At 52.2% G+C, this 521,445-nt stretch overlaps 24 protein-coding genes and 3 long non-coding RNA genes across 40 annotated transcripts; 17 read left to right on the top strand and 10 right to left on the bottom strand.

Annotated features, from left to right (window-relative positions):
• Positions 1–63,106: 63,106 nt before the first annotated feature.
• Positions 63,107–233,435, top strand: KAZN (kazrin, periplakin interacting protein). 5 transcript variants are annotated; one of them, XM_037379799.1, is made up of 9 exons: positions 63,107–63,264; positions 144,479–144,656; positions 220,589–220,780; positions 228,826–228,962; positions 229,365–229,535; positions 229,917–230,106; positions 230,305–230,435; positions 230,731–230,781; positions 231,361–233,435. In XM_037379799.1, the coding sequence occupies exons 1-9, from the start codon at positions 63,229–63,231 to the stop codon at positions 231,526–231,528; spliced, it is 1,254 nt and encodes a 417-aa protein (XP_037235696.1). In that variant the 5' UTR covers positions 63,107–63,228; the 3' UTR covers positions 231,529–233,435. The 5 variants fall into 5 exon arrangements, with proteins under 5 accessions (XP_037235696.1, XP_037235697.1, XP_037235700.1 ...); XM_037379800.1 differs by lacking the exon at positions 63,107–63,264 and adding an exon at positions 143,186–143,297; XM_037379803.1 differs by lacking the exons at positions 63,107–63,264; positions 144,479–144,656 and adding an exon at positions 213,955–214,061.
• On the bottom strand, positions 210,858–213,616 carry LOC119144419. Of its 2 annotated transcripts, none has more exons than XR_005103122.1 (2): positions 212,368–213,616; positions 210,858–211,468 (listed from the first exon to the last, which is right to left on the bottom strand). It is a non-coding gene; the product is annotated as an uncharacterized LOC119144419 (long non-coding RNA). The 2 variants fall into 2 exon arrangements; XR_005103123.1 differs by having other exon boundaries at positions 210,858–211,404.
• Positions 233,436–241,593: 8,158 nt separating the features above from the next.
• On the top strand, positions 241,594–253,295 carry TMEM51 (transmembrane protein 51). Its single transcript, XM_037381835.1, has 3 exons — positions 241,594–241,679; positions 250,857–251,314; positions 252,694–253,295. The coding sequence occupies exons 2-3, from the start codon at positions 250,974–250,976 to the stop codon at positions 253,100–253,102; spliced, it is 750 nt and encodes a 249-aa protein (XP_037237732.1). The 5' UTR covers positions 241,594–241,679; positions 250,857–250,973; the 3' UTR covers positions 253,103–253,295.
• Positions 253,296–256,176: 2,881 nt separating this feature from the next.
• FHAD1 (forkhead associated phosphopeptide binding domain 1) lies at positions 256,177–278,419 on the top strand. The gene is made up of 27 exons (XM_037380060.1): positions 256,177–256,312; positions 256,494–256,703; positions 258,788–259,061; positions 260,215–260,303; positions 260,593–260,907; positions 262,327–262,450; positions 263,214–263,344; positions 264,745–264,810; positions 265,204–265,308; positions 265,752–265,859; positions 267,195–267,269; positions 267,627–267,779; positions 268,166–268,361; positions 269,243–269,313; positions 269,636–269,773; positions 271,144–271,251; positions 271,465–271,554; positions 271,744–271,969; positions 272,454–272,535; positions 272,926–273,032; positions 273,785–273,944; positions 274,247–274,355; positions 275,423–275,558; positions 276,419–276,540; positions 276,899–276,982; positions 277,748–277,968; positions 278,404–278,419. The coding sequence occupies exons 1-27, from the start codon at positions 256,217–256,219 to the stop codon at positions 278,417–278,419; spliced, it is 3,612 nt and encodes a 1,203-aa protein (XP_037235957.1). The 5' UTR covers positions 256,177–256,216.
• A 3,682-nt stretch (positions 278,420–282,101) lies between these two features.
• On the top strand, positions 282,102–286,946 carry EFHD2 (EF-hand domain family member D2). The gene is made up of 4 exons (XM_037382155.1): positions 282,102–282,229; positions 285,432–285,579; positions 285,717–285,851; positions 285,991–286,946. Exons 1-4 carry the CDS (start codon positions 282,210–282,212, stop codon positions 286,123–286,125), a joined length of 438 nt encoding a protein of 145 aa, XP_037238052.1. The 5' UTR covers positions 282,102–282,209; the 3' UTR covers positions 286,126–286,946.
• A 639-nt stretch (positions 286,947–287,585) lies between these two features.
• On the top strand, positions 287,586–289,623 carry LOC119144559 (chymotrypsin-C-like). Its single transcript, XM_037380059.1, has 8 exons — positions 287,586–287,736; positions 287,826–287,941; positions 288,035–288,132; positions 288,216–288,341; positions 288,425–288,561; positions 288,632–288,777; positions 288,881–289,180; positions 289,567–289,623. Exons 1-8 carry the CDS (start codon positions 287,586–287,588, stop codon positions 289,621–289,623), a joined length of 1,131 nt encoding a protein of 376 aa, XP_037235956.1.
• Positions 289,624–291,776: 2,153 nt separating this feature from the next.
• CASP9 (caspase 9) lies at positions 291,777–300,041 on the bottom strand. 2 transcript variants are annotated; one of them, XM_037382152.1, is made up of 10 exons: positions 299,886–300,041; positions 298,689–298,908; positions 298,081–298,128; positions 297,840–297,874; positions 296,728–296,910; positions 295,901–295,990; positions 295,075–295,222; positions 293,819–293,998; positions 293,515–293,624; positions 291,777–292,337 (listed from the first exon to the last, which is right to left on the bottom strand). In XM_037382152.1, the coding sequence occupies exons 1-10, from the start codon at positions 300,015–300,017 to the stop codon at positions 292,245–292,247; spliced, it is 1,239 nt and encodes a 412-aa protein (XP_037238049.1). In that variant the 5' UTR covers positions 300,018–300,041; the 3' UTR covers positions 291,777–292,244. The 2 variants fall into 2 exon arrangements, with proteins under 2 accessions (XP_037238049.1, XP_037238050.1); XM_037382153.1 differs by lacking the exon at positions 298,081–298,128 and having other exon boundaries at positions 299,886–300,040.
• Positions 300,042–300,097: 56 nt separating this feature from the next.
• Positions 300,098–311,348, top strand: DNAJC16 (DnaJ heat shock protein family (Hsp40) member C16). 2 transcript variants are annotated; one of them, XM_037382150.1, is made up of 14 exons: positions 300,098–300,374; positions 301,224–301,290; positions 302,225–302,555; positions 303,410–303,594; positions 304,496–304,600; positions 305,207–305,365; positions 305,745–305,875; positions 306,093–306,276; positions 306,472–306,654; positions 306,900–306,976; positions 307,459–307,539; positions 307,645–307,743; positions 308,204–308,371; positions 308,772–311,348. In XM_037382150.1, exons 1-14 carry the CDS (start codon positions 300,205–300,207, stop codon positions 309,166–309,168), a joined length of 2,337 nt encoding a protein of 778 aa, XP_037238047.1. In that variant the 5' UTR covers positions 300,098–300,204; the 3' UTR covers positions 309,169–311,348. The 2 variants fall into 2 exon arrangements, with proteins under 2 accessions (XP_037238047.1, XP_037238046.1); XM_037382149.1 differs by having other exon boundaries at positions 308,201–308,371.
• Positions 311,349–312,327: 979 nt separating this feature from the next.
• Positions 312,328–315,797, bottom strand: AGMAT (agmatinase). Its single transcript, XM_037382154.1, has 7 exons — positions 315,408–315,797; positions 315,057–315,259; positions 314,243–314,291; positions 313,932–314,127; positions 313,437–313,616; positions 313,098–313,182; positions 312,328–312,989 (listed from the first exon to the last, which is right to left on the bottom strand). Exons 1-7 carry the CDS (start codon positions 315,743–315,745, stop codon positions 312,877–312,879), a joined length of 1,164 nt encoding a protein of 387 aa, XP_037238051.1. The 5' UTR covers positions 315,746–315,797; the 3' UTR covers positions 312,328–312,876.
• Positions 315,798–317,415: 1,618 nt separating this feature from the next.
• On the bottom strand, positions 317,416–328,017 carry PINK1 (PTEN induced kinase 1). The gene is made up of 8 exons (XM_037382151.1): positions 327,691–328,017; positions 325,553–325,864; positions 324,461–324,564; positions 322,254–322,436; positions 321,205–321,368; positions 320,031–320,158; positions 319,168–319,404; positions 317,416–318,761 (listed from the first exon to the last, which is right to left on the bottom strand). Exons 1-8 carry the CDS (start codon positions 328,000–328,002, stop codon positions 318,501–318,503), a joined length of 1,701 nt encoding a protein of 566 aa, XP_037238048.1. The 5' UTR covers positions 328,003–328,017; the 3' UTR covers positions 317,416–318,500.
• A 1,148-nt stretch (positions 328,018–329,165) lies between these two features.
• CDA (cytidine deaminase) lies at positions 329,166–332,010 on the bottom strand. Its single transcript, XM_037382005.1, is given in 5 exon segments — positions 329,166–330,010; positions 330,668–330,725; positions 330,984–331,095; positions 331,648–331,818; positions 331,821–332,010. Coding segments are annotated over 5 exon segments (597 nt in total). The 5' UTR covers positions 331,963–332,010; the 3' UTR covers positions 329,166–329,896.
• A 2,381-nt stretch (positions 332,011–334,391) lies between these two features.
• FAM43B (family with sequence similarity 43 member B) lies at positions 334,392–335,787 on the top strand. The gene has a single exon (XM_037380937.1). The coding sequence runs from the start codon at positions 334,672–334,674 to the stop codon at positions 335,569–335,571; it is 900 nt and encodes a 299-aa protein (XP_037236834.1). The 5' UTR covers positions 334,392–334,671; the 3' UTR covers positions 335,572–335,787.
• Positions 335,788–337,070: 1,283 nt separating this feature from the next.
• MUL1 (mitochondrial E3 ubiquitin protein ligase 1) lies at positions 337,071–340,457 on the top strand. Its single transcript, XM_037381815.1, has 4 exons — positions 337,071–337,225; positions 337,324–337,411; positions 337,685–337,805; positions 339,103–340,457. Exons 1-4 carry the CDS (start codon positions 337,106–337,108, stop codon positions 339,830–339,832), a joined length of 1,059 nt encoding a protein of 352 aa, XP_037237712.1. The 5' UTR covers positions 337,071–337,105; the 3' UTR covers positions 339,833–340,457.
• Positions 340,458–343,137: 2,680 nt separating this feature from the next.
• CAMK2N1 (calcium/calmodulin dependent protein kinase II inhibitor 1) lies at positions 343,138–345,656 on the top strand. The gene is made up of 2 exons (XM_037381960.1): positions 343,138–343,465; positions 344,347–345,656. Exons 1-2 carry the CDS (start codon positions 343,306–343,308, stop codon positions 344,415–344,417), a joined length of 231 nt encoding a protein of 76 aa, XP_037237857.1. The 5' UTR covers positions 343,138–343,305; the 3' UTR covers positions 344,418–345,656.
• Positions 345,657–359,662: 14,006 nt separating this feature from the next.
• Positions 359,663–381,013, bottom strand: VWA5B1 (von Willebrand factor A domain containing 5B1). The gene is made up of 21 exons (XM_037380058.1): positions 380,875–381,013; positions 380,413–380,574; positions 379,860–380,082; positions 379,530–379,675; positions 379,111–379,242; positions 378,729–378,853; positions 375,733–375,909; positions 371,475–371,585; positions 371,191–371,393; positions 369,576–369,690; positions 367,857–368,042; positions 367,408–367,603; positions 366,205–366,392; positions 363,912–364,134; positions 363,419–363,736; positions 362,732–362,869; positions 362,281–362,406; positions 361,696–361,770; positions 361,239–361,308; positions 360,896–361,019; positions 359,663–360,677 (listed from the first exon to the last, which is right to left on the bottom strand). Exons 1-21 carry the CDS (start codon positions 381,011–381,013, stop codon positions 359,919–359,921), a joined length of 3,936 nt encoding a protein of 1,311 aa, XP_037235955.1. The 3' UTR covers positions 359,663–359,918.
• Positions 381,014–391,508: 10,495 nt separating this feature from the next.
• LOC119144467 (ATP-dependent RNA helicase DDX19B) lies at positions 391,509–403,148 on the top strand. 2 transcript variants are annotated; one of them, XM_037379933.1, is made up of 12 exons: positions 391,509–391,664; positions 392,859–392,907; positions 393,355–393,408; positions 394,221–394,356; positions 396,696–396,788; positions 397,467–397,569; positions 398,319–398,433; positions 398,613–398,790; positions 399,231–399,468; positions 400,525–400,687; positions 401,472–401,663; positions 402,084–403,148. In XM_037379933.1, the coding sequence occupies exons 1-12, from the start codon at positions 391,608–391,610 to the stop codon at positions 402,143–402,145; spliced, it is 1,440 nt and encodes a 479-aa protein (XP_037235830.1). In that variant the 5' UTR covers positions 391,509–391,607; the 3' UTR covers positions 402,146–403,148. The 2 variants fall into 2 exon arrangements, with proteins under 2 accessions (XP_037235830.1, XP_037235831.1); XM_037379934.1 differs by lacking the exons at positions 391,509–391,664; positions 392,859–392,907; positions 393,355–393,408 and adding an exon at positions 393,509–393,738.
• A 659-nt stretch (positions 403,149–403,807) lies between these two features.
• UBXN10 (UBX domain protein 10) lies at positions 403,808–409,416 on the bottom strand. Its single transcript, XM_037379935.1, has 2 exons — positions 409,329–409,416; positions 403,808–407,196 (listed from the first exon to the last, which is right to left on the bottom strand). Exon 2 carries the CDS (start codon positions 407,179–407,181, stop codon positions 406,300–406,302), a length of 882 nt encoding a protein of 293 aa, XP_037235832.1. The 5' UTR covers positions 407,182–407,196; positions 409,329–409,416; the 3' UTR covers positions 403,808–406,299.
• Positions 409,417–409,900: 484 nt separating this feature from the next.
• Positions 409,901–411,930, top strand: LOC119144466. The gene is made up of 2 exons (XR_005103136.1): positions 409,901–410,729; positions 411,542–411,930. It is a non-coding gene; the product is annotated as an uncharacterized LOC119144466 (long non-coding RNA).
• A 1,078-nt stretch (positions 411,931–413,008) lies between these two features.
• Positions 413,009–414,528, top strand: LOC119145319 (phospholipase A2, membrane associated-like). The gene is made up of 4 exons (XM_037381707.1): positions 413,009–413,045; positions 413,560–413,704; positions 413,947–414,053; positions 414,383–414,528. Exons 1-4 carry the CDS (start codon positions 413,009–413,011, stop codon positions 414,526–414,528), a joined length of 435 nt encoding a protein of 144 aa, XP_037237604.1.
• A 1,466-nt stretch (positions 414,529–415,994) lies between these two features.
• Positions 415,995–417,445, top strand: LOC119144556 (basic phospholipase A2 Cdr-13-like). The gene is made up of 5 exons (XM_037380057.1): positions 415,995–416,131; positions 416,528–416,579; positions 416,867–417,012; positions 417,135–417,241; positions 417,321–417,445. The coding sequence occupies exons 1-5, from the start codon at positions 415,995–415,997 to the stop codon at positions 417,443–417,445; spliced, it is 567 nt and encodes a 188-aa protein (XP_037235954.1).
• Positions 417,446–417,826: 381 nt separating this feature from the next.
• Positions 417,827–419,789, top strand: LOC119145229 (basic phospholipase A2 A-like). The gene is made up of 5 exons (XM_037381507.1): positions 417,827–417,890; positions 418,228–418,284; positions 418,456–418,585; positions 419,061–419,167; positions 419,306–419,789. Exons 2-5 carry the CDS (start codon positions 418,245–418,247, stop codon positions 419,428–419,430), a joined length of 402 nt encoding a protein of 133 aa, XP_037237404.1. The 5' UTR covers positions 417,827–417,890; positions 418,228–418,244; the 3' UTR covers positions 419,431–419,789.
• A 4,226-nt stretch (positions 419,790–424,015) lies between these two features.
• OTUD3 (OTU deubiquitinase 3) lies at positions 424,016–439,392 on the bottom strand. Of its 4 annotated transcripts, XR_005103101.1 has the most exons (10): positions 435,910–436,104; positions 435,094–435,242; positions 434,212–434,324; positions 431,036–431,158; positions 430,196–430,321; positions 429,529–429,625; positions 429,064–429,245; positions 428,525–428,724; positions 428,289–428,437; positions 424,016–425,311 (listed from the first exon to the last, which is right to left on the bottom strand). XR_005103101.1 is itself a non-coding variant. In XM_037379636.1 (9 exons), exons 1-8 carry the CDS (start codon positions 436,077–436,079, stop codon positions 428,548–428,550), a joined length of 1,137 nt encoding a protein of 378 aa, XP_037235533.1. In that variant the 5' UTR covers positions 436,080–436,104; the 3' UTR covers positions 426,063–428,437; positions 428,525–428,547. The 4 variants fall into 4 exon arrangements, 3 of the variants coding, with proteins under 3 accessions (XP_037235533.1, XP_037235534.1, XP_037235532.1); XM_037379636.1 differs by lacking the exon at positions 424,016–425,311 and having other exon boundaries at positions 426,063–428,437; XM_037379637.1 differs by lacking the exons at positions 424,016–425,311; positions 428,289–428,437; positions 435,910–436,104 and adding an exon at positions 439,238–439,392 and having other exon boundaries at positions 428,476–428,724.
• Positions 436,131–439,206, top strand: LOC119144367. The gene is made up of 2 exons (XR_005103102.1): positions 436,131–436,219; positions 439,132–439,206. It is a non-coding gene; the product is annotated as an uncharacterized LOC119144367 (long non-coding RNA).
• A 118-nt stretch (positions 439,393–439,510) lies between the features above and the next one.
• RNF186 (ring finger protein 186) lies at positions 439,511–441,744 on the top strand. Its single transcript, XM_037379638.1, has one exon. The coding sequence runs from the start codon at positions 439,944–439,946 to the stop codon at positions 440,862–440,864; it is 921 nt and encodes a 306-aa protein (XP_037235535.1). The 5' UTR covers positions 439,511–439,943; the 3' UTR covers positions 440,865–441,744.
• Positions 441,745–445,730: 3,986 nt separating this feature from the next.
• On the top strand, positions 445,731–486,969 carry TMCO4 (transmembrane and coiled-coil domains 4). Of its 2 annotated transcripts, none has more exons than XM_037379633.1 (14): positions 445,731–445,810; positions 449,381–449,565; positions 449,988–450,162; positions 454,774–454,801; positions 456,770–456,902; positions 460,540–460,637; positions 461,316–461,459; positions 461,980–462,099; positions 464,116–464,280; positions 464,832–464,968; positions 466,477–466,561; positions 470,337–470,454; positions 473,419–473,536; positions 486,208–486,969. In XM_037379633.1, exons 2-14 carry the CDS (start codon positions 449,387–449,389, stop codon positions 486,538–486,540), a joined length of 1,833 nt encoding a protein of 610 aa, XP_037235530.1. In that variant the 5' UTR covers positions 445,731–445,810; positions 449,381–449,386; the 3' UTR covers positions 486,541–486,969. The 2 variants fall into 2 exon arrangements, with proteins under 2 accessions (XP_037235530.1, XP_037235529.1); XM_037379632.1 differs by having other exon boundaries at positions 445,792–445,831.
• A 1,933-nt stretch (positions 486,970–488,902) lies between these two features.
• On the bottom strand, positions 488,903–493,235 carry HTR6 (5-hydroxytryptamine receptor 6). The gene is made up of 3 exons (XM_037379634.1): positions 492,427–493,235; positions 490,645–490,803; positions 488,903–490,378 (listed from the first exon to the last, which is right to left on the bottom strand). Exons 1-3 carry the CDS (start codon positions 493,207–493,209, stop codon positions 489,983–489,985), a joined length of 1,338 nt encoding a protein of 445 aa, XP_037235531.1. The 5' UTR covers positions 493,210–493,235; the 3' UTR covers positions 488,903–489,982.
• A 4,543-nt stretch (positions 493,236–497,778) lies between these two features.
• On the bottom strand, positions 497,779–510,722 carry LOC119145320 (neuroblastoma suppressor of tumorigenicity 1). Of its 2 annotated transcripts, none has more exons than XM_037381708.1 (4): positions 510,554–510,722; positions 500,377–500,571; positions 500,048–500,159; positions 497,779–499,199 (listed from the first exon to the last, which is right to left on the bottom strand). In XM_037381708.1, the coding sequence occupies exons 1-4, from the start codon at positions 510,574–510,576 to the stop codon at positions 498,945–498,947; spliced, it is 585 nt and encodes a 194-aa protein (XP_037237605.1). In that variant the 5' UTR covers positions 510,577–510,722; the 3' UTR covers positions 497,779–498,944. The 2 variants fall into 2 exon arrangements, with proteins under 2 accessions (XP_037237605.1, XP_037237606.1); XM_037381709.1 differs by lacking the exon at positions 510,554–510,722 and adding an exon at positions 504,164–504,187.
• Between the last annotated feature and the right edge of the window lie 10,723 nt (positions 510,723–521,445).

The following is a 521,445-nucleotide window of genomic DNA, read 5'->3' as shown; positions in this document are numbered from 1 at the left end:
ACGCGAGCCCTTTGTAGTTTGGGTTCTCAATTCAAAGCCAAAGCTCTCGCTGAAGCGTTGCAGAAGCAGCACGGTACAACAAACTCCACGGGCTGCTGTCCTCTGTCGGGAGGGGAAGGTTTGAGCAGGGCCTGAAGCGGGAGGGGTTTTGCTTCCTAGAAATGGTCCCCGTTTCATTCATCCCCGTGGAAGGCCATGCTCCACCACAACACCCTGAGGGGAGGCGGGTGCCTTGTCCAGGATGTTTGCAGGGGCATCGCTGGGGGTCGGTGGGCAGCCGTTGGTCACTGGGGCATTAATCCAGCCACAGTCTTTAAAATCAGTAGCAGATTAAACAAACAGGTTTGGGAACAGCTGAAGTTTAGGTCTTGATATTGATTTCATGTAGGCTAAAAATGGCTCTTGTGCCCCAGAAAATCCAAACATTCTTTATGCATTATAAATCTGACCTGTTAGTAAAAATCCCACTGCTGTCCCCGTTGCGCATGGCTGCCCTGTGCACAGTGCTCCAGCCCACCTGGGGTTCGTTAACAGGTTCCGTTAAGTTTTGAGTGATCAGATTTTGCTGAACTGTCATTCTTTCCCTGCATGAGAATCTTCTGAAATACTCTTAAAGATAGCTCAACGGCCGCACAGCTTTGGCTGCGTACTAAAATAGCTGCGTAGCTACGTACTGGCATTCTTCTGTCTGAGCTGACACTTGAAGCAGCAGTAATTACTCCTGTTTGTAAGAGCTGTGGCTTTGCTGGGAGAAGACTACCTTCAAAAACAGGTAAGGAGAAAAACTTGCTCATACCGAAGCTCCTGCCTTCCTACACTGTGCGTACCGCGGTGCCTGCAGCTGCCAGGGCCAGAGGATGCAGGCAGCTGAATCCCCTCCAGGCCTCAGCTGGGAAAACTGGTTGGGCTGCGCCACCTTTGACACCCGTGCCGATGTAGAGTCCTTCAAGGCGATATGACACACTGAGTGCGGAGTGTCGCGTGTGCGCAAGGAAAAGCCACTTTGTGGACATGGAGGACACTGGCACGTCACGCCTGAGTGCGCCAGCAGTCTGTCACTTCACATGTGAGATGGGTCCATGGTGGAGGAACAGTAGGAGCAGGAATGTGCGTCAAGCACCCACTGAGCATCGTCCTCCAGGATCAGGAGCGACACAGCTTTGCCCTGCTGGGTCGCTGGCTCATGCTGTGGGGCTGAGGTCGGCCCGTGGCAGCTGCGGGTGCTGGGCGAAGCGCGGGGCGATGCCCGCAGCCCCATCCCGCATGGGCACCAGGGGCTGGCGCCGGGTGCGAAGGGCCTTCTCTTGGGCTGGGGGGGTGTCTCTCAGCCCGGGAGCTGCAGGGCAGTGCGCTCTGCCCCGCTGCACAAGAACAATCACCGTTTGTTCTGCAGGGAAGAGGAGGAGGGGGATTGACAGGTGCCTGGGGGTTGGGAGGGCTCCAAGCTGTGCTGCATTTGCTCTAGGGCTTGCTTTGCAGCTGCCTAGGAAGGGGAAGAGGCAGTTGTTAAAGATTAGAGTGCTCTGGAAATACCATCTTAGCTATAAGATGCTAATGCAAATAGCCACCCCCACCCCCCCCTTTCCTGCTCCACTAAGTTTTGAGTCACCCTGACCTCAGCAGGGCTTCTCAGGGCTGATTCTCTTTCTGTTAAATTTTTTTGCCCTCGCTTTGCCAGTGCCTGTGCAGCGGCTTTGCAGGGAACCAGGCGCGAGGGTGTTATCTCCAGCGCTGGGGAACGGGTGGTTCGGGGACCAGCATCACAGCAGCAAATGGTACCATGAACCATATCGCTGCTGTGGAACTGGCATCCCTGGACCGTATCGCTGCTGTGGAACTGGCATCCCGTCCTCTGCACGAGGGAGTAACTCTGTCATACCTTGGATCTTCCAAAAGCCAGAGGACTTAACCGACAGGCTCCCTGAGCTGCTTGCGTGGGTTTCTCTATTAAGTGCAGCAGTTAAGGCTTACCTAGGATATATTGATTTAGGAACGCATCTTAATTTAACTTTGAGAAGTGAAATATCCAGACTATTTCCTTTAGTACCCTGTCCTAGTAAATAATGTCTGTATCTTCTCTTTGTGCCTGGCACTGGCTGATTAGAGTCCTTTCATAGTTGGTATTTCTTTTCTACAAGGATATTTATACATTAATTAAGCCATACCTCAGCCTTTTGTTAAACTACCCAAAGAATTCTCTGAAGTCTTTTAGAGTAGGACTTTTCCTCTCTGCACCACTTACATAATTTTCTTCTGTGGCATTCAAACATTTATTTTTTAAGAAAGAATAAAACCCAACCAAACAAAATACTCTTTCAGCCAAGAATTGATGGAGATGTGATCTGAAGGAAGGGGGAAATATGTTTGATTGCTGTCCCTGATGCCAAGCCTTAAGTGTATTGCTTCAGTTCCTTCTGAGTTCTACAATATATTTTCCTTGCATGACACAGGCATCAGAATTGCATAAACATTCCAGAACTGATCTTGGTAGTGGTGTCTGTGGAGGAATAATTGCATCCATACTTCCCCTTGCATCCAGCCAACGATTTTGCTAGCCCTCCTTGTGCTAGTACAGTGCCTCTGCTGGAAGCAAATGCAAAAATCCTTAAAATTCTTACCTGGGGGGGTGTGTGTGTGCCTTTTTTTGTTTGTGTGTGTATGTGTGTATCCAGTCTCTGCCTTGTAACAGCAAAACACTGACTTTTGACACACAAGAAATGAGTTCTCACTTGTTACCATTTGTTGCTGATGACATCTCGGTAAGGATAATATCTGAATTTTTCTATGTTCTTTCCTGAGTCCTCCTCCATTCCAGAGTCCTCCGCTGCTAAGAATGTTGCTGTGAATAACCCCCATTTCTTGCACAGGGTATTTCTAGAGATGTTAAATATCACTGTAATTGTGAATGAAAAAAACTGTGAATGAAAAAAAACGCCTTCCCCTTCCCACACAACTAAATGCCACTTTTTATACTGGCTTTTTCTGACATTTTGCATAGGTTTGGAACATGCTCTTGTGGGCTTCACATACCAGCCGGCTCTGCCCGACTGACAGTTTGCTCTGGGCAGCTGGGCACGATCAGAGAGCAACTGGCAACAGGGTCAGTGGAAGGTACAGGGAAATCTCTGTACCTCATGAAGGGTTATTTCTTAGGAGCAAAACGTACTGAGCTAAACTGCAGCATCCCTTGGGCTGCTGGCCAGGGTAAGGTCTGGCAGGGGCGTGCACTCCGGCACCGCTGCTCTGCTCCCAGCATCTCGCTGCCAGAGAAGGCATTCCACCCGAGCAGGTACGCGAGTCCCCAGCCCGCCAAACAAGCGGGCTCCTTCCCTTTCTGGTTTTTAGGGACATGTACTGGCTTGGTGTCGTGGCTGCAAGCTGTGACGGTGCTGTTCAGCGAAGCGTGGCCGCTCGTCGTGTTGTGTAAGCGCTGCGGTGCCCCACATAGAGCCGTCAAACCCTGTGGAGAGCGGGGGGGGGGTGGTGGGGGGGTGGTGAGCCCGCTGCCCCCAGCACTGCCGCTGCAAGGCACGCTCCAGAAAACCCAGAGCAAACGGGCTGTAACACTTTCCCACTTTCTCTATTCCTGCTCTGGGAAGCTTGCTTATACCCGGGGCACCCGTGCTGCCAGGGACAGTCCTTAGCATCTGCAGAGTACAGATGTTCTCAGACTTTTGGGTGGGCTTTTTTGCTTTTCAAGAACCTTCAGTGCGCACTCTCCTAACACATAATGGAATAGGGGAGAAGGAAAAATGTATCTGTGAATTGCTCTGCAACACTAACCCCCCGAAATCTTGAAGAGCTAGAGCAGTTTTGTTAAGGAAATAGGGGAACGGGACTTGCAGGTAGCGTCTTGCATAATGTTTTTTTTTTAAGTTATGCTTTAATATTTCAGGGCTATGCGGCAGATTTTGCAGACAAGTTGCCAAACAGCTCTGGGAGGGTTTCCTGACACACGCTCAGTGTGGGGGAGGAGGAAGGAGACTGATATTGCCAGTGGGGAGTAAGAAAACTGCTGAGCCATACAAAGGGAAGTAGGAGAGAAAACCATGTTTATCTGGTCAAGGAGTGTTTGCGTGATTATAACCCTGATGGGTATATAACTGCATGAACAGTGTCTGCCCTGGGCCTGGAGGGAAGATACCAGAGAAACGTGTACCCAGGCTCAGAGATGTAAATATGACCCTCCTGGCATAACACGGGGTCTCTGGGTGCACCACGGCCCCTGTGGTGCCTTCATACGCCACGAATGGCACCCGAGCAGGGGCACGGAAGAGGCTCACGGCATCACTCGACTCAGCCAGGAGCTGTGGGGACTCTGTGCGCCCATCACCTACGAAGCAGGTGAGCAGTCGGGAACCATGGAGGGAAGTTATCCCGAGACCAGCAGCACAGCCTGGACGTATTGCGATGGCTGCTGGCAGCTCAGCCATGAGTGTGGCAGGTCCGGGCTGGTGACTCTGTCAGGATGGATCCGTGACAAAGTGCCAGACATTCCGCCTGACAGCACTTTGCAAATTCCTGCCTGGCAAGCAGTTGGCAAACGATGGCATGATGCTGGTGCGGAGGGGGACCCTGCTGTGGGAAAGCATTAGTTGACCTGGTGGCAGATCCTGACTGCCCTCCGCCGAGTGTCAACAATTCTGCCAGCGGTGCTAAACCGGGGAGGCTGCAAACACTGCCGACAGCGCGGCTCCTTGTGACACCCCATCAAGGATGGCGACCCTGTCCACACCTCCTCTGCCCCGAAAGCTCCCATCAGCAGCTGCAACGGCCCTCGCGACCAAGTATGGGAACAGGATGATACGGACAGTGGCTCCAGTGACACTGAGAACCCTTTTCACCCAGGTCCTATAGATCCTGAAAGGGAACCAGACCTTTTTTCCTCCACCCTAATGAGCTGATTGTGTTTTCAGGGAGGATGGGAGGGGGTCTAAGGGATCGGTGGCAGGAATGCAAGCGAGAACACTTAGACGAGGGGATCTGGCAGTTGTGATGGCATGTCCAGTGTTTTATCCACCAAATCAGCCTCCAGAGTGGCAGCTGATGCGCTATGAAGCTCTTAAAGAGTTTAAAAAAGCAGTGAGGCAAGGGGGAATTCATAGTACATTTGCCATGTCCCTTCTTGGAGCGGTGGCAGAGTCTTATAAACTCGCACGGCATGACTGGGGGTCACTGCTTCGCATGGTGCTCACCCCAACGCAGTATGTGATGTGGTCGCCTGATTTTCATGAACTATGCATAATGGTCTGGATTGAAAACCTTAATTGGGGGATTGCTGCTACCTGTGAGCTCTGATGGACCTTCTTTGCACAATAAAGGCTCTGTGATTGCACCGCAGCCCCAGTCTGTGCCTTCATACGCCACAGATCAGCAGTACGTGTTGCACAAGGTGATGCTGGAGGTAGAACCGGCTCTACTCCCTTGGCTCCTCACTTACCCCTTCCCACCCAACTAAGTGCCGCTCTTTTTATACTGGCTTTTTCTGACACTTTGCATAGGTTTGGAATGTGTTCTTGTGGGCTTCACATACCAGCCGGCTCTGCCCGACTGACAGTTTGCTCTGGGCAGCTGGGCACGATCAGAGAGCAGCAGGGTCAGGTAGGGAGAGAACAGCCACAGCAATAAATACCTGAATGCTGGAGACATATGGACTGAATGGCCCAATTTTTGCTTTCCTCCACGCAATAGATGAGCACGTCAAATTAAATCTCCATCTTCTTGTAAGGACAGAAATTGTTCCTGTGCCTTTAGCAAAGTAAACATGCAAAGATGTCTCTTGTTTGTTTGGACTGTACTCTGCCATAGCTGATCTGAGCCTAAACCCATTTAAATCACAGAACAGTTTGGACTGGAAGGGACCTTTAAAGGTCACCTAGTCCCACCCCTGCAGCAAGCAGGGACATCTTCAGCTTGATCAGGTTGCTCAGACCCTGTCCAGCTTGACCTTGAATGTTTCCAGGGATGGGGCACCTACCACCTCTCCGGGCAACCTGTGCCGGTGTTTCACCACCCTCATCACAATAAATTTCTTCCTTATATCTAGTCTAAATTTACCCTCTTGGTTTAAAGCCATTACCCCTTGTCCTATCACAACAGGCTCTGCTAAAATCTCTGTCCCCGTATTTCCTACAAGCCCCTTTATGTACTGGGAGGTGCCCCAAGGCCCCCCCGGCGCCGTCTCTCCCCCAGGCTGAGCAGCCCCAGCCCCCTCAGCCTGGCTCCGCAGCAGGGGGGCTCCAGCCCCCGGTCACTGTGTGGCCGCCTCTGGCCACGCTCCAGCAGCTCCGTGTCCTTCTCATACCGGGGACCCACCAACACCCCCAAGTCCTCCTCCGCAGGGCTGCTCTCGATCCCTTCAGCCCCAGACGTATTGACACCGGGGGTTGCCATGACCGGGGTGCAGGACCCTGCACTTGGCTTTGTTGAACCTCATGAGGTTCACATGCGCCTGCTCCTCCAGGCCCCTCTGATGGCTCCCGTCCCCCAGGTGTGCCGGCCGTGCCGCTCAGCTGGGTGGGGGCTGCAGAGGTGCTAAGGGCTCCATCCCGCCGTGCAGGTGATGGAGATCACCGTTATTGGAGGGGGAGGCCATCGCAGCTGTGGAAGTGCTAAATCTGCCCGTTTCTTCAGACCAGCAGATCCACGATGAAGCTGGGCTGTCTGGGCGCGCTGGGTGCCGAGCGCAGGTGGCCTCAGCCCCCAGCACTCCCGTTGTCGCAGGTGTCCTTGGGCAGGTCACCTCACCCCAGCTGGCGGCAGGACGGGGCTGAGAACAGCCCCCCCTCACCGGGGTCTCGATGCTCTGGGCATTCTGCAGCTGCAGCCCGGCAGCCCCCCGCGTTCCCTGCTGCCCCCCCCGCAGTGGGCAGAGCCGGTCCGGGCTCCCGCAGCTCCCCCCCGCTGGCGGAGGGGGTTGCACGGTGAGGGGGACCCTGTGCCGGGCTCGTGGCCGTTGGTGACCCCCCGGCCCCTGCCACCCCCCGGCGGGGAGTCCCGGCCGGTACCGCCGCGGAGCTCCGGGAGCCGCCGGGGCGGGCAGGGACGCTGCAGCCGGGCTCGGGGTGTTCTCCAGCGGCGCTCCGGCCCCCTCCCCCTCCCGGCTGGCGGGGGGAGGGGCGGTGAGGCAGGACTGAAGCGGGGGGGAGCGCCCAGGGCCGGCCGAGCCCCGCGCCCCGGCTGCGGGCGGTGGCGGCGCTGCAGGCACCGGGTACCGGGCTGCCTCCGCCATCGGCTCCGCCGCCCGCCCGAGGTGCGGCCTGGCGCGGCGGCCCCCGGGGAGGCGCAGACCCCGCCGCCCCCAGCGCCCCCGGGCCGGGGGGAGGGCTCGGCATCCCCGTCCCGCCCCTGCCTGCGGGGGGGGGGCCGGCCGCTGCGGGGGGCGCTGGGCTCCCCGAGGGGAGGAGGGGGCTCCCGGCTCCGCTGCCGCCATGGCGGGACCCCCCGCGGCGCCCCGGCCTCGCGCCCCCGCCCCCGCCTGAGCCCCCAGCCCCGCCTGCGCGCGCCGCCCCCCCCCCCCCCCACACACACACCGGGCGCAGGGCCGGGACGCGGCGGCAGCCCCGGTGCGGCGGGGCCGGTGGGGCGCTGTCCCCGGCCGGGGGTCCCCGGGCTCGGTGGGGCTCGGTGGGGCCCCGGGCTCCTGCAGCCGTGGGCGCTGCCCCATGACCAACGGCCGGGACCCGCAGCGAGCCATGGACCCCGCGCCGGCCGCCCCCGGCCCCGCCACCTTCTCGCCGGTGTTCGGGCAGCAGTGCCAGCTCATGGAGGCAGGTAAGGGGGAACGGGCCGGGGCAGCCTCCTCGCCCCGGGCTGCAACGTCCTTCACCCCTCCCCTCCTCTCCCCCCTCCCTGCCTCGTTTCCCAAGTTCTTCCCAAACCTGGTGTTTTCCCAGGGGAAAGTTGGAGTGGTCCCTGCTGCGGGTGCCACCTGCCTCCACGTTCACCCTCACCACTTCAGAGCTTTGTGTCTGAATAATTACAGCCCACGAGGCCAGGGTTGGGGTGGTGGCACGGCTTGGGGTTAACGTGGACTGGAACGAGCCGCGCTTTGCCTGGTAGCGGCTGTTACCGTTACATGGAGACGTGTCCGCGACGGGTACAGCGATTTTTCCAATGTCAAAATAATGATGTTCAAACTGGGGGTCGATTTGCTGTTTTGGAGGGTGACTTGCAGTACAGGGCATCCTAGGAGGGCAGATCTCTGCTTCGGTGCTCAGTCCTATGAAGGACAACGTGTTGGGGTTTTTCCCTTTGCTTTTTCTGGCTGTTTGTGCTACTACCTAGAAGCTCTGTTCCTTTTCCTGGTTGTTTTCTGGCATCTGTAATGTCTCTCCAGATGGGCCTGATTATCTGTTGTCTGTGCCTTTTGGATATTAAGGAGGGAGCGTGCAATGTGACTAATCCCAAATTTTTGCCTCTTGCTTTTCTTACGTGTTGGGCACAGGTGCCCTGAAGCACAGGGCGTGCAGGTGCCCCAGAGCTTTGCACCAGCATCCTCCAGCATGCCCCAGTTCCTAAGACTAACAGGTTGGCATAGTGAATTTTACAGGGCAGGATTTGCTCTCTTTTTTTCCTATCCCTCTTTCTAGGTAGCTCTGGGAATGGATGTAGTTAGTAGTTATTTACTTACAGCTGTGGAGAAAGCCCGGCTGTTTGCAATGATGCCCTAACAACACTGCTCTGAATTTCTGGGGCTCGTTTTACTCAGGCCTACTGGTACGTTCTTCTTACTGTTAGTGACGGTGCATGTATCTTAATAAACATGTTCTCGGGAGTGTCCCAGCCTCTCCTTTCTCCTCTTTTTTTCTCCATTCTCCCCAACCAATTCTGTAACAAGTGATGTTTGGATTGGAGTGTTTCTGTTTACATGGTGAGATCCAAAATACTACATACCAGGGTTTTGCTGCAGGTCCGTGTGACTCGCACTGTGCCTCTCGCAGTACTTGCACAGGTTAAGCTAGGAGGATGACTCATTAGCTGACAACTACTCGGTTAATCAAGGCTTCGGTCATGCTGCTGCCTCCAAGGAAATGTCAGGCAGTTTCTCAGGAGGGTTTGGTGCTAGCCTTTTGTATTATAGGGCCTGGGATCAGTCCAAAGGTTGTGGATCCACTGTGTCAGATCTTACACAAAGAAGAGATGCGTGACGATGCTTGCATGGGACCAGGGCTGTTTGTTTTCCAAATTAGTAAGACCAAGAAGGTGGGAAAACACGATTTCTCATTTTAGTTTGGTTTGCTTTTCCTTTCCCTTTCTTACAGGGAAATGCCAGAGAGGAAACCTGTGAATCTTGGGCTTTTGAATCCCACCTCAGTAACTCAGCCATCAGATTTTCTACCTTCTGGTGGACCATTTTGGTAGGATTTTCTAAATGTCTTCTCAGGCATGTGCAGCCTCCAGGTACAAGGCACAATGCAATGTAGGGATGGCTGCCACGCACGCCGCTGACGTTCAAAGCAAATAAGTAGATGATGTGCGTGTGATCTACGCCTACGTGAGCTTTCTAGCCTTATGGCAATAACAACATCTGCTTGGCATACCTGAGGGCAGAACTTCAGCTGATGTGCTTGGGGATGCGTCTGTGTTCATAGGGCCTTGAGTGAACTTGGCTGCCCAAGCTGCCACCGTGCTGCGGGGTCTCCGTGCGGGCAGCAAGGATGCGCAGGGGGAGCGGGAGTGGGGGCAGGGTAGGATCTGCTCTGGTTATCTACTTGTGTCCTGTGCCACCACAGATGACCTTCGGGGTAGAGCCGTAAAGGGACCCTACGTTGTGTAGGGCTGTGCAGGCGCCTTTACAGACCATAAACCCAGACCTTGCCCTGGGCTCTCCTGCAGCAACGGCATCTGAGGAGCTCCGTGGAGGCAGGGTCTGGCCTCTGCATCCACATCTCACAGGCAAGGCCCAGTGCCACGTCACTGTCCTTGGTGACATTAGGGCTTTTTCAGTAACGCTGGGATGTGCTCGAATGATGAAGGTCCTGGCCTTAATTAAATGTCAGACTATGTGCCTGGAGAAATGCTGAACTCTAAATAAATGACAGACTTGACAGCACAACTTGCATGTAGCACCTGGAAAGACCTCGTGTTTTCTGTAGCTTTTGCCTTTGCTGTAAGGACTCTCTTTCCTCCAAAGCCCCCGCAAGAAGAGCTTGCGCGTCCACTTGCAGAATATCCCTTAGGTTTTGTGTAGCAGCATCTGCCCTCGAAGGAAGGAGCGAGTGTGCGTGGTACCTGGCCGCAAAGGGGTGTGTGTGTGTGTCCCCAGTGCTGCTCTGCAGTAGCCTGCTCGGCAAAACAATTACTGAAAGTCTTGACAGTGAACTTGTCTCCTGCCAGCTGCAAGTCCTCCCGTTTGATGGAAGACTTGAAAAGTTTTGTGTGCAGCTGATTCTGCATAATTGGCTGATTATTCATGCATAGTTCTTGTAGATTTGCATAATATCCTAGGATGTACTATGGTAATCACAATATTAGTCTGAAGAGTATGTTGTCATGTGGGAACCCTGCTCCAAAGCTGTTTTGCCCTTTGCACAAGTACTTGATCTTTATTTAACCTCTGAAGCACGGTTTACTTGTACGTTACGTAGGATGCTCTTTTGGAAATTGGTTTTCCATCTTCCTATTCCACCCTACTGCACTGTTGCCGCTTACCTTGCCGAATTTACTGTGCCTCAGAACGTTTGTTTGCTGGGATGCCTCCTGTGCAATTACCTGGGGGGTTTATTTGCACTGAGCGTAGGGAATAGCACCAGTTGGAGGACTGCAACTGGCTTAACTCCCTGCTTTGGGGGTTTGCCGGCGAGACTGCTGTTTCCCAAGGCAGCAAATCCTTGCTGTTATAGGCGCTAAATTTGCCAGATGCCCCAAAGACCTGTCGGTGTCGCCTTTCGAGAGAGTGTAATTCCAAAAGAGGGACTGTAATTCCTGTCTGGGATTGCTGACAGAATAAGGCTTTCATTCCATGGGCAAGCCAGGCAGGTGGATTGGTTTTTCACCTGGTCCAGCCCTAACTGCACGGCTGGTGACCCCTCAGAGGAGTGATGGAGAGAGAGGCCCTCTCCACAGCCTGGCCCTAAATCTTCCCGAGCTCCTCTGAAAGTCCTGGGAGCCGGGCAGCGCTGCAGGATCTTTCCTGTTTGAAGCATGAAATTGGGTCTGGCGCAGATTCAGGCTATAATTTCTGCTAATACCGAAATGAAAGGCTCTAGTTTTCTTTCCATTTGACAGTTTCTGAATTAAAAAAAAGTAAAAAATATTGCCTGTCAGATTTATGATTGGCTCTACCCAACCTAAAAATGTGCAAGGCTACAGTTTTGAAGGGTATTTCTGCACTGCCCTCCCACGAAGGACTGAGTATATGGAGCGAGACCTGATCTCAGGCAGAGCTAAGAGCTCACTTGAAGAATCAGGGTTAGCAGAGAAACCACTTTATATACGGGCAAATTCCAAGCAACTTATTTGGCATAACACAGTTTTCTGGACTCACCACTGTGTATTATTCTCTGACTTACTGCTGCATTAGATTAATTGTCATTTCCCATTAATTCTTTGGCTCACAGATGCTGCTGATTTGTTAGGCTCCCGATTGTTTTTTATACCTTGCCAGTTAGTTTTCCATTGGTTATGAAATAAGGAACTCAAGATGTGACCAGAATGAACAAGAAAGCTTAAGTAATTTGAAAATCATCCAGACTTTGAAATGTTGCTCTGAAACTCTTACGTATTGTCTTTCAATTACATCATATTATCTAGTAAGTGTATTGTGTATCCCGCTCTGGTTGCTCCACGAGTGGGTGCAGGTTTGGTTTGGCTACCAGGTAGAATGTGAAGGACATGATGCAAAGTTCGTAGGAGTTCTTCGGTGGAGATTAACGTGGCTCAAAGCTTTTGTCTTTTTCCTTTAGATTGGTGGTTTAGCTCTTGATCCAGTCCCTTTTGAGAGGAATGTGAGGCAAGGGAGTTGTGGCACTACTTACGCTATATACTTGTCCTGCAGTGTGAAATCCCTGCAATCTCGTCTGGTCTAGCATCTTGGGGGAGGAGCAACCTAGAATCCCTCTGTGTGGTGCCCGAATATGGTTTTTAAACAAATTGAATAGCCTTTAAAACAATCTGTTATGTGCCCTCTGATCTGGGTGAAGATTTCCTTGGGAGCTGGGCTCCTTGGTGCAGAGAGTGCCAGTGTGAATGTTGCATCTCCATAAAAATGTGCCTTGAACTGAGGACCAAACCTAGAGCTCTGATGAATTATAGGTTGTGTTTGTGTATCTGTTTGGTGATATCTTGCTGCTCTAAAGTTTTCTTTCTTTTTTTTTTTCTTTTCTGTGAAGCACAATTTGAGCAAAACTTTATCTTAATAATGCAGTGCATTATTATAGTGTATATAATAATAACAGAGTGATGCTTCCTCTAGCACCTTCTGTGCAACAAGAAGGTGCTTCTCCGAGTAGGGAAATGGGAGGGGAAGAAGCAAACTTGACCTGGAGCAGCACTGGGACAGAACTGCTGGTGGTGGTGGGAAGCAAGGGCCCCCATGGCACATGCTGGGCAGCACCTCCCCCACCTCAAGCCGTGAGAGCCTGAGGAGCAAACCGTCTCCCGGGGCCCGAGCCTCACTCTTCTCCCAAGCCCTTCCCCAGTTTTCCTTTCCCTGCGGATGCTGTACTTGCATCTCCCTTGGGGAAGCCGCTCCCCCTCCCCTGGCAGCTTTGCACCGGGAAGGTGCCGGTAGCAAAGGGGGTTTCCACATCAGGGAGAGCGTGGGCAGGGCTGGGCGGGACAGCAAGTGCCGCGGAGGGTGGCAGAGGTGCTGCTGTTCATCCTGATGCTCCAGCTGAGCAGCCGTTTGGCCCTTAGTGCTGTTCGTATTATATTTATTTTATTTTATTTTTTTTTTTACTGGAGAACGCAGCCAATTTTCCTTGAAGAGATTTGAACGTCGAGCATTCCTGATGGAACTGCTGACAGCATCAGGTGCTGTAGATGCACCAATTTGCTTTTAAGCGCTTCCAGGGCATTGAGCTGCCAGGAGTGCGGCCTGACGGTGCAGGAGGGAGAGACTCACCCAGCAGACAGATTTCCCAGCACACGAGTCTGGTCGGAGGGAAACCCAGCACCGACAGCTTGATGAAGAGGCAGGGTCACGGCAGAGCAGGGGCATCTTTTAAAAATAACCCCACAGACGAGCGCTGGCCTGTGACTTACCCCCTTTCCACGGGGCCGTTTCTCTGCCTGGTAACTCCTCTGCAGCCACGTCTTTTGTTAAGAAAACCACTAACGCTGAGCTACAGTGCGCACCAGGCAGTCGGGGAAGATCTAGGGGACAATCTCAGCTCCTCGAAAGACGCAGCAGGACATCTCCGACCTGTCGGAATGAGGCTGAAGAGACAGGCGTTTACCCTCTCCTCTCTCATATTTTTGTCTTTTAGTCCCTTGTGCATTATTCCATGGTTTAGTTAAAACACCAGCCAAACAGGGTCTGGTTTCAAACTTTTCACCTGGGGCTGAACTGGAGCAGTAGCAATACAATTCCACCTCCTTCCCAAAAGCTGGGGCAGGCAGTGCCTGTCAGGCACCTGGGGAGCTGTGCCCCTCTTGTCTTTTCTGCCACATCTGTATGGTGGAAGGTGATTTAACGGGTTTGCATCACGGCTGCGATCCCTTCTGGCCCTGGGTTTCCTTTAGCACAACACTTGAGCGAGCTCCAGCTTCGGCTGTGAGAGCGTTTGAGCAAAGCTTTTGTGACAGCTCTTCTTTCCTCCCATGGACAACAAGGGAAAACAGTCAGCATAAAATTTGCTTGGATCGGTGGGTTTGAGACCACGCGGCATCAGGGCTGGAAGCCTGTTCCGTGGTACTTAGCGCATTAGGTTTCCTACGTGCATTAGTCAGTGATAAATTTTTCATGGTAACAAGTTGTTTCATTTGCTCTCCCAAGAGAAGATGGTGTGTGTGTGTGTATAAAAGAACTTTGTTTCCAAAGATGATTACAACAGTCTTGGTTAATTAGTGAGCCACAGGTCTGTGCATGAGCAGATTTCCAAGTTTTGGGGGAATGAGAACTAGGAGCAGTGTCCCATGAGTGGAGCGAGGTGAGTTCAGGGATCAGATCCCCAAGAGCCTGGTCCTCCTGGGCGGCAGAGTGGTGATGCTCGGTGCAGGTACCAGAAGCCGTTAGGCTGCTGGCCAGCCCTGCAGCACCTGGAATAGAAAATTATTTACTGCAGCATTACAAAATTAAGGCCTGACTGTTATTTTGTTGGCATTTCATGGTGGGGTGGGAATGTTGCTTTTTTTCCTTTTACTAAATTTGCCTGCTCTTGACTATTTCTGTTCCCTTGGGGTGGACCCATCGTCCGGGCTTACGTCCTGGTGTTACAGCAGGCTCTGGCAGCTTGAAGGCAGCCGGTGTAAATCCCGGTGCTCATCGCTGTGGTGCTTGAGGACGTGTGGATGAGATCTCTGACAACTTTCCCTGTGTGATACTGTCATGCTAAATAACCTTGTGTGCATTGGTGTAGAAAGAGGTGTCACATTTTTATCAAAACCAAACTCCGTTTTTCTGAGATGACAAGAAATGTATCAGAAACAAACTATTCCAAAAGCCCTTTGAGTTTTGTGTTTTAGCGGAGGACAAGATAATCTGATCCTCTCTGGGGCCAGTGTTGGCACGAGGAGGAAAAGTCATTTACCTCTCCCCAGAAAAGCACTAAGTCAAAGTCCTCCTTGACAGATGATGTGCTCCTGCTTCAGCTGAATAGATTAAGGGGCCACAGAAATGAAATGGGAAGATCACTAATATTTTTCTTTTCCACCCAGTGGAATGAGCTGTTACTGGAGATAAAAAAAAAAAAAAAAAAAAAAAAAAAAGTTACATTTATCGCTCCCTTTGCTTTGTTGGGTAACACTGTGCTCCCCAGGAGGAAAACGGCAATCTGTACCTTGTGGATGGAGTTTGCTTGCTGTTTGTGCCTTTTATTGCTTTACAAGGTTCTCCTTTTCATCACACAAATGCTGTGCTGTTGCTGCTTGCTGGGGAAGCCGCGGGTGACCCCAGGGTGCTGCACGGGGCAGGGGCATGAAAGACAGCAACTAGCTAATGCCCTAGCAATATGAATGTGAAGTGTGTGAGAATCAAAGGAGAGGGCATGTGTGAGCAGAGCAGGGTGTAGCAGGCTGGGGGGGGTTATCTGTCAGTGGGTTTCCTAGTTTGGAGCTTTTCAGACTTGAAAAGCTCGTGGGAATTGCAGTGTGTGGCTGGGGTGGGGATGGGGTCTCTTCCAGCAGAGCGTAGCTGTTTCTAATGGCCAAACAGTGGATCGTGTCCTGCGGGTGATGGATTGTGCCCGCTTGGAAGAGGGGAGAAACCCAGCGTTTTCCAAAAGTGGGAACGTAGCGTGTCTGGGTATTAAAGAAGTGGGGAAAGCTGGACTGGAAGCACAGCTAAATCCCTGTTTCCAATGATGGATCCAGTGCTGTGCTCCCCAGAGTGGTTCTCAGGACCTCTGGGATCCTGTCGCACAGGTAGCAGCGGCCAGGGGCTGAGCACGGTGCCCAGCCCTGTGGGTCCATGTCACCCCTGCCCATGGCCAGGTGACTCCTCTGTCACCCCTGCCCATGGGAGAGCCCCCGGTGCTGGGTGAGCCCCTGCAGCCATGATCAACCTGCCTAAAACCAGCCCAGAATAGCCACAGGAGGGGGGGCAGTGGCCACGGGCATCCTGAGCGGTATGGATGGTTATGTACCTACACCTATATATATCACACACAGCCGGGGGGTGGTGGTGGTGGTGGTGTTTCTTTAAACTACGAGGAAAAGCTTTTCCAAAACCTTAGGACTGCCGTATGCCATTAAGTGTCTGCCAAAAAACCCAACACCCAACAACAGAAACCAGAAAAGAAATACTGAAAGTATTTTTCTTTGCATAAATGAAATATAAATTGTTCCCCATCATCTCAATAGAGAGACTCAGTTATTACAGCCTCTGTATACTAACTGCTCGCTAGCTGATTTGCTCCTGATTAAATTATGGGTAGTGTTCATCTGTGCTCCTGACGGACAAATTTGGTTTTGTCAATTAATGTTCATAAATAGCCAAGTATAAGGGTATAATAATTCCTTCAAATTGAAAGCAACCGTCATATTTTTATGACAGCAAAATAATGAACTGAAAACATGCGTATGATAAGATTTGCGACTATGAACATGAATTAGTTATCCTTTCTTTCTTTGGGGGTCTTTCAGGCAAATTTGATGCCTGTGCATTGTTGAAAGAAAGTGGAATGGAAGACTTTAAGCAAGATATTTGCCTTTACCATGGCTTTATCCTGTTTTATGGTAGGTGGGTATTTTTGAGGATAGTGTAAATGGATATTTTGCTTAAATTCTGTTATGAAACAATGAAGGTATTTTACTAGAACATACTAGGCCATCAACATTTCAATGGGGAAAGCAGCTAAAGGTTGAGGTATTGCCTCTGTGCTTTATCATCCTGGCTAATATAGTGGCTGCGATGACGAAATTAAAAAAGTTTGAGCTTTTTCCAAACAAAAACATTCTGACAGAGCCAAAATGCAGTACCCCTGAAACATCGAGATGTTATCCTGGCTTTGAATGAAATAAGATACACGAAGTCGTGCGAGATGGGGAAGCTGTGGTTGAATTCTATTAGTTCCAGGCATGAAAGCGCGGGTTGCCAAACCTCTGCGTAAGGAGAAGACGGGTTGGCGTAGAGAGACCGGTGGTTTTCCTGCCGGAGAGAAAGAGCACTGCTGTGTCCCCAGGGCGAGGGGTTACACATGAAGCATATTGTATTTTTGCAATATTGTTCTGTAAGACTGGATCCAAAAACCAGTTTTCAACAGCTCCCAGTAAAGCAGCTAGGGGTGGTGACCTTGAAGAAAATTGCTGACAGCCTGGTTAATTATACATATCGTTCATCTCGGTACGAGCTCTGCATTAGTGCCTGCCAGTTGGGCTTGGCTGCCTGTTGTGCTGAGGGTAAGTTCCAGTAATTAAATGTATTTGTATTTGTACTATTCCTTTTTTTCCTGATTACCCAATTACTTGAGTGATGCAATTCTGCTACATGATCTCCTGTGCACATGCTTAACATTCACCGGCGGCTCTCGGTGCAGTGATCCACGCTGGATCCCGGTTACAGGGACCGAATGCCCCTGTTCCTGCTGCCTGCAGCAGGCGTGTTCGGTTCTGTGGGGCCATTCACCGAGGGGCTGGAACTGCTGCCCTCAATGGTTAAAAAAGCAAAGAAGTGAAATTTCAGGGGGTGTCTGTAATGGCTTGGCAAAGTAAAAGGCATCTGATGCTCTGAGCGTATGCAGAGATGGCAGCAGAATGAAGCTTCGTTCTCCTTGCAGCATCTTTCTGCAGGGATAAAAATAGTTCCTGCCTCTTGCTGGAGCGGTTCAGGTTCCCTTACAGAGGTGCCTGGTGGAGCTCGGTTTGGCAGAAGGGGGGAGGCACGCATGCCTGCTGCGCTTGCGGGCTTCTGCCCTGCTCCTGTAACGTTCTCCACCTGTCCCACACCTCCAGTGGGTGGAATTAATTTTTGCTCGCTGCTGCTCCAGAGCCCAATTACGTGGTGTTTCCTCTGATGCCTGGTCCCCACGTAGCTGTACCCAAGGGGCTGGGATCTACAGGCAGCAGCTCCGCGGTTTGCCGGAGCAGAGGAAGGCAGGACAAATCCTGCACGCCCCTCCAACCTTGCCTAAACCTCCCAAGGTGGTGCTTGCTGGGATTGCTCCGATACGTGGCGGATCCCAGGGTTTTAATGGGCTGTGTTGAATATTCCAGGCTGCTCTGACCAGCCTCTAGCGCAAAGGCCTCGTGTTTCCGTGACAAACAGCACTTGTATCCCCAGCTGGCAGCGTGCGCATCATTTCTATAGGCTTTAGGTAAGGGTTTAACGCTTTTGGGCATGGACCGCGAGCTTTGCGGGCAGGTGCGGTGCAAAGGTACTTCAGTTCCTTTAAATGAACTGGAAATAGTAAGAGTTACCTGGCTGGGGTGTCACGGAGCCCTGGGTAGGTTCATTTTTATTCTTATTTCCCAGCTGCTGCAGGTGGAGCTCGCGGCAGCTGAGCTGGCTCAGGCATTTACCCTGCCCCAGCATGCAGGCTGGCATCCAGAGGACTTGCAGTTCGTCCGCAAAGCTGCCTGCTAATCTGGAGGTAGCAAAGTCTTCTGGACGTTTCCTGGGGATATTCCTTCCAGGAACTGTTAGAGGGTTTCCAGCCTCACAGGGTATTGCAATAGCAGTAGGGAATTGCCTTCCCTTCCCTGCGGTGCCCGGGGTCTCAGCACGGCGTGCGGGAAGGGCTCTGCTGTGTCGGGGAAGATGCCAATTGCACGTCAAACAGCAGGTTAAACCAATGGGTCATTTTTATGATTGCAAAGAAACTGGGCTTCCTTTTTCTTTCACCCGCAGGCAGGTAACGATGGCAAAGGACCCTGAAAAATAGCGCTGTCCATGACTTTTTCAAAAATCTCACGAAATAATCTAGCCCCTCTCTGGGATGTGGCTTGCCATCGCTCTGTGCATGGCTGTGGCTGGTACCCGCAACCTGAATCCTGTTTTTCCTAGAGAAGCTGGTATTTTCTTAACTAAATGTCCTTTTTGCTGCAGTGCTGACCCCCGGTGTCTCCTGCAGGGTGGGGGGAAAAGCTCCTGAGCAGCTCTGGAGCCTGCGTTCCTAGTAAGTGCCTGGTTTTAAATAAAATAAATCTGGGGCAAAAAATAAAGCTCATTTCTTGGAATGTATTCTGAGAGATAGCACAAATGTTCTCAAAGAAACAAAACCTCCTTTTTTTTTCTTTTTCTTTTTTTTTTTTTTTTTCTTCTTTTTCAATATGCAGCTTGGGGAGTGTATTTCCCATGGCCTGTTGCAGAGCTGAGAGCAGTTTGTTTTTCACAAGCTAATCTTTCAATTTGTGGTGTGTGTTCATATGCCAATAACATACTGACTGGAAAACCATTGAGCCATGAGAACAAGTTCCTATGGATCTCGGGGTACTGGTACGGGCAGCCCCGGCTGAGTTGGGCGGAGGGGTGGTGGTGGTGGAGGAGGAAAAAGACTTTTTGGGCTTCGATCTGGGTTTCCAACATTGTCTAGAAATAGATGCAATTTCTTATGTGAAAACTGAGATTTTCTTGCTCCCTGCCCCCTCAAGAACCAGGGCTTTAGTAAATAACGTGGTAAGTACAGCAAATGCATCAAGAGCTATACGTGTCAGCTACCTGAATTGGTAAGCTAGGATTTGGTTTCTGTAAGCAGCAAAATGCTGCTTTTGCAGATACAATAAAGCTTTTAACTTCAAGGCAAACCGTAAATGAACTGGAAGGGTAATTAAACATTCATAGTTGGTTAAATTGGATTTGCTCCTGTAATGATTTATACACATGTGGGACCCCCAGAAAAGGCATTTCTCCATGAAGTTCTGCATTTTTATTTAAAAATTTATATTCCTTGGGATCGGAGGTGGCCAAAATGCATGCTGCCATTTCCTGAGGGGCTTTGTACCCTTTGATATCGATTGTTGCCTATGTGGAAAAACCCAAAGCAACGTAATCTCCAGCTTTGATGGCAAAGTACACACAGGAAAGTTTAAAATACAAACAAAATTCTCAAAAATCTTAATTGCATGAGTCCAGTTGCTTCTAATGCTAATTATCCTCCTGGTCTGGAGCATCTAGAGCTCTGATAGTTCAGTTTGTGCACATTGATGTTTATCCACATAAAACCACAAATGCAGGCTGGAGCTGCTGCTTTGCCTTCGAAGTAGAACAGGGGTTTTTTTGGTTGTTTTTTCTTTTTTTTCCCCCTTCCCTTTTAGCTGTTGTAACCCAGCTGGCCCCAGTTACCTGGGGATGCCCCAGTGCTGTTTGACATGCTCTGGGGAAGTTCCCTGTGGAGAGAGGGATTTGGATGTCTGGAACTATCGCGGAGCTTGGTAACGTTCCACTCCAGGCTTGCTTGCTCGTTGTCCGAATTAGGGAGCCCTGGTGTACGGCTGATGCTTCCCCTCCTCCCCTCCTCTTTCCCTTGAGGAGTGCATTTTGTAATAAGTTTAAAATGATTAATGAGAGTGTGATTGTAACCGTTTCTTTTTAGAAAGGCTGAGTAGCAGTTGCTCGGCTTTGGTACTTGGGCATGTGATCTTAAACAGGGATTGTCAGTGTTCTGGTTTGGCTGTTGTCGTTCCTTTCCTTGGGCGTTTGTTACAGCTGCCGGTCCGTGGCACAATCTGCTTTTGTGGCTGTCGGTGCAGGGTCGGCAGGTCGGCGATGGGAAGGATTTCCTCGGGTTTCATCTGCGGGCTTTGGGCGTCTCGAAGGGACAAACACCCTCATCTGGCTAACGCCGCTTTCCTTCGGGTTTGCACCAAAGTTTTTGATTTCTACCGTGCCTGGGAACAGGCCAGGAGAGGGAGGCAGAGCACGCTGCAAAGCAGGGCTCCTTGGACTCCCAGTCCCATTTGTCTGAGTTTATAGATGCAAAAATGGTTTGTGCTGCCCCAAGCGCAAAGCACCGGGGCCGCCCCGTGTGCCCTCGCTGGGCTCAGGCTGGTGGCAACGGGTGGTCCTCCTGGTTTGCAGCATCGGGTGAAGCTGTCCTGTGCCCCGGGTCACCTCTCATCCCTTCCTCCAGCCCATGCCACCGGCTGTGCGGCTCTTGTGGACAAACGCTCCTTTGTGGGGGGCTGGGGGTCACCCCTGAACCGCGCAGGGGCTTGTTGCCCTGCGCCAACGCGTCTGGCACGTCCTAGGGTGAAACCTAACTCTGTGAGATGGTAGCTGCTTCAGGTTGGCTAATCTGTCCAGATTTAGGTTCGTTTCAGGGTAATTAGGTTAATTTAATGTAATTTGGTGATTACAAGCGGTGGCATTTGGTTTATCAAATAGGCAACACTCCGTATAAATCAGATGTGCCCTGAGAATTCAAGCCCAAGAAGTGCTCAGCTGTGTGAATCATGCGGTGATCTCACCTCCAGTAAAAAAACCAGCTAAACGAAAAGAAATAAAAATTGGAAAATCAGAGCTTTTGTGGCTTTTTCGATTGTGAGAATTTTCCTGATTTTGTGTGTTGACACCGCCCAAACTGAATAGCAAAATGTAAACAGAAAACTGAGTCTTTTCCTAGCAAGAAGTCTGCTCTCTGCCATTTTGCTGGGGGAAAAAAAAGGCATTTCCATGAAATAAAAAAACCCAACCATTCTCTTACAAGAGTCACATCAAGCGTCTCTCATGCTTCTGGGGATGATTCCAAATTCATCAATGAGTTTTCATATAATTGTGCCCCGTGTAAAAACTTTTATCTGAGGTCCCAGGGAACCTTGAATTCTTTCGGACGCATCATTGCCTTCAGCTCAGCCTCATGTCGGAGGGGTCGGGCTCAGGCTGCCCTGGGGCATGTGCCCGGTGCTCATTGCAGGGTTTTGCATGATGCGTGTTTGGGATCGATGCTAGGGCAGCGTGAGCAAGAAGATGACAAAAGTCTTTGTGTCATGGCTAAGTGCAAGGAAAGTGGAAATACTGTGTGGTATTGCTCGCAGTACCCCAAGGAAGCACTGAGGAGTTACCCAGGGCAGAAATAACTCACCCTAAAATCGTTGCGTGGTTGAAGCTCAGGGCAAGATGCACACAGGACTTCTTGCCAGACAAGAGATTTTAGCCAAGTAAAGTTCTGGTGAACAATTACTGTTGTAATTCAGTGGTAATCCTGTTGGGGAATTGCTCTCGATAACTCTTATATTATTGATTAGCTCAGCTAACATGAGGGATTAATAAATATTGCAACACTCTTGATGAAATGTTGTTTATTCCCATTTTACACATGGCATACCTGAGGCAGGAAGGTTTTTCCTCAGTTTTGGTAGGGACAGAGGTGCTGTTTGGCTTTTTGGCCGCAGCCACCAGTTCCTACCGGTGGCTCAACTGGGAGCTCCATCACCCGCCCTTTGCCAGCTCGGAGTGCGGCGCCTGCTGTGGGTTCTCATCCGTTGTACCATGCCCTCCGCCCTGGAGGTGCTCAGGCGCTCGGCTAGCTGCGATAGCACCTTCCTCAACTTCTTCTTTATTTATTTATTTTTGTTTCTTTGGTTTTTGGGTGTGGCTGGTGGTTGGTGTATGGGGTTTTTTTTGTTTTTTTTTTAATTATTTATTTATTTTGAGGGGAGGAAAAAAGGATTAGGGAATTGGGGAAAATGTGAATCTTGTGGGGGGAGAGGCTTTGGTGGTTTCTGGGTCTGGACTGGTGATGGGTGTAACTGAAGCCCTCGGAGAAGCGGAGGTGCTGCGGCGGTGTGCGGGGGTGCTGGGCTCCCCCCATGCCCCGCGAGCCGGCCGGCGCTGCTCAGACCTGCTGGGTTTGGCTTTGCCCGCGCACGGCCAAGGCCAGGCTGTGCCCTCCGTGAGCAGCCTGAGAATTAGTGACAACGCTCGCTGCCGGGAAATGCTCCCTGTACCGCTTCCCGCTTACCTTACCTGGCGTATCCCCCTTTGCAAGTCCAAACCGTCAGTGCCCCGGCGCATCGCCCAGGTGATGATCTCCGTGGCTGGGTGGTCTGCGCAGCCCCCTGGTCCCCGAGACCTGCTGGCGTTCACGGCGCCCCGGCTGAGAGCGGAGGGCCAAGGCGGTGGGGGCACAACCCCGTCGGCCCCCCCGTTCCCATCGGAGCCCATGCCATGACAGACCACGGCATGAAGGGGGGTGGGGGTGCTCCTTGGGAGTCACCCTGCACGCCGCCTGCAGCCCCCCAGGTGCCGGGGCGGTGCGGTAGGGGCGGCTCACAGTGTTAGTGCTGCGACGTGGAATGAAACGAGTCCCCGGCAAGGCTCTTCCCTGCGGGGCATTTGCGTGTGTCTTTGAGACGTTTTCAGAGTTCCTGCCGCGGTGCCGTTATTTCCTTTAATAAACAGTAACGAGCGTACAATGAAAAAGAAGTTACTGGGGTTGGGGCATTACAGCACAGAGTAACGCACTTGAAGGAGCGTGTTTGCCGTGTTTCCTAGGGCTGGTGTGGTTAATAAATAGATGAATAATTAAGTAAACTTATACATAAATAAATGCTGTCTGTGGGCATGTGACCAAATTGGACAGACCTTACGTAAAGGCGTACATGAGCCCTTGGAAGAAATCTCGAATCTTTATGGAAGAGCGAGACTCTCTGAGCAAGTATTAGCTGTTTTCCTTGCTGAATTCCCAATGAACTTTACTAGGTTTTCTTCCTTCTTTGTATTTGTTTTACAATTTTCCTCTTTTTTTTTTTTTTTTTTAATATTTAATCTATAAATATCCTTTATTGTTTTACTGCTCACGTTTCACCCCTCCAGCTCATCACGTATGGTGTGTTTTATGTCTTTCCGTACAGTGCTTTAAGCTTTGCTGTGTTCTTCTACATGGTATTATTCCACATACAAAATGATGTAGAGAGTTGCAAAACTTGATGGAATTAAATATGTAAAGCTGTAAAGCTCACTGTGATTCAGGGGAAATGAAGGGTTACAAAACTTGAGGTTCTCAGAGTTGTTGGTTTGTTTGGTTATTTTAGCCTGGATTTTTTTTTTTTCTCTAGCTTTGCATCCAATTTTTTTATTTGGTTTTTATAAGCTTATGTTTTTCTTCATATTAAAAACTCCCTTAAGGTGGATGAATGGAAGTGTTATTGCAGATGTGTTTCACTGTGTGCAAGACTGAGTTATTGGGTAAGGATCTGGTCCTTGAAGATCCTGAAAGTATTTTAGCAGATCTGGTTCCCCGTTGCTGCTCAGGTTGTAAATGAGCAACGAGCGGAGCGATGGAGCCATCCCCTCTGTTGTTATGGGAACACCACTGGTGGGGTGCCAGGAAGGCGGTGGAGATGTTATTTGTTGAATGACATGTGAAATCAGAGCTCTGGAAGGAGCAGCTCCTTCCTCTGTAGAGGAATTTACCCTCTTGCTTTTCCACGATGCTCTGGAAACAAGCTGCCTGGCAATACAGCGGGCTTGGCGTGGGATCTGTAAAAAACGTGCTCTGCGTCCCGGCGGTATTGCTGTGTGCCCCTCTGCATTCCGCTACCTGCGGGTGTGCGTCCCCATCCTTTTCTACACCATTGCGGTACCCCAGCGGTAGCGCTCAAGGCGGGGGAGCCCCATGTTTGCAGCTCTCCCGAGCGCCTTATTGCACTTTTCCGGAATTCCCAGGTGCTTTGGTGCTGAGGTTCCAAACAGGGTCCGTGGCACTAAGCTACATCTATTTCACGCTGTAGTAAAGGAGGCTGTGCAAGTGTTTAATACACACCACCCTGCTTTTTGAGGCGCGTGTCCTCGTTGAGGCAAGAATCAAAAAGACAAGGCGAAGGCTTGAGGGGCGTTTCGGGGTCAGGCGGTGCAGACAAGCTGGCTCCGGCGCAGCTGCGCTTTGCAGCCATAAATATTCAGAGATGAGCGAGTAAAAATCCTCGCCCATGGGTGGAGAGGCACTCGCTTCTGGATCTGCACAAACCGCAGCGCTTCCCTCTTTACCCGGCCAAGGCAGCCCAGCAGATGCTGCTCGTCCTTGGCCGTGGCCGCTCTGGCACCGGAGTCCAGTGCTTGTGGAGGTCTCTGGCAGTGACCGTGCAGCTCTGGGGCTTGTAATGTTTGGAGGCTACTTCAGTATAAATTCACTTCAGGCTATTTTGGGTGGAGGATATGCACGCTGGGCAGTACAAGAGTTGATTTAAAATGCTTTTTCCTACTTTAAGCCAAGGCAAAGCCTTCTACATTTTGGAGCCTGTTCAAGCATGGAGTTCTGAGCTGCAGCAAAGTGTTTCATTTCATTACTTTTCGCTCCATCTTTCTTCCTAAAAATGTCTAAACCACACATAACATTAGAAATGCTTGAATGCGTTAACAGTAAAACTGCAGAAAGTTTGGCGCCGTGTCTGACTGGGAGTTCAGATGGGGTTTGCTATGTGACTCCTGATCCGTCCTCCCAAGTAGCACATGTGAAGAAGAAGGTGGGGACGGTACTACCAGGAGTTAGCGCTGATGTAATGATCTGCCTACGCAATCTGCAGCATGGAGGTTTCTAGACAGTATTGAACCTCATGTTTTAAAGAACAGAACCAGGAAAATTGAAGGCTTTTTTTTTTTTCTTTTCCAAAAAAATTGAGTTGCATCTAGTTACCGTGTCTTATTTTCAGAAGCGCTGAAGATGCAAAAGTCTTCCTGATGCTCCTGGAAATGGTGTGCCTGTAGGCACTGCTGTGCTCAGCAGCTGGACAAAGGGGGTGCAGTTTGGGGCCCACGGGGTGGGTGGGACCCCTACCCCCCCCCCCCCCCCCCCCCCAGCTCATGACAAACAAGGGGGATTATGCTGTTGCATGCTTCCTCCCACCCCCCCAAGACACACATTTTGTCTTCCAGGGTTGTTGGTTTTGGCTTAATTCACTAGGTCATTTCATATAACTACAAGAAAAATCAATAAAGCAACTAGCCCTCCCACTTTTTCTTTAAATACCATCATTTCACGGTTGTTCCGTTTCACTTTTTCATCCTCCTCTTCCCTGCTCTTACCTACCCGGGGATTAGAAGCTGCTGCTCATTAATACCGAGTGTTCGTTTGGTAATGCCACAGGCTCCCAGCGTGCTGGGAGACACCCACGAATGAAAGGAAATCCAACCCCACATTTTTGTCATTTCTAGTTTCTCCAGAGGGAAAAAAAACCCTGAAATATTGCAAGAAAGAAAGGTGAAGGTGTATTTTGCCAGCTGAAAAGCTACAGATAATTTTGCTAACTTGGAATTTTCTTCTTGTTTGCTTTTCTTTTCTTTTTTTTTTTACGCACATGTGGACTTCCCACCCCCCCCCCCCCCCCCCAGTTCTGTATATCACCAGTAGGAACATACTGGGCATGATGACAGTAGTAGCTTTGTAAAAGGCATAGTTATGATAGGGAGTAAGAAGGATCTGGAATAATTACCTGTGCCTTATTTTCCAATCAAAAATAAACACTCTTCAATCTAACCTTTTAGCCCCCCTGGAGGGACTTTATAAATGTGCTCATGCCTTGGTTTTAGAAGGGAACAAACGAGACGCCAATTAATAAAAATCAGTATTGTAATATTTCAGATAACTGGGTTTGTCCTTTGCTGTTCAAGATGCAAACGCCTGTTGCTCTGCTCAAAAGCTTATCAAAAGGAATTCCCTTCATGTAGAGGAGAAATTATTCCATGTGGTAATGTAATGGCAAAACAGAAACTTCAGATATCCCAGTAAAAAATCATTACAGAAAAAAAATGAGAGTTTGAAGATTCCTCGTTGCAAATCTCATTGACTTTTGCTTCTTGGGGAAGATGCAGTAGTCTCTTTTCTTTGTCCCCCCGTTCTGTAAGAGCACCCAATTTTTAGGGGCTGTTTAGTAATTCTGGGTTGCAGAGGAGCAGGTGTAAAGCAGTCTGAATAACATCTGCGTGAGTACGGATGAAAGCATGATGACCATTATGGTATGGCTTTCAAACACGGTTGGCTCTCAAAGCAGAGCTGTAACTCGCCAAACTGCTACCTAGAAGGGCACGTCCTTCTGCAGAAGTTGGTAAGGTTTGAGGGGCGCTGAGCTGGGGGTTTACCAACAAAAGCTGCTTTTTTAAACTGTTGGGCAGCACAGGCAGCTGTGGGTGAGCGAGCTGGGGCTCTTTGTAATCAACGTGATGGATAAACCAGGAATCCCCTCCACCCCCACCCTTGTCCGAGGAGCTTTGAGCATCGAGACCTTTCTGTCCAACTTGGAAGTCAGAATAAAGTGTTTCTGGGATCAGCGATTTCAACTTGGAAACTCAGCAGGTCTTATCTGAAGGCTGGGGAGCATATATGCAAAAATGGTGATCTAACCCCGATTCCATTTCCCAATTTATCTGTACTTCTACTACTGTAGTAGGAGTATTTGCACTACCAGAGGCACTTCTGTCTGTTATCAGATCTTTCTACATCCAAGCTAATAGATTAACTGCAAAAGGAAAAAATATTGGAGAGGAAGATAAAGGAAGTGTTTCTAATATTAATCCTTGAAAAATAACCAGACTTATTTCTTTCTGTATTTATCAGGTAATCCTTTAGATCTGATGTTTGTACGTCAGAGGTGTTTATGTATTTTACACAATGCTTTGAGACCGGTGGAAATAAAAAGCAGCGTAATTACCCTCGGCCTTTTATCTTTCCATGGAATCATCCCTCAAGAATGCAGGGATGGGGCAGGGGAGCCTTGGTGCAGTGGGTGATCACGGTCTTAGCAGAAACGATGCCAGCTGCAAATCAGCAGCACTTCTGGTAGTAAACCACTGGTAGCGGGGCCTGTGTTGATGGTAGCGCCCACAGGTCAAGCGCATTGCTGAATATTCCAGTGAGCTCTGAAAATATCCAAAAGATCAGTGTTGTAAAGTGGTGGGGGAGGCCAAAGAATAACGTCTGCTTTAAGTGCAAAATACAAGTCAGCCTTAATTACAAATTTCTGATGAATGCCGCTGTATTTGGATGTGTCAGTAATTAATGAGCGAGTGCGGCATGAGGAAGGAATTTCCTTTTAAAACCATATCTTGAGCGAATGCTGGTGCTTTTTAAGGGGGGAAGGAAAGGACCAGGTTTACGATGCAACTGGAATTTGCAAAGCGAAGCAGTGGGTTTAGTGGGCAGTTACTGCACGTGGCGTTTCACCCGCTCCAGTTTGTTGTTATTGCTGATGCTGGAGGAGCAGCTGAGTGAGTGGGACCCGTCATTGCGTGGGGAATATTCCCATGTCAATAAGATCCCGGTGGAATGTCACATCCACTTAATGGTGTTTAAAGGGGAAAGGAAACTACTCGGACTTGCGCCTGTGAGACAGGTCAGAACATCAATTTAGCTCTGTCTGAAACCAATTGAAAGTACAGTGCGAGTTTGTCGCTTCAGGATTTTTTTAAAATTTCATTTTTAATGGGTTTGTTGAGGGACAGAATGCTGGTAGTGTTGAATTCTTATGCCATCACTTTATTTTCCAAGAGCCTCAGGGTTAGAACCCAGGTGTGGCTGTGTTCAGTGAGAGTTTTAGCGGAGAATTCAGTGGGAAGCTTTTTGCATTATCTCTTGGTTATAATTTTGTGGAATTTTTCTCTCTAGAAATCTTACACATCCTTGTATTAAGTCAAATTTAATCAAACCTACAGAAAAATACCATCCAAGAACAACAGGTCGGTGTCTTTAGTGTGGTTCATTTGCAGAAGTGCTGAGAACTTTGTAGCAGTACTTGAGGTTGCTTGTGGTTGTGCCCTGGAAATCGGTTAATGTTCAGTGTCATGTGAAATCCTTCCCGAATGCTGGTCCTGATAGTCTTGGACAAGTGGGATGTTTTCCAAATATTTCAGAAAATAATGTTTCTTTTCCGTTTTACCTCTGCCTTGATGTACCTCACTGTTCTGTAGGTAAAATAGAGATGCTTGTATTGTCCCACCTTACAGTTTGGTGACAAAGTTAATGTTTTTGTGTTTATTTCATCTTCTTGTGTGTAACTTTGAGACTTATAAAGGGGAAGAACAACGCGGCAGTAGCACTATATGCCTTATCTGTGATACATATGGATCTTTCTGTTGCATAAACCTTTTTAATAGCTCCTCTCCAGTGCGAGAATCTGGAAAACCTGTGTTTGTGCTCGGCGCGTGGCGGGGCAGCAGCTGTGTCCTGCCCGGCGCTGGCTGACCCGGGCTTGGGGGCCTTGGGGGTGCTCGGCTGACAGGGTTGGATCCTAAAGCTGCCGGGGGCTTTGCTGGGTTTGCGGGGGGGGTTTGTGGCATGGCCCCCCGAGCTCTGCCCGCGGAGGAGCAGTGGGTAACGCAGCAGCTCTGCTCGCTGATAAACCCGCAGTGTTTGCACCCAGTCAGCTCGCTTTGCTCTCCTCTTCTTTAGCATTATGCGGCTGTTGCTTGAGCAAGGGGTAAATGCAACAAGTTGTTACTTCAAAAAAAACCCCACAACACCCTCTCCTTCGCTTGCCCCCAGTGGGAAGGCAGACTGTGTGTGCCTCCCTGCAGCGCATGCTCTTGTGTCAGCACATCGCCCATCCGCACAAATCGTGGGAAAAATCTTCTCTGGGTGGTTGCTAACTCCTGGTGTGCTTTTTGCAGGGGTAAAAAGATAATTCGGTGGGTCTGGTCTTGCGGTCAATCCCTTTTTGCCTGCTTGTTGTGGATACATCCAAGAAGGCTTGCTCGGCAAGGTGTCCTGCTCCGCAGCCAGTGCCGTCCCCTGGGCTTGCAAAACCCCAGCAACAGCCTGAGGGGCTGTGGTCCCATGGCTCTCTGCACACCCCTGGGCAGGACGTTTTGCTGTTTAGTTAGCAACAAATGTGCTTTTCTCATCTTGACCTCAAGGCAAAACTACTGCAATTTTCCTTCGGGACTGAGTGCTATGCACCTGACCTGTCGGTATTTGGAAATAGTTGTTCACTAGTCAGCAAAGGCAGTGGAAGAAGTGCTTTAAGGGTTAACGACATCTTCCCACCTTACTTTTATGGCAGAACTGGCTCAGCTTTTGGAAGGAATAAATGGTCTTAAATGTGGGAGAGCTGCAAAGGTGGTGTGTTTACCAAGGGAGGGGAGGTAGCTGTGCAAGAGGTTTGCAGGTCGCTGGGTGGGAGCAGCGCAGCCCTCTGGAGCCCAGTTTGTCGCTGCCTCGCCACGTTCCTGCTCATCGGAGCTGGTGCCGTGTTGTCCAGAATGCGTAACATGCCATACCATGAAGTTCTGGTTTCATCTGAGGCAGAAAGCAGCTAGAAGTGCATGCACAAATGCTGCTGTGATGAGTGTAACAGGAGAACAAGAACGTAAAGTATTGCGCAGTTTTTCAGGGGGATTTGGACGGGAATACGTGGGCAACGCTCACTCAGTTGCTTTGGTGCAGAAGAGCGCGGGGCCGATATCGACGTTGCACCAAGTGCCATCCTTAAAGCTCGGTAGCTGGATCACTTGTCTTAATTGTCATCATTCCTAAAATGCATCCTGAGGAAGCGTAGCCAAGTCAGGCTGGCACCGTCAGGGTGCTCTGTAACCCAGCGTAAGTGAAGCCATAGGAAAAGAAAGTGGGTCCCCCTGAACCCCTCTGCATTTGCCTTTGAGCTGGTGTCGAAAGTGCCGAGGCAGCAGGGTTCTTCGTGTTCTGAGGTGGAGTGGCCTGAAGATTTGGGAAGAAATGGGTGAGTGTCTAAATAATAAATGACACCAGGAAGAACAGCGCAGGAGAGGTGTTGAAACAACACCTGTTAATGTTGTAGAGTAAGTTACGCGCGAGATGCATTGTCAAGAAATGCAAATATTATCAAACTGATACAACAGTCGAAGTGGCGAAGTGCTCCTTCGGTGAGAGCAGTGCTGCTACAGCGACACCGATGTTGTAGCAATTTACCAAGCAATGAAATGAAAGTAATTTATTATAATTTTACAGTATTTTTTTCAAATGGAATGAAAGGCTTTATTGCCTCCAGTTTAGTCCATTTCACTCTTAATATTATTGATTTTACTGTATATTTTTCTTACTTTTTAGAACCATCTTATGAACTTGGCACAAGTTTTAAATTTTAATGCCATTGACAACATAAAAGCCAAGTTTTTCTTAAAACTTATTACGGTAATTACATTTCCCTGCTGGAGGCTAATGTGTATATTACATGGAAGAACACTTTCTGTAGCTGGGGAGCCAGTATAAAGGGACAGTCAAAAACCAACAACAACAACAACAACCCAACAAAAAAACCCCCACAAAACCCCCAAAACAACAACAACAACAAAAAAAACAAAACCCAAGAAAGAAACCAACCCCAAAAGGAAAAGTTATGAGCGCGCTTTAAATCTTTGGTGTCAGGTAATTTTTTTATGTTTGAAGGACTTGAGACTAGTATGTGCCTTCCAGTGCGCTTTTTTTTTTTTTTTTTAATTTCCCCTCACTTCTGGTGATGAGAAATTTCTCCTGGAGATGCTTATCTCAGGCCTAACTTTTCTCAGAAGAGTAGCTGAGCTGTTGTAATTCCTAATCCTGGTGTATACTTTACGTATAATGCAAAAAAATCAGCCCAGGCAGAACAAGTGCAATGTTTGAAAAACTCTGTGGGCTATGAAATTGGATGTAGTAGCAAGTATCACCCAAATTATTTTTTTCTTTTTATTTTTTTTTTTAGAAACTGTTTCCTCAGCATCTCCCTAGGGGTGGCAGAGTTCAGGAGAAATAAATTCATCAACCACCTTCTGCTGCTCTGGGTGCAGGGAGCATTTCAAAGGAAGTGATTGGGGGGGGTCCTGGGGAGGTCCATGTCCATCCCCCCCTGCAGATACATCTCACTACCCGGGGAGGTGGACGGGGACATCTCTAGAATGGGTGAAAATGGGTCATAGAAAGGCAGGGAGGGAGCAGGGGGCTTGTTTGGGGGTCCTGGGGGGGCGGAGATGGGCATGGCTGAAGCAGCGTGGCAGTCGCAAGTGTAGGCAGGAGGAAAAAGAAATAATAGAGTAGGGTTAATGCTTGTCCTTCTGCCTTGCAGTGAGGGACAAGGGCAGAATGAGATGATAACGATGCGTGAATAATTACAGTGACAAAACACCTGCCTGCCAGTGGGAAGTAGTGAATGAATTCCTGCCTGGCGGTTTTGAAGCCCACGTACCTCGTTAAAGCATAGCCGAGTTCAGGGAATCGGAGTCAGGATGATGAATGGTTGGACCTTGCTGAATTAAGGAGGAAGAGGAATAAAGTAATGCACGTTGTGTATGAACACAGCACCAAACAAATACATTCTGTCTCGCAGATGATGTGAAGGTAAGCGGTGCTCGGGGGAGCAGGGCAGCTCGGTGCCTCTCCGTTCCCCTCGGTGCAGAGCCTGGCTGCCGTTAGAGGGTGGTCCTTCGGGGAAGAAGAAGAAGAAACTTCTTTCCCCATATTAACTGGAGGGACCCCCCCAGGTTCAGTTCGCAGCTGCAGTGAATATGAAATGAATTCTCCAAAGAGGGGGCTGGCAGCCCGGTGCTGGTGGGACCTGCAGGGCACGAGGGAAGGATCTGCACTTGGGCTGGCTCAGCTCCGCGATCTAAACGCCGTTTCCCTGTACTTGGGGCTTGCTCTAGAAAGGCAAAAGGCTCCTGTTAGTGCCTGCCTAAAACTAGTGCATCCACAGCAACCAAGGGGGGCGAGAGTGTCGGTCACAACCAAAGTGCGGCACGCTCGGGGTCCCTCGGGAAAGCGGTTTGGCCATGTTCAGGCTCGTGTCTTACCATTTATATAAACGCAAAGGGAATTTTTAAGGAAGGGACCAAGTTTAGTTGCTCACTGACATCCCAGTTTGCTGCTTACTAAGAATAAGAGCTCTGCCTCTGTGTGTTCATCTTGCAGCAACCAGAAATTTGCTGCCAGCAGCTCAGGGCATCCTCTCAGCAGAAAAGCATCAGTCTGGAGGGATGCAGACGTGTGCCCTGCTGGGGGCTTGGAAAGAAAATATCCAAAGGTGGCATTGTAACGTCTCCTCAGGAAAAGGTAAATGAATGAATTGCAACTAAGCATTAAGCTTACGTAAATATTCTTTGGATCCAGAGGTCAAATCCTGCCCTGCAGCCTCAGCCTGCTATTTTTCTATGGAGATAAACAGAGATGGTTCAGGGGACACTTTTAAAAGACAACTTGCCAAGTGCAGCCTGGGTGCTTAAGGACCCAGAGGCACTCCCCACCCCTCTAGTGTCCAAATTTATTTTCTTTTCTTGACCACTGTTACATGTAGGCTGCTTGTTTTCTGACCTTCATCCCTCAGTGCTGTTTCAGAGGCCCAAACACATATAATTGGTTCAAAAAATGCCACCACCTGTATCTCTGTGTTACCAGGAGGGGAAGGTCTACTCAGTTCTTGTGTATTGATGTATTGATGGGTTTTAGGTTTCCTCTTTTTCCCGGTTCTGACTTGAACTGGGTTGGAAGCTTGTGTCGGGCAGAACAAGCTGCACTGGGTGGGCAGTGGCGCAGGGATGTCACGGGACTCCAGGATCTGTGTTACATCCCCCCTCGATCTTGCACCTTCTGTTTCACTTGGGCAAACTTTTTAAGCCACCCTGTGGCTCAGTGCCTGACATATAAAATGACATACAAAGAACACAGTATCTGCCATTAGGAAGCAGTATCTCCATGCAGCCTTCTTTGAAAAATAATAATAATAATATGCGAGCTTGTCTGTAGCAGGATTTCTCATCTTTTTGCAACAGCGCTGCAAAACCGAAATCCATAAACAATTATAGCAATGACTGCCAGGTTTTTGCTTTTTGGTGCCTTTTTTCTCTTTCCTATTAGTGGAGTCATTTTAAGGAGGACCTTTGAACCTCAGCACAAGATGTGGTTGGCCTTGGAGCGGCAGTGAGTGCAGTCACCTCTGTCTGCAGGGGTGGGTTGCTGATGGGCTGTGGGTGGGCTCTGGTGCTCACTGCTGATTCAATGCAGTGCTGAGTTGGTTTTGCAATTGCCCACATCAGCACCTGCCTTTCCAGATTTAGTTCAGGTTTCACTGCAATGCCCTCCTAGCTCAGAGGAAGGAAATTAGTCTTCGTATCTGTTCCTAATGTCTTCAATTTTATCGCAATATTTTCGGTCCTGTTGGTGCAGTTGTCATCACTCTGGTGGATTAAAACCAAACCCACATCATCCCAAGTATGTTTGTCTTGTTTCTAATAAATATGTTGCTATGGGAACTTGATGTTGCTCTAGCTGTTGTGCCAGATGCACCAGCTATCTGTCCCTAGACTAGTTTTTTTCTAATAAATTAATTGCATTTAAATTAAACATATGAAGTTATTTCACGTCAATTAATTTGAACGTTAAGCTGGGTATTTGCAGAGTTTCTCTCTTCTTACTCACCTCGCAACATTAATTAACTCCTCCAGATACTGTAGTCCATCACATAAAGCTGTGGTCTTTCCCAGCTATCTGCAGTTGGAATGCTCGCTGCCTGCATGGGAAGTAATCAGTGTCCAAAATAATTGCTTTTCGCAAGTCTGTAGTCAGCTGTCTTGTCAGATATTTAAGCTGTAATGAAACAGTTTCAGTTTCCAGGAAAAAATATTCAGCCGAGATGTACTGTAATTGCAGGTGGAGGGCGAAGCTGATAATGGAACTGTTTTTGTTCAGCACATCATGTTGTCGTTTGTTGGAGCTGTTCGGAGGCATTTCCTCCAGCGCTGGCACCGTCGTGCTGCTCTCCTCGCACTTCTGCGGCGGGAGGAGGAGGTTTGGGTTCCTCCAGCACCGCTGCCGTGCATCCAGGCAGTAAAAGGCGGAGAAGAATTCCTGCTTGGGGCAGGGTGGGTGAAGCACATCCTTTGGCACAGGGGCAGGCAGATGATGCAGGATTGCTTTGCGCTTCGCTCGTGCACATTCAGCCGGCGGTGGGGACTTGTGAAAAGGCTTACATTTCAACTGGTCGCTTACAAAGCCTATAAATAAGATTATCCAGGAATTGTTTCTAAATCTAAGCTTTCTGAGAGTTCAGCAGCAAACGAACCCATTGTGTAGATTTTGCACCGTACGGTAGGAAGCTTCCTCCTAAAATTCAGCATCCCTGGAGCAGACTTTGCTGTGGGTGCCCGTGCCCAACGTTAGCCTAAAGAAAGCAAAGAGGAAAAGAGGGGGAGTGTGTGTAGCAGACTGAAATGTTTTTTATACAACTTTCTGATCTGTGGTCATAAGCTGTAGAGAAACTGGCTGATAAATTAGTAGCCCACAGGGAAATCTTATTTACAAGGAAGGCAACAGAAACACATTAATGTATCTCTATTAGCCTTATTTAGACCATATGCTTCCTGCATAGTGGGAAACTGCACAGCCCCTGCAGTAAAACAGCGGTGGGTATGTGCTGAGTTACAAACTCTCCGAATTTGCATTCTCTCTTAGACCTCTTCAGCTGCTGTAATTTTTTGCTGCAGTGAAAAGTAGGCTGTTAATCGGCAAGCGAGGGGAAGCGGGGTTTTCTGTCTCCTCCAGGGTTTCATTGGGTAACAAAATTATGGAGAGAGTGGCGGGGAGAACGCTGGTTTTACAGAGGGGTGTGTGTGCAAATTTGAGTTTGTAATCTTCTGTGAGAATGACGGCAGGGAGATGTTTCTGGTTGCTCTCAGTAAGAGATGACTTCCAGCCTCCTCGTCCCCTGAGAGCTGCCCCCCAGAATGACACGAGCCATGGTGCAGCCTGGCACACGCCGTGTTTAGGGGGGTTTGCTGCAGGTTGCAGGACGACCCCTGCCAGAGCTGAGAGATGCTGTCCTGTGCCTGCAGAAGGGCATGGCTGTGCCTCACACGTGGCTGGGAGGGAGGGCGGTTGCTCTGGTGGAGGGTATCATTTGCTGATGATACCACTCATAAACTTGCTTTGTTCTTGTCTGATTGAAACATGCGTTTTCTTTCTTATTACTTATCTTTGACTTGGGTTTTGATAGGCTTTTGGGGTCTAGTTGCCATCGAAATCACAGTAACTCAAAAATTAATAGCCAACTCTATGCTTTCAAACCCTTCATTAAAAAGTTTACCAGCACTTTTGGATTAAGCTGTAGTTCCTGGGGTTTTTTTAATGCACACACGCATTTTTCTGCTTACGTTTATTTAAATTGAGTGTAGCCTAATGAAAAGGAATTAAGAAGTTGATTACCAAAATTTTGAATTTTGTTTCCTATCTGGCTCTTCCTATCCCATGTGTGTTTCCCTTTGCAAACTGTTTTGCTGGGTCCAGGCTGGTGCAATCCAGTTTTTCGCTGAATATGGTGAACCTGAGTTATAGTGGCAGCGGTTTCGTTGCCAAACTTCCTTTGGCACCTTCGAAGCCTTATTTGTTTATTTACTTTTGAAAAGGAATGGAAGTCCAGGCACCATGGTGATTTCTTGCTCTGTTGTTGAGTCTGAATTTTTAATTGAAATGTAAAGCCTAAGCAAACGGGCGGTTGACTCCCAGCTAACCTTGCTGGCTGGTTGTGGCTGGAGACCGACAGCATTCCTGTTCTGTTCCTTGCTACCCATGAAACAAACTGGGAGAAGCACGTGGAGTGAATCTTGAGGGCTGTATGAATGCCAGGCACAAAGATGCTCCCGCTTAGATTGTACTACTTTGATTACTCAACTGAGTTATTAGAGACGTGAAGAACAGCCATTTAAATGTAAATCCATTCTCCTTCTGTTACAGATAAATGTGCTTTGCCTTGAATTTGTAAGCAGAATACATCACTTTGATATACTGACTGGGACTGAATGAAGCTAGTCGATAGACCGAGGGAAGGGTGCGGATGGCTTTAAAGCAAACGGAACAGGGGAGTCCATCAGTTAGTTTCAATTTTGATTTTAATGGACTTTCTCTGGTGCTCGGTTAAGCATCCAGATGTTTGCAGATGTTGTTTTTTTTTCCCCAACAACAGGCGTTTCTTGGCATGTAATAAATTATAAATGGGGTGTGCACATCTTCTGTATCCCAGAAATAATTTTTTAGTGTTTGCCCTGCAGCAGCATTGATGTGCCGGTGGGTCAGAGCGGCGCCAGGTGCGAGGCACGTGTGTTGGTTGTCGACCTCGGGGCCAGCGGCAGGATGAGTTCAAAAGTCTGAAAAAGGGAAAGAAAATCAAACCGGTGGTTCAGTGTCCTGGTGTGCTGCTTGGGACTCTTCTAGAAGGCAGGTGACCAGAGCTGGGTGCTCCTGGAGGTGACTGGTCTGGTGATGCTCGTCTTCCCAGGCATCTCCTGAACGAGGGACGCTTGGGCTGAACCAGGTTCCTGCTCTGGCTGGGTGGATGGCTCCGCTGCCAGGAGCGGAGGAGTTGGGAGAACCTCGTCCTGCGAGACCCAAGGGTCCAAGGTGTGGGAAGGCAACCCTTCCCGCAGAGGTTCTCCTCAAATCCTCAAAGGCTCTTCAGGCTGTGGCTGTGCTTGCTGACGCCAAGGACATCCCCTTCGCTGTCTGTTAGAGGAAGCTCTGGAAGAAGCCTTAATTTCAGGAGCTCAGCAGACTTGCAGCGCTTGGAACGCCTCATCCAGCCGCCAAGGGGAACACGCACGCCCCAGAGGAACAGTTGGGGTGGTGGTGGTGGGGTTCCCGATGGGGGGGCGGTGGGGTGGGGGAGGTGTGTTCCCGATGGGGGCTGGGGGGGGGTCCGTTGGGGCGGTGGGGTGTTCTGTCGTGACGGTGTCCCACGGGTGAAGACCTGGGTTGGGAGCGGGGGAGCTGCCTGCAGGGCCGGGCTCCCACCCCTCCCGCCCCCCATCCCAAGGACACGTGTACCCCCGGCTGGCTCCCCGTAACGCGCCCTGCCAGGGGCTCCCCGTGTGCCGCTGAGCAAAGCGCTTGTTCGCCTCCAGATCCGTGGTGCGGCGCAGCTCCCGCACCCCTGCCTTCGCTTCCCTGCGACAGGCGCTCTGGAGGGGGCAACTCTGTAAAACTCTGCATTTTACACTGCAAACCGGGGCCGTGTTCTCACAAACAAATGCAAAAGTACAGCCAGAACCAGGGAAACAAATGGCAGATTTTCTCCTTGGTAGCCTCTAAGAGGTTTCCTGTTTTCTTTATCCTGGACTACTCGTGTTGTAACTGTAGATGCAACCATCCTTGCTAAAAGAGGAATTTTAGTATTCCTTCCGTTGTTGGATGCTATTAATTGGATGCTTGATTCTTTCGAATGTCACAGTCATCTGTGGAATGAAACAGATTTAAAATCTAATAGTAATTGCTGAATAAATGCATCTGCCAACTGTAGAGCTTCTCAACTATTGCTCACTGTAACTGTAATTAGCCAGTTAAAGCCATCAGACATCTGTGTGGTGAGAGATTAGGTCTGTCCTACTGCTTTCATTTCCTCTGCGAGGAGTGGGAGGGTTAATGAAACAGTGCTCATCTTGGGAGCATATTTTCAGTAATTGTGGTGACCAGATTTTTGTAGTGATGGCTGCATTAAACATGCACTGGGGGAAAAAAAAAAAAGGTAATATTACAGACGGCTCTGTTGCGATTAGTTCAGGTGGTGGGAACAGCTTCTGGTTGTGTTCTGTGTGAGGAGTCCTGTACAAGCTAGGATTAAAAGTTTTCTTGCAATGGACCGCTTTTGCCATAGTGCTTTAAAATGCTCATTGCAGTTGTTTGGGGTTTTTAATGTTTATTTCTCTGTTTGTTTTCCACGCTACCCTCAGCATCTGAGATTGGCTGTGAAAACCACAGGCTGGGAGCTAGAGGAGCAGAGCCCTGCTGGCAAATAAGTTATAAATGGGGGGTACCTGTCTTATATATCCCAGAAATATCCTTGCAAAACCTGACAATTGGTTTTGGAAACTGCAAGTGCTGCTTTTATTACTTATAAATGCCAAGGAAGAAATGAAATTGCTTTTTGTGCTGTATCCCTCCAACCTGGGGAAGTGTCTGTTGAAGTCTCTGGAGGAGAGAGCTTTGTTTAATCCTCTTAAAATTGGTGCAAGCGTTCCAGGTCGCGCTGTCGTTAGAGCTCCGTTTGTCCTTGGCTCTCCTCTCGCGCTCTGCGGAGGGGGGAGATGGCTGATTTTTCTGCCACGTGTTGCGTTATTCTGGATGGCTGTGGTGATGGTTGTGATGGTTGTGAGCAGACTCCAGTGTCACGGGGTGCCCTGGGGAACCAGCACTCGTCCCAAGTGCTGCTTGGCCCGAAGGATACGGGGCAGCAATCTGATGCTCCTGGCATTACTGGGAAGGCAAAGGCTTACAGGCATAGCCTCGAATCGTTCAGGTTGGAAAAGACCATTAAGCTCATGGGGTCCAACCATTAACCCAGCACTGCCAAGCCCACCACTAAACCATGTCCCGAAGTGCCACATCCACACGTCTTTTAAACACCCCCAGGGACGGGGATGCCACCACTTCCTAGGGCAGCGTGTTCCAGGGCTTGGCAACTCAAATTCCTACACCCCAGTTCTAATGCCCCAGCCACAAAATCACCTTTTTGCTGATAAAATGCAAGAGAACACCTGCTGCAGTGCCTGAGACGGAGCTGCCTTGGGGTTTGCTTGGGTTTTGTTGTTGGTTTTAAGCTCATTTTTGAGTAGTTGTACTGGAGACTTGATCTTGCCTCTGTGAATTACGTACTCTTGGACCTGTTTCCATACTTTTCTGATTACTTGTTTGACAGAAGGGATAATTAAAAATTACGAGGCTGGAGATGCAGTGGGGACAGTGGGACAGAGGAAGCTATTTTCTTAGAGGTTGTGCTAGAAATCAAAGTCTCCTGCACTTTGGGCAAAACTGCATCTGGCAGAAAGAAAATGGGACAGTTAACTTGATGAGGATTTATGTCTGGTGGGTTTCTGTGGCTTTATATACTGCCTACCATGGAATCAGAGTTATTAAAGCTAGATGACTGATGCATCTATGCAGACCGAGGAGTGACCCTGAAACTTTGCTAAGCTTTGAAAACCTTAGGTTCGTTTATTTAGATTTTCTTGCTCTGTCTCTAAAACTAGAATGGTAAAAAAGGAGTTTAAGGCTCACTTGAGAAAGTGAGAAAGTCAGTGAAGGGCAGGAGCCCTCAGAAGAGACAGGGTCGTTGTGAATATAATGTTTCTACAAGTGAGACTTCACTAATAGGTTACATTTTCTGGAAATCTGTTAGAGACGGGGCTTTGTACATTCACCTGCCATTTTGGATGCTTATCTGACTGCGCCACACCTTGCGTTTTGGTGATTGCTACTTGATATTTCATCTTAAACTGATGATATGTGAGCTAAATGGTTTCTGAATATGAGCGGTTGCTGTAAGAGGTCCTTTGAACGGATGAGGTACGGTGTTGATGAGCTGTGCATTACCTGCATCACTGCTGGTTTTCCCAATGCGAGCGCCTGGGGGAGGCCAGATGTTGAACAGTAACGGACTCACGTCCTGAGGGTTCGTAAGCTCTTGAATTTGCACGAGGCTTTGGGTTTTAAAGACGTAAGATAGAACAGACCTTCGACAGCCACATGCTTTAGTCTTCAGCCAGTAAAAAACTTGACTTAGCTTTGGTCAGGGGTGCCATGCACTAGGGTTGCGCTATCCCGTGTCTTGCAGCAGTACTTCTCTTTCCTGTATGAATTATTCCTCCCTGATACATCAGTATGCAGATCCCCACCCCCCCACCCCCAACTTTTTTTTTTTTAATGCACTTTGGAACTTGCAGCATTCAAGTGGGCACGAAGTAAGGGAAGAAATGAACTCATTTATCCCTTGTTTCCAGTTAGGTTTGCATGCAAAGTGGCATGTGCGTTGACGTGGCGCTGGAGAGCGATGCTCTGCTGGGTCAACGATGGCCCGTTAAGTAGCCCCGAGATACCCTCTAAGGCTAGTAACAGCCTCTAAGTAATAACATGGATCAGTCTGCCGGGTCAAAAGCTATTTATTGTCAGAAACCGTGGTGTTACGGCATGCTTTCAGATGCGTCACCTCTCCATACTGTTTTCTAAACACAGAGAAGCGTGAGTTTACTCAAACTGGTATCAACATTTAATTTTTAATGGACTAATTAAGCTGACCACTGCAGAAACTCGGAGGTCAAGTGGAGTTTTGGCTTGTATCGGTTAATTTGGGTTTTCAGTAGGATGCTGAGAAAGTGTTGCCGTCAGGATCACACTATTCCCTTTAGTGTCTCATGTATTTAAACTTCTACTCGGTACTATAAATACCCCCTTGTTTCCCAAAAATTTTCCAAGGGATAGAAAGCTTAAGTCTTTAAACAGATATAGTAATACGCAAACATGTAATTAAGATCCTAATCAAATACATACAGTTATTTTATTTTGCAAGCTTGGCGATCTAGTAGAATAAAAACCACAATTGAATGCAAGTCAAAGGTAATGTAATCCCCCTCTGTGGTTCTGCCAATTGGAATTTTAAATTCCACACCAGAATATATGAATATAAGTCTCTTTTGCAAAGTGCTGTGATGTCAGAATGTGCCATCTGTAACGAGATGCTCATCAGATTTGGCTGTATAATTTGTGCCCTTAATTTATTGGGCGATGAGACTCTTAATACGTATCTCATATGTCTCCAAAGGTTTTATATGGCTGCCAGCCTGAAAAATATTGATACTGTAAGGATTTAACAAACAAACAAAAAATCAAAAACTCTGAGAGACTAAATCAATACAAAAGAAACATTTGGGTTGTGTCGACTCATTGGGCAAGGCAGAGAAATACAGCTCCGGAGAAATCAATGCACCGAAGGCTTTTGCGGGATGGGCATTTAGAAACACCTTCTTCTTCCCAGCTGGCGTTTCCAAGGCTCAAAAAAACCGCACGGATGGGCTGCGGTGGTGGGCGAGTGTCGGCGATGCAGCTGCCTTGACCCATCACAGCAAACCCCTTTTTCCAGTGTTTTCCCAACTTCTTAACGCTTTTAAGCCCTGGGAACAGACTGTCTCAGATGAGTGTGGTCCTGCGGTACGAGGTTGCTCGCATGCCAGGTGAATTAATGATACGCGGTTGTGATTATGTGGATATAGAAAAATTCTGAAGGCAGCAAAATGTCTTGAGAAGGAGGGGTGGTGAAAAGGTCATGGAGAACAGAACACAACCTACGTAATTTATCCCAAACATCCACAGGATGGGGCAGAGATGGGTTTTGGGTACAAACCTGTAAATAACAGCCCTGTAATTGACTCATGGAACCATCATCTGTACAATTAACGCTTTTCCACTGCTGTTGGACATGCATTTCTTCGATCTATGCTGTGTTCATAATTTTAAATCTATAATTTTTAATCGCAAATCTATGCGGCTGAAGAGATTTAAACTTCCTCAGGTCGGACACCGCCAGCGCACACGGTATTTCTGTCTGATTTAAAAGTTACAGGATCTTAGACCCTGAAAGTGGCATGTTGCCTGCCAGACGTGAGCCAAATAAAAAGCTGAAGCTGCCTTCGTTTTCCATGGGTCTGTATGGATTCCTGTAACTAGCTAATAATCTCTGTGACCGTGAAGATTTTGGAGATCTGCTGACGGTGAGCTCCTGGAGGCTGGCTGCAAAGGCGTAGGTGTTTGGTTGGTTTTGGGTTTTTTTTTCCTGTGGACTCTGGAGCTGATCCCATTGGGGAAATCCCTGAAACTTGTAAATCAGACAAAGAAAAATGCATAATTATTTCCTAGGATACATTGTCATGCACTGCACAGAGAGGCTGTTGGGTATTGCTGTTCTGCTTCTGCATCTTTACCTCCCGTGCCTGTCCAACATCCATATTTCCATGAAAATTCATGGTGGATGGAAAAACTTCTAATCTCCCGACCACACCGAGTAGCTGGAAGGGAGCAGAGAATTAAGATGCACGATGCTCTGCTCTGAGAGACAGACCATAAATCACAGCCTGTGGAATATTGCATGTTAATGCACTGCCTAACCCTCGTGCTCCGTGTGCCGCCCTGCAGCGGAGCCCACCGGGGCTCAGGGGTGAAGTCACTTGTGAGGGATGAAGCTGTAAAAAGGTGTCAGTCCTTTGGTGTGTTGGTTGGAAAAAAAAATAACAAAAAAAAAAAAAAAGGAAAGAAACAAGATTCTGGGCATCTGCTTGCTCTCACTTTTAGAGGAGGTATTTAGGAATCTGAAGTGGGTTTCGTTCCTGCTGCTCTCTAATGAATGTAATTTACGGCAGGAGACGGAGAAATGCTTGTGAGAAAAATGAGCAGAAAGTGTGACTCGGCAGAGCTCTGAGCAAACTCACTGAACTTTGCAAGGAAAATATTAGCTCAGCGATGGGCTCAGGCACTGAAAAATCCCTATAGTCATGTAACACAGTCAAGAAAAACACCCTTCTGAATAGAAATGGGTGTTATAGCAACATAAAAGGCCAGATTCACAGTTTCCACAAAAAATGACACAGGAATGTTGCAAAGGAGCAGCACAAAGTTTCCACAAACTTTAATTTTTCTCTGATTTGCTCTTTACTTGTCGCTTTAACAGATGCTGCGTAGCCCACCGTTAGGACAGACTAAGTGGGGAAGGGGCTGCGCGGAGCTGAGCACGCTGGTTTCTTGCGGTTTGCGGCGGCTCGCAGCTGAGTGTTGGTGCTCCCCGTGCAGGGTGATCCCCAGCTGAGCATCCTGCACGTGGGGCAGGCTGCCCCCGGGGAGCTGCTGGGCGATTCCCCTGGGGGGCTGCCCTTGCTTGTCCCTTCGACTCCATCCATAAACCGTTAGGAAGCGGATCCCACCTCTGTGTGAATTCCTGCTGTTTCACCACCCCCTGTGAGCTCTGGTGTTTTCTCTGTGCCTGAAGTATTCTCCAGGATCTGACAGTTTTGTTTCTTTTATTTCTGAGGGGTCAAGTGCATGTTAGGAATAAATCAGAGAAGGGAAAAAAATACCCAACCTCAAAAGCCCAACAATGCAGAGAGAAGTGGCGCTGCCTGCGACTGCCAGCGCTTCTTGCTGTCCTGTAAAGGAATTCTTTGCAAGAGGCAGGGAGATGGAGGAGTTGTTCCTGATCCGTCATTCCAAAGGCCGGAGCATCGTCTGCAGGGAGGGAGCAGGTGAGCTCCGACCTCCAGAGCAGCTTCGATCTACCGCAGGCTCAGACATAAATATCTCCACAAGCGCCGAATACTGCACAAATAAAGGAGAAACATGGACTTCAGAGCTGCTTGCTTTTGTGCTGAGGATACTTTACGTACTTAAATGTGGAATAATTCAGTCCTATTTACTCCAGAGTGATAGTGGAGTGAGCTTCTCCCTAGACACCAAAGGCTGTCATTCAAGAGAATGGCGGTGCGGGCGGTTTACATGTATATGTACATGTACAAATACTTGTAGTATTTGCTCTGGGTATATTAATGACCTCTAAATGTTATATACCGAGTGATGTCCTTTTGCTAGCCACCTGTGCTATCAAGAGTCCAAACTTCAGCTGGAGCCAGGGACCACCTGCTAGAACCCTGCACAGCACCCTCTTTCCCAGCTGGATTTCCAGCAGAAACCTCTCCCCTCGCGTTTGGGAAAGAGCCGTACGGTCCAGCACGCTGCCGCAGGCGGTTTGCTGAGCTTAAGCCTCAATGGGTTCTCCCCTCTTCTTTCAGGGGGGTAAAACTGTGCCTTGCCTTTCGCTTTCTGCCCAGAACCGCTGCTCAGTTCCACCTGCACTCGCTTATTTTATTTTTGTTGAAATTTAATGATCAAAGCGTAAAGTTACAAAAAGGCACCTCCCCCCTTAAAGACTCTTGCATGAGTAATTCACGTCTGTGTGCGTGTGTACAGCATCCCACGTTTGGGACTTGGTGGATGAAGAGGTCATCCCTTGGCCTATCCAAATGTTAATTCCGAGCTGAATTTCTTTCCTTTGTTTTTTTTCTTCCCTCCAGGTTGGCAGCCCTTTATTTAAAATGAAAACGCTGCTAATTCTCTTTAATTTCTTACGCATAAAAATGCATCAATGATATGGCAATTTTACGCTGCTTGAGCTTCTTGGACCTCAAAAGGTGTAGGAGTTAGTTTGAGTTTTATTTGCTTGAAATTATAATGTAATATTCCACACTTTGCAACCCTGCTATGCATTCTGGAAAATCATAACCTACCAGCTGAGTAATATGCGACCTCTGAGTTTACACCAGTTTAACCAGGAGGAGTATTTCACCTTTTTTTCTTTTTCCCCTCCCCTCATCTCAATACCACTTGGAAGCCACATAATTAATTAAGCCATGTGAGAGCTGATGTATCTGCAGTGAAACCAAATATACTGAACATGCCAGAAATAGGTTATACTGAGTGTAAAAGGAACCTGATTTTGGCTAAGCCTGTTGTAGCGCTTTTTGTGAATTCATGACAACTCATGTTGTTTGGGTTTTTTTGGTTTGTTTGGTTTTTTTTAACTCATTTGAGGCAACTTCAGAAGATGTAGTTGGAAGCAGAAGGAAGCCACGTTCTCAGATTTCCAGCCAAAAGGGTGCTCTTCTCCTCCCTTTTCATCTCCTGTTTATTATTTTACCCCATCAAAGGAGGAAAAAAAAAAAAAAAAAAAGTCAGATACTTCTGTTAGAGGCAAAGCCATGTGTAGGAGTAGCGAAAGGAAAACAGGCTGGAGGCTTGCTCAAGAAAGGAGAAATCTCATTGTTCCCTCCTTATCACCAGAAAGCAATAGCCACATGAAATGGAGCTGGGTTAACGGAGTAATTAATTCCTCTGTCTGAAACTCCGTGTCATCTCTGCATGTGATTAGGGGAGGGCAGGGATGAAAGAGTTTGTCTCTTGAGCTGCTTCTCTGTTTTATTTCTTAAGGTTATTGTGACAACATCCTCCTCCCGTGTCTGCTCAGGGCTGTTGCAGACCCCCCCTCCCCCAGACCTTCCTCCCGCAGGTGACAGTCAGACGCGTGTCTGGGCACGTCTGGGCTTGGGCGAAGCCAGAACAAGCCCCTCACCCACTGGGTGGGTGCCAGACCCCCAGCAGTGTGAATGGGATGGTGGGTTTCCTCTTTGCCCCCCTTTCAAAGCAGAGAAGGCTTACCTTGGCCCAGACCTGCGGGGGGAAAGCCCGTGGGCTCGGGTAGCCCCCCTCTGCCGGGCGGTGGGCAGGCGCGGGGGCTGCCGGCGGGCAGGGGGGCTTCGGTGCCGGAGTGCGGCGGCGCTTCGCCTGGTTCAGTTACACACCTATGGGTGGCCAAACCCACGTGCATGAAAGGAAGAAGCAGTACGTTCTGTACTGCATCTTTATAATATATAGCTATATAGTCATATTTTTCTTAATGATCTCATTTGAACGTTCTTTTTCTTGTGATAATTTAGACCTTGGAAATAACTGGCATAAGGAACATCTGTGGTTCTGTCAAGTATTCCTACTTCTTGTTTCCAAAGCGTCGGGTACCTTCAAGACATGGCCAGGGCATGCACCACTACGAGCCTGTGTGCTAAGCCAGGATTGTTAGTTTTTATTATAACCAGCATTATTCCTACAAAAATGCCCCAGTTCCAACCCGCCCTCACCGTGCTCCCCCAACCCAAAAAGCCCCGTGCGATATTTTTTTTTTTTTTTTACGGCATGTTCCCTGCCTTAGCTGCTGCATCTGGGTTGTGCTGCCTGTTACGTGCTCAGCACACACAGACTTTGCAAAATGGGGATCGCTAAGTTTTGCTTTTCCCAGTGTTTCTCAAACCATTTAAGACCTCGTGTAAGGTCAGCGAGAGCTGTGAACTCTTCACACGATGTTCTGAATAACTTCACATTTGCCCTTTGGATTCATTTGCACTAATCAGTCTCTCTCCTGTTCTCACGGGGTGAGTCACCACCTGCTTCCCCATCTCACGTTTGGAGCTTGCATAGCATGTTGATTATGACCCGGTTTGGGTAATTTGTCCTCGTAATGAATCATTTATCACTATGCAGAACTATCAGCAAAACACCTAAATGTGCTTTAAAATGCTGTACTTACAAAGAATTAAAATAAGCGCTTGCTCATATGGTCTGGAGGTGGGGAAAGGTGGGTTCTAATCATACTTCTCCCTTACAGATGTTACTGACAAATGTTCCCACCTTACAGCGTTTTGCAAAAAGCAACAATTGGAGATAAATAAATTCGATAAGCAGAATCAAATAACAGCAGCGTGTCATTCCTGATTAGATTTGACATTGTGCTAACATCTATCTTCCAGCAGCTGTGTTGCATTGACGCAAGTATTTCCTGCTGGAATCTGGCTCTAAATTATAAAACTGCCCAAACCATACAAAAACATTAATTTCATTCAAAGATCATTGATTCGCCAGAGAACAACGGAGAGAACCTCAGTATTTGGTGAATACCTTTGAAGCACTCTTTATTTGTTTCTTTTGCAGCCAAATGCAGAAGCGGTATGAAATGGAATTGCTTCAATCTGAAAGCTGCTCCACATGGGGAATAGTGCTGCAGCCAGTACAGCTGGGTTTTCACATATATATGTGTAAATATACACACACACACACACATATGGAGTGATATATATATATATATATATTTGCACCTTTACCAGTCGAGTTGTGATGGTGAAAAATTCTACCTGGTCCAAGCAAAGTTCTTCTGTAGTTATTACTAAAAATCTCCCGTACATTTTTATTTAAACCACGTTGGAAACTGAATCTTGCCTAAATAGGTTGGGGAAAGTCTTAATGTGTTGACAAGTTGACTCTGCGTACTGGTAAATACTTGGTTTAATTTGCATTTGTGAGAAATTTTTCCCATTCAGACTGCAGCCATGAGAGCTGCGGTTTGGGGTTAGAGTTTCAGGACAAGACTTTTACACCTTATTAGCGCTGCAGTAAGGGGGGGATACTACAGAGCAGTAAGGGGGAGTTGGGGGGGAAAAGCCATTAAAACCATATTTGTCAGCTTCCAGAGATGCTAATGAACAGAAACATAATGACATATTAGCAGCTTGAGATCCTCTCCTTTTCCAAGGAAAATTTTACTCTCGCATTCTTTTTTCATCTGGGTATGGAAATGCACACTAACGAGGGCTCTTCTCAGGCCATGAGCTATTTTGAGGGGTTAAGATGTGGCAAAAAAGGCGTTATGTGTGTAGCTGCTCCTTTATTTCGTTCAACATATAAATAAAAGCCATTAGACAGCAACAAGAGGAGGCTGTTGTTAAAGCCGAAAAATGGAGGTCTTACACCTAAATGTTATTTTTTGGGGGTGGTGGGAACGCTGTGTCATGTCACACAGGGATGAAGAACCACAAGGATGTGTCTGATAGTCTCCTCGCTGCCAACATTTCTGAGGCCGAGGAGCAATTCTGGGGGGAGGGAGGCTGTTTTTGCTTTTCATTAGCCTAATCTCGTCTGAGTTTAATAGCGAGAACATGATAAACTTCATGTTCTTTTCATTAAAGAAACCGGTATCTATTCTCCCCTAGTCCAACGCATGCTATCTGCTGGCATTATTAAAGGGTTTATCATTTTGACTCCTCATGCAAATCACAAAGGGGTTAGAGGGATTTGATCCGCAGCTGAAGAACTGATGAGGTGAATGCAGTGGACCCGTGCACCGTAATTGGCATCTAAATATGCTTTAGACAGATGGTGCTGTAGATTGTACAAGCAAATTACTTCTTGGCCACGGCTACTTCTCTTCTGTGTATTGTGTCATAGATTGAAATCTACCCTTTATTCTTGTAAGAATACCAGTGGAAGTATTTTGAAGTGTAATTTTAAGTTCTTTACTTCTAGAGGTATTAATACATAAAATGAATCAAAATCACAGTAGGCATACGTTTATCAGATGGTTTTGTTTCACAGTAGAAGAGCAGGGTCTGTAATGCTGTCCGAGTATGACACACGATACAGGCTTCCCCTCTGTACCAGCGGAAGAGCAAGGGTTCAGCAAACTGCTGAAAATTTATGCAAATAGACAATCTGAAACGAGCTGACCTTTTCAAGCGAGGGAACTTTTTCAACCGAGGGAACTTTCCAGTGCCCTGGTACAGCCTATAAAGGTACTTATCTTGCCTTTTTCTCACATTGACTTCATAACCTCTGATGATAACTTAATCATCAGCGGCAAAAGGGCCCTTCTAATGAGAGATGGGAAGATACGTGTAGTCTGAGTAGATGGTGAAAATGTGACGTTTAAAATCCTGCACAGAGGTGACCCGTGTGTGTTCGTGCTCTGTGCGTAAGCGTGGGGCTGCCAGCTCCGTGCATTCACTGTGATGGTGCAAACAGCATCCGTCTCCTGCCTCTCTGAGGGTGTCTTAAAACCATCTCTGAAATGTGGTTAAATACAGACTTTGACTCCCGCTGTGGCATTTGCAGTCTCTGCTCAGCTGCATTGAAGGTGTAGCTTTCCAAAACCGAAGCGGAGCCGCTCAAACCATTGCATGTTTCCTAGAGATGCGCTCTGAGAAAATAAAGAGCTACTTCGGGGTGAAGTAAAGTCCCAGTTGCTGTCAGCCACAATCAGAATAGAAATATTGCAAATGGGGGTTGAGAGGGAAGAGGAGGAGCCTCCTGGCCACCTCGTCCGCTCCTGCCGTCGTTGGGTCTGCTGTGCCACCAGTAAATCAGGAGTAACACCGATGAAATGAGTCAACAGAGTCCCACAAATAAGCAGCCCTTTGCACGGGGAAAATCAAACTGTTATAAAACGTGAATCACTCCTTGCCCTCTGATTCTCTTTCTGTGTTTTTCTGTTGTGTTTTATGAGCTGCTTTTCGATTGCCTTCTTGACCAAAGCAATCCCCTCGCAGAATTGCAAGAGCAATTTCTACAGCTGAGGCTTTTGTAGAGACCCGCCAGGCAGCTGACCGTAACTGATGCACGAGCCAGCGGCGAGCCCGTCACCCCAAATGCAGGTCCTCTCTGGTCGTTGCTTTGCAACGTCCCCTGTTATTTCCCCCTTTCTCAGGCTGAACAAAACGCGTAGCTCAGGCTGTCAATAAGCGCCTGAATTTTTTTCTAGCTCAGGATTTACTTGCGGAGGAATTTGGAGTTAATGGACCCATAGGCGATGCTGTTGCTAAGAGACCCTGGCCTGCCTCTGTCAATCCTCCTGCGTGGATGGAAGCGCTGGGCTCAGGCTCTGCGGCTCGGCCGAGGAGGGTGCGCTGCTGCAGTGCCCGTGACAAAATCCAACGGGAAGGCAATGCCACCGCTTTTCTAACCGCCTTACTTCTTGGTTTCTGAAGTCACACAACTCCTGCCTGCCCTCACCCCGTGCCTGCCCTGTGAATGTATTTACTGCCCAGGGTTTACTGTGCTGCGGCTGTTCACGGCGGTGAGCGTATTGCCGGTCTTGCACGTCTTGTAGCTAGGGGATGTCGTAACCCGGCTAGAGACAGAAGGCCAAGTTAAAAGCATAACCCATCCGTTTCACAGGGGTAACATGCGGTTTTCTTGTTGCCATGGCAAACCTGGAGAGAAGAGCCGAGCGAGCGGCTCAGGTGAGGGAACGCCGCCTCGGCAGGGAGGCAGAAGGATGGCTTTGGGGTCTGTCTTCTTGAGGGGGTGCAGAAATCCATGGGAGTGGAGCCAGAGGCTCGTGCCGCAGTAGTTTTCTCGGGCCACTGCTGCCTGTTGGCCTGAGATTCTTAGGGAGAGCCCGGGAAACCTGCGCTTGGAGGCTTTGTGAGACTTTGCTGGGAGGGATGGGTTTGTCCTGGTCTCCGCTCTGGGTCTGCTGTCTGACAGGTCCTCCGGCTCTCCCTTCCCATCCGTTATTTCTGACATGTAGGTGGAAGGGAAATGCTGGAAGCTGGAGGAGTTGGGGGGTTCAAAAGACCAGGCGTGCTTTTTGTGCTAGGCTTTCCCAGCGCTTTTCCCTTCCCCAAGGTCTGGATCCTGCCCCGGCCAGGCTGGCTTGAACCTGCAGCTAGCGCAAGGCACCGAGGAGGAGCACTGCAGAGGGGACATGCGTCCTTCTGCTTCGTGCCGGCATAGATAGGGGTGAAGCCCACCATGAAGTGACTCTGGTGAGAGCAGAGGTGGCCTCTGTGCAGCTGGAGCTATTCGGGAGGTTGCTTCTGATTTACACAAGTCCGAGCACACAATATTTTCCATTGCTGTTGAACTCTGGCGGGTTTGGTGCTGCTCACAGCCCATCTGTAAGAAATGGAGTAAATAAACCTCTTGCACTGTGTGGTCTTGGCTCACCCTCTGCATCTTCTAAGGACACCCTAAATATGACACCAAAATTAGTTTATGGAGCCGTGTTATCATTTTCCTCTCTTTCTGTCTTTTTGGTCATAATTAACAGGGACACTTTCTGTCAGTCAAGTGTCAAAATGAAATGCTTTCCCTTCATCCATCAAAATGCTTTGTGCCGAAGAGAATGGCTGTTCCCTTAGGCAGCTGCCAGGAGAGAGCACAGTCATGGGCCGGGTTATTAACAGGGTGAATTAACGTTTAATGTTAACGCTGCTGTTTAAGCAGCCTTAGGAAGATGAAAGATTCTCCGAAACTCAAAGTCAACCTTACTGGCAGCTGGAAGAGACTGTCGCGCAAGGAAGGGCAGTTGGAGCTGCTTGGCATCCAGACGCTGTAGGATGTGGGGCTCGGCCGCAGGGGCTCAGCAGGGTGCAGGGGCAGCAAGTAAAGGGGGCTCATTCTGGAGCATCTCCCACCCACCAGGGGCTGGGCACCCAGAGCCACTGCCCTCCTGGACCCGTGCCTTCGGAAGCAGTTAAGCTCCGTCCCCAAACGCGAGTGGGATGCCAGTGTGCCACCGATGCTCCGAGACTCAGGAGCCAAAGAACCGTGGGTGTGACTGAAAGGAAAACGAGTCCCTGGGTCACTTCAGGGCTTTTGAACGTTTTAATCAAAACCTTTTCTATTTACCTAATATTCTGCGTTACGGAGGAGAGGAAGGCGTTTCCATCTCTCTCCTGCTCTGGGCTGCTGCAGTGACCTCCCCTCTGCAGCGCCTGGCTGTGGTCCCAGTTCCTCACCAGGCTGGGCGCAGGGAGACCCCAGCCCCAGGACTGCACAGTGCTGCACCCCCAGTTTCATACTGGGAACAGTTACTCCTCTTGCCCTTTATTAAAGTTTAATTTCATCGCCTTGCCAAACAATCTTGCCACAAAGGCAGCAGATGGAAGTGAGGAGAGGAGGTTAATGCAATATATGTTATCCCCGTCTACAGGGATATTTGTTTCTTTCCGGCTGAAAGAAATGCCACCGGTGAATGTTTACAAATGCAGTGTGAGTAATTTAGATCTAAAATGTGAGGTCAGCCGTGAAGTCAAGGTTCAAAGCTAAATCACAAAACCTAGGGAAGTGAAAACAAAGAAGGCATTGTTTTCTGCAGTTAGGGAAACTTAGAAGCAAATCATTCCCCCCACCACCGGTCATCAACGAGAAAAACGCACTTCGTCTTACATGAAAAAAAAGTTATAAGATGCTCTCTCCCTACTGAAAATCCCAGACTTCAATAGAGCTAAAAGCATCTTAGCAGGAGCATCTGGAAAACCTAATAAATAAAAAATAATGATTCAAAGTGAGAAAAAACATCTGAATACTACGTGATTAGTATTGAACGCCTTACTTGTTCTTTTTTGCTGGAAATGGTCGTGCTGAGGAAGAGTGAAAACAGCATCACTGAAAAGAAATGGGAAGTGCCCATGAAATGCCGTTAAAATGCCATCCCAAACACAAGAGGAGGATGTGCTCGAACATCCTCGAGGCTCGCACATTTTCTAAACAAAACCTCACAACCGACATGCCTTTGAAAATTGGAGGGTTCCAGTGGAAAAAAACCAAAATAGAACAGTTTGACACATTTCTTGCCATCCCTTTTTACCTCTGACCATGTCAGGAGCTATTCCAAAATTCCTGGTTGGGTGAGATGAGGAAAGGCATAGCGATTTGCCCGTGATCTGGGTAGCGGCTCCCGAGGCATCCCTAACTCACTCCCAAGTACGCGGGAGCTTCAAGTGCCCGTACACTGCCGTGAAGCACGAGCCTCCCGTGAACTTGTGTCATGGCACTTGTTGCAAAGGAGCATGGATAAAGTAGCTAGCTTCCCTGCAGTTTGTGTTTCCCATTGATTATTTTAAAATAATAAATTATCTTTAAAGACAATGCAATTTATTATTTTTAAAGACGATGAAGTCCTATTTTCTGGAAAGTTAAGCCGGTCAGTTTTTCTGACTGCTTGGGGGAAAGGCCGGTGCACTGTTACACTGAAGAAATAGAAACATGAAAGATTTTTCTAAAACCACTGCTTGAGTTGTTCTTGCTTGTGGGGAAAGCTAGGTCTGAAGCTGTGAATACAGACATAGTTGATCACAGGGTAATAATCTTTAAAAAGAATACTCTTTTTCTGCATTTTATAGACCTAGTTAACAGAAATAACAAGTTTAAATACTGGTCTGAAAAATCCGCTTTATTTTAGGAGGAGTTTATTCAGTTCTGTGCCCATAAAACTAAATGACACGCTGAAGAAGCGTCTTGAATGTGAAGCTTTTGCTCGAAAGATAAAATCGTGTCAGGGTTATTAATGCTGAATACAGACTCATTTTAACTTCAATTGAATGAATATATTTCTAGATGCTTATTTTTATTCCACAACACCAGGGTTGGTGATACTGGATGTAATGGCACAAGCCAGAATTGGGCAGTAATTGACACAGTAATGTCAAAATTATGTCTATTACAAGTAAGCCAAAATATCCATGGCATTGGATGTCTGCAGATGACATTATCCCATGAGCTGAATAGTTTAAATGAATAAAAAAAGCTCTGGATTTCTCTGTCTGCAAAATGAGGTAATGCCACTGCTGCACATCATGGATTAATGGGCCTTGAATGAGGAGGAAATGCAGCAGTAAAACAATTAAAAGGCAGGAACTGACAGCGTGTGGCTCCGCTGGCAGTATCGGTGCAGATGTAGCATCTGGTGTGGTCCTCAGTGTCACCTTTATCTGCAGAGGGAACCAACCCTCCCCCCTCCCCCCCCCCCGGCTCACCCAGACAGCTGGGTTTGTGCGAGTGCTTGATAAAACTTGACCTTCTGATCCGCTGTACTCAGCGGAGGTTTATCAACCTGGATGCTTCCAGTGTTTGAATTTTAGCTTTTTATAATGCTCTGCCGGTACAGGGGCTTGTTAGCCTGGAGCTGCTAAGCCCAGTGTTTTGTTAGCGTCGCATCTTGCGGTGTTAAGCAGCAGAGCTGCTCAAGGAGGCAGCTCCCAAGGAAATTTAAGTAATTGCTTTAACAGCATCCTCCATCCCATCTTTCTGCTACAAACAGCAGACAGACATGTCCAAGGAGAGATTTGCGGGTTGCTAGTTTTCATGACTTTATTGCAGGTCTCCGTTGACTTTTTTCTTACGTGACAAATCTGTTGGTGGTTTGGTTTATTTTATTATTATTTTTTTTAAGTTTCTAACATATCTGGTTAAGAGAAGTGCAGTCTTAAGGGTGAAAGGAAGATCTCAAGAGCTGATGTGAACAAATGTGGTTTATTTAGTTTTTACATCTTGTTTTTCAACCCAGTTTCAGGATTTCTGGTGACCCTTTCTGATTATTGCAACCCCAGCAGATTGGCAAGATGATACTAATTAGTCTCCCAATACTCACAACAACACGTAACTCTTTGAGAGCTTTTCTCTTTTCCAGGTGTTTGGTGGGAAGCAAACCAAACCTAGTTGTCTTCTAATAATTTCATTCAAACCCCAGAAAAACCTGTGATTCGTTCCGTTCCTTTCAGGTGGTGTTTTCTTCCACCTTTGGCATTGAGGTGCACCAGGAGCTGCTTGTGAAACCAGAACAATTCCCATGTGTAGGTGAATAGTAAGGAAAGGCCAGACGAGTCCCTCGCCAGTGGTAGCATCTCACCCTTGTGGTTTAGAACGTTTCCATGGGCTACAGAACCTGTGTTTACAGATGGAAATCTGAGGTGCTGAGGGTTGAGGTGACCCATCCAAGATCCTGGAGCCAATTTTGGGCAAAGTAGGATCCAGTCTTCTTGTACCCCATCCAAAACCCAGCAGCATCATACATGCAAGCACAGCTGGGCATCCCTCCTCTGAAGGCAGCTGTTAGCAGCTGGATATCTGGCCCATGACATCTTTGTGTTGGCATATGTCACTTTTGTGTAAATAAGGAGCTATGGCTTATGGAATATAAGAGCTGCACAATTAGCTAAAGAGGTAGCAAATAAATGGGTGCCCAACAGAAACAAGACAGCTGTAAAACTGGGTGCCACCATGCCTCGTCCGTCTTGGAAAAGGTGTTCTGATTCTTGGCAAATTTAAATAGTTGCTCTTCCCAAAGTTAGATATACTGGCTTGGCGTTGTGCCTTCTGTATTTCTCAGAGTTTGATGTTGGCCCTGGCCTGGCAGTTGGTAGCTCTCTGGGGCATTAAGCATCTCAAATATTTCTGTAAATGACACTAGTCCAGCCATAAAGGTCGGAGTCCCGACTGCTGGAGGAGCCATGGGCTCTTTTGGCTCCAGGCGCTACTGACAGCAGCAGGACCCCGTCGCTGGCTGCTTATTCTGTCCTCGGACTCTCCATCGTAAGCATAAGCATGGCAGAGGAATTTTTTCTCATTGGGTTTTCTTTTAGGGTGAGTGGTAATGTTATTGATTAATTAATACACCTTGGGGGAACAGGCAAGCTCTTAGGCATGGGGTCGCCCCTTCGGCTCGCCGGTATTCTTGTAGCTGCAGTAAGGCTGTCACCCAAGGAGAGGCATGTTGGTAATTTAATAAATGACCCCCGGCAGCACTTCAGCTGGAGTAAACGCTGAGCTTTTCCATTTTTACAGTTTTGGCCAAACTCTCATTAACTTCAGTGTGCTGCTCTGAGGTGTTCGCTGGGACTGAGATGAAGAAACTGAGGCAAAGGAGAAAAACCCCTTTCCAAGGGCTGATAACAAACCCTCAGAAAGTCAGAGCAAAGTCCAGCAGCTCCTCTTTCCCTGCTCAGCCCAGGTCTCTCTTGGATACACAATCTCTGGATTTTTTGAGCAGCAGGTGGTTTCTCTAAGGAGAATATGGACATCTCTCCTTGCAGCAGGGTTCTGAAACTCCCATCCTTTTCCTGCTGTCTGCTAATGTGCTTCCCGGTGGAGGCGGAGTGTAACAAGAAATAAAAAAAAAATATGTTTCTGTGTTGCTGGCTTCAAAATATATCCATTTTTTTAAGGACAGTTTTAAATTGGCATTTTAACTGAAATAGTTAAAAATCCAAATTTGAAAGAAGCTTCTGCACCATTAAAAAAAAAAAAAAAAGGTGGCAATGAAAAACTTTAATAATATAAGAGCTGCCACGGCTCTGCAGAGCTCCACTTCTTGATGTCATTTTTCACTTCCCAAAAGGCCAGATTTGTAAGGAGAAACTAATAAGCTGAAAAAATGACCAGCTTCGTTTCTGAGCATGTTTTCCTCTGGAACTGTAGGGGCATTTTATTGGCCTGATGGCTTTCTCTAGCATCTGGGAAGCTCTGAATGCAGCTCTTTGCCAGTTACACACAAAACATTTACAGCTCAAAGAGGCCAGCTCGTTAGTAATTACTGTAATGAGTTCTTCACAGTGTTTCTCTGAAAGGTGATTGAGCCCCTAATGCAGACACCAGATATTTTTTCTTCGGTTAATGGCGTGGTAAATTATTCCTGCGAGGGGGCTCGTTGAATGCCTCCTTTTAAACAAGTTAAAGACCATAAAGGAAAGAAAAAGCCCTGGGTCTCCTCTCACGGGTGATGGGAGAAAATATTTACGGAGTGGTTCAGATCGAGCTGTCCCCACTGTTTCTGCAGGCAGGTGTGGGTGTAAGGTTGCGTCGTGCAAGGCGGCTGCGTCGTGCAAGGCGGCTGCGTCGTGCAAGGCGGCTGTGTCGTGCAAACAAGCGAACGGCTGGGGCACGTGCTGCAAGGTGCGATTTCCAGCTGGAAAGACGCAGGACACCTTGGGGAAAGGCAGACGGGCTGGGTTTGCTCGGGCAGAGCTGGTGCCTTCTGATCCCGACGGAGGTGGGCTTCGCCGCCCGGCCCATCCGCTTCGTGTCTCGTTGGGAGCGAGAGGTGCTGGAGCAGTGTGGTACCGGTGTGAGGGAGTGGGGAATGATTTTCATCAGCCTGGCTTTTACAAAGGGAGATCTCATCGACGGCTAAGTGAATAAATTAATTGATGTGTCCAAATGCAATTAGCAAATGCTACAGTGGGAAAGGCTTCCTAATCAGAATCATCAATCAGGCAGAAATGAGCTGGTGGCAGTCTTGCATGTCCTTTTTTTTTTTTTTTTTTTTTTTTTTTTTTGACCCAGCAGAACAGCCATTGGCCAACTTCGGTGATATAAATCAGTGTGGCATTATTTACAGGTTAGCTCTACAAACGTCCCGTTTTAATACATTGTATGTGTCTACATGCCATAACCCTCAACTGCCTCCAATTTCTGAGCTTGCACCCGCAGGGCTGGATGTTGGTCCCAAAGTCAGGACCTGAAGCTTTCATAAGGACACTCCTAATTCCTCTCCAAACCCGTGCAGCAAGAAGCAGCCATTGCTGGGCAAGGAGGGAGCATTTGGGAATCAGTTGTGATTTCGAGGAAGGGGAAAGCACACCGCTCATCTGTGTGCGGGTGGTCTCTCTGTGCCTTTAATGCCCCAGATGTGGGGGTTGCCCAGGTGTCAGAAGGGGAAGCCTTGTGCTCGGTGGTCTCAGGTACGTGTGGTGGTCTCACCTGGCTCATGGCTGAGAGCATCTTGCAAGGGTTGTGGCCAGCCAGCTGGGGAAATGAAACCTCAGAGCAGCAACAGCCTGGATTCTCCTCTTACAGCTTTGGTGAGCATCCTTGCTGCGAGCGGGATCGTTATTCCTGGGGCTGAAGTGGCACAGAAGGTTATTATTTGATTATAAAAAAATACCTAAAAATGTCGTCAAATCATCTAAGCAAAGCAGTTTTAACTGCTCTTCCAAGAGAGGTGCCAGCTGGGACTCGCAACGTGGGCGATGCTGCAATCCTGTGCTGAAAGGCAACCGGGTGCTCCGGCAGCCCCGCGGGTTACGGAGACCTGTGGCTGGCTGCTGGGATGCTGTGGGGGGAGCTCCTCCAGGAAAGGCCTGAGGTGCTTTGAGTATTTTTTTTATCTCTCTGCAAAAGCAGCACCCGTAGATGGCATTTGAGAAGCTGCTTGGTAATATTAAGGGATAATGAATTGCACAGTTGGCCCCCACGCATCATTGCATTTTGCCGGACGGTCAGAAAGGCTCATTAGCAGGCGAGGTTTCCCTGCAGCCCCTGGCTCTGAAGACTGCTCCGTGCTCCGCTGGGATGGATTTTCAAAGGATCTGTGCACACAGGGTGGCTTTTTGGCTTTTTTCTTCACGGCAGCACATCTCCGGTCGCGGTGGCAAGTGCTGACTGCTTCACAGAGAAGTCCAACCTCAGTGTCTGCTCTGATTTTTTGCAGCAGAGTCAGTGGCGGAGCCCAGGAATCCTTGTACCGTGTCCCCTGATAAAAACATGATAGTGTCCATCCTCTTTCATTCAGTCACTCCTGCTAGCGGGAATTAATTTTAGACTCTGCTGGATTTTGTCAGTAGATCTCAGGATATATTATCTATGGTTTATTTTATTTAGTACTCATCTGGGCAGTAGCTGGAGTGTATAAAATGGGGTCTCCTGCAACAGCGTTATTGCTGCAGCCTCTTCCCTGAAGTAGTCAGTGGCGTCTGTATATTTTTTCCCCTCATCCCTGACAGAAAGCAATTTCCCTTCTCCCCTGCACATCCTTCAGGCTCCGGTGATTCACACCCCGAAGTGCCCTGCAAAAAACCTTGCCTTGTTGACCTGGTCTTGCTTTTGGGGGTGGCAAATGGTCCTGCCCTGAGTTCCCCCCCCCCAGCACATCGGCTCTGATAGCAGTGAAAAGCACCACTTCTGAAATGCATCGTTTTCTCTCTCCTTGAAGGTGATGTCAAAGCACTAATGGAGGGTTGTTATGGTTTCTTTGCCTCTTGAAATTGTTCCTTGCAGTGAGGAAATGGTGAAATTGGAATGGGAAAAGCTGGGAAGCCAAGGGGGCTTTGATAGCTGTAACTTTTACTTAGCTGGTTGTCTCGCTTGCAGCATTACCAATGTGTTATCAACCTGAAGCCAAGAGGACTGATAAGGCAAGGGAAAATTGTTGCCTTTTTTTTTTTTTTTCTAGGGGATCAAGAAGTGTCTTTTAATCTGAGCTGAACATAACTGTGTGTGTATCTGAGGTCCATTTTTTTTTTCTTTTTATAAGCCTTACACGTTTACAAAGGAATTGCTGGGTTTAGCTGAAGTGTTGCTCGGCAGAAATGTTTAAGGCTTAATGTTGAGAGGGATAGAGGTTTGCCTCATTATCCTTAGATTTTATCGCTTAAATTTTTAGTGGGCACAAGGTGGGAAGGTCCTCGTGATTTACATGAGAAACACCAAATATCTTCTCTTAGGAGAAGGGCTCTTTGGCAGTTGCATTGCAGACTGACACAGGACACCCAGAAAACCAGAAATCGTTTGGGATTTTTTAGGCTTCCTTTGTTTTTACTTTGCGTGTAGTCCAGAGGTTCAGAAATGCGAGTTTTGCTTTCATGAGGAAGGCTTAGATGATTTTATATTCAAATACAGTTTCCGTTATCTGCATGGAAAAAGATTTGTTTTGCTGAGCAGAGTTTAAACATAGCACTATGACAGATGCTTACAAAAATCAGTGCAAGTCAAATACTGGTCTGCTTTTTCCACATTCTTACTGGGAAATATTTCTGCTGATTTCTTTGGCATCTCTCTAAACTTAACAGAATTACAAATGAGAGACTCATTTGCCCCCCGGAGTTTAATGTGCCACATATTGCTCAAACAACGCTGAACTTCCCAAAGGGTGAGAGAAGAAATACCAGAGAATATAGAGTTATCGCTTCAGATAAGGAGGTTAGCATAACTTAGGATAATACCATTTTGTTTTGAAATACTTTAAAATCATAAAGGCTGGGACAACTGCCCTGTGTACCAGTTCCTACTCGGGGTCAGTGTGAACCTGGGAGGCAGCCAGTGGCTCGAGGAACGTAACTGGTAGGCATCTGTACCACCAGGAGCAGGTGTGGGCTTACAGCTCAAGCCAGGACTTTGGAGTACAAAAAACCCGATCCGTCCTCAATTCTTTCTTGGTCAGAAGGGCTGGGATGAATCCATACCCGTGTGTTAGCACTGGGAAGATGGCTTTCAGGGCTGACGTGTCTGATAGAGATGCTCGTGCAGCCCAGGAGCGATGGGCAGAGCAGTGCTGCTGCTCCCTGCGTGCAGCGGCGTACGCGCCCTGTCCTGCATGAGAAACCTGCAGCTCCCCGTGGCTTTTGAGTGCTGGTGGCGTGAGGACGTATGGCGGTCAGATGTTTGCTTCATGGTGGCTTGGGGAAACTTAGCTCCACGTGGTTTCCATTGCACCGCTGTGCCGTGCTGCTCCCCAAAGCCCGGTGTTGCCACGGAGCATCGCTGGGATAGCACCGGCTTCATGTGCATGACCGTGAGAAGGGTGTTTGGTTTGCAGGCATGATGCTGACCTGGGTTATGATGTACAGTGGTGTGTCACCTACCTAAGCCTCACCCATCGGTAAAAGTTTTACATAGCCAAGACAGATGTAAGCTTTTGCTTGCAGCCCATCAAATTTTTGGTGAAACTGTTTCTGGGAAGTGATACAATGCTGGAGAAATGCTTGTTTGCTTGCAAATGGAGGGATGCTGAACCCTGATTTTCTTCCTTTCAAGAAATAAATTTCTTTAAGGTGTCAAAAGCTCTGCATGGTTTTTAGTTCCTCACTTCCATTTCATTAGAAAAAAAAATAATTATAAAAAATCACATCAGCACCACACTGCTGGAATGAATCCTTCTGCCTGACTTGCAGAGATTTATAATCGAAATGCTGAGAGATCATTTTTTATAACGGGATGAACAAAGCCATAGTAATGGGCCTTGGAAAAGAGAAAGTGCTTAAACTTATGGGAAATAGATACAGAGACTTTCCAGGGGACTGTGGGCAGAAAACTGAAGACGTTGGCCCTGGTACTAGTGCAGGACATGTGCGTTGTCAGAATACACATGGGATGGGACCAGAAACCAAGGGGCGACGCGCGGACCTCCCCGAACGATTTGCATGCCCCCACTGCAGTTGCATCACTTGTTTGCAACACATGGCTGCCCCCCGAATCCCGTCCTGCCTCCCCCTCTGCCCACGGGGCATGCCTCAGCAGGCAGAGCTGGGCTGATGAAGAAATATATTTGTAACTGGGGGGGGGGGGCGAGTGTGGGAGGAAAACGCAGCCGTGAGGCGCGTGGCCACGGTGGCTGTGGTGCAGAGGGCAGTGGCAGCAGGTGCATCTCCCATGTCTTTCTGGTAAGGACCAGGACCGAGCGCTATGGAAGGCACCCCTGCTGTTGCACATGATCGATATGATAAACTGGGTTGTGTGTAACACTGGAAAAAGTTCCCAAGTGTGTTCGTGGTTGTGTGTTACTTGAAACCTCACAGCAGGAGAAGCGTGAGCATCCAGCTTGGTATGCCGAGCGCCCCGGCGAAAGGCTTGTCGCAGTGCCGGTTTGCCATACTGTGAAGGTGCCAAGGGTGCAGGACTCAGTTTGATGCAGAGGGAACAAGCCTCGTTTTGTTCAGTGGAATGATTTGCAAAAGCTGAAATCTTGGCATTCGAGTGGCTCAGAGCTGCAGCGGCGAGCGCGGTGCATTGGCACGGCCCCCCGCGCCCCTGCGGCTGCTGGAAGCTGGAGCTGGTGCAGTCAGTCGCTCCAAAGCCCTTACCTTATTGTGATTTATGGCGTGATTCAAAACGGACCCATCCATCGTGGGGAGCCTCAAATACCTTTCCTATTAGCATGAGCACCCGGAGTCTGGGGGGTCCTCCCAGTCCCCTCAGGCTCTCCACGAGGCTTTGTAAGGCACAGTGATTTGTGCTTTGTGATTTTTTTCCCTTTTTTTCCCCCCTTTAAATCAAAAACCCAAACACCTTCAGTAAGGAGGATTCTGTCCTTTCATTCCTGCATTTTGGAGACACACCTGTTGTTTGTTACGGACCTTTTGTCTGAGGAGGATCTGCTCTGTAATGAGTACGCTTTCTGGCTAATCTTTTCTGCTTTGGATTTTGCAGTGAGATTTTCTTTGGACAGAAGTAGGTTGAGTAGATATTTCAGTGGCCTCGTGTTCTTAAAATCAGTTTGCAGAGAGTCCCAAATAGCACATTGCCTTGCTCCTAAACAGCCCGAGCCATCGGGGTTGGCCACGTGCGGCACGGCGATGTGGCACTCCGAGCTCCTCAAAGGGTTGCACTGGGTGAACCACCGGCAGACAGAAAAGATGCTGAAGGATTATTTGAGCCTCATTTATGTAATGAGTACATTAAATACAGTGTAAATGAACACGCCAAACCTGCGCTGGTTTAAAAGCGAATTGCACTGCAGACTTTTCAAATCTGTAGAAACGCAATGCTTTTCGTTGGGCAGAAATACATTTTGCCGTTAGTTGCTGTGTTGCAGCCTGTGTCAACTGCAGCATCATAAAGTGTGTGACATTGCTGGGGGACTTGTGAGAGCCATGGAGGTTCTGGATTCTGGTGTGCATGACTGGGGGGCAGAACCCCACATATAATACCCGGGGTTTGACCTTACAAAGGAGAACTTAAAAGATTAGCAGCATTTCAAATGCTGACAATCATGAAGAAAGAAAATGAGCAATATTTTAGCTATCGGTCTTGTGCTCTCCTACCGTAGCTAATAAAAAGCCAGTTTTTCCAGCTTCTGCCCTTCATGTTGTCTGACGTTCTGAGTCCCAGCACATCGTGGGGAGCAGGTCTCTGGGCTGGGAGTCAGGAGACAAATTTTGTCTGGCAATGACCTGTTGTTTGACCTTGGGCAATTTGCTTTCTTCACAGCTATAGGGTACTGCTGTTTGGGTTTGCCATATGCTGTGAGGGGAGATAAGGCTTACGGCTTGCTTAACAGAAAGGATCTTCAGTTCCAACTGAATTTTATGAATGCTAATACGGGACAAATTTATGAAAAGTCGTATTTGTAACTGTTCTTCTGTTTCACAGTGTTTCAGTGCATCTTGTTCCCATCCATATATTGCCCTGGCTACTGCTGGGAAGTAACCTCCAACCTTAGATGAGTCACCTGTAGATGCATGTGTATCTATTGGTTATTTACCATTTTCGATCCTTGTAGCAATAGCTCAGTACTTTTGTAATACTCATGTCCATTGCGGCGTGCATTTACTATTGAAAATACGATTTTGGTGCTGCAAACCCTTATCACATGGGGAAAATTGACTGGCTGTGGATTGACTGGGGGAGCGGTGAGACTGCAGTGTTTAGATTTTAACTGAATCTAGTTGATCTCTGGAAGTAATAAAAAATGATCACTATAGTGTTAATTTAGACCGCATTGCCTTGTTGCTGTTGGCTGCAGTTCTCCATCGATATATGACTTTACAGTGGTCACTAGTCTTCATCATGCCTTTTGCTGGCACTCTCAGGAGAGAGGCCAAGGGAGGTGATGGGGACCAGTTTCCTGCTGTGCTTTTCAAAAGCAGATTGCACTCCATAGCTCATCTCAAACTGAGCAAAGGGTGTCATCTCCCTTCAGTGTGGTTTCATGCCCATTTTGCTTTCCCTCTCTGTCTCTGCAGCTGTGGAGTCGCTCCATTCCCTGAATGACCAGATCTCCCATTTTATCATCAACAAATCAAAAACGCTGGACGAAGAGGAAGATGCCTTTCTGCCCAGCGAGAAGGAATCTCTGAAAAATGCCATGATGCTGATGAGGCACCTCCTAATGGATGCGCAGGTAGGAAATCGATAAACTCCCATCTGCTAGGACACAAGGCTCATTGCACAGATCTGGAGGCGGTATGTCATTTTTATTGGCGGCTTTTGCAGTGGAAAGCATTAGTCCCTGACACTTGTTTAAAACTGACTTTGGCTTCCGAAACCTGCAGGTGTGGGCAGGCCATCACGGCGTGCCGGGCGTGCAGCTTGTGATGGCCTGGGTGGAAAATCGCTCTGGAGTTTCAAGAGAAAATGCAGCGATATACCCGCTGATGGCAATCCAGTGTCAGCCCTAGCAAAAGAAAATTGTTTTGCCACTGAGCATCTGTGCTGAATGCTGGTTTTAGAAGTGCCAGACGCGTAAGTGAGCTTTGCTTTAGCCATGCTCTAAAATGCCAGTTAAAAGTCATGAAACGATGTGCAGATGTTTCTTTGTGCCTTTGGTGCTTTGACATAAAATCTCTCCCTCTGTAGGTTTGCTGTGTTACAGTGTGCTTCCTTCATCCTATAAAAAAAAGCCCCTTTGAAATATTCAGAATATTTTTTTTTTATATATATTCCCTTTTGGTCTTTATTTGTAAAGCCTGGACGGAAAACGGCAGCTTGTGTCAGAGGGTTGTTTTGAAAACAGGGCGGTCTCCTCTCCCTTCTCTGCTGGGAAGCCCTAAAATCTGGCGGAGCAGGTCTGAGACTGTCCTGAGCACCCCCGAGCTCTGCAGGGGCTGCACACAGCCCGGGCTCCGCGCTTCAACCTCTCTCACAGGGTTTTATTTTTGTTTTCCTCAACATCTATTGGCACGTCCCCTATTGCAGTTTGTGCCTGTTGCCTCTTAGAAGCCGAACACGGAAATAAGAGAGGAGGAAATTATTCCTGTAGGGGTTTAGCAAAATAATCTTCTTTGGGGCTTTTCCCGATGGCTGTCCCTGCTGGGCCCCGCTGTGCTGGTGCTGGCGGTGCTGCTGGTACGTGCCGTGCTGCCGGCATTTCCCAGGTGCCTGGATGGAGAAAAAACCCACGCGTTTTTGTGGTTTAGTCTCCTGTTCTCCCATGTGGAGTCTGGTGGTTGCCTTACCTGCTTCTCTCGCCTTCAGAGCCTTTGGTCCCCATTACTGTGGGTAGTAGGACCTTGTTGCATGTGGCCTGGGAATCCCTGCTGTTAGTGATGTATGTATTTTAACGTTGAGTATTTTTGCACGGGGAGTCAGTGCAGGCTTTGGGGGCTGTGGAGTGCGCAGTGAGCAAACGGTTATTGCTGGGCTCAGGATTTTGTTTCTATGACTGTGGTGTTCATGTCACTTTAGTAGGTCTTTAGCCAAGTCACCTCCATTTACTCCAAACCAATGGATGGAGCGCTGCCGCAATGCCGTGGGGAATGTGGAGGGTTGGATTGTGCGTTTGGATTTCCTCCTGTGGCCTGTGCTGCAGCTGGGAATCACTTTAAGGAGTCAGGCGTGAGGGCAGGCAGATGTTTACTGCATCTGCATGTTGCAGTTTAAAATGCATATGGGGCAAAAAGGTACCTATTATAATCCCCTTGTGCAGGAATATGGTTTTTTAGCACCAGAGCTTTGCTTTGCTACTTATCAGCTGTCCTGAATGCATATTAAGTGGTGCCTGTGATAGAGTGACTGATTAAGGAAATGCTAATAGCAATGGGGAAATGTCACACACTCCTGCATCCTTGTGATGCACCCACGTCTCTTACCAGAAAGGACAGGGCAGTTTCTTCGCCTGGGTTTTTCAGGATGACAAGGTGGGAAGCGGTGAGTGGTAAGCAAAAGGATGGAACTGAACAGCTCACAATGTCAAGTACAAAAAAACCCCAATAAAATAAATGCTCTGAGGAATGAAAGAAACACAAGGCTGGCAGCAAGCTACCTAAAGAGGAATATTGTTGCCAGTGTGTGCATACAAAGTACATACTAACCCTGACTGCATAGTGCCCTATGGCTCTAATTACACAGGAGGAAAAAATATCACCAATGCAATTATTTCCTTTCCCTCACCTGATCTCATTTCTTCCCAGCTAGTGTTTTTTACAGGAAAATGGAGCCCTGCAGCTCTAAGAATGATTGTGCAAGGTTCTGTACGAAGATAAGCTGAAATCCAGTGCTTGGCTCTTTGGCTCCCTTTCCTCCTCTCTTAATGTGGACCCGATTTTCGCTGGTCAATAATCTGAGGAGAGAACATCTGGCTTGGAATTTTGGGTAGAAATTAGGTGGGCTGCCAACCCCCCCAGAATCGAGTGATCAAAGGGGCCAGTTAATGGGCATTTCTCACTTCTCTGACACTGCTAATCTGCTTTGAAAACACAGCCTGTGGGGATGATGTCTCACACTTGCTGCCTTTCTGGTGTGGAGAGAAATTGGACAAATTTTTGTAACTCTGCCAGGACACCAGCAGGCCAGGAGATGTGGCTGAAGAAAAGTCTTCGGATCCACTACAGATCTAACTTTGATCCCGAGTAATTTTTTTCTGACTTAAGATGAATCACGAAACCAATCAAACATAGTTCTCCACTTTGGAAAATGCTGTGAACGTTTTTAGACCAGGCTGCCTCGGGGACCATGTGCATCTGGCTGTGAAGTTGCCAGTCCCTGCCCTCAGCAATGCATCGCCGAGAGGACCCGCTAACGGATGCCTGTCAGCGTGGAGAAGAGGGACCACAGCCCAGAGGCACTGGGGAGTTTGTTTGGGGTTTCACAGCCAGATTTACTGATAATCAGAATGTGGACTGCATGCTCCTGAGCGTCATCCCACTCCCTTTGTTGGACCGTATTTATTTCTCCCTTGGCTTCTAGGAAGAGCCTATTTTCCCCATCTGTTTTCCCATCAATTTACTTTTCACTGATTTTCATGGCTCAGGTTTTGCAGTAGTGGTGTACACACGACTGTGACAGTAGTGACTGTGGCTTTATAGGAGAAATTTGCCATGCTGGAGGTCACTTGTTGACAAACACAGACTAGAGAAACAGCTCTTGAATGGGAGGGAAAAAAAATCCCATATGTGACAGGGCTTTCTCCATGGAGAATGGGACGTTGCCTCACGTATTTTGCATCCTGCTTACAGAAACATCAGTGATGTCAACTGAAGTAGCATTGGCAGGATGGGTGCTGGGACCTGTGCCGAGGGCTGGCCAAGAGGTGGGTGCTGACAGAGAGTCATAGAGTCACAGAACTGACTGGCTTGGAAAAGACCTTTAAGATCATCAAATCCAGCCGTTAACCTGGCACCGTTAACAAGCCACCGCTAAAGAATGTCCCCAGGCGCCACATCCGTGTGTCTTTTAAGCGCCCCGGGGGTGGTGACCCCCCCAGCTCCCTGACAGCCGGTCCCAGCGCTTGACAGCCCTTTCGGTGAAGATGTTTTTCCTAATGCCCAACCTGACCCTCCCCTGGTGCAAGCTGAGGCCGTTCCCTCTTGTCCTGTCGCTTGTCACCTGGGAGCAGAGCCCGACCCCCCCTCGCTACCCGCTCCCGTCAGGCAGCTGCAGGGAGCGAGAGGGTCCCCCTGAGCCCCCTTCTCTGCAGGCTGAACCCCCCCAGCTCCCCACCGGAGAGGTGCCCCAGCCCCGCTGCCCGGCTCTGGACACGCTCCAGCACCCGACGTCCCTCCTGCGGCGAGGGGCCAGAGCTGAGCCTGGCACGTGCGCTGCAGCCTCGGCAGCGCCGAGCACAGGGGGACGGTCACTGCCCCCGTCCTGCTGGCTGCACCGTTTCGGACACAAGCTGGCATGTCAGCGGTATTAAACTGCATGTGGGGATAGGTAATAAGCTGTGTGGAGTCTCTCAGCAATAGGCTGTCAGCTCAAATTCTGCCCAGGGAAGACAGTGATTTAATGAAAGTCATTACAATCTGCAGGGATCTCTTGACCCCGGTGGTCTCCATCCATTTACACACCCCGGATAGGATTTCCTCAGCATGAAAATACCTTGTGGGAGGGATTGCTTGCTGACCTGCATGCTCGCTGCTGGGCTGGCAGAGCTCTGGAAAGGGAGCATCACCCTCCCTCTGAGTGAGGGTTGGAGCTTTCCATCCAGATTGCTCATTTCTTGTATTTGTTTCAGCTGTGCAGCAGCTTCCTGACATCAGTCTGGAGGTATAAAGGCATCACGTTCCCCTAAACGGTGCTTAGCAAGTCATCATCTGCAGAGCTGGCTGGGAAGGGGGGGAGAAATCCGAGAGGAAATTGAAATAGTGTTGTATGAACTAAAAGGTGTACTTAAATAATGCGGGTGCATAAAAGCAGACAGAAAGAAAAGGTGCATTTATTCCGTGTGACATGTTCCATCCTCTACGTAGTATAGGAATGAATAAACAATTTAATTTCTGCCAGACAGCCCCGTGCAAGGTGTTATCGTGGGGATATGGCAGCCTATGATAGATTGTCATTGTTGTCAATCATTTCTGGCAGTCCTATTATGCTCGGAAAGGATGTTTGCTCTATGCATGTTGTTTTATAATCCTCCAAGGTGGAATTTTATAGCTTAGTGTGGTTTTTCCTCAGACGTTTCCCTAAGCAGGATTTATTGCTTCTGAGACACACGTGATGCGAATCCATTACTCCTCCAAACTTTAAATCTCCCCCCCAGCTTTACCAAAATTACTTTTTTGTTTTGTTTTGTTTCACTTGACTTTCTAATTGCTGTTGTGAGAGCCTTGGCTGGCGTGGAGCAGAAGAGAGATCATAACATTGAAGGGCTGAGTCATACACGGCAGCTCTGATCCAGCAGTTTGCTGAAGCGATTTGTAAATCGAGTCGGAAAGGTGCACGCGGGCGCTAGCGTCAGCCTCAGATGCAGGGTCATGTTCTGAACGCAGGGTTATGAAGGAACACATGTAATTTTTCTGGGTGCCTGACCTTAAAAGCCAAGCTTTCAGGAAGTTCAGTGCATTTAGTTACTCCCTTAAAGTGTTTAATTGACTTCGAGTGGATTTTAGGTTCTTTGGGAGAAATACCTTCTTTTCATGCAGTTCTTTCCCAGCAGCACTGGGATTGTTGTCGGGGCCCCCTTAGGTGCTGGTACAGAAGGGATGAATGGACAGAGAGAGAATCCTTTGGTCTGGGCTGGACTTCTCAAATGCAGTCGTACCGCAAGGGATGGCTTAAGAGCACGATGAGCTTAGTAACCTTGTGGGACACCTGGGTTCTGTTTAATTGGATTTCAGTTGTTGACTAAGTGTGAGAGCGTGGGGGTGTAGAGCTACACAATTGCTTCCCTGCTGAGGGGTTTGTTTCTTTCTTAGGTAAAGGCAGAAAATAAGCCTAGTGGTACTTCTAGCCTAAGTTGCTAACAAAATAGTATGGTGGTTGCCCCAAAATCACAGGGGAAAGAACCCTTCCATTTACATTTAGAAGCTGGGGGGTTTTTTTCTTCTTTTGTTTAAAATCCAGTGTTCTAGCACTTCACTCTGAATCAAATGGCTCCAGCTGTCATTACCTAGTGGGACAAACCTTTAGCGAGTGTCTACAAAGACAGGTCTGTAGATATTGCTGGAAGTTGGTACCAGTTTGGGTAGAGGATTTTGCCCTGTTTTTCTTCGGAAAATATTTGAGTATTTGAGTTGGCACCACCGTAAGCCCTTTAAGTTTGACACTGAGATCCTGTAAATGAATCATTTCAGGTGAGAGTCTTTCAGCCTTTGAAAAAAGGGAAAACCCACTTGGCATGACTTACTTTTAGCCTTTCAGCATCCCACCGGCTGTTTAGATTTGGTTTTTTATATGAGCCTCTATTCCTTTTGTCACCTGGAAATAAGTACTAATTTCTTGAGCTCTTTTACCTGATCATCTTCTCTTCAGCAGTCTCTGTTGTCTTTCTGAGGCAGGCTGTTGCTGAGACGGCTGTGATAACAGCTGCAGAACTAGTAGCAAAATAGTGCTATTTCATCAGCTGACCTTTAAAAGTAATTCTTATGTTCTGCGGAGGTCTGTTGTACAAAACCAACCATGTTGCTGCAATATTTTGCTTGCTAGTTAAACACTTAGCACCATCTGCTTTTCAGACTTCTAGCAGACTGAGCTTCAGTAGCCAAACCCCAGGACCTTTACTTTCACGTGAGTGGGTCATATTAGTATTAACAGGAAGAAAAGGGAAGGGAGGATTTGCTGTTTGTTCCAATAAACTTAGATCTTGCGACTTCTGAAAGCGTCCTCGCCACACTTATTTGTTTTGGAGGATGCAGGAATAGATACAGTGCTAATTCTTTGTTACGGAATGTTACCAAAATGCATTTGTAAATTGGCGTTCATGTGTGTCAGCATTCGCATCTCGTAAGCTGGTTTGGCTTGGAAAAAAGCTTCAGTTAAAATCAGGATGTTTTTAGGGGAAAGCCTGGAAAAAAGCCTTGCTGCTGCACACGGGTTTTTTTACATGAATCTTGCCATCCCATTTCCATAAGGAGAAATCTTTTTAGCCACTTCCAAGCCAGCAGCTTGGAATCATCTTCTAATGATCCCTCTAGGTCTAGCCTGAAAGGGAGCACAAAAGGCTCTGGTTTCTCTTGAAGGATGAGAAGATAAAACACCGAACCTAGCCAGCTTCGTCAAGGGCTGTGTTGTGTCTAATGACATCATTAGTGTGTGCTAACAGGAGCCCGGTTTGCGGTGCCTGTCCCCAGACGTGTAGCTGACAACCCGCTGCCTCTCTTCATGGCCGGGGAGAGGAAGAATTGATTTGTGGACTGCCTCTGGTAGCTCAGCCTGTTTGGAGAATGATGTGTTCCGTAATGAGGGCAGATCAAAGATACCCTGGAAATAGGTGTGCTGGAACGTGTGTGTTGCTGTCTGTCTGCGCATCGTTAGTCACCCCCAGGCGGTGGGTCTCAGTCGGAGCGGTGGTCCTCCTCCGTGTCCCGCCTTGGGTGCATTGATTACTCACCACCCGCTTTCAGCCACCTGTAGTTTACTGATTCATACGAGGAGGGGGGTAGGCTGATGTTCTCCATCCTTCACTCGTAGTGTAAAGGAATGATGCCGTTGAGTTGGTACTGAGTTAAGTGACAGAGGAGATTTCCTTACTGCGTGTAAACGGAGGAGAAGACGGACTTGGCGCAACCTCTGATGCACGGCTGAAGGGACCAAAAGCCCTTTGTGGTTCCAACCGGTCTGTCTCAGGTGGGTGCAGCCAGTGAAGTAAAAGCTAATCCAGCTGTGAAGATAGTTTTTCTCCTAGTATTTAAATTCAATTTACTTCCAGATCTTTAAATCTGGAAAATTTGCCTTGCAGCACATCCATGCGGATCTTACATTTTAGGCAAGGTGGCCGTGGTGGATTCAGGGTCTGCTTTAGCCTGTACTTGTTGTAATTCCATGTCTTGACCTGTCCATCCTCCACCCCACGTCCCACGGCAGCGTCACCCCCTGCCACCGATGGGACCCTCGGCTGCCGCGGGAGGGCCAGCCTTGTCCCACACGTTCCTCCGTCTGACGCCAGCGTGGGTGTTCAGCCCAGTGCCTGGTGCCGGGTATGAGGAGCTGTTGCTGTATGTTTTTCGGTGTTATACCTTGCAGGGTCGCCATCCCAGGGTCACTGTGGTCATTCAGCTACTGCTGTGCCCTGGCCAGCCCCCGCTCCCCTCCTCCCCTGGTCTGGAGAGAAAAAGCCATCTTAAATATTTTAAATCCTTATCCGTACCAGCTGTGACCGTCTGTGCCATGAAGAGAATCTAAATTCAGCTGGTTCCTCGTGCGCAGATGCTCGGTGCTGCTGAGGCTCTGCCGTCCCTCCTCGCCGTGCCGTGGTGCAGCTCTCGGCGTGCTTTGCTGCGCTGCTGCCGATGCGCTGGGGGCACGGGAAGGAGCAGTCCCAAGGCAGGGAGGAGACGGGGCTGGGCATGGGGGTAGCCGGGGGGACAGCTTAAACATCTGCTTCTGGAAATGCAGCAGGGCTTAGGAGGGGAGAGAAAACTGTCATAGTGGGGGAGAGAGCTGAGCTGGGGCCGTGCAGAAGGTAGATTCTATTGCCTAGCATTGCTGCAACGAAATATTTAAATCACTAAGTAATGGGGCTGGAAAACAACATTCCATTCACTACCACTTGAGTCCTCTAGGACTGGAGCTGGTGGTATCATGTTGGGTACAGGCTGGTTCAACACAGCGGCATGGGCTCGGTTCTGATTTCATTCTCGCTCTTTCTTGCTTTGCTCTCCTTTCGTACTGGAAAATGCTCATTGTTCGGAGTTAGGTTGGATATTGTGGTTGAAAGGTCAGAAATGCTTTCAATATTTGCAACCCTGCAATAGCAAGACGACTCAAAAAAAAATATCATGTGTATAAGTAGGAGAGCATAACCTCGTGTTTAAAGGGTGCAGGAGTGAGATTCTCAACATGTCTGTTGTTCATTTAATTGCTTATAAATTAGTGCTGACTTTTTTGTTTTCATTACGGTGTGGAGGTCAGCAGGAGAGAATGGTCATACCAGTGGAGAGGTCCAAGTTGGATGTTGTATATCAGCAGCTCGGCACTGTGCTTCAGGGAGATAAATGCATATATGCATGCTGTGCACACGCACATATATGCATCTATATGCTGTGCTGCCGTTCAGTGAGAGCTGGGCAGGCTGGAGAGCTGGGCACAGAGGAACCTTGTGAAGTTCAACCAAAGCAAGCGTGAGGTCCTTCTGCTGGGGAGGGACAGCTGAGCTGCTGGAGGCAGCTCTGTGGGGAAGGACCTGGGAGTGCTGGTGAGCAGGAGGTTGCCCATGGGCCAGCAGTGTGCCCGGGTGGCCAAGACGGCCAGTGGCACCCTGGGGTGCATGAGGAGGAGCATGGCCAGCAGGGTGAGGGAGGTGGTCCTCCCCCTCTGCTCTGCCCTGGTGAGGCTACATCAGGAGTGCTGGGTCCAGGTCTGGGCTCCCCCGTTCAAGAGGGACAGGGAACCACTAGAGAGGGTCCGGCGGAGGCTACGGGGATGAGGAGGGGACTGGAGCATCTCCCTGAGGAGGAAAGGCTGCGAGAGCTGGGCTGTTCAGCCTGGAGAAGAGAAGGCTGAGAGAGGATCTTGACCAGTGTCTACAAATCTCTTGAGAGCGAGCACCAAGGGGCCGGGGCCGGGCTCTTTTCAGTGGTGCAGCCAGGGGCAGCGGGCACAAACTGCAGCACAGGAGGTTCCATCTGGATGTGAGGAAAAACTTCTGTACTGTGAGGGTGATGGAGCGCTGGGATGGGCTGCCCAGAGAGGTTCAAAACCTGGCTGGACATGAGACTGTGCAACCTGCTGTAGGAGAACCTGCTTCAGCAGGGGCTTGGGCTGGATGATCTCCAGGGGGCCCTTCCAGCCCTGCCCGTGCGGTGATTCTGTGTGTATATAGCAGCTGAGAAACAAGAGAGACGCCTTTCTTTAAGCCAGAGGGGAGGCAAGACTGATTAAAAGAGAAAACGCAAAAGGAAGCCAAGGTCTGGAGGCAGATCCCTGCGGGCAGTAAATACTGCAAATGGAGCTCATACCCAGAGAACACCAACATTCCAGTTTCTCCGATTCCTTCACTCACAAAATGCCCTTGCACCCCTGAGCAGGTGGTCCGGGATGGAGCGGTTCAGATGCAGAGTCCTGTTGAATGCTGAAGAAAAGAAGATGGCAATTTTGTGTCACTTAAAACATGATGTATATTCATGAGTGGGGGGTGTGCGTGTAAAAGCTCTGCAAGCTTTAATTAGAGTTCATGAGAGATAAATGAAAAGTATCTTCATAAATGCAGGAGAAGCAATTAGGGGAGACCAGAGTGTATCTGCTATCACAGCAGTTTATCAGCATTGCAGATTTTCAGTTAATAAGAAAAGAAAACCCCAATTGTGCAGCCAACAAATGAAACAAAATCCCGGTGAGCTTCACTCTGCGCTTGGGAAGCATCTTCTGCACGAGTCGAGGATGTGAAGACTCGGGAAAATGTGTTTTATTCCCTCCGAATGCTCGGTGTGCTTTCTCCTGCCTGAAGAGCCTCTTGCTCCATTTCTAGTTCACAAACAAGCAAAACCCCCTGCTAAGCCCCTGCGCAAGCTGCGCCAGTGCTGTGCCGCTGGAGTAACCCACCGGGAAGGCCGAGAGCTCCATCATGGAGCAGTTAGTTCTCCTGAGTCAGCTGCAAACCTTCCTTCCGACCTGGGAGCTCAGAGGTCAGCAAAGTCGAGCCCGGCTGGGAGGTGTGAGCCAGCCAAACTTACGTTTGTATTTTTGTCTCGGAAAGGCTAATAAATACTTGATGGCTCTCCGAGATAGAGCAAGTGTTTGTGTCCTTTCCCCATGTATCAACAGTTGCTTCAAGGGCTTGCTTGATAAAAATTAAGCTATTTCTCTGAATTCACGCCTGGGATGCTGGACAGGGAGCTCATTTTGCAAGCAGAAGCTGTCTGGTTTTTGAAAGCAAATTCAAACGGAAGAGCCGGTTTCTGAAAGAGAATGCTGGTCTGCTATTCCTGCTGAAAAGAGGCAAAAATATTCGAAACAGCCATGCGAGTTAACCCTGGCAGCAGATCTTGTCCAGATGTTGTAATCCTTTATACTTTAACTCCTTCTAGGCTGTAGGCTAAGCTGCTTTCCAGTGAAAGCATCCATGTTAAATAGGCTCTGTCTGGTTTCGTTTGCACAGAGCTTTGGCAAACTGCAGATTTGCTCTGGACTCAAATTTTCCGAGCAAGGAGATGGATTCACTGGTTGCAAGACCTTGTCATCACTTAAGATCTGCTCTCCCTATCGGGCAAAGGTGTCTTTTATCCATTGTGTAAATTTAAGGATGTGATTTAATTCCCATTTTCCTCATTTATCTGTGAGTTGGGAGTAATATTTGCCTACTTCACAGTGATCGTGTGAGGCTCTTCATCTATTAATGTGTAAAAGCTCTGAGATCCTTAGGATGCAAATTGCTTTAAAAGATGCTGTTAATAATAAATATCAAGTAATGCACCTTGGTACCTCTTAGCAATAATTGGTGCTATCATTTCTGCCCAACTCTTCCCTGAATTAAAAGGCTTTGAGTGGGACTGGAACCACGAATGGGATTGGGACCAATTAACATGTAATCATATGTCAGTTTTTATATCCTTGACTCTCCTGTCATGGGACTCTCGGGAAAATCTCCATGGATTTTGTTGGTGCGATGTCAGAATCCAGCCCCAGACCTGTTTGTGTGATAATTGCTGGATAGCTTGTCTTCTTCTGGTAACTTGGTCGCTTAGTGATTAAGCTAAAAGCAAAACTACGCTAGTTTAAGATTAACACAGATGGAATTAGCCACTCCTTCTGCGAGCTAAATGTTACATGAAAATTTTCATTATAAGGGAACTGCAATCTTTTTTTTTTTTTCCTTTTGATATTTGAATTAACTATTTTGTTGACATGCTGATAGTTTTTGACCTGCTTTTTGTGCTTAACCTCCACTCTGGTGGTAGAGTCTGGCTCTTGTGGAAAAGCAATGATTTGCTGCTCACTCACCCAACTCAAACCTTCATTAGATTTCAAGCACGCAGCGCTTACTCTTCTGTAGAGTAAGTGGAGGCTCTGAATATCTGTCCCACATAATTTCTTTATGTGAGCTCTTTATTTATCTCATCTTTCAAGGATATGAATGCTATTTCTGTTGAAGGGGAAAGCATCGAAGCCTGGCATGACAGAGGGGATGGAGTCAGGAGGAAGGACCATGGGAACGAAAACCCATTTAATGCATAAGAAAGTTGGTGCCCAGTAAGGTGGGAATTGATGGCAAGGCATTTCCTCGTTAGCAGCAGCCCCGGCTCCCCCTCTCACCCATTGCGGAGTGTGAATCGTGCGCACGAAGCGCACTGTGAACATTGCTGGTGCCACATGGGGGAGATGTTGAAGAAGAGCTGGATCACTCCACTCCAGCACACCGGCTGCCCAGGGCAGAGCAGCCCGAGGTGCTTAGGAGCCTAATTCCTCTGAATTCCCCACCCCGCCATACCATAAGTATTTAAAGACCTTGTATTAGAAGTGTCTGTGGCAAGCCAGTGGAAAACTGTCCTTCTTGGCTTGAGAGCGCACGCAACGTCTCCTCCCAGTTGCTGGAGGTGCTTTGGTAAGCGAGACCACGAAGTGATGGAGCAGGGCAGGACCTCGAGTGACACAGTCGGAGCGCTGCAGCCCTTCGTGCTGATGCTGTGCCTTGTCTGAGTGGCGTTGCATCCCTGCCGGCGTGCCTGGTGGGCTGTGGTTTGGGAGGGGGGATTCGGAGGGGTGAAGGGATGCTGGCCGGTCAGGGAGGTCAGCAGGATTTCTTGCTGCTGTCTCCTGATAGGCAAAAAGTAATGATAGGGGCACACGAGTGGCTTGTGATTTACTTAGGCCCACTGGCCATCTTCCTTGTTTCTTCTTAAAATAACGCTTTTCACATCACCTGTGAATTAGTGGTTAATGCTTATTTCTGCGTGAGAAATCTCCATAAAAATGGCTATAAGGAAAGAGAAGATATGTACCATGTGAAAACCAAAAAAGTAAGGTTTTCTTTTTGAAATACTTTTCCAGTACCCATTTTTTTCTGCAGTGGTTGAAAAAGCTATTTGCTCTAGGACTGTGATGTATTTTATAGTATTCTAGCAGCTGGGTTAACAGGTAGAAGCGAGTACATTTGTAAAGGGGGTGAGTTGTGAACGCAGGGCTGGGTAGCCTGGGGGAAGTCAAGATATTCTTATTTCTCAGCTTAAAAAGAGCGAGCTACAAATGTACTGCTCATCCCCCCAAAGCAGGGAGTGCTGCCCCCTTTGAAAAGTGCTTCAGCTGACTTAGGGGGGGCTGCGGCTCCTCTTTCAAGCACGACCTTCCCTTGCTGGCCGCAGACTGCCGGAGGCTGGGAGAATACAGCAACTTTTTTCCTCTCTGTCTTTCTGCATAGAGGAATTCAAAATCACTGCATGATGTGTGCTCCAATTAATATTCCCCAATTGTTTCCATTTCCCTTCCAAATGATGTCAGTCTCCATTATTTTTTTTTGCATAATGGTAGTAAAAGCAACGTCTGTTTTTCTGAAATATTTTATCTCTCATTTTTGTGTTCGCAGTAATCTCATTCTTTTTCTTTTTCTTTTTATCCATCTGGTTTTGACTTACATTGCAAAAGACCTAAAATTAAATAGAGAAAACTGTCTTAATCTATTGCTACTCAGTTTGTACATTATTAATAATGAAGGCAGTGTAATTAGGCTGCAGAATGCACAGTGAACACTACATTAAGATGTCCTTAACTAACATCTGTGACTGATGCTTGTCTTATATTGGCACAAGCCACCAAGATTTTACATGAAAACAGTATTTGTGTCTGGCATTGCTTTTGCAGAATACAGTGACTTCATTTTTCGCTAGCCGCCTGTTAAGAGAAAGCATGAAATCCATAGCGATGAATGCTCAGCTCTATTTAAGTCATATTTGAGGTGCAGATCCTGGGCTCAGCATCGTCGTTGCTTTGCCGGTAAGTTGTTTCTCTTGCACCCTCGGTCGTTGAGCTGATGTGGTGGGCAAAAGCTCCTCCCGAAGAGGTGCTGCTTCTCCTGCTGCTTGCAGTCCTCTTCCCTGTGGCAACCCCCCGCGGCCCCCTTCCCCGTGCTCAAGTACAGCCGCCTGCCAGGAGGCCGGGAAGCATCGCGGTGCTGCTCTGCTCTTCCATCGCCCTGGGCTGGAGGTTTGACCCCCTGCCCGTGTGGCCCTGAGGGGTGACCTGTCACACGCCAGGTCTCTCCAAACAGAGGCATCAAAGGTGTCTCCGCTTTGACTTGTTCCCAAGACGGGAGATCTTGCCGTGAATGCACACATAGTGTTGCCAGGACATCACTGCCCCAGAACCAGCCCTGCCCCAATGCCCCATCCCTCCCTCTGCACCTTTGGGCTGCAGGCAGGGGACTGGCAAGGGATCTTTTGGAGCAGAGGGACATTTCCCAGGGCAGGTGCATCAGCCTCAGCATCTCGGGTAAGGACTGCTATTCCAAGGCAAACTGTTTCAGAGTCGGTCTGAACTATTTCAGATTAAATTCTTCAAAGGCAGGCCGAACTTGGGCCAAATTTTCCAAACTTTGGCGGCTTTGAATTTTCACAACATAATTCTTTCAGCATGCGAAGATGCATTTAAACAAATGGCATCTGGTCTAAAATGGGAGCTGAAGTGGTACTTGGAGATCCTTCCCGTGTGGTTAAAAATATAGAGGAAGCAGTTCCCGTGATTACAGACTTCTTTAAAACCCCCTATGAATAATGCACTTGAGCGTCTGTTAAAGAGCTGCAGCAGCAACACTATAACTCTCATGAATGTATGGAACTGAAAGCGTAATTACAATTTTTCCGCGTGGCCAGCTGCCACTTCCACATCTGTGATACTGCTGGGGGTGAGCGGCACCGGGGGCTGTCAAAACAGGCACAACTCCCCGCTCGTAGAACCGTGAAAGGGTCTGAGTGGGAAGGGACCATACAGAGCATCCAGCTCCAGCCCCCCAGGGATGGGGCACCCACAGCTGCTCTGGGCAGCCTGTGCCGGCGCCTCGCCGCCCTCACCGGGAGCAGTTTCTTCCCAAGATCCAACCTCAGTCTCCCCTCTTTCAGCTTAAAGCCGTTCCGGCCTTGCCCTGTCACCACGTGCCCTCGTACAAAGCCCCCTCCTGCTTTCTTGTAGCCCCTTTATGTACCGGGAGGTGCCCCAAGGCCCCCCCGGCGCCGTCTCTCCCCCAGGCTGAGCAGCCCCAGCCCCCTCAGCCTGGCTCCGCAGCAGGGGGGCTCCAGCACCCGGTCACTGTGTGGCCGCCCCTGGCCCCGCTCCAGCAGCTCCGTGTCCTTCTCATACTGGGGACCCCTGAGCTGGAAGCGGCGCTACTGGGAGGTCTCAGCAGAGTGGGACAGAGGGGCAGAGCCCCCTCTCTCGCCTGCCGGCAGTGCAGCCCCTGGTAGGGCTGGCTTGCTGGGCTGCAAACTGCATTGCTGGCTCATGTCCGGCTTCTCATCCACCAGCACCCCCAGGTCCTTCTCCACAGGGCTGCTCTCGCCCCATTCCCCACCCAGCCTGGATTCGTGCTTGGGATTGCCCCGACCCACGGACAGGACCTTGCTCTTGGCCTTGTTGGGCTTCAGGAGGGTCACACGGGCCCACCTCTCCAGCCTGTCAAGGTCCCTCTGGGTGACAACCTTCCACCCAGCGTGTTGACCGCACCACTCAGCTTGGTGTCATCGCAAACTTGCTGATGGCTCCATCCCACTGTCCGTGTCGCTGCTAAAGGTGTTAAACAGTGCTGTTCCCAGTACTGATCCCTGAGGAACGCCGCTCGGCACTGGTCTGTGCCTGGGTGTTGAACCGTTGGCCACATATCACTAACGCCTCCCGTTTCTCCTCCGTGTGACGTGCCTTTGCGTAGAGGCATCGGAGCTGGACCCCGATGTTGACATGCTGGCCAGAGGGGCTGGAACTCCTTTGTGCTGCTCTTCATGTGCTCTCCTGCTGCCCTGCCATCCCTCTCCAGGCTCTGGGCATCTCTTGCTGGCACTGGCATCAAACTGGTAGGAGTGGGATGGGTGGAGGTCCCTTCCCTCAGCAGCTTTAGTCAAGCACTCTCCACCCACTGGGCAAGCCCGTGGCCGTTGTGAATGTCACCCTCCCTGCCAAATCCAGCGTTATTAGCCGGCCCAAGTCTTCCTGTCCTGCCGTACTTACGCTGCTCATAGGATTGGTGATGACTGTGCACAAACAAGAAAATAAACCAGTCCTACAGCTGTGCTAATGTGTCAGCCCCGCTGAAACCACCAAAGTGCAATGTTTGCGGAAGGGGGGAGGGGAACTGATGGTGCAAGGGATTTTATTGTGGCGCATTTGAGGGTAGAGCACACAATGGAGGGTGAATGAAGACCTTATAAAAATACTTGGCAGCAACTCCTCTAAATCTTTCAAGGTATGAGTTTCTTATTTTAGTTGATTTACTGGTCTGACAAAGAAGCAATCATCGTTAATCAAAATAACTCACTCCTACTCTGTGTATGAAAGCTGAAGTTAGATGAAGGTCATGGAAAAGAGATGATAAACTAGCCTGGGGTGTTAAGTGGTTGGAGTTTATTAGGAAGCCCATTCTAGAGGGAAAACAGATTTTTGCCAATGATGATTATTTTTAAAATGGCTTTTTTAAAAAGCAAGGTTTGTATCTACAGCAAATTCGCAGATGTGATGTCCTAAGTACGCGTGAAGGGATGATTTCCTGACTGCTTTTAGCAGCAAGAGGTACTGCATGGAAAAGCATTTGGTATGCTCCTGGAGGCAGGGAGGGAAGGGAAGATTTGGATAAGATACGCAGGAGTTGAGAAGCTATATGGGGCTGTGGATGCCAAACCACATTTCTGCCTCTGCTTTTAGTAGCAAGAGGTACTGTATTGAAAAGCATTTCATATTCTCCTGGAGGCAGGGAGGGAAGTAAAGATTTGGATAAGATATGCAGGAGTTGAGAAATGATACAGGTGTGTGGGTGCCAAACCACATTTTCTGGGTAAGCTTCAGGAGACTAAGCCTCTGACACTGCTGAGAAATTTCTCCCTTGTGCATAATTGAGATTTCTATCTCATGGCGAAGTCCATTTCTATTTAGGTAAGAGTCTTTCCTTGTCTTCTGGTGGTGCAGTGTGTCTGTGCTACGTTCCTCACCCGGCTCAGGTCAAGCTAGCCTCATAGCATCCCACCGAGGAGGACGTTGGTAGACACCTTATTCAGCAGTTTGCTGATGGCTGAGCCCCAAATGAGGCAAAGCTGAACAGGCAGAAGCCCAAGAAACCTTCAAAATGCTTATGCTAATGGCTTTTAACGAGTTCCATGTTTTGCCTTGAAGCTCGCTTCTATAGCTAAAATGTTATCTGCATTCTGCCTACAAGTAAGAGAGCGATATCTGAATTCAACCAAAAGCGATAGCCTGGAGCGGCGAGGACTGCCCGTGCCTGCAGGCAGCGTCTGATAATGTTTTGGTGCCAGAATTATCAATAGCTTTCTTGCCACTACCATTTATTGCTAAGAAACTAAGTTGAGAACTGGTATTTCACTTAGATAACATGATGTGTGACCTTAGCAATGACAAAGAGGCACGACGCTAAGTCCTTTACAAATTTGATTTAAGACTGAACGTTTTGCAGTGGAGGTTTATTTTCCATTCTGTGTTCATTTTGTCCCATGGACGCATCTGACAAGCCTGTACCTTTGCATTTAAAAGCTTCCCTGAGGTATTTGGAATTTCTAGAGAATATGCTTATACATTTTTTGTTTGCATAATCAGTAACACAAACACTCCTGGGGACTGCGGACATTTGTGGAAAGCAAACAGAAGATCGACTCCCAAATACTGCGGACCAGTCCGATATTATGAAAGTTGTAAGTCATAATATAAATAGCATACACCTATGTATACACATGAATTAAATTATATTTCCAAGAGATCTCATGTGGCAGCCCACTAAAATAATACATTACGTGCTCAGAGGCAGCGTTCGACTGATACAATGAAAGGGGGATAATTAAAGGCTTCTCAAATCCCAAACGTGCCAGCAGCTGCGGGTCTGCTTGGGAAGCGGCTCTGGGACCCACATGTGTCCCTCCTGCAAGGATGGAAACCCATTACAGGACACTTGTGGAGAATAAACCTGGAGGGGGAAACAGCTTCTCTGCCCAGGATAAATATGTAGAAGTAATCCACTGGGAATTGTGCGGGGAAAAAAAGTGGTAGCAGGTGGCAGCACTTCTTTTCACCCTACAGAATACATATTTAGAGGCAAAATGGAGAGGAGGAGCTAATTAGTGGGATTACTGAGCTTCAAGAGGCAGGTGCTTGCATTCCAGCTAGGAAACTGCTGTTTTCTATTAGATGAAACGCAGGTGCTTTATATACAACAGTGGCTTTGGCCACGAAGTTTGGTTAATTACAGAAGCAGAGGATCAAAAGAGGTGAGGCTGGATGGTAGCTTGTTTCTCAGTGAACAAAGGACCCATAAGGCAGCACTAAAACTCAATCAAAACTGAATTTTCAGAGCAGAGTAATTAGGCGTCTCATTGTGGAAGTCATAAAGAGAAGGTGGCATGTCCTGTGCGGTCCTTGGAATGGTGGGGAACAGGGAGGCAGCGATAGCTTGCATCTGGATGGTGTTGCTTTGGGATGCAAGGAGCAAAATGGCATAAAGGTTTTGGCTGTGAATATGATAACAGAACTACGGCCATATAGTCCTCCTCAAAATACAGGGAAACGGAACAGCTGAGAGCAGACCTGTGGGTTAGCGCCAGAGAAGAGGCTAAAATAGGAACCCTTCCGCTCGTCTGGATGTAGCTCTCACTTGATCTGAGCCGCGTGTGTCTTTTCCCGGCTGCAAACCAGATGGTCTTTATCGGCAGAGCGGTGGGAGCAGGAGACCCAGCACGCGCGGGGAGGGCACGGTGCCCACCTCCTGCAGGAGGGGCAGGTTTCACAGGGCTCACCGGCAGCCTGCCCGGGGTCGCGATCTGGAGCTACGCAGCGGTGGTTGGGAGGTCCGAGTCACAGCTTAAAGCCTTGAAGTCTTTGTGGCAGGGAAGAGGTGGCAAGGCAAGCAGGGGCTGCGCACAGCCGAGGGGAAATTTAGTGAAAATAAGGATCCTGGGTGCTTGGCGCGGCTCTGGCGGGTGGGCAGCATTCTGCTGTCTGGCGTGTGAAAGAAAACCCCGTGGTTCTGCGAGGATGCTCTTCAGCAGGCAACCTTCTGCCAAGGCAGCGATGCTCCTGGGACCTCATTAATTGCTGCGAATGCATCGATAGTGGGGTTTCTTGCCGTTTGGAAAACACGGTCAGTGGCAGCGAAGTAGGCATTGGTGGTCAGATGTGGTTGCAGTATAGAAACAGCAGTTTCCTGGCGTGTCACTGGATCAAAGCTGAAGTCAATAGGTTTGAAATGTGTTTTCATTTATATATATACATATATAGTATATAAATACTATAAATACTATATACATAAATACATATGGTAACCATTCGACCTCACATCTCCTATAATATATATATTATTTATATATATTCTATATTATATTATATAATATATATTTTTATATAGATAAATATCTATAGAAATATAATAATATATACAAATATTATATATATAGAAATATAAATATATATATAGATACATATATTATCTCCAACAATATATATAAATATGGTATTTATAGGAGATGTGAGGTCAAATGTTTACCGTATGTAGATACCACTGGTTTTGTAAAAACGCTGATTTTGGTAGTATTTGCGTACAAACACACCGATGTTAAAGGGCCCAGTCACACGTGCTGTTGCAGACGTTAGAGGCTGACAGACAGCTCATGCCGAAGGCAGGCTGTGCTGTGGGCTGTGCGCAGGCTGCAAGGAAGAGCTGGGCTGCTGAAGCGAAGGCAAACCTCTGAAGCTTTGGGTGACTCTAACATGGGTGGGCTCTCAGGCTCATTATCTTCATAAACCCACTCAGGTTATTAAAGGCGAAGAGAATGTGGGCACTGAAAAAAAAGCTGTGTGTGTCCAGCCCCTTGGCTTTCTGTGGTTGCTGAGTAGCATTTGCAACTGGGAGTAAACAGCAAAGTGCCTGAGCGAAAGAGCAGATTGATAAAAAGCTGCATTTGAAAGAAACCTCCTGGGTACATGGAGGACAGTGACGGAGGGTTTAAACAATGCTTTGCTCCGTAGGTGTCCCGAAAAAGAGGGCAGCCAGGAGGCAGCCTGATTTCTGGCACAGGCTGGTTGGGAAGCAGTTGGTGGTGTTACAGCGTGCAGCTGCCTCGGGCAAAGGAGGTTTACGGAGAATCCTAGGACAGAAACCTCAGCCCTGTGCTCCTTGTAAAAACAAGAGAGCTGAGTAATGCGTTTTTAAGCAAAACTCCCAAACCAGGGAACAGCTGGAGGTATTTGTGACTGATCCCAGGCTGAGGAGCTGGCTTGATTTTATTTTATTTTTTTTTTTTCCTGCGGGTTTCTGAGGTTGTCGTAAGAAACTGAACTGAGAGATGGATCTGGAATGAAATAGCCCAGAAAGCAGAGAGAGCTGTGAAAGAGCCGTAATTATTTTCTGACAAAGCAATTAAAATTTGACAAGCAAAGGCAGTCTCAGGCAGCAGAGTGGAGCTTACAGAAGTGGACAGGGCTCCAAATGTGAGTTCCATAGTGCATCCAAAATACTATGGGGGGGGGGAAGTGCCCGAGGCAGAAATCTGGGTAACATTCAGGGTGAGGGTTGTACCCCGTGGAGCTATGCTGAACTCCCCAAACACCCAGGCAAGCAAGGAATTGCCTCCTGCCTATGCCTTTCACTGGAGACTTTGGGATTAGATCTTAGGAAGAAACTGTTCCAGAGCAGCTGTGGGTGCCCCAGCCCTGGCAGTGCCCAAGGCCAGGCTGGACGGGGCTGGGAGCAGCCGGGGCTGGGGGGAGGGGTCCGGGCCCACGGCAGGGGCTGCAGCTGGGTGCTCTGTGCGGTCCCTTCCCACCCAAATCGCTCTAGGATTTATATTCCAAACAAGTTTAGCTAAAGGCAGATATTTTTTATTTTCGGATTCCCCTGCTACCCTTGCTTGCACTTGGGCCAGGAGGGGGTCAGAAAAGCCGTCAGCCCGGCCCCGCAGGCTGCGGCCGGTGGCTGTTAGGCATTTAACGTCTGCAGAGAAAGGCCGTGTGTGTACTCACTCAGCCAGGTGTGCTCCTGTGTAATTTTTTAAAGAAATGGCTTTATATAAATTTCATTACTATGTGCAGGTAGGTATTTGGTCTCATCCACTTGAATTTTGTATTTGCTACTATTTTAACTAAGCCTTGTTAAAGAAAAACGGCTGTTTTGCTCTTGCCTCTCAGCTGTGATGAGAACGACATAGATCTATGTGCCCGGCTACTTTTTCTCTGTGGCAGAAACCCACCAATGAGATAAGCTATGAAAATTTAAAAAAACCAAAACACTTAAGGACTGTCACCACATCTGACATGGCATTGTGTGTGAGCTTCACGTTTTCTCGCATTTGAGAAAACTGGCGCAATAACTTGCAAATCTGGAGGAAGCGTACGTGCAGGTTGACTGCACAAATGAATTTAATCGTTTGCACAAAATCTGTTTTGCTTCTTCACACTGTAACGACACTGATCTGATTATTTTTCTTTGCTTTAACTGACAAAATGTATCTCGTTGGTGTTTGCATAATTAATGCTATAGAATTTGGCTTTGATCCAGCGCCATGCCAGGAAATGCTGTGCTATCCAATCTGCTGCAAAACAGCATTTTCTAGTGCATTATTTTTATTCTAATGCTGTAAAATGGAAAGCCCTGCAGTGCATTGGCTAATGTGGCTTCTTCTGTCTCTTCATCACAGCGGTTGGCTCTTCCCTAACCTGTGAGAGCTACAAATCCCATTAGTTTAAAAGCAACACCAGTCTGAATATCTTCTGCTTGCAGACTCCGAACTCCATTTGTCTATTAGCTCTATCTACAGAGTCTGGTTGTAATTGGGGTGTTTTAAAACTTGCTGGAGCAGCAAAGCACCACGAGGTGGGAAGTCAGAGGGAACTCAGACAAGCTTCGCGCCGTGGGTTTCTTGAGGCAACTTCCCATTTAGATCGGAGAGTTCTGGGATCTCTGCAGGAATGCTCATCGCTGCCGCTGCTGTCCTGGCACTCAGAGGACATAGCTGCTGTGGGGTAGACTGGTTTACTTGGGAAAAGCCTGGGGAGGTCACTTATCACTTCTCTGAGTGATCCGTGGACCTGCTGACCAAAAGGGAGATCTTTCGTATTCAAGAGCAGGGAGCACTGGTATCGTCACCGTGCCCTTCTCGTTCCTGTGTGGTGATGTAGCAAACAGGGGATGTGATGGGTAATATCAAATAATGTAATCACGACAGTGAAACAGTATAATCAATGATATAATCAAACAGATGGTGATCCCCTAACAGGGAGCGTGTCCCCTCCTTCCTGGGGCACTCTGCAGGAAGGCTACCTGCTCTTGCTGAGCACGCAGCCTCAGCACCTTTCTGCCAGCAGCGTGGGGCAGGGACTCCTGGGCTCAGCATCTGCCTTTCACCGTAAATGGATTGAGAAGGGCTTTTTCCCCCCTTTTTCAGTTTCTTTTTTTTTTCCTCTGGCTTCCTCTTGCACACTGCACCTTCCAGTGCCCTTCCCCTTGGTACGATGCTTGACCAAACGTGCGTTACCTGTAAGGTGGAGCTCAAAGCAAAAGTTGGGAACGCTTTTGACCCTTCAGCCCTGCTTTGCTACCATCTTCCAAGAGAGATCTTGGACCAACTGCTTAACCCTTTACTCGTCTGTTTTCCATCTGTAAAGCACAGAAAGATTACTGTCCTCGCCATTTGAGTCTTCGCCTTGGAATGAGTAGGGTGGTTATTGGTACAGTGCTTTCATGATTTGCAGGGCTGCTCTGATCTCTCTTTCATCACTTCAAAGCAATAATGGCAGAAGGTAATGGCTTAAATAACTTGAAACATCTGGCCAAATATCAGTGAGCATCAAATTGTGCCAGACCTCTCAAAACGCGTGGGGGATAGTACTGCTGTGCTGACTAAAATCCTATCAGGTTTCTGAGGTTTTCCGTTCCAAAACCTGCTTGCGGGGGTGGAGGGAGGGCAGGTGGCTGAAGTTGTACTAAACAGTCCTTGGTACGTTTGGAAAGTCTCCTTTCCACCTAGCAGGTATATTGCTTTGCCTGATAAGCGCTGCAGCCGGCCCGATTTGACAGGATAAAAGGCAGCAAGCGGCAACGTTAATCTCCTTTAGCCCGATGAGGATGATGCCTTCCCTGCAGCTCTCTGCCTTTGCGAGCTGAGGGGCTGCTGCCAGCAGCGGGGATGCTGGTTTCTGGGGGCTGCCCCTCGCGGTCCCACCGGCTTCGGTTGGGTGATACAGTTTGGGTACGCCTCGGCACCGTGAGCTGCTTTAATTGCTTGTCACCAAGCACCTCTGAAAATCACCGCCTCCTTCGCATCTCCATCCTCTGGGGTGGGGATACAGGAATAATTGAGGTTGAGGTTCATGGACTGGGTCTCCGTTCCTCTGCTGCGGGCAGGAGGAGTGCGTGGAGGGCAGTGGTTAACCCCAATATGAGAAGAGACAGAAACAAGAGGGGGATGAAGGGTTTTGCAAGGCAAGCTGTGGTGTACGCCCCCGTAAATCTGAGCCTGGCAGTGTGGGTGATGGATTTGCTGGCACTGGGATGGTCAGTAATCAAAGGGCTAATTTGACGTGTTCATCATCCCCACCTCCATTCCCTGTTATTCATTACACTGGGATCAAACGAGGTATGTACTGAACAGAGTTAGAGTTCAACTTCTAATTCAAACGTAGGAAAAAAAAAAGAAAACACCATAGGACTTCTAATTAGAAAAATAAAGTTTAATTCTGATAATTAGTCAAAAAGACACACTTGAATTTCAATTTTACTTTTTTCTCTTAGATGGCTGAGAGCAATGAACAGCTTGTTATTGAATAAATGGACATCTTTTGCTGTACTTAAAGCGTTGTGCTAACAAGATGCTTTCCCTCCTGCTGTGTGTTGGAGGTTTGTTGGTTCCTTTTCTACAGCAAGTTTGGAGGGAGGGTCCTTGGGTGGGCTGGCTGTGCTCGCTGGTGATGCACTGGTGGCTTTGCTCCGCTCCCAAATCACAGCTGGGGAGCCCGGGAAGGCTGGGGGATTTGGTAGGGAGGCACGGCCTCACCGAAAATAGAAAAAAACCCCTAGGAACAGGCGGTGGAGCCTGCTGTCACCAGCTTGTGCAACCCCCAGTTAGCAGGATTTCCCTAAGGTTACTGGTATGAGCGGGATATATTGGTGGATCGCTCCGTTTGAGATTTATTTTCATAAGCGTGCAGAGAGAACTGATGCGTGATGAGAAAAGAGCTTGTTTGCTCTGGTAAATGACCACCCAGACAGCATCTCTGCAATAAAGAGGGGGAGAAGTTAGGCAGTGGAGTGTTATTACTGGGCATCTGATGGGTTTTGCAATTCCAGGATAAAAGGAGGAGGAGATTCAGCAAGATACCGAGGGACTTTAAAAAAAAAACAACAAACCAAACTACAAAACCAAAAAAGCCCAAGCACCAAACCCTCCACAAGACCCCAAACTGGAGTGTGTGTGATTTAAGGCCATGATGCAGAGTGAAGCTGGTGACGGCACTCTGGGGCATGCACCTTCTGCAGGAAGAGCAGCGGGGAGCTAAAAGCCCAGCAGGCTGGTCCAGGAACACTCAGAGAGAGGGACATAAAAGCAAAGTGCACTTTTGGGTAATTTTCTGAGCTAAAAATATGGATAAAATAGGTAAACTTCCAGACATCATTGTTAATCGCCTAAGGAGCTGGACAAGTGCAAGCTGAGGGTGTGTGGCTGGGGCAGGGTGAGCCGTGAGCAAGAAATGGGGAAATTCTGCTTGAGCCTTTGCCACTAGTTATAACAGAAAATAAAATTTCTGAGTGGGAAACACATGAATGTTGTTCGGTTCAAGCTTCTTCGTCTTCTTCTTTCTGGCACTAAAGGGATCACTGTTGCTACACAGCCTCCACCAGCAGCCTTGCTCCCGTCAGACTGGCTAAAGGTTTCTGCTCTTGGCTTCCAGCAGTTTCAGCGTCTCCCGATTCCTTCTCTTCCATCATTCCATCACTCGGGGAACGCCTGTCTTTGTCTCCTGTAGAGCAGTTAGGTGGTAAAGCTTTTCTGTTTTTTCCCTCAGTTGGCACAGGGGAAATGAATTTGTTTTAGCATGGCAACAGTTAATTTTTAAAGGCATTGTTCAGTAGAGCAACTTAAAGAAAATCTAAGTCAAATAAGCTAAATAGGAATGGGATCTCTCCTGCAGATTTATAGGTGGCAAACTAAAATGTCAGGGGGTCAGGTATTCATCTGTCAATGTGTAATGCAATTAGACAAGATAATTGGGCAAACTAAGTTTTTACTGAGGGCTGAAAAATGTATTAACGTTCCTTCGTTAGCGGTGAGAGCAGTGCGCTGTCATTGGGGTGGGGGCAAGCTGCAAAACTGAGTTTGGATTTAGGATCAAGGCAATGAATTCCTCACGGGGGAACGTAGATCTGACCCACTTTGCATGTGTCCCAGGCTCAGCTTTCGGGAGAAGCGGTGTGCTGCATTTGCTTTGCCTCACGTGCTGACTGAGGAGCGTTCGATAATTGAAATGGCAGCGGCAGCTGTAGATACGAACCCAGTAATATCTCTTCCTTTAATCAACGCTTCACAAAAATCCCTAGGAGGTGGGTAATCTGTGCACTTGGGTAGCAGGTTTTATTGCGGTATCTCCAAATCTTTTGTGGTAGTGAAGCACCGTTCTGGAGTGTAAACAGCAAGGATGGATTAGAATTAGAAAACCTGCGTTCTGCTTCTATTTTTTAGTATTGTATTTTCTAAGGAAGGTTTTGAAAAGACATCTGGACATCTTAAGCAGGGTCACAGGCAACAGGAAGCCATGGAGACTGGGGCACCAGTTTGGAGTGCGTTCTTCTGCATGTTTAACCGTCCATCTGATCGTATTTCTTGCACGTGTTCATGAGTTTGTATGTGCCCTGCCATCATTTTTAATAGCTGGCATATTTCAGGCATTGAGTCTGAAACGGTCATAGGAAAAAAGCAAAAGTGAACTCTGTACAGGTATTTTTAGAATTACTACTGAATTAAAATCATGCTTCAATACTTAATATGCTATCAAATGATGTACTGACAATTTTGGTAAAGTAAGGCAGCACATTTGATTTAGGCTGTCCAAGCTTTCTGCTCACCATGTGTATGAAGTCTTGTGGTAGTAATCAACTGGCTGTATTCAGAGGAAATTGTTTCTTTATGGTTTAAAGTGGGAAGACTGTTCCAGATAGCCATATATTGGATCCAGCAGGAACCTCCTTTAGTACGTTCAGTGTCTGGAAAAGGAGCAAAGAGCAGAAAAAAGTTAAGGGAGAAACTGAAGAGCAATGGCCTTGAACTGATGTAGGGCCCTAATTCAGCAAAGCACTCAAGCGCATGTTTAACTTCTCATCTCTGTCAGCTTTGATGAAGGGGTTGTGAACCCAAAAGCTTGTCTGTTTTTTTCCGGTTACACCAGCGGGTCTAACAAAAGATATTAATTCAGGCTAAAACTTTTGTTTCTTCTGTGTGTAGACCGTTGCGTAGATCCGCATTGCTGCTGCCTTGCGCCACGCAGCCTGCTGGGACCTCGGTTATTGATCCTTATTGATGATCGCTGCTTATCCCTGCCTTCGGCGCAGGCTCTTCTCAAACCTGATTTGCAGCATCAGGAGGAAGGTTGTCTGGGATCCCTTTTAATGAAGTAACATAGACATCCTCTTTTTCTGTTCAAGCTGAAGGTAGAAAAGAGTTATTTCCCATGGCCGTGAGCTCCCGCGTTAATCAAACAGCAGCATGTTTGATTATCGCAGGAGCGGTATCAATCAATCGGAGCGGGCTGGTTACTACGATTCAGGCACCGCATAGGAACAGGCACCAGTGAGGGGAAGGATGGTACGAGCCTGAATTCCCTTGAGATTTAACATTTACAAATTTTTGAAAAAAAAAAAAACCCAAATACAAAACCAAAAAAGCCCAAGCACCAAACCCTCCACAAGACCCCAAACTTGTAATGACTGCACTATTCTTCATGTTTCATGTGCAGGAAGCTCTTGGATAGTTATCAGAGGGAAAAGCACGCAGGTAGAAAATCTGTGGGTTTTTGAGATGTGCTTAAAGGTGCTTTTTGGTTGGTGTGAACAGCTCTGTTCAGGTAACGGACACAAAGGCAGTCTGCTGTTCCGTAAACACTGCCGGGCCGTGTTCAGGAGCTCAGCTGAGCCCTCAAAAGCCGCAGGAGGAGGATGTCAGCCTTCCTCACGCAGGCCAGGGGCCGGGGCAGCACTGCCGGGGTGCGTCAGGATGGAGATGGAAACCCATGTGCTGGCGCAGGTGGCGGGGGAGGGGGACCGCAGCGGGGTTGAGCTGTGATTTCTCAGCAGCAAACACTGCTTGTCCCTGTTGTTCAGCCACGAGCTACAGGACTTCTGTTTGTGTAGGACATCGGGCAGAGCTGGTGAGATCTTCCCTGGGATGTCAAGTGCAGATGGGATGACGGACCTGGTGGGTCCTGAGCGACCTTTGGCTGATGCAACGGCTCTATCCTGCCTGTGCCAAGGCGGCTGCTGTCCTCACCGTCCTCCTCATCCCCTGCATGCAAACGAAGGTGTACCCACTGCCAGGTGCCCTCTCCTGCTGGTTCACCCGCCCGCGCTTCCCTTTGCTGCCTTTGCCAACATCACATTAGTGTAGGCAGCTCCAGCGGTTGCAATGCAAAGTGTAAATGCAAATATAAAACCCACGTGGCCTTTGCCCCTGCTGCAAAGAGCGTGCCTTAGGGTCCATCCCAAGAAAGCCCGTGGCTTGAGCATAGCTTTCAGGGCATCAGAGAGCTTAACGCAGCATTTGTACTTCATGTGTTGGGCCCCCCTGTTGTTATAGATTATGTGTTGGTTGATCCTGAGCACCACTGACACCATGCATTTTCACCAGACAGATATCATTAGCAGTTTCTGATTCCTCCCTGAGGATGCGGGAATTTTGGGAAACCGCCGCTTTGGTGAAGCTCTCCAGTAGGAATTGAATTATGATGTACAGTACCATGAAACTTAAAATTTGAACATGCTAGGTTAATAAACGCCAGCAAGTTACCATAACTTACAGATTAAAGGCCCTAATTTTCACAGTCGGGCTGCAAAATCTAATTAAGGCTAGTGGTGCAATTCAGCATTTGGAGGGGAACTGCTTTGTTTAATTGATCAATCGATTTTGCTACCTGCATTTTTAAAAAGTCCCTGCCATCACTTTTCATAGCTCAGCACGATAAAGCAGGTAATGCGGTGGGGACTGGGGGGTGTGAGCCGAGTGGTCCCTGCAGGGCTGGCAAGTGGGGCGAGTGTGTGCCCGGGGCTGCTCAGCACCGGCAGAGCTTTTCCCTAGCAAACGCCTGCTGGGGGTCGGGGAGTCGTGGCACCCAGCTTCTGCAGCCCTGCCGGCAGGAGCTGGCTCGCATCCTCACCGCCTGCCTGCTAGCTGGCACAAACTCATGCCTTCGGCTCGGAGAGTCCACATGAAAGAGCGTGGGGGACCCAAAAGTCTTTGTTTTCAGCTGGGTGGTGGGAGGGTGGCTGAGTGGGGCAGGGAGCTCAGGAGCTGGGGGAGATGATGAGCTCAGGAGCAGGGAGCTGGAGCTGGGGAGATGAAGCAGGACAGAGCCCTCTTCCTCAGTGCCCCATCCATCTGCAGGAGGAGGCTCGGGTTCCTGGGGGGGTTTACATTTCATTATTACCTGGTTCTTTTCTGGGCAACAGAGGAAGCTGCTGGGTTTATTTTATATCCTTCATCTCTTTAAACAATGCCAAAGACAGCCAGTGCCCACAATTGATGCTTCACTCTTATAAATATGAATATTATTAAGTATAATTGGTATGTTGCTCTTATCTTAGTACTTCAGGCTAGGTGCCTCTGAACTAGCTGCAGGCCATCATGTTAAGTCTGGCAGAAGGATTAAACAGCCCTCAAGTCGCTCTTTGTTTCCTGGGAAATGAGCAGCTAATTGCAAAGCCCACACTGCGTGAGGTTTTGGGTGCTCCCGTTCGGCCAGGTTACGGAGATATTTGTGTCATGCTATGGGCTTCTCCTGGTGATAGAAAAAAAAGCAAAGGAAGGAGGTTGTTTATGTGTTTATGAAAATTCATGTTGGATGCTTAGAGCAGCTTCCACCCTGGGAAGCTAAGTCTTTGCGTCCTGGCACCTTTGGGTACCAGGGCTGATTGGATTGTGGTGTGCTGAGAGACTTCTCTGAACATTTTAAATAACCCATCTCCGGCCTGGAGGAGCTGAGCTGTGCCGGCGTGTGCTTGCTCTGCACCGGCTGCAAGTGGTGCAGGCCAGTAGAACCATGGGATCGCTGAGGTTGGAAAAGACCTTTAAGATCATCAAATCCAGCCGTTAACCTGGCACCATTAACAAGCCACCGCTAAAGAATGTCCCCAGGCGCCACATCCACGCATCTTTTAAGCGCCCCGGGGGTGGTGACCCCCCCAGCTCCCTGACAGCCGGTCCCAGCGCTTGACAGCCCTTTCGGTGAAGATGTTTTTCCTAATGCCCAACCTGACCCTCCCCTGGTGCAAGCTGAGGCCATTCCCTCTTGTCCTGTCGCTTGTCACCTGGGAGCAGAGCCCGACCCCCCCTCGCTACCCGCTCCCGTCAGGCAGCTGCAGGGAGCGAGAGGGTCCCCCTGAGCCCCCTTCTCTGCAGGCTGAACCCCCCCAGCCTGTCCAGCCCCCGCAGAGCCTCCTGCCCACCAGCACATCGACACTCCCCCCAACCTGGTGTCCTCTGCAAACGTGCTGAGGGTGCGCTCAATCCCCTCGTCCAGACCATTGATGGAACTGCTGACCAGGGCTGACCCCAGCCCCAAGCCTGGGGACACCCCATGTGCCCGGCGCTGGTGGGATGTGACTCCATCCACCCCTACTTTGGGCTTGGCGGCCCAGCCGGTCCACAGACCCACGCAGGGACGAGAGACGTGCCTGTCAGTGTGAGAGGGGATGCCATCGGGGATGCTCTTCTCCCATAAGATATACAGGATATAGAGGTTGTGTAAATGGACTCCAACACTCCTGTGTAGTACTCATGAACTATAAAAATTTCCAGAAGAGCTTTTATTTCATGTTATCAGCTCTTCTAATCACTTCTCCTTCTAGAAAATCACCGGGGAGAAAGAAACAATGCCACTGCTGCAGAAAACTCACCCGAGCTGGCCGGTTAGATTAGAGAGTCACTTCAATTCCAGAGGCAGATACCATCTCCCTCATGTTCATCTGTGCAGTTATGCCCACAATAAACCATTTTTTTAGCCTTCAGGGAATCAAATACCAGCTGTTAAGTTAAAACCCAAGTATTTACAGCCTGACCTTAATGTGTGTGTTAACTACTTGCTTTTAACTGCTAGATAATTGGTTCCTCACAGCAGGGTCAGGGTTAGGCAGCCCCTCTCTCTGGTATGTAACGCCATGCTCAGGCTGCACACACAGATCACCCGGTACCCACTGCACTGCAGTGAACAAGAGCCCTGCAAAGGGGCAAAGGTGCCCAGCTTTGCCAAAAAAACTGTTTGCATTGTTGTTCATCTAAAGATCCATGTGAGCATGATGAGAAGTGTCAATGGCAGGAGCCTGCTCAGGCAGCATCTGCTCGAGGGTTCCTCTGCCTGGCCCAGTGGGACCAGTGTGCGGCTGGCGGGTCGGGGGTGGAGGCAAGGTTCTTCACCAGCCAATTTTGCTCGTAAATGCAGTTCTGAGTGCTCCCCTGCTTTGCTGCTTTTCTCCATTTGGCTGGGCATGCGCTGCGGGGATTCATTGCATGGGGTTTCTGTTTGATGGGAGACCCTCAGGCCCTCATTTTTACTGAAAGAGCTAAATATCTTGCATCAGATTTCTAAGCACCCACCACTCCAGATGAAATCAGTGGGGAGCTGCATGCACTTCCAAGTTTCAGAGCCCATTTAGCTTTGATTTGCATCTGGTATCTAGGGCAAACTCAGGGAAGTGTCTTATTTCATCCAGTCTCGCCAACGTCTGTGATTTTATCAGAAAGTCTCCGGGTATTTGCTGTGTTTTTTTCTTAATGTCCCAGCTTTGGCCATCAATTGATTGTGTCAGAACTGAATCGTTCAGTTAAAAATAAAAGCCTCTGTCCCCTGAAACATTGAGTATCAGTCAGGAAAACGCAGAGGCTGCAAGAAAAAGGGAAGACAAATTGCAAGAAACCAGAACTTTCTATTGTGGATGCCTTGCAAGACCTTCCCTGGCCAAAAAGCAGGGATTTTGGGGAGGTCTGGGTTTGGTAACGCTGCAGGAAAGCGAGCAGTGCGGCATAGTGGGGAGGGGTCTGCATGTTTCCATGTAATTTGGAAAGGCAGGGTGCCCAGCTCTGCCTGGTTTTATCGCAGGCAAACGATAAAAACATCGGGTTTATAAAAAGTAAATGATGGCTTACCAATGCAGGGAGAAAGCAGGAGAGTGGCTCGGGTGGCACAGCCTGGGACACGCGTGGGGAGAGCCCTCCCGGACCAGCCCTCCCGGCTGATGCTCCCTCCACACGAGGTGTGTTGGTGTGCCTTGCTCCTTTGGCAAGTCCCTGCAGCAAAAGCCCTGAAATGAAGAAATACAGAATATCTGAGTGAGCTTAAGGGTTTTTCACTACAGGCAGAGAGCGGCCGCCCCGGGACGGGGCTCACTGCAAAGGCGAAGGGGGCGGGATGGACGCGAGTGTGTGAGATGCTCTTTTTGAGCAGCACTGGCTGCCGTTGGGGGGACAGCTGGGTAGCAGGCTCAGGGGGGCTGGTTGAGGGGGCAGGAGCCAGGGCTGCCATCAGGCTCAGCGTGGCACCCCAGGCATGTCCTGATGAGCGCAGCATCGCTCATTTTGCACGGCTGCCAGCCCGACGTGCAGAATTGCAATGTGCGCTTTGGCTGAGGTAGCCCCGTAGGCATTAATCTTGCATGAAGCTCTTGAGGCTGCTGCACCCGCAGCTCACTCAGCTCTGTTTGTGAGGACCAGACGGCTGATAAATGTTTGACCAAAGCTGCCTTTCCCATTTTTTTAATCTTTTATTTTCTCTCTCTGCACACCCAGCCTCATTTCTCACATCCCCAGGCGGATGGAAGGGAAGAGGCAGCTCCTTGCCCATGGCTGTCCGGACCCCTGCACCGGGATGCCGCCCACGCCAGCTCCCCGCGTGTTAATGCCATGTGTTCGGCAGGAGGAGCATTCATTGCAGGAAAAAAATGTCCTTTAAACACCCAGAGTCAGGGAGGTTTCTGCGTGGACGGCTGCCCTTCTGTCCACAGAGCTGCTGCTCCGGGCAGATGGTTCTAATTACAGATGTGTAACTGCAGTGCTGCGCTTGGCCATCCCGATGAGGGACCACTGCAGGCAGGGCCGTCCCTTGGAGAAACGCCAGCTTTGGCTTCCAGCGCCAGAGGGAATCATTGGGAATATTTCTTCTCCCCTCTCTCTCCACCCCAGCGTTCCCCAGGCTCTGCAAATCCCAACTTTCACACACCCGCGGAGGCACAGTCATTGTTGTCTCAGGCCTGTAAGCCAAGGAAAGAAATAGGAGGACAAAAGAGCAGCTTGTTTTGTTGGGTTTTTTGTTTCCCCTCCCCAACTTCATAATTCTTATGTTACTAAATCCTTCTCTAATTTCAGCCTGCTTTAGGATATCTCTTGCCAGACATGGATGCCCTGTGGAATTACCCTTTCTCCTCCATTGTATTCGCCTGCTTTCCTGCAGATAATAGTGAACACAACATCTTGCATCTCAACACTTCTTGGAAAAACCGCGGTGTGTGTTAGACAAGGGGACACTCAGATGGCAGAGGGAAAATGGTCTGTACGAGCCTGCAAGGGCTAGAATAGGTGCAATAAAACCCTTTCTGTTGCAGTTGCATGGGTCCCCCCGGTATGCAGCTGCTCCTCAGCATAACAAGCATCACAGCAGCAGAAAGAAAGGGGGAATTTTCCTTTCCTGTTACAGCAGGTACAGCAGGCAAGGCAGCCTTCGCTGCCCGAGACCGAACCCCGCAAGCCGGGCGGATGAACTGGAATGCTGCAGGGTTTCCACTGGGACTGGCTGCGCTCTGCCTTTGCATTGCTGCCCACATTACATGTGGCTCCATGAGTGCGGGTTGCTGCAAGACATGATCAGTTGATGGTCAAAGCTGAGACGTTAAGAAAAAACCACACCAAATACCAGGAGACTTTCTGATAAAATCAAGAATCCGATGCTCCGGCACCTCCTGACCCAGTGCACCCTGGCACGGGGGTGATGCACCACAATTTAATCCAGCAGCCAGGAGCTGCAGGCAAAAGGAGGCACATGTGTGTGTGCGGTGGGGTATACTCGTCGTCTGTTTAATTACAAACTTCTCAACCTCGGTATTTTCCTAGCATATCTTTCAGTGTGGACTGCATTTTATCGCTTCGTGTTTAATTACTATGTAGATTCTGTTCAATTTACAAACAAAAATTTAGTGAGGGAATACAACGCAACAGAGGGGCACGTGCTTAAAAATAATCTATTTGGGAAGCAAATGAGAATTTTTTGGCATAACAAGAATGAGAAGTATGTGCTTAGTGCCCCTCACATACAACAGTCATGTAATTGACTTGCAGATCTCGAAGCCTTCGGGAAGATAAATTGACATTTTTTGAAAGGGAGAAGATTGGCAGCAGGACTGTGTGCGAGCTCATCGCCAGCGACGTCAGGCGGGGTTCGCCCCAGACATCACAGCTTGTCCAGAAAATTTCTCATCGCCTACTCAGACAGCAGTGAGGGAAAGTTTATGTTCAGAGAGATGTCAGCATTACAGAAATGTTGCAGGATGAGCCTCGATGCCGTAGCATCCTGCAGCGATGTGGGCACGTGCACCTGGCTTCCCCTCTGCGGCTGGGCGTGGGTGAAGGATCCCACTGGCTCCACGTGGTGCCTTTGGGGTGGAAAAGCCCTTCTGAGTCCAAATTGTGGATTCAAGGCTGCAGGGACTGGAAGCTCGTTAAATGCAGAAGTGTAACTCAGAAAATTAACTGGCTTCACTGCTTGGGCCACTCTTGAAAGCTGATTTTGAAAACCGAAGTGTCTGCTGGACTCTTTGCACTTTTAGCATAGTTAGTGAAGGAATGATTTGAGAAGAATTACGCATTTCTCTCCTCCTTCCACCCTTCATCCCCCTAGCCTGAGCCGTTTTCCAAACCTCATCTGGACACAAATCGAAGTGACTGTGGTAGAGAAGAGAGCTATGCTGTCACGGTTTTAATTAGCAAGGAGCCAAGTGCCTGTCGCCCCTAACCTGTGCTGAGGTGCGTTGGGGTGGGTGGCAGGATGGTCCTGAGGGGCTCTGTGCTCCCATCCGTGCCTTTACACACGTGGTGAGCAGGGTGGGCAGCGCTGGTTAGCTGGTACGTGGTGGTCCAGCTCTGCTGGTTGGATTCAGGATTGCGGGGCTGTGGCCACAGCAAGGCAGGGCCGTGCCATGTAACCCCAGAGCAGATTTTGCCAGCAGGGATGTTATTTCTCAGAAGATGCTGATGTGTTTGGCTTCATGCTGGCTGTCTTCATCTGCAGCCTGGTAGCTGTGCTGCTGTGGCCATTTCATCTACCTGGCCAGAAGATGACCGCGGTGAACTACAAACGCTGCCTTTGTCTCGGGTTGCGTTGATCCCTGGGCAGGCTTTATTCCATCCTTGATGGATGCCAGAAATGCTAAGTGGCAGGTGCCAGGGCTCTGTTTTCCTCCTCTTACAATCATATATTCCAAACCCAGTGATCGCAAGTCATTAAAAGCAACAGATTAGTGATTAGTGGCTGCCCTGTGCCCGCAGCAGGGCCGTGCAGCTGCATTTCCAGTGCTGCTTTGGCCACGGATCTCTCCAGAAGGAAGCCATCCCCTGTGCTTCGGTGCCGTTTGCCACTTGCCCGCCGCTGTCAGGGCTCACTGGTGGCACAGCGAGAGCTCTCGAAAGCGTTTGATGTAGGCACACTTCTCTTTAACTTTCTGAAGCTGTTTATTCCTTGTCCTTCACTTCCTTTCATTGCTAATGGTGCTAGCGCAGACGGAGACTACTTCCCCCTCCCGCCACAGCTTTTCATCTGCTTCTAATGCCTCCGGTGTGCCTGGGCTCACGGCTGCCAGTTCCAGGTGGGTTTGTGTGAGGAACGGGTTCCCGCAGCAATCTGCTCTAAGGGAAGCGCCAGCGGAGTAGGGAAGTCCAAATAAATACAGGTCAGAGGCAGGAGATACGAAGAGGTCACAGGAATAATTTGCTTAATAAGATATGTCTTCCTACCTACAAGCAGTTAATGTTATGCTTAGTCCCTGAACCGTGAAAGGTTATAAATTAGCTGTTTATCGACTTCATTTCTGGGTGTTTACATTCCCTGCGTGACATCCAGACCCCTTTTTCTTAATCCTTCTGCTTTTGGGCACTTAAAATCTTGTGGCAGTGGTTCTAATGAATAGTTTTTTAAAGTGAATTCGGGGTTTCAGTATCGATTTGAGGGCTTATTTTCTTTATTTGGGGTAGTATGTTGAGAGTAAACCGTATTTTCCTTTTTCTAGTAGGATGCTGTTAACATCTGAGGGCTCTTGCCAGGGCTGGGGTCAAAGCCCGGGGCTGGGGAATCCAATCCTGTGGGCTCTGGGGGGGTCTGTGCATTCTCTTTCTTCCAGCAAGGACTTTTCCACCGCGTCTTAGTATCAAAGCGGGCAAAGAGAAGAAATAAAAAGGAGGAGGCTGGAGGTCTAAGTAAAATTCAGCGAGAGGGAAGGGCAGAGGAGGAGGAACGTGCGCACCGGGGAGGGGAGGCAGGGGGCGTTTAGCTCTTCTTTCCTCTTCAAAATCTTTTTTCTCAACCCCCACCTGACAAGCTCAGCGGTTTCAGCCGGGATACTCTGAAGGAAAAAGAACATCTTAAAACTGTGCAAGATGAGCGGCAAGGTTGGCACTGGGGGCTGCAAGTCTCTTGGTCAGCCCGTGCCCTGTGTTAGAAAACCCACGTCTTTAGAGGCTGGTGTGAGCCGATCGAATGCAAAACCACCTCAGAGCTATCCTTGTGTTTTAATAAAAATATTTAAAATTTTTAAGCTCATCTAAACATTGTTATGAATGTAGAAGCCATACAATCGTAAGCTGACACGGGCAGGAGGGTACAAAACAGGCAGTTTAATACAACCAGCCAAATTTTTCAGTGCTCAGTTATAACAAACCGGTCGTGCAGAAAGAGCCCCTGTATTTCCTAACTGCGCTGAACGGCAGACACCAAAATAACCTATTCCCCGTCAGGCTGAAAACAGAAAACCAGGCAAAATTTACAGCAGAATATTCCATTTTCCCCCCAGGTCAGGCTACTTTGTCCTTGCCCGCAGCACCAGAATCAAACCACCTGTATTTTCCTGGTTGCTTAAGAGGGTACATAGGAATATACTAAATACATTTTATTGCCAAAACATTCCTAAGCAAAGTTTATTTGTGTGCGTTTTGTTGCTAATTCCTTTTGTAAATATTGCCTGAAGTGTTTATTATTCTTTTAAAATGTGAGCAGCTGTAATGGTCTGGGAGACAGCTCTAATGAACAGATGTGTATGTCAGAAAAAAGAATCTATTTTCTTGGTTTTGTTCGCAAAACTTGTTCATGTGGGGTTGTTTGCATTTCAAGCTGCAACTTTGTTACAGACCAAAGGTGCAGGGTGGCCTTCAGAAGGGCAGGTGGGTTTTGTGCCTTGACTTTCTCCTCTCCCTTGTTCACCTACCTGTGAAATGGAAACCTGGGAATTACCTGCTCCAGCCGAGTTTCCTAATGTTTCCTTGTGGTCTGCAAGAAGCCCATATAAAATACACTGGAAAAAAAAATTGGCTGTAATTCAGTGGAAAATGAGGTGTAGCTAATGCAGACAGAGTTTCCAGAGCCCTAAACAGTTTACAGTAGCATAACTTACGTAAGGAGACATAATAAGGAAAGAATTTGGCATCCCTGAACTTCTCTCTTTACGTCTTTATTTGACCGTGGTCTAGTTCTGGCCTTACTTAAATAACAGCAGCTTTTCCAGTGCTTCAGCAGGGACAGGCTTAGGTCGTATCATTTTGGTGGCCACAGTCATTGCTGTTCCCCAGCAGGCGCTGGGAGGCTTGGGGAGCGTGGGCAGATGATGCACACCTCGCAGGAGCGGCTCTGAATTCCCTTTCCCCACATCCTCCCCCCATTAAAATAAACCCGACGCATTGCCCGGTGTCTCGTCCATCACTGGGTTGTTGTTGGTATGTGGGTTTTTTTTTGATGCTGACTTTTTCCTGCAAGAAGAAAAGGAAAAGATGTAAATGAGTTTGGCATCGTTTGGGTGATTTTTCTCTTTAAGCCACCAGCAAAAGCTGGAGATCTACGGCAAAGCAGCACAGAAGGGCTGTTCGTCATCTCAGGTCTTCTTAAATCATGTTCCTGGTGGGGAATGTTAGTTTTCAAGGTGTTCACACCACCAGGTGGAGGTCAGGGGGCTCACCCTGGGAGCAGCCCGTTGGCACATTTGAAGCATCTCCCTGATAATCCAGCAAAAACTCCTGCAGATCCCTTTGTACCACCATGGTGTGGAAATGCCACTGAGCGCCGTGCGTCTGTAGAAGTCCAAGCCAGGTGATTTTCGCTCCTATCCTTAGATTGTGAAGGTAAAATATACACACATCCATGTATATATGGTTATAAGCAGAGAAGCATATGTACATATATATATATGACAAACGTGTGTGTCCTTTTGGGGGTGTGTTTCCTCAACCCCAGCCTGCATTTCCCTTCCATTTCATCCCTTTGTTTCTAGCTCTGTCCTTCAAATTATTAATTTCCTCCACGTCTTTGGCACGGGCATGTTTTCAGCACATTCAGCCTTGTATGTCATCTCGCTCGGCTGCTCGTGTTAGGGATCCTTTGTAACCTTTGGTGTAATTGAGTGTTCCAGTAACAGGTCGTCTGGGCTGCTTTCCTCTGCCGCGAGGTGAAGGTGAGATTATCCCAGGGTCATTCAGGAGCAGGGTGAAATGGTGAAATCCTCCCGGGTTTGCAATGGGAACCTGTTATTATGCAGCTTGAAAACGTGCTGGCAGTTTACGCACATACCTCATGCTGCAAACTCATATCTTATTTATTGTCCACCTTTTAAATTAAGTCACATTTACTGTGGCTCCAAGGCATCTTTTCCCCCTTGAATCTCTGTTTCCAATTATTTCCCCCCAGATGTCATTAGTTTGTGTTTGCTAGGTTGCATCTCATTTTGTTTTCTGTCTTTTTGCTTAATAACAAAAAGCAGAAGGGGTCACTTTGAGGCAGTGGAACTAATGGGCAATCATGAATATTAGGGAAGGTTGAAAAATTATTAAGGTGATGAAATCTTTCTCATGCTACATGCTAATGAAAGCTCAGCATGTGGCTGTTTCTGAAATAATCCCATTGCTGGACTGATTGAAATATCATTGGGAGTGCTTTCTTCCAAACATACATATTCTAAATATATATACATTTAGCTTTCTGTGAAATTGGAGTTCCTTATTCTGCTTCTCATGAGCTCTCATATGAAGTATATTAGATGGATGTTTGTAAAATCTTATAAAGCTGCTGTTGCTTGATATTTTACGCATCTTATGGGGTAATAATCCTGAGTAGCCAGCTGAGCATGCAGACGCTCCGTGTATTTTACCTCCTGCCTACAGCCGGTTACTGCCTCCCTCACACGTCAGTGCCTGTAATGCAAGAAGGGGACTTCGTAGCCTGCTGGTCCACAAGTAGCTAAGCACGAAGGATTTTTTAAACAGATCTCGGAAAATGGCCGTCTTCATAGCCATATTAAAAAGCAAAAATATTCTCTGACTTTTCCTCTTGCCAGGACACACTGGTAATGCTGGCACAGGTGTGTTGGGATGGCGTAGGGAGGTAGCGTTTGCTGCCTGACCCTCAGCCACCGCTTGGTACCGTTCCCAGCGATGGCTGTGTGCTGCGGACGCCACAGCTGTAGCTGGGGTCGGTGTGTGGCTGTTAGGTGGTTAACAGGTTATCGCTGCCGTGGGCCTCACCAAACGCCCTTCAAATGCAGCAAACCTTGGCTCACAGGACAGCCACGGGCTCCTCGTGTGCGGGGGAGTATGAAATAAGAAACAAGGGAAGAGCTTTTCCCTGCATGACCCCTTCGCTGTGCTGCGGGTGACTTTATTCCCTCCACGGGCTGAGCAAAGTGGCCGTCTGGGCTCGGGCAGAGCCGCACATCTGTGGCTGAATGACTGCACTAATGCGGGGAGCACACCATGAAGAGTGCGGATTGTGTGCTGGCCTTTTTTGTTTGGTTCAGTACAAGCAAAATTCTCTCCCCGGAATGAATGGCAGCTATTCATGTCAATGAGAGGAGAGAGAAGGAGTCAGGACAATTTTACTAACCTTTAATAAGGCTCCCAATCTATTTATGAATTGCCATCAATGTGTGGCCACGCATTCAGCTGAAGGCAGATGGCAATAGTTTAGTTCGAATGCTTTTTTTTTTCCTTCAATGCACTAAGACCACTGTGGGCTTTGTTGCGGTTTTTACTTCAGTCAGATGCCGATGCCCAGCGCTGATGCAGCTTGGTCCCTCATCACCCCAGGGACAACTGCAGGGCTCTTACTTGGGAACGCCTTCCTCACCAGCCCCAGATCTCTCCTCCTTCCTCCCCCTCCCTCCTGCAGACCCCCGTTGCCACGTCTGTTCAGACGTCCCCCGTTGCCCCTCACTACCCCTTTGCACCAGCATCGTTGCCCTCCAGCTTCCCCTTCCCAGACAGGGCCACCCTCCCTTATCTACTGAGTTTAAGTTGCATTGAAGGGATGTCGGCACCCATGGGATGAGCACCTCTGGGAGCTGCACCACTGCAGGGGGAGACGTGGGCAGCCTCCTACGTCGCCGTCTTTCCAGCTTCAGGGAGTTGTAGCTTGAAAAAACCTCTGTGGGGCCTAGCAGATAATTTCTGCTTATTCCCCCAAGAAGAGGTCCCTTGATGCTGGCCTGGCTCCCCGCCAGGCTAGCAGACCTCTTCTCCTTTTTTTTTTTAATGAAATAAAAGCTGTGGCTACTTGTATCTCCCCGTGGTTGCTCCAGCGGCACGCGTTCGCCTGCCCAAGGGCTGAAGTTCTCATGATGAACAGGAGTAACTGGGATCTCTGAGCAGCTTGAACATTCTAAACGTTCTGTAAAATCTTTTAAAAAATTAATAACACGTCAAAATGTGTCAGTTCAACATATCCCAATAATATCCCCATTTTGTCTGGGTGGAACTGTCAGATGGAGGGAGCGTGGCAGTGCGGGGCAGCAACGGTCACCGTGGCGGGGGTGGGCGAGGATGCTGTAAGAGAAAGCCATTAATGTGTTTTATTGACATTGAGAAGAATCTTTAATCCTAAACTTCATATAAATAGTTGCTGTGGTTTTTTGGCAATATATTGGGCTGGATTCTCAGAAATCATCAGGTGAGATCTCTGGCCTGAGCTCTGTCTCAGGCACTCATCGTGATTAATTGTGGCCCTAAAAGCTGCGAAGCTGCTGGTCCCATGCATTCCAGTACTGCACCTCACTGGATCCAAAGGTCCCAATTGTATGCTTATTTCATTTGTTCCTTTTTCCCTGTGTATATCCACATTCTTTATAGCACATGAGGCTTGTACGCCTGCTGAATAATCCCGTACACCAAAACCTTCCTCTGATGGGAAGAGAGGCTGCCCCTGCCTGGGGCACCTTCAAAAGACCCGCTTGGGTCTTTATTGTCTCAGCTGCAGTTAGTTTTATAGCGTATATGTCATATAATGATGTATCTCTAGATATACACATTAAATACAGTTCTATAGTGTGTATATGTAGTTAATAATAGACATATTTCGGGGAAGGCTGTGAGGAGGAAGAGTTTCTGCTTAAGCCACCGAGATAATTTTCGCTGGAATTATATTCCAGGAGGCTTCTCCTGATGCTTTACATCATGTGAAGCTAACCTCTTCGGCTCTATGGCCCCCGTCTCGTACAAATGTGCTCTCTTCATAAAAGCTTCGGCAATACTCTGAAGCCCGAGACTGAAAAAGCTGCAGCGAGGACCAAATTCGTGCGATGTTGTCATAACAACAAACAATGATTTGAAATGCAGATTTTTTCATCTTTACTCTTTAGTGTTGATTGAAAGCTGGGGAAAATGGGGGATTTGCGGTACTGAGATTGTGCCTATTAGAATAAGAACATGATAATGGAAGTTGGTAGGATGCCCAAGGGATAAAAGAGTATGATTTAGGAAGCATCTAAACCAAAAATTATATGTGTTTATGGGTTGGCCTATCCAGCTATTTCAGTGCAGCCTGTAAGACTGGTGTCACCGCTGGGGAAGCTCTGGGAGCTCTGGAACAAACTGCTTTACTGCAGATAAAGCACGAACTTCTGACCCTGATAAACCCGTGGAAATTATGGAGTCTTTGGTGTTTGTTTCAAAACAGGTGTTTCATCTCTTCGAGCAGATTAATTGAGGTTGATGTGTAATTTGCAAATAGCTTTCACTGGTAAAAACTTGTGTTTTCTTTTCCTAAGGAAGGAGTTGTGTTATTCCCTCACATCTGTCACTTTGTTAGCAGGGGGGCTGGCATCGCCCTGCCTTTGCACGGGCGCCGGGGGGGCGGCTCGGCTCCCGGTCAGCCCATCGCGCTGGGCCCATGTAAAGCCCCCCCACGGGTGTTCTCCACATCTCCTCCACTCACGCCACCTGAAGCCATGCCCGTTCTGTCCTGCCGTTGCAAATCTGCTGGGTGCTCATGAGCACCTCGCCCCCAAAAAGCAAATATTTTTACTGCAGTTCAGCACAGCTGTGGCTCGGCCACCAGCTCCTTCGGGATAAACGCCCGTTGCCGTGGGGCATCCCAGGGTGCAGTCCCCACCGCTCCTCCCCACTCGAGTGTTGGGGCCACCCAGCACAGCAAACACCGCTTCAGGGAGTGCGTTTTCTGGCACTTTCTCTTGGGCCCTGCAGGTCTCCAAGAACCACCAACAGTTGGGGGGTTGCAAACTCGACAGCCAGTTTTCGGGAGCGATGCCTCGCTCTGCTCTTTCCACCCTCCGGCTCGCTTTGCGGGCACCAAGGTGAGCATGGTGCCAGATGAAATGCGGAGGAAGAGAGGCACAAGTGGAGCAGGGGTGGTTTGGGGAGCATTTCTACAATGCCAAAACCCCAAAATACGGTTTTGAGAGCAATGCCTAACGTGGAAAACCTGTGTGGTGGGACAGCATGATTTTGCGCAAGGATGCGGAGATCTGCATCCCTGCTTGCTCAGCTGGCTCCCTTCACAAACCTGTCCTGCCAGAGCAGAGCTTCCACCGGCAGCTTTTACAGCATGGAAAACAATCTGTGCCAGCACCAAAATGCTGATGCTGGGTGCTCAGGATCAAAAAAAAAAACCAAAAAAGATCTTCACTCCATCAATCGGCAGATAAATCATGGGAGAGCAGCTGAAGGTTTTTCGCCTCGGGTTAGCCAAGAGTGATGCACGGGCCTGCATGGATATTTTGCTTTGCCAAGGAGCCCATCTTCCAGAAGTGGATGAATCACTTTTTCTTAAATTATCCAGGTTTTTGTACGTTTTTCTGCACCTCGTGATACAGGGTGCAGCACACCAACCACGGTGCTGCCGGGGGAGTTGGGGTGAGCATACAGCCCAATGTTCAGCCACTGCATCTGCTTTAATATTTTATATTCATATAATAGAAAAATCACACTCTGCACATGAACTCCAGTCTGTTTTGTGTACCCTTTCTGGCTTGATTCACGCTCCCTTTGTTGCTTTTCATGTTTCATGATGCCTCAAATGTCAGAAACCTTCTTATTTTCCTTGATAGGTTTTGTGATTTCCTTAGTCATCCATATCTGTCCAAGCTCTTTTCTTGTACTAATATTTCTGAGAAGCCAACTCATTTCCTGAGCTTTAGACAAGGGCTTTTTCTTTTCCTTTTTATTTCTAATCTTCATTTCCTTTCTCTGTCCCCGTCCATCCTCTTTCCATTCTCTCATTTATGCTTTTCCTGTTACACCAGCACTTTTCTCAGTTTTCCTGACTAAAATCTAGCGATTTTGATTTTTATAAAAGAATAATCATAAATAAAGTGAATATGCTTGGTATGTCAACACAGGCAAGATTTGTTCTGAGCAGTGTAAATATTCTTGAGATCTGAGAGCCCTTGAAATGAATCTTTCACCCTTTGGAAAAAATGTGCTGATGGCATTTGTTCGTGCTCTGAGGATCGCTGGGCCAAGCAGGAAAGGCACATCAGTAGCCTGCAGTTATTTTCAGATGTATACTGCCAGCATCACCTATAGAAACAGCTGTTAGACAAAAAAAAAAAAAAAAAAAAAGATAGGGGGTAAAAAAAAAAAAAAGGGAAGCAAGTCTTAGCTCCAGTTATTTCTAGTGTCAGGTGCAATCTCCAGAGCTGCAGAGATTTCTGCTGGCTGCAGATAACTCTCTCCGCTTTGGATGTCTTTCTCTGAACCTCTTTCAACATCACTTGGCTGGAGAGCGGTGGGGCAGTGGGGTGGCCCTGGCCAGCTGGCCGAGGCTCGGGGTGGGGGGCTGCCACAGCTGGGGACCTGCAGCCAGCCCTCCGCTTCCCCGCAGCTCCCACGCCTGATGTGCGCCCTAGGGATGTCGCTGCTTAACTTTTGCCTCGCCTTATCTAATAATAATGATACTTCTGGAATAAGCAACTCTCATTTAACAATAATTTGCTGCTTAGGACAGCTCACTGCTATGGGTGCTGCAGCAAGGGCAGTGGCGTCATTAAGAGATTTTGTATGCTAAATTATACTCTGCATTTTATTCCTTGTGGTGGAATTTATTCCTTCCCTCCTCCCCTGCAGGGTCACATTTGCAGCCTCTCTCTTGCCCATCTTTCTTAGCAAATACCAAGGCAACACATTCTTAATATTTCAGCACCATCTATTTTCTCTGTCAGCAATCTGATCCCCCTGTATTTCCAGAGGCCCCTTGAGTCTCTTTCAATGATCCTTTTTTGTATTCCACACTTGGGGAAAAAAAAAAAAAAAAGATATTTGTATTTGTCTTAACCCCTAACGCAATCTCCATTTCCTTTCTCGCTGCTTGCTCCCCCCGTGCACACGCTCCCTTCCCCCTGCAAGCTGCTTGCTTCTGCTGCTGCTGGGCCAGCAGCTTCGGCTTCACCCCTTGGTCATTTCTGCACCTTCCCATTCACACCCCCCCCGCCATTATACATTTATTTATTTATTGATGGGTAACCCCAGAGCGTGCAGCTGTTTTCTTGGCACAGTTTTCCACCCTGACGTGGCCTCCGTGGTTTCCCCCAGTAATTTCAGGTTAAGGCTGTTGCTTTGCGTTGGCCACCAGCCCAGGGCACCCCCGGCCGGAGGAGTGGCGTTTGGTTTGCTTGGCACGAGCCGAAGGGTCAGGGCTCCGTGAGGATGTGCCATTGCGTGTTACCTGATGTACATCCAGGACAGGGGGATATTTCGGACACAGGCGCAGGGATGGATACGGGTGGGTGAGGTTGATCAGCCACGGGAGAAGAAAAACTCGGTAGGTTTAAGGTTCTGAATACCTGAGATGTGCTCGTTTAGCAGGCTGCGTTTAGGGGCAGGTCTCCATCTAGCCATAAATTTGTATTCATAAAGCAAAATGTCTCCTCCTGCAAACTTCTGCAGCCCTTCTCAAAAGGCTCACACAGCACGCGGCATCCGTGGTGCCCCTCGGCAATTGTGCTCTGTCTGCGTTAAGAAAACAGGCGTGTTTTTCAATGGAATAAATCAACATAAAATCCCAATGCAGAACAAGACAGGTCAAGATATTTTTATTCCCGTCAGCAGATCAAAGTAAATACTAGGCTTCCCATTAAGGCTTGCTTTAAACAGAATGTGTGCGTTAAACCCCTGTTTTTTTTACAGGTGCGTTGCTAACACATCTCTAACTACATTTCTCTTAATCCAGATGCGATCAGAGAGACAGGGCTTTTACGGCTGTGTAAGTGCTCCTCCGGCATTTCATCTGCCGGGATTGGGTCAGCCAGTGGCAGGAAAGCTGCCGGCTGGTCACCGGGCCAGTAGCAGGAGTTGGGGGAATCCACAGCATCGCTGCGCTGCTGGGACGAGTCCCTTCCCTCTCCCGTTGTAATCGTTTAATTGTCCCATGTGGATGATAACAATAATCACAGCATTTTTAAGGCTGTCTTCGGTAGTTAAATCACTTTAGGAATGAGGGGAGTGGATTTATTTTCCTTTTAAGCATGAGGAGGAGTGGCTGGGGCAGCTGGGGCGACCTGCTGGGTGCACTGCCGGGGCAGGTGTAGGGGGGCTGAGCACCTGTGCACCAGCGGCCGGGCACCGCACCTCTCGTAGGGCAGCAAATGTCTGCAAAGCCGGCGAAACTTTGCCAGAAAAAGAGCAGACAAGCCCCTGTGACTCACAGCGGTGACTCGAGGATGATCTGAAAGGGCAGAGAATTAGGTTTGTGTCTGGGGTTTTTCGGGAGAGCATGGGTGCTTCGCTCCCGCTGCAGCTCAGCAAGGTCTCCTTCACAGGGGAGATGCAGTCGGGTTACCTGGGCTCCCTGGGCTCCTGCCTTTCACCGAGGTTGGGTGCTGCTGCGGGGGGCAGCTGCTTTGGAACACTGTTCTCATCCTGGTGGGGACCTTGACATCATGGAAACAGCTCAACCTCTCCTGAAGTTTCCTGGCCAGCTTCACAGGCAGTCTCTGATGGACTCCAGATAAAGATTCAGATTGTTTTGGTGCTTTTTCAGGGGGGGTGCGCGGCCCCTGGGTTTCATGTGTTTCTCCCCAAGATGCTTCCTATTTTGAGGAAGCTGGAAAGGAAGGGGGCTGTGGGAGCAGAGCAAGGAGCCGTGGGGCACCTGGCTCATACGAAGGACCCTGCGATATGGAGATTGAAGTCTGGAAGGTTTCAGAGCAGTTGTTATTACGATAAAACCCATGCGTTGTTATTTTACTTGGACATATAGCCTTGTAGCTGCCAGGGTGAAATTCCCTTAACGTTAATTCCTGGGGTAAGAAGTCGGTGTTGTCTGGGAGCCGGGCATTAGGAGGGGGACAGGCTGGAGGGGCTCACAGACCACCTGCATGCGCTCTGTGGGCAGCAGCAGTTCAAGAAATGGTGCTTGAAAAAACAGCTATTTCCTGATACATTCCAGGAGTATATCTGAATTTTGGTGCTTTGTCCTCAAAACAGAATTTGCACTTGATTTACTGCCCAGGCTGTGTTTGATCACAGCTTGAAGTGCAGCATGGCATGCGGCAGCCGTTCCCAGCAGCAAGGGAGCCCAAAGCTGTTTTTCTTTATCTAGCTCTGTGTTAATAGTCTCTCTTTCAGCATCTTGCCCTTTTCCATGTAATCAAGCAACCTCTCTAGAGCTTCCTTAAAGTTTGTGGAAGAGTCCAGGTTAGTAGCTGTTAAAACTGGTGGTTTTTTCAATCGGAAGCAGCAGGATTATGCATTCACTGGTGCCAGTCCAGCGAGGCGTTTGGAGAGCAGCCGGCCATGGGGGAGAGGCAGCAGCTGGCCCAGCACCCGCTGGGTCCTTCCCGTTTTCCATTGAAGTGGAGCGATGAGGAGAGCCATCCACTGGGATCACAGACTGGCTTTCCACATCTGAAACAGCCACGGATAATCCCAGCTGGATCAAAAACCATGGCCAAAGCCGCAGCTCTTCCAGATGCTGGGTGCCGCCGCGGCTAATCTGCTTTTGTGCAGTACCTGCCCTTTTAACTCGTTGCTGTGTGCTACGTACTATGTGCTACATACTAAACACATGGCGTTGCGTTGGCCAAAGAGGACACGCAGTATTTCCTAATCCATTTTGAGTAGCGTCAGAAGTCGCTAAGAGCCACTTCACAGGGAGGCGTGATGAGAATTTTTAATTCCTTCTCTTTGCCGCACAAGATATTTTGGGCCTGTATAGCTCTATTATGATGCTAAGTAGTCTAAAAATGGCGCGCTTTTTTTCTGCTTTCGTCATTTTATATCAAAAACAGTGTCATCTCCTTGCTAGCAGCTTGTGAACGGGGTATGAAATCCCAATGTCATGTGCAACAGCAGAATGCTCCGCAGTTATCTGGGCTTCGAGGAGCATCTCCGGCAGCACTGATAGCTCTTGGGTTGATGCAATTTAAATAATTTGTTCATCTCCTCATTCTTCCGTGAATATTTCCAGCCAGCCAGGGAGAAAAAAACCAACACCCTATTTTTAGGCTCTCTTGCTGTTGCAGGTGTAGCTGAGCTGCTAATAGGGAATTCTTTGCAGGGAGCTTGTCCTGAGTGAGGCTGGGCGAGCTGCAGGTGGGAGGCAGGCAGCGCACAGGGTGCGTAGGCTTCTACCAGGCAGCCCGTGACACCCAGTTTGGAGAAGACAAGCGTCGATTTGTCTGTCAGTAATTTTGGCAGCATCACAGTTACTTTTAATCAACTATTTAAAGACTTCACGGCTGGTGGCCAAACTCCTGCTGCAGATTCAATGGAGCAATTTACTCTTCTGCGTCTCATCACGCCTGGATCTATTGCATGGCAACACGGTGTCATCTGAGGCGTTATGGCAGAGCCGTGCTGCGTGGCTGCGGGTCCTGGGGCCGGTGGGTATGTCCTTGTGCCCACTTATTGTGCACTGGCACAGGTTGTGCAGATTGCTGGTGAACATCAGGGTTCTGCTGGAGATGAAGCCCACGCAGGCAGTACGGAGACAGCAAAGGGCAGGGCGCGTCTTCTTTGATTTCCATTTGGCTCCTCACGAAGGTGGTTAGCCCACCACACAGCTAAAAGCCTGGGATAAGATGGGCTTACCCATCCCTATCACATGCGTGCTCGATGCAAGGATTGCACCCTTGGGTGCACGTGGATTTTGGCGCTGAGGAGCCTGCTTGGGCTCACAGAGCGCTCGCAGCCCAGCACTCGCTCAGCTGCACCAGCCGCTGAGGAGTCGTGGCAGAACAAGGTGCAGAAGGTCCCCCCCTGCCCACGCAGCTGCAGGCGCTTGGCTTTCTCCACAGGGCGCCGAAAACAAGCGGCTGATCTATGTGCCCCGAAACCCTCCCTGCCCGCAGAGCTGCTGATGGCAACACCGCCGGGCCAGCGAATATGTTTTTCTTTAACTTGACGGGCTTTTTTATTATTATTGTTATAACAACCCTTAATCATCTGGCAGTCCTTAGCTCTCCTCAAGGGGGAGAACAAAAGATACGCAGAGGGGCTCCTAATGGGAAAATACAAGTCAGTTTGATGCCGAATTCCTCCTGCTCCTGGAAGATCTCATAGCAAAACAGGTTGCCAGAGCTGAAGCAAGAAAACTGCTTCACTGCTGTTGCTGGAGTGTTTTTTCTCTGTCTTGCCATCAGAGCAGTGGTGCATAGCTCCATTAAAAAGCCAGGTCTGGACCCCAAACTGGGGTCTCCCTCCCATCCCCAACTTGGACAATACTGGAGTCAGTGACCTGCCTGATGTTCTAGCTGATAATGCATCATCCTGAGACTGTAAAACCAAGAGCACACAGCTATTGCTTGTAGGATTGCAGTCAGGCTGCCTGCGTGATTTCCCCCAAGCCCCTGATGGTAATTTTCCTAGAGGTCCGCTCCGTCAGCAGGTGAGATCTCTTTTTAGCTGGAAATGATGGGAATGTGCTGAGGTTTCTCCCTGGGACATGGGTAAAAAAAGGCTTTTCTATGAAAGCAGAGGAGCCAGCATGCATTTGGGACTATGCTGTAATCCAGGCAACACCTACCGAAGGTCCAGACCCAGCTCTGGTATTTAAACAGCTCACGCTCCGTCTTAAGGTATGTGGGAATCAGCTTTCCAGTTTTGAGGACCAGCCTTAATTTTTAACTTTGGAGCCGCTATGTTAAGCAAAACTTAACTGCAGTTTTTCTGCAGCTGAAATGCTTAATTTCTTTCAATAAAGCAACGAATGAAGCCCTGTTTCTCTGATCCTGGGCTATTTGGCAGTGTGCTGCATATCACTCTAGTCACAGGAGACGTTATTACCAGAAATACAAGCAGGTTATTATTACTCATGCTCAGCCTGGGTTTTGATGGGTCTCTCCAGGATCCACTTCTATTCACTGTTTATTTTCATTAGTGGTTTGGACAATATAACAGATGATACAGTTACCAAACTTGCGAATCACAGGGGGTGGAAGAGGTTGCAGGCGCTCTGGAAGGCAGGATTGCGACTCGGGTTGACCTTGGCTCGTTGCGCTGCTGCTCGGCACGGGATGAGGCTGCGTGTGAAGCTGGCCAAGACCTTCTCTTTGCAGGGCAAAATCAGCTCTGCAAGACGGGGAATAGCGACCTTGGTGCAAGTGTGTGCTAGAAGTATTTGGGGTCCATGGCAGATCACGATAAGACAAAAAAAAATTGCTCAGCGATGCAATACAGTTGCTAGGAGAAAAAGCAAATACCATTTCTGGAGGGCAAGAGGAGCGTTGTATGGAAAGTTATTTCTCCCGTTGGCTCAGCAGGGATACAGCCAGGCCAGGCTGGGGGAGAGCCTGGTGCCTGTCAGGTTAGTGGGACACTGGGATGTGCTACCTATGGATGCTGTAGGGTCTCCGAATGGGTTTGTCAAGGCTGGCTGGGGGCGGGTGTCCCCCAGTTCCAGGCCAGGAGGTGGGACTGGGTAGTCCCAAGACCTCCCTGCTCCGACGTTCATGATTGTGCTCCTTGTGTCACTGTGCCACTGAGGCACCCGGCTCACAGCTTGGCAATAAACGAGTTTGTGCTGTTAATATTTACAGCTTTGCGTCTAGTTAAAAGCAGGTGTTTATACACTTGCAGCACACTAAGATCTTTATCTGTGCAACTGCTTCTGGTTGCTGTTCAAGCCAGCGAAGAAAGGAGGTTTGGCATTTTCAAGCCTTTAAATGTTTTATTTAGAAAATAAACTTCAATGTCTTTGAAACTCTTTCTGTCAGAGGTAAACAAAGTCCTAGATTGCTCCAGACTGTTTGAGTTTTGCAGAAAAGGCACCTTTAAGGTAAACCAGCTCGCGCTTTGCTTTGCCAAAGCTAAGCCTTGACTTTTTCTGCCACTATCAAAATCAGAACCAGCTTATATTTGCTGGTGATGAAACAAAATCAAAACTTCCTCCCCATTTCTGCAGAGATCGATAGGGCCAGGTCCCCTCCATTTTTATTAGACTCAGACTGAAGTAATCAAGGTTTTTCAAAAACAAATCTCTCCTAGCCCTTGGCCTAAAGCTTGTGCCTTCCCAGATGTCCTGGCTGCATCACCCCGGTACGTGGCCAGGCGACCTGTCCCGTGCTGAGGCTGGGCACCGCGGGTGGCCCCGGGGGATGCTCGTGGTCCCTGGGAGTGTTGCAGCTCTTCTGCGGGGCCTTGGGGACTGGAACAAGAAGGACGCAATGGGAAAGTGTGACATTCTGCAAACTGAAAAATGGTTGCAAGCTTTTATTGGAGACTCTAAATGTATGTTCAGGGTTTTTATTTATGTATTTAACTACATTGCTGGTGTACGAAGACGGTATTTTCATGAGGTGGGCAGCAGGCTAGTGCTTCTCTCCAAGTAAGACAGCTTTTAATGTGTTCCTTAGCTTTAGCCCGTTAGAGGAGTCTCATTTAATCATGTCAGGACTGACCCCATTATTAGCAAAGTCCATCTTTGTGGGTTTCCACTGGAATAAAATAGCATCTGACCCCATAACAGATTCCCTTTCAATGAACTACTGGCAAAGATCCGTGTGAAGGCTCTCTTTTGAATAAATTCTTGGCAGAGCTCTGGATAATGAGATTTCCATTGAATAAGCTGTTAGCAGAGCACCTTTTAACTCAATTCGGATAGTTAGAGAGGAGCCCTGGGAGCCGGGAGTCTCCGGTTTGGTCTGTGGTGGTGTCGCTGGGCGAGCAGGCGGGGGTCTGTCCCTGCCATGCCTGTGGGATGGGGGATGCCGCCACGCTCACGCTCAGGTGGGGCTTGGCAATCCCCCAAAAGGTGTCAAAAAGTTTTATCAGGTGCGATGAGACGGCTATCAAGGACAAGCATCCCTGTCCCTGTGAGCTGAATGATGGTTCCGGGTTTCCTGTTCAATATGTGAGGTGGGGTGACCTTGAGGATAAACTTTTTGGGTGACATCTCTATGTAACTTCTTTAAAACTGCTGTTTGCTGTATTTCTGGAGATACTTAGTCTTATTCCCTCACTTGTGTTGTTTCTGAAGAGGCTGTGCAAGTGTCCAGGCACTGCAAGCAGAATGCGCCTCCTTCTCCTCCCAAATGTCACTTGCCTGTTATTCCAGCTTTCCATCTGAGCTTGGGATTATGAGTGGTCGGCTTTCATGCTACAAAATCTTTATAATGGGATTAAGCGGATAAGGACATGTAGAAAATGATTAGTGCTCTCCTGGGAGCCATTAATGGTTTTTAAAGGCCCTCACAGAAGTAACGTCTACCGAGTGATGTTGCGCAGGAAGAAACCTGCACTTCCCTTAACACTAATTTTAGCGAGGCTGCAGCTCTTTGGGTAATAAGTATTGATTCCTTGGAGATCTGCTGAGAATTGTCAAGCATGTAGATTTAATCAGAAGTGAGATTCTGGTTGTAGTGCGGATAATACATAGGAAATCAGACATATCATTAAGGCTTTTTTGGGATGAAGATAGGCAGGCAAGGTGAAAAGTCCCCCTTCCCCTTCCCTCTGATCCTACGCTGCCCGCGGCTCTGCAGGACCAGGAGCAGCATCTTCCAGACCATACATTTTTGTGAGTAAATGCCCTCAGATCCCCCTGGGTGAGGTCCCAAGCCCCTCCGCAGCCGTACCGACAACCCGTGGGGCAGCACTGGGGCAGTTGCACTCCGGAGCACCGTGCGATGCCGAGGTCTGCAGCAGCTTCAGGGCTGCCCTGCACGCATCAGGACACGCAGGAGCGCAGCGGGGAGCAGAGCTCCTCCGCAGAGACTCCATTTACCATCTCAAACACCGCAGCGACGAGCTCTTTCTCTGAAGGCACCAGCTGTCCTGGTTTGCTGCAGATAAGCGCTGCAGGATTAGCTCCCCCAAAGGGAAACCCTCCTCTTGCTCCGAGGTTTTGGCGTTTCATGCCAGCCGCTCTGCGAGCGGCACAGTCGGCATGCAATCCGGCTTGTGTCGCAGCCAACTGGCGTCCTACGCGGATTTTAGTATATTCGTGGCGCACCTCAGAAAGCTGCGCCTTTTTGAGTTGTTATCACGCTGGCTGGGAATTATTGCGGGAATCAGCCAGGGGGGCAGGGACCCGTTCTCATTCCCATTCCTGACGACTTCAGCAGGCTCAGTGCTCTGGGGGTTTTGAACAGAGGCACCACATGCAGCTGCTCTCATCTTCTGAAGGGAAGCCTGGTTATTCCAGTTGCATTTGGATATCATCGTGCTTTACGCTCTTCAAACAAAGCAAGCTGTCTGCTTTACGTAAAGGACGGCTGCCTGAGTAAATAACCACGCGCATAACCTGGTGAAGAACAAACTGCTTTAAAAGTCTGAAAAGTTGCCTGATTGGAAGCACTAAACTCAAGCGCAAGGCATGAGAAGGGCAGAGATGGCCAACGGTGAACAGCTAGCAATAAATACCATCCCTCCGGCTTGGGTCCCTGATGCTGAAAGCAGCAGCTCCTTGGGGAAATTCTGGGCTGCAGGATAACATGGCTAGCAGCCAAAGCATCCCTTGCTTCTTCAAAGGCTACCTAATTAAGTTCTGGCTATTAATCTGTCTTCCTGGGTTAAAGTTCTTCTATGAAATAACAAATGAATGTGAATCATCTTGAGGTGGGAGCATGAGGCCGGTTTGATTTGCCATCGGGTATCATGCAGCCCATTTGGAGTGGACACAGTCTGGTTTGTGGCTGAGGCATAGTGAGGGCTTTGGATCTCTTTTTACTTGATCCTAAAGCTGTACGGGCTGCCCCGTTCTCCAATGCACTGATTAAGGGTGATTATAGAATTAGCTGGGGGGGGGGGGGGGGGGGGGGGGGGGGGGGAAGATACAGCAGGATGTCATTGCCATGCAAAGATATTCTTGTGTTCCTCAGTTTCAGGCTCTAATCCTCAGGATGACTCATCCCAATATTTTTCATAAAGCTGCCGACATGGCATCATTATTTACCCGGATAAAGGTGTTTGTGGCAGCAGCGTTCAGCTGCTCGCCTGCCCGGCGCTCCGTTCAGTGCAGCAGGGAAGGGTGTCCTTCACCATCCATCAGCCGTGCCCCAGGGAGAAGGTCTCCTCCTCTGGTGAACGTTGGGCTGAGCTTTTCTGGGAATGGTCATGGCAAAGCCGGTAGATGAAACTCATGCTCGGAATTAAAGGGATGCTGGAGCTGAGGACCTTGGGGGCTGGGGGAGATGACAGTGCGTGTGTCCGCTTGCCTTGCCGTGCAAAACTTGAGGTCACCCACTTACTGTCACAGAATGTCAAAAGCTCATGGGGAAAACGGGAGTTGAATTCAGACCATAGCCTCATGGCCTTTGGGCACCCCTGCCCTAAACCCCTCCCCGAAGGGCCCTGGGAACGGCAGGGATTCACAGTGAATGGGGATCTGTTCAGCCCTGGAGGGCGGTGGGCTCAGGGTGACCTCGCTGAGGCGTGAACTTGCTGTTCTGGGGAGCTCACATCTTGCACCCCGACACGGTTGGGGGTGTTTTTGTCTCTTGTGGGCATACCGAGCCTTTGCCACTGGGATGCTGCTGATTCCTTTCGTCTACTGGGCTCTCACAACCCCTCAGGTTATGAAATCTTCAGGGCTGGGTCTGTCATCTCCTTTGATGCACAAAGCGCAGCAGGAGCTGGATCTTGGTGGTGCCTTCTAGGCGCAACCATCATCAATTTGATGAGTATGTGAGGATATAATGCCACTTCTGTTCAATTTGTGAGTGAATGAGGTGGTTAGGAAGGAGTGATTCAGATACCACGTAGCTTCATGGCAAGCCTGCATGCCAGGGGTGCTCTCTGCTCTGCACCCTGCAGCACACAGCTCGTGGTGATGTTCCCATCCTCAGTTCCTCTGTATCCCACTGCATGAAGATAACAACCTGCCACACTTTAGGCGAATCTGTCCAAGCGCGACTCTCTCAAAACGCTTAATTTTCCACCCAGCCAATTGCACCTATTTTCTAATATGTGGCTGTGACACATTAATGACTTGTAAAGCACCGTTCCGGGTGCCCTCCTGGCTGCATGAGAGCAGGCACAGCATCTCACCACTGTGCTCTGCTTCATCCTTCCCTGACCTGAGCTGCTCAAAACATCTTGCTTTTAACAGGCAAGAGGCCCTCGCAGCAGCTCGGTGGTGAAGTCGGGTGGCCATAGTCCATTAGCAGCTGCCCGAGAGCTGAGCTCTGCCTCCCAGAGTGGCAGATCCTTCGGATCGGTCATTTTTATTAGTCTGAGGTTTGACTTGGGAGCGTCGTTGAGCACAAAAATGGACTTTTTTTTCCTTGGGTTGAAAGTGTGGATGGAATTTCAAGCAGGTGAGGAAGGAAGCTATGAAAGATCTCACTGTTATTCACCTTTATTGGGCAACACGCATGATGTAAAAGGGAGAGGAGGAAAATGCATCACTGGTAATTGAGACAAGCTGCATGGAGAGAGAAACCCGCTGAGGCCAATAGAGGTTCATGTGCTCACCTGGATTCAAAAAGCACATAAAAAACCACCACCAGAAGAACCAAATTAAAAATAGTAAAATGGAGGGGAGGGATTCACACAACTTGGCTTAGAAAATTAGCATGGCAGTAAGATACCTGAGCGAGCAAGCGCAATGTCTGGTGCATTTAACGGTAGCTTCGTGGAGGAGCTCATGGATCTCAAGGGCAGCAGTGCCTGCAGGAGATAGCCTCCTGGATCCACCGAGCGGAGTTACGAGGGGAATCACAATTAGCAACTGCAAAGCTGGCTCTGGAAATCCTACATTTCCTTCCTCACCCCTCCAGCCCAGCCCTAGAAGAAGAGGGAACAAGTCCACTTCTCCGTAGCCCCGGGGGTCAGCTCACACTGGGGCAATCTTGTCTTTCTGGGCTGGGGTGCCCACCATGCAAAGCCCCCCATTTCTCTCTTTTTTTTTTACCCCCCCCAGGATAGGAGTGCACACATGCAGCTCAAGCCAGATGAGAGCAAGGTGTTAATGCAGTGCCTGTGTGCAAAACACACCCGCGTGTGCCGTGTGTGCAAGCCAGGAGGAAGCTGGGAAGCAATTTTATTTTCCCTTTATCTCCACCTCCTCCTGCTCCCCCATTCCCTAATTGAAATCTTCTGCTGCAGGAGATGCGGAGGCAGTGTGGGGGAGGTGGGGAGAGATGTTTTTCAATAATACACCTATTGAAGGCTTCATGTGTTCTGCCTAATCCTTTGTTTGCCCTTGTTCTGTATCAACTCGGCGAACACAAGCTATCAGTTTAATTAATGGGGAACAGGTAGTAGGAACAAGCAGTGGCAATGCAGAGCGCTGCTGGAGCTTCCCCTCTCGCTCTGATCCGATCACTCCCAACTGTCACTCCAGGCTGGAGCTGTAGTTTGAACTTTGGAGAAGGTATTGAGGGACGAGATAACACATAGGGCTGCTATCTGATGTTGCTTTTCATTTCCAGTGCGAAGCTGTTTGCGCTGGGAAGCTGTGGCTTGGGCACGGTTGGGGATCTCAGCGTGTGGACGTTGACAATCATTCCCTTCTGAGGTTCCATCTTGCAGGATATACCCCAGGACTACATTGCTGTAATAAAGGCAATGGTACCTGGGAGCCAAGCGAGGTATGGGAGCAGTTCAGATTTTCTCTTTACGGCCCCCTGCTTTTGGAGTGGAGGGAAGAAGCGGGCGAAGGGGGAGGTGAATCCATGTGCCGTGCTCCTTGCGCCTCCGTGATGGGTAAACAACAGACAGGGGTGCTGGATGCAGTTTGCTTGAGGAAGGGAACTTTCAAAGCCTAGTTTGTGGGGTTTGGCTGTGATAGTCATGCTTTAGCCTGTGTCCAGTGTCCCACACTGTAATATCTCATCACCTTTAGCCCAAGGTGTGATGCAGAACATCAGAGTGCAGCCTTTAACCAGCCCGGCTGTTTCTCAGCCCCACTTCCCACTAACACAGGTCACTTCTGCTGGTTTGGGATTCCACCTGTCCTTGTAGCAGGTCAAAACAAGTTGCTGCCTTGTCCACCACAACGAACAACCTGTTTTCTCACCTGAAAATGACGTGTAGGTCTCTTCTAAATCCAGTTTTCTCCTTTTAATTGATCCTATAGTTTAAGATCGCTTTGTAAGAAAACTTTTTAGGACTTCAGTTCATAATGATCTTTTTGGAAAAAAACAAACCAACCCCTTCTGTGCTGTGTAACTTGCCTCTTAGCACTTCTTGACTCTATGAGCCACGGGAGATTTAATCTAATGGGGCAAAGCGAAGTTCAAACAGTGTCCCTGAATGTGTGTGCGTGTTAGATCTCACCTCTGGAGCTGTTTCTGTTCTCCCAGGTAAGTCATTTGGCCTCTTACATGTTTCTAGAGATGCAGTGCACTCGCACAGAAGGCGCGTGAGATTTGCTGATTACAGTAGGCTCACGTGGCTGAAGAAGGGTTTGTATCGTGAGAATCCCACTCTCTCTCAGAAACTGTTAAAATGCCATTAGAGACAGCAGGCAATTAGTGCTCTGCCTCTGAGCTGTTTGGGTGTAGCAGGATAATTCCTGGTTGCCAGCAGAAGTTAGCAATTCCTTCCCCGTTTCAAGGCTAACTTTCAGTGTCTCTTTGTTTCGTGCAGCACGACTTTCCTCTCTGAGTAATGAGAGATGATTTACTGGATGTCGTATCTAAGCCTTGATGAGATCTAAGGTGAACCTTCAATAAATCAAATATTTTTCAAGAGCGTAGAGCTACACGCAAAACCAAGTAGCCAAATCACCCCTGGTTGTGCTGCCTGCAAGCTGTTGGCTCCCAGGACGTCAGTCCCCTGGCAAAATTATTTCCACTGTGCAGTAATAAGCTTAGCTGCTGCTTAGATATCCAGGGATGTTAATGAATGATACTAAAGATGATCCGCCCTGGGGTGGATGTCCCTCCTAGAGGCACTCGGGAGTGACATTTTGTTCCTTATAGCCTTGCGGTGTGGCTTTGGCATCTGGCTGTCGGGTTTTGGTATCTCCCTTTGCCTGTGAAAGTTCTTATATTCCAGGCACTTCTTGGTCTTCCTGGCATGAACTGAGCAGATTAAATTATTTATGTCTGGGTGACCTTTGAGTAAGATTTGCAGGATCAGGCCTCAAATACCCTATCTCTTCCTTTCCAGCATATCCGTGCCGGAGCAATCTGTGCACGCGATACTGTGGGTGGGTTAACAGGGTGGCACATTAAAATAAAAGATTCATTGTACTGTGTACGTGTCGAAGGATCAGCCTCTTCCTCCGTGTGCTTGTACATACAGATTAGGTGTGCTACAATAAATCAATGTATTCAATTCCCACGGAGTTGCTGGAGGTACCTGAGGACTGCAGGGATAAAGCAGAGGTTTTATCGCTCTTTCATCAGTAAACATTGCAAATGATCGATTAGACAGTGAAATGTTCAGGACAGCTTTTGATTATCGGGTCTTCAGCTTCCTAAGCCTCTCTGAGCTGTGCTGGGGCTGCCGGGGCACTCCAGCCAGGAGCATCCCTTCCCTCATCCGCGCCGCAGGACCCCAGGGCTTTTATCCCTCTTACGAAACATCTCATCCCTTCAGCATCATCTGTGCCGAGGGTGCAGTGCTGCTCTCATTCCATCCAATATCAGGCACGCTGCAGTTATTGAAATTAAACAACTTTAAAATATCTTAGCAAACAGCACTGATTTGGAATTAATCACAATTTTAATTTGACAGAAAGAGATCCTGCTCTGCTCGCTGTGATTTCTCCTCTCCCCACCCACGCACGGAGCCTGCTGCAGGGTGTCTGAGTGAAATGAGACGTACAGCCTGCCCTGCCTGGTAAAAGCCTATTTAAGTGATCAGCCATAGACTTGGTTGGAATATTAGGTAGTAAAACAGGTTTTCTAGAAAATGAGATTGCCCCTGGCACTGGTAAATCCATTCAAAGATTCAAGGAAGTCGGGTGGATATGGTGACATTTGGGAGGCAATAGATATTTTTCTTTCTTAATAATTCGTATACTGAGGGACTATAAATTAAATAGTTTTCAAATACAGGACCCGATCCTGCTCTTGACATTGTTTTGTGCCTGTTTCAGTCTCACTTATTTCATAGGCTGTAATACCGGGAGAGAAAGCTTGGGAGTAATTTCTGAATTACCATTAAAATCCAAGCGTCTTCCTTGATATCTGGTAGGGTCCATGCACAGGGGAAGTGACTGCCTCTGCTCCACCAAAAACCTGATGTTCTAATGAGGCAGAGGGTAAGCAAATTAATGTTTTACCCAGGTGAGGTGGTGATGAAGACGATGCTTTTGGCCTCGGACATCTCTGGGAAAGGATCCCCCATCCTGGCGGTGCATTGCCTGTGATAGATGTCTGTCCAAGCTGGCCGGTTTGACAGAACCCTGATTTCTCTGAGTGAAGCAAGATGGGAGATCTGTGCAGTGTGTGGTTTTAGTAAATTAAGCGTCACAAATGCTGCCACCACCCATCCCCCCTCACATATGTTCCCACTTTCCCCAGTATGAAAAAACAAATAGTCTGCAGAGCAAAACTGTTGTGACTCTCATTGCCTCATCTACCGCTTTAGAAACAAGAAGAGATCTTATGGGTCATGGGGACCAGCTGCATATTGCTGGTCCTGGCTGTACCGAATAGGACCATAACAACGAGAATATGCATGTTCATGCCCAGTCCTTGCTAGATTAACTTTTAAATATTTTTGTTTTCCAAGAGGAAGAAAGAAAGAAATGAAGTGCTTTTCCCTGGGGCTGCAGCAGCTGTTGGGAGGGTTTTGCTAACTGCTGGCGGCGTTGCTGGAGAGGATGCCTGGGATGAAGGCTTTGGTGCGGGGCTGGCGGAGGTGAGCCCCAGCAGCGGCAGAGGACACAGCAGTGGTGGTGGCCCCGCAGCCCTTGGGCGGTGGCAGGAGGTGAGCCTGGGAAAGGCAGGCTATTTCCATTCCTTTCACCCAACACTTTCTCCGGAATTTCTTGGGAATAAAGGGAGATTTCCCAACGGGGCCGAGCCAGGACGCATGCAGGGAGGAGAGCAACTGGTACATGGGTGGTGGGAGCCGAGCAAAGGAGCTGGGGAGTGAGCGCCTGAGTGTCAGGCTGGATGCAGGAGGAGGGGTAAGAGGCAGCCCGATGCTGCAGCCTTGCGCAGGGGAGCAAGACGTTGCAGTCAGGGGTTACCCCTGTCTTGCCCTCTCGTGAATCGGGAGGAGCTGTGCTGGCCTTAGTGCAGAGCAGACTTGGCATCCCTAATGCTCCGAGGGGGGACCGATGCTGGAGCAAGCCTGGCAGAGCACGTGGCCTGATTTTTGGGAAGTGCTGAAGGTAACTCTGGCTTCGACCGAAATCTGTGGGAGCCGCAGGTGTTTGCATCACTGGGCCTGACAGAGTAAGAAATACAGCCTCCCCGTGCTGCCGGCTTCCAGGAATATTAAGCGGCTGCTGTTAAGCAAACTGTTACAGTGCCGTCCTCGGGGCGCCTGCCAAGTTTCAGCCTGGTGCAATCTGAAAAGTGAAGATAGAGAACCTGGGAAATTGAGATACATAATGGAAGCACTGACAGATGCTTAACCGAAATATTTTCAGGCCCTGATGGCAGGATAATTTTGTATATCTGGCTTTATTTTTAGAGTTTGATTGATAGTCGCGAAGAGGGAAGAGGAAAGCTTGAATCTTTGTTCCGAAGGAGTCTGCAAGACTGAGTTTCCTGTTGTGCTGCGTTACAGTTACTTACAACACGATTCTTGTTTCTGATTAAAATAATTCAATGTGTTTCTGCAGCCGGCGGGAGGCTGGAGCTATTTGTGCAATGTGAAATGTAATAAATGTTTCTGAAGGCAGGGAAAAAATATTTAGCAAATCTAAACTAGAGTCAGGTCCCATCTCTCTTAATTGGACTGAACAAGGCGGTAGATAAGGCTTTGGCTTTTGCAGAGCAGGAATTCCAATTACTCACAGGAAGTTTGCAAATTAAGAAGAAGGAGGCTAACAATGAAAATCATTTCCTTAGGTTTCAAGTTCTGCAGTGTGATGAGCCAGGATTTAGAAATGGTTAAAATGATAAGGAACTGCGTAGTCCTTGCCAGTGCCCGTGCGCTCCAGCGAGCTGTGGCGACAAGCGCTGGGGGAGCGGGATGCCATCCTCTCCCAGCAGCCGACAGCTACTGGTTTGGTGCCTTGTTGAAGGAATCCTTGGTCCCGGGGAGGCTTTCAGCAAGGGCCTGTGCAAGCAGAGAGAAATTTCAAAGAAAAAGCCTGCAGGAGTGAGGGGTCAGCCGGTGAAAGCAGGGCTTTCCCCCCCCCCCCCCCCCCCCCCCCGCAAACCCACTGTGCGGCACAGGCAGGCGTACGGGGCGACCGCGGCTCCGTGCTGGGGATGGGACTGTGGGAAGACAAATGCAAGGAGCCTACAGGCAAGGTAACACCCAGGTTATTTCTTATTTTTCCTATAGCACGTTTTCATTCTTTCAGATCTCTCGTCATTCCTGATGCTCTGCTCTGGGTTGTCCCACTTTCCTTACGGCTTGCCCAATGTGCAGCGGCAGAAGTGGGTGGCACAGTTCAAGCCAAGGTCTCCTGCAAGAGAAGCGGGGTGCTTACCTCCGGTGGTGTACCTAAAAGCAGATTTATTTAATTTTTTTATAATGTAAGGACGCACCTCTGCCTGTGGCACGACCAGAAGGGAGGCAGGTAACAGCCTAACGCCCACTCGGGCACTGCGAGGAGGAGATGCCGTTCTCCAAATGTGCTGGCACCTCTGGAACCTGCTGACCTCACCTGGATGTCTTGGGCACTTTGATTTTTCCAGGAAAAAAACAAAGGCGTAAGATGTCAGAGGTGACTGCGGCACCAACCTTCTTTCATTAGTACAAGCTCAGCCCAGGAAAAGCCGCTGATCCCACAGAGCCGAGATCCAGCCAGAGAGCTCCTATCGTGGGGGTTTGGCCTGCAACTACATTAATAAAAAGGCTAAACCAAGCCTCAAATATTGTTCCAAGCAGTTAAACACAAGCCATCCTGTTTAAGAAAAAAATAATAATAATAAAAAATAAAAGAAGAGTATTTAAGTTGAAATGGAATTTGAAATGGAAATAGGGCTATTATAGAAAAGCTACAGTGACGGGATGTCTAAGGAATGTGGATTCCAAGAGCCGAAAGCCCAGGTTAGTCCGTGCGGGTTCCTCTGGCTGCTTGCAGCAGCTTTTCCAAGGGCTGGGATGGTGCGGAGGAATGGAAGCCAGTGGGGGGCGGGGGAGCCGGCAGCCCCTTCGACCCTCCTTATTGATGGCTCCGTCAAAATCAGCGGGAGGTCATTTTTAGGTATAACGCTTATGCGTAAAGCCCAAGGATAGAAAGATCATGACCAAATTTAATAAAGCTACTAGTGTTTTCAGAGTTGGTTTATTCATTTTCTATTATGTTTTTTATCACCTTCTTATTAGGCAGCGGCTATTCCGTGGCTGCTTTCAATCTCTTTTCCATCAGGTGGCTGCACTGATAATCAATTTTTTGAAGCACAGATCTTTTCTGGGTTTGAATTATTTGGATTTTATTAAATAAATGTGCATTTGTGTAGAATGGAAACTTTGCTCCATATCAGGATCATCTGTCTTGGTGAAATGACTTGTAACAGCTGTTCCATGAAGAAAATCTGATAGAAACACTGGGACTAGATATAAACACAAACATTAGTCACCATGGAAACAAAAGTTACTGCGAGAAGGCTCCAAAAGCTGTGTTTCTATATGTTTCTTATCCTAACTAAATATTCTCATGAGATTTTGCCAGCCACTTCATTTATAGCCATCTAGGAGATGGATGTTCTGCTTGCATGCATACAAATCACCCGGGAGTGGCACCTCCAGATTTAGGGACCGCGGGACCCTGCTCTTGGAATCGATGGGGTTATGGATTCATCCTGACTCCCGGAGGCTGGGGAGGTGCAAAACACCTTTTGAAAACATCAAGGGCAAAGGTGAATTTAGGGACCTGTGGAAGTGGTTCTTTAGGCTGGCGGTTTCACCCCATCGCAGGCTGGGATGCCCAGCTCCGCATCCCACCCCAGCAATCCTGCTGCGAGCATGGTGCAAGGGGTCAGTGCTGCTCTGCCATGTCCTGGGCTCCAACCTGGATCACCGGGGGGGCTTTGCTCCCTCATCTGCCAGCTTGGTGGCTTCTCCATGTGTTTAAAAAACACATATCAATGAAGGAAGGAGGTTCATCCCCTGCCAGGAGGGCTGCAATTAACAACCGGTCCCTCTGCTGACAGAGGAGCTGCATCTCTAGGTGAACCCAGGAGGCTGCTGAAATAGATGGAATTGCTGGATGGAGACTGGCACCTTGCAGCGGCGAGCTGGCGGAGACTGGAGTGCGGTTTGCCAAGGGATGGGAATGATCGCGGTGGGGTAACGCTGCTCTGTCTGAGGGGAGCAGCTTGCTCGGCCGGAGGGGGTGTCAGGGTGCGGGGTGTCAGGGCATGAGGTGTCAGGGCACGGGGTATCAGGGGGCAGGGTGTCAGGGCGCGGGGTGTCACGCAGCATCCCGACTCATCCCAGAACCTGCCTGCAAAGCTGCTGCTGCTCCTGCGTGTTCTTGGGCCTTTGGTCTCCTTTTCGCAGGAGTTTGAAGAAAATCCACCGTCACCATAGCAACTGCCGGCTCCGTGGCACGTGTGGCTTCCCACGGCGCACACGGCGCCTGGGTGGCTTCAAAGAGGGGCGCGGAGCTCAGCACCCCAGTAGCAGCAGCCGCCATCCTGGCCCACTGGATGCTCCCCCTCCTGCTCCCCCTTTGGCAAAGGTTGGGGTACCCGAGTGAGTGGAGGGGCAGCTTCCCAACCTTAACGCACCTCATGGGCCAAATCCCTGTCCTCACACTCCTGCTATCCCTCCCTGTTTCGCTGGCTCAGGTGAGGCGGGGGAATCATTATTAACGGCTTTAGCACCCACTGTGGCAGATGCCCATGCACCCCAATTTCATTGCACAGCCCATGAAAAGGTCACCTTCTCCCTTACTATGTGGCTCCTGCAGCTGGCCAGCCCCTGGCCAAGGGCTTTTGCTGCAGCCTCCCCCAGGGTGTTCTCTGGCCCGAGGCACCCAGCAGCATTGCTGAGCAAGGCAGGCGGCTTTCTCGGAGGCTTTTGCACAGTTTCTGCTGCTGTAGTGCCCCAGCGTTTTGCAAATATTTGCTGCGTTCCTGCTGGCGATACCTCACTATTCCTGCTGGCGATACCCCACAATTCCTGCTGGCGATGCCCCACAATTCCTGCTGGCGATGCCCCACTATTCCTGCTGGCGATACCCCACAATTCCTGCTGGCGATGCCCCACTATTCCTGCTGGCGATACCTCACTATTCCTGCTGGCGATACCCCACAATTCCTGCTGGCGATGCCCCACTATTCCTGCTGGCGATGCCCCACAATTCCTGCTGGCGATGCCCCACTATTCCTGCTGGCGATGCCCCACAATTCCTGCTGGCGATGCCCCACTATTCCTGCTGGCGATGCCTCACTATTCCTGCTGGCGATGCCCCACTATTCCTGCTGGCGATACCCCACTATTCCTGCTGGCGATGCCCCACTATTCCTGCTGGCGATGCCCCACTATTCCTGCTGGCGATGCCCAGCAGGGCTGGGGACACACCGTGACCGAGCAGCGGGGCAGGCGCCTGGGGGTGAAGGTCTGATCTCACTGGTGACTGACAGCCACTGGCAACAGGCATTTGGCTGGGGATTTTCCTTTGAAAAATAGTGATGTATAATCAAATGAGGCACCAGGCACATCAGTTTGCCAATCAAAAACAAAAGGTAAAATCCAAATATTTTCATTTTTTTTCCACAGTGGCTCCTTTCCATAGAAATCTTGCTGCTAGTTAGAGCAAAGATTTATTTTAAAGGAACAGAGGAGCATAAGCGAGGTGGCAGGCTCCCCTTGCGGTCTGGCTCCCATCTGCGGCGATTTGAGGTTGTTTGGAAATGGTGATGGGCCAGCGTTTACCTGCCCAGGGACCCCCAGGTCCCAGCGGCCTCACTGACCCCACCAGCACAGGCGGTGCTGTGGCTTAGCGAAACTTGCTGCCCGCATTCAGGGTCACCAGTACTGGGGGTTAGGAAGGTTAACTGTGGTTAGGGGACGTTTGGGACAGCACTGAGAGCAGCGTGCATTGAGGGCTGGTTGGGGTTTTCTTGTGGTATGCAAAAATGTAGTTTCTTTTATTGTGGGAAATGTGGTTTTTCTCCCCCTGCATCTTTTTTCTTAATTGTTTGTCCTGGTTTTGGCTGGGCTTGTTCTGTCACTCGTTAACTGTACCTGAACCCGCCTTTTGAACTGAACCCCTCCTCCCCACCCACCTGATGGAAATCCACTGAGCACCCACACTAGTTAGCGGCACATGAGCTAGCAGACAAACCTGGGAAGAAAAATAATCCCGGGCTGTCTAAATAGCCAGTTCCTGCTGAATCCGGCGAGATTTGAGTATCTAATTCACACAGTCTCCTCCTTCTCGTTGCAAATCCTGGCCTGGTTGCTCTAAGTCTATCCCACGCCAGGCTGAACCGTGTTGGCAGGCACTGGGCTCAGCAGAATAAATTATCTGGGCTTGTCAGCTCATTCCCCCCGACGCTTTGCAGTGATTTCATCATTATTGGGGGGGGGGTCATGCTTGTGTAACTATATTGGGCTCAGCCTCGGTGGTTATGTCACTGTACCCACAGCAAACATTTTGAATAAAAATTAAATAATCCTACAAAGTCAGACCTTGTTAGTGCTGGCACAGAAGCCGAGTGGCTCCGGCGCGGTGAATGGGGGGTGGGAGGGGGAGGTTTGTGCCATTCAGCCCCTGTAAGGAGCGATTCACCATGTGCGAGCCCAGGGAGATGCCTCCTGCATAACTAAACGGGCTCGCTGTGCCGTCGTGATGGGCGAGGCTGCGGGGAGCCACCGGGACCCCACAGTGGGGACCCCCCGTCGATGTCCCCGTCGATGTCCCCCCCAACATGCAGCCACAGCGGGAGGAGACGGGCTGGGGACCTTGCTCGGTTTGCACGAGCCTCTGCTTTGCCTCCTCTTTGCATTTACCAGCCCGTGGGACCCCCAAGACCCTCCTTTTCAAAACAAATCAACAAAACCAGCAAGGATAATAATAATTAGAATATTATTATTATCAAGGATAATGATGATTAGGAAAAAAATGGCGTCTTCTTCATTTATCTCCCTTTTCTTTTGAGTTTGTGTTAAGCCTCCAGAGGCCAGCCCAGCAAAGCACCACGGTGCCTATTTCGGTGCATCCCTAAGGGCACGTGCCTGCAGAAGGCTTTGAGGTACGACTGCAGGTAATGAGAAACATGCACTGGTAGATCAGGATAGCAGAAAAACACGTGAGAGAAGGGAATTGCTTCCAAGAAGCTGGTTTCATGGTTGTGGCGTGGCCACGCAGGTGCTGGTGACCGGCGTGGTACTGGGGTCTTGCCAGGGGAGCGGGGCTGCCAGGGCTGTGACCTACCCAGTGTTTAATCTGGGGTTTTGTGAAGCACAATGGATTCAGGCTGGACGGTAGGCAGCTTCCCCAAATCCAGCATAATTGGGTCTTTAACCTGCTCAAGAGATTCCTGAGCTCGATACCGACACCATCTCCTCCTTTTGATGAGGGTGGTACAGAAAGAAGGAGAAAAAAAAAAGGCACATGATGTGAATTTATTTGCATCTTCCAACAATCATCCAGTCATTCTGCCCGGGAAATGCGTGTCCTGCTTAATGCCCCTTTATGCCTTTTTTATTTTTTTTTTTTTTATGATGCTGAGAGATTATTTATTTATTTGCAGGTTTATTTTGCAGAGCTGGAAAATGCGAGACAGAAAATGCTTTTTCCGATCTCGTTATTTCATTTTATTATGTTTTATTTTGTAAGCGGCAGATGAGCGGGGGGTTGGCTGAAGGCCCTGGCGGGTGGGAAGCACCAGCTCCCCCAGCCCCAGCTGTGCCGCTGCGGAGAGCCTTTGGAGCGAGTCCCCAGGCCGGCAAAGCAATCGCATTTCCTGCGGCAATAAATGGAGCTGAGCGCTTTTATCCTGCCTCTATCGACTGGGTCTGCCCGCTCCGGTGCAGAATGGCACATGCCACAGCCCCCGATGTTGCTCCTGGTCAGGGTCTGAGCCCTGGCTCTTGGACTCCCAAAATTTCAGTATTTACTAAATGAAACTAAAGCCAAGTAATGTCTCAATCCCAGGCGGAAAACTCCACCGTGATGTTTTCCTCTTTTGAATACGTGACATCTGGAAAATGCAGAATTGTTAGGATTTTGAAATAGGTGCCTTATTTCAACTTGGCTGGCTAGGAACGATGCTGTTGCACAGAGTAATTACATAATAAATTTGTTAGAGGAATATAAAACCATAAAAGCAGTGGTAATGGTTTGCAATTTAATAGCTGAATTGTAAATGAATTTTCCTATAGCAGCTTTAATGTAGCAGGCTGCTACAATTAAGGGAACATTCTTTGGGGTGCCTTTAATTTTTTGTTGTTGTTGTGAAGTTCAGTGTCATTAATTCTCTGCTTTAAAGAAACCATATAGTTAACCACTTCAAGCCATAAAAGACAACTTGGAGTTCCTCTGCAACCAGCAGAATTTGGTCCTGGAGAGGGTATCTTTATCCCATTTGCACTTGGATTTTCTTATAGTAGCTGCTGCGGAGTCGCACCACGGACTGAGCTTATGACCTTCATTTCCTTTCCCTGATCATCCATCTCGCTCCCGTGATGTGTGGCATCTTCTCTTTTCTTTATCTATCTGTTTGATAAAAGAAGACAGAAATGGAGGTGTGTGGGTATCACAGCGCTGCTGTGCCCCCGCCAGCCTCAGAGCTCCCTGGGGAGGGGGGCACCCCCATTTTTGCTCTGGCTGCGAGGATGCTCCGTCCTGCAATGGAGCCCCATCACCCCCCCTTGCCTGAGATCACCCTGCTCCGCTGATCCTGATTTTTTACTCTTCCCCTTTCCAACCCTCTGGATCTCAAGCGTTGTTCAAAAGCAGCTCAAGCTTACTCGGGAACAATTTTGTTGGAGCAGGTGCCCGCCGGCCCCTGCCCTTTCCCGCAGCGGTTTCAGCGGCACAGTCCCCAGCACCGCTTTCTCTTGGTTTGCCTCATCAGGTTCCCCTTCTTCTCACGTTTGCCTAATTACAGCTTTCCACTTGGATGCCGGCGTCACCTCAGTGGCCTGTGCTTGAAGGAAACGCTGTGAAATACCATATCCGATCTGCTCACAAGCATCTTTGGGGCAATTCAAAATTTTGATAATTATTGATGGCATGTAATTACCCTGCCAATAACACCTGCTGTTTCTATAGAGGTGCAGGGAACTGTTGCACCGCGGCATATTGCAAATGCAAATTGATGCAGGCAACCCTAATCTGACGGCAGTGGGCGATAATTAAAAAACACAGTTGTGTCTGCGGGCCAGGGATGCTGCTGGAGACCTGACACCGCTCCGAGGGGCAGCTCTGCATCCCCTCCTCCGGCCGGTGGATCCCCTTTTAAGGGGTATACGTGAGACAGTGCATGTCCTAATGCAGTTCTCTCTCTTCTGCATCCTTATTACTGTAACTCGAGCTTCAATTTCAGGTTTTTTTTTGCTCATCAGGCCTTAATAGTTGGTAATTTGCTTGTGCTCCAGTCTGCGGGTGCAGCGTGTAGAGCCCTGCCCCACTTCCAGCAGGGATTTGACCTTGCAGTTATCCCTCCATAATGATAACAAATCCGCTCCCTCGTTGCATTCTAGACCAAGGCAGGCGATTGAGAAAAATAATTTAGCAGAGATTGGTCTAAAAGCCTGCTCTCAGCCTGCCCCCTCCCCTTCCTCCAAAGCCCAGGAGCGTGGCTGTGCTGTTTGCTGGCTCTCACAGGGAGCTGCTCCTGGATGCTGGACACGGCCAGAGCGCCGGGATGTGGCACTTGCCAGCGGCTCAGCTTCTTCCCAGCACAGCCAAGTGACCCGAGCGGCCGAGTCCTGCATCACCACGCTGGCTCGCCCGTGTGAAAGGCGGCCGGGAGATGACTGCAGCCCTGCTGCACCCGAGGGTTGGGAGAACAGGCTGGACACCATCCTCTGCCTCCCTCCCAGCCCTGAAAAATACAGTTTATCTGGCATCTTGCAAGAAAATCCTCTCTGAAGGTCGATGCGCAGTCTGTGCTAGCTCAAGCAGCAGCCTGTGCCTTGCTGGGAGGTCTGTGGGGCGCACAAGATGCGTGGGGTGCTATGTGCCCGAGCAAAACCGGGGTCACCTATTGCAGAAAGTGCCACCCACCTCTCAAAAAAAAACACAACACCACCCCAGAGGCGTTTTGGGGGCAGAGGGCTGGGGGCAGCGCTGCCCTGCCCAGCGAGCTGCTGCCGCTGCTTTTGAGGGTTGGGAAGGTATTAACTGGTCTGGTGAGCAGGGCTGTGATTCCTGCTCTGGAGCCGCCGCTGTCCTGCCAGGAATCTGCTGGGGAGGCAGTGCCATTGTGTGCAGCCGTGGGTGCTGTGTTCTGGAGCATGTATAGATGCAAATGGGGAGCAGGGGAGGGGAACAGAAAATGTAAGAATCCATTGTAAACCCTAAAGGCACTGCAAGCGCTGACATCTGAGCTCCCGAGTGCAAGCCGGAGTCCTGCCGTAGGACTTCAGGCAGTAAAAAAGCTCCTACAAGGATGTTTCTGATGAACTTTAAATCGCCAACTCAATGCCAGCTATCCCGTACGAACACCCCCCGTGCAAGGTGGTGCCCTCTGAGCGGCACGCTGCAACTTTTTCAATTCTTCTTGGAAAAATGCAGAAAGTGTGCTTTTTCACCCCTCTGCCCCGATGTTTGCTCTTGACCTTGAAACCTGCCACCTGCCATCTCGCCTCCCTTAGGTGACCGAGCGTGGTCAAGCTTGTCCCACCCCCCGATGTGTGTTTGCTGGGGACAGAGGTGATTTCTGCAAAGCCTGGGACAGTGTTTGTACAGCACCCAGCACTGGAGCATCTCGGCCGTTTTATCTAACAAGTGCTTCAACAATATAAATATTTAAGTATAATAAACAATTATGATCAAGTTTCTTGGGTGACTGCACACAGCAAGTGAATTTAAAATTCCTTCCCCATGGGTATTCAGGCTTCAAATTCACTTTCAGTGAATGTTCGTGCTAATAAAACTCCATTGCACAGAAAGAGAACGCAAGAGAGATGCAAATGTGACAAGGGCAAATTTGCTTAGGAGTTGAAATGAATATTCACCAACTTTTTATTATTTTTTCAGTATTCATCCTTATTTGCTATAAAAAGATTATTTTATCTTTACTCTCCAAGCTCAATGAAGCGTGTATTTCTCAGGTATAATGTATATTTCCCTGTACTAATGGAAAGTTTTGCTACTGGCAAGCAAGGGGCATTTAGAATGCGCTTTTATCTTCAGGAAAAGTCTCTACTAACCCCGCACAAGTTGCCACCATGCTGGTGGACACCATCATTTCACCACACCTTGCAGCTTAAGGTGCAATAAGCTGAGGGGATGCAGGAGCCTCCACTCCTGCTGAAATGCAGTGGGGGCAGAAGCAAATTCCTTCACAACCCCCATTACGGCTGGGTCGGGCTCGATGTCCTTACAAAACAAAAGCCACCCGAGCAGGCTTTCTGCGCTGTTGCGGTGGCTCGCTGCTCAGCTCCCTGGTTTTTCCCCTCTTTAAAGCCACAGATTTCAGATCCTGACTCTTACACGATTTTCTTTGCTCATCGTTCATCCAGCGCTGCCCTCCGTTAGGAGGACACTGGCGACACTTACTTTTCACACGAGCTCAGCTCACATTCAGCAGGACTCGGGGGTCACCACGTCTCCTTTTTGCCTGAGGCAGAGGTAGCCCTGCTTTGACATCTTCATTTGGTTTCCGTCCTAGAATTGCAAGAGATGCAAATTAGCAATAATGAATATTTTCATTAAAAGCGTCTAGACGTTCTATCTGAGAACAAGATAATGATGCTGCTGCTTTCTATGAAATAGGCTGAAGTAGACCCAGGCCACTTTATTTCTTTTTGTCAGAAAAGATAACATTTATTTTTTAAAAAAAATGCAATTTCATGTAAGTGAAATTAGGGTAATTGCTAATTATGTAACTGCAAATAAGGTAGATCTTTGCTGGTCTGGCACAGATTACGAGCCGTTGGTTTTCATGGGGTGGCACCAGAAGGCAAGGAGACCTGCCAGGGTCCCAAGTCATTCCTCATGCTCGCCCGGACCTTCTGGCCAGCACGGGAGGGAGCATCACCCCTCACACCACTCTGCCCCAGGATTTCGTCCAGGAGCAGAGGTGTGGATGTTACAGGAGGTATCAGAAGTGTGGATGTTACAGGAGGTACCGCCAGCTTTCCCTCCCTGTCCCCCCGCCTTGCGCTGTGCCAAGCGAGCTGCCCACTGCCCGCGCCTCGGCTCGCGCCTTCTCCAGCAGGTCCCAGGTTTTTCCAAGGTTATTGCCCACCCCAGCACCCTGGAAGTATGACAGCCTGCACTCAGCGCCTGGCAAAGCTTCAGCCCAGGGGTTGCAACGGGGAGAGGTTTTATGTTTCCATATGTACTAGAAGGAAGTTAATACAAAACCTGCCCGAGAGCCAAGTCCTGCATTACGAAGTCACTGGCTTTATGGGACAAACATATTATTACCCTCATACAAGCTACAGTACGTGGGTATTGGAAAAATTAAATGCACTTGAATAGCTTTGTAGATATATATCTCTATATCCATAAAACCTACTGACAGTGAGCAAACACAAGAGCTTGGCAGTTGTCCTGCTCTGTTTAATTGCCATTGACAGTTTTTATATGTATCACCTCCTGAAAATCCCTCTGCTGACAATCCTGCCAGCTTCGTGATCTGGGTCTTGTCCTGAACATCGAACATGCTGGTACCCACAGAACCTCCTGCATGTGCTGGAGCTTAACAACATCTTTAGTTTTTTCTACAGAATCCATCCAGCTGTGCTTTTTAAAAAATTATTATGTCTGTAGTTTTTTACATCCTTATTTTTTTTGGACAGTCCTACTATCTTCCCTGGCTTTCTTGGAGACCACCCGTCGCGTTCTCTCTCTGATGAGAACATCAGCTTTCCCTTGCATCCCTCCCGCTCATTTGAAGGCATCTCTCCCCTGGTGCACCAGGCTTGGGGAAAACATCCCTGCTTTCATGCAAAGCTATTAATATCAATAATATTAATATTAACAAGCCTCACCTGAGTTGCTGAAGGGCCAGACAATGCTCCAGTCCTCTGTAATAAGAGGACTGAGCTCCCCTTGGCGTGCTGGCTGGTGAGCAGTGCTATCCATCGGGGACCGCAGATTGTTCCCAGTGGCAGCTGGGAATCAGACAGGGGCTGACCTGGCTCCAGCTGGGAGCTCCCAGCCGGCCAGCCTGTGCTCCAGTTTCCCCCCAAAGCGTAGGGACCAGTAAGAGTCCCGACAGCCTGGGGAATCCCACAGCCCCGGCCGTCCTGCCGGCGGGGAGTGCTCGGCGGGAGGTGATGCTACAGACCGGGAGGTGGGTGAGATGGGTGCCTGGCTGCGTGGTACTCCCCCAGGGAAAAAGGAGAAAATGCAGGAATAATGGGAATCATTTTGGGTGATTTTAACTGTTGTGCATCAGGAGCAAAGTAAGATGCCCAAGTGAGTTGACAGCACCTCCATTTGATCTCTGCTGTGACCTGACTTAGAGCCAGTATTTTTCAAAGGCCGCAAATTGCCTCAGTGTTGCTTTTGTACTGAGATACTTCATCAACACCTGTGGGTTTGGTGCGGTGGGGGTGGGGCAGGTTGGTGTGTTTGTTTTGGTTTGGTTTTCTTTTTTAAAGTAATTTATGTCAAAAATTAAATGGACTTTACTAGAAGCAGCACGTCCCCTGCCCTTCCGTGGCTGGGTAATAAAAATATTAATTCTTTATATTTTTATAGATTATAATATATATAATGTATAATATATAATATATAATTTATTATATAATATGTATAAATAAATAGATAAATAAATGAAAATAAATTTATATATTATAAAAAATAATTTAAAAATACAGTAAATCAGCCTCCAGTGGGTCTCATTCGGAAGTGATGCTCAGGCCAGCCGTGTGCGCTACTGCAAGACCTAAACAGCAAGGGGTGTTTCTTACCAGTTTGGGGGCTCTGTGCCCCCAAATATGCCGAGTCAAGATAAAATATTTTGAGTCAGGAGGGCAACGGCAGCCATGCACCAGTGCTTGCAGCTTGGCATTCCCTGTTTTTTAACCCCAGCCCTCCCCCGCCCCCGCTGCCTCCTCGGGGTTGGAGCAGCACGAGACCTGCCCGTACACAAGCACTAGCACTCGGCGGCGTGGCACTGCGTGAGTACCGACCATCCTACAACGCTCAGGCAAGAGATGAAGGAGTTGCTAGGGACCGTTCCCCATCTAACTGGAAAGGCTGGCTGGCTTTTAAGGGTTGGGGTCGGCACCCTTTTCCACTGGGTCTCAGCACCCCTTCGCATCCAGGATCAGCCCACCCGTGCCTCAGTTTCCCCATCCTGTGGAATGGTGTCTGCCGTATTTTCCTACCTAGCCAAAGAAGTAAAGCACTTGTGAATTACCTGATATAAAGGGATCTCTCTGAACCCTGAGATACGTTATTTTTCAGGCAGCAGGTGACTCCAGCCAGCCCCCGTTAGAGACAGGTAAGGAGACAGACACCAGTACGCTCCAAGCCCCGCGTGCACAGAACCAGTGAGTACATACTGAAGCCTTAAAATCTGATGGCAAATCATGTAATGTGTATCTGTAGGAATATTGCTCCAGTTTTCCAGCTGCCTTCTCAATGCTGAAACTTTATCTATGTGGATTTTCAGAGCTTTCATAGTTTAGTGGGGAATGTAATTGTACATTTGTAATCATGCAATACAGAATTAGTCCACCCTGCTGGTAGCACCTTGGGAAAAAAAAAAAAAAAAGGAAAAAAGAGGAAAATTAGATAGTTTTACTGTTTCACGCTCCCCAGCCCCACTCTTTCATTGCAAAAGCGGCTGGTTTGCCAGCGGTGCGATCCTCAGGCGTGCCCCCGCTGTCAGTGCCACGGCAAAACAAGGGAGGATGATGACACTTACACCAGAGCGTGGTTCCTCTCATGGAAATGAAAGGGAAGGATGCTTTGCCTTGGGTAGCCTCGTAAGACTACATTAAGTTTCACTCTTGTCTGGATTGCGTTGTACGGTCCCCGAAATACCTGTGGGAATTTTGTGGATGCTAATGTGTACCCTGGGTGGCAGGCGGCAGGGGGGATGGTGCGCTGCGCATGCTAAATCCCCTCTCCTGTACTCTGCGGAGCTCTCCACTTCTGCATTAATCACAGGATTATTTTAGAGGCCTGAACCGCACTCGAGATCTTATCTTTTACTTACTTCACAAACATTACAGTAAAAAACCTCCACGTCTCTTTAGCATCTTCCTCTTTCAGGATGCTCTGGCCGACTCTTCCCGTGTGCTCTGCCTTGCAGACCTGGTGCTCGTTTTCTTTGCTGAAGAGGGAGGAAAAGGCTGTTCTCACACCAGTATTTATTATCACAGTTGAAATGGTTGGGTACAAATATTTATTCCTGTCTCCTGCCCAGTTTAGGACAGTGGTTTTGCCTGTAATCTGCCAGGCCAAAGCCTCTAGAGGGTCCTGAAAATTCAAAGGTGTCTGAATTTCCCCGTGCCTCCTGCTTATGTCAAATCTTCACTGGAGCTGACTTCATAGGACAAAGAAACTGTCATCTGGATGCTGATGCTGTATTAATGACAGGGTACATTGACCCACCCCGGTGTGTCATCGTTCCTGCTGAAGGAAACAGAGAGGCAACCCATAATCACCTTTCCTGCACCTGTCCCACTAACACCTAATTTAAGTATCTATTTGTCTGCTGATTGATCACAGGATTTTTTTCACGACACCTATTATCCTGCTATCTAAGTGCTTCGGAATCGTCCTCTTCATTTAAGTTTTTATATGATCCTTACAGTAGTGTCTGAACGGCTGGTAAATCGGGGCGGCAAAGCCAACGTCTCTGCGGACATCCCACCCTTCCCTTCCCTTCCCTTCCCTTCCCTTCCCTTCCCTTCCCTTCCCTTCCCTTCCCTTCCCTTCCCTTCCCTTCCCTTCCCTTCCCTTCCCTTCCCTTCCCTTCCCTTCCCTTCCCTTCCCTTCCCTTCCCTTCCCTTCCCTTCCCTTCCCTTCCCTTCCCTTCCCTTCCCTTCCCTTCCCTTCCCTTCCCTTCCCTTCCCTTCCCTTCCCTTCCCTTCCCTTCCCTTCCCTTCCCTTCCCTTCCCTTCCCTTCCCTTCCCTTCCCTTCCCTTCCCGGGGATGGGGGATGCCTTGCAGCATGTTGGTGGGACCCACAACCCCTGCTCCCCCCCCCGCAGCAAACACCCAACCACATCTTCCCCCTCTAATTTGTGACGGGGAAACGATGGGGAAATGGCCTTTCGTACAGACGCTGCCTGAAGTTTTTTCTCTTTGCTCCCTGTTTCCCTCTTCCTTTCTGGAAAGCTCTCTGTGGGATCCAGCGGCTTCACTGCTGCGGAGCGCGTCGGTACCGTGTCTGTGTGCTTGGCTCCATGCTCGCTTCCCTTGCTCCTCTGAGCGGGTTCCCACCGGGTGCTACCGAGCTGCTCAGCTGCACTGGTGGGTCTCCGTGACTTGCCACCGTTCACCCACCCACTCGCCACTGCCAGGGGTCCGGTGCTTTGCTGAGCCCCCCCCAAGCCCCCAGGCAGACAGCGCAGCCCCTGCCAGCCAGCACAGCTCTGAAACTGCCCGGCCGGGCCAGCACCGGAGCTCGAGCATCCTTCTGCCGGGGAGCTGGCGACAGCTGGGGACCATTCCAGAGCAAGTGGAGCCTTGCACTCGGTTGATGCTAAAACCAGCTCCCTAGGGATATTTCAGCCCAAATTACAATGAAAAGAGGTTTTGCAGCAAAGTGTAACCAGGCAGCTCTGCTCGCGTGGATGCACCTTTGGGGCTCACCCCTTCTCCTGGCGAGACTTACAGCCCCCACGTAGGAAGGACCCAGCTAACCTCCTACTGGGTGGGGAGAGCTGGGCTGGAGACAACCGCAAATCAGAATTTCAAAGCAAAATTATCACAGCACCATCATCACTATTGCTTCTATATGCCATGAAGGGGAGCGCTTCACACCCAGGGAGGACACGTTCAAACAGGAGGGTGGACCAGAGTTAGATTTTTGTCAAGGTTCATCTACTGACCCGTGAGATGAAGGTGAGGTCATCTGGGAATCCTGTCAGCCCTGTTCGACTGTGGGAGCTGGAACGGCTCAACTCACCACGCAGCTGCAGGGACCAACCCCAGCCAGGTGGGAGGTGTGCAGCATCTCTCAGATGACAGACACGGCTCATCAACGGGGAGCAAACCTCCCACATCTGCCCTGAATCCAAACAGCTCCATGTTCAGCAGAGACCCCAAAACTCCTGGGTAACTGCGCTTACAGTTCGAAGAAACTAAACAGCGATTCAACTCGATAGCCAAGAAAGCAGAAACCAAAAAAACATTCAAGGTTTTGGGTACATCACTGACACTCATACCTGCTTGTGAAAAGCTGGCTGCTGACGTCTTCCCCGTAAACACTTAAATACAGGCTGAATGCACACAGATTCATTGCATTGCTGTAATTCATTAAACAAATGTTGGGCTTAATAGACCCGCGTATGAAGACTGGTGCCATAGATGCGCTCAGCTGTGAAATATGCTGTGGAAGTCATTTGTTTGCAAGGGGTCTAGAAATCTGCTTCCTATTAACATCAAATGGGCTTACTGGAGAAAAATCTCTGGGATCACATTTTTCTCTCAATTATCCTTTCTCAGTGGGATTCCTCGAGGTTTGAGCCCGGTAACTGAGATGTGTCTAAGCTGGGAGTTTTGGATCTGGGGTTTGTTTTGATCCATTAAGCTTGTATCTCACCACAGTGATGTAATTCCCCCAGTCTGAGACACTTTATAAACATTAATGGGTTTGTTTTCGTGGTCCCGAGGGATGCACAGCCCGAGAAGGTCGCCGGGACCCTTGCGCCCGCGCAAAAATGGAGACAGGGAAACGTGTCACTGCAGCATGGCAGGGAAAAACAGAATACTCACCTGAATTTTTAACCTGCCCATCCTTAGCTCTGTTTGATCCCGTTTTAATAACTCATTAGCTGAAGCACTAGTATTTCAGCTCCAGCACAGCAGTAACACACCAGCAAGGTCTACGTTAAGATGCTGCTGTGCACTCCAGTTGCAGGAGAAAAGGCTTGGTGCTCAGTATTTTGAGAAGGAGGGGTCAAACGCAGTTAAAAATACACAAATAAAAACGCGACCTTTGCAGAGGGAAAAAAACCAATCGTAGATATTAGCAACTGTTGTAACTTCGATGGGAATTACTCAGCGGAGATGCGCTACAAGAGACTATTGAACTCGGGGCAGGCTGTGCTTTTTCTGGTGATGGCAGCTAAAGTTTGCTGGTCTCTTGGACCGGATTTTCTCGGTGAGCTTTTCTTTGCCAATGAATGGCCACACAGATGTCCCCAGTGACATTTGGAAAGGGCCAAGTTGCCGCTGTTTGCGCTGCAGCATGCCAGGGCGTCACAAAGCGGAGGCGTGGATCAGACACCCTGTCTCTGGGAAGCTTTCTTCCAGTCACAGAAAGTCCATTTTAGAGGATGCGCTGAAAGAAGCTGCTGAGACTTGCAGCCCTTTCGGCTGGGAATTGTTACTGCAAACAGAGATGCATGGAGCAGATGAGAAATTAATGTAAATATACAGACAGAAGGCAAATTTTTTTGGGTGGAAGTGAGGCACAAGCAGATAAAGAGCGATCAGCAGAATTTACATAAGCCTTCATCATCTCAGAGGTCATCATTCTGCAGGATGACACATTGAAATTCGTTTTTATTAAATTCTGGCTGATTATTTAATTGGAAAAGAAAGGATTTAATTGAATCAAGTCAAAGGGCGGTATTAGATTACGTTCAACCTTAACACAAAATGATTTTCCCATTTGGTTAAACTGGTTCCTTTGCATATTGTACATATGAAACTATAGAAAGTGGTAATCTGAACAGTAGATTAAAGTGTTTGGAAGGCTTGAGCAGTACCCCTGTGCTACCCAGACCTTCTTCATCTCCTGAACCTTCTCATATTCCCTTTACGGCACTCCTTAGGTTGAAACAAAAGCCAAGATGAGAGACAGTATTCTCCAATCTTCCTCCATCCGTGTTTATGACACATGTATATTCTTGAGAAATAGCCCGCCTGGACGCGATGCTGCTGCTACAGCGCGTTGCCCCAAACTGAGGGGGTTGTGCAGGTTTTCAGGGCTACCCTTGGACCACCCGAAAAGGTGCTGAGCGTAGCTGGGGGTGAATGGAGATCCGAGGCTTGTTGCCCTTGACTGAGGTTCCCCATGCATCCTCAGGAAACATTCCCGACCTTTCTGTGCCTCATCTGCGCCGCCAGGGACTCACATCCCTCAGGGACACAGGCTGGCTGCACCGCTGTCAGACTGCCTGCAAAAAGATGGAACTAAAAAAAAAAGCAATTTGGGGAAATAATATGTTTCTAATTTTGGCTCCTTAATTAGCATTTAATTTAATTTTTTGTTAATTCAGAACTAAGAGGAGAAAGGGAACGAGGCCCAGTTCATTTCCTAATGCTTCATTCCATCCCAATTTTGAGGATTTCAGCAAACGCTTGGCCTTCAGAATGGGAATCGGCACAACCCTCAGGTATCACACCCTGAGCGCACACCCTGCTAGTATTTTAAACTCCTCGTTCCTGAAGGCAGTTCTGCTGCTAAAGCCGTGATAGGGACCGTTCCGCGGCTCTGTGGGTTCCCCCGATGGCGGAACCGGGGTCCCAGCACTCTTCCCAGGCGGCAGCTCAGAGAGATCAAATCCCACTCCGAGAGATCGGAGGCGATTTGAAATGGGCCGAGCTGCTCCCTAGTAAGGAGGCATGGGGAGGGGGAGAAAACCTTCCAACTATCTTCAGGGGAATCTCAAAAGGACTTAAATAATAAGGAAGATTTTTGTAAAAGCACGGTTATTTATTTACGGATGAGTTCCACCTCCAGCTTCAAGAAAATTATTTTTTTAAATAGCGCACGTGCCAATGCAGAAATTCTCTTGCATTAGTAAATTAAAAAGATTCCAGTGCTGCCAGTATAGCAACTCAACTAGTCTATTATTAAGGTTAGATTGAGTAAGAAGCATAATTTGGACTTTACTTCAGCAGCTGAATGTGTTCTTGGAAAGCTCCAATCAGTTTTAACCTGATTTTTTAAGATAAAAATAACATGCCAGCACTTTAAAGCTGAGCTCCTTTCTGCTGAAGCTTACGTTTTATTCAAGCGCGATGACTAAGTTTTGCATCTACGGTACCGCGACTGCACATTTAGGTTATCTGGTTACATACATAATTCCCTCATTTGCAAGCACACTTTGCAGCAAATACTCATGCAAATTAGGCATGAAACCAGGCATTTATCTTGATTGGAATTCCATTTCTATATATACTTAACTTGATCTCGTTCAGGGATGGCTGCATAGACGATGAAGGAAGAATTTTAAAAAACGCTTTTATTCTTCTTGTGGGTTGGTTGTCCGCCCTTTGGGAATTCGTTAAGGAAAACGGGCCTTTCCACTGATATTCCAAGTGCTCTGGCCCGGCGCCAGTGGTTGGGTTGCAGACGCTGCTGGAAACTCCCAGTCAAAACCAATGTTCCAGTGAAAAAGCCACTGTACTTCATTTCTCCGAAGACTGGCGGGGTTTGTTTTACGAAATCCCTTCACAGATTATAAGGTCTAGATGCCCCTTGACAAGGACTCAGTCCTTCTCGCTCTAGGAGGGCTGGCTGTCCGCACGACCCAGATGGGGTCCAAGGTTTTGGGGAGCCCAGGCCCATCTCCACATCTCCACAATGTTTTTTCAGCAGACTGACGTGATGGATTTACCCAGTTTCTCTTCCTAAAAGCTGCCTGGGGACACTGCATGCCAAAGCCCTCTGCTTCTGCAGAGCTGTATCCCAGCACTCCCAGGGGACCGTCACTGCGTGGGACAGTGACATGCTTCTCATTTCTCTCGTATCAAGCCTCTCCCGGAGTCACCTTTGCAGCACTGGGAGCAGGGAAACCCTTTTCTAGCGTTTTTCCTGCATTTTGGCCAAGGTCCCTGCAATGCCAGCGGTGGTGGGGGGCAGCCCGCACTCCAAGGACCTGCCCCCACTTCCCAGCTTGTTCAGCCAAAATTTTAGGCAAATTAGCAGAGGGTTTAGCAAATGGCACAGGCACAGGCAAGACTGTTTCTCCCTCTTTCCTTAAGGGTTGTGATTTTTCTCCGGCTTTTCCCTTTGCTAGGGCCCTTCCTCGCCACTCCCAGCTCCCACCCGCCATGGGGTTCCTAAAGCCGAATGCCTCGAGGTGCTGGTGGCAGGGGTGAAAGCAGGCAGCGGTGCTGCCTGGGGGGAGGCTGGGATGCTTTGGGGCAGGAGGCCAGGATGCTTCGGGGCGGGAGGCCGGGATGCTTCGGGGTGCTGCAGCCAGGCAAGCCACCATCTCCAGAGCAGCACCAGCTCATTTCAGGGGGGCTGAAGCCTGTGTGGCCACCTGGGCCAGGACTGTGGCTCTGTGGGCTCGCTGCAGCCCAGGCCTTGGCAAGCATGCAACTGGAACCCTCGAAGGCACTGATAAAGCACAGGGAAACATCAGCACTCCCTCTAGCAGTCGCCAGCGATGATACCAAATAATTCTCGATTTTTCACCCTGGGTTCGTGCCACATGAACCGCCAGTGCTAAGGACACTGGCATTTACCTGCTGCCACAGCAGCCACAGGCTGCTCTTCCCCTGCCAGGACCCTTCCCGGGGGGGTTGGACCCCATTTGACCATCACCTGCGCCACGCAGCTTCAGGGTACCCCCCCGCGGGGTGAACCCCAGCCCAATTAGCAGGAAGGCACTTAATGAGCGGTGTTCCCAGCCGGCACTGCAGCCTCACCACGCCCGCGCAGCACCGCGGAACTCCCCGGGGGGGGGTGTGTGTGGCATCTGGGGGGGGGGGCTGGTTATAAGTGCATCGCTGCCGCGGCCACCGCAGCCCCCCCGCCCCCCGCCGTAGCTGCCCGCCCCGCGCAGCCCGGACCCGCCCCCGCGGCAGACGCCGAGCGCCGCGTAGCGCCGCGTAACGCCGCGGATGCCCTCGGCCGAGCGCTCGCCTCCGTCGCGGCCCTGCCCGGGCTGCCGGGGGGGGCAACAGGTAGGGGGTCCCCCCCGCCCCCGCGCAGCCTGTTCCTCCCCTCCGCACAGCCTCCTCCCTTTCGCTCCCCACTGGCACCGCCCCCCCCCCCCCCCCCCCCGCCTCCCTCCATACCCCTCTTGCACAGCTTCTCCCCTTCGCACCCCCCTCGCGCAGCACTACCCCGCCCCCCCCCGGTTCACAGACACACCCCCCCCCCTTATCTTTGCACGCCGCTTGCACAGCCCCCTGCACCCCCCTTGCACGACCCTTCCCTTTGCACCCCCCTTGCAGAGCCCCCTTTGCACAGCTCCCCTCTCCTTCGCACCCCTTCCGCGCGGTGCCCCCCGTTGCAGAGGCTCCCGCCTTGCACCCCCTCGCGCACCCCCCCCCCGTTTCATAGACTCCCTCTTACCTTTGCGCCCCCTTTACAAGGCACCCCCCCTTGCACAGCCCCCTTCCCCTTTGCACCTCTCTCGCAGAGCCCCCCCTTTGCTCTCCCCTTGCACAGCTCCCCTCTCCTCGCCCCCTCCCGTTTGCACCCTCTTGCAGACCCCCCCTCCCCTTTGTGCCCCCTTTGCACAGCTTCCCCTCTCCTTGCCCCCTCCTTTTTGCCCACCCTCGCAGACCCTCCCCTTCCTTTTGTCCCCCTTGCAGGACCCCCTTTGCACAGCTCCCCCCAAACCTTGCAGACGCCGCTTCCCTTTACACCCCCCCCCCCCCCCTTGCAGGGCCGCCTTTGCCCAGCTCCCCTCTCCTTGCAGACCCCCTCCGCCTTGCACAGCTCCCCTCTCCTTGCCGGCGACCCCCCCCCCCCCCTTGCAGACCCCCATCCCCTTTCCCCCCCCCCCTTGCAGGGCCCCCTTTGCACAACTCTCTTCTCCTTGCAGACACCCCCCCCCCTCCCGCCTTGCACAGCCCCCCTCTCCTTGCCCGCCCCCTCCCCTTTGCCCCCCCCCCCCCCCCATCCTTGCAGGGCTCTCTTTGCATAATTCCCTTCTCCTTGCAGACCCCCCTCCTCTCTGCCCCCCCCACCTCGCACAGCTCCCTCTCCTTGCCCACCCCCCTCTCCGCCCCCTCGCCCCGCCCCTCGCCCCGCCCCCTCCCCCTCGCGCGGCTCCCTCCGGCAGCCCCCCCAGACCCCCGCCCGCCCCCCCCCCGGCGCTCGCTCACCTCTCTCCTCCTCTTCCTCCCTCCCCCAGGCCAAAATCCTGCACATGATGGACGACAACAAGCAGCTGGCGCTGCGCATCGACGGGGCGCTGCAGGCGGCGGGCCAGGAGGTGACGGCGCTGCGCGCCGAGCTGGCCGCCACCGGCCGCCGCCTGGCCGAGCTGGGCAGCGACCCGGCCATGGAGCACGGCCCGCACAGCGCGCAAGGTGGGTGCACGGCCCCCCCCGGGCTCCCCGGCTGCTTGCGGTGGCTGCGGGGCGGGGGGCGTCCCGTCGGGATGCGGCGCCGCCCCTGCCGGCCGCCCCCCCCTTTGGGGTCTGGCAGGCACCGAATGACTTGTTCGGCTCCAGCCCCCCCCCCCCCCGCCCCCCCCCGGCACGCTGCTGAACTCGCCGGTGCCCCCCCGCCCGCCCGCCCCCCCTCCCTGGTACCCCGGCTCCCATTACCGATTTCGTAATTCGGTAGAAAAGCAGCCATGTTACCGCCGCCCCCCGCCCCCCCGGGGCTGGCGGGGGGGGCTGCGGGGAGCCCACCGCCCCACCGGGCAGCACTCGTGGTGGGCTGGGTCTCAGGGGGAAGGGCTCGCCCAGACGCGCCCCCCCTCCCCATTTCCCCGTGCATGCATGCCCCCCCCCCCCGCTTCTCCATGCACACCCCCTGCTTCTCCATACATGCATGCGCCCCTCCCCCCATGCATGCTCGCACCCCCCCCAGCGCACACACACAACCCCCATGCACGCATGCCCCCTCCCATGCACACACACCCCTCCCTCAAACCCCCCAAAAGTTGTCACCAGGCCCCAGAGCTGGGGTGCGGGGGGAGCAGGGAGTGATCATTGCCCCCAGCTTCGGGGGGGAGGGGGTTCACCAGTGGGGCCCGGGTCGCTCCTGCCCTGGTCCAGCACTCACCTGGCTGAGCCCTGCTGTGACCTGCGAACCAGGGGGATGCTGCCATCGCTCTTACCTCAGGAACATTTGCATACAAATATATACGTGTATATATGTATTTACCAAATAATTACAGGCTCGCATGGCAATTCACCCTGCAGCAGCCTGGGTGTCAGAGCAAAAATTAGTGCAAGCCCTTCTCTTCCCCGATAACTGAATTTACACCTGCGTGATAAAAACGTCGGTAGCTGTTATTTACTCGTTACTTATTTACTGTGAGTATCTCGGTGCGGTGGCTGGGCGTTGTTTAACGGCCACGTTTTGGTTCGGCTGTAGCTCTCCAAAGGCAGCCGAGCTCTCGGTGGGCATCGCCGCTCCCAGTGGGCTGCGGTGGCCCTCCCAGAGTTTTGGTGGTGGCAGCATTAATGCAGATTGATTTAGAAGGATTAAACTGTGGATTTGTTCCATCCAGCCTGTTTTATTTTGCTGGTTTGGTGGCAGGGGGGTGTGGTGCGTGAATTCCACTTGTTAAACAAAGTTAATCCATCCTCAGGGGCTGGACCTGGCAGAGCCTCCCGGTAGCCGCAGGTGCGTGGCGAGTAAAGTTCCGTGCGCACTCAGGTATTTTCGGAACTGGTGTGTGTAGGTCCCTGTCGGGTGATGTGAACCGCACCCTGCCGGGTACCATGTCTGGGCTGCCCAGGCGCTTTCTGATATAAAAATCTGCTGAAAGGGCAGCCGGAGAATGCCTTCATCTGCCGGAGCGGGATCGGGAATGCAGCTGGTGACATGCTGCGGAGCGTGCCGGTGTGGATGTGGGAACGCAGCAGGTAACATCCTCCGGCTGCTCGCGCCCCGAGCTGGGGCTGTGCTCGGGGGATCGCTCCTTTTCCTCTCCAGGAACCTTTGGGCGAGAGGTGTGTGTTGTTGCACTCGTGTGCCTTTGTTCCCGCAGCGTGCCCTGGCAAGGGAGGGATGTGTCTGTGGTGCTCCGAGGGTCGGGGGCTCTTTTTTTTTCTTTTCGCCTGAGATTTTCTGATCTGTTGGTGTGATGGAAAAGCTCCTCTTTGGGTTCCTTCACTGTCGGTGTGATGGAAGCCAGTCAGTGGGCTGTAAAGGTGCCCAAGCAGCATCCTCCAGTGCCCAGAGCACGCGCTTGATGACTACAATTACACGTGCTTTGGAGTCGCGAGGTCCCCGTAAGCACTGGCGAGGAGCGGTCCCAGCTTCAGCCGGGTGCGAGAGCAGTACCTTTGGTGGCTGCTGAACTTGCTGGAGGGTTCGCTCCATCTTCCCATTCTTAAGTCTGGCAAATTTGGCTCGGCGTGCTGGTGTGGGGGAGCTAGGAGAGAGGATGGATCCCTAATGAGGTGTGACTCCGTGGCCTTGTAGCTATAGATGTGTGTTTATTCTTCCCTTGGTAGTTTAAGAGGCTGTTACTTAAAAAGTGATGTATCCAGCCACATACCACTGCTGGTGTAACAGAAGCCAATCAATTAAATGTAAAATTGCCTTTGAAGAGCATTGTGTTCATCATGCTTGCTGAGGAGAAGGGGGAGAGTCCTTGGTCTCTGCAAACCCTGCCGATGAGATGCGCTCTCTGTTTTGGGTTTCCTCCCCGAGTTTGGTGCGGTTGTTTATGTACTGCCATAAACGCTCTCCTACATCACTCCGTGTTTGTCTCGGCAGGCCCAAGATATCTGTAGCAAGCCTTATGCTTTTCGTCAAGGATTCTGAGACGACGTTCAGAAGGATGGGGTGAAAACAAGTGTCTCTGAATAGCTCCGCTGTTGTGTGTCTCCGGAGTAGGAGAGCTGCCAAGCTGTCTGGTTTACACAGAGATGCTCAAGGCAGGCAGGAGGCTGGTGAGCTGGGAGGGCAGCCGCTCGCTCACCTGCATGGGCGAACACTGGGTGCACTGGTGGGGCTGGGGTGGCTGCTGGGCATGGGGCGGGGATCTGGGGTGCTCCGGGTGGAAAAGCACAGGGCAGGATCGTCATGTCCCTCTGCTCCTGGTGGGAAGGAGCTCGGGGGTCTCACTGCTGCTGGCAGGGGCTGCGGGTCAGTCCCGAGTCGTGTGGAAGGAGGTAAGTGCGTGCCTCTGTGCTGTGCTCAGTCAGCAATTAGTATGGTGTGGTCTTTGTGTAATTACGGTGCAGCCTGAGACAGCTTGAGGTAGTAACTGCCCCCCTTTGTGCGCACCGAGGCTTCTCTCTGCTGTAACGTGCTGGTTTTGCAGGGGCGAGGTATGCTCCAAGGGCCTGCTCCATGCAGTCCGAAACAAAACTGGGAGAATTCAGCCAAGAGGGAGAGCAGGAGTGGAGGGTGGGTGTGAGTGGGTGGGTAGGAATGGAACTTATGTATTGTTACAGTCCTTAGCGTGAGTGTTAATCAGTCGAACCTCTCAGCCCTGACAGTCTTTTTTTTTAAACAGCGGCTTTGCTGGAAGAAGTGTCCTGGCTGCAGCCCCTGCCCCAGCCTGGATGCAGAGTGGGTGGAAATTGGTACTTCATGTCCGCGGCGCTCAGCGCAGCGGTTCCAGCCAGCTCTCGGTGACATCGCCGGAGCTGCATGTCAGCATGCTCGTGTTTGAATTCTCATTTGAATGAGTATTGGTGGAATTAATTGGGAGCACAAGGCATGCCCCGTGGTCTGGGTCAGGCTGCGGCAGCAGGGCAGGATGCTGGGAGCGAGGGGAGGGATGCAGGTAGGCAGGCAGAGCATCGCAGGCAGCGGTGGCAGCTGGAGGGTGAGCAATGGCCCCGTTCACACTGCAGGCACCGCTGGGCGCTTGGCTCGGGGCCTTTGCTGAAGCTACACCTGTGCCTCCACTTGCTGGAGTGAGAGCAGCATCCATGGGGAAATGCAAAGTTTGGGTGCAAGGACTCGCCGCATTGAATCGAGCGGTTGGTCCATTTAGCCTCGTGTTTTTGCTTGAGTCCCCTTTCCGCATTAAATGAAAAACATCTTAATTAATTACTGTTGGTAAAGTGCTTGAAGGTGTAAAGCGCAATCAATAGCTAAGTGTTATTAGTAAGACGTCGCTCAGCATTCAGCATATCTCTCTGCCTGTTCCAGAGCATCACGGCATGCGGTGGTCACAGCGTCCCGGCTCGCGTGGAGCTGGGTGCGATGGTGGGGATGGTGTTTGCCTGATGCTGCCACAGTTCACCTGGGAAGGGAGCCGGAGCTGCACCCTGCTCCTGGAATCAAGGATTTCTCCTTGCTGCACGGTGATCTGGGGCAGGCGCAGTGTAAGAAAGGTTTCAGTCGTGTCTTGGTGGCTGGTGATGCCAAAGGGCCAGGAGGACCTTTATGCTTGTGACAGCCTAAAATAGAGTTTTCTCGTTTTCTCTTTGATCTCTGTACACTTCCATAGCTACAATGCAAAGACTTTGACTTTTGCCCGGGAGGCAATCAGTTACCTCTGTGCTGTTGCTATTTTACGAGTAATCATCTCAGGCTGCTGAAAATGTACCATTCTCATCTTTTCAGAAATCATCCCTGCTATTTGTTCTTCCAGAGCTTGAGAGCTGGTACTGTAAAGGGACCTGAGGAGTTGGGATGCTGCTGTCCAGTTGTGTATGGGGAGTATTTTTGCACCATGCTCATGGCAAGATCAAGGTCTTGGTGTACTGTTACTCTAACCATTTCCTACTTCATTTACCTCTGTCCCGCATAGTTCATGGGGTGAGGGAGCAATTAGTTTCATGCTCTGGAACACTTGCATGCTCTGGGAGACAAATGGTGAGGCAGCAGCACTCACGTGGCTGTTTTGGATGCAAGGAACTAGTTTGCAGGTAGCGCGTCAGGTCCCTGTTACATCTTAATCTTTGAGGATGTTAACTTAAAATATCATTCCTGGAGCTTTCCTATTCAAAAGCCTCGTCTGGCATGGTTAGCGTAATGTTTAGGTTCTCATTCCTTTAGGGTCCGTCCAGGGGAGTTGTAGTGAAGCTCCTGAGGATGAGTAAGCTCAGGTCAGCTCTGAAGTTGAAGGAGGACTTAATGCGGGGTGTCTGACTCCCCGGTTTGTAGCGCAGCCACACAGAGGTCTGGTGTTAGATTTGCAGGGGGGGAGGGGTAAGTAGTCCCGGTCTTAAACTCGGGGAAGATTAAGGGTGATTTTGTCCGTTGGATTCAGGCACTCAGACAGCCGCTGGTGGGGCTGGGTGTCCTCCAGAAGGACAGCCTTTCCTCCCATCACTTATTCTCTGTTACTCCAGGTATGTTGGTGTTCTCGGGCACTGGGGCCAGGTGATGCAGGAAGATCTGCATCCTTAACATGAAGCTCTCTGAGAGGCCAAAGGGGCTTGGCAGCTGGGGGGGCTTGTTGCCCAGCCTGAGAGCAAACATCTTTCCTTGAGCGGTCCGCGCTCCTCTCCTTGCACCCAAGTGCACGGCTATAAATTAGACATTGAATGTCAGCGCTAGCGCCATAGACTGCGAAGTGTCAGTCTCAGTCTTATTAAAATCCAATTCTCATCATTTCTAGTTGACAGCGAGGTGGGAGCTAAGGGCTGTAGGTGCTGCCACAGCAGCGTGCCCCTGCTGCCGGACCAGGCTGTGGGTCCGTGCGAATGGGCTCAGGGAGCTGCCTCACAGTCTGGTCCTTTCCTCTTGCTGTGTGCTTTTTTGCTCCAGTCTTGATGGCTGATGCTTTCAGGTATGGAGATGGATTTTGTGGAAGCAACAGGTCTGGAGACCTCAAGCTAGGCAAGTGCATGCTTTGGTGTCTGGAGGTGCGTGCTGTGTTAGCAGGAGGGCGAACGGGATTAGGGTTTTTTGAAGGATAAGGAGCAGCTCTGAGCTGTCTCACCAGAATGCAGACATCGAATAAGCACTTTTGAAAGCATTGGCTGAAGTACTTTTCAGAGTCAGTTTGTTTGCTGGAGCTGCCAAGGGGAGGAAAAGCTCTTCCCAAGGTTTTTCTCGTGCGCTCCTGGCCACAATGGGTAACTGGAGGCTGGGGGATGCAAGGGTGAGGGTCTGGGGGTGCCTCCCCCAGGGCGAGGGGCTGAGGTTGAGCAGTGGTGACAGGCTGTGAACCAAGGGGACCTGAGATAACAGAGGCTTTAGCGGAGGACAATGCATCGCCGGGTAAGAACAACTTGGCAGAGGTATTGATTGTGATTGAGTGTGACACTGGCTGGAAGCGGCAGCTCCCGGGGACATCCTGGTAGTCCAGTGCCCCTCCGCCCAGCTCTGCCTGTTCGGCTTCGATAATCTGATAAATTGCTTATTTCTCTAATCTTGTTAGTCCTGTCCTTCCCCAGGTCCCTGGGAGCAGCCGCCGGGATGGGGACAGAGCTGGCCGTGTGCGGTGCAGGCAGGCTGCTCCCACCTAGGCTCGGTGTGGGTGGCTTTTGGGGCACGTTTCTGGTTTTTGGCTGTGCCTGGTAAAGTGATGTGCCTGTGTCTGAAAACTGCTGAGTTGCAAAGACCCCTGCTTTTGAGTGCAGGAGGCAAGCTGCAGCAGAGACCGGTTTTGCGTAGAGCACCTGGTGAGAAATGAGCTCTTGTCGTTTGGATTTCTGACACCTGCACAGCATGAGAGCTGCAGCAGGCAGGGCCCTCTTTGCCCCGAGAAATGGAAAAAAAGCTCTTGAGTTTTCCTTTCCAGGTGTGTGGTCAGCCACAGATTTTAAGTGCACGCAGCACCATGGCTCGAGTTTGCTTTCGGATCGCTGGGATGGTGGGGAAGGAGCGAAGATGCCTGCAGGAAGATGAAGGGGAGGGGGGTGCTGTCTTAAAGGCATCGTGGCTCTCCTGTGGGCACCCACACCGGAACCCTGGGAGACGATCAGCCTTGTCACTGAAGAAGGAAAAGGGGCTGAGTGATGCTCTGCTCTGCTGCGGTGTGGTTGAGGGCTGGGCTGGATCCCCCTCTCAGAATCGTCCGTGTCTCTTGCTGCTTCCGCAAACTTTTTTTTCTGGGAGGAGCATCTCTTCCGAGGACATCCATGAATCTTGCCCCTCTTGGTTCTTCCAGAGTCATTCTGCCTTGCATCTTTTCATGCTGCTTCTCCCTCTGAATTAAAATTTCACAGGCTTTGCAGGCTGCATCTGGGAGCTGAACCTTCAGGGCTGTCTGTTGGGGAGCTGGCATGGCTGCTGCCATCCCCAGGGACGCGCTTCTCTCCTGTGCAATCTCCGCTTTATTGTCCCACTTCACTGGGTGGCATCCGGAGGAGAATTCCACACCTCTCTGTCACCTCCTCTCTCATGAGAGTGTGCGCCCTCCCTCATGGGGAGTTAAATTGCCTTTCTGCAGAAAATGGCATGCACTGGCGAGAGGGAATTAGTGCTTGGTGTGAATACGAATGATATGTGTGATGTAAAGAGAGCGAGCGAGCACAATGCCGTGCTGATGCCAATCTTTGGGATTTTCTCTGACTCCTTTTTGCAACGGCAATCAAACCCCGAGAGCTAACATTGCTGCAGAGAAGTAGGTTTTGCAGAGAAGATGAAACAGAGCTTGTGCCGCTGCTGCGGCGGGTTGAGGCCATTGACAGCATTTGGGCTTTGTAACCGAGAGCCTGAGACCTGCGTCTCATCTGCCTTTTTTAAATTCTTACAAAAACGCGGATTTGCAGAAGCAGACCTGTCTTGCTGATAGTAACAACCCACGCTAGCCCGGGCGTTCACTTGCCAACCAGATCCCTTGGCCACCTTACAGCTGGAGTGTTTTCCCACAGTGGGCGCAGGCAAGCATGCACGGCATTTAAGCAGGGAGACGATGACAGACGAAGGCTGGCAGCCTAACCGCATGCTTCTGCTCCAGCCCGTTACTTTTAACCAAACTGTCCATCATCCCCCCCTTGGAAATTAACTGGGAAAAATAGTGTGGGGTTGCCAGTGGCCTTCACCCAGGGGCTGAATGGGAAGCCCAGCGCTGGGTCTCAGCAGTCGCTGTACAGCAAGCTCGTTGCCCTCAATGACAGCCTCCCCTGCTCCTTTTTAGCAGCACAATATCAAAAAATGCTGAAGTTGGTGCTGGGTTCTTGCTTAGGCGTGCACGAGAGCATTGCGAACCCTTCAGGTCTTTGCAAGCTCCTGGTTTTGGTACTTGGGTGGTTTGCACGGTTTCTGCCCTCCCATTGTAAAGTGGGATTTATTTTTTTTTTTTTCCAGGATATTTCTGATTGCTGTAAGATGCTGTTGCGGTTGAAATTTGCTGTAGGCGCACAAGCATGGGAAGCGTTAGCCTGTGTTCCAGGGAGCTGTGCTGTGTTAGGGGTGGAAAGCAAAGCAAATTGATTTGAGGAATAGATTTGAGAAACTTACCTTTGATGTCTAGATTTAGACAGTCTAGGTGCTCCCTTAAGTTGCGGGAGGGGAAAAAGAATGTCCTAGAAGAAACCTAAAGGGCTGCTGTAAAGGTTTTAGTGGGCTATACAGAGATTTTCATCAGGAAGATCTCCAAACGCAGCTGCATTTTGGATTTTGCGTAGCAGCTGCCCCATGATGGGAGAGCCGGGAGGGCACAGCGCGTTTCAGCCCGACTGTCGCATGCTGCTGCGTGAGAGCTGGGCATGAGGGTGATGCTGGGGGGCACCCTGGGGTCTCTTTTCGGCTCGGGAGCAGAGCCCAGCTCTGAGTTCCTTGTGGGGCATCAGGAGCTCCCTGGGAGCCTAACAGCATCGTTCTGTGATTTTGTGTGATAACAGCACGTTCAGTAAACAGATTTTTCATCCTGCAATGGCAAAATGTTCTCTGTGTGTGTGTGTTTGGCATTATTTTTCCTAGCCTGAAATGTGCCCAATTCTTTGCTTTTATGTGTGTCAGTTATTGCATCGTCTGCTCAGCCAAAACCTGTTGTTTATCCACCTGCAGATACTTAACGTTAATTTCATGAACTTTTATATCCCCCATAATGCATCCAGAGTTGCTAAATGACTTTGCCCAAATTTGCTGTTATTTCTTCCCTACTGAAGTCACGGCTCGGGCAGGAGCAGGGGAACCCCTTCAGGCGGAGGCGCGGCGTGCTCCCCACCATGTTTGCATCCTGTAATTGAATCTGCAAAGATTGTTGGTGTCATCCTTGGGCACGGAGCTGGTTTTTCTGTTCAAATAAGCTTTGGTTCCCTGCGTGATCTGCCTTCGTGGCCGAGGGAGGTCCAGAGCTGGGCGAGAGGGCTGGGCAATGGAGCTCCTGCATTTCCATGGGAAGCAGGGGAGCTGCTGGGGCTGGAGCTGTGCAGCTCCTCGGGAAACATCATCAAAACGGAAAGTTCATAGCGACATGGGACTGAGAAACCACAGAAAGGCCACCCATTTAGCAAAAAAAGTGGTATTTAATGCCGTGAAGGCATATTCTGGAGTAGCATGTTGTAAGATAAGCAAAACCACTCCAGGATTTATTGATTACAAGGTACCCAGGCAGTTGGGTTGGCTTCAGGGGGGATTGCTGCCGGGGTCCGGAGCCCTGGTGCTTTGGTGCACGGGTGCTGCTGGTGGGCTGTGGGAGCTGCTGGGAAAGGCGGTGGTCCGGAGAGGAGCGGGACAGCAATCCCCTGTGCTGGAGCAGGGGTTCAAGCTGCTGCTGCGCCTTCCTGCTGCCGTGCTCGTGTCCTTGCAGGGCTTTGCTCCAGCTCGGGGACTTCAGCTTCCTGGAGTCCCCTGCCAGCTGCTGAGGTGTTGTTGGAGCTGTGGCAGCCTGCAGCGGGCATCCTTCCCCGGGAGCACGAGGTGGCTCTGAGTGCCGCAATTTATTGCTGCTTTCAGGCAGAGCAAAGCTTAAAAAGCACTTTGCATTTTTGCCACCTTTGCAGAGAACCTTTTTATGTGCTGTTCCTCCTTGGACGTGCATCATTTCCAGGGTATTTTGGTAAATTATCTAATTTAGTGTATCCTCCACCCTGCTTGTTGCTGTGGTTTCTGAGTGCATTCATTAGGGACCAGTGTGATTTGGAGTGTAATTCCTCTGATGGGTGCATTTGCTCTGCAGCAGCAGAACGTCTTTGATTCAGCATTACATGTATGGCGAGATTAATGGGAAGCACTTTACTAAATAGGTTTGAATACTTTGTAGGTTCCTTAAAGATTCTTTTCTTTTTCATTTAAATGCAGCTGTATTATCTTGAGCTGAGGTTTATTTGATGCTGTTGTGGTTTGCGGACCATAGTGCTCCCTGCGCTGCGGGGTTGAACTGGTGCGCTCCAGAGCATCTGGAGCTCCTGGAAGTAGCCCGATGCTAAATCTGGGTGTATGGCTGTGATTATTTTATATTCATTTTACTTTGACGGAGGGAGGTGGGGTGGGGATGGACACATGCATAAAAAAAGCCATGAGAGCTCTGCCTGTTAATTAGTCCAACAGTAGCGTGGTAATGACCACCCTGCAGGATTAAAAACCCATATGCAGGTAACGCATTAACTTGGCTTGCTGGCAGCAGTAGATGATGCAGCTAACCTGGCTTCATGCCCAGCATCATCTCAGGCTGGGGGCTTCAGGTCACCCTGATACCTTCAAACATGCCAGCGGTGGATCCTCCAGTGTATTCTGAGCTGGGAGCAGCTGAGCTTTTGGGCTCTCTTGGTAAACTATCTGCGCCTTGAAGACTTGCTGCGATTTATGCCCATTCCTTTTAGTTGCAGCTGTACATAAAGACTACTCCAAATGGGGGGAGATTTTGCTTAACTGCAGTTTTTGCGAGGCCGCTCTTGTTTGCTAATTCATTTCTGGTCGTTACTGCCGATACAAGTACAAGCTCATTTTTGCAGCAGTGTTTTGCATCTTTCTTGGACTTGAATCGGCAAATCTGTGTTTGTGACAATTCGGTGAGGAGAGGGGAAGTGGAAAAATCGGAGTGATGCTCTGAAGATAATTTTGTTCTTTCTTTTTTTTTAATATATATCCATGGTCAAAGACACATATCCAACCAAGTATCTTGAGTGGGAAGGATGAGCTGGGTATTGCTGGCTACAGGTGGACGGCATGGATGGATGTAGTAGCACAGATAACCAGGAGATTACTAAACATACTCTGGTTCCTCTGGGGCGTGTTTTCAGTGTATCTTGAGTTTCTTTAGGTGTGTGTACACAGTTCAGAGGGTAATACCATGAATTAGACCAACAAGAAAGACTAATAAAGAAGTATAACCCTCTGTAGTATACTAGGTTTATCCCTGATAAGCAGAGCTGCTCTAGTCTCATCTGAAATCTATGTATATGTCATGAAGAGAGCAGTAGGAACTCAGTAATTAATATCACCAAAAAGTTTTCATCATTTTTTCTGTTGCAAATGAGTAAAAAAAATGGTAAGGAAAATATACCCGCGCAGAACTTTGAATGAATATAGGATACAAGGGCATACAATAGGACACAAAAAGAAAGATTTTTTTCCTTTATCCCAGTCTATTGAGAAAGAAGGGTGGGGAGAGGAGCTGTGGGATGCAGTGAATGCTGTGGCTGAGACTTGAACTAGAGGAGGGTGTCAGCTGCTGGCCTGTGGGTCGTCCCCTTGCCCCTTGGCTTTTGCAGGCACCCTGCAGTGCTGGTCCAGGGCCCTACCCAACACGTATGCCATGTCAAAAAGTCCACTTCTGCCTCTGCCTGCCGGCACGGCTGCCATGAGCCTCGGGGCTGGGGGTGGGAGCATGTCCCATGGATGCTCAGACAAGCGCTGTGCAAACCACTGGGGTGTATCCGTGCACTCACACTGGAGCTGGGTGAACATGGTCCTGGGCAACATACACAGCCATTTCTTTCTGAATTCGAGGCACGGGTAGGGCGGCAGGCAGCGTGAGAGCTCGCGTGCTGCTCCGTTTCCTAACGCAGAGGAGGGGTGTGCAGGAGAGGTGGGCTGTGCTGGGTGTTGGTAAGAGCATCGTCACAATGGGGTGCTGGTCAGGTGCTGAACTCCGTAAACACGAGTGTGGTGCCTGTCTGTGTGACAAGTGCCGTCGCTAACAAGGAATCCTAACGAGGAGCCGCTGGGCGCATGGCCGTGTTGGGCTGGGATCTGCGCGCCGCAGTTTCCTTCCTGCCTGCTCCTTCGGGCAAGCACAAACTTGCTCTGTTAGTTGTTTCACCTCTTACAAATGATGGCTAGCAGGGAAGGTTAGCTGCTTTCTGATCAACTCATAAAAATGTGTGTATATATATTTAATTTTGATATATATTTTTATTTTTTGATTTATTTTTATGGCGGAGAACAGCAGTACAACTTTGCTGTGGATGGGGACCTGTGCTGGGATTTTTATCTTTGCTCTTCAGCATTTCCTTTAAGCTTATTTGCATGAGGTTGAACTGCTAAGCAAATGTTCCCCATGTTTTAACCTGTTGCACAGCTACGCCGTGCCTTCCTTCGTCAGCCTGCTGTGCAAATGAAGGCAGATAACCGGAGCTCCCCTTGTGCGGATGCGCTCGCAAACAGACCGAAAGCAGCGAGGTCCTTACCGGCACCTCGCCGATAAAACGAGGGCACAGAAGCCCTGGCGCGGACCCACATTTTCTACTTATTTGGAGATTAAGAGCTCTTGAGGCTCTGGTTTGTTGTGAAAGTTAATTGCGAAGCCCTTGAACCTTGGCAGGGCTCCCGCGCTGAGGCTCGTCATGCCCCAGCTGAGCCCTCCGACAGGTATGGCTCTGCCCAGGCTGGTGGCCAGTGGCCACCAGTCCCTCCAGTGGGCATCTCTCCCAGGCACCGGGGACGTTCCTGGGGAGCCGAGTGGTCCTCGGGCAATGCTGGTCTCTCCCCGCCGCCTGAGCCGGGTGGGAGGTGAGATGGCACCACCCGGAATGTTAATCCCTCCCACCGGCTGCAGCACTGCTGAGGCACCGCGGCAGCTTAATTAAAGGTTGCGTTTGATGAAGGCCGTTGTGCTTGCGTCAAGTGACGTCTGGAGGTACCTGTGAGCCGAGTTGGTTCCTCAAGGGTGTTCCCAGCGCGCCCCCGGGACCCACGCGAGGAGGCATCTCCCCTGTCGGGGCACCCCGCAGCATCCGCTGGGACCTTCCCGGGTCTCCTGGGGTTGTGACCCATGCCCAGGACCCCGGAGCGTTCGGGTTGATCCTGCAGGTGGAGGCGGGAGGTGCAGTGCTGTCAGGCGACCTGCCTCTTCATGCTTCGCCTTGCCCCTTGCGTTGGCATGGGAAGAGGCTCAGGGTAGGAGCTCTGGGAGGTGGGACGTCCTCAGCCAGGTGGCTCGGCACAACCCCAGAGGGAGGCAGAAGCTACGTGATTGCACAGGGGCAAGGTTTGTTGCTGGGGTTTCAGGGGTTCATCTTTTTTTAAGGATGCTTTCTGATAGCTCCTTCCTGGCCAACACCTGTACAAATCGTTACGCACCGAGAAGCTGAGGGATCTGCTGAGCTCAGGATGGGCAGTCGGGTTGCAGATATTGACATGCCGGGCATCCGCCGCGGGGGCTGAGGGTCTTTGATTGCTGTTGTGGGGCTGCTTTGGATGCGTTGGTCCAAAGCTGATGCTAGCTGTATGTGTTACGTTGGTTTTCAGCTTTCGTCACAACCTCCTGATGGTTTTTCTAACGCCAGGGGTTGCGCATGCAGGAGGGTGCAATGGGGAGGCGTCGCTTTGCGTTGAGGTATCAGCTTGATTTTTGTAAGGGGGGAACACAAAAACCCCTAAGGGTCTCATGTATGATGAAGAGCGCGTTCCCCAATTTTGAGTCTCCATCCTCCGTTTAGCAGATGTGAAGGTCCTGCCCCATCGGTATTGTTTTCTTCCTGAGCTTTTATGAAACAAAAGTAAATGTTACTGATCTGGCAGCACAAATGAAAGGAGGACGAGAAGCGATATACGAAATGAATTGCCAGCCAGTTCTCATGTTTCTCTGTATTGGTCTTGTGGCATTTCTGTCGAGGAGGCCAGAGCACGGCGTTCCCTTACATATTGCTCACATCACTGGAGTATGATTGTATCTGACTATCACAGATGAGGATGCTGTATTTATGTCTCAATGAATTTCATCCCTGGGTTTACGTGTCCCGGTCCTCTGGGGAATATCACAAATCCGGTGTTACAGGGTACAGTGGCACGTTTGATTTATCAACTCTATTAATGATCTGGTTGAAGGGAGAAACAACGCATTAATTAAATTCACAACCAATGATTAACTTGGTGTCGCGAACACCAGGCAGGACAGAGATTTAGCATGGAGAGAAGTGTAGTCAAGGGATGGCAAACACTGCCAGCTCGCAGTAGCAAACAAAAATGTGAAGAATGGGGGTTTGGTGAGAAGATGATGCTTCGAATAAATGAAGGCGTTGGGCTGTCACAATCTCTACTGATTGTGGCCAGAATTGGTGTGGCTGTAGGTGTTGCAGGTGTGTACTGGTCTATGTTGGTGCACTGGGAAAGAGGGAGTGCTGGGTATTTATGCTCGGGAGGACAGACTAATATTAGAAAAAAAATAAAAATAATACCCACAGGTTGTCAAGCACGAATATTTCTGGCGCTGCTCTGTGGATGGCATTAACATAAATTCAAGCTGACCTGAGTGCACTGGGATAAACCCAAACATTTACCCTCAGAAAATCCTCCAAGGGAACACGACTTTCACCGTTGGCTTTGGGCCGTTTCATGTTTTGCATTTCTTTTCTGTGGGTTTTAGTAATGAAAACAAACAACTTGGCTTCACCTTGGGTTGTACTTAACTCCCTTTCCAGCCGTTTTCTTGTGTTCCCACGCGTTCCCACACCTAGCTGAGTGGCAGGTGGGGGGGTATGTGTGTACTTTTGAGGTTTGCACTAGAAATGTTTGTTTTCTGGCATGATGCAAAATCTCGGAAGTCGAGGCTGATCCGTTTCTCTTGGGGGATTTGCCCATACAGATATTCCCACGTGAGGCGGCGGGTGCCCGGCCGGTTCCATAGGCTTCGGTGTGCGCAGCCGCGTGCTCCGAGCTACGTGTGTGCAGTGTGTGTCAGCCCCTGCCAGTCGTGACCTCCTCACTCGGCTTTTTGGTTTGGGTCCCTGACCCTCCTAATTGCCTCCAGCTGAAACTCTCCCTCCAAAGGTGACCTCAGATGGAAAATATTTTTGTGCGAAATGGTAACCCGTTTTGGGGGGGGGAAAGCCCTTTAAGGGTGGACTGAGCTGGAGGTGGTGGATTCATCAGAGGAACCAGAGATGCTGTATTTTCGGGAAGGTACCTGTTAGTAAGGAGAAACCCATGGTCGACCCAGCGGTGAGCTCCGGCGTCCTGGGCACTGTCGGGGGAGGTTCAGCCCCAAGCCCCTTCATCTCGCGTGGTGCAGGTGATCACAGGGGGGAATTGGAGGACCCATTTGCAAGGAATGGCATTAATTATTTGGGGCTGGGCTGACTAAAATTAATTTTGGACACTAAGCTAGTTAATTTGTCCTTGTCAGAACCCCCCAGTCCACACGAACAGCCCTTGGGTTATTAAAAGGTTGTTTTAAAATGAAGAAGAATTTTGCTGGTTCCCTATCTTTCTTGGTCAGAAGAAGGATGTTATTTTAAAGATCAATTACAGTTTCTCAGATCCTATTATGCTGTCTCAAAGACACCCAGTGTTTTGGATTTCTTTAATTTTAAAATGTTTTGCAATCAGTAGTTTTCTTTTTTTTTTCTCTTTTCTTTGTGCTACGTTTTCTTTTTGTGCTGTACCTTGGGGTGCAATTAGGAGCGTGTGCTGCCATTCTGCATCTGAGCGGTGCCAGGACTGCAGCAAGCATTAAAGCCCTCAGAAGGTAAATATCACTAAGGATGTAACAGAAGGAATCCTGGAAAAAAATGCAAGCCAGCAGCATGGAGGGGATTTATCCACCCCTTGATGTTTGAAGACTGCAGAAGGGGGGTTTGAGGGCTCACAGGATCTCGCAGTTTGGGGCTGGGAAGGACAAGGTCTAACCTGGGGTGGGGGAAGGGGGGGTCTGTTTGGGCAGACCCCCCGGAGGTGTGAGGCTGGGTGCTCGCAGGTGCTCCAGGATGTGGGCAGTAGACCCTGCTGGGTTTGTGACGGCACTGGACATCACTGCAGCGGCACAAGGAGGTCCCTTACACCACGTTCCTGAAATACTGTGAGATGCTGCAGCTCCTCCAGCAGGACTACCCCCTCCCCCCGCCCCCCCCCCAGCCCCTTCCTGCAGGGAAAACTCAACTTCGCTTGTTCTGCTTCTGCTGAGTGTCCTTTGAGTGGTGGTTGTGGACTGAACTGTGCCTGGTTCTGCATCAGGATGGGAAGAAACGACGTGGGTGGAAGACCTGGCTACAGGGTCCCCGCAAAGGTACGCAGGCTGTGCCGGTGGTGGTGGTGGTCGTACCTGGCTGCGATTCGCCCTCAAGCGTGGCCTTGAGGAGTCGTGCGGTGGGGAGAGGTCCCGTTGCCCGTGGGGGTTCGTGTGGGAGAGCGCAGGGATGGAAAGCTGGACCAGAGCAGCGAGAGGCAGGGGTGATGTGTCCCTCGCCCTCCCTCTCCGCCTCGTGCCGATATGTGGGGCAGGGGCTAAGCCTGGGTAGCGCGTGGCACGAGGGGACTGGCTGATACTGGGGCAGCGAGATCGCTTCCTGCGTTTGGCACTGGAAGGCATCCCTCCTTCCCCCGGCTGTTATCTGCAGCCGTGTCCCTGGCCCCTGCCACGTCTCCTCTAACGAAGCAATTACACACACAGAAGTGTGCTGGCTCCCAGCAAGTGGGTGCTGGCTCCCAGTAACACTGGGAGAAGGTCACTGGATCCCCCGGAGCCTTTGCAGGTTTAGCAGGTGTTGTCCTGTGGGAAGGCTGGGTTTCCACCTTGCAGGGTATGCAGAGCTCCTGGCTAGACCAAGGGTTTTTGTACTCCAGAAACGCTGGCGTGGACTGGGGGGCGAGCAAGGCTCTGAGCGGCAGAGGCAGGGTCCTAAGAGGAGCTTTCGGCAGTTTTAAGGTGAATGGTGTGCATGGAGTTGCAGTAGGCTTCAAATGTTGCTGCCATTTGATGTGTGGGAAGAGATCAGTTGCCGTTTTGGAAGATTGATTTACACAATTCAGATCACACTTGTAGGGTTTTTTTGTTTCCTAGCGTTTCTTGTTTTACTAATTGCAGTTGTTTCACGTCCTCTAATCTATTATACTCTTTAATAAGGCATATAATTCATTATTTAAGTGGTAGTGTTCTGATAATTAGATGAGTTATTTTTGTCAGTGCTGATTAGTTGGTAAGTACAGATTAATATTTGAAGATGTGATGTGGTCCCTTGATATTTTTGTTTCAAAGAGGTGATGTGGCACTTGTTTTGCGGCGTTCCCAACAGCTTCATCCCTTACGGCGGGAGGAAGGTGCTGACAAGTTGTAAAGAGGGTTTGAAAGACTCTGGATCTCATTTCCCCTGTAAAATTCATTATGTTAGAAAAATGCCAGCAAGTGTGAGCTGGGGCTGGTGTATTGAAGTTGCAGCATCTCTGGCTGGATGGGCAGCACCGGGGGGGCTCACCCCAGATGGGGTTTTGGGGTGTGCGAGCAATTATCTTGGATGTTGCAGGGTGTTTGCTGGATGCGTCCTGGAAGAGCTTTGCTCCTTCAAAAATAGAAAGCCTTCGCCTTTTTTATTTTTGTTTTGTTTTTTGGTGGTGGTGGGTTGTTGGTTTTTTTTTCCCCTGGAGTTAATTGCCGCGTGGAACAATGTGGGCTTTGTGCACCCGGGGACGGTTTCTCCTCTCCCCTCCTGCGATGCTGAGTGCAGAGCTGTTCTCTGTGTGTGAGACAGAAGCTGTTTGCAGGATTAGGGCTTTTTTTTTTTTTTTTAATTCAGTTCGTTCGCAGGCTTCTTTAATGAAGGGTGTGGTGGCCGAGGGGAGAGAGTGGGTTCCCACTCAGGTGCCGGTATCTGTGGGCTGAGACATCCCAGCATTCCCTGTCGCCTGCAAACTCGACCGAGGGAACCAGTTTGTACGCTGCAGTGTAATTAAGCATGTGTTTGTGGAGTCGCAGCCTTCTGCCTCTCCAGGATGATGTGAACCATGCTGTTAGAAGAGATGATGTCGCTGGAGCTGAGCCATTGCATTATTCAACACCAGATCTCTGGGAAAAAGGAGTAAAACCAATATTTTTTTTGTCACTTGGTCACCCCTCCCAAGGAGCACCACCACAGTGCTCCTTGGCAACTCCTTTGGCTTGTCGGCTGTGTCAGCCCTCCCTGGTTTAGCAGATGGCTCCAAACACAAATAACACCGGGGGATGCCTGTCGCTGCCTCTGACCCAGGGGAAAGTAGAAACCACCTCAGAAATGAGCAGGGCTGAGGAGGTGCCTCACGTTTTTCTCAAGCAAAGAAATGCGGCGTAGACAAAGCTGGAGTAAGCTCTGCGCATCCATGGCGCTGGCGGCGCACCCTGGGCACACCGCTCGCCCTGCCGTGCGAAGGGGTGCGAGGGCACCGCGGCTGTCGCTGGTCTCTGATGTGTCCACAGAGGTGTTGTGGGGTTTGCATGTGTTTCCAGAGCCCCTCTGCCCACGGATGGGAGTTGAGGCTGTTGGGATGCTCTCCTTGGAGTTACTGGGGAGTGGGATTTGCTGCCGGCTGGCTCTTTCGGGTGGAGACCCAGCTGGGGGTGATGGTGTGGGGGTTGCAGGGGCTTTGGGGGGTGAGTTTGCAGACTGGTGTATGAGCAGTGCAAGAAGAGGATTTACCCAAGTGGAAAGAGAGGAGCAATCCTGAGGGTTTCCAGACTTCCCCTGTTGGGCTGTGGAAATAAATGAGGGGCTCAGCAGCTGGGGGCGGGGGGCAGGAGGGTCTGCCGGGGGGGGCAGAGATGGACCACAGGAGGTCCCTGATGCCTCCGTCGCCCCTCTGCAGCCCTGTGCCACTGCCCAGGATTTCCAGCCCCTCTTTGCTTGGGCTGCGGTGCTGGGGTCGGCACGTTGTATGGGAAATGGCTTGTGCTTCGTGCAGGATCTGGCTGCTGCCAGGGGGTGTGTGTGGGGGTGTGGGTGTGTGTCGGCGGGTAAGCGGCCAGATTGCCCTGGTATGTTTGCCACAGGATGATGGAAAATTCCTGCAAGGAGTCTTGCTTGATCTGGGGCCAGAGGAAACAGGATGAAGTCTATTCCACAGGCAAAACGATAGAAGCACACACTGTGCATCTTCCGGCGCCTGCTGCCAATGTTGTTGTAGGCTCAGGATGGTGTTTTAGGCTCGGGGTGGCATTTTGAAGCAGAAAAGCAACGGTGCACAAGTGCAACCTGCGGCTGTGCCAGGCTGCGTGCCCGGGGTCCACTTGCCGTGCCTGCGCGCCCGTCCTTGGCGTGGTTCTGGAGGACGGCACAGCACCACCATGGCCTTGTTTGCTGCTTCCCTAGGGCTGGGAGGGATCCAGGGCTGGGGTCCCCTGCGGTCGGTGTCCTGACATGCCGTACTGAGCACGTCAGGGCTGCCACCACTGGCGAGAGCCCTCGGGCTGCAGCGGGCTTCGCCACCTCTTGCTTTCTTCCAGTGGCTGTGGGTCCGTGCTACCGCATGGCAATTTAAAAATGGCCATCAGAATCCATGGAGTTAAAGAGAATCCTAGAAAACTGGTGTCCAGTAGAAGTCTTGGAAAGGAAGTTTTAATCTCTCGTAAGACTTCGTGGTGTATTCATGTTACAAAACCATTTCTGCCGTAAAGCTTTAGACCAAAGGATTCGACTTGCAGTTCTTAGACTGTTATCGTTAATAAAATGACTTTGCACTTTGATAGCCCCTTTTATTCAAGGACCTAAAAGTGCTTTAAAAATGCTAATGAATTAAGCTCCTTGATAGCTCTTGAGTGCAGCTCTTTGTGCAGGATTTTGGTCCAAAGCCTAGTGAAGTCAGTGGAAAGATGTCCATGTCATTAGCTCGGGCAAATCCCTTAATCTGTCTGTCCCTGCTTGTCCCATCTGCAGCCGGAGCTAACGGCGTGGACATCTTCCCGAGCCAGCAGCCCTCATCCTTTCTGCATTGGGATTTTTTTTTTTTCCTTGATTTTCTGCCTGGTTCCACTGCTGAGGAGCACATGGGGGTAACGGTACCTTCAAGGCAAGGGAGGGGGACATAAAGATTTAGGGTTACCTGTCTTGTCTGGTGTTGAGCTCTGACTTTGGGTTAGAGATTTCAGAGGGGTCCGAGTTGGAGGTGGCACAGAGCCACCCTGCAGGAGCAAGCCCTGCTTGCCCAGCCCCAACACAGAGCCATAGCTCCGTGCCTTTCACATACCATTGTGGTCCAGCTCCGGGAGGGATCGTTTCCTCCGGGGAACCTACAGCAGTGGGGAGAGCTTAACACTGTCTCTTGTGGTTTCCAGTCCAAGGCCATCCCATCATCTTTATTCCTTCACCCATTTTTAATTTCATGGAGGTTTGCCATCAATTTAAACATCCGGGAGCACGCTTTGGAGAAGAGGGCTCCTTCTGCCATGGGACATGGCCATGGATGAGAGCAGCAGGGCTGGGCTCTGATGAGGAGCGTGTTGCTGCTGGTGGAAACCCTCTCGTGATCCAGCTCCTGGCTGTCGGCTGAACTGACAGGGGAGTGCTGCTTCTCGCTGTATTAGAAAAGATAAAACCAGTTATGCCCCAGCAAAGCTGTAGACACAAGGCGCTGTGAGTATCTTGATGCCCCTTTCCTCTTCCAGCCGTGTGGTGGGTTGTGTAATGTCCTTATGTCTCATCAGCCGTGACAATCTGTATTTTATAGATTCTCGCTTATTGTCACCCTGTTACAGTCTCCCCTCTCCCCAACCTTTCATTAATTTTCTCTCAAAACTATCTCATTGTTGCTCTGATGATTTTTTTTTTTCCAGTGGATAAGCCTGTTAGAGATAATCTGGTTTGTTGAATTTCCTTTCCGCTGGGCAATCTCCTTAATAGCCGCCTCGGAGGATTTCATCGTGTTTGGTGTCAGGATGTGGCTGGGTATAAATATTCTGTTTCTCCATGGTTTTTCTGCTGATTAAGGTCTGTTGTTTCTTCTAAATAAATTGTCTCATGAAATAGTTTTGAGAGGGGAGAGCTTCACGGAGACTTAGCGTATGTTTTGTTGGTACTTCTGAGCAAATTGCGTTGGTTGAGATGGTCAAAATTCACTGTTGGTTTTGGATGTGTCAGCTTTGACAGTTCAGGGGCCAAAATAAAGGGAAGAAGAGAGGTGAGGGGGAGGAAAGAGGTGTAATCCTTAAACGTGACAGCCCTCGTACTACAAGGTAGAGTCCTACGTGACTGTGGGGGCATCCCCTTTGGGATGCTCCATGGAGAAAAGGCGGTGGCCAGGAGGTGCATCCCTCCTCCTTTTCTCCCTTTCCTCCCTCGGTAGCAATCAATTGCCTCATTTAATGCCTTTCAGTATTATACCAGACTTCTCCTAACCTGATAACAACACTGGCCACCACTGCTTCTTTTGAAAAAGCTCATTTTCAGTACTTTAAAAAACAAACCTCTCCCTTTTTATACGTGCTTCAAGGATGCTTTTTCTTTTCCCTGTCCAAGTCGGCGCTGAGTGGAGGGTCAGATGATTACAGTCCTGTTACTGGCATTGCCAGCGAGTCGCTGAATGATCTTCAGCAATTTGTTTGATCTTTCTGCGCCTCGTTCTCACCAATAAGGATGCTGGTAATAACTTCCTATTGTTAAAGCTCTGGTAATAACTTTCCATTGTTAAAGCTCTTAAAGCTCTTGTATAGAAAGTGCTATATGGGAGTTAGAATAATTATTGTAATCATTTGCAAGCGAAGGCGCTGGAAATAAGTTTCTGCAGTGTAGGACCTTAGGTCTTGTTGAAGGGAGTTATTAGAATAATTTTGGCTGGACTGACCAATAAAACGTGAATACGGCAACTGCCTTTATTAAGTTGATAGTTGATGGGGAGCTAGATGATCGAATGATGGGAGAAAGGTGGGAAGTTTAGGTTTCCTGGGAAGCCTGGGGGATGGGGGGTGGGGGGAAGCCTCTGCTTACTCCAGCTGACTTTGGTCTTGTCTAGCATCTCTAGACCACACAGGTTCCATGGACACATCAGCAATAAGCCATTTGGGCCATTATTAAAAAAAACAACTCCAAACCCAACCCAACCCCAGTCGTATTTTCCCCCATGACTGCTCCTTCTTGGGCTGTGGCTGATGCAAGAAGGCAACTTTAAGCAGTAAAGGCAGTATAACGCCGACAGTGGTTGTCCATAGGTACCGAGATACGGCAGTGGTAGGTGCATTAGGATAACAGAGAAAGAGAGAAGTCTGCTCTACACGTTTCTCAGCTCCTGGCTCCCACCCTGTCCCTTATTGCCTCTAATTTACAGTTTGCTAAAAATAGGTTCTGGGAGAGGACTTGGAGCTGTTGAGACGGAGACAGAGCAAGACCGTAAATCACTTGACAGCTCATTTCCTTATAGCAAATATCTTACTCTTATGACTATATGTTTAGATTAAGGAAAGAATAAAATGTAGCAAGAACTTGATTCGGTTGCTGCATGTTTCAGTCATCTTTCCTTTAATAAGTACTAGCGTAAGTAGCGGGAATGGGACAACTCCTGCAGGAAAGGCCCAGACTGGACATCAGTGGCTTTCAGACGTCTCGGGTCTGGGGTTCTGGGTGCTGGTGCGGAGTGTGGTGGCATCGTTAGAGCTGGGAGCGGGGCTGCAGCGGGATGCACAGCTCCGCGGGAGGAGCAGCGATACCCACACAGAGTGCCGTGCTGCTAGCACGTCTGGGCTGTGTTATTTCACCTGACTTTCCATGGGATGAGGAAGAGTATGCCTCATCTCCATGTCTGCTAAGCCCTCCTAGCCTTCGTTGTCACTGCCCCTGTGCTCTGTGAGCCTCCAAGCCCTGTTCTGCGGGCGGTGGGAGCTCTGCCAGTAATTCCAGCCAGGATGGGATCAGGACCTTGAGGGTCGTTTCCTTTCCTTCTGCACGCAAGGATCTGCAGAGCTCCTTGCAAACACCGCTTAACCTGAGGCACTCTTGTTAGGCGTTATTCAGTCACCGGGTTAGTTTTATTCCCTTGGGATATTTGCTTTACACTCTGGCTGGGGGTGAGAGGCCAGCTGGGGCTGGGGTCTTGAAAGACGTGGGCAGTGTTTTCAGAAGAGCTCTGTGTCCACCTCTGTCCTTGGCAAAAAACACATTTTGGAGGGTCTGGTGGAGGTTACCTGTATTTTATTATGCGTGTTGAATTCCCTCTAGCACTACGCCCCACGTAGCCGAAGCCGCTGATCCCATCTCCATCACCACTGGCCGGGAGCAGGTTATGCCGGAGCTCCGTGGCGCAAGTAGGAATCACGGGATCGAGCCTGTACTGACAGACTTCACCTTCTGTCGCGGCAGCACGTGGTTTAGGTGGGTGGAATTAGAGCCATGTCTTGCTGGATGCAGCTTCTGACGACCAGATCCGTTATCCGGATGTCACGCTGCTTTTTCACGGCAAATATTTTGGTGGCGCTGTGCATGGCTGTGTATTTGCATCGTTTAATGGCAGCTCGGGAGTGTGCTTCCCGATCTGACAGTAACCCGCGATAAGAGCATGGACAAGGCTCTGCTTTTACCTGAGCTGCTGTTTTCTGACCTTAACATCTTTGCAAGCAAAGTGCTACATGACAGCCAGGGGTTGGAGTGTTCCTGTAGGCTGGCACTATCTATGTACGCTGCGCAACAGCAAGAAAAGGGAGTTATCGGTGTCCCAGGAGGCAGAGAACAAATTTAGGTCCCGATCTCACATATGCTTATACAGCTAATTAGCTTTACTCAATGGAGCCCATTCAGCCCGTAGCACTTGTCCTTCATCTGTTCGGGACCGCGTGTGTGAATGCTTATTGAAACACGGAGTCAATTGGCGCATTGTTGCACATACATTATTTCTTAAGTTCTTGTTTGAAGCCAGGAATGGTCTCTCCATTATAGAAACCTTTCTTCTTTTTTTTTTTTTTCTATTAATGTAATTCAGCTATAGCTGCGAAATGTCGGGCCCAGGTAAATTTAATGCTTTTCAGTTCCCCAAGTCTGAAATTGCTGAGCTCAGCTGTTTTGAGGCAGGAAACGTTTAGCAATATTTGTCATCGCGTGGGTTGATGTGGCTCCAGATGTGGGTGCCGTGCCAGCTCTGGGACTTTGAGTAATAGACACATAATGACTGATTACCCGATTGTTGTCGGGTGGCAGTGTATCAGGGACCTTTCTGTCTTAGCAATTAATCTGCTTGTTGATGAATGCCCGATCAGATCCTGCCAGGATCCCTCTTGTCATTTCGGTCGTTTGGCAGCGAAAATTGCAGAGAAGCTTTTCTCACATTCTGAACTAAGACTGTACCGATGGTGTTTAAGGATATAGGAGTACATACAAGCGCGCGAATCCTGTGTGCAGCGGGAGAGCAGGGATGCGAGGTGCCATCCGGATGAGCTCTGGGCATCGAGCTGGCCGGGGACCATCCCGGGTGCTCAGCCCAGGGCAGCGCACGAGCTGCTTTTACTTTGCTTCTGCATTAAAACTACCTTGTGATAGCTTACCAGCGAGCTTAAAAACTGGAATTTCCATAACGATTCTGTGTTAATGATATTAACATAACAGTACTAACAATAGCTTGTTAAAGGCAGGTCTGCAGAGATTTCTTTTTCCATGTGACCTTGAGTGCTGATGTTGGGCTGGCTCGGTATCGCATTTTTCTCCCTGTGTTTGAACTTGAAACGTTCTTTAATACTCTGCTCCGTGTTTCTGTTTTGCTTTTTGAATTCCTTATTATTTCCCATGGCTGTACAGCGCAGCGATGCCCCGTGCCAGGTCATTTCCAGGACTTGGACCTGAATTGGATTCAGTAGCTGGAAGGCGCCAAGCCTCAGAAATGTTTGTACATGATTCAGTTCCTGGAGGACAAAGGCTCATCCTTGGCCATGGAGCATCGTACACGCGACTCTCCTTGTGCTTCCAGGCACTGTAAGAAGAGAAATGTGGAGGCAGGCTGTTCCCAGGATAGTCCTGCCTGAAATTTCCCGCCTGCATGGCTAATTTTGAGTTTTGTCTCCTTTCCCAGCCAGATTCTCTCTCTGAATCTTTATCAGATGCTAATTAGCATTCGTTCCCACCCAGCACCGGGATGTTTATTAAGGTTTTTGAGACAGCCTTGCGGTTCTGCCTCTGTTGCAGCCTGGCCGATGAAACCTGCTGTAACCCTTCGCGCCTCGGCTCTCCCCTGGTGCCAGTCTGCCGGTGCCCGGTGACCCCCAGGTACTGGATTTTGTCCATGCTGGGCTTGGGCATCTTGTGATGAGTACGGTTTTGGAATAAACAGGGTCACGGCAGGATCTGCTGCACCGGTGTGGCTTCCAGCTCGCTGCCTGCTGGAGCTGCTGCAGTCGCGGGGTCCAATGGAGGCCGGGGGGTCACTGGTGTTGGTTGGGGACCAATGGCAACCTGTGGTTTGAAACTCCGACGTAAGCTGCCGCCTGCCGGGTCTGCGCTGCGTATTACCCAAGTCAGCAGATGCCATCGTGCACTTGCTCGCTGTTGCTCCCCGCTTATTTTTATTTGCATGCCTGGAATTCTTGCTTTCAGCTCAGCAGCAATAAATGAGCTATTTGCATAATGAATGGTTTAAAAATCTGCATCCCTGCGGTGCCTTGAGCCTTGCCCTTCAGAAGGGCCCATTTTCAGGGAGAAGGTGGCATAATTCAAAAACTTGAATTCCTCTGGGAAATGGAAGTTTGGATGGGAAGGACTCAGGATATTTTTCAGCTCATTTCTTCTGTGGTCGTGCGGTGCCCTTGCGCAGCTCTGTGGGTGCAGCATCACTTGGGCTTTTGAAGCAAGCAGGGAAAGCAGCGTGTTAATGCTCTGTGTTACAGCTGGGGGGGGATGGATGCAGCTGGGTGGGAGGGGATGCAGTGGGCAAGAGCTGGGAGGGAGGGAGAAGTGCTCGGGAACACTGCTCTGCTCCAATTCCTGCCAGTCATTTGCTGCTCAAGTAACTTCATTTCTCCATGCCTTAATTTTTTTCTATGCAGAGTTGCTGGGAATGGGGTTTGGTTTTACTCCCGAGTGGGGGAGGCAGCCTGGTTTCTGGGTGCTGCAGTCTTTCACTCTGTGGTAAAAAAGCGTGCAAGCAGGTTTAATTTCCTACCCCAATTTCCTGGAGACCCTCTGGGGGAAGAAGAAGAAAAAAAAAAAAGACACCCAACCTATTCCATGCTCTTGCTTCTGTTTTTACCTGAGCCTGCTGCTGCCCTGGCAGTGGTTCTGGCCCCGTTGGGGTAAACGTTGGGTTGGTGCGGTGCTGTCACCCCTCCACAGCGATGCTCCCTCCAGGGACAGACCTGTCGGTAGGATGGTGGCTCTGCAGGGTGGAAGGCTTTGCAGAGGAGCATTTCAGGCGGCATGCTCAGAGGCGCGTTAATGAAAAAGGGGCCGTTCAGGATGGGATTTGGGCTAAAGACGTGAAGCGAGAGCATCTGCAGGACAGTGGGGAGAAACCAGGGTCGAGGGCTGTGTGTCAGCCCCGGCTCGGCAGCACGCGTGCCGTACGGGCAGTCCCTTGGCAGCTTTGGTCTGCCGGGTGCTCAGGAAGAAAATAACATGTTGGTATTTGGTGCGTGGGGGGTGTCAGTCCCCTCTGATCCGAAAAGAAGGAGCACGGCTTGCTCTGGTGACCCAGCCCTCCCGTGTCCCCTTTTGGGGTGACCCCGTCTGTGGCCATGGGGCCACCAAGTGCCCAAGACCCCAAGTCATTCACCTGAAACTGGGGCATCCCCCAAACAGAGTGAGGTGCTTCTCCCCCCCTCCCTGCATTGGGATTATGGAGCAGAAAATGGGGTGAAGCACCCCAAAGAAGCCCCGCAGCCCCTGGGGGGGCAGGAGCCCTTGGTTCTTGTGCACAGGGAGTTCTCTGCTGTGTCAGTGCTGCCGAGAAGCCCCGCAGCTCGGCGGGTGATGGGTTTCCTAATACAAAAAAGGAGGATGAATAATGAGCGGCGATAACTCCTGCAAACATTCGCATCCCACTCGCTCTGATAAGACGTCGCTCCCTTTCAAGTCCCATAAAATGCTATCTGTGTTTCCATGACTCTTATTGCAGAAATTCTGTGAGGCACCGGTTTCTGTTTGTTTTCCCTTAAACTACTTTCAAATTGCTGTTCGCTGAGTTTGTTGAACATGTAGCAAGCTTCATTTGAGGAAGAGGAGATGAGTGTAGCAGAGTCCTTAATGGAAAATGAATGTGAATCAAAACCCAGTCCAAGCCCCGTAATCTCTGCCCCGCATAACAAAGCTCCACTTCAAGGAATAAAAGTAGGAAAAAATAGGTTGGATTTAATTGCTGTGGCTGCCTCGTTACAGCAGAAGTGCGAAAAGACGATAAAAGATGCAATTTCAAGCTCGGCAGCGGCGGGTTGAAAGTGCAGGTGCTGGTGTGCTGGGAGATGGCTGCTTTATCCCCAGCACATCTCTGCTGGGCTGAGATAAACGGGGAGCTGTGCAGCTCCTGAGAGTGGTAAGAGGCTGGGAGAAGGTCACTTGCTGCTTCCCCAGTTTTGGATTTGCCTCAGCACTGCATCCCTTGCTCCCTGGCACTATAGGGAGGATCCCCTTTCTCCTCCGAGATTCCCCCAGAAATGCAGGGGGGGGTGGGATGGGGGTGAATAAAGCTCCTGAAGCTGGGCTGGAGCTTGTGGTGCTGAGCGGGCAGAGGACAGGTAGCACCCGGGGTCTGGTGTTGGCACCCCTGTCTGTGGTAAAATGCTTCTGAGGGGCTTTAAAACTCATGGTCACCTTCTGCTGAGCAGCTTCTGGCAGAGGCATGATGCTCAGCACCGGCCAGCCGGGTGGAAGCGAATGCAGGGTACCAACAGCATCCGCCGTGCCTGGGGGAGCCCCACTTTTTGAGCCCCTCAGGTGGGAAAAGCTGGAGCAGGGGGAAGATGTGCGGGGCAATGCGACCAGGCCAGTGGCTTTGCTCTGGCTCCCTGCACAAATCCTGGTGATTATTTTTTTCCTCCAGACTCAGGAGGCTGTGCACAGCTCTGTCAGATAAAAGCCTGAAGTGAGGGAGGACAGAGGAGGGGAAGAAGATGAATCTCCCGCATTCATTATTCTGTATGCAGAGAACATCAAAAGCACTAATGGAAAAGCCTTTTTATATTTTTCATCAAAGCGGTTGTTCAGATTTGGCAGGCTGATTTCTTATCGGTAAAATATTTATGAATGAAGCAGCTGTGGGGTTCTGCTTTAGGAGGACGGCAAGTAAACGCTTCTTCCCTCCTTCATAAATACGTTTTTCCGCTTGGTCCTTTTTTCCCCCCTACTCTGCTTTATTTGTTATTTCTGTTAGAGGAACTTGCGGATGAGTCAGGCCCAAGTTTGCAAACCCCAGGTAGTGAGATGTGTTTGGTTTTTTGCTTTAAGTCAGGAAAAAAAGAGGACGGCAATGAACCAGTCCTCAGGGGGACGCTGGGGACAGCCACAGGGGCTGCACCCTGATTTCTCTCTGCTGGTGTTTCCACATTTAACCTGAAAACCTCCTAATTTATTTCTGTAGCTAATAATTCATCAAAGGTGGGGTTTTTTCCCACTAAGAAAGGCGATTGCACTGACCTAAATGAGGTTTATCTTCTTTTCTTCTCTAGTAATTAGACCCACCTACACGTAGGGAGCATGAAATGATTTATAAAGGTATTTTGATCCTGGTTTATTAATTCCTAATCCCAATTTATTACTATTCCTTCTAATTTTGTGCCATTGCTTGGTAAGGAAGTTCAGAAAGTGCAGATGAAGACCTAACACTGAATTTCTGTTGAAATACCTGGTGCTTAGAACTGATGGGCTCACAGGGAAACCTGCAGCACCCCTGTTCTTCCAAGGGATGGGAGGAGCGGCAGCCAGGAGCAGTGGGTCCAGTCTCATGGGCAGTGATGCTCTCGATTTATTTTAATATAAATAAACTGCTTTTCCTTCTGGCTTTCTCCAGAAGATGGTAAAGCTGATGGTGTTAGAATGTGTTTTGCCCAGCGATGCTGTTCGTACCCGTCCCTCCCTGCGGACATGGTGGGCAGCCCCTGCTGTGGGCGGCAGATGCCCGGTTTGGGATGCGGGGTGCTGAGCTGGGGTGCTGGGGGAACGGGGAGCTGCTGCGGTTTGTAGAGAAACTGGGAATTCTTGGGCATCTCCAGTGGCTCGGTGTGTAAGGCATGAGGAGGAACACAGCTATTTAAAATGGAAAGCTGCATTGCCATCAGGGCATTGTGTTCTTTAAATATAGATCCTTTGAAATGCGATAACTTCAGTCCTGGAAGGATAGTAATAGTAATTGTATAAATATTTATGTCATGTAAATGAGCACGGATTGGTGGCGCAGAACTGGGGTGGCGCTTTGCCATTTTGGAAAGTTGTCGTGAAACCTCAGGTTGTGACCAGATGTGGAGGTGGATCAGCCCACAACCCCGGGGGCAGTTGTCTGAGCTTGCTTCTCTTTTAAAACTGCATTAACGCGCCGGAAGAGCATCCCGCTCTGAACCTGCCGTTTCTGAAGCAGGGTTGCAGGCTGCTCACCCTGAGGCTCGTGCATCTCCTGGCTGGAGCTCGCTGGGATCCAGAGCGGGCACACCAACGGCTGTGTAAGTCCTGGCACGTCTCCCAAGGTGCCGGGAAGCCTTTGTTTCTGCATGGCGAACGGAGAGGAAACATAATGACATGTTGCATCTGTTTGCTCTTCTAATGTTTTTGGGTTTTTTAATTTTCTGTGTATTTTAATATTACGAAGCCTTATAGCAGGGTTTCTTATTAGATCCTCTTGTTGATTTAGCGTCTGGTCAAACACTGTGTAACCACTCACCTCTGTCCAAATACATCCTGGTAAGAGATGCTCCCTGTTAACGGAGCTTTTGCCGTCCTCAGTGACAATCGTACCTGCTTGGTCGGGGTGAGAAAGGCCCTTTGTGCTGCTGCCCCAGAGTGGGGGTGCAGGAGGGAAAGCACCCCCAGCTGTCCCGCTCCCAGCTACCAGGGGTGGACTCTGCAGAGCCCGTCGCTGCAGCTGCCTGCTTGGTGGCATGGTGCCCCTGCGTGCCAGCAGCAGCGAGTGGGACCCTTGAGTGTGTCCCAGTACCAGCAGCACTGAGCGGGACCCCTGTGGCGGCGGCGTTGTCCCCCTGGTACCAGCAGTGCTGAGCAGGACCCCTGTGTGTGTGTGTGTGTCCCTCCCAGTACCAGCAGTGCCAAGCGGGACCCCTGTGTGTGTGTGTGTGTCCCTCCCAGTACCAGCAGCACCGAGCAGGACCCCTGTGTCCCGTCCCCCCCGCCCCGGTACCAGCAGCGCCGAGCAGAACCCCTGTGTGTGTGTGTGTGTGTGTCCCTCCCAGTACCAGCAGCGCCGAGCGGGACCCCTGTGTGTGTCCCTAATGTGTGTCCCCTCTGTGGCCGAGCCACCGATGGCTTGTGTTGAATGGCGAGGATGGGGAATTCGGCACGCTTGGCACAGCGTTACCTTCCCGGTCCTGACGTGGCTTCGGCAGCGAGCTGGAAGGAGATGGGCTGTTCATCCTCCCGACACCCCCTTCGGATACAGCCATATTTCAGTCCTGTTAAGCCGCTGGGCCGTTGTTTATGGGTTGTGCGCTGAAAGGAAGAGCTGTGCTGAGCCTGCAAAATGCCACTTTACTTCTGTAATGCCCCTGCAAGAGCAGGCAGCTCGTCCTGGCCACCAGTGAGCTCCTCCAACCCTGGACCTGCCCCATGCAGACCCCGGCACGCTCCAGCATCTGCCTGCTTCGTGCGGATCCGCTTGGTTGAGGGAAATACCTGTTTGTCAGCAGGTAACGCCGTTTCCCTTTGCTTTCTGGGCTGAGAAGTGGATAACACAGCCGGTGGGTTCCCCTCCACCTCTTGCCTCCCGTCTGTTGTGTTGCTGCTCATCCTTTGCAGAGAGACAGACTGAATTTGAGTTTTGCATGGTCGGGGACTGACGCGTTCGTTAGGCTGAACGCCGCTTTCCTCCCCGCGTCTGCATCGCTCTGGTTAAAAGCATGGGACATAAGGGCACTGGCAAACACGGAGAGAAACATTTAACGCAGCCAAACATAGTCCCTGAGCTGATGTATTTTTTCTGAGCTAAATCCTTTGTTTTCATTGTAACATAACTCATTAACCAAGGCTAATCAGAAGGCCCATTCACCGAACAGTGGAAGGCAGCGTGAGCGCAGCCTCCTAATGCTGTGGGCTGAAACGTAGCATGACAGCCCATCGCCGTCTGTGCCAGTGTTAGGATGTTGTGAGCTCATCAAACGGGACACGCCGGGGCTGTACGACACGCTGGAGGTAACGCCGCCAGTCCCTGTGCTCGCCGCAGCGATGGAGACGTGGCTGATGGAGCCGATCCCTGAAACCGCCCGGCTCTGTAGGGGACCGTGGCCGCAGGGCTTGGGGCGTGCTGCAGAGGAAGGGGAGCAGGATGGGTCCTTGCCAGTGGCACTGGCCTCAGTAGCAGCATCCCCAGCCTGTGCTTTATTAGTCATGTTTTATTTCTCCCAGTTGGTGTGCCTAAACCCCAGGATTTTCTCCGTCCATCTTGCTTGTGCATGTTTCCATAGCCTGTGGGGAAAAAAAACACCTTTCTGGTTGTCCCTGCCACGTCCCAGTGCCTGCTTGGACGTCTGTGCTGGGGAAAGGAAGGCATGGTGGTGCTGGACAGGGGGGTAGGTGGAGGGTGCTGGGCAGTCAGTTGTGTCACCAGCCACAAAAAGTGCATTTAGCTGGAAAAACAAGTTTTCAACTGGGAGCCAAGAGTCCCCGCTGGCCGGGTCCGGGGGTACTGAGCAGCAGCGCTATTCAGGTCATGCTTTTGTGCTCAGTGTTGTGCAGCGAGCCGGCTGGGCACAGGCGGGCCAGCTGAGACACCGTGCTCACAGAAGGGGGGAGAGGTGAGTCCCCCCCATGGCACGGTCCTGCCCAGTGGATTTTTGGGTGCCCCCCTTGCCGATGGGGCTGCTGGACCTGCCAGCCAGGGAGCCTGGCAGTGATGTGTGGGGCAGGGGGCTTTCCTCCTTCCCGCTCCGCGGGCTGTAATTCCTGGCATTGTAACGTGTCATTTTTCTAGGATGCCTGAGGAGCCGGGGGATAATGTCTAAGCCTAGAGGAACAGCTACGATGGGACCTCCGAAGGGAGGAGAGATTAGGGCGAGAAATTAAGGTTGTCATTTATTTCTCTCTTTTGGGCTGGGAGGGATGGAAAAGTGGCCACATTCCTGGGGATGCCTTTATTTTACAGCTTTGAGCTTGTGTGTTTTTTAAAAGCCGGCGGATGCTGCCAGTTCCCATCACCTAATCAAAGCTCCTCTGTCGAAGGGCCGGCGTCAAACGAGCCAGCGATCTCGTTATTACATCCCATTATACCCTCCGGCAGCGGCTGTACTTTATAACCGCCCAGGAAGGCTGACAGGTAACCAATGAGCTGCATATTCCAGCGACAACCTCCTGCCCCCCAGGGAGCTGGGACCCTCTCCGGAGCCAGAACCGGGTCTCATTGTGGCTGGGGTCTCATTGTGGCTGGGTGCTTCCCGGGAACAGCTGGGGCCATTGTCTGCCCAGCTGCCCCTCCGCCGCCGAGCGCCAGGCCATGGAGCCGCGAGGTTTGCTCTTTTGTTCCCTTCTAATTTCATTGTCCGTTCGGTATGGATTGCCATTAGGTGCCTGCGTGTTTGTTGGCTTGATGGGAAAGGGAAGGAGGGTCGCCCAGAGACACGGGGGCGGGGAGGAGCTGGGAGTCTGGGGAGGGATGGGGAGCGGGGAGGGAAATCTGGCTAAATAATTTTGTTATCAGAGCGAGGTATTGCACTTCAGCACAGCCTGGCAGTGTATTAATTCCTACTTTATTTTGCTGATGGGATCCAGCCCGCAGCGTTACGACCACCACCCTTAAATCCGTGTACCACCGCGCACGTGCTGCCGTGGCCTGGGGGAGGAATTGTGCTGGCTTTGGAGCTGTGCCTTGCCTGCGTCCCTCCCCGGCGCTTGTTCCTCGTGTTGTGTTGTTTGTCGAATGAAGTATAGAGAGAGCAAAATACTGGGATGTTTTGTATTTTGGGGGCTGGTGCCTGGGGCAAGGTGGGAGGATGTGGAGGAGTGAGGGATAAATTGGGGTTTTGGAGTTGGCTGGAGTGGAGCATGGTGCTTGGGCTGCCCCGGTGGGTTGGAGTTATTTGCTGGTTTATTACAGTTAGCTGTGGGCTGTTTCTCTGCATCCTTGTACCGCAAAAACCGAAGCGATGCCAAACGTGGCTGGTTCTGGCCCAGAGGCAGGTGCCGGTAAATCTGAGGATGGTGATGCATTGATGAGCTGCAAGCAGCGTGTCTATCCCAGCACGCAGGCCTGGGGGTGGGGGGTGGGCAACGTTGGCTGCGGCACCTCATTTCTGCAAGGAATTGAGCTGTCAGTGTAGCAGCCCAAATAATTGGCTGTTAGTGAGCGCCGGGCAGCCTCGGGTGAGACCTGTGCGTCAGCCTGCTCTGTGCGCTCGGGGGGGCTGAGCATCCCTTGCTCCGAGCCTTATGCCGCGGGGCTGGGAGCGCAAGTTCAGGGTTGCAGCACATGGTGTGAGCTGAGTCCGTGGGCGAGTGGAGCCTTTCTGTCATTCCAGCGAGTTTTGCCTTCTCGGCATCATCTGGCTCTGGTGGATGTTGCAGCCGGAGGGGCTCCAGAGGCACATTTTATTCATTGGCGGTTGCCTTCACATCCTCCAGCCCCCAGACACGATGCTGCTGGATCACCTGTTGTTGTGCAGGGAACAAAGCTGGCCTCCGTCAACAAAGGAAGGAGAACCGGCTGGATCTGGGAGGGAGGAAGAGCACGGTGGTGGGAAGGAGGTGGTGTCCGCTGGGGTGAAGTCAGGAGCCACAAGCTGCCAGGGCTTGTGGGGTAGAGAAACCACCCAGGGTGGTAAATAAAACCTCAGGTCATGGTTGCAGGAACGGCCGGATCCACCCGGCGATGCTCCAAACAGTGCTTGGCCATGTGCTGAGCACCTGCAGTCCGAGGAAGAGCCGCATCCAGGCCTGGCTGCAGGTTGGGTTGGATGTTGCTCAGTTCCTTTGAGACCGGCCTGTGTGGCCATGAGGAAAGCAATGGGGCATGGACCCGGGTCTCCATCGGCATGTGTTTGCTGCTCCGTAACGGCGCTGCCCGGTGCTGCCTTTGCTCCCAGCCCGACTCCAGCTCTTAGTTCCGCAGCTCTGCTTGCAGTGAAACCCTGTAACGCACACCCCGCCACCCGTGCCCCCATCCTGTGCCACCCGAGGTTTTCCCGCAAGCTAAATCAGCAAAGCGAGAGATCCTTCTGACAGCCCTTTGATGGGCAGAAAGTAATCCCTCACTCCCAGCCTGGCTTAGCTGTTGGACACGAACATCGTGCAAACAGCGAAACAGCGGGGAAGGGCTCTGTGGCACGGCAGCGGCGTGAAGCCTGGTCTGGACGAGGCGCGCAGTGGTGGGCAAAGTCTTCCTCTTGCACTTCTGCAAAGCTCTGTGCTCCCCGACGGCGCTATCTAAATAATATTAATAATTAAGGGCTCAAGCTGGGCGCAGATACGCTTCCCGGGGCTGCCACCGTGCACTTAAGCAACTGCGCCCAAGCTGGCAGATGCCACCTCCTCTGCTTGATGGCCTTGGCCATCGCCGGCTGGGGGGAGCGGCGGTGGTCACAGCGGGAGCCCTTCTCAATATTTAAAGACTATTGATGGGTGAGTCGGGCTGGGATGTTACAAAAAAGAAATGTCTAGACGTAGCAGAAAGCTTGCCCTCCGCGCATGAGGTCTGGCAGGAGAAAACAAGCTGCTTTATTAATTTATTTTTTTTTCTTCTTTAATGAAAAAGTTGGTGGGGCAGGGGTTGCCCTGTTCTGCAGCCCAGCTGACGATGCTGGGAGGGGAGCACATCGTGTTGTGGGAAGAGCTGCCCGGTGGCTCTAGATCCCTCCAAATCCCAGTCTTTGCCCACCGTGGCAGCAGCGGGGTGTCTTCCCCAGCACCTCGGGAAGGAGGAGCCCTTGAAGTTTTGCTGCGCTGTCATAATAATTAACTGAGAAGTAGGAGGAGGACTTGCGAAATAGCTCTGCAAACACAGCTCTTCAAGGAAGAAAAACATGTTGATGGGAAGAGAGAATCATTAGTCGGGAATTAAAGTAAATGGCTTTTCCTGTAAATCTAAATTTCAGGGGCAAAGGCAGGCTTTAATGCCTTCTGTGACAATTGTAGCGGTGTTCCAACGTAAAGCTCTTGCAATGGCAGTATCATTCGTGACTGCTGTGATTTACACTATATATGTTGGGGAAGGGGGGGGGGCTGCCGAAAGCCTGGTGTCACTGTGGAGCGTCGGCTAAAGAGGAGGCTTTTAAAAGTTGCTGCAAAACATCAGGATAAAAGAAATCGAGGTCATTTTTCTCTGAGGCTTAATTCTGCCTAATATTTTGTCTGTCCTCCCCGGGCTGCGCTGTTGTGGTTTAATCTGTTACAGTGCAGTGCTGTGAATCCAGAGACGTGTTTGACGCTCTCCACCCTTCCCCTTTCCTCACTGCTTTTTTCCATGGGGGAGCAAGAGGCAGGATTTGAGTGTATGTATTAAATGCCGAGAGGTGTCCTGCTTGGGTGTTGGGGGGCTTAGGTGCGCCCTTGAGGTACTGCTCGTGGTTCCTCTCATGGATGGCAACGGCCCGTGCCGCGTGCTTCTGCTGGAGGGCACCATTAACAGTTGAGCACATTAATTTATTTTAAAACAGTTTTCCTGCATAATTGTACTTGGCGTGAAGCAAACCACGTGCCATCCGCGAGTGCCTCGCAGCCTGAAGAGGTGAGGTGGCACCCCATGCCCTCTCCTTGTACCACTTCCCATTGATGTAGCATCTTGCTTTTGGCCATCTCCAAGTCTCTTGGAGCTCCTGAAGCATCATGAAATCAGCATTGCCTTTGTACCTGTTTCCAAGTCAGGATGATGGGGTGACTGTGGCCAGGACCACGGTTGGGTGGGTGGCTGATGCTAGCCATCCCCACAGCGCTGCAGAACCTGGTGGCATTGCTGCCCTGGAAGCTGGTGGTCAGTGCAGAGCTGTGTCCTTAGCTTTCAGACCATGAATTCCCCAGTACATGCTTTCTGCTTGCTTTCTTGGCCTTTCCTCTCTTATTTTATTCCATTTATCCCAGTACTTCAGTACCCAGTTGGTAGGTTTCTTACAAGCACTGAAGAGAGAAGGCACAATGAATTGTACTCTGTTTTTGGTAGGGAGATGTTTGAGGCCACCGTGCTGGCTTTTTTTCAGGAAGAGAGAGGAATTCTTAGCTGTTCAGTAAAATTTCAAAGCAATACGGTTTTGTTGCTCTGGTAGCCATCCGGAGGACCCTGACTCTCCTGGATCTGTGCTGGCCCTCTTTGCCCTCTGCATGCCATGCATTCCTCGTGTCCAGATGAGCTCGGGTCTGGGAAGTCTCATCAGCGCCTTGTGACACCCCCCATCGGCTTTTTGCCATTTTCCTGACGCTTCTCTCCTTAGAGGAATTCCCCCTTTCTCTTGGCTTGCTGCAGTCAGCTTTCTGTTTGGGAGAAGATGCCCTGGCACACGGCAACGGGAATAATTTTGGTGACTTTAATGGAATCAGAGGAGCTGAGCGGGATGTTCCTGGGTTGCTGATGGGAACAGACCGTGTCTTCTCATTCAGCATCCTGATGAAACCCACCCCCAATAATCGGCGCACGTGTGACCCTGCTTTGGGAGGGGAATGCCCGCTCTGGCTTTTTTTGAGCAGTACTTTAGGTTGTTAAGATGACATAGTGGAGACCACTAAGCAGATAAACACCAAAAGCAATGATGATTTGTCCTTGAAAAGCTCTGTGGGCGGTTCGTGAGGAAAGGGGAGATGCATTGGCTTGGACAGCTACTTACAGAAAACAGATGTGCAAGTTAGGAAACACAAGTGATGAATCTGAACCCATATGGCAGCTGTCTCACAAGCATTTAGAGTCACAGCCAGCCATGAATGGCGCTCAGTTTCTCTTCTGAAAGAGGAACTCACAATCTCGTGTAAAACACGACTGTCTTGTTTGTGCACCCCCCCCGTCCCCACCCTCCAAACCTCCACTCTTGGTGGATGGAGCAACCTACAGATGTTCCTTGTGCGCCGGGCAGGCGAGGAAGAGCAGGGATGTATATCACTGGGACAGCTTTATGGTTTTTCCTTTGCCAGTGCCGGGACTGAAGGCAGGAGCAAACAGTGCAGGGTCTGTGCTGGTTTATGTAGCTGCTGGGCGCTGGCACTGCTGCGGTGGCTTTCGGCAGCGCCCACAGTTGGGTTGGATTTCGAGCAGTTGCAAAGTCTGGTTTCTTGCAAAAACAGGGACATCTGGACTCGTTCTCTCAGGGCGTCCATGGCTGCTTTGCAAGGCTGAGGGGCTTCTGCTCCGTCCCCGCCAAAGCAGGTGGGACCCCAGGAGCGGTGGATGTCTCGGAGGTGCCGTCAGGAGGAGCCAGGTTCTGCTGGTTTGGATCTCTGCTCACTTTCGCTTTCTTCTCCCCTTTCTCAAGCTTAGAGGGAGAGGGAATTCCCAGGCGATCTACGGGCATATTGGGTTTTGTCGTACCCATCTGGAAACTTCTTTTTCAGGCAGGTTGGGGCTTAGTGGTGGTGTAACCCCCTCTGCTGCGGTCCTCCGTCTCCTCTCAGTTGTGGCGTCTGCTCCTCATCGGCTCCTCTCAGGTCCTTTCTGTGGGAATCTAACGGGGTTTATCGGTTGTTGTCTGAAGTGCACAGCCTACGAAGTTAGACCTTTCCAGACTAAAAGAACACCTGGATCTATGGGAAGCAGAGAGTGAATACGTTTATAACCTGAAGAAAGACTGTAGAAATGTATCTTAAGGAAGCGTTTTAAACTTTGGATCCCTGTGTAACCCAAGGACTACCATTCAAGAGTGGGGTTTTTTTCTGTTCTGCAATTTTATTTGTAGAGATGACTGTGATGCATGTCCCTTGGTTTTTGTCATTACCGTGGTCTTGTGCTCATGCCCTGGCCAGCTGACATCCCCGTTAGAGCAGGGCTGGGCTGCTTTATTTCCCTCTCCTTTTTGATGTATTGCTGCACCCTAAATTAATTTCTTACCAATCCCATCCGCAGCCCTGTTGAGTGAATGGGTCTCTGGAGGAGCCTACATCGTTAACACTGGCAAACTTCATGATCCAGCCACGCACAAATGGACACAACGAAGGAAAAGAAGTGCCGTGAAGTAATTAAGGAGTCTTGTGCTCTTTGCAGCCTGGCTGGAGTCCACGTCCTCCGCCAGCGCTCGCCGAGAGCCCTGGTTCAGAAGGCAAACAAACCAGAGCGCGCTTCCCGAGGCCACCGCGGAGCAGCGGTGGGGCACGAGGTGCCAGGGCCCCGTGGTTATCCTGCAGCAGCGCTGCCCAGGGTCTGGCGCTGGCTTGGAGACGCCCGTGGGGTCACGCTGGGACCGGGTCCGCTGGTGGGGTGGCAGGTCCCTGCTGTCCTTAGCTGCCGGCTGCCTCCCGCAGTGTGCCGTGGCTGGCGCTTTGCTGCGTAGCTTTTGCTGCTGTGAAGGTTCTGGCACGGAGCGAGCAGGATGGGGAAGGTTGGCCTCCCACCCTCTACATGGTTTTTTTTGTGTGGTTGTTTTTTTTAAATCCATTATGCATTGCTCTCTTACAAGTCTGATGTGCTGCCACTGCTGTCTGAGCTCATGCTCCTCTCCCATCTCTCCGTGTGACATTGGCATCTTGCACCTCATCCCGGGGACTGCGAGGTGTCCGGAAAGAAGCCGTTCCATTCTCTCGTTAGTGCCCCGCTCAGGTGTCCGATACTGGTACCTTGCACGTGGTCCTGTGATGCGGTGGGAGAACCCACTGGGGCCCTCTGGGCTGCTCTTGGGACCAGGTGAGAAGCACACGTGTGTGACACTCGGGAAGGAAGGCATGTTAAGCTCGGAAGCGATGACAGCTATGCCAAATTACCTGCTAAAATGACCTCAGTAATTATAAGAGGAGTGTCACACGGAGGTAGTAGGCTATCTGATGGCGTAGGCGAGGCTGTGATTTACCGAATGGAAGACCTTTAGAAACTTGCAGGGCTAAGGACTTGTCTACGAAAGAGGCTGTACAGCTGCTTAATAAACTTGGTGAAATCCTGTTAATTAACACATTGTTAAAGACAATTTAGTGCTCACTTCAGATAAAAACATGGTAGCACCTTCAAGAACTGGTTGACCCTGGCCTTTTCAGATACATTTCTGGTATTGCTGTGTTTTCTCAGTATTTGAAGTGGGATTTTGTAACGTGAGGGAAGACTCTTCCCACGTGCGTCACATGAGTTCCCTCGGTCGGCGTTAAGCCTGCTTAACTCAAGAACCCAGAAGATCTGGGAGCTCAGATTCCCCCCTATGTCTTCAGAAATCCCAGCTGCTGTGCCTCCTGCTGAGTATAAGCGTTGATATTTTGCAGATGGCATTAAATCAGAAGACTTGTGGGTGGGTCCTTTCAGGTTTGGTTGGTCAGTGGCAGTGGTTGGTTTCAGGGCAGGGTTGATGCGCATCCCCTGCATCCCGCTCGGCAGTGCAGCTGGGAGGGCTGGCTGGCACTGGAGGCAGCTGAGGAGGGGAGTCGGGCACCTACAGAGGTCGGTGGTGGCTCTCTCCAGCCTGTAGAAAAGCAGTTGCTGGTGGCCGACATTGTGGCTGGTGCTACACAGACCTTTGCTCGAGGTTAGAGCGATGTCCTTGGCAGAGGTCTGCAGGGTTTGGTGGACTTCACCTGGGAGCAGTAGCTCCGGTATCTCCACCCGCATAGAGCCTGCTTGCTTTTAAGCTTTCTTTTACAGTGGAAATGGTAAAAAACCGTGGAAATCCAGCCGTTGTGGAGTCAGCGTTTGCTGTGGCAGTTGGCATTGCCGAGGACTGTTTGTATTGATTGAGGCGGAGGCAATTAAGAGCCTCCCACTGCTTTCACTGGAGGTTTTTCTGCATAAGGAGGCTTGAAGCAGAGGGGAGGACCATTACAGCCTATAAACACCATGCAGGCGAGCGGCTGGGGTCTAGAAGCATCTTGCAGCCTCGTTGGAGCCTGAAATATTTCTGCTGGCTGGCAAGGGGGCCAACAATAGCACGCGACTCAGCAACATGTCTCGTTGGCGTTGCAGCACCTGCTTGGGGAAGGTGCCATCCCCTCTTGCAAGGGGTGATGAGATGTGGAATTGGGGCCGGACCCCTCTGTGCTGGCCTTCATCCTAGGGGTTTTCCTCCAATGCAAATTTCCTAAAAGTTCCTTATTCCCAGAGTTTGTTCTTAAATCTGCGCGTATCCCCTGCAAGTCCTTTTTGTGGCGGAAAATGATTTCTGCCTGTGAGGATGCTGTAGCTACGAAAGGATTGTTTGCACGGAAGAGAGGAACGTGTGAGCTGCCTGCATGGGGGCTGGTGTGGTGTGGTGTCCTTCTCCATCCCGTGCCCTGGTTAGGTGTTGGTGTTGGCCACGGGCTCAGTCCCTGGCCGCTGGGACTGTTGCCTTCCCAGCTGGGAAATAGTTTCCTGTATTTCCTGGCAAGAGGCCGTGAGTGCGAAATGTAAGAATTTGGGATGGGTTGTAGGAAGGGAATTTGATCACTTGGCAAGAGAGCGGGGTAATCCAGTTCTCGTGTTTTTTGAATCTGTGTCATTTTGTCTCAAAAGAAGAGATGGCAGCAGAGGAACATTGATGTGTCCCTCATTGTCCTGATGTCTTTAACGTCTCTCTTTAAACTCGATATTCTGCAGCGGCCCTTAGAGACCCCAAATCCTGTTTGGACCAAGTAAGCCTTGATGAAGCTGGACATTTCTAATTCATGCTGGTAGAGGGCTGGGGTGAAAATGCTGGAGAAGAGAATGTGACCTCCTGTCACTCGTGATACGATCCCGCCTTCTCTCTGGTGCAGGATTACTTGCTGGAATTCCAAAATGTGTGTTTTTCGTGGCGGTGATGTGGACAATTGTCTGCCTCTGTGATGCTGACACACTCTTGGAAGGGGCAGCAAAGCCGCGGGGGTGCCCAGCGATGCCGTGCCATGGGAGGTGGGCTGCAGCCCTGGGCGTCCTGCGGCATTAGGATCCCCCGAAACCAGTGACCACCAGCAGCACAGGGTGGGAAGAGCTGGACGGGGGTGTCCAGGAGGCAGCGATGGTGCCCGGCTCTGGAAGAGGAGACACAGCCCCGGTGTCGAGCCGGGTTGGGCAGGTAGGACGTGGCTGCCCACTCCTCCCGAGAAAGGATGCTTTGCCACTAAATAGGAATCGCAAAGAGGCATCGACTGGCTTGAAACAAGCCCAACCCAGCCCCCAAACCACATCTCATTTTCACATTCACATGATGCTTTTGCTCTTGGTTCTAATTCTGCTGGCATGAAAACTCGGTTGCTGATGTAATTGAGAAAAGGTGGAGGAAAAGAGGTTTTCTCTAGTGTTGCCTTCTCGTGCATTCGACAGCTTTGGGCACGTACTCTGATCTTCCTGCTGTGGATTCGGTTTTCCTTTAGCGAGGGACCAAGAGAGCGGGGGTGACGCCTGGGAGGGCTGAAAACCCACCTTAGAAACAAGGCTGGGCTGGATGGGGGGCTTTGGGCAGCCGGGTCTGGTGGAAGGTGGCCCCCCCACGGGCAGGGGGCTGGAACAGGAAGGTCTGTAAGGTCCCTCCAACCTGAACCCATCCGATTCTACGGAGCTGAGAACAGCTCCATGGTGTGTCACGGAGCTTAGGAGCATCCAATGCATTTGCTGAAGCTTTCCCCTTTCTGCTTTGCTCCATGCCAGGAGAAACTCTGCCCAAGTCTGTAGAGCTGGCAGAGCAGCCCTGAAGGAAAAACAAGAAAAATCCCCCCTGTGCTGTATCGCTGCCAGTTGCTCCAGAGGAGACATCAGGGCAGGTCTCTGGGCTGGGCGGAGGGAGCAGGAGGGGACCACGGGGAAGGGCTCGGTGGCCTCAGCAATGGCCAGTCCTTGCCAGAAAAATCTAAAGTACCGGCGTGCTAAGCTTCTTGTTTGCTCTAAGCTGTTTATTTTGCTGCTGAAGGATTTTATAATCTATTTGGCTGAGTGGAAGCAGCCAGAGAACATCATGGTCTGAAATTGCCCCCACCTGCATTAGAGATATTTTTTTAAATACATATATAATTTACTAAGCATATATTTACTAAATGCATGTGCATTTACTGATGTGGAGTGAGGGGTATTTGTCTCCGGCAGTGCACTGGGATGCAAAGCCCAGGTCTGAGGCCAGGTCGGTGCAAAGCAGGAATACAAAAGGCTTTCTGGAAGGCTGGCTCGCATCCATTATAATATTACTAAACACCATAATCCTGTGAGCCTTTGCTTCGTAATACGATAATTAGTTATTAAAGCTAAGGCAGCGTACTTCGGGGAGGGAGAGTCTGAGGTTTTCGGTCTTTTATTATCTTTTTTTATTATTTTTATTTTTCTCCCCCTGCTGCTGGCTCTTCCTCCAGCCATGGCTGACCCGTTTCTCCCAGTTACTCTCCATTCATAAGATCCTGCAGCACTTGCAGGAGATAACCATTTTAAAGGCAATAAAAATGCCGGTTTCTGAACATGGTGTGCCTTTTCCAGACAAGGTGAGCTGGTTTGCTCTTGTTTTCCCTGACATACCAGCTCACCCCACAGCCCTTGGGTCCCCTCTCCAGGAAAAAAACCCGGCTATTAGCTAAGGAGTGGCCGTGTGCTACTGGAGTTGGTGGGCAATGGGAAAGGTGTTTCTGTGGCCACGTGGGTGCTCTGCTCCACGGTAGCACCCAGCAAAATGATGATGTTGGAATAAAAATATTGGGAACACCTTGCAGCCACCTCTGTGTCTCGAATCAAGGGCTGTGCGTGTTTCTGGGAAACTCTGGTGAAGGAATGGTGGTGTGTGAAATGCTGGGTCTGCTGGGGGGCAACCGGTTTGTGCTTGCTTGGAAAATAAAGCAAGAGTGAAAAGGGGGGGCAGGCATGACACCAACAAAAAAAAAAAAAATGAGGAATGTGCCAGCCGGTAATTGCGAACTCGTTAACTTTGGTTTTAGAAGCGCTTGGCAGCTCTGGGCTATATTCAAAGTGAAGGCAGATACTCGCATAACCCCTCCACCCCAGGGAGGAGGGAAGCCTGGATGCTTTTTTTTTTTTTTACTTGCAAAATACCCCTTTTTAATTTATTTAAATTTTTAATCTTAATTTTCTGGATTCAAAAACAAACACTTTGTAAAGTCAGGCCAGTTGCTGGGTTTTGTTTTGGTTGGGTTTTTAAGGCCCTTGGGATGGGGATGCAGCTACAGCGCACGGCACTGCTTGCCAAACGCTTGTCCAGCAGCACGATGGTGGGTGGTCACCCTCAGTGGCGACTTGGAAGGTGGTAAAGATATTTTACAAGCACAATAATTACTACCTAGAGATGTTTTCTTATAGCTTAAGAGCTCTCTCTGCTTCTCCGTTGGATGTCCAGGATACACATTTGCCCTCGGTCGCTTGAATATCATCTGCAGAAACCAGGATTTCTCCCAGTACACCCAATATCAGAGCATCACCTCTGAAAAGCTCTTTAAACCAGTTTTCTTTCCTACCGCCCCCATTGTCAGGGGGACACGATGCAAAGGCAGAAGAGATTTGGATCGATTTGCTCCAGCACCTTGTTACTTAACGTTGTACTGATGGCCCCCTCTGCTTCGCTACCTGGGAGGAGGCAGCCCGTGGTCACAGCGCGATGGCTCGGGGTGGGGGTCTGGGGGGTGAGCGTGCTGGGGGCAGGGGTCTGCGGGGGGGAGGGGAGCATCACAGCAGGAGCCTGTGCCATCTGCTGGATCGGGAGGTGCTGTCAGACCTGGGGAACACGAGGGGGTTGTCTCAGCTCTGCTGGGTTGAAGCGGTGGCGTGCAGGCAGGTCATGCCGTTGGTGCACTCTCCCCGTGCAATTGTGAGACCCTCTTGGAGGGGGGAAATTCCCAGCGGAAAATGACGGACAAATGACATAAGTCATTGATCCAAGTCTGGCTGCGAAGTGGTAGGTAGGGAGCCGCCAGAAAGCAAGGAGTTGTTTTCCGTGCTGAAAATAATAATAATAATAAAAAATATCCATGTGAATCTGAATCAGTGTTAAGAATAGTGGTTTCCAGGTAGACGTGCACATGTACCACTGGTGCAGGAGAGCAATGGTGCGTGGATGTTGGAACAGCAGCGCTTGGCGCGTACGAATGGGAGCATGGGAGGGAGAAAGGGAGATAAATCGAGTGCGTTTTCTGTGGCAGGAGCGTGGCAAGGGCACGCCTGGATGTCGTTTTTTGAAATGCGTGTGATTTGACCAGCCACTTCTGACAAGGGGAGCAAAAAAAGAAGGGTTTTACCCAGATGTGCAGCAGCTGTCTACCCTGGCAGCACATCTGGGGGCGGAGGTTAATGCAGAGCGTGGAGGGCATCACTGGTCCCCCCATGCTGGGTGGCCATGAGGTCCCCTTTGTGGTCACGTGGGCTCTGCCATCGTCCTGCTCCCAAGGCTGTCACCCTGGCGCGTGTGTCCCAGCGTTTTGGACAGCCACCGGGAAGCTGCCTTGGGCAGGGAAGGTGGGGAGCCCGTGTCAAAGGCAGCACAGGGATGAAGATACAGTGCCCAGGTTGGAGCAGGGCAGCGCTTCCCCACCATGGTGACTTTCCTTTCTTTTTTGTGTTCTTTGTTGAAATGCGGGGGGGGGTGGTGTTACTCCTTGTTGCCCTCGGGGCACAGCAGGTGGTACTCAAGGGCTCCCTGCTGGGTTGGGCTGATGCACATCTTGACAGCACAGAGATGTTCCTGTGTGGGATGCACCTGGGCTGCTGCCGAGGCACGGAAGCACAGTGGAAGCCAAAGGGTGGCTGAAAAGGGGGATCAGCTCCATAGCTTTTGGGGTGGCTGAACTCTTCCTTCCAGCTCTTCCAGGCTCTGCTTTTCATGGCAGCACGTGCCGTAGGTCTGCACGTACAAAGCCACTTGCTGGGCATCCCCTTCAGGGTGGTGCCTGTGTTGGTGCCACCACCAGCATCTTGCCCAACGCCACACAGTCCCATTGCAGGGGAACGTCGCCATCCAGGGGGTACTTTTCAGTGCCAATTCCAGCTGAATACCAACATGAATACACCGTGGGTGCGTTTTTGTCTCTAGATTTCAAAAACGTGATCTTTGACATCATGGCTCACAAATGAGCAGATCATGGTTCCTCCATGGTAATGTATCTCTATCAGTTTATTTCTCATTAAAAATTTTATGCGCCGCAATAAAAGTCAATAGTGAGAAAACAGTGGAGCTTTACAGCCTGTTAAATCAGGGCTGTGCTTATACATACAGCCGCCTTAGGCTGCCGTTGGGGTTTAGAGCGAAACCAAATCAATCCAGTGTTCCCCCCGTCCTGCAGCTGCACGATGATCGATACAGAAGAAGGGGGAAAATCATTGCCTTTCAGTGACTCTTACTAAAGAGTTTGGTGAGTGGGAGAAGGATCGATCTCTGGATGATCTGTGTTAGACAGCTTTCTTTTTTTTTTTTTTTTTTTTTTGCCTTCCTTCTTTCTGTGCACACGGGAAGCACAAGGTTTGGGTTTGAGGGAGCCTGTAGTGAAAACCTGTTTAATTAGCAGTGGATTAGCACTGCAGTCTTGCTTTGCTGGGCAGCCAGGCGGGTTGTTAATTCTTGTTTGCGAGGGCAGGATGGTGCAGCGGGGTTTGTCCTCCACCCCGTCCCTTCCCAGCGCCCGACTCGCCCCTCACGGCATTTGCTCTGCTTGTGCTAATGGGAATTTTTATTCCCCCTGGTTTTATTCTGATCAAATCCATTCATTGCCGGCTCCAAGTTCGCTTGTGCCCCCCCGCTTTCAGGAGGGGCTGTGCTGAGCCCAGCCGGGCAGGAGTGTGGGGCATCCCAGTGATGCTGCGGGAGGGACGGGGGTGCCGACTGTCCCCTCCCTGCCATCGATCTGGCTCTGTCGCATCGGGAGGCTCTCGCTGCGTTCCCGCTTTTCTCTAAGTGCAAAGGAAGGGAGAAAAATCAATTCCCATCAGCTGAACGGTGCCCTTTGAGTTATCACTGGTGGAGGAAGAAATTCTTTATCTCCTTCTCCTGGAAGGGCTTGCTTTGCTGTTTGTTATTAGGGAGCGATGTGTGACAGCCCCCTTCCTCTGAACCCTGGTATTTTGATAACCTTTACCAGCCCGGGGACATTCGCTCTCCTGTTCTTACTGCGAGAGCTCTCTTTTGGCTAAGTAATGACAGGTATTTAATTATTTGTTTAATTTTGAGCTGCAAGACTGCACAGCAGCCATCCCTGCAGAGGCAGAGCACGTAAAGGGACTTCATTTCAAACACAAAGGGACACTAAAAAGACAATAATGCATTGGATGGAGCCGGCTCGCAGCCATCCCCGGAGTCCTCTGCTGACACAGGCATGTGCGGTGTTTGACGGTGCTTTTGCAATTAGTGTGTGAGGCCTTCTCCCAGTGGCAAGGCCATTTAGCATCTCGTGCGTGGCACTGCTGTGCCTGCCAGCAGCCTGGTGGGGACAGGCGGACAGCAGTCTGGGGACGTCTCGGTGGTGAGTGGGTGTTCTCCTCCTGTGGCTCAAGGGATGCTCTGGCCAGGCAGGAGCGTGCAGTGCAGGCTTGGCGGCAGAATGGGCTCATTTCAAAGTGGTGGCCAGGGAGTGCGATTGAAATAGGTGGGAGGAATGGGGTGGGATCCAGCCGAGGACACTGAGGGAGCTGCTGGATGTGCTCAGCGAGCCACCCTCCGTCATTTACCAGCTAACCGGGGGGGGGCACTTGGCTGGGGGGTTAGCCAGCATGCCAAGAAGGGCAGGAGGGAGGATCCGGGGTCCCGCTGGCTGCCAGCCTGACCTGGGTGCTGGGGAAGGTCTTGGAGCAGCTCATCCCAAGTGTGGGACAGCCAGGATCAGACCCAGCCAGGGTAGGTTTGTGAAGGGCAGGTCCTGCTTGGTGAACCTGATCCTCTACGAGAAGATGACCCGCTGGGGGCTGAGGGAAGGGCTGGGGGTGGTGGCTGCCTGCGCTGCAGCGGTGGAGCCTTTGCCACCGTCTCCCACAGCATCTCCTGGAGAACCTGGCTGCTCAGGGGAAAGGGCTGGCTGGGCCAGCTGGGCATGAGCCAGCAGGGTGCCCAGGTGGCCAAGGCAGCCAGCAGCATCCTGGCTTGTGTCCAAAACGGTGCAGCCAGCAGGACGGGGGCAGTGACCGTCCCCCTGTGCTCGGCGCTGCCGAGGCTGCACCGCACGTGCCAGGCTCAGCTCTGGCCCCTCGCCGCAGGAGGGACGTCGGGTGCTGGAGCGTGTCCAGAGCCGGGCAGCGGGGCTGGGGCACATGGCCGGTGGGGGGGCAGCTGGGGGTGGCTCCCTCCTCTCCTCCTTTGGGGCTGTTTAGTGTGAAATCCTGGAGTGGAACGGTCCGATTCAGCCCCACTGGAGCTACCGTGAACACAGCAGTCAGGAGAGGTGTCAAGCCAGTAAATGATGGGGATGAACGCCACTGGGAAGGGGAGAATCAGTGCACGGTGCTCAGGCAGCCCTTGCAGGGATGGGAACGATCTCCCCGGCACGCAGGGAGCCGGGCAGTTGTCAATCAGCTCTGCTTGGTGGCCAGCAGGGATCCAGCTCTCCGCCATGGCTCGGTCCTCCTTGCCTTCCACCACCGGCCACCTCTCCCGCTGGCATAAATCATCGCGCTGGGAGATGTGGAATGCAACACAGGGGAGAGGTGTAAATGCCCGGATTTACACCCATTGAAGGTTTCCCCCTTCCGTCCCCTTCCAGCCGAGGAGCGGAGCAGCCGCGGGAGATAGGCATGCCAGAAATCACACCTCATGGTGCTCCTCTTACGGGGAATGATTTGAATCGTAATGACTGCAGGGCGATGTTTTAATTATCTAATTGCTAAAGCAGGTTGGTGGCCAAATGAGCAAGTGCAGATGCGCAGCTGGCCTAATTTGTTGGCAGCGAGTGTGAGCTGATACCCTGACAATGTGATTAGTGCTAATATTGTGTTTGTGCAAATAAAAATATCCCCTCCCTTTGGGAGCCTGAGGTTGCTCCTGGTCTCAGTCCTCCCGTGGGGGGTGGGTGACCAGCGCTTGGTCGGCTAAAGCTCTTGGCGATGGATGCGGAAGGTGGATGCTCCGTGCTGAAGTTGCTCTGATCGATGCCTTTCCTGCAGGGCCACCGACTGGGGGATGGTTTTGCCCGCAGGTGATGCCAGGACGGTGCTGCAGCAACGTGTGCCGTTCAGGGAAGACGGAGAAAATCCAGTCTGTCTCGACAGTGAGTGTCAGAGTGAGCTTGGCTCCCCTCCTAGTTACTCTGACAGGCATTTATTTGCATGGCTTTCTAGGACATCGAGGTTTTGCATCAATCCACAATCCATCAGTTTAATGCCCTCTTTAAAGCAGCGATCATGAGTCTTAAAATAGAAGCACACGGGCGGCAGGGAGCTCGTTTCCAGCCTCAGGCAAGGCAGCTGCAGGCATGAAGTTCTCTTGGTGGACAACCACCTGGGGTGGCCGTGCCCCACCACCGGTCCTGGGGTGCTGGGCCAAACCCTGGGGTTTCTGAGCAGCGGTTCTGTGCGGATGGACGTCAGGGCTTTGTGAATCAAAGAGGGTTTCTTCGTCAGCTGATGGTGGCACCGGCCCTAATTGGGCTTGGATGAGGCTCCTGATTGCTAGCACCTGCCTTGGCTGCCTTCCCTTGGGTCTTTGCTCGTTAGCAGGTAACGAGGAAAGTGGGAACATCTGAAGGGAAGGGTGGGTCTTGGTAGACCTGCGTGTCAGAGGATGCTGCCCACAGGTATAAAGCAAGCAGAGCCAGCTGGGTGCTCCGTACCTCCCTGAGCAGAAACACGCTGTTGTTGATGGCCAGAAGTCAACTCGGGGTGGGTTTGTGGCAAAATCTCATCATTTTACAAGCGAGGCATGTGAGATGTTTAATGGAGTTGCCAGTGGAGGTAAAAGGAACGTGGGGGTGGTGAGCCTGTGGAGCACGAGCATTAGTCTGGGTTGTGGGGACGAGGTGTGTGGTGTTGAGTAAACCTCAGCCCTTGGTGGCTGGTGTTAGTTTGGGCTGGGTGCTGGTTTTAGGGCGAAGGCAGCTCAATTTAAAATGTTGCAGTTGATTTAACCTGCATTTCTTCTGGGTGATTTCATGGGATTTTTGGTCTACAGGACTTTTGTACTGTGGTCTCTGTCATTTCGCTGGTGCTGCCGGTCCCCGTTCGTGAAACATGCCAAATCCTGCTGTGGGTAACCATACAGAAAACTCAAATTTTACTTCTTTTTTTTTAAGGGAGAATAAAGCCAAGAGGGTCTGACAGACTTTTGCAGAGCTTGGTCAAGGACCAGAACGTATCCAGTGTGCTGCAGAGCAGGCTTTTTTTTCTTCAGGATTTTACAATGTAAGGCAATTACAGAGCTAAACAACCTTCTTTAAGAAGATTATCATTCTGCCTCCGGTACAGACAGCCTTTTTGCAAGGGCATCCCGATCGGGCTGTGGCAGTTCTCTGGTGCATTGGGGCTGAACCAGGTTGTTAGCGTTGTTGCAGCATTAATTGCCCCAAAAGCAAAAGGTGAATTTGAAGTTTTGTGGGTTGCAGAAGGTACTGGGTAGAGTGAAGCCCTTCATTTGGTGCCATCACATAGATGCAACAGAAGAATGTGTTTTTGCAGGAGCGGTTGGTGAAAATGGTTGGGTGTGCTGGATCCAAGGAGACACAGGCTCTCTGAGCTCTGCTGCTTTCTGGAAGCCGAAGTGAAAGTAAACCTCCATTGCTTGTATTGATTTTGCTAGCGTAGCCTGGATTTTAAAAAGAAAAGAAAAAAACAGGAAGGGTGGAGACTTGTCAAAATGAATTATTAAAAAAGTCATACTTCACATTTCCTTCCAGTTTGAGAAAGCAAAGCATGTCCTTTACTATAACTGCTTTTTTATCGTTCTTTTTGTTCCAAGGAAGCGTTTCCAACCAGTGGGCACGCAGTCCCCGCTTTGCGATAACTCAGCGAACATCAGCTTTCTGCCACAAATCTTCTGAGAACAGCCAGAATCAATAGAGGGGGTTTGTTTATTTTGATACAGCAAAGCAAGGGGGGAAGAAACAATCAGGCAGGTGAGGGGGAACAAGAGCTTCAGCAGATCTTGTTTGTATAGAGTTGTTGGGCTTGTTTTGAAAAAAAAAAAAAAAGAAATGAAAGCACCGATCAGATTAGATTCAGATTTCCAGCACGGATTCTAAACGCACACGATGCTCGAGAGTGCAAAGAGCACCTTTCACATGCAGCTAAAAGGAAAGATTGTGCTGTTCTTGCTGGCGCTCCCCGGGGAATATTTGAATTATTATGCCCTGGCTGCCGTTCCCACCTGCCAGCTCCGTTACGCTGCGAGGTGGGGCTCCCATAAAGGTGGCCCCGGCTGAGCACACTGGAGAAAAAGAGGGGAGGGGGGGGCTGGAAACCTGGGGGACCTGCAACATCTGCTTTTCCCCAGGATGGTGACTACCTGTGCAAAACGCTGCTTGACATTTGCCCCCGCTCGCTTGGTGCGGAGCAGCTGCCACGGCTTTATCGTGTGCTTTTTGCTTCCTGGGTGGTGCCGTGGCTTGCCCCACCGGGGAGCCCCCAAAGCCAGGACCCCTAATACTGCCTCTTGCAGAAGCCCCTATGCTGGTGGGAACCAGCTTGCGAGGAGGAGGCAGAGACCTCTGGAAGGCATGGAGCATCAGTCTGTTCTACGGTGTAATTAGAGCTGGCCAAATTAATCACAAGAAATAATTTTATCCCATGAATTTAGCTCTTTTTGTGTGTGTGTGTGAATTAATTGTGACCCCACTCAGGTTTCTGTGCTAGTGCTGGCTGCTCATCCATTCATAGTCCAATTATATATCAATTATAGTTGATAATTCCTCACCCAGCGGATAATTCAGAAACCGGCTGGGTCAGTGTTTATTTGCTGGGGGTGGGTGGGGTGGGGGTGGGGGCAGGGGTCCATTCCTCCTGGATTTATCATGTTTCTGTCCCCTGGCTGGAGGGATGGAGAAGCAAACAGCAGGCGCCGTCACCTGCCGATCAGGCTATCCATCAAAATATTCCAGCCAGCCGGTGGTGATGGAGAGCCAGTGTGTCTTCCCTGAACGTCGGGTGTCCGGGGGGCTGCTGACGTGCAGAATCTCTCCAAATCCCTTATGGTTATTAAAACGGGGGTTTGCTGGCTGTTCCTAGGTTGGAGCAAACTTTAAGCCTCTCGAGGTGCTTTTAGAAGAGCTGCCCCTTCACAAGTTGGTCTTTTTGCCCTTTGTTTTTAACGTTGAGCCGCAGAGCAGAGGAGCGCATACATTTCTTTTTCACTTGGGTACAGCAGAAATTATCACCAATTAAAGTGTATTTGACATGGTACGCACCAAACCCGCTCAGGCATGTTCTTCCTTGTTATCAGAGAGGTTTGTAGGAGAATTAAATTGGCTTGAGGGGTGGGAGAATGATTGCAGGGAGGGTCTGCACGCATTGCAACCTCGGAAGAAGGGTTAAAATCACCCAGATCTGGAGCGCTGGGGTGTTTGCCAGGGGGACGTGCAGCACCCCGGGGTCTGGAGCACTGGGCACCCCCAAAAACCAGAGCTGCCCACGGAGTGCTGGCTCTAGCGCATCTCCCTTGCCTTGCCCCTCGCTTTAAAGGTTTATCCCACGCTGGGACCGGGGTGGGGGCCGGTGCGAAGCAGGAGGAAATCCAGGTTTTTGTTGGGCGCCTGTTTCAAAGAGACTTTGTAGATAGTGATCTTCCCTTCATCATGATGCTCGCAGAGATAGAAGGAGGGGGGGGGAAGGCAAGTAAACTTTGCTGTGCTGCGTTCCCAGGATGGCGGGGGAGGGCTGGGGGGTGGCACAAGGGGGTGCCTGCCTGGGCCGCCCCAGAATGGGGGTCCCCAGTCCCTGTATTGTGGAGCTGGTGAGCCAGCAGCTGCGGCTCGTGGTGGTCAGCAGCTTCCCAGCCCTGGGATTAGGGCATGTGGCTGGAGGTATTTAAGTGTCTAATGACACTAATAAACACCGGCTGGGATTTAGGAAGGTAGCAGTGTTCAAAGGGACTTTCTGTGGGATTTAGACACCTAACCGGCTTAGGTGCTTCTGAAAATCCCACTAAGCCCTCAAAGAACTGCTGAAAACGTACCCTGAAGCGCGGCATCAGTGTGTGCCCTCGTGCCTGACGCATGGCTTGCGGGAATGCGAACGGGGGGGATTCTCCTGGCTCCCCAAAATGAGCCCTGTGGTGCTGGTAAGGAATAAAACCGAGCCGCTTGCTCCACGCCTGCGAGCCTGTCCCTGCATCGCCCCGTCCTTAGCTTGAACAGCACCCAGGGGAGTGGCTGTATTCCCGATTTAAAACGATGGAGGCTTTTTCCCCTCGTACCACCCTTGGCACAGACGTTCCCATCTCTTCGCGGCCCCCTGCAGCATCCCTGTTTCTCCTGCCTTTTGGCTGAAGCGGGGTGGTTGCAAAAAAAGCTCAAACCAAGGAATTCTTGGGACAAGTTACAAAACCAGGATCATCGCCCGACTGTAGGGAGCGGGAGATGGGAGCGAAGCGCTCCGGGTCAGCGGAATGGTGCCAGAGATAATTGTAATTAGGGTAATGTCTTCAACTGAACTTGGAAGCGGAGTAAAGAGGGGAAAGGTTGAGCTGGGACTGGATGGCTGTGGGAATTGCTGGTGGGATTTGGGAGCTTCCCAGCTGTGGGTCAGCGGTTCTGCCTGACCCCCCAGCCTGGGTATGGGGCTGCCGGGGGCTCTGCCGCTGGGGGGGGGGGCGGGGAGCCCATGCTGGGTGCCTGTGGCACCTCGGGGGTGGCTTTTCCCTTGCCAGGACTCCGGGCAGGCACTGGAGTGGCTCTTTCTCACAGCAGCAGATAGTTCCTCGTGCGGGTTTGGAGGAGTTTCACATGGGGGGGGGTGGTGTCCCAGAATGCAGCCAGGAAGCAGCAGAAAAAAATCAAATTAAACATTGTGGGGGGAGAGAGAGAAAAAACCAAAACAGATGCCCTTTGAGTGTGCTGGGGCTGAGTGATGGTGCTTTGCAACCTGGCTGCTCCGTTCCTAGCTGGTTTCTTCCCGTGTGTATCCAGAGCAGCCTCTGCTTTCAGGTTGGGGATGCATCTCAGTTTACTTGGCTCCTGTAGACTCATCTCGAGGGGAGCAGCAGTGGGTTCTGACGCAGGGGCTGCGATCCTTCAGCGATTCCCAGGCGGATTGCAGCGGGGAGCCGCTCTGCCCGAGGGCTGGGAGCATCGCTGTGCTGGCAAGGCTTGGCTGGCCTGCAGGAGCTTGCTGGGTCAGGGGAAAAAGAAAATAAGTCAAACAAGCCCTTTCCTCTCTCTTTTTTCATAAAGGAAGCGCATTTGATATGCCGATCACCAAGGGGAGAAAAAAGAAGAAAAAAAAGTAATCCTATGGAACCACAGACGTGTGTTTGGGGCATTTTAAGGGAGTTTTGTTGAAATGTGTCCTGGGCTAATGAAGTGGCCGTGAGCTGAGAACCCCCCGTTGTACCCAGTGCTGGTGCTGCAGCCGGGCTGAGCTGGGGGCACGTTGGCAGGAGGGCAGCGCTGGGGGCACCCGGGTTGAGGCTGGGGTTTGGGGCAGGGGGGCTTGTTCTGGTCTCTGTCCGTGATCCAACAGTGCTTTTCAACCGTGCCCTGGTGCAGCTCAGTTCCCCCCTTACTCCTGCCATGTGTTATCCTAGGTCAGAAGAGGGGCCGGGATACTGTCGGCAGTGGTGGCTGGGGCGAAACCCCTGTCCTGGTGTGAAGCTGGTGGGATGCCCTTTGTGGGTAGGATTTATGCCGGTGGGACTGATCAAGGTGGCTTCTTACCTGCTGCAAAACTTCGGGCACAGTTGCTTTATCTCACGGCAGATGAAATACTCGGTTCAAACACGTTTGGCAAACAAATGAGCAAGGCAGAAATATAGATTGTGTTTGCTCATGGTAATGCAGTTGCCAAAGAATGTATAAACCACTGTTCACTGGGAGGGAAATTCTGCTTTCATGTGAGATGTTTGCGCTGAAAAGGCCGGGATCGCAGCTGTTCTGAGGCACCGCTTCTTGGTCAGCATTTTGGTGCAATTTTTTGGGGCTGGGGGGTCAACGCTGCTGTGCTGAAGGACAGCCCGCGTCAGCCAAGCCCTTACTGGTGCTGCCCCATGGTGAGACCCTCGGGAATTTGGCAGGTCGTGGGGCATGCCGGGGGTCTGCTGTGTAGACAGAGATCAGGTCTGTGCTTGTGTCTGCAAGTGGTCTGGCTGCTCTGGGGGGAACTGCTGGGCTGCACCTGGGAGGATGGTTTCTGGAGCCGAATCCAGTTGAACGGCACATTCCCCCGCTCCTGCGTCCTCCTGGGGCTTGTTATTCCTGGGGTGTTGAGTGATGTCTTGAGCATCACAGGGGTCCTGCCCCTGCGGAGCGGTGCCGCCTGGCCGAGGGTGGGTTTGGCCCCAGGCACTGTCTGGGGGAGGGGCAGTCAGGGCAATGTATGTGTTTCTATATGCCATAAGGTGTAGTGGTCGTTCTGGGGTCAGTGGTCCAGCCCCGGCAACACGTCGCCTGGCGCTGAGCATCCCCGCTGCCCTGCAGCTCCCTGAACCCGCTGGGGACCAGTCTGCAGGTTTCCAGTTGGAAACGGGGTTTGGCTTTGAAGTCCCTGTTTGCAGCTTTGGGGATAGTTAAGAGGAGAATGGGGGGACAGGGAGATGATTGAGAATATTCACGTGTGGAATTACCTCTTGCAAACATGAAATTTTTGGAGTGTGCTGGCTTCCCCCCCCATTTTGGGTGTTAATTTAAAACATGCTTTTGCTTTGGAATGAAACAATTTAAAATAGAGAGGACTTTGTGTTTAAGAGTACATTAGACTGCATTAAATTATTCTTAGGAGCTGCTGCAGAAGATGGAGAGGGTCTGGGAAGCACAGGCTCCGTGGGGCAGCGCTTGCATCACAGGATCCATGGGGGCTAGTGGAAACGTGTGAGCTGGGGGTAGTGATGTGCGTCCTGAAGCAGGCGGTGAAATCCCACGTGACTGAGTCAGTGTTACACGGGGTGTATGCCCTCGTATGAAATCCCCCACGGCACGGTGGAGGTGCACATCTCCGCATCCCCACGGTGGAGGTGCACATCATCACGCCGGTGGCCTGTGTTTCTCCCTGAATGGATTAAAAAGCTTTGCTGAAGCTGCTGTTAAGGGAGCGAGAAGTGATTTTCTTCCAGAAGTTGGGCGACACAAGGAATTTGCAGTCCCTGGGGGGCCTGAGCATCCCCTTGGTCGTCGTGGCAGCCTCCTTTGTCCCTCCCTTGCTGTGTATTGCTGAGTTCAGAAGGGCTGACGTTATTAAAATGGTGTGCCGAGGAGAATTTAGCCTCTCGTGCCAGTTGTCCTAACGACACTTCAGCGATGGGTATGGAAGTTAACGGGCTTTGTGGCAACTACACAGGCAGGGCAGTGCTGCATGGTAACGGGTGGGATTCGGGCTGGAAGCAGGGTGATTCCCTGGGTTTTTGTTAATGTGCAGCTGCTCGGTGAGATATTTTGGCAGGCAGTGCAGAGCTGTCCATCTCGGCCACTCTGCCGCTGGCTTCCAGTGCTGCCTGTGTGCTCGCTGGGAGCGATACCTGCGCTGACAGGGATGCTGTCGGCGCGGAGGGCTCAGCATCTGCTTTATCTTCCTGTTGTTTGTTTCCCAAAATAAACTTGGATATTGGAAAAATTGGGCTTTTAATTCATATTTGTGTGCCAATATACCCTGAGGCTGTTGGGAATGTTCAGAGCCGTGGCATCATTACATACTTACCTTTTCGACCAAAAAAACAGGATTGTATTTATGTTAGGATGATATTCTTGAAAAAGGCAGTTGCAGGCCCTGCTGGAAAGCTCTTTTCTCTCTGAAAATGTGTCTTGTGTTGGTGCCAATGAGTCCCTGGGAGTGTGGTGCTTTGCTGCCTGCCACAGCTTTGCAGCGCCTCTGTGTCCGACCTGTACCTCTCCCCAAAATCCCGGCAGCAGGTGAAAGAAACTCCTTATGTTTCTCTATATTTATATATAATATCTCCTATATTTGGACTCCTGTGGGGTTTCTTAAGCTGGTTTCATGGTTTTGCAGGGCTGGGGCTGAATCAGGGCTGGTTGCTGCTGACCGTGCATTTAATGGTTGTACAGAGTGTGTTATATCCCGCCGTATTGCCTATGGATTTCTCTGGCCCTCCTTCCCTCTGTGTTCGTACCTGGTGCCGCCGGCACAATCAAAACTCATTATTTTCCCCACATGGCTCTTTTGATCTGTTTTTCCTCTCTTCCTCTGCTGTGATGGCAGAGCAGAGACCATGAGAAGTGGCTGGAGTAGATGCTGGTTGTCTGGTTCTCGGGTCATGGCAGCCCTTAAAATATGGATAATCCCCCCCAAGGGCTCCCCTTTTCCTCCCCGAAACACAGTTTGGGGAGAGACTCCTGCATGTAAATCCACCTGTGCTACTCTTACGGGGTATTGAAGGCTTACAGATGCCCTTGAAGCTATAGCTGGGAGCTGGGGGTGTCAGTTGACCTCAAATAACACCAGCCCCTAAGGAGAGCGGAAAGGAACCCACTCCCAAAGAGATGCAATTTCCAGGGAAAAGCTGGCTTTGGGACAAACCCCGCGCTCCTGCAGCCTGGCTTCGTCCCTTTCAGAGCTGGAGCGCTTTGTGTGGTGCTGGCCCTTTCGCAGCCAGGCTTAAGGAAACAAATTGCTCCAGGTAGCTGGAGCCTAGATCTAAAAAGAAAGAAGTATCAAAATTAAAATTCAAAATCTTTCATCAATTTGCGGATCATTTTGCAGCAGCAGAGCAGTCGCGGTTGCAATTCCCAGGGGCGACGTAACTGAAATAACTGCGCTGAGCATCGCAGATAACATCCAGCCCTACCCTATTTATAGCTGGGAAGGCGGAGGAGAGCTGCTTGTGGACTCCTTATCTCCGGAGATGCTCCTTGTGATGCCGTAAAGCTGAACTTGGCTCTCCAAGGGTTCTCCGGCGGGGGGGGGGCAGCCTGCGTTTCCAGCCCTCCCTGGGATCGCAGCCCCCGCGCTAGGGAGGTGCCAGTGGGCTGCTCTCTGGCCAGCAGCTCGGGGGTTTCCAGTGGGGAAGGGGATTTAAGACTTTTTAACTTTGCTGGTTGGCTGGTATGGCTTATCAGTGCTTTTCCCCATGTAAGAAACCACCGTCACAGGACACCCAGTTTCCAGGTGTCTGTTCCCAGAGCTCCCAGTGTGCCGATCCTGCTGGGTTGCTGTTTTTTTCTCTGGTTTTTCTCTGCAGTGCTTAGGGCTGCCTGCACCAGGGAAAAGCTGCCCTCGCTGAACTTCCCTGGAGCCCTGCTTTCCTTCCCCAGCCGGAGCTGGATCAAATAGCATCTCTGCCACGCTTTGGAGATAAGGTTGAGCAAACCTGCCGCTATCTCGGTTTTAATTTTTATTTGCAAATAGCGTCGAGCCAATGCCTCTCTGTGCAGATCACCCCTCTTATCAGGGGGATTATAACGGGCTCACTAAACAATATAATCCCTGCGTAACCCCCAGCAGCCTTTCAGGAGGATTTTGCAAGTGGCTGAAGAACAGAGTAAAATCTCTGGCTCACGTGTTTAAAAAAAAATAATAATAATCATACTGTGTGTGTATAAATACCAGGGACTGTATTTGGGGTTGTTTCCTCTTAAATGGTCCATCGGCGGCTCCTGCACATGTGCAGGCTGACTTAGGGGTGTAGGACGGTGGGTGCCTTTGGGACTCGAGGTGCCAGAAGCATTTGCTCCTGGGGCAGTGCTGCAGGATGCGGTTTCCAGAGCCTTTCTAGGCTGTGGGACCTGCTGCGGATGCTCTCTGGGGCTCTTCATCTGCATCACTGTGCCCCAGCCCCTGGGGCGAGCCTGCTCCGTGCTTTGCTCCGGCAGCCTAGGGGATGATTTTGTTTCCAAAGCTGCTTTTTTTTGTTTGCTTTTTAACTTTGGAAGCTCAGTGCAGAGTTTGCCAACAGTTTCCCTTTTGCTTGTGGAGCTGCTGGATGAGGCTGGTGATGGAGGGGTTTAGGTTTCCTCGCTGACCGTTCACATCCCCGATAAAAGGAGATGGAGAACAGCACCACATGGCCGCGTGTTGCACAGTTTGATCCTTGTCCCAGGAACCAGCGGGGATTATCAGTTGTCTTTGCACTTTGAACATTAATAGCATTAACTACGGCACGGTCACGTTCTTCTACAAGCCCATCTGAAGTTGCCTTTGTAACACAGACACCACTTGGGCTGCGTTGTTCTCCTCCCTCGCCTGCAGAAACTGCAACCAGAATTAAGAGACAGATTTTGAAGGTTAAAACTTCCCAGATTGTTTCCCTCTCAGTTGTCATTTTGGGACGGTTTTGTTTTCTTTCAGATTGCATCAAATATTTGTAATCCTGCGGGGACTGTGGTGCGAGGGTGAATCTTGCTCAAAAAAAATAAAGGGCTTTTTTTTTTAAAAAAAAAAAATCATTTCTGCAGTGTCGCTGGGGGGGATTGGTGAAAAGAGCAGTTCCTTCCACAGCTGAAGTTGGCAAAGGCTGGGGCTGTGCTCCACAGTACCTCTTCTAATGCCTCTTAATTGGGTATTTGAAGCATTGCCTGAGACTCTTATATTTAGCAATATTAAGCTGTCAGATGGAGACCCTTTCACCCAGCCTCATTCTTGAAGATTTTTTTTTCCCCCACCTTCTGGTCTCGCCCACAGCCCCTGGGAGAGGGGAATTGGCCAGCATCCTCTCCCAGTGCACATAAGGCACAAACCAGCTGAAATATTAAAAACCTCACTGCCTCGCTAGGGGAAAAAGTATTTTTGAACAATTCTGAGTCTTTGAAATCTCCTGGGTGTGCTCTGCGTGTTGTGTGTGAGGGGTGGGGGATGTCCGGGGTGTGAATGACCAGTTATTTCTTTAATTTTTCCAGTTTTCCCAGGGGCAAGCGTGCCCCTGACCCCCGGGGACTGCTCAGGCTCCGAGTCATCCACAGAAAGTCGTATTTACCGTGCTGGGGGGCTGGGGCGCAGTGACCTCACCCACGGGTCTGACCGGGCTGAATCCTGGCTCGCTGGTGCTGTTGTTGTGCCAGGTCACTGCGGACCCTGGTACCTGTCGCTGCCCGCAGCCTGGCTCTCCCTGCAGTGCCCCTTATTTCGTGCCCACCCCCGGTACCCGCTGCACCCGGAGCTGAGCATCCTTTTCCCATGCGCTGTTGCTTGCACCAGGTTAGATACATTGCGTTTGCTTGTGGCTTTCCCCGCCCCCCCCCCTCCCCCTTCTCCGAATCCCTAAGTCACTTTGGTTGTGTTTTTGTTATTACTGGCCTGTACGGTACAGCAATATTTTCAGTACAACAATATTTTTCCTGGGGCAGTGCCCAGTGCTGGGCACGGCTCGGGAGAGGTCCTGTGAGGGCAGTGTAGGAAAGGTGCACGGCACCGAAGCCTTTATACGAATGAATAGCAGGAAACAAAATCCTTTTTGTGCTGCTCAAGTAAGGCATTGAAAAGCCATGCCGGAATTACTATTCTTGATCGCATTTAGTTTGGAGTTAATATGATTGCTTCTTGGGTACCTGTCTCCTAGGGTCATTTATTATGGTTTTCATCCTCTGGCTGTTGGAAAGTCGTGGTCCAGATTATGAGGAGTGCGGGGGGGAAGGGTTCCTTCTGTTGGCTTTGCCACCTGCGCCGTACGCGGTGGGGGAAATGCAGGGAGGGTCAGGAACGTGTATTTATGAGCTGAAAGCCAAGATTTTCATGAGTCTGAATTAAAAACCTGATGTTTGGGAGGGGTGGAAAAAGCAAAGAAGCAACTGAGCCCAGTAATCACCGTGAGACTTGTGATGAAGTAGTGAAAACTGGCCACTCCTGTTGCTGCTCCAGACTCTCTGCCCTCTTTTCCTTTTACTCCCTGCACAAAGTCCTGTTCCCCTCCTCTTTCCCGCTGGCCCTCACTCTTCCCTGGCGTTTGCTGTGCCCCAGTGCTGATGCTGGGAATACCAAGGCTGTCACCTCGTGCCGGGGTCCCTCCCCGTGGCAGTGTCACCATCCCCTGGCCGCCATCCTGTGCAAGGGCAGCAGGGCTGTTAAAACAGATGGGGCATCCCGGGTTTTGCACGTCCACCCTGTAACCTTACCACAGCACTGGGTGCCTCCCAGGGAGCTTTGAAAAAGGCATTTAATGCAATTTAAAAGCTCAAAGCCATGCTTCAGCAGCCTTTTTCCCACCACGGTGCAGCGGGTCTGCCAGGAGCAGGTGTAAATGCCGTATGTGCTCAGAGCTTGATGTCCTCGGCTGCTCCGTGCTCACCTGGAGCTTTGCTGCCAGAGGAATTGCAGTGCTCAGCCTCCCCGGGCTTTCAGCGTGTCCCAGGAAAAACTTCCCAGAGCATGGCTTCCTCCAGAAAGTGTCCCAAATTTGCTTCATCTGTTTGGAAACAAAAACTACGAGGTTTTTTCCCCTCTGCTTGGCTGGCCTTGCTTGGCTTGTGCTTCCTCGCGCGCCTGCCTTCTCCGGGATGCAGTTTTCCACCCCAGCAAGAGTGCTCAGGGGCACCGACACAGCTCATTCCATGGGGATCCAGCTCCGGACTGCAGCCCCCATCTCAGGGGCACCGACACAGCTCATTCCATGGGGATCCAGCTCTGGACTCCATCCCCCATGTCCTCAGCCTGATGCTGCTGGAGCCTGGGCTTTTCCTTTTGGCTTTGGCATGTATCTTCTGTGGCTTCTGATGCTCCCTTTTGGGTTTTGTTTTTTTTTTTGTTTTGTTTTGTTTTTTTTTTTTTTGGTAAGATTTTGATTTGATTTTTCCTAGCCCTAGGTTTGCCTGGTGCGACGCACTGATAACTTTGTGAGCGCGGCTGCCTGCCAGCTCCGAGCACTGCAGCGCGAGCTAAGATTAATAAAAGGCTGTCGCTTTTATTAACTTTGCAACCTTGTGCGTTCTTTAATTCCGGGCAGGCACCAAGTGCAGGCCTCCAAGCTTTCAGTGGCTTTTTCTGTCTTTGTGCATATAAAATAGATGCGTAGCGTCACACCACCCATCACAATGCTGCTGTCGGACAGTGCTGCAGGTATTTCAGAAAAAAGCAGGTTTTTGGTGGCGGTTGGCATTTGCCTCCCCATTTCCAGCCTGCCGGTACTGATTTGGGGTCAGTTTGGGTTTTTTATGGGGCAGGGGTATATTTGTTTCATTGCAGTTAAGTGTGCTGTGATACTTAGCTGGTGGTAAAGTTTGGGGGGAAAAAAGGCTTGAACACCTTCAGGTGTTTGATACTTTTTTTGGTTTTTTCTCTGATGCTTCCTGACGGGGAAAAGACAAACTTTGCTGTGAAGGAAGCTTTAATAAACGTAGTTTGTAAGTTTGCTAAGTGGTGCATAAATAAAATGTGTGTCCTTCACTGCTTAGACAGTTGGAAAGACCTTCAGGTTGGGGTTGTTTTTTTAATTTTAAAAAATTATTTTATATATATATATTTTACTAAAATATTTTAAAAAGGAGGGGAAAAAAGTATTTGGAAACGGCTCTGAGTCACTTATGGTGCTGGGCTGCTGGGGAGCATCCCACTTACATGAGCTCAGCTTGCACTAGCCTGTTAATTCTTCATTAGCCCTTACACATCAGGATGGGGACAGTTTTCCTGCTGTGGACTGGTGACTTGCCATTAAACTGGGCTGGTTTGGTGGGAGGTAGCCGCTCGGCGCTGCCCTGCACCGTGCTATCCATCCCTTTGCTGCAGTGCAGTTATTTTTATCTATTATATATTGTTCTCGGTAGAATTATTCTGCCCCCAGCCTGTAGATAAGGGCTGTTACTAAATGAATTTAAGCTCTTCCTTGAAGGTTAAATTGCTGCCTTGCAAGTTGGCGAGTGAGGCAGGGAGACGTGTGCTCTCCATCCCCTCTGCAGAACGCACGTGGGCTCCAGCCCTGACCTGGCAGTTTTGTGGAGCGTTAACCTGAAAAAGGCAAATATTGAACTGAAATGCTGCGTTTGGTCCCCTGAACTGGTGGCAGCTCTTCCTGAGCTATTTCTTCTTAAGATGCCCACCCAGATTTCAGCTCTCAGGTGGGATCCTGCAGCCCCCGAGGCAGTGGCACAGGGATTTTTAAATCATGGATTTGGGAAGGCTTCTCGTAGGCACCCTGAGGAGTGTTCCTGTAGGATGCCAGTTACAACGGGTGGATGTAGCATTTTTTGATGCTCCTCAAAATCGGAACAGCAGCTTGTAACCCCCCTCGGAGCAGCACAGGTGTGTAATTTTGGCAAAAAATCAGCCGGTTCTTGGTAGCACTGTCATGGTGATGCTGGTCCTGCAGACTGGATGAAGCCCAGCTCTGGTGTTGGCATCTTCTGTGGGTGTGAAATATGTAACTAATGGCAGCAGTACGGCCGAGGCAGCTGCTGCTGGTCTTGTCCTGAGGCTTCCCTCCCCAGGGTTTGGTGTGGATGGATTAGGGTGGAAAAATCTGTAGGAAAACGCAGAGAAAATGTAACTGTTGGCTGCTCAGACCCGAGGTTAACTTTTCAGTTGGCGACCAAAACAACAGTATATTTAGCACTGGCTGTGCTGACGAGGAGCAGGCTGGCGATGGGATGCTGCTGTGGGATGCATCGGCTGGGAAATATTAGGGCTTATGTCCCTGGAGGCTTCCCCTCCAGTCCTGGAGTTGTTTCTCCGTTCTTATTTTTAACTTTTTAGAAGGGGTGGGTCACTTCAATGAACCCAACAGGGTGGCTCCATGCACCTCCCAGCATCCGCGTGAGCCTCCCTGGCTCCGGCCGCGGCTCCAGCATGCTGGGTGGCTGCGGGGGTCCCTGCCCGGCCAGGGGTCTCTCCCCAGCCGAGCATCCCTGCCCGGCCAAGCATCGCGTGAGGTGGTGGCTTTCCTGCAGGTCCCTTTGTCGGTGGGCCATGTCTGTTAATAAACACGGCTGCCGCAGGTTTTTAGAAGCTGTTAGCATGAACCATTAACTCTTCCTTTTAATTATTCAGGTTGCCTCTTTTAAATTTCTTTTTTAAGTGGAGCTAATAGGCTTTGCAGAGGAGGCTTCCAACCACAGCATTTCCTCCCCGGAGGAGCTCTGTTTGTGCCTCGCCAGCTAATCTCTTTTCTTCATTATCCCTTATCTTCCTCTAGCTGATTAATTGCTTTCAATTGATTTATAAATATTCTGTTGATACATGCAGCGGATGGGAGGGGAGCGGGATGCGTCCGGGCGCATGGGGTCATTGATCCGTGCAGCTCTCCCCGGCTTTCCTAACCTGCCTTGCAAAGCTGAGCGATTTTCAGCCAGGCTTTATTCACTTTTTTTTTTTTCCCCCCCCCCCTTGCAATTCCTGCAAGCAACCAAAAATCGTGCTTGGAGCATCGTTTGGAGCCTATGCAGACGAGCAAGCCCTGTTGCTTTTCGTGGCCCTGGTTGAACAGCGGTCGGGAGGCCGGGCACGGCTCGGTGGGCTGTGCGCTGTGCCCGCTTTGCGAGTTGGAAGGAAGGTGCCAATGTGCAGCACGTTGCCAGCTCTGTCGGTGCATCGCAAGCCAGCCCTACCGGGGGCTGCACCGCCAGCCAGCAAGGGAGGGGGCTCTGCCCCGCTCTGCTGAGACCCCCCTGCAGCGCCGCCTCCAGCTTGGGGGTCCCCAGCATAAGGAGGTACCGGGAGGTGCCCCAAGGCCCCCCCGGCGCCGTCTCTCCCCCAGGCTGAGCAGCCCCAGCCCCCTCAGCCTGGCTCCGCAGCAGGGGGGCTCCAGCCCCCGGTCACTGTGTGGCCGCCCCTGGCCCCGCTCCAGCAGCTCCGTGTCCTTCTCATACTGGGGACCACGAGGGCACGTGGTGACAGGGCAAGGCCGGAACGGCTTTAAGCTGAAAGAGGGGAGACTGAGGTTGGATCTTGGGAAGAAACTGCTCCCGGTGAGGGCGGCGAGGCGCCGGCACAGGCTGCCCAGAGCAGCTGTGGGTGCCCCAGCCCTGGCAGTGCCCAAGCCAGGCTGGACGGGGCTGGGAGCAGCCAGGGCTGGGGGGAGGGGTCCCTGCCCACGGCAGGGGCTGCAGCTGGGTGCTCTGTGCGGTCCCTTCCCACCCAAACCCTTCCACGGTTCAGTCCCAAGCCTGTGTCATGACACCGTGCCTGGCCCCGGGACTGTCGGTGGGTGCCATGTTCTTACCATGTGGGGCTGCTGGAGGGGACGTGAGCTGGGGGGGGGGGGGGGTCCCAGCCCATCCCCCCTCTGTGCAAACCCAGCCTCGTGCCCGGTGAGCAGCAGGTTTGGGCCATAAAGAAACGGAGTCTGGGTAAGCTCTGTTCGTTTTGATAAATGCAGCAGGTTGTGTGGGCAGCAGGTGTCATGAAAAGATGTTTTCTGCACTGAATTCCCTAATACACATTTATATCTTGCTGGAGTGTTAATGAAGAGGGATCACTGGAATTGCTTATTTGAAACTCTGGAAGCTAAAGGGCAGCTTCAAAAAATAAAAATAATAAAAAAATAAAGGCACTAACATCTGGTTAGCACAGATAGTGTCCAGATTTGGCACTGAGCTGCTCCCTCCAGCCCCAGCGAACTCGTGCATGTCGTTGAGGATGCAAAGTGAGCTTTAGAAATGGGGGCGCATTTTTATGTACAGATAAATTATTAACTTTTCCTGGTAGGCTTCTTTTTTTTCCCTGTTATTTCTCTGCATGCAGCCCATTCCCTGGCAGTGCCCCCGCGGTCCCTGCACAGCTGGGCTGAGCTGGGTGGCTCTGGGGACGTGGTGGCCCACGGTGGCCCTGCAGTGACGTGGCTGGCTGTGCAGCGGGTGGGACGTGGCATCGCAAACCTCGACAAGGGAACATTTCCCGAAGTCTGAGACCTGCCACGCAGCGCTGGGTTTTGTTGCTGTTTGGTTTATTACTGTTTTGATTCATTATTCTCCTCTTTCACCATAAAGTGGCTGGCGGCACAGGCACAACCCCTATGTATAGCGACTTAATTACATGTTGCTAATGAGAGATGGGCGATCGAGCGGGCTGCCATAGCAGCCCAGGCTGCTGCTTTATCGTGTATTTGCAGGAGTTTTGTAATTTCTTTGTCATCATATATGGTAATATATTCGCTGCAGCATGACATAGAACGAGGTTCAATGAATAATGTAAAACTCAACACTGAATCTATATCAGATCGGCGTTTCCCCCCAGCGTTGTTTTAAAAAGGACAATATTGATTCTGGTGGGGTTCAGCGCTGTTGGGGAGCCCACATTTCGCTGGTCGATGCCCACGCCGGGTAGCCACCCATGCCCTGTCCCCTCCACGGCTGCGGGTGTCCCTCGCCTCCCCGCACGCTCGTTAGCGCTGATGAAGCCGGGAGGGTGGGAAGGCGGCGGCATCGCTGCTGGATGCAGGCAGCGAGCAGCAGGCTGCCTGCCAAGGGCACGGCACTGGTGGGCGCCTGGCCCCCCAGGGGTGTGGGTCCCAGCTGGCGAGGCGCTCGGCAGTGGGGGCTCAGGGGCTGGGGGCTTCCCTCCCCTGCCAGCCGCTCTTCAAGGCAGAGCTGCTCATCACCCGAGAAGCAGCAGGGCAGGTTGCGCTGGGGTTTAGGTACCAGCTGAAACAACCCTCCCCAGTATACCTATTTCCCGCCCCCCCCCCCCTTTACTGTCTTTGAATGCTAATTGGGATGGGTAATTTTTGTTTGTTTTCCTCCTCCTTTTTTGTTTGTTTTGTTTTTTTTTTAAACCAAATTCCCCCAATTCTGATCCATATCTTATTCTTTTTGCAGGCCATTATCTTAGTCTCATTACAGCCTTTTTAGCATTTGAATAAAAATATTGTAAGGAGCCCAGAAGTTGTTAGGCATACAATGTCTGTGGTGATAACCATAATTCTCCTGATAAAATAACAAACACAGTAGAAATAACTCGGGCAACTGTACCAAACGAGCTTGCAGCTGGGAGCACAGGAACCGGCATGATGGTGTTTGCCCTCTACTTGTTGCTTTTTTGCCTCTCTACGTTGCAAACAGCTTTTGCAGTGCTATTCGAAAGAAGGAGAAAGTCACTGTGTACGTCACTGGGTAGGGACATAAAAAAATTTGTTAAATCCCTGTGGATTTTTCTCTCCGTTGAGGCTTTAATTAATCATGGCAAAAACTCTGGGCAATGCATGTGCGATTTTCAGGAGCTTAAAGTACTCCGGCAGCGCTGGAGGAGGAGGAGATGCCAAGTTCCTGAATGAAAATTACTCTTACCTCCTCTGGTTTTGGAGCCAGATCTACGTTAATTAATCCTCTGCCTCACACGTTACGTTTTGCAGCCTCGCCTCTGTCGGGTTTTGAACTCGCTAAAAGCAGACAGAGGCTTCCCAAAGCGCCGCGAAGCTCCCAGCCGCGCGCGCTTCTCGGTGACAGTGCCAATTTGTCACAAGTGAAGTGTTTGACAAAAACGTGTCATTTCTGAGAAAAGTTTTTCCTTGAAAGGAAAACCGGGGGGAAAAAAGAAATCAGCTCTGTTTCGAAATGTCTCCTTTATTTGGTTTTTGGGGTTTTTTTTTCTTTCTTTTTGCGAGATGTGAGGATGGAGAAGGGGGTTTCCACGGTGCAGTGGAAATGTTTTGGCAAGTTTTCCTGGAAGCAGGCGGCATTTTGCTGCAGGAGGATTTGTAGAGGGTCTGTTCCTCTGTTCCAGTCGGTGGGTGGGTGGTTTTTGTGGACAGCACTGTTCTTCGGGTCAGATGGAGCTCTGCAAGGACCAGCTCCTGTCCAAAGGTATGGAAACGCATTGCTGGCTTTCTGCAGAGGTACTTCTCACCGCGCTTGCATTAGTCAGCAGTCACCGCAGGTGCCTGTGCCTTCAGGGTAGTACATACATCCACATCTATATGGTCAAGCTGCATTTAATGCACCACCAATTGCCATTAAGTGTTCTGGTGAGAACGGTACCTTTTTGAGTGGCGATGCTGAAGCTGAAGTGCTTTTGGAGTCCGCTGTGACTCCCTGTTGCCAGTCTGTAGTGGTCCCTGCCCTTGCAGGGGATAGTTGGGATCCTCAGCCTCACCTTGAAGGAGGTGGGTGGGTTTGGTGGTGACCACCCATAGCCAGCTTACTCCAGAGCCATAACCCTGGTGGGACCGGGAAGCTGGAGATGGTGCCTGATGCAGGTTTGTCCTCTGGTGGAGCTGCCTGGTTTGGATCAGCCCCCGCATGCCACATCTGCAGGGACCTTCTGAGCCAGGCTTGGGTGGGAATGGCCCCCCTGCCCCTCAGGAGGGGCTTGGCTGGGGGGGTTGAAGGAGGCAGGTAGCTCCCTGCCAGGCTTTGCGATGAAGGGACAGACCCGTTCGCACCAACATCCAGCGCCTGTCCCCTTGCCGGCACAGGCAGCAGCTGGGAGCCGCGGGAAGTGACTCAATGGACAAAAATACCCCCGGCCTCAGCTTCTTCCCGGCATGGGGCTGGCGTCCCCTCCCCGCCGCGCTCCCACCATCGCCCGGCCCTGGCCACGCAGTAACGGGCTGCTCCAAAGCAAGGGCAGGACCCCAGAGCCCAACCCCAATGGAAGCGCTGCCCAGCCCGGCTGCACCATGCAAACCTGGGCAAGGTGTGCACTGCCTTCTAATTAACCAGCACCCTTTTCCCATGCGCCTTCCAAAGGGGTTTTTAATCCAATAGGAAGGGGTAGGAGCATCCCTGCTGGGCTGAAGAGCAGCGGTGCTGCCCCATCTCAGCACATCTCACTGCATGCGTGTGCTGGGGATGAGGATGGGCACTGCTGGTGCTGTGGGCGTGCGTAGCGCTGCTTGGCGCGCCATTAGTCAGCAGGAGCAAGGATGCGAGCCCAGCCCAGTCTTCCCGCTCGCTCAGCGGGTCGGAGGAGGCTCCAAGGAGCTGCTTTTGGGGAGCTCAGGGCTTGTGCAATGCCCGTGACGCAGGGAGCCTCCTCCCTAGGTTTGGTGTGGGGCCACGGCTGCTCTGCCCCTTCCCGTGCCGCGGCACATCGCACCGAGAGGCGCACGCTCACCTTTGTGCCATGCTTGTTTGCAAAGCAGAGGTAAACCAGCCGGTGCTCCCCAACCCGGTGGCATTGCCTCGCTTGCCTGGGGTTGCTCCAGCCAGCGCAGCGTCCCTGCTGCACCGGGAGCTGAGTCGGCACAGGCGGGCGCGCTCCGACTTGATCCCCGGGGAGGGGAGTTGTGCAAACAGGGAGCGATGGGAGGTGACGCAGCAGCTAAGAGCTGAGCTTCCGTGGGCATGGAGGAGGTTGGTGATGGTAGGGGTTGGGGTGATCAGGGGGCATCACACGCCCTGGCAGTGACGCTGCGGGCGGTGCCATGGCATGCACCAGGCTGCTGGCAACGCGAGCCCTGCCAGTGCCAGCCTGTTGCATGCACTGGAGTTTATTGCAATGAAAAGCAAAGCTTGTTGCAAAACAAACCTGACTCCCTTCCTAAGCTGCTGGGGAGGAAGCAGCAGGGCAGGAGTGGGGCAATGCCCGGCAGTGGGGCGGGGGGTGGCAAGGTGGGCAGGGGCCTGGTTTATTGACCCAGGCTCGCTTGGGTGTACGAGATGGCCACGGCTGTGCCTCTTCCCAGCCAGGGATGGCTCACTTCTGCGGTTACGTTGCCACCAGCTTCCCAAGAGTGTAAGAGCCCATGCGCACCAGGCGTGCCTCAGTTTCCCCATGCCGAAGATGCCGCTGCTGTAGGGTGGGGGCGCTGGGTTTGCAGTGGCTGGCCGAGGCTTCGCGTGCCAGGCGATGTTGGAGAGTGGAGCACGGTGATTTTCTGTCTCAGGACTGTGTTCTCTGAGTTTTGGGCAGCTCTTGCCCTCCTGGGCAGAGCGAGAGGTGCGTGCAGGCAGCGTGCTGGGAGCTGCCCGCAAAGCATCCCTGGGCCGGCAGCTGGGCAGTGTTCATCTGATGAGGGTAACAGTGGAGAGACGGGCACAAATCCATAAACCCGAAGTGCTTCTGTGCGGTTCCTCATCTCCTTGGTGGGGTAAATAAATTTAAAAAGTGGGTCTGCTGCGGAGGGCTTGGAAAGAGGCAGCCCAGGCAGCTGGGTGAGGGCAGGTAATGGGGCGGTGTGTGCCATAGGGAGCCAAAAAGCGACGTGAGTCTGGTGGGTTTTGGAGGGTTTGGGATTGCCGGTGTGTCTTTATGCAGTTTTTATTATAGAAAAATAAATGGCCCCTATTTTCTCACTGGGTTTTGTGGTGTCCCTGCTCGCCCCACCCCACCAGCTCCCCACCTCTGCCCTTCCTCGCCGTGGGTCCAGCCTTGGCGGCTTGCGGCGATGCTCCTGCAGTGGTGGGTGCTGTGCAGTCGCCACCCGCCTGCACAAAATAAATCACAACAGCGCTGCAAGAACAAGCGCCGCGTCCGTTCCCCTTGCAAGGAAGAGCCTGCCGTGTGCCGGAGGCAGGGCTGCTCCGCAGCGCGTTACCTTGTGCCTCAGTTTCCCCACCGCGCTGCCGGTGGTGGGCCAGTACCGCAAAGAGAGCGGCGCCGTTCCCGGCTCGGTGGGTGGCAGCAGGAGCGATGGCCGGCGCCGGGAATCATTTCCGCCACCGGGTTGGTGCGGCCCGGGGCGGCGGGGAGAGCTGCGGGCCTCATCCTGCGCACCTCGGCTGGGCTGCGGGCAGAGCCACTCCTGCTGGCGTGACATCAGGCTGGGGCAACGCGGCCACCGGCGACGGGTCAAATTCCCGGCACAGGTAGCGTCCACCGTACTTCCGTGCAGCGCCGTGCTGGGGAGGAGCTTGCCCGCCCGGGGAGCCCCAAAGCCCGGGACCCCCGAGCCCCCCGGCCCCCGCCATGAAGTCGGAGCAGGAGAGCGAGCCGGGGACGCGCCGCGGCCAGCGGCGTTTCGCTCCGCTCCCGGCCTATTGTTCGGGTCCCTGGGGACAGCGAGGGGCAGCGGGGGACGATGCTCAGGGCAGGGTGCTGTGTCCCCGCGTAGCCCACGCAGGTAAGGGGGTCCCGGGGGGTCCCGCCGCCTCGCAGGGCGGCGCGGGGGGGCCGCGGCCCGGCGGGTGTTGCCCTCCCCCGCTGGCTTTGTGCCGTTGCAGTTCGCTTCCTCCTGGGAGGAACAAAACACGGGCGGCTGCCGAGCGGCCTCGAAGCTCGCCCGGGCCGCCGAGGGTGGTCGTGGCGTGCGGGCTGGGCCCCCGCTCCCAGGGCAACGCCGGGGCTGGGGCCAGGGGGTCCAGCTCCCCCGCGGCCGTGGGGACGGCGGCCGGGCGGCCCCCCGCACCCCGTAGCCCATTTTGTCTGGCGAAGTTGGAGCGTGCTGGGAGCCGGCGGGGGGCTCCCGGGGGCTCCGGGGGTCGCAGCCCACCGGCCGGCTGCTTTTAAAATCCTCTGTGCTGTTGTAAGCAACCCCCGAGCCCCTCTGCCCATCCCCTCCCCCCGCCCCGGCATGCACGGGAGGTTTATATCAGGTTTGATTATTTTTTTTTTATATCCGTTGTGCGACAGCCACCGGTGTGCAGACAGGGCAGCCGAGCAGGGGTCTGTGTGGGGGAATAGTCCTTCTGGGGGGGGGGGGGGGGGGAGGGGGGGGGCAGGACATGGGGGTAATTTGGGGGGAGTGAGGGACAGGACACGGGGGTAATTCAGGGGAGTGGGGGGTGGCAGGACACAGGGGTAAATTTGCAGGCGGACGCGAGTGCTGGTTGATGGTGCACAGTGGGGGCGTATGGCTGGGGGTCCTGTCCCGGGGTTGAGACCCTATCGAAGCACCGAGGCCAAGTGTCTGGAAGCATGTGACCCTATGGATGCACCGAGGCCAAGCGGGTGTCGAACTCAGAGCATGCTCAGAAATGGCGTTAGCGAGGATGTATGTGTGTTGGGCGAAAGCTTTAACCTGAACTTGCTGAGGAGCATGCGTACCCATGTCCAGGCGTGACAGCTCGCTCACTCGCAGCATAACGGCGGTAGCAGGGGTGGAATCTAAAGCTTTCTCCTTGGAAAGTAAATGATGGATGTGTGGAACCAAAATTCCCTTCGTTAGCCCGAGAGGCTCTGCTGGGCATGGCTGGGGTCCCACTGCCCACCTGGGAGGGAGTGGTGGTCCCCAAAGCACCACGGTGCTGCGGTAGGTGCTGTGCCCAGGGATGGAGCTGGGATGTGCGGCAGCAGGCCTGGGCTGGGTGTCGTGATGGACAGGTCACTAAGTCACAGGCCCTTGTTCTTGACCCCTCGAGGAGATGCTGCTGCATGGGGCTTTGGTTTTGAGCCGCTGTGCGTCCAGCGTGGTGTCTGAGGGAGAGGCTGGACACGTTGATGTTGCACCAGCAGGTCCCAGGCAGCGGCGGTAACTGGGTCTTTTGCAAATCTGAGCGTGTTTTGCACAAAGCAAATGTTTTATCGAGTGTGGGCTCCTCTGCGGAGAGGCCGGCTCCTTGCAGACATCGGTGTGGCAGTGGCTGGTCCCCCTGCTCCATGCCTGGCTGTCACCCAGCCCGGTGCCTGGTTCTTCCTGCTTTTCCTCCGAATTATGCCGTGTTGGGATGTGCCGAGGGAGGAAAGCTGGACGTCCTGCAGGCTGTTTGGGAGCGATGTCAGGCTGGACCTTCCTGCAGGAGGCTTGGCTCCTGTTTGGGAGCGATGTCAGGCTGGACCTTCCTGCAGGAGGCTTGGCTCCCAAGCTGGAGAGCTGCTGAAGGAGCAAAGGCGCTGGGATGCTCTTTAAAGTACTCGCTAGGCTGATCCCTGGGTCTTAAATCGTTGTTTTCTTCTAATGATACTCTTTATTGTATGACCCTTGTACTTGCCATCCCAGGACAGAGGCGTATGTATGTCCATGTGTATTTACGTGTGTGTGTGTGTACCTACTATCGATCGATCCTGAGCCAGAGCCCTGCAGGAGGGAGGGAACGATGACCGAGGGTTCATGCTCTCAGTGGGTGAAGGTCTGTTAGGTGATGCCGTTAGCTCAGAGATTTTGCATTTTCCCATCTTTCCCCTTTTTTTTTTTTTTTCCCCCGCTTGCATCCCCGTGCAGGGATCACCTGTGCAAATCACCCCTGGGGGTTGATCCACTGATCTTCAGCGCTTGGTCCACAGCGAGATGTGCTCTCTGCCCACGTGTGGCCATCACTGCCGTGAGCCAGGGCACGCTTCCATCATCTGGCCGTTTCCCTGCTGATGTCCTGGATAAAAACCCCCTTGACTTGTGCCCAGCAAAGCAAAAACCATCTTGCTGGCAAACTTGCAACAGCGGCACAAAATGCAGCTTTCACCCAAGATACTAATTTCACCAACATAAAGCTTGACGTTTACACCGCATTCATTTTTAATCTGTACCCTCTCAAGACAGAAACGCGTGTACAGCAATCGTGTCAGCTGAGTTACACAGGGGAAAAAAAGGCTTTTAAATGGATGTTTTTAAAGTGATGCCAGCTCCAAGGCCAGTAAAAGGCTTTGCTGCTGCATGGCCGGTGGATCTGCTGCCGAGAGGAGCCCAAGGTGGGATTTGCAGGAGCAGGAGTGGAAACTTCGGCCCCAGATGCTGTCTGGAGGTGTCCGCCACAATTAAAACCCCTGCAAAAGTCTTATTTACGTTGTCTCTTCAGGGCTTAAAGCGTCAAGGGTGCAGAATTCGATAGTGTCAGGGAAGTTTAATGCTATCAACTGAAAGATAATTAACAGCCAGTTATTTCAGCATGAATGGTAGTTTTTGTCAGTTAGTCCGGGAAATGTTTAAATTGCATTAATTTTATCGCTGCCCACTTGGGGCAGATTTGGAAAGGGCTGGAATGAGCCAGCGTGTGACAGGGCTCGTCCGTGCGGGATGATACCTCCTTCCCCCCAGGTCCTCAGGAATTGTAGCGTGTAGTCACACATGTACTCCAAAAAAAGGTTAAAAAGATAAAAAGGGGCAAAAATGCTGGGGAAAATGTGCTGTGGCAGCTTTTTGCCTCAAGGTTGTTACATTTGGGAGGCAATTCCTAACAGCACATGTAACTTTGCACCCCAGCGTAGCAATGCTTGCAAGGGCAAACTGCAAAAATTTAAAAAAAAAATTATTCTGTCCTCCACATTGTATTTTTGCATCATGTTGGGGATGCGTGTGGAGCCCCATGTGTGGGGTGCTGAGCCCCGGCCCCCGTTAGAGAGGGGATGCTCGCTTCAAGCCATGGGCAGCACCTTTGTGCCTTCAGATGGAGACCCAGACCCATCCAGCCCACGGGAAAGTGTATGGAAATCCCTGCCGAGCCGTCTGCATGGGGAAGAATAGGGGTTGGAATGAGGTTCCTGAATAATTGGCCCTATTTTCCCAGTTATTGGAACTTTTCTGTAAGGATCGCTAAGGGCTGCCTGCAAATGGCGCTTTTTGAATCATTTATTGAGGCGCTTAAACTTGGCATGGGTGGGAGGGATGGGGAGCCCGGGGGAATATCAGAGCGGGGTGGGAATCCTGCGCAGCGGAGGGTAATGACGGGTGCAAGGCAACACCGGGGCTCTGCTGCCGTCCAGCCTGCCTGGCAGCGGGTGCTGTGAAGAAGCTTGGAATGATGCAAGAAATCGCTCGTGAAATGGTTTCCAAAGGAGACCGGGAGATGCTGTCACTCCCATCGCTTCCCTGAAATGCCAGCTTCTTTCCCAGAAAGCCCTTTAGAAACTCGATGGGAAGGGTCCGGATGGTTTGTCTTGCCGCAAAGCCTGTTCCAGGTTTTTATGGTGAAGGCACCGGCAGCAGCCCCAGGAGGGAGCTGGGAGGGGAGCAAGGACTGCAGTGCTTGGCGGTGTATTGAAAAACTGGTGAGGTCTTTCACTCTCCAAGCCTAGCAAGGGGTGTAGGGTTTTCCTGGCGCACCTTGGCTGCGTGGCCTGCGTGTTGCAATTTTTATGTGTATATCTATCTGTAAAAAAAGGGGATTGTGCTTTGCAATATATGTATGTATTACAAAATGTAGATGTATTGCAAAAATGAATACGTATCACAAAGCACAATACATTTTTTTTAATAGATGATGTATATATATCTTAAATTATATGGATATGCCAAAGCAAGAATCCCTGGTTTCTGGTTGATCTGGGGTTCCATAGCTGAGGTTTTGCCATAAGCGTGCAGCTGAAGCTGTGTGCCTGGCAGCCGGTGGCACGGGGCACACGGTGCCATACGCTCCTTCCCTGCTTGCACCTGCAGCTTCTTCTGGATCTTGGATTTAATCTTGCAGTGGTTTCAGGAGCAGAGTATGAAGCTGGGGATTAAATGGCCTTGTAGCCTGCTTCAAAGGAGGAACGCCTTTGGGGTGCTTTTTGCCGTTTTCTAACCAGGGCTGGAGCAGAACGGTGGTTTCGGGGAAGCTGTGTCGGGCAGCGCTTTGTAGACAGGAGCTTTGTAAGAAGCGGCTGAAAATCTGCTTTCGGGCTGTGCCCAAGGACCCCTCCAGGATTCCCTGCTGCATAAATCCACCCCCGGGGCTGCCCTTCCTTGGGACTGTTCAGGGGTTCCCACCAAAATGCTGCAATTTGCAGAAACCCGGCGGGTTCCATCGCCCTTGCGCCAACTGCCCTGCCTCCCTCGTCCCACACTGGGTCTTTGCTGGGGGCAGCCCACCCCATCTCCTGGGTGAGGTGGCTTGGAACGAGACGTGGAAATTAATTATCCATGTGGGAAACCTGAGCGGTTCGTGGCAGGCACTGGTGCTCTGTGGGGTCGCCTGGGGTTTTGCGCACCTGGGGAAGGCGCTGGGTGGGTTTTGCACAGCAAATACTACACGTGTACGGGTCCCTCGCATCCCCCCGGCTTCCCAAAGGCTGGAGGGGAAACGCTGCACTTCTGCAGCCCCCCCAGGGGAAGACGCCTCCAGCCTTGACCCCCTCTCGATTCTTGCTTTTTACATGAATTTCAAGAAAGCGCTTTGGACTGCACCGAAATCTGCAGCCCGGAGCTCGACTGTTCCTCGTTAGTGACTTTACTGCTAAATAATTTACAGCATGGGGCCTTGCCAGTTTTCATACGGGAAGCATTTCAAGTATGCAAACCAGATTTTATGCCTTCCTGGCGCAACTGCTGGTGGGGCCGGGGGGGGAGCCGCCTCTCCCTGTCCTGCCGCCACAGTCTCCTCCGCCGCTTCGCCAGCGCGAGTGGAGGGACCTCGGCAAAAATAGGAGACAAACCCTCTGTGTTTCGTGCCCAGCTGGTGGCCCCCAGGGTGTCTGATACTGGGGAAAGGACCCAACAGCAGCAGCTTGGAGATAGGGTGTTGATTTCTTTTGTTTTTCTGTAACCATAACATGCATGCTGAGGGGTGGGGGTTTTCTCCCCATATCCCCAGGCACGGTGCAAACCCAAGCAATCACTAACCCCCTTTGGATGAGTAAGGGTTTTTTCTCTGTGTGTTCTCAAAGGCGGGGGGTGGGGGCGGGGGCGGGGGAAGCAGAATAAAGCTGTTCGCACGCTGCCGCGAGTCATTTTGCATCGCGATGTCTGGCTCGTGCGGAGGATCGCAGCGGCGCATGCATGGCCCAGCGGTGCTTTGCAGGAACAGGGTAGCGAGGGGAAGTGAGGGTATGGGTGCAATGTAGGAATAGCAGAAAAGCACTTTATGACCCCCAGGAGTGGGCATAGCTGTAGGAAAGGAGGTTGCTGGAGCTTTCCCGCTGCAGAGGGGACCCAGGCTGGGATGTGCTGGGATGCACTGGGATGCTTTTGCCACGCGGCTGCTGTGAGGGGTGTAGCTTTCACCCAGTGTAAACCTGAAAAATTCAGGATTCAGGTCCGCAGGTGGAAGCATCGTCTTCCCTTTCCCAGTCTCAGAGAGGTTTTGCTGAATATTTCTGAGTACACCCCACACGCGTGGCTGGCCGGAGCAGACTGAAGCGCATCCTATGGGGCACAGCAGAGCTCAGCAGCCTCTGTGGGATGCTGGCCATATGAGCACCCCACCAGTGAGTGGTTTGGGTGGGGAGGTGGTTCTTGGTTTATTTTTATTATTACTATTATGTATTAACACTTACTTTTAATTTCTTAATGCAAAAACTGGAAACCAGTACCCAGGGAAGGCTCCCCACTCCCTACCCGGCACCTCCCCATCACATCCTTCCTCCTCCTCCTCCGGTCCCGGTGTGCTGCGAGCACTGCTGCAGGTTTTGGGCTGTGCAAAGCGGTTTTGCACGTGGGGTGGTCGCCTCGGCAGCGTTTCCCCCGGGTTGGAGTTTGCAGCGGGTGTGTGGGGCCGTGCCGGGAGCCGTCGGTCACTTCCTCACATTGTGTCTCCTCTTCCTCCAGCGCTGCTGCGGGAGGAGGTGGCCCAGCTGCAGGAGGAGGTTCACCTGCTCCGGCAAATGAAGGAAATGCTGACGAAAGACCTGGAGGAGACGCACGGCAGCAAGTCCCCGGAGGTGCTCTCTGCCACCGAGCTGAAGGTGCAGCTGGCGCAGAAGGAGCAGGAGCTGGCACGCGCCAAGGAGGCTCTGCAGGGTAAGGGCTGCGCGTCCTTCCTCGCGTGCACCCCCCCAGTACAACCCCAAAATTCCAAGAAATTAATCACTGAGGCAAGGAAAACCTGTCCTTTTCACTTGGGCTGGGCAGCATGCATTCACTGTGTGCATGTGGGGGGGGGGGGGGGGGTGATGGCAGGACAGTGCTCCCTGGGACCCCCCTGCTGTCCTGCCCTGGCGAGGGGTGGCACTGGGACGGGACAAGGGGTGGCACTGGGATGGGATGAGGGGTGGTACTGGGATGGGACGAGGGGTGGCACTGGGACAGGACGAGCTGGGAAATGGGATGGAGGGCATTTGCAAAGGAATCCCGCTGCAGCCAGCTGTAGAGTAGAGCCAAGGGAGCAGCTGCAAGGCAGCTGGTGAGGTGGGGGTGCGTTGGATCCCAGCCCCTCGGACTCTAGGAGGGAAGCAGCAGAGTTTCCTGGTGGCTGCAGTTTGCTTTATCCCGCCTGGAGTTAGCGGGAGCGCTGCTGGAGGCAGGGGCCGGGTCTCCTGCTGTCACGCGTGGATTGGGGTGCTGCAGGCAAGGGAATGGGGCGAGCAGAGCGCAACACCGCGGCGCAGCTTTGTTACCCCAAAAACTTCTGTCCGGGCAGGAGGATCTGGCTGGAGCCAGGGGGTGAGCCTGGGTGGGGGAAAGCTCTTCTGCTTCAACCCTTGCAGTGCCGCGGCTCTAAATATCATCTCAAATCCTGCACGTACCGAGTGTAACTTCTGCGTGTCGGCTCCTGTTTGCGGGTTATGGAGAGGCTGCCAGAAGGACTCGTGCTCAGAGGCTGAGCGGCACAGGAGGGGCTGCAGGGTGGGAGAGCCCCAACCCATCACATCTTCCCCCAGCCGAGGGGCTGAGATGTAGAGGGGGGGCAGGGAATTGGCCTGAGTCTCCTTTTGGGGAGGGGATTTCAGAAAATATTATTCTATTGCTCTCTGATTGGCAAAAACATTCCTATAAATTAGTAACAGCCAAAATATCTTTAAAATCTTGAGCCCCCTCAGGCCACCAGTGCAGCCTCCAGCAGCAGAAAATGCTCTGGGTCTATAAAACTGTAACTGGAGAAGAAAAACCTTAATGAGAGAATGTTTGCTCCGTGTGGACGGGGAGGGAGAAGTGCTGATAAACACAAAATACAGAAAAGCAGAACTATTTTAAGCCTCTTTCCAAAAAAAATTAGTAGTAGTCATCTAGGAAGCTGCAGCGAGGTTATAAGCACTTCTGCGGAGGATAGTATAGAGAAAAACTGGGGTTGGCTTGAGAATCGTGAGTATTTAAGGAATATAATGTAGGTTTTTTATTGGGCTGCGATGTGAGCCACTGGGATTAGTTTTCCAGGACTTCTTTGCAGGTGTGATGGCTGGGAAGCGGGAATCTCAGCTTGCACTTGGAATGGTGCGTAACAAGAAGCCTTTTTAAATCGATGCTCCGTCCCTCCCCTGCAATACTGGAAAGCTTTGGGGTAATTTGGAAAAGCTCGCCGTGCTGGATCCGGCCCCACGAGCTGGGCTGGAGGCGCTGGGCAGCAGAGCAGGCTTAGCACGGCGGCGGATATGGAGATGGGTAATATGGAAACGGGATCAGCAGCTGGAGGGATGGGGAAAAATCCTTTTTCCTTTCTGTGAAAAAGTTATCTGTAGCCAAAAAGGGGGAAAAAACGGCAATAACTGCGCCTGGTGAATGGCTCTGCCAGGAGAAACGTGTCTGCTAATAGAGGCGCTGGGGGAAGTAATGGCTCTGTGTTAAGGAGCTGCGGGATAAGGCAGCACAGGGAGCTGCGGGATACCCGGCCACACTGTCCTGTAGCTCAGGACTTCGTGTCAGCCGATCCCCGTGGCTCCCAGAGCTGCCCCCACCCCACAGCACGCAGCGCTGCCCAGCCCCGTGCTCCTGGCTGAAGGATGCCCGGCAGCATCGGCTGCAGCATCCCTGCGCCTGCAGCGGTGCAAGGCCAGCCTTGGGGCGCGTGTAACGTCGTTAGCAGATAAATTATATGGAAATCTGTTGTCGTTGCTGGCTCTGAGCCTGGAAGCACGACGCAACCGGTTCAGATAGATGTTGGCTCACAGGGCCTTCATGCCGAGGGAAGCGGAGAAGGTTTGCCGGCAGGGTTTGCGTTCAGGGGGGCTCCTGCAGGTTCAAGTGCCTTTGTTTTCCATGGCCACGCAGGGTTCTGTTTGGTCTGGGTGGAGGAGCGTGGGCTCATCGTCCCTCTTTGGCAGTGCGTTTCCAGCCCGTCCCGATTTTGCACGGGGGCAGAGCCGGTGACCAGCCCGTGTGGCATCTTCCCGGTGCCGTGCTGAGGGGGGGAGCAGGGATCTGCAGCAGCACAGGCTGCTCTGCAGGACTGACTCGAGCAGTTTCAGTATCCCCAGCAGCATGTGCTTTAGGCTTCCTTGTTGCACCTTTTTCTGGGCTAATTCCATCGCTTGCACTTTTTTCAAAATCGGTTCACGTCCAAGTAGAATCCCATAGCGCTACGTCCTACCATCCTCTCCTCCTTGGCTGGGGCTGGGACTCCCGATCATGCTTACAGTGTTAATGCACGTAGATATTTTTCCCCAGCCCTGGTTGGAAAGGTGTGGATGTGTTCTGGATTTCTGATGCAGAAATCTCTGGCAGGAGAAGTTGCAGACAGCTTTATTGCTGCTGGTCCTGCTGCTGCAAGGGACTGTGCCCGAGCGCCTGGAGGACTTGAGGAGCCTCTTGGCCAGGTGACATCTGTGAGTGTGTGGGCTAATGGCAGCAGCCCCGTTTGTGGGCAGGTTTATCCAATATGCCAGAGCTCACCTGCGGGATTATCACAGGGAGAGCAAACCTGGTTTCTGTTTCCTTTTCGACTGCCAAGGTGGAGACCTTGGGCTGGCTTTCCCGCAGCTCGGGGAGGCGTGATCCGGCTTGGCGTCTGCTCCGCAAATGGGTCGTAGCGTGGTCTCCTCCCTCGCAAACCCGCACCTCGGAGCTGTGAGCCCCCAGGGAGGGTGTTTGGGCTGCGGCAAGCCCCCCGCAGAAACCCCCAGCACCCCTGGCTGGCTGCAGTGAAAGGGGGTGGCCAAGGAGTGGGAAGTTGGATGTCCCAGCAGATGGGTGTCCTGGTGGTTGGGCATCCAGCAGATGGGCGTCTCAGCCCTGGACCCAGCGGAGGAAGCCCCCTCCACCAAAAGGACGTGGGGCTCTGTACAGATAACCTGTTCTGCTCCTGTGAAGACCCACCTTAAAGTCACAGCACAAGTCGTTGACCAGCTTGGTGACCCCTGGGGCTCTGCTTTGGCAAGCCCTTGGCCTCGCAGCAGGGTGGTTGCAGGTAAATGCCCGCAAGGTGAACGCCTCACATGATTATTTTTTGTTGTTGTTGTTCCTGAAATTTGGCACTTTGCTCAAATCTGCCCCCACCGTACCTCCGTGTACCTGGGAGCGAGCGGTGCCTCTGCCCGACGCCGCGTGACATTGATGGCTTTGACAGCAAGACCATCTCCACAGACGGTGACGGCAGCGCCCGTTTAACTACAGAGCCTGCGACTCCTGCACAGGGCTGACTGATTTTATGGGTTAGTCATGGCGACAATGTTGAATTTCATGGTTGGGGCAGAGAAACAGGAGAAATTAAGTGAATGTTAATGGGACAGGATGGGTTTACGCGTTCCTCTTGCACAGGGCATTGCCGAGGCTGGAGCGGTGCCCCCCGAGCATGCCTTTCCCCGTGTTAGAGAAGAAGTACATGACTCAGTAAGTGTTAGTTGGCTCGGATCCCATTCCTGGTATGAAAATCCACCTTGTACCCAGCAAGGGAAGCGCTCACAAGCAGATGGGAGTCAGAGGTGGCCGTGGCCGCTGCCAGTGCCCTGCCTTGTGTTTGGGATCTGCCGCTTCATCCCGGGAGCAGGTAGCCAAGCAGAGGCAGGTTGCCGCGGCCCAAACATAGTGGGTTTCATCTAACATCCCATTACCAAGGAAGCCAAATTAATTATGATCCAGGTGTTCTCCAAGCAAACCTGGGCTAGATGGTGCAACCACCACTGCCTCACTTTCCCTTAATTAGATATTATTAATGTTGAAGGGATGGGATGGTATTTATCACAGCCCCCATCGTAGCAGGAAGATGCTCGGTTTTAGCAAGCAGCAGCTAATTCCCATCCAGGCTGGTGAGGTGTCAAGGCAGGGACCGTGGGGTGGTGGCACCATCGGTGGTGGCATCGCTGGGCGGCTCAGCTGTGCCTCTGCCCTGGCCAGGGATGTACCGCTCAGGCTGGCACATGGGAGCGGTTAGATTTCGGCTCATTAGGTAAAGGTAGAAACAGAAGGCTCTGGGGGGCAGGGATTTTTAATTGTTTTGGCTGCAAGAGGAGTCTGGTGTAGAGTGGGTCCCGTCACCACTCTGTGGCCATCATCCTTCTTCTCCGGAAGGAGCGATGCTCAGGGGATGGATCGTGTGGCAGGACGTGGAAGCTCAAATAACGGGAGCACAGGCTGACCTGCTACAGGACTAGCGGGGACGTGGGGGGCAGTGATGGGGGCTGGGGGGTCCACACCACTGTTCCCAACCTGTCTTGCCCACCGCTTGCTGCCAGGGCTGGTGCCAAGGTGCTGAGTCTGAGGGGGGGCTGGTGGGTTCCCCCTCTGCTTCTGCCATGTGCTGTGGGTGGGAGGGGAAAATAAATAATGCAAATAAGCTGCGTGAGGTAAACAGTTTCCACTCACGGTACAGGTTTAGGATTTCTTGCTTCTCTTGCTGTCTTGGGTCGACGAACAGGTCGGAGATTTTGCTGGAGCCCACCGTGCAGATGGGCGGGAGGGCGGGGTGTATTGAGCTGTTCCTGAGGGGGTGGGACACAGAAACGTGGCCCTGGGTTGTCAGATTAAAGAAAAAATTTCACCATTTCGTCTCCTGGGATGGCCCCGATGGCCAGTGAAAACCCACTTTATTGCCCCTTGGCTGCCCCTGCCGTCACACCGTGGATTGCAATGGCTCATTTTCCCTGGCTGAGTAATTAGCCAGGCTTGTTTGCTAAGAACCTATTAAGCTGCTGCACCAAGCGGTGCTCGGTCCAGGAGCCACTGGCAGCCCTAACTGCTCGCTTCTGCCTAACTTCTTATTTTTCTCCTGCCTCTTTCAATTAATTTCCTATTAATTGGGTTTGGAATTACGTTCTCAAATGGCTGATAAATCTTCTGTAAGCTGAGGAGCTAATCAGTTTCGGAGGAGGGAGAGTGCTGGTAATGGCAGGGAGGGAAAAAAAAGTGCATTAATTTTAGCAAATCTCTCAAATCCCAATTGAAACAAAAGGTAAATTGTCCATTGGGGTTAATAGGAAAGAAACTGCTCTTGCAGTAGCCAAAGTCCATTACCTTCCTGCTGCACTGCTTAGCCTGAATACTGGTAAATATTCAACCCTGGGAGGTGGTAGGTGCTCTTTTCCTAATAGTACTTCTGAACAGTTGTTGAATTTTTGGCAAGCGATGAAGTGTTTTCTGTAAATCTTTAAGGACCCTGAACGCTGCCACTAATTAAAACAGGTTGTATGCTATAGAGGACTCACTCTTTAATTAAATTCATTAGGAGCCTTTTGTTGTCTCCAGCATCATCCAGTGCAGATGTGACTTAAACTTTGGCAAGAGCCTCTCGGTATCCTCAAGGAAATGAAAAAATTCCTATATAAGTGTCACAAAGCGTTCAAGGGCTTGAAAACAGGGGTTTTGGCAGCGTGATGTCCTGCGGGGATGGGGCTGAGATGGACCCTGCCTGGGCAGGGTTCTGAGGGGCAGAAATTCCCCTGCTGGAGCCCAGGTCACCTAACATGTGCCCTGGAACGGCAGCCAGCATGGACGGTGGTGCTGGGTACCCGGCTCCGCGGGTCTGGCTCGCTCCGCGCATCCTTCCTTCTGCTTTTGGAATGAGTTTTGAGGTCACGTGTGGTTAAAGACACGCAGGTGGTGGGAAGGGCTTTTTTAAAACCTTACCTGTAGTCCTCTTGCGGTTATTTTTAGATGGTTTCTGTAGGAATTTCCTAAGTGGGGAAAAAAGTAAGGAAAGTCCTGGTGTGGGAAGGAGCTCAGTTGTCCCAGGAGGAGTCACGTTCGTTGAAGCAGGCAAGGAGGAACCCCCAGTGCTCCCTGTCACAGGACAACGGGAATCGTTATGGCATTTCTTAGCTGGTTTGTTGTTTTTCCGTGTTTAGATTTACCTGCAATGCTTAATAGCAGAGTAGTTAGTCCGAAAAATCTCAAAATTTCAGCTCCCGGTTTTTAATGGATGACAATCTGTGTTGTCCCAAACGTCTCCCTCTTCTTCCACCCTGTGGTCTGATTTCCGCCCCCCCCAAACCTTTTCCTGCGCTAACCTGCAAGCCCTTACTGGCTCCATCCCAAGCATCTCCCCAGCACACGTGTACAGCAACAACTGTGGACGGAAAGAAATTCCTTCCCGAGCACATCCCTCCGCGAGTCAGCAGTCCTGATGACCTGGGATGGGATGCGGGAGGTGGCTGCGGTGAGCTCGACAGCTGGCTGAGCAGGGGTGCTACTCTTCTTTAGGGGGCTGTGGCAGTGCATTACGCTGGTGCGTTACACACGGTGCTGTTAGTAGGTTATTCTGCCTGAGGATGCTGGTGTGGATCTAATATCAATGTTCTCCTTGCCTGCACACAGGTGGAAATGCTTTTATCTGAGTATTTAACAAAAAGCAGCTCCGGGGCTGAGGGTCCCCAGCCGAGGGAGGGTCCGCACAAGCCTTCCTGGGCTGGCGGAGGGCAGAGGCGCAAAGCCAAGGGTACCGAAGGTGCTCATTGCACAAAGGGAATTAATTTCCTCGTAAGCGTGCCGTGGTAATGGTTTTCTTGCATTCCTCCATCCAGTCTTTATCACACACGTGTCTCGTCGGGAGGAGCTGAGGCCCATCATGGGGCAGGATGAGCCCCCAGACAGAGTGACTCCTGACGGGGCGGGTGGGACGCACCGCCTGTGCTGAAACGCTCCTCCTGGGTTTCTTTAATAGAAATAGGTTGGACCCGTGTGTGGAGATGGGTCCCACTCGTGATGGTGCTGTCATCTGGAGGGTTTTGTAATACAGACAGCTCTCGGTGGGCTTGGGGCTGGTTTTTCTGGGGATTTGGAGGGGAGTTGGATTTATTATTTTTTTCTTATGGAGAGGGGTGAGTCACAAGGCTCAGCTGCTTGCAGTGCAGCGAGCGCTGGAGGGGCAGGGGTTGTTTCATACCATCCCACTCCCCTGAGAGCAGCACTTCCTCCGGGTGGAAAAGCACGCAGAGTCTGTCCTATAACAAAAAGCAATGTTTGCATTTTGATTCTGCGTATTATTTTTGGGGGGTGGGTTGTATCTGGAGCAGGGAGCCGCGGGGCATTTCTGCAGCGCTGCCAAGGACCAAGTTCAAGGCTTGGGCAAAGCCCTTAACGTGCGGAAATTACTGAAGCCCTTTGTCCTACGTGGTATTTCTCTAATGCCTCCCCGGTTTTACCAGACTTACAGCAAAGCTGTCCCCGGGTTGGTGGTCGGCGAGCATCCCTTGCTGGTGCGTGGGCGAGGGAAAACACAAAGGTCTTGATTTCCTCTGGGGGGCTGGCCAAACCCCCCCACATCGCATCCCGCTCCATCCCCATGCAGCATTGCTGAGCTGGAAGGGGGCACGCGGGGAGCCGTGCCCTGGGCTCGTGGGAGCGCTGCAGGAATCTGCCTGGCTGCTAAAAATAAACCGGTTGTGGTTTATTTATCCTGGAAGGGAGCAGCAGGTTTTCCTGCGCCGGGCCCTGTGGCTGCAGCAGCAGTTTTGCTCCCAAATCGCCTTCTGCAGGGGCTGAGCTGCCCCTTGGAGAGCAGGGGATGATTAGGAGCTACAGCAGCGATGCGATGGGCATTTCAGGGGGTTGCAGGGGAGCAGCGATGGGGATGAGTGGGCATCTGCACCCAGCCCAGCCCCAGGGTCATAATTTTGATGATTTTTCCTCGACAAGTAAAAGTGATGGAGGCAAAAGAAAGGTTCTGTGCCCCCACGCTCGAGCCGTCATCTCTCCTGCAGCCATGAAAGCCGACCGCAAACGCTTGAAGGCAGAGAAGACGGACCTGGTGAGCCAGATGCAGCAGCTGTACGCCACGCTGGAGAGCCGCGAGGAGCAGCTCCGCGACTTCATCAGGAACTACGAGCAGCATAGGAAAGTGAGCGTGGGAGCCCAGCGCCGGGGTCTCGTGGCATGGGGGGCTGGCAGTGGCATGAGCGCAAGACCTGGGTTGCAATCGGGTGAAACTCTGCTCCCCTGCTGCAAGGGCTGGACTGGAGGGAGTTAAGGATAAATAAATCCCAGAGGAAATGTGGCCAGCGAGCCAGGTGTGGGGAATCGGTTGTAATTTTAAGCAGGTGCACGCCCGGCATCCCTTTTCAGGGGACCGGCCACATCCCACAGCTCCCTGCTTGCGGGCACAGGGCTCTTGCGACACCCAAAGGTGCTGCTTGCCCTTTGGCAAGGCAGAGGTCGGGTGGTCCCTGAGGGGATCACAGCAGAGGGGTTTGTAGTAGCAGGTGGGTTTCCCCTTCCTGATGGCCGCCCCGTGTCCCGGCAGGAGAGCGAGGACGCGGTGAAGGCACTGGCAAAGGAGAAGGACCTCCTGGAGCGGGAGAAGTGGGAGCTGCGGCGGCAAGCCAAGGAGGCGACGGACCACGCCAGTGCCCTCCGCTCCCAGCTCGACCTGAAAGACAACCGCATGAAGGAGCTGGAGGCCGAGCTGGCCATGGTGAGCTCGGAGACGCGGTGGGCACGTCTCAAGGGTCAGCCCTGCGCCAGGTGCTCGACTCAGCAGCTCCGGTGCTTCCAACGCCCTGGCAGGTTTTGCTGCGTGTATTGCCATATTGCATTTGTTTGCCGCAGCGGTTGCATGCCTGCGTTCGCCGCAGTGCTTGCGTTATTGCAATAGTGGCAGAAAAAGTAAGAATCAAAAGTAAGACTCCATCGCTAAAAAGGAGCGGGTTATCCTCGGTGCAGGGAGCAACGGGTTCGGGTATTTACTTGCAAAGGGCAGGGCGGGTTGGCCGTGGCGTGTTGCTGCTGGTTCTGCAGTGCCGGGAGATGTGTTCATACGGTTTTCCCCCTCCACCACCTTGGTGTCCTTCCCCAGGCCAAGCAGTCCCTCGCCACGCTGACCAAGGACGTCCCCAAGCGCCACTCCTTGGCCATGCCGGGCGAGACGGTGCTGAACGGCAACCAGGAGTGGGTGATGCAGGCCGACCTCCCGCTGACGGCCGCCATCCGGCAGAGCCAGCAGACCCTCTACCACTCGCACCCCCAGCACCCGGCGGACCGGCAAGGTGGGCACCCCCTGGGGTCGGGGCACTGGCAAGTTCTCCGGGCCAAACCATTTCGGGGAGCTGCCTTATTCCCCCCAGAGGGAAAGGAAAACCAGGCACAACTTTCTGGCAGCGCTTCAGAGGCTTTGCAGGGCGTGGGTGTGATGTTTTTTGCTGGCGCGATGTTAACTCCCCAATGCCCCCTGCTCTGCTTTCCAGCGGTCAGAGTGAGTCCCTGTCACTCCCGGCAGCCGTCCATCATCTCCGACGCCTCCGCGGCCGAAGGTGACCGGTCATCCACGCCGAGTGACATCAACTCACCCCGGCATCGAACGCACTCACTCTGCAACGTAAGGCCACTACGGGGCAGGGGGGGGTGGGCTTGCCTCCCCACTCTGTGGGTCTGGCTGGGGAGATGGGTGCTGGGGATGCTGCGGGTCCTTCGCTTCCCAGAGCGCTGCTGGGTTTGGGGATGGGGATGGGGATGGGTTGGAGGCGTAGTGGCCCGGAGAGCTGCGTCCCAGGGAGTTTATTGCAGCCCCACAGCCTTTCAGCTGCCCAAACAACCCGCTTTTTGCTGGGGGGGTGGGGGGTCCCAGGCTGAGTTGAGGCTGATACAGATGGATCCATCTCCTTCTGCCACAGGGGGACAGTCCTGGACCAGTACAGAAGAACTTGCACAACCCAATCGTACAGGTAGGGCACAAAGCCCTGTTTAAATCCTGCTCGTGAGACCCTGTCCTGTGCTAGCAAGTACTTGGGGGGGCTGTCAGAGGCGGTGGCTGGGGCTTTTAGGGGAGGAAAAAAACACAGAAGCCTTACCATTCAGGATGGTAATCTCAGAATTCTGAGATTTTCCCTCAAATCCAGGTGATGCCGTAGGCAGTTGCTGTGCTCAGGGGCCATTGCAGTCTTAGTTTTGGTAAGGCACAGCCTAGATCAGGTTATTCTCCTGCATGTGCCCCTAAAACGTGGGGGTATTTTTGTAAGCCGCTTGCTCTGGTGTTAGATTTCTGGAGCCAAAATCCTGAAGCAGTTGGATGAAGAAACCAAAATCCCAGAAATGTGAGTAGGGGGCCCAATTTCACTGCAGATTCTATCGTGTATTTCAGAGATATTTTTATTTTTTGGTCCAGGGTCTTAATGTTGCTTTGGACCTGGACCCAAATCTTTTAGGGGACCTGGACCCTGTGGTCCATCATCCTTGTTGGGAGCTGGGGGTGAGGGGGTCAATGAAAAGCGCCGTGGCCAAACACGTGTCCTCTCCCCCCGCAGTCTCTAGAGGACCTGGAAGACCAGAAGCGGAAAAAGAAGAAAGAGAAGATGGGCTTCGGTTCCATCTCCAGGGTGTTTGCCCGGGGGAAGCAGCGCAAGTCCCTCGACCCCGGCCTCTTCGACGGTACGGCCCCCGACTACTACATCGAGGAGGATGCGGACTGGTGACCCCCCACCTCTCCCCAGCTCACCGCCACCGCTGTACATACCCCTGCCCCAGCCCCGCCTGTGGACGTGTGACCTGTTGTCTTGGGAGCGATGCAGCCGTGTCGTAACTTCAGTTTTTTCCTTTTTTTCATGGTGGTTTTTTGTATTTTTTTTTTCTTCCATACTGATAACTCCTCCGTTGTCACTTCAGTTTGTCCGTTTGGGTTTTTGTTGGTTTTGTTTTGGGGTTCTGTTCTTTTTTGGTTCTTTTTCCTTCTTCTTTTGACAAAACTTGAAACTTGAAGGACTGCTGTGTCTCTGTAAATACCCAAAATATTGTGCACTTTGTGCTTGTGACGTCTCTTGTCCGAAACCCGCTGTTTTCCGGAGCCCAGCCCGCGGGATGTCCTCGCCTGGGGACGAAGAACCTGCCCAGCTGAGGGACCTTAGAGAGAAAACACACACACACACAAAAAGGAAAAAAATGAAAAAAAAAAAAAATCTCATTCGCTGTGATGTCTTCCTGGCCGAACCCCGCGGAGGCGACACGGGCTGGTTGTAACGCCTGCCGGTCTGGAAATAAGTGTTTTAACGTTCCTTTTTAGTTGTTTTAATTTATTTGCACAAACCCAGAGGAGCTATTCTAACTAAATTATTGCAGAAGTTTTGGGATTTTTATATTTTTCCATGTCGGTTGGGATGGGGCGGGGAGGAAGAAGGGTGTGTTTGTACTGTACTGTCCTGGGAAGCTGCTGCTGGGGGGGACTGGACCGTGGACCCCCCCCCCCACTGTGGGCACTCTTGGCCCCGTGGCTGCAGATGCCCCAGGAGCACTTAACGCCTTGGAAAACGCAAACTTAAATACATGCCAGAAAATCGGTCGGGGAGGGGGGGTGAAACTGGTGGGAGCTTTGCCCTCTGTCTTACCCCACATCTGGGGGGCTCACCCTTTGCTTCAAGTGAAATTTGGGGGATCTGGCATGAGCTGGGAGCAGGGGAGAGGTGATAGCCCGAGATATCCTGAGACGTCGCCCGGTCAGGGCTGGCCACCCCGCTTCCACGTGGGGTGTTACTGCTGTCGGGGGAGGGGCTGGGGAAATCGGTACGAGTCCCCGCCGGGGAGGTTTTTGTGGCACCGGGGTGATTTTGAGGCGCAGGTGGAGCTTGTGCTTCCGAATTCCCTGGGAATGCCCTGGGAGCAGCCCCCCGGCGCAGCCGCTGCTTCCCCTCCCCACTAACACACACCGCGCTCTGCTTATGCCAAGACAAGTACCTTATGCTTTAATGCTTACGATATAATTTTAAGCTCTTAAAAAAAATGTATTAAGATTTATTTAATGATGCTATAATAGTGTATTATTTTTCTTAATTCTGATACGCGCACCCCGGTTGAAAAAGGGGTATTTTTGTCTTAAATCACCGAACTAAACCGCTGATGCCCTCGCGCTGTGTATTCCTAAGGGATGATGCAGGGAGGCCATGGGGGGGCAAGTGGAGGGAGCAGCCCCCCGGGCTCTGCTGAGGGGAGGACCTGGGCTGGCAGGGCAGGCTTTGCCCCGTGGCATCTTTCTCCGCAGAGAAGCATTTTTATACGTTTTGTTGGGGTTTTGGGGTTTGGTTCGTTGGTTGGTTGTTTTTTTTTGTTCTCCTTGCGTTTTTATAATTTAAACTATAAACCACCAGAACAGATGAGCAATTTCCTTGTTACTGAGTAGTTTCCTTTGCATTTCAGCTTTTTTGTAAATTAGGAAATAATTCTAAAAAGTACTAAGAGGATGATTTATTTAAAAGAGAACTTCGATAAATAGCATATGAATTATGGGTAACATTAGATTTAACTTTTCCCCATGTGAGTGGGGGAGAATCCTTGAAGGCATGGATGCAAATATAAAATTATAAAAGATCTAAATAAAGCTTATTTTAAAGTATGGGTGAGCTCCACGTGATTTAATTGCTTGTCCAACGGAGATGCTGGGCTGGCGTCGGCAGTGGCACATGGGCACAGGTGGGGTCCCTGGGGTGACAGGGATGCGGGAGACAGCTGCATCCCTGGACCAGCTCTTCCCCCGGACCAGCTGCCGGCCAAGCACTCACAGCCAGATGCGGTGATGCTGGTGGGAGGCCAGGGCTGTCGGTGCAGCTGTAAAAACAGCAAGTTTAAGGATTTAAGGTAAGTAAAGATTTGGGAATGTGGGGAAACGGCGAGATGTCCCTCTTGGATACAGAACGCGTAATGCTAAGGTGCAAGAGGAGCAGGTGGGGCAGAGAAATGAGGTGGTTTTGTGCTCTTAATGCTTGTTAGCAGATAAATTATTGTTACAGTTTTTTTATGGAGAGATATATTATTACTTTGTGGAAGGCATTGGTCACTTGTGCCAGCACCTCCAACGGGGCCAGGGGGCTGCGGGCAGGTGGCACCGGGTGGCTGGTGCCGTGGTGTGGCTGGGGAGGGCACGGTGTCCCGCGGGAAAGCATCCCCCAGCCCCGTTCCGTCGTCAGAGCCGCTCAAGGTACACAAGCTACGATTGACTGGGGAAAAAAAAAATAAATGACCATTTCAGAAAAAACTTGCAATGATTTTCTGTTTTTCTAACCCATGAGGGTATAGTATAGATTGAAAGATGTACCTTTTTTTTTTTTTCCTTTTTTTTTAACAGAAATGTCCTTCTGGGTTTGTGAGCAGCTGCAGAGCAGGTAAGAGCCACTGTAGTCTGAAATGATGGAGGGAGTTTGAGGAAGAAATAAAAAGAAAATAACAACAAACAAAGAAATACCTAGCAGCCAGCTGGCTGCCCAGCTCTGTCACCTGGAGCTGTAAGACTGGGAATTCAACATCGCATTAAAGTGACTGTGGATTGCAGCAGGGATGAGGCAGGAACAGACTGGCAGGATTTGCCAGGCTCGGAGCGGTTCCCTGCAAATCCTTGGTTTTGCCCTTGGTTTGCAGGGTGCGAGGGACAGGGTGCAGGTGCTTGCCCACCCCACCCACGGGTTTCAAAGCTGCGAGCACCCTTCAGCAGCGGGGAGTGCAGCAGGGCTGTGGGTGCAACACCAGTCCAGGCATGGGTCTTGCCTCTCAGCGGTTCTAGCAGGTGCTGTGGGACCATGATGGGTGTCCTGGGCCACCACCTGTCCCTGGTGAGGGGGAAACCGGTGTCATCGTCTCCACCAGGGCTGGTTGCACCAGGGCGAGCAGAGGGGGCTTGTTCCCTGCAGCCCACAGGTGCCCTGGGCTGGGAGATGTCTCCTTGGTGGCTTTGTTCCTCCCAGACCTGTTTTTCCCTGGCAGTGGAAGCCAGTATGCCTGGGCTGCAGGAACCTGACCCCGCTGCACGGCTGCTGCATCCTCTTGCACATCAGCTGCATCCCTGCTGCAGCGTGCTGCGATGCTGCCATCATGTGAGCAGTCCCCGAGCCGCATCTGGGCCTGGAGCCAGCAGCGTCGCAGCTGCCGAAGCCAGCGCAGGGGACACAGCAGCCGCCTCGGTGACACTGTGCCCATGGCCGGAGGCTCACGTGGCCAGTGGGGTACCCAAAGTCAACGACCCCCTGCAGCGCTCCCGGCTGGAGACCAGACCTCTTGGTGCCTTAGAGGCACGGAAAGGGCCAGACGAGCGAGGCCAGGCGGTTTGTCAGACCAGGCGTGTTTGGTTTCGGTCTGGCTGGCGGTGTTTCTGCACTTTGCACCCAGGATGTCGTTGCGCAGTCACACGCGCGTTTCCCCGGTGAGGACTTTTGACCAAGAAAGAAAAATGTCACGGCTCCATGCCCGGCATGGGGTGTTGTGCCGGGGCAGCCAGGGTACCCTGTGGAGGGGGGCACCTGGGGTCTGCTGCGCTCCTTCACCGGTGGGCAAGCGAGCTGTGCTCGCCCTGACGTTGTCTTCCAGCGCCGTTCCAACCGGAGCCGCGCACTAATAACCTGTAGATCAGGAGCGTGGTTGGAGGCTGCAGCAGGGGCGAGTCCCAGGGAGGTTTCCTGCCTCGGTGCTGACTCACCCCCCGCTTTAGGCAGGTTACCTCACCTCCCTGAGCTCTGCTTGGCACGAAGGAGCTCAACCTGCATACCCTAACTCCTGACTAAATCATCACGGCAGTTGGTGGAGTTAGATGCGGTCGGGCACAGGCTGCGGGTGATGGGGGCCACAAACGGTGGCATCTCCCTGAGTGCTGGTGACCAGGGCCGCTGCTGAGGCTGCTGGTTTGTTCCTTAGGATTGCTGGAAAATCTGGAAATGTTCCTGTCGTTTATTCACCTGGTTTCAGTGTTTTCCTTGAAGGTGTCTTCTGCTCCTACTGCTTGGTGTGTCCAAAGCCCATGTTGGAAATGCCTTTCTGAGTCCTCGCCCACGTAGCCCAGGGGATGCCTGTGAGCATCCCTCACCGCCGGCATCCTGCGTGGCCCCTGGGACGTCCCGCTCCGCTGAGCAAGCAATGTCCCTGCAACTTTCCCCCGTGTCAGCCTCTGTCCTTGGCTTCCCACCGCCCCAACCCGATGCAGCTGTGACACCAGCAGCAGCACGGACCAAGTTGCCCCGCTCCATCCGACTGGGACACTGAAGCTGCCATCAGGACCCATATCCAGAGCATAAGGTTTCCTTGGAGTTTTATCATTGCTGGTGAGTGGTTTCCCAGCAGTTCCCTGTTCTCTCGGGCACAAGCCATCACTTGCCATCTGCTCCTAATTTTGCAAAGCCACGTTAAACCTTCGCTCAGATCTTTTAAATATCTGGCCATGCAACACCACTGTAGCTCTTCTCTTCCAGCCCTGGTATCCTCAAGCCCTGGAAATCATATTCCCGAGCCCTCTCTTGTCCTGATCCAGCTGTTCCCTTCCCGATGGTACAAGCCAGGACGCAGAAGCCCGAAGGACAATGAAGAAGTTCCTCACCCCACCTCTTGTGCATTGCACTGGTGGCAAGGGGAGGGCTCTGCCCAGCCAAGCTGTACTTTGGCAAGGCAGGGCTAAGCCAGAGCATCACAGGGGAGATGCAGCAGCCCCCAGGCCGGCGCCAGGAGGAAGCAGCAGGTTACTTATTACTCTTATTATTAATACAGCAGCTGTATTTACAGTTTTCCAGGTTGCAGACATGGTGTGCACTTGAAATGACAGATGGTGACCTGGCATGGCGGTTAGACTGGTTGTACTGGAACCACGGTCCTCTGGCACCACATCACGGCACCCCCCGGGGATGCCCCACTGCCTCTGAAGCCAGCTTCTCGCCTCGCTGGGGAGATGCTTGCAGGAAGCGCAGGGTTGTGCCAGGTAGGAGCATGCAGAAAGCATAGAACCACAGAGCGGTTTGGGTGGGAAGGGACCGCACAGAGCACCCAGCTGCAGCCCCTGCCGTGGGCAGGGACCCCTCCCCCCAGCCCCGGCTGCTCCCAGCCCCGTCCAGCCTGGCCTTGGGCACTGCCAGGGCTGGGGCACCCGCAGCTGCTCTGGGCAGCCCGTGCCGGCGCCTCGCCGCCCTCACCGGGAGCAGTTTCTTCCCAAGATCCAACCTCAGTCTCCCCTCTTTCAGCTTAAAGCCATTCCGGCCTTGCCCTGTCACCACGTGCCCTCATACAAAGCCCCCTCCTGCTTTCTCGTAGCCCCTTTATGTACCGGGAGGTGCCCCAAGGTCCCCCCGGCGCCGTCTCTCCCCCAGGCTGAGCAGCCCCAGCCCCCTCAGCCTGGCTCCGCAGCAGGGGGGCTCCAGCCCCTGGGTCACCTTCATGGTGATCCTGCCTCCCAGGCAGCTGCTTTTCCTCTTCCCCCCCCCCCCCCCCCCCCCCCACTTGCACAGCAGATTCCAGCCCCCAGCCCCGGCAGGTGGTCTCTACATCGGGCTCTAGAAACCAAGGCATGGGGAAGAGAGATACCAGTATAGACCAGCACACATTGGCTGGGAGCTGGGAGCTGGGATCTGAGGGAGCCCATCACCAAGCAGGCTGGGGACAGATTGTCATACCAGGGGCAAAGCTGGGGCTCCACCGTGTCCATGTCCCCACGGGAAACCTTGGGAAAGCTCGCCTGGGCTGGAGCGCTGGGAACTGGGTACTGGGCTTCGACTGGGAGCAGGCAGCCGTGGCACGGCCACCGAAGCCAGTTTGTCAGTGCAGATGGTACCTGGCAAATACTGTGCTCGTGTTTACCTGCACGCCGGCAGCGTGGCGAGCAAGGAGCCAGGCACTGGGAAGGGGCTGGAGGCAGCTGAGGGCAGGTTTGCCTGTGGCACGGCGGGGGTCGCCACCGCAGGGGCTTCTGCTCCTGCTCTGAGCAATGGGGCAGCAGTTCTGTTAACGCAGCCCAAGAAGGATTGTTTCATCAGTATTCGGGCTGCCCCGGGACCCCCTGGATTGTTCTCCCGTGCTGGTTGCCGGTGCAGTTTTGCAGGCCACGCGAAGAAATTCACCGTCCCCAGTGGCCAGCCTCTTGTGGAGGGGTGCGAGTGCCTGGGGCAAGGCTGGCCCCCAGCCCAGGGTGGGGGGAACCAAACCTCCCCCCTCCTGAAAGGCTGCTCTGTCAAGGGAAGGGGTGCCTCGGGGGCTGTGGCATCAGGGAGACCAACGGAGTAGGAACCTCAGCATCCTCTGCAGCCCCCCATGTGTTCTACTTCTAGTGCTAATTAACTGGAAAATACAACTCTCTGTATTAATATACACGTGCAATGTGGTGGCTCTGCTGCCCCAACTCAGATGGATGGGCTTTGCTTCTTTCAGGATGAGCCGTCTGGCTGCAGGTGTCCAGGAGCGGTGTGTCACCCAGAGCCGTGGGTTCGGCTTGCTGTTGGAAAAGTTTGAGGAACCCCGGGATGTGGCTGTGCTCTAGGCTGGGCTGGGCAGTGATGATTTTTACGTACATGTCGAGCACCTTTGAGCTACACAAAGCAAGGGAAGACTGCTGGTGAGCAATTTCTGCCGCTACGGCAGGGTAACATGAGTCCCTGGCATCTCTGCAAGTACCAAGGCATCAAAAGCCCCACTGAAAGGCCCTTTTGTTGCCTGCTGGTGGCTCCTGGTGGGGCGCCTCTTTCCTCCTTGGTACTCCTGTGCAAAGTCTCTATCTGGCATATTTGGCTGAACACCCCAGAGAGGTACCAGCTCACCCCAGACCAGGCAATGAGTTTTTGCAAGGGGGGGATTCAAGCAACCCCTAGATAAATACCTGTGCCAGAATGGCTGCTGGAGCTAGAAAGGCAAATGAGCCTCAGAAATGTCTGTAAAAGCATTAGCCTGCAGCAAAGCGCGGGGCAGAGGGAGGCAGGTGTGTTTGCATCCCATGCTCAGCCCTCTGAGGGGTGCGAGTGACTCCCTGGAATGGAAGGACGGGCAAACCAGCCAGCTCGGCAGCGCCAGGGCGAAATCTGCTCCAAAGGGAACAACTGAGCAAAGGGAGAGACCAGACGGCTCGAGCATACCGATGCACAAACGTGCAGCTGCCTCCAGCTCCCCTGGCCCCCGCTGCTGTGGAAAAGGCTGTTTCCAGCCAATATTCAGCTTTGCAGAGCCAGAAAAGTGGGAACATGAGGAGCGGCTTGATGAATGTCCCCTCTGTGCTCACAGTCCCCAGGGCCCCTCTGCCAAGTGGGTGACCTTGCTGGGGCTGGGCTCTCCCCACAGCATCGGTGACAGTCATTGCGTGAAGTGCATTTTCCCCCTGCTTTCTTGTAGCCAGCCTGCAGGGAAAACTACTCCCTGCCATAGCTACTCGCTGCCGGAGCTGCTCGAGAAAACAGGTTTGTGTTTGAGACAGGAAGGTGCTGCAGAGAGTGGAGGGCATTTGCATGAGCAGGTGGCCAAGCCTGAAAATGCAAAACAAACAGTACGAAGGAAAAAAACCCTCATACGCAGATATATTTAGTAAGGTGTTTTGGTTTTGTTTTTTTTGGGGGGGGGGGGGGGCGTGGATTATAGCGCAGCTTTTGAACTTTGATTAGAGAAGGAAGGTATCTGAGCAGGGAAGGGCAGCGCTGCTGTGCACTGGGAGGAGGAGCTGGGGCAGGTGAGTCAGTGGAAAATACCATCAGCTCGATGTGGGATCCTGCTGGAGAAATACAGGGAAACGGGGGGTTTCCACCCAGTACCCCAAGCACCGGTGCCCCCGAGGCAGGGCCATGGCTCGCTGAGTCACACAAGGGGATGTGGCAAGTTGTGTTGGGCCCATGATGGCTTTTGCCTTTGCAAGGACTTGCAGGCCCTAAGGGACAGGAGAAACTGCAGCGGCTGGTCCAGCAAGCATAGCAACCCAGCTTTTTCACTCATGGCTGGGAAAAACCCACCCTGAGTGTCATCTCCAACTGGAGTCCTTGGTGGTGTTTAGTAGTATGGCTGGGTGCAAGAAGGACCTGGAAAAACACGTCCCAGTCGCTGCTGGGGAGAAGTAACACGGGACGCAGCATTAATTGCGATGGGGTTTGCCGAAAGTCAACTGCAGCCTGCGCCGATGCCTTGGGCATCGTCTGTAAGCAGTTGTGTGTGCGTTGCATGGGAAGGTTGCTCAGCTGCATCATCGATAGACACGGCAAGAAGCAGGGGTTCCCGGCCCCGTGCGTAACTGTGGCTGTTAATTGTTCGTTAGTAATGGTCCCACCAAAGGGGGGGCAGGAGCCGGCGGGTCGGTCCCTGCGGTTCAGCCTAGAAACCACAGGACAGTCTGGCTGTGAGGCCAAAGCGTGTGGCCAGCAGCCCCAGTAAGGGCAGCCGGTCCCGGAATGGCTCTTTCCAGGGAGCAGGTGGTTAATTGGGAGCGTTTATAGAGGGCAGCGGCCCATAAAAGAGCTTTGCAGGCTCCTTGGCGGCACCAGCCCGGCTTTGGGGGGGGAGCTTTGCCCTGTTGAATGGAGCGTTGAGCCCGAGCAGTTGTAGTTCCTCAAACTGGGGCTTCTGCAAACAGAAAGGGCTCTGCTCGTCCCAACCAGCCAGTTTCAGAACACAGATCCCTCGCAAACTGGTTTTCAAACCAGAAACGGGGGCTGTGATGCTTGGAGTGCCACACGGACCCTGCTCAGAGCGGGTGACGCAACCTGTAACCCCAAATGTGACCCGCACCCAGGACCAGCTTTGGGAAAACACAAAACTTTGATATATTGCAGGAGGGAGCATAGGAATTGCAGCAAGTAGGTGCTGCAGGGGCGGCCGCTGGGATTCAGGGACCCCTGGGAAGCAGGTGGGCTGGAGTCCATCCCCTTCACGCCTGGATGCTCAGCTGGCGTGGGAAAAGGAACAAAATTTGCCGGGTTGCTGTGGTAGTGCATGCCTTTCCCGAGGGAGTGCGTTGCTGCTGGAAGCACAGACCTTCTGGAGAAGGGGAACCAGACCCAGCCTCCACCTTGTCCCGGCCTCCCATTACAATATATGGACAGAACCCGCAGCGTCAGAGCGGGGATGGAGGTGAGCGCATTGGTGGTGGGCAGGATGAGGCTGGCCGGTCTTGCACGCTGCAAAGGGATCCAGAGAGCAAATGCTCCCCTGCCTGCTCCCCGTGCCCCCTTGCTTCCTCCCCATGGGCTCTGTGTGGTGGCATGTGGGGTGGCACTGCCGCAGACCCCAGGGTCAGGCAGATGCGTGGCTGGACACACAGCCTGCCCATACACCGACACTGCCTGTGCCCCCAGCCCACCTGCCTGCACCCCCACCCTGCCCGCCGGCACCCCCAGCCCCTGTCTGTGCCCCCAGCCCACCTGCCTGCACCCCTATCTCGCCTGCCTGCACCCCCACCCTGCCCCTGCCTGTGCCCCCAGCCCTTGCTTGTGCCCCCAGACCACCTGCCTGCACCCCCAGCCCCTGCCTGACTGCACCCCCAGCCCCTGCCTGCCTGCACCCCCAGCCCCTGCCTGCACCCCCACCCTGCCCGTCGGCACCCCCAGCCCCTGCCTGCACCCCCACCCTGCCCGTCGGCACCCCCAGCCCCTGCCTGCACCCCCGCCCTGCCCGCCTGCGCCCCCAGCCCCTGCCCGCACCCCCAGCCCGGCCGGGGTCCCCGCTGGCCTCGGGCGCCCCGTCGCCGGTTGCCTCTCCGCCCCGTGGCCGGTTGGCAGCGGCCGCCCCGCGCTGGGCCGGGCCCCGCAAGCGCCGCCCCGGGAGGGCAGGGCGGGCAGGGCGGCCCCGGGACCGGCACGGCAGGACCGGCACGGCCCGGACCGGCACCGCGGGGACCGGCCCGGGAGCGACCCGCCGCCGCCGCCGGGAGGTACGTGGGGCCGGAGCGGGGCGGCATCGGAGCGCTGCGACCCGCCGTGCTCGGGCAGCGCGGGGGGAGCCGGGAGGGCTGGGCTCGGTCCCGTCGTACCGGGGACGGGGACGGGGACTGGGGCGGGGGGGGCTCGGTCCCGCCGTACCGGGGACGGGGACTGGGGGGGCTCGGTCCCGCCGTACCGGGGACCAGGGACGGGATCGGGGGGGCTCGGTCCCGTCGTACCGGAGACGGGGACTGGGGGGACTCGGTCCCGCCGTACCGGGGACCAGGGACGGGATCGGGGGGGCTCGGTCCCGCCGTACCGGGGACGGGGACTGGGGCGGGGGGCGCTCGGTCCCGCTGTACCGGGGACCAGGGGGAGCTCGGTCCCGCCGTAACGGGGACTGGGGCGGGAGGGGCTCGGTCCCGCTGTACCGGGGACCAGGGGGAGCTCGGTCCCGCCGTACCGGGGACGGAGACTGGGGCGGGGGGGGGCTCGGTCCCGCCGTACCGGGGACCAGGGACGGGACCAGGGGGAGCTCAGACCCAGGACCAGGGCCGGGAGCGGGGCAGGCTCGGTACCGCGACGGGACCCGGCTGGGCTTTGCCCTGCGGTGTCCGCACCCCCCCTGCACCGGGCTGGAACCCACCGGCCGGGGGGGTAGGGGGGCGTGGGAGCAGGGGACCCCCAGCTCATGAAGGCAAACCCACCCACGTGGGGAAGTGTACCCACCATGGGGTGTGGGGCAGCGGGTGCTAGAAGCTTGGGGCAGTGGGGTTCGGGGGCTGGCAGTGTCCTGGGGGTCACCCATTTGTGACACGTGGGCTTGGGGCACCTCGAGGTGGCCCTTGCAGGAGCGGGGTGAAGGGGAGCCCTCCTGCTGGGGTCATCTCACCCCCTCACCAAACCCACCCGTGCCCTTGCAGCTGGCTCACGTATCGCGAGCCTGTTGCTGGAAGACGTCAGTCCCGGGCAGGTGGAAGGGACGGCGTGTGCACGAGTGTTTGGAAAGCAAACAAAGATGGAGAGAAGGAAACTTGTGCAGGGTGCAGGGTGCACAGTGCACCGGTCCGTGGCATTTCGGTTCTTCCTATCGTGCCGTCGCCACAAAAGGAGCATCCCAGAGCTCTGAAGGGCTCTGGCAAACCTGCCAACATGTCCAAGGTGTTGGTTTAGAGAGGAATCCCACCACCAAAGGAAGTCACCAGCTGTGGCAGGGGTTTGGCAGCCGGTGCGGCCGTGGCCCCCGTTGTGTGGTTAGTCACCCTCCGGGAGCACCGGCTCGGCACGTGCCCTCCTGGTTTTGGGATACGGGCTGTGACCGTCACCGTTGCGTTAGGCAGCTCCTGTCTCTGCCTGCTGCGATGATTCATATCCCGAGGGGCACAGGGAGAACCGCCGGCTCCCTGGGTTGGGAAGGCAAGGTCAGGTGGGGGGCCCCAACGGGTGGGAGTTTTCCAGGGACTGTGAGTTTTGGTAGCCCAGTGGGAGTTTTTGTAGCCCAGTGGTGGGGAGAGGGCAAAGTCTGCCAGCCCCTCTCACCATGGTCTCTGTCACAGCCCCGCACCGGGGGTGCTGGGGGGTGGTTAAATAGCTCCAGACCATGCCTGGGTGGTTGTTCCTTTCCAAGCCAGCTCTGTGTGTTTGCATGTGCCGGGCACCATCCCAGCGTGTGTCTTCCCTGCATTGACTTAAAAACGGGCTGTCGGGGGAATCACCGTACCACCGGGTGTCCGGTGCCTTGCTGCCACGGAGGCTGCCTGCGCGGGAGCCCCCCGTCGAGGGTCCCTCAGGCCCTGCTGCATCTCCCCGCGTCTGCCATCAGCAGCCTGTCCCAGCGCAGTTGTCGCAGGGATGGTGGTGGTGGATTTTTGGAGGTGATGCGGTGGGGGCGAGCGGCGCTGAGCCCGGTGCGGCTGGGTTTGTTGGGAAGCATGGCTGTGTGAGCAGAAAGGAGAAGCTCTGCAAGCACGTCCTGTGTGAGGCGGGATGCCCTCGGCTCTGTGTGGTGGAGCCTGGGTGGGAGGAAGCCTCACTGGGAAGAGTGGTCCCAGTACAGCTGCTGGGGGCTTTTGGGCTCCTTAAAGCTCTGCTGGTGCAGAGCTTGGCCGCTGTCGATGGGATGCTGCAGCACTGCATCCCTCTGCGCCATAGCCAAGTATCCCGCGGCCATCCAAGGCCCTGGATGCCTTGGCGTGACAGCCAGAAAGGAAAACCTGCCAGGTGGCGACGAGGAATTTGTGGGTGTGGGGCCGGTGAACCCAGCCCTAGTCCAAAATGACTCGGAATTATGTGAGATGCCTGTGATTTTATCTACGGGTAATTACACGGGTGGGAAAATCCTCAGGAAGGGAAGCGCCTGGGGAAGGAGGAACGTTTGGTCGTGGGTGCCCTGCAGACGGCCGAGTGCTGGTGACGCTCAGCGCCACGGCGGTGCCATCGGGTGCTGCCCACAGCCGTGCTCCCACGGGGATGCCGGGAGGCCGGGGCCAGGCCGGGCTGTCTGCCAGAGCTCGGGAGCAGGGATCCCTCTGGCAGCCCAGGTACGTGTCTGTCTCCCAAACGCTGCTCAATGTGGTTTTTTGTTCCTGGCTGAAACTGGTGCTGGGGCTCTGCTGAAGCAGCCGAGTACCTGGTGAGTTGCACAGGTAGTGCGCAGCCACATAATCCCCCGGCAGACTTGCACCCCTATCAAAATACCTGTGTCTGCCTCGCCGAACACTGCTGCTTTGTGCCTGGCCGCCGTGCGTCACTCGGCTGCCTGGCTGGCTCCATCCCTCCCCCTGCATCACCCCCTCTCCCTTTCTGCCCCGGCAGCTCCTCTCTGCCACCTGCCACAGGTTTGGTTTGTGGGTCTTGCTCGTCGGAGGAGGCGGTTGGGAAAGCGTGGGGAGAGGCGATACTGCATCAGGGTACAGGGTGATGAGCCATGTTGCTGAGAATCCAGGGTGAGGATGAGGAAGGCAGCACGCATGAGGCCGATGGCAGCGTGGTGTGGCGGGATAGTCGTTTGCAGCGGGGGGAACTCAGGCTCTGGGGGCTCCTGTGGCATGACAGGAGCTGCTTAGAGCACCCCAGGAGGGCCGGGAAGCATGCCAAGGCAGCAGGAATGCCGGACTCGGCTTTGGAAGATGTCAGAAGGGCAGATGGTTAACGTCTACCGGCACTGGAAGGCTCTGGAGGAGTGTGTGTTATCTGGCACGGAGTCGGAGTGAGGTCACAGACCAAAAACCCTAGGAAGGCTGCCGGGAGGAAACAGATGAGGAAAACCTAAAAAAAGAAACCAATCACAAAGGTGCAAAGTGGAGTCAAAAGGAAAGCAGGAAGGAGACACAGTCAAAGCGCTGGGATTTTCCCAGGCCGGTGTGCTTTCCTGGGCTGGCGCTTCAACTCCCTTTTCTAGCCTAAAGAGGGGCAGCACCCCAAACCCCCCAGCCCTGGTGTAGCAGTGCCTGGCCCGGAGCTGTTAGGCTGGCACTAGCTGCACGTGTGAGCCGGGCTCAGGATAAGCCATGGGATGCTGTTCCCGCAGCGGGCTTGCCGACCCCCATGACCTGCCAGCACAGTCTCGGTGGCTGCAGCAGCATCATCCCCGGGAAGGAATGGGTAATGTCCTTAAACATCAATTTAAAAGGACTCTTTGCCCGAGTCCATTTACCAGGTTGCAATAAGCGCTGCTCTGATGGCCATAATGAAATTATGGGGAGAAAAAAGAGTCTGGAAGGCAATGTCTCGTACCTTGATGGCAAAGTTCAAGCTGACGGCTGTCTGCTGCATGGTGATGATGATGGCTCAGGGTACAGTTACCGTGGCTGGTGTGATCTGTGCCCTTCGGAAACTGGTGGTCACTGTGGCCGGAGTGACAAAGGACATAGCAGGGGCAGATGCCTTCAGCTTGAAAACGGCTGGGCATCGTGTTATGGGAAGGAGGCATCTGCAAGCCTCGTCACTGTTATTCTGCAGCCATCAGTGTGGCTGTGGTGGCCGTGGCAGGCGGCCGGGTGGATTGCAGCATCCTGAGCCCGGGAGCGGGCTGGGCAGCCTCTGCTTTCCTGTGACACCCTTGTTTTGCAGGAAGCACCAGCGCCCCTGGGCTCCCTTCTGGGTGGGCTGGCAGCACAGCTGGAGAGGGGGGAGCACCCGGTGCGAAGCTTTACGCAGACACTGCTGCTCGCCTGGTACTGTCTGCAAGAGTGTGACTGAGGAGGAGGTGTTAAAACTGAAATTGAAGATAAAAAGATGGTGAAATAGCCCTTAAAACCTCTGTAGGGAATGTCACAAGCCATGAATGCGGGTGCATTCTTGTGCAGTCTGGCAGGGCGTGTAAGCAGCATGATGTGGAACAGCCCCAGTGGTCTACGTGGGGCTTTCTCCTTGTGTCTCTCCATTCCCTGCTCTAAAACAGGCTGCGGGTTTGTCCAACTGAACGGGAGCTGGCCCCAGCAGCAGCAATGCTGCTTTTCCCAGCTCAGCTTGGTATCTCCAGCTATTTCTCTTCCTGCTTTCCCCGCTGAGGCAGGGGGGGTTCCCCGCATCCCCTGGGCTGCATCTGGCCCAAAACATCCCTGCTGCTGTGGCAGGTGTAATGTGGGCAGTGGGAAGGGTCAAAAAAAAAAGAGAAAATACAACCCAGGTCCCAACTCATTGTTTTTTAGACTTTGCATAGAGTTTTGTGTTGCTGGTGGGTGGAAACCTTGTGTAACGCAGACTCCATGCAAGGTTGCTGCCAGGCAGGAGAGAGCTGATGAGGACATGTGACGGTCACCAATTAGCAGGGGAGGTGGTTAATGAGAAGGCTGTCTGGGCATAGGAGTGAAGATGGTGGTTGCGCTGCGAAGGGTCTGGGGGGCTGGCTGCCCCCTGAGACTGGGAAGCTTTGCCCCAGCTCTGATCCTCTTGCCCGACCTGGGGCCGGGGCCAAACCCCCGGGAGGTGTAAAGCTCTGGAGGTGCCCACGCACAAGTAGCTGATCTCTGGGATGGAGGATTGCTGGTGGAAGGAGCTGGAGGAACTCGTGGCTCTAACTTGGGAAGCGCTGGGTGCTGATCTGCCACCAGCCCTGGAAGCAGCTGGGGAAGAGGGGGAGCTGTGGCTCCGGTCGTTATATTTATTTCCTCCCCAAATTTTCCATAAAATTAGCCTTGTACTAATCTGGACTGGTGCTGGAGTTGGATGTTGGTTTTTGGAGGCAGGCTCCAAACTCAGGTGGCTTCATGGCGGCGTGCTGCCAGCCACACATCGTGCCCAGAGTCCTCCTCGGGAGCAAGGAAGGCTTGGGCTCCGCCTGCGCGAGCTCGGCCCGTGCCCGGTGGCTGTATCGGGGTTTGACCCCATTCCCAGAACTGCAGACTCATCTCTCGTGATCCCGTGACAGAGGTGCTTCTGCCAGAGCGCAAGCGGGAAGGTGATGTCATGCGAGGGGAAAGATCCAAAGGTTGCGGAGGGCAGGGGAGGGTGGGTGCCACCGTGGGCAGCGGCGGGTGTCACGCTTCCTCATGAGTCACCCCCTGGGACTGGCGTTGCACTGGGAGCACTGGGATGTGGAGTGTGAACCGGGGCTGACTCCACCAGGCATCTGTGTCCCCATAGTGGAACCACTGGGGCAGGGGGCTGGTGTCTCCCACAGGGGGGGAGATGCTACCTGCTGCCACCTGTGCCTAAAGCCTTCAGGGCACCTCCGTGCATGTTGGCATGTGGTGCTGGAGAAGGGCTTGTCCCCAGCCCTCCCGTGCCAAATTAACAGTTGGAAAATGTCCTAAGAGAAGTCACAAAGTGCCTGGTGGCTCTGGCAGCTGCAGGGAGCTGGGGAGAGGTGCGGGAAGGCTGGCCGAGCGCGGAGGAGGTGTGGTTGCTCCCAGCTTGGCAGCTGCGTCGGTGGAGATTAATGATTCGGAGATCCTGGTGTAAATCATTGCCAGCGCTGTGCATGGCTCGGGGGGGAAGGTGGGCCTGGTTGCTGGGAAGGCACCGTGCCATGGGTGGAGGGGAGGGGATGTGGGCAGCTGGGGGGCTGGAACGCTCGCCCACTGCTCGCCTGCCTGGTGGAGGTGTGAGGTTGCTGATGGGAGCCACGGCTCCGGCGAGCTGGGGGGCAGGAGGAGAGAGCTTACGCGTCTAACAGTGTAAGGATGGCGAGTAAGGGTCGGGGGCTTGGGGGCTGCACGGCCAGAGAGCATGGTAGAACCATTGTGGTAAATAGGGGAGAAACCATGGAGGAGAATCCCTTAAGGATTATTAAACCGGTGCAAGACAGAGCCAGGAATTTCTCCGCTGCTGGATCTGGGCGACCGTGCTGCTCCTCCCAGCCCGCCCAGGGCAGCCGCAGCAGGAGCCACCTTGGAGATACCGGCCACAGTGACATTTTTGGGTGATCACTGGTCGATTTGGGGCTTCCCTAAACCCTCAGGTTGTGGCACCCTTTTGCCATGTGAGCTGTGTCCACTTCAGCATCTCTCCGGGGATGCCCATCTCTCCAGGGATGCCCATCTCTCTGGGAACGCTGGACCCTAGACAGAGCGAGCAGCAGCTGACGTCAGGGCACTGGGGTTATTGCTAAAGCAGCGAGTGCACTCTGGAAAGCCAGGAGGAGAGCTAATTCAATGGAGAGACAGACTTGTCTGTCAAGTCTCCTGCTTTAATGTGATTGCCCGGGCTGCAGCGTAGCTCAGCGAGGGATCTGCGTAAAACTTTCAGGCGCAGAGATGATGTAGAAGCTTAAATCCTGCCTGCTTCCAAGGCTGAGGTGTCCAAGGGAAGACGGAGAGCTTCGGAACAGGCATGGAGGTTTAGATGCCACAGTAAATGCTACCAGCCCTGCGTGTTTTCTGTGCCCACCGTGCGTGCCGTGCAATTTTTCTTCCCTAGAGCCATCGCAGCACTTTGTAAGTGAAATCTTGGGGGGCTGATGTCGTTTGTGAAATGCCTTGCCTGGTAGTGTGAGGATGGGAGCTCGTGTGGATAAACAGGGCAGGAGAAAACCCCGCTGCCGCCGGTGTAGCGGAGTCTGGAAGACCCTAAGTGAGAAGCAAGGGGGTTGATAAGTCCGAGCCGGGGGTCAGTAGCAGCAGTAAAGGTGACACAGTGCACACTGGTGTGGCTTTGTCGTACGAAGGGGCTCCGGTCTGTTAGCAGGGTTTTGGAAGAGGCATCTCGCTCTCGTTGGAGGTCTTGGGCAGGGAGAGCAAGGGTCTGGTTTGAGTGCTGCCACCTCATGCGTGGAAACAAGCGGGAGAAGTGCTGGTGGGGGAAGGTGTCCTGGACCGGGGGTCTCTCTGTGCTCTGAGGAGCTGTTTGGGAAGCACGGGATGCAGGCAGCGCGTGGCCTGCCAGGGCTAGGCAGGGCCCCTGTGTGTGTGTCAACGCTCCCAGCGCACTTGGTGCCAGGTGGGCAGGGTGGGCCGGGCCCCCAAGGCTGCAGGCAGCCGAAGAGCAGAGGCTCTGTGTGGGAGGGCAGCGGCCGCAGGCTCGGAAGCGCTGGGGTAGGATGGGCTGCCGAGCATCATCGCTCTCGGGACGTTGGCGAGCAACTTTGGGATGTAGCTTTTGCCACATCCTCGGCAGCTGCTGACGAGCACCGAATCAAAGCTGGGGGCAGGGTAAGGGGCGCAGGGGGTGCCTTCACCCAGGGGCAGCCGGCAGCAGGGCTGGCACATGCCCCTGCCTGCTGGCAGCTCCTTCACCCAGTAACCCCGGACAGGCGGCGGGAGCCAAGGCTTTGCCTGCCTGCATCCACCGATGGGGGGCCAGGGCTGTGGCTGCAGGGGCTGGGGCGTCCCTCGGTGCGTCTCCCAGGGGTGCTGGGGCACAGGCGGCGAACGGGCTGCTATGAGGGAGTTGCTCTGCAGATTTCACCTCTCCTCGCCAGGCTTGCGTGCGTGTCTTTTCCTGCACGCAGCTGGAGCTGGTCTGTTTTCTGGGAATGCTGGTTTCCTCTGGCTGTTGACCCTGTAAACTCAGCTTGCACTTGAGCTAAGCAAGCGAACGTGAGGGTTGGGACCATCGAGTTGGGCAGCCGGGCTGGAGGGTGAGGGCGTGCACAGAGGCAACACGCAGCAGCAGCGTATGCGAGGGCGGCTTCTAGCATGGGTGAGTGTCAAGATGCCAGGGCTGGGGAGGAAAGGAGAAAACCCTGGCACATTTGCGCAGCCACACATGTAAACCAAGGAGGCTGCAAAGGAGGCTCGCTGGGGTGCTGGCGGGGGAGCTTTGCTGCAGGAGTCCGAGTTACTCGCCCGTGATGCGCAGGAGGGGGTTGTCCTCGCAGCTGCCATCTTCGCAAGCGGAGGCTGGGGAGGCGAGTGGCCAGGAGACGCGGTTCCGCCTGTTTATTTTCAGAAAGCAAGCACGTCTGGTCCTGGCAACTTGGCAAGCGCAGACATCCAGGCGAGGAGGAGGAGTTCCCACCCATGGCCCGGTGGCTCGGGAGCAGCAGTGCTGGGACAGCCCCGAGCGTGCCACGGTCTGTGGGATGCGGCCAGGGGACTCGCCGCCAGTGTGGGATGCTCGTGGTGGGCGAGCGCTGGCCAGAAGCAAGCCAGGGGCTCACCGAGGGGTCGCAGCCACAGCAACCCTCGCCGGCAGCGCTTGGGGGAAGCAGCAGGGCTGGCTGAGCTGGGAGAGCAGCAGTTTTGCTTTCTCTTCTCCGGGCAGGAAGGCGTCACAGGGCAGGCAGCCAGCACTGCCAGCAGCTCTGCTCCCTCGTGAGCAGAGGGAAAGGAGAAGTCGTACAGCTAGAGGTTTGTTCCTGAGCTTTTCCGGGTTTCTTTGCGTTAACAACGGCTGGTTGTCAAAAGCAGCCAGCTCTGTAAAGCATGGAGCGTTTCTCAAATCAGTGAAAGTTGTTTGGATGGCTTTTTTTTTTTTTTTTTTTTACTGCTTTGTCAGTTCATGGGCTCCTAAGGACAGTCATCCGAAGCTCTTAGCAAATATTAGTGATTTGATTCTTTTCTAAAGTTGGTGGATATTAAAGCCAATAAAGCAGCAAAGGGTCGCAATGAGCGTGGCCCATGAGGCTCCTGCTGCTGGCTGTGGCATGCCGCCTGCTGTGCTCCCTGCAGGCACCGTGGAATTACATTTCTATTACATTTCTAGCAGTAGCTGGCTAAAATGCTGTTATTGTGGCCACCAAAGCAGTAGCTGCCTAGCCTTGGCATCTCACCGCGCACTAACCATCGCTTTCCATCTCTTCCCAGAGCTTGCCACCTAGCCGGGGAGGGGACCGCCCACATGCGAGCCGGAGCGCAGCCCCCGCCAGCCGAGCCATGCTGTAAGGGGGGGGCAGCCCGGCCGGCTGGCCAGCAGCGGGAGTGATGGCCCAGTCTCGGACCAACGGCTCACACTACGCCCTGACGGCCATAGGGCTGGGGATGCTGGTCCTCGGCATCATCATGGCCGTCTGGAACCTTGTCCCCGGCTTCGGCCCCGACAGCAAGCCCACCACCCACGCCGCCAACAGCAGCAAGCCAGACCGCGGCTCCGGAGGCATTTTGAAGAGCAAGACCTTCTCGGTGGCATACGTGTTGGTGGGGGCAGGTGTGCTGCTGCTGCTGCTCTCCATCTGCTTGAATATCCGGGACAAGAAGAGGCAAAGCGAAGACATCGTCCGTGTGCAACACCAAGTGCCTGCGGAGCCGTCACCCCAGGAGGACAGGTGAGCCCCCCTGGGGAGCCAGGGAGCAGGGTCCAGCAGGGGGATGGAGCCACAGGCTGCGTGTGGCACACAAGGTAAGGTCAGCAGCAAGGAGAGCACGGCTGATAGCAGCGTGTGCTGCACTATAGGTGAGCAGGTGCCACGGCTGGGCATTCAGCAGCATGGCAGGGATCGGGAGGGAATGGCTCCAGCGATACCGATGGGGTGCAGGGGGCACGGAGCACTGTTTGTGTGTACGCTGGGCTCCCGATGGAGCTGTGGCCAAGCCAAGACATGCCACTCCTGATGTCGCCGGCACCCAGGCAGCGTGCCGAGAGGAAACACCGGGGGTGGTGGTTAATGGTTAACACCAAGGAGCAAGGAACAGGCTCGCTGGGAGCCAGGCAAGGGGCCACCGAGGGCGAGGAGTGGGAGGCGCAGGACCTGTGGTCTCCTGGGTGCAGCTGAGGAGTGGGAGGTGCAGGACCTGTGGTCTCCTGGGTGCAGCTGAGGTGCCCAAGTCGCCTTGCGGCTGTGTATGTGGTGGCTGGAAATGGAGTTTAGACCCGGTGAAAGTCTGCAGGGCTCTCCTGTTTGCTCGGGGAGCTCCAGCGCGCAGAGCAAAGGCTGCTGCCACGGGAGGCACGGTCTGAACAAGGACAGGGTGCAGGAGCCCCCCGCCGCCTCGCAGCACGCCCAGGGTAGGCTGTGCCTGGGCAGAGGGAGGCAGGGGGGCACTGGGACAATGTGGGCTGCGAGGTAGCAGGAGGAGGTGATGGCCTTGCTGGCTGCTGCCCAGGGATACTGTGGGGCAGAGCAGCCGACGGTGGCTGCAGAGAATTACTTTGTGTGCAGATCCCCCCAGAAAGCCATGTTTCCCTGTTCGATTGCAGAGGTAACGTCCTAATGCAAAAAAACCCACCAAATGTATGTGCACAGGCACCTGTGGCTTGGACAGTAATGTACTGCAGAGCTGAATCTCTGCAGAAAAGCTCGGGGTAGGTTCCCAACCTGAAAGACATCCCAATGGCAAAGGCAGAGGGAGGTGACATCCCTTTTGGACAAATTTTGACTGATGGTCGAGCAGGGAGGAGAGGAATTGGTGTTCTGCCGAGGGAGGAAATCGCTGCTGTGCAATAGAAAAAGCGGTTTTGTGGGCAAAGGAAGGAATGGTCAAGGGTGGATGGACATCACAGGGAAACAAAAATGTGTCTGAATATAGGTGGGGTTGGGATCTGTTCTGGCACACAAACCAGAACAGGTATGTAATAGGGAAGGTCAAATTTGCTAAGGTTTGGGGGTGGTATTCTCTCCTCTTCTCCCCTGCCTGCAGCAAAGCTGAAACGATGAAACTGAGTGAATTGATGTGCTACTGAGACCCTTAATTTTTTCCCCTTTAGTCAAGAAGAGGATGAAGACACATCTTCCCAGTACTATGTCCCCAGCTACGAGGAGGTGATGAACACGGGCTACTCTGAGCCCAGAGACTCAGACAGGAGCAACAGGATCAGCGTCTCCCTGCCCTCCTACGAGTCGCTGACGGGGCTCGATGAAAGCACACAGCCACCGGGAGCCACCGGCGCAGAGCCCAGCACGGAGCGGCCACCCAGCCGGCACAGCTCGCGCCTCAGCAAGCGCCTGAAGCCACTGAAGGTCCGGAGGATCAAGTCGGAGAAGCTGCACCTGAAGGACATCAGGTTAAACCTGGCACAGGGGAACAGCACCATCCCTATCACGATAGAGCCCCTGACCCCCCCACCCAAGTACGAGGACATCCAGAAAGGACCAGAGAGCCAGCAAATTACTTAAAAAAAAAAAGAAGAGGAAAAAAAAAAAGAAAAAGAAAGAAAACAAAAGAGGAATCTGTGATGCTGCTGGGCTTGTTTTGGTTTTGGTTTTAAAAGCAACCACACGAAGAGGGGCTCGGTCGGTGGGTGCAGAATGCAGCCAGGGCTCCCTGACTGCGCTGCGGAGGACACGCTAGGTGCATAGTGCTGCGGCACGGGGACAGGACAAGATTTCCTCGGGATGGGGTTTTACAGGAGGATGTGGGGAAAGAAACCTGAATGCCAATAGATCTGCTGCTCTGAAGTAAATGAAGGCTGGAAGTACCAAAAGTGTAATTTGTGGTGTGTTACAGAAGGACCACCCGATGTATCTTCCCCTCTCCTCTCCCCCCTGCCCCTACCCAGACTTTTCCAAGCCACCAACCTGATAAGGAACGAGGATTTTTCAAGTGGAAGAGGGAAACATTCCTTTTCTTGGTTTTGTTTTGGGGGTTTTCTTTTCCCTGGTGTCTTTTCTTTCTAAGGGAAACGGCATTGCCAGAGTAGCGCTGCAGCTCTGCCCCGCTCCCGTCTGGGGCTGGGATGGTGGCCCAGGGCCAGCCCCGACTCCTGCTGAGGTCTGTGCTTGCTGGTGGGAAGCAGCCTGGAACGGGTGTTCCTGAGGGAGACATGGATTTCATGCCTCGGTTGCTTTCTCTGCTGCGTTTTGTGCTCAGCTGTGAAGGGACGGTGCGGTTGAGACAAGGGGTCCAACCCCGGGGGGGTAGGAGCTGAGAGCACTGCTGCTGAGGCATGCTATGCAAGCAGACCTGTTCTAAATAAATATTTTGTACATTGTGTGTGTGTGTGTGCGCTCATGCGTGGTCAGCCCTTGCTGCGGTTTGCAAGCCGGAGCGGTCTGCGATCGGTCGGCTGTGTTAGGGTGGATGTCGCTCCACGCTCCACGAGCATCCCGGCCACACGCCGCCTCCCGGGCTTCCAGCTAAGTGGACGATGGAAAAGCTGTTGGCATAGTCAGCCATGGGCCCCCTGCACTGCTCTGAGTTCGGACACTGTGGGTGGAGAGCGGAATCTCCCACAGATGTGCAGCAGCTGTCGGCATGGCCTGTCGGGCGGAGGTTGGTGCGGTGGGATGCTCGAGGAAGGTAGGAGAGGAGTGTGCATGGCCAAAACAAAGACGAGATGCTGGCCCCAACGTGCATAACCGTGTCTCTTGTTCGTTATCATTTCATATTGCATCTCTTAATTTCTGTTGTTGTGTCACAGGAATTTCACCTTGCGGTGCCCCAGGGCATGACCTTAGGTGGGCAACATAACATCATTAAGGGACTCCCTTACTGAAGGGTGGGAAGAAAAGAGCAGAAGAATATTGGCCAGATGGAGGGATTTGGGGCTGGGGGTCCCATGTGGTTCCTGTTGCTGGTGAGGGGTTGGAAAGGTGGTGCAGCTCCTTGGAAGTTGTGTCCCAGGCACGTGTGCCCCTAAGAGCCTGCCGGCAGCGGGAGGGAAGGCATGGGGGGGGGGGGGGGGGGGGGGGCTCTCTCCCCGGTGATGAAACGCAGCCCTTGCAGTTGTCCTAGAAGGTCTGGGTTAACAAAGCGAAGCTCTTTGAGCAGTTGGGAGCCGAGGCTCCATTGAGCTTCTCTGCCAGAAAGTCCCATTCCATGAAACAGCCTGGCAAAAGCAGCATCTTTTCCAACATCCCATGTAGGAAAAGAGCTGAAAACCCGAAGTGCTGTGACTAATGCAGTAATTATGCCCCAAATGCCCGGATGGCTAATGAGCATCTCCGGCAACTTGTATGCTTGTCCTTTGATGGTGTTTGGAAGGCTGAGGGAGGCAGGGAGTGCTGAGACATGCGAGTGCTCCCAAAGTTGTGACCATCACTGTCCCAGGACGGCTCATCCCTGTGGCACTGCAGTATGTTGTAATGGAATGGTTGTTCCTGAAGGCCAGTGGGATGGCTCATCAAAAGCATCATGTGAATGTGAAAATGAGATGTGGTTTGGGGGCTGGGCTGGGCTTGTTTCAAGCCAGTCGATGCCTCTTTGCGATTCCTATTTAGTGGCAAAGCATCCTTTCTCGGGAGGAGTGGGCAGCCACGTCCTACCTCCCCAACCCGGCTCGACACCGGGGCTGTGTCTCCTCTTCCAGAGCCGGGCACCATCGCTGCCTCCTGGACATCCCCCTCCAGCTCTTCCCACCCCGCAGCCGCCAGCGCTCGCTGGTTTCAGGGGACCCTAATGCCGCAGGACGCCCAGGGCTGCAGCCCACCTCCCATGGCACGGCATCGCTGGGCACCCCTGAGGGTTTGCTGCCCCTTCCAAGTGGAAAGATTTGGAAAGCGATGCAGGAAAGGCACGGCCATTAGCAGAACCCATGCTAATTAGGGGCTGTCGTTTGGGGTGCCGTTTGCTGGTGGCAAAGAGGAGACAGGTTTGGATGGTGGTGGGGCAGGGGGTCGGGTGCTTGGGTGGCAGGGAAGAGCCTCAAGTGTCATCTGTATTGGTGAGGCCAAACCAGAGGCTGCCGGGGGGGTGTTGGTGGCAGGTGTGTTATTTTCCCTTTTTCTGCTGGAAAAGGGTGCGTGGCAGCCTGGGATGAAGGCATGATGCTGGAGAAGCGTGCTGGTGGGTGACAGCAACACCGGCACCAGGCGGCAACATTTATCTGCTTGTCTGAGGTAGCAAAACCTGTTTGTGCACGCATATGAAATTAAAAATAATTAAAATGGAGAAAAAAAGTGTTTGGCAGCTGCCACAGACCCGCTGTGAGATTTTTGATATGTGGGGAAACGTTCCTGCCCGTGTCCCCAGCTGGCAGGGAGAGCAGCAGCCGGCGCAGAGCTATGTTGTGCTGCTGGGCCAGTTGCTTGGAAAAAGGAGAAGGGAAAAAAAACCCCAAAAACAACAAAAAACCCAACGCAAATACAAAACAAAGAGGAAAAGGCACCCAGGAGGGTGGCAGCAGGCGCGACTGGGGTTTCCAAGGCTACTGCCAGGCTGCGGCTACCAGCCACGCAGCTCTTGGCTCGCTTGCATGTGGGATGCGGGGTTGCTGCAGGGCTGGAGTAGCTCTTCGGAGGTTTTTGGGTTGGTTTTGTCAGCACCAGCCGTGCAGCGGACGGGGCCAGGCGATGCGAGCCTTCCTGAGGAGCTCAGAGGGCTGCTTCGAGCTGAGCCCGCGCACCACGACCATAGGCAGGCACCCGGCGTCCGACATCGTCCTGCGGGTAAGGGCGAGGTGGCAGCCCCCACACACGCCACGGTGCTGCGGGTGTCAGGGATGTACCGGGGTCCGTGGGGGCTCCTGGCTTGCTTACCCCAAGGAGAGGGGGGCCTGACCGAGGAGTAACCAAACCCGAGCTGCCCTCCGGCAGGTTCCCTGCTTGCCCGCTGATTGCCTGCTGCCAGTCCCCAGGTGTAGCGCATCACCACGCAGCCCTCGCCTTCATCGCCTGGGACCAAAGCTTTGTCCTTCAGGACCTCAACTCCCCCCACGGCACCTTCGTCAATGGGTGCCAGGTCCAAAACGCGGCTGTCAGGGTGACGGCGGGGGACAGCCTGCGCTTCGGCACGGGGCAGGCAGCATCCTTCCAGCTGGTGGTGGAGGGGGATGCCCAGGTAAGGGGCTGCTGCTGCCGGGGGGGCTGCGTGGGGCTGCCGGGGGGGGAGCTGGGGCTGGCTCCCTGTCTCTACTGGGCGATCCCGGGGAAAGGCCGGGCTGGGGGGAATGAAAAGCCGGAGCTCCCTCTGCTGAAGAAACTCGGCCAGTTCAGTAGGGAAAGGAAAAGCAGGGGGCAGGTTTCCCAGCAGCAACTTGGACCTGGGCAAAGAAAAAAAAAAACAAACCAAAAAACAAAAAATCCCTTGGAGATGGTCTGGCAGACGTCCCTTTCCTCTGTTCGTGTGTTATTTATTGATTAATTGCTCCAACGCTACTTAGGGACAGAGAAACTAAGGCTTGGATCAAACCTAGAGCAAACCAAGAGCTCCAGCCCGGAGGGTGCTTTGCTCAGCACGGGTGGGAGCCACCAAAATGAGCTGTGTGGCACGGGTGGCTGGAGCCACCAAAACGTGCTGTGTGGCACGGGTGGCATGTGGCAGTTGGCTTTGCAGCGCGGCAGAAATCCAGAGCAACTGTCAACTGGTGGAGAATGCAGCCGAACACAGCGGCAGTCTCCTGTCTCCGGGAGAAGAACCCTTTTGGGATATCTGCAGAGGTCATTGAGCCTTTGGGTTACAAACCAGATAAGGATTGCAAAGTTCCAGTGGTAGTTTGGTTATTCTGGCTCTTGAGGAAGCTAAAAAAGCAGATACTGAGCTCCAGCCCCCATGTGTGTATGTGTATCCTGGCAGCGGGGGTCACGGAACCCGGTCGCCTAGCAACACCTAGCAGCATCCCCCAAACAGAACGCGAGTCTGCCAGGCTGCGCACCCACGTGCTGGTCTGGGAGGTCTCGGCAAGGATCCCGGTGGCTCAGGGTGACCTGCTGAGGGCAGAGTTCTCCAGAAAGCCTTGGCTAAGTGAAATCGGAAGCCGCCGAGCTGCACGGTGACGCCGGAGCAGCCGGGGTGCTGGTGCTGGTTAGGTGAAGCTAATACCTGCTGGAGCCGCGAGCACCGGGCTTTCTGAACATGCACGTGTTGGATGTCCACGGACAGCCGTGTTGCACCGTGGTCTAGCAGAAGCCCTGTGGGTGCCTCATCATCGCTCTGGGCTCTGCCACCCTCCTCTGGTGGAATTGCTTTGAAGCCCGACCCTGCTGACTGCAGAGTAAATCCCCTCTGTGCTGCACCCTGCAAAGCATCTCGTACAGGTAGGTCTCTCATTTTCGGTGGCATTAGGGGCACATGTTCTAACAGGGAGCAACACCTGGCGAGGAGTCACGTCCCTGCAGCACCTCGGAGTGCGGGACAAGCGCCCAGGAAGGGACAGCACCCATGCTATGGTGGAATCCAGCCGTGGGCAGGCGCCCCAGATAGCATCGTCAGCCAGAGTGATGGGGCTTAGACATGCCCTGGGAGAAGACGAGGTGCTGGAGCAGCGGGAGGCGTGTGCTGGGCTCTTTGGCTCCATCACAGACAGATGCTGGGGTGACAACCAGGTGCTGGGGGTCTCGTGCAGGCCAGGTCCAAGGGCATGCTGGCGGGTGTTTGGTTCAGCCCTTGTAATTGAGGGCTACGCGTAAGCCGGCATATGAGACCTTAATAGTGGTTCATCTCTGCTATGCCGGAAAGCTCGGCTCGTAAGGGGAATAACAGCTGGTGTCACAATTACCAGTGTGACAGGCCCAGTGCAAGGTCTGATAACTGGGATGGCAAGCCAAGAGGGCACTGGGAGGCTTTGGGTCAGCCTGGTGAATGGGCAAAATGATGGGATAGGACTGGACTACAGGCATGTGAGCTGGGAGAGGCGTGAAACGAGGGATTCTGGATGCTGCAAATGGCACACAGAATTAGGGTAGCTAAACCGAGAGAGGGGAAAGAGCTCCAAAGACTGGGCAAACCCCAGTTGTTTCTTTCTATTTCAGCAAAGCGTTTGGGCTTCCTGCTGGGAGCGTGATACTTGGGGATGGAAACAGGAAAGGACTGAAATGCTGCTTCCACTCAGATCTGGGCCGGGGTTTTGTACAATGTAGTGTGTGCACGTTGGGGCTGAGCACCTCCCAAAAGGCTTGCTGTAACGTGGTCTTTGTCCACCGTAGGTGTCCTGTCCCGCCATGAATCATTGCACGACGTGGAGCAGGCCCTTCCCGGCTGTTTTGCAGCCTAAACCCTCCCTGTCACCATCTCCTTCCCACCTACCCTTGCTGGAGCAGCAGCGTCCTCTGAGCTTGCTGGGCAGTTGGTCTACCAGGAGATCTGCCCATGTGCCCCGTCCGCCACAGCAGGAGCAACCCAGCAGATCCTGGGCTCTCAACGTGACCACCACCACCACCTTGCTGGACTCTTCCAGCAGGAGCTTCACGTCGAGTTCAGGTATGCCCCGGTGCCCAGCCCGGTGGGCTGCAGCCTCTTAACGCTGAGCAGCGTGGGTCTGAGCAGAGGTGGGTTTGATATGAGCCGGGGTGTGACAAGTGTCACCAGCAACTGGGTATGAGTCTTTCTCCAGTGGAGCCAACAGGACACCATGTATGGTCCTTGGTGGCCTCTGGGTCAGGAACAAAAAGAGCTGTGACATGCAGAGGGGAATGCCATTGCTCTCACAGCTGAGAGGCACGTTTCCTCTTCCTTTTTCCTTGTGTGCTCAGGAAGGGTGATGGCTGACTTGTATCTGCACTGGTGACCCCCACGCCTATTCCTCTTGTGTTTGAAGGGGTGCTTGTTCCTCCTTCAAAATGCAGGTAATGCCTGCCTCCTTGGATTTGTCTCGAGTGCAGGAATTGTAGACTAGGTCCATAGCTGATACATGTCGGAAAATAAAGTATGCAACAGCAGTGGAGCAGAGGCAGGGGTTTGGGGAACAGTGCAGCTGGAGGAGACTTCTGCTGTGAAGGTAGCTCACTGTGGCCTGACACGCAGTCCAATGGTTTGCCTGGCTTGGGGTTGGGTGCTTGGGGTGGTGTAAGCAATGCAAAGTCAGCAAGGAAGAACCAAAGCATGGCTGGTGCTGCAGAGCAGGGGCAGCACCCTGCAGTCCCAGCAGCATCGCAGAAAGATGCAGAACTGGAAACTGCAACGATGGTAACGGGAAGGAAGCACACACTCCAAGGTAGCACGTATTCATCTGAATTTTAGGAAATAGGGCCAAAAGGATCCACAGCCCCAGTGGCAGTGAGCATAGCCGTTTGCACGCGGCGAGCCCTGGAAGCATAGCTTCTTTCCGTGGGGCTGGCAACGCCAAACAGAGGAGCCTTTCCGTGCTGCGCCTCTGCAGCCTTCGAGGCTTCTTTGGTTCCCGGAGGTGTATTATTCCTCTCTGTTGTGAGGACTGTTTGCACTGGTAAGGGTCTTTTGGGTGCCACAGAGTTGGTTTGTCTGCTGGTGGTGACTTGAGCTCACGGACTGCGAAGTAGCCTCTGCCTTCCCGTAGGTTTGAGGCAAGCGAGGGGGATGCTGCAAGAAGCGTTACCGCTGCCTGCAAGCAGTTCTTCTGCTGATGTTTGCGGCTGTCGTGTTTCTTTTCTTCCAGACTTTAGGAGCAGCCCAGACAGGAATGTGAGACATTTATGGGGAGCCCCTTCCCTGGTGCCTCGTGATGCGGATTGTGTCTCGCAGAAGGTGATGGTGGGGAAGGTGTGAGGGATGCCATCCCTGGCCTGGCCCTTGGCAGAGCAGGCAATAAACCCTGCCAAATGGTTGTGTGTCTGACCGTGTGTTCCAGCAGGGTGCAGGGGATGCCACTGAAGGGGACTGCTGGGTGGCTGGAGGATGTGGTGCAGTGGGATGTGGGCAGCCAAGGCGAGCAGGTGGCATGCAATCCATGCCCATGAGCTGGTACCACCAGAGCCGGTGTCCCAGCATCTCCGTAGCAGCAGGCTGGCAGACAACTGCCATAATCTGCCCACAGGGTGAAAAGCTTCTGCAACTGGACAAGGAGATGGATTGCCTCTCAGGGTTGGGAACAGAAGCAAAGCAGGAAAAGGAGGTGGTTATCAATCTGCAGGATGAGATCACAGTGATGGCAAAGACCCTGACTGAGGCAGCAATGAGGAACGAGGCAGAGCTGACCCAGAAGCTGGGAGCCATCAACCGAGAGCTGGGAGCCAGAACACATGAGGTCAAAGCCTTGGACCAACAGCTGAGAGCCAAAACAGAGGAGATCAAAGCCTTGGACCAAAAGCTGGAAGTCAAAACAGAGGAGATCAAAGCCTTGAGGGAACAGGTACTGAGTGCCAGGGTCAGTACTGAGCAGGGACAGTACCGTGCCGATACAGGTGGTGGGCAAACACCCAGGTTTTGGGAGGAGCAGCTCGAGTGTCAGAAACCAAGGGAAATGAGGGCAGTGGGATTTTTGCTTTTATTCCAGTTGCTTTGCACATTTGCTTGCTTCCTCTGCAAGCTGACCTTAAAGAAGCCAGTGAATACATGTCCCCTGTACGTGGTGGGCTCTGTAAAGCTGCAGCGGGGAGGGACACAGAAGCTGCACCAGCTTTGGGTGCGGGAAAGGCATGCAAGGTCACCTCGGACACCGAGCTTCCCCCCGGCCGCGGGAGCAGCCTGCAGGGATGCAGCTGCAGGGGTGTGATACCCATCCCAAAGGCCACACAGGCCCATGGAGCCCAGCTGGAAATAGGTGGCTGGGTAAAGGAGGGAGGGCTTACAGTGGCCTTCTCCAGGGGGATGTCAGCAGCAGTGTGTGTGTCACCCACACCTTCTGAGGCCTTGGAAACATCCTGGCAAGCCAGTGACAGGGTCCTCCTGGGTGTCTCCAGGTGGGAAAGGGGCCGGTCCCCACTGCCGGCCTGATGCGTGGTGCACAGGTCAGCAGCTGGGCATCTCCACCAGCCTGGCCTGGCTGCATCCTGCTCTCCTGCTGGGCCTGAAGGAGGCGGTGAAATGCTCTCTGCTGGTCCTGACTGTCATGAAAAGGAGTTTTTCAGCAGCAGGTTCCTGGGGGGAGAAGAGGCGAGATAATTTTGGGGTGCTGTCAGCGTGGCTGCTGTTAGGCTGCCAAGATGAGATGATGTGCGGTGCCTTTCTTTTCTTCCTGGCACTTTTTCTTTCTCTGACAAAAGCCTCGCCCACCAGTCCATGTGCTCTTCTGTGCCCTCCAGTAACTGCTTTGCGAAACCAGTTGCTTGAGCGGTGGGGAGCATGCTTGTGCCTCCTGCACAGCAATGTTAGCTGCAGTGGATGGCACAGGCTGTTCCCCCATCCCCATTTCCAGGGGGGAATGTAAAAAACATCTTTGCAGAAGAAACGCCAATGGGAGTTGTTAGCGGCTCTGGATCTGTGTATTTGGTAATAAATACATATGTCTGGAGAAGGCGATGAATCTACAGGCGTTTCTGGCTGTTAAAGTGTTAGCAGTGTCACCCCGGCCCAGCCACAGATCACCAGCATGGCTAATGGTGGGAGATGGTACTTCTCCACGCCTCTTATGTCAGGATTTGAGCATGAACAACCAAAGCAAATTAGAGGCAATGCCATTCGAGGCAAGGTGCTGAGTGAGCTGGAGATGCTCAAGGGTAGCCCCATCAGGCCATATCCTGGGAGTGCTAGACTTCCCTCTTCCAGGGGAGCTGTAATAGAGGCAATAAGTGATGCGGCAGGTAACACGGGGGGCATCTGTGTTTTACAGATCATCGACCTGCAGAAAGGCTCCAGCCAGATTTTCAGCCATTCCCTCTATGAAAGAGACCAGGAGATTGGAAGGCTGCTAAATGAGAGTGAGAAGTTGAAGAAGGAGCAGGCTCTGGCCACAGGTACTGTATCCCTGGAGCTCTGCGCAGGGGCATGATGCAGTTTGGGACCGGCTCTTGACAGCGAGTGAGCACTGGCCAAACAGTCCAGGCAACAAGCCACTTGTAGTGGCTCCTGGAAATTGTCCATCCTCTGTGTCTGTGTCCTGCAGTTCTGCGGGAGTTGCAGGCGGTGTCAGACAGGACAGGACAGTGAGAGGAGGGAAGGTGGCAAACGATGGGACCGAGAGCTTTGGTAGGGGGGAAAAAAGTTCAAACGTTGACGGCAGCGCAGGCTCGGAGCCGCTCAAAAGCGGGGCTGTGTGACAGGTGCCGTGGCAGAGACCTGCCTGCCCAAGCTGCTGCAGAAGCCGCCTCAGACCACGAGCCATTTCCAATGCTCGTGGCATTTGGCGGGCACAGGGAATGCCCCATGGGCACGAAATACTGGCTTTTGTACTGCGTTCAGAGAGAGCAGCAAAAGCGTTCCGCTTGTACGTGTTGCCTGAGTTAAGGGTGTGATATCGGTGCCAGGCAGGGAGGAGACATCAGAGCTGTGGATCCAAGTAAGGCAGCAAGAACAGATCCGTAGGAGCTGCTCATCCTCCTGCAAGGCCTCGAGGAGCTTGTTAGTGACACTGTCACAGAGCGGCATCCAGCACGGCATGCCAAAAGCTGACTCGGCTTTGCGAGGCCGACGGCTGTCGGGGGAGGAGGGCTGCTGGGCGGCCGGAGGGCTTGGCAGGGATGCGCTTGGGCAGCCTCTCACCCCAGCTGGTTTTCACAGGTCTAGTGAGCAGCCTGCAAAGGGAGATTGCTGGGAAGGAGCAGAGGATCCAGCAGCTCGAGCAAGAGGTTGGAAAAATGAAGAAGGAAAACAGAGAAAAGGACAATCAGATAGCGGTTATTTCTGCCAAGGTCAATAGCTCAGTAATTTAGCCTTGCGTACGTGTGAGTGTGGGAAAGCAGGCTGAGAAGGGTCATGCTTTTCCCTGCTGAGGATTGTAGCAGCTCTGTTTGGGCAGCTCTTTATCAGGGCAGTTGGAACCCACAGGTCCTAGCTGCGTGCAAAAAGAATTTGTGGAGCTGTAGCACAGGGATGTAGCAGTGAGGGGGCTGCGGTCACATCTAGGGCTCATGCAACGCCCGACAGAGCGGTGTCACCTTGCCCATCCCCCTCCTTGTTCCACATTCATGTACCCTGGATGTCTGCTAGCAAAGCCCTCATGCTGAGGTCCTCCTGAGGAGCCCTGGAATCTCTGTCTTTATGTGGCTCCCGGCAGCCCAGCCTGGTTTTTCCCTTAAAGAAAGCGGCTTGTGTGGCAGGTTGTTTCGCTGTATTTGCAGCTCCCTCCTCAGCTGGCGTTGCTGCATCGCCTGCATTGTAAGCACAGAGCGGGCGCTGTGTCTGGGCTGGCTGGATAGGCAGGTACACTTCCAGGAGTGATTTCAGGGACTGACTGTGGATTTGAAGGAATGGAAAAGATGCAGAGGTCGGGTGCAGGCAGTGGTCGTGGCACCTGCCAGCCTGTACCCTGCTGAGCATCCTCCCCGAGTTGCTCTCTGGAGACAAATGATGTGGCCCGCTTTGCTGAGGGCCAGCCCTTGAACGGGTGAAAGGGGCTGCGTGGGAGCGCTCGAGCCGCCGTGCAGGGGAGCAGGGGGGACCAGGCATGCCGGGGAAGCATCCTTGTAGTGCAGAGAGGCTACCCAAGTACCCACTGGCCCTTGGTGGCCCACACTGCTCACGTGTAGGCAGAGCGCATGTCCCAGAGCATCCCTCTGCTGTTTCCCCTGCTCCATGGGTGCAGGAAGACCCAGAGCTGGTGCACGCAGCTTGTGGGAAAGGTGCTTGGGGCGGGCAGAATGGGGTCAGTCTCTGGAACACCAATATCCTGAAATGTCGAGCTGCCACACACAGCCTGGCACAGGGATGATTAACCTGGAAATGTTGGTTAACGTCGAGTTCTGCTGACGGTGGGTGTTTGAAAGTAGCATTTGTTTTCCAGCATCCTTTGCCCTCTCCACCGTTACACTGTTCCTCAGGCCAGAGGGCTTTCTCTCTGTCAGGTACCCCCTGCAGATGTTTTTCCTTCTCTCAGCCAATTAAAGCAATGTTTTAATCCAGTCAATTCCAGGCACAGATACTCCAGTGCTCTCAGTGCCTTGATGGCCCCATCATGGGCACTCTGCCACCCCTTGGGCATATGAGCACTCAGCTGGGCCATAGCACTGAAGTACAGCTTGACATTTGCTGCAGAAGTGACAGAATCTGCCTGCCTTAATGATTTGTTTTCCCTGCTTGCTGTTCATTCTAGTGCTCTAGAATTAAAGAGGAAATGAAGCATGAAGTTGAAAAGCAAGAAATAACTACGTGCCGACACGTAAGTCTCAAGTCATTTGGGGTGATGGAGTGCACGGGAGAGCAGCGACACAGGAATGCATCAAGAGAATCATTAACTGGGCATTTTAAGGGACTTGTTTGGAATCCGGCTCCTGTAATAGACGGCACCTAATGTGCATAAGGAACCGGAAGAGCATAGATGCCCATAGAAATTGTAACACTGCATTACAATGCAGGAGGACACTGTCAGAAATGAGAGTGAAATGCCACTTGAAAGCCCATATAACCACAGTAAAACTAGGTTAGAAGACAAAGGCAGGGTAGATGAAATGGGACGGCTGGGAAAAATGTTTCACTTATGGGGTGAAGTCATCCTGAGAGGCAATGCCTGGCTTCTTGGGTGCGACCCTCCACCATCCCGGGACTTTTGCAGCGCATCTGGGAGCTGGAACGTGACATGGACAGGCTGCAGCAGGACATCCAGAAGCATTGTGCTGAGCAGGAGAGCATCCGCAGCAAGCTGGCTGAGAAAATCAAGGTAATCATCTGGCTATGGGGTATGCAGCGGAGGGCAGGCACACCCTGGCGAGCACACAGCAGGTACCTTGGCTGCCTGGCAGGGGTGGCAGAGGTGCGTGACGAGGGCCAGCAGGCCCCAGGAACACAGGCTTGTAGATACAGGCAGGGGGCCAGAAGGCGCTGAGCTCTGCCATGGACCCCAAGGGAAGAAGGTTCCGCCAGTAGCGGGCTGGCCTGTGCAGGCAGCGTGGTGGAAAGCTGAGGATGGATGCTGTCCTGGGGAGCAAGCCTGGGCAAAAAGTGACAGCAAGGTGGGGGGCGATGCTGCAAACCCACGCGCTGCAGCCAAAGGATTGCTGCGTGCCTCCTGGTATTGCAGAGCTCTGCTGGGAGGCTTGTGATGGGAAGAGTGGCGTGATTTTCGGGTATTGCTTTGATATGCAGATGCTCTTGTTGTTGCAGGCTCAGGAGGAGCTGGAAGCAGCATGTGCCAAGCGAGCCCTGCAGCTGCAGGAGATGGGGCGCAGGGAGCACCTGCTGAGAGCCACCATGGGGCAGGCCAAGGAGCAGGTAGGGGGCAAGCGGGGGGGAGCAGCCTGCCGCTGGGGCTGTAGGCAGCACATGTAGGGGTCTCCTCGTGGGGAAGGACATCATGTATGAGTGCAGGGAGGGAAATGCAGAAATGAGCACCGAACCCTGGCATGGGGCTTAACTTGTCATTGGGTGCGGTATAATAGGCTTATCCAGAGGATTTGTGTAGGCGTTGTAGAAGATGTGGTGAGTTTAATGGGATACAGAAAGGCGCTGTACTCTCTGTAATCCCAGTTAGGCTGCTCCGGACCTGTGTGAACGCTCCTCTGTGCCTGGGTAATGCTGCTCTGGGCAGGCACGGCTTTTTGCTGGAGAACATTGTGCTAGTTCATAGAACCACAGAGCGGTTTGGGTGGGAAGGGACCGCACAGAGCACCCAGCTGCAGCCCCTGCCGTGGGCAGGGACCCCTCCCCCCAGCCCCGGCTGCTCCCAGCCCCGTCCAGCCTGGCCTTGGGCACTGCCAGGGCTGGGGCACCCACAGCTGCTCTGGGCAGCCCGTGCTGGCGCCTCACCGCCCTCACCGGGAGCAGTTTCTTCCCAAGATCCAACCTCAGTCTCCCCTCTTTCAGCTTAAAGCCGTTCCGGCCTTGCCCTGTCACCACGTGCCCTCGTACAAAGCCCCCTCCTGCTTTCTCGTAGCCCCTTTATGTACGGGGAGGTGCCCCAAGGTCCCCCCGGCGCCGTCTCTCCCCCAGGCTGAGCAGCCCCAGCCCCCTCAGCCTGGCTCCGCAGCAGGGGGGCTCCAGCCCCCGGTCACTGTGTAGCAGTCCAGCCTGCACCGACTGCCTTTCAGGAGGAAATAGGAACCAGCCATGGGGCAATTCCTGCTAGAGCGCAGGATGGATCCACCACCTGGCTCAGGCGGGCTGTCCTTTGCCATGTATACCGGCCCTGTCATCCTAATCCTCCCGCAGCAGCATAAAGGCAGCAGGGGATGCTCCGGGGTCACATCGTCCCTGGTGGCAGGGACCCGACAGTCTCCCCTGCCGGGGTCCAGGTGGTCACACCGCACGGCTCATAGGCAATGTAAGGGATGGGTGAATCGCAGCACCTGGCTGCCCGGGGGCTGCGAGCCACCAGGGGCATGAAAGGAGGGGTGTCAGGGAACCCTGGCCAAGGCACGCGGTGAAAACGGTGCGTGAGCTGAGCAGTGTCCAGAGGGGAGGGCAAGAGCCCGCACAGGGCCTCGGTGGCAGGGGTGGCAGGCGCCGGGACGCCCTTTGTGCTGCTGTGTGCGGGGTGGGTAGAGCAGGCGGCAGAGCTGCTGTCGGTTACTGGTGATTTTTGTGTTCTGGTGTCACTCTCTGCTGTAGCTGGAGTCCTTCAAAACCCAAGTGATGCAAGCCTGCTCTCCGGCAGCAGCAGGGAAAGACGTGTCAGAGCAGCAGGTGAGTTTGGATCCCAGTGCACAGAGATGCTCGGTGCCTCCAAAGCCCAGTGTGGCTCGAATTGGCCATGGTGCCTGCTCCCTCCACGGTAGTGCTGGTAGCGTCCGAGCCTCTCCAGATGGTAAATTGTGCCACAGCTGTCCCAGCTGTTCATGTGGAGGAGACACAACCCTTTGGTCCCCCAAAGCCTGGATGGGGTCAGGGGGCTGCAACAGAGAGGAGCCCAGGAGTCTGGCGGGACTCCCAGTTTGTGGCAAGCCTTCATCACTGCCCACGGAGACGATCTGCCGTCCTGCAGCTGCAGTCAGGTATTAGCACAGCGCCTCAGGCTCCTCTTCCTTGGCCTGCTTTTGCCAGGTGCTAGAGAAGGTCAGGCAGATCTCCAACAAGAGCCAGCAAAGCCACGAGAGAGAGAAGTACCTGCAGGAGGAATTAAGCTCCAGGCTCTCTGAGGAAAAGGAGGTGTCTGCCAATCTTGAGCTGTTCCAGAAATCCCTGCAGGAGCTCCAGGTCAGTCCTTTAAATACCGATGACAAGCTGGCAGTCGGGAGATGAGCAGCACAGGGCAGGTTTTTGGCCTGAGGCTAGGTCAGAGAGCAGATATGCCAGTGCCTCAGCACCAACCAGCGTGCAGCTCTCCTGAGCAGTGAGAGGTGTGTGTAGCCCCTAAAAGCATTGGTGGGAAAGAAAGAGGAGGTGTCACAGAAAGGGGCCTCCCCCGGGCCTGCAGGGAGCTGGTCCCACTGAAGATGGTGACCCTTGAAGCAAAGTGTGGTACCCAAGTGTTCCTGCAGTGGTACCCAGGAGATGTGCAGAGATGCTGTGTTAGCTGCCAACCCCCAGAAGCCCACGGACTGTGGCAGCTAACTTGTTTCATCGCTTGTGTTTTTGCCCAGACTTGCCTGAAGAGCTCCTGCAGCAGCCACAACCTGCGAGAGGAGCTGAAGAGGCTGGAGGCAATGTGCCTGCATCCCGTCATCTCAGCCCTCAGGGCAATGGTGGTGGAACTGGCACGTGTGCCCCTAACCTGGCTGGAGGGTATGGAGCAGCTCCTGGCTAGCGTGGAGATGGACCTGCACTCCTCTGGCAAAGGTCTGTGTCCCGCTGGGTGTCCTTGGGAACACAGCAGCTCTGGGTGGCATGTCCTAGCCAGCCAGCCATAGAGAAGAAAGGCCAGCGTGAGCCATCACTGGGGGATGTCAGGCGAGGTGGGCAACAAAGAAACGCACTGGGGCAGCACTGGGCTTTTATCCCCTGCCACCGTGGCACCGGCTGCCCTGTGTAGCCATGCCGCCCATAGGGGTACAGGGGGGTGTCTGTGAGGCTGCCGTGGTTAGCAGGGTGGTAATGGGAGCACTGGGAGCACTGGGCAGCAGCAAGCCATCCTCAGTTCTTGCGGAAGCGTCGGGCTTAGAGGAGACAGGGGTGATGTGGCCTCATGGGTGGCGGTGTGTGAGAAGGGCAAGTCTCCCATGGGAAGAGGCACCCGGGTTGTGTGCGCAGCCGAGCTCCCTTCCAGCAACATCTGGGCAACAGCCGCAATGTCCCAGGGGTGGGAATGTGCCACGGCTCTAGTAAGCGCAGAGGGGTGACACTCGACTGGCCCCTCAGAGCCTTTCCAAGGGAACCTCGGAGCCTCAATCCTGTAGCCAGAGGCTAGCGAGGGTCTCCGGGTTTAAGGCAGAACTTGCCCACGGATGCCTCTGTCCCCAGTAGCGGGAGGGAAAGCCCGGCCAGGTGTGTGTGTGCTGGGCACCCAGCGAGCGCAGGGGGTGGCTTTGTGGGAAGTCAGTGGCAGTCCCTTCTCCTCCCTGCTGCCTCTGGAGGAACGTGGACTCCCAGCATTGGGTGAGGAGGGTGAGGGCCTGAGATGAAGGTCAGCAATAGCCCAAGGGAGTCGTGCAAGGGGGCAAGCAGGTGGTGGACATGCTGCATGAGCACCCCGTGCAGCAAGCCTCCCTCGGCTTTTGCAGGGCTGCTGGCTACTCTTGAGATGTTGCTGGAGAACAGCCAGGCGGCTGCACAGAAGAATCAGATGCTACAGGTACAGAAATTCATCTGTATGTAAAGCGAGGTGGTTTGGGATCTTTCTGCCAGTAAGCACGACGGTAGCCCACAGCAAGCTGGTGTGGGGCGCGAATTGGGAAGGTACAGTAGCAGAGGTCCCGGGGTCTGCAGTAAGTGCAAGGCAATGGAGAAGACAGAGCCCACCATCAGCGTGTCACTGCCTGTGTCCCTCGTGCAGCCAGGGTGGAGGGCAGTCCTCTCTGTTGGGAGTTGTTTGGGAGCGAATGGATGCAGGAGGTTTACATCTTGCCCCGCTGTTGTGAAGATGCTCCCCTGAACGCCTCGGTATCCACCATTAGGTGCAATTAGAGCAGCAGCGGGAGTCACAGGCTACTGAGCTGCAGGAGCAGATGAAGAAGCTGGAAGCAAAATATGAGCAAGACCTACAGCTAAAAATCCAGCAAATTATATTGGAAAAGGACAAGGAGAGCAAGGAGGTATGGAGGCGCGGTTGCTTGTTAGGAAAATGCCTGTGGTGTGGGAAAAAGAGGTGTCTGGTGAGAGGCAGAAGCCTCTAGCTCCGAACTGCCTGGGTGCAGCCCCAAGGGGCTGGCTGTGGACGCTCTTCGCTATCGATGCAGATGATGGGAACTCCCCGGAGTACGCAGGGTGGAGCTGGGGAGCACCCATGGGTGCCAGCAGGATGCACCAGTGCTTGGGAGAAAGCGCAAAGCAAGGAACATCATCCAGAGTTGTGAGCTTTGTAAGGCATTGCATGGTCTGTAGGCAGCAGCAGGCTTCCTTGCAAGCCCTTTGCTCCCTCCCTTCCCCGGGCTGAGCTCCTTTCAGGGCTGCTTTGGCTGGGAAAGGTGATCTACCCCCCCCGTGGAGCCGGGGGGGCACCCTCAGTCCCGGGGAAGGCCAGGTCATGGAGCCGATGGTGCTGGTGAGGGCATGGTGTTAGTCAAGGCGGTTTGCTGCGTGTCATGATGGGGACAGCATATCGTGGGGTCTTGCAAGGCAGTTTCTCGCGTGCTTCTGTGCCTGTCGTGTGGGGAACAGCTGTTGCCCAGGGCTGGGTTGCCTAAGGACGCAGGTGAGGAGCAGCTAAGCGGCTCCTTGTTGGTCTTTTTGCTGTACTCCCTGGAGTTGCCTTGTGTCCTGCCAAGCTTTTCTCCCATAACGTGCCCCTGCTCCAGAGCGGGGACCCTCTGGCGGGGTTAACCCCAGCCGGCAGCCAAGTACCACACTGCTCGCTCCTGTCCCCACCTCAGCGGGACGGGGAGGAGAATTGGGGAAAAGGTAAAACTTGAGGGTTGAGAAGAACAACTTAATATTTTAATAATAATAACAACAACGATTGTAATTAAAAGGGGGGAGAAGGGGAGAGGAATGATATCCAAAGGGAAGGGGGAAAACCCCAAGTGATGCACAATGCAGTTGGTCACCCCGTGCTGAGCGATGCCCAGCCAGCCCCCAGGCAGTGATCGGCAGACCCCAGCCAACCCCCCCAGTTTATGTACTCAGCGTGACGTCCAGCAGTGTGGCATATCCCTCTGGGTAGTTTGGGTCAGCTGGCCTGGCTGTGTCCCTTCCCAAGTCCTGGTGCCCCTCCAGCCCTCCCGCTGGCAGGGTCTGAGGGACTGAAGAGTTCTGGACTTTAACACTACCCAGCAACTACTAAAAACATCCATGTGCTGTCAACACTGTTCTCCACCAAACCCAAACCACAGCACTGCGCCAGCTACTGAGCAGAAAATGAGCTCTGTCCCAGCCGAAACCCTCCTGGCTGCTTTCCTCAGCGGAGTCGAGGTCTTTTGCCGAATGCTACAACTTTGTGCTGAAACTGTGGGCTCTCAATTCTCAGATGCTGGAGAGCACTGTTGCCAAGGAGAAGGCCCAGTATGAACAAGCCGTGGAGGAAGGACAGAAGAAGATCCAGGACCTGGAGACCCACCTGGGAAGCCTGATCGAGGTCAGTGGCTCGCATGGTAAAGCAGAGCTGCTCAGGCTCAGGATAAAGAACCGTGAAAGCGCTCTGTCGTGTGCTGGTCCGCTTGGCCAGGGGCCATCGGTGGGCTGTGGGGTGCACCCCCACCTCCCCAGTAGGCAGAGATGCATCTCCACAGAGAGAATGGTGGATTCCACCAAGTTCGGTAACTTAATTGCTGCCAATGTCCTCATGCAGGAGGTAGCAAGGCGGTCCGAGGAGCTGGAGGTCACCAACGGCAAACTGAGAGCAGCTGAGCTCAAGCTGGAGGAAAGCACCAAGCGAGAGGTAGCTGCGACCACCCACGCGTGCAGGCGGAGGACGTAGTATGGGGCAGGGTTTCGGTGGGGAGGGGTTCCCTGGGCCCCACAGCCCTGAAATCCTGCCCTTCCCTCTGTCCTCCCGACTGCCCGCCGGGTGAGAGGATGCGGATCGCGATCCCAAAGGAAAAGTGAGAGCGTGCGCCTTGTTTCCTAGGCGGCCTTGCGGCAGCAGGTACTCACACAGGATAAGCAGCTCCGGAGTGTTCGGAAGGAGAATGAGTTACAGCAGCAGAAACTGCGGGAAGAAGCAGCAGAATATAAAGAGCAAAGCAAGCAGCATACTCTGACCATTGTGGCTTTAGAGGACAGGTTGCTGGAGACCAAGCAGCAGCAGAAGGTGCTGGAGGAGGAAAAAGCAGCACTCGTGGAGAAACTGGAAGGTAACTAAGGGCTGCGTGGGATGAGTGGGTGCTGGGAACCTTCTCGGTGAAGGTGGGATTGGTGTGGAGAGGGAGCAGGGCTGTTGCTGCTATGGGAAGCGTTGTGCAAGACGAAGGTTTGCCTGCATGCAGGACAAGCTCCGTGGGTCCCTGAAGAAAGCGTTTCACAGGGCCTCGCAGTGCGTCGGTCTGTGGCTTTGGGAACTGGTGGCGTGCCACAGCTGTGGATGGGGCTTCCCTGCTGGAGACGGGCTCCTTGCCCTCCCAACCAACGGGATTGGGGTGCTTCGGGGGGCTGCCCCCTGGCAGAAGCCCCCCCTAGCCGGGAAGGGTGGAAGGAAGTGTCCAAGTGCTGTTGGAGCAGCACTCTGAGAGACACGGGTTTCCAAAACGAAAAAAAAAAAGGTGTCCTGCAGGCTTCAAAGCGGCAGGCCAACATCTCTGCATCACCGAGAAGTAACCAGCCTCTGTTCTGTGTCTGTAGGATTTCAGAGCACTGCCCACGAGTCGACACTGGGAGCTCAGCTGGAGGCCTGTCTCACCACCGAGGCACATGAAAATCTGAGGTGAGCGGCGCTTGCCGATGGGGGGCTGGGTCTGGGGGCTTGGGGAAGAGCCGTTATCCCTCGGGGGGGGGCTGGAGGGAGACCAAGGGGCTGTCTGCGCCGATGAAGAGTCCTTTGGCTAGACCGAGGGGGTCTTAAGTGCAGGTAGTGTCCAAGTGATGCTGACCAGCGGGTGAGCCATCTGCTGCCCGCTCCGGATGGCTCCGGGTGGGAGCGAGCGGGCAAGTGTGGGTGCCCCAGGCAGGAGCCCAGGGGACCGCAAGGCAGCTGAAAACATTAAGTGCATGGATTAATCGTGGGGTGCGGATTAGGGGGGCACGCGCAGGGTCTGTGAACTGAGTTGTTTGAATGAACCGTGGGATTTGCAAGCCTCTTTCTTGGGAACCTCAGGAAGGAGCTGGCAGCAGCGCAGGATGCGGTCCTGGCCCGGGATGCTGCCATCAGCACACTAAGAAGAGAGCTTGCGGTGGCCCAAGCCAGGATAGTGGACATAAAAGGTGAGTGAAGCGTGCTGCGGCATTTCCATCTTCCCATCCACCCCTTGTCCGAGCAGTGATGTGGGCAGGTGGTAACGGGAAACAGACGTCACCATCCCAAAGCGATGGTATCATTCTGATCAGGGCAAAGCCAGCGGTCTGTTCCCTTGTTCCCTTCAGGGAGGCGACTTCTTCCCAGCCCCTTGGCTAAACGATAGCAGCGTGACAGGGAGTGAGGGTCCGTGGGTGCAGAGCGGTGGATGAAACAGGGTCCCTCTTTCTCCAAATCCTACTGGTGAGCTCCTTGGAGGAGCTCCTGAGTCAGCGGAGTGGGGTCCCTGGGTGGGCATGCCCGTGCTCTGGGGTGGCTTTGGAGAGCGGGCGGGAAGGAGCCGGAGCCTGACAGTGATGGCGTGGGCACGGCTTGTGCTCGCTGCCTGTATGGTGAGATGTGAACGCAGGGATGGAGCCAATGAGGAAGGTAAGGAGGGGAAAAGGCAGCGAGTAGGGAAGCACTGGTGAGCCTGTTCTGCAACCTGAAGGCAAATTGCCGGAGGCAGCAATGACTCTGGTGTGCGTCTTGCTCAGCCGTTTAGCAAAGTGGGGTCTGCTGGCCCGGCTGGGGATCCCAGGGGCACTGCCGAGGGCAGGGCCAGGCTCCGCGGGGACAAGCCCTGGCATGGCGAGGGCACACTGGGAAAAGGGAGAACTGCAGGTCCCCTGGGGCTGGGTGAGGAGACAGTCAGAAACCGAGGAAGCTGCTGTGTGCCCAGGGGAGCTGTCCGAGGAGCTGAAGGTGGAACAGGAGCGCAGCCAGGCCCACCTGAAACACCAAGAGTGGGAATTGTCCCTGTTCCAAGAGAAGCTATACCAGATGTCCAGACTCATGGAGAAGAAGGATAAAGATCTGCAAGTGGCAGCTGAGGAGTTAAGGTATATACACTGCCAGGACCCCAGGTGTTGCAAAAGCTTCTGGGTGGAAAGAGCCATGTGAGAGCATCACACTGTAGCTCAGCAGTGTGATCTCTACAGAAGCATCACATGAACCAAAAACTGGTGTTTAGTGGCACTCGTGCCAGCAGGCAGATTGCTGAGGAGTTGCTTGTACCGAGGGGGACGTTCCCACCCAGGCAGTGGTGGTGGGCAGTGGGTGTGTGGGATGCTGCTCTTCCCAAGTTGTTTGGGCGACCTTCTCCCATCACGGTGGCCCACAATGGTCTTGTCTCTCGGCCCAGGCAAGCCAAAGCCCACTGCCAGGCACTGGAGGCTTCCTTGGAAGAAAGGGTGGAAAAGGCAGAGGATGCTTCCAGGAGACCAGCACAGGCAGCCAAAGCCTCCAAGCAGGTAAGTTGGCACAGAGTCTGCCAAGCTCTGGGTGTGCCGAGGGTACCACGTGCCCACACAGTGTTTCTCCCGCACCAGCGCTGCTGCCAGCTAACGAGTTGATGTTTGCACAGCGCCTTGGAGCCGTGAAGCATTGTGCGTGCTCATGGCTGCGATAATTGCTAATTAGAGGGGATAGCAGCGGGTGGGAAGATCTGCAAGCACTCCCTCCTTGTCCCGAACTTGCTGAGGATGCAGCAGCAGGCGGAGGGCTGAGGGTGCAGGGGCAGTGCGTTGCAAGGGACAGGAAAGGACGCTCCTTGTCCGCCTGCACCAAATCCCTGCTTGATTTCCCGGTGCTAGAAACGGGAAGAACGCAAAGGCGGTTGCAGCAGCAGATGGAGGGACTGTAGGATTCGTACAGCCTGTACCACCACAGTGGCAGACAGCGTGCCAGCGAGGCAGGCTGGACGGAGGCGGGCGGCCAGGCGGTGACTCACAGCCAGATGACGAGCGGGGGGTCTCGCCCGTCCTGTGCCACACGTGGTGATGGGGTGGCAAGTGTGGGAGGCCGGAGGGGCAGCCTGGCCCTAGCAGTGCTGCAGGGACTGGCAGCCGGACCTGAGCGCGCTGTTCGCAGCCCCCGCTAGCTGTCTGTGTGTCTGGCTGTTGGGCACAACGCAGCCAGCTGGATGCGGCTGGACCAGGGCAACACGTGCATCTGTGGGCACGGGTATAGATTAAAAGAGAACGATGCATGAGAGAGTCTGAGCTCTGGCCACGGTGTGTAGCACAGTCTTGGTGCGTTGAAGATGGGAAACACTCCACAGTTGTGGAAAATGTCGATGTGGCTGTTGGGAGCCACGCATGGTCCCTCTCCCGGCTTTTGTGGGGCTTATGTCCTGCAGCAGAGCGAGAAAGGGCTCTTGGATGCTGCTCCTCTGCCCAACGAGCCCACAGCAAGATGCTCCGTGGGCTTTGCTCTTGGCCAGTGCCCAGTGGGCAGCATCTGCCAGTAAGGCTGCCTCAGAACCAGGGGTCAGCTGAGCTGGCATGGAACCAGACCCAGGCTGGGCTACTTCTTGCAGGGGCTGCAGCTGGAGCTGGTCAAGCTCGGCACGAAATGCCGAGGCCTCAGGCATGAGGAAATAATCCAGCGCCAACAAAAAGGTTTGTCCGAGCTGCGGGCAAGAGTGAAGATGCTGGAGAAGATGCAGTCATCAGGTAAGTGTGGCTGTCCCTGTAAAGGGAAGGTGCATCTGCTGGCTTCGGCAGAAGCTGGGATTGGTGCCAGCAGAGCACATAAAGTGACGGGCTGTGCTGGGGGCTCGAGCTCTTTGCTTGCAAGCGGCTCAGGCTTTGCCTTTGCGAAGTCAGCTCTCCCACGCACGTGTGTGTGCGTGTAACGCACACAGGTGATGGGAAATCACCTCTGAAGCACCCGCAGCATGGCTGTGGGCTTTAAAAAGGCGCTCAGCATCCTTTGCGGGCATCATGTGCCAGTAAGCTGGTACAGGGGAGGAGGTGGCATTTGCAGGAGCCAGCAGAGGCAGCTGGCAAAGGGGTTTGCAGCAGCAGCTGCCAAGCAGCCAGAGCGGGGTGCAAGCAGGCACCTGCGCTGGGGTGCTGCTCACCTCAAAGCAAGACAGAGCAGCTGTGCCCCAAAGGGACGGAGCCTTGCTGCGGTGCTCTCAGAAGCTTGCAAGTGCTGCACACTGTCTGCTCACCCTGCCTGCTTCTCTGCCGGGCCCTTGCCACCGTGTGCATCTGTGCACCCAGAGCAGCATGGAAAAGCAGCACTTTTTTTGGTGAGAAGCAACAAGTAGAGTAGCAGTTTGTGGTGCTGCCATCTGATGAACAGGGTGGTGTCCCACTTAGTTCTGTAGCGAGAGCAATGCCCAAACAGCTAGCGAGGTGTGCAGGGGCGGCTGGGGTGGGCTTTGCTCCACAGCCTGCACGTCTCTCCGTGCGCTCTGTGCAAGGGCAGCGTGGCCAGCCTTGGGGCGGCTGCAACGTGAAGGTATGAAGCTGTGGTGTGTCATACTGAGAGCAGAACGATGCAGTGACTCTGTGTTTGCCCACAGCTGCCACGCAGAATAGTTCATTGCCAGTGGTGGTCCTGGAAAAAGATTTGCCAGAGGAAGTATTTTGCAAGATGGGTCTCAAGAAGAAGCCAGCAGAAGCACCAGGAGCCAAAGTGAGCAAGGTAAGAAGGCACTTTGTGGGTCGTGGGGCTGGCAGCTGCCTTGGGAAAGTATTCCCTGGGTTAGGGAGGGGCAGGCTCGCAGGGATGCTATAGCAGCAGCCCAGGGGGGAGAGGGAGGTATAAAATCTGGCAGGGTGGGAGGTGCAGCCTAATGGAAGGCAGCACTCGCAGAGCCGGGGCAGCTCCTGTCTGGCCCAGCAGCACTGGTGTAGCGCTGCTCGGGGATACCACAGGCTGTGTGGGTGGGAGGCTTTGGACCACGGCAGTGCCGGGGTGCTTTTGCTGTGCGGGGAGGAGGAGGCAGTGGAACCCAAAGGCAGGTGGTCCAGGCCACCTTGGTCTTTCCTCCCCTGCACAGGTTCCTGGCCAGCTTCCCAATGGGGGCTCACAGGGGCCTGCCAGCCTGGAGGCAGCTGAGGAGATGGACTTCGGTGAGAAGATGGTATGTTGGCGAGAGACACGTGGAAAGGGTACCCCACGTTCATGCAACGCAGGGTGTTTTGAAACACATTTCAGAAGGAAGCAGTCAGCATCGGGGTCCCCAGGAACAGCGTGTCACAGGGCCTGGGGTGTGCTGGGCATCTGCGGAGGGGACATCTCAGCACCCCAGGGTGCACAACAGCGTGTCCTTCTCCCCTCTCTGCCCAATGTCTTCAGGGATATTCCTTTGGGCAGGCTTTTGGTGAGGACAGAGACCTTTGCTGACTGATGCACCCGCTAGAGGAGGCACAAGGCAGACAGCTGCCAGAGGAGGTGGCCACCTCCACCCAGCATAGCGGCTGGGTTGTGTGAGTGGGTCTCTTCCCTCAGAAAAGGGTGTGGAAATGTCCAGCAGGGCAAAGGGATCATCTTGGGAAAGGACAAAATCCCACCCCAAAGAGTCATGTGACTGGGAATTGACCGCCAGGTGTGACAGGGGCCGGTCATGCTGCGGCGCAGTGCATCATCCCCCGGAGCGCCTCGTGCGTGCACGCCGAAGGCACGGGGAGCTGCAGCCAGCCGGCTGTCGAGGCGAGCTCTGAGGAGCTTGCCCAGGGGAAGCCCACGTGGAAACGGAAGGGGAAGGCATGTGGCAGCTTCCCGGTGACATTGCCATTGTCATCTCCTCCGTAGAGCAGAAAGAAAGCAGATGGCTGAGCAGTGTGCTGTTAGGTGGTGGAAGAATTGGCAGGCAGAGTAAATCATGCATTTCCTTTTGTGCCCGCAGTACCTTGATGCAATTAGAGCTCTGGGAAAGCTGATGGAGATGAAGAGGCTCTCAGGAATGCAGCCTTTGAAGAACCTTCCTCAGGAGAAGAGGGAAAAAGCAGGCATGCAGAGACAGCAGGACCTGGAGCTGCTGTATCACAAGGTCAGGAACCTCAAGACTTGCCTACAAAGAAAAGAAGAAAGGCTGAAAGATTACGAGGCCAAAATAAAACAGCTCAGGTATGGAAAGGCGAGGCGGCCGTTAGCCCCAGGTCCCGGGATGCAAAGCCATGTGGGATGGGGGAGCGGAGCAGCACGGCCCCTGAGGCAGGGCGCGTGGTGGGCACAACTGAAAACCAAAGCGGTGGGAGAAATGGAGACGTGGCCCCTCGGTGCTGCGATGGTGCTGTGCGGGGTGCTGTGCAGCTGAGCAGCATTGGAGTGGTGATGGTACAGAGTCCCGAGCCTGCGGTGGCCAGACCCTGGGACACGACAGTGGGTGGCCCGGCCGGGGCAGCAGGAGGCAGGTGTGGGAGCTGATGGGAAGGGCTGTCCGGACCGAAGGCGATGCTCCCGCACCAGGTTATAGGAGCAGGGTGGGACCCATGGGTGCGCTGGTGCCATGGTGTAGAAGGTTATTTCTGGGCTGGTGTAAATGTGCTGCCGCATTCAAAGGAGGCTAGAGGTCTGATAGTGATCTCCAAGGCGGCAGCCGCCCAGCGTCCCTGTCCGGGCTGGTCCGCCAACAGAAGGGATGGAGACCAAAAAATCAGAGGCAAAACTCTGTAATACTCGGTTTGGAGTTTTAGAAAGCAGGCATTCCTTATTTTTTGTGCCGGATGCACAGAGTCTAAGTTCCTCCTAATGTGCATCCTGACTTTATTCACCGTTTGTCTTTACATCGCCAATCTATACAAGTTAATGACATTTCTGAGAAACTATTGGCATATTCATTACAGCTCCATGAACCACATACCATATCTACATGTGGTCTAATGGGTCAGGGGTCCTCTGGTGGTTGGTTGGGACATCTTCATCCTTTCTTCATCCTCTTCATCATCTTCCTCTTCTCCTGGCCCTGTTTCAGCACTCTGGGCTCATGTCTTGGTTTTGCACCGGTTCTTACCTACTAGTAGCTGAACTACACAACGCAGCGCTGCATGGCGATGTCATGGCTATGTTAGTTGCAACATTTACAATTAAGCAGAGCAGTAAAATTCCTCCGGTATCAGGACCACCGCCATCAGTAAGGGGTGCCTGGGGGCGGGCGTGAGGAGGGGGAAGCCTCGAAGAGGCAGCTTCTCATCCATGGTGTAAGGCATAGGAGCAGGGAAAACGCTGGCCAAAACACGTGCAAGGTGTCAGCTGCTCTGACAGCCCGTAGTGTCACCCCGTGGCATGGGGGTCTGAGGTGGGGGGTGGGCACCGTGTGGTTGTGCTCCACAGCCATCGCCTCTGGGCAGAGCCCCGCCTGGGGGTCGCAGCTCAGTGGGGGTGACAGAGCTGCCCCCCATCTGTTTTGCACAGGCTGAATGAAGCATCCCTGCAGCAGTGCCGGGAGGAGGAGTCCAAGCTGAAGGATGAAGCCTACAGGGAGGCAGAAGAGAAGGTTCTGCTGCAGGAGACTCTGGAGAGGACACAGATCCAGCTGACCCAGGCAAAGAAGCTGCTGCAGGAGTCCAGATGGCTGAAGGTGAGAGCAGGGGAGTGGGTAAGTGCAGCCCCCTGAGGGCACCTGGAGTCCCGGGGGGGCAAATATCCCCATGGCCAAGGGTTCAAAGGCAGCTCACAGCGGGCATTGGGCAGCTCTGAGCTCAGCGAGGCACTGGGAGCTGCCTCCGCCCCGACAGTGTAGGAAGGCACAGAGGGTGCGCGGCACGGGGGATGCGCAGCACAGGGGATGTGTGGCACGAGGGATGCACGGCACGGGGATGCGCGGCACAGCCACAACATTCGCCTCTTAGTAAGAGGCAAATCCTGCAAGCAGAAGGCAGGTGACTCCTGGCATTATCCCGAGCCTGGCAGGGGACAAGGACAAGGGGCCTCCGGGCTGTGCCGGTGCTCCCAAAGGCAGGAGCGATGCCCTCCGCTTGCTCGGTTACAGGCCAGGCAGGGTGAGCAGGCACGGAAGTGTGATTTTGCTCGCTCTGGGGTGACCCGCTCAGGCAGTGTTCGGTAACCAAAGAGCAGGGGGTTGTGGCAAGAGACCCCCAGAGCCTCAGCAGGCTGGAAAGGTGCAAGAGCGTTGGTGGTTCTCAGGGCACAGTGCCTGCGTGGGGCCCCTCCGCGGCGTTTGCTGCAGCCGGAAAGGTGGAGGAGCCCAGTGTGGAGCCTCGGCAGCAGCCGCAAGCCCGGTGTAACGTGCCGAGCTCGTGTCTGTGACAGGCTGGGCACAGGCAGCGGGGCTGGCGCAGCTTCCCGGGTGCCACGGGGTGGCTGTGCCCTGCTGCGGCAGCGGTGGCTGAGGGGCCACCAGGTGAGAAGCTGGGTGCTGCGGGCCAACCCAGCTCCTGCGCTGTGGGGGCATGCGGGGCAGTCCCCACTCCATCTGTCAGCGACCCAGGGGTTTTGAGCTCTGCCGGACCCTCCCGAGAGGCTGGGCGTTCCTGAGCCGTGGCAGTGGGTTTGGGCGCTTGTGGGGAGGGAGAAGGGAGAAGGACATCATGCAGCTGGCCCAAGAGCCGTGCCAAGCGCTGCAGGTGAGCGTGATGTGACGTTCAACCTCTCCCTGTTCCGCAGCCTGCAGCCAAGAAGCCTTTCTCAGGAAAGCCGAAGGCCAAGGAGTTCGTGGCAGCAGCTGTCCAGACAGGCTGCGCGTAGGACAGGCACTGCAAGTGAGGGTCTGCGGTGGGAGCAGGTCCCCACGCCGTGGGCTCTGTAACGTGGGGTGGGGTGCGAGGCGTGGGCACACCTTAAGGACCCTCCGTTGGTATCTTGTACCTCCAGGCATGCCAGCGGGTCAGCGCGGCACCTGGGACTGGATTTTCCCACAGCACATGGATTGCCCAGTGCGGTGGGCTTATGGCATAGAGAAGGTCTGGATACATGTCAGTGTATATGCGATGTGTGTACATATGTATTCATATAGATAGATAGACACCTGTGTCTGTGTGTGTGAATACAGCCCTGCAGCTGCGCGGGGTCTGCCCCATCGCCTGCCCACCCTCCTCCAGTCGTCGCCCCTTGCGCTTGTGACCCCAGTGCCCACCAGTCCCGTGCTGTGGTGGGCAGCTGGAGCATAAGGCTGGAAACACGGTCCCCCAGGAGCGCAGGGCTGCGGCGGTGGGCTGCGGCGTGGGGTGCAGTGTGGGGTGGGGAAGGGGAAGGGGAAGGGGAAGGGGAAGGGGAAGGGGAAGGGGAAGGGGAGCAGGAGCTGTGCCCGTAGGTGATGGCTGGAGCGGGGAGCAAAGGCTGGGCTGGGTGGGCTGGGGCAGGGCCATGTGCCTACCCAGGCTGCTGCCCTCGAAGAGGGGTCTGGGGGGTCTGTCAGGGGATCTGGGGGGGGGGTCTGTTGGAGATTTGGGGGGGATCTCTGTTGGGAGTCTGTCAGGGGATCTTTGGGGGATCTGTCTAGGATCTGTGGGTGGTCTGTCGGGGATCTGTAGGGAGTCTGTTGGGGGGTCTGTCAAGGATCTGTCAGGGGGTCTGTCGGGGATCTGTGGTGGGTCTGTTGGAGATCCATCGAGGGGTCTGCAAGGAGATCTGTGGGGAGTCCGTTGAGGGGGTCTGTTGGAGATCTGTTGAAGATCTGTGGGGGGGTTGTCAAGGATCTGCTGGGGATCTGTGGAGGATCTGTCAGGGGTTCTGTTGGAGAGCTGGGGGGGCAGTCAGTCGGGGGATCTCTGGGGGGCTCTGTTGGAGGTCTGTCGGGGACCTCGGCGGGTCTGTCGGGCGAGCCAGGGCTGGCCCCCGACCCCACGTGTGCCCCCTCGCCCCCCGCCCGGGCCAGGGCGGCTGCCTGCAGGTGGGAGCTGGGCCCCGCGGGGCCCCCCGGGCCGCCCCCCCGCCCTGAACCGGGAGCGGGAGCCCCCCCAGGGCAGAGGAGCCCCCCCAGGGCAATGGAGCCCCCCCAGGGCACGGGAGCCCCCCCAGGGCCGGGGAGCCCCCCCAGGGCAGAGGAGGCCCCCCAGGGCAGAGAAGCCCCCCCAGGGCACGGGAGCCCCCCCCGGGCAGGGGAGCCCCCCCACGGCAGAGGAGCCCCGGGGCCGGACCGGCGGGGGGCGCTGGGCGGGGGGCGCTGGGCCGGCCCCCGGCGGGGCGGGGCGGGTTGGGGCGGGGGGCGGGGCGGCCATCCGGGCACCATGGCGGCGGCGGCGGCGGCGGAGGGGCCGGCGGGGCGGCGGGGCCGGGGGCCGGAGCCGGGGCCGGGGCCGGGCAGCCCGGCGGGGCGGCCGGGGGCCGAGGGCTCCCCCGGGGGCGGCCGCCGCGTCTTCAGCCCCGCCGGGGAGTTCCGCGAGTTCTCCCGGCGGCAGCTCCGCGACATGGAGCGGCTCTTCCGACAGTGAGTACGGGCAGGGGGCGGCGGGGCAGCGGCCACGGCACCCGCGCCCTGCGGGAGAGACCCCCGTTCCTCGCCGGAGGGAGCCCCGTTCATTGCAGGATGGACCCCCCCGCACCTTGCGGGAGGGAGCCCCCCCATTCCGTGCAGGAGGGAGCCACTCATTCACTGCAGGATGGACCCCCTGTTCCTTGCCGGAGGGAGCCCCCCCGTTTATTGCTGGAGGGACCCCCCCATTCCTTGCGGGACAGACACCCCTATGCCTTACATGAGGGACCCCCCCATTCATTGCATGAAGGGCACCCCTATGCCTTTAGATGAGGACCCCCCCCTCATTCCTTGCAGGAGAGACCCCCTGGCTCCTTGTGGGAGGCTCCCCCCCAGCTCTATCTCTCTGCAGGAGGGATGCCAGGGGCTCCCCGTGCCCCCCCATCCCGCACTTTGCAGAGGAGGGATGCCAGGGGCTCCCCGTGCCCCCCCCATCCCGCACTTTGCAGAGGAGGGATGCCAGGGGCTCCCCGTGCCCCCCCCATCCCGCACTTTGCAGAGGAGGGATGCCAGGGGCTCCCCGTGCCCCCCCATCCCGCACTTTGCAGAGGAGGGATGCCAGGGGCTCCCCGTGCCCCCCCATCCCGCACTTTGCAGAGGAGGGATGCCAGGGGCTCCCCGTGCCCCCCCATCCCGCACTTTGCAGAGGAGGGATGCCAGGGTCACCTCCCCCCCAGCTCCCTGCAGGAGAGATGCGTGTGCACCCCCAAACTGCTGCCAAAGGGATGCCCTGTCCCCCATCACCTGTGAGGAGGGACCCCAGCACCTTGTGCTCAAGGCGGGGGGGGGGGGGGGGGGGGCTGGAGGAGCCCGCAGGGGACCCCCACTTCTTTGCCAGCAGCACAGACCCCGGCGGCTGCAGCGGCGAGGGCAGGCGGCATGTCCTCAGCATCCCTGGGCGCTGCGTGCCACCACGCGCGGCGGAGCGTGACTTCGTGTGCCAGCTCGGCCTGGGGGGGGGATGCTGGATGCTGGCAGCCGACAGTGAGCCCTGGAAATTTCCAGGGGGGGAGACAGAAATGGGGATGGCTCTGAGCCTGGTCATGCCAGGATGTGCACAAGTAACCGGGGGCGAGTGGGACAGCCCGGAGCATCCCCCCCGGAGCATCCCCATAGAGCCATGGCATGTCAGGTGCTCCGTGGCTCTGGGGGCCGTGGGTGAAGGCAGGGTGGCGGTGGGCTGCTGCCCCTCACCCTATCCAGCACCCTGCCATGTGGTCTTGTTCTGGCATGGCCGAGCGCTGGAGAAGGTGCAGGGGATGGAGGCGGCCAGGACGGAAGCACGAGGCTGGGGGTGTTTAGGGTGCTGGCAGCATGAGGAGCCCCCTGTTCCCCGCTACGTCCCATTGCCTGGATGCAGCAGCGAGCGAGACGGGCAGGCTGCTGCGGGACTGCAGCAGAGGGGAGCCCCCAACGGGGCTGGGGGTCCCCACGGGGCAAAGCGGTGGGTGGGTGTGGGTGCTGCGGCCGCGGCGCAGATGGCGGTGGTGGAGCCTGGCCAGCGCTGCGCAGACGAGGGAGCCGGGTGTGCGAGGCAGACGTGTTTGCTCTGACAGCTGCAGCGTCTCACTGCAGCGAAAGGAGCAGCGCCGGGGCTGCGCGCCCGCCGCTGAGGCAGCTCCCGGGGGGTTGGGAGCCAGAGGGGGGGTCTCCCAAGCAAGGGGTGCGTCAAGCCTGGCTCTGCCACGCTGTCCGTGCCACTGCCACAGTCCTTGTGACGTGGCCATCAGCTGTGCAGGGTAAAGTGACACATGGAAGGGTTTTTTCTCTCCGTAGGGGTGATGTTACCCATTGGGAGCTTCCCCGGGGAGAAGCAGAAAAGCAGCAGCACCCCTGAAAATCAGAGAGGAGGGCTGGGGGGAGTGAGGCAGCGCCCTGCCATCAGAGGAAGGCTTAGGGGACGAAGTGGCAGGGCCAGGTTAGCAAACTTGCCCCTTGCAGAGAAACTCTCTGCCCAGTGCTCCGAGAGGGGTCTCGGAGGCAGAAGTGAGCGGGGCTGGCCCTGGTTCGGGCCCCAGCAGCGTGGGGGAGCAGGAAGGTGATGCTGGCAGCACGGACAGAGCAGACCGCAGCGGGAAGGTACAAATGAGTCATGGACCTGCAGTGTGGGGAGCCGGGTGCTCTGCGGGGCTGCTGCAGGGCCTGCAGGCACAGGAAAGAGGAGCCACGAAAAACAAAAAGGCAACACACCAAAAAAAAAAAAAAAAAGAAAAAAAAAGAAAAAACCAAAAAAGCCCTGTAACGACAGGTGCAGCTGCATAGGTGCTCATCTACTTCTGCAACGTCCTGGGATGTGCCGCAGGGCTCTCCTCTTGTGCCCATGCCATGGAGCCGTACAAAGTGCTGTGCCATGCTGTGCCGAGAGGTTCTGGGGCAGGGGACCGTGTGTCACCAGCACAGACAGCGGAGGGGTGGGCTGCCAGCCCCGGGTGGGTGGGAGGCTGGATGGAATGGTGGCAGGGGGCCGAGAAGGGGCATCCCTGTGGGGTCTGTCAGCAGGTTCGGTAAGCAGCAGTGCGCCTGGGTCTCCTGGTCAAGGCTGGGCACCTGGCTGGGGCTGGAGCATGGAAGCCAGGGGGCTCTGGGCAGGCGGGACCTGGGGGTGTCATAGGGAGGAGGAGGTGGCTGCGCTGGAGAGCTCCTGGTCCCCACAGCCCAACGGACAGGAGCTGCTGGGAGCACCCACACAGCATCACACCCCTGGGAGCCAGGCAAGCTGCCGGCTCGGCTGAGAGGACGGGGGGCTGTGGCCAAGGGATGATGTGGGGAGCAGCGCCTGGTGGGCTTAGTGCCGTAGCTGTCATCCCTTGTAGCAGCCGAGGGGAGTGTGTGCTCAGGCTCCCAGTTTGCGGAGCCAGCAGCAGGTTTGGCAGCATCCCGGGAGGTTTTCCTGCCAAGTGCCGCACAGCAGCAGAAGCGATTCCAGATGATGCTCTGGGGAGCTGTTAGCGGTTCGCTGGCAGCTTCCCCCGCGGTCTGGCAAGCCGCCCGAGAGCGTCACTGCCCCGGTCCGTGCCATCCTCTCCATGCCTGCTGCTTCGCTCCCCAGGTAGCGTGGGCACAGGGTGCTGGGTGGGCACAGAGGGCCGGTGCCAGGGTGGCTGCGTGCGCTCTGTGTCCTGCTGCCGTGTGACAGGACTGTGCCTCCTTCCCGCAGGTACGACGCAGGGAAAGATGGCTTCATTGACCTGATGGAGCTGAAGCTGATGATGGAGAAGCTGGGGGCTCCGCAGACACACCTGGGCCTGAAGAACATGATCAAGGAAGTGGACGAGGACCTGGACAGCAAGCTGAGCTTTCGGGAGGTGAGGGGCTGGGGGGCTCTGTGCTGCCAGGGAGGTGACCCGAGGGCTGCTCCGCTCAGGGCTGGGCTGGGCTGGGGGGGGAGGTCGTGGTGGCTTGGTGGTCTCGGGGGAGCTGACACCACCCTCTCCCCTTGCAGTTCCTGCTGATTTTCCGCAAGGCAGCAGCGGGCGAGCTGCAGGAGGACAGCGGGCTGCACGCCCTGGCCCGGCTCTCCGAGATCGATGTCTCCACGGAGGGGGTGAAGGGCGCCAAGAGCTTCTTTGAGGCCAAGGTGAGGCAGGTGTGGGGACACTGGGTCGGTGATGGGCGAAGGTTCTTGGTGCTGGCTCGCTGGGGACAGGGGTGAAGATGGTGGGGGGAGCAGCAGCAGGGGTCTTGTGGGACCCAGCTGGACGTGCCCCCCTCTGCAGGTGCAAGCCATCCATGATGCCAGCCGCTTCGAGGAGGAGATCAAGGCAGAGCAGGAGGAGAAGAAGAAGCAGGCGGAGGAGCTGAAGCAGAGGAAGGCGGCATTCAAGGAGCTGCAGTCCACCTTCAAGCAGTGATGGGCACCGGCGCGGGGCTGGGCAGGACTGGGCTGCGGTGCCCGAGCTGGGAAGGCCGTGTGGGCCGAGCGGCCGGGAGCGCTGCCCGAGCCACGTGTCACCTGTGAATCCCGACGGGCAGGCTCGGGGCCGGGCTCAGCACACCAGCACCGGCCACTTGGCCCTGGCTCCCCGTCTCCTTGCTGTGGTGTCTGTCCGTCTTGTTTGTGCTCCCCTGTGTCCCCAGCGTGTCCCCCTGCCGAGCTGCTCCCGCCCCAAAGGGCAGCAGCACCCCGTCCCCTGCCAGGGGTTGCTGCTGCTGGGGCCCCTGTCCCTGGGCTGTCGTGCGTGGCGCATGCACTGTGAGCTTTGTAGGGTGGGGGCTACCCGGGTGGGTGTCACAGTGGCCGTGCTGGCTCGGTGCCCGTTGGCCACTGCTGGCCATGGTCTCTGTGCCCGGCACGCTGCCGGTGAGCGTGGCGAAGGCCAGGTGCCGGCAGAGGGGCTCTGTGCGTGTGTGGGCACCCAGGGTCGTGCCCACCCCGCGGGTGCAGCCCCCAGGGGGCTGAGCGCCGTGGCCCCCACCTGCCTGTGTCGGGGGGCAGCTGCTGGCTCACCAAGCTGCGTTACGGTTGCGTGCGCCATGTCCAGCCCAGGAGGGCGAGTGGTGGAGCCTCCCGTCGGGCGACTGAGTCTCCCATGTTTGGGGGGGAGGGGGGGGGTGGCTGTGAAGAGGCACATCTGTCCCGCCGTGTCCCCTGAGCAGCGGTGCTGGGGGAGGGAGCTGTGTTTTGGTTTTTTTTATTATTTTAATCCCAAATAAATATTATATTTCGTAAGCACGCTGAGTGCCTGTGCGGGGAGCTGAGGCCTGGCTGTGTCTGGGGGGGGGGGGCGGGGGTCGCTCGGGTGGGGGGAAGGGGTCTGTGGCTGTGAGCATCCAGCTGCTGGTGCTGGGGGCCAGCCTCCCCATGGGCAGGCAGTGGCGACGGGCACTGAGCTGTGGCAGTGCCAGGCTGGCAGCGTGGGAAGCAACCCGCTCCAGGTGTGTGGATGTGGCGTGATGGCAGGTTTTTCAGCATCACTGCGGGTATCAGCCCGTGTGCCCAGCGGCTGCCCCCCCTCCGCCTGGGGTCAGCCAGCCTTGGCAGCACAGAGCGTGAGACAGGAGCGCAGCAGCAGCATGGGGGCGGTGGGGGCTGGGGTGGCCACGTCCTGAGGCAGCCGGTGCTGGAGGTTGGGGTGCAGCTGGGCTGCCCGACTCCCCACCCCACCCCCCCACCCCCAGCACAGAGCGGCATGGCTGGGGGTCTGTCCAGCAGCTGTCCCCAGGTTGGGGCCAGATGTCCCTGCTGTGTGATGGCACGGTGCCGGCGCGTGGTGGGCAGATGGGGCTGTTCCCAGGCAGCACAGGTGAGGGTGATAAGATGGGGTGATGGGGCTGGGGTGCCCTGCCCCCACCAGCGTGGGACAGTCCCCACATGTCGGTGGCAGCAGGGGTGACGCCAAGGTCTCTGCTGCTGGTGGCAGTTGTGGCAGGCACTATAAGAGGGGCAAGCAGCTGTGGCACGGCAGCTCGGGACTGCACGACCATGCTGGGGGCTCTGTGTCTCGCTGTGCTGCTTGGCTATGGTGGGTGAGGGCAGGGGGTGGGGGTGGGGTGGGGGGGGAAGATGGCACCCCAGCACAGGCTGTGGCCCTGGGTGCTGGTGGCAGCTGAGGTCCCTTTGCCGGGTGTCCTGCAGCCTACGGATGCGGTCAGCCGGCTGTGCCGCCACTGCTGGGCACCCGCGTGGTGGGCGGTGAAGATGCTCGGCCCCACAGCTGGCCTTGGCAGGTAAGGGGTGGGAGGGAGGCATGGGGATGGGGGGGGCATGGGGATGGGTGCGGGGGACACCCCTGTGCTGACGCTGTGCTTCTACCCTCCCAGATCTCGCTGCAGTACAGCCGCAACAATGCTTGGCACCACACGTGCGGCGGGACCCTCATTGCCCCCAACTGGGTGCTGACAGCCGCCCACTGCATCAGGTGGGTGCTGGGGGTGGGGTCAGCAGCGGGGAGGGGGACAAGACGTTTGTGGGGACTGACACCCCCTTCTCCCCATCCGGCAGCTCTAGCATGACGTACCGCGTGGTGCTGGGCAAGCAGGTGCTGTCGCAGGAGGACGAGCCGGGCTCGCTGGCCGTGGGCGTTGAGAAGATGATCGTGCACGAGAAGTGGAACTCCTTCTTAATCATGTAACGGCCGGGACGTGGTGGGGGCGAGCAGGGGGACGTCGTGGCTGGGGTCCCTCAGCCCCATGGCTCGGCTTTCCCCGCAGCAATGACATCGCGTTGATCAAGCTGGCGCAGGAGGTGGAGGAGAGCGAGACCATTCGTCCCGCCTGCCTGCCGCCCGCCGGCCTGGTGCTGGAGAACAACTACCCCTGCTACGTCACCGGCTGGGGACGCCTCCGGAGTAAGCGTGGGGTCCCTGGGGAGGAGGCGGGGGGCAAGGGGGCGCGGGGTACAAGGTGCTGTTGTTGCAGCGAATGGGCCTCTGGCTGACGTCCTGCAGCAAGCCCTGCTGCCCGTGGTGGACCACGCGACCTGCTCCAAGCGAGACTGGTGGGGCAGCACGGTGCGCACCACCATGGTGTGCGCCGGCGGCGATGGCGTGGTCTCCGGCTGCAATGTGAGTGTTGGCACCACGGGACAGTGGGTGCCCCCGGCTGGCCGGGGTGGGCTGGCCGGGGTGCCCAGGAGTGGCGGTAGCAAGCGTCTGTCTGTCCGGGCAGGGGGATTCGGGCGGCCCCCTGAACTGCCAGCGCAACGGGCTCTGGGACGTGGACGGCATTGTCAGCTTTGGCTCCGGGCTGAGCTGCAACATGATCAAGAAGCCGACGGTGTTCACGCGGGTGTCCGCCTACATCGACTGGATCAACGAGGTGGGTGCCCCATCCCCTGCCCCCGCAGAGGGGTGGACCACGCTGTCCCCATCCAGGCCAAGGTCTCCCCCCAACCCGCGCCGTGTCTTGTCGTTGGCAGAAAATGAGCACGAACTGAGGCGGCGGCGCGTGGTGCAACAGATCTCAAGCGTGATAAAGGCAAAAGTGCTGAGAGGACCTTGTGTGTCCCACTGGTTATTTGGGGGGGTGGGGGGTGGAAATCACGTGGTGGGGCTGGGGGCAGACCCCCAGGGCTGTGGCCAGTGACAGCAGGGTTCGGCCCGTGCACTCGGGAAGGTCTCCCCACTGCGCAGCAGGGCTGGCCAGGTTCCGGGGGGGGCTGAGGAGCGGGGGGGGCAGCCATCCCACAAACTGCCCCCGGTTGGGGAGTGGGATCCACACCCAGGGCTGAGCTGAGGGGCTCACAGCTTAGCTGGTGGTTTGGGGGGAGAGGGGGTGGGGTCTGGCTGGGGGGTCCTGGGGGGCTCCAGGGAAACCAGTTGGCCTTTGAGGGGGGGGTGTGGATCTACCTTTAGGGAATGCGGCTGCCCCTGGGAGGTTTTGGGGGACCTGACTGGCACTGGGCTACCTGAGGGCAGCTGATTTTTAATGGGGGGTCTTGAGGGACCTGGGTTGGTCCTGGGGGGCCTGCTGGGGTGGGGGATGACTTGAGAGAGCCCAGCTGCAGCTGGAACTCCTGGGAGCTGCCTGGCCTGGCCCGTGCTGGCTCCAGGACCTGTGATGTGGCCCAGGAGGCTGGGCATCTTACTGAGGATCTTCTTCCACAGTGGCTGGAGCCACGGGGTGGGGGAGTGCTGCTCTGTGGGTCTTGGCTGTGGGGTCTCTTGAATGAGCTGGAGCTGCCACAGGGGAGATGTGGGGTGTTCCGGGGAAAGAGGCGACCATGGCAATGGCAGCAGGTGGGAAGAGGCTGCCGGGGAGGTGTGGAGGGGTGCCACACCGCATACCCCTGAGTGGAACCACTCACCATCTCATCGCGGCTGCCGGAGCCCAGCAAGGAGCCTGGTGATGGAAGGACGAGCAGAGATGGATGGCAGCAGTGCCTGGAGCTCTGCGGGGGACCTGATGGGTGGTGCCTGGCTTAGGAGTCATGCTGCCACCGGATCAGCATGTGACACCATCACTGGATTGGCAAACACCACCATCACCTGCATAGGACCAGCGGCAGGGCCGTGCGAGCCCCCTGCCCGGGTCTGGGCTTGCCTGGGCTCCAGGGACCATGCGGCACTTCCCAGCGTGGCCAGGGGTGTAGGCCTCACTGGAACTGACAAATAAAATCCCGGGAAACCCAAGGCCTAACAGTTCTCCCCCCCTGCACTGTTGTTTTCCACCATAACATGGAGAGGGGTAAGACATCAGAAAACCCAAAAACCTTCTGCCCCAGCAGGGGGAAACCCAGGCAGAGTGGGGAGCAAGGGGGTGGAACAGAGGGGGAAGCAGAGACCAACAGGGAGAAAGACAGGAGAGAAAAAAAAAAAAAAAAAAAAAAAAAGTAAGGAGGCTCAAAGGCACTGGCACAGGGGAGTTCTCTCAGCTCCAAGAGCCAAAAAGATGGGAGGGGAGAAAGGGGGGTGGGACAGAGGAGTAACATAATCGGAGCCGGGGGTTGGTTGTAAAGAGGTGTAAAACAGTGCAAAGCAAAAAAAAAAGCTAAATACAGAGGAAAACTGGGGGGGACAAAACACAGACCATAGGAAGGTTGATGGGCGAAAGATAAGGAGGGACATGGAGGGACACGGAAAGACCAGGCAGGAGGAAGACACTGGGGGGAAAACGAGTGGGCACTCAGAGACAAGGGGCCATCTGCCACAGGGGGAACCCAGCTCTTGACACCCCGTGCCAGAGCCATGCTGGCACCCACCATCCCAGCAACTGTGCTCCTGCCACCCCACACCCTGGGGACACAGGGAAGGCACCGCTGTGGCACTGGGCTCTCACAAACACCCTGGGCATGGGCAGGGCCATCACAGCCACATCCCAGCTCCAGATGGGGCCTGCCACTGGTTGTGAGGTCACTGTGCCAAACTGCCTCTAAGCACCCAAAACACTCCCAAAAATAAAACAAACCATGAAAATACCCAGCGACTGCAAAGGCAGAGCAGATGTTCCTGGGTTCCCCTGTGAATCCCCAAGCATCCCTCGCTCCCCACAGCAGCACAGAGGCAAAGGGGCACAGCTTGATCTGCCTTCGCAGCGCCAAAACCCTCGCACGGTTTCCCAAGGGCATAAATCAGCCCACAGGATGAAGATGGGCTGGGCAGCCACGTGTGCAGCTCTCCGCTCCATCCCAGCTCTGTGCAGCACACACAGCAGCTCGCCGACACTTCCCTTCCCCACCTACATACCCAAAGGCAGCTGCAGCTCCTGAGAGCAGCTCCTTGGTCTCCAAGGATGCTTTTGCCCCAAAACCGCACAAACATCCAGGGTTTCTGACCTGAAACCATCACTGCAGCAGCTCGTCAGGGCAAGTGCTTTAACTCAGCTCCAATCTTTAAAGAAATCCTCCTGTTTCCCCGCTGTAACTCCAGTTCTGCCTACAACTGACTTCCTGAAAGGACAGGAGCTGCCTTCTCTATCTGCTCGTGTGGCCACGTTAGAGAAACACTACTGGTTAGAGCAGCAGGCTCAAAATTTGTGTGAGCGAGGTTTTTCTGGCTCTTCCCATTTCAGGGGAGCCTTCAGGAGATGCTGAAATCACATTCACAAGATGGAACAGACAAGGAAATGCCAACACTAAAGATCTCTTTCCTCTTTCATTACACATTATTGAAAACGAGAACTATCAACTGCAAAAATCATGTCATTCCACTTAAGGGCCAGACTTCAATTCCGTCGATTGGTTACTGGCAAAGACACAAAATGACTCTGAGGCTGAGCATGGCTGCATCACGACGAGCTAGAGGCACTGTCTTCTGTGAGCACAGAGGCTCCGGGCCGGCACGTGCCTGTCAAAGGACCTTCCTTCACACCCGTCCCTGCTCCGTCTTGAATGTTTCCCATCGGCACAGCGCCATTCTCTGTCTTACCTCTACTTCGCAGCAAGGACAGCGTTGGCAGGTTATGTTTCTCAAGACAAACATCTCAACAGACAAAGGGCTCCAGGAGCATCAATGCCGAGCACCGGTGGGCGCAGATTTCATCCGGCCGCAGGGAAGTAATGCTCGCACTCAGCGGGCACCTCACAGCTCAGGCATCACTTGCACATGAAGAAGAATCTCTTCCGGAGAAAGTTAAAACAGCCTGGGATCTGCTTGTACCTCTCCTTGGCAGAGACAGCATCTGCCACCTAAGAACAGAAGGAGAGCGGTCAAGGAGTGGGACGCTTCTCTGAGCTGTGCATCAGGGCACAGCCTCTCTCGTGGGAAGCATGGCAACGAGGACAGGGAATGGGACTGTGGGACAGGAGGGGGGCAGGTCTCCTCAAATGAGATGTTTTCACCCACAAAAACAAAAGGCGCTCGAGGGAATGTGGCCTTTCGGGAAACCCCGGCTGTATCAGCCACGGCTGCCCATGGTGGGTGATTCTCAGCAGGTGCCCCAACTCCCTCTTCTCCCTTTGGGTGTTCACTTAGGAGCAGATTCCCTTTCCACCCATTTTCTTCCAGACACGCCTGTCATTTCCCCATGGTTGCTTCCCTCAAGCCAAATGCCAGCCAGTGGAGAAAGGGTCTCGCGCCACTCCCCTGACATTGATGGCTGCCATGCTGCCGCCACGTGCCAAAGCAGCACCGTGACATCAGGAAAATGACAAAAAAGGAGGTCCTCTCCCCTGCCACCTCCACCTAAGACTTTTCTTCTCTTACACACAGAGACCAGGAAAGGCGTCTAGAAGTACCTACGCTCATCCCCACCTTTGGCAACTTTCTCTAGCCAACAGGGCACGCACAGGAAAGCATTTGTTAGCCACATGGGTTCCACATTCCCTGCGTGTTGTGCTCCTCGCTCAATGGGACACACGAACACAAACATGGCATCATCTTCCCAAGGGCGAGATGCTCCTCAGGACTTACCACGGTGTGATGGGAGCACCAGAGAGAAAAAGAGCACCTGCAGAGATTTCCAGGCACAAGAGACCTGGCGGGACTTCCCCAAGGATGTGCTCTGCCTGGACACGTGGTGGCACGCTTATGACGGTGCCCACAGTGCCATCAGCTTGGGCTTTTGAGAATGGGGTGAGCCATGTCATTTCTTAGCAGTTTCCTCGGAAAAAAATTATAGTCCCTACATCCCAGATAACTTTTCTCTAGAGAAACCTCAAGGCAGTTTTTGGCAGATTGAGGCCAGATGTTTTCTTTGTTATTAGACCTCTACCCAGTAGCTCCAACTAGCCACTGCCCCAACTGAATGCTCAAGACCATCCTTGCTGGTTTTTAAGCATAGGCCTCCACGTCCTGGCTGATCGCAGCTCTCACTGCTTCTTTCATACAACTACAAAAAGCAGGGAAAAAAAATAAGGCATTTACCTGCAGCAACATGTTCAGCAGGTGTTCTGAATGGGCATACTGCTCCAGCACAGCGTCCAGTGCTTCCACATACCACGAGCCACTCGATGCCTCCCTCCAGGAGACAAAACCTGCAGAGAAAGAACGAGAACATTTCTGCTAAAGCCAGTCTTCTGTTCTCGCCTGACCGAGTCACTGCCGCTCCCTGGGTGCTGTCTCGGATGGAGCCAGTTGCCCCTAACTGCCCCTGACTTTGGCTGCAAAGCTTCAACCTTCTTGGCTAATCCCCCTGTAGCTGGCAAAGGATTTGCGTGGGCTGGCTCACCTGGAAAAGTTGAGTAGGAGACCAAGATATCACTGGGTGTGGGCAAACTGGCTATGGCATCTGGCTCGTCCATGTTCCCCGACAGACCCCGAAAAGGAGTCGCGTCCGACTCCAAAGCACCTCCAGGAGCTTCATCTCTGGGCAACTTGTAATCCACCGTGACGCCTTGATCTTTTTGCTCTGCAAAAAAAAGGCAACAAGACAGTCCCTAAAGTTCATCTTACTCCAGCGTTCACCGATAGTACATCTTCTGTTAGGATGATAAAAACATGTGTAACAAAAAAAAAAAAAAAAAAAAAGAATAAAAGGTCTCTGACGACACCAAGCTTTTTGGCCCTTTGGCTGTGCTGGTTGAAATGGAGCCACTGGCAACTCACACCAAAGCCCTCGGAGAATCACTGCAGTTGGAAAATACCTTTATGATCATCCTGTCCAACTGTAAAACACTGTCTTGAAACAAAAAGTACTGTGCCAGACATCTTACTACTGGGATGGGGTGGAATATACATAAATATATCCTGTGGCCATCAGCTGAATTACTCTATGCTAGTAATTTAGTGAAGGCCTAAATGTGCAGCGAATGTCCCTCTGTGCTTTTTAAAAAGGTCTGTTTTCCTGAGAGATATCTGGGAAATATATTCAGTTGGCTACTTCAGGGATGTAAGAGTCTTCCTCCAACCTGGGAGGGGGAAACCGAAAATACTCCCTCATCCCATCAAATACCTAGCCTGTCAGCCAGTTGGTAAAAATTGCCTTGGCATCTGCAGAGCCCAAAACAAAAGGTTTGAGGAGGTGAGGACAATCTCCTTAAAAGTCAATTCAAGGAGTTTGGGATGGCAAGTTTACCCAACCTTTGTCTGAAAAGGAGTTTCATGCTTTCGACCCATTTGCACAGACCTTCCACTGGGAAAACTCCCTGAGGTCTGCGTTTCCCTGCCAGCTTCACAGCCCAAGACCTGGAGCAGGTGCTTGGTGTGCACCGCAGTTGCTCCCCTCCTTCTTTCCCGCATCCCTTCCATACAGAAAAACCGTTCTGGCACGCACAGATCAGCCCCACCCTCCTTCGAGAAGCCGGTGTCCGAGCCTTCAGACTCCATCTGCACCAGTGGTCAGGATACATGGCCAAAGGCAAGAGAAGAGAGCCAGAGAGACAGGTGACGAACAAAAAGGAACAACAGGCCAAAGCCTAACCGCGTCTCTGAAGCCTGCTCACGCCCAACAGCCAATTCGCCACCAGAACCGAAACAAAGATTCACCTCCGCCACAGGCCTGGATGAAGAAGAGTTTGGGCTTTCCTCTCAAGCTCGGGCAATTGGACCCATTGAAATAGTTCACAATCTTTTCTATTGGAATGGGTTTTCCATCCGTTCCGTAAACGGCTCCGGGAAACTGAATATGGCTCGTCTGTAAGAGGAAAATCCAGGAGCTAGTAAGGCGGAAGGCAAGGCCAGTTCCGAGGGAGCCCTAAAGGCACCAGACCAAATCTCACTTCCTCGTGTTGGTGTGAAGGCGTGCACCACGCCAGGGCGAGGTGACACCCGGGAGTCGTTTGACATGTTCTGAAACCCAGCCATCCAACTCCTCCCGTTATCCACCTCCTATCCCACCTCCTCCAGCGACAGGGTTCTTCATCCTCTGGGATAGTGGGCATGTAACACGCCCCATCTTCATAACAACTTCTCTCCTCATCCTTTGAGGCCTCTGCCTTGCAAGGAACAGGCTTTACAACTAACTGTGTCTCCTCCATCAGAGCCAGAGAAACAGGAAGGACCAAATGACTATGGCATCAGGGTTCACGCTACCTCCCTTCACTCACAGCCTGGCGTTTGGCTCTGTGTTATACACCCCAGCCTCCAAAATGGACCACGCTTGTCCACAGGCAACACCAGACGAGCTGGGAAAGCTCCGTTTTCTTTCACCCAGATAGGAGAACATAACTCCTTGCAATGTACTGTGGCAGCAGAACAGCCCTCAGATCAGTCACAACAGACCGCTTCCCTCTCTCCCGCCCCGTGGGGAATCAACCCCTGCCCACGCAGGCAGCCAGCCTAATGAGGAAAAGGAGAGATGCGACGAACCCACCTGACAGCCATGGGAAAGGATGACCACCACGCAGCAGTCCAAGGCACTGTGGTCCCGCCGTGCCAGCTTCAGCAGCTCCAAAATCATTTCCTACATGGAGAATGTCATGGTAAGCACTTTTTCAAACCATACCTCAGCCACAAATTACTGCCGGGCTGGCTCTTATCCATCCATTGCAGCTGCACTGCTCAGAAAGATCTGGTCCATCTCTTGGCCACAGAATAACCCACACCCCACATACAGGCAGCAAAAGGCAGCAGTGTTTCTGTGGCTCCACCTTATTTAACATTAGTTACTTTAATTACATAGGTTTCTCTCCTTGCTGCGTTCTTTGTGACACAGCAACGTAAACCAAACTACACTTCCATGCGATTTAGCCACTGAAAAGCACTACTGCCAATTAAGGGCCAGCAGGCGAGCAGAGAACCTCGTTCTACATTTGACAGCTGATCCAGATGACTAAGCTCCCCCTGCCACTTCCAGTAATGGCCGAGGACCGTAGGGACAGGCAACTTGCATCCCCAGCCGCACACAACCCAGGGGCTGGCAGAGCTACACAGAGTAACAGGCTCAGCTGCTTCCCTACAGATCGCAAGGAGGAATCAAAGTTCAGGCAGAAGGGTGAAAGCACGCAAGGGCCTCTCTCCTGCAATCACAGCTCGACAGTAACAAAGAGGATGCAAGTGGTCGATTATTTCTTTGCACAGCACAAGCTGGGGCTTTCGGCGTGCTGCCACCACAGGGGTACAGCCCGCAACACATGACAGCAGTCACTTCCAGGGGCTTGCCACTCGTCCCTCGTGTTAGCTGGACACGGTCGGCCTCACCTGAGCTTTCAGATCCCGTCGAGTCTGGACGTCAAAGCACAAGGCCTTAAAGCGCTTCTCCAGCTTCTTGCAGTCCACGTCAGAGCCATATCGAGTTGACAGATCCAATTCTGAATCTCTACTGAAGTTGACGTTATTAAGGATCAGGCAGTGTCCGCATGGGTTTGCTTTCAGTTCATAAACCTGCAAAGCACACACCGCAATTAAACACCCTCTTATTTGGAGTTCTTACTGGCTAATCCGTGGGACATGGTGCCAACGAGCAAGGCAATTCCTTCAAGCAGCTCATTTCACAGGTTTTGCGTTTCCCCAGGCCGACGGCAAGATAAGAGCATCTGCTCTCCACACACACGTCATTATCAGCTGCTGGGGAACACAAACCCACCTGCCAGATCGGGGACCACCTTTGTGGAAAACTGGCCACTGCTTTACCCACAGCGTCTCCCATGGCAAGTTGAAGATCCTGGGAGGTTTCTTTAGGCATTGCCACCAAACCTCACCATGAGAGTCCACGTAAGGAGCCAAGAGAACAGGCAGATAACTCTCCCGGAGACTCAGCTCTACCATCAACAACAGCACCACGGCAATTTTACAAAAGCTACCCAAACACCCACACCACTACAGCCAGGAGCTTTACACATACATGGCCAAACCGTTCCCTGTGTGTCAGACACCCACAGGCTATCGGAAGGCAACTCCAGACACATTCACGATACCCACTTCCCTGTGCATTTCCCAATGCGCCAAAGCACACTGCACACCTTCATCTCTATTTTCCTGGCATCCGCCTCTCAATGTTATGATTACTAAGTCTAAACACCACTTTGCAGACAACACACGACTCAGTGCATTCAGAAATTAAGCATAAGTATTAACTCTAAGATACATTATTTTTGTCACAGCTGCAATAATCTTTATGGAGGAGCCGGCTAATGATTTACCTGCCCCAAGCCCCTATCAGCCCTGTTACAGCAGCATCGGCCTCGGAGCTATCACTCAGATAACACAAAGCAAGAACCAGCTATCCCAGGGTTATTTTCAGTAGCCACCCACAAGGCATGGAGCTTTGGCTTAATAGGGAACACTTCGGGAATGCCTAAACAAGTACTTACCAGGTCATGGTTCCTTTTATCAATGTCCAGACCACCTACAACACACAACAGACACACAGTAGTTAGCCCTCCACTCTCCACGATGATACATCGTACACTTTCCACTCCAATTTCATAGAGATCCTTCTCTGCCACCTGTGATGTGTCAGCACCACATACCAACTCCCCCTTCCCGCCCGCCGCATGGCAGAAATGAGCGCTCAGCATGCCCTCTCTCTGGAAGAGCCGGGATGCAGCTTACCCCAGGCTGGTGCAGGAGGTATTCGAGGTCTTTCACTCTCAGCTTGGACTGGGATGGACAAACGTGCAGGAAAGTTCCCATATGTAACAACACAGAACCGTCAGACTTTGTGTTCTCCCCCTTCACATTTCATGCTCCAAATAAACAAGCCAGGGTCCCCAGAAGGACCCAAGCCAACAGCCACCTGTCACAGTAGCCCTGTGGCAAGGCTGCGATACACCATCACATCCATTTTCCCCTTCCCAGCGTTCAACGGACTAAGGTTTCTTCTTACAACTGCAACGGCTGCATCTGCTCACAGATTCAGCAGAGCACAAGGTGGTGAAGACATTACAAAATCTGTTTTCACAGAGGTACTGCAGAGGTCATATGCAAAAATACAGAGAAGGAAGCTCCTCACACTGCAAGCACATAGCCCAAGCTCAAAGGCTTCCACTGCTGGAAAGCATGATGTTCTTTCAACAGCTCTGCATAGTCCCCTCTATGAGCCACGCTCCAGGACAACAAAAACCAGGACTTTGCACGCTAACACCCATGGCAAGAGGGATCCCAGCTGCCACACCCCAAGCTACTGTTTGCCCAGAAAAGACTGTGCCCTTGATACTTACTTTTATTACGCTTCTCTCTATGTAAGTCCAGCTCGACAGGCCTCAGGTCTATCGGCTGCAGTGGTGCTGGCAGGCATTCGCACTCCTCAATCAGCATGTCCGCGAGGTCACCCTGTCCAGTGTCCCGCAGGATCGAGAGGAATACAGGAAAAGCCTGCTTCCCTCGAGTCTCCAGGTCGATGACCAGCTGCCGGGCTTGCTCTCCTCGGCTGCCGGCGCTCTGCAGAGGAGGAAAGCCCAGGCACGTTTCCCCAGGCTGAGGCACACCACCTGGCCGGCTGTTCCAGCTGGCACCCAGAGAGGGGAACCGTGTGGATGCATGCTGAGCACACCTCCCCGGGGCAAGCGAGACCAAGAGCCAGCGGACAGCCATAGAGACCCCCCAGCAGCCACCCCAACCCCAGCCCTGACCCCTTCCATCCACCCAGCCCTGCTGAGGACACGTAGCTGCAGCCCACCGTCAGGCTTGGAGGGAAAGGCAGGAGGGGGCACCCCCAGCCCCTACCCAGGGGACACAGTGGCACCCCCCAGCTCGTCGGCAGTGCACGGGACAAGGTAAGACACCCCCAGGCCTGTCCCCAGTAACAAGAAGGGAAATGGGGGGCCTGTGCCTGGCACTGGCTGGGGCAGGGGGCAGTTCTTACACCTCTTACCTGCAGGGCCTGGGCTGGGGAGAGACAAGGGCCACTCCCGAGGCCTGTCACCAGGCCGAGGGGACACACAGCTCTCCCTCGGGCCTGTCACGGGGTTGAGGGGACACAGAAGCCTCCCTTCAGCCTGTCACCAGGGTGACAGGACACCGGGCCCTGCCTTGGGTCTGTCACCGGGCTGAGGAAACACAGGGGCCACCCCCCTTGGGTGAGGGGACATGGAGGTCTCCTTAGGCCTGTCACTAGGGTGAGGGAACATGGGGCCACCCTTCTCCAGGTCTGTCACGAGGGTGAGGGGAAACAGGGCCTTCCCTTGGGCCTGTCACCAGTGCTGAGGAGACACGGGGGCCTCCCCCGAGCCTGTCACTAGGCTGAGGGGACACAGGGGCCACCCCCCCGGGGTGAGGGGACACGGAGGCCTCCCCCAGGCCTGTCACTACGCTGAGGGGACACAGGGGCCACCCCCTTGGAGCTAAGGGGGCACGGGAACCACCCAGCCCGTGCCTGTCCCCGCGGGGCGGGGTCCCGGGGGCCGCCCCCAGCCCACCTGGATCTCCTCGACCATGGGGCGGGTGAAGAGGCCGCGCTGCTCCAGCGGGTCCCAGAGCGGCGCCACCCGCAGCGCCTCCACCAGCCGCGGCCGCCCGCGCCGCAGGGCCCGCCGCTGCGCCTCCTCCATGGCGGCGCCGCTCTGCCCTCCCGCCTCGCTGACCGGAAGCGGCGCCGTCTCTATGGTGACGGCGGGGCGGGCGCGCCGGAAGCGGCGGCGCAGGGTGGCTGAGGGCGGCCCGTCCGCGGCCCTCGCCGCTCCCCGCCGCGTCGGTCCCCGTCCCGGCCCCGCTCCCCGCCGAGCCCTCGCCGGAGCCATGGAGCTGGGGCGGGCGGGCCTGGCCTGGGCCGCCGCCCTGCTGCTGGCGGCCCTGGGAGCGCAGGCCGCGGCGGCGGGGGACTTCGACCCGTACCGCATCCTGGGGGTGGGCCGGAGCTCCAGCCAGGCCGACATCAAGAAGGCCTACAAGCGGCTCGCCCGGGAATGGTACGTGCCTCCCCCTCGGTCCCGACCCGGGGCGGCCGGACACACGGACCCCGGGGCGGCCGGACACACGGACCCCGGGGCGGACCGCGTCCCAGAGCCGGGCAGCAGCGGGGAGCGCAGCCGGGCCGTGGCGTCAGCCGCCTCCCCCGGCTGTCTGCGTCCGGCGGGGCTCCGCGGGCGGCCGGAGATGAGCGCCGGGTCCTGCTCGCAGGCCAGGGGTCATCCCAAGACGGAGCGGCCGCCTTCCCGTGAGCCGCAGTACTCGTCAAACCCTCCCGGGGCCTGGCTGCGGGGGAGGAGGTTCTCCCTGGCTCAGCTGGGACCTCCACAGGTCTGACTGGCGGTGAGACATCGACACCAAAGGGCAACGCGGCCCCCACGCCGACACCCAAGGGCAACTGGGCCATGGAAGGGAAGCGCATGGGATCCACAAATATCACACGCTGAGGAGCGGGCTCAAGGCACGGCCGCAGAGCTTTGAGAGCCTGCGTGGCTCTGCCCCAGACGTCCCCGAGGGCTGTGGTGGGAGGTGTTTTTCAGGAAGAAGCCAGTAGCTATGTAGGGCAGCAGCCAAGGGACACATCGCCATAGTAGGTGGGCAAAAGACGTGCTCCCTCGGCCTGGGCTTGGGCCGTTGGCGAGGGATCGGACAGAGGAACAGGGCCTGCAGGCGTGCATCCCAGTGCTGCGTTTTGGGAGGGTGGGAGAGCATGTGCCAGGTAGAAAACATGATCTCGGCCTCGGTGGGTGCTGCTGCGCACCCCACCTGTCCATGTCCTGCTTGCCAACAGCTCACCATGCCCCCGCAGGGAACTGCTGACCCCTTTTCCCTCCTGTTCTGCCTCGTAGGCACCCTGACAAAAACAAGGACCCTGGAGCAGAAGACAAATTCATCCAGATCAGCAAGGCCTACGAGGTAACATGCCCTTCTTGCTATACCCTGCCATCGTTAAAAGTTAAGCGACCTTATTTTTCCGGATGCGGCTTTGTGCTTTTCTGCGTACATCCACACAGGAAAGGCGCTCAACCCTGTGGAGGCAGACACTACCAACCAGGAAAGTTTCCTCCACCTTCTCAACAGAGAGCTGCTGGACATCACCAGCGTGGCCTCCATCGCAGTCATTTTGTGACTGGTCTGCCCTGTTCTCACTAAAAAGCCTCAAACGAGGGAGGAGTGGCCACTCACTGAGCCCCGTGTGGCTGGGCGGCCATCTCATCTGTGTCATGTGTACATATAAGTGCTTTGGGGGTGATGTAAGCAGCGTTACTCACCACAGGGCTTTACTCGCTTCACGTGATGCTTTGCATAAGCAGTAATTTGCACATCGCTCCTGCATGGCTCTCAAAATTGGCCACCTTGGTTTGAGGCAGCTGACCTGATGCTGCTGCAGCCAGTAGGCCCAGCCCACAGAAATAAAAGCAAATTCTCATCTCCCAGCTGAAAACTGCAGTTCTTCTGTGGGGCTTCCAGCTACTCGGCAAAACTTGTGGCACTTCCCGATGTGCCGAGAAAGCCCTCAACCTTCAAGCAGATGCCAGCAAAAGCTGCTCCGGAAAAGTAGTGTCAGTGCTGAGATGGCATGATGTTTGGGCTCAGGGAGCAGTCGGTGTCTGCAATGGGTACAGTGGCCTTGATTTACAGGCTCCTTTCCTTTGGCTTTTTTTACCCACGTTGACTGCAACGAGCCTGGAGGCCGCACGATAGCTCCCTTCTCCAGAACACTGATCCCTCCCAACACGCAGCAAAAGCTACACATTCTCTCATAGCCCATAATTTATTGAGGGAGTATTGTCAGGGAAGTTCCCCCTCCTGGTTTCAGGTGAGCATTCTTCTATCGTCTCCTTCCCAGATCCTCTCCAACGAGGAAAAGAGGGCAAACTTTGACCGCTATGGAGATGCCGGGGAAAGCCAGGGCTACTCTCCGCACCAGCATCGCCAGTTCCACCACTTCCATGAAGGCTTCTATTTCGACGAGTCCTTCTTTCATTTCCCTTTTAATTCGGAGAGGCGTGACACCTCTGATGAGAAGTATTTGCTCCATTTTTCCCACTACATCAATGAAATCGTTCCGGATAGTTTCAAGAAACCTTACCTCATCAAAATAACCTCAGACTGGTGTTTCAGCTGCATCCACATTGAGCCTGTGTGGAAAGAAGTTGCTCAGGAGCTGGAGGCACTGGGTAAGGACGAGGCCGTTGAGGCTGGGCATGCATCAGTTGCCCGGTGAGGCTGTGGTGATCACCGTGGGCTTTGGGGGACCACATTTACGCTGTAGATTTCCTCAGGGGTTGAGCCTAAGGCTTTCCCAAACATTACTGACACCGTAATCAATGAGGCTACGGCTTAGAAGGTGGAAAACCCAGGCCCCTAGATCGCAAGGGCAAGGCACCTTTTCTCCTGACCGTGCGGCTGGCAGCTTGGTCCAATGCTGACGATAATAGGTGGCGGCGGGGCTGAGGGCTGACTGCACCGCTACGGGTTTAGGCTGCCAGCCTAAGTGCTGTGTTGCTCTTGGTCCTGCACTCAGATGGCTCTGATAGGCAAAGATCCCTGCAGAATACGTCCTCTGCTTGAGGGCTGCTGCCATCCCGTAAGTTTTGCGATTTACAGCATGTGGCATTTGGACACCCAGCAGGTATTTATTTTGTACTCGCCCCTCCACGCCCAGCTTCCTCATTCTCCCCACAGACATCATCTGTGTGCATGCATTTGCAGGAAAACAAACTCGACAGACATCAGGAGACAAAGGCCTTGTAGTTCCTGCTTGCTAAGGTTTTTCTACTTGAGGTTTTAGCATAGCACATGGAATACCAGTGGCCAGTGGAAAAGAGGACAGCATGTGCTCTCCCTCTCCCCATAGATAAAGCTATGAGTTTAAATGCAGTCTTGAAGGATTGCAAGTGGAGGAGAGTACAGAGTTAGGAGGGATGGTCCCATGAGTAACTCCTGAGCAGGACGCTGGGCAGTAGAATGGCTCTTCAGCTCCAATTTTCTGCTAGGCTGCCTTTCACATGAACTCGCTGTCCTTTTCCAGGAGCAGGAATCGGAGTTGTTCACGCCGGATACGAAAGACGCCTCGCCCATCACTTAGGGGCACACAGCACGCCGTCCCTCCTAGGGCTCATTAACGGGAAAATAACCTTCTTCCACAATGCCGTCGTTCGAGAAAACCTGCGGCAATTCATGGAGAACCTCCTGCCAGGGAATCTCATAGAAAAGGTATGCTCCAGTAAGGGTGTCGCGTGCCACTTCTCACATCCATCTGGATATGCATCTCTCTTCAGCTGTTTTGGTGGCTGACCCATTTAATTTGGCCCCCGAGCTGATGTGTGTCCCTAGCACATGAAGATCCAACAGGTTGGCAGGGCATTTTAAGAGCTGTCATTACAGATTTCACTCCCCTTCTTCCTCGGGCTGTCATCCAGCTGATGAGGGACTGCACGGCAGCTCGTAGGTGTTGTCTGCTAAAACTCACTGAGATCCCAGAGTCCCATGGTTTGTTTTGTCCGGTTTTGATTCAGACCTTGGACAGTGGAGCTGGCAGCATGATCCCTTTCAAAGATATAGGGAACACCTGTTGCAGACAAAATTCCTGCATTTCAGCCTTGCTTGGTCATTTGGGGCAGCATCTGAGAGCGCCTACCTCCCCTTTTCAGTGTGACATGGCCAGGTCAGGCCCTGTAGTGCTCTCACCTGCCTGTCGTCTGCTCAGCGCCTCATTCCCCTCCCCTCGTGTTCCTGCGGGGTCTTCAGCGAGGGCCACTTCTCTTTACAGATGCCTGTAAAGCCTTGGCTTCGCACCATATATAAAACATATGGTCCTGATGAACAGTTAGGAGAGCACAAGTGGCACCAGTATTGTCTTGAAACTGCATCGGCAGAGGGTGCAATAACTGGGATGGTTGGTGGGGAGTTGAGATGGATGGTTTTAATTCACTGCCTATACCAAAAAAGCACAGAGCAAGCACGCCTGTTGTTGTTGTTGGAAAGGTGAACCCACAGTCTGCTTTCTGTAACGCCCTGACAGCTTTTTCAGGCTCGATTCCCCTTCAGACATGACAGTAGGGCATCATGTGTGCCTTCGTCAGAGGCTCCACTAACATTCTGATTCTATTTAAAGATTACAGATAAAAACTACATCCGCTTTCTCTCCAACTGGAAGAAAGAAAACAAGCCCCACGTCCTCCTATTTGATCATATGCCAGTTGTCCCGTTATTATACAAGGTAATGCGATTTCTGTCACTGTGCCTTTGACTTGCTAATAAATCCTGCTATGCCAAAAGAAAATGCCGTATCGCTGTGAGCAGAGGCGGACCGATGCCGCTTAGTACTACTGACTGGTTCTAGGAGAGCAAGCTGATTTGCGTCAGTTGAAAACAGCGTGGCCAGGTGACCGACTGCGTTGGGGGTCAGTTTCTCTGCCCTGCCACGGATGTACCCTTAGCAGACATGAAGGCACGGGTGGGTTTCAGAGGCAGTGGCAACAAGAGACAGGAACTAACCTTTACTGGTAGTGAGCGATCTTTGCAGCAGAGCTCCTTTGGGTACCCAAAAGCCTGTTTGCTGTGAACCCCCTGCTACCATGCGAAAGGTCAGGCTGTAAAAGCCAGCTGGGGTCCGTTAAGGCTCCCTGTATGATAACTAAGGGGATGCAAACTGGGCTTCAGCGAGGGTGAGGCAGGGCTCTTGCCTCTTAAAGCGTGTGCCTGACAACCTTTAACACAGCAGGAGGCATGCTCAAAGCAAAGTCACCTCAGGCACGTGCAGAGGGGAGAAAATGCTGTTTTGCTGTCTCACATAAACACATGCTGGTGCTTTCTTCCCATCCAGCTGACTGCCTTTGCATACCGAGATTACTTGTCCTTTGGTTACGTCTATGTCGGACTCCGAGGCACGGAAGAGCTGTCCCGTCAGTACAACATCAACGTCTACACTCCCACCATGATGGTCTTCAAGGAGCACATCGACAGGCCCGCCGATGTGGTGCAGGTACGGCTCGGAGCCCCCTCCGGGAGCTTCTGCCAAACAGACACCCAGGTTTTCTGACTTAGCTTGTGACGAGAGGTCAGTCAGTGGCAGGCGTCAAAGCAAAGAGTGTTCAGAGTGTTCGTTGTCAGCATAAACTCTGGCTTCAGCAGCAGGGAAAAGCAAGCCTGAGGAGAGAAGAAGCTCACCAGGCTTCAGCTACGGTGTCTGGTCTTTTGAGGAGGGTGGCCACAAGTAGCTGCTTGGTCTCAGGGCTTCAAAACGTCTTGGGTGATTTCCAGGAAGACCATGGTGGCTGGCAGCCTTTGGGCACGAACATCACAGCAGCTTTGCTCTCCTCGTCCGGCTTGGTTCTGACCTTGGATTTCTTTGTCCTCACCAGGCACGAGAGATGAAGAAGCAGCTCATCGATGACTTCCTTTCCCAGAATAAGTTCCTCACAGTGGCCAGACTCACCAGCCAGAGGCTGTTCCAGGAGCTGTGTCCTGTGAAGAAGTCTCACCGTCAGCGAAAGTAAGGCTCCGTGGGGGACACATCCCCCCATTTTGTTCCCCGGGGCGCTGGGGCTGCTTCTAAAGCCACTTGTTTGATTCTGAGCAAGCAGGGGAACAAATGCATTGCATTACGTTCAGTATCCATGTTGCAGGATGGGGTTCTGGCTAGGGGAAAGTGGATGCTTGTTTCCTCTCATTTCCTAAATGGCTCTTAACCCTCTCGTCATGTTGCCTAGGCACTGCGTGGTCTTGCTTACTGGAGAAGGTGACAAGTTTGCTGCAGCTTATGACGCATTTTTGACTTTTGCTGTGGCCAACACAAAAGACACACTGAAGTTTGTGCACATCTATAATGATCGGCAGCCGGAATTTGCCGACACCTTGCTGATGGACGAGGAGAAGTATAAGGGAAAATCATCTGTGAGGGTTCCCCTTTTTTTTTCTTTTTTCCCATCCTCCCCCTTTCCTTTCACCTGTTCTAATTCGCATCACTTTGGGCAGGAGGCTATACCTTGATCTGACTCCCAATTCTGGGCAGTGATTTGAAGCGTAATATCTGTCTAGAAAACCGTACCTTCCCCAGACTGACATCTGCGCTGTTACTGCCTCGTCCAGGTGGTCATTCTGGAGAGACGCAACAATGCTGGGAAGGTCGTCTATAAAGCCTTGGAGGAAGCCTGGCAAGGCAGCAAAGAGGACAACTTCATCCTCCTGGATCTTCTGGACCAGCTGAGGACAGACCCCAGCCTTCTCTCATTGGAGACCGTTCTGGCAGACCTGAATGACGAGCTCGCTCCCGTAAGCACGTGGCCTTTCCAGCTGCCCAACCACTGCATCCCCTTTTTCGGATAGTCCCATTGCAGCCCTTCACAGGCATTATTTAGATTTTAAAATACCAGGGTGAGACCCCTTTCCCGCTCTTGTAGAGAAGCCTGTGGCATGCTCCAGACCTGATCAGGCCCAGGGTTTGGTTTAAGGGTTGAGAGTCCCGTCAGGGTGCTCTGGGTAGCGGGTTTGGCATTGGCTTTTTTCTTTTTCAACAGATGTTCCTTATCCGATGGCTCTACTCCATGCTGGACTATATCTCAGACTGCTGGGACAGTTTGTTTCACAGTAACTGGTACGGATTGGGTGTGAATGAGTCTTAATGGGGAGCAGGACTGCTATTACCTTGTTTCAGAGGCATAGCAGAAACAGGGTCTTATGGACAGGAATTGAGAACATACCAAAACACAGTATTCTCTCGAGCTTTAGGCAAAGAGTGGTGGTGCCACGGTGACATTAGCTTCTGCCTCGAGTATGCCATGCTTTGCCTCGAGGCTGAGCGTGGATGTTATGCTCCCAAAAACACACATCTCTCATTGTCTTTCACCTCTTCCCTGTCACTTGTTTTTAAAATGGATCGTTTAAAATGTTTTTATCCTCTTCCTATTGGGTGGGAGCAGGACAGTGCTCAAAATCTTGATTGTCTTTAAGACCCCAGGAAACCAGGCGAGTTTCTGGGGAAACCGCATGGTATTACTTGAGGTAACAGGAACTGAAATTCGAACAGAAACTGTGGGATTCACAGCCCTGACTGCTGTTTGCAAATCTTCCCCTCAGGCGAGAAATGATGCCGCTGCTGTCCTTGCTCTTCTCTGCGCTCTTCATTCTCTTTGGCACTGTCATTGTTCAGGCTTTCAGGTGAGTGCAGGCCAAAAGGTCCCAGGGGATCTTACAGTCCAGCTGATAGCTCCTCTCTCCAATCTGCAGTGCCTTAAACGCACCCAAGATAATCTTCCTTTGCAGTGATTCGAGTGACACAAGGGACTCTCCTCCCTCTGAGAAAGAAGAAAACGCTGCAAAGATGGAGAAGAACGATGCAACCTTTGGCAAAGAGAGTAACAGGTTCCCTCTCTCGTTTCTCCACACACATTTTCCACTGAAGCATCACTTGGGGGGCCTCTGGGCAGAGCAGAGCATTAGGGGGGCGGCAGAGAAGCGCCACAGTTGTACGGGCATGGCGCCTTCGTTGTGTGGGGCAGCGTGGGTGCAGTGAGAGGGGTGGGATTTGTGCTCAGCCAGCACCAAGGGCCAGCAAGGACGGGGGTGTGCAGCCTTAGTTATTACGTGATTCCTGCTGAGTGGGCCCCAGATGGCATCTTCAGGGAGAGGCGGGGAAGGTCAAGGTCTGACCGACTCGTTGAGGAAGATCCGAGTCTGGCCCTGGCACCCATTAAACAGGCTTGAACTCCAGGGCACGGGGACAGCTTGGCAGAGGACAGGGAACGGCTTTGCAGTTCCTCCATCCTCAGCCTCTCCCGGTCCCTCGTTCCCCCTTCACCTCATCACTGTCTTGTTGCAGCAGGATGCCCAAAAAGGGCTTCGTCGAGGTGACTGAGCTAACGGACATCAACTACAACAGCAACCTGGTGCGCCTGAGGCCGGGTCACATGAACGTGGTCTTGATCCTGTCCAGCTCGACCAAAACCATGCTCCTCCAGAAGTTTGCCCTGGAAGTCTACACGTTCACAGGGTAGGCCGGGGCCCTCTCCCAGGTTTCTGTTTTGGTTTTAACAGCTTGGGCAATGCCACTCTGATGACAAGTTAGCAGCGGTGTTGGCTCGTTCACCAGGAGGGAATGCTTCTAGCCAGCAAAGTGGCCTCTGCACACATCAGCAGCAACGCATCACCAAAAACCAAGCAGCCTTTCCTAGCCAGACAGGTTTGGTGCTGCTGCTGCTTGGCCGTACCCATATTTCAATGAGGAGGGTGCACGCTAGGCACTGGTCACCTGTGCTGAACGGGGTTAAAAAAGGAGCTGCGGCCACCCAGCTCTGCACCTGCCCTCATTTACCAATGCTTACCTGTCCAGTAGGAACAGTCCGACTCGGGAGGCACGTGCTAATCCCGCTTCCCCTTTACTCTTCCCCCAGGAGCAGCTCTCTTCATTTCTCCTTCCTCAGCCTGGACAAGCACCGAGAATGGCTGGAGTACTTGTTAGAGTTCGCGCAGGATGCGGCCCCCATCCCAAACCAGTATGACAAGCATTTCCTCGAACGTGACTACACAGGCTATGTCCTGGCTCTGAACGGCCACAAGAAATACTTCTGCCTCTTTAAGCCTCACCGATCCGGGGATGAGGGGGGAACCCTGGCATTATGCGAGGAGTACAATTCCTTGGTACCCGTGGAAGCCAGAGGGAAATCCTCCTGCAGCCCGGGTTCTCGATCCATTAAAAACAAATTACACAAATTGTCCTTTTGGATGGAACGCCTCCTGGAGGGTTCCTTACAGAGGTTCTATATCCCCTCGTGGCCCGCGCTAGACTGAGGGATTTTAAAGAGATTCTAACAGACACACTTTTTATGAAGATGACGAGGGACAGCTCTTTCCAGGAATACACAAACAAGCGTGACAAATGGACCTTAGGTTTTAGATGAACTCTCCTAGGGCCGGCAACTAGAAAATATCTCCCCGTGTCTGGAGCCCGGGAGCGCAGCCAAGCGCACTGAAATCCCCCCGCCGCCCACTCATCGTGCGTTTGGACACCGTACTACCGAAGAGCCAAGAAGGCCGTTTTTCCCTTCTTGTTCTGCCACATCTGCTTCCCGAGTCACCCCCAGCTCCATCTCTCAGTTGACCTCGGTTGAAGAAAACCCCATGACTCCTCTGCCCTGGCGACTTGGGCCAGACCAAACACGGCCGGTAACGCAGGTCAGGTCGTGGTTCTCTCTCCCCTTCCCCGTGTGCTTAGCCCGTGGTGCATGGTGTAACACCGGCAAGACCCTGCGGACCCTCCTGGGCCCTGCCTTTCTGAAAGGCCTCCCACCAGGCAGTCATACTTGATCAGCTTTCCCTGTGGTAAGTGAGTGAGTGTTTTAGGGTATGGTCGGGAGCATCTCCCTCGTAGCAAACTGTAGCTGGGAGTACCTGTGGTGCGGGCTGGTAGGCAATCTGCATGTTTCATGCTCATCGTATCATAGTTCCACGTGCAGCTTCACTGGCAAAACCGTAACCAGGGAGGGAAGGGGTTTTGCACGGTCGTAAATACTGTAAAAGTGTTGAGCCATTTAAACGTCACATTGAATTTTTCAGATGCCTTTCTGCTTCTGTCTATTTTAGACGATGTATCCTAGAGCCATAACTTTAACTGCGTCCTCAGATAGTAGGCGTGAGCTGCTACAAGCCAGTAGATGTGTAAAAGAAACTCTACCTAGCTGCCAGGGAGTCGGTCCGGGCTCCTTTCAAACACCCTTACACCCATAGTACAAACCTTCCTTTGTATCGTGGAACCTAATTCTTTGCCCAAGGCGTGCGGTATCATCAGACTGTCGCTTACACGCGAAGCTCCTTTTGGATTAGGCGTGGGTTTCAGATGCTGGGTTTCAGCCTCTCGCCCGTTTCCTTCCTGCCACCACCCTCGGTGTCTCAACACGCAGGCTGCCGCCTTGGGGGTTTTGTGCATTTGCGTTGGGGGGGTCTTTTTGAACTGGCAGGTCCGTGTGAAGCTAGGGCAGTCACAAAGCGTGGGCTTTGGTTTGGGCTTTGGCATTTTAGCTCCAACAGCCGCTTTTGACACCACAGTGAGGGGAAAGGGAGACCCTTTGCTGGGAAGGCGAGCAGCAGATTCGTGGCCAGACCCTCGAGGGCTAAAGCGAAGGAGCAGGGTTTCTCTGTGCGGCCAGGGCTGAAATCCGGCGGGGCTCGTTCTTCCTTTTTGCTGCTTCACACCGGCTGGCACTGGCGGTGCCTCTTCCAGCCCAGGCCCCCGTGGTACCAGGTCGCCGTTAGGCTGCGGCGGTGCCGGAGCACGGGGATCTGAGTGGGGTGGCCTTTGCCGTGGGGGCCAAACCTGACAGTAGAATGCTCAGTCAAGCACGTGGGGTTAACTCAAAGCTCGGCTGCCCCTTGCCGCCTTAGTTGCCATCGTAGCAGAGCAGCCAGTTAGAACAACTCTGCCAATCTCTGATCTAGCTGCCCATCCCATACGAAATCCAGGAATGCTCAAGTCATTTTACTGCCACTGTGACCTAGTTGCTCACAATCCCTTGGCTTGCTGTGCTTCTCCCCACCCTGGGAGCAGATTGGCGTGCTTCGACCACCACAGGTATCTCAAACACCGTGTATGATGTACTTCCAAATAAAAGCTACGATGCTACCAGCTGACCCTATGTGAGGTTACTTAATTTTAGCTCAGCCAACTCTGGGCCGCAGCTTGAACTGCTGCACGAGCGAGGCACTAAAGCAGAGGGAAGGAAGGAAGAAGGAAGGAAGGAAGAGAGACGTCTGCTCCCTGCCAAAAAGCACTGAGGCGCACATGTACCGCTGAAGTAGAGCGGGAACAAAATGCTGGCTGGATGCTGCTAGACTTCATCTTCGTTTGGCTGGAGCCATTGCCACAGTGTTCTCGTGCGCTTTCCCCGCAGCTTGCCATGCAGGACGTGGCCAGAATAGGTCTTAGCCTGGTGGCAGGCTCTGCATAACTTCTTAAGACATTTGCAAAAACAAAAGAAAATTCTCTGAGTCTCCGCTGTCTCTTCAGCTACTCAGAAACCGGAAGAAAGCCCTGGGTGTGTTTAAAAAAAAAAAGTGCCTAGCTGTGCTACAGCCAGGGAATTCAGCCCTGCCCCAAGTACAAAGAGAAAGCCCTTGGGCCTTCAAAATACAGGTCGCACGCCGCCCACTTGCTGGAATCATTTTTTCAATTATTTGTTTTTAGCAAAGGTAACCACCTCCCCTTCAGGACGGAGTTTTGGTTAAGGGGTGCTTGCGGCACTCCGGCCCTGCCGGCTGCAGCTGGAATGGGAGCACAGCTCCTGTTTAACCAGGTCAGACCAGCTTGGCTCCTGTCGCCCTTTGACGGAGAAACGTTTTGTGGGCTGAAGCAAACGCCAAACTGTTCTAAACCCCTCGTTCGGTGAGCTTTGGTGCCCGCTGCAGAGCAATGGGTGCTTCTTTCTTGTAGGAGAGTGTGGCCAGAGGCCACGTACGCCCAGGATATGTCCGCCCTCCCTCAGCAACTGCGAGCCATCGCCCCCCCCGGTAATTTCCCCCCCCCCACCTCCAGCGGCGCTCGACCCGTATCATAACATATCATCAGCAAAGCGCACCTGCGGTTCCGTTACACACGCGGTGGTTCGTCATCCAAAGACGGAGGAAATTCAGTCCTGGTGGACTATTCGAGGGAGGTCCAAGCGCTTGCACACTGCTCAGAAGCAAAGGGGTGCAGCCCCCCCGGGGCTAAAGGTGGTACCAAACCTCCTCCCTGTACGGAGCGGTGCTGTTCACCGAAAGCCTGCCAGGAACTAGCATGCTAAGGCAGCCTGAGAAGTAGGACTGAAAATTAGGTACATATTTTGCACTTTTGATACTGGGAAAGGGGGGGAGAATTAACTTATTTGGCAAACTTGTCTTTTTTTTTTTTTGTCTTTTTTTTTTTTTTTGTATTTGTGAACGGGCACTGATGTTTTGTTTTAAGACGATTACAGATTCGCAACCAAAATAAACTATTTTAATGTGTGATGAGGTGGCTCTGTGTTTCCACGTACAAACTAACCTCACCTCCACGTCAGCTCAGAAACTCCCAGAGCAATTACACTGCTCCTGCTGCAGGAGATGCCTGGTTATCCCCGCAGGCAATTGAGTCGGGTATCCCCCTGTTCTCAGAACAAGTCCCAGGCCACCTGCGGCTGCTCTCCCTTCCTCTGCGTTCACTGTCCTGCTGCTGCATCTTAATGGGAGAAACTTTTTACCCGTGGCGGTTCTGCCATGCGCCCCCCTAAGAGCCAGGTGAGCGATTCCAGTGGTGAGAGCACAGGTGAAACACCATTAGCCTCATCTTTTCCTTTCCCAGGTAAACTCAAAAGCTACAGCCACCCTTGTTAAAATGGGCTGTTCAAACCCATCTGCTACTTTACTTAACAGTTTCTCAGATTAAAATTACCTTTTTTAGTAGCAAGTGGCATTTATTCCTCACTGCAAAGCCCACGTTGGCTGCAACCAGTCAAGGGGAACGGGACCCGAAAGCCATGGCCAGGGTCAGAGCCGCGTTGCCCCTGGGGCAGGTGGGAGCTGCCCTCGCACTGTCTGCACTCGGGGGAGGGCGCACAGCATCTCGAACAGTAGATTCGCCGCCAGGAGGGCTGTATTCCCTGAGAGGCGACAGAAAGGGGGGGGGGAACCCCAAGCCATGAATGCGCAACCGCTGTCCAGCTGCCGGCCAGGCACACCTCTTTACTGCCAACCATCTTTAGACTCACCAGAGATGTCGTACATGGGTGCAACTTCGACGAGGTCACATCCCACTAAGTTCAGTCCTTTGCAGCCACGAATAATCTCCAGAGCCTGGGAAGAAAACAGCTTTGGGATCAGGAAGCGCACCTGACCTAGTGGGCCAGTCCAGGGCTCTGCTTTCCCCATACACAGACAAGGAAACCCAACCTCTACAGACCAAACCTCACTAGTTCAACATTTCCCTTCCTCATGACCCCTACGAAATGCTCCCCGGCCTCCCTAACCCTGCACTGGTGCTATGACCTCCCCTAACGGGCACAAAAAGGTCCCTGTCCCACGGGGGGAAGGAAGCTGCGCCCCCTTACCTGTGCGGGTGTGAGCCCAGCCACCTCCGGTGTCCCGGTGCCAGGGGCATAGGCAGGGTCCAGCCCATCGATATCAAAAGTGATGTACACCGGCTGCTCCCCCATCTGCTTCCTCACCTCCTCCATCAGTGGCCCCAGGGACTTCAGCCAGCACTCTTCAGCCAGGACCACCCGGAACCCCTGCGGGCACACGGACACACGTGGGTGTGCGCTCAGGGAAGGCTGGCAGAGCGCAGCATCCCCTGCCCCATCAGGATAAATCCTCAGCGCAGGGCCAAGCTGCAGAGTGCCCACAGCTCGGCTTTCGCACACGCCGCTCAACTAACGGCTCGGTGGGCCGGGAACACCTGTCTTGTGGGCCAAGCTGCTGGCATGGGACAGGGTGCAGAAAAGACATTTCTTACCCAGCTGATGCTAAGGGAATATTAATGACATGGGAATATCAGTGGCAGGGAAAGAAAGCAACTCTTGGCACAGGCCCATGGCTGAGCTTACCTGTTCCCGGCAGTACTGGTAAGGGTCGGGGTCATAAGAGGAGCCTCGGATGCCGATCTGCACCACGCGGCTGCAGTCCAGCAGCCCTTCCTCCACGCAGCGCCGGAATGGGGTCCCGTGGTAGATCTTCTCCCCCAGGGCTCTGTCCCCGGTGTCGGTGTGAGCATCCACATGCACCAGTCCCACGGGACCATGCCTAGTCGAGACAGGTGGCTGTGTTAATCCCCATCCCGTGCACAATGGCCCTGCCATGAGCCTTCCTGAGGCTCCTTCCCAGGTCCTTAATCTACATCTCCAAATTAGCAACTTACTTTTCTGCCACAGCCTGCAGGATGGGGTAGGTTATGGTGTGATCTCCACCTACAACAGGACAGGCAAGAGGGTGTGAAGCCCTGCAAGAGGTGCTTAGCGCTCACTATGTTTCTTCCCAGGCAATTTTCCCCCCCAACTCCATTAATCCTGCACTTGTTTCTACACCCTAGGGCTTCACTCCCGAAGGAAAACCTGAGGATCCCATGTGCAGGTTGCTTCCTCCCTCCTCAGGAGGACCAGAGACGCACCACTGCCGGCAGCCGCAGCTCATGGAGCGGGACACTTGACCAGGCTTTTAAGTAGGTGCTTGATTCACTTCTGAGGATGCTGTAACTGATGATTTGCCCCTCGTGACTCTCTACACTCACTTCACTCAGTGATGCCAAGCTGTGACAGCTGGAAGCTTGAACAGGCGCCCAAAGCACGCCTTGTACAAAGCGGCACACTGCCGGGCACTCGCTCGAGCTCGAGGCTTTCCAGAGGGACACAGGCTGCTCTTGCTTTGGGTCCTGTGCAACAGGACACAGAAAGCGTGTCGCTGATTGCCTTCCCTTGAGCTCCAGGCTGTGCTGGCTGGGGAACACTGACAGGGCCTCTCAGCTGACCCACCCTCCTCCTTTTTGGCACAGCGCAGGAGGCATCACTACTGGCAGCCATTTCAGCAGAGGGCCTGTAAATACAGCACAACGCCTCGTGCCAGGGACAGATTCATCGCTCACCTTCTATCACGTTCCGACTGGATGAGGTGGGGAAAAGAGGGAGTTCGGACAAGCAGGCACGCGGTGGCACGGCAGGGGGACGCAGGCTCCTTACCCAAGGTGAGGGGCACACAGCCGGAGGCCACGATCTTCTGGTAGGACTCTCGGATGAAGCGGCAGCTGTCGGGTAGGTTGTAGAGGTTCACGTTCACGTCGCCGATGTCAGCCACCTGCAGGGAGTCGAAAGGCGCTGCCCCCGTGCTGGCGTTGTATCTCCTCACCATCGCCGACTCAGCCCGGATCTGACGTGGGCCAAACCTGGGGAGAGACAGCGCAGCTGGGTAAGAAAAGCTGCTGGGCAGAGCTGCCGCCCACGCCGTGTGCCCAGCACCCCTCTCCCCAGAGGAGCCGTGCTGGCTGGCTGGAGCGAAGCACCGGCTCCCCAGGCACTGCGGCGAGTCCTTACCTGGCTCCTGGCCGGTTGGACGTGCCCGTGTCCAGAGGGACACCAACGAAAGCTGCGTCCAGTCCCTCTGCCGACCCCTGAACGGGCAGTTTCATCATAGAGCAGACGCCCGCGGGCCGGGCCACCGAGAGGGCACTGGGGGGAATGTTGAACCGCGAGGCCCAGCGGCGAGGGGCCCTGTGCCCTGGGGACGCGCTGGGCGAGGAGCCAGAGGTGGCCAGAACAGGCGAGGGCCAGGGGCCGCAGCGTGGGGCGGCCACCGCAGCCAGCTTGCGAGCGTGGGGCCCGGCTTCCCGGGGCAGCAGCTGGCTGCAGCCAGCCCAGAGCAGGGTCCTCATCCTGCCCCACGGGCTCCGACCCTCAGCCCCACACGCAGCAGAGCCTGTTCTGTCTCACCTCAAACACCGCGGGCGGGCAGAGCGCCCGCCACCCTCCCCGGGGTTCAAAGTGCAGCCGGACACCCCACCGCTCGGGCAGGGGCAGAGATCTGGGTCAGCCCCCCGAGGTCCTCCTCCTGGCCTTCCATCCCCGCTTCCCAACGCCTGCTCTGCTTCCCAGCCAGCACCGGGAACAAACACCACAGCCTGTCTCCGACAAGCGCCTGCCTAGGGATTAGCACAACAGGGCAAGAGGGACATGCTGGGACGTGCTGGGCAACGGTCCAGTTTTGCTCCCTCCAGGCACATGCAGAAAAGTGAGGCAGCATTTGTTGCATTAACAGCATATACCGTTAAACCACGCTTTACAAAAGCGCCACAAATGCTGAAAAATCATAAAAATGTCTCACTAATGAAAGGCAGGCAGGGAAAGAAAACAAAAATAAGTTTAACCTCAACAGAACTGTCGACAGACAAAACGCAAAGGAGAAACTAACGGGGATTTAAAAACCGGCGGCAGTGCTGCAGGACAAGTGTTTTAGGCCATTTTTGAGGACAGAGATGAAATGATTTCCAGGGGGAGCAAGTTTCCTTAATGCCTGGAGGTAACCAGCACCATTCGATCCATCTGATCCCTGGTTGGCCTAGTACTGACACACTTGAAATCAGACGGCTCCAGCTCCGCATGCTGCTCCCTACTCTGCAGCAATGGGACCCCGGAGAGACAGGGAAAGGCAGAGGCAAGGGAACGCGCCAGAGCAGGTGCACAGCAGCGAGCCTGCTCCCTCCAGCTGCTTATGGAACACGTGTTCCGTGCCCCGTACTGCAGGGACAAGGGAAGACACTGCATGTCAACAAGGCAGAGCTGCGCCTTGCTGAGCTCCCCACGCTGCAGACCGCCAGAAAGAGAGGACAGAGCGGAGACCTGCCAGAAAAGCGACAGTATTTACTCTTCAAAGAGCTCCAGAGGCAGTGCCCGGGGAACAGGCCTCGCTGCTAGACACAGGCACCGAGCTCACAAACCCGAGGCAGCCATCCCAGCTAAGAGTGTGCTGCGAGAACTCAGCACCTGAGAAAAAGCAGTAGCAGCTTTGGCTGGGGTCAGACCAATATTAAAAAATGTTCTTTTGCTGCAGCTTTTTCCCCAAAGAGCTCACTTCCCACGATTTCCCAGGCTCTGTGCTCTTTGCTGAGCCTTCTTTACAGCCCCAGCAGCGTGCTGTGCCCAAGGCAAAATGAGCAGGGCCAGTCCCCAGCAGGTGGCTTTGCACCACTGCTGAACTAGGTGCTGTTTCAGCATGCAAGATCCTGATAGCATGTTACTGCATGAGGGTTAGGGATATCAGCTGTTCGACACACACTGTCATCGACCCACAAACTACAGGAGCAGGCAGTGTTTTACCATTCAGAAGAGTACCAAACAGGCAGGTTCACAAGGCAAGGTCCGTTCCTCTTCGGGAAACTCCGTTTGGTGGAATAAAATGACACGTTCCACAGGCAGCATTGGAAAGAGCTGAACGATCTTTTAAGACACCGCTGAACCAGGGCCATGTTGGGCCCGAGGCCTCCACCAGCCTAAAGCCCACCTCCACCGAACGGAGATGAACTACATTTAGAGACCCACTCAGCAGCAGAGCTTCATCTTCAATTTATTGTGCAACAAGCATACATAACATTCTCCCCATTTCCTCTGAATACTGCAATAGACATGAAATCGAATGTTGTTTTCATAAACACGACTGAAATCAAATGTTGTTTTCATAAACACAACTACAAATCGAATGTTGTTTTCATAAACAGGGCTATGCATTCAAATGTTGTTTTCATAAACACCACTGCTGTTGTTCAAACATCTGTCTCCTGCCCTGCCCAACCAAAGGGTATTACTTCAACAGAGAAAAATAAAAGGTCGTTAAGAGAGCAGAGCATCACACTAAACTCTTTAAGCAGGCACTGCTGCTCAGCGCCCTTTCATTTGCACTATTATCCCTAACTGGTTTGACTCAGCCTTGGACCCCGCGGCAGCAGTCACCACACGACCACAATCAGGAAACCCATGTAAGTGGGTTCTGAGTTCAATGTATTTCTGCTATTTCGCATGCAACTGGTGAGGTATTGAATGGTGCGTTGCCGTAAGAAGCAAACGGCTCCTGACGCTGACGTCACCAGGCAGCACCTCGCTGAGGAGGCTTTTAGGCTGTAATTTTATAGCAAGACCCTGTGGCTGCAGAGGATTACCATCTCAAGACCACCGCTGGTCTTCCTAAGAAAAGAAAGATCGTGCGTCCCTTTGTCAGCTCGGCTTTCTCAGTGTAGTGCTGAAACCCATGATGCTTCCGTTTAACGAGCAGCCCGACAGTGCCTCCTCCCACACGCCCCCTCTTCCGAAAGGGAAATCGCTTTGGTCAACACACGATTGAGAATCACTTAAGAGCTCCCGAATGCAAGCAAAACCAACCACGTACCTCAGGACACCTGCACAGTCCGCACGCCCTCACACTGAGAGACTGAGAAGCAAGGGCAGTTCCTCTAGCAGGGAGAGAAAAGCAGCGTGTACTAATGCTTGCTAGAGATAAACTCGACCTCTTAAACGCAGGCCTGCACTTTTGTTCCCTAAAGCACTACAGGACTCCAGGCAGACAGAAAAGACAGACTCCCACGTGCCTTTAGAAAGTGCCATTTATCTGTAGCGTGGCCGAGTCTCAGATGGGACTCTTCACCCAGAGCGGCTTCTCCAGGCCAGCAACAGGAATATTGCTGCCCAGAGGTCTTCATACTCAAGGTTTGCCAAAAAGCACATCTTCATTTTGGTTTCTACCCGCCTATTGTCCACCAGTCCTTCTGTGAGCAGAGCGGCCGCAGACTGGCAGAGAAGCCAGGTGATCATCTGGTCGGCCTTCAGGGTCGTGGATGCTAGGACACTGCCACCCCAGAGGCTCAGGTGAAGCACGTTAGCAGCAACTCGAGCAGACAATCTCTGCAAAAGGAAGGAGGGGGAAGATAAGCAGATCCTGCTGCACTCACATCCCATCACTTGCCTGCAGCACCTACGCTGCCAAAGCCCCCTGGGCCTCCTCCAAGGCACCACGATTCAAAAGCTCTTTGTGACTATTGAAATCAGGCAGCTGCATGGAACCTTCCAGTTCAAGGTTCAGTTCCGCAACAGAAACATCTGCTGAAATCCCTGAAACTACTCCACACCACACATGAGGGGCCACACTATACTTCAGCAAAGACTCTGCGTGGCTCTTTGATTGTTACCTACACTGCAGTGACTATCTGGATTGCAGTCCTGCAGCCATGGCCCTCCAGGCAAAAGGATCTACAAGTACTCCCTCCCCAAGACCAGCCAGGCGACTTCTTCAAGACACTGGGTTTCTTACCTTGTTGGGATCCCTCCGAAGTAGCATCTTTATCACTTGCTTCACCTCAAGGGGCACATGATTGGGCAGGCTTGGCAGCTGGTCTTCACGGTAACTTCTGCTCTCCAGAGCCGATTCCCCGTGGCCGTAGAAAGGATTGGGCAAGCCAAGGATTTCATAGGCGATTGCTCCAACAGCCCAAGCATCGGCTTTACTGTAGTTGATGACCGTGCCTGGACCCGGTGATGCTGTGATCACCTGTCACAGAGATGGGGATGTTCAAATAAACAGCTCTAGGGTGGGCTCTGTGCTAAAACTAATTCTCAAGGGTCGAGTCAGCATTTCCACTCCAATAAACTGAGAGAGACTGAAACCAAAGCTAGGTTTCATCTAAATCTCTGGTGTAAATACTGCCTATGGCATGCTCTAAAGCCTTTGGCAGTGCTCAACCCAGCGGGACACCAGGAGGAGTTCTGTCATCACGCCTAGGCTTTAGTCCTTGCCCCTGACTGGTGTTCACAGAGTCCCAAGGCCTATGTCACAGTGGGATTGGAGATGGACAGGAGACAGGCAGATGAACAACCAAACCTGCACCAGCACTTAAGCAATGCAAGGCAAGGAGCTCCAGGTCAAGCAGACAGTTAAGGGCATCCTCGCTTTTATTATGGTTATCATCAGAGAAGTAAAAAGGAACTATAAATAATTTCACAAAGCCTACTGTCACCACACAAGGACTGCTGTGTAAACTTCTTCAACAGCTACACAGAAAGGGGCCCCGAGAACAGACTGAAGAGTAAACTTTGCGGGAAAGGTCGATTCTGCCTCATAACACCGACTGACTACATTTCACCTTTCAGAGCTCAAGGTGTCCGTTTGACACCCACCTCAGGTGCCATAAGACAGCCGTTGCCACCCCGATCCACATAAGAGCTGGTGAAAGGCAGTCTCAAGCCGATGGTTTCATCTGCCAAACAGCAACCGAAGTCCGTGATCACCAGCCAGGGGCAGCCAGCTGCAAATGACACAGGTTAGCATTCAGTCATATGAACAGAGAGAGAGTCTTCTGACCCACCTATTTTAGTTTAAAAAAGCAGATCTGAGGCAGGGTAGGCCAGCTTTAACTCAGCTACACGAACCATCGTCCTCTTTATTGTTTGGTTCTGCTCACAGAGCCTTGTACGTGTTAGGCGAGGGCACCCGGGCAGGTGGGGTGGTCACAGAGGAGACACGCCTGCTGCGCCAGGCAGGAGCTCATCATCGTTCCCCCCAAGCCCTTAAGTCACTGCATTCAGCCAGGTGGAGAGAGGACAGGGAATCCTCCGTCCTGTCTGCCTGTCAGGCCTGTCCCAGGGAAGGGAGGCTGTGATTCCAGTAGCCTCTCTCTCTCACTCCCTCGTACTGCTCAATCTACTCACCTCCTAATCACACAGATCTGGCTGCCTGCTGTTGGTTCCTGCCCATTTACATCTCAATCACACCAAAAAAGAGCTGAGATAATGAAAATTGAGCTCAGAGGCTGACAGAACAAGTACTGATGAAAATGCTGCTTTTGGCTTTAACGCTGTCAGTTCCCTTGCCTTCCAACCAATGTTTCATCATCCCAGGGTGCACCACTATTACCCTGACTGTAAGGAGGGATTTTAAGAACCGCGCTGTGCTGTTGGGCTAGTGAGAGGTGCCAGAGCTGAGAGCCTGAAGCAAAGGCACCTCCAGCATCACAAATGCGCCATTATTATACACCCATCTGCTCCAGCCAATGTTCACTGGGCTTGGGTAACGTGTCCCCTCAGCAATACGCTGCCTCTCGCCACCTGATTACAGCTCCTTTCAAGTCCCTTTTAATGATCCAAAACCTGAGGCACAGACAGGATAAATGACTTCCCAGCACTGCAGTGACAGCAAGCAGTAAGCTAAAAACTAAACCCAAGATTCTTCAAAGGGTTTGGCGCTTGGTTTTCCCCCAAACACACACCTGGGTAGGATTTCCCCGCACAGCAACGCAACTGCATCGCTTTGGTGCAGGACTCAATTGGCATTTATACTCAGCAATCTACGTACCGGAATCAAATTCAACCAGGATGTTGTCAGACTTCAGGTCTCGGTGTGCTATTCCGTGTCGCACAAGATGGTCCACACCTTCCAAGAGCTGTAAAATCATCATCGTGGAGAGACAAACATCTGGACTGCTCTCCCTCAGGTACTGGCGCAGCGTGCACGGGTAACTAGTTAGAACAAGGAACACCTCTGAATTAGCACCTCAGAAGCTTATCGCTGGCAGCTCAACCTCAGCGCTGGCTGGCTGGTGACACACTCTTCCTGACCTCTGCGATGCCTTCCCAGCTCCCAGCCTCACCCTGACCCCACTCCCCCGCCCGCTGTTCTCAAATCCTCTCTTTTGCAACACCACCCACCACTGAATTTTTGGCACTCTCGCCCAAGTTCAACAACGACAAATAAAAGAAGCCTCTTAAACAGCGGGGCGAGGGGCTCCAGGTAGACTGTGGTCATTCCTGCTGGTTTTATGTACTGGTGTTATATTTTGCCCACAAGAGGAGGCAGATTCCTAGTACAGATCGTATGCACAAAATGAGGAGACGTGCCCATCAGGAGAAAGCACATATTCATGAAATACAGAGAGGACAGGGCGCTTCTCCAGACGAAGGCAGAACAAAAGAGAGGGAAACAGAAGGTGCTTTTATGTCGACACCACCGCAACACCCATTCAAAACCAAAACCTGACTGAGAAAGCCAGAGATGCCAAGTGCTAATAAATCTCATTACTGATTCTACTCTGTCTATAGCGGCGTGTTCAGACTAGGGGTGAAGTTCAGACTTAGAAGGGCAGACAATAATGGGCACAAGCTCCTCACTTCTTACTTTAATTTGGGGCCATGGTTAAAAAGAATGGCTTGTCTTCATTGTCAAATGAGTTAAAATCTCAAGGACTTGGAACAAGTCTTAGGAGACATTTCCAAGAGTGTACTCTGCTTTTTGGCAGCAGCCCGAGCCAGATCTTTGCAAGGACCCGTGTCACAGCCAAATACGCAGCCCCGCCGGGCTGTCTCATGAAAAGCCCAAGTCACGTTAACAAGCTTCTCTCTACCTACTTCTTCATCACCAAGAAGAGCGTGCGGCTATGACCGATCCCTCTGGGATTCAGGCTTAATGGAAGAACATCAGGATAGTCTGCGAAGGCTCCGGGCAGCAAAGGGACAGAGGATGTGAACGCTCGGATCACCTGGATTATATTCGGATGAGGTTGCAACTTCTTCCTCCCAGGGATGGGTTTTCTGTGCAAAAGTATAAATACAGATTACATCGGTCTCCTGGTCAGATCTCATGTATCACAGACACATCTCTGCTCTTTCTGGAACAACTTTTCCTTAATGCAGCCTGTCCTCCCCCCCAACAGGTTCCAGAGCAGCGTGCAAACATGTTTATTCTGCAGTGAAAGCCTTATCAGGGAGAGCATTAAGGCTGCTCAGTACAGATTACAGGACTGCACATTAAGCAAATATTCAAACATTCACCTCCTGGAAACCCTTCAGCCAGAAGCCACACGGACAGCAACCTCCCTGCCCTCACGGCCAACGTCCCAGGCAGCGCCTCAGCCCAGTGGTTCCCACGCTGATGCGAAGTGCCCACAGCCCGAGCAGATCCGCTGCAGCAGCGGGTGGCTCCCAGCACTTTCTCCACAGTTCAGAATCTACCCCGGCACTTCCCACAGCAAACAAAACTGTCACCATCAGGGCAGCACCGTCTGCTGATGCACCAGCGGGGAGGGCATGCAGACCAAGACTGCACCCCAGCTGTCAGGAGGACCCTGTGGTAACTGGATTTCCCTATATATGATGGCTGAACAGGGAATACTGGTGCTTTACCTGCGCTGCGAACGAAGCTTTGCCGGAACCCCTTACACATAACATGCAGCCTTTCATTTTATTCAAACCCTGCTAGCCCTTCCCATGCCGCTAACAAAGGCAGAGCTAGTCACAGGCTGCTTCTGAGTTCAAAAAGAACTGGAACAGCAGCTTTAGAGGAAACGAACTCCAAACACTATTACTTTCTTAGACGGAAAATAAAGGTCAGCTTCACACGAGGCTTATCAATTGAGACCCTCTGTTTTGGGGCACGGGCAGGAAGCACTCGCTACAATGAAAGGCAGGTTACCTATCTATCTGCCAAACAGCTCGCTCTCCCCTCTCATCCCCTGAATGTCAAATACCCCTTTGGCTGCTCAGTCTCATTCCCAGCTAGCGACGTACCGCACAGCATTCATTATTCATTTGTATTGGCAGCTGAGATGTATTTGAAATTTAAATCAGACAATCTGGACTGCAGACTCCATTGTTTCAAATCGAACAAAAAGATGCATTTTTGAACAATGATAGTGCACTCGAGAGAACTTAAAAAGTTTCCATGCAATTTCCCACCTTCATGCTGTTTGCTCACTTCTCACTGAGGTGAAAGAGTAGAAACTGAGTCATTTTCCATTTTCTTTCTCACCCGTTTCCTCACAGGAGAATAGTTTCAACCTCCCTGCCCAGCAGCAACCATTTTACAGCCAAACCCATTCTAAAACAGTACAGTCAAATCGTGTTACAAATTGTCTGATATTTAATACAGTCACATTGTTACCAATTGTGGGTGTATATTTCTGTAATTAAAAAGCACCACGATGCACATATTTAAATGATGTTTAATCAGAAGCAGCTCCTCACAGCCTTTAACTCTACAGATATTGATGCTTTTTACACATGGGGAAACTAAGGCACAGGGCAGACAAGTGCCTGGCCACCGTTGCCCATCAGACCGCTGGCAGGACCCCAACCAGTTCCCCATTTTTTGGCGCTTACTTTTCTGACATGCTTCTGGACTACTACACCAGCCGAGCTGGTACAGTTCAGCTGCAGAAATTCCCCGCAGGCCAACCCGCCGTGCCACAATCTGCTCCTCAGACTCAACGAGGCTGTGCTAAATCACTGTTCGAACAGCGCTGGTGCTGTGTAGTTTCCTAACCGTGCTGGAGAAACGCACCCTGGAGAAAACGCCCCGCAGCAGCCAGCAACCCATCCCCACACGGTGTTTGAGGCATGCAGCACTTCTGCAGGCACTGTCGTTCAGACAGAACACATTGACGTGCCCCCCCAAGCCATTAATAATGCCAAGGCTTCGGGTTTATCTACTTTCAGGAACTATTATAGAAACCTCTGGCCACCTGCTTAACAGTACAGATGTGCCGCAAAATGAAAGGACGGATAAAATCAGCAGGTCAACATTTCAGAACCGCCACCGTTTTCCACAATGACTGTACCTGCGGCCAGGGACAGCTCCATATTCCCCAGCTAAGGCAACCCCCGTGGCTGGAACAAGCTCTCGGCCCATCGCATCGAGGATGGCTTCACTTGATGAACCAGCCTGCAACAGCAATTAGACACCACAGTGGTTTAAGCTGAAAAAGCATTCAGCCTCAATACAGACGGAAAGCAGATAATCCTGACGCGGGTGCTGTATCTGAATCAACTGAGAGTAGATTGAAGGGACTCTCTTCTCTACTTTGAAAATCAGGGCAGGCAATGAACGACTTAAATAATTTGGCAAGGGATGTGTCAAGGCCTTGCTTGCAGAAAGAAATCTGTTTGTCTCTTCAAACACACCCTCGACTCTTAGCACCCTGAGCTATACGCTAACACTTGTGTTCAACTTCAAAACCTGACCAGAAAAGCCCACAGCTAAATGCCGGTGTATTCCTGGAGCCCAAGGGATTTCAGATGCTGGTGTTTGGGAAGACTCCCTTAGAATACCCACTTGTCACATCAAGTGCCACAAAACCTCTTCAACAGGAAAAGCCAGGTGTTGTTTTTTTTAAGTGTGGAACAACCCCATTGAAGGGCCGGATCAGACAGTCACCCAGGCTGGGAAACGTGAGCACAGCTCTCATCCATTCACTTCACAAGGGGCAAGGGGACCCAGACACAGGCTACTGTCCACCCCCCTGCGACCATTCACTCACACCCCGGCCACCCTTTGCAGGAGAAAATCTCTCTCTGTCCTGACACTGACCAGGACACTGATTCCTAAAGCACTGGCAGTGGTGGCTTTGCTGGTCTTACACCTTAACATTACAGACAGCTTCAGAAAAACTCTTCTTCCAAAACACGTCACTTCCATAACCAACAACACCAGCAGCAGCTCCCAGCGCCACTTCCAGAGGAATGATGAATGCTAATTACCTTGCTCTGGGACCATTCGCTCACAACTGATGTCTCCAATGTCACATATCAACAGCTTTGTTTTGAAATGCTCATCGTGTGCTACCTAACTTGCTCTTTCAACACTTACACATTAAACATTTCAGCCAGACTTCCCCCGTGACAGACAAGGAGATTAAGAACCGACTGCTTACCGAAATATTCCACATCATTTTGATAGCTAATGGAAAAGCCCCTTTTGGCTGGCATTTCTCTACAGGCTCCTCTCCAGCCGCCTGCGAAGGTGAGCCACGATGGCACTGCACAGCCAGCCCCGGCCCGGCAAGACGGCTGCTCTCCGCACGGCCCTGACGATCACACGAGAAAGGGATAGCTGCTTCGTACACCGCAGCGCTGCAGCCCTTCCCGATGGGTTGGCCGATGAGATATTCTTCCAGCTTGAAGCCCTGCCAGCGGAAGGAGCTCAGGGGATTTTTCTGCGGCTTGTTCTTTCCAACAAACACGGTCTGAAAGGAATACAAAACCACAATGATAAAAAAACCCGCTCGGTTATTCAAGACTTCCCAACGAAGGAGAACTCCCTTCCTGTTTAAGCAGTATTACCGTCCTGTTGGGCTGGTCCAACCCAAAACGCACAATCAGGCTCTAACCATTAGGCTCAAATCACTGTAATCACAGGGAAACTAATATGCAGCCCATATATTTTTATCTGAAACGATTTACCCCTAAAACGGCCTTTACCAAAGGTGCCCTTTCCAAGGGTGCTGTAGATGCACAGGAAGAGGAGGAATGGGGAGCGAGAGTCATTTGCTAATCTAGAACATAAACATGTTTTGTAAAGACAAGTCTAATTAAATACTTCTAAAAAGAGATGCACTAGTACACTTTTCTCCCCCTCAATAAATAAATCAGGCAAACAGCATTTAAAAGAAAATCCAATTAAGAGCAAAAGATGGAAAAACAATGCCCTGAGCTTTTGTGGCGGCTGAGTACAAGGGTCAGTTATTTTGAGGAAGAGTGACTCGGCCACAGGAGAAAGCTGGAGGAGGAAATCGAAAGAGATGTGAGAAAACAAAGCACAGGAGGGTTGTGCTGGAGTTTAACTCCAGTGTTCACGATCCCACAGGTCTGGTGGTGCCACAGCTGTCACCTGGACAGACAGAAACCAGCACACTCCCCAGCGAGCCACAACCCTGACCTGCCAGCGGCCAGCCTAGGGATGTGCCCTGGGGCAAAGGGACACAGATTCGGGGACAGTGGAAGGGGGATGAGCAAATTTATAAAGCAAATTTAACTACCCAGCAAGGGCAGGGGAGGCAAAGTTCCCCACAAAGCTTCAGGGAAAGGCAAAACCTCTGCAGGAATGTGTTTGTCTGCTGGTTAGTGCGGCAGGTGACAGCTGGCTCTGAACACCAAATGTCTATTTTTACCCATGAAATACTACGTTCAGCACCATCCGTACCGGTGCCCTGCCAGCATGGCCTGGCCCAGTCTGCCCTGGAGAGGTGACGGACTTGGGGGTTCGACACCAGGCTCCTGGGACACAGGACGCCCATCACCAGGGCCCTGACCTCCTCCTTTAGTGGGGGAACAGGGTGTGAGGGGCTCCCCACAGTGAGCACCCTCCCTGATACCTGTTTTAGGGTGCCAAGGGGCTGCTGACCAGAGGCTTCCCCTGTTTTGGGGGAGGAGGAGGAGGTGCCTGTGGGGCTGCCCACAGCAGCCCCCAGTTTGGGGATGTGTCTGAGGGCTGCTCATAGCGGTGCCCCACCTTCCTTGGGGGGAGCTGGGAAGGTGTACCCGAGGGGCTCCCCACAGCAAGGGCCCCCCCTGTGTCCTTCACTGGGGCTGCCTGGGTGGGCTCCCCACAAGGACCCCGTGTCCTTCACGGAGGGTGCCCGCGGGGCTCCCCACAGCAAGGCCCCCCCTTCATGAGGGGTGTCTGAGGGGTTCCCCACAGCAACGACCTGCCTCCCCTTTATGGAGAGTGTCTGAGGGCTTCCCACAGGGACCCCCCCTGCTTTATGGAGGGTGCCAAGGGGCTCCCCACATCAAGGCCCCCTCATGGAGGGTACCGAGGGGCTCCTCACAGGGACATCCCACTTTATGGAGAGTGCCCAAAGGGCTCCCCACAGCAAGGACCCCCCCCAAAGAGGGTGTCTGAGGGCTCCCCACAGCAAGGACAACCCCCCCGCAGAGGGGGTCTGAGGACTCCCCACAGCAAGACCCCCCCTCTACGGAGGGTGCCGAGGGGCTCCCCACAGCAGCCCTCCCGTCACGGAGGGAGCCGAGGGGGCTGCCCAGTGCTCGGCCCGGGCTGGGGACGCCGCACCTGGATGTGGCGGCACGCCGCCTCGGCCCGTCGCTGCTCCTCCAGGCGCGGCTCGGCCAGCCCCAGCGCCACGGCCAGCGCCAGGCAGGCCCCGCCGCGGCCCCGCCGCGCCACCGCCGCCAGCCCGCCGCACGGGCCGCGCAGGAGGCGGCGGGCGGCCGGCAGCCAGGCCAGCCAGGGCCGCCACGGCGGGGCGAGCCGGGGCCGGAGCTGGGGCGGGGGCTGGGGCGGGGGCTCGGGCCGGGGCCCGCGGGGCGGGCGGCAGCGCGTCAGCAGGCGCAGGGCCCGGGCCAGCAGCAGCCGCACCGCCATTGCGCCCGCCTCAGCTGAGCGGCGCTCGGGGGCGGGGCCGCGGCGGGGCGTCACCCGCGTGCGGCTGGACGTCACGGCCCCACGCGCCGCACGCTGCCGCACGGCCGGGCAGGGGGCGGGGCAGGGGGCGGGGCGGAGGGGCGGGGCAGCGCGGGGCACGGCCGGGTACGGCCCGGTACGGCAGGGTGCAATGGGGAGCATGGCCCCGATGTGGCCCAGGGCACAGCCAGGCACGGGCCCGGTACGGCCCACTACAGCCCGGTGCAATGCAGGGCACAGCAGGGCACGGGCCCGGTACGGCCCACTACAGCCCGGTGCAATGCAGGGCACAGTAGGGCACGGGCCCGGTAATGCCCACTACAGCCCGGTGCAATGCAGGGCACAGCAGGGCACGGGCCCGGTACGGCCCGGTACAGCCTGGTGCAATGCAGGGCACAGCAGGGCACAGGCCCGGTACGGCCCGGGTACAGCCCGGGTACCGCCCGGTGCAGTGCAGGGCACAGCCCAGGGCACGGCAGGGCATGGCCCCGGTACAGCCTGGTGCAATGGAAGGCACAGCCCCGGTACGGCCCGGTGCATTGCAGGGCACGGAGCAGGACACGGCTCGGTGCGCCTTGTGCATGGCTGGACATGGAGCAGGGCACAGGCCGGTCAGTGCCCAGCAGGGCAGGGAGCACAGCGCTGCCCCGGGCACGGCTGGGCCACTGCCAGGGCACTGCCTGGGGCACAGCAGGGCACAAACCAGCGCACAGCGGGACACAGCCCAGCGCACAGCAGGGCACGGAACACAGCGCTGCCCTGGGCACAGCTGGGGCACAGCGTGGGATGCAGCAGGGCAGGGAGCAGGGCACAGCTGGGTGCAATACAGGGCACAGCGTGGGACGCAGCGGGGCAGGGAGCAGGGCACAGTGTGGGACACAGCAGGGCAGGGAGCAGGGCACAGCAGGGCAGGGAGCAGGGCACAGCCAGGTGCAATGCAGGGCACAGCGTGGGATGCAGTGGGGCACAGCCGGGTAGGAAGGCGCTGGCTGCACAGGCAGCACTGCCCTGGCCACACTCTGGGTCCAGGTCGTGTCCTGCCTGTACAGCCAGCAGCCTCCTGCCCTGCCTGGCAGCCCCGGGACCCCCTTCCCATTCCCTGCCTGTGCGGCAGCCACCAGGGATAACGCAGGACCGCTTTTATTTCACTTGGGCATAGGCAGTAACACAGCCCAGCACCGGCTGGGCAATGCAATGTATTCGTTTTTCATTGTGCATAATTAAATTAATAGTACAATCAGCAAACAGCATTACTCTGGAGACAGAAAACCCTCCAGAAGCCCTCAAAACTCGCCCTCTTCATCCCCACAAATGAAATAAAAGCAAAGAAAACAAGCCGGAGAGAAATGAACAAATGACATGCTCGGCGTGATAACCATCCAGTCCCAGCACATCACCTGATCTGAACTGGCTTATTAATAACCGCTGGGGTTGATGGAGCTTTTCCTTTTTGCTTTTGCTTCTCATTTAGAGCTGAAGATTTCAGCATATTCCCAAGCAATGATTTTGCATTATTCAGGAGTGGTTTCTTTAACAACAAGCCTGAGCGTGAGCGGTGCATCAAACCCTTCTCCATCTGTGAACTTGCCCCTCGCCTACAGCGATATCTGGACGCTTCTTTTCTAATAACAGGGAATTTCTATGATTTGATTTTGCCATTTCCCCAGGGTGAAGCAGGGCCAGCGTCTGCAAATCGGCGCTGAATCAGAAGATGAGTGAGAGGAATAGGTAACTTCACACTATAAATGCATTTCCCATTGCATTGTTCCCAAAAAGCCGCTTACACACCAGGGAAATTGGGGAAAACCATCCTTCCCTGCTGCTGAAGGGCCAAAGCCGGAGGCGGCCGTGCTGCTCACACCTTCTTCAGGTCCTCGGGGCCGAAGGAGAGCGGCAGCAGCTCTTCCAGCCGCTTGACGATATAGGTGCCATCCGCTTTGGTCAGATAGACGTCCCAGTCTGTGCCAAACTGGAGGAGAACGGGAACGACAAGTGCCTGCTACAAAACCTGTGCTTCTCCATCAAATGACTCAAATAATCCCCTTTTTTTTGGCTGGGTTCCCAGGGAGCATCCCCCTTTACTGCATGTACTGTGGGTCAGCTTTTCCGCATCACCTCCCCCAGTGCTATTTCAGGCTCAGATCCTGTGGGTTTGCCCCCCCCAGGGTGAGCCCCGGTGCTCCTGAACCTGCTGAATCCAGCCTTTGAGCTGAGCCCTGCGACCCATTAAATATTAACCATCTGAAAAGCGGACTGTGGGTGCCGGGGGCTCGTGGGGAGGAGGAAGGCGAGAGCGGGACGCTTGGCTTTTGCAGGAAAACCCCGGCTTTCAGGCTTGCCTGACCCAAGGTGATGGCTGTGGGGTCAAACTCTGCACCTGGCAGCTCCGGGGAGGAATCAAACCCCCCAGGGAGGGCGAGTTAATGGATACCCACTGGGGTCCCACTCCCGTGGGACAGGGAGGAATACCCCCTTCCCAGCGGATAGTGCCTGGAGCCGGCCCTGGGGCTAGGGACGGGGGGTTGCAACCCCACTTTGCACCTCCAGGTGGTTTAGGGGGAGATGCCTGGGGTCAGGGGATGATGCCTGGGGTCAGGGGATGCAGAGCTCCCGTGCGAGCTGTCACCTCTCTCATCACTTGTCTGCAGGCGCCACAGGGCACGATGAAGTGGTCCCCCATGTCACTGCCAAAGGAGAAGGGCACAGAGCTCAGTGTGGTGGTCGGAGAGGAGGGGGGACACCTACAGAAGACCTTCATGCACCAATAAATACAGAGCCACACCAGATTTCCCCCCCCAGGTCCTCCAAAAAAGCAGGCAAAACCCTGCCTCCCACTCCCACTGCTGCTGCAGCAGAAGCTGCCCCTTGGGCGCACGGGGGGGTTCCCCACTGCCTCCCCCCCTTCCCGTCCCTTGCCGCACCGGCTCTTGGCACGCCCTTACCTGGTGATGGCCATGGCCTTGAAGCTGGTGTGCCCCTCGGAGATGGCTTTCTGGATGGCAGTGCGCTCGGCGCACACCCCCAGGCTGTAGCAGGCGTTCTCCACGTTGCACCCTGCAGAGGAGCCCCCAGCACCCGCTCAGCCACCCCGAACCCTGCCAGCTTCCCTCCGGGAGATTATTTTTCAGGTATTTGCAAAGAAAACCCCTTTTCCGTGCACATCACCCTGATTAATTTTTAAGGAGTTTGCAAAGAAAAGCCCTTTTCCATGTGCACCACCCCGGTTAATTTTTTACGGAGTTTGCAAAGAAAAGCCCTTTTCCATGTGCACCACCCCGATTATTTTTTAAGGAGTCTGCAAAGAAAAGCCCTTTTCCATGCACACCACCCCGATTAATTTTTAAGGAGTTTGCAAAGAAAAGCCCTTTTCTGCACGCACCACCCAATCCTGGGCTCTCACCAGCACATTACCCGCTTCCTCTATTTATTTCCTGTATTTTCCCATCCGTTGTGATCTTTGGCTCGCTCTGGGATGGCAGCTGCCAAGAGGCAGCTGGGCGGGGGGACCAGCGCCCCGTATCAACCCTGCTACACCCCCATACATGGCCAAAGAGTTGCAGGTAGGGCCCCAAAACCCAAGGGGGGGATGACACGACCCAGGCTTACCGGAGAAGATCTCGCCACCGGTGGTGAGCAGCGCGGCACCCACCGGGAAGCGGCTGTAGGGGCAATAGGCACAGTTTTTGGCCTCCCGGCTGCGGCGCAGCAAGAGCTGCAAGCGCTCGCCCGGGGGGGCAGCGGGGGCCAGCCGCTGCCCACTGCCCTCCATGCCTGCGCCTGCCTGCCCTGCCCGCTGACGCCGCAGTTAAATATTTCCTCGCCTGGGAATGGGAAATAGGCTGGCCAGCCCTGCTGGGATAACGCCCCAGCGTGCCGAACCCCGGCGAGCATCCCTGGGGGCAGCCCTGACCTCCCAAGCATCGGGCTCAGGGGATCCCGCGTCCCCTCCCCGCCCGCTGTCTCATTTTTTCCAGTTCCCCTTTTTTGTTTTTCCCTCCTCCTTTCGCTGTCCCCAGCATTTTTCCGCTGCTGCCTCAGTGGTTTTTTTCCTTCCCAGTTGAAAACTGGTTGCGTGGCTCCACAGGAAAATGTCACGGAAGCACTACTGAGGCGGGGAGGAACAACAGCCTCTGATCAGTGAGATCAAAAGAAATAAATTAATTCGAAAACAGAAAAAAATAATATATATGTGCACCACATTTCCCCAGGTCTTTTAACTGCCAAGCAGCAGGGAAAGCTGGCTGAAGACAGAGGTGATAAAAGCCTGTTTCAGGATGCCCTCATGCTGCTCAAGCCCAAATTCAGTTCCATGGTGTTTCCATGGGAATCAGCCCGTTTGGGGTAAAGGGCTCCTGGGATGCTGGGCTGATCAGCAAATTGCTGTTTAATTAAAGATACCTCTTTTTTCCCCTGAGCTGGAGGAGCTTATTGCCTCATTTTCTGGCTGCAAGGATGGGTGGGACGCCCCCCATCGATTTATCACTGGGATTTTTGTACAGTTTGCTGGATCTGGAAAAGATTTTGACCTTACTCACTGGTTTTGCCAGCAAATTTTGCTGCTGGGTCACTGCTGACAAGCCACGACAGGCTGGGATGTGGCGCCCGGATTGGCAGCAGCCTCTGATACGATGTAAGCGCCAGGAGCTGAGAACAGAGCGCAGGGCAGCGAGAGGACCGCAGGCACCCCGAGAAATCAAAGCTGGGATGCTGAGATCAATATTGTCCCAGGGAATAACCAGGCGACCCACCTTCCTTGCACTGTGCAGGTGCTTGTTCACCCTAGAACCTAATGATGACAGTTAGCTATTTGCAAGGGCAGCCACTCAAGGCAATAGGCAGCTGCAAGAGGAGGGATGGGCAGCCCTGAATCAGCTCAGAGCCCTTTTTTCAGCTCTCAAAATACAAATCCTGGTTGTTTTCCCATCTAGAATGAGCCGCAGACACTTCTGTGGCCCTCACCCCATTACGCAGCGTGATGCCCCCAAAACCTGGGAGAGAAAAGGAAAACCAGCCCCAAAGCAGCTGGTGGGAGGCACTGCAGGAGTAGACCAGAGCAGGGGGACCCCCGCCCTAAATAATGTGGGATCTATAAATAAATGAGCTTTCAGGGAGGATTTAAACCTGCACTGTCAATACGAATGCCGAGCAATTAAGTAAGGAGTCCTTACCTCTGTCGATGAAGGCAGGAGCAGAAATAAGAGAGAGGCTGGTGCGGGTAGAAACCTTACTCATTTGCACTAATTCACTAATTGCCACCCCTCTGAAATCAGCCACGCACCGGGAGCAAGCCACACACCCCAAGCTGCTGCAGAAAGGCCAAACCCCACACAAACTCATGCATTTTTGTATTATTTTGGCTGCAGAAGCTTACGAGGCTGCTGAGGCCGCGGCAGCGGGAGGAGTGGGGCTGGTGCTGCCTGCCTGCGAAGCAGCTATTTTAAGGTTGCAGTTGCTTTGCTCAAGCCGTAGACAAGCTGGGAAGCTGCTGGGAAATGGCTTCCTGCTCCCTGCAACACCCCACTTGGGTTTTCCCCCTGAAATGGACTAAAACTGGGGGTATGCACCATTATTTTACCCCTTTCTCCTCCCTATTTTTCAATTCCAAGTAAGCCAGAGCATCTTTGTGGACTTCTGAGCCCAGGGGTCTGCCCGCCGCATCTGCAAGAAGCCCCAGATGGTAAAAAAAAAAAGGGGGGTTGAGCCAAAGGAGCTGAATCCTGACCATCCTCAGACTCCACTGCGGGGCTGAAATCTCACAGGCGCCCCACAGTGCTCCCCAAAAGTCCCTCCCCAGCTGTGCTGTGGGGAAACATTTAATTTTCCCCAGAGAAAAGCCATCCTGGGGCCTCAGCTGGAGTTAAAAGCAACAGGTTAAAAGCCAAAAGCTCAGTCCAAGAGAAGCAGCAAGGCAGCCTGGCCGGCTTGGGAACGATGCGGGGAAACGGGGGTTCTGGAGCAAAAAAAACCAGGAAACCCACAGGATCCGCAAACCCCAGTGCACCCCCTCGTGCAATGCTCAGGTTTGGGGAAAAAAACCCTCTTTGCTTGTGCCAGGGCCAGGAGCTGATGTCTGACACCCCCCCCCCACCCCCCCAAATCACCCCCCTGGATCCTGCTCTAATCCCCCGCATGCAGGTGGGCTTTGGCGCTGGGGGTCTGGCTGCCACAGGGGAGGGCAGGGGCTGGGGGGGATGTCTTTTATTTTCCCAGCATCTTTATTGCCTTGGCCGAGCACGAAGCGAGCGCGCGGCCGGTGGCGTGCACGGCGGCGGGGGACGCCTGCCCCCCGCGAGCTCGTGGCGGGGCGACGTGGCGGGGCGACGCGGCGTTGCGGGGAGGTGGAGCAGCCCACGGAGAGCTGCGTCCCCGCAGCCAGCGCAGGCGACAGCCGGAGCACGGCAGCTCCTCGGCCAAGCGGCTCCGCATCCTCCGTGGGCAGAACAGCATCGGAGCATCCCACCGTGCCGGGGTAGGGGCTTCCCCCCCAGGTGGGGGGGTGTGGGGACACCCCCCAGCCAGCTTTGGGGTCCAGGGCAGGGGGGGGGGTCCTTGCAAGTGGGGCGGTGGGGGCCGTGGCGGCAGGGTGAGGATTAGCGGAGGCGTGCGGGGTGACCCCTGTGCAGAGCGGAGATGCTGCCCTGGCGCCGGAGCAAGTTCGTGCTGGTGGAAAATGAACGTAAGTGCAAAGGCAAGAGCCTGGGGCCGGGGCTGAGCTACGCCGCGCTGCTGGCCGGCTTCCTGCGCTCCTGCCCGGACCTGCTGCCCGACTGCCCGCTCGAGCGCCTGGGCAGCGTCTTCCGCGGCAAACGCCAGAAAGTGGAGCTGAACAAGGAGGACCCGACGTACACGGTGCGGTACCTGGGCAACGCCGTCACCCTGCACGCCAAGGGCGAGGGCTGCACGGAGGAGGCGGTGGGCAAGATCTGGGCAAAGAGCGACTCGGGAGCCGGAGGGGCCAAGATGAAGCTGACGTTGGGACCCCAAGGCATCCGGATGACCCCATGCGAGAAGGGAGCCCGCCGGCCCGGCCATGCGTACCTCCTGCACCGCATCACCTACTGTGCCGCCGACCGCCGGCACCCCAAGGTCTTCGCCTGGGTTTACCGGCACCAGGTGAAGAACAAGGCGGTGGTGCTGCGCTGCCACGCTGTCTTGGTCTCCAAAGCCGACAAGGCACGTGCCATGGCCCTGCTCCTCTACCAGACCTCCGCCTCCGCCTTCAACGAGTTCAAGCGGCTCAAGAGGCAGAACGATTTCCGCCATGTCCAGCAGCAGCTCCTGGGCGATGCCATTGTCCCCTTGGTGCCCCTCCGCAGGCTGCTCAACGCCAAGTGTCCCTACCGCCCGCCTGCCGAGAGGGCCCGCTGTGCCCCTCGCCTCAGCTCCATCCTGGAGGAGGAGGAGGAGGAGGCCTTCAGCACCGGGGCACCCCGAGGGGACAGTGGTCCTGGCGAGCGTGCTGCCGTGCTGCGGCTGGCCAGGGAGATGCGAGGGTGCAGCCTGCGTGGCCCCCGGCCCCCGGTGTGCTGAGCTGCAGTGGTGGGTCACTCCATTCCAGGGGTGAGGTGCCCTCCTTACGCCCTGAGCTGAAGTCGGACCCTCCTCGGGGATGAATCTGGACAAGACGGTGGCCTCGCTTGCAAGGAAGACCCCTGGGGGGGTGGGTTTGCACCCCGGGGACCCCCCCCGGCCACTGCACACAAACCTGCTCTCATGCCTCCCCCGTGGCGGCCATAATAAAGTGTGTTTTCTGCGGTGTAACGGCGCCTGTGTCTCACCCAGACAGAGCCCTGGCAAACGGAAGAGGAAGAGTTAAGCCCAGCACGGAGGCAGGTTGGGGGGATTCATACCGAATTTACCCCTCCAAAGGGAAGCTGAGGAGAGGGGGGGCTGCGGGGTCCCCAGCGTTTTCTGCACCCTCCCTGCGGCACCAAGGGCTGACGAAAGCTGCTCTGCGTAGCCATGGCAACTTGGTTTTTTAAATATAGAGCTGGGGAGGGGTGGTGGTGGTGGTGGTGGCATAAGGCCACCTGTGCCAGGGAGGCTGCCGTGGGGGTTCGGCCCCTCGGACCCCCATGGAGCACGGGACTTGCCTGCAGCCCCCTCCGCCCACCCCAAAAGCAGCATCGAGGCCCTGAAGATCAGCATTTTACCAAAAAATCAGTAATTTTTTTCCTCCCCTTTTGCTGCTTTCCCAGAATTAGCAATGGCAAGGGGATAGGTGGGGGGAGCAGGGTCTTGTGTCCCCCTGACCCCAGCATGGGGCTGGCTGGGACCTGCCTGCCTGGCCACGGCCCTGCATGGGGCGTGGGAGAAGGACCCTACAAAATGGGGCTGGGGGCTGCGTCCCCACAGCCCCTGTGCTGAGCTGTGTCTTTGCAGCAGGGGGGCCCTTCGGGGCCGTGGGGTGCTGCTGCCCCACACCCCAGTGAGGGGGTGTAAAGACACCCCACCCCCCCCAAGGTGCCATAGGGCTGGGGTTTGGGCAGACACCCTTCCTCCAGCCCGGGGGACGGGTGTGCAGGCTCTGGCCTGACACCCCCGGAGCTTTGCAGGAGGCTCGGATTTGGGCAGCCACCCGCCAAAGGCCGGGGGGGGGGGGCGGGGGGGCACTGGGGATGCTCCCCCCAGGGCCCTGGGGGTGTTAGGCTTGGGGCGCCACCACCAAGACCCTGAGGGGAGGCTGGGATTTGGGCTAATCCCCCCCTCCCAGGGCCCTGGGGGGCTGGAGCCGAGTCCCCCTTCCACGACCCCGGGGGGGGGGTGGTGGGGAGATGTCTGTCCTGCCCCCCCAAGGCCCCGGGGCTGGGATTTACCCCCGCTAAGGCCCTGTGGGGGCAGGGCCTGGCTTCCCTCCCCGCTCCCAGACCCCGTGGGCCGGCGATTTGGGCTCCCCCGCACCCCCCAGCCAGGCCCGGGGGGGGGGCCCGTCCCGCAGCGGCCGCCCTGGCGGACCGAGTCTCTATTGTTGCGGAGCCGCCCGCCAGAGCGTCGCGGGTAACGTCATCACTCCGCGCCGGTGGCGGCGGGCGGTTGCCGCGGTAACGGCGCGACGGCGGCGGCGATGGAGGGCGGCGGGCGGCCCTCGGCCGCGCAGGCCGTGCTGCTGGCCGCCAGCACCGCCCTCACCGCGCTGCTCTACTCCGTGTACCGGCAGAAGGCCCGCGTCGCCCGCGGCCTCGAGGTGCGTGCGGGGGGCCCCGGGGGGCGCGCAGGGGCCCGGCCCCGGGCCTCGGCCTGGTCCCGCCAGCTGAGCCGCGGCCTCCGTTTCCTCCCCCGCAGGGCGCCAGGAGGGTCCGGCTGGACGCGGACCTGCGGGCGGTGCTGCTGGAGGCGCCGGGGCGCTGCGTCCCCTACGCGGTCATCGAAGGTAGGGCAGGGCCCGAGGCGGGTGGCGGAGGCACGGCCTCACCCCGGCTGCCCCTCGCCGGGTGGGTTCCACCCCCAGCCCCTCGGTTCTGCGCCCTCAGCTCGTCTCCCTACTGCGGTGCAGCTGCTAGCTGTCCTGACAGCACAAAACACGGGCTCTCGGCCCTTCTGCCCCCGCATCTTGTTCAGATACCGCCCATATTCGCCTTATGCAATAAAAAATGGAGCAGATGATTACCAAGCACCTCGCATACACTTTGGGTTTGTCTTTCAGGTGTGGTGCGGTCCGTTAAGGAGACCCTGAGCAGCCAGTTTGTGGAGAACTGCAAGGGCGTCATTCAGAGGCTGACGCTGCAGGAGCACAAGATGGTGTGGAACCGAACAACCCACCTCTGGTACGTGCCTGCCACCCACAACCGTTCAGCTTTCTGACCGGCTGAGGCACCCTCAGAGCATGTGACACGCTGAAATGACTTCAGACATGGCCGGAGTGATCAAGGTGCCTCAGACCTGGACGCCACAGTTATGGCTGCCATCATGGGGCACATTTGGCTGTTTTCAGGCCGTAACCTTTCAGAGTTTGTTCCGGGGCTGTAGGAGACGAGCACGTAGAGTAACCCAGCATGGGCAGAGCATTTATCAGCAGCCCCATGTTATTGTTATCAGTACTTCCCAAACAAAACAACACCTTCAAAACAGAAATTCAGTCGGATTTGGGCAATACCTGCAGCCAGGGGACCTGAGGGTGGTCCCAAGAGCTGCCTGGCCCATGAGAGCTGCCAAAACAAGAGCACGATGATGCTCTTTGAGCTAATCGGATAATGTTGGGAGAGGGGTCCGCCAGAGTCAAGAAATTACTCAATATGAGTTATGCATCTTGCTCCCCTTTATTAGATTCTAACTATAGACTCGATACACATACATATTCCCAAAGCAAAAATATGATTGGTTATAGCCTCTAAGCGCGGGCTGTGCTCACAACCCTAATTATCATGACTAAAATAAGCATTCTATCCATGCAGCTATTTGCGTTACTATGTTTCAGCCTTGCGGTTTGCTACTCCCTTTACTCCCATTCCGCTCCCTCTCTCTCTTGGCCTTGCACCTGCTTTCCCAACAGCTGTAGCTTGTTACCTCCAGGGCCTGTTAGCACAACAAAGTTACTTGGTCTCAGGATTCAGGAGCAGCTCAAGGCTACTTTCCTGTTAACTTCAGCACAATTCTAATTACAGGCCTATTCTAATGCCAGGCCTGGATTGTGCAGATTTTTAGGGATTCTATGGCCACGCTTCTGCAGCTATTTTTCTACAGGATAACGCTTATCAAATTCACATGTGTGACAGGCAGTGCTTCTTCTCACAGGGTGATTTCTGGCAACTGGGAATGCCACGGAGAGATGAGGGGGAATTAAGTGGGCCAAAGTGCTCTCCTGGTGATGGTGGAAGCCCACACTACTTCCACAGGGACTGTGGAAGCGTTGAGGCAAGGGTGAAGGGCTTTGTGCACACCTGGATGGCACCATGAGGGAAAAGGCGCCATTCCTCAGGGAGTCCCATCCAAATAATCTTTGCTGAGGGCAGGTGACATCTGGCAGTCCCCAACATCAGCAGGTCAGCCTGCGCAGCGTTTCCCTGCCAGCCTCGGGGGAAGCGCTAACACTCACATTTGCTTTATCCCCTCCTCCTTCCCCAGGAATGACTATGAGAAGATCATCCACCAGAGAACCAACACGGCCCCCTTCGACCTGGTCCCTCAGGAGGAAGGCGCCAGTGTCACAGTCAGGGTGATGAAGCCACTGGACGCTGCTGAGCTCAGCCTGGAGACCGTGTATGAGAAATTTCATCCCTCTGTCCAGTCCTTCACTGATGTCATCGGCCACTACATCAGCGGAGAGCGCCCCAAGGGCATTCAGGAGACGGAGCAGATGCTGAAGGTGGGCACGGCACTGACGGGGGTGGGAGAGCTGGTTCTGGATAACGCCACGATCAAGCTGCAGCCCCCAAAGCAGGGCATGCCCTACTACCTGAGCGCCATGGATTTTGACTCCTTGCTGCAGAAACAAGAATCAAACGTGCGGTTTTGGAAAATCCTGACCGTTGTTTTTGGCTTTGCCACCTGTGCTGTCCTCTTTTTCATCCTACGGAAGCAATACCAGCATCACCGAGAGAGGCAGCACCTCAAGCAAATGCAGGATGAATTCCGGCAGGCCCAGGAGCGCCTGATGCGTGAAATGAACGCGGAGGGCGGAGAGACGCTCAAAAACGCCTGCATCATCTGCCTGAGCAACACCAAAGCCTGCGTCTTCCTGGAGTGTGGGCATGTTTGCTCATGCAACGAGTGCTACTGGGCTCTCCCTGAGCCCAAAAAGTGCCCGATCTGCAGGCAGGCCATCACCAGGGTGGTTCCCTTATACAACAGTTAAATTTCTGTGGCCGGGGAGGGGGAGCTTTTGGCTTTAAAGCTGCCTTTTGTGAAGGGGGTTTCTTACCTCACAGCTTGGGTGGTTGATTTTGGGGAAGGGGAGGGAGCTTGAGTGAGTGGGGTACTTGGACTGGGGTGCAAAGCCGGGTCTTAAAAGGCAATGGTCCAGCCGATGTGGGCTCACATCGCGCTCCGCAGGTTTTCAGGGGGAGACGAGCCCTCACAAGGGGCACGGTGCTTAGCCGGGAGGTGCAGTTTCAAGCTCTTTGGTTAAGAGTTGGACTCTCGGGGTTTGCATCACAGCTGACTGAGCCTGCGATCCCGTACCCGGCTTCAAAAAACATTGTGGGGGGGGAAAAAAAAAAATGCATTACGGCTTCTCAGAGGCTGCAGAATTCGGGTGATGCTGCCACACTGGGGCACGATGGAGCAGAATCGGCTCTCAGAGCGCTTGTGCGGGGGCTTGTGTGTACGCAAGTAATTCTGTGATCATCCACGAAATGGATTTGTGACTGTATCACGCCAGGACACGAGACTGAGGAGGTGAAAACACTGTGGCTGATTTCTGCACTCGGCTTGAGCTGGGATAGAAAATGAGATGTAAAGTAATAAAATAGGACGAAAAGCGTGTTTGTCTCAGATCGTTAAGTGAGCCTGATGGGGGTGACGGCATCCGCTGCCCCCCTGCGCTCCCGGGGGCGTACACCCTGCGCTGATAAACACCTGCGGAATGTAAATTGCCCTGAGGTTGTGGTTAAGGGGGGTGGGATCCGGCCCCCCATGCCGAATCCGACACTGGTCATGCCAGACACCACTGTCCCCTCACTGTCACCCAGCTGGTACCAACCCCCCAAACTTTCACACAGAAAAGGAAAATTCCCTTCCCTGACTCCCCCATTTTGCCATAAATCGCAGGCGGGAACTGCACCGAGAGGGTTAACAAACCCAAAGTGAGGCTTCAATTAACATTTGCTGTGGAGGGCACGGAGGTTTTAATTAAAGAGGCCCAGGAATGGGGCAGGGGAGCTGCTGTATTGGGAGCCTGGAGCAGGAACAGCCAAAATCCCAGCAGTAAAGGAGCCCCTGGGATTTGGGGGAAGACCCTGCGGGCTGCCCAACACCTGCATGCAGGCAGAGCTGCTCACATCACCCGGACGGGTCCCGAAAAAGAAACAATTTTCAATCAACTACCAGGAAAAATGGTGAATTTCACAAAGAAATGGGTCGTTGCCTCATTAAACATTAACGAGCCTGGCCGGGCAGTGTCCGAAGGCCACTTTGGTTGCGTGGCACGAAGCCACCGGCTGGATTTCCCCGCCGGGCCGAGGCCCTGGGCAGCCCCAGCGCCGGGAAGGGCCGCATCCAGCCCGCCCACCGGCTGTAGATGGCGGTGGCTGCCTGCGTGCTGCCTGCCGGTGGGAAAAGCCAGAATCCCGGCAGGAAAAGCCAGAATCCAGCTCGCTGGCAGAGGTGCCCCTGCTCTCCCCGCCGTTATCGCCCTGTGTTGCCCTTGTTGCCCTGCTGCTGCTGCCAGAAAATGAAATTGCCTTTTATCAGCGGCTCAAAGTGCATCGTGGGGAAAAAAACACCCCAAAACAAGAACCCCCCAAGACTTTTCCTGAGGAATCGGCTCTGCCAAATCATGCACCACACGCCGCTGTCTCCCCAAGACCGTGGCTTTAAGATCTGGACCAGCTGAGACCCCCAACTCCTTTTCTCAAAAGGAGTTTTCTGCTGAAAAATCCTATTTAGAGGCTTCTGTTTTCAGCTGTTACTGCCCATCACCCCGTGTGCTCTTCCTTTCCCTCGCCAGCTGCAGTTTCCTGGGGACCCACCACCCCAAAACCAAAAAGCCTCGTCTCCTCGAAGGGAACAGTGGGGAGGTCACCGCCTGCAGGCAGACCGGTGCAGGATGCGGCCTGGAGCCTCGGCATTGTGCCCGGGGAATGGAGCCACCACGCGAAGCCTAAAAATACACTTTTGGGGGGGCTGTGCTTCCCCCGTTACCTTTTGCCTCCTGTTTTCAAGCTTTCCCCCGTGATATCTCGGGCGTAGACGCAACCTTATGTAAGGAGCTGACAGCTCGGGGGTGTGCGGGGGCGCGGGAGAGGGGCTCGCACCGTGCCAGGAGCTGAAGCTTTCTGCACATGAGGGGTTTGGGGATGGGAGCAGCCGTGGGGCAGCACGCCCCAGTCCCAGTGTCACAGGGCGCCCCGTCATCCCCGTGCCACTGTCCCGCTCAGCCCCGAAACGAGCCAGGCTTCCGGAGAAATCCGCCAGCAGAGATGTTGCAACCCAGCCTTGCACAAAACCGCTTTTTTTGCTGCTGTCCCCACTGTTCCCCCCCTACTCTGCTTTGCAGGGGGTCCACCATGGGTGCCTGAACCCCACAGCGTAGCCGTGGCCTTCGCCAGAATGGTAGCCACAGGCTTCCCATGGCCCCTGGGCTGGGCTGGTTTGCCCCAGTGACCCACAGGGCTGCTGCAACATCACAGGAAAAAGCCCATGGGAAGCTCACAGTGATGTGTGGTGCCCTGGGAAAGGCTCGTGCGGGGACCCCCTGCAAGGACGCACAGCCAAAGGGCACCCAGACTGGCTCCCCAATTTGCAGTCCCCCACCGAGTGCCGGGGGCCCTGCAACGGCTCAGTTCTGCTGGGCAAATGTGAGGCTGAGCCCACGCTCCCCAGGGAGAGGTGCTGGGCTCCCTGGGGATGCTGTGGGGCAGCTCCAGGCTCCCCAAACGTGGCTGTGGGGCAACCTAGGCTCCCCAGGGATGCTGTGGGGTAACCTGGGCTGCCCAGATGTGGCTGTGGGGCAACCTGGGCTCCCCAGGGATGCTGTGGGGTAACCTGGGCTGCCCAGATGTGGCTGTGGGACAACCTGGGCTCCCTGGGGATGCTGTGGGGCAGCTCCAGGCTCCCCAGATGTGGCTGTGGGGCAACCTGGGCTCCCTGGGGATGCTGTGGGGCAGCTCCAGGGTCCCCAGATGCGGCTGTGGGGCAACCTGGGCTCCCCGGGGATGCTGAGGGGCAGCCTGGGCTTCCCGGGGATGCTGAGGGGCAGCCTGGACTCCCCAGATGTGGCTGTGGGGCAACTCCGGGCTGCTCAGGGATGCCTGTTCGGTAGCTCCGGAGTCCCCAGGGATGCTGTGGGGCAGCTCCGCGCCGCCGGCGCCCGCCGGGGGTGCAGCCCAGGGGATCCCCGGGGCTGGGGGGCAGCCTACCGGGGCAGCCCACCGGGGGCGGTGCCGCGCCCGCCCCGTCCCGCCCGGCCCCGCCCCCCGCTCCTCTATCGCCGCCGCCGCCGGAGCCGCCGCCGCAGCCGCGGAGCCGCCAGCAGCGCCGGGCCGGGCCGGGATGTGACGGGGCGGCCGCCCCGCGCCCCGCTCCGCCGCTGCCCCGGGCCCGCGGGCCCCGCGCCCCGGGAGGCTGTCGGGGGGCGGCGGCGGCGGCGGGCCCCCCCCCGCCGCCCCCATGTCGGAGGGGCCGCCCTACGGCGAGGGGCAGCTGGCGGGGGACGCGGCCGTGGGGCAGCTGCCCTTCCCCGTCCGCCTGCGCGGCCCCGACGGGCTCCTGGCCGGCGGGCAGGGGAAGCGGCCGCCCAAGCTGGGGCAGATCGGCCGCAGCAAGAGAGGTGGGTACCGGCGGGGGGCGGCCCCGGGATGGGGAGGGGGTGCCCGGCGTCGCGTCCCGGGGACCTTCCCCGGGGATGGGGCACCGCGTGCCCTCCCGGGATGCGGGGCACCCCCGGGGACAGGGCTTGGGGCGGCGGTACCCCGCGGGGTGCCGGCCATCACGTCCCGGAGATGCAGGGCGCCAGGGAGCATCCTCAGGGACACGGCACGGTGCCCCGGGTACCCTGCGGGACGTCGGGTGTCGTGTCGTGGGGATGCAGGACACTGGGGAGCATCCCCAGCGAGGGCACGGTGCCTCGGATACCCTGCGGGATGTTGGGCATCGCGTCCTGGGGATGCAGGATGCCAGAGAGCATCCCCAGGGAGAGGGCATGGTGCAGCCAGTATCCTGTGGGATGTAAGGCATCGTGTCCTGGGGATGCAGGACACTGGGGAGCATGCCCAGGGGCAGGGCACGGTGGCCCGGGTACCCTGTGGGATGCAGGGTCCTTCCCTGGGGCACTGGGTAGCAAAGACTGTCCCCATTGTGCCCTGGGCACTTTGCCGGGGCATAGGGCAGTAGGGACCTTCCCCAGGGACAGGGCATCACACCCTGGGGAGCATCCCCGGCGGGCAGAGGTGAAGGGACCTTCCCTGGGGACAAGGCACCATGCCCCAGGTCCTTTGCCAGGGCGTAGATGCCCTCCCCAGGGCTGGGGCACCAGGTACCCCACGGGGTGTTGGGCATTGGACACCACGCTGACTTTGCTGCCGGCCACACCAGGGATGCGGGACCCTCACCAAACCCACCCCAGGGTGCCCACCACCCTGGGGTGACCTTGGGCGAGGAGAGCACGGCGTCGGAGTATTCATCACCATTATGGTTTTTTCTGCTTTCTAGTGGTTATTGAAGATGATAGAATTGATGATGTGCTGCAAAATCTCTCAGAAAAGGCCCCTCCCGGTGTTTAAAGCCACCCCCGGGACGCTCGGCTGAAGCCCGGGGGGGCCGGTTTACAATGGCACAATAACCACCACCACCACCCCCCCGACACCGCAGCACGCCCGGAGAGCCGTCCTCGCCAGCCTGCAACCCCCACTGCCCAGCAGCACGTCCAGGCGACGCGTGGAGGGGAGGGCAGTGAGTGAGGCAAAGCCCAGCGACAAATTTAAAAAAATAATACTACTACTAAATAAATTTTTTAAAAAATGGGAAAAATAATCACCCGCTCCAAACCCCCCCACCCCAGCCCACCGCCGCGAGGGATGAACGGAGGCATCGCACCGTGGCTCCGGATGACTCGTGATGGCTTTTCCCGGGGGACAAACCTCGCGCCACGCGATCGGGGGGTAAGAGGAAAGGGGGCAGCGAAAGACCGGGGGGGTCGGCCCCAGGGTCCCCCCCAGCCAGGGTTGTTCCCAGCGGGCACCTTGTTTACATTATTTAATCTTGCAAAAATGAATCCGTGCACTTGGATGTACCATGCTATCCCCTTCCTTATGATTTTTTTTATGTTGATGTCTTTGGATGTTGGAAAATGATATAAAAAAATATATATTTCATTTTAGTCACGTTTTAAGGTTCTCGAGGGGAAAACCAAAACTTTTATAAAGGAAGGGCCTAGAGGAAGAATTGCTGGTTTATTTTTTAAAGCTTGTACTTTTCAGTTGCTGTGAGCAAAGGGACAGATTTTATATGTGTGGGGGGGCGGGGGGGAGCGCTCGGCTTTTCTAACTACCATGCAGTCTGTAGTGTGGGTGATCTTGTTTTTTTTTTTCTCCTTTCTTTCTTATATTGTGGCAGTTTCTTCTCTTTAATAGACTGTATTAAAAATATATATATAAAAAAAATTCTAATGTAATCACAAGGGTGCCAAACACTTGGAGATGCCAGAGGGCAGCGATTCCTTCCCCAAGTCAAGCAGCACTCGGGGCTTTCTGCTCTTTCCAGGGCTCTGTCGATCTCTCGTGGGGTTTTCTTTGACTTCTCTTTTCTAATCTTTCTTTTTAACTATTTTGCATGACGTGCATAAAAAAAAAAGCGCCTCTTGCGTGAGGGCTTGGTTTCTTGTTTCTGTTTGCAACTCTGACTGACAGACCTCAAGGCAGGTTTTCTTTCCTCCTTTTCTTAAATATTGTGTATGTTGCACTTTTATCCACTACACAGGGCTATTTCTGCAATGTCCAAATAAAAAGGAAAATGAAACAAAATGGAAAAAAAAAATTATAAATCAATGCGGATCTGCCGTGCTTTCCCGCGTGCTGCCAGGGCCCAGCGCCGTGAGCATCCTTCCCCATCCGCCTAAATAATGCCCAAAATAATTAAGGAAAATGTGGCTGCTCTCCAGCATAGACCCCTTGCTACCAGGGTCGTGCTGCACCCTGAGTAATTACTTATAATTAATACTTATTTATGGGATTGTTTTTTTTTAACTGGAGAATGCCTCTAGGGTGCAGATTTAACGGAAAAATTCAATGCAAGTCCCAGAAGCGGCTGCTGGGGACAGGGACCCAAAAAGGCATTTGTCCCCTTCAGCGCTGGGAAAGCCTGTGGGAAACGGGGATCCCTTCCCCCCCGACACCCAGATCCCGGCGGATTCCCTGCGCACGCTGGTGTTCCTCACTGCCCAGGAGTGGGGCGGTGGTGCGAGCCGATACCGCTCCTGCCTGCGCCACCAAGGGCGCCGGCAAACCTTCGTGCCAGAGGGAATAAAGATAATCACACCAGGGGAAGCGGGGGACGGGTTTTTACTGCCAAGAAAAGCATCTATCGCAATAAAAGTGGCGTGCCACCGCTCTGTACAGAGATGGGGGGGGGGGGGGGGGGGCTCAGGGGGGAGCCTGGAGTGGGATAGAGTTCTGTGCTGCCTGGGCACCCCCCGTTCAGGGTGCGCAGCGCAGCGCTCCTCTCCCTGGCACCTCTGCTATTCGTTTCTCCCTTTCAGAAGCAGGCAAGCTCTCACGGGTCCAGGATGGAATAAGGGACATTCCCTAAAGTGCTCCCTTGAAAAAACCCATTCTTTCCATTTTTTCCCCCAACGGGTCCAGCTCCGAGGTTGCAGCCTCACAGGTTGGACCCAGCGGACACTGTCAACCCTTTGGCCCCAGGATTTTCTATTCCAGGGGACTGGATGCACCTGCAAAGTAGGAGGTGGGCCCATGGGAGGGTTTGGTTTTTTCCTCCAATCTAATGGGTTTTGCCCCAAACAGCATCTGAGCATGAGCCCAGGGCTTTGGGGAGAGCAGATGCAGCTGCCGGCAGGGCAGAGCATCCTGCATCTGTGGAGGAGGCAGCGCTGGGTGGCTCACAAGACACATAACCACGGGCTGCATGCAGCTGTGGACACTGGGTTAATTAGGTTTACCAAAAAACCCCTGTTTTGCATGAAAACCTGATCTATGGGTCTGCCAGACCCAATTGGCCACTTTCTCCCATGCATTAAAACCAAAGCTGAGCACGCAAACCTCCCCGAAAGCCGGGTAACCAGTCTGGGTGCTCCGGGGGTGGGGTCCATGCACTTCCCTGGGAGCCCCCCAAACACACCCCAATGCCTGAGAGGAGCTGGGGATGAACCGAGAAAGCCTGAAGCCCGAGGGGGAAGGGAAGCTGAAAGAAGAGGAGATTCTGCTAAATTATAAACCACTCTTTTATATGCATCTTTCATGCACGGCACATCAATAATGGAGCAGGAGAGCCCGGCGCTCCGGCGAGCTCGCTTACAGGGAGGATGCAGGATGGAGGGGCGAGAAGAGAGGGCTGCGGGATGGATGGTGGGGAACGATGTGCCCAAGAGGCCGAGCCGGGGATCCCCCAGCCACACATCGCCAGAAGATGATATTCTGAAGGAGGATTTAAGGATTAAGCTGGCCATGGGGCAGGAGTTTATTGCATACATTATTTAACAGATGGCCCAACGCAGGCGGCCGGCTGCCTACGGTCTCCCCGGTGACCTTGGCCGGGAGATGCCGGGGCTGGGAAGGGAGCCTGGTGCCACTGCTGCACTCCGATTACAGGCACCGGAGGAAAAAAGCTCCCCGGAGGAGCTGGCACCCAGCACCAAATCCCCATGGAAACTGCAAAAAAACGCACCCAACCCTGGCCCATATGGGCTGCTTGTTTTGGCAGTGGGGGGGGGGGGGGGGGGGGGGGAAGGAAAAATAAAAATAAGGGAGCCATTTGCAGTTTATTTACCAAAGAAAACTTGGCGCCTTTGGAAGAAGCAGGGTGCCGGAGGGATGAGCGAGGAGCAGAGGTCCCATTGGCACCCAGAACTCTTGCCAAATCCTGCTCCCACGCCCAAACACGCGCTGCCATCCCATTTCGGAAGGTGCTAAAACACTTGCACCGCCAGCAAAGCCAGCCGCGGCCCTTTACGCCCAAGGGCCACGTTGGGTATTTTTATTCATCTTTAAAGCTGCTCATTTTCTGCAGCCTTTAAATTCCCGCAATAATCACGGGGTCAGCACTTTGCATTGCATAAGCCCCCTGGGGATGGCACTGGCCATGGGGGGCTCAGCGCAGCAGGTGCCCATTTGGGGGGCTGCACCAGCGCCCCTGCCACTCATCTCCCCCATCACCAGAGCACTTTGCAATAACCCATGGAAAAACACCCCAAAACCCGAGGCGGGGGGTTGCAGCTGGGGCAAAGCAGAGCACAGAGCAGCAGGCGAATGCCCCAAAGCTCTTCCCCTAAAATGATGCCCATGTAGCAACCGCCCAAAATAAATATTCTTTTTTTTTTTTTTTTCCCCTCTACCAAAACTAGGGCATGTTAAAGTAGGCCAGCACTCCCCTGCCAAGTGATTTATTTATTGTGAGGAGGAGCGAGGAGGGATGGGGTGGGACAGGGGCTGCAGGGCAGCACGCCCAGGGCAGGGATGCTCCATCCCACCCCCAAATGCTGCAGTTTCGGCGAAGAAAAGGGGGTCAGATTTTCCCTCTGTTCTTGTTGAAAAATCACAATTGCTTAGGAAGGGGCGGCTTTAGCGACCTTTGGTGGGGAAGACACAAAACCGGTCATTTTAATGGTATCAAACCCCTTTGGAGCCATTCGCTTGAGACTGCTACCGTTTTCAGCCGCATGGGGTTAATGTTTTATATTGCGGTGTTACCAACCTAAAATATGCTTTAGGAAAATGGATAAAGACATGAAAGAAATTTTCTCCTGCAGAAAACCTCCATTTTTCCACGCTGCTTTTTAATGCAGGAAGAAGAACCCAGCGGCTGCCCGCTCCCATCCTCAAAACGGCTCTGCCCATCCCAGGCAATGGGGCTGGCCAAGGGGTCTGCGGGTGCAGCACCCTCCTGCTGGGTGCTTCCCCCTCAAATGTGCCCTTGGGGCCTTTTTTTTTTCCCCCCTTCTTATTTCCTTTGCGTTTCACCCTGGGAGAAGGGCTCCTCGTGGTGTGGACCCAAACCATTGCTTGTTTGGGGGATTTGGGGGGGATGCGGGTCCCCCATGCCCAGGCTCTTTGTCCCACAGCCACTAGAGGCCACTGAGGCTCTGTCATCCCACCGGATTTATTCCTGTGGGACACTGGGACACCAACATTAGCACCTAAAAGTCTAAAATGGGGGGAAAAAATAAAATACAATGCATGGCGGCAGCAAGATGGGGGAAAAAAACAGGGCAGAGGAGAGCTTGTCCGCAGCTCCATTGGTATCCCCAGGGGCACCCCCACCCGGGACCCCATGGATGTTGGGGAAAGCACTTTTCTAATCCCAAATCTGGTCAAGCCACGCTGCTGCCCAGGCCTGCGGTGAGCACTAGCAGGATTTGTGCATGTCCCACACCACAAAACACATCCAGGGGGCAGGGGAATGCTGCCCAGCGTTGCTCCCCTCCTGGGCCAGCGCTCGGAGCAGCTGGGATCACCACGAATTTTTGTGGAGGGGTCAAGCAGCCACCCCCGGGATGCAGCATTTCCTATTTCATGACTGTCCTGCAAAAAAATCCTCAATCCCTCCTGCTGCCTGCCTCGGGGAGCCCGAAGGCAGAGCTGCCTGCTTCCCCAGGCTCCTTATTTTCTTTTCACCTGGAGTTAAAATTTCCAGGCTATTATAAACAGCTGTTCCCACTAATGAGGACTGAGCGAAACATCAGACATCTTAATTTATACATTGCTCAAGGTGTCAAACTGTTGCATTACAATAACAAGTGGGAGACACCTCACCAAAAAAAATGAGAAAAGTTTCACATGGAGCTCAATGCAGCAGCAGATGCTCAAACAAAAGCCAAGCCTGAGCAAAGCACCAGCTCTGCAACACTGCTGATGTCTTCCCAGTTAAATCATCAAGGTTTGGAGGGGATTCTTCTTTTTCCAGGAGGTGGGGATGCCCGTACACCCTCACATTTGTGCAGCCCAGGAGCATTTGCCCACCCTCAGTGGGCAGGCGAGGGAGGATCGCTGCCGCCTTCTCAGGGCTGCCCAGATCCCAGCCTTGTGGGTCCGGGCAGAAGATTCCCTACCAGAGATCTTCCACAACGGTTCCTCCCTGGGTTTTGGTGGGATGTGCCCGCAATAGCAATCACCCTCCCGCCAGCGATGCAGCGCAGGGGGTGCGAAGGAAACTGGGGGAATTAGGGCTCCCTTCCACGCTATGGCATTGCCATTAGCAATATATATTATTGTTTGCAGAGGCACGCGTGACACCCAGGCGAGCCCTTTGCTTTACCAGCCATCATCCTCCCAGTGGCTTTTAGGCATCCTCCGACCCTGCTCACCCTTTCCCATGGGGTCAGGGTTGATGGGCGAATGTGGAAAAAAGGGAGCAAAGCGGCTGCTGGGAGCATCTCCCGGGGTCCCCGGAGCATCAGCCCCTTCCTGGGGTGGGGTGTAAAAGAAAACAAAGCAAAACAACCGACCACCAAAATACCCCCCCAAGCAGGCCACATGATGTAACGCACCAAAATACCCGGCGGTGAGTCACGGTGCTGGGCGCGGGGATGGGCCTGATCCAGCTCTGAGTCAGCCCGGCGGGCGCGGGCAGCCATGCAGGCTGTGTTTACCCCCGTCCATCCACCCTCCACCACCCCCCTCGAGCTCCCCATTTCCCATTTTTGCTCCAAACCTGCACAAACACAAATAAATACGCTGTGATTCAGGGGCACGTGGCAGGGCTCAGCCCGCAGCAGCCCCTGCTAGCCCCCCTGAGCTCCCCAAATCCCTGAGGGTGCCACCGCGATGGGGCTGGACGCACCAGCATCTTACAAAAGCCAGGCCTGGGAACACTTAAAGTATTTAAAGGGGCTTTTTAAAATGTGTGTTTTTGGAGAGGGACACACACACACAGGAGGTTCTCACTGATGCCACTGCAAGGAAACCCTTGGGATTTTCCAACTAGCTCTAATTAATTAGCATTTCCACAGCTTAGCATCGTTTTAAACCTGAAGCACCAACTGATTCCCCTCGGTCACGGCCAGAGGAAGCCAATACTGAGCGGTGACCCTGCCGGGTACTGGTGAGATGATGGGGTGATGCCGCATGCCTGGGGCACCCACATTGCGAGGGGAGGTGGGTGCTGGTGGAGCTGGGACAAGGCTCAGCTCCCAGCTAGGGGCAATCCAGTCCCAGCCCTTCCCAAGCCATGGCATCCTATAACATCCCCAGTGGGACAGAAAACAGCAGGAGACAGGGCTTATTTGGGAGGAGGTGCCTTCGGAAATCTGCTCCAGGATTATTTTCACCTGACCTGGACAAATACACAGCAGGGAAAACTCTTACAGCAAACAAACGCAGTGTACTAGGTCGAGTGGCATGTAGCACAGGGCAAAGCCGAGCTGCACACGGGGTTTAACCTCCAGGGATTTTCCCGGTCAGGGCAATCCCCAGCCTTGCATCCCAGGTCAGTGCCCCATCTCCATCCCACAGGTTAAGGAAAGGCAGAAAGCGAGTTGCCCCATGCTGGGAGCAGGATGAGACCCTGGCAGCATCCTCAACCGGTTTCCATAGCAACAGCTCCGGGCCCCAAATTGGCCACGGGTGCCAGGGAAGCAGGGGCGAGGAGGGAGCTCAGAAGGACACGCAGCACAGCAGGACGACAGGTTTAACGTCAATAAACACTTTGCATCTGGGTGCACTGGGAGCGGATGTGAGGGGAGGCTGGGTCTGGGCTGTCAGGGCTGTGACCCAACACCCCCCCCTCCCAGGCCAGCCCCATTGTGGGGGTCGAGAAGCTGCCCCCCATCCCATCACCCCTGCAAACCAGCGCTGTTCAGCACGGATCCTGACCAGCCCATTTCAGCTGTATCAGCCTTCCCACTTCAATCCATAGCCTGGCTGGGAAGCCCGGAGCCCTGCTCTAGCCAGGAGAAACAGCCACCAGACCCCAAAGCATTCATCCTACAGCCCTGAATGCCAGGAAAAAATGCATCCAGGGAAGGCGTGGGCAGGAGGGAGAACCCAGGTGGGCACAGGGATGCTCCCGGGCACACGGATGCTCGGGGGCCCCACAGCCGCCTGTCCCTGTGACCATGCCTGCCGGCTGCAGCAAGGCTCCTGGCACCTATATAAGCTGCAGCAGCGTGTGCAGCCCCAAGAAGACAGGAAAGCGAGCAGGGACCACAGCCCCGAAGCTGTGCTGTGGGACGGGACCCATGGCCTGAGCCCATGTCCCGCAGAGGGGTCCCACGGGTCCTGCAGAGTTGTCACCATGCAGCCGGAGCCATCCCCAAGTGCGGTGGCATGGCCCACAGCAGTGTGACCACCCAACCCCTTGGCCATCACTGCTGGAGAGACCCAAGAAAGGCAGAATTCAACCCGCTACAGCTCAAGCCCAGGAGAAAGGCTCCCCAAAACCCCAAAGCTGGTGAGCAGCAGGCAACCAGCCCTATCACATCCAACACTCACTTTCCTCCACTTCCAGCCCTGGGGCTGGAGGTATCCCCAGGGAAAGACCATGTTTTAAAGAGTTTTAACAGAGCAGGAAGGGAGGTGTGACGGCGAAGGGCTTGGGCAGGCTGGGAGCAGTGTCCCACACTCCCAGGGAGCCTCCACAGGGCAGCACATGCAGGCAAGCATCAGCCTTCGGCTCCTAGTCCTCGCCCCAGGAGTGATAAGCGCTGCCCTTGACCCAGCATCACATCAGCAGCCCAGGGATGCCTTTGGCCAAGCCCCCGGGAGTTTTGCAGGGGGAGGCTCCCCCTCTTCACCCACCAAAGCACACTGCTCCCACCAAAGCACACCGCTCCCACCCATCGTGGTGCTTCAGCATCGCTCATCTCATCAGCTTGCACAAACACATGGCAAGAGAGGGCTGCAGGTCCTTGCAACCCCAACCAGCCCACTCCTTCCCAGGGATGCAGCCCGCATCCTGGGCGACTGCACTTCCCAGGGGCTGCGCCTCACTGTATGTCTGTACCTCGACACCTTCCCAGCCCACAAACACACGCAGCCTCACCATGCTACCCGCATCCCTTGCTTTCCTGCCTTGTGCACAGAAAGGGTTGACAACAACAAGGCTAAGAAAGCCCCTAATTTAATGAGCAGAGAAGGAGGGGAAGGTCACAGGCCCCTAGCTTCGCTTTTTGAATACCTGCAATGTAGTATCTGTGTGTTAGGAGATGTAAGGATTTTAATAATTAAAGGGACCTCCCAGGTGGCTTCGCACAGAGGGGACACCACTTGCGGGACTCATGCTCACGTGTGCATCCCAGCCCCAGGCACGTTTCCCCTGGCAAAGGCGACTTCACAGGTGGCAGAAAAGAAAGAAAACCAGAAAAGGCCATCGCACAGGGGGTTCAGCTCTCCTGATTTCAACACAGCCCCCAAAACCAACACTGCAAAGCCGTAGGCATCCCCAGAGCCAAACCAAACACTTACCCTTGGGCAGTGACACCAGCTCCTGGCAGGGCAAGGGAGCAAATTTCCATCTTCCTTCCTCATGGGCAATGGCACTAGGGGGACAGCAACCACCCCAAAAGCAGAGCCGTGGGACGGGGATTATGCTCACTGGTGGGGCCAGGCTGCCTACAGGCACACACACATCCCTCCTCCAAGAGCCCCTCAGCCCCAGGCTTTGGCTTGCCCTTGGGATAAATAAATCACAAAAACTCAGCGCAGCTGTCCTGGGTGTGAGCACAGGGGGGAAACCAACCCAGGAGGGCTCAGACCCCAGGTGCTTACAGAGCTCCCAGCCCCAGGGGCAGCGCTGGCTGATTGCCACTGAGAAAAACACCATGAAGGTGATGCCCAGAAAAGTGCATGAGTGGGACCCCCCCACCCCCCCTCCAACCCCCCCCCAACCCCTCTGTTTTCCTGCACAGAGGAGCGGGGCCAGGGTGAAGCAGAGCGGCGGGAGGCGGCGAAGGCGGCGTGCGAAAGCACGGGGCGGCCGGCTGCTATTTCTGCGCCGTGTCAGCACCCACTGACAGCAGCCGCCGTCTGCTGCACCGCATCGGCGTGAGCACCCCGAGAACACGCCAGAGCTATAGGTGTATTTTTATATACGGCATCGCAGGTATAGCTGTGTATTTCTATGCTACCCCTGCAGCACACTGGGCAGGATGGAGCTGGCCAATTTTGGGTGCAAAGCGAGCTGCCGGCGGGCACTGGGCTGCAGCCGTGGGGGCTGCATTTAGGGGCTCCCTGGACTCCTCCTTTCCCCTTATCCGATGGGCAGAAGCCTCTGGAAATCCCTTCTTCCTTCTGCTCAGGGTCGTTCTTTTTTTTTTTTTTTTTTTCTCCTTAATTTCTGGGACTTGGAGATAGAGCCAGGCAAACGCAACCGATTGTGTAACGTTTTGCTCAAAAAGCTTCTTAAGCAGCCACATATTTCTATTGGATTTCCCTTGCCCTTTGCTGCTGATTACTGGTGTATTTATATATAAATAGAAGCTGTCTTCCCTGTAATCTGCTTGTTTCTCCTAATTAACTTGGAGCTGCTCTCATCAGGCTGCTCAGCCCCTGGGTCTTGGGGGTGCCGGGACCAGTAGTGCTCGGTGACCCCAAATCTGCCAAATTTCAGCTGGAATTGCTTTTTAGCTGTTCCTGGAAGCCCTCCCAGCACCCAGAGGCTTGGAAAAAAGCCCTTTCCCAAACTTTTATGTGCTCAGTATCTGCCCCGGCATCCCCCCATCCCCCCTGCTCGGGAGAGCGCTCGAACGCAATTTCTTCACTGCACCTTCCTCCGTCCTCACAAAGCTTCCCCCTAATTTATGGAACGTCTCGATTTGCTAATTATTTTAATCATTATTACTCATCTTTCCCCTTCTTCCCCCCCCCCCCTCAAAACTTCGTCCTGGGCCTGTCAATCACTTTAATAGCTGTTTACAACCTATCATCAAGTCTTGCATAACATCCACATGACTTCGCTCAGATGCCTCTGACATCCAAAAGCTGCCCCTGAGCTCTATTTCGGGAGCGATGAAGCCCACGGCACCAACCGGCTGCATCCCCCGCTGATGTGCCCGGGCCCTGGGATGGGGAAAATCGAAGGGAAAAACATCCCCAAAGCAAAACGATTTTGTAGTTCATATAAGACAACTCCCTGGCCCAGGGTTTGGGGGTGAGGGCTTGTTTGGGTGGCTGCTGACCCCCTCCCCAGCACCGCGGGTAGATGTTGCTCTGCTGCATCTTTTTGGAGAGACCAGGAGCAAAAAGCATCCGACGTGGCTCCGGACCACGGTGCGGATGCTCCTGGGGGGCTGCAGCTGCAGCATGGCCTCTGCCCCCCACTCCCCTCGGCAGCGGAGAGGGGGTTGCACACAAAGCATGGCAAACGCTGTCACAAAGCTCATTTTCCAGCAAAGTCCTTCACCCCGCAGCATCGCCCGTCGGCGGCGGGTTGGCGGGCGGACGGAGGCAGAGGCGCAATCTGTGCCTGAATGGCTGCCGGCAGGTTGCCAGCCCTTTTCGGCAGGAGATGGCTGGGTGGCGGGGCGGTGGGGGGGGACACACAACAGCTCTTTTTTAAGCTCTCCCGTCCTCCCCCTCTCCCGCAGGTTTCATAACCCTTCAAAGCAAGGAAGGGCTCCTTCGGCTGCTGGCTAACGAGCCCCTGTGGAAGAAGAGCCGCGGCCTCGGCAGGCAGGGATGTTTGGCACCAAGATGCCTCCACTGTGGCACATGTCGGGGCAGGGGGGACATGCAGAGATCTCTGTGGGGTCCCACCATCCACCATAACCCCCCAGGGACCCGCACTGGCAGCCCCAGGGTGCAATTTTGCACCAGGATGCCACAAATTGGCTGGTTCTCTCCCCAGAACGCCCCTTGGTGTCAATCTCGGTGTGACGCTGCCCCGGGTTGGAAAGCCCCTCTCCCTCCCCACACGGATGCTGCGTGCAAATATTTATTTACCCAGCATAAAGGGACTTATTTATTAGAGCTAGGGCTGACAACTGTTTCCAAACTAATTTCTCTTAATAAGGCACTTGCGGTCACCCTGGCAACAGCATCGGAGCGCCCTTCCTTAAGACAATGACTTAATGGGGTGAAAATCCCCTTGGATGTGATGAGGGATGCTGAGGGGGACCCTTGGGAGGTGCCATGGCCAGCAACACCTGTCCCCTCTCCTGGAGAGACCCACTCTGTCCCCAGAGATGGCAGTTCCCAACCTCCCCTAGCAGCCAGCTCTGCTCTCATTAGTGGCCCAATTAGCCAACCTAAGGCCAGCTAATAAATGAAAAGCTGCTGCAGCACAGCGGGCAGGCGCAGCCGGGCACTTTTCCAGCACACGGTGGGTCCCTCGGCTCAGCCCAGGGCGAGGTGACGGGGAAGCCGCGTTTTCCAGCCGCGCGGCTCTGCAAAGGGTGCAGCAGAGACGGACCTCGCTGGGGCAGGGCAGAGAATTTGGGAAGGGAAAGAGGACTGGAAAGCAATCACCAGCCCCTGCCCCAGCACCCTTCCCCAGCGGGCACAGAGAGCACTGGCCCAAAGGGGGCAAACTGGGCCATAACTGTCTATTTTGTAATGATCTTTTTTTATTTTTTATTTTTTTTTTACATAGGTCACCAAAAGCAGGAGGGCATCAGAGTGGGTCCTTTCTTGCCAAGAGGAAAATAAGGGACAACATAGCTCCTACCTCCTGCTTTGGGTTGGCAAACATGACGGCTGCTTTATTAATACCTGTAATAACAACACTAATTAAGGAAGGTGTAGGATGGAGGCAGAAGGATTTCAGCATCCTTCCAATAGCCTGGGTGACAGGGTAAATTGCTGAAAGCCCTGATATTAGAGCTAAGATGGTAGCAGGATTTCTCTCTGAAATTTAATTCTCGTGGAAGAATTAAACTAGACTGCCCCTGGGTTTTAAAACCCCGGATCCATCAGCTTACAAAGCACTGTGCAATTTGAGGTTTGCAAAATATAACTCTCCAGAACCTGGAGGAAGCTACTTCCTTCTGAAATCCAGACCTTAACTCATGCAATAAATTAGGATGTTTTTTTGGGGGGGCGTTGTTTTGGCCAGCCACGGGATGCCTCAGCCAGCTGGGATGCCCCCGGGGAAGTGGGCAGGCACAGCCCCAGCAAACCCACCTTGAAACAAAGGACTCGCACCCGGCAGTCAAGCAGGCTGTGATTTACTGGGACAACAACACTTCTGCAACAGAGAACACGACTGTGCCGAGGCACCCGGCCGGCAAACCGCCGAGCATCGCCATGCTGGGGACCCCAGAGAAGTGACACCAAGAGCAGAGACCAGAGGGATGTTCACAGTCCCCGGGACTGGCATCCCTCCCGTCACTCCCCTGGACACGCAGACACCAAACAGAAACCCGCTGAAACATGGCAAGGCTGCTACATGCCAAGGGAGGGAGCGAAAGGCAACAGGTTTCGGATGGGCTCCACGGGCATCGCAGCCACGCCAGAGGCAACGGTGTGTGATTCCCACCGTAGGCACTTGATCCGTGGAGCTGCCGCCGGTTGGATCCTGCAGGAAAGCCCATCCTGGGGGCCACCAGGCAGGGTCAGTGCGAGCCCCATGCCTCCCCCGTTGGCAGAGAGAACTAGGAGGGCACCCAGCTCCCTGGGCAGAGCGTGGCGTCCCCACGCCTGCCGGCATCCCAGGCAGCAGCTTTAAGAAGACTCACCCCCTCCATGTCCCAGCACTGACCATCCCAGAGCATCCTTGGATGCTGAGCCAGCCACGGCAGCTGGGCACAGGCGGTGTGCACGGCACAGGCTGGTGCTGGAGAAGTGAGAGCAGCGGTGAGAGCGGCGTTGGGCTCTGAAACAGGCTCACCCATTTCATCCCCTTTTCCTTCCCTGAAAGCCAAGGGGAAGCAGGAGAGGCTGCGCCGAGGCCACGTGCTCACTCCTAAATGCAGAGCAAGGGACCAGTTGACTCCAGGAGCCCTTCAAGTGGGGTGGACACTTGTTTTGCCAACAGATCTGGATTAACAGCGCACTGGGCAGCTCCCGGGAGTCAGGCTGAGTCTTTTGGGAGAACCGCGGGATCAGAAACCAGCTCACTGGTAACCCCAGGAGGCCTGACATGCACGTGGCCTGGGAATAAACCCCGCTCCGGTAAAGTCACGGGGACCAGAGGGAGTTGTGGTGGTCAGGGGGCTGAAGAAAGGCAGAAAACAAGAGGTAGGTTTTGCTCGTGAGTTGAAATACTCCCGCTCTCCACCAGCTCTGCTCAGAAAAAAAAAAAACCCAAAAGATTTCGTGCAAAACAGATTCCTGCTCATGACACTTTGCTAGGGAATGGAGGGGACGTTTTCCTCCACGAGAAGGTTTCAAAGAAAAGATGCTTTGCCTAAGGAGGAAACACCCTTTCCCATATTCCCACATTTCCCCAGTTTCCCAGTGCTCTGCAGCTGGACAGTTTTCAGCTCTTACACTCACACTCCCCCTCGTCCCCATCCCCCTCGGGGTGCAGCAGCCCAAACCCCCTCTGCCTGTGTTCAGCTGCAACCCCTTTGATTTTTCTAAGCCCCCAGACAAAACCAGACTAAGCCCAAACAGAACCGGGGCCTTTCTCTGGCAGAAAACTAAAGATTAAAAAAAAAAAAAAAAGCCCCCCAAAACCTGGAACCTGTCTTTCCCCCAGTAAAGCCAATGAATTCTAGTGACAAGTGAGCTTTTGGCTGGAAAATGTCCTCTCCCAGCTTCTCCTCCGTGTCTCCTCCTCTTCTTCCCATCAGCTTTTGGAAGCCGCAGTCCTGCTGCCCTCGGTCTGCTGTGAACTGCGGTGGGTAACGAAGCTCCCGGCAAGCACCGGGATATCGCTGGGCTGTGCCGGAGCTGCCAAAGGGATGGCTCTACACCGTGGTGTAAAGCTGCCCATCACAGGCAACAATTCCACTGGGTTCTCGCGGAGTGGTGGTACCCGTGGTGGGTCTGGGGAGGCGGTTTGTGTTCGGCCGCCTCTCAGCTTTAAGCAGCATGAATGCAAGAAGCGGAGATGGGGAGAGCGATGGCTCCATGTCGTCCTGGTGTTCGGGAGGTTTTTCCCTCTCTTCATTCAGGAGGGTTGAGGCAAGGGCAGATCTGGCCACGGCTCTCAGGATAGATGCTGCAGGGGCCCTGGGACAAGCCCATCAGCTCGGGGGGTTTAGGGAGTCAGGCACCTTTAAAAGAGCAAGCCTTCAAGCTGTTGGATTCAAAGGCAGGGCCCTGCAGTTCAGAGCCAAGAGATCAGCCCATGGGAGGCTCGTGCAGAGAAGGAAGGAGTCAGCGTTTCGGCAGGGAATAAAATTCCCCCATTATTTCGATGCAGGGGATCTCTATCCAGTGTCATGTGCAAGGGGTTGATTTCCTTAGCCCATCCCTTCTTTCGATGCCAGGCACCCCTGCCCTGCCTGCGAAGCTCCGAAGGCATGCTGTGACTGCAAGGGGTCTCGCAGACTCCCTCTGGGATCACAGAGGGGCTGAGGGAGCCCAGCACCGTGTGGATGCGATGGCGTTTGGTCCCAGCCTCCGGCTGGCCTGGCGTGTCTGCGCAAGGCTGGGCTTGAGGTGAGGCAGCGTCCTCCCGGCCACGACAGTGGGGCTGCTCTTCAGAGGGTGAGTCCCAGCCCGGATTTCCTTTGGTTCATGAGATGAGCACGTTGTCAGATGTTCACCTTCGCCAAAAAACATCTGAGATGGCAGAAACCAGGCAGGAGCCTCAGGAGAGCAGCGACTCGAGGCTGGGGGACCACAGCGGGGGCTTGGCAGGGATTCAGGGCTGGGAAGAGGCAGCCAAGCAAGGATGGGGCAGGCATCAGGGGACCTGCTCTGGGAACCGGGCTGGGAACCAGAAAAAAAAACAACCCAGGAACAGAGGGAACTGCTGTAGCCGGAGGTGCTGCACCGGTTAAAAATAAATACCATCCTGCTGCGGGCAGCTGGTAGGTACCTCCTGGGGCAAAATACCAACCGCTGAGCACAGGATTTTGCCGGCTGCCTCCGTGGGCAGGGCTTGCTCTGATAAACACTCGCTGCCCCTGCAGCACACAAGCTGAGCTCCCTGGAGGTGTTTCCTTGTGGATGGGTCCCTGCTCCTGCGCCCTCGGTAAGCTGCCCAAGCCTCTCTCCTCGTCCTCTTTACACACTGCTTGGGTTGTAGCACAGCAGGTTGAACTCCAGGTTTTCATCCCAGTGCCGGAGCAGGACAAAGAGCTGCTGGGCTGCGGCTTTCACGGTGGCCAGGCTGTATCCCTCCGGGAAGTCCTGGTTGCTCAGCCACAGGTTGGCCTTGGCAGCCACCAGCTCCCACTCGATGAAGTAGGAAGCCGAGCTGTGCTCCAGCCAGGCCAGGGCCACCGCCGTGGCCCACAGCATCCCCTCCGGCTCCGTCTGCTGCTGCAGCTCGATGTCGAACAGCAACGCTTGGACCTCGGAACCATCCTCCGAACCCCGGCCGCTGTTAGCTTGCCACTCAGCCGAGGCCGGCGTGCTCTCCGGGGAGGAGAAGCGGCGGATGGTGATGGCTGGTGGGGAGAGTTCCTTCTCAGCTTTCAGAGCTTTGGAGATGCTTTCCACGGCGCTGCCTGAGAAGTGGCGCAGGCGGACAGCGTCTTCCACGTGGCTGACGGGTCCCTCCGGCACTGCACCTGGAGCAACGTCTCTGGTGGTGGGACTCTTCCCGTGCCCATCGGGAACCAGAAGCTGCCGGCCAGAGCTGAGGCTCTTGTGCTCCGCAGGAGGACTGGCCTTCTTGGTGCTGTAGGAGCTGGAGGGGCTGAGGGCCAGGCGATGGCAGGCAAAGGGAGATGTCCACTTTAGCTTCTCCATGGGGATGTTGATGGCATCACAGAAGGCTGAGTTCATCAGAAAGGCACCGCAGGCCAGCTGCAGAGATGCCTGCAAGTAACGGTGGGCACATAGAGGAGCTCTGAGATACCAATTGCTTCTGGGAAGCTCAGGAAAAAGGCATGGATGGAGCACTCTCCATCTCTGAACAGACCATCAGACATGGCCATCAGAGACAGCAAAAGGCAGGATCCAGGGGGATCCTCTTCCCCTCTGCTTCCCTGCAGTGACCACGCAACCCCGGCAAGACCTGGGAATGAGCTGCTCACCAGGGGAAGGTAGTCGATGTTCTCATTGTCACCCTCGGAGCTGGCTTCGCTTCCTCTGCTTGGAGATTTACTCATGAACCCTTTGGCAGCTCGAACCAGCAGCCTGGTTTTACTGAGGGTCAGCCTGCGGGAGGACAGAAAGGTGCCCATAACCTCGGTGGCCCTCTGACACCCACCCTCCTCTCCAAAAACCACCGCTGGTCCCCAGACACTGGCATCACACTCAGTCCCGGCTCTGGCCGGTGTCACTGGGGTGTCCCTCCTCTCCCCCTCACTTGTGTTTGCATCAGACCCACAGAGGTGGCAAGACAGTTGCTAAAGGCCGAGGAAGGCTGGCCCTTACCTAGCAGCAAAGAGGCTCTCGATGGATTTTGGGGCTTGTGCAGAGGAAGCAGACAGGCTCTGTAACGGCCCTGGGAAGAAACACGAAGCTGGGGGTAAAATGAGGTGCTACAGGAGAGCAAAAGGGAGCAGAGTACACGCCAGGACATGGGCTGGCTTGTTCTGCTGCTGAGACTTCAGAAAAACCCTTCTTCTCCCCCTACCTCATTTTTCCTATGTGAATAAGGAAATTTCCACACCTCTCAGAAAAGAACCTGGGAGAAATCTACAGCAAAGGCCCCTTCAGGCTCTTTCTTTTGCAGCCAGAAAGGAGTCAGGTCTTGTGCTCACCAGCCTAATTTTAGGTCATCAGGTTTGATAAAAAACCCCAAAACTCAACAGAAGTATTTGGTGAAAAGCCCAAACCATGGGCTTGATGGACCTGCGCCCCGGCAAGTACCGTCAGCCATTTGCCCTACCTTCGGGGAGACCGCAGCGCTCCCAGCCCGAGGAGGAAGGGGTGCTGCAGGGTGACAGGCTGCTCTCCTCTGCATCTGCAACGGAGGAACCACATCAGCAACACCACCCAGCCCAAACAGCCATTGTGCCACCACATCGGGTGCGGCGTGGCCGCTCTCCCTCTCCACGGCGTTATCAGGTTAATGAGCCTGATTGGGGGCAGTTTTAATTCAGCTGCAGATCTGACAATGCCAAACAAAGTCCTATCCAACTCGTCTTCATTAGTGGAGGATTTGGTGACAAGCAAGTGTCTCACATCCCCTTGCCTCTAATTACACTCGGTTTCATCCCTCATGTTATCTGTGTTAGGGCTGCCAATTAACTTCCAAGCATTGTCAGCAGCCACTGCCTGTGATTTGGGGCTTTCAGAGTAAATTGCAGCTTCTTCTCCATTTATGGAGATGGACCTCAGCCAGACACACATCTGGTGAGCACCGTGTTCAAGGAGGAAGGCAGAAGAAAAAAAGACCAGAGATGTCCCTTCATAGACTGACCCACTGAGATCTGTAACACCAGGAAGGAGACGAACGCCCAAGGAATCTTACTCATGCTGTAAAATCCGTCATCTCCATTCTGGCCGCAAACTGACTGAGGATGTCCAGGGGAAAAGCCACGATGCCTTCTGTTTCCCGAGCTCAGGCTTCTCTGGCTGCCTTGCTTGGATGCCGCCCCTTGGCACGAGAGAAGGGAATTGCCAGCGTTAGAGAGGGACTGGCACACACAGGATGGCAACAAAACCCACAGAACTCATGAACAGATGAGCTTGGGCATCTCTGGGCCTCCAGACCTAAGAGCAGACCTTTTGGCTGGCCCAAGGGGAAGAGGTTCTCGCCACCAAGAGCGGCAGCCCTGCTGTCAGCCCACCCATGACCTTGGGTATACGCGTCTGGTGCTGAACCGAGCCATGGTTTCATAAGGTGTGCTCGGAGCGAGGTTTCTCAGGTGACACCCTCCCTCCCAGGACAAGACGTCATCCCTCCGCCAGCCCCACGTTACCTGTGTGGGTGTACTCCACGACGGTGGGCAGGTAGGCGTTGGTGCTCAGGTCCACTGGCATGAACGCCGTGTACTTGCTGATGACGTTGCACGCCTTGCTGGTGTGGACAGCGTTGACCTGGTACCGCCGCCCAGATCCTGCCATGGGCGAGACACCAGGGTTAGAGTCCACGTGCCCCATGGGCTCCATCCATCCCTCGGACCCAGCTCCCAGCACACCTTCCATGCTTGGGCTCCATGCCCAGCAGGGACTGTATCCCTCTAAACTCTGCCTACTGCTTCCTCTGCTCTCAGTTTACATTCACAGATCCACCTCATGGAGGAGTTTGACAAGACCCAGGGACACATGCAGCCCAGAGCAGCGATGCGTGGCTGCTGTTGGACCCTCTCAGTTTGGTGCCACTTCCCAGCTCCAGGTGACTAACTCCTTAAAAAGACTCAGTGTCACCCAGCAGGTGAAGCAGAGGAGCGCAAAGGAGCACGAGCTCGGGCACTGAAGCAGGAGAAAAGTGCCCGGCAGCTGGAAGCGGCTGCCATTTGGGAACTAGGTGAGACATTCCCTAGTATTTCCCCAGTGCCTGCCCTTGCATTAACTGGAGAGGCTGCTGAAGCTGTGGAAAGCCCACCCCGGCGCAGGGCAGGGTCTGCCGGCAGCCAGCGCGCAGGCTGGTGGGAGCCGCGCGTTACCGTGCTCGATTTCACACTCCCTCTCGGCAAGCTGCTCCAAGTCCCGGATGACCGACTTGGCTGCCAGGTGGTGGAAGGTCTCACTCCACAGGTCTGCGTCGCCCTCCGCCTGGCTCGCCCGCTCTTGGAAGAGAGGGTGGATATCGAAGGTGACTTCCCACTGCACGGGCTCGTTGCTCCTCAGCCCCTTCACCACCGCCTTGCAGAGGGTCCGGGGGGCGTGTGGGGAGCCGCCGGCAGCGCTGAGGTTGAAGTCCTGGGGCTCCCAGTCAGAGGAGGTCTCCGTTTCAAACGTGAAGGAAGGATGCTGGGCAGACTCTGCAAAGAGGGGAGATAATTAATCACATCTGTGGGAGCTGAATTCCCCGCTGCCACCAAGAAACCATAATTAATACTTCCTAATTTTTGCATGGTGGCACAGGGTGTGACGCCACGCCGCTGACACCCCGGCACAGACAGGTGAGGCTGGCCGTGCCTCCCCCTCCCCAGTTACCCAGGTCCCCGGGGCTCCGGCTGTCCGAGGAAGACCACAGGCTCCCGCTGGCATCCAGCGCTCCCAAGCCCCTTCCCGGAGCCGCTTGCTGCAGCCCGTCCGGCACTGGCGGGGAGTCGGCGTCGTGACAGAAGGACATGCAGCTCCGGTGGAGCAGGGACGGCCGCCGGGCACCCGCGCCGCGGATCCTCGTGGCAGAGACATGCGGGCTGGCTGCGAAGGGCTGAGAGCAGAGCAGGCGTCGGGGCTGGAGCCGGCGGCACAGACCTGCTCTGTCCCTCCTGTCCCATCCCGTCTGCTCCCTGCCCAACCCCAGCGCGAGGTGCAACCACACAGGTCGCTCTGTCAGCCCCGGCTGGGATCTGTGCCCAGCCAGAGCCCTCCGTCACACCTGCAGGGTGTCCCCAAGGGACCCCAGCCCCAGGGGCTCCTTCCCCAGACATGCAGGAGGTGAAATATGAGTTTCATCCCTCCAGACATTTTAATGACTTCACTTGGGAACCAAAGGAAAGAAGAGAGACAGGAAGATCAAGGACCAGTTGCTTAGTAACGAAAGGAGAGAGGCGCAGGAGATGGGGAGAAGGGAATTTTTATCATCTTTTTTTTCTGTGAGACTGTTTCTCCACCTTCGGGAGACATGAATCCCCCCCCTCCAGCATCTCGGGTGCCACATCCCGCACAGATGTCCCCCCCTGTGGCTAGCCGAGACACTGAGCTCTGGCTGTTTCCATCCCCACCCCCAGGGCTGTGGGAAGATCCCCCTAAAACCGACAGGCTCTCTCTTACCTTCCTAGCACAGCACCAGCACGGGACAGAGGTGGTAAGAAGTGGTGGATCTCAGTGCTGGATGGGAAAATGCTTTCTCTGGGTGGCAGGCAAGAACGTGGCCTCCATCACCACCTCATTTTTGATACTCTATGAGACCACCAGCTAAAATGGGAGGCAGGCAGCTCCAGGAGCTATTTACCAAGCTAATACTGAGATATTTAAAAGCAAGCCAGCCACTGAAACCCCTGACAGACCCTTTCCATTCAAAACCGGCTCCTTCTGCCCCAGCTCTCCTCCCAGCCGGAGGAAGCCAGCCAGGAACAGAGCTGGGGGTTTAAGCTGCTGATTGCCAGCGCTGACCTTTCCTTCCCAGCACGGCGCGTGTGGAGCTGAGCCGAGGGCTCACGTTCACACCCCTGAAAATGTCAAGCCCTGGCAGCCGGACTGGGAGCTGAGAGAGCTTGACTGGGAGCCCTCCCAGCACGAGGGATAGCAAAACCAGGCTGCATTTAATTAAGACCAGGAGGCATGCTGTTAACCGTTTACTGTCCTCCAGAAAGGAGTCGTTTCCACCCCTGCCCTCATGCTGAGCATCCTGTGGGCAGGAGGATGCTTTGTGGACCTTTGCAATGCAGGCAAGGTCACTGGTACCCCTAAAACCTACCACTGCCCGCTTTCATCAATCGATGCTGCTCGCCACCCTCACTGCTGCAGCCGGCGGGCAGAGGTCTCATTCCTCCCTGCAGAGCACTGACCCTTCTTCCCCTTCAACCCCTCCTCTCACCCCGCTTCACCCAGCCCATCTCTAACCTGCAACAGAAACCGAACGAAAGTCCCAGACATCCCGCTCCGAGTTTCCATGGGAACAAAAGCGCTGCTGGTCCTCCCAGCCCTGCAGATGCTGATTTCAGAGCCGAGAATCCTGGCGATGCCAAGGATGGGAGAAAACCATTCCTACCCTTCCACAGAGCAGTGGGAAAATCTTCCCAAATGTCACCTGCTATCTGCTGCAGGCAGGGGACATCACACGGACCAGCAGATGTATCATCACATGGGTCCATGTCCCAGCCTGGCGCTGCATATGGCTGTAGTTCTGGCTACAGCAGCGGGGGATCTGCTTCAGCATGGAATTTCTTTTTCCCTGCAGGGCACAGATGTGCCACAGCCCTAAGGAGGGTTTGTGTCGCATGGCCAGACTCGAGGGAAGTAAGAAGGAAGCAGCAGCCTGGGGATCAGACGAGCAGCAAGGTGGAGTTCCGGCCACTCAGAGGAAGGGAAGAGGCATTTAGCAAAGAAAAGCTGGGCTCCCCTGGGGAGGAACGGCTCTGGGATATCAGGATGGTGCTCTGCTCCCTGCTTGGCTCGTTTCTTACATGTTTGTGATGTGCTGCAGCACAAAGCACAGGCACATGTATATATATCTCAGAACTAGTGTGAGCCAGGCTCTTTCCTTCTGCATCTGAGATTTTCCTGCTGCTGCACACTGCCCTCCACCTGCAGGCGAAGCCTCTTGGGGGTCACATACCTGGAAATCCACCTGCCAGGGCTCGGGGCTGACCTGCTGCAGGTCCTGCAGGTGGGTTTTCCGAAGGGGGTTTTTCACCAGAGTGGTGCCGGGATCACTGGCTGTGGGCACCTTCTTGCAAGGCTCATGGTCAGCGATTTGGGTCGTGCTGTACGCCCGTCTCCTGGAGGAAGCCTTCATGTCTGTTCCTGCACGATGGGAGAGAGGATCAGCTCTGCTCTAGAGCAGGACCAGCCAGCACCATCCATCCCCCCTTGGCTCACGGTGGGCAGTGGGGAGCCCAGCCCTGTGGGTGCTCAGCCCTGCATGGTTTTAAGTGAAGCAAGGAAACCACGAAAGGAAATAAAAGCCTACACTCAAAATTCCTGAGGATGTCAGGAGGTTGGGGAGGCCTTGTCTGAGCAGTTTTCAGCCAGAAAAAGTCTGACTGCATTTCCCCAAACCTCCCTGGAGAAGTCAAGACAAAGGGTTTACTAATGAAATTTCATTAGCGCAGACATTCTCCTGTCAGAGCAAGAGTAAAATTTCATCTGGAAAGGCGTGATTTCTCATCGCTTCTGACAAGGTTGAGGGGATGCGCAGCACAGTTCCTCTCTGAATCCGAGGGAAGAACATTCCGTGAGTAACAGAGATTCCTCTGTCGCATGGCGGTGCAGCCAGTGCTGGGGTGCAAACTGCCGCTTTATGCCACATGCTGCTGACACAAGCGCCCAGCCAAGCTGTGATGGTGAGGGGGAACACCCTGGGGACAGGGACAGGGCTTTGGATCCATTCCCCCACCTCTCCTGACCTTGAACAGCAATGTGAGGGCTGGCAGGGAAGTGACTGCTTTGCAGGTGCAGAGATGGTCTAGCTGGGTTACCCATTTGCTTGTTCTTCTCCTCCGCACACTGGAGGGCAGCTTGGGAAGCTTGGAAAGAATTATGTGGCCAAAGCTAGAGCTGCTCGGAAAATCCCTGGGGAAGTCACTTCTCCAGGGCTTCCCTTGATTTTCTGACAGGTTTGGATAAAGCATCCAAACCAAACCGACTCGCTCGAGCCTCGGGAGATCTGTCACCCCTCCTGCAAACCCCTCCGGTGCTTTGCAGAGATACAGCCAAAGTGACTTATTTGTCAGACAAGCAAATCAGCAGAGCAAGTGACAGAAGCTTCATTAGAAAGACAGGGGCATCACACCCATGTTTGTACAGAGGAAAATCTGACCGGTGTCCGTGTCTGATTCTCCCCCGGGATCTCTGCCCACCACCAAGTGGTCGGGGGCATGCTCGGCGGGGCAGCAGCCCTCTGAGTCTCTGGAGTGGTTCCAGCTCTCCACGCCTGCTCCTTCCTCTTGGGAGTGAAAGAAAACAGAGCTGCCCGACTCCTGGGAATGCATCATGCTGTAACGCCGCCTCTTGTCCTGGGAGAAAGCAGAGAGAGGAAACAGGTCCTACCACTGCATCCATCAGCTGGTTCCCAGCCAGGAGGAGCCAGTGCTGGTGCTCCAGCACCCTCCGTACAAAGTTCCTATTTCTCCCCAGTGTCTCACCCACCGTCTCCCTTGAGGGCAGAGTGAAAAAGCAAGGGATGTCTCCTGACTGTGCCCAAAGAGCGGAGACGCTGACTTGCGCTGCTCCCGGGACAGCCCCCCAGCCAGCGCAGCGTGCACTCACAGATCGGGGGTTGGAGATGTACAGGGAGGTGTCGCAGATGATGCCGTAGCTGACCAGGCGGTCACCAGGGAAGAGGCAACTGGTGCTGACAGGGGAAACTAACACCTCGGTGCTCTCAGGAAAGACCCACTCCACGGACACGTCGCTCAGGACCGGTGCCATTGCCTTCTTCAGCGACTTGATGATCTGAGGCAGAAAGCAGGGGGGAGAAGTTATAGAGCAACTGGCCGTGGTGTGTGCCACGGTACACGCGCCATGTGTCGCAGGGAAGGGGAACATTTCCCCAAACAAACCCATCAGCCGATTCCTCCCTCTCCTGACCTTAGACAGGAGCCTGCTCCCTCTTAGACTGCTCTGACACCCACCCTGGCACCCCCAGCCCCTTGGCACGGTTATAGGGCAGCAGAGCAGACAGACACTGATAAAGCACAGAGCTGATCTCACACCGCCTGTTTCCAGCTCACAGCAAGGTGGGAGCTTGAGGCCAGAGGTATCTTGCTCCAGTGCAAGGCAGCATCCCCTGCTCCCCTCCAGCACCCAGGAAAAGCAGTTAACCCTCACTTGTCCGAGCCCTAGCCCTGCCCCAAGCCCCAGCACCCACGCACCGACTGACAGCACTGCTGGTTTTGGTACAGGTCCTTGCTGGCACAAGCCACTGCCAGAGATAGCAGTGCTCTGCCAATTACACCTGTGGAGAAGACCAATATCCGTGAACATCTCACGGACAAACCTACCAGGGAGCCATCTACAAGAGCTTCTCTGCGCACCGGGGGAAGAGAACACCAGATTTAGAGGCAGAACAGCTCAAATATTCTCTATTGTTCACTGTTTTTTCCCAGGCTCAGGAAGACACCAAGCTGTGTTTTATAGGGCCATTAATTGATGCCTCAGACTGCTGAAGGCACCAAGCTGCACAGTCTGCAAAGCTCTTTATTAATAGCTCTGTAAAAAAAAAAAAAAAAGAATATTTCCCTTCACTGTCTTTGCTTTTAATTTACATCAGAAATGCTGATGCCGTTCTGGTTTAGAGAGGTTTTTGTGTGCTCCGGGTTCATGTAGAGGGGTGGACTGCTGAACTCCTTTTGAGATTGAGAACACAGGGGCCAGCTTTTCAGAGATACTTCAGAGCTAAAGACCCATTTCTCCCCGGGTTTAGTCATCCAGCGGATGATGGGCTGGGCACTGTGCCCTCACCAGGGGACAGAGCCATTCTTACACCGTATTTGAGGCACATCGGTTTACTCAGTCTTCACGGGGAGAGTGGAAAGGAAGAGGCTCCCCCCTTTGCTTTCAAGCCGGCTTAATAGGCAAAGCTATTGCAGCATATTCCTCTCCTTCAGACCCTGGGTACTTCTCATCTGAGCAATGCCAGGGCTGAGCCTGACTTCAAAACTAATTGGCTGCTTTGATGCCAGTTCCTCTGCCCTCGCCGGTGTCTGAGGCAGCAGCTACCTTTGAAGCTAAAGCTGCTGTATCGTGGCTATCGCTTCTCCCCATCCCCGCGCAGAGGGTAAACACACCCTCCCACTCCCTCTGACAGCCGGAGATGAAGATGCTCTTTCATCCCCTCCCGCTCACCCACCTGCTGCCGAGTGGGAGTTGGAAAGGCAGCACCAGGACGGGGAACGAGACCCACTAGTGAACCACAGCCTCCCCCTCGCTGAGCCAGAGCATCGCGGGAGCCTGCCAAGGTGCTCCCCTGGGAGCGGGCAGCCGTACCTTGGGCTGCAGCCTCTCGTCCTCCGCCAGGAACTCGGCGATGCCCCTGGACACGGCAGCCAGCCCCCTAACCAGTCTCCTGCAGGCGTTTGGCCCGATGCCGAAGCTGTAGCACCTGCAAAGGGACAGGGAGTGTCAGGATCCAGGGGACAAGTCGTCTCACCCCCCAGCCCCACGCAGCTCACCCACTCCCTGCAGGCAAAGGCTCTGCCCAGCTTTATCCTATTGCTATGCAGTTGTCCAGCATGTCTGGAGGAAAATAAATCAGCTCCTCCTTTAGGTGGCTGGCAGGAGGGTCAGGAAGCACCAGCCCGCTCCTCTCCACAAACTTCTGATCCCTTCCCCGAAGAGCAGCCTTCAGCTGTGACACTCAGGGGCTCCCCAGCAGGACCCCAAGCCCTTGCCTCCTCTGCAAACACAAACAATCTGCTTTGCTGCCAGTTCAGCTCTTTTCCCTGCTGAGTGTCTGTGGTCAATAGCACTAAAAACCCAATAATTATTTCTGCTCACAATTAAAATAAATGTTTTCTCAAGGAAGGAGGAAACAGCCAGGCGAGGCTGCTCCCCTGACTCCCAGCTCAATGAGTCAGGATTTGGTCTGGGCTGAAGCTGCAAACCCAGAGCCAAGCTGGAGCCTGGGCAGGGAGGGCAGGAGGCAGCAGTGCCTGCTGGGGGTGGATGCAGTAGGAAGCCAGGAGGGATGGAGATGGGTGGGATATGATGTTCAGCCAGGGCAGGGGAAAGCTGAGGAAGAAACCACCTTCAGCAGCAAACTGCATCTGCACGAGGGGCTTTTCTCTTAGAGGTTTTTAATTCCCAGCTGGCCGCAAATCTTAGGTCAGCCTCACACCCCTGTTAAATAAGGCTCTGATCTGCTTTTGAGACAGGGGCCATGCACATGGCTCAGTGGTGCACTGGGCACTGCCTGCCAGGGTCACCTGAGACCACACTCCGACTGCATTTAGCCCACCACCATAAGCCTCTGCAGGAGTGAGGGGTGGGTTGCCCTATACAGCTGGGAAGCACTGAGACCTCCGTATAGGAAAAAAACCCACAGAGCAGCTTCCCTGATAAGCCTTGAAGTCCGAGGGATGAAAAAGGAGTAAGGTTTTCTTACATTTTCCTTTTGTTTCATGCCCCTTACTAAAGAGGCAGAGGAGAAACCAGACCAGCCTGTCGTCAGAGCTGGGGAACCAGGCTGGGAGCTCAATGCACAAATTAGCTGCTTTTTACATTGCTCTTTTTCAGCATATTCGATTCTGCACAGCCCTATCCTGGAAGCAGCTGGGGCCAGACCCAGATGTGCTTTAAAAAAATAAAAAAAGCAGCAAGGAAGATTGTTCTGTGTCAATCTCTCCTAGCAGGAAGCATCAGACGAGAGCCTGTGAAGTTGTCAGCCCAATTATGCTGCTTTTGATTGTTTAAAAAGCATCTGAACTTCTGGGATCTGTTCCAAACCCTTTGAGGTTCTCCCATGGCTCATACCAGCAATCTCTCCTGCCTCTCTCTCTGAAGCAGGGATGTCTGTGAGATGGAGCCCTGTTCAAGGAGAAGAACGTCCCTCACCATGCCAGGCTTTCACCCCTGTGGTGGCCAGCCCTGCTGCCCTCCATACCTGGTGGAGCACGAGTGGTTGCGCAGCAGCTCCAGGACCTTCCCCGTGTTGCTGATGGCCCCGTCTGTCAGCAGAAAGAGCAGTCGGGGATGGCCCCTGTGAATGGGCTGTCGAATGACCCACTTCAAAGGTGACAAGATGTTGGTGCCACCCATATCGGCCCGGATCCTCTTGATGCTCTCGCAGGCGATGGCCAGGCTCTCCTGCCCAAAGCAGCAGCAGAACCATCAGCCTCCGCACTGTGCCCTCCAAGCACCAAGGAGACGTGGTTTCCCTTCACCCACCTCACAGTAAGTCTGACTGACAGGGAAGAGGGTCTTGAAAGTGGATCCAAACCCAATGACGTTGAAGAGACACGCTGGCATCAGGCTCTTGAGAACGACCAACAGGGCATCCTGGGGGGTGGAAGCAAGCAGACGTCAGGCACACTGGACCTCTCCCTGGCTGCCCCAGCTTCACCAGTGAAAGCTCTGCCCAGACCCCACCTTGCCCTCACACCTTATTCCCACCTGCATTTGGCTGCAGGCTTTTGATAAGAAGACAACTGCTTCTTTCACATGCACTGCACCGAGAAAGCACTCCATACTACTCTGCCCTGTCCAAACTCCCTTAATGAGCTTTGGGTCCCAAAGCAGTGAGAAAAATGGGGAGCCTTAAAAAAAGAAAAAAAAAAAGAGCTGAACAAATTTTTCTGTTTGTTTTTAAGTGATTAAATTTGTGCTTGCAACACGGTACTGCAGCATGGAGCTAGTGGGTGAGAAGCAGAGTGTGAAATTGAGAAGTGCGACACGCAATGCATTTCAATGTCCAAACTTGCAGAAAATAAACAAACAGCTTCAAGTTACACAAAAGGAAAAGCCTCCCCCATCCCCAATTCCCTTGTATTCATAGCTGGCATCAATTAAAATAACTGGGAGAGACAGTTTTCAGCTATTTTCTTTACCAGAGGTGGTTATCTAACTTGCCTATTCCTGGTCTTTACGTAAGGGAAGAGCAATTTAAATCGTCTCAGACATCTGTGATGGCTGTGGACAACTCCAGGACAGAGCTTGTGTTAGCAGCAACTGGGCAAGAGCTACCCAAGGGGCTCCTGAGCTTGCAGGGGCAGCAGGAGCAATTAGCGTGGCAGGAGAGGAAGGCCAATTTAAAGCAAAGTGCTGGCAGTGTTCCGGAGCAGCCTGGTTCTCACTGTTTCTGTGCTGATCAAGGCAGACTCCTGCCAGTCTGCCTAGGGCAGCAGAAACCCTAGAGCCAGCCCCAAGAGAAGAGCTGCCAAGGTCAAACGAGCAAGAACAGCCTCCTTGCTTTGTCATACGCAGTGGCAAAGACCAAGTAACCGCAGAGGGGGGGTTCTGGGGCTGCACACAGAGAGCCCCCAGCCTGGGAACGGCCGCAGGGACATGGCTGGCAGGTCACTCCAGTCCCCAACCCCTGCAAGACTCAGCAGCAAGGCAAAGTCGGAGCACTGCGAGTCGGTGAAATAATGTACAAGAACGGGGCTGCCCTTTACCAGGCTCCAGAGTACTTTACAGCAAGCTGTTATCTCAAACCTACGAGAATATATTTATACCGCTGCTTCCCAGATGGCTCCTAGGATGCCGGCTCTTCCAAATCTCAATGCTGACATCCCATCTTGAAACTAATTACAAGGAAAAAAACCCCGAATTTCCAAATATTTCTGTTAAAGTGCTTCCCAAAGTGGGCAACCGATGCCTGCTTTCTGTTTCAGCAAGCAGAAAGATTTGTTGCTTCTTGTAAATATTGATCTCGATCCTGTGGCACTCAGCAACTATATGGCAACTCAATAAGGAGAGATGTTTGCCTCCAGAGAATTCAATTCCCAGTTATTAGCCGTGTTTTGCCAGCGAGTCCACCCGATGCTGGCACTGACTCTTCTCCTGGACTGGGAATGGGCTGGGAAAGGAATCAGTTGCAGGAAATTTCAAGCCCTGAATTTTCCACCCCAGGCACTTTTCCGAGTGCCCTCCTGCTCCGCAGCAAGCCGCGTCCTCCCGGCTGCAGGCAGCCAGCCCACACCGCCCGTCCCCTCCCTGTTGGCATCTCTGCCCCTCAGCTTTCCCCACGGCTCAGGTCTGAGCCCCGCCACAGCACTCATCCAGCAAGCTGAGGACGATGCAAATGTCTCCATCAAGCCTAACCCACCCAAACCCACTGAGAACAGTCCCCGCTGCCAGGTCCCTGGTGTTTGCAAGTCATAAACCAGGACAGGGGACACAGAAGAGGAACAGTGGGTTTCTCCCTTGAGGTCTCTCCTCCGAAATCTCTGATATCTCTCCCAAAATATTTTTCCAGAAGGGGAACAGCCATTTTCCTGTTTTTACAGCCCTCCTGCAGACAGGACTCCCAGGTCAGGACCTGTTGGAGAAGGGCTCTGTCCCTGCAGGGTCCCCATCCCCACGGGACAAAGCAGCCTCCGCGGAGGCTGCAGAGATGCGGTGCCCAAACCCAGCCATGCTGTGGGTCCGAAAGCAAAGACCTGGCCTGGGGCAGAGATGCCTCCTGATTCCAGCCTCCGAATCCTGCTGAGGGAAGGGGGTACAAAGCTCAGAGATATCCTGGCTGCTTTGGTGGATGCAGGGAGATGGGACAGCCTCCCTATCCCAGAGGAGCTCTTGCAGCCACCTTTGGGCTCCCTGGCATCCCAATCCTTGCTGCCAGCAGTGGCCATCCTCCCGCAGTTCCCATGGAAACTGGAGACAGATGGGTAAGGAGGTGGGCTAGGAGGTGGGCAAGCTCAAGAAGTGGGCCTGTGTGAACCTCGTGAGGTTCAACAAAGCCAAGTGCAGGGTCCTGCACCCCGGTCACGGCAACCCCCGGTGTCAACACGTCTGGGGCTGAAGGGATCGAGAGCAGCCCTGCGGAGGAGGACTTGGGGGTGTTGGTGGGTCCCCGGTATGAGAAGGACACGGAGCTGCTGGAGCGGGGCCAGGGGCGGCCACACAGTGACCGGGGGCTGGAGCCCCCCTGCTGCGGAGCCAGGCTGAGGGGGCTGGGGCTGCTCAGCCTGGGGGAGAGACGGCGCCGGGGGGGCCTTGGGGCACCTCCCGGTACATAAAGGGGCTTGTAGGAAAGATGGGGACAGAGATTTTAGCAGGGCCTGTTGTGATAGGACAAGGGGTAATGGCTTTAAACCAAGAGGGTAAATTTAGACTAGATATAAGGAAGAAATTTATTGTGATGAGGGTGGTGAAACACCGGCACAGGTTGCCCGGAGAGGTGGTAGGTGCCCCATCCCTGGAAACATTCAAGGTCAAGCTGGACAGGGTCTGAGCAACCTGATCAAGCTGAAGATGTCCCTGCTTGCTGCAGGGGTGGGACTAGGTGACCTTTAAAGGTCCCTTCCAGTCCAAACTGTTCTGTGTCTCTATGAAGATGCTTCCTGCTGCTCACCCTGGGCAGCAAGTGCTGCAGGAGGGGGTGCAGCCCTACCCAGGGGAGCATTTGGGTCCAAATCTGGGTGGCACTTGTGTTAGGAAAGGGTGTGAGCAGGACACTGGGGACACACCAGCTCACTCAGTCTCTCAGACACCCAAATGCAACTGAAGCCCTCAGATGAAGCCTGCCTCTGCAATTCTCTCGCTGTCCCCAACAAAGATGCACGGGGCAGCACAGACCCATGCCCCGCTCGGGAGGATGCAATATTCACCAAGCTGTTGGGGCTTACCTGGGCCTGAAAATTAAGACAGAAACTTTCCAAGAGAGCTTTTTGCCAGATCCTGCAGCTTCTCACTGACACCTGCCAGCTGGCAGGCATCAGGCACCAACCTGGCCTCCAAAGCACCTTAGGCAAGGATAACGATAATTAAATAGTTACCGGAGTGATGTCCCCTTTGATGGACAGAGCGGTCCCCAGCAGGTTCAGGGCAGGGACCCCTCTAGATCCTTCAGGCAGCGGCACAAAGCCAAGCCCAGCTCTCATGAGGCAACCTGCAGCTGGGTAAGAGTCATAACTGACAGAGGAACCTCAGACCCACAAAATATCACAAGAAGGCCTTTCTATGGCCCTTGTTTGATCCAGAGGTCTCAGCACACCTCTCGTAATCCTCCACTAGACTGCTGGTGTTCATTTGTGTTTGAAACAGGACGCATCATGTTCAAATGACTTCTGCGAGTGCACAGAGACAGCCACCAGCAAAATGTCTCCTAACGCGTGGACAGCACATCACCCCGAAGCTTCCCTTGGAGCTCCTGGGAGGTTTCCCCCTAGGCAGCAATCACCCCAAGCCCTTGTGGAGACACAGAGAACTGGAGAAGGGATGCACAAGACATGCACACCAGCAAGAGGGGGAAAGAAAACATCTTTGCATTTGACGTGCTGATAGGAAGAAGGGGAACAGAACCGGGGAGAGTCAGCTTCGCTGCAGGTACCTAACAAGTCGCACAGTTGACATGACTAAAGCTACAGCATGTAATTACCCCCCAGCCCCTCATAATGAACACTCATCAACGCTCAGCAACCCCCACTGCTCTCTAATATTCATCCCTCATTGGCACGCAGGCACTTCCCCTCCTGCGTGGTACCTTGACGCGTTTGATGTTCACACCGCTCATGCTTCTGCTGCGGTCTATGAGGAAGATAAATTCTCCTTGCGCTTTCCGGAGGTCTGGCTGGATGGTCCTCAGGTCAGGGCAGAAGTTGAGCATGATGACAGGGTGGTGGGGGATGTCCTTATTCAGTCGCTTCCTGATGATTTCCATCTGCAAGAAAGAAGGAGAGAGCTCGAGAGGTTGATTTTTCTGCCCTTTTCCCTCCAAGGGGAAGCAGAACAGGGCTGCCTGCCTGAAGATGTAAGCGCGTGGCCTTTTGGGGCAGGGATCGGCTTGTTCTGGCCTCAGTGGTGACAGCACCTGAGCTCAGGCTGCACCACAGCTTGTTCTGTCCACACCCCCTGCGGAGCTGCTCCGTGGGTGAGCGGGATTCCTGCCTCCTCCCAGGCACGGTCACACTTTGCCCAGGGACAAAGGCTGGCAGAAAGGTTAAATCGGGGACCCCAGCACACACGGAGCAGCTGCACGCTCGGGGGAGAGCCTGGAGGAATGAAAAGACCTGCCCCTACGCAGCACCTTGCAAGACTGATTCCCCAAACATTTCATTAGATCCCTCCTGAAAACCTCGTGCAGTTTAATACCGCACCGAGGCACGCTGCAGGTTTTGTCCATGGTCACTCAATAATGAAGCGCGAGATACAGCCCTCAGCATGCTGTATGAACTGCTGCCACTCATTCCTGCAGCCCCTGCTCTGCTGTTTTTTCTGACCATTTCTTTTGTCATTTTTCTTTGTATGGATTGAAACGCTTTGGAAAGCCAAATCGGTTGCTCAGGACATTGTTCGATAGGAACCCGCATGATATATGTCTCTGTCCTGCACACAGCTCTAATGGCTCTCTGCATTTTCCCTCATTCTATTTCAAGGATCAGTCTTCATTAAAAACGTGATAAAATTAAACTGGAAAAAAAGCCTCTCGCGAGGGGTTTATAGTCTGCTATTATGTGCGCACAAAGCAGTCCCGGGTTCACGGTCTCAGCTCGGTGAATCAGCACATCACTGCTTTCGAGGGAGCCCCGGGACCCCATGGCAGCCCATGGCCTTTCATCCCGGGGTCTGTGGCACGGAAACATGTTCCACAATAAGCAGCTCGGTCCTCAGGGGCTTTGTTTGCCTTTTTTCTCCTCTTTCAAAGGCTGCTGTTTCATGCAGGTTTCACCAGGAGTAAACCAGACCCCAAATAACCAGGCTTTTTTCTCCAGCCGTGAGTCATATTCCTAGAGCTCCGAGCTAACGACCAACCTTTATTTTACGTAACTCACTAAACTCAAGCGTCCCTGTGGATCAACACATACACATGAGCTCTACTTTTGGCTGCACTGCCTGAGTGCTGAGTGCCTCTCCATCCAAGGACCGAATCGTGGCCCTGGACCTACCCGCCACACTCCCTGGGATTCTCTCAGGGAGCCAAGACATAAAATCCCTGTGTGATCGGGATGAGCCCATCACCTGGATTTCCCAGAATGGATTTTACGTGTGAGCCTTCAGTAAACAGCCTCAGAGCTGCTGCTACAGGTCAGCCAGAAAAGCGAGCATCTCACCCGCACCATCTCTCCTGCTGGCCTCCCCTCCCCTCTGTTCCCCTTCACCCGTTATCCAATTACAGTAAACTAATCAGTTCTTGTCGACCGGGGACTTGATTCCAGTGTGCATTCATCCCCACCACCCTGCTGGCTGACGAGCATCCAAGGCTTTTGCATAACAAACCGAGGGAGGAGAATTAATTATCATTTACTGCTGAAATTTCTGGGCTAATTTAATTTAAGCCGAGAGGTGCCCAGTGTCACGCTCTGAGCAGCAGCGATTCCAGCCCATCATTTACCCCAGATATTCAGGGCATTTTCTCTGCTTCTTGCCCTTCTCCATGCAGTTGCTTCCCAGTCCTCCTGGGGCAAAGAGGTAGGTTTCCTGCAGGGAAATGGCTCTGGAATGATCCCCCCCTAGATAATTTGACATGCTAAAGACACAGAAATAATTAGAGCCATCTGAGCTGTAGCGTGGGAGTTTCATTTCGTTCCACCTGCCGCATGCTGAACACAATTAGAGAAGATGCCTGCCGTGCGAGCAAGCGCAGTCCTGATCCTGCATCGCGCTGCAAAAGAATGCGAAGGGCAAAAGGAATAAGAAGAGGGTCGGTGTGTCTCCAGTGAAAGGAGAAATCACAGCAGCACAGGGAAGCACCTCTGCAGCAGGTTTGGGACGTCTGCCAGGTGGGCGCTCAGGCACATGGAGGAGTTTAAGGGGAAATGAGCATCCCCGGTCGCAAACGAGAACGTGGGTGCGGTAGGTGCAGTAAACCAGGGAACTGACACAGTACACCCAGGGCTGGGGCTACACAAGTGCGACGTCTGCCTTAGGTGAAGATGCCCACCCTGGAAATTCAGAGGGCTCGGGCCAGTCCACTCCTGCTCAGTGATCCCAGACACACTGACATGGCAGCTCAGAAGCGCTAGGCTGTCACTCACTGCTTCAGAATTGCTAAAAGATGAGGCACAAATCCCAGAGCAGATATTTTTCTATTTGCTGATCAGCAGAACAAAGAGAAGTTTCTCCTACCTTGTCTTCAGTTCAGCTCATTATTCCAAGTAAAATCACTTATTTCTCTCTGACAGCTATCCAGAAACGGTAAACATTTACTGAGCAATTAAAAGAATATTTTATTCTATGTCATTGCAATAATTATGATACCGTTAATGCTATAACAATGTACCTATCTAATTATGCTATGCTAGACTAGTACTAATTATACACACAATAACCATCTCAGAGCTTCTTCCACACTCAGTTTACCAGAAGCACTGCAGAGTTTTCCCCTCTTCCTCCACATCAGCCCCTCTCCGAGGTAGGATGCTGCAGAGCTTATTGGGCCAGTGCAATATCTGGTACTGCAAGCAAACAAGCAGTCATGTGCTTGCTCAGCTCCAGTCCCACGGAAAACCCCAGCTAACCCCTGCAGCTTTTGCTTCTCACCTTTTTCTCAGCGCTGGGGTCTTTCTTAGTGCCTTTAATGAAATCATTCTTCCCCTTCAGGTGTCGTTCATACTCTGCAGGTGTCATATCACCTTCCTCCATTAAGATGTGAGGCATGTGGGGCTCTGGAAATGCAGAGAATCGGGTGAAAAACAGCCTTTGCTAAACTTCAGGTCCGGCAGAGATGCAGGTTGTGGAACCAGAGTGCTACATCTGAGCTTGGGCAGCATGGACAACCTCACAAGGGTCCAGGGTTCTCTCCTAGAAAGCCTAACCCTTAACAATATTTGCAAAACCAGAGCTAATCCAGCTGGCTCTAGCACTATGGGGGAGGGTCCTCAGAAGGGGCAAGACCAGCAGAGAGGAGACAGAGCCCACCTACCACTTGGATGGATCAGGATCTCCACGGGTCTGTCAAAGGTGTGCTTGTTGGCCAGCGTGATCATGATGCTCTTGGCGGAGCGAGCGGAGGGGTCAGCGTCCGCTCGGATCTCGTGCGTAGGGCTCTCAACACCTGCCCGGGGAAACCGAGGTGCGGTTAGGGACTGAGGATGGGGAAGACCAGGGAGAAGAGACAGCAAGATGGCTGAGGACAGGAACCGAGCGGACTGTGCAATGCTTCTGCCATAGCAACACCCCACGCTAACATCAGCACTGTAATGGCAAATCCACCCCAGCACGGTTAACTTGCCAAAACAGACTCCACGTTTTGGCAGGGCAGAGAAGGAGGAAGATTGTGGACATTGCCTTGAGGAGGTGATAAACCAGCCTGGTGCAGCAGGACAGCTCCACCGCTCCTACCTGCCAGCAAGCACGGCCCCCGGATCTCCAGGTGGAAGCTGAACTCGTACTCAAAGGGGTTGGTGGCCTCACGCTCCAGCAGCTGAGCCAGGCAGAACCTGCTCCCGTGCTCCTGGCTCCCCGATCCACAGTAGTGCTTCTCCCTGCTGGTGAGATGAACCCAAATCACCCCTGTGCACATGGTGATATCCCCCCAGGGACTGCAGATCTGCTGAAGGTAAAGCCTGCAGCAGCTCCTCAGCCTCCCGCAGCAACAGCAGGCTTCTGCTCTGCCAGCCCCGCACCCCCCAGCTCAGTCCTAGCCAGAGCCCACCCCGTGGGTCTTCGTACGTTCGGAGCTGGTGGCTGGAAAGGCTGCTGGCACTCTCCAGGCTGGGCTGGGGGACCCTGGGGACACACACAGCTGGCAGAAGGACCCTCACAGCCCCACTGGGCAGTGTCTGCAGCTCAGAGGAGGTGCTGATGAAGATGGAGACGCTTTCCAGGGGAGGAATCATGCCCAGGTTAGCCACAAAACCAATCCTCTCCAAGTCCTCATCCATCATGATCCTTCCTGCACAGAGAGAGGACCACACCAGGGAGACACAGTGTCACAACCGTGGAAAATGCTCCTCTCCAGGTCTCCCACGACCACCCCAGCCCTGGAGCAAATGCCCAAACCAGCCCTCACTGCACACATCAGTACTTCTCTAAAAAGCTCTCCAAACTAGATGAGACTGCCACTTTTGGCAGACACCACAGGGACACGAGCACCACAACCCAAGGCTCAGCCTTTCAAAAGGAGCCCCCTCGATGCCATGGCATATGACAACCTGCCACCTCCCCGTTCCTTTCCCCCTGCTTTTCTTCCCCACGTTCACTAAAACGCCCCCGATCCCCTCACCGCTTCCGTCACGAGCTTTTCCATCGGGGAGGCTGCAGCTGTTGAAATACATGTCATCTATCTTGGCTTTATCTTTGATCTGCACTGTCACGGCACGCTGGGACACGGCAGCCTCGAACCCCACGACGGTGGTGCACTCATCCAAGGGGTAGACAAAGAGACCTGAGAGCCAGAAGGTTTTTTAGCAACACCAAACACTTGCCCAGACCCAACAGCCAGGATGGCAGCAGGGCAGCTCCCTCTTGGCACAGCCCTGCATGCTCGTGGGATTTTTCCAGCTTAAAAAATTGTAGCCTTGGACTGTGAAGGGTACAATTGAGGACTCGCTACACTTGGTTACTCGTCCTGCAAGCATCTACAAACTTCAGGCACGCACAGAAACCCGGCGCTGAGATATCCCTGGCTCTAAAGCTCCCGTAGTAAGTAGCTCTTGCACTGGGAGCTTTGCCCCTTGAAACTCGCCTTCAAAAGCCTGAGCTTCTGGGTTGCAGTAGGTGAGCAAGGCTGTCATCCCGAAGGCATAGCCACTGACGCACGATGTCACCTCCGACGCGGTGAGGGGGATCGGGGAGCGGGTCGTCCGGTTAATCAGCCCTGGCATCTTCGTGGGGGTCTGGCGGCAATGGTGGGGTCACACGCAGCGAGCTGGGGAGAGGTGGAAGGGCGAGAATGACTGAGGAGCCCTGAGTGCCCAAAACACTCGTGTGCCCCTGCCACCTCATACTGCCTGCTGCAGCCCTGGGGACAGAAAGGTGACCTGGGGCAGGATGAGACCTGGGCTTGACAGGTCCACCACTGGTGGAGGTGGGGATGGAGACAAGACCCTGGTGAGAAGACACAAGGCAAACACACCAAATCCCCACTGGCGCTAGGGAGGAGGTTCAGACTGGGGACACCGTTCAGGGGACACGCAGCCAGAGGTCAGTGCTGGGTGCTGGATCACGCATCCCAGCAGCTCCCACACCCGCCTACTGCTTGAGTTTGGGCAGAATGGGGTTCACATCTTATTCTGGCCCTCCTGCTTCTCATTAGCCTCCAAACTGTCAAGTTTCTCCCGGAAAAGCCTGTGATGCTGAGAGTTTTTCCTTTCGGCTGCAGGCAGGCAGAGCAGGCAGCCCCCTGCCCTCCCCCGCCCTTGCCCACCCTGGCAGGGCTCTGCTGCCCCACACCTCCAGAGCCTTCCTGCAAAGGCTGACTCATCCCTCCGCTTTGCTTAGCAGAGACATTCAGATGCAAAGTGGCTACTTCTGCCAATTACATTTCAACTTTTTTTTCCCCAGCAAGTTCCCTGTTCCAGCTCATCTCCCCCAGGACCCAGGGTTTCAAAGGAGACCTTGCAGGTAGCTCTCGGGCCACATCCAGCTCCCCTGGGGCATCGGGAGAAGTTGCTAGGCAGCAGTTCTCCCTGGCTGGCTCTGCAATGCTTTATGCAATGATTTACAAGGCCCAGGAGGAGCCAGCAGCAGCAAAATACATCAGTTTCTCATTTCCTAGCAGTCCTGCGTTATTAAAACCACCTTTATATGCAAATGCCACGGAAGATGTGAACGGCAGACATCAAGGCCACAAGCTCCACGAGTGCTTGGGCAGGAAAACGGCATTAAGAGAGGAAAAAAAGGAGAGCAAAGGAGAGCAAGCAGGGCACCCAGGCAAACAAAACAGCAGCAGAGAGGATGATGGAAGGCAGTACTCTCAAGGCACACTCCTGAATCCCTGCCAACAACCTCAGCCATTCCCGATTTAATCCTCCTCTCCCCGCACTGCTCACGGCCGAGCTGCTCTGGGAGGTGGGGGATGCAGCCAGAGGGATGCAGCCCTGCACGGTCAGGAGATGCAGGAGTGTGTCCAGCTTGACTGCTCCAGCATGGGAGTCTTCCGTGAGCCCAGGGGAGGCCACCACACACTGGGGTGCTCCAAGTCATGCTAACAGGGCTCGTAAAGTCAGGAGCTGGCAAGAGTTCACCTGCTACAGGGAGAGATAACAAAGGTCGCCTGGCTGGCTGCTGAGATGTGGCAAAGGCCATCAAGATACCTGGAAGTGATTAAAAGCCAGATGAGGAAAGAAGGAGGGGGAATTATTTTGCTTCAGGGGAGAAAGCAAGCAAAAAATAACAAGGGGGAGATGTTCTCCATCAGCCAGGCACAATGGGAACTCCTCATGGGATTGCCAGAGAGGTGAATTCAGGCTCCAGGCTTCAGCTTGGCAACTCTCCTGGCTGCAGTCTTACAGCAGAGCCATGGTTGAGATCCAAGCACCTCCTGCATCCGCGGGAGACTGGGGACATGCCTCCCATGGGAGCCGCTCGGCCAGCGGGCATCACTCAGGCCAGCACAAGCGTTGAGGGACCCTTGGTGGGACGCAGAACCCCTGCCATGTCCTGTATAAAGCAAGCCAGGAGAGTTGCACCTCTCCAGCAGCCCTGGCATGGCTCCCAGGAGCCCAGCACCAGCCCTGCCTGCTGTGCCAGCTGCAAAAACTGCCCCACAAGGACAGACAGGGCTCGGAGGGCTCTTCCCGGCTGCTTCCCAGAGAAGGCCCTTTGGATGGGGCTGGGAGGCAGCCGGCTGCTGCCAGCACAGCCCAGGGACTGCTCCGCACAGCTTGTGCCACCAACGCCATCAAGTGACTGCAGCGTGGAAAGGGGAGCGCAGGGAGGGTGGCGTGGGGGACAGCAGTGGGAGAGCTGGCATCTCTCTCCTGTGCCCCCCCAGGAGCCCACCACCGCCTGCCCCCGCTGCTCCCCATCCTGCCTTTGCCACTCCAGCACCTGCGCTCAGTCTCCATCCAGGTCGTGGGGCTGGATCCTCAGGATGGGAGCTAGCAGGACCCCACATCCCAAAAATTACCACCAGCATCGCTGCCGCATGGGGCATCCCGGCGTGCACCCAGTCCTCAGTGCGTCCCCTCACTGCCACCAAACGTGCCCTGCCTCCTGCACACAGCAGGCGTGGGGCCATGTCACCCATCCGGCCAGACGTCTCCTGACCCTGGCCTCATGCTGCATTTGGCATCCCAGGAGGAGAAGGGGAAACCATTGGCGAATACCTTCAGCCAGCTTGCTGCATCACCAAAAATACCCCACACCCCCATACCTCCATCAGCAGGGAGCAGCTCAGGGCTGGGGACAGAAATCGTCCCTTGGCCAGCCATGCTCAGGACCTGGCACACCGGGATGCTACCGTGGTTTTGGTTTTTTTTTTTCCTTGCTTTGTAAATGCTTTTTCCTCGGCAATCTGCTCCTCTTCACAGGCACAGAGGAAGAAGCCATGCTGGTAGCATGCTCACCCCACTCCAGGTTATGCCCTTAGCCAAATTCTGTGCATGATTGACAGGGAAGGGACTGATGCTGCACCGGCATCTGTGGATGGTCCCGGTGCCATGCAGAGTGTGCAGGGCTGTGACTCGGAGCGCAGGCTCACCCAGAGCTTGCAGCAGCCACCCCACCTGGCTGCAGGTGCCTGCCCCAACACACGGCTGAGGCTTGGGGCTGGGTTTTAAAGGGCTGGGTTGGAAAGTGTGTTTATGTGCCTGAAAAGAAGGTGTGATGCCTGGAACGCTGCTCAGACCTGCCTGGGTGCCCATCTGCATTTCTAAGCGCTGATGTGCCCTCAAAAAATCCGAGCACGTGTAATACACATGTAACAAGAAAATTTTGAGCACATGTAACACAGAGGCAGAATAATGTGCTTCTAAGGTGCATTTTCATGCACTGAACAGAAAAGCAGAGCAAACTGTGAGCCCACAGCCCAGTTTCTACATAAGGCCCAACTCCCAGGAGCAGGATGGGGTCCTAGCAGTGCCACCACCACAGGGTCCCTGGCACCCACAGCCCACAACAGGCCAGTAAGAACCAAACCAGCACTGGGAGCTAGGATAAAGTCGTGTGCTGCCGGTGGCACATCCCCACCCGGCCCTGGGGTCTTGAAGGGCAGATGTCCAGAGGCAGCCCCAGCTGCTTTTGCTCCCCAAGACACAAACGCAGCCACATGAAACCCAGCCCTGGTGCCGCACCTTGCGACAGATGCATTTTTGGGGCTGCTGAATAGCTGCACCACCCTGCTGTAACCTCTCACCAGCCCCAAACGGGCTCCTTCGGAAATCTCACCTCCGGGTCCAAGCCAAACCTGGGTCTTATCCTCACTGCTCAGAGGATAACTGGTTTTCTGCAGCTGGGTAAAATATTCCTTCTGCTCCATCTGTATCAATCAACACTGACATCCAGTGGCTTGCCAGGATGATTACAGCCGGCGTGCCTTGAGATGTACAGGTGTACAGCCCTGGACAGACAGCCCCGGCTGGTGATGCGGTGCTTGTTGCACCACAACCCTTCGTTAGCATCTCTGGAAGCTGCTGGGCAGCCACCACGGGGAAACCAATCCCCACCTGTTTGCAAAACCAAGACAGGAGAAGCCCTGTGCTTCCCAAACTTCCAGAGCTCTCAAGTAGAACCACGCTTTAGTATTTGCTCTGGCTTTGGAGGGTAGCACGGCTCGGGGAGCATCCAGGGCATGCTGCTGGCAGACCCCTGACTTGGCCTACCTGACCCACGTTAGCCGCAGATCATGCCTAAGACGCAGGAGCCCTCCAGCTGCTCTCCCCCAAAGCACAAGGCTCAAACCTGGCCAGGGGACTGGGATGAACCCCCTGAAATATTTCCAGGAAGCAAAAGGAGCAAATGGTGTCCAAAACGGTGCACACAGCACTGTCCTGTCCGAGCCCCTGCACAGGGCAGGGAGGGGGAGGCTTTGCTGGCTGACGGCAGCACCTCCTGGAAGAGACGTGGCTGCACCATGGCAGACCTGTGGGAACCTCTCAAGAAAAGCTGCGGGAGCCATGCTCCTGTTTACAGCCTCCCCTGGCCTCAAACTGCAAGCATGGGGTACCCTGCCTGCTGGGGAAACCAGCAAAACAGCCACCACACTCACCCCAGAGCTGCTGAAGGGTGACAACATGGTACCCCGCTGCCAAAGCAGCAACAAGGACTGCTGGCCAGGGGCACACGTCCCTTTGGGAGCCAGCAGTGCTGCCCCAAGGGGCACCCCAAGGCCTCGGGTAAGGAGACTGGGGGAGCACGCTGCCCCTGCTGCGAGGGGCACCCAGTGGAGCAGCTGGGCTCCCCCTTCCCGGGGTGATGCAGCGCCAGGGTGAGACGTGACTGACAGCCCCAGCAGAGCCAGACTATGGGGACCGTCAGTCGTACCCCTGGCAGGTCTCTTGGGCCAGCAGTCTTGCCCTAGAGCTGGCTCTCAAGAACCCTGATTCATGCCCCGAGCCCCTATTTCTAGAGCCGTCAATCACGCCCCTGGGCAGACAGCATTTCTGACACTGGGTTTAGTTAACCCCTGCCTCGCTGGGCTCGCAGCTGTACCAGTACGTGGAAGATCTATGGGCTGAGCCAGAGAGGGAGGTTTTAGCTCAGACACCTTACAGCTGGGCTAAAATTGCCAGGCAGCCAGCCCCATGTTTGGGACGCATCCAAGGAGACATACAGCACAGCCCTTCTCCATCCACCCTTGTCCTGCCCTGCCCTGGGAAATACAAGCCAGGTCCTTGGTGCTTTGGCCCTTACTGGGGGGACCAGAGTCCCCTCTCACGCTGCCAAGGTCAGTCCTCCCTTCCCCCAAAGCAGTGTGTCGGCAGCTGGGATATCCCACCTGCCTGCCCAGGAGAGCAAAAGCCCGTCACTCCCAGCATCGTCCCCCCCATCCAGCCGCCTTTGCTTTCCCTGTCCCCTGCCTGCAGGGAGATGAAGACAGTCGCTATTAATGTCTGTACAATTCTGGGGAGGGGAGGGATGCTCAGGGGCTCACCATCCAGCTGGGAAAAGGCAAGGCAGGGAAGCAGCAGCTTGCAAAGTGTGGGCTTGTGCCTGCAGAAATATTATGACAGGGATCTCTTCACAGAGCGGCTTTGTGCTGAGATTGTGCACAGCCTTGGGAAGTAACAGCCCGCACGCACACACACACACACAGCCACACACCCCTGCAGAGCACACACAGCCCAGCCTGCTAAAAAGGTGCAGGAGCAACTGGAGAGTAGCCACTGCTTTTCTTACCTTTCCTGGAAGAAGAGAGAGGAGGAGGAAGAGGAGGAGGAGGAGGAAGGGGATGGGGGGGTTGGAGCAACTTCACCCACTCCTGCCAGCCCCTGCAACTGCCCACAGCTGGGCTTGGGGGGCGGGAAGGGCAGAAGAAATCCCGGAGGCGGCGGGCACGGCTTCAGACTGCTTTTGTCTCTGAAAGACACAGAGAGACGGAGATAAGGAGAGAGAGGAAAAAAAGGGAGGGAGAGAGGGAGAGAGAGCAAGCGCCAGGGCTTGGGGTGGGGGGAGCGCTGCACAACAGCCACCTCAGCAACCTGTGGCATTCACCCCCCTCCCCGGGGCCCTCTCCACCGGGCAGGGATGCTGGGGCTGCCAGCGCTGCCGGGTGGTCCGTGGGGGTTCGGGATGGGGAAGGGGCTTACCTAACGGGCTGCAGCAACATGTGCCCCTGTGGCGAAGCTCTGCCCGGGAGCCGGGGAGGGTTTCTCGCTTCCCAGAGCGAGCGCCCGGCTTCCCACTGGCAACCGGCTGATGAGCGCACACTTTCCAGAGCTGTTTGGGTGACCATCATCAAGTGGAGCCATTTGTTTTGTCAGGGAGGTAACCATGACAATCACCCTGTACACACACCGCTGGCTTCTCCTCCCCTCGCTCCCCTCCTGCTCCCGGGGGCTGCAGGGGAAGGGGCAAGGGGCGAAGCCCACCCAGGCGGAGGAGATGCCCTTGAGATGGGCGAGGTGGCAGAGAAAGGGGGATGCAAACTCATCTTACCCCTCACCGCCACCTGCCTCCCTGGGGTGAGATTTTCCGCAGCAGCTGAGAACCCCCCTCCCTCCCATCGCCTTGCACTCCTGTCCTCCCCTTCCTCTTTTAAAAAAAGGAAAGCATCCTAAAGCCCCCTAAAACCAGGATGCATCACCTCTTACTGGCCTCTTCTGCAGCCCAAGGCCGGATCTCCCTTCTCCCCTCACTGTTGTCCCCATCTTGGCTCACCCATCCCTTCATCCCCAGGCACACCCCAAAGCCCCTTGCCAAGCAGACCCCCTCCGTGGGGCATAGGGGAGGTCTAAAGGGCACCCTCCCTGCAGGCAAAGGGGAGCGATGCGGTATCAGAGGGATGTGCTTGCACAGGATACAGTCCCTGCCCCAAGCAGCTTACACTTAAATGCAAGAAAAACAAGTTGTAGCTGAAAGGGGAAACTGAGGCAGCAGGAAGGGCACTGACTCAGCCACTGCCGCACAGCAGAGCTGGACACCGAGCCTGGGTCAGAGCACGCAGATGGGTAAAGCTCCTCACTGCTACCTAAATTCGGTGATATCGCACTGCTGCTGACAGGTAGCTCGCTTGCGCTGAAAATATCACTGTCTCCCTTGAGAGGAAGAGCTCTCTGATACAGCAGTGATCTGCAGAAGGACAGAGGTTCCCCCCCCGCCCCGCCTCGTCCTACGCAGACGCAGATCCACCCGCTAATCTGTCTGATGTCAGTGTCCCACCACAGACCCGTCCCTGGCGGCAAGCCCACCACCATCAGCAGACCGAGCCCCTAAACTGACACCAGGCTCTCTGCTAAAACATCTCTTCCCTGTAACCCCCACGTCTCCCTTCCTGCCTGCATGCAGATGAACCCAGACCGTTCTCTTTCACCCCCTCGTTCCTCAGCATACGTCCGTGTCGCAGGAGCACGGGGCTGACCAAATGTATGGCATCCCTAACGAACCATCTCGTCTTCACCAAGAAGGACGTGCTTCAGGGGGAACGGCAAGAAGCTCTGCAAGCAAACGCCTAGTCAAGAGCTTTTTCCCTAAGCCCAATTCCCAGAGGCTGACTTAAGCCCTGAAGCTTGAGAATTTATGGTTCTTGCTAGACAAATAAGTCAGCCACCGAGAAGCCCACGTCCCACGTTTCCAGCGCCTGTTAAAATGTTTGCTTACTATGGCTTTTGGCTCCTATGAAGAAAATAACATATGTCAGGAGAAATCCTGGGATTCTTACCAGCAAATCTGGTAGTTGCGGCTTATTTATTTATAAAACAAAGCAGGATCCAACATGGAGGCTGAAGCAGATGTGAGACCTTGGGAGAACACAGAGAGAGTTGCTTTAGGGGGAACGAATATTTAGCCCCGAAGATGAGGCCACATCACGAAGGGCATGAACATGACCTTCAAAAGTGCCAAACTAGCTCACCAGGGACTTGGACCAGTGTTCGTTCCTCCTTATCTTCTCCAGGTTGGTCATGCGTAGGAAACCTCACCATCGGTAAGGGCCACCACCTCCCAGGGAGTGGCAGCTGATCAGATGGGCTGCAGCAGGGACGTAAATGAGAAAAAAATTCTGGGAGGACAAGCTAAAAATAGAATTCAAGCTCACCAGAAGTCCCATCTCTTAGCTTGTGGCTTATCCACCCAGGGTCAGACCAGCCAGCGGTTGGCAGCATCTCTAAACATCAAGGCACTGCAGAGGAGTACTCCCAGTCCTGTTTCATGCCTGGGACCAGTCCAGGTGAGTTGTGGGACCAGCTCAAGGGCATCCAGTGGCCAAGCACAGGGCAGGTTTTCCCAGCTTCTGGCCTGCTCATTAACTCAGCTCATTCCTGCTTCTTCATTACATGAGTATGCAAGTGTAGCACTCTCGTGTTTGCACACTCCAAACACAGCCTGTGTCAAGGGGCTGGGAGGTTTGGGTATGGTAAAAAAAAAAATTATACAGAAAAAACCCAACCCTAAACCAAATCTTCTGCTAGATGGAGAGCAATGAGCACTTCTCATTATCCCCATGTGCTGCTCTGTATGTAAATGCAATTTTCCTCATCCTGGAATGCTCTGGAAAAAAAAATAAATCACCTTGTTGGTAGATGGCGATGATAAAAACTGATAACACAGGGCTAAGCAGAGACTGCTGCCTCCTCTGAGCAAGTATGTGCATGGACAAGAAGCCTCTGACCTGTTTGGTGGGTAAGGACCAGAGTTAATTCCAATGAAATTCCACAGTGCAACATCTACCCTCCCGAGATCTCCAATTCTAGCACAGCCTGTCTGCTGATGAGGAGAATTAAGCATCTATTTAATGTTAAATTAATCTGAATATTTATTTCCTGTTTGAAAGAACAAATATTTAATTACATGACAGCAGAGTCCCCAGCAAAATCAAGGCCCCTGCGTGGGTCTGAGCACCCACTCTGGGAACCCACCGCTGCCCCAAAGGCTGACGAAGAAAAGTCTTGCTTCACGTACAGAAGACGGAACAGAGAAACACCTGCGACCGCCAGCACGATTGCCCCTCAGCAGCTGTCTCCAGAGCCTTGAAAATCCCAAGCAATTATTTATTGCAGCTAAGGTATAAGATCAGAAAGGAGGACTTGGAAAGATCTGCCTCCAGCTAACACTGCCTAACCACGGGCAGCTATCGCTCCCTGCGCCTCAATCCTCCCGTCTCTAAAATGGGGCTAATCCCAATTACATCTCTTTGCTGGAAGTGCGTGTCTCTGCAAGAAAACATTGAACTGGGAAGCACGAGCATCTCTCCCTCTGCAACTAAAGTGCCCATAGGCCTCTGGGACTTCCCACATCCCTTTTTATTTTCACCCTAATTAATTAATGAATGCCTCAGACTTGCTTTCGGCTGCCTGCTCCCTTTCCATTGAAAATCTCCTTGCGTTCAGCTCCTGTGTTCCACATCCTCCCGGGGCGCTGTGATGAGTTGCCATGGAAAAAAGCCATGATGTCACCTCTACAAATAAAACTGCCAGACCCAAAAGTTCTCCTGCGTGGCTGGAGGGGGGGACCCTGACATACAGAGGGACGTGGGGCTCATGCCTCTGAAGAGGAAACTGAATTGGATGGACAGGGGGAAAGCATCAGCTGGCAATACTCGATAATCACGTTTTAGCTGGAAGGAGAAAAAAAAAGTAATCACAGAGGGACTGTGTGATTGAAGAGCGGGAGCAAAGGGGCCCGCTCCTGCCTGGGCTAATGCACCAATATCAGCAAAACTGCATGAGGTGTGGTCAAGGTTTTTCATGCACCGAAAGAAATAACAGCTCAAATGGAAAGTTTCAGGCTGTGGGAATAAAGAAAGTAGCTCTGTGTCTTCAGTAACAGGGAGGGTGAGTATCGAGTCAAGGAAGTAACCATCGGCTCAGGAACTGGCTGACGGCTAAGGGCTTGGCCATTCTACCAGTCCTGCCGCATAGAATAATAACACCAATTAAGACCCTCCTCGAGGGCTGCTCCTTCCATGCAGGGTTCAAGGAAACACAAACGCCGTGCAGGGAATGACAACGTAGCGAGGAAATCCCGCAGGCTTTTCCCACACTTCTTTCCTTTCCACTTTCCCTTTTATTCACCCTTATTGCAGGAGCTTTAAGGAACAGGTTTGATACCTCGTCTAGGCCAGCTTCTGCCCTACAGCAAGAGACAGGACACAAATGACTTCTCCATGTTCCTGCCACTTCTACATCTCCATGACTCATCCCACAACCTTGTTTTTCACCTACATCTCTATCTCCATTACACGGGAAACCCAAGCCCCCATCCCGCACCATACGGGGGCCCCACACCATGCAGCAAGGCACAGCCTGACCCCAGCCCCACATCATACAGGGGGGCCTGGACCCCAGCCCCACACCACACCGAGGCCAGGCCCCACATCACACAAGGCACAGCCTGACCCCAGCCCCACACCACAGAGGGGGGGCCTGGACCCCAGCCCCACACCATACAGAGGGCACAGCCTGACCCCAGCCCCACACCATACAGAAGCCAGACCCCACATCACACAAGGCACAGCCTGACCCCAGCCCCACACCATACAGAAGCCAGACCCCACATCACACAAGGCACAGCCTGACCCCAGCCCCACACCACAGAGGGGGGCCTGCACCCCAGCACCACACTACAGAGGGCACAGCCTGACCCCAGCCCCACAGCGCACCGAGGCCAGGCCCCCCGCCCGGGCCAGCCCCGCCCCCCCCCAGCACAGCCCCCGGGCGGGCCCGGAACGCGCCGCTCCCGGAACGCGCCGCCGCGGCCGCGGTTGCCGCCGGGTCCGGGGCTGCGGGAGGCGGTGGCGGGGCCGGCGCAGGCGCCCTTCCCCTGCCCGGCGCCATTGCGGCTGATCACGGCGAGCCCGGCGCCAGCGCCCCCGGCCCGGACATGGCCACCGACTCCTGGGCCCTGGCCGTGGACGAGCAGGAGGCGGCGGCCGAGTCGGTGAGTGGGGGCCGGGGGGCGGCCGGAGCCGGGCCGGGGGGCGGCTGGGGGGAGCGGGGCCGGGGGCCGCCGCCTCCGCCTCACGGGAAGCAGCCGGCGCCGGACAACCCTTTTCTCCCCATTTTTTATGTTTTTCTGGCGCATCAGTGGGGCAGGGAGGCCCCTTCCTGTCCTTCGCGGCGGGGCCTGGCCGGCGGCACCGCCTGGGGGGGGCCCGGTGCCTAGGGTCTTCCTTGGGGAGCAAAACCCCCTCTTTTCTGCCTTTTTTTTTTTGTTTTTTTTTGTTAATTTTTTTATGTCTCCTTTCATGTTTTGAGTATTAAAAGAGCAGGGAGGCCCCTGTCCTTCCCCTACGTAGTGGGGCCCTGCCAGCAGCACCGCTTCGGGGTGGGGGGGTGGGGGGTGGCTGGGGTCTTCCTTCGGGAGCAAAAAAATCCCTTTTCTTTGTTTGATTTTATTAAATTTCCTTCGCCTTTCTCGAGTGTCAAAAGGGCAGGGAGGCCCCTGGCCTCCCCCTGCATCCAGACACAGCCCTGTCAGCAGCACCCTCACCCAGCCTGCAGGCTGGCTTCCAGGGGCCAAAAAACCCCTTTTTCTCTATTTTTTTTTTTTTAATGACAAGATCTAAATTTGTTTGAGGTGTTGGGGTGGTTTTGTTGGGTTTTTTTCGTTGTTGTTTTGGGGCTTTTTTACTTTTCTGAGCTGCTCAAGTGCTGCACTTTAGCGTGGAGAGAGCGTTAACTGAGACCCTGGACCTGTGGGATGGGGCTTCTCTCCCTGTCGCATTCCTGGTGGGAAAACAACCCCCCCATGAGCGGGACTCGTCCTGGGGTGGCTTATGCCACCCAGCCCTGCACTCTGCTCCACATTCCGGCCAGGAATATGATTTTTCCCCTATTTACCATCAGTAGAGCTATGGGGGAGCAGAGATGCAGGGACAGAAAACAACCCTCTTCCCCCATGTCGTTGTTACAGCTTAGAAAAAGTTGTGTTTGTCTTAAAACTCTTGAAATAGAGCCCGTCTTGCTAACTTCATCTCATTTGCCTTCGAGCATGTGTTTTTGGTGGGGCCTGTGCAATAGTTTTAGCCGGAGGTGAATCTGGAAGCCTTGATTGAAGTTCAGGTTTTCCTGGCCAGTAGTAAAATGTAGGTAGCTTCAGAATGACTGATTTTGTGTTTTTCCTCACTTGTAGTTGAGCAATTTACACCTGAAGGAGGAAAAAACCAAACCAGATGCCAATGGTGAGTTACAGCTGCTCAGATGGTCTTAGCAAGGGCATGTTTTTCCACTGGGTTTGGAGTGCTGCTGCCACAGTAAATTCCCAATTAGTAAAGAAACTCCAGAAGAGGGAAACATAAAGTTAAGATTGAACAGTAGTGTAGGGTAAATATCCGGCTCTTGTGCTTGTTCTGCTAGGCTAGCTTTTTTTGATCATGGTTTGCTGTATTCAAGGAGCTGTGTGGGTAAAATCTGTTGGTACGGCGGATAGAATTCAGTTTGGCTGTAAAGAGTGAGTAACTTGGGTTTCTTCTGCACAACGATAGAGCAGAGCTGTTCTCAGGGCTGTTCTCATCAGGAAAATCAGCTGTTGTAGCTTTTCTCCACAATATTCAAAATGTAAATCTTTGCAGGTGTGGGCTGTCTCTGAGGCCTGACCTTACATGTGCCCCAAAACTGTTTTAATTTAGGTACCGTTGTCAAGGCAGATGACAACATAGAGAAGACGGAGGATGAGGAGAAGGGTAAGTGCTTTCTTGAAAGATGCTTTGGCAAGGAATGTTGAAAAGAAATAAGTTTCATTTATACTTAAAGTAAGTCTGCCTTATGTCTCAGGATGGATGATCTTGTATCCTGCCCCAAGGACTTAATTGTAAGACATGTCCTTCCTCCATAATACTTTTAAAGCCATTGGGTCCTGTAATAACTTGGGAGACTCCTGGATTAGAGTGGAGAGAAATAAGGGGATAGCAGTATCCTCAAAGGCAGGACTGGATACAGGAGGAGTTGGATAACCTGGAGCTGGAATTGCTGTAGCAACCAACATGTTGCGTTTATGAAATGGCTGTTAAGAGGTGGGTATCGGCTCTAAATATTTCAGAAGGTGGCTTTAGAAAACAGATTTGTTAGCAAAACCTCAAAGTGCAGCAGTTTAACCTGTTTTGATCTCACTTATCCTCAGCCCTTGCTGTGTTTCAGCCCTGGAATCTTTCGAAGTACTGTTTGTCCTCAAACTTCCTGTAGAAAGAAAAAAACACCCTGAAAGGTGTCTGCCCACATGTCAGATAATACTGAGGCTTTAGGAGGCTTTTAACCCTGTCCTGCCTTCCAGTTAGATGCTAAGCTATATTATCTTAAGTAAGCAGAGTTCTGTATCTGTTAAGGTCCCCCTTAAAACAGTGCTTGCTTTGGTTTATCTTCCTGGATATTAAATGTGTATCTCTGGGATGTCTTGATAGATGTCCCATTATTCAGGAAGTTTGGGCTCTTTTATGACATTGCTCTGTAATAGAGACTTCAAAAAGTGATTTATTTTTTCTACCTGCTTTATCAACAGAGGACAGAGCTGCCCAGTCCTTGCTGAACAAGCTAATCCGCAGTAACTTGGTTGACACAACAAATCAAGTGGAGGTGCTGCAGAGGGATCCCACATCGCCTCTCTACTCCGTCAAGTCTTTTGAGGAGCTGCGACTGTAAGTGCCCATCAGCTCAAAGCTGCTAGAAGGGTAACGCTGGGACGGGTCAGAGACTTCTCTGCGTTGAGCTCTTAGAACCTGGGAACAGACGTACTGAACAGGCTCCCTGATGGCTGTATTTTTAGTGTGTTGTTTGGCCCACTCGGTTGTAGGAAGTCTCGTTCTTGAGCTCACGGGGCGCAGCGTTGACTCACTTTTGGTGAAACTGCAAGAACAGACGTGAGTTTGGAGCCAATCAGGTAGTTGGGAGCCTCCCCTCGTGTCCCGATAGATTCCCTGGCTGCATAGGAGATACTGCTTAAAAGTGCATGTGTTTCTGTTTCAAGTTACTGTGAATTTGTCATTTATAAATTAGCACATGATTTATTGTATTATTTAAATGCAAGGAGAACTGTTTTCTCTTGGTACCTTGTGAAGGCTTCCATCTGAAACAAGCTCATTTTAATTCCTGCTCTGTGTAGAGCTAGCATTGCTTTCTATAATCAGCTCTAGCAACACTATTCTGAATTTAATGTATGGTTTTCATCAAATTTCCTTCAAGTGCACAGTGGAGTTTGCGTGTGGTAAGCTGGATGAGGTGAACAGAGGACAGAGGGCTGTCCTTCCATGGCCACTGTCACCGGGGTTATGTGAATTGCAAAGTGAGACCTTTTCCGTGTTGAAGGCATTGTTATTTTGCCCCCAGTTCTCCAGCAAATGCAGGGATGCTCGGAGCAGGTGTTTGGCAGCACCGCAGTGTTTTGGAAAATACAAGATTTGGTTTATTGGCAGAAGTAATGAACACAACCATCTTCTGTTCCTGATGGTTATTTGTGAAGGCCCAGCAGCAGCACTGAACAGCACAAAGGGAAAAGCTTGTCTTTTCTCTGCCAGCAATACTGGATTTATGTACTGGAGAGACTACTAGCATTAGTATTTTCTGACCCTTGCTATTGAAGACCTTTACCGGTGGAGCTTTCAAACAACGATAGCTGGACTTAAGGCATGATGGATTTATTTTTTTTTTTTAATGTGCTAAAGAGGCTGTCCTGTTGAGATTGTTGTTGGTTATATTGATGATCTTGGTTTCGTTGCTCTTTTGCAAGCTCCATGGGGAAATCGGAGCCGATGAGACTTCTCACTGTGAAATGTCAGGATGTCATTTCGTTTTGTTAATGTTAGTGGTTGAACGTCTACAAAAAAAGCTAAGGTCCTGTAGTGCCTGTTAGACTAATTCCCATCTTTCAAAAGCTAAACAATCCCAAGTGAATTAATGATGGGGGCAGTCAGACTAATTGAGTCTTCATTTTGTTATGACTTGGCGTATCCTTGGCAACTGTTGCAGAGTAGGGCTTTGTACGTCCTTGCTACTGAGTAGTACAAGGTTACATTTTCAAAGAGCTTTTGTTCCAGCCATCATCTGAAAGTAATACACGATTTTTTAAAAGCATGCTTGTGCTGAATAGGAAGTTCTTAACAGCGGGAAATGGTGGGCAGGAAATCTGTAACCTGCTTTGAAAGGAAAGCCCTTACTCCTGAGCACTGCTAACAGCACTCCAGTAAGCACTTGGAGGTCATCAGCTAAGAGTTCACTAGCACCATAACCTCGATTTTAGGTGGTTGTTGGATCTCCTTGTCTACACAAGTGTCTGCTGAGACTAGAAAGCTCCCTCGAGAAAAAGCAGTTGGTGAGCATTTGACTAGCAGTGTCAGTACATGCTGAGGTCTGAGTGCTGGGTTATACCTATGGATCACTAGGTGCAGTCATGGTGAACTACGCTTACCCAGTCCTTTACCCGTTTTGTGTGCTACACCAGTATCACTCTGGTGTGAAGATGTCAGTTTGTCTTGCAGAATCCACTGCGACTTCCTGAAGTCCTTGCAACGATTTCATGACGTTACGCTTCATTCTGTTCTGCCTGTACCGAGGTCGCTTAGTCCCGTATTTGAGTCTTCAAGGAGTGATAATTTTGGTGCCGAGATTAGGCATGGCTGAGGAAAAGCGATTGGCCTAAAGGACAGGATTAATACTTTCTGCTCTGGGTTTCCCAGGATTGTCTGAAAAGCTGCTTTAGAAAGAGAAGCCCAGCGCTAGCCTTAGAGCTGTGACCCAAGGTTTTCCATGAAAGGCAGGCATGCAGGCTGACTTACTAAATCAAAGGGGTTTTGCAAAGCTTCCTTTCCAGACTTTCTGCTGTCACTAGCTGTAGCTTCCAGGCACTGATCACAGTCACCTCACCGGTGCGACTGTAGTGGGTACACAGAAAGGAGCAGCTCTGGGTCTGGTTGTGAGGTTTTTTCTCACCTTTTTGTACACAAATGAAAACCAAATGTACTTTAAATTCCTGTGTTTTCAGGAAACCACAGCTCCTGCAAGGAGTCTATGCCATGGGCTTCAACAGACCATCTAAGATACAGGAGAATGCCCTGCCCATGATGCTTGCTGAACCGTATGTACACATACTTTCTACTCTCTTCCAGTATAGGAAGGGTTTGACAGATTTAGTGTACTATTACTGAACTCTGGGTGGGACGATAGTGATGGGGAAGCTGTCCGGGCTGTGGTGAAAGGGTTCCCATGCCACGGTGTTTCTGTGGTCACAAGCTATGTGACAGCAGCCCTGGACTTGTCCTTTTCCTAGGGCTGGTACTGAACGTGCAGTGCTGAGGTGCTCAGCCGAGGTCAGTCCAGTTTTCGTAGTCAGTGTAGGGGAGTAATAATGAGGCCGCTATGGAACGTAGCTCCAGAAATCCTGGGTGGGTGGGAGTAGTTGAGATGCTGCATTGCCTGCACGGCTGGTTTTCTTCTCTGTGCCCCTGAGCTGAAATGTCTGAAGTATTGAGACACTAGGGGGAGATGTTTGAAATGGAAAAGTACTGACAGTTAATCACAGTTTTCATTCATCAAGGAAATAATCAAGTAGTGCTGAAAGAGAGTTGGTAGAGGGCAGAAGCTAACTTCTGCCCCGTGGAGCATAGCTGGTCAAATTAGGCACCGGTCCAGAGCAGTGGTAAATCTAAAAGGTACTAAAAAGCCACTCGCTGCATTTTCTTTATCATTCAACCCCATGAATATGTTGTCCGGGTGGTTCATCTGGTTGAGCTCGTATCTGTTGGATGTTTTGCAGCCCACAGAACTTGATTGCACAATCTCAGTCCGGTACTGGCAAGACAGCTGCCTTTGTCCTGGCCATGCTCAGTCGCGTTGAACCTGGGAACAAGTATCCACAGGTAAAGTTTCCGGGATGTGACCATTTCGGGGGGGTTAGGGGTGGTGCAGTGCCGCCTAGTGAAGAGGCTGGGCTTCTCTTGGGACCTTTGATACTCTATTTCTGTAAACTGCTTATCAGGGGCTGGTGATTTGGGGATGTATCGAAATGTTTAATGCAGAAGACGTGGATTTTGCTCACAACTTCTTCCTATCAGTCCCTCCCTTGCATAACTCAGGATGCCATTGGTCTGTGAGGAGTTACGTCAGGGGGATATCATTCTGGGGGAAATTAAATCAGAGAAATATTGCAGGCTGGAGGGGGTTAAGGTAGCGGAATTTGGGATGGAATGGAAGATATCTGTGGCAGTAGAGCAGACGGTGCCAGGAAAGGGACTTTTTCAACCCCTTTTCCTTATGAGATAGTTGAGCAGCTTTACCAAGGCTCGAGTTCTTTACTTAAAAAATGCTGTTCTTATCTCTAGGTGTTAGGTTCCTTGTTACTACTGTCCATATATGTCCCCCAGCAGAGTATCTGCGCTCTCGATTCTGAGGAGCAGAATTGAACACAGAAAGCTGGTAGCTCAGCGACTGCATCGATTCAACTCATTCCCCTAGTTTCAGGATGCAGAGCTGTTGGGCTTTCAGAAACTGTTCTGCTGCTCGCATGTTCATCTCCAGGAAAACGTCAGTAAGGATTTTAGAAAGCAAGTGTGACGGTGTTGCCCAGGATGTTGATAATCTCAAACGCGTTGTCATTCTGTCCCTCCAGTGTTTGTGCCTTTCCCCAACATACGAGCTGGCACTTCAAACGGGAAAAGTGATTGAACAGATGGGAAAGTTTTATCCGGAGCTGAAACTTGCGTATGCTGTCCGAGGCAATAAATGTGAGTAAGGTGAAACGCTACTAACAGACTGTGAATGAGAAAATGATCTTCCTTGGGTGCAACACAACAGACAAACAATAGAGCAGTGGGACGGTGAAATAGGCTAGCTTGGAGAGGGGCAGAGCGTTTCGCTGTCTGAAACAGCCATCTTACAAAAGACCTCCTTTCTGTCTCGGCAGTGGAGAGAGGTCAGAAGATCTCCGAGCAGATCGTAATCGGTACACCCGGCACTGTGCTGGACTGGTGTTCCAAACTGAAATTCATAGATCCCAAGAAAATCAAAGTGTTCGTCTTGGATGAGGCTGACGTGATGATAGCAACCCAGGGCCATCAGGACCAGAGCATCCGCATTCAGAGGTAAGGCCTTGGTGTGCGTTGCCTGAGGTGATACTTGTTTCTTTCGATTGTAGCTATTTTGTAACGCAGGGACAGCAGGACTAGATTCTTGACCGGTGTCTTCACCGATAAAGCAACAAGATTAAAATGATATATTTAGCTCTAATCCAGATGGTTAATAGAGGCAGAATGTCAGGGGATGACAAGTAGTTTCATTTTCTTACAGAATAAAAAGCCTGTCCCTCAAGCAGGGTTTATTAATTTTTAAGAATGCAAGTCTGGATGCCACTGGTCCATGAGGGAACGATCAGGCATTGGTGAGATTAGTGTCTTCCCAGCCACTGAAATAAATGGTTCTGAGGTCATTGTTCTGCTTTGCCTGCAGCGTTAATCCCATCAGGATATCAGGGGGGTGACAGTGTTGCATGGGAACCCTGCCCATTTTGCTCTCTCTCTTGCAGAATGCTCCCCAGGGACTGCCAGATGCTGCTGTTTTCAGCCACTTTTGAGGATTCTGTCTGGAAGTTTGCTCAAAAAGTTGTTCCTGACCCAAACATTATCAAACTGAAACGAGAGGAGGAGACACTGGACACTATTAAGCAGTATTACGTTCTGTGCAATAACAGAGATGAGAAGTTCCAGGCTCTTTGTAATATCTATGGTGCTATCACCATTGCCCAGGCCATGATTTTCTGCCACGTGAGTCCTTTCGGGGAACGTTAGTCCCAACAACCCTATTAGTGTCTGCTAGTGCTAAAAACCTGGCCAGGCACGCTTGTCAGAAAGAAACTGAGAACATGAACGGCCCTTTTCTTTGGCTTTTCTGGCTCCCTCTTGGAGTGAAATCTTGCAAGCTGTGATAGCCCTAGCTAGTTTGTTTCTCTGGGTTTGTCCGTCCAGGAGAGCACAATAGTCATTTTTATTCTTGAAGTCCTCTGAGGCAAAGATCAAGTAATGCACAGTTTTCCAAAACAAAGTATTACTCGGATCTACTTAAAAAAAAAAAAAGTGAGGCTGGAAAATGGATGAAAATAGAGCAGAATTGAGGGATGGGGAAGACCTGTAGTTCTGTGGCCGATACATAGCTTTTCCTGGGACTCCATTTCCCTCGGGTAATTGGCGATATACCTCTGGGCTCTCCCTGTGAATCATACTGAGACTTTTTCTTTTTTTTTCTGGAAGCCACTGTAATAACTCTTAGGAAAAAAAACCAGTCCTGACACACCAGAACAGCCATGTAAAGCTTGCTCAGGCAGGAGAAAACCTGTATTTGGAGTCTGCTGCAGCAGTCTGCTTTTAGCCTGTCTCAAGTATCAGACATAATCAGAGCTCAAAAAACTATCAAAATTGGAAACTGTTTAATTCAAGACTGCGTAGAGCCTCTGTGGGATTTCACAACTACATTCAGCTCTAACCCTGCCATTTTCCAAGCTGAGTAGTTTTGTTTTCTTGGCAATGCTCGTGAGTTTTTAGCGTACACATGTAATGCAAGACTCTCTCATAGAGTGAAAGCTTGGGAGCAAAGCACAAAGGGGTGCTTTTCTTAAACAGTGTTCCTGTGGTGGCAGATGCACGTTTTCTTATTTGTGGTGTGAGAGCTGGGAGCACAGTTTGTAATGGGGAGGGGGTGGGCACAGCACTTGGGAGATATAAAAACTGAGCGCCCACGGAGCTTCCAGTCAACCCCAGAGAGGTTTGTTTCTGCTTTACAGCATTTAAACTTCTCCCAAAGCCGGGCCTTACTTTGTGTTTCAGACTCGGAAGACAGCTGGCTGGCTGGCAGCAGAGCTCTCGAAGGAAGGCCATCAGGTGGCATTGCTCAGTGGGGAAATGATGGTGGAACAGAGAGCTGCGGTGATAGAGCGTTTCCGAGAGGGCAAGGAAAAGGTGCTGGTGACCACAAACGTCTGTGCCAGAGGTAGGGCATGGCAGAGCTGCGCCAGAGAGGGGCAGAAGCAGCAGTTCCTAAGATAACATACTGCTGGCCAGCTTGCAGAAAGAATTTGCATCTCAAGTGTTCCAGTCTGGACAAATTAGTCCTTAAAGTAATTCCAGGACTCCTGGGGTGCTGACTGTGTCCTTGCATATAAAGATGCCTGTCGGCAAACACAGGACTCCTTGCAGGCATCCCGCAGCTTGAGATGAAAAAGTCCATCCCATGAGAATTTTATGCCTCTGGCACCAAGCCTGGCTCGTACTGCTGACCCTCAGTGTTTAAAGTAAACATGTGCTGAAATACAGAAATCTGAAACATAGCAAACTCCAGCAGGAATTTGTGTTGCAATTTGACATCCTAGAACAGTTAAGACAATATAGTACTTGGGGACAAAAAAAAAACAACAACCAAACACCAAGAGGCCTTTACAGCTTCAGGGAGGAGGAGAGTTTCCAAAATTTCAAAGTTAAAGCATCTCCCAACTGCTTTTCCGTTAGCCGTTTCAGTGGGATTCTCTGGTGTAACAGCTAGATAGTTTTTATTTCAAAGTACCCTGTAAGAATATTGTGGAAAAGATCCATTTCGGAGCTTGAGACTGGCTTTTAACTCTTGACTCAATGTGGAGGCAGCCACAGGGCAGCTCTTGGAAAGCTGTTGGAAGTGCTGCTGCTGGTAACCTGGCTTTGGTGAGCCAGCTGCACACAGGTCAGGCTAGAGGGGGCTGTTCCTGCCCCAAATGTGTCATCTGATGCTTTCTTTTTATCAGGGATTGACGTAGAGCAGGTCTCTGTTGTTATCAATTTTGACCTTCCTGTGGATAAAGATGGAAATCCAGATAATGAAACTTACCTGCACCGGATCGGACGCACAGGTCGCTTTGGCAAGCGAGGACTGGCTATTAACATGGTGGACAGCAAGCACAGCATGAATATTCTCAACAGAATCCAGGAACATTTCAGTACGTACCCTCAGACTTTCTTCTTTCTCTAAAATTAGATGTTATTTCTGCAGAATTTTGGCTAGCTGTGTACTGAGCAGACCTAATGGGTATTTGTTGAGCCTTAAACCGACTGCAGAACAGCACATCAGCTGCATTTTGCGTCATGTCACTTAGGATTGTGAACTGCTACAGATGATGGGAGCAGAAATAAGTCAAGTTGTCTGCTTGCTGTCTACCTGATAGTCCTTAAAATGCATGTTCCAGAGATTGGTAACATTTGAGTACCCAGATGGGGCTTTGATGAAAGTTTTACATGGTAGTTTTAAAACCTGACTGAACATTTCACAGATAAACCCAAACTCCCTGAGACCAGCTGAAGAAAGCAGCTTTCCCTTCTCTGCTCTGTGTTACGAAATCTGACTGACTTATCTTTTCCAGACAAAAAGATAAACAAATTGGATACTGATGACTTGGATGAAATTGAGAAGATAACTAACTGAAGTACAGCTGCTGGAACTGGTGTGTACCCTGCTGTGGAAGCTCTCCCACTACAATTGGATCAGCGTTCAGATTGGCACGCCTCTCAGCTAGTCCCGCAAAGGACTCTCTTAAGATATGAGTACACAAAAATTACCTCATTTTAAAAATTGCAGTTGGACTTCAAATTGTGCAACTATGGGGAGGAAGAGGAATTGTTTACAGAAGCTTTTAACATTTCTTAGTTTAGCCTTAAAACGGGATGATCTTTTGAATTCTAAGAAATACACTTGCCAAAACAATGGGCAATATGTAATTATTGAAAACAAATTTAAAAAAAAAAAAAAAACAACCAAGGAGAAAGCTTTATTGCCTGTAATTTGAAATTAAGTTCAGCATTAACCTGATCAGTTAAAATTCAACAGCTGAATATTTAATGGACATAAGTAAAGGAGGAAAAAAAAAAACAAACCACAGAAAACCAAACAAGGCAGCTGGTTTTTGGCTAAATACTCAACTTGTACAAAATAGGATGTCATTCTTTTTGGCGCTCCCCTGAGCTCTTCCAGACTCATTTCTGGCTTCCTGATGGATTTGCCTTGCTTTTCCTTACGTAAGTTGTCCTAAGGATGTCTCCAGTAGCTCATACTTGCAAACACAGGTGCCGTGTTGCTTTTGCTGGGCAGTATTTTCTTTTAATTTGTCCTCGATTTGTTATAATGGCCACTATGCATAAAGCAGTGCAGTGGTGACAGTGCTTAAGTATGTACTCTAGAAGTTCATCTGAAGTGTGTAACCTCACCAAGGTGTAGGTGGGTGGGGTGGGGAGGGAGGGGCAGTATGAAGGGAACTGTACTTATTAAGTTTCTGAATAAATTCACCTCCATAAAATGCTAATGACTGTTGGAGTGGGGGTCAGTCACCTTAAGGCAGGTGGTGCCAGTTCTAAGATGCTGCTGTGAAGCTCTGCATGAATAACATCCAGAACTGCCGGGCTTCATCAATCAGTAATAGGAATAAAAAAAATAATCATGGTAGCTTGTATTGACCAAAAGAAAAGACTTTTTGAACACCAAATTTACCTATTACAGTATGTTTCAGTATCAAGAGTTTTGAGTTAAATTGCTCAGCCAAACTGCAGACGGGAAGCGCTCCACTTTCATTGTGCTCGTAGTGCAAAACAGGTCATCAGTCCCTCGCCCCAGGGGAGAAGGAATGATTTGCAACTTCTGTGCTCGGGCTTTTAGTTCGGTTGGGACCATTCTCGTGCGCGCAGCTGAAAGCCTGTGGGTTGTTCCCCCAGCCCGGTTTCCAGGAGAAGGAAGCTCCTGAACTAGAACGTAGGGTGCACATTTTGGGGAAAAATGGGACGTGCGTGAGCAGCCATTGGCCTGCTACTCGATGCAGGAATCACTTCAAAACAAATGTATAAATTGTAAATTTAACTAGGAATTTTTTTCTTTGCAATTTTGGCCATCATATTCTGTTCAAAGACAGGAACATGGATCCTTTTACCAAGTAAAAAAAGGCTCATTTAAAATGTACCTAAAATTTTAGGAAATTGTGCACCCTTTTATCAATTTGTATAAAGGCTTTAGTGAAAAAAAAAAAAAAAACAACTGTTAAAATTAAACTTTTTGTATTCTGGGGTGTATCTATTTTTATTCTGTTGGAAACCTATTTAAAGTGGCAGGTGAGTGAGTGCTTGCGTGTCGAGTGGAAGACTTGTTTCAATCACCTACTTTAATAGTACAGTTGAATGACCTCGTGACAGCAGAGTATTGGGTTGAATTGTCATGAAAGCTGCTGCTGGTCCTGTGTGCTGTTTCTAATGTACTTTTAATTGGAATAAAGAACACATACTGAACAATGCCTTGGCTAATTTCTTGCTTGAATACTTTGTTGTTGTTTAAAAGCCTTAGGTAAGGACGTTCCCAGCTGGGAGTCCTGGTGTTTTTTTCTATTTATGACCTTCTCAAAGCATCCTGTGACAGACTGAACTTCATCTGATTTAATGCTGAAATTTTTAAAAACTTCCCAGGAGGAGGCTCTTTAAATGATACCACACAATAAATGAGGTGACATAAATACTCTTCTTTTCCTTCTTGTGCTGGAGTTGGCAGAGTTGGCATCATCCCCTGCATGCCCAGATGACTTTGGAAGGGATGGGAAGGACAATGCAGGGAGAAGAGAGGTGTTTTCCCTGCTCTGCACTTGCCTGATGGGGTTTTTAGAAAAGGGAATAATTAAAACGCACCTCTTGGGAGATGCTGTAGCCTGGGGTAAGTTGGTTAGAGGACCAAACTCATTCAGCTTCATCTTAGATGGAGATATTCAGGAGGAATATCCCCTAGCACAAGAAGTGCTGTCCACTGTGATCCAAGTTGTTTTAACCAAGAGCAGAAGTGGAAGAACATCAGCCCTGTACGCTCTCAAGCCTGCGTGGTGGTTTGCCCTGTCTCTGTTGTTAGCAGTAGGCAGTCACTGATCCAAAGTGCTTCTTTCATGCTGCAATCTTGTATTTAATAGAGGACAGAGAGAAAAACTCTGGGAAGGCACTTGCAAGGTGGTGTGAATGGCAGCTGACCGTCCCAAAGTCTGATTTGGACGGTCCCTGAGGTATTTGCCATCAAGTTAACGGCATTTCTTGTTTAAGAGAATATGCGATGGCTAAACCTCCTGTTCACATAAACCATTCCAAGTTCAGGTTTCAGCCTGAAAGGTTTTATTGATTACACTACCACACAGTATGAAGACACTCTGAAATGGAGAAGGAATACAGTATACACAAAATCATAATAAGGGAATTAACCACCTAACGCCAAATGAAACACAGAAAATGGTTCCTGCTCTCGAAACATGAAATGCTTTGCTCCCCACTGAGGTTTGATTACAAGCCCCCACATGTTCGGATATCCTGATCTCCCTGAACATGGGGATTGCCACAGCGCAGTTACCATCACCCACAGTAGCAGGCAATGCTGTTCCATCAGGTACCATTTTCATAAAGCCACTGGACCCCAAACACTTGGCTTTAGAATGAGCCACTATACTCCTGGTCAACCCCAGCATCAGCTTTCTACTGCTGCTCCAGTTACGCTGAGGTTAAAAAAAAAAAAAGTCAGGTTTACCTCCGGATATTACAGCTAGCTTATCTGTGTAGCAAGCTATCCGTTTTTTTTAGTAGATTGAAATACTGCCTTTGAACCATGTGTATTTCCATTAGAAACTTAGGTATTTTTTTTAGCACTGTGTTTATCTAAACCTGCCAGGTTACCCTATCAGCCTTTTTTGATGGTAGCATAGTAAAACACAGTCTACTGCATAAGCCAATTCCTCAGTCAAATCCAATTAATGTATTTTTATTTAAAATTTCTCAAAGCAGCCCCTTGCTTGCTTGGACTCACTCATTTCAGTGTAAAGGTGTTAAATGGAAGTATTACGTAACATCCCATCTTAACTATCCATCTATTCTTACTTATGGAGCATGAGTTGAATGAGAGAAGGAAAACTAAGTAGAAAATCCTGCTGCTCACCAATACAGCCAAAATAATGACTAGCTGTTCTTAAAAAGGTGATGTAGTCACTCTTAAAAGCTGCACTGAGGTTATCCAGAAAGAGCTGAGCCCTCACAGGTGTATTACCATCGGTCTGGCAATTTAATACTTCACATTAATCCGTTAATGTGTAATCACTGTTATTTCCAGATGGGTTTGGGGTTTGATCTCCTTTTCGGTCACACTCAAGAAGATGTTTAGGGTGAAGATGGTGCTCCAGAATAACACAGTTTTGTTTTTACCTTCCCAAATAAGTGCCTCTGCACGCAGATCCACTCTGGGAAGTGGCACCTTCCCACCATAATAGAAAAGGACATGGGGAGAGGTCTCAGAAACTTCAGTCTTCAAAGAACATCATCAGCACTTTCAAGAAACCCAGAAGGCCAAAGGTTGGTGGTGCTCAGGACGCAATTTGTGATGGCACACATGAAACAAGATGCTACTTATGTAGCAGGTATATACACTTGAAATATTGTTTCAACATGTTTACACAAGTGTGCTTCAAGGGGAATTTTTGGAAGGTGGCAAGATGAAGTAGGCCCAGAAAATACCAGGCTGTTTTTCAAAAGAAGTAATGCATCCCACTCAGCAGAAAGACCCACAGCGGCGCCTCTGTGCACCTAAAGACCTGCATCATGCTGCTCTTTCTGGCAGATGCACAGCACGGACTTGTGGAGAATCCCACATTCATGGAGGGACCTCGTAAGGTCAGGGAAACTCCTTCGAGGCACCTCCATCGTTTCAACACTGCAGCGTTTGTATTTGGCTGACATCTTCTGTTCTGCCACAGCAAGGACCGTCTGGAGACTGTCAGTGGGCTTGAAATGATGTTCAAATCTCTGACCAGAGGGAGATCGAATAGCGAGCAGCAAGTGCGACTCTTCTTTCGGAGGCTCCTCCAAATTTACAGTCAACATCGAAGGGCTCTCCTGCCTCAGTTGCATTCCCAGTTTCTTGGGGGGACACTGCACCTGTGAGCTCTCTTCAGCGGGGACATCGCTTTCTGGCAATGTGCTGGCAGATCCTTCTTCCCCAGAAAGAGTTTTGATTTTCGGAGTGTCCTCCAGCTCCCTGTTCACTTTCAGCTGGTTGGTCTGTTCAGCCACTGCATCCACAGTGCCACTCCCTTCACCTTTCCAGCCGATAGAGGGGAGCACCCTGTACTTGTTCAGGGAAGAGGAGCTCCTCAAAGGTATTTGCTGCAGGAGCTCTGGGATTTCCTCAGGAGACACATGGCCAGATGGGAATGCTGGTTTTGTGAACGATGCTCTCTGGCTGTTAACCACCTCATGAGGAGCTGCTGGTGGCGGGGAAGATGGCACTCGGCAAGGACAGGCTTCCACGCTCTGAGAGTAATTGAAGCTTGACCTCGTGCGTCCCTTGGCAGATTTTGGCCTGGTGACATGCATGTCTATGGTGTTTGTCCACAAGAAAACAGCTGCCGTGCTTGAAGGGAAGTAGAAGTGAGATGGTGCTAAGTTCAGGAGAGCTGCTGTGGCCATTGCTTCTCAAGGCACCTGTGGATGGGGTAGCAGAGGGAAAAGTTACAGGAATCAGCCAGAAAGTTTCTAGAGAGCTTAATCTCCCTACAGCTCCCACTTCTGTGCTGCATGTCAGCTAATAATAGCAATAAATCTGGTGTATCACCATGCAGGCAGGCAGCAATTCTACGGTTCAGTAACAGCTGAGTCAGAGACGGCGGGATACGTGTATTTATAGGTGCTGGCTTTGTCAGGGATTGTTTAAAGTTGACCCAGAGCGTCAGGAAGTTATGCCCTTCCCAACTTAAAGTTTTTGATGGAAAGAACAGAAGCATTTTATTCTGAAGCTAGACACTCAGTGAAAATGGGAGATGAGTAGACTTCAAAGCACAGATCTGGCCTTTTTGCTGTTCCTGCAGTGACAGATCAAGTTCCTGTTGCAGACTTTTGAGTAAGATTCACTACACTTCACTTTTTAAAAAGCTCTGAAGACCTTTGAAATTGAGTAAGTCTGATTCAATACAGAGAAACCCATTCTGACTTCTCCTGTGACCAAAAGCTGCTTAACAGAGATTGATACTAACCCCCTGTTAAAGATGAAGTCATGTTCTGCTGTGTGTTCCCCAATTTAAGCTGCGCTCAGACCACCTGTGCTTTACCAGGACAAAGGAGTCCAACAGCCCAAACAACTGGGCCACAACCTTACAACAACATTTTTTAGAAGCGCAACAGGGTCATGCACCTCTTCTTTTTCTGTGGTTTGCATAGCAGGATTTATCAAGGAGGAAAAAGAAAACATCAACTTTGAGCCCCTGGCATTCTCTAGTAATGATAAAGTTGGACTCACCTCCTGTTCATCACCCCAAAACAAACAAACGAACAGAAGGGAACAGCCACTGCTGTTGTTCCACAACCTTTTGCCAGTAATGTGTTAACACTAGATTTCTCCTCCGCTTCCATGAAATGGAAAGGCTCAGCAAGCCAACACCAAGCAAAGCCAAGGCCCAGTCCCAGCACACAGGCGTGCCCTGACCCGCTCCAGTACAGAGCTGCTTGGAGGGAGAGATCTGTCCCTCTGTAAGCCTCCAGCAGAGCTCCGGACAGGGACACGCTGCCCAAGTGACTCATCAGAGTTACCTAGGAGCTTGTGGGAAGGAGAAGGTGTGTGCCTTTCGTTTACTGCCTCTAACAAATAAACACCAAGGCAACAAGCTGTAGTTCGGCAGCCTCTGAAGAGGAACTCCCAAGTGCATCAGAGCACTTACCAGGTATCACCAGTTACACCACCAGTTCAAACAAAAAACTCAAAGCAAACAACCTGTCCAAAGCCATGGTGAGACCCTCCTGAGCAAGGGCCTGCTCTGCTTCAGCACAGTATATATTAGAGGTTAACTATGAGGAGTTGTTTTAAATATGGTGTGCTTTACATTTGGGTGCCTCAATTGGGATGGGGAACTCCAGTCATGGAGGGCTGTGCCCACAAGTGCCCCCAAACATGGTGACCCCAGGGCCTGGGAGGGCAGGCACCCCAGGCCCTTAGCCTGCCGCACGGAAGAGCCCTCAGTGCCACAGCCTGGCCCCAGCCCCACAGCTAAGCCTAGTCCTACAGCCAGGCCCCGGCCCTATAACCCAACTCCGTGGCCAGGCCCCAGCCCTATAACCCAACGCCACAGCCCCACGACCAGGCCCCGGCCCTATAACCCAACTCTGCGGCCAGGCCCCGGCCCTATAACCCAACTCTGCAGCCAGGCCCTGGCCCTATAACCCAACTGCATAGCCCCTCACCCAGGCCCTGGCCCTATAACCCAACTCCACAGCCCCACGGCCAGGCCCCGGCCCTATAACCCAACTGCACGGCCCCTCTAGCCAGGCCCCGGCCCTATAACCCAACTCTGCAGCCAGGCCCTGGCCCTATAACCCAACTGCATAGCCCCTCACCCAGGCCCTGGCCCTATAACCCAACTCCACAGCCCCACGGCCAGGCCCCGGCCCTATAACCCAACTGCACGGCCCCTCTAGCCAAGCCCCGGCCCTATAACCCAACTCTGCGGCCAGGCCCCGGCCCTATAACCCAACTGCACGGCCCCTCGGCCCCACAGCCACCCCCCAGCCCCACAACCCAGTCCCTCAGCCGGTCTCGGGCCCAGCCCGACCCTGTCACCCCTCACCTGCCGCCCCGGGCCGCCCGCGCCCGCCGGCAAACACAGCCGCGTTGCCATGGCGATCGCTCCACTTCCGGTCGCGCGGTAGACCCCGCCCCGCCACCACAGAGACGAAGTGGCCGGAGCGCCGCCGCGCGCGGTCCTCCAGGGGCCACGTCGCGGCCCGAAGGATGGCGGCGCCGGGGTCCGTTCGGGTCCCCGCGCCCTGGGCTCCTTGAGCCCAGTGCGGCTGCGGTGGGCTACACGGCCTAGCTGCCCCGGCACAGCAGCGGCCTGTGGGATGGGCCCAGGGGCGGCCGTGACACTCCGGTGTGGGTGTCCCAGTGTGGGCCCAGGGGATGTAACTGGGCCTGGGGACAGCCCTGGTGTCCCAGCGTGGGCCTGGGGGCTATAACTGGGCCTGGGGACAGGCCTGGTGTCCCAGCATGGGCCCAGGGATATAACCAGGCCTGGGATGGCCACAATGTGCTGGCACAGATGGGAGGGATATACCTGGACCAGGGGACGACTGCGGTGTCCACGTGTGGGCTCTGTGGAGAAACAGTCTGCAGTGCTGGGCCTTGAAGGTGGCGGGGGACAGCCCCAGCATCTTGTGTGGGGCTGGAGGCTTCGTCCTGGGGGGCACAAGGGAGATGGGGGGGTGAGCAGGGGTGTAGCAGCAGGGCTGTCTCCCACACAACTGCTCCAAACCCTGTAGGTGAGTGTGATGCTGAGGCTGTCCCCATCCCTCCTGCAAGAGCTCTCTTTCCCCCATCCCACCCAAAGCAAAACTCTGCAGTTGTCACCCCACTTGAATACAGAAAACCTTTTTTTTTTTTTTTTTCTTAACCCTGAAAGTTTAAAAATATGGTGTTACACCCTGTCCTGAGCAAAGGCAGCAGAATGAGAGCAACGGGACTTGGTTCTAACCCCCCTGTGGCATGAGTTTCAAGATACTGTGATTGAACAGCTTCACCTGAACGATTGCTGAATAAGACCAGACAAATAAACACCAAACTTATCAGGTGTTTGATGAGAACACCTTTAAAACATTACACTTCATGCACAAGATCATCCAGGGACCTAAAACAACTCCCTGGGGGATTTTGCAGTTTGCTTTGTGCCTGGACGCTTGGCACCCTGGTGTCTGCTGACAGGGAGGGGGGAGTCCTTCTGATCCCCCAGGCTATAAATGATCCCTGAGTCAGTTTTCATTGTGGGAACACCCCACATAACGCTGACATTTCCATCTCTTCCCCATTAATCCCTATTTAAACCCGCTTCTAGTTAACCAGATGCTTCTCCCACCAACAGATGCCCATCAAAGGCAGCAAGAAACGAGCAATAAATAACTTTATCTACCCTCAACCCCGGGGATCTCCACCCTGCAGGTGGGGGAAGATCAAGGCATACCTGTGCGCTGAAAAGGTAAGAAAATAGTCACATATCAGCTCATCCCATCCAGAGGATGTTGAGCAACACCACACAGAAGACACAAACGTTTTGCAGATCAAAGCACCAGGTGTATTTACATTTCAATAAGTCCCTGAACACACAGATGTTGATACCCCTCTTTGTTTGCTCCATAGAAAGGCTGAAAAGTTTCATGTTTCCAATGGGATAGTAACTTCCACGGGTGGTTTTTAAGCCCTAGGGTTTGTGGCTCTGTGAAGAGAGGGTTTAACTTGGGGTGCTCACTCTCCTGAGAACTCTGTAGAGAGGGAGGGTTTAAAACAAGGGGATTTGGTTAAAGCCACCTGTGGATCCCCAACCTGCTCGATCCCAGCCCTCTGGTCTCTGTTTAGGCCCCCGGACGGTGCCTTTTATACAGGTTTAGCCAAACTCTACGGCAAAACCCCAAGCGATCAGGTCCATCTTTCACCATCGGGCACAACACAGCAGCAAACCTGCCCTGAAGGGCAAGGACCTGCAAGGCCAAAGCGTGTGAGCATGAGCAGCACAGAACACAACAGGGAAAATCTTCCGCAATGGAAGTTTTTTGTGGGTGAGGTGGGAAAGGGATACTCAAATGCCATGGTTTTCAAAGTCAGGTGGGGAAAGCAGAGGGTTTGGGTGTCGGAGTGATGCCCATCGGTTTGCATCGCAGCATTTTGAGATGGTTTCTTGTGCAGATGGAGAGTGGGTAAGCCACTCGGTACGCCTGAGTGGGGAGGCAGGTAAGCTGCTGCTCCTCAGCCTTTCCTTATCAAGCTTGGATGGCTTTTTATTCCACTTGGCAGCAGGAAATACAAGGTTGGAGGGAAGAAAAGCCCCTGGATGGACATCTCTGCCAGCATTGGAGGACAGCCGGGAGGCGACGTCGCTTCCAGTGAGCAGCTTTGGTGGCTCTCAAGAAATTCCACAAGGTATTTTCTTCTTGGATACAGACCCCAAGCCATTTTCTTACAATCCCACCCCTCCACCCCACATTCCCTTCCCTAGAAGGGTGGTTAATTGCAGCGGGTGGAGCCCTGCATACGTGCCTGATACCCTCCATTTGTGTGTGTGTTTGCCTCGTGGTTTCACAGGGAAGATAGCAGCTTTTGTTTCTTATCTCCTCCAGTTTTCTGCCTCCCATGTGTCTTTGTATTGTGTCTCAGTTATGGTGATTAAATACTGTATTCAAAAAGCATTCCGAGTTGGGTTTCCATGGCGTTTCCAGCCTTTGCTGCTGCTGATTTAATTTCGCGGACCCCTTGCCCACACACTCCTGGAGTCTCCTGTGCCCTGAGGGCAGGACCGGAATCCCTTCACCTCCCTTTGCGATTCCGTGTGGCTGGATTTGGATGCAGACATGGATTGGGGGGGGGCAATTGCAAGGGAAAGACCCAAGAGAACCCATCTCTGAGGATGCAGGGTGTGAGTTAGCGAAACCAAGTGCCCGCTTGAGACGACACTGAGGCCAAAGAGCCACCTCTGCAGCTGGAGCAAGGATGCAACATCCTCTGTGGTGCCAGCTCTGCACCTCCTGGGCGTAAATCGCTTTTGTCCTGACTCTCCAGCCACTAAATCCCTCAGTTTGTAAAACCATGGCCAAGACTTTGTCTGGCCTCATCCGGGAGCTGCATTGGCCCGAGATGGAGATGGCAGAAGTGAGATGGCAGAGGGAGCATCATGCCAGCTGCGCTGATGGCACACCACTATGGGGAAACTCTTGTTTCTGGCAGAGGGAAAGGATGGAAACCTGCTCTTCACCGAGGGGCCACTCAGCGAGACCTGCTCTGCGATGAATAGCGCCGTCAGTGCAGATAGAGGAGGGGGTGGACCTCACCATCTATATAAAGCAAACCCGCCGAGCCAGCAGCCTTGGAGCTGCGAGGTTCAGGCGGGGTAAGGAGAGGGGGGATTTTATTGCTGTTATTTCATCAGACAGCACGTGGGGCGGCGGCGGGAGGCTGCAGGCGGTGAGTTTCTCCATCAGCCCCAGGCAGGAGAACCGCTGTGTCCCAGTACACATCCCTGCCAAGTGCTGCATCCCAAAACCGGAGTCAAGAGGTTCCATCAGGAGTCAGCTGTGTGTACTTGGGCACGGTGATACCTTCAGGATGACATACATCCATGGGGACAGTAACATCACCGTGCAGTGCTGCCAGGGTGCACCCGACCAGCCCCATGCCCTTGGCAGGGGCTTGAGGGCAGCGTCTGTCCTGCCCCTGAGGTGCTGCTCATCACCTGCTGTTGTTTCCTCCTCCAGGGCCAGACTGAGGATGAAGAATCTCCTCTTTGCCATGCTCTTGGCTTGTGGTAAGTGCCCTGGTTTCACCAGGCCAGGCTGGGATCTCATCTGCATGGCAAAAGAGGTGTACAAACCCAGAGACTTTGTGCACGATTCAGGTTTTTGTTTAAATTTTGCAGTTTAATGCTTCGTGTAGCACTGCTGTGGTCCTGGAGATACTTGTGACGGTGAGGCTTTGGGATGCCGACATCCATATTTATTTTAAGGGGCTCTGGAGCCTGCTGTCACCTGCTTTCCTGCCTGTGCCAAGCCCACGGCCGATCCTGGCCATGTGGCATTGCCAGCTGCAGGATGCAGGCATGGCACAGCCTGTACAGAGAGCAGGAATACCTTCTGCCAGATGGGATCAGGGAGCTGCAGAAACCAGACATAATCCTGAGGGGGTTTTGGGGGGGCTTCCCATGGTTCACATGCCCGAAAGCATGTATTTCCAGCCCACACCAGCCTTTAATTCCTCATGGGTAACTCTGCCTGCCCCCTCGCTGGGCACCGGCGCGAGCCCGACCCTCTGCCCCTCCGCAGGGCTGCTGCCAGCTCACGGCAGCGTTTTGGAGCTGGAGCGGATGATCAAGTCGGCCACGGGGAAAAGCGCCCTGCTCTCCTACAGCTGGTACGGGTGTTTCTGCGGCATCGGGGGCAGAGGGACCCCAGTGGACGCCACCGATCAGTGAGTACCTGGAAGAGCATCGCTGCCCGGCTGCGGGGTGCGCAGGGATCCGTCCAAAGCTCCTCGCTGGCAGTCTGCTGGTGCTGCTGTGCTCTGATGGGGCTTTGCACCGTTCCCCAGCCACGTCTTGCTGCTGCCTTGTCATCCCCCTCCTCCCGGGCACCTTAGATTTGATGCTGGACCTTCCTTTATCATGGGGAGGGGGGGTTGGGGGCAGCAGTTTGATGTGGTGCCCCTCACAGGTGCTGCCGCGCTCACGACTGCTGCTACAGGAAGCTGAGAGAGGGCAAGTGCAGACCCCTGATAACCCCCTACCACTTCGACATTGCTGATGGAGACATTGTTTGCAGTGAGTACCGACAGGCAGGGGGTCCCACAGAGGTGGGCAACCAGCGCTGCTCCCCATGACACCCAAGCCCCAGAGCAGGGCACACAGGAGGGCATCCCCCAGGGATGGAACCAGCCTGATACCCGGGTGGGTGCGCATGGGAGGAGGCAGCGTACGATAAATAAATGGGCATTGCAAGGGACGTGAGCAGGTTGGAGAGGGCAAGCACCGGGCACGCTTCCTCCTGTGCTTCCCCCGGGCTGCTCCAGGCATCAGGGTGCCCCGAGGGGACTCCATCGCCGATGCAAGCCAGAAAAGCCACTGCAGAGCACCGTGTTTTCCCTCCACAGGTGATGAGCAGAGCTGGTGCAAGAGAGAGACCTGTCTATGTGACAAGGCGGTGACTTCGTGCTTCGCGAGCACTTTGCATTCCTACAATAAATCCTACCGCTTCTATTTCAAGCTGAAATGCCGAGGAAGTAAGCTCCAGTGCTGAGGAGGGGAAACCTGCACACAAAGTTGCAGATTTTGACTGGCTTTCCCCATTGCTGTGGCAAGAAAAGCCTGACATGGGGGCTGAACAGCCGAAGCCAGCAAGGCTCCCCGCAAGGTGATGCTCAGGGTGAGGAAGGGTGTCCGCGTTACGGATGGAGATCCCCCACTTCCCATAAAGACACGGCGGCTTCCATTTTTTATGTCCCTTCCTCTTCTCTTTTCTCTCTTGATTTAATTTCCCACAGATAATAAAAGGTTTTCAAAATGATTCTCTGTGGTGTTTTTCTGAAAGAGCCACTGAGACACTGCGATGGTGGCGTCTGGGCTGCTGGGTCCGGCGAGCACTTTTGCATCGCACAGCTTAGTCACACCATCTGCCTGATACCCCAATATTTCCATGGTCCCGTCAGCTGCCTGGAAAAGCTGAAGATCCAGCAGCAGATGGAATTCACAGATCTATCACCAAATCTATCCCGCTTGGGGCAGTATTGCTGCTCCGGGTCCCCAGCTATGGAGAAGCTCTTTGCATCAAGCAATGGGGACAAATAAATGCCACCAAATAAAGCTCCCTGGGGTTTGTTAACAAAACAATTCCACAGCAGCGAGCCCTGATGGCAGTCAGTTTTTTTGGCTTTTCTCAGCAACGCTAGCTGAACTCGCTCCTGGAGCTTAAAAAATGGTGCACTAAGGGCGAGGTGAGATAGGACCAAAAGGTGTTTTTACAGGAATACTGGAAGTGGGAAAATGTGGGAGGGGATCTGAGACCCTCCTGTGACACTGACGTAAATAAGCTAGCCAAAATCAAGGCTAAAGAACAGTGATCTGCAGAGGAGAGAAGATGTCAAAGCCTTGGCCATCCCAAGGCAGATGCTAATTTAGGAAGGCAGTGAAGTTGGTGGCTGATTTCTCCGTAAGGGATGAGTTCTGCACAGGGGCTTCAACAAGGAGATGAAAAAATAATACAGAGGGAAATAAAGAGAAGTTGCATTCACTCATCCAAAAGTACCTATTTTGTTTCATTCTCCTCTCACGCTGGGCGAGCGTTTAATCATCCGCTATCTGCGTAACCCCGTGTTTCTGGGAACTGCGTGTTTAGAGATGCTTTTATTGCTGCTCATATACTTCTCTTAAAGAATTGGTAACTCACCCTGAATCACCTTTGCAGCGTGGCAGAGGAGCAGCTCCCAAACCGTACAACCCCTTGAAAACCCCACACCTGCTTCATTCACGGCTGCTAGGATTCAAAAGCTGAATCAGGGCTATTATTCCCCACCCCCACCCCGATACAGCGCCGTGGTGCTGGGGAGGGCAGGGGAAAGGTCCTCGGGCATCTCTGCAGGCAGCAGAGAGTGTTGGCTTCCTCCTTGAGCTGGAAATGATGCTGCTTTGCTGGCTCAGCCCTCCCGTGCGTGGGGTATGGCGCTGGGGTGCTGAGGGGGATTTCTTGTATTCCTGTAAAGGGGAAGGATGGCACCTTCTCCTCTGCGGAAAAGCCCAGTCAGCAAGATTTGGGGGAGCCAAGCATCGACAGTGGGGAGCAAACACTATATAAGGAAAGCCCTGCTGGCTGCAGGGCCCTGCAAGCAAGCGGCCGCTTTCCTGAGGTAAGTGGGAATGGACAAAGGCTTCTCCTCTCTTTCTTACTTTAACAAAAGCCGTGGTGGGCGCAGGGAGTGAGGTCCGTGCTGGGGAAGCAGGAGCAAAGGAGAGGCTCCCTGAGGTGCCAGCCCAGAGGCAGAGCAGCAGGGTGCAGCCCTCTCTAGGGCTGATCCTTCCTCCAACTTTTCTTCCTTTCCCTTCATTTTGCTTTTTTCCAACCCTCTGCTTCCCATCCCCGACACAGCAGCGCTTTGGGCCAAAGCAACGGCGACGGGGACATCCTCACCCTGCTCATCTGCCCTAATCCTCAGAGCTGGGGAGCATCTCTGCCCTGGACAAGGAGGGAAGCAAACAAGAAAGTGGTTGACAGAACGGGGAAACGGTTTGGTTTCCTTTCCCAGGACTGTCAAAAAGATGAAGTCTCTCCTCACCTTCACTGTGCTGTTTGCTTGGGGTAAGTGTCCTCACCCGCACCTGTCCCACAGCTCTCCATGCAGTTATATCGATGGAAATTGGGACCAGGCTGGTGATTTCTTAGTCTTTCCCCATCACCACCTCTCCCAAACACAAAAGCTCTCCTGCACCGAGCTGGGAGTAAGCTTCCTCTCAGTTGCATCTACTTGCTTCTAAGACCTCACTCACCTAGCACCAGTTTGGGGGCCAGAGGGATGGAGATGCTGCTGGGGAGCTGGGTGGCAGCATCAACCCCACCAATTTCCACACCCCCACACCCCCCCCCCGGTTTGTCCCCAGCTCACGGGAGCCTCTGGGAGCTGCACAAGATGATCACAAAGACGACAGGGAAAAACGCCTTGCTGCACTACTCCTCCTACGGCTGCTACTGCGGCTTGGGGGGCAGAGGGCAACCCAAGGACGCCACAGACAGGTATGTACCCACATAAAAATCTCCCTGCCTGAACACAGCCTTGCGTTGTTTCAAATCTGGGGAGGGGGGCGGGGTAGCAGGAGGAAAACCCCCAACCCTCAGTGCCTCGAGCTCCCCTGCAGATGTTGCCAGCTGCACGATACCTGCTACAACAGCCTCCAGAGCTACCGATGCAACGCCAAGATGCAGGGCTACCACTACAGCTGGCGCAGCGGCAGCCCCTCCTGCAGTAAGTAGAACCCTGGAGAAAGGGGGTGTCACCCCCCCCCCAAAGCCAGGGGTGACCTCGGGCTCCCCTCTGCCTGCAGGAGAGGGCTCCTGGTGCGCCCAGCTCTCCTGCGAGTGCGACCGCAGCCTGGCGCTTTGCCTCAAGCGGAGCATTGGGACCTACAGCAAACGCTACTGCTTCTACCCCAAGCTCTGGTGCCGGTGATGGCAGAGCTGGGATGCAGGGCTGGAACACGCACAGCTTCTGTATCCGGATCGCCCCATGTCCTTCTGCATCCAGATCGCCCTAAGTCCCTGCCTCCACGGACCTCGTTAGTGTGGCTGTAAATTTAATCCATGTGAAAATAAACAAAGTGCTTAAACCACCCCAGTCCTCCATGAGCTGCTGCTGGGCAGAGAGAGAAATCCCCGTAAATACTCAGTATCATCTTCCCCGAATTCTGCAAAAACTCCATCTCGGCCCCTGCGTCACTCCGGGCTGCAGCCCCCAGGAGAGGGGGGGGTTTGGCCGGCGAGGGAAGGGGCGTAGCACGCAGTGGGTTTGGGACAGACGAGTCATTTCAGCGCTTCCAGTTGAGAGCCGGGGGGCCGGACACGGAGGGCAGCAGGACGGACTGGGAGCGAGGAAGCGGAGCCGGAGCGATTCCCCGGTGAGCAGCTCCCACCACGGGGGACCCTGGGGGGAGGCAGCAGGCACGCCGCCGCCGCGCCTGCCGCGCTGCCTTGCTCTCAGATCAAAACTGAGCTGGGAAGTTGCTGCTGCTGCGTGATGCCCTGGGCGGTGGGACGGGAGGTGGGGGGACAGCTTCAGAAAGCATCTGCTTTTGGCCAAGGGGCAGAGACAGAGATGCAAGGGGGCACAGCTGCCTTCCTCCCTCCAAATTTCGGGACAATTTGACCTGATTTTGGAGAGACGAGGCTCACACGGCAGCACCTGTTGACAGGCCACGCTGCTGGGCTGAGTCAGGCTCCTGTTCCTCCTCCCAGACGCAGGTGAGAGGAAGATGAAGGTCCTGCTGGCGCTGGCAGTGCTGTTCGCCTGCAGTAAGTGCAGCCGTTCCCAGACCCACGGAGGGGAGACGATGTGGGGAGCATCCCAAACCCCTGTGCACTCCACGGGGAGACTTGCAACCAAGCCCTCTTCTCCCCGCTGGTTCCCCAGGCTTCATTTCTGAGTATAACTTGCAAAAAATCACATTTTTCTGGTCGCTCTAGGTGTGTTCACAGCTCGTGGAAAGTTCCCACGCGCACCAGGACTGGAGGGAAGCACCGTAGGAAACCTGACCGCCCACGGTTGCTACTCGGGATGGGGCAGGAGTGGCACAGCAAAGGCTTCCATGGACCGGTACAGGCAGCGCTGCTCCAGAGGGTTAATGCTGGCCCTGGGATGGCTAACGCTGGCCCTGGGGTGACCCTAGGGCTTGTGAGCAACCTCAGCAGCATCCTCTGGAGCTTTGCAAAACGCAGAGCAGGCGATGGGCAGCAAGAGGAAGGGAACAAGTTTTGGGAAAAGGGGAAAGTGAGGCAGTGGTCACCCCCAGCTCCTGCCCAGTGACAGGCACCTGGAGTCAGTGGGATGGCACCAGCGGGGAGGGGTGGGATGTGCCAGGGTGCACAAGGGCTCTCGGAGCTGGGCAGGGGTTGCACGGGGAAGCAGAGGAGAGGGTTGGCATGGAACGGACTGGGAAGAGCAGCCTCTCAGTGATTTAGAGCGGGAGGAGGAGGCAAGAGGTGGCTCTGCTTGCAGAGCCTGTCTCAGGTTGGTTAGGAGCAGCCAGTGGCATGTTTCAGATGAGGCCAGGCTCTCCTCCTCGCCGCAGGTGCTGCCTGCTCCGCGCCTGCTGCTACGCCAAGCTGGTGGCACGGCGGTGCCGCCTGGGACCGATCCAGCCCCTCTCGGCGCCCCAGGCAGGAATCCCCACCTGCAGTGAGTCCCCACCCTCATGGGTCACGACGCCTCTTTCCAAAACATCCCTCTCCTTTGTGGTACCTATTTTTGGGGCAGCACCCCAGGGATCTTCCTGAAAAGAAGGTCTCAGGCATGCTTCCTCTCGGGTCCCTGCAGGGTCCGGGACCTGGTGCCAGAGAGGAGCGTGCAGATGCGAGCGAGCAGCCTGGCTCTGCCAGATGCGCGGCCGGGGGCTGCTCCGGCGTCGTAGCAAGTGCCGGGGACGTGCCGGGAGGTGTTGAAGGAAAAAGGCTCTGCAAAACCACCTCCAGGCTGATAAGCAAAGGGCCAGCAGGGCGCTGGGAGCATTTCCCAGCCCTGGCGGGTCTCCTCCTCGGGGCTTTTTGGCTTTGATATCAGGACAACAACCCTCTTGTGAAGTTGCATCATTATACACTGGATGCGAGGGGGGAGAGCAGCACAGATGCGAAGTTTCAGCACTGAAAAACAAGGGAGGGGTGGACACCTGTGACACATCACTGCAAAGGGCGAGATGGAAGCCAACACGAGCCTCTCCGCCGACACTCATTTCCCCTTGGCTCGAGCTCCCCGTGCAGCCTGTCAGCTCCCTCTGCTTTTTGCTTCACTGCAGATTCTCTTCTGTTGCTCCAAAATAAAAGCAGAGAGCGCAAAACATCGGTCCTCAGTGTGACATGCCTCAGCTGAGCCCAGCAACCACCCTTGCAGGCAGCGGGGAGAAGCTAACCTCTCAGCTGGGTCTCCCCCTGAAATACCCAGAAAAAAAAATGACACCCAAGAGGTGACGCATCTCCCACCGACATGCGGCTGCCCCCCTGGCTTAACCCCGAGCTTTGGGGGTCTGAAAATTTCCAGTTGCTCTGAGACAGACAGAGCTGGTGCAAAGGGCGGCGGGCAGGCGTGATGCCACGGGAGGGCTGGGCACTGACAACCTTTGCTGCAACAGGGTGGCCGGGAGTTTGCCTCACGCCCAGCGCGGAGCAAAACATATTTCTCACCAGAAAAGAATGTTTTGGCCCAATTTTGCAGCAACCCCAAACGCATCCCCTAGGAAAAGGCAGTTCAGGCGGTGGCTGCTTCCCCCCTCACGCTGTAGCATCCCCAGGGTACAGGTTTTCTGCGCTGCAGAGCAATCCAGCTGCACTGACCCCCTGGGAGTCAGCACTGCACACCCCCGTGGGGCTCAGCAATGAAATACAGCCACAGAAACAGCAACAAAATGCTGTTTCCCTGGGTGGGGGGAATGATGCCCTGGGCATCAGCAGCTGTAATTCCCACCCTGGCTTACCCCAAAGCTGAAATCAATGGCACTGGGAAATACCCTTTAAATCAGCAATGCTCCCTGCCCTGGGCTGTAACCCTGGCATCAAGCTCTGCCACCCTCCGCGTGCAGCAGCGTGTAGTCCTAGGGGGGGACAAGGAAGAAGGTGCAGCCCTTCACCCAACGGCTGCTGCTTGAAGGCATAAATCAAGGCTCAAACCCTTGCCGAGATGGGAAGGGGGTGATCACGCAGATTGCAGGCCAGGGTGAGCTGAAACACCCTCTCCCTCTAAAGTCTGGGTGAATTTTAACAATCTGTGTATTTTTCTGCTCGGACATCTGGCTGTACAAACCCATTCATGTGGAGCTCCAAGTGCCGATGTGTCGGCTCAGCTACTGCACCCACTCGCTACACTGCGGTAAATTGGGCTGCAAAAGTTGCATTTTGCATGCTGCAAATAAAACCCAAAGTCCACGTCCTCCCAGGAGGCGTTTGGCTTGGGGAGGACGTTTATTTCATATTTGGAGAAGGGCTACTGCAAACCTGTCGCAGGCAGAGGAGTTGGGGCAAGAGTTTTTAACCTGGGAGCTCAGCCAATTTGATGCACAAAAATATACATTATTCCCCAGGGATAAAAACTGGCTGCGGACTCAGAAAATCTTGAATTACGACAAGTCCTGCTCCATCTAATGGACTTGCCTCCATCCCAGGGGTCTTACATCAGCCTGGAGGGCTGATGAGGCAAATGGCACATACCAGAGGGGGGAAGAGGTTTTGCTGAAGCCCTGCCTCGAGTTCCCTTTTCTCACCATCTCTCAGATTTCCTCGCAAGTCACATCCTTGTTACCTGCCTCAGGTTCCCTATCAGTGACGGGGGGATTTCCTTGCCCTGACTTTGTGCCTGCCCGTGCCGGGGTTCCCTGCAAAGCACTACACATCTGCAATATCTGCCAGAAGAAAACTGCTGAAATGATTGTTCGGCGCCACCTATCTAATTAGAGATTCTCTCTGAGCAAACGACACAACCATCAATCTTTTTTCACCCTTCCATCATACACCACTTGCATTATTTTTTTTTTTTTGCTTACCCTGCTGCTTGCCTTATTTTGTTTCTACATAAAGGTGAAGCAGACACCTCAGGCAATGGTCCGTGAGCATCACCTGCTCTCTCTTTGAAAGCAAGACTGCAGTGTCCAGCACACGTGGGGAGAGCGATGGGGCACCCCACACGCAAGGGGCATGTAGGCACTGACAAGCTCCTGTTAACCAGAAAACCGGCGTACGGGGCCTTTGCTCAGCCCTGTCTTCAGCCACCACCCATTCGGGAGGACACCGGGACCTTCCTCTGCTCATGATGCTGCATCTCACCCGCCTTGCTAAGTCAAGACGCGGAGGCTGCTGTGCACTGGCTGTGTTTTCTCCCTGCCCAGGTAAGTCATGATGGTGATGGTAAGATACAGAACGGCATTTTCTAACCAAGACCCCAACAAACTAATAGTCACCCAGGAACAAAGTAGTTCTCCTTCTCCCACGGGTTCTCCTGTTTTGCTCAGGGAAGCACTGGGATGCTAACATACCCAGTGCACAGACCCGACCCCACTTCACCAAATCCTCCCCTGCAAAGGGCTCCCCAAGAACAGAGCATCCCCCAGCCAGGACCTCCAGCAGCAGCAAGAGGCTCACACACACAGCGGGACCCACACGGTGAGGATGGCCAGTATTTGCCCACTTTGGGCTCTCCACAGGAGGGGCCTCGCCGAGCAGGGAGATGGTGGCCATAAAGGGGGTGACCAGCAGCACCCTGGGCTCCCCCAAACACCAGAGCTGCCACTGCCAGACACAAAGCTCTTCTTGCTGCTCCTCTGCCGAGTACCCCCCCCACCAGCTCCCACCTCGCCAGACAAGGTGATGCAGAATGCCTGGTGCTCACAGTTCTATCCATAAAATTGGGGTGAAAATGTTCATTTTTGCTGTGGAGGGGTGGGATGAGAGATTGTTTTTCTCGGTGCTCCTAACCCACACCTCATCTCCAGTCGCAGGGCTGGTCCCTGCTGGATTCAGTTTGGTTCAATGCTCAGGCACAAGACAGGGAAATTGGTGCTGTCCTACATCGGTTACGGCTGCTGCTGCAGCTTGGGAGGATCCAAACAGCCGCTGGATGCGACCGACGGGTGAGCTGGGACCTGGTGAAGGCAGAGTGGGTACCCCCAGCCCTCCTCGCCTCCCTCTCCCTGCGTACAGCAAGGGGAATGCTTGCCCCTCTCCTGGGAGCCAAGATAGCAACACAAAACCCATTGCTCGTCCTTAAAACTCTTTAAAAGTTGCTTAGTAGCAGTAGCTGATGGGAACGGCGTGCATCGGTGCTTCTTCTGCCTTTGCAGTGCTAGGCAGGGACGCACCGGGGTCCCACCGCCACCCCGACTCACTGCAGCACCCACCAGTGCTCCGCAAAGCCGCTGCAGCAGAGCAACAGCAAAGCAATTAGAGCTGCGCTGACGACGCCAGAAAGGCACGCGTCACCCTCCCTCGCTCCTACAGCGCAGGCAGTGCTGAGGAGAACAAGGCTTGACCTAACCTGGACACAAACCCAAGGCGTTTCTCCCGGGGGCTGGTCCCCACCGCAGCATCATCCCCACTGCTGCCCGTCCTGCCCTGACACAACCTTGGGCTCCCAGGTGCTGCCATGCCCACGACTGCTGCTACCTGCCACTGCCCTGCCCTCGCCGCAGCCCCAGACGTCACGTACACCTGCTTCAGCCAGGGAAGCCGGATCACCTGCGGTAAGAGACGGTGGGTCACAGCGCGCAGGCAGGCACGACCACCCACGCTCTCGGGGGCTCACTCGATCAGAGATGTCCTCTAGACCATCCTGAGTTGAAAATTGCTTGCTGGGAAGGGGTAGAAATGAGGGGAAAAGTGCCAGGAATAGGGCAAACATTTTATTTGCTAGGACAACGGTGAAGTTTAGAGCTTGCAGACCTCCCAGAGGAGGGGGCTTGCTGTTGTGGAAGGGGCAGGTACCGAGGTGACCGTCCCACTTTGGACAGGGACCTGGCCCTGCCATCCTGGTCTTCCCAGAACAAACGCTGCTGTTTCACGGCGAGCGGATAGAGACAAAGCACTTCCCCGTGATCAAAGCAAAGATCTACACATACATGGTCAGATAAAGTCAATTAAATGGTCCTTCCAGGGCCACGCGTGGTTCACAGCCAGGTGGCTCCATGCCCCAGGGGAAAGGGGCGCCTACCCGAGACCCCCCCACTTCAACGCGGGGGCTGCTTACGCCTGACAGACACCCCCTGCCCCTCGTACCCCTTGCCTGATGCCATCCCCCTGGATTTCCTTCCAGGATCCAGGACTCTGTGCGAAAGACGGAGCTGGGAGTGCGACAGGCTGTGACTTTGACAAGAATCACCCCAACCTTCTGCGCGAGGCCCCCGTGCCCTCCTGCCAGCCCCCCAGGCTCCACACCCCAGAAACTGGGGGGCCACCCCCCATGCGGTCAGGCTCTGACACCTTTCACCGGAGCTGGTGCACAGGGAAAAGCCGAACCCCCACAATGAAATGAATCATAAACCCAAAGGAATCTCTGCAAACAAAACCAAATGTTCAAAGGCAGCCTGAAGGATTTGTGTTCCAGGAATCGCTGGTGGAAGGGGTAGGAAACAGCATGGAGCTTCACGGCTGATTTTCTGAAGTAAATATTTATGCATACATGCAGTTTTGCATTTTTTTCTTAAAATACATTTACCCAACAGTGACATCTGAGCAGCCAACTGCTAAATCTTAAGAGCTTCAGAGAGAAAAAGAAAATTATCAACAAACTGAGCAGCTGCTGCAGCCTGACTCCAAACCCAGCTCCCCTCAGGGAGCTTGGCCACAACACAGCCCCAGCCCACTCCTAACGACTATTTAAGTAATTAATACTCACGAAAGCCGTGGGGGAGTGTGGTGGTGGTGGTCTCAGAGGTTTGGGGTGGCTTTTTCTTGTTCCCCATCTCCAGCAAGTCTTTGTAGGGCCAGAGGCGCAGCGCTGGTCTCAGGCTGCAGCCCCTGTCCCCCACCGCAGCTGCACACCATCTGCAATTAGCCGTAATGAGCCAGCACCAGCTGCCCCTCACCCCTCCGGTTTTAATGCCACCTCCGGAGATGTGCTTTGCAGCTTCAGAGCGGGGAGGGTCCTAAAATAAAGGTGCTTTAGGGGTGTTTTTGAAGAGTTTCACTTCAGCACAAAGGGCTCCTGCCTGACTCCATTAAGCATCACGAGCATCGTCCCGGCCCCTTCCTCACACTCCCTACGGCAAACACTGTGTCTTCACAACTCCAAAACGCTCGTTTCTACTTTTACTCATTTTCTGGCGCCACTCACTCAAGGGCTTTGGGATGCAGGAGGGGAGAGCTCTGCTCCAGGCAGCACCAAGGAACCATCACACAGCTCAACACAGCACAAACCATCTCCGTTTTGTAGGAGGCTGGAGCGCGGGTCACATCAGCCACCATTTCCCCCCCTTCCTGCAGCTTCCAAAGCCTGTGAAAGCTGGCAGGTGAACATACACCCCAGCAGCTGGATCGCATCCCCAGGAAGGGTTCAGGTTGTGCAGACTCCTTCAAATAATTGGAAATTTTTGTCTTCAGCCCTCAGCACACCCCATATGCACAACTCCATTTGCATAGTTCGGCTGGCAGACCTTAGCAATATTTATTGCGCTTGGCATGCAAAAAGCAGAGGAGGTTTGGTAACAGAAACGAGTGTCCGGAGGGGGAAAGGAGAAGAAAACTCTTGTGTAGTTTCAACAGATGCCAACAGAAAAGGAAGGCGCCTTCCGAGAGCACTGCAGATGCAGGTGCCATGGATGACGTGGCTTCTGTGGCTGTTCAGACACTGCAGATGAGGCCAAGCTGTTAAATAAACCAAAAAGCAACTCTCCCAAGAAGAAACAAGGAGTAGCACAAGCAGAAGAGCTCTCCCATCCACAGCAAGGCCAAGACACACTTACAGACATCAGACAGAAGCTGACTAAATGCTTAACACTTCCAGTTCAAGTGAACTCTGTACCTACAGGGGCAGGATCTAGAAAAAGTCTAGGGAAGACGATGGTAGATGGGATTCAGAGAAAGCAGCTTTCTACATCGTCCTGCTCCGTGTTCACCTTTGAGAGGCTGGCAGTGACCCTGCCGGTGCCGCAGCAGTCAAAGCACGCTCCTGGCCCTCTGCCCACTTGTGACCTTCGAAGATGTAAGCTAGCAGCTAGTAACAAACAGCAATCCTCCCCAAATACCGAGGGAACGGGCAGTGCTTATTGTCCCATGACCGCATATTATGAAGCACAGTTAGCTCCACCAAAGAGTAAACACAAGCTATGAATCATGTTTCTCTCTTGCTTCTTGCCTTCCTTTCTCCTGCAAGGAAAATCCACGACCTGTTTACAAAGCAGATTCTCTGTGTAAAAGCAAGTTCCCAGAGGAACACTGCGTAAGGATTCCACAGAAAAAAAAAATTTCGAAAGGGCACATTGAAATTTCTACAGCTAAAGGAAAAATCGAAAACAGCCAAACCCAAAGTTTTAATATCTTTGGATAAAAAATGCTCGTGCAGGTACAAAGCTATCCTGGCAAAAATAAAGAGAATTTGATTGGTGTAACAAGGCATAGGAGCCCAGCACACTAAGTTTATTTTAATCATATTATACTTGGAAACAAAAGCATTTTCAGCCGCAGGTATCAAGAGGCCATGAGCTGAAGGCCAGCCTCTCCCTCTGCTCCATAAGTGGTGTTGCTGCTGCAGGCCTGCCCATTCAGCCCGCACGGGTGAGCTTAGGTCTGCCCGGGCCCTTCATACCCACAGAAGGCTCAGCTACAGGGCAGCTCCCCTCACATCTCCTCATGCTCCAAGCACCAACAATCCTTTTATCAGCTCTGGCTCAGGAAGACAAAAAAAAAAAAACACTTCATTGAGATCAAACATCTTATTTGTAGCACACAACTGCAAATTCTTATTATCTTTGCAAACCTGCGGAATGCACCCACCTTTCAAATCAAGATACAGCTGGGCAAGACAGAGGTGACACTTTAACCTGAACTGCCTTGCTGTGCCCACTGTTTTCAACTCGGCACACTGGCAAAGCGACTTCTACTTTCTCCCTGTTAAGCTCTGACTTGGCATTCTTTCCACTCCCCTAAAACTGACTGTCTGGAGGAAAAAGAATTCCTGGAAGCTACATCACTAACAACAGGCTATCTAAGCTTGGCACAAAATGGGTTTTACCAAAGTCGTTTTCCACTTCAACAATGGTACTGTGAATTCAAGGCTGATCCATGCTCTTCCTACCTACGATGAAATACTACTCAGACTTCCCTCTGCAGCATTTAGTCACGTTTACCACCAGCACCTAAAGCAGCACGTAATCCACTGCTTCACTTGCCAGGTACTATGTCCCACCACAAAGCCTAAAAGCTGCTGTGTATTACTTTTTATTTCCACCAAGCTCATTACAGGAACCAAAGGAACTTCTTCAGCAGCATTACACCCTGTTGTACTTGCACACCACCAGTACCCAAAGTGGAGCTCCTTCCTTTTTATTCTTCAAATACTCTTGATAAACAGTAGCAGAGCGTAACTAGTACTAGCTCAGATCTTGGCAGTTCATTAAAAAAAAAAAACAAAGCAAAAACAAAAAAAGCATTTATATTTCTGTGCCGATTTGGAAACTTCACAGAATGAATAGATTTTTCAAAAGCAACATTCCTTACTTTTGAGAAATCTATTTCATCTCTGCCCTGGCTGATGAGATGTCTCCTGTTATCTATTTCTGTGTAAGTGCACATGTGCTGGATACAAATCCAAAAACCTGAGTGAAGCTGAAACACTGCAAGCCATAAATCAAGGGCCAAGTCCCACAGCCCTTATGCTTCAGTCGAAATGCACAGTCCTATAGTGGAAAGCATCACCGGATTCAAGCTGTACCTTCTACAGTACTTGGTGACCTTACCAAAGAGGAATTTAAGATGAAAAAAGTCCTACCCTGGAAAAACTTTGATTTATGAAGAGTGAAACAGGCAGGGTTCCCAATGATCACTGCTACTTGGAAGCTTGTTCCCAGGGCTCTGGATCCTTTGGCTATACTGATTTCATTTGGAGACTGATGGCTGTCAAGTTCCTGGCTTGGACTAAAGCTCTGGAGTAGCCCAAAACCTCCAGAGCATGTCAAAGGAGATGAGATTCCAAATGTCCAAGTAACAACATTTAACAGAAATCTCATGCCTGCTCAGGTCGCATTTTACGACGTCATTAGACTTCATCAGATTGGATTAATTTGCTCTATGGTCTCATGAGTTCATTGGCATTATTATTCTTTTTTCTCCCCTACAGGTCTCATCAGCTAGCAAACGAGCTGATCCCAAACTTAAGCTAGAAGCAAACATGGATGCAGCAATCCCATTCTCCCTTCACGTACTAATCACTTCTGGAACAGCCTAGTGCAACACGAGCAGTTCTAGTTAGATTAAAAACTTATCACTGCATCCTCTAGTTAGACTAAAAACCTATCACTGCATTCTTCCATGGGAAAGAAAAGAGGAATGTCATGTTTGATATGGTATTGGCTGATACACCTAGCTCTGGAAGGGATTCTGGGATTCTTTTCACTTACATTATTTAAATAGAAAAAAAAAAACAACCACCAAAACCCACCCACCATGTTCCTGAGTTGACAATTGTTAAGCTTTCCCTGACAGCAAAGTAAAATAAAGCTCCTCCAAGCAATACCAAGTAAAAAGTTGCTATTAAAAAAAAAATATCTAAGCATATCAAGAGATGTCAAAGCAAATCTGACACTGCTGTGTGAAGAAAAGGTTCTCACCTTTATATAACTCCAAAATTATAAAAACATGTCTCTACATTTTGTTATTTTCAAACAACTCTTCTCACACAGAAGCCGATGCAGAATTACCAAGTAACTGTTGGCCCCACAACTGAAGAAACAGGAAGGTCACAGGCGCTTGGAGATCTCTGCAGAAACAGATTTTAACATAATAGGTGCTTGGAGATTTGCTTAAGGGGAATTTTGTCTTAATCAGTTTTATTTGCTTTTCTCACCAAGGCACTCGGAACACATTCGCTCATATGTTTAGGGCTGCCATGGCCTTCACCAAGGTGACGTGGTTGTTTGAGTCTGTGTCTCTCCTGCTGCTATCTGCACAGTTACTCTTGTTGGCCAAGACCTTTTGTCGGTGCCTTTCTTCCTGCCGCTTCTTCTTCTCCACACGCTGCTGTTCCTTCTTTTGTTTTTTTGATACCTGAAAGGGAAGGATGAAAACAGAGATGAAAGCACACTTTTTTTTTTTCTGTGCAGTTGAGGAAAAATAATACACTGTAAAGGAGACAAGCAGATATCAAAGCAGTGGCCAGAGAATGTTTATTCCAAACTACTTATCAGGACTTTTGCGTCATTTTGGGAAGACTGCCACATGTCACTATTAAGTGTTTGAGAAATCACAGCTGTAGCAGCAACAAAATCCAGTAGGAAGAAGCTCTTTTTAATTCAAAGGAGAGGGCAGTTGCTGATTAAACAATCCTAAGCATTCCCCTGATCATGAAAGGGCGTGCAAATCACTGCCAAACCACACTTCACATACCTTTGGGTTTCTGCTAGCTCGATTCTCTTCATCGGATCTAGCCTGTCCTTTGTTATTTTCTATTTCACCTTGCCGCAAGCTCCGATTTCCCAAGATTCTTGAACCACTTCCATTTTCTTCCCACAGAGTTCTGCTACACGATTTCTGATCTTTGCTCAGGGGATCATGCTGCTCTTCAGTACCTACCAATAACAGAATTCTTTCTCAGACACACTCTATGCAGAAGCAGTCTCACTGTCAGCCAATTTCTTCTGCCATAATTTCTGCAACAGTGGTTTTTTTGGAAGCTGGATTGAATGTGCTCTCACTAACAACCTGCCTGAGCACAGAAAGGCTGAGGTGGGAGCACAGCCGACAGCAAGCTCCAACTCCTACTGTCCATGTTGAACTGCTGTTTACAGTGAACACTAACATCATCAGACAGCGCTCTTCTGAAGCATCACATGACAAACTCTGTGTACTTACTGATTCTTTCCACTTCGTTCACTTGAAAGATGGCAAATATTGCAGATTCTATATTGTAGTCTTCCACTTCCAGAATCTGGCTTACTAAATCAGTGTCCTGTCCACAAGATGAGAAAGATAATACTGAAGAGAGCTCAAATCACTGACATACACTGATTTAACAACCATCTGCACCACTGAGAGGGGGTTGCTGTCTGCTTTCAATTAGCCTGTATTCCATTTCTGAAAAAGGTGAGGGGGAAAAAAAGACTTTAAATCCTGAAGATACCAGGAAAAAGGAACGTGCTGTTTCAGTGTAACTGTTTCACTGGGAACTGTTTCAGTCTGCAGGAACCACACAGGCTACCCAGTGACAACCGCCAAGTTAGCTAGTCATTTGGGATGTTCAAGTACAGACATCCTCAAAGGATTTCAAATCTTACAGAATTTGTTTCAAAGTGATTTTTCTGAGATGTTGCACGACAAACCTGCCAAAATTATTAGGTATCCATACAGAGCACCTTTCATCTGCATTTAAGGGTTGAGTCTAGGATGAAATGCATCCGGATTTATGGCTGCAGTGCTGAAATTATCCAAGATGAGTATTTTTTTACGATTCTTCCCAAGGCAACTTTCATGTATCAAGAAGGTTTGAACATTAAGCACAAAAAGGCTACTCAATACTTACTGAACATCCAGTTGCATTACACACTTTTTGTACAGCATCATCCATTTCAATTTCAATCTCATCTTCAGAGTCACCCTTCTGCGGCTTCACTTCCTCCTCCTTATTTGAATCATTTTTGCAAAGCATCTGCAAGAAAAGCAAAGACCAGCAGATCACACAAGCATGCAGCGATTTCATGATATGCAGTAAAAAAACATCTGACATCATAATGAATTTATTTATTATGGCACACTTGTCTCAGAAATATCCTCTGCCAAAGCATCTTGGAAATTGTGTAACTTCTTCATCACTGACACCATTTCCCACGACTCATACGCTACTGAGCAAGCTCTCACATACTACAAAATTGTGCATACCTGTAAATAATCACTGGCTTTTTAAATGCAGTATTTATCTTATTACAATACCACACATTACACAGTTGTGTGCAGAGAATCTCAAGGACAGCACAGCTTACTCCTTGACATGAAAAAGTGAGATATGAAGAGGACAATTGTATCCAGCTGTTGCCTTTCCAGCTCTGTCCTCCCTCCCCTTTGTTTCTGCATTCAAGGTGCATAAGTATGTAACTTAGATGAAGTTGCTTCAAGACTTCTACAGCTCATATCACAGCAGCAGATTTGGGATTGATTTCCAGCCCAGTAATTTAAACACTTCACAGCCTGTCTCAGGACAGCAGGCAGCACTACTTACAACGACCTCAGGGGCTTTCCTATGCCCAGCGTGACACAGGGACCAAACTCTCAGTCTCGATGCAAATGAGAAAGGAAATGAACTGGTCATTTTTATCTCTTTTATTTATTACCCACAGCTGACTCAGGTTGTTCTGCCATAACCAACCTCCATCTGAAGATACGCTGGAGCTTCAGAATCGTCATTGATTCTCCTCACACTGTCATAGTGCTCTCCATAACGATATGCAATATGCAGCTCCCTCACGTTATTTTTATCTGTGCCCCGAATCTAAATAAAAGAAACAAATTGCAAATGAGCATTTGGAATCAACTTCAGCATTGTATTTTTCAAAGTATTATTTTTTTTAAGCAATGATAAACACTGTGATTGGAAGCAAAGTACGTGGCTACTGAAGCATCTTTAAGAGTTGACCTAATAATCCAGATGTGCCTACAGTAACAACAGAGCTTCTGTCTCAAGGATCATATTTGAAAACCAGATACACAACATTGGGTCAGTTACGTCATAACAAACAAAACATGGTATGAAAATATTTCAGTGGACAGCTCTTAACTATTTTCTAAAATTTCCACAGGAGCTGTGAGCTTTCTTAATTGCCTTTCCCAGGCCCAGTCGCAGTGACAACTCCCACTGAGTGTACAATGCCTTCTTCCCCTCAAACATGAAGGAAATAATAATAAAAAAAAAAAGTCCAAATTATGACCACAGTGGAAACACATCACCCAGACTAAGTGGTGTTCAGCAGCTGGGACGAGATGCTGTTTTAACAGTTAGCATTCAAAGTGGTTATGTTTTGTTTTTTAAAGAAAGACTAACAGAAATAAAGCCAAACCATGAAAACGTACTAACTCGATTCAGGAGCACTATTAACCACCAAACATTCCTTTGCTTTGTCAGCACCAAGTACAGCGGTTTCTGTAGAAAATTCCTGCTCTGAGTATTATCTGTACTGATGCAAGAATCATTCTACCCCAACCACCAGTGTCTCAAGTTATTAGCTAAAAGCTACACAGCATTCCAACTCTTACAAGGAATGCAGAAAATTACCTGCATTTGCAGATCTCCTTTGCTTACCTGTCAAGCCAGAGTTCAAAGATCTGACAGCCTTTCTGGAGAAGATGTCAGTAAGCAAATGACAACAAATGCTTGCTTTAGGGCTCCACAATTTCTCAATCCTTTTACATCTTTCAGTCAGCTTATCCTAACTTAGGGAATATACACCAAGTCACCTTTCAACCATGTCTTCACTCTGCGTTGCTCTAATGACTTCAGATTTCACGATAGAGATTATCCATTCATCTATTTCACACTTGCTCACCTTTAAGTTCCAACTCAACACTTGGTTATACTTAACTTCTGCCTTTTATCCTGTTATTTGACATGTTGGAACTCAGGAAAATTTGTTTTCAACACCTCTCCTCTGCCAGAGCCTCAATGGGTATCTAACAAATCCCAAAGCTCTTTAAAGATCATTCTGAAAATTACCCAATTTAGCTCTCAGTAGTGAAGCCTCTTTTTGCGTGCTCTTTCCACAGTACACTGGAACTGTAAATAAAAGATAGCTGCAGATAAACAAAAATAAAAAAAAGGCAAAACCACTGAAAAAAGGTAAGCAGTTATCCAAAAAGCCAATAAAATAGCCTGTACATCTGAGCTAACTTGAAGCTCTACATTTACAGTCACTATCAAAAAAGGTAAAGGGCGTTTAAAGCCCTAAAATGTCCACGCAGAGATGCCTACCTCCGAAGAGCTTTTGATTAGGCCAGAGATTGAGATACAAGCTGGAGGTCCTGAACACTTCTGCTCACATCGTTCCAGCTTAGCTGTACTGGATCCAAATGGTTCTCTCAAAATTAAAGGATAACTCACCATCTGCTTTAGAGGAGGGAGATATTCACTCTATCTGCTTTAAGCATCTTGCTCACCTGCCTCTCTGGAAATGCTCTCTTTGGAATCTCATCTTTCTAAAGTTTTGTTGGGCTCCAAAGAAGAAAGGGGGAGGTGGGGGGGTGGGAAAGTAGGTCGACATATAGAAAATCAAGAAAAAAAGGTGTCCTGGGTTAGTCAAGCCCACCAACTTGCTAACATTGTCATCATGTTTGTGACGCCTTACATACTTCAATGTCCTGATGTATCCTCTGTGCGGGCAGGAGACTCCTTACATTACAACTATTACCTTACGCCAGTCTCAAGAGCCTAAGACAACCCTTTACTAATAAGACTACACTCAGGCAAAACAGAACCTCATCACAAACTCTGTCTTTACAACCCTGGAAAGGTCAATGAATGGGGAAAAAAGAGTTTAAGCTTTTTAAGAGGATATACAAAATATCGATAGGAGTTAAGTACACAGAGGTGAGCACCCCGTTCAAAACAGTAACAAAAACATGAACCGCACCCCCATGAACTCTCCCGCAAGGTTGCTACCTCGGCTCGCTCTCGCAGGTCAAGCAGTTGAGGATTTTAGTTAGCTGTCTTACTGCCCATGGCTGCCACGCAAATGAGCTTAAACTCGTCTGGGTTCAAGAATCCACCTGACACGGTTTCAAATGTATTTGAGACACCATTGACAGTGTTCACCTGGTCTTTTATCTTTATTGCCTTGTTTAATCTATATACTTCATTGGTTCTGCCTGTAAATTGTGGCCAGAAACAATCCTGACTTAAATACAGGTTCTCACTTGCTCAATGGACAGGCAGATTGAGCGTGGACCCATTCCACGGTGGACTTGCCATAGAAAAACAACGAAAAAAAGCAAGCAGGAGGGACCTGATGGGTTGCTTGTTCCAGTGCCCTGCTGTCAGAGGAAACCATACCACACAGCCCTTTCCAGAAGCTGATTAAACACCACCTCAAAGTTTTAAAACTTCTTGCCTCTTCCACCTCATTTCTCCAACTGTCAGAAACCTTCTCATTCCAAATCCCATGCAGAATTGACAGAGCTTCATTCCAACACAGCCGCCATACCCTGTACTTCCATATTTCTGAATCTTATGGTACAGGTTTCCTTAAGCCTGGCTCAAATTCCTATCAGAAAAGTAACCTCATGTGAAGTCCAATCTTCAGAAGACAGGGAAACAGAAACACAACAACAAAGCTTAAAACCAAACTAAAACATGCTGCTCCACGTCCACATACTTTCACACATTCATTGTTTTCTTTCATTCCCTCTCCTCCTAGCTGAAATCTGGAGTGTTTTTGCCCAAGGGTGAAAAAGCAAGCACAACTCTACACCATACAGCTACTGATTGCTCTTTTGTAATGATCAGGAAGTTTCAACACAATTTGTAGGTCACAATATAGAAGTTTCGTTTCTCACCTGCCACAGCGGAGCATTAAGCTGATGAATAACCACATTCATTTGATTGTTCCTTGCAAAGGCCACAATAGCATCGTTGCCAGCAAAGGTACCGGGCTTGGCCAAATTGGTAACTAAAGGAAAAAACATCCAGAAGAGTTGGAAACCTAGTTTCTGGCAGTTCCAGAAGCACTGGAGGGATAGTGAGTAACAAAAATTCATCACAAGCCCAAGAAATTCCGGAAAGAAAATCCCAACTGTGAAACAGTGACTGCTGAAGCAAAAATTTGGCAGGGACAGAAGTTAATGAGTCTTAAATGACCACAGAAACCTCTAAAAAATGCAGTACACCCTTAGATTATGCAAGGCCATCAGCTCTGTGTTAGCTCAGAAGGAAGGAGTGCCACATACTAAAGGCCCAAACCACTTTCATGCATCACCTGCATGGTACTTGGCACATCCTCGAAGCTTTCAGAACAAAGGCTGTATTTTTGTCTGCTTTGGATCTTCCCCTGTGTTACCACCATGAAATATCAAGTGTCAAGGAGAAGAAGAAAGCCCAAGAAATCAGCCACTTGACACTCACCAGCATTCAAGAAGAACTAGGCAATTTTTGCAAGTTCCTTTTGAAAACATCAAATTTTAACTTCTTGGCTTTTTTTGCCTCTCTTTCCTTCTCCAATTTTTTCTTAAATTTAAACTTATTTCCAACACCGATTTAATACAAGTTTAATAGCTCATCATTCTATGGAACAGACAGAAAGGTACACTCACAGTTTCTAAACTAAAGAGAAGCCCTAACATAGTCTTGGAATAAGGAACTGTTTAGTAAGAAGATATGCTTAATGAGACGTAAACACATTAAGCAGTAACCCTTCCACTAGTATCCCATGGAGACCATACCGTGTTTCTCAAAGGGTACATCATCCTCCACAAAAGGCTCAAAATCCTCCCGCTGCTTTATCATGTAATCCACTGTTTCCTGGCGATGTCTGAGGTGGTTCCGCGAGTGCCCCTCAAGCTGATCACCAAGGGCCCGAAACAAACAATTGCTACCGAAAGAGAAACCACCAGTTAGCGTGTGTGAAACATACTAACATACACCATTAAACCAACAACTGGCGTAGCAGCAAAAAGATACAGTGATAAAAGGAAAGTATTTGTGCTCCTTCTGCCCAGTTAAGTTCAACAAGGATATGAATGTGAAGTAGCACCTATTCCCTGTACTTTAAATGGCTGCTGCTACTAGAATTGCTGGTAAGAACATAAGGTTTTGAGTGAACATGTCTACAGCTCCAAAAGGGTAAGTCAAGCATGGTAAGACTGCTAGGCCAAACTGTCTTAAACTGACAAAAGACGTAATGCGACAAAGGACAACTCAATGATCTACCAAGCAGTTTCTCAGCAGACATCTAACACCTCTTTCACCCAATACTGATGGTCCTTCCTACGCTCTGCTCAGCAGACCAGGGGAGCCCTTAGCCCCGCCAGGGACCAGGCCTGGGTCCAGCAGAGCCCTCAGCACCCCCGGGGACCAGGCCCTGCACACCCACAAAGCAGAGCCCTCTGATCCCTGTGGGCTCCAGCGGGGAAGCCCCCATCCCTGCGGAGCACTAGCTCCACTCAGCCACGAGGGGAAGGCCCTCAGCTCCCGGGGACACAGGCTGCCCACCCGCCGACGGAGGAGAAGGCTCCCGGGGGCAGGAGGCCGGCGCTCACCCATCGCCCGGCACCTCCCGCAGCTTGAGGCCGAGGGCTCGCAGCTGCCGGGCGAGGCCCCCGCCACCCGGTGCGGGGTCGGGAGCCGGTCCGGCGGAGGGCCGCCGGGGCCGCCGCACCTTCCTGGCTCCGGCGGCGGGCCGGGCCTTAGCCGCCTGCTTGCGGGACATCCCCGCCGGGCGCCACCGCGCCTGCGCCGCCGGGCGCCCCTCACGTGAGCGCGGCACCATCGAGAGCAGCGCGGAGCGGCCGGAGCGCCGCCGCTCTAGCCCGCCCCAGGCGGATTCCTCCAGGAGGAGGAGGAAGGCAGGTGGGAGCACGGGGTCCCGGGAGGGAAACTGAGGCTAGGGGAAGCGGAGGGCTTTAGGGATCAAAGGCAATGGGAGCTGTGAAGGGAAGAAGCGTGCAGGAATCAGCTGGGAGAAGGGGGATCGGTGGGGAGGAGGCTGGGAGCCTGCAGCGAGCATCATTGATACGGTACCAAAATGCTTTGCCCGAGATCGCCACGTTCCGCGCCTCATTAGCTTCCACTGTGAATTACACTCTGTCCAGGGGCTTTTTCCTCGGGGCACGGCCACAGGCTCCGGTGCCTCTCCCAGCAGCCCCAGCACAGCCCCAGCTGACCACCATGACCCCTGGCCGCTGCTTTGGCCACCCTCTCCCGTCACACGCCAGGGCGAGTTACTGCAGACAGTAACCATTCCACACCAGATCCACGCTCCGGGGTGAGCTGAAAAGGAAAGGACCCGCGAGGTGGCACCACGAGAACGTGGCTGACAGCTGCCACGGGAGAGCTGAAACTGTGAAAATTAATTAAATTAATATGTGTAATATGCTGAAGCTTAGTGTCCCATTTCCCCAGGCACGGAGGGAAACTCCTCCAGACCGCAGAAGGGGGCTGGTGACTCAGTGACTCGGCCAGAGTATGGATTTGGGGGGATGATTCCCTGCTGTCCTGGTGCCACTCTTCCCACAGCAACCACAGAGGCCATCCGCAGCTGCCCCCCCTCCCCGTTGCTGCCCCCTCCATCTATTCTCTCCCTCTACTCTGCTTTTCCTCGCCCTACTTTTCTCTGCAGGTATCGCAACAGAATCTGCCTGGTGCTGCCAGTCGGATTTATGCCCAATTCCTAGCAGTCTCAGTTCAGAAGGTGCAGCCAAATGGTTTCACGATGCACGCTAAGGAAACACTCCAAATTTGGGAACAGGCCCTGAGATAACGAGTGAATCAACTCCCTTGGCAGGAATATTACAGACGTGCCACGAAAGCATGTCGTAGTCTAACAAGGCAAGATAAAAATCACCAGGCAGGATTCTCCTGCGAGGTGTTTCAGATCACAAAAGGCACCATCCGCTGCAGCTTTATTCACCACAGAACAACCTCCTTTTCCACCTCAGCGTAAGAAACTCCTTGGCACCCCAAATGACGTGGTGTAAATCTGAAGGCGACCTCTCTGCTTCACCCGTACTTACGCTGGGTAACAGGGGATACAGTGAGAGGCTTCACATCAAGATAAATTTTTTTAAGTTCCTCTTGTTCAGAGTCACAACAATCTGAAAGAGAGGAAGAAGCTCACAGGACTATCACCAGCACCTTCTCAGATGTTTTGAATAGTATTGTGCTCAAAGCCCTATGGCAAGCAAGGATTTTACTCTGAAATGACATGACTACACTTTTATATCCATATCCTGTCATAAACAAGTCCATAAGAAACATTCCATAGAAACATATTTTCTTATGCAAACACACTAAAAGCAGGAAAACAAGATGAGTATATAAACTGACTGCAAATGATTAATGAAACAGTAATTAGCCTAAGTAGTGTTAAAGGGCTATAAGCAATTCAGTTAAGTATAACCTGCATGCAAGCCAGTGAACATCACTCGTGACACCAAGGACAAAACTGAGTCAAAATTAGGGCAAGTCCTCTGACACTTGGCTGAAAATTTCATCAATGGAGGACAACGACAAAGACATATTTTTAATCCACTACGACCAATAAAAATTGGGCAGGGAGATGACACGCTCGCTGAACAGCAGTGCTGAAACCACAGCAAATTGCACGGTTGCAGCCTCCTGAGCCCCCACACTAGATCACGCATCCTCCCCTGGGGTCCCCGATCCACGTGGCAGTAAAGCACAGCCCAGGAAAGCATAAGGGCCTCTCTGAAGCACGAGGACCTCGGCTTTCCCCTTCCCTCAAGCGATTTGTCCTAGCTGCTGACACACATCTGCAGCAAGACAATTATGCCTCTGAAGCAGCTCCGAGTTTCCAGAGCACACAGTCGGAAGGCACGCAAAAATCACTCCCACCCATTGTCAGAAGACAGCACATGGATACAGAGGCATGGATTCATCCCACCTCCTTTTAAACTTGAAGTTAGGAGTGTTGCCCCTCTTGGTGTCTGTTCCAGCTTCCCAACATTGGCAGGACAGTTTCATACTGTTCTAATAATCAAGAATCAGTAATTTTATAAGACATTTCCATTTTGGACATGGGAACTGACAGACCAAATTTGAAACTGCTAAAACACTGTGAAAATGGCAGGTTTCTCTTCCACTTTCCCAGAACTTTTTAACAGCATTAACTTCCTAATAAAGAGGTATGTGAAATGCAATAGAAAATTCTCCTATTTTTAAACATAAAAGAACCCGCTTCCAGGTGTTCTTGCACTTCAAGTACAAGTACCACTTCTGCAACTGAAAGATCTTCAGACTCCTAAAATTTGGGGTCACCCCAAAGTCCATCAAACACTGCAATACGCCACATCAGCAGAAATGTAGCAGGAACGCCTAGATACTTTTACGGTTTGCTTACAACAAACCTTCTACTATTTCTCAGCAAAGAAGAACAAGCTCTTCCCCCCATCATCAGCAAGTTCATGAGATTAGAGTCTTCCTGAACTCCTTGCCCTCCTAAATTGCAGTTATTTCATTTATTTCTGTTGCTTTTGTTGGAGGGAGGGGCTGGCACATGGTAACACAGACAGCTTGAGCATTCAGGTGCATGTGAGGCTACTGACTTGGTACTGCCTGTCTTCTACGGGTAATGCTGACTTAGTCCGTCTTTCTGGAGTTAGTGAACCTTCCTTTTCCACCTTCCTTCCTTCCACAGGATTCTTCCTGACAAACCACCATCTGTATTTTACCCCTCAAATAAGAAGGGAGGAAGAAATTAAGAGACTGAGGGATTTTGTTCAGGCATATATTTTTTTTTCCAGACGAGATGAACATTCACAAAACCACCTAACAGAAGGGCGTTCCTGAGTGCATGAGGTTGTCCTTCGAACACTACAGAAAAGAAAATGGTGCTACCAAGACACTAACCTTGCTCTTGATCTCCAGCTCTCTCTCATGGACTGTGTAAGACCCTAAGTCATGCTTCAATTCACACCTGGAAGCCCACTGATGACTGAAACCAACAGGTACTCTCCTAGGATAAAAGAGTTGATAATAATCAGACATTTAATGCTCAACATTAATAATCTCATTCTTTACTTTGTGCTGTAGGGTACCAGCTCGAGGGTAGTGAGTATTGCTAAAGCAAGAGCAGACTTCCTAGCCAGAGCTCCAAAACTGGTGATACTTATGCTCTCTCTAATCAAAGTACTGCACCCAATACACCAGTGTTAATACCAGATAATTCCTCTGAATCTGTTGCTGTCCAGCAAATAAGTGTTTAGAGACCAGTGAAATTGCTTTCAACAAATAAAGTACTAATTTAATAATAATGGTAGCGCCTGGCTACCACAGTGAAGAAAGCTGCAGTCTGTTAACGCCATGGGGTCTGCTTCCGGACAGAAGTTGCTCAGTGATATTATCAGCCATTGTAAAACATCTTGGCCGTGAAGTTAATGATTAACTCAGGTCCCCATCTCATAAAAGCACCGTATTGTAAGAGCACAACACGCTTAAAGCTAGCTGTCACTAATCAATCATGCATATAACAGGAATAAAGCAACACATATAAGGAGCCAGAAACTCAGAAAATCCTTCAGCTAAGGGAAGACAAACCGCACTGAGGTTTATCTCCATGGAGAAATCCACTGACAAGCCAAACAGTGGAAACAGCTCGACAGCTCCTGGAGTACCTCAGGCCGACAAGGACAGTCCTGTGCTCGCTGCAGAAGGTGCTGCAGAAATGAGCAGAGCAGGACCCCTAACCGAAAACGCTGCCAATGTGAAGGGACTGGGATTTATGGAAGAACATCTTAAAAAAATTGAGACACCTTCAGGCACAGAGCAAGACGGTCCTGATGCCATTAACCCAGCAATTTCTGAAAGAGACTGCCCAAACGCAAAGCCTCTTGTTATGCTAACGAACATAAACCCTTCTGAAGCATGCAGTTTTGAAATGAACCACCAGTGTCCAACCACAACGTCTATTGATACGGACTGCCTAGTCTGCTTCAACAAGTACGATATTTACAGAGTACCAAAGCTCCTGGACTGCCAGCATGCCTTCTGTGCAGTCTGCCTCAAGCTCATCCTCAGGAAAGAAGAGAGTACCTGGATCATCACCTGCCCCCTGTGCAGAAAAGCCACTTTTGTGTCAGGAGGACTCATCCGCACGCTTCAAAATAAAGAAGACATCATGGAGCACTTGGAAAACCCAGATTCAAACCCTGAGGTACACATCTCAGCCATAGGGCTGGACAAAAATAGCTGGACTCTGACCAGCCAAGACGTTTTACACGGAGATGAAAATGTTCCAGCGGACAACAGACTGGCGATCCAGAGACTAGTGCTGCTCCTGCTGCTTGTGGTCATTCTCACTATCCTCATCCTCCCATTCATATACTCTGGGCTGATAAAATGGGTAATTTGTCTCATGCTGACTTTGGGGTTGGTCCTGTCTATGGTGCTTTGCTGCACTCCTAAATTCTACTGGAGGTGTAACAGGGACTCGCTCACCTCCTGCCGCAAGGAGACTCACATTGCTGCCATCGCCTGAAACAATAACCTGCGCTGCTGAGAGAGAATGGACCAGTCCTGCCTGCAAAGCTGCATCCTAGGCGCGCCAGTCAGTTACTGGACTTTGAAAGCAATCATTCACGCAATAAATTCAACAGGTGCCTAAATTGGCCCAATAGCAATGAGTTGTTAAATTTCATTACTGGAAACATAGTCAAATATTTATATGTTGGTGTATACAAGATAAAAATTGTAGGCTTTCCATACAATTTTTATCCCAGACTAATAATTTTGTTGGTTTGCTTTTGTCATTTTGCTCTTCTCCATGTCATTTCCTGATTAGCACTTCAGAACATTATCTGAAACTCCTGACAGATATGTCCTGTGAAAATCCTGTGGATGTGTTTTCCTGGTCTCTTAACACACGTACACCTTTTCTTGTGACAATGTGGGGAAATGAGACTGCTAAATTTAGCCTAGCCTCAGTGGAAGAGAGTAGTTTTAACCCAGATTATCACTTAATCCCTATCACTGCCCAAATGGTTGTTGGTAGGGACAGGAAAGGGACTGGGAAAAGGGGATGTCAGTTGATGCCATTTTAAGTTACACACAAAACTGGAGAGGAGAAGGCAAAATCAACACTCCTGATCTTGAGTCTGTGGCTTGCAAAGGGTAAAGCTCTTAGAAGTTCATGACCCTTCAATATTCCCCATGTTATTTAGCACAGAAATGGTTCCTCTCACCTGAATTCCTTTATCTGGCTACCTGTACCACCTCTCTTCTTGCCCTCTTCATGTTAGGTTCAACATTGCCCCTGGAGATGCTTATAGAGATAAACAGAAACCTGTCAATTGTTACGCCATACCACATCTGCTATTTTTACATGGAATGTGTCCATTAAAGTTCAGTAATATTAATTACTCATTGACTTCTGTGTTTCAATTCCTCACTGACAATTCACATCAAAACATTTCAGTTTCCTCATTGACAGGAACTACAGCTGAGAAAACATATTAGGGAGTCTGCACAATTGAGCTGGTGAGTAAAGCAAAGCAGTAATGTGTTGGATTTTTTTTCCTTTATTTAAAAAAATACTTAGTTGCTAACAGAATACCCTATAACCCAGCTAAAATTAAATTGGAAAAAATCAGGAGTTTGCTCTAGTTAAGTTACATTTTTAAGAGCACCATGGATCTCAGGAGACCTTGGATCAGGCCTGGGGTAAATATTTGTGTTCGATAAGAATGGAAACTGATGTACTCCAGTTGCTCAGTATATAAATATACATAGTGTCTCACCAGCAGATAAAACAGATTAGACTAAGAGGGGAAGGAGCTGTTCTCCTCCTAGGGTCTTGGAAAAAAACAGGTCTGTTTTCTGCCCCAAAACACAAACCTTCAAGGGAAATAAATGCTTTGGGTTTTCTCATATATTTGGACAGCAACTGGCTTATTGCAGAGTACATATATAGTAACATTTGCTAATATCCAACCAGAAAAAAGCTTTTCAATTGGGAAAAGGCAGGTAGCTTTAAATCCAAATACTGTATTATTCCAAATACAAAGACTGGAACAGTTATTCAGCTTTACTGAAAATAATTTTAGAAACTCTTGGCAGGTCTTTCAGCTCATAGACAATTTTCTTGTCGAGTTCCCTTCACCAGCACTAGTGGGTGACTGGTACTGTAAAGGTTTGTAACAATTCGTATTGGCCTGAACGTAGTGTGCATGAATGCATCAGAGTAAGCTAGAAGCGTTAAAGGAAGATCATGTGCTAATTGCTACACTGGTCTCATTCAAACAACCAGATAGCAGGAAGAAACAGACTGTCCTAAAGATAAGATGGCAAAGATGAACTGGACTAGAGCCATAACATTATCCCAACTGGTGGAGGAAAAAAAAACCAACAACAAAAAAGATAAAACTTGGGGAATTTTGCCTGAGGGAAGAGACCAAGCAAAGTATCAAACAACTCCAGAAGGGTGTATACATTGAACTCAGTATCAGTTTGTCATTGTCAGTCCAGAAATATAATTAATAGACGTAACAAAATGAAATATAATGAAGAATATAGAGGCAGCATCCCTTGTCCTTGTATCACTCACAATGGAGCTGGCCAGCCCATGTGGCCTTGCCAGCCCATGTGTGTGAACAAATGAAATCAGAGAATTAATGTAAACGGGAAAAATCCATTTGTTATATACCCTGTCCTTCCAAAAGGGTGCATTCAAGTTCTTTTACACTAATTTCTCCAGTGCCAAAAAGAAAAAAGGCCAACAAAAAAGGGCTTCCCTCAAGGCGGTACACAGCAGCAAGAAGGAAGCGCATGCGCTGTTGGCTACCAGTGAGAGATTGGCCCACTGAAAAAACCCCTATGGATCCATACAGTAAGATTAGCAGCCATGGAACTCCAGGTTTCCACCCCAACTGCTTTGCATCAGCAGCTTCCAAGCTTGCATTCAGCAGTTCAACTGAAACATTTCTTTAGCCTTTGAGAGCCACTAACAATCAGCTGATTCAGAGTTCATGGATGTTGGTGGAAGTCATTAGGTCCTAGAACCTGATATCTTTATAACAGCTGTGATTCTCATCTGACAAGATAAGGCTCCATGACAACGTAAACCTCTGAAGCAGCAACTGAGTTTATGGAGAAAAGGCCAACAGAAATGTATTCCCATTCCAAAATGGAAAGGATTTTTTTGTACTCAGATTTAATTCATGCCAGTATTCCTGGAAAGAAAGTTTCAGCTCTGAACTACGTTGCCCTGCTTACCTTACCTAGCTGGCTCCCAATTTCAGAGAGTGATTAGGTTAACACACCACAGCCTGAAAGAGAGAGGTTCATAATGAGCCCAGGCAGTAGTACTCAGCTGTACCCAAGAAACTGCATAAATATCTGAGAATTGGGATTTACAAAGACAGAATCCCATTGAGGCATTAAGAGCATCATAAGACCCAACATCAGTATTTAAAGGCTATAGTCTGTATAGACAGAATCCTGGACCAGAAGCATCAAAGGTACTTTGTTTAACAACAAATGTACACAAGTGAGTTTCAATTAAAAAATACATCTATCTTTTTGTCATGCTGTGCTTCTGCACTGCCCCTCTGCCCACAGGACCCTTCCCAATGCCACAACTTTTCCTATCCCAATCCCTTTCCAGGCTTCTCTTCAACAAACAGCACCTCCATCAACCACCACAGTCACTAGTTACTTATGTAAGAGTGAGACAGGTGCCTGAAAAATTCAGAGTGTAGGTGTTCTAAATTACTGTTAGATGTAGAAGTCTCACTTTATCTGCAGAACTTTAAATTATCCATAATTTTGCTGGCTTTGATTACTATTAAACTATATAATGAGATCCCAAGTTTACAACATCTGGTAAAACTCACTCCTAATTGTCATTCCACTCAACTTCGGTTTTGGTCCACTTTTAACAGCTCTTCTGCATTACCACACAAATAGGCAAAAATAAACATGGAATAAATAAGACATTTCACACCTCCACACCGCTCAGATTCAGTACAAACAGAACTTTAGGTCCTCAAACACAGAACTGGCAAATCTACAAGAAACTAATTTGCAGATCTTGCTCTGGGAAGATCTCCACAGATTTATGCCCAGGTGATTCCTTACTTGTTGTGAACCATTTGCAACTTGTCTGTTGTGTTGTGCAGTTACTCAAGTGAGGTAAAGTCACAGGTGAAGCAGATACCTTCTGCACCCTAACTGGGAATCAACAGAACTCGCCTTTTGAACTTTAGTGTCATATTTAATGACTACATGATGATGCTGAAAATACCTATATTTAACATGAGTACTTGTGCAAGTACACTCGAGGGGGGTGTCTAACATTAGTACCATGCAATCAGGACAAGACTTTGGCCAAAGAAAAATCATCTTTTAAACAGAATTGGTACCCAGCTTATTTTAAAAATGTATTTATAAGTCAGTCCCACATAGCATGTTTTAAAGTACGTATCAGTTACCCCAGCTACCAAGCAACCAAAACCAGTTTTGCTTTTGTGAAATGTGGCTATACACAAAAACTGCTCTCTCCCCCCTGAAAAATACCGATTTCTCTGAGGATGACTATGCACTGCACTTAGGGTTCCAGCTGGAGACTGCTTTCGCAGCAAATGCATTTCTTAAACCCCCAAAACACAACGCAAAAGCATTACGCTTGGATAGCTGAACTAACTCCAAAGTATTCGGATTTCTGCAAGGCCAAATAACCAGAGTGACACAAAACCTCTGGAGGTGACTGTGTCAGTAACCCTGCTGCTATCAGCAATATGTACATGGCCCTTACATTGGTCTGATGAGTGCATATATACGCACACACTTCAGCTTCTGTTCCTATGGCTTTGGGATCCCACCCGGTAATACAGCACAAAATTCAAGACTCCACTAAAGCTTTAGTTTTCCTCAGGGTAACCCCCAGCGACACCAACCTGTCCTGTGTGGAGATGGCAGAGAACTCCTGGGGTAGGAACCTGAGAGCAGCTTCACGAAACTCACATGCCTACTTCTCTGATGGAGAGGTTCTCACAGGGGGGAAAAGGGCTTTAGGACTGGAAGGACTTGAGGGAAAAAAAAGAGCGAAAGGGCTGGTACCCAGGTAGGCCTGAACCCCCTGCGAGCCACCAATGCGGCGTACAAGGCCCAAGACCGCAGATAAAGGCGGGCAGCGAGGGCAAAAGCCGCTATACCCATCTCACGGTGGAGATGCGCCTCCCACCACGCCCGCGAAGGAGCCGGCAGCCGGGAAAGGGTCGGCCCGGGGCTGGCTGTCGGCTCGCCGCCACCATCACCTCAGCCCGGCGCGCCTCCCAGCTCGGCTCCGCAAACTGAGCGCCGCGCTACGCCAGTCGCGTAGGCGAGCCGCAGCCCGTCTGCCATACGCACATTGCGCAGCAGCGGTGGGACGGGCAGGAAGCGGAAGACAGCGGCGGCTGCTGCTCTTTGAGGCCGGGCCGGCGGCAGGTCGGGGTCGGGCTGGGAGAGGTGGGGAGAGGGGCTGCTAACGGCTGGGGTGGGGCTGAGGGGGAGGCCGGGCCCTCTCCTTAGGCGGGACCCCTCTCCTTCAGGCCGCTCCCCTCTCCTTAGGCGGGACCCCTCTCCTTCAGGCCGCTCCCCTCTCCTTAGGCGGGACCCCTCTCCTCAGGTCACTCTCCGAGGAGACTGCTTTCCTCAGTGGTTGTCAAAAGTGCTACTTTCTGTTAAAAAAAAAAAAAAAAAAGCTTGTATTCTAGCAGCAGAGATGTCAGCCACACAGGATTTGTGGTAGAAGTGAATATCGGCAGCTGTGGAGGTGTTGGTCCTCACAGCTTTCCCAGCTGAGGTGTTTCCCTCACATTTTCCCACTAGTGATTTCTCCCTGCTGGCCTCATCCCTCTTGGCGGCTTTGCCACCTTCTGTGTAATGAAATTGCTTCTCTGGCGCTGCTGCTACAAGCATCTGGATTAACCGAATCACACGCACTCTGTTTTGCAACTAGTTAAGCTTTTAGCTTTTCCCCATCCCCTCCGTCTCTGAGCCCTGTTTTACATTTAGCATGCATCTCTGCAGTGGCCATCTGTATCACATTCATGTGTTTTTGCAGCAAGATGTGATTTTTATCCAGGACTGAATTAATTGCATTCTGTGTTCGTACTTCATATCTATGGATTAATATCACATGGTGCTGCCAGCATGTGAGCACGTGTGTGGCTCTGGAGTCCCATGCAGGTCCCCAAGAAGACTTGCCCAAATACTTCCACAGTCTGTTGTGTCCGATGCTTAACCGCAGTTCAGCTGTGCTGTCCTTCAGTGTGCCTCGCTAAGGGACTTTTTGGCCAGCCCCATCTGAATAATTATCTACAGCTAGTTATCTGAAGTGAATGAGATGCCTTGTTAACTTTTGAGGGTCTTGGAGATTAACACATCAGCGGTTTGGCCATTTTTGTCATAGTTTTGGACAAATGCAATGCCAGCATCTCTGTATTTCTCCTTCCAGCAGCAGGGAGCACATGTGTATTGTACAGTTTTAGATTAGGATTATCTTTAGGGTTGTCTTTCTGCTTTCCAAATAGGACTGTGGGAGCCACTATATAAAACACACCACCTGTCAAGAAAACAAAGGGCTTTGTGTGAAAAGTGAGCACTGGAAGTGATAAAAAAGTGTCTCTTTCAAGTGATGGTTCAGATTATGGCAATGCTATTGATTGCTGAATCACATTGTTCAAGACAGAGATGTGAATTCCAGTGCCACAAGCTGTAAATAACTTTTGAGTTACATTTCTAGCTCTCAATTCCCTCCTCTTGAATTTAGTGGCAGAACTTCTTGGCCCAAGGCTTCTTCACTGAATCACAATTGCCCTTTTTTTATGCTGCATGTCTGAAAACCCAAACCCATTATTTCCTAGGCATTTATGAAGAAATAGATACCTGTGTATGTATCTTTTTGATATACTTGATACATTTGATGTACATTGAGCATACTGATCAGAGCACCTTCAAAGTCTTTCAAAACTTTCTCTGGGTGTTTTAGATGGTCAGCATTGTGAATTATTTGTTGCATAATAGCAATAAAGTTGCATGCAAGAAGCCACTATAGTGTCGCTCCACAATTGGTCATATCTTTTGTGTTATTGGGAAACAAGGTTAAACAGCTGTACTGTTTTTGGATCCTTTTTAGCTGCTTTGCTTTTCATATGAGTCTGTGTTAACAAATCAATAAATCTATCACAGCAGGGAGGGGCATTTTATTTTCAGTGTTGTCTCTATAATAAGCTCACAGGTCTGTGTCCAGAGGTGACCAGACGTTCCAAGTAATTGTTTGCAAAGTTATTGAAACTTTAAACTGGGTTATTTATCTAACTTGTAAATTAGATTATTTCTGGGCAAATTGGTCCATAAGTCTGGATGTTTTAGGAAGATCAGAGCCTAGTGAGTGATGTGAAATGGATTTTCATGGTCCAAATGAGGGCTTTGGAGCTGCTGAGGTAATTAAAAAACAGTCTTGGTATTTTGTTAGAAAGTTCTGGAAAGCACAGAGGCACATCCTGCACCACCTTTACAGCTGCACTTCAGCAAGCACAAATGCTGCTGTGTGTTGAGGTTGGTGCTGGGGCTGAGACTGATCCCAGGTACCTGCTCTCCCTAGGGAAGCGTAATCCAGCCCTTCCCTTCTCTGGATGGTACGGAAATAACAGTTAGTTTATTCCTGCGGACTTTGTGCTCCCATGTTGCTGGAATGTGATGTTTCCATGGAAACACACCGAGATGCCTTAGACCCGTGTGCTCAAGCCACTGACATGCCAGGAGGTACCTGTTGCAGGGGGGCTGAGCTCCTTCAGGGAGAGAGATGCAAGTTTTGATAACCATCAGCCCTCAAGTGATGAGTTTTCTTTGCATTTATGTATCAGCAGTTAAATAGCGCAAGCTTGAGCAATGCAAATCACTTTGAATAAATTTCTGAGCGGAAGGCAAGACAGACACCTTTCCTGGAAGACCATGACAGACAGCACCCAGATAAAAAAATCTCTTTAAAAAGAGCTACTCCTGTGCTGCATTTATTTCTTTGAGGACTCTTAAAACAATCCCATAAATGGTCTCTGCATCCTCTGAGATTCAGCTGTAGTGTCATGGGCTCCTAATTTCTACTTAGCCACTTTCTTTTCTTCAGGGCTCAGAAAAAAAGGAAACATTTAAATATGAAGTATATCATGAAATAGGTGATTTGAGCCCCGTAGAAACCAACTGAATCTTGATGAAGTCAGTAGAAATGTCAGGTGATGTAGGTGAGCTTTGGAGCAGATTGTTACCCACGTTGAATTGTGAAATGAGCTGTTGTCACATCTCTCTGGTTTCAGTCATCTTGTCAGCTGCTTGTATAATCAGAGGAGCTCCGGGGCAGCGGTTGTAAGCCATTCAGTTGGAAGCATGCACATCTGCACTCTAAAAAATAATATTTTGGCCCAGCTCTAGGTCCATGCAATGCAGGGATTTTATGTTTGGGGAAAAAGCAGTGGCAGGTTGTATAAAGAAGAAAATGTTACAAGCAAAGCCTAGCAATGTCCATGGGACACGCTAAAAATCGTTCTCATCAGAGGCTGCAGCTAGACTCAACTTTCTTAATGCAAAATAAACAGAGAAGTGATTTGGACTGAGGATGAGAGGCAAATTATTTCCCAGGCAGCTGTACTGGTCCCTGCACCAGGTGCAGAGCTTTTATTCTACACGCTATTTTTGCAGTAAACATGTGAATGATATGCCTGACTGGAGCTCAGTCTCTGCATCTTGAAGAGGACTTCTTTCATTCTTTGAAATATTGTTGGCTCATTTTGTGCAAAACTTTTGAGAATTGGTGAAGAGGAAGTCTCCTGTTGTCTTCTATGGTCACAGCACCATGTTGTCGGGGGATACACAAGCTGGACCTTGGCAGACTTGTCTTAATACTGACAGCAAGTGTGACAGTGAAAAATCAACGGCGATTTGTCTCCTTGCTTCCTGGTTTCCAGCTGTTTATTGGATCGTTTTTTTTCTTCTGCTTTTTCCTCTTTGAACTTGCAGGTAAAAATGGCTGCAGAAGAGAAGTGGAAAGGTTGCACTTCGAAACAGCATAGCGAGGCTGAACAGGCAGGTGAAAAAGAACCGTGTGTGCTTCTGGGCCAGCAGCTGGGTGAACCGGGAAGATTTGCTTATGCGGCACTTTGTGGGATATCCCTAGCATCGCTGTTCCCTGAAGAAGAGCAAAGGTACTACACGGGGTGGCAGGGGGTGAGCAAAGGAGGTGGCTTTTGGGCAGCAGCTCAGATGGAGCTGGTATCAGACTCTGGATGGGGTCTTCTGAAGTTAGGGGAGTGGAAGATCCTTTTGACATTTTCTTAATGTGTTTTCTTAAATGTACTGACTTTCTTACACCTTTTAAGACTTCTATACTTAAGCACAAATTGCATCCCTTAATACTGCAGAGTTCACAGCCTGCATTGAAGTAAGGTCTGGCCCCATTCAGATTGCTCGCTTGTTTTTTTAGCCAGCTTGTGTAGCAACTCAACTTCTGCCGACTTCTTGCAATGCTTTGCTTTTTGTGTGAACAGTAACAGATCAACATTTGAAACTTTCACAGCTTGTGAAAGTACCCAGTTACAGAGCCTAAACTGTGACTGTTGCCTTACAGCTCCTTCAGGATGGAGTTCATTGAGGGCTTTGTGAAATGGCTGGACCTGCCCGATGCTGTCTTACCCGCCATGACAGCATTTGCTAGTGGCTTAGGAGGTGAGGGCACAGAAACTTTTGCCCAGATTTTGCTGAAGGATCCCACCTTGAAAGAAAATCCAGTTGTCATTACCCAAGTAAGTTCATACGCTCCCCTCACCCTTGTTTGCTTTTGCAGGAGAGATTTGTCATACGTGTCTGTTTGCAACGGAGGTTCTGTTTGTACAGTCAGGAATGTAAAATTAATATTTCTGATATGCATATATTTCTGAGCAGCTGTGTGGGTGACTGGTGGTCTCTCTATCCATAAACAGCTTGTGGAAGTGATGAACACGAGGCATGGTTGCTGTCTGTTGAATTAATGTTTTGTGTGTTTGATGCTTTCACTCTACAGAACAAAGAACTGTTAAACTTTTTATTTGACTGTATTATTGCAGTGGGTTTGATTCATATGTGTGTTTTACAGATTTTGGTGAAACACTGAACATGATAGACCTGATTTTAATTTGCTTAAAAGCCTCTTTACCGTAGCTGCAATACAAAACACCTCTACATACATGCTCCAAACAGCACAGTTCCCAGAGTCAGCTTTTACTGGAAGGCAATAAGTTATTGTGACTTTATTTTCTTTCACCAAGGAAGTATTAATGAGACTGGAACTCCATAACGTTCTGATGTAAAAGCTGACATAGAGATAAAAAAGGTGAAGCATTTCGGTGGCGTTCACCTTTGCTGCAGAGTCTCAGCTGGGGAAGATATCTGCTCATCCAGCCACACATTATGCTGTGCAGGGCAAAGAGCACGGTAGGCTACCACTGATGCCACACGTAATGTGGCCACTGTCACCTCGCACCCTACGCCGTATGCTGCACACAAGGGAACAGCGAGACATCCTTTGTGCAGACAGTGCTCTTGTATTGAGTAACAGCACACACTCACCTTTAGCAATGGCCTGACAGAAGAGGAGATGTGAGAACACAACTGCGTAAGGAAAGATATGATAGGAGTGAACTTCCTTGGTCATCGTGACCAGCTCCCATTATCTCAGCCATCTTTCCTGTCTCCTAGTCAGTCCATAAAAGGCTTCAGAGGATCTGCTCCAAACATCCAAATGTTACAATGCTCAAAGTCCTGTAACAGTATGAGTATAGCGACAGAGAATCATAAGTTTAATACGTTAGGACAGGTCTTCTAAAATAAAAGCAGCTGTTTTGATTTTGTTTGCTCAAAATCAATAAATCCACACTTGCTTCTTTCTGCATTTAGATGGCTTGGTGCTTCCCAGGTTATTTAACCTCATTCTCTCTGCTTCAGGATGGATTCTCTAGATTTAGGCAAGTCTTCCTGCATTGCTGCTGAGTTTATTAAGGGTGAAATTTTGGTGAAATCTAGCTTGTGCTTCCTCTGAGCATATGTTGCATAAGGGCTCCATGTGCTTTTACAAAAGTGGCTCCGAATCAGCAGGACCGCGCGGTATTTTGCTCTGATCCAGAGAACTGAGGCACTTATCACCTGGATTCAGGTGGAATACAGAAGCTGTAGATAACAATTCTTTGATTAGTTAAAAGCAAAGATCAGGAATAGCTATCAGTCTATGCCACAACATCAGTGCCTTATGCAGTCTTGTATATGAGCAAGGTGATTGATTTTGTCAAAGGAGAGAGAGAATGAAAGACTTTTGTAGAGCAAGGCAGCAGAGGCTTGCAAGGTGTGTTTGGGAGAGTCTGCTGGCATGTGGGAAATTTCAGTGTATCAAGCTGAGATCAGCTTTTTCCTTCTTACCTGAAAATAAACAAGCTACAGCACAAGCTTTGTGAATTCTTGATATGTTGATTTATGGTGCTCTTGCTTCTTCGTAATCAGCTGCTACTGACGCAACATTTACTGTTCCTATAACAACTATACACTTTAATTGCTCAGTGTGTTCAGTGGCAGGGTCCTGTTGGCACTAACACCTGCATTTTTGAATGCCCTCCATCTCAAAGGTGCTGAAGGGAGGATACATGAGGTCAGGAGATTAGAGGTGAGCTCAGCATTGATTCAATGAAAATTTGAGCCTTATGGATTTTTATCTTTGTTTGCATTCATTGCAGATGACTAATACAGGCAAACGTTGGTTAACCAAATCCTTTAAGGACAGTAGTTATAACACACAGGCTGTGGGTGCGGTATGAGAAGGCAGTGCAACAAAAAGAGGTGAAGAAGTGATGATAGGTGACAAAATGTTGAAAGTTCTTATTATGAATAATTTTTACTTTGAATGCCCATTTTTCTGTGTCTTTCCACACACAATACAGTTTCTTCCACTGCAGTGCAGATTGGGTGCTCTCTGTTGTTGAGGAAATGGGTTTTGAACTTGCAGCAATTCATTAAAAGCTGGCAAAGACTCCGAATAAAGATTGCTTCCCTTTGTAAGGTTTCTCAGTCATATAGGTGGTAGTCTTGTGCACAGAGCTCACAGGGAGATTGAAAACTCCAGTTTCAAAATAAGACTGAAATATAACAACCGCTGCTTAGAGGAGGAAAACATACTACTTGTGAACTAATGTAACCAATGCTGATTTGAATTCAGGTGACTGCACAGCAGTATGTGCAAAGCCTAAACCAATTAGTAATAGTTGAGAATGCTAATTGGCACAGATGCCATAAAAACAGTAGTTCCAGTTTATCACCTAATTACCTGTATCCATCTGTCATCTTTTGAAATGCATGGAGGCAACTGCTTAGGCTAGATTTTTAAAAGAGGTTATTTGATATTAGGTGCCACAGATGATACTGGGCATATCGTACAGGACCTGAGTCAACACCCATGCTTCCCTTTGCAACACACAGGGAGAATTTATTGCCTACAAATCATTGCTGCATAAACCAGTAACCCTGCTCAAGAGGCTGCTTACATTAGTCCATGGAAAAGGATGGCAACAAGGTCACAAGCTTCACCCTCTTCTAGACTTCAGGCTTTTTGCTTCATCAACTTTCTGCTTGGAGCTCCCAGCCTTGGACCTTCTGGTGGGCTTTGACACCTCTGTGCCAACCCTTCCCTCTAAAACCGCAGCTGGGGAGGAGGTGATGGTGCCCACTTACCTAATTCCTGCGTAGTCACAGTACTCGGGCTTTGGGAAACCAGAGTTACATCTCTCCCTCTGCCTGTAGGGATTCACGTCTCCAGTTCCCACATCCCACCAACCAGCCTGGGGAACAGTCTGCAGCGTGTGTGCATGTACAGGGTACTAATCATGGCCGGACCTAAAGAGAAGCCTTTTTTTTTTCTGCATTGTGGTGATTAGGGGAACAGAGGAGACGTGATTCAGTGACAAAAGGGTTATTCACACACTGGTGATGGAAAACCAGGATATTCCTTTTCTTGGGTGAGCGCTTTGGCCATTGAGATGCACGATGAAGGAGCAGCGATGACTGCTTTGTGCAGAGCCCAGCCCAACAGATATCTTCTAGAAATCCTTATCCCATTAGGATTTGCAGGACAGGCAAGCAAAAGAAGGCTTCGCTGTGAATAGGAACAGCCACCCAGATACTCAACAGTAGAGCTGTGTGTGTGAAAACATTAAGCAGCAGGTTCTGGGACTGTACCAGGTGAAAAAGCACCCATAGGTGGGAGTTGAGCTGCCCTAATCCTTTGGTTTTCCCAGTCTTATGCAAAAGCTCTTCTCCTTTATGAAACAGCAGATTTTTCTCAGGTTAAAATGATACTCAGAGTCCAGGCACTTAGCTTGTATCTACAGTTCGCTCCTCTTCTGGTAGGAGTTGGTTAAGGATGCCTTGTTCTCCGTTCTACATTTCTCATGCAGTAGGGAAAAGATTAGAGACATTTTTATGATACGAATTTTGCTTAGGAGCTTATGGGACTAATAATTATAAACTCCTTGGCAGCCTCCTACATCTTTGGCTGCATTTTTTGTGTTCCCAAAGGGCTAAAGGATTCCCTGTAAAATTCAGCTGTGCTTTACTTGTCTGTAGGAGAGGGAAGTAGCTAGACTGAGCTAGTGCTTAGTGTTGTAATTACGTAAAGAACTTAAAATTTGTCCAGTGACAATAAAAAGAGAATGCAGTAGTAAAACCACTGGCCTCTTTTTTTCATGGATTTGTCCATAGAAACCATCTATTGGATTGATTTGTTTTTCCAATTTTTTTTTATGGTGAAGAGCTAACACAGAAGTCAAGTCCTTCAGTCTTGACAGATGGCTATAAATTCTGAGTTTTCTATTTCTGAGCACTTAATCCAAAAGAACTTCATGTCAGTTCAGCCTTACTGCCTGGAGCTATGAATGCCCACAATACCAAAGAAAATAGGGGCCACTGGTCCATTAGACTAGCATTCAAACCTGTCACTCATAGTGTAAATATGAATATATATGACTATATAGCAAAAAGAAGACATTAGACAGGTAGGAAGATTAGACCTCTTTTCTCCAAACTTTGATGTCTGGTGTCACCATGGTGCTTTCAACTGCAACAGAGTTGCTAATAACAAAAAATACAGGTTGCTTCAGCATGTACCAAGCATTATCTACTTCCATCCAGCCATTTGGACCTGCATGTGGAGAGTTTTGTACTGGAAATATCTGGCTTTGCTTTGTGCTGCCTTGCTGAATTGTAGCGTGCTGGCTTCCCATGTTTATGAACTGACATGCTGCAGTAATTATGTCATGGTCTGATGGGGTTTCGTGCCTCCATTTTGATACCTCCAGACATAAATCTTCAGTTTTAACTTGAATTTTATTTTTTTTTAGGACCTTCTATCCTTCTCTCTTAGAGATGGTAAGTTTACCTAAGTTTACATTTGTTCATTGTAAGAATAATGTACTTGAGTTTACATCTGATACTTTGAAACACTCAAAAAGCTCAAGTTACCATCCTATTTTATCTTAGCATCCTTTCTGGCAAAAGCAGCACACTCTTTTCTCTGTGTCCACTACAGGAAAAGCTACTATTATATTAAGAATGATTAACAATACCTGTTAAAAACTGAACAACTGTTCACCTCCTTGCCTCCAGATGCTGTGCATTGGCATCCAAATGTATGTGATAGTAGAAAAATTCTGAACCGACATACCTAGAATGGAGTGTTTCTACCCAAGTGTTTCTAGGGGAGCAGACAATTTCTTCCTTTAGGAAGGCAGTAAAGCTGTTGTGACAATCTCAGCCTAGCAAACATTCTGCAGATTGCTTGTTGCCTAAAAAGAAAAAAAAACCACCTGGAATAAATTCCAGAGTGTCCTGTGTTGCCTATTATAAATAAATGTGATTTTACACATATATTATATTACACATAAAACAATTTTCTGGTTTACAATCCATAACATGGATTAGTCTAATAAAATTAATGAATAAAGACTGCCTACTTAACAAAATGTTCATTTCTAAAAGGAGCCTGTTCTATATTGCTACTTGCATTTTTTAAATCTCTGTGTTTTAACATGTTCTCCAGGAAAGAACTCACTGGTTGCTGATTAGCCTGTTTCACTGCAGAACAAAGTACCATTTTTGTTCTTGCTTTATTTTTAATGGAAAATTAACAAGTCAGTCATTGCAAAACTGCTTATTTTGCTAAGCTGGAATTTAAAAGAAATATATTTTTCAAGCCTTGCTGACTTGCTGCCAAGCTGGCTAAATAAAAAGCTAAGTTGTGTGTTAGCAGGCAGGAAGCAAGGAGGCTACTTGTTAAAACACCTGCTTGGGCTTGCAAGATATGGCACATATGAGGGATGAAGTTCCTTATTTCTCAACTAAGCCCAGATCTTAAGAGTGGTGTCATTAAAGCCTACCTAAAACCAAGTAGTTTGGTATCCTGGTAATGATGATGCTAAATAAATAAACTTAATAGATTGCGAAATGCCGTATTTGATCTATGTGTGATCAGAAACACACTTTGTAGTTGGGTGTTGCTGGTATCTTCACCCACCCCTAAAAAAGCAATTGTGTTTTTTCATCCCAGAGTGCACTGTAACCCTTTACAAAAGCCTGCCCTCAGGAAGCAGCAGGTGCTACTGAGAGAAACATATTAAAAAAAGCAAGAGATGGCACAAATAATTTAAAATCTATTACACTTACAATGGGGTTCTTTTGTTAAGAACACCTGCTTATAAGCCCAGGAGTAATAATTTTTCCTATTGGGCATTTTCTGAGTGCGCTCTCCGCTCCTGCATCTCCAGCAGTGAAGTATACCTGCAAACAGTTGTCAGTGATGCTGCTAGGTTAGCCAGCGCGTAGCTTTAAACTCCAGAGTGCCTTTTGTTGCCAACAAGATGAATTGGAAATAAAGCTTTTGCATGGAGGTGCATTTTTTAAAAATACCGTATCTTGCGTTGGTGCATAGCTGAGGTATATTGTGTCATGTTACCCAGATACATATTTGATATTTCCAGTTAGGAATGGTCTTGCTGCAGCATTTCTCTGTTGAGAAGAAAGATGCAGCCTACCCAGAGCCAAAAGGCCTCAATCACAGAGGAAGCAGACCGAAGGATTTGAGATCCTTCTGCCATAGAGGCAATTACCTGGTGCAGTGACTATTCGTAGGATGAAGTTTACAGGGAAGAAGGATTTTCCATTTATCGCTCTCTTTAGATAACAGGAGTCGTGTTCAAATACATGGAAGACAAAGAGGGCCTGAGGGAAGGAGCTGTACTTGTATGTGACGTGGTCCTCTAGCACAGCTGAGTGCGCCACTCGCTATTTAATCTGGTGTGATGTAGACTGATTGATTTCCTGGGCTTCCTTCTGTTTAAGGGTACTATGATGCTCGAGCCAGGGTGTTGATCTGCCACATCACCTGGCTGCTGAGAATCCCCTTGGAGGAGCTGGAAGTTCTGGAAGAATCTCTGCTTGAGAGCCTGAAGGAACAAAAAGAGGAAGAGTCAGAGTAAGAACATTTGGGGTGACTGTGCAATGAAAAAACACTGCTGGTGCTTGAAAACTTAACAGCAATTACTTGTTCCTAAGTCCAGTCTCTGATCATTCCCCCCATGGCTCTTAGCATAATAATTTATGGCTTGATTGGAGTTGCAGAGCCCTCACAGCACTTCAGCTGCACTGAGAAGCAGGAAGGCTCAGCATTCTTAAAATCAGAGCCAAGAGCCAACCTTGCAAGCTGGTAAAGGCTACTGCACACTGGGGAGCCTCATTTCCTTGTTCCTGTTTCCTCTCCTAGACGGTAGATTATGCTTAAATACATCACAAAGATCTTGTGTCTCTTATCTCATGGCACAATATTCTTCAGCTAGAATTGCCTCTTGCAGAATGAAGTTCCTGTAAACTTCAGGATTAGATCCTCAGCTGCTCATTTGCTATGAATCTGTCCTTCTCTGTACCTGTTTAAGAGACAGCTGTCTAACTCCTGTTGAAGGTAGATTTCCAAGGGCAACAATCTGCATCTTTAGATACTTACAGACCTGACTCCTAATTCTGTGTTATTAATATGAGATTAATTCTTTTAGTCACTACTTCTTAGATGTGAAACAGCCAAAAAGTTGGTGTCTGTAAGAAATGTAGTATTTTTATATTCCACTTATCAGGAGGAATTATGTGAAGGTTTAGTAATATGTAAGGCAGTAAATGTGTCCATAGTGGCTTTCAAGGGACCTTTTACTATTTTTACCTGTCAACTCAGCAAACAGATTATTAGATTAACCTGAGTGCTAATAAAGGCTTTAATCAACATCACTGACACAGAATAGTTCAGACATTACTGTGGGGTCCAGCATGGAATCTTTCCATTATTTCAATAAAGCTTAACTTTATAGCGCACTGTAAAAAGGGGAAGTCAAAATAATCTCAAAGATCATGGACTGCTAAACAGCACAAAATCTGGCATGCAGGAGCAAGGGTTGGTATTAGTGGGGGCTGTTGCTGTGCTTTGTGGAAGCAAACTCAGGAGTGAGCCTTTAGAGCAGAGAGCACCAATGCCGAGGGTGGGGTGTCACTTGCAAAGATGATGCTCCAGTACTTAATTCTGCATCAGTTGGACTGTGGCTCCTATAGCACAACCCCAAAAGATAGCAGTGTGTCTGGTAATGGCAAGAGTAGCTGGAGAATTACGCTGCATACTTACAAGCATGGCTTGCAAACATTGCAGCTAGCCTGGTGGCTTTTGTGCATATCTGGTGTGGTGAAAGCCATGGATTTCAATCTTGTTCTTTGGCCAAGTTGCAGCCATGGAAGTAAATACGTATTAGATAAAGGAAAAAAGAAATTCTTTATAGTGAGAGTAGTCCAAGACTGCAGTGCGAACACATTTGTTACTGCAGTGCTAAAACAAGGCTGATATTTGTGGGGAATCGATGACCCTTTGTTTTAAAGTTAGGAGTCAATGGGGAAAGGAAGCAGAATATAAACCTGTCACCGCTTTGACCTCACAGACATTTGGGGGCAGGGAATACATTAACATTTGTTTAGGATGCTTCCAGCTTTGACCATCCACCAAGAGGTTTTGGAACAGTAACAACCAAACAGGGTTCTGGCAGCTGCCTCATAGGTGCTTTTTACTGGTCTTTGTTAACAGGAGGTTTTGCTCCTGCCTTTGCTGCTGGGGATGTGTTGGACAGTGGCCCAGAACCTGCGAGGTTAAATGTACAGTCATCTATAGAACAATGCTTCAAACACTTAAATCCGTATTACTAGCACCAAATGTGTTCTGACTTGCAGGTGTGGATCTCTCTTTTGTACACAGTTCTGTAGGAAACTGGAAAACATGATACCAGTTGTTCACTAACTTGTACTCCTGCCACTTTTCATCATTGGAAAATGTCCTGAAATTCCACCTATAAAATCTCTCTGAATGTAATTTGTGGTTCAGGCAAGGAGCTGCACGTCAAAGATCACTGAGGGTAGAGAAGTACCAGAAGAGGCAGTTAATTACCATAGTGGATAAAAAGCAGTCTAGTAATCGAGCGATAATTGTAATGCAGAAGCTATTAGGAAAGCAACTGTCAAAAGCAGTTGCTAGCAGCTACGGAAGGAAAGCAATGACAGGTAAAACTTCTCATGACAGTTGTTTTACTTACTGCATCTTCAGGCAGGATTTAGCTGCAAACGATCTTTCTACCCACATAACTCAAATTGCTCATTATCGCAACTGAAGCCAGTTTAGCCATATTTCAGCTCCCTCAATGTCATTTGCAGCCCGAGACAACAGCATGTTGACTGTAAAAGCTGATGAACCACTATGTAGAACAGAAATTGCTGGATATTGCCAGCTGAGGTATTAACAGTCAGACTGCAGCACTTGTTTAAAGAACTCCAGCAGCAATTGTTTCCAAAGCCAGGCATTCAGACTGGGGACTACATGCACCAGCTAGGGCACATCCAAATACTGCGTTGACCATGGGGTTGTAGAAAGTGGACTTGGTTATATAGAAAGTGCTGACAAGGTAGCCGTTGCAGGCTGCACTGCTGTTCTCTGTGGACAGTTACGTCTGCAGCTGCCAAATGTAATATACCATGTTTTTTCGGAGGATCTCTGTGGAGACAAAGTCTCCGTGCCATGCAAGTCAGTGGGAGTTCTGCCATTGACTTCAGTGACGTGGGGATTTCACCCACTGTGCTTCATTCTCCTCCTGCTGTGTTTTACAAAGCTGCATATTGTTTGGGACTCGTCTAAAATTGTCTTTATCAAAATTACAGTGTGCTTAGGGGGTTCCAGGAAGGATTAGGCAATTATCTGGATAATGAAAATCCACAATTAAGCTAGGATTAAGAGGAAAATATCCAAGTTTGGAAGCAAGATAAATTCTCATGTTTCAAGGCCCAGATTAACTGCTGCATAAGCAGGCTAGAAGGAACCTTCCTCTGTAAACAACTTACTCCAGTATCCTCTGTTTCTCACACTTTCCTCTGAAGTGGGAAGTATTTCTTGTAAGAGAGAAACCAAAGACAGTGGAGACAAGCCAAAAGTAGTGGCTAGTAAGAGGTTCCTTTTAGGTGTAGTTACCTGTTTCTGATAAGCTTGTTAAAATGTAGCTTAAATGTACACAGACAAATGAACTAATGACTGTGTTTAATACCTATTATATTATATTGTGATGTGCAATCAGAAAGTGGCTCAATGTAAACACTGTGGCTGGAAAATAGTTTAATTCCATCTCTTTGTTAGCACAAATTGCCCCTATTCCCTTTTGTTTCAAAAACTTTTCCCTGTTTCCACTTGTGGAAACCACAGCTTGCTTGTGGTTTTTTAAGACACAAAGGCAGTATATAGTTATTGAAATGCTTTTGACTTTTTGTTTCTTCTTTTTTACAAGCTTCAGCCCCATTAGGAAGGGGTTTCCAAGTAAGTAACATCTGTTGGCTTTTGTCAGCAATTAAATTGTTTCAATTTAAATCTGTGGGTTTATGTCCATGCTCGTAAATCTGTGTGTGTTGTCACAGTCAACACCTGCATGTTACTTGTTACTGTTCCCGGTAGGGAAATTACACTGAGGAGAATAAAAGCAGATTCTGATGTAGCACTGTTATCTGTCAGGCTTCTCCATCAGTTTTTGTGCTTTTAATTCCCCCCACAGAACTGCAGAGGTATCAAGAAAAAAGAAGGAAAGAAGAAAAAAGCTGAAGAGATACCTGCTGATCGGTTTGGCAACTGTTGGGGGTGGAACAGTGATAGGTGAGGCTTGCCCTAGGCATTTTGGAGACTTGCTTCTGAATTGCATGTACAGCACTAGCCATCATACCTTTTAGCCCAAGCTCTAATTTTAAAAGAGTTCACTACTTTTCTTTGCCAGGCTGAAGGTAGTATGTCACTTAAGATACCGAAAAACCACCTCAAACAAAAAAAACAAAACCACCAACACCAAAAGAAACCAAATCCAAGAAAAGTATTTTCAGCCACACAAAAATAAACCTGAAAGAATTAGCTGGAAAAGTTATTCAGTTTAGCTTCAGTGGCTGGGGGACTTATTAAACTGAGGCTGTTATCCTTAAAAAATGTTTTCTCCTTTTTGCTCTTGTGTTGTTAGAAGATCAGATATTCCAGCTCTCAGTTCAAGATAATGTGAGACCAGATCAATGTTTCCTAAGCAAATAGGGCATAGCTCACCCCAGCATACCACACTTGCTTCCTTTGACTTCTAAATTATTCTTCATTTGTACTGAAGTCAGTCAAGGAATCTGTGCAGAGATTCAGGACCTGGGGAGGGTCTCAGAAAGCCCCTTCAACGGTGATCAAAAAAGACCATAATTTGTACTCTTAGTTGCATTAGCAGTACGCACACAGCACAGGGAAATGACTGACTGTGTTTTGTCAGTGGTACCAGTTTGGTGATATTGCTTGTTGCATCTTCAGGCTTGACAGGGGGTCTTGCTGCCCCGCTGGTTGCTGCAGGAGCTGCTACTATCATCGGAAGTGCTGGAGCAGCTGCTTTAGGTTCGACTGCTGGAATTGCTGTCATGGCATCCCTTTTTGGAGCGGCTGGAGCTGGCCTTACTGGTAAGAGAGCAACGACACATTTCTCAGCTACTGAGGCACAGGATCATGTCTGCAAATGCAGAGCTAATGACTTAACTGAGCTCTGCAGAGCAGGGGAAGCAATACGAGGTGTAATCTTAGGACTGTGACATTTTTATTTCAATGCTGATTAAGATACTGCATAGCCCCTGATGCCCAAGTAGGAGAAGAATATTCAGTATGTGGCTAATGAAGGAAATGAAAGCTTGCTGCTTTGGATTAGAAAGATGCTGCCATGGAGAGCAGCAGCTGTTACAGCTGATGTCTGGTCTGCAGCAAAACAAGCCTTCTGCTGGGATTTCCTCAGATCGCACAAGCTCAGAAGGATCATGTTGGCGCCTTACCAAGCTCTAAGTAATGCATGGACTGGCTGAGGGGTTCAGAAAGGAAAAAAAAAACCCTATTCCAATTACCCGAGTAATTTCTTATGAACTTCTACTGTTATCAGTCTGTCCTGGCTTTGTGATTTCTAAGACCCATGTTTCTGCCTTGCTGTGTGTAGGATACAAGATGAAGAAGCGTGTGGGAGCCATAGAAGAGTTTGAATTCCTCCCACTTACTGAAGGAAAGCAGCTTCATATCACCATAGCAATTACTGGATGGCTGTGCACTGGCAGATATGGTAAGAACAAGAGGAGGAGACTGAGAGAAGCCTGGCGAGCAGTGTCTGTGTTCCACTCCAAGGCAGTGCGCTCGCATAGCACACATAGCACACACAGCTCTTCCCCACACTTGCGTGGCCTGATAAGTAAAACAGATCAACTCTCAACATAAAGACTTTGAAACCCAACCTGCAATCCCAATCAAAGCAAAGGAGAGAGGGCAGTGAATTGGTAGTGATAGTAGGCTTGGTAGTAGTCATAGCAGGATTGTTTCTCTTAATAAATGCTTTCTGGTTTTGCTAGGAAAGGTCTGTTTGGGGTGGATGATTTCCAGCACTAGTACAAAGTGTCTCACCTATCTCTCTTATTTTTATCCTCCAGCAATTAACAGAAAATAGCATCTTTTTTCTTTCTTGGTATCTGCCAGCTAATGAGGTTTATTGGCAAGAAAGTTCTGTCAAGTAAATCCTGTTAAGCACAGCACTCAGGAGGTGAACATACAGGCAGCCACCTTGAAAGGTCTGTAGTGTTTTATTTTCCACGTAGCTTGTCATATAAAATATGTCAACTGTCTGCTGATGTGTTCAGCAACCTGACTGAACAGCTGCCAATTTATTCTGAAGCATCATAATTAACAGTGGATATTATTAAGGATGTCTCTGTCCTGTTATTTTTGCTCTGCAGCACTGCGCCTTGGCTTTTCTCATTGTCTCTCTGCCAGGGGTCCAAATCCTTGGGGTTGGAGGGCTCCTAGGCACTGTTACAAAGACAAGTGTGTCCCTTCAGGAACCTTTTTGTGTCTGCTTGCCCTTAAAAGGGAGTTACAAATGACACACATTCTTCTTCCATAACTAGCAATCTGCTATAATGTTTAAAAAAGCAGAACTAGAATGGTCATCTGTTTTCCTCCTTACCGCTGCGTGTGTCTATTTACACACTTGCCTGACTCCTTAAAACAAAGCGACTAGCGACAGGATTTTTATGGAATTTGCCAGCTTGTGATTTTTGAGCTCCCGGTAGCTGCCTATCTGCACGTTCACAGATTGGACAGTACATTGCGGTGCAATCGGGCATGGGGCTCTCTCATGGCACTTTGGTCAGCAGCTGCCCCAACCTGCCCACATCGTTCGGGGAAGGAACAGTGTGGGAAGGGGTTTAGTTAATTAAGGTGAAAACTGCTTTGCCATTCACAGTTTATCTACCATTAATAGCATTGCCAGGCCCCTCCTGGCCACTTAATACAAACTCCACTACAAGGAGGAGAGAGAGTATGGCTTAAAAATTGTTCTTTTAGCCAAAAATTAGACTCGCACAGTGGAAATTATCCATTATCTCTCAAGCATCCAGGCACTGCTTTTGAGTAGCACCTGGAGGGAAAAAAAAATTAAACTGAAGTGGCTAACAAGGCTAGATGACAAAGTAAAAATAATTGCAGCCTGGATCTGCAAATGCAGATTCCTTGCTTTCAGACAGGGCCATTACTGCAATCCTTGCCCACCTAACTGAAGTGCCAGAAAGGTGTTTTATGATAGATTTTGACAAGATCTTATATATTTTCCATGCTTCTGGTCCCACTGAACTCAGTCCATGCAGCCATTCAGCACTTCATCTTCCTCAGGACAGGCCTTCCTTTGATCTATATGACAAGATGGAGCTGCAGGACTTGGCCAGATGCCTGATGATAGGAGGAATGTCCTTCATACCTGACATAATTAGTGTTAATGTCCATCTGTCTTGGCAGTTTCTGAGTCAACTGAATGGGTCATTAAGTCTGAGCCTGTCCACACTGAAGACTCTTTGCCAGGGCAGCTAAAGCTGTACCGTTATTTGCAAAGCCCAAATTTATTGTAAGGCATTGGAAATGCAGAGTCTAAATCTCACAGTATTTTTAAATATGATTCTTGATCATCACAGTATATCACTATATTCCAGTGTCCTGCAGGTTCACTTCTGATTCTCTATTGGGCTCGTCTTGCCAGGAGTCAGCCATTGTTGTTTTCTCTGAACTTGAATTCCATCTTTGCAACCTTTCTCAGGGAGCTTCACAGCACCATGGAGCAGCATGTTGCAGTCAAGTGAGCAGTATTGTCTGGCCTGGGAATCCAAGTACTTGATGGAGCTTGGCAACGCCTTAGATACCCTGCTGAATGGTTTTGTGAACATGATGGCTCAAGAAGCCCTAAAATTCACCGTCTTGTCAGGTAAGAACCTAAACGGTATCCGATCGGCTTGAGTGGGTCTTGTGCAGTTTCACTGCTGGTGTCTGTTTAAAGGAGCTTTTCTAAACAGAGAAGATTTCTGAGAATGCATGTCCCTTGGACCACCCTGCAGAAGTGGCCTGAGAACCTTCTCTGCCACACCTGTAATTCAGATTTGCTTTCCTGGATTGCTGTGCCTCTGTGTCATTGACTTGTTTGTTTAAAATGACAGCTGGAAACACCTTCCTTCACGTGTGACTGTGTTTATTTCTCTATGTTATTACACTGTGGTTTACTGCTTTACATAAACCTTTCAAACACGCAGGTTACATTCATGCATGGTGTCTGTTTGCCTCTGTATCAGAACATCAGATTCTTTCTTATCTTTTGTCTAGCAAAACATTTCTCAGATCAGCTCTTGAGAAAGAAGAACTGGAAATGACAAAAGGTCCTAGGCTTAGCATTTAACTTCAGTGAACCGTCTTGCTTTTGATGTTTCCTAAGAGCAGCCCAGATTTGTGACTATGCCGTGCTGTTTGTTTTGTGTGTTGCAGGTATTGTGACAGCCTTGACTTGGCCAGCTTCACTCTTGACTGTTGCCAGTGTCATTGACAACCCCTGGGGAGTGTGTCTCCATCGGTCTGCTGAAGTAGGCAAACACCTAGCACATATCCTGCTCAGTCGACAGCAGGTAATTGGCTAGAAATTATCCAGAATAATGGCTGGAAGGGATTTGGCCCATGGAGATTTAAGTTTTATAGTCATGCTAGTAAATTATCAAGTGGTATCCTTCCAAGGAGACAAAAATTAATAATAAATAGAAAAATGAAAGAATGCTACATGAAGGTGACCAGCATGTATCTTGTTCACTGGGGAAAAACAGGAAGTCCCAAGTGAATCAGAGAAATCCTGCTAAGATCCATTCCATTTAACCTAAAGCTTTTCTAAATGAAGCAGAAGAGATCCAGGTCACAAATGACAGATGGTGTGACCACGTCACAAAACAGCCAGGCCAACTCACCTAGTGGAAATCTGAGAACAGAAAGTAAAGACAGATTTAGATAAAGATAACGGAGAAGAGAATACAGAGAGTTAGAAATATTCACTGGTAATTAAGAGGTATTAGCAAAACAGCATAAGAGAAGACCGTGCAGCAGTAGATGCACCATGAGCCATGTTTTTGCCTCCAGAGAAGCAGAATGGGCTGGTACCTGAAAGAAGTGGCAGAAATTATTGACCTTCCCTGGGAAAGCTTGCAAAAGATGTTCTGCCCCGCAAAAGGCTGCCATTATTTGCTGGGCTATCACTGGCATGGAGAGAGACTGGTTTTTGCTGGCCACATGTTCGTCTCAAAGGCACACTAGTCCTGCATCTATTATAGAGGAGCCCTATGGGAGCCACAGCCCCAGAGGTGCATGTCATAACAATATGAACAGCAGAGTAAAACCAAACTTGATTTCTCATAAAAATATAAACCCAGGAAAGGCAATTCTTTTATATAAGCCCTTTGTTTTGCTTGGGGGCATTTGTTACTGTCTTAAGCATTTGCTATTGTGAAAACACACATTCCAACATGCTGGAGCATCTAAAACTAGTTAGCGTATGCCTAAGGAGTCCATTGCACACCTGCTCGCTGGTTAATACAAAGACCAGTTTTCATTGTTGTGGAGATTAGGCTCTCTTTGATCTTACAGAAAATCTTATTAGGCTATTCAAAGTAAAAGCTTACTCCACATCATTTTTTGTAACAGCTACACAGTGCTGCTGTTGTTCAGTTTTAAATCTAGAAGTGGTCAATATTTTTGTAGGACAGCTTCTTCTGTTTATTGAAACATTTCTAAGAAAATTTTGCTCCTTGAATTAGGCTTTCATTTGGAAATTTCAAAACAATGACAGGGTCTGTTTTGTTTCTGTTTGAAACGTCAGCTTTGTTGTAACTTCCGATTATTTAATTCTTTCCACTGATTTTCTGAATATCAAAAAATACAAAATACTCAGATATGGAGAATTCTCAGTGTTGAGCTGTGCGTAACTTTGAGGAGACACAACCCCTTTGAAGTCAATCAAATCACTCAAATGTTTGAAAGATCATGCACAAGCATAAGCACTTTGTGGATCAGGGTCTCAGGGATCCTGCGGCCAGTCTCTCTAGGCCTAGAACAGTATTTAACGGCATTTTCTCCTTTCCTTCTTTCTTAGGGCAAGCGACCTGTTACACTGATTGGTTTCAGTCTAGGTGCAAGAGTCATTTACTTCTGCTTGCAAGAAATGGCTCAAGAAAAAGGTAAAAATCACCTTCTAACTTTTTCCTCCTTTATTTTCCTTACTGCTGGTAGAGGAGTTTTTCTTCCAAGAGGAAGAGTTCTTCTGGAACAGAGCTTGGGTCTTTTAGGATAGGACAAAAACCTAAAAAAATGCTTTTGAAATGCATTTGGAGCCAAATTCTACTGTCATTTCCACCAGTTCAGTGGATTAAATCCACTGCCTTCACTTGAGGTTCTCTAGTGTGTCAGTTTGGTCTCCAGCCTGTAAACAACAACTTGACATTTTGTGACATTCGACTGCTAGATCAGTCTGTGGGCTGCCCACGCGCCACTGTGATCTTGGCAGAGGATGCTTTGCCTTTATTGGAAGCTCTCTGTAACTATTGTATCTGATTCCCTGAGTCCTCCCTTCCATTTAAGTCACTGAAATGCCACTGTCATCTGCTATTTTCATGGTAATTTTCCCCCAAAGTCAAGTATAAAACCATCTGTCAATTTATTACCCATTGTGGTTCTGTTTATTAATAGATTCTATTTTTAATTTAGAAAAAGAATAAAATCATGATGATCAGTTGATGTAAATTGCATCTTGGAGTTGAGTCAGTAGTGAGTGTGTTCGTGCAGCCTGCCTTCCCCCCTGCATAGCAATTTAATTCATTAACCATTTAGCCTCACAAAGAGTCACTAATAAATAAGGAGTTTTATAAAGGAAAATGTTCAATGAAGTCCAATAAGGTGGGAATAGAGTCAAGTGAGGACGAAGGAGGTCAGCATTTTTTCTGTCAGCAGCTGCGTACCAGAGCTTCACTTCTGGTTTAAGATGGAAGTCCTCAAATACAGGAATTTTGTTCTCAAAGTAAATCTAATCAAATCCAGAATGATCCTAATGTAGTTATACTGAAGCCAGAACCCAGATTCTAAGCTGGCCCTAGATCTACTCTTTTTATATCCTGAGCATGCCAGGGGCTGAGATATTTTCAGGGTTTTATTTAATGGTCTGCAGTCTTTCACTGGAATAACATGGGACCACAGCTAAGTAATATGTGAAAGGAAACCATTAGGGGTCTTCAAGGTTGGCTGCTATTCTAAAGAAATCTAAGTATCATAATTATGTATCGTAGCAGCTCCCCACTGTACACTAATTTTTCAGTTCCTTAATTGAATTATGAAAGCTGAGCTGTTTGTGAAATGAAAAGCAGCATGTTTAGTGCAGATTGCCAAGGCGTTCACATGCACATTCCAGTGCAAGCCACAGAAGGAATGGAGCTGGGACCTGGGACATCTGAGACTGATTTGGGTTTGGACTTGGATGTCTCACACAAAAGAAATACAAGGCCTAGTCATGCAGGCCTTTTGTATCCAGATGGCAGTGGCATTTCTGAGGACAAATAAATAATCATGATTATCCAGTGAAACACTATGGCAGAAACTCAAATTCTGTTAAAAAAACCCCACTCTTCTGCAAAGCAATTAAATAACCTTTGGGATACTTCATCAGAAATGAGTTTGGAAGCAAGAGCTTAGTAGGTTTCCAGAAAATGACATTATAGCAGAAGATGTAGTAATGACCCATCAGAGACAAGTTATTGCATGGGAAGATCATTGGTCTGATTTCTTCATCACAATTCCCATGCATTTTTGTAAATAAAAAGTGTAAACTAATGAAAACTGATAATGGCTGTTACCACCAGAGCCTGAACCTTGAAACCAAACTGCGCACCACAGGAGTGAGGTATCATACAGTATGTATTTGTCTGATACTGATAGCAGTGTCCTACAGAACTGCTTATGTGACCAGTATCGCCACTGGGTTATCATCTCTGCTGTGGTTAAGTATCAGGAATACGGCTGCCAGACTGTGGCGTGAAACACTGTCCCAGTGCTGCATCTGCACAATGCCCAGAGAAAGCTAAATTCCACCCCTGTTCTCTTTTCAGTGAGGACTAACGTGATGAGATGCTTTCCTCTTTGCCCAGTGAGCTGTACCCTAAAGGCACAGCAAAGCACGGCTCCCAAGGACTGGTGGTGACCTCCGGGTCAGTTTGTATCTTCCGCAACTTTTCTGGACAAATCATCTTACTAGTTTTTCATTTTTGGCCATCAGTAATTCCTTCCCCCCCCCCCCCCCCCCGCCTTTTCCTGCTTGTGCAGACTTTATTGTTCTTCATCATACAAAAAAACTAGCAAACTGCGAAATACATTTATCTAGAGTGTCAGCAAGTATGTCCGTGATCTGTTCTCAGGTTTCTGTCTCCCTCTGTCAACATTAAAAGAAAAAGAGTATTTTTCAGCCAAGGCTAAACATTTTTGTTCTGAGCAAGAAATAACCTGCACAAAGGACCGGAGAAACAAAAGCTTCCAATACCTTGCCCAAATGTTCAGGATCCTGATGAATTAGCTGTTTGTTTATTCAGTTGGCTCACACTGTGGCCATGGAATTTAGTACCTTGATTGGAACGAGCTCCCCATTTGCAAGGCTCTGGGTTTCGTTTTCATTGCCCATGATTATGGGAACAGGACTTTATTGCTCACAGATTACACTAACAAAACTGAATTGCTCTTTGCTGTTCTCAATTGGCGCAAAATTTGCTTTGCAATAAGAAATAATACCACCAGAGCTCTTTTGGGTTGTTGTCAGGTGCTGGAATTTACACTGCAGAGAAAGATGCAGGCACTGCACCCAGCTCCAAGTCGTTTACTGCTATCAGGGAAAGGAAACCAATTGATTTACATTTTAAAAATCTAGCCAGGCAGTGCCTCTCCGTCAAGACTTAATGTGGTATGCAGTCATTCTCACTTTCACTTCCCCGTAAACTTCAGCATATTATTTTATGAACTGCAAATGCCAGCCTGAGCATGGTTTAGCTCACATCTTGCAAACTCTGGTCTCCCACAGGTGGGGAGTATGGGAGTGCTATGCCCATGAGTCTCCCAGGACGTATGCTGCTGTGAATTTCATTTAACTGCTGTGGCATCAGGTGCTTGATCTCTCTTTACAAAGAGGATTTATGAACAGATATTAATATATCATTTAGAAGTTTAGGAAAATAGCAGAGCTGCCCAATATTTCTCATTCAGTCATTAATTCTACAGAAATTCCCCACCTGCAGCGGTCTGATAAGAGGGGGAGATTTATTATGCTTAAAAGTCAACATTCCTTTTCCGTACATCATGCCCTGGGCATTCAGGTTGAAGTACCCTTCAAGAAAATCAAACCAGTTTGACAGATTATCACTTTGTGTTGGCAAATGCCTTATTGCTAGTTCCCAATCAATATTAAGAACTTGGGAGGTTTCTGTTGCATATACAGGTCATGTTTTTCATGAACTCAGCTCTAAGGACTGGTTGCAGGCAGAATTTATCATGCTTAATATATGACATTTGCTCACTATATGGAATGTCAGTCCCTTTTGCCTTTTTCAAAGCGTAATAGTTCAGCTCTGTGCTAAGCCAGGTCAATAGGTCTGTGGAAAGAACCTTCCCCAGGTTTGCTGCTTGAACTGCACCTTTCTGGACAGAGGCCAGGCCACTACTCCCTCTTGCCATCAGCCTGATTCCTTTCACTGTCTCAGGTTCTTTAATTTTCACATTTACTGGCTCCAGCTGGAACTGCAGGCACTTACCATTTATGCAAAATTATATTTAAGATCCTCCCTTCCGTTGTTTCTATCTTTAAAATTTAAACCACAGAAATGATGATTTTTCTATAGTGCATGTCTGAACATACCCCTTCTTCATGTACATGTTTTCTGATCCGTCTTCTAAATCTGAGCTGTTCTGCTTTCATCTTAATAGACTCTCAAGGGATCATTGAAGATGTGGTCTTACTGGGAGCTCCAGTGGAAGGAGAAGCCAAGTATTGGAAAGCAATCACAAAAGTGGTGTCGGGCAGGATCATAAACGGTTATTGCAGGTATGAGCTCAGTCCCCTGCTTCATTATCCTACTGTCACATTGAAAAGATACTGTACATTTTAAACATTTTGTAAGTGGATAATTTTTCAGCTGGTGAGTACATTGATTCAGCAGTGTCGTAGTCTCTTCCGTCCGGAGGTCTGTTGCCTGCATTAATTGGAGATGACAGTCTTCAGGAGACACTTGAAGGCTGTTCTGCTTTTACACTGGAGCCTGAGGTGCGCAGTGTGTAGGTTCTGTTCATACAATCGCAGTGTTGTATTGCTCTGGCAGCTTAAAGCTGGGTCAGTTTGGTTTTGTGCATCATTTGACATATTCTAAGGCCCCTTTAAATCTCAGCTTTATGTAAAGGACTATAAATACGGCTGTTAAGTTCACTGACAGTTAAAGAATGTGAATTCAAACCTATAAAAGCTTTGAGACACAGTTCACTAGGGGCTGCTTATAGGGAACAAGATGTAAAAATTGCAATGGAAGGGAAGGAGCTGAAGCAAATTGAAGATTTTTTACATCTAGAGTCAGTTTCTGGTCAAGATAGTCCATGTGAACAAAGGAGGTATAGCTGGAATAGCTGTAGCAATTAACTAAGGATGTGAAAGAATAGAAAGGTTACCTTGAAACCAAGTATCAGCCTTTTAAAACTGTGCAGACAACTGCTAGGCAGAGTTGTGAGAGCTACTGGGCGAAAAGAGGGAGATTCAGAGGCACAAAACAACTGAAGCAATTTTATAAAAGCTATTAAGAATTCAAGTGACAGTTTCAAATCTAATGACTGTGTATTGGAAGATAATTGTGACAAGAACATTGCTTACCAGCACAATTAGAAGATGCGAAATTCAAATGAAGGGATGAAGCAAGGAAGACTAAGAGCATGGGCAAATAAATTGAGAAATAACCAGGCAAAGATTAGCAAAGAACATGTAAATGCCAGTCAAGACAGCTTAGAAAGCCATGAGCCCTCAGGTCAAGGACAGTTGGAAATGCTGTTGGTACTTTACATATACAAATACAGAAGTATGCCTACATACAGACATATAAGATGAGGAAGTATTGTGTTCATGTGCATCTTAACACAGTATATTAATTTACAAAGAAGAATTAAATAAAAGAATTAAAAGCATTCAAGATTAAACCAACAAATTATTAATCACATCTGGCAGTTAGGCTGAAAATTGCTGCTTTTGTCCTTTTTGGATCACAGGAGGTTTTATGGATGCCAGATGTGCACACCAGTTTCAGTATTTCTTCACTTGACATAAGGAAAAAGCAATTGCTACCTCCTTGGGAGTGCTTCTGTGTTCCTCCAAGAAGCCATAAATGACAGCAATTGTTGCATATAACTGAATCTGCCCTGGCAAATATCGTTCCTCCCTGTGTTATACAAAAATCAATTTCACTGTAAAAAGCTCAGTGTATTCATTTCCTATAATGAAAAAACAAACAAAACAAAAACAAACAACAAAAACTTGTTATAGTTTCTAAGCCTGCATGTACTGTTGGAATAAAATAGTATGTGTGTTTGTACCTCTGTGTGTGCAGTAATTTGGTTAGTCTCTGCTTTGGCAAGCCCATGTCTTGAATGTTGAATGAAAAATGACACAGAAATTGTAGCTCGTTGCTCACAAATAGGAAGAAGCAGGTGAGGAGACCGTCAGGAAATATTCCACTATGCAGGTTCTCTGCTTTGCCCTCAGATGCTGAATTTGAGGGTTATGCAGTTAGCACGAGGGACAGCTAGAGGAGGTAACTGAGAGACAGGGAGAATTTATGTGGGGATATTAGATGTGAGAGAAGGATTATACAAACGTTTTGTGGTGAGACCTCACCTGATTCTGATTTCTCTGGTCTCGTGCTTATACAAATTGTGGCCTCGTTCTGTCACTTGAGGAGTAACTCTATTTAGGTCAGATGAATTACATTGAATAGAATTCCTGCAAGATCAGATTTGGGCCTAATTTGTTGAGCTTCAGTCCACTGCAGCTTGTCTCCTTTGGCTTTGAAGTCTGAAAGGATATGGAGAGTGAAAGCCAGCTGTCAGAGCTGTCCCATCCGATTTCACAGCAGGGTTACAAATTCCTAGTGGGAAACCTTAACGAAATTAGTTAGACTCACTCAGCTTTTGAAAGAACCCATGCCTGAGTAGTGTGGATGTGTTGCAAAGACTTTGCAGAGCTCTGCATAGACTTAAGAATTCTAGGATAGACCATTTTGGAATGGACAGGAGCAGCCAGAAACAGCCACCTGTGCAGATGCACTTCACCTTCTGCCATCACAGAGTACAAGTACCACTCACATCCAACTTAAATTTACTCTGCAGAGTGTAGTGGTGTTCAGGTGCCCAGATTTTATGCTGTTGCTCAGTGCAGAAGAGGTTATGTATTTCCAAAGGACGCATCACCTTCTCTCATCATGCTATAGTCTGCCCTGAAGCTGTCACAGTGACTTATGGCAATACTTTACAGTGGGAACAAACTCTTCCTAGTTCTGTCATTGAACCCAGGTATTTATAGAGTACCTATAAATCAGGAGCAATCCAAGGAGCTTCACAGTCGATATTTATGTCAGCAACATTGGTATTGCAGGCCTCATCACGTTTACAACTGTCTACAGGCTGGAGAACTTCTGCCTATTAGTACATTAAAAAGATTAAATATGTGAATGTATTGCAATCTCTAAGCAAATACAGGAATAAACAGAAGGGGTCAGATTTTTAAACATGCGGCATGTAATAAGACTACACCCGTGAACGAGGATTAAATTCAGATTTACACTACTGTGTTCCAGATACCTGCCCTGAATGCGGCAACTGCTGCGATTCCTACATCAGACAAAGCTGCAGAGGTCTCAGTCCAGACATCGCTGTCCTTCCCTGCCCTTCTACCCTCCTCGTGGTCTGAGCAGACACATATTGCACGGGTTTGGCAACAGGATTTATTCACACTCTTCTTCTGCTCTGCTCCTAGGGGCGACTGGCTGCTGGGATTTGTATACAGAACCTCTTCTGTCCAGATCAACGTTGCAGGCCTCCAGCCAGTCGACTTGGATGACAGGAGGATGGTAAACATGGACCTTTCGTCTGTAGTAAGTAGCGCTTCTTATATCATCAGTTTTTGTCAGCTGCCCTTTGCTTGCAGCACTGTAACCTCACACTCATCGATTAGGAGATGACAAGATACTGCGGAGAGCACCTCTGTGTACATGGTCCCTCTTTCCTTTCTTTGAGATAACTCTTATCTCAGACTTCACTATAGATTTTGTTGGCCCAGACAGCACTCAGTATTGAGCAAAATAATGAGAATTTTTCCTCTCTTGCTGGATATCTTTGGGGTTTTTTTGTTCTGAAATATCTCATACTGGAGACAGACAATGCCATTATTCTCTTGCTGTCTTGCAAGCCCCCAGTCAGTGGGTAGGTAGGATCAGCAGCTGAGAAACATGGAGCTCAAACACCCAACTGTGGAACAGGTGCAACCTGCAATCTGGTCTTGGTGGAGTCTTCAGCGCTGTTCAGGTTCATCCAGGGTCAAGTTTGTAGGCCTTGTACCTTGGTCCCCTGGGCTGCACTGATGCCGTGGTGCAGGAACCAGTCTGTAATTACAGAAGCTCTGTGATACTGCCGGCTGGTTTGCCAGGTCCTGGCCTGGGCTGCCGCCTTTTTGGAGTGGAGGTCTCGCGCAAGCAGGAAGCGATTCACCTGGTTGTCTCTAGGTATTTAGTTTCCTCAAAGCTATCTGGTGTCATTAATGATAAGTCACTATATCATAGGTCTAGCCGTATTCAACCCAATTACCTTAAGCAAACTAATGATCTTACTGCCTTATCTTTACTCATGAGCGAGCTCTTCCACAAAAAATAATGCGAATTTAGCGTGTGTATTAATTTTCACAGTAATCTTGGACATGCAATTTTGTTTCTATGTATCTTAGATGTTTTAATTCATTTTTCACTCTCTGCAAACTGGACTGAAGAGGCTCAGCACAAAGCTGAGGATACTTCCATGGGCATTGTTCCTGCCACGACTCCTCCCAAATGTCCCCACAAGCTGGTAGCGATTGTCAACGTTGCTCTGCAGCCAAAGGCACTTTTAAGCGCTTTCAGATATTTTTGAGCACCAGCCCACTGAGCCTATAAATATGCAACTGTTACCAGCTCATTTCATTCATTATAACTGAGCTATGTACAGCCCCTGCCAGAAAACACAGGACTTAATGCTGTACAGATAAAACAGAGACTTTGCAGAACAAAATACAGGCTTCCCAGAAAGCAGTGGTATAGTAGAGGCTTTTAAGCATGGTCCAGTACTGTAGCTGTTCTCGTATCTTTGCATCTTACTGGGTTGTCGTGGACAGCATTTCCACATGCTCTTACATCTAGTTTTTCACCATCCTCAGATGGTCGCCTGCGAGCAGCGGCATCTGTTGCTGACGTGAAAAGCAAAATGGCCAAAGATGTTAAGCAGCGGTGGCATTAGGGTGACTTTTCCTGACAGTTCAGTCTGTTTTATTCTCCTCTTCTTGACTTCTCTTCAGAGACCCTCTTTCTGTTGACCTTCTGCTTCCTGCACTCTGAAACCCCCTGGAGTCCTGCAGACTTTATCCTGCCTGGCTCACAACAGCCTCTCCGCTTTTCCCCCAGAGGAGCAGTATTTACATTTCAGCTAAATGAATAATGCTTGCAGAGCTGCTATCTGCTAATCTCCTATTGTTGTACATCTGTATCCATGCTGCACGATGCCAACAGACAAATCCCAGTGCTGTTCTCATTTCAGAAAGAGCTGACACTTTCACTTGCTTAATCTTACTGCAAAGCATTGGGGGGAATAAAGAGCAACCCCCACAGGGGGAAAGACTATATTAAGTAGATGTCATTCTCTTGATCCATTTTCCAGACCATGGAGCTTTATGAAAAGAAATACACTGCATTCTTGTGAACATTTTACAAGTAAAAGGAGCAAGAACAGGGAAGGAAATATTCAGGGGCAATATTTTTTAAAGTGGCAAGAAAGCCAAGATGGATTTTGCTGCAAACATAGTGCAGTAGCATAACAGAAATACAGAGAGAGATATTTTCTATAATAGGGACCAGCTCCATCCCTGCAGATGCCCTTGCTGGAGGTCACCGTGAGTCTCCTGCCAGGAATAAGAAAGGACAAGCTGTGATAGAAGAATAAAGCATAGCTGATGCAATGGTGTTCAGCATGAAAATATTGTGCAAGCAGGCAGCCTCAGCATTTTAGGCATCTCCCAGTCCATCCATAGTGAAAACTGGACTGGAACCAAAGAGCTGGGTTGTCTTTGCTGTGGTAGCACCAGAATCCTCAAATGAGTGGAGGACTAAGAGACCTCGGTATAAGCAGGAATTCACCTTCAAGGCATTTATTGCATGTCTCTCTTAATTAGTATGTTTTTTATCTGACTGTCAGTAAAACTGAGAGAAAAATGTCCTCCCACTCAGCAAATGCAGTTATAAAAGCCTTCCTAATGGTTACAATGGCACTGATTTATTCAGTAGATTTATTTGACAGCGCCTGTTACAGAGACCGAGGAAGTAACTGAGCTGTAGTGTATTAGATTGATTGCTGTTTGTTCAAATGGGATATTGTAGATTACATTTTGCATTAACATTTGAATATTGCAGAACTGCTCAGAGTCAGAACATAGGCAGAGCATTTTCATGGAGGCTCACAAGTCAGGAATGGGTACTTAAGTTTCTCTGGGCGGTTTTACCACAGCAGAAACCAGGGATGAACTTGCAAGCTTAAGGGCAGTAGGAATGTGTGGCTGGAAGTCTAGTAGAGAGCATGGGTGGATCATGACAATTATTGCAGCAGTCAGTACTGTTCTCTTGTTAGTCCAATATGAAAACAGTCTTAAACAGCTTTAGACTACGATTAAGTTTTGCATTGACTTTAAGACTCCTTCCTTTCCTGTGCTTTCGATGGCAGCTGAATTCTCCTTTTCCTATTGTGGATGGCAGCTGCCTACCTGCTGCCAGTGCTCACAAATCCCTGTAAAGGCAACACGTGGCAACACCAACTGAGAGTAAACACCTGGCGTGCCAGAGCCGTGCTCTGTACAGCCCACAGACTAAAGATACACTTTTCAATCTCTAGAGCAGCGATTGCAATGGTACGGAGAATGCTGATACATTTCACAGCCATATTCTTCTCCTGCGGCATCTCTGCACAGTGGAAGGCAAAACAGCAGAGTTTCTTTTTAGAACAATCCGTATCACACAGCAGCACACTGTTGCTTTATCCCTCTGAGATACCTCAGAAGCTTTTTACCTCTTCTTTTCTTTGCTGCTCTAAGTGAGCAATGGGAAAGCCCTCTTTATGACAATGATTACAAACCAACCATAAAATCGTGTAAGTTGGAAAAGACCTTCAAGATCATCAAGTCCAACCATTAACCTGGCACTGCCAAGCCCACCACTAAACCATGTCACTAAGCACCACATCTCCACGTCTTTTAAATACCTCCAGGGATGGGGACTCCACCACTTCCCTGGGAAGCCTGTTCCAGTGCTTGACCACCCTTCTGGTGAAGAAATATTTCCTAATATCCAACCTAAACCTCCCCATGCGCAACTTTTCCTGAGTTCCAGCCAAAGCTCTCTGTTCAGCCAGGCTGGTCTTCCCCACCAGCTCATCTTTCGGCACGTGGGGACAGCCTGCTCCTGTACCTTCAGGATTTCCTTCTTGAAGGATGTCCAGCCCCCCTGAACCCCCTGGACCCTCAGGGCTGCCCCGCAAGGGACTCTAGCAACCAGGCTCCTAAACAGGCCAAAGCCTGCCCTCCAGAAGTCCGAGGTGGCAGTTCTGCTGACCACCCTCCTTACTTCAATGAAAATTTAAAACTCATTATTTCATGATCGCTGTGCCCCAGATGGCCTCCAACCATCGCATCACCCACCAGCCCCTCTCTGTTCGCAAACAACAGGTCCAGAGGGCACCTTCCCCAGTGGGCTCCCTCACCAGGAAGGTCCCTCCCGCATGCTCCAGGAACCTCCTGGACTGTGTCCTCCCTGCTGGACTGTATTTCCATCAGACTCCTGGTAAGTCAAAGTGCCCCACGAGAACAAGAGCTAGCGGTCGTGAGACTTCTCCCAGCTGCTTACAGAGCATTTCATCTGCATCTTCACCCTGGTCGGGTGGTCTATAATAGACTCCCACCAAGGTATCTGCATCGTCAGCCTTCCCCCCGATTCTTGCCCAGAAGCACTCGACCCTATCGACACCATCGTTAAGCTCTAGACTAACTCAGGAATAACTGATTTTTCTTTCCAAAAGCTGTCTTAGAGGAGGGGCCTGGTATTCCCATTATGAGGGAAGGCAAACAAATCCAAGGCAGTCTGGCCTTCAGCCAAGCAGGTACCCAGCATACATGAATACCGTAAGCAGATGAAAAGTCTGAATTTTGTGAAATCCAACTGATTTGGCACTTTTGTGACTTGGGCTTTTTTCCCCTAAATGCATCAAACTGTGTTTTGTTCCCCTGCATTCCCAAGACTTGCAGGAAAGAATTAATTGTCGTTACGAAATGCGGATTAATTAAGAACCCTGGGAAGTTCAAAAGGCAAAAGGTTGCCTATGTCTCATTACACCTTTGTTTCATTTGTTTCAAATGAGCAGTGCCACCTCCCATGGTGACAGGCATTAACAGGATCAGAAAAGCAAGAGCTAGGAGCAGAACTTGGCTTCAGGCAGCGGCTCGAAGGGGCCCAGAGAGCCTTCTCTCAGATCTGGGGAGATCTCTGCAAGCCTTTTGGGAAACAAGTCTACGTGTCTGCTTGGCTCTGAGGTCACAGGGATGATTTCTTCCTCTTCACATGTCCCTACAACCCTGGAGTCATCAGTGGCTTAGTTTTCTGTGATCCTTCTTGCTGTTGATTTGGGAATTCCAAGAATCACACATTGAATACATATTAAATGAATGTTTCCCTTTGGGATGCAAGCAGAGGGTGCTGGCAATATCAGTATGTTAGAACAGAGGAAGAAACTGGAAAACCTTTTCCATAAAGTGCGTGCAAATGGACCCATTAGTAACTTGCAGTTTGTTTTTGCTTTGTGGCAGAAAAAAACCTCAAAAGCCCATGTCCCTCCTTGCTTCAACACAGATGTATTGCTTCACCTTGGTGTACGCTTTGGGAGGCTGGGGGTATTTAGCTGCTTCTGAGAGCAGAGAGAACCGTTTTATGGTACTCCCTGAGCCTTTACTCCATAAGGCTGGTGCCAAAATTCACATACGTGCTGCCACTCCGAAGCAGTGTGGTGCCAGAACAGCATGGCCTTCCTGCAGATTTATAGAAGTAATTTTCCCATTTCCTCCATTGTGCGTGGAACATGTGGGTATCGTTTCATGGTGGACTTCCACAACATCTGTTTGAGCGTGTACAGTGTTCAGAGACCCCAACAAAGAGAGAGAGACCCTGGGCAAAGCTGAATGGCTGGGACTGCACCCCTCGCCTTCAGAAAAGCTGAGATTAAGTGCCACATTGTAGAAAGATCCACAAGTAGTTTACATTTACATCTAATAAGTTCAACAAACGAAATTTGCTATTCCACTTGAGTAACCAGCAATGTTTTCATACCATGACATCTTTCTCCCATGGAGCCTAAGAATTTACATCACTTTTCACCTTTTATAGAGCTTCTTTTACATTGCATATATATCAGAGCACCTTGCATTTGGAAACAGGACTGCTCTTGCAAAGCCAGATGTTGCAGACTCATTCTTGACAGGTTTGCGGTGAACACATTTGTAGCTGTTGACTTTGCAAGCAGCTCACCTGATCACACAGACCCTAGTCCAGCAAAACAGCCAGGAAAAGCAGTGGGAATTTTCCCTAAGTAGTGTTAATTACATTTGGTTCTGCAAGGGTGGCTACACAAAGCACGGTAAGGTGAATTAAGGATAGAGAATTCAGCTTTCTATCTCCTGTCTTATGTTGGAACACAATCGCTAATTCTGTATAATTTTTGTGTTCAGTTTTGAACTTTGTTCCTAACCTCTTCAGCTAACATGGAAAGAAAATTCAGCTGCAACATCCAATTAAAAGTGTTAATCAAGGGGAAGACTGACTTAGCTGACACATTGTGTACGTGAGGTTTTTCTCCTGCAGCACACTTTCAGCTAACGTGTTTGAGATCTCGCAATTACAACAGCACATATTATTGATGTTAGCTGCCTGTAGCTGAAAACACCATGAGGCTTACCGCTGCCTGCCGCCCCAGCGACACTAGGGTGAGGTCAGGGCTTAAACTGGCTGCAGTCCCAGTGTGATGGTTCTGTAGGAAATCACATTGCTAAGGAGAGGTGTTGCACTGCTCCATAGCTTTGGAAATTTCCCAAATGCCCAAGACTTCTTGCCCAGACAGATTATTACCATCAACTCATAAGGGGTGAATAAGGTGAGAGCAGGTCATTGTCCCCAGAGACAGCAGGAATTCCCTTAGCTAACCAAAAACAATCTTGTTTTGTGGACTTCGGCTGAGAAGTTGGTTTGAAAGCCACGAAGACGGTAACATTTCAGCTGCCAAATCTTGTGTATTCCTGGAGCAAGATGGGGAGAGGGAGGGTGATCAGTCCCTTTTGGTGTTACAGAGGAGTCATCCTCCACTGCAGGCAGGTCCTGTTATATCATCCTGACTATGGAGACTGAATCTCATCTCAGTGTTTTCATCTGGACTCTTGAAAAATTCTCCATAATCCTGGCTTGATCAGTATAGCAGATATTTTGGATCACTAGTGGACTGCTGTAGTTTATAACATCAGATGCCTGGGTCCCCTAAGCTACTTCTAGGAACACTCCAGTTCAATACCTCAATCCAGTCTTCGTTTTGGGAGATCTCTTTTCTTCTGAGGCCAAGAGATGATGTTCAGATTACTCCCCAGTGATAATTATATGCACAGTTGATGCTGGGCCTTTGAAAACATTCTTTATAGCATCTAATGTAAATAATTTGCACTTGGATTAGCACTGAAAAATAAGTATTTGATTATAGCCACCTTAAAAGTGAGTGGCATGTTTTGCAACTTTGATATAGCTGGAAAGACTCTCGAGTGTTCAGACACCAACCCGATAGCTAGAGAAAAGAACCAATTCCACTTCTGGTAGTTGTCAGAGCATCAGCAAAATAAAACCAGTCACCAGCAGCTGTGCAAACGGTTGAAAAATTCATGGCTCAGTGTGCGGAGCGTGTTACCTGTGAGCAGAAGGCCACCTGTGAAGGTACCTTTCCCTTGAAACTCTTTCAAGGGCTGTCTTATTGATCCAGAATTTATGAAGCTCCTTCTTCCTAACTTTATCCTGCCCGTCATCGCTGACATACAGCTGCTCTCCATCTCGCCCCCTTAGGGCTTCAGGCTTCCCAAACTGATTTCCTCCATTTACTTCCTCTGTTTTCTTGTTGTATTCTGTGTTTCACTCCTCTCCATCAGTCCTCTTGGAATTGGTCAAGGTAAATCGAGAGTAAAGCTGGCAGAGTTTTTCAGCAGTGGACAAATCCAGCAAAAGAAAGTGTTCACTCAGAATTTTCAACACTGACATGTTCCCACAAAAAAACCCAAACATATCAAAGTTTGATGGGAAAAGTCCTTGGAAAAAGTTACTGCATTGGCGTGAAGCTGCCTGAGTGCTGTCTGAGGGTAACATCCCTCAGTTATTGTCCCGGAGGTGAGAATGACTTGATCAATAAGTTGTGGCTGAAAGATGATTGCATGTAAAAATTACAGTCTTGCTCAAGACATGTTGCTGTAATTGAAGGAGAACTTTTACCGGTCAAGTTAATTGTTAAATGAGGAGAAAAATAAGAATCGAGCGACTTAGTCTACTCACAAAACTGTAATTGTGCGAAGGACTGATTTAGAAGCAAAGCCTATTAGCTACAGCTGAATCATGCTCCAATCTTTATTCCGTCAGTTTTTCAGAGCAGAAATAGAAACATTAAAGAGGAATAATGCAAATGACATTGACAGTATTTTCAAAATAAATTCAGCTCTATAGAGTTTTCCTCAAATATGTTTTTATTAGCTTCTCCTCTGCTGGAAGCGAGAATTGCTAATGCTCAGGATATACCTATAGTGCAACACAGATGCCAGATTCACACTTTTTAATAAATCCATTTAAATGACAGCTTCTGAATCAGTGGATGTGTTCACTGCCCTCACTTTTGAAAACATTGTTTCCTAAGAACCCAAACAGAAGAATTTTATTTCTATTTTAGCTTAATTCAGCCACAGCCTCTTTCCAGGTTTGTTTCATGTTCTTCTCGTTCTCGCTATGGGAATCTGCTCTGCCACTGGCTTTTGGCAGGTCCAGCCATATTCCCCAGCTTGGGCAGCGTAAGATCTTTGCCAGAAGCTCTCAGAAAACTGTGGAAAATAGATAGGACATTTTCCACCAGGCTGAATGCCCTCTATCATGCTGGATATACCCAGCACTCTGAATTAAGGCTTACGCTGACACATGGGAATAACTCTGAGCAGAGGAGCCTGCCAGCTTGGCAGGGATGACTGCATTTTGAGTGATAACCTGGCATAGCTTGAGAGTCCTATAATCAATCAGGCTTTGCCACCATCTGGAAGAGGACGGCTGCATGGCTTTGGAGGCAGTACCCAGAACTGAGGATTTTTTTGGAAAGGAAGAGTGGCATGCGAGTTTCTTCCCTTCTGTACCAATGCCACGCCAGAACTGGCTGTCAGTTTATTTCAGCGCGCAGGGTTGCGCTCCGGTTCTCTTCCTGAAAGACAAATTCACTGCCACTGTTGGAAACGGAGAGGAAACCCAAGAGTTGAACGGGCAATTGCAAGAGTTGCTGAGCTGGCTTTATTGAGATATGCCACCCGGAGGCAGTTTGCATTTCATTATGTGTGTACACAAAGTGTCTGGCACCATAGTGGGAAGAAAGCACTGCTGAAAAGTGAGGTGTGATGATTAGCTGAGCTTCAGAAACTGCAGCTCACTCTGTTAACTCTTTTCATCCAACACAAAATACCATTTTCTATTAAAACAGACAGTATTTGCCAAAAGGGAATCCTGAAACTGCAGTGGCCTCCAAGATAGTCTTTACTGCTCCTGCTGAAATAACAAAGCCCTGGAGAGATGTTTTAACTTGAGGGTATCTTCTTCCTGCACAATAAAGTTGCTTTTTGGATGTAATGGGCTCAAAACAAGTCAAAGAGGTGAAATTCTGAGCCATATTAATGACCTGCGCTCCTGTGACTTGCAGAGGGTACCTGTGCGTGCTCCACTCGTGCTGCATGCCTCCTGTGCTCCTCAGGGATCCTCTGCAAATCCCTAGGATGTTTGGTCAAGGAGAGCAGGAGGAAGGCACAGCCCAGCTGCTCTGTCCTGTATCTGTCCCTGCAGGTGACAGAGGCCAAGGGAACCCAGCTGAGCTCTGGCAAACTATGCAGCCCTGCAAAGCAAAGCGCTCCGCACGCTGTGCCAGGCTTTGGAGCCGGTGTGCACTCCTTGCCTTGGCTGCTTGGGATCGGCGGCGGAGCTCTTTTTGTAGGAAGCTGGACAGGATCTTACAACAGTTGGCTCTGGAGTAAGCAAAGACTTCTTCTGCCATATTGAGCAGAGTCCAAAAGAGCTGGATAGATCCTGCGTTGCTGCTCTATCCGTTCTCTTGCAACGCTGGGGAAAACCAACTGCAAAGGCAATTGAGCAGAGCCGTGGAGATTGCTCTGGCTGACCATTAATGGAGAGAGCTGCGTGGTAACTGCAAATGGATTCCATTATCATCCTTTCTCAGACACGCTGATCGCTGTCCCCTGTCCCTCTCCAGCTAGAAGTGCTGTCGTTAGCATGGGGAGCAGCATCTGCGCTGCAGAGCTCACAGCTCGCCTTGCTACAGTGGCCACCAGTGAGTTGGTTGCAGGCCCAGGGATGACATAATTTGTTTTCAAAGCTCCCATAAATTGAACTGTGTTTTTATGACACCATAACCAGAGGCACTTATTGCACCAAACAGAAAGACTTCTATTTGAATTTAATAGATGCAGCTGATAGGCTTAACGATATTTTGGATGCTTTTTGGGTGGATTTGAACTTGAAAACTTTTCCAAACTTACTGAACTGGCGCCTCCTTTCAGCTGCCCGATTGATCCAGCTGAGCGATGCTATCGCCTGTAGTTCTTTGGAGATCTTTCGGTGCCGTGCCATAGTCCTGCAGCAGAATTAGTGACACAGACGGCTGGCTTGTGTTTTCTAATGAGTCAAAGCAACCATAAAATCAGATATACCAGGGGAGAAGTCACCTAAGCACACTGATTTTCATTTCCTTGTAACAAGCAGAAACATATTTGCTTTGGTTACAAGAACACTTTTCTATTCCATTTATTCTTAAATGCTTCCTGCACTTTGTTCTGGAAAATATTAAAACAATTCTTTACTTCCCTGTAAAATTTTATTGTCCCTTACAGTGTTTTAGATGTTCCCATCCCATCTCCAGTGCAGCCTACCAGTGGAGGAATTCAGCTTTGCAGATAAAAACAGGCTCTTGAGAGATGAAATTGCTGAATTTTCCCACCAGGCTGGCTTCACAGTGGCAAGGCAGTATGTTTGCTGTTCTTTTGCTGGTGGCTCGGTATTTAATATCACAATATAGCAGAGAAGGAGTCCTGCCTCCTCCTGTGCTGCTCAGGGCTTGCACTGGGCCGGCTTTGTGGGCTATCCTGGAAACAGCAGTGGGTTTCCTTTGAAGAGATGTCGTGGTGCTGGCAGACCTGCAGTAAGGGACAGACTTTCAGGAGGGTCAGCTTCTCTTTTAGCTGCGTGAGGAAAGGCTCAGCTCTTCAGAACTGCTCCTATCCAGCGTCTCTCAGCGATCGTGGTGCTCGAGGAAGAGGAGTTCCCCATGGTTTTAGTGGAAGCTGCTGGATAATGAAGCGTTATGAAAATCTAGCCCTCAGGGTGGCAGAGGAAATTTGTTCTGACTCATGACTAGGTGAGAGAAGAGGCTGAGAGGTCCCCAGGTGGTGGCCAGGGCAGGCAGCTTGCGGTGACTGTAGAGGTTTCAGAATACAGCAAAGCAAGAGGCTTCAGCAACCCCTCCCAGTAAGTCCATTTCTTCCTTGTTTCTCTCTGCCTTGTCCAACGCTGCACTCATTTCTTTTTTAGCACCAAGCCTTCCCACTGTGTAGGGAGTTCATGCTTTTTCAGAGAACATGTACGCATCTTAACAGCCAGTCCATTAGCCCTTCAATGGTTATTTTAATTAACTAATCTGTTCAAAACATCAAGAGCCTGTTGAGCCATCTGGACTGATGAAAGTCACATATTGCATTACTAATGTGCTGATTAAATCCTTCATTTTGCTCCAAGTCCTAAGCGCCTCCAAACGTTCCCACTCAAAAACTGTTTGAATTTTGCCCGTGCAGGAAAGGAGGCTGGTGTTAGGGTTGGGGAGAGGTGCTGGTAACCCTGCTGGCCGCACAGCGAGGCAGGGTGCCCAGGCACCAGCCAGCCTGTGGGACTGAGCCGGCAGGGAGTGCAGCGGGGGGCCGGGGCTGCTCTGCAAAGGGCTTTCACCGCCTCGTACGAGCAGCCAGCCCCTTCCTGGGGTGCTCCTACACGTGGCCGGGAAGCGGGAAACCCAGGGCTGTGGTGGTGGGTGTTCCCCGCTGTGGAAATTCCCTAATTACTAGTAAGGTTGGGGAAAATAGGAGGTGGTGTTACCTGAGACAGCTTTCTGGCGGGGTCAGGAAGGATGTAAAGTGTTAGAAATTGAATTTACCAAAGATGTTAAATATCTGAGGATGCAAATCAGACCCCTGAAGCTGTGCTGAAATCTGTAGGCCGGCTGGTGCATGCACCATCAAAATAGCCCCAGCTCAGCCTCCCCGCGCTTTTCCCCTCCACAGAGAAACCAGCTGGAAATCCACCTGGCGCTCACAAGCGCTTCCTCCCATCTCGGCTGTGAGCACAACAGCCAAGGAGCTCTGAAGGCTGCTCTCTGGCAGAACCTTTGCTGTCGCTGCCTCAGACGCTGGGTTTGCACAGGACCCCTGACACAGAAGGGACCTTCTGCCTTCCCAGCCAGGTAGCCTGCTGTGGATGACAACGACGACCTGCGGAGGAGGTTTTCTCTCCCTCCTGTGCCCTGACTGGAAGGACGCATTCCAACGTCCCTCTCAGAAGGGTTTATCTTATCATGGAAATCACCTTACAATAAAAATGTGTGGGGTTTTTGCATGTGCTGTTGACTTTAATGTGGTTTATGAACCCATAACTCTCAGGCTCCCGGTTTTATATGGTGTGGGACAGATCAGTGCACCTTCCGGCCAAGAACCTTAACACGCTCGGTAGCTGCTGTGAGATTTAATGACTATATTCTACTTTAAGTAAGATAATTTTTGCTTTTACAAGGCAGCTAAGGCACAGGAAGGACACGTAATTTAGCAGAGAACAAGGGGCTGAACTAAGACAACTTGTCTCCTACCTGGGTGTCTCTCACTGTGGCACATCGCCTCCTCTCTTACTCTTGTGGCACCCAGAGTCTGGGGGTTTGTAACTCAGCAATGTTACAAACATTGTAACGATGTTACTGAGGAGAGGCAATGCAGCAGCAGCAGCAGCCGGTTCAGGTTATTCAGTGGACAGCTGCGTTTTTCAGACCTCATTCTTCCAGCCTTTCAGAGCTAAACCCAAACCTCACGACAGTGCTGGCTCTGGAGATGAAGGACTTGACGGAGCTGCGCTCCCTGCAGCTTCCCCACTAACAGGACTCTTGTTGCTTGCAGGTAAACGGCCACCTGGACTATATGAAGCAAATGGACACGATCCTAAAAGCTGTGGGCATTAAAACCAAGGAGTGTTGTCCAGAAGAGAAGGGCAGCGGCAGCCTTTTCTCCCCTCCAGCCAAGAAATCACAGCGGGCAGCGGGCCGCGAGGCTCCGGAAGAGGAAAACACGGTGCGAGAGGAGGATGCGGCCGATGGTGAGGCTCTCCCGGCCGGCCGTGCTCAGCACCCTGATGCTCCCAGCTGTCTTGGGGGAGAAGCCTCACTCCCCTGCCCAGACTGTTCGAACAGTGGGGACGGCAAGAAAGAGGCAGCAGGCAAAGGAGCAAATTAGAGCTCTTTGTGTTAGGCAGAGATGCTCCGCCAGCACTAAAACCGCTTTCAAAGCACCATCCTGTTGCAGCAGGATTCCCAAAGGAGCACTGGTGGAGCCGGCAGAGCTGTAGCTGCCGTTTGCAGACCCTCCCGAGAGCTTGGAGCGTGGCAGCGGCGTGTTGCTGCATCAAAGCTTCTGGAGCAGCCACCCACGGCATCTCCCATGGACAAGGAAGGGCTGGTTCCTGCCTGAATCAGCACTGCTCAGGAAGTGGCGGCACTTCCCTCCTCACACAAACCGCGTTGGTTCTTGAGGGAAGCAGCTGTCACCGTTAGGGACTGTGTCTCTGCTATGTAACTCCTGGGAAAGCAGGTGGCTCTGCAGGTATTTTTAAGCATATCATGGAGAGGGGCTCGTCACTAGGAAATTAAAACCATTTTTCCCGCAGTGGTTGATTGGGGTTTTGGTTTCATGTGAGCAGGTGTGCTGCGGGCTCTGGCTGCCCGGCTATGTACGTCTCGGCGTCCCCGCTGCGGCTCCGCTGACGGGGCAGGCGTACGGCTCGGGCTGCCTGCCCTTCTTCCCCTCAGTCCTGTCAGAAACGCGCGTTGAGACCCTAGGTGAAAGACAGCAGAAGAAACAGAGCGGGCTTTTTATGATTTATTACTTTGTGAAATTTCCTCCCAGGCTTTGCAAGCCAGCAACCCACAGAGACTTTTGTTTTGTGTCCCACACACTTCTCCAGCCTTAAAAGCCCCCTCTGGACATATTTTTAATTGGCTTAGAAGAAAACCAATACTTGGCATAGGATAAATATGAATCTGTTTGATTTCTACCTCCCTTTATAAAAGCGGATTGGCATCCGCTCTCTTCTCCCCCCTCTCAAACCGGAGGGAGGGACCCTGCTTTACATCCCCGGCCTTGCAGAATCTTCCAGAACCCTACGGGACTGATCCACATCTTCCACAAAAGGTCCCTCTCTGGCCTGTTTTGCTGCTGAGCCCAAGGCAGCACATCCAGCGGGAGCACGGCGAGGACAGGCCCCAGCTGAGAGCACCCCTGTGCTTCCCTGCTTCAAAACAAGCGCCGAGGGGTGTCAATACCCTCCCACACCCACACCTGGAAGGTCTTGTTGAGTCACAGGGGGAAATACTGCGCCTGCAGCTTCCGATTTCGGTTCACACCGAGTCCTCCTCCCTCCCGGTTCCAGCACCAGTTTAACCAGCACCACCTCTCCCTTCTCTCCCCGGACCTTACCTGCCGATTATTGCTCACGGCGTGGGAAACGCGGCGGTTTCTGGGGGCAGCGGTGCAACCTGGCAGCGTGCCATGGCTTTGGCTGCAGCACCCGGCTCTTCCTGTCCCCCCGTCCCGCCACCGAGTCCAGTATTCACACTGGAATTTGAGCTGTGATCAAAAGCAGCTTATTTAGCAAGTCCAGTTTCCATATGACGCCAGGAACACCATTAATAAACACCTTTTCTTGGTTTTCTCTGTCATTTGAGAGACGTTATAGCTCTTTGATCATATTCAGGAATACATCTGTCTTGAGATAGCTGGGCCGTCGACCAGCTACTTCCTACCTGATCCTGAAACTACATTATTTCATCTCTGCCTCTGGCATGATGCCTTGCTGCGGGGCGACGGGAGATATCCCGACACAGGCTATGGGGTCCCACCACGGTGGGCCCGGCGCGCTGCTCGGCGGTGCTGCTGCCTGCGGGGAAGGGGCTTGACTTGTCCACTGCACCAGAGGATTTGTCCCCAAGCAAACGCCTCGTTACAAAGAATTGGCTCGATGAGGGTAGTGCATTATTGCTTTCGGACATCTGGCTTGAGGAGGCTGTCTCTGTTTCTCCATCTCCTGCAGCCTGTCTCTGCGGAGCCACCCACCCAGTGGACCTTCGGAGTTTGTCGTGGATTTTTCTGCTCCTTTTTAACTGGAGTTGGAGTCGAAGTATGTTTTTATATAAAGCCATTTGTGGAAAGACGCACATCTTTACCTTCGTGCTTGATACCAAACTCAAGCTACGTGGCCACAGCTACGTGGCAAAAATGTATTGAACAGTTTGATGTTTGAACCTGTGCTCAGTTCTCCTTTGTCACGGTCGTTTATCACTGACCGCTGGGCCGGCCGTCAGCTGCAAGGGGATTTGTGGCAAATAAATGTCAAGTTACTCATAAAAACACTTGTTGTTCAGTTCTGGAATATACGTGGGCAACGTGGAAAGAAAACTAATGAGACTGGCTTGGCGTGTGGCTGCTTCTTGCAGCACCCCGTACCCAAGGGACACTCTGTGTTCATTTCTCTGTGTGACCGTGAGTTCCAGGAGCACCTTAGGGTGCCGCAGGCAGCGCGGGGTGCGGGGTGTGAGGCCAGGGAGGGCACAGCAGCCAGCGGCCAACCTGCCTCTGCGTCTGAAAGGCACTTGAGGAAGACTTTGCTAAAAGCATTTATTATTTTTTAAGTGCCCACTTACCACACTACTCGCTATTCCCCCTGCTTGTGGCTCTGTGTGTATGTTGGGGGAGGGGGCTGGCATTGTTATTTAAAAGACAGTATTTGTTTAGATTCTTATTTGAAGCAGGGGGAGGGGGGGAAGGTGTGTTTTCTAACAGCATCATCTAAAAATTGATGGATTGTCAGAGCGCAGTGTGATGGTCGGATGCCAGAAATAGGAAGCTGTAGGATGAAATCTAAAGGGAAGCTGATCTCGTTACTTACTACTGTCAGGATATCCACGGAACCACCACCGCGGCGAACGCCCACTCTCTTGCTGCATCTGCAGAAAGCAGCGCTGGACGTTTTGCATCAAATTTAATCCCCCGTAGTGCAGGCTGCTCATGACCAAACACGGTGGTTTCGCTGTGTTGCAGTTTGGCAGGAAACCGAGGCAGGGAGAGCCCAGATCAGGTGAGGGAATTAAGCTCCAAGGAGAAGTGACGTTCTGTGGCCTGAGGCGGCCCCAAACCCCTTGTCCATGAGTCTCGGGACGTGGTTTCCACCGTTCCTCTGGGCACACTGCGTAAGGGAGGCGATCGGCTGAGCCGTGTCAGCGGAAGCTGGAAACCTGGCCTGAAGTTTAGGGAGCCGGAGGCTGGCGGAAGCGTCAGGCGCCCGAGGTTCGGACTAACTGGGGATGAAAAGGCCACAAGAAGCAGCTCTGGAAAAGGGCGAGGCATCGGTGACGGTGAGCAAAGGTGGCATGGACACAGAGAGAAACGAGGCAGATTCGTTCAGCGGTAAAATGCGGCTTTGCCGTTTAAACCTACCCGCCGAAGTGCTCGGTGGCAGCGCCTTCTCCGAGGAAATGCCGTCGTGTTTGGAGAGGGCATCGGGCAGCGAGGCGCGGGCAGGGAGAAGCCTTGCAGCAGAGCAGCCCCTTGGAGAGTTTGCACCGGGCTGGGGGACCCCTCCCAGCACACAGTGGCCCGTAACCCCCTGCCAGGCCACCCTGGCTCAGGCCACGGGGGTGCCGAGCTGCCTGGGCTGCGGCCCCGCGTCGAAGCGGTTGAGCAAGCGGGGGCTGGGGGCTGGGGGGCCACCGCCGGCCGGCAGCAGGCCCTGTTCATTCCCCAGTGCCCCGGAGTCAACCGAGTCGGTCTCCGCCTGCAGGGTGAGGACGTTCTTGAGGGACGTGGCGGCGCGTGGTCCGCTGTTGGAGTTCCTCATGGAGAGGGAGATGGCGCTGGGCCGGGGCTCCCCCGCGCGCCGGCAGCAGGGCAGGTACCTGCCCATGGCTCTCTTGAAGTCCCTCATGAAGAGCGGGTAGATGATGGGGTTCATGGTGCTGTTGCAGTACCCCAGCCAGGTCAGCACGTCGAAGAAGCCGGCCGGGACGCAGCTGCAGACCGCCTGGCGGGGGGACAGCAAGGGTTAGCAGCATCTCCCACCTCGGCCCCGATCCGGAGCGGTTTCCCAGGCATGCCAGCATTTCCTTTTTGAAGGAAACCTTCCAAACCCTTTTGAAGGGCTTTTTCCTGCCGTTGCTCCCTGAGGAAATTGCATCTTTGACCCCAGAGGCTCTCCAGCAAGACCCGCAGGTGTCTAAGATTGAGCCCAGCTGGATTCGAAGCGTAAAACTTCTGAAAACCCGACATAAGCCCGCCCGACGTGCTTACCTGCGTCACGTTGGTGACAAAGAAGGGGAGCCAAGCCACGAAGAACATGCCCAGCAGGATGCCCAGCGTCAGGCTGGCCTTCAGCGCCTTCTTGCTGTGCTTGGTGGCGAACCTCCTGCTCTCGCTGCCAGCCGCGGGCTGGCTGGGGGCGCGGGGAACCTGCAGCGGGACAGGGGGCGGTGGGCCAGCGCTTGTCCCCAGGCCAGAGCCACGGGCACCCCCGCCAGCCCCCGCCAAGGAAAGGGGCGTTTGGGCTGCAAATCCCCCACCGATACCCGCCGTTGTGCCCCGTCTCACAAGGGGCAGGAGGGCGGCGAGCGCCGCAGCCCTGAACCACAAATCAGGAAGAGGAAGCAACAGAAACACTCAACATTGAGAGTATTTTGGGGTTTTTTTACTGCAAAATAGTGATTTTTTAATACTGTTTTGTAATACTGTACATTAGGCTGTTCTTTTATAGAAAAATCCGACTCAGTCAATGTTTTGGTCAGGATAAAGCATGCCCTAAAGAGCAGCTCTAGCTGCTGATTAGAGCAGCAAACTACATTTTAAAAATTACATTTTTTTAAAAAAAATTACATTTTTAAAAGCAGGACATCAAACATTTCACCCTACAAACACCACAACTAACTCAGGCCTCTATCCACTCCTGCAGTCTGAAATTGTTATCTCAGCCTTCTGCCGGAATTACTTGAGGCCCCGTTGCCACTCAGCTTCCTACCCCAAAAGAGAACAAAAAGATGTTAAAAAATGAAACTCAGGGGTTCCCTGAATTTTGTTTTCAGCTCACACCCACCCCCCACACCAATGTGGGGCTCCCGGAGCCCGCGGGGACACTCGCCGCCGCTGAGCCACGGGGTGGGTGCTGGTTCGCCACGGCAGAGCAAAGCACCGAGCATCGCTCGGGGAGCCGGGCTGCAGGGCTGCGGAGGGTGAGTTCGTAGGGTCTGGGTGGAAAATAAACATTTTATGGTATTGCCCGTTGGTTCTTCCGTTCCCATTTTCCTTTGGGAAGCCTGGCACACCTGATGTGCGGGAGAGCTGGCCAGCTCAGAGCCCTGGCTCCTTAAAAGAAAGGAAAACAGCAAACTAAGTCGAGGTATTTAAAGGCAATTAAGTTTGTCTTTTTCCCTATAGGATATGAGGTCAATAAAGCCTATTACAAGGAATTAAAGCTGTTAGATTTAGTGGCAATTACCTTCTCCCGGAGAAACACAAACAAGGGCAGCCACGTTTTGGCTATAAAAACACACACGCCGGTTGAACCAGCGCTCGAGTACGGAAGCATTTTGCAGTTGCCGTTATAGACCAGGTGACAAAAACAGAAGCCGGCTGTTCAAAACAAGGTGCTCCCCAGAATTTGGTATGTGCTATTAATTAAACTCCTTCTCCCCCGCATGTCTCACACCCACCACGGCCCAGATTTACGAGTGGAAAGTCAGATAAGATTAAAACCCTCCGGGATGACGCTCGCCAAGAGTGGGGCGAAACCGCATTTATTTTGCACCACTGAGCGCTTTCGCCTGTATCTTAATTTATTTCTCTGCTTCTGCTCATGCCGTTACTGTGCTCCTGAGCAGCTTAAAAGCGCAGCATCGCTGGGGTGAGACACGGGGCACCTTGGGGGGACAGCAGGGAGGTGGGTGCTGCCCAAAATCTCCCTCCCTGCTGGTTCCAGCCCTTTGCTGGCTCCAGCCCCGAGGCCACCTGGAGGGCAGACCCCCCCCCAGGCACTCAAATCACTGGGGTCCGCCAGGAGCAACGTCCCTGGGGCCACCTTACCTGTGGCGTGGTCTCGGTGGTGGTGGCGGTGGCCACGTTGGAGGCGAGGGAAGCCACCTGCACCGCTTGCTTGCGGGCTGCCAGGAGGATGCGGCAGTAGGTGAAGGAGATGGCGGCGGACGGGAGGAAGAAGGTCAGGCAGGAGGCCACCAAGGCGTAGGGCAAGCTGACCAGCAGCCGGCACTGGTCCTCGTCCCCTTGGGAGGTGACGTTGGGGGACCGGACCTCGAACTCCAGCTCATGCCAGCCCATCTTGATGGGCAGGAAGGAGGCCAGTGCAGCCAAGGTCCAGGTGGCCAGAATGAGCCAGAGGGCCCTGCAGGAGGTCATTCGCAGCTTGTATTTGAGGGGGGAGATGATGAGCAGGTAGCGGTCCAAGCTGATGATGCAGAGGTTGAGGATGGAGGCGCTGCAGCACATGACGTCGAAGGAGTACCAGAGGGAGCAGAAGTCGCCCCGCAGCACCCAGCGCCCATAGAGCTGGTTGAGCATGGCCGGGGGCATGACCACCAGCCCCACCATCAGGTCGGACATGAAGAGGGACACCAAGAAGTAGTTTGAGGTGTTGCGGAGGGAGCGCTGGGTGATGATGAGGAGGATGAGGAGGAAGTTCCCTGCCGTGGTCAGCAGGATGATGAAGCAGAGGAAAGCGGCCATCCAGCTGCTCCCCACCAGCAGCGAGTGCTCCCCCAGCATGCTGGCGTTGGGGGCCCCCAGATCGTCCTCCATGAGGAGCCGGGGGGCAGGGCTGGCTCGGGAGCTGCGGGGACCTTCTCCAGGCATGACCTGGGCTAGGTGATCATCGCCAGAGCCAGCGCCGGGGGAAGAAGCACCACCTCTCCCTCTCCACTCTGTGTCCGTCCTCCTGACTCCTCTCCTCCTCCTCCTCCTCCTCCTCTCCCTCTCTTCCCCCTCTCTCCCTCTTCACTGGCGATCAGGGCAGAGTGACATTCCCAGGAGCCGATCAGCAGCAGCAAGGTTCCCCTCCCCGTTACTCACAGACAGGCATTTCCTCGTCCCTGCAAATCCCCCTGCTCCACGATGTCCATGGACGCTGCTTCGCTGCTTCTGGATGCTGGGGATGCTCTGGACACCAGGGAGGCTTGGGATGCTCGAGATGCCAGGGATGCTCTGGATGGCAGGATGTTCTGGATGCTCTGAATGCGCTGGACCAGGGAATAATCTGGACCCCAGGATGCTCTGGATGCTCCAGGTGCTGGGATGCTCTGGACCCCAGGATACTTCTGATGCCAGGGATGCTCTGGACGCCAGGATACTCCAGATGCCAGCGATGCCCTGGGCCCAGGATACTTTGGATGCTGGGGATGCTCGGGACCCAGGAAACTCTGGATACTGCGGATGCTCTGGACTCCAGGATGCTCCAGATGCTGGGGATGCTCTGGACCTTGGAGGATCAGCTCTTGCCCGCCGAGCTGGGCTTGGCTACCTGCAGAGCTCTGCCCCCTGGGGCAGCGGAAGCCGCCCCCCGCCCCCCGCCCCCCCCCCCCCCCCCCCCCCCCCGAGTTCCTCTGTGCCTTCGCTTTGCTGCTGCTGCAGCCAGAGCCAGCAAGGAGAGGCAGAGCAGCCTGGAGGCGAGTACAGGGATGCTCCCCGCCGGGGGAGGCGAGTACAGGGATGCTCCCAGCCAGGCTCGCCCCTCAGGAGGACGATGCAACACGCAGGGGTGTGGGAAGGTGTCTCTCCCCTGGCAGAGGTGCGTCCAGCGCGCAGGGATGTGAGCAGGGGTGTGTGTCCGTGTGCAGGTGCCAGCCGGACCTTCACCTGCTGCTCGGTGATGCACAGAGAAGGATGCAGAAATGCCGATTTGGAGGAGGTGGGGCCGGCGGGGGGTTGCGGGGGGAGAGGAGGAGATGAAATGAAATGCTAATGAAAACATGGATCTGGTCTAAACTCCACAAAGTGGCAGCCTGAGAGTTCCCTCTCCTGCCTTAAAGAGACAGCCAGCACTGGGCTCTGCCTCCCCACCGGCGCTGGAGACCCCGACCCCGCATTCGCCTGGCAGGTGGGCAGCGACCCACAGGCCAGCAGGTCCCTACGCCCGGCCGACAGCACCAAAAGCCAGGCTCCATCCTCTGCACCCGCCGATAAAAAGCAAAATTTTGCAAAACCAAATAAAAAGCCACAAAACCTGCCTGCCATCGCCCCCAGTCGCCTGCCCGGAAAGCGGCCAGAGGCACGGGAGGACCGGCTGGCCGGTTTTCCAGCCCTCGGCAGCCAGGGATGGAGGGTGGAAGCAGAAGCCGAGGGGAAAGGCTGCCCCTCTGCCCCAGGGCTGTTTGGGCTGCCCGCAGCACAGCCCGGGGCCCCCCTTTGCAGGGGCAACCCTGGCTGGACCCACGGCAACTTGCCCTTTGGCAAGTGTGAGGCAACACGTCAGAGGACCCAGCGGGTCCCGCCGGCTTCTCCGCCCCTTGTGGTGCAGAAGACACTTCGGAACCAATAAGTGCTGTTGGGTGCCCCACGCGACCACCTCCACGCTCCAGGGCCAGCACCTCGGGGGGCTCGGCAGGGACTCATTTGGGGGGGTTTAATTTCCAGCTCCAAAAGGGGCTCTTTTCTTCCAACAGATGGCTGCAGTTCCCGCTGGTGGGGAGACCAACGCCGAGGGCACCGATGCCAGCACAAACCAGAGCCACGCGTGCGTCTCCGCTGCGCCCCTGGCACCCACCCCTGTGGTCACAGGGCCAGACGCTGCCGGCTGCTGCCCCTTCCTCCCCTGCGCCACTGCCACAGCTTTTGCTAACACGTTCCCCTGGGACGATGCTGCTGCAGATGTGGGGGTGAGGCCCAGCTGTGCACGCCACGCGCCCCACCGGCCCTGTCCCATGCCCGCCCCCAGCACTGGCTGTGCTGCCCAGCTGCCCACCCCCAGGCAGAAATGTGTCTCTTCACCAAGACCTACTTTTCTCATCACCTTTTCAACAACTTTGTCGTGCTTTTCTCAGTGGCTGAACGGGTAATTCAGGCCTGGAAACCATCTCGGAGCCAAGGACGGGGAGATGCAAAGCAGGGCTCACCTCCCAGCGCGGACACAGCCCATCTGCCCCCCACTGCCCTCCCCGGATCTCCGTGCCCCTCAAAAGCTGTTCACTGGGAAGCAGCTGCCATCGAGGACAAGCTGCTGTGCACGGTGCCCACCCTTCCCCTGCTTCCCCAGGACCCTCTCCTTGGATGCTCCCAGCCAAACCTCCCCGGCCACCTCTGCGTCACTCGGTCCTGGCAGGCGTCCCAGGGCAGAGCACACACATGCAAGGCTCTGATCGCAGCAGGAGGTTTCTTTAGAAAAGTGCTTGTACCAGGAAACCCTCACTTCCTCGCCCCATCTGTGCTGGGAGCAAGCGAGAAAGCCCCCCACAGCCCGCTCTGCGGCAGCCCCTCCAGCTAGGGCCCAGCAGTGCAGCAGCACAGATTTATCCCAGCTGCTCCACGCTAGCGCTGAGCGAGGAAGCCCTGCCACGGTGCAAAGCCAACCTCCCCCCCAGCCCCGCTGCGCTCCAACCATACCAGCATCTTGGGTATCTCCAAGAGCTTTTGCTTCAGAGGAGATGGGATGGGGAGCGTCCCCTCCACAGGCAGGGATGTGGGAGGTTTCGCACGCTGGGTTTGGATGTATTTGCTGGGGAAGCGAATCTGAATTGATCAAAGTAAAAGGTGTTGAAAAAAACCCAAAAAACCTGCCTTAAAACGAGGTTCAAATCCTACCATCGCCCCTGCAAAAGCTTCTCTGCTCCGGCAGTTCTGCTGGCCTGTTTCTGCTGTCTCCCCTGCGCCGCTGGGCACATCGGCAGGGGCCCGTGGCTTCCACCAGCTCTGCTCTCCAGTACCGCTAGCAGGGAAAGCAAAACCAGGTTGTCAACAGCCACTCAAGTGCCAACGTGGGGAAAAAAAGGGCCGGTGAGCCAGAGTGAGTGAAACGGGAAGGCCAAGAGACCTCGGTGAGGACATCCAGGGTGGGCCAGGGCTTAACACAGCGGCCTCCGATAGTGCAACCTATCCTCAGGACCTCATTCCATCCTTTACCTGGGATGGCTCCTTAGGGCCTATTTTGGGCAGAGCCTGGCTTAGGGACCTTTAAAAGATTTGTGTTTTCGTCTGCAAAATGGCTCTCCACTGCCTGCCTCCCCTGAAGCTCAGGTTGTGTGACAGGAGGTGGAGACACCCTGCTCCAACACCCCGATCCGCAGCTCCTGGAGTTCACAGGAACGGCCCCCCCGCTAAACCCAGCCCGTTTCCACTGTCCCCCAATAAAAGGGCCACGTGGCGGTGCTCAGTGACAGCAGGGGCTTCTCCACCTCCTCCTGCCCCCCTGGCAAAGCCCCCCTCCTTGGGAAGACACTTTACAAGCCTAAAAACATTATCTTCATGCACAGGACACCTCCTCCCCTGCCAGGGTCCTTCCCTTTCGGCCTTTGCTGTGGCAACCGCTGCCGTAACGCAATCCCGCTCCCGCTCCCCACCCCGAGAGCTGCTCCCCACCCTTGTGCAGAGCCCCCCGAGCCTGGCACTCGGAGAGGGGGGCAGCAAGAGCCCCCGGCACGGCACAGCCCCCTGCCCCTCCGGGAGCAGACGGGACCTTCCCCAGGGTTAGGCTCAGACAGGGGAGCATCATCTCATCGTTTTGGGGGCACAGCCACGCCCGGTGCCCGGGCATCGGTGGGAGCGGAGGGTCACGGGGGCAGGCTCTGCCCTGCCCAGGGAACACTCGATCCAAACACCCCTGGAACGGGCCCGCTGGCTTTCAGCCAAGGCGCTTGGGTCCCCTCCTCACCCACGAAGGGCCGTCCATGTCCATGTCCATGTCCAAGTTCGCCATCCTCTGCTCCAGTAGCACTCCCGGGGCCACGAACAGCTGGAGGCCACGAACAGCTGGAGGCCACCAAACAGGCTGGATCAAGAGTGTCACCTAGTGGCAACAGAGCTGATAAAGGTTGCGTGATCCCGCAGAGACCCCACGCACTTCCCACACGAGTGGGACCCGCCAGCCCTTAAACCTCCAGGCTGCAGCGACACGGGCGCTGGAGCGCAGCTGATGCGCAGGCTCCCCGCGTCCACATGCAGCCCATATGCTGGGATTTGGGGATCCGTTTTCCTTTTAGCGGCTCTCCCTCCTCCTCCACCTCCGCCTCCACCTCCGCCTCCTCCTCCTCCTCCTCCTCCTCCTCCTCCTCCTCCTCCCAAATGGAATGCAGCAGAAAGCTAAAGGGAACCATCGCTCTCCCATGCCCTGTGCCCTCCTGCGCTGCTGTCCTGCCCGGTGTAAACGGCCTTCTCCCCCGCCAGCCCTGAGGAGCCTCCTGCCAAAAACCAGACAGGCATCAGAGCACTGAGAAATGGAAGTCAGAACTAATTTATTTAAGAAAAAAAAAAAACAAACAAAAAACAAACAAATAAACAAAAAACCTTGTAAAAAGGAGGGGGAGGCATCGATTACAAGCTCTGGAAGCTCTTGTCAGGACAGCGCCAAAGAAATCAGCTTTATACAACTGAGAGAAAGGGGTAGCAGGAGGGGCCCAGGGCTGTCCCCCCCCCGCCCCCGAGCCTCCCCAGCCCTGCACGAGCAGCCCCCTGCAAAAGTACATCAGCGTCCCGGCACTCGTCCCCCTTCTCCCTCCACCACCGTTAAAGTGCAGCAGGGAGAGGGGGGAGAGGGGCTGGCTCCCACCCAGCCCACCCCCACATGAACCTGCTCCTGGCTTTCCCCTGGGGGCCATGCCAAGCGCGAAGCCCCCGCGCCTGTGGCATGGCCCAGGTCCCTCGTTCCCGGGGAGCTCCGCGGTGGCCCTGAGGACCAGCAGGGTAAGGGCTCTCGTCACCGCGGCTCCCCACAACGTCACACACACAGCCCCAGAGGCACACCCCGGGGGCCACACCCCCCCCAAGAGCTACCCAATTAATTAAGGCAAGGGGGTTGGGGGTGAATTAAGATCCAGCACGTGCCAGGAGGGACAGCGCGTCCATGCTGAGCCCACGTGTCCTTAGGCAGGCAGGGGGAAGAAGGGATGCCGGCGGCCCCGCACGCTCCGGGAGAGATGCGCGTCTCTTGTGGGACCGTGGAGAAGCTGCGTCCTTTCTTCCTCCACCCGAAAACCCCAGGGCTCAGCGAGGGTGCGTGTGACCCGCAGTGAAGAGCGGGTTCGGGAGCCTGCAGCCAGCCCCGGCAGAGCCCAGCTCAGCTCTGGCTCTCAGCCGAAACCCCCTCGTCCGGGCTCCCGCTCCTCTCAATATATTATTACTATTATGTGCAAGTAGTTTTGCATCAGAAGACGCCGAGCCCTCCTCTCTCGCCCTGCAGCTCCAGCCCCACGGCCGCCCCTCAGCCCTGCTTGTGCCTCAGAACGTTCCTCCAGCCCCGGGGTGTCGTGGAGAGCAAAGCGTGAGGGTAGCTATTAGACAGGAAAGACTCCACCACCCCCCTCCCTCCCCCAACCCCAGCCCTCTCCCTCGCACACACCCCCTGCCCGCGCCGCTGGCTGCAAGGACAGTCCGCAAGGGCCAGGTCAGTCGTCGCCCTCCTCCTCGTGATGGTGGTGGCTGGAGGCGGGAGGTTCTTCCACCTCCTGTTGGTGGTGGGCATAGTGATGGGGGCTGGGACCCTCCGCGGGCATGTTCTCCTCCGCGTTCAGGTAGACGTTGAACAGGGCTCCCTCGTGGCTCGGCTCCTTCCCGCAAGCCTGGCAGCTACAGTGAAGGATCTTCTCCACCAGCTTGTCAACCCTGGGGATCTCGTCGTTGCCTGGACAGTCCAGTGTCACCTAGGCAGAGGGACGAGGACACGGCAAGTGAGGGTAGAGCTCAAGGCCCGGATGGCCATCCTGCCCCACACCCTGCAGACGTGGGGTATTTTAAGCGAGAAGCGATGGCTCCTGTCCGTATAAACAACCCTCCGCAGCCAGTCTGCAAGGCAAAGCTCTCTGGGAGTGGCTCACCAGGGTCACAAGCTGCAGAGACCCAGGGAAAATGCACCAACTCGAGAGGGACACTGCTCCCAGGTGCTACCGGCACAGAAATATCAGCGGTAACTGCAAAGGCCACCCACAAGACACGTTGCTGAGCATCTCAGGTAGCTTGGACTAAACCATCTGCCCAAATGGCTGAGTCGAGAGCAGAGCAGAGCGCTGAGCCCCGCTCCCCGGGTGCCTGGGCTGGCCTCGGAGGCAGGGTTTATGGCTCTGCCAGCATCAATGGCGGCATCAAGCTGTGAGGTCTGAGGGTGACGGGCAGATGGGCTGTGGGAAGCACTTCTGGACATCACAGAAGTCAAAAATTCCCGAGTGGGAGGAGGTGAAAAAAGGAGTGGTGGAGAGAACAGGCAGGAAGGATGAGCACAGGGATGAATAATGCAGGGATTGACGGGGGATGCTTCTGCAAACAGTGATAAATGCATCATTCATCACATCAGTCACGTTGCTTCCAGCAGCCCCTTCTACCCAGGCATCTCAAGCCAGGGTACAGCCACCTGAGGGACACCCTGGAAGGAAACTACAAGCAGGAAAACCTCAGGGAAGGGGAATGACTTGCCCTAAAGCGGTGGCAGAGCAGAGCTGAGAGCCCCTGAGCGAGGCCCCGCAGAAAGAGCCGTGGAGCGGGCAGGGATACTCACGATTTCCCACATGGACTGGGCTGGCATGCAGGAGTCGCAGTGCACCAGGGACTCCGTGGACTGAGGGAAGGTGTTGGGGACGCTGTAGCTGAAACACTGTCCCAGACAGGCCCTGCAAAGACAACGGGAGGGATGAGGGCTCAGGGGAGGCACCTGCTCTTCCCAGCAATGGCAGAAGGAGATTTGACCTTCCACTGAGACAGACAGAAGGCAGCCGGGCAGAGGCAGGACATGGTGCGAGTGACAGTCCCCAGAGCCACTCCGGCGCCATCAGCAAATGGAAATCAGCTTCAGCCGCACGCAGCTCTGCCCCCAGGGCGGATCCGTACCTGTTCTGGATGGACTTGGACTCGCAGCCGCTGTGCCCCACGATCTGGGTGATGTTCTTTGCCTCGCACCAAGCGCTCTTGTCCGGGAAGAGGGCGAGCTTGTTGATGGGGGGGGGTGCGGCCAGGAGCAGCGCTGGGAAGAGGGCACCTACCACGAACCATAACATCATGGCCAGCTCTGCCAAAACCCTGTAACTGGAGAAGAAAGCGAAGCGTTAGCAGGGAAGACAAGAGACAGAAAACAGCCCCACTTCTCCAAGCCCGTGGCAGTTCTTGGCTGCGACAAGCATAGGTGCATCCCCCCCCCGTGTGCCGGTACTCACATCCCCCTCCCCAGCCGCTGCCGGGGCCAGGAGGGCTCCCCAAAACACTGCACAGGCACTGGGAGATGCTGCTGTGCCTCCTCCCTCTTCAAAACAAGCTCTGGGGCAGGCAGATACCTGCATTACTTCTCCCAAGCTTTGGGCCAGAAGCAACAGCAGCTTTTCAGCATTTCCCACCCGAAGCTGGGCTGGGAGGAGTTTGCAAAACACAAGTGTCACTGCCACGGGCCGAGCCAGGTTGGAGAAGTTGTGGACCGCAGAAATGTTTTTATTTGAGGAAGGAGCAGACTTGCCCACTTCCTCCTCTCCCACTTTAAAAGCCCAAGCCGGCCTCGCCGCAAGCTTTCCCGGAAAAAAAGGGACCGCTTTCCCGGGAAGGAAAGCCACCCTCCTCCTGGCAGCACGCAGCAGATGTCGCTGGGAGGCAGCAGCACGCAGGGAGCCGTGGAAACCTCAGTCCAGAAGGTAGAAACCCACAGGAAAGACCAATGCAGCACTGATTTTTATAGAGCCACTCAAATTCAGCCAACGGTTACTCTGAGGACGGGACCTCAGGCTGCAGACGAGGTGTGGGGGGGGCTTTTATCACTGAGCATAACCCTCACTCGCAGAGCTGGTGGGCTGAGGGGGTTACTCACCGCCCCGGAGCAATCCCATGCCGCTTTCCTTGTGGGTCAGCTCTGCTCTCCAGCCAAGGTGCTGCATTAACACTCCCAATCGCTGGGGAAAGGCAGATGGAAAAGCATCACAGAAACCGGGAATTTTTTTCCTTTGTGGGGTTTGGATGGAGTCACAGTGAAAGGCAGGCATTTTCTACTTCCTAAAATATTTGTTAGAACCACGCTATTTGTTATTTCCTTCTATTTATTTATCCAGACGAAGATCCAAAGCCCACACTGGAAAGACTCTTGTTGATTCCCATGGCTCCTGGGCCCAGCCCTCTAACGCTTGCCGGGAAAGGAGAGGAAAAATGCCTCGTTTATGGGAGAGCGGTGTCAGAGGCAGCTCTGCGCTGGGGACTCCCAGCTGGGTGGTCCCCCGGTCACTCCGTCCACCTGCACAGTCTTCACCAAGACATCCTCGGCTGGAGGACCACCACACTTCTCTGAATGATGGAGATGGCCTACTAAGCACTTCTCCCAGCTCCAGCTCAGGTCATTTTAAGGTCATTATGGGGCAGAGGGTTTTGCCCTGTTACACTTCCGCTGAGCCCAACTTCCTTGATTGGAACCGAGAGACGAAAGCGAGATGCTTCCTCATCTCCATCCCAAGGCAGCCGGAAAAGGGCGTCCTCATTCCCTGGCCCCGGCATCTCTGGAGGAATCAGGTGGACCCTCTGCTATGTTTTCTGACTTCTCGGTGATACAGGAACATAATGGTATAACGCAGCAACACCTTTATAGTCCTGGCTTCCTAACCCTCCCAGCACTTTGTTGATGTGAATCCCGTGGGTCCCTGGTGAGAATACCCACACAAAGCAGGGTTTGCAGGTCTTGGTTGGAGATAAGCAGAAGGTTTTTAGCCCCTGAACTTGCAATACCATTAACAAGAGCGGTGTGGTTAAACACATTCCTCCTGAAGACACCTCTCAGGGCTTACTTCTGCTCCCTGAATTATATTTTTTTCCATTGCAGTAGGGGAATTCTGCAATTTCTGCTAAGGAGACATAGCTAAGCTGCGCGCGCGCACACACACACTTGGTTTGCTTGGTTTTCTGAAACGAGCATCACTCATTCCTCAGATGCCAGCAGCTCTGGGCTGAGGAATCCCGCTCCCAAAGGCAAGTCCGAGATCCGAGCTGGGATGTGACCCAAACAGCAGTAACAACCCCCCGGGGAACAGCCGAAATTCCTCTGGAGTCAGCACACAAGTTCACTTCCACACGCCCGATTAGAGAGCAATTTCCTTCCTTCCAAAGAAAGGTGGTGGCTGGTTTTTCTCCAGGTTTCTGTGCATGTCTACCCAGCAGCAAACAAAGAGGCAAACAGTTCTGTCTGCGCTGACAGTCCTGCTTCCCTGGGACCTTTTTTTTTTTTTCATTCCTGGAGGGAGGCGTTCAGTACAGAGGTGTTTCTGCAGCACTGGTCAGAGCAGACCAGTTGCCAGAGGCATGACGGATCATCTCTGAGCATCTGGGCTCCTGTCTCGCTCCGATACCGAGAGGAAGACGAGTGAGGTTGTGCTCTGCTAAAGCACAGGGCCTGGCCTGGATTCAGAAAAGCACTTAAACACACGCTGAAGCCCTCTCCTTTTCTGAGCAGGGATGGCTTTGTAACCAGGGCCCCTGGCAGCACGGCCACAGTGAGCAAGGGAACCGGGTACCTCTACAGAGACGGAGCAATTCCAGCTCTGCCCCATCCTCCAGGGCACGCAGGTCCTGAGCGCCGCTATCCCTCCCTGATGGCCACAGCCCCACGGTGTTTTCCTTCTCCCAAGAATGCTCTGGAACCCGCAGGGCCACATTTCTAGCAAGTAACAAGGTTTATGCCAGCGCCTAGGAAAACATCTGATGCAGCTGAGTTTAGGAGGGAGCTGAGGCTGGAAACAGCCCATGTTCGCTGGCATAGTTCAAACCAGTCATGCGAACAGAGCTGCCACTAAAACCATTCATCTGACAGCAGCCACAGGGTCGGAGACAAAAGCACCGTGTTCCTTCTCCCCCCCGCCCCGGCTGGGAAGGGAAGGGAAAAAGGAAGACAAGGCACCCAAGCAGGTTTGCAAACTCCTGATTAAATAAAGGCATTGAGCACATTCCTCCGTGACAAGCTAAATTACACGTTGCAGCCCCTAAAGGAACAAGTGTGCTGACCCCAGCCCTGGCCAGCTGGCGGGAGCAAGCGCTGCCCCGCACACAGGGACTTCTTTCTCTTCTCCACACCAGGGCACATTTTTTTCCTGCTAGTCAAAGCTTTTCAAGCAGAAAGTTCAGCTCAGTTCCGGCAGAGCCATCAGCCCGTGAGGGTCTCCCCCCTCTCCCTCTGCAGGGAACCGCATGGCAGCTTCCTCCACCATCCCTTCAGCGCATATTTGAGAAATCAAATGACTCAGCCCTTGAGCCTGGCACATCCCGGACTCCAGAGACAAACAACTCCTCAGCGCACGCACAGCTGCAGCCTTGTGGTGAGCAGCCCCGGAGCCCTTTTCCAGCCTGCCCCAAGCCCAAGGAGCTGAGGGGCAAAATGTGCAGGGCTGACGGGGCTCAGCCGTAGCACCCCAGCACCCCGCCGGGGCCGGGAGCCTGGCACGGGTCCTGCCGGCTGAGCCTCCCACCAGCCTGGCTGCCAGCCCTGGTGGCGGCACACTCAGATGTTTCGTGTCACCTGGAATCGCTCCTTCCTCCCATCCCGGCAGTCCCCGGGGGCTCTCAGGAGTCCTTGCAAGCAGGACAGTCCCCACCAACGCCTGAAAGCAGCTGGGAAAATCTACACTGGTTGCATCGGCCGGAGGACAATCACGGGAATTACCTCGGAGGCCACATTCCCACCATCCAGCCCACAGCTGTTCCCGGCCACTTGGAAACCAAACACTTCTGGAGGAAAATAAAAAAGATCTAATCAGTTTTACCCTCTTTTTCCAGTGGGAAGTTTAAAGCATAATACAAGACAAGCCTGCAGGTGGACATGGGGAACATTTCATGAGTAGTTTAATATATTTATAGGGGTTTTTTCTTATCCAGGATCTTGCAGTTTTGCCAAATACATAAAGCCACAGACACAGGTATATTGTGCTCATGGCCACACACACGGCATCCCAGGTTCTGAGAGACAAGAAGGCCCTGAGCTTTATAAACATTGCTTAGCCGAGGCTCAAAGCCCGTGCATGCAGCACAGAAACAGTGTCAGCTCCACACTGTAGCTAAGGAAAATGAGGTACAAAGCCGGGAAATGGCCTTACCTCAGCGCTTAACTCAGCCATCCAAATCCTTGTGCGAGATGCATGAGATCTCAGCAGAGATGGACAAGGTCAAGGTGTCAGCTCCTGGTCTGGATCAGAGCTGGGACCTCCACCGTCCTCTCCTGCCCCCCTGGACACACGACTCTTGAGCTACACCCTGCCAAGCCGCCAAGTGAGTGTTAGACAGGAATCACAGTGGTAACGGGTCCTGCTTTTGTGTTCAACGAGTTATTTGTGCCATTTTACTGAGAAAAGTTGCTGCAAGGCACTGCCCGGAGAAGGTCCCAAAGACGTGGTGCTGGGTGCACTGCTCCGTGCCTCAGTTTCCCCGCTCGTGGGACCACAGACAGCGGAGTGCTGTATGCCGAGCGAGCCGATGGGTGCAGAGAGAGCGGAAAAGCACAGGGAGGTCTCTGGAACACCAGCCTTCCTCCAAGGGAAGGGGCTCCCCAGGGCAGGAGTGGAGGGATGGCTGCCAACAGCCTCTGCCCCACACGATGCGGCGTGCGTTCCTCGACAGGAAAGGCGCTGTGCTTCAAGGGCAGGTGGGAGTCAGGCCGGGACATCGCTGGGGAGTCACACAAGGACAGCGTGCCGCAGGGCGAGCGGGGGTCGCTGCATGGAAACTAGAAAGCTCTCCAAGGACTCGGGTGGGATCACCCCCGTGCACGGAGGTGGCCAGGAGCCATCTCGTTGCAAGTAGCTACAAATGCTAAAAGGCAAACGATTGTTTAGGCACCTACAAGGAAGCAAAGCTACAGTCAGCGTCTGGTTTGGTGGCAACTGGAAAGAAACGTGTATCTGTCCCAGAAAGATCCAGGGCATGGCTCTCCTCAGACATGGGATCTTGTCTAAACAGTTAACCCCTGAATCCTACAGGGAATTTGCCTCTTAGGAATCTCAACTCAAGTACTATTTGCTTACATATAACAAAAAAAATCTAGCCGGCATTATTAGCAGGAAAAGCTTAAATTTAAACTTCAAAACCCTAAAAGGTCACTGCATACTAACAAAAAATATCAAACCAACCGATTTCATTCAATACTTGTCCTTATTTCATACCTGCCACTTTCTTGCAATTTGCATTTAGCTAAAACTTCACAATTTCCAATTTAGGTGCAAAAAATACAAAGCGTAACATGCTTTTGGAGACTCTACTATTGTGCCTGCAGCAGTCCAAATTCATCTGATCAATGTCACGACAATATTGCCAGGGGAGAAGGAAGAGCACTATGCCCTGAGAGTATCTAGAGGTAATTCTTCAGGACAGCAAGATGGATGGGTGTTTAACTGAACACAGAAGTCTCTTCTGAGCTGACAGCTTCAGTCTTGTTTTACTGAGCTGCAAAATCTGGGAAGAAATTATAAAAAAATAAAAAGGGAACTACCGTAGGAAGACATTTGATATTTAACATGCACAAGAATCAATCCTACAAACTTTTTGATAACGGCGCAAAAGCTGTGTCATTTCTCACTGTGCATCTGGCTGCCTCTGCTCCTTTCAAAAGCAGATGTTAGAGTTTCCCTTTCCGTAACATATTAATCTCCACTCAAGCTTGCTTGGGCGATTCACAGAAGTAAAGCAGAAATAGAGAAAAGCAGTGCAGCATTTTAAAAGCCTTCTCCCCCCCCCCCCCCACTTTGGCCAGAATTTCAAAAGACTTTGGTACATTAGAAGTTTAAGTCTGGCTTCTCAGCCAGGCACTGAGCACTCAAGAAACTCATATTTTGCAGCTGGAAAAAAAATAAAAATCCAAGCTCTTTTACCTACAAAAGTCATTGGAAAGCTACCTATGGACTTAGATAGGCTTAGAAGGAGCTCCTAAAGGAGCTCTGCTGGAAAAGGGACATGCTAATGGCCTGTGGAGGAGGCAAGAGTAATATAAACAGTTTCTGGTAATTTATTTCAATTACTCTATTTCTTGAGCACTGAGAACAATCACGGCCAGGAAAAGGCATCAGCCTAAAGCAGAGGAATATATCCTGGCCCCCACTACCCTCCACTCCCTCTCTTCTTCAAGCACCTGCTCCAAACGTGGGGCTCTGCAGCCCCTAAGAGCAGCGGGGCAAGAGGGATGGGAGCTGGAAAGCTAGCCCAGCACTAGCCTCCAGCAGCCAGCAGTTTTGGGGAGCCCCGGGATGGGGGTGCCTCGGCGAACTGGGGACAGGAGAGATCGTACAGGCTCTGCCTGCGCCCCTGCGCCAGGGAGGACCAGTCTGCCACGTGCGCTGGCTGCAACGGTCCCCAGCGGTGGGTCGTATCTGGGTGCGTTGCAGATAATAGGAGAAATAGGCACTTTTAAACACAGCTGTGAGCTGCATTTCAGCCAGGGGCCTTGCTCGCATGTCTGGACCTGAACCGGGCTCGACTCCCTCCCACCTTTCCCCCGGAGCTGGTGTTTCCCACACAGCCGTCCCACACGCTCGCTGCCGCCCGGCACGGGAGCTGAGGGGATCGGCCAAAGCTCTGGCGGCGCGGGAGGACAACAGGCATCCGAACGTGGACCGCGCATCCCAAACCCTTTGGAAATCCCACGCAACAACAGCGCTGGCTGCCCTCCAGCCGGGCTGCCCTCTCTAAAGCTGCCCCTGACCCCTGCAAGCTGCAGTCTCCCCCTCCGCGTGGGAAGGGGCTGTCTTTTCCTCCACCGCGGCATCACCAACAGAGCCTGACCGCTGTCGGCATCTCCCCCAAGCACCTGGCTCACCCCGGAGCCCACGGTCACACCGCTTCCCCTTGCCACCCAAGCCACAGCCTCTCCCCTCCTTTTTTTCGGTGAAAACAGCTTTCACGGGGCCGGTAATATGCATGCTGCCTCTGGGAAGGGTCCCAAGAGTCGCTCGCTTTTCCCGTGTCTGATCTGCAGGCAGGCACCAGCCGTTTCCCAGGGGAGCACTTCTCCCAGCAGGCCCAGTTCTGCTTCCACTTAGAGTGAGGTAAACTGGGACCGGCTCCTCCGAATGACTCCACTGGTGCAAATGAGCTCAGAATCTGGCACTGCTCGTCTGACTCAAAACAAGCCTAACTGGAACCAGATAAAACCAGTTCTAGTACATAGTGGCCACTAGGATTATGATTTTTTTTTTTTTTTTTTTAATTTAGCACACACGCCGCGTAAGGCCAACCTGCAGGCAGGGATAGGAGTTGTCTCAAATGCCAACCGCGCTGGCTTTCGGCTCGCGCGGTCATTCATTACCAAACTCGTATAAAAAATCGAGCCCTGTCCTCCGCAGCAGGGTTGCGCTTGCAGGATCAGGTTCCCAGCTGCTGAAGCAAGAGGGAAGGAGAAAGGGGTTTGCAGCTGAAGCTGTGGACTTTTCAGTGACAGCTCAGGATCCTTCCTGCTGTTTCCCCTCTCCCTTTACGCCCGTTTAGGCTGTATCCCAGCCACAACAGCAGAAATCCACTCGACCCGAGTGCTGCTTCACCCTCTGTTAATCTCTGATTTACACTGCACCAGCCTTCCCAGTTTGGACGGCATAAAGCCCAACGTCTGCGTTAGTTACCCACGGCACTGACTGCGATTATCTCCAGTACTGAAGCATAAAACCAGGCAGCAGCGCAGGGCCGGAGGCTTTCAGGGGTAACGGAACAGCTCGCAGCCCAGTTGGTATTTTCAATTGCTACCAGACGTGCCGGAGGCTGACCTCACACTTGACATCCAGACAGCCTCCCTAAAACTGCAGGACCGGGCGCAGTAACCACAGCGAAACCCAACGGTGAACCGAATGCCGGTGTTTTTCCCCGCTCTGGGGCAAGTTGGCCGAGCTCTGTATCAAAGAAGGAGGCTTAAGCCTTGTTTGAGAGTGACCAACGCGAGGGCCCGATCCTGACGCCATTTCCAAAGCTCGACTCCAAAGGACTGCGATCTTGGGGATGGGGGTAGCGGCCCAGCCCAGCTCCACGACTGGTAGAAATGAGCGTTGTGTTGCTCCGTTCCCACCACCGGTGCTAATTTACACCCAGGAAAGCCCTGGCCCCCACCGCCCCATGTCACTCCCTCCCTAAACAGCACCACGAGAGAAACAAAGGTCCGGGGAAATGGCAGGCACAGCTCCTGGCTGTGCTAACGGGAGGTGCGGAGGGCAGACCACCCCTCATTTCCAGGCCGGTCCTCCCCCATAAGGACGGTTTTATCAGCTGTTCAGGTTTTTAAGAGTCTGGTTTGAGCGGGTGTGAAGTTTCTTTCCCCCAAGCGCTCTGGTCCTTGCTTTATCACAGGGGATCTCCAAGCCTGGGCGACTCGAGGCAGCGGGATTTTTTCCAGCAGACTTCAAGAAAAAAAGGAGCAGGAGCAATGCCCTTGGATGGAGCAAGTCCCCGGCTTTGCCTGCCCCACAATTGTTGCAGCTAGGGTAGGGGAGCCGGCAGAGGTACTGGGAACGCTGTACTGGGAACGCTGTACTGGGAACAGCACAGAGCTTGGGGAGGAGGCACTGCCCAGGAGTTTACTCTGCTTCTCGGGCAGGTTTCCCACGCCTATACCAGCTTACCACGACCTCAGCAATGCCAACAGACACCACGAGCAAAGTTACTCCAATACGGGCAGGTCTTCAAGGCTACTTTAAAAGTGTTCTGGTTCAGGGCCCAATCCTGCACTTCTTGGGCACCCGAAACTCCCTCCAGTTTGACTCTTTTCCTCGCTCCAGAAAGACGACCGGGCACTCGGCAAGGCTTTGCTCATTTGCCCTTTTTGCAAGACCGCAAACTCCCCAAGCTGGAATTCAGCACAGAGAGGTCAAGCCAAGAACCCGGATTCTTCTCAGGACTGTTTGCAAACAACTTGGGATTTTTATACTGAAGGCAAATTCCATTTCCCATCCTGCGGTTTGCAAATTTGAGGCGAGCTGCCTTTTTCGTGATGGGAGACTGCCTTCGAGAAGCAAAAGTGCCCATTGTACACAGCTGATTTTTGGCTGGTTGGACACTGCAAAGAGGACATTAAGTTTTCTAGGCTAAAAATACAAGGGAAAATCTGGGCCTTGCCATATCACCAGGTTCCTTCCCACTCGTTTCAGTAGGGTGCAGATTTTTCCCAAAAAAACCCTGCACAGCAAAGCTACGGTGCCCTAAATCCACAAACACTTCACACAGGCTGAATTTTTAATTCGATGGGGTTATTCCTATCCCGTAAAAACTTTGATTGTGGAGCAGAAGCAGAGCATAAGTTTCTCGTAAAAGTGCCCTCATAAGAGAAAAGTTAGTAGGCAATAAGGGATTGTCTGGATCAACTTTAATGCAGCCTGAAAATGAGCTGAAGCGTGCTCTGTCCCCAGAACTTCTCTCAGAGAAAAACAGAAATCCCCACTGTGCATAAAACGCAGAGATGATCACATATAACAAGTCAGAATTGCAGCAAATATTGAAGAGAAACTGAAATATGCTGTTACAACTCAAGAAACAGGTAGAACTATGCCGGAGATAAACCTTTGTAATATTTCAGTAAGCACAAAAACCTATTTGTAAGATACAAGGATGTATTCATCCCTAGTGCAAACTTTTCGAGTACCCATTGGGAAAACCTCCTTCCTTCATGCGTGATACCCGAACTATACGTGTCCTCCGGCGCTGCGGTTCATGGATAGTCCGAACGTTCCCGTTCGCTCCCTGCACTTTTGTTCGAAACCCGGAATAGATGGGAAGGAAGGACTCTGTACCACAGATGTGCAACCGATAGAGCGCAGCTCCTCGTATCCTATTCTTTTTATTTTATTCGAGCTAAAGCGGCGGTGGAAAGAGTTTAACGCTTGCACAGCAGACCCCCCGAAGTCCGCCTCATCTGCAACCGATTTCTGCCCGGGGCGATATTCTCATCCTCCCGGCCATCCATCACCCGCGGGGGGGGCAGGGAAGGGAGAGGGGAAAGAGGTGGAAAATCTGGTGCTGATCAAGCGGCGGCGAAAAAGCAGCAGGTCCGCTCCGCTGGGGCGGGGGGCACACAAAGCCGAGGGGTACTCACCACCCAGGCGACGGCGGGCGCATCCCATGGGCTCCGGGGCCGCGGGCGGCGGCGGGCGGCTACAGCCCCGCGGTGCCCGGCGGCTGCCGCATCCTCGGCGGCCCAGGGCCGCCTCCTCCCCCCGGTGCCGGGCTCCGGGCGGTGCCGCCGGCCCCGCTGCTCGCGATTGCACAATCGGGACAGGGCGGGGGGGAGCGGGAGGAGGAGGGGAGAGGAGGGGGAGGGAGGGAGGGACGGAGGGAGCGGCTGCAGCGCCTGCCCGCCCCGCCGGGGCTCGGCCGCTTGCTGGGGCGGTTCGGGGAGCCCCGAGCGGCCCCCGGGGGAGCGGCTGCCCCCCGCGCCGTGCCCGAGCGTGGGAGCCCCTGGGGTCGGCAGCCCCCGGCAGAACCCCCGGGCGGCGGGGCCGGCAAACCCCCGGGGGGCGGGCAGCACCCCCGGGCAGCCCCCCAGCCAGCAGGGCCAGCAGCACCCTTTGGGGCTGGCATCCCCCCCGGGCAGTGGGACTGGCACCCCCTGGGCATCCCCCCGGGCAGCAGGGCCGGCAGCCCCCGGGCCGGTTGCGGAGCTGGCAGGCAGAGCTAAAAAAACCACGGGGAGAGCCCGTTGGCAGAGCACGGCCGTAAAACTGATGGGTCTTGAAAAAGAAGAGCCGTGTCCGAAGGTAATTTCCCAGCATTTGCTCCTGCAGCGACATAAACAAAGTCTGGATTTGCCTCACCGAAGGCAAACAGTTCCTATTTCAACATCCCACTTGATCGAGTACTTGGGGGAGAGTCCCAGCCGCAGCGAAGGCTTTGGGAGAGTTCTCCAACACCAGGGAGGCCAGTTGTCTCTTCTACTCTTTCTTTTTGCTTCCTCTCTCTCATCCTTTTCTCTTTCCTTTTCCTGCTCTCCCATTAAAAAACTGAACACAACCCCAGCGAAACCCCATTCATCGCTATCTTTCAGTTAGGGTAATTGCTGGAGGCCGGAAGGGCTCTCTTTCTGTCAAGGCGCAATTAATCTGATAGAGGCCTCCACATGGCCTGCACTACCCAAGTCAAAAGATACCTGCAAGGCTTGGATGGGCTTTGCTGGCTCCTGTTAGTGTGAAGATTTGCGTAGGGATCAGAGAAGCAGGAAGAGGAGATGGTAAGAAAGCACCAGCTGCGCCGAGCCAGCGAAGCGTCAGCCGTGCCCTGGCGGTGGTCCTGGGGAGAAGCTAGGAAAGCAAGCTTCGGGGCTGGCTGCTAGCTGAAGGAGGCTGGAGGTTGCCAGCGAAGGAATGGTTTCCCGCTGCTTGGTCCCTTCCAGCTCCAGGACAAGAGGATTTTGTAAATAGGATGACAAAAAAGGAGACATCAGAAGGAAGTTCTCAGGTTTGTGGATAAATGAGGAAAACCAAGATGTAGGCGCGACCAGCTATGAAGCAACAGACCACAGGCATCGAGGTGAAATTCCCCCAAGAGTATCAGGTCCACGGTTCAGCATTTTGATGGTTTTTGTGGGATCCTCAGCACTGGGGTGTGATTACTCTGAGCGAAGAACCAGGCTGCGTGCAGAGATGTGAGCCAGCGTGCAGTTCATTCACCTCCTACTATTCATTCTGTTCCAGTTCTGTAAACAGCCAAACAGCAGAAAAGGGGAACGCAGCCATCAGTAAATCTGGGGGTGGGAAGGCACAAGGACCGCGGTTCAGGTTTTCTGGTGTCCGGAGATGCAAGCAGAGGTGCTGTATGACAGAGCAGGCTGGCTGGAGGATGAAAGAAGCTGCCGAGAGGCTGTCAAAGCCCTGGGCCAACGTTTTTTCCCCTTCCTCTCTGGCAATGCGGTATCGCAGCCAGAACAAGGAGTGAAGACCTGGTGCCTGCAGATGTCATTTGGACAGACACTGGCTCAGGCACGGGCTGGAGGCAGCTGCTCCGCGGCTGGGAGCGGACAGGAGGGAGAGCAGGGAGGCAACAACACCGGCAGGAAAGGAGCCATCCTCACCGCTCGGGCCCCTTGCCCCCAGCCAGGGATGCTGGCTTCAGCAGCGTTTTTGGACTCTTGCTCCACATCACCCCTTGGTTTCCCAGCTCCTGCTCTCCCCGCAGGCCCTGGGGAGCTTGCTGCCTGCTCCTACACTGCCCATGCCAAACCACACTCTTGTTTTCACGCTGAGAGGTGCAACACGTAGTACGATGCAACTCTCCAATCCCCCCGACGACAGCCCATTTTATCAGCCTGTTGTTTTCCACCACAGATAAGACACCATATGAAAACACAGGTGCACACAGCCTTGCCCAGAACATCCACACACCCACTGATGTCTTCCCCCTCAGCCCCTTCCCCTGCTGCTGGATCGCCAAAGGCTTTTGTGCACTGAGACACAGCAGAAACCTGCTCTCCGGTCTCCAGGAGCTTCCCTCCCTCGCCCGCTGTTGCTGTTTTGGGCCCGCTGACAAACGCCCACAGTGCCAGGGGCTCCCCGCTTGTCAGGACAGGACTAGAAACTGTGGGCGTGAGAATTAAAAGGGTGTATTTGGAAGTTAAAAATAAAACTATTCCTTTTATTTGCGCCTTAACACAGAATTCCAAAGCTCCCTGCCCATATCTGGATGCTAGAAAACGCACGTGCCGGAAGGTAGCTGGGAAAAGAGCGAGCGAGGGCGTGTGTATCCGTGATGGGCTGCAGGGAGCAGCAAGGGGGGAACTGCCCTTCACCCACCGCAGCAGGACCCACGCTCCATCTCTCCCCCAGCGACTTGCGTTTTGTTCGCTAGCCCCGAGACAAACTGCGTAGGGTCCAAAGAAGAGGTCTCAAGGGCTAAACCCTCTTGCATGACCCACGAGGGACTTGGGAGAGCGACGTTTGGGTCTGCCGTGGACTACCCTACTCCACCTCAGAGCAGGCAATTCATCTCTCCGCATCTCATTTGCAAAACAGTACAAAATTGCACTGCAGCTCCCTGGAATGAAGACAGCTCGTTATCAGCTCCCTTCTCTCACCCGACCATCACCTGCTGGAGCTGAACTCCTGCTTCTTGGTTCCTAAATAAGCCCTAAGACAGCTCCAAGATATCTACTCAGGACCTCAAACTGCTGTGTGTAAGGACATACATGTCTGAGGTGAAGGGAGCGGTGCTCATGCCAGGAGACGGAGGCAAAGGTTTTACGGCTGAAAAAGCTGGGGCTGATTTCCCATCACCATCTCGGGTAGAGTAGCGGCAGGTAGGGTGTGAGGAGCCCATCCTCCCATCGCTGCTAGTGTGCGACTCTCACATTTGTGCAGTTCCAGCACCCACGGGCAAGGACGGAGCAGTCCTTACAAATACCATTCTTGCTTTTTTAGATTCACTCAAAGCACGTGCATCCAGTAGCACTTCACTGCTCGTTCAGCCCACCAGGTCGACCCACCCCGAGCACTGCATCTGGCTTAGTAACACACACAGCAGAGGTAAGGAGAGGCTAGAGGGGAAGGTTCAGCCACGGGAGGAATTTGGACCAGCAAGCTCCATCAGGCCACAGCTGCAGGATACGGGATTTGAGCTCGGTGCTGAATCCCTTTGCGTAGGCAAAGCGGAAGGGCACGAGTCCTAGTGGTAATCTGGCTAGCTGGCTTGCACTGCAGAGTCTGGCTTGGCTGGCCATGTGTAGAAACGGAGATCTAGGGACGGACCTGGCTGGCAGGGACTGTGCTCAGTAGTAAAAGAAAAGGATTTATCATAGAGCTCATTAGAAAACATCTGGGCTCAGCAAATGACCTGGAATGCAACTCAGCAGTGGGGCGCTCCTCTCTTCCTTAGTCCCGAGAATGCGAGCTCCCGCAGGGCAAGACTCGAGCCAGCTGTTTCCTCTAATCCCATCAGCCTTTCCTTCCACAGGGGTCCCAACGCTGGGTGAGCGGGAGAGAACGAGAAAGTCCCCGTTCCCTCCCCTTGGTGACTGGGATTAGTGGTTTCTCTGTAGTGCCGTGCCAATGCATTTTGGGGCCCTGGGGCAGCAGTAAAAAAAATGTACCCCTCCCATCTCCGAGCAAGTCCAAGTGTGTTTAATCACTTTATTTTTCACCTTGCCCAATCGTTCCCTGCTCTCAGGCGCTCTAGGCCCCTTCGTCCCTCCCTCCCTCGCTTCCCCAGCAACTCCGGTCATGCAAAATCCTTCTCCTATTCAGTTCATGTCTGCAGGGGCAGCTTCTATCAGGGAGGGCTGGGAAGAAGCTGTTGGGCTTCATTTGCAGATGCCCTCTTCCCTACAAGTTCAAACAATTTTTTTTCTTTCTACTTCAAAAATACCGGTTTCCTCTGACTCCATTACAACTGGCTAAATCCCCTCTGATAACCATCTTATTTTCTGCTGCACAACTTCCCCCTGCTGCAATCGCTCAGATCCTCTTATTATATGAATTATTTTTTCTTGCAGCACTGCCTGAAGGCCCCAGCCAGGCTCAGGGCCTCGTCACAATAGGTGCTTGTATGTGTTTAGAGACAGTTCTGGCACCGAAGCGCCTACAAACTGTCAACCAGCAGTACAAACTTAGCACATACACATGTGTGCAGGGAACATTTTGCACATTACCGAAAGGAAACCGGCACCCGCCTGAAACGAGGTGACTCAGCCCAGAGCAATATTGCACTGCTGTTGCATGGGAAGAGGCTCCTGCACAAACTCTCCAGCCTTTAAGAAAAGCACCCAAGATCAGAACTCTTGAAATGCCAGTTTCTGAAGTCCTGCTGCTGCAAGAGAGTCAGCCGTTTTTATAGATTAGGGTAACAGAGCAAAAAGAATGTATGTATGTATGTGCTAACAGATTAAACTCCTTTGCTCCCAGTCCCCCCACCTTACAGAAGACAAATGCAAATGTAATTCTTAAAGTGATAACATGATTTTCATATTTTAGGAGGGTGCGGTTCAGAAACGTGGGACCCTCAGAAGCCTGCGTTCATTGCCTTCCTCTCCTCCTGCCCTGAAGCAGGATCGTGATTTTTGAGTTTGTGAAGCTGATAACGCTGTTGCAGCCGATGAGGAACTGTACGAAACTGGCCAGGAGTTGTAGCTTATCACTGCTTTCATGAACATGCCGAGACATCCGTGTTAGCACTGGACCAATTTTTCATCATTTTGGTTTTAATTCTGGTAATAGGGACTGGCTCGGGGGCTGCTCCAGTGTATGACAAGAGTTAACGTTGAAGCCTCAGCTAAATAATTAGACAGCTCATCCTGTGCTCCGAGAAGTCACAATGACCTTCTCTCTATCTGCCAGCCTACCTCTATTTATACCTAATATGGATATAAAATCCACAACTTAGCCGATAGTAAACTAGAGCCTCCCACAAGCATGCTGCCAGTATACTAGGATGCTCCCAAAGATTAAGGCAATTATTTCTCAGGCCTTAAAAAACCCCAGTAAATTCACTTTCTCCGTTCTGTCCGATGCGGACTCCCCCATGCAGTCCCTCCAGTGCACCTCCAGCCCACAAACACTCCTGCAGTTCCAGCCCCAGGCTTCCATCCTTCATTCAAAGGTGCATTTATCGACACACGAAATACCTCAACCCTCAACAGATTTTTCTGTGAAACCATGTAATCTTCAGAGAGAAATAAAGAAAAAACGGGCCCCATGCCTGGAAAAAGGAGCAGGGGAAACACACACCATCAGCCGTTCCCTCAAACAAACCCAAGGAAAACAGTGCAAAAGGGAGGAGCTGGAAGAACAAAGCAGCAATGATCAGCACAGGAACAGGTTGTCTTACATCCAAGAACCACGCCAGGGACATCTTCAGGGTGCGTCTTAACAAACGGGGTCCCTCAGCTAAGAAAATTCTGTGTTTAGTTCGTACCAGATTAAGCCATGGGACAGAGAGCCGGAGCACTGCAATCAACCTTTATGACCTTACAAGTTTAAGAGAATTTATGGCCAACAAGAGCAGTTAGATCATCTGATACGAATCCATGTGTGTTACAGGTCATTTGACTTCACCCAGGCACTCCCAGGTGGAGCACAGGAACTTGCATTTAAGACATCAAGGGTTGAAGAATCCACCCATTCCGCTACCAGCTTATCCCAGTCTCTGCTTATAATTCAGTCCCTCACTGCTCGCCTGCTTGGGTCAAGCTTCAGCCTCCAGAGATTGCTTTTCATTACACCTCTCCCTGTCAGCAGCAAACCCTCCCGTTCCTGGGTTTTCACGACCCCTAAATCCTTGTGATCTCTGGCTATGATCAGCATTTGTTGCATCTGGATGTCAAAATTCACATTTGATTATATCAAAATCTACGTTGCTGTACTTTCTTTTTCATTTACATAGCATCTCATCAAATAGTAATTATTCATCTGCCACCATTTTTACACTTACTTCTAGATAATTAATGAAAATTACAGGTAATACAAAGCGGTACACTGACTCCTGAGGGAGACACGGCATCCACAGACCCCAGAGCACCACTGTGTTGCAAATCAGACACAGGGCCATCAGGACACAAAATATTTTCTTCTCCTGTGGCCTCAGTCAATCTTTGACCTAGAAAGAGGCTGCTGAAGAGAGAGATGCTACAACCCATGACAGCTGCCTTCAGCCTGAGCCTCTTTTCCCCTTACTCCATCCAGAACTACCGCCCTTTCTCCCTTCTTGCTCTGTGCTACAGCACATTGTCCTGGAGAGGAAGTGCAGGAGTTTGGCGACAGAGAAGCAGGTGACTGGAAGAAATGAAAGGGTGGATAAGAAAGTGCAGAAGTATTCCCCTTTCCACAGCACACCTTCACCTTGTTATTCCAGCATCTTCAAGGAGCAGAAGCCAAAGTATTTTGTGAACTGTGGGGGGCGATTCCATCCAGCGCAGACCGGCAGGGTGCTGTGGTGTCCCACAATATACACTAGCTGGCTAACAGAGCTGAATTTTACCCGGCAATGAAGTTAGGTCTTAAAGCCACGACCAGGTGGGACGAGTATCACCATTTCCATTTCACAGGGGAGAAAACTGAGGTGCTGTCCATCACAACTGGACTACTAAATCCTCGGGGAATGCATGGCTCATGGGATTAGTAATGGTTTTGGGTTAAGCTGTTGGTCACTACTAACAACTTCAAGTGCAGCAGCAAGAGGGAGGAAGAATGCTCTCTGAAACTTCTAAAAAGAAACACGCTCCTTCATACAACAGGAGATTTATGAACTGAATTTTAACTGATAAGGGCATGTCCTTTTCTAGGAAGGGGCATACGCTCCTAACCCAGATCTGGAGTCTTTACAGGCACTACTAATAAAGACTACAGATGAAGAGCAATTTAGTAGTCACCAACAACTTTCTCAGCATCTTTAAAAGCTACAGGAGGTGGGTATCCACCACCAGGAGGAACATCCAGCTTAAATAGCTAGCAATGCCGTACAGCTAAGTGCTGACAGCCAGAAATCACAAGAGAACAGCGATCCACAGCTGAATTTCCATAAACTACATTCTCATTTAGTTTCAATCTCAGTTAAGCACTTCACTGTGGGTGGGCTACAGGCTGGACTCTCCGAGCAGTTAAGACACAGTCCGCACTGCATACAGCTGCCTACTGGAATCGGCATGCCGAAATTTGCACCAGTCCCATTTACAAAGACAGGAGTGGGGTGGGAGAGGAGGAGAAAGTTTATTTCACAATAAACACTACCGGGGTGTGGTAGGGGGCAAAGCAACAAACCCCAGCCAGCTCAGAGCAAAAGGAAGGGTCAGCAATGCCTCACCGATGCAGAACACTGCTGGAAAACGTGGTTTGCCCAGCAGGTCACCGATCGTGTGCTCCCCAGCTCTGCCACCAGCCTCTCCCTTCCAGCTGCAGCATAAGAGCTATAGCTCATGGCAGATCACTACCACCACAGCCACCACGCACCCACTGCTTACATTTGCAATTGAGCACCTTTGTGATTTCTTTTGCACTGCTCCAAAATTTCGGAGGGAACCCAATAAAAATATATAGAAACAGAATTCCTTCTCCTTTGGAGAACCATCCATGTGAACCCTTTGGGAGAGCTGAGCTATGCTATCGCTGCTGTGTTTCCACTACTGGAATGACACTGTCTCCTTGATATTCTCCCTCTATCTCGATCTGTTACCTCAGCTTGTATTTAAGGTCGATGTACTAAAGCAGTGACTATCTTCTGGTGTTATGCTTACGCTATGCCTAACGCCGTGGTGTCCTATTCCATGAGATGCAAAGAACTGGTAATACGTTTCAATTTTTTTTTTCTCTTTATCAGATTCGGTTTTACCCCAAAGTCATTACTGAGGATCTCAGTGTTTTACACCTATTAGTGATTCAATAAGCAATCACCCCCTGGACAATAAAACAGAACTCCTAACTTCTCAGAGATTTGCCATTAAGAATTTGGGGCGATGTGAGGACAGCAAATGGTTGCAGAACATACCCTTCTGGAGTCTCTCAGACTGTGAAGCAGGCAGCCTTCCCCTGAGACTCCATGACCTGCCAAGTGAAAAAACAGAAAGGACGGCTGATTGAGTTCAATGGCTCAAGACTCAAATTCGAGTCCCAGCTCCATGCCACATTCCCTCCAAGACTCATCACTGACCTTGCCTACAGCTTCTCCCATCTTTACAATGGAATTATAAGCCTTTCTACCTCCCTTAAACCCATCTGTTTAGTTTGTAAATTCTCCAGGGCAGAGACTGGGTTTTATTTGTGTGTACAGCACCACATACAGCAAGGTCCTGATCTTGGCTAAGGCTCCTACACATGATTGAAATACAAAGAAATGACGGTATCTTGATCAAACATGAAGAATTCAGATAAACAATAGAAAAGCAGCTTGATATTTTTTTTCCTACAGTCTCTGCTTTTCCGTGACTTGTTTATTCATCTCAAAGCCTCAGCAGACATCTAATCAAGCTGTTAGAGAGTCAGATTTGTGGCCAGTCAAGCACTTAGGGAGTTGTTAAACATTCAAAAACAGTTCTGTTCAGCAAACAGCTTCTTCTTTTTTGGGGTGGGGTTTTTTTTTTGCTTCTCCCTTCTCTTAGATAGCAGTATGGTTTCTTTACTCACTGTATACTCACTGATTTCCTATTCCAATTGCATCAGGGTGATACAGTAACTTCTCCACTAAAAGGTCTCATCATGTTTCGGGTAGGGACACCTGACTTTTTTAGGCCCATCTTGTTTGCACTTTTTGGTACTGATCCAAATCACACTACAGTTAAGACGAAGCAATGATTTCAGCAGGCTTAAGAAAGAAGGAAAAATGTGATAGTTTCCAGATGAGCGTATTATACTAAATTTAACATGCCTTTTGGTACTTAGAATTTCCACTTTTCCCCCTTCCATTTATGTAATTAGAAATCAAGCAGCAGGAAACCATTCCTATTCCAACCTCAGTTGGGAACAGTATGGTCTCATTCCCATAGAGGGAAACAGGAGACTTGTCCTCACCAGGAGATACTTTGCACAGCTTACATGGACAGGTTCAAAAACAGGTTTTGAATAATACAACTTTAATCAAACCAAAACAAATACAGGCCCGTTATGTGCTAGTTATATATGCATATACATATCTCAACACAAAAAACAAGCAAGGCAGCTGTGAAAAACAAACAAAAAAAAAAGGTTTTACCCCATTTAAATGACAAATTTTAAATTCCACTTTTTAAATTGTGCAATTTTTCCACACTCACCCTACTAGATTTCGTATTATTGAGCGAGAACACTTGTTGTGATTATTCTCACTCTAGCAATAAAGGACACACTGTAAATTGATATCTACAACTGGTACCCTCAGAGTCACAGGGCCAGCAGAACCACTTGATCACAGGCCACAGCAGATCAAAGTAAGAATGAACTCTGGGAAATCAATATTTGAACTAAAGCAGAGCATACTAGGGCAGGACAACTCGTCACCAGGGACAATAAATAAAAGTGGAACCCATCATCACAGCCCAAATGACACAGTGCGAGCTAAAGTTTTTTCCGACAGCCATTATATTCAAGAGCGCTGCTACCACTTTTGGTTCTCCTGTTTCTTACCCAGGTTGATGCTCTTCCCTCCAGCTGAGCACAGGGGCTTACCAGACTGCTAGCATTGCAGCACACATGCACAGAACTCAATAAAAACACTTTCCAAACCACAGAGGAGCTCTGGCTCCAAAGTACATAGTTCAAATTAAAAATTGGGGCCAGATAAAATGATTCAAAATTGGGAAGAAAGAAAGAGATCCTGTTTCCAATAAGCTGTTTTGACCTGACTGATGAATGCAGTCCGGCAAGGGAGGAGGTGGAAAAACAAGGACATGCTCGAGCAATGGTCCTGGATGGTATCATGCTTTGACAGTCTTTAATGCCGCTCTGGCATTAAAGCTATTTTATTTCACAAGTCCATTGCTCTAGGCAAGCTCTTCAGCTTCTGTTGACTCTGGGCACAGCTCAACATGTTTCTTCAGCCTGCAAGATCCACACACATGCGCCCAGGGGTATGTGGGGGTGCAGGACCGCCGTAGCACCCAGACCAAATCTCAGTCCATTGCTCGGTGAGATAAGGAGCTTCTCAAGCTCTCCAAGTTCAGAAGACCAACCCTCAGACCATCCCCTTCCTTTTCTGGCACCGTTTAAAACACAAATATTGCGCAACTTGTTTTCCATTGTGTTTTCCTTTCTGGAGAGGAATTTTTTTGTCACTCTTCCATCTGCCAGCACTCACCATGCAGCAGAACAGGCTTTCAATAAAGGAAAGTTCCACATCAATCTGTACCATTCTGTTTCTATCTCAGGAGACAAGCATTTACATCTTGTGCTACGCAGACAATACGCAGCAAGCATGGGACAAAGAAAAGAGGCCCTCGAGAGCCATCGCAATAGCTAGAAAATTGTGCTGAGTAAAGAAACACTGAAGACAACCTCTTGAGTCAGGAGAAGAGCAGTAGACAACATGCCAACAAGTAATTAC

The sequence above is a fragment of the Falco rusticolus genome, chromosome 3 (assembly GCF_015220075.1).
Source record: "Falco rusticolus isolate bFalRus1 chromosome 3, bFalRus1.pri, whole genome shotgun sequence".
Lineage (NCBI taxonomy): Eukaryota > Metazoa > Chordata > Aves > Falconiformes > Falconidae > Falco > Falco rusticolus.
The sequence above is the reverse complement of the archived record's forward strand: the minus strand, read 5'-3'. Positions and strand labels throughout refer to the sequence as shown.

What these genes read in the sequence shown, in the direction of transcription:
- UBXN10 (XM_037379935.1), bottom strand. Translation starts at nt 407,181, where the DNA reads ATGGCCACAGCAGCTCTCCTGAACTTAGCACCATCTCACTTCTACTTC.
- LOC119145320 (XM_037381708.1), bottom strand. Translation starts at nt 510,576, where the DNA reads ATGCGCCCGCCGTCGCCTGGGTG. An exon ending in CGCCCGCCGTCGCCTGGGTG is followed by an intron (nt 500,572 to 510,553) that starts GTGAGTACCCCT and finishes TTTCTTCTCCAG; the next exon opens with TTACAGGGTTTTGGCAGAGC. An exon ending in TCCAAGTCCATCCAGAACAG is followed by an intron (nt 500,160 to 500,376) that starts GTACGGATCCGC and finishes TTGTCTTTGCAG; the next exon opens with GGCCTGTCTGGGACAGTGTT.
- FHAD1 (XM_037380060.1), top strand. Translation starts at nt 256,217, where the DNA reads ATGCGAGCCTTCCTGAGGAGCTCAGAGGGCTGCTTCGAGCTGAGCCCG. An exon ending in GAGCTTCACGTCGAGTTCAG is followed by an intron (nt 259,062 to 260,214) that starts GTATGCCCCGGT and finishes CTTTTCTTCCAG; the next exon opens with ACTTTAGGAGCAGCCCAGAC. An exon ending in CAGCCAAAGCCTCCAAGCAG is followed by an intron (nt 274,356 to 275,422) that starts GTAAGTTGGCAC and finishes TACTTCTTGCAG; the next exon opens with GGGCTGCAGCTGGAGCTGGT.
- MUL1 (XM_037381815.1), top strand. Translation starts at nt 337,106, where the DNA reads ATGGAGGGCGGCGGGCGGCCCTCGGCCGCGCAGGCCGTGCTGCTGGCC. An exon ending in GCGTCGCCCGCGGCCTCGAG is followed by an intron (nt 337,226 to 337,323) that starts GTGCGTGCGGGG and finishes CCTCCCCCGCAG; the next exon opens with GGCGCCAGGAGGGTCCGGCT. An exon ending in CCCCTACGCGGTCATCGAAG is followed by an intron (nt 337,412 to 337,684) that starts GTAGGGCAGGGC and finishes TTTGTCTTTCAG; the next exon opens with GTGTGGTGCGGTCCGTTAAG.
- VWA5B1 (XM_037380058.1), bottom strand. Translation starts at nt 381,013, where the DNA reads ATGCCAGGGCTGATTAACCGGACGACCCGCTCCCCGATCCCCCTCACC. An exon ending in GGGGCCGTGCTTGCTGGCAG is followed by an intron (nt 379,243 to 379,529) that starts GTAGGAGCGGTG and finishes TTCCCCGGGCAG; the next exon opens with GTGTTGAGAGCCCTACGCAC. An exon ending in AACCACTCGTGCTCCACCAG is followed by an intron (nt 369,691 to 371,190) that starts GTATGGAGGGCA and finishes GTCCCTTTGCAG; the next exon opens with GTGCTACAGCTTCGGCATCG.
- EFHD2 (XM_037382155.1), top strand. Translation starts at nt 282,210, where the DNA reads ATGGAGCGGCTCTTCCGACA. An exon ending in ATGGAGCGGCTCTTCCGACA is followed by an intron (nt 282,230 to 285,431) that starts GTGAGTACGGGC and finishes TCCTTCCCGCAG; the next exon opens with GTACGACGCAGGGAAAGATG. An exon ending in AGAGCTTCTTTGAGGCCAAG is followed by an intron (nt 285,852 to 285,990) that starts GTGAGGCAGGTG and finishes CCCCCTCTGCAG; the next exon opens with GTGCAAGCCATCCATGATGC.
- LOC119145319 (XM_037381707.1), top strand. Translation starts at nt 413,009, where the DNA reads ATGAAGAATCTCCTCTTTGCCATGCTCTTGGCTTGTG. An exon ending in CCAGTGGACGCCACCGATCA is followed by an intron (nt 413,705 to 413,946) that starts GTGAGTACCTGG and finishes TGCCCCTCACAG; the next exon opens with GTGCTGCCGCGCTCACGACT. An exon ending in TGATGGAGACATTGTTTGCA is followed by an intron (nt 414,054 to 414,382) that starts GTGAGTACCGAC and finishes TTCCCTCCACAG; the next exon opens with GTGATGAGCAGAGCTGGTGC.
- RNF186 (XM_037379638.1), top strand. Translation starts at nt 439,944, where the DNA reads ATGGAGAAATCCACTGACAAGCCAAACAGTGGAAACAGCTCGACAGCT.
- LOC119144559 (XM_037380059.1), top strand. Translation starts at nt 287,586, where the DNA reads ATGTCGGTGGCAGCAGGGGTGACGCCAAGGTCTCTGCTGCTGGTGGCA. An exon ending in TGGAACTCCTTCTTAATCAT is followed by an intron (nt 288,342 to 288,424) that starts GTAACGGCCGGG and finishes CTTTCCCCGCAG; the next exon opens with CAATGACATCGCGTTGATCA. An exon ending in TGGTGCAACAGATCTCAAGC is followed by an intron (nt 289,181 to 289,566) that starts GTGATAAAGGCA and finishes ATCTACCTTTAG; the next exon opens with GGAATGCGGCTGCCCCTGGG.
- KAZN (XM_037379800.1), top strand. Translation starts at nt 143,235, where the DNA reads ATGCCCTCGGCCGAGCGCTCGCCTCCGTCGCGGCCCTGCCCGGGCTGC. An exon ending in GCACCCGGCGGACCGGCAAG is followed by an intron (nt 230,107 to 230,304) that starts GTGGGCACCCCC and finishes TCTGCTTTCCAG; the next exon opens with CGGTCAGAGTGAGTCCCTGT. An exon ending in GAACGCACTCACTCTGCAAC is followed by an intron (nt 230,436 to 230,730) that starts GTAAGGCCACTA and finishes CTTCTGCCACAG; the next exon opens with GGGGACAGTCCTGGACCAGT.
- OTUD3 (XM_037379636.1), bottom strand. Translation starts at nt 436,079, where the DNA reads ATGTCCCGCAAGCAGGCGGCTAAGGCCCGGCCCGCCGCCGGAGCCAGG. An exon ending in GTAATGCAACTGGATGTTCA is followed by an intron (nt 429,626 to 430,195) that starts GTAAGTATTGAG and finishes TCTTGTGGACAG; the next exon opens with GACACTGATTTAGTAAGCCA. An exon ending in GAGCTAGCAGAAACCCAAAG is followed by an intron (nt 428,725 to 429,063) that starts GTATGTGAAGTG and finishes CTTCCCTTTCAG; the next exon opens with GTATCAAAAAAACAAAAGAA.
- LOC119145229 (XM_037381507.1), top strand. Translation starts at nt 418,245, where the DNA reads ATGAAGGTCCTGCTGGCGCTGGCAGTGCTGTTCGCCTGCA. An exon ending in GCAAAGGCTTCCATGGACCG is followed by an intron (nt 418,586 to 419,060) that starts GTACAGGCAGCG and finishes TCCTCGCCGCAG; the next exon opens with GTGCTGCCTGCTCCGCGCCT. An exon ending in GGCAGGAATCCCCACCTGCA is followed by an intron (nt 419,168 to 419,305) that starts GTGAGTCCCCAC and finishes GGGTCCCTGCAG; the next exon opens with GGTCCGGGACCTGGTGCCAG.
- CAMK2N1 (XM_037381960.1), top strand. Translation starts at nt 343,306, where the DNA reads ATGTCGGAGGGGCCGCCCTACGGCGAGGGGCAGCTGGCGGGGGACGCG. An exon ending in GATCGGCCGCAGCAAGAGAG is followed by an intron (nt 343,466 to 344,346) that starts GTGGGTACCGGC and finishes TCTGCTTTCTAG; the next exon opens with TGGTTATTGAAGATGATAGA.
- TMCO4 (XM_037379633.1), top strand. Translation starts at nt 449,387, where the DNA reads ATGGCTGCAGAAGAGAAGTGGAAAGGTTGCACTTCGAAACAGCATAGC. An exon ending in CAAAAAGAGGAAGAGTCAGA is followed by an intron (nt 456,903 to 460,539) that starts GTAAGAACATTT and finishes TTCCCCCCACAG; the next exon opens with AACTGCAGAGGTATCAAGAA. An exon ending in GGCTGGAGCTGGCCTTACTG is followed by an intron (nt 461,460 to 461,979) that starts GTAAGAGAGCAA and finishes TGCTGTGTGTAG; the next exon opens with GATACAAGATGAAGAAGCGT.
- HTR6 (XM_037379634.1), bottom strand. Translation starts at nt 493,209, where the DNA reads ATGCCTGGAGAAGGTCCCCGCAGCTCCCGAGCCAGCCCTGCCCCCCGG. An exon ending in CCACCGAGACCACGCCACAG is followed by an intron (nt 490,804 to 492,426) that starts GTAAGGTGGCCC and finishes GTCCCGCTGCAG; the next exon opens with GTTCCCCGCGCCCCCAGCCA. An exon ending in TTGTCACCAACGTGACGCAG is followed by an intron (nt 490,379 to 490,644) that starts GTAAGCACGTCG and finishes TCCCCCCGCCAG; the next exon opens with GCGGTCTGCAGCTGCGTCCC.
- AGMAT (XM_037382154.1), bottom strand. Translation starts at nt 315,745, where the DNA reads ATGAGGACCCTGCTCTGGGCTGGCTGCAGCCAGCTGCTGCCCCGGGAA. An exon ending in CTGTGTGCCCCTCACCTTGG is followed by an intron (nt 314,292 to 315,056) that starts GTAAGGAGCCTG and finishes GTCCTGTTGTAG; the next exon opens with GTGGAGATCACACCATAACC. An exon ending in ACCCATGTACGACATCTCTG is followed by an intron (nt 312,990 to 313,097) that starts GTGAGTCTAAAG and finishes GTCGCCTCTCAG; the next exon opens with GGAATACAGCCCTCCTGGCG.
- FAM43B (XM_037380937.1), top strand. Translation starts at nt 334,672, where the DNA reads ATGCTGCCCTGGCGCCGGAGCAAGTTCGTGCTGGTGGAAAATGAACGT.
- DNAJC16 (XM_037382149.1), top strand. Translation starts at nt 300,205, where the DNA reads ATGGAGCTGGGGCGGGCGGGCCTGGCCTGGGCCGCCGCCCTGCTGCTG. An exon ending in AGTTTGTTTCACAGTAACTG is followed by an intron (nt 306,977 to 307,458) that starts GTACGGATTGGG and finishes TCTTCCCCTCAG; the next exon opens with GCGAGAAATGATGCCGCTGC. An exon ending in TTTGGCAAAGAGAGTAACAG is followed by an intron (nt 307,744 to 308,200) that starts GTTCCCTCTCTC and finishes GTCTTGTTGCAG; the next exon opens with CAGGATGCCCAAAAAGGGCT.
- TMEM51 (XM_037381835.1), top strand. Translation starts at nt 250,974, where the DNA reads ATGGCCCAGTCTCGGACCAACGGCTCACACTACGCCCTGACGGCCATA. An exon ending in CCGTCACCCCAGGAGGACAG is followed by an intron (nt 251,315 to 252,693) that starts GTGAGCCCCCCT and finishes TTTCCCCTTTAG; the next exon opens with TCAAGAAGAGGATGAAGACA.
- LOC119144556 (XM_037380057.1), top strand. Translation starts at nt 415,995, where the DNA reads ATGGCACCTTCTCCTCTGCGGAAAAGCCCAGTCAGCAAGATTTGGGGG. An exon ending in CAAGCGGCCGCTTTCCTGAG is followed by an intron (nt 416,132 to 416,527) that starts GTAAGTGGGAAT and finishes TTCCTTTCCCAG; the next exon opens with GACTGTCAAAAAGATGAAGT. An exon ending in CAGCGGCAGCCCCTCCTGCA is followed by an intron (nt 417,242 to 417,320) that starts GTAAGTAGAACC and finishes CTCTGCCTGCAG; the next exon opens with GAGAGGGCTCCTGGTGCGCC.
- CASP9 (XM_037382152.1), bottom strand. Translation starts at nt 300,017, where the DNA reads ATGGAGGAGGCGCAGCGGCGGGCCCTGCGGCGCGGGCGGCCGCGGCTG. An exon ending in CCATGGTCGAGGAGATCCAG is followed by an intron (nt 298,909 to 299,885) that starts GTGGGCTGGGGG and finishes CCTCCTCTGCAG; the next exon opens with AGCGCCGGCAGCCGAGGAGA. An exon ending in GACGGGATCTGAAAGCTCAG is followed by an intron (nt 295,991 to 296,727) that starts GTGAGGCCGACC and finishes TTCTCCATGTAG; the next exon opens with GAAATGATTTTGGAGCTGCT.
- PINK1 (XM_037382151.1), bottom strand. Translation starts at nt 328,002, where the DNA reads ATGGCGGTGCGGCTGCTGCTGGCCCGGGCCCTGCGCCTGCTGACGCGC. An exon ending in AAATGATGTGGAATATTTCG is followed by an intron (nt 324,565 to 325,552) that starts GTAAGCAGTCGG and finishes TTGCTGTTGCAG; the next exon opens with GCTGGTTCATCAAGTGAAGC. An exon ending in CTCTTCTTGGTGATGAAGAA is followed by an intron (nt 321,369 to 322,253) that starts GTAGGTAGAGAG and finishes TGTTCTAACTAG; the next exon opens with TTACCCGTGCACGCTGCGCC.
- LOC119144467 (XM_037379933.1), top strand. Translation starts at nt 391,608, where the DNA reads ATGGCCACCGACTCCTGGGCCCTGGCCGTGGACGAGCAGGAGGCGGCG. An exon ending in GACGGAGGATGAGGAGAAGG is followed by an intron (nt 393,409 to 394,220) that starts GTAAGTGCTTTC and finishes CTTTATCAACAG; the next exon opens with AGGACAGAGCTGCCCAGTCC. An exon ending in TCTTTTGAGGAGCTGCGACT is followed by an intron (nt 394,357 to 396,695) that starts GTAAGTGCCCAT and finishes CTGTGTTTTCAG; the next exon opens with GAAACCACAGCTCCTGCAAG.